A 576,716-nucleotide genomic window follows, 5' to 3' on the forward strand; every position below is an offset into this window, starting at 1 on the left:
TGTGTATGATGTCGTAATTTGAAGGTATAATTTTAATTTTGCTAGTTGTTTATGTCACTACTATTGCTCTTACAATGAGTGATATATGGGAATTACGATTTACAAGTAGCTTTAGTACAAAAAACATTACTAAAGGCTCTGTATGGTGTGGTACAGGAGGAGTCCATGGGGAGGGGTTGACACCTTGAGCTACCACGCTGGGTGATATCAACTCTACTGATGCTACTGCGTGGGGCAGCAACATAATTTAGAACCCTACATTGAAAGTCTAAAACGATTTTAGTTTTCTCTCAGATGCCTTAGGGCTACAGCCATATTACCTCTGTTGGCGTTTGGTATGAAAATAACTTCTAAGACATTTTATTTTCTGAGAACTTAGGGCTAGTGTAAACACACTTTTTTTTTCTTTTATGGTGTTGAGTATCTGCTAATATTTGCTAATATAACCTTGTGCTGTTAAAATACTTTTCCTGGTTAAAGAACGGACATAGGCAGCATTCCAGGGCAGCCAAAGCCAAAAAAAAATAATAATTTTATTATTATTTTACCTGAGCAGTAACACCTGAGGAAACTGGTTCAATGGAAAATGTGTGTGGATCTGGAAGCACATATATAAACACTCCCAGAAAGCTGTAGAAACATTGAACACCCATTCAAGAATCGAAGCAGAAAACCGCTAGACTAATTAATGATACATCTTCCAGATTACCGGTACTTTGGAGATTGGTTATTTAAATTTGATTGATCTTCTTACGTCTTGCAGAAGGTTCTTTCATCGGCACAGAGATGAGAAAAACAAAGGAATAAGGAACAAAATTTACATTACCACCAGGGGAAAAAAATAAAACCAGTGGTTGTATGAGACACGGTAGAAGATCTGGATAACAGAAAGTTTATGGACTTGGCTGACTATTTTTCCTAAAATGAAACAAAAAGTATGAGGAAATGTGATACTGCACTTTGACTTTCACCACCCATCTAGTTTGAGTACACTGAAAAATCTGTTAATTTTGATCTTCGTCTTCGAGATTGCAACAGTCTCCTAGGACTTTGTTTTATGCATAAAGTTATTATTCCCTTTTGTATCAGGTCTGTTGTAAATGTTTATAATAATCACTGCTGCTTAATTTCGTGGATGGTTGGAACTGTACAGTTCTCCTCAGAGGAGTTAAATGTGGTTATGTCGTTTCCCAAGCTGATTTAAAAGAAGAAATCTGAGATCAAGCAATGTTTCCATTTCAGTGTTAGTTCGGAATCATTGCCATAAATGTTTTCTTTTTCCACCTCTCCAATTTTGAGTATCTGTGATGATGTACAGGGTTGGTTTTCAATTTTGTTAGCTCCTAATGTTCTTCAATGAATAAATAAAGATGAATAAATCATTGTATCAATATCCCAGGTTTTGATATCTAATTCATCAGGAGCCCAAAAAGAGATTTCCCTATTATATTTGCACAGCACTGTTTCTCATCTGTTGTCAGCAAAAATAAGGTGGATAGCAACTATTTATTACAGCAAACAGCTGGTACATGTAACTTCTATCTCCGATGAATACCTAATGAATACCTTGTGCTGCTCTCAAGATACCGGTGATCAAGCATAATTAGCAAGAAACAGAGAAGCTTTGTCTAAAATATTCTCGGAATCTCCTACCTACTCCAAATGCCGTCAATATTCTTTGTTCAATGGGTCCAATTGGCTGAGGACTGTTTTAGCAGGATCACACGCTTTGAAAGACAAGAAAATAAAAAAGGGAGAGATTGTTCATAGTTCCAGATCTGTCTCTAAGTAACAGGGTCACTTCTCTCCACCGTGGGGGCTCTTCAAAAAAGATAGTTTTTCTGAACTAAGATTTCACAATTCGTAAGGGCTTATTCTTATATGTTATTCAAACTTTTTGAACTTCAAATTTCTATGCCCTCCCAGCCTCCTACTGTTCCTGTTGAACTTTATTTTGCACACCACAGGAAGCAAAGGGAGACAAATATTTGCCAGTATTCATAGAGGGTTTATTTAGTCAGGGAAGCTTATTACTATTCCATTATGTTTTCTATATAGAAGCTTTCTTCTGAGGAAGTAAAGGATCTTAAATTCATCCAGGAAGTAAGCTTTGCAATTGCCCTGTGAAACTGGCAAATTATATTAAGAGAGACAGACATCTTCTAGGGAGTGTTGGAATTGTAATGGAAAGCAGTTAGGAAACCTTGCTTGGTGTCTGTGACTGCCAATTGCTAGTAATTTGTGTCTCATCACAATCACAAAGCTTTATCATGAAAATTAATGGAAAAATAATGTATATATGTGTATATATATATCCCTCACACATCTATCATTTTGTTGTACTATGGGGTCTTGTGCATTGCTGTGATGCTGGAAGCTATGCCACTGGTATTCAAATACCAGCAGAGTCATCCATGGTGGGCAGCTTCCAGTGGAGCTTCTGGACTAAGACAGACTAGGAAGAAGGACCTGGCGGTCTACTTCTGAAAAAAATTAGCCAGTGAAAACCTTATGGATAGCAACAAAACACTGATTGACATAATGCCAGAAGATGAGCCCCTCAGGTTGGAAGGCACTCAAAACACGACTGGGAAATAGCTGCCTTCTAAAAGGAGAGTCGAGCTTTTGGGACCTTCATTTGGTGATATGGCATGACTCAAAATGAGAAGAAACAGCTGCAAACATCCGTTAATAATAGGAACATGGAATGTACGAAGTATGAATCTAGGAAAATTGGAAATCATCAAAAATAAAATGGAAGACATAAACATTGATATCTTAGGCATTAGTGAGCTGAAATGGACTGATATTAGCCATTTTGAATCAGACAATCCTATGGTCTCCCATGCCAGGAATAACAACTTGAGGAGGAATGGCATTGCATTCATTGTCAAAAAGAACATTTCAAGATCTATCCTAAAGTACAACGCTGTCAGTGATAGGATAATATTCATAAGCCTATAAGGAAGACCAGTTAATATGACTATTATTCAAATTTATGCACAAACTACTAAGGCCAAAGATAAAGAAACTGAAGACTTTTACCAACTTCTGCAGTTTGAAGTTGATAATCACTGGTGATTGGAATGCAAAAGCTGGAAACAAACGAGAAGGATCAGTAGTTCGAAAATATGGCCTTGGTGATAGAAATGATGCCATAGCTTGCATGATAGAAACTTGCAAAACCAATGAGTTCTTCACTGCAAATACCTTTTTTCAACAACATCAATGGCAACTATACACATAGACCTCGCCAGACGGAATACACAGAAATCAAATCGACTACATCTATGGAAAGACAGGGTGGAAAAGCTGAATATCATCAGTCGGAATAAGGCCAGGGGCAAATTGCAGAAGAGATCATCAATTGCTCCTATGCAAACTGAAAAAAAAAAAAAAAGAAGAAAATTAGAACAAGGCCATGAGAGCCAAAACATGTCCTTAAGTATATCCCACCTGAATTTAGAGACTATCTCAAGAATATATTTGATGCATTGAACACTGATGACAGAAGGCCAGATAAATTGTGGAGTGACATCAAGGACATCATACACGAAGAAAGCAAGAGGTCATTAAAAAGACAGAAAAGACCAAAATGGATGTCAGAAAAGACTGAAATTTGCTCTTGAATGTCAAGAAGCTTAAGCGAAGGGACAATGATGAAGTAAAAGCTGAACAGAAGATTTCAAAGGGTGGCTTGAAAAGACAAAGTAAAATATTATACTGAAATGTGCAAAGACCTGGTGATAGAAAGCTAAAATGAAAGAACATGTTCGGCATGTCTCAAGGTGAAAGAACTGAAGAAAAAAATTCAAGCCTTGAGTTGCAATATTGAAGGATTCTACGGGGAAAATATTAAACCATGCAGGAAACATCAAAAGAAGATAGAAGGAATACACAGAGTCACTGTGCCGAAACAAATTGGTCAACATCCAGCCATTTCAGGGGGTAGCATATGATCAGGGACTAACGGTATACTGAAGGTAGAGGTCCAAGGTGTACTGAAAGCATAGGCAAAAAACAAGGCTCCAGGAATTGACAGAATACCAACTGAGATGCTTCAACAAATGGATGCAGTGCTGCATGTGCTCACTCGTCTATGCCAAGAAATTTGGAAGACAGCTACCTGGCCCTACCAACTAGAAGAGAACCATATCTATGCCTATTCCAAAGAAAGGCGATCCTACAGTTTGTGGAAATTATGGAACAATACCATTATCATTAATATCACACACAAGTAAAATTTTGCTGAAGACCATTCAAAAGTTGTTGCAGCAGTACATCAACAGGGAACTGCCAGAAATTCAAGCCAGGTTGAGAAGAGGGTATAGAACCAGCGATATCATTGCTGATATTAGATGGACCCTGGCTGAAAGCAGAGAATACTAGAACGATGCTTACCTCTGTTTTATTGACCACGCAGAGGCACTCGACTGTGTGGGTTATAAAAGATTATGGATAACATTGCAAAGAACGGGATTTCCAGAACACTTAGTTGTGTTCATGAGGAACCTGTACTTAGACCAAGAGGCAGTCATTTGAACAGAACAAGAGGATACTGCATGGCCTAAAGTCAGGAAAGGTGTGTGTCAGGGTTGTATCTTTTCACCATACTTATTCGATCTGTATACTGAGCAAATAATATGAGAAACTGGACTACATGAAGAAGAACTCAGCATCAGAATGGGAGAAAGACTCACTAACAGCTTGCAATATGCAGGTGACACCACTTTGCTTGCTGAAAGTGAAGTGGACTTGAAGCACTTACTGATGAAGATCAAAGACCACAGCCTTCAGTATGGATTACATCTCAACATAAAGAAAACAAAAATCCTCACAAGCGGACCAGTAGGCAACATCATAATAAACAGAGAAAAGATAGAAGTTGTCAAGGACTTCATTTTACTTGGACCCACAATAAACGCCCATAGAAGCAGTAGTCAAGAAATCAAAAGATCCGTTGCATTGGGCAAATCAGCTACAAAAGATCTCTTTAAAGTGTTAAAAAGCAAAGATGTCACTTTAAGAACTAAGGTGTGCCTGACCTAAGCCATGGTGTTTTCAATCACTTCATATGCATGTGAAAGCTGGACAATGAATGAGGAAGATGGAAAAAGAATTGATGCTTTTGAATTATGCTGTTGTCAAAGAATATTGAATATACCATGGACTGCCAGAAGAATGAACAAATCTGTCTTGGAAGAAGTACAGCCCCAATACTCATTTGAAGTGAGTGTGCTTTGTCTCACATACTTTGGACATGTTATCAGGAGTGATCAGTCCCTCGAGAAAGACATCATGCTTGGTAGAGTAGATGGTCAGGGAAAAACAGAAAGACCTTCAAAGAGATGGATTGACACAATGGCTGCAGCAATGGGCTCAAGCATAATGATTGTAAAGATGGCACAGGACCAGGTAGTGTTTCTTTCTGTTGTACATAGGGTTGCTGTGAGTCAGAGCTGATTTGAAGGCACCTAAAATCAACAAAGTGTATGTATATATATATATATATATATATGTGTATATATATATATACACACACATATATACATGAAATTTCCATATATAAAATAAAATTTTTTAAGTATAGACTATATACGTATATATATGTATTATGAAAATTCTCTGTGAATGATAAAATTCTGCTTCTGTACAGGTATTTTTTTATCATTATTATCATCAGTAACTTCTGCCCTCTGTGCAGCAAGTTGAGAAAGGAGGGATGATGCCAACGGCAGGGACCCTGTGATCTTCTTCAGACTGTTTTCACCACTGCTGCTTTCTACCATGTTACTCCCCTAAGGACATAAAGGAACAGATGGACTCTCCTATCTGTGCAAGGTCAGCTAAATGCCTTGTACCCCAATCATGATGATGTCAGCTACTGTGGCAGTGATAAATAACAGCCAAGTCCTGCTGAAATAGGTTTGCAATTGACTTCCTAAGAGAAAAATCCCCTCAGCCTGGCAGAGGAGAAAAATCACAAGCGTTTACTCATAAGCTCACTTTCTAATCACACTGTATCTGCTTTTCCTACTAGCAATTGATTCCTGGGCAATAACCCAGTCCTTGTAATTCCTGTAACCTTTATTCCTTCCTGCTAAATTAGAGAGAATTTTAGGATATTGTAACGGTTAAATGAGAAATCACAGTGAAGCTTCTGACTGATGTGAGCACCTAGTAAAAAAAAAAGTTAAAACTTTTTAACTTTTTTTTTTTTTTTTTAGTAGGTCTTCAATAAATGGTATTTCCTCTTTTATCCCACCTCCAATTCTTATTCAACCCTGCTGGTAACAACTATCAGGATCATTCACTGCAGACTCTACCTATCTCCCTTGGAAGGTATATCCTAACCAATCCACCCCCATCAACAACACCAACAACTCCCCTAGAAAAAGCGCTATGGTTTTTTCTCTTACAAGATTCAATGATACTCATTTGGAAAGCTATCCTTTGGTCGTAGTTTCTTGAGAGCCAAAGTAGCTTTCCAATTAAATCCTCATTATAGACTTATTATTGTGCTGTACAAAACAGGATGAGGGGGAAAAAGAGTTATGGGTATCTTACGCACTTTTACTTTATGTAACATTGTGGTTCAAGTTGTCTTTAATTTAGTATCATATCAAACCGAGGGAAAGCTTTTCATCTGTAACCCATTCTTTTATAAGGACTTACAAACTTTTACAATCAATTTTGCTGTCAGTTTGCATTTATTTTACTTGGGTTCCCTAGTGGCTATGCCGTGAATACAATCAGCTGTGTGGCTCAGAGATAAATTCTTGCAGCAAACACCGATAAAACGGGTAAGAGTTATTATAAGTCCACATGATAAATGAACCAATTCAAATAATTTGAATTTGTGAGCTATATGCGTCCTTAAAAACTATTTATTACAATATATAGCACTATTTTTTTTAACATCTACCATTATAGAACATTTTTAAATGTTCTGCTAAGTGCATTGCTTATATTGTTCAATTTCCAAATTATTTCCATTTAACAGTTGAAAAAGCTGAGGCTCTGAAAGTTTTTTTTTTAAATAAGTTTTCCAAGGTCAGGTGGAAAAGAAAGATCTAGAGATGGCCAACTTTTAATTTTGGCTCTTTACACTAGGTAATGATGGTTATCTTACATAAGAGAAAATTGAGACTAAGGGCTTTTAATTGATTTGAAAAAGGTGACAAAGCTAGTAGTGACTGAGCTAGAACGAGATATCTGGGCACCTGAAAACCTAGTTCAGTCTTTATTTGAACACTATTACACACTAAAATATTTATAAAATGGGCTTCTTTCATATTTCTTTTGAGTCTTTTGATTTCATATTGAGGAATTAAACAAACATGGATCCCCATCTTCTTTTTGCTTCATCTCAACTTTCCATTTGTATTCAGTTTCTTTTTTTTATTTATTTTTCTACTTCTATTCCTAATATTTAATTTCATCACATTAAAACTAAACAAACCCACTGCCATCAAGTTGATTCTGACTCACAGCAATCCTACAAAGGGTCCTTTAAATATCATCCACCTTATGGGTAGATAAGTAATAGATAGATGAATGATAGAAGATAGGTAGATAGTTCCCTAGTGAAATGAAGAAAGCACTGTCAACCTGAAATGATTTGTTGTTGTTGTTAGGTGCCTTTGAGTGAGTTTCCACTCGTAGTGACCCTGTGTACAACAGAACAAAACACTGCCTGATCCTGCACCATTCTCAGAATCGTTGCCATGCTTAAGCCCAATGTTGCAGACAATGTGTCAATCCATCTTGTTCAGGGTCTTCCTCTTTTTTGCTGATCCTCTACCAAGCATGATGCCCTTCTTCAGGGACTGATCCCTCCTGATAACATGTTCAAAGTATGTGAGATGTAGTCTCGCCATCCTTGCTTCTAAGGAACATTCTGGCTGTACTTCTTCCAAGACAGATTTGTTCGTTCTTTTGGCAGTCCATGCTATATTCAATATTCTTCGCCAACACCACAATTCAAAGGCATCAATTCTTCTTCGATCTTCCTTATTCATTATCCAGCTTCCGCATGCATATGAGGCAATTGAAAACACCATGGATTGGGTCAGGCTCACCTTAGTTCTCAAGGTGACATCTTTGCTGTTCAAAATTTTCAAGAGGCCTTTTGCAGCTGATTTGTGCAATACAATGCATCTTTTGATTTCTTGACTGCAGCTTAATTGGGTGTTGATTGTGGATTCAAGTAAAGTGAAATCCTTGACAACCTCAGTCTTTTCTCTGTTTCTCATGATGTTGCTTATTGGTCCAGTTGTGAGGATTTCTGTTTTCTTTATGTTGAGGTGCAATCCATACCGCAGGCTGTGGTCTTTGATCTTCATTAATAAGTGCTTGAAGTCCTCTTCACTTTCAGCAAGCAAGATTGTGTCATCTGAATAACGCGGGTTGTTAATAAGTCTTCCTCCAATCTTGATGCCCCATTCTTCTTCTTATAGCCCAGCTTCTCAGATTATTTGCTCAGCATACAGATTGAATAGGTATGGTGAAAGATACAACCCTGACACACACCATTCCTGACTTTAAAACATGCAGTGTCCCCTTGTTCTTTTTGAATGACTGCCTCTTGATCCATGTACAGATTCCTCATGAGCACAGTTAAATTTTTTGGAATTCCCATTCTCCACAATGTTTTCCACAATTCATTATGATCCACACAGTTGAATGCCTTAGCATAGTTGATAAAAGTCAGGTAAACAGCTCTCTGGTATTCTCTGCTTTCAGCTAGAATCCATCTGGTATCAGCAATGATATCCCTGGTTCCACATCCTCTTCTAAATCAGTCTCGGATTATTGGTGGTTCCCTGTCGATATACTGCTGCAGCTGTTTTTGAATGATCTTCAGCAAAATTTTGCTTGCATGTGATATTAGGGATATTGTTTGATAATTTCTGCATTTGGTTGAATCACCTTTCTTGGGAATAGGCATACATATTAATCTCTTCCAGTCAGTTGGCCAGGAAGCTGTCTTCCAAACTTCTTGGCATAGTTAAGTGAGCATTTCCAGCACCACATCCATTCATTTCATCACCTCTTTTGGTATTCCATCAATTCCCGGAGCCTTGTTTTTTACTAATGCCTTCAGTGCAGCTTGGACCTCTTCCTTTAGTACCATTCATTTAGGACTATAAAAAGTGCAGTATTTTGAATATCAGATCATACTACTTGTCTTCTCTACTCTATATTTTACTCTAGTATATAGTTTAACATAGCCCACTGAATAGCCTGGTGACATATAGCTAGGCTGTGGCCAATAGGAGCAACCCAGAACACTCCAACTACACTTGCAGCAATTACTTGAACGACCTTGATTTACTCCAGCGTGTTTGCCCACTCATTGACTGCACTCAGGTTCTGATTCAGGGCCCTTTTCTCTGGTTTTTTATTTGACTTCCAGTGCACGGACTTGATGGCTGAGTGATGTTGACTCTGAGCTCGAATCCTCCTATGTATCCCAGGTGTATCTTGGTTAAAGCACACCACTGGAACCTTCCACTCCTTTCTCCATCAGGACCCATTTCTGTCTTGGTTCTCCATCTAGTCCTCAGGACTCAAATTTCCACTCCCCAAAAATGAAGGACTGCTCAAGATAAGAGTGTTCTCCCTCATTAATTAGAAACATTTCCCCATGCCAGTGATGACTTTATCTTTGCCTTTCCATCATCAAATGATATCCTTGGGACAGCAAACATTAACACAGCACAAAACAATTTTTTTTTAAATCGAGGAGATCGGAGAATAAAGAATGTTGTCATAAAATGAAATAAAATTCTTGTTTATATAAGTAGTAACTTTGATATGGGTGCAATAAAAGTGGCTAATCACTTGATCACTCAACAGCAGCAACCATCTCGAATTCATGGAGGAAAAGAGTAGACAGCTATTGCAACATGTATCTTATCACTATTTGTCATTATGCAATTATTCATGAGATCATTTATGATCTGACTACAAGTTCCCTAATGTTCTTAGCTGGCGAAAAAGATCTGTGTTTGACTACTTTCTTCATTTATCTAATGCTGCTATAACAAATACCACAAGTGGATGGCTTTAACAAAGAGGAATTTATCTCTCACTTTCTAGGAGGCTGGAAGTCTGAATTAAGGTGCCAGCTCCAGGGGAAGGCTTTCTCTCTCTGTCAGTTCTGGAAGAAGGTCCTGCTCACCAATCTTCCCCTGGAGGAGCTTCTCAGTGCAGAGACCTCGCGTCCAAAGGACACATTCTGCAACTGGCACTACTTTCTTGGTGGTATGAAGCCCCCATGTCTCTCTGCTTGCTTCTCCCTTTTATATTTCAAAAAAAAATTGACTTAAGACACAACCTAATCTTGTACATTGAGCCCTGCCTCATTAACATAACTGCCGCTAATCCCACTTCATTAACATCATAGAGGCAGGATTTACAAGACAGGAAAATTATATCAGATGACAAAATGGTAGACAATCATGCAATACTAGCAATTATGCTCTAGCAGAGTTGACATACATTTTGGGGGGGAACACAATTCAACCCATAACAACTATTAACCTAAAGGTTGGGGGTTCAAACCCACCCAGCAGAGCTATGGAAGAAAGGCCTGGTGATCTGCTTCCATAAGGATTACAACCATGAAAACCTTATGGAGCAGTTCTACTCTATAACAGATAGGATCGACATGAGTTGGAATTCACTCAATAGCAAAAAGTTTGGTTTTTATGGTTTTACATTTTTCTCTTGAGTGTAGGGATAATAGTAATTGTTATCGTTAATATCATTACAATGTAAAATAAAAAAGAAAAATCACAACAATAGTAATGACGTCCAACCCTTAATGTAGTCTGAAAATATGTCAGGCACTACTTTAAGTATTTTACATGTATTAATTCATGTTAAAATATTATTACATGTATTAATACATGAGTTAATACATGTAAAATACTTAAAGTAGTGCCTGACATATTTTCAGACTACATTAAGGGTTAGATATTGTTATCTCAAATTACTAATAAGGAAACTGAGTCACAGAGAGGTTAATATATCCAAGCTTATAACAGTGCCCGGTGGTCAGGACTTGAACTCCAGCAGGCTACCTCTAATAGCTCTTCTCTATTATATAGACTGCAATTTGTCTTATTCTTCTTTGGAATTCTGTAGTGAGGGGTGATGTATTTCATACCGTATTCATGCAGTATGCACTTAATGTATGAGAAAAGCAGCTTGAAAGTTTGATCTTTGAATCAGACCTACTGGATATGGACCTCAGTTCCAACTCCATCACTTTTAACTCTGTTACCTTGGGCAAGTTGTTTAACCTCTCTGTGCCCACAAAGTTGGGGAACTAATAGTTGGCCCTAAGGGAGAAATGAATACCGAACAAGCAGCTAACAATGCTGCAATAAAGGATAGGTTTAATTTTCTATATGAAATATGACTTATATAAAGCATTTGGCATATGGTCAGGGCATAATATTTTAATTCCTTTACCCTTCCTCCACTCTAATCTGGGCTCTTATTCACAAAGCCTTTTCTGTACTCCATTAGGGCAGCTGTCATCTAAACTCTGACTTCAGTTAATTCATATTAGGAAAGTCCTTTGGAGGGGTATCTATTTTTCAGTCAGCATGGGATTGATTACCTCCTGTTGACACACTTTCAAAGAAAGCTGGAGAACCTTAAAATTATGAATCAGAAACTCTGTTTAAGTTTCATAAATGTTTCACAGTTTTCTTCCTAGACGTCCAGTAGTGACGGATATGCAAATAGGACCCCAGTGAGAAAAAAAAAGATATTCTACATTCTGGTTTGGCCCAATCTCATTATATATTCTCCTCTTAAAAGAGAGAGAGGAAGAGAAGAGTGAGAGAGAGAGAGAGAGAATAGATTTGCAGCAAGCAAAAAACAGGCTCCTTCTTTATATACTTAATTACAAAGGCAATTTCCTTTATAGCCTACTTACAGGAATACCTCTTAGCGTGTTGCCAAAAGTATCACAACTTGTGTATTCAAAGGTTATGTGTGAATGAGAGCTTTTTGATATTAATCAAGTAATTTGCTAGCATTGCTGGGAAAAGGAAAATGATTGCTTTATCCTGAAAAATGAAACAGCCCATTAATCAAGTTCACTTTATTGAAGACAATTAAGGGGAGAGAGGGGGCAAACAGACCCTTCAGATTAGAAATTCCTAGACTGATGGAAATTTTAATAGGGTTTGGCAGAAACCCCGGCGCAAAAAGTGATTGAGTAAACTAACTTCACTCACCTTACAAATTACATATAATAGGTATTTATGATTTCAAAGCTTAGCATATATTATTAATTGAAAAAAAATCCTACCTAATGCAACAAATTCAAGAAAAAAATTCTTGCATATGGGCTATTTTATTGGTGTTCATTTATTATCTCCAGTGAAAGTTAAAAAGTTTAAATAGAATATCCATGTTCTTAAACATTCATCTCATTTTTGTTACCACAGCAGCACACTATTTGTAGATTTGAGATTGGGTCTCCATCAATCAGAAATAAATTCTATAGTAGGAAGCATTTAAAGCTATTTGTATAAATGTAGCTGAATTGTATAAGGTTGCTAGGTAAGGGATATGAGAAATAACTCTGTTCTGAGGGGGTCCTTTTTTCCTAGCATGATGAATTACAAAAATCCATTGACCAAACACCAACAAATAGTTAAGTGTTAGAATGAGGTACAGGAAAGAGCACTACCTGGTAGAAGGTTAAGTCCATGGACATAGGTAATCATTGAAAGCTTCCTCTTGGCAGTGTCGGCTAGAAGCATTTTAAGAACAAGAGTGTTCAATATTAATTTTTTTATTTAATTAAAACCACTATAACACCTAAAACCTTTAAAGTCTGCTACACACACAAAGGCCTTGTGCAAATGATTTTGGGCGAAATCAGAAAGAAATCTGTGTTTTATAGCTGGCAAGAAAAAAGAAGAAAAAGCCACGAGAGAAGAGCAGAGGCAGGGACTCAGAGCCTCAGGATGCAAGAGCCACAAAAGCTGAGAAACAGCGTCATATATCCCATAGAACGTCAAAAAACAAAAACCAAACCCAGTGCTGTCAAGTCGATTCCGACTCATAACGACCCTATAGGACAGAGTAGAACTGCCCCATAGAGTTTCCAAGGAGTGGCTGGCAGATTTGAACTGCCAACTCTTTGGTTAACAGCCATAGCACTTAACCACTATGCCACCAGGGTTTCCTCCATAGAACAAAGGATGGTCAAAAACAGGCTAAGCTTGGCTGACATCTGGATTGCAAGAAAAAGCTTCAATAGGTACATCATTTTAAATTGAAACAATTAGCACTACATACCAGGAATAGTAAACAAAAAATAACAAAGTACTGAGGCTAAAACTATTTTAGAGAGCCCACGTATCCTTACAACTGAGTGTGCCTCTCCTTCTAGTCTCCACTCATCACAGGCCCTCTCACCACTCTGGGATGGAGTTGAAATCATTCTCCAGTTTTGAATGAAAGTCTTTCAGATGGAAACAACTCTCAATCATAAGTGATGCTCAAAGTCCGTTGTCGTTGTTAGGTGCCGTAGAGTTGATGCCGACTCTTAGTGAGCCTATGTTCAACAGAACGAAACACTGTCCGGTCCTGCACCATTCTCAGAATTGTTGCTATGCTAAAGCCCAATGTTACCGACACTGTGTCAATCCATCTTGCAGAGGGTCTTCCTTTTTTTCTCTGACCCTCTGCTTTATGGTGATGGTGAAGAGTACTGAATATACCAAGGACTGCCAAAAGAATGAACAAATTCATCTTGGAAGAAGTACAGCTAAAATGCTCCTTAGAAGTAAGGATGATGAGACTTTATCTCACATATTTTGGACTTGTTATCAGGAATAACCGCTTCCCGGAGAAGGACATCATGCTTGGGTGTGATATTAATGATATTGTTCTATGATTTCTGCATTCTGTTGGATCACCTTTCTTTGAAATAGGCATAAATGTGGATCTCTTCCGTTTGCTTGGCCAGGTAGCTGTCTTCCAAATTTCTTGGCATAGACAAGTGAGCACTTCCAGTGCTGATCCATTTGTTGAAACATCTGAACTGGTATTCCATCAATTCCTTCAGCCTCATATTTCACCAATGTCTTCAGTGCAGCTTAGACATCTTCCTTCAGTACGGTGGTTCCTGATCATATGCTATGCCCTGAAATGGTTGAATGTTGACCACTTCTTTTTGGTACAGTGACTGTGCATATTCCTTTCATCTTTGATGCTTGCTGTGTTGTATAACAGTTTGCCCATAGAAACCTTCAAAACAGCAACTCGAAGTTTGAATTTTTATTTCAGTTCTTTCAGCTGGAGAAATGTGACGCATGTTCTTCTCTTTTGGTTTCCTAACTCCAGGTCTTTGCACATTTCATTATAATACTTTTTTTTTTTAAGTAATTTTTATTGTGCTTTAAGTGAAAGTTTACAAATCAAGTCAGTCTGTCACATATAAGCTTCTATACACCTTACTACATACTCGCATTTACTCTCCCCCTAATGAGTCAGCCCGCTCCCTCCTTCCAGTCTCTCCTTTCATGACCATTTTGCCAGTTTTCTTAACCCTCTCTACCCTCCCATCTCCCCTCCAGACAGGAGATGCCAATACAGTCTCAAGTGTCCACCTGATACAAGTAGCTTACTCTTCATTAGCATCTCTAATGACTTGTCTTCTGGAATGGTTCTTGTCCTGGGCCAACAGAAGGTTTGGGGACCATGATCGCTGGGATTCTTCTAGTCTCAGTCAGACCATTAAGTCAGGTCTTTTTATGAGAATTTGGGGTCTGCATCCCACTGTTGTCCTACTCCCTCAGGGGTTCTCTGTTTTGCTCCCTGTCAGGGCAGTCATCGGTTGTGGCCAGGCATCATCTGGTTTTTCTGGTCTCAGGATGATGTAAGTCTCTGGTTCATGTGGCCCTTTCTGTCTCGGGCTCACAGTTATCGTGTGACCTTGGTGTTCTTCATTCTCCTTTGATCCAGGTCGGTTGAGACCAATTGATGCATCTTAGATGGCTGCTTGTTAACATTTAAGACCCCAGACGCCACATTTCAAAGTGGGATGCAGACTGTTTTCATAATAGAATTAATTATGCCAATTGACTTAGAAGTGCCCTTAAGCCATAGTCCCCAAACCCCCGCCCTTGCTCCACTGACCTTCGAAGCATTCAGTTTATCCCGGAAACTTCTTTGCTTATGGCCCAGTCCAGTCGAGCTGACCTTCCCTGTATTGAGTATTGTCCCTCCCTTTAGTAGTTCTTATCTACTAACTAATCAGTAAATAACCCTCTCCCACCCTCACCCCTCCCTCGTAACCACAAAAGAATGTGTTCTTCTCAGTTTATACTATTTCTCAAGAACTTACAATCGTGGTCTTATACAGTATTTGTCCTTTTGCCTCTGACTAATTTCACTCAGCATAATGCCTTCCAGGTTCCTCCATGTTATCAAATGTTTCACAGATTCGTCACTGTTCTTTATCAATGTATAGTATTCCATTGTGTAAATATACCATAATTTATTTAACCATTCATCCACTGATGGACACCTTGGTTGCTTCCAGCTTTTTGCTATTGTAAACAGAGCTGCAATAAACATGGGTGTGCATATATCTGTTCGTGTAAAGGCTCTTATTTCTCTAGGGTATATTCCGAGGAGTGGGATTTCTGTGTTGTATGGTAGTTCTATTTCTAACTTTTTAAGAAAACACCAGATAGATTTCCAAAGTGGTTGTACCATTTTACATTCCCACCAGCAGTGTATAAGATTTCCAATCTCTCCGCAGCCTCTCCAACATTTATTATTTTGTGTTTTTTGGATTAATGCCAGCCTTGTTGGAGTGAGATGGAATCTCATTGTAGTTTTAATTTGCATTTCTCTAATGGCTAAAGATCGAAGGCATTTTCTCATGTGTCTCTTAGCTGCCTGAATATCTTCTTTAGTGAAGTGCATCTTCATATCGTCTGCCCACTTTTTGATTGGGTTGTTTGTCTTTTTGTGGTTGAGTTTGAACAGAATCATATAGATTTCAGAGATCAGGCACTGGTCAGAGATATCATAGCTGAAAATTTTTTCCCAATCTGTAGGTGGTCTTTTTACTCTTTTGGTGAAGTCTTTAGATGAGCATAGGTGTTTGATTTTTAGGAGCTCCCAGTTATCTGGTTTCTCTTTGTCATTTTTAGTAATGTTTTGTATTCTGTTTATGCCTTGTATTAGGGCTTCTAATGTTGTCACTATTTTTTCTTCCATGATCTTTATCATTTTAGTCTTTATGTTTAGGTCTTTGATCCACTCGGAGTTAGTTTTTGTGCATGGTGTGAGGTGTGGGTCCTGTTTCATTTTTTTGCAAATGGATATCCAGTTATGCCAGCACCATTTGTTAAAAAGACTATCTTTTCCCCAATTAACTGACACTGGGCCTTTGTCAAATATCAGCTGCTCAGATGTGGATGGATTTATATCTGGGTTCTCAATTCTGTTCCATTGGTCTATGTGCCTGTTGTTGTACCAGTACCAGGCTGCTTTGACTACTGTGGCTGTATAATATGTTCTAAAATCAGGTACAGTGAGGCCTCCCACTTTCTTCTTCTTTTTCAGTTAATGCTTTACTTATCCGGGGCTTCTTTCCCTTCCATATGAAGTTGGTGATTTGTTTCTCAATCACATTAAAAAATGTCATTGGAATTTGGATCGGAAGTGCATTGTATGTATAGATGGCTTTTGGTAGAATAGACATTTTTACTATGTTAAGTCTTCCTATCCATGAGCAAGGTATGTTTTTCCACTTATGTAGGTCCCGTTTAGTTTCTTGCACTAGTACTTTGTAGTTTTCTTTGTATAGGTCTTTTACATCTTTGGTAAGATTTAGTCCTAAGTATTTTATCTTCTTGGGGGCTACTGTGAATGGTATTGATTTGGTGATTTCCTCTTCGTTGTTCTTTTTGTTGATGTAGAGGAATCCAAGTGATTTTTGTGTGTTTATCTTGTAACCTGAGACACGGCCGAAGTCTTCTATTAGTTTCAGTAGTTTTCTGGAGGATTCCTTGGGGCTTTCTGTGTATAAGATCATGTCATCTGCAAATAGAGATAATTTTACTTCTTCCTTGCCAATCCGGATGCCCTTTATTTCTTTATCTAGCCTAATTGCTCTGGCTAGGATCTCTAGCACAATGTTGAATAAGAGCGGTCATAAAGGGCATCCTTGTCTGGTTCCCGTTCTCAAGGGAAATACTTTCAGGCTCTCTCCATTTAGAATGATGGCTGTTGGCTTTGTATAAAAATAATTTTTTTTTTTTTGTATGGTGTGCCATAAAAATAGATGCCCTTTATTATGTTGAGGAATTTTCCTTCAATTCCTATTTTGCTGAGAGTTTTTATCATGAATGGGTGTTGGACTTTGTCAAATGCCTTTTCTGCATCAATTGATAAGATCATGTGGTTTTTGTCTTTTTTTTAATTTATATGGTGGATTACGTTAATGGTTTTTCTAATATTAAACCAACCTTGCATACCTGGTATAAACCCCACTTGGTCATGGTGGATTATTTTTTTGATATGTTGTTGAATTCTATTGGCTAGAATTTTGTTGAGGATTTTTGCATCTATGTTCATGAGGGATACAGGTCTGTAATTTTCTTTTTTTGTGGTGTCTTTCCCTGGTTTTGGTATCAAGGATATGGTGGCCTCATAGAATGAGTTAGGTAGTATTCCACCATTTTCTATGCTTTGAAATACCTTTAGTAGCAGTGATGTTAACTCTTCTCTGAAAGTTTGGTAGAGCTCTGCAGTGAAGCTGTCTGGGTCAGGGCTTTTTTTGTCGGGAGTTTTTTGATTACCTTTTCAATTTCTTTTTTTGTTATGGGTCTATTTAGTTGTTCTACTTCTGATTGTGTTAGTTTAGGTAGGTAGTGTTTTTCTAGGAATTCAACCATTTCTTCTAGGTTTGCAAATTTGTTAGAGTACAATTTTTTGTAATAATCTGATATGATTCTTTTAATTTCAGTTGGGTCTGTTGTGATATGGCCTATCTCTTTTTTTATTTGGGTAATTTGTTTCCTTTCCTGTATTTCTTTAGTCAGTCTGGCCAATGGTCTATCAATTTTGATAATTTTCTCAAAGAACCAGCTTTTGGCTTTGTTAATTCTTTCAATTGTTTTTCTGTTCTCTTCCTTCCTTCTTTTTTATTTCATTTATTACAGCTATAATTTTTATTATTTGTTTTCTTCTGGTGCCTGATGGATTCTTTTGTTGCTCACTTTCTATTTGTTCAAGTTATAGGGACAGTTCTCTGATTTTGGCTCTTTCTTCTTTTTGTATGTGTGCATTTATCGATATAAATTGACTTCTGAGCACTGCTTTTGCTGTGTCCCAGAGGTTTTGATAGGAAGTGTTTTCATTCTCATTGCATTCTATGAATTTCTTTTTTCCCTCCTTAATGTCTTCTATAACCCAGTCTTTTTTCAGCAGGGTATTGTTCAGTTTCCAAGTATTTGATTTCTTTTCCCTGATTTTTCTCTTATTGATTTCTACTTTTATGGCCTTGTGGTCTGAGAAGATGCTTTGTAATATTTCGATGTTTGGGATTCTGCAAAGGTTTGTTTTATGACCTAATATGTGATCTATCCTAGAGAATGTTCCATGTGCACTAGAAAAAAAAGTATACTTTGCAGCTGTTGGGTGGAGTGTTCTCTATAGGTCTATGATGTCCAGTTGGTTGATTGTAGCAATTAGGTCTTTCATGTCTGTATTGAGCTTCTTACTGGAAATCCTACCCTTCTCCAAAAGTGGTGTGTTGTAATCTCCTACTATAATTGTGGAGGTGTCTATCTCACTTTTCAGTTCTGTTAAAGTTTGTTTTATGTATCTTGCAGCCCTGTTATTGGGTGCATAAATATTTAATATGGTTATATCTTCCTGGCCTATTGTCTCTTTAATCATTGTGTAGTGTCCTTTATCCTTTGTGGTGGATTTAACTTTGAAGTCTATTTTGCCAGAAATTAATATTGCTACTCCTGCTCTTTTTTGATTTTTGTTTGCTTGATATATCTTTTTCCATCCTTTGAGTTTTAGTTTGTGTCTCTAAGTCTAACGTGTGTCTCTCGTAGGCAGCATATAGACAGATCATGTTTCTTTATCCAGTCTGAGACTCTCTGTCTCTTTATTGGTGCATTTAGTCCATTTACATTCAGTGTAATTATAGATATGTGTTTAGTGCTGTCATTTTGATGCCTTTTGTGTGTGTTGTTGACAATTTCATTTTTCCACTTACTTTTTTGTGCTGAGACGTTTTTCTTTGTAAATTGTGTGTTCCTCATTTTCATAGTAGTTGAATTTATGTTTGCTGAGTTGTTATCTTTTTCTTGGTTTTTATTTTGAGTTATGGAATTGTTAGCCTCTTTGTGGTTACCTTAATATTTACCCCTATTTTTCTAAGTAAAAACCTAACTTGTCCTATATCGTCTTGTTTTCCTCTCCATATGGCAGTTCTATGCCACCTGTATTTAGTCCCTCTTTTTGATTATTGTGATCTTTTACATAATAACTTCAATGATTCCCTGTTTTGAGCATTTTTTTCTTCTTAAAATTAATCTTAATTTGTTTTTGTGATTTCCTTATTTGAGTTGATATCAGAATGTTCTGTTCTGTGACCTTTTGCTATGTTGTTATCTGATGTTATTGATTTTCTGACCAATTTCCTTTAGTATTTCTTGTAGCTTTAGTTTGGTTTTTGCAAATTCTCTAAGCTTGTGTTTATCTGTAAATGTTTTAATTTCGCCTTCATATTTGAGAGAGAGTTTTGCTGGATAAATGATCCTTGGCTGGCAGTTTTTCTCCTTCAGTGCTCTCTATATGTCATCCCATTGCCTTCTTGACTGCATGGCTTCTGCTGAGTAGTCTGAACTTATTCTTATTGATTCTCCTTTGTAGGAGACCTTTCTTTTATCCCTGGCTGCTTTTAAAATTTTCTCTTTATCTTTGGTTTTGGCAAGATTGATGCTAATAAGTCTTGGTGATTTTCTTTTTGGATCAATCTTAAATGGGGTTCGATGAACATCTTGGATAGATATCCTTTCGTCTTTCATGATGTCAGGGAAGTTTTCTGCCAACAGATCTTCAACTATTCTCTCTGTATTTTCCATTATCCCTCCTTCTTCTGGAACTCCAATCACACGCAAGTTATTCTTCTTGATAGAGTCCCACGTGATTCTTACGGTTTCTTCATTTTTTTAAATTCTTTTATCTGATTTTTCTTCAACTATATTGGTGTCAATTGCCTTATCCTCCAACTCCCCCACTCTGCATTCGAATTGCTCGATTCTGTTCCTCTGACTTCCTATTGAGTTGTCTAATTCTGTAATTTTACTGTTAATCTTTTGGATTTCTGAATGCTGTCTCTCTACGGATTTTTGTAGCTTATTAATTTTTCCACTATATTCTTGAATAATCTTTTTGAGCTCTTCAACTGCTTTATCAGTGTGTTCCTCGGCTTTTTCTGTAGATTGCCTTATTTCATTTCTGAGGTCATCCCTGATGTCTTGAAGCATTCTGTAAATTAGTTCTTTATATTCTGCATCTGGCAATTCCAGGATTGTCTCTTCATTTGGGAAAGATTTTGATTCTTTAATTTGGGGAGTTGTAGAAGCAATCATGGTCTGCTTCTTTATGTGGTTTTATATCAACTGCTGTCTCTGAGCCATCTATAAGATATTGTAATGGTTTATTTTATATTTGCTCACTGAGTCTTATCTTGTTTTGTTTTCTTTCAATATATGTAGATGGGCTAGTAGATTGCGTTGTCTTGATTGTTGTAGCCTTTGAATCACTTATGTCCTCTTGCCAGCTGGTTTGGGCAGTTACCAGAAATATAAGCCTAAGAGTCCATTCACTATTCTTGAGTAGAATCTGATTTTGGGTCACCAAGTGAGTGGGGTAGACTGTCACCTATTCACTTAGAGGAGTAGTGGTGATAGTTGTGTGCACCAGATTCTAGTAGCAGCAGGGGATCACATTCCAGGGGGGCAGGATGCTGACAGGCTTCCCCCAAGTGCCAGTGAGTTAGGTGTGTCTCTATTCCTAAAGAACTTTGGTGGGTGGGCTCTGCAGCTGTACCTTAGGCACTCAATACATGTACCTCTACAGATTGGTAGATGCCAGTATCCTCAGACCCCTAAGGCAGGAGGCTAGGTGGTCTGGGTGGAGCTTCAGCCCTCAGTTCCTCATTATGGGTCAGTGAGGGATGTGTTTAATAGGTAGAGATATCAGACCTGGGAAACTTGTCTTTCCAATGAGCTGCTAAAACAATTACAGTCAGATCACTATCAGAATTGCCTTTGCATTATAATAGCCACCTTGTTCCCTGTAGGGATGAAAGCCCAAGATTGTGGATCTCATATGCTTGGCTGGAACTGGTTTCATACTTTTAGTCCAGTTTTGGGAAGTCAGGGAAGGATTCTTGGTCCCTGGGTTTTTTGTAACTGCTTTTCTCAGGTCAGGAGAATGGGTTAGGAAAAACAAACAAACAAGCAAACAAAAAAAAAAACCACAGAGCAATTCACTCTCTGGCCCAGGAAATTCCAATGTTAATGAAGCTGCCTGGGAAGGGGAGGGCAGATCAGATAGATAGGAGAGAGTAGCACCCCGGAATATAGACAAAGTTACTTATCTTGCTTGGTGATGACTGTTTTATCTGAGATTCCCGAGGGACATGTTGCCTGTGTGCCTTGGCTGGGTCGAGATTGCCCCGGAGGGTCAGGCCCAGGTCTTGTGCATGTGCTGTCTCAGAAGCCATAGCCAGTTCCTCCACTCCTAGTCCAGAGCACAGTGTCAAGGTTCCCTGGCTTGGAAGCCACACTACAGGCTCCAAAACCAGTCGCTGCCTCCTGGTGACTTCTCCTCCTGTCAGCTGCATTGCTGCGCTGCCTGCGTGCACTGGCTGGGCTTCCCCCAAGGTCACTTCTGGGGGCTAGGGCTGCATCCTGTGTTTGCGCTGTCTCAGGATGCTGTGCTCAGCTCCCCTGCGCCCAGTCCAAAGCCCAGTGCCAAGATTTTCTGACTGGGACGCTGGCTCCAGGCTCCGAAAACAGTCGCTGCTTCCCCATGGTTGCTCTTTATCTCGTTAGCGGCGTCAGTGTGCAGTCTGCTTGTGCTGGTTGAGTCCCTACGGAGGTTACCCCAGGGGGCTACAGGTTAGGGCTGTATCCCATTCCTGCCCCACCTCAGCAAGCTGCTATCAGCCCCGCCACTCGGCACCAGGGAACCGCAAGGGCTCAAGGCTGTGGAGAGGGTCGCAGGTTCCAGAAGTGGTCTCTGCTTCAGGGTGCAGCTTTTCGCTCACCTGTCACTCAGGTCAACTCTTTAGATCTGTGTTTGCTGGTCAGGGTTCATAGATTGTCATGTATGTGATTGATTCACTTGTTTTTCTGAGTCTTTGTTGCAAGAGGGATCTGAGGTAGCGTCTACCTAGTCAGCCATCTTGGCCCTGCCCTCTCATTATAATATTTTACTTTGTCTTTTTGAGCCACTCTTTTAAATCTTCTCTTCAGCTCTTTTACTTCATCACTTCTCTTGTTTGCTTTAGCTACTGGACATTCAAGAGCAAGCTTCAGTCTCTTCTGACATCCATTTTGGTCTTTGCTTTCTTCTCTGTCTCTTTAATGATCTCTGGCTTTCTTTAGGTATAATGTCTTTGATATCATTCCACAACTTGTGTAGTGTTCAGTCATTAGTGTACAACATGTCAAATCTATTCTTGACAGTGTCTCTAAATTCAGGTGGGATATACTCAAAGTAGTACTTTGGCTCTCATGAACTTGTTTTAATTTTCTTCAGCTTCAACTTATACTTGCATATGAGCAGTTGAGGATTTGTTCCAGAGTCAGCCCACAGCCTTGGTCTGACTGAGGATATTGAGCTTTTCCATTATCTCTTTCCATAAATGTAGGTAATTTGATTCCTATATATTCCATCTGGCAAGGTCCATGCCTGTTATTACCATTTATGTTGTTGAAAAAAGGTATTTGCAGTGAAGAAGTTGGTCTTGCAAAATACCATCACGTGATCTCTGGCATCTTTTCTATCACGAAGGCCATTATTTTCCAACTACTGATCCCTCTTCTTTGCTTGCAACTTCTATTTCAAACTGCAGAAGTTGGTAAAAATCTTCAATTTCCTCAACTTTGTCCTTTGTGGTTGGGGCTTGAATTTGAATAGTAGTCATATTAACTGGTCTTCTTTGTAGGCACATGGATATTGTCCTATCACCACCGTGTACTTCAGGATAGAACTTTAAATGTTCTCTTTGACGATGAACGTGACACCATTCCTCTTCAATTTGTTATTCCCAGCATAGGAGATCATATGATTGCCTGATTCAAAATGGCCAATACCAGTCCATTTCAGCTCACTAGTGGCTAGAATATTGATGTTTATGTGTTCCATTTCATTTTTGATGACTTCCAATTTTTCTAGGTTCATACTTTGTACATTCCACGTTCCTATTATTAATGGATGTTTGCAGTTGTTCTCATTTTGAGTTGTGCCACATCAGCAAATGAGGGGCCCAAAAGCTCGACTCCACCTTTTTGGAATCACATCATCCATGTCATTAAGGTCAACTATACTTTCAGGCAGATTGTGATGGATTGAATTATGCACCCCCCCCCCCGCAATGTGTGTATGTATCAGTTTGGCTGGACTGTGATTCCCGATATTGTGTGATTTCCCTGTATGTTGTAATCCTGCCTCTATAACGTTAATGAATGAGGATGGGCAGCAGTTGTGGTAGTGAGGCAGGATTGTGTCTTGAGGCAATCCCTTGGGACATAAAAGAAAGAAGCAAGCAGAGACACAGAGGGACATGATACGACCAAGAAATCAGCACTGGAGCAGAGTGCATCTTTTGGACCTAAGAATCCTGTGCTGAGATGCTCCCAGACCAAGGGAAGATGGATGACAATGACCTTCCTCCAGGGCCAACAGAGAGAAAAAGCTTTCCACTGGAGCTGACACCCTGAATTTGGACTTTTAGCCTACTTTACTGTGAGAAAATAAATTTCTCTTTTTAAAGCCGTCCATTCATGGTATCTCTGTTATAGCAGCACTAGATGACTAAGACACAGCTCTTCCCCAATTGTAATTTGAGTGCCTTCCAATGTGAGAGGCTCATCTTCTGGCATTAAATCAGACAATGTTCTGTTGAAATTCATGAGGTTTTCATTGGCTTTTTGTTTTTTTTTTTTCAGATGTAGACCGCCAGGTCCATCTTTCTCGTCTGTCTTAGTCTGGATGCTCCTCTGAAACCTGTCCACCATGGGTGACCCAGCTGATCTTTGAATACCAGTGACATTGCTTTCAGCATCACAGCAACGTGCAAGTCACCCTAGTATGACAAACTGACAGATGAATGGGACCTCAAATTCTACAGGAAAAAAAAAGAGGCAGGAATGCTCTGGTTTATTGACTATGCTCATACTTACCAATACCTGCCCTGGCATTTACAGTGAAGCATAAAATTTGGAGGCAGAAGGCCTGATTTAACATTGAATATGATCTTGGACAAGTCACACGGCCATTTTGATCTTCTGAATCCTAATCTGGGATTGGACTATGAGCATAATGATGTTTCTCCTAACTACTTTACTAAACTGTTTTAAAAAACTGAATATGAAAGATATGAAGCATTTTGAAAACTATAAAGTGCTCTGCATGCAAAAAAAAAAAGTAATTATTACGAGAACAAAATCTCCTTGGGGTGAAAGAACAAAACAATTAAAACTCTATTCATACAGATTTATAGCTATTGGAAGGACCCCACTTTTTCCTGAAATTCCAAAGAGTGACTTGAATAGAGTTTCCATGTCAAGGGATAAAATGTTTTGCAGGGAGATTAAGCCCAAGAAGAAAGGTGATTGTCATGGATTGAATTGCGTCTCCCAAAAATATGTGTCAACTTATGTAGGCCACGATTCCCAGTCTTGTGTGGTTGTCCTCCATTTTGTGATTGTAACTTTATGTTAAAGAGGATTAGGGTGGGATTAATACACCCTTACTAAGGTCACATCCCTTATCCAATGTAAAGGGAGTTTCCTTGGGGCGTGGCCTGCACAACCTTTTATCTTACAAGAGATAAAAGGAAAGGGAAGCAAGCTGAGAGTGGGGACCTCATACCACCAAGAAAGCAGTGCTGGGAGCAGAGCCTGTCATTTGGACCTGGGGTCCCTGTGCAGAGAAGTGCCTAGTCTGGGGGAAGATTGATGAGAAGGCTGACAGAGAGAGAAAGCCTTCCCCCGGATCTGACACCCTGAGTTTGGACTTTTGACCTACTTTACTATGAGGAAATAAATTTCTCTTTGTTCAAGCCATCCACTTGTGGTATTTCTATTATAGCAGCCCTAGATAACTAAACAGTGATATAATTGGGGTGTTCCAGTGATCAACTCATCTTCATCAGTGCTCAGAATTAATGAGTGTGGTATTACCTGTATTAGAGAATCAGTATCGTTTGTTCATTAGCTAACGTCCCCAAGACTAAATATATTAAAAACTAAGATACTTAAATGTCAGTTTGGTCATGTCTCTTATGCTGAAAATGGAAAGCTACAAATCTGCATTTGTCATATCTATTTTTTCTCCAGGTGCTGTTTCTTTTCCGGAATAAAGACAGGAAAGTGCCCTATGCAAAGAATTGATTCAGTGAGTCTCAGCACTGCCTTGTTTATGACAGGCATAGAAGAGTGTGAAAAGCAATGTGTCCAGGTGTTTATAACACTATCTGAAAAAATGTTCTCCTCTCCTGACTCTTCCTTGTCTGGATTTAAATCACGCACCTAAGGGCAAAGCGTGGTCTCCCTTTGTTTCCTCTGTTAATCAAAAGATTTCAGATTATGCCTCATTCCTCATAAGGGTTTCTTCTCATGGAGGATCAAACACACCCGCACTTATGTTTAGGCTTTTTAGCTGGATTTTCCAGCCAAATTGTACACGAGTGTGTGTGTGCGTGTGTGTGTATAACAAAGAGAGGAGATGAACAGGTTGGTGAAAGGGAATCAAGCCTATTAGCTGATAATCATAAAGACTTTTAGCAAATATTTTTATACTTTTACATTGTAATAGCAAAATGACATCCTATTCATATTTTATAACTATTATTTGGCCTATAGATAGCTTTTATCTAGCTAGTATGTTCCAGAAACCTTTAATTTCTCATAAAATATCCTCAGGTAAATAAGAGGGGAGTCTCTGGGTGGTGCAAATGGATAATGCCCTTGGCTGCTAACCAAAATATCTGAGGTTCCAGTCCACCCAGAGGTGCCTTGGAAGAAAGGCCTGGTGATTTACAGCTAAAAAATCAGCTATGAAATGCTATGGAGCACAGTTATACTATGGAACACATGGGGTCAGCATGAATCAGAACTTACTCAACAGCAACTGGTGGCAAATAAAGAAGAAAAGCTAAGCAATTTCCTTATGAAGGATTATATTCAATTTGGTTATGTCTGCTGGAATTTTACAAGCTGTACCTACCCGCAGTAGGTAAGTGAACTTTGGATTACTGAGGCACTGCAGCCAGGCCAGAAGAAATAACCATGCAGTGTCATCAGATGACAGGGATGAATCTATGGAAACAGTTTCATCTACCCTAACGCTTCTGTGTACTTACACCAGCTGTGTTTGGTTTGGTACAACTCGTAAATTTATCCCAAAATGAAGATTTTAGGTCTTAAACCAGGGCTCTGTGCTGAATTTAGTTAGATAATAGGTTCAGGTAGTAGTATCTTCCATGTTGCATTACATAAAAAAATCCATGTTCAAATCTTTCCTGCCAGGCTTTGTGTCTACCATCCACTCCAAAGAAGGGATGTTTTCACAAGCTTTGGCTGGTTAGTATTGGGGTCTGCATAGAAATAACCTGAAGCTAGTACCTCAAGATTTTACATGCTGCATTGTATCCACCGCGAATGCATAAACTTTACTATGTCACTTAACTGCCCCAAACTGTCACTTTTTCTTTTCTGAAGTGCAGAGGCTAATCTAATGTTTGCTCTCACTCTCTGATGTTGTGATTATAGCTCAGAACGGTACCACTATATGACCACTTGAGAAACTGAAGCAGATGAATTTATCATCAGCATCACTTTAAAAGCAAAATTTTGGAACAAACGTATGTCAAAACAATAAGTGGCTCTATAAACAGAAATCGCAATACATTCTCCAATAAAGCTCTTAGACTCATTTTATAGAAGGAGCTGGGCCTTGCTGGTACATACGTGTTCATACAGAACATCAACAGGGTAATGGGGAGGTAGTTAGCTAGGCCCGATAGGACATAATGAAACACAACATTGACGTACTCACCCATGTTAAACGATGCAAAAATTATTAAATTTGAAAAGAATTTTATATAGTAACATCAAAATATTTGGTGGTATAGGGCAAAAGTTTTTGCAAACAGTCCATGAAGATATCATAATTCCAGTGTGATTTCCCAAACTGTCAACGTAATCAAGTACAGGCAAAGGCACATTTAAAACATAGTAGTCCACTGCAAAGAAACATAAAATATCCACAGACATGAAGTATACCATATTTAAAATAACATAAAAAAGAAATGAAACCTATTATTAATTGGCTCTATGTAATTTAGTAAATTGATGTCTGCAGAATTAAAAAGTTTTTTGAAATTAGAGTCAATAAGGCCATTATTTGCTAACTGAGATTAGAAAAAAAAAAAAATTCCACACTAAAGTCAAGAGCAAACCCTTGTTTCTACATGGGAATGCTTCATTCAAGTACACTCTCGCTTTTCCTCCCTCATCAGCTCTGAATTTCTAGTAATAAATCATCTTTTACACTATATGATAGGCGTGCCTGGCTGAAAAAAGATACTTTATTCCTTTATAATATTTTTAGCATTTTTAGAGACATTAATTTGCTTGATTTTTCTCTCAATACATTTTTTAGAACTCTCATTAGAGTATCCAGCTGCTTAAAGGTATTACCAACAGCAAGATCTCAGCAGTTATTTCATTTTGAGTCTTGTGAGACAGAGAAGAAAGAGACATGATGGCAAATTATTAAAAAAAAAAAAGTTTCTAGAAGTCTTGAGCCATTATTTGAAATGTAAGAGAAATCTATTTTCTCCATCTGACTAGAGAATGGGTGATAACTTTGTCTTGAATAAATAATATGCCTGTCACATTCAAAGGAAGCAGGAGAAAAATTAAATATTCCACATCAGAACAGACAGCCAGTTCTCATTAGACTCTAAATTGATTGAATACTTTTCCATCCTTTCCTATGGTTGTATTATTCACTTTTCTTTGTTAAACTTTTTTTTCTATCATATCCAATCTTGGTAGATTACTAGGCAACCACAGATAGTTTCTACTATCCCAATCAAATCCCCCACCTCGACAACATTTAATTACTACTAATAGCACGTAACAATCTCCTGTGTGGCTATCCTTTTTCTCTTCACCTAGACTTTGCTTTTGAGCATCTCCAGAAACTTTTCCCAAACATCAGTTTAGATAATATATTAACTTTTTAGATTCTTGTAGGTATTTTTGGATGATCTCACTGAGTCATCTTGTACATTTGTAACTTTCTCGTTTGATCTATGGATTTTCTTGCTAAACCAAAGCTCTTCACTCCACTCTTTGGAAGCAAGGAATTAAATCACATAACAACATCAGAGAGCAGCTGTAAATTGGAGGCACAATTTGGAAAACCTGGAGGAAAAACTTCAGAGGAATTTCAATTAACAAGAAACTTCAAATCCCAGCAGTATTCCAGGAGGAAAAATACATCTCACATCTCTATGCTTAAAAAGAAAATAAAGCCAATATGCGGTGAAGTGGCACATGTAATGAAAGCAGACTCAAAGGCCCCTCTGCATCTTGCAGGAAGCCCACCCAAAATGATAATAACAAGAAGGCTGAAGTGCTAGCACACATCCATATTTCTCTAGAATGTTAGCATAGCACTGTTAGCGTAATTGCGTTGCCACTTCAGCTTTTTCTTCTTCCAACATGCAGTAATTCCAATGCATAAGCCAAGTTTTCTAGTAATACTTCTTTATTAAATTGAGTTTGAGTTATAGGAAGCAAATTCTATAGTACCGGATATAAGAATTAAGTATAAAGTCATATCCCAAACGTATATACAAATGAATGGGAATTATTTAATTCCTAAATTATCCACCAAAACAGGGTTTCTTGGTAATAGAAAGAATAACCAAAAGTTAGGTGCATTGTTCTTCTTTTGTACTGGAAAGTGTATACTCTGAAAACCATTGTCACCGAGGTGAAAATATCAAATGACAAGTGTCACTGAGTCCCCGAGTATCCACTTTTTAGAAAGTGATTCTTAAAAATTATCCTCCAAGTTGATCATGAGCAAAGAGTAAATGAAACTTTCATTTATATTTTTTAGTCTTCTACTCAACAGTAATACGCTAGGCTGAAGAAACAATGCCAAACAGCAAGATACGGCCCCAGCCTTTACTGGCTTCAGAATATAGTTCCAGTTAAAACTATACTTTGATTTAAAATTAAAATGAAATATGCAATGACTTCATATAGCAAGGCCTCTTAATAATCATTTCTGTAGCCTGTTGTTTAATTGGCACTAACTAGCTTTGGGATATTGGTTAAATCACTTAACTTACAATCTTTACTACTTCTCAGGTGAAAATCTAGGGTTTAGCTACATAGCAAGGTCTTTTTACTCTCATGATCTGTATTTTTAAGATATTTTTCATGCCTTGCCTCCTTTAATCGGCATGGTTGTCCGTAATAAATGAGAGAAGTAGAAAAGCAACTTGTGGAAAATTGAATAGGTAATGTGTCGGGGAACTAGAAATCTGATCTCCAGAGTCTTGGTTTAGTGCCTGAGTGGCCACATGATATGTTCAGTTATCTGGATCTCAGTGAGAAGAGGACAACATGGGGACAGGCTTATGCTTGCTAGCTCTGTCACCTGGGAAAGTGATTTCACATTTCTGAACCTTGGCTTCTTTACTGGTAAAAATGGAACATACCCTCACACAATCTTAGGGTGTTTAGCATATAATGAAGTCCTCATAGTTAAATTTTATCACATAATTCAGTAATTAGGCAATATAGAGTCACGTTATTACAGAACAACAATTTTACTGAGACTATCAGATTCTCCACCTGCCACTTACTACCTCGTCTATGACCTCCCTATAACTGACACTCCAACATGCCGAACCTACATTTCCCAGCAGCACAAGGTTGTGTTTCATGTACAACATGAAATAAAGAATCAGTCTCCTAAATATGATCTTTTACCATACAACCTACCAAAAAACAAAACAAAACAAAACCCAAGCCTGTCGTCATCTAATTGATTCCTATTCATAGCAACCCTAAAGCAGGAAACTGGTAAAGAATAGGCCCTGTCTAGAGTATTTCCTAGAATCATTTTCCATAGTTCGAAAACAAAACATTTTGTCATCATTTCTCAACATCGACTATCTGGTGATACCTGCAACCCTTATTTTAATTATTAATACTTAATGATTATTTGGAAACCCTGGTGGCATAGTGGTTAAGTGCTGCTATTCAAAGGGTCGGCAGTTCAAATCTGCCAGGCGCTCCTTGGAAACTCTATGGGGCAGTTCTACTCTGTCCTACAGGGTTGCTATGAGTCGGAATTGACTCGATGGCACTGAGTTTGGTTTTTGGTTTTAATGATTATTTATTATTAACCTCAATGTATCCTTATATGGCTCCGAAACTATCTTTCTTACCTCTCTTCCAGTTTTGCTAGAATCGAAGAGAGTTTCAGTGTTGTTTCACTGGCAGATTTAAAAAAATCTTACACAATATATTTGTTATCAATGCTTTATTGTTGAAAACAAAATTGAAATTCTCTGGCACATAAAACAATTATTTCTACAAAAGGAAAGCCTACAAATCTTGATAATTTATACAAATAACAGTTTGTCAAAAAATAAAATTTTAATTTAGTAAACTTGTCTTGTGCTCTATATTTTTAGCACTGTCTGCAATAATCCACCATAAATCCCTGAGCGGAGACATTTTTTGATCATGTTTTAACGCCCCCCCAGCCCTCCCCCTTAGTTGGTCATTACTAAGCCTGGCCCTGTAAGTGAAAAGTATCAGGGATATTTAATTATTAGAAACCCATGCATTTTATGACACAGGCCCAATTATCATTGCTATTTGGGAGCTGGGTCAACATGGAGTGCCTCTACTGTGCAGTGAACATATTAAGAATGAAGTATTTGAAAGGAAGAGCAATAGCAATTAAAAAAACATGTAAGGTTAAGATAAGGAAGTCAACATAGGTCAATAACTATTTAAATAAATAAAGATGTTAGACACTGAATTATCTCTATATCCTTATATTAAATTCCTTTTTTTATTTTTGTAATTGCCAATGCAGTAGAAGATAAAAAAAAAAAAAAATACACTTCAACCCACTATTTTGTTTGACCGCAGATTTGTCGTTGTTGTTAAATATTCTGAAAACACGATGATTTAGGTATAATTTAACTTTTGGTCCTTCAATGAAATGTTTACAAAATAATAAAACATATTTAGGAGGACCTTCTTATTAATGCTATCAAAAAAAAAAAAAAAAAAAAACTCACTACATTTGCCCTTATCACAGAAACATTAATGCCATAGGAACACTACTTTAAATCCTTTATTCCACTCTCTTCAGATATATAGCAAAACATGGAAAATATGGAAAAAAGATAATATAATGTATTTGCATGCCCACCTTCTCTTCAATGGGGACGCTGATCTTATAAATGTGACGTGGGAAAGGAAAGGAGAAAAAGCTAACTTAAACTGCAAAGGACTGGCTTAATGAATTAATTTTTGTTTAGTTAATTTGCTACTGTAGAATAATAAATAAATAAATATGCAGGGTATGGTAAAGCTACTCTTTCTATGAAGAAGTTATAATGGACTAGTGTTCTACAAAGTTAATTTTTAGTAACAAAGTTGGACTATGGCTCAAAAATGTTTCAATAAATGTTCTTCTCTACTTCATTTATAGTCTTTTACTCATGAAATGATCACTGATGTGGTTACTAACAGGTAACAAAATAAATATGAAATTTGTTATTGAAAAATAGTTTTCAAGTGAGGAAAGCACTTGACAAAAAAACTACAAACACATGGGCTAATGCTATACTCTAGTGCAGCTTAAAATAAGTCATTTTTGACATTTTTCGGGAAGAACAAAATAAGAATATGATTAAAAAAAAAAGACTTGAAAACTTACCAGCATTGCTGTTTCGGTACATATTAGAATATCATTAGCATTACATACCAACTCTTTTCAAAATATAAAATCATTAGCAACCATCATTACATATTCCTTTGGGTAGACCTGATTTTTGAAATAGCAACATCTGGGAAACACAAAGAACCTTTTCGTCTAATACCTGACAATTAGTTATTGGAATGGGAGAATTTATCAACTTCCCTTGAGTTAATCCTTATGAAAGCATGCAGGTTAACCAAGAACAGCCACTTTAAAAGGTCATTTCAAAAGCCTAATAATTAGGGTGGCGCAAGCAGTTTGCAATAGGTTGCTAACCTAAAGGTTGGTGGTCTGAATGCATCCAGTGGTGCTGTGGAAGAAAGGCCTGGAGATCTCCTACCATAAAGATTACAGCTATGAAAACCCTATGGAGTAGTTCTGCTCTGTCAAACATGGGGTCACCATGCGTTGGAATTGACTCAACAGCAACAGCAAGAATAATACAACGAATTCTGCTAGGCAGTTGGGGGAAATGGCGACTTTGAAATAAAAATGTGTGCCCAGTCCCTTTGACAAAACCAATGTGAAGTAGCCCTATTCTCCATTTTCTGTTTAGAACATGAAAATCAGTGATGTTCAAAAGAGTGAAGTCCTACCCAAACAATAAAACGTTATGTGCACTAGTCAGGAAACAACTGCGGATTCTGACAGATTCTGACACAGTATTTAAAAAAGAAAAAAAGTTTTCTAAGCTTTAGAAATTGATAAGCAGGCTGTCCCAAAGAGGAAAGACAGCAGCATTAGGACAACCAGCCAGCTCACTGGGATTCATACTACTTTTCAATTACTCCCTATTATCACTTGACTTTAATAGTTTATTGTGGCTGAATGGACACTCTGATTTCCTCTCACAGTGTTTAAGGAACAATATAATTTTGAAATTAGCTTTCAAAAATGAACAAAATCTCCAACTTAGACTCTCCCCCCCTTTTGAAGAATGCCAAAAGATCCTGTCTTAAGTGCTCTGGTTTACAGTCCTATGGGTAACAACTACATCTATCAGGAGTTTGCCAATGCTCCCCTTTTTGGTGTTAACGGCTGCGTCAACAGCAAAGTGGATTTTCCCAAAGTGCCCTCAGTGACCTCAGCCTCTGTTCTTGAAGTCCAAAAGGAGCTCTTGTCATAGCACTGCTGGGAATTTCTGTTTGTTAATGAATCCAGCTGTAAAAAATACAGGAGGACAAGGTACTGCCCCCCTGTGTCAGGTCTTTGAAGTCTTTAGGCCTTGCTTTTCCATGATGTTCCACAGTTTGCGGAGATTGGACTGCGTGATGACATCATCTGGCTTGAGCTGCAGTGCCCGCAGGTAGTTGGCCTCGGCCTTCTGGAGTCTGCCATTAAGGTGCAGAATGGCTCCCAGGTTCATCAGAGCAGCTGGATACTGCAAGAAGGGAAAGGAAGGAAAACTATTAAGAGGCCACTTCAAGCTTTCCTTCATGGAAGACAAAAATCTTCATCCACTTATGCAAATGATTCCCTTATGTCTGGAAGTATTTTATGGAAGCAATTGAGCAATTTATACAAATAGACAAAGATAACCAGGGAGGAAAAAAGTTTTCAAACAGCTGCTGTGTACTTTGTGCTTTAAATAGGGCAGGTGGCTAGAGAAATAGTTTTTTTTTTTTTTCTTTAATGAGAAAGCATGTGTTACATATGAAGACCTAGCCACCGAGTCAGACTGTAATTTTCTGAGAAAAAAGTTAGAAGTGATACAATTTTGGATGAAAAGAATTGAATTTTTTTTTCAACTCGATGCCAAGAAATAAAATATTAAGTGAGAAAAGTTAACAAATCTCTGTCCACATACTCTTTCTCTCCTTAGCACAATGTCAAGCCTTTAAAATAAATATACACTGTAATTTTTTTCTAAAGTTTTCAGGAGAAAATTCCTGAAAAATCCAAATGTAACCATTAAAATGCTTTCCAAAACTACCCTAAATAGTTTGACAAGACAAAGTGCTTATTAAAAAAAAAAAAAGCCAAACTATTGTGAATACTTGGAATAAATATAGCAAAGTTAAAACCTATCAAAATAGATAAAATTTGACATAGAAAATGTAACCTTTATAAGAAAAATTTTATACCATTTGTTAAAACATAGTTTAGTAATTCTCAAACATAAGAATTTTTGGTAAGCAGTGATAATTGCAGTAAAAACTCGTGAAAAACAAAAGTTAAAATAAAAAAGTATGAGTTACATAATAATAGTTTAACACAAAGTTTTCAATCCCAAAATTCTGAAGATATTAGTTAACAACAAAATTCCCCAATAAAAAAGATCTTTGCCAGAAAGGGCCACATAAACCAGAGACTACATTAGCCTGAGACTGGAAGAACTAGATGGTGCCCAGCTACCACTGATGACTGCCCTGACAGGGAACACAACAGAGAATTCCTGATGGAGCGGGAGAGCAGTGGGATGCAGGTCTCTAATTCTCAGAAAAAGACCAGACTTAATGGTCTGACTGAGATTTGAGGGAACCCAGAAGTCATGGCCACCAGGCCCTTTGTTAGCCCAGGACTGGAACTATTCCCGAAGCCAGTTCTTCAGACAGGGATTGGACTAGACTATAAGACAGAAAATGATACCGGTGCGGAGTGAGTTTCTTGACTCAAGCAGACACATGAGACTATGTGGGCAGCTCCTGTCTGGAGGCGAGATGAGAGGGCAGAGAGGGACAGGAGCTGGTTGAATGCATACAGGGAATACAGGTGGAGAGGGGGAGTGTGCTGTCTTGGGGGAGAGCAGCTAGGAGTACACAGCAAGGTGTGTATAAGTTTTTGTATGAGAGACTGACTTGATTTGTAACCTTTCACTTAAAGCACAATTTAAAAAAAAAGAAAAAACATCTTTTGCTTGCTATCTAGCAATAATGACTGTTCTGCTCTTGTCCCTGGTACATTCTGGTTACACAGGACTGCAAATATTTTAGCAATTATGTAAGTGTATATTTCAAATATCAGATAAAATTAAAAATGTTTATCTTACAACGATTTCATTTTACAAATCACATCAGCTACTAATTGCCATTGCAACTCTGTGAAAAAAACTCACAATATTTCTATTATTTAATATTTCACAATGCATGTGTTTTTCAGCTGAATTCATGTGACTCGATTCTTTGCTGTAAAACACATTATTTTTGAATGAAAAACAATGTGAGGAGAAGGGTGCAATAACTTAGAATAATCCAACTGGGGAAAAATGATCAGATTTGAATTTTAAGAAATCTGGGTTTGTGCTCTTACTCAGCCACTGGCTGTGACCTGATAAGGTCTCCGAATGTATCTGCACTCCCATTCTTACTTTGTAAAATGTTGAAATAACATCACCTTTTGGAGGCTGTTAGAAAGAGAAAATGAGTAAATAAATGAAACACAGTGTGCATGGTAGACACTTTACAAACACCAAGTTCAGTTTCCCTTGTCTCATATGATCATGCATGTTTGTGATTTTTACGTTGCTATACAGCTTTTATAATTTTGATTTTAATGGATGTATAACATGTCCCTGGATGCATGCCAAAATTTTCTTAAGCCTTCATTTACTGGGCGTTATTTCCAAATTTTTCTATATCCTTTTTCTTTTCCAAAAATAATGTTGCTAATATAAGCTACTCTTGACCTTCAAAAACCGTTTGGTCAGGATGACTCCATATTTACTGAGAAAAATAGAGACAGTCAATTTCTAATTTTAAACACCAATCCAAATAAACACTTCTCTAAATTATATGTGCAGTGAATAAGGTCCATTTTGGAAAATGAAAATAACACCACCTACTCTGTCATCCTAAAAGAATTTTGTTATCACACCACCCATTATTATCTGTGAGTTCTTTGATGTTGGGCACATTTCTGAATTATGTCCCCCTCACAGTGCTTAGCACAACTAGCAATAAACAGCCACTAAACTGATGGTGAAGTTTGTTCACAGCCTGAATTACTAGAGATGCTAAATAGATAAAATGTTCAGACTTCCTGTTATCCTGAGTGGGAAGAGAGGAAATAGGGAGGGAGAACCACAGTTGGAGATCATTCCTTTCTAACCAGAAATAGAAGAGGCCTAGAGATGGGGCTGAGAGAAACCAGATGGCTCTGTGGGATAGTCGTTATTTCTTGAATCACTTTTATTATCAAAGTGTCTGTACCTAACTATAATTGCAACTCAAGGGGATTATTAAAAACACTCAGAGGTTATGAAGTCAAACTGCCTACATTCACATGCCAGCTCCACCACAGAGATGTATGCACTTGGATACACTGGCAAGTCCTCAACACCTCAGTTTATTCTATAAATGGGATAACAACAATACTTGCTTCCTAAGGTTCCTGAACAGATCATATGAGAATACAGACATCACTGTCTTATTCCTCTTCTTTTTCCTCCTTCTCTCCATCACTTCAAAAAGACAAGAGCAGATTCTGCTTGATGGTCAGCCCTATGTGGCTGAAAGACCACTGAATCCAAACGCTGCGGAATTTTGAAGTGGCTCTATCTTTACTAACTTTGCAGCCTTTCTTAGATTAAACCTGTAAGAGATGCAGCATGTGAAAATGAAAGGCATGGTCAAGTATCGCAAGTCACATAAATAGGTTTCATTTTTATTACTAAATTGCTGTCTGAAGTTCTTCTGTACTTGGAAGGCTTCGAGATCACCTCTCTGTCATAAACTGATGAAAATGAAATTTAATATTATTCTAAAATAGGAAGTTAAATCTACTGTCAAAGTGAGCTCTGAATGCTAATTAAAATAGTGTTTTTAAATAAACTTAATTTTGCATTATCCACACTAGTATGTTACTCATTAAAACAAAAATAATCAAAAATTTGCATTACAAAGTTAATGTGGGGTAACAGATCTCATGGACGCTCACTTATACTCATTGTTTTCCCTAAGGAGTAAAAATTCACATAAATTGAAAATGTGCATATTTAAGTACATCATTCAATATTTTTAAGTAACTATACAGTTCTATGTTCAGTCTTAACCTATAGATTTGAATGTAACTATATATACTTTTTACTAGTATAGAAAGTTTTTTTTTCCTTAAAAATACCTACCACCCACTGCCATCGACTTGATTCTGGCTAATAGTGATCCTATAGGACAGAGTAGAACTACCCCATTGGGTTTCCAAGGCTGTAAATCATTTCGGAAGCAGACTACCACATCTAGTGGGTTCAAACTGCGGACCTTTTGGTTAGCAGCTGAGCACTTTAACCACTGTGCTACCATGGCTCCTTACCAAAAAAAAAAAAACCTACACACACATTATGTAATGCTTAATATATCACTATTTCTTATTTAAGTGAATGGAAGCTGATGAAATTTACATACAGATATGCTAAAAAATGTGATATCATTAACTACCCACTAGAGAATTGATTGTCAATTGTCCAAAGCCATCAAAATGCATATACATGAACACAAATGCATGCAACTTTCAACTTGAGAGACTTACTTTACTTCCTTCCCCACATCACTCCCACTAAACCAATCTGTGTGACATCCTTGCCACTGTATTCTCAGCAATGTTCCTTAAATTTTATTCTCTCAATGCCCACAGCCACTACTCTATTTCAGGCCTAATGACTTGACATCCAGCCAAATGGCATGGCATACATTCTAGCAGAGAAGACAGACAAAAGGCAAGAAAGGAAACAAATCGATAATTGAGACCTGTAATTCTATGTAAGAAACAAAGAGGAAGTGAATATCATATTTTTAGGAAAATAACACATGCCTTCTACATTTGTTTAATGGCCATACCCTCCCCCAGGAGGTATTTTCTTAAGTGTGCTATGCTAATTTTTTTACAGCAATGTGTGAAAGAGGATTGGCCTGGTTGCACTTGTGAGGATGCATCTGGGGGGAGAGCACGCCTGGCAAAAAAATGCAGAAGGGGTGTGTTATTTGCATAAAATACGGTATATGATAGAAAGAATAAAGTGATTAGGGAAGACTTTTTGGAGAAGTTAACATTTAAGACTTTTAGCCAAAGAGCTTCTCTATTTCTTCGCTTCTAATCAATTTTAAACACAGCCATAGGATTATCCTCAACACACTACTAAAAACATTCACTGCATCATTTTGTCACTTATTGAGACACAATCTACTTCTCAACCTAGCAATCCAAGGACTCCTTCACATTCTTAGCTTGTGACCTCATCATTTATTATTCTTTCTTAAAGTCTCTCCAATTTGACAAAGCTCCTTAAATGCACTGAACACTTTGCTTGTTCCTTCCTCGTATTTAACTTTATCTTGTTTCCCCCATTTCCTAGTCATTCCCAACCATAGTTATACATTACTTTCATCAAAGCCTGGTTTACATCATCATTAAAAACATTTAATAGAGTGTGTATTTCCTGAACCCCAGTGGTCTCAGGATTAAAAAAAGGTATAAAGCATCACGGACAGAAAATGGAAGAGAAGGCATCAGTGGACAAGAAATTACAAGCAAAATTTAGAAAATGGGAAGCAAATGGAAGACTGGAACTGGCTTAGCAGTGTGGAAGAAGTTACAGCCTATAGAGCTTGCAGAGGAAATATGAAGGAGTAAAAACATACCCATTGCTGTCGAGTTGATTCCAACTCACATCGACCCTATGGGACAGGGTAGAACTGCGCCATAGAATTTCCAAGGAGCACCTGTTTGGATTTGAACTGCTGGCCTTTTGATTAGCAGTTATAGCTCTTAACCACTATGCCACCAGGTTTTCCATCAAGAGTAGGGAGCCCTTAAACTCTGGAAAACCAGAGAGGTTCAGGTCTTGGAGGCACTTTGTAAAGTGGATGTTGGGGATGAGATCTGGTTAGAACGGGATGAAATTTTTCATATGAAAGAGTGGGTCCCCTTCTTTATCTTCTTGCACAGAATGCCATTAGCTAGGCATTTCCCCAGGCAGTAGGCTGTGGGGTTATTCTCTGGAGAAATTTTGAGAGCAAATTACTTTCATCAAACCACACCAAACCGACCTATCATACACAAATGCTATAGGTATAATAAATATAGGCATAAATGCACAAAAAGACTCTGAAATTGGCCTCCCTGCATCCTCTTTTTTCCAAAAGCTATTAGATGGGAAGCCTCACAAAATGAAAAAGTAAAGAAGGGAAAAGTACGGGACATAGGAAACAGGTCTAACCCATCATAGTGGTGAACAGAGGTCACATGTCGGTAGTCAGTCTCTAGTTAAAGGATTGCAGCTGTGAATATAGCTTAAATGTAGACTATAAAACAACAGTTACCATCATGTCAATTCCTACTCATGGTGACTCCATGTGTGTCAGAAAACTGTGCTCTATAGAGTTTTCAATAGCTGATTTTTAGGAAGTAGATCACCAAGCATGTCTTCCCAGGTGCCTCTAGGTGGATTCAAACCTCCAACCTTCAATTGTCAGCTGAGTGCATCAACTGTTTGCACCACCCAGGGACTCCAATGTAGGCTACAGATGTACCAAATGGTACAGTAGAAACTCATCCATAAATGGCAAGCAATTCTATACATGGCCCATTAAACACTCAAATCTGCCCTAGACAGATGGTTTACCTAAAAGATCTGCCCCAGACAAAGTGATTTTCCTAAAAAGATTTGATAGTCTAAGACATGCTAAAAAGGAAAGTAAAACAGAGGCATAAGGAAGACAGCCTATTATATCTCTGGGGGAGGGTCCCATATTTTAAGTCTCAGTAGAAGTATCAACATTTTATAAAAGTTTTAGCACAATAGTTTGGTAAATAAACTCTTTAGCAATTTTTTCTTAACTTTAGATGATTAAATGTATAAATATATATAACTGATGAAATTAGAAACAGAAGTTCAAGTATACTGTTTAGCTATATGAAATAAACAAATAAATAAATAAATGACCTAAAAAGTGATCTAACTATTTTGGGATAGTATGAGTGGAAACTGGTGGAGTTAAGTGAGCTAATTCTTCACCTACTTAGCAGGAAACCAATAAACAGATACTGTTAAAAGCTAGCAAACCAAGAATGGCAGTAAAAACACATTAATTCGAAGTAATCACTAGAAGAAATAAAAAGAAGCTAAAATAATAGTACTTAAGATGGGTAGAACAATGGTAAAGCATCATTGTTGGATTCGTAGTATTGCTTTAGGTAGGTAAATCACTTTGAAAGTTATCAACAGTTATTTTTATGTACCTAATCTCATGCGTTTGTTTAAAAATGTACAAATATAACTGGATATAGACTCAACTTTTTTCAAATGGATATTTTCTCTCTTCAAAGAGAGAGGCTGTGTCTGTTAAGTCTATCAGACTTCCCTCTACAACAGCAGCTGGCTAGATACCTTAGCAGATACTTGTTGGATGGAATGCCTCAAGTCTTCTAGACGTTCTACAGGAATTGGGGCTTGGAGAGCAACACCAGCATCACCTAGGAGCTTCACAGAAATTCAGAATTTCCAGCCGAACCTACTGAATCAGAATCTGAATTTTAACAAGATCCCCAGGTGCTTTGTATGCTCATTAAAATTTGAGAAGCACTGTTCCAGAGGTCATAGCTGGGTTATAGCTTTTACAACGAAGTGTATTATAAGAGGTTATAACGTATTAACAAAGTATATCAGACCAAATGCCCATCTTCCTGAAAAGTAGAATTCTTGTCTTGGCCATGCAATTATTAAGTTAATAAATGCTCAAATGCGATTTTATTAGAGGAAGCCATAAACGATTGAATGCTATTAGATAGAAGGAAGGGGTCTGAAAAATTTCACAACAATCAAATAAGAGCATGTAAAGTGTTCTAAACAGACTTTAAGACTACCTAGGTATACACCCCAAATGTACCAATCGCAGGTGACTAGCTGTTTGATTATATATTGTTGTCATTGCTCTCCACTAGTTGTAAATCATGGGCTGGCGAATAGAAACCCAAGCACAACTGCTGATGTCTTCCCTCACACGCATCGTCTTTTATTAAAGACAGCTGATGAAATTTTCAGCATGTTAACAAAGGCAGTCAGCAGCTTTCAGCCCAGTAACATGGGGCTTGTGGCTCTGTATAACAAATGACACTACCTCCTACTTCACAGACTAGAAAAGAGAACCAGACCTTTCTTGTTTCCTTCAAGAGGACAGATGCTTTACATCAAAAGGGCTAACTGGCAGCCACACTGAAGCAGAAAATGACATCTTTTTTTAAAACTCTAGGGAATTCTGCCTTTATTGTTATTTTACTGTGGTCTTTGGCTTACTTCTTCAGCATGGGAGAAATAGGCAAAATTAAAATAATGGATGTGTATTGGGGTAAGGAGCCCTGGTGGCACAGTGGTTAAAGCGATCAACTGTTAGCCAAAAGATTGGGGGTTAGAAACTACCAGTGGTTCTGCTAAAAAAAAGATGTGGCCGTCCGCTTCCAAAGAAATCTACAGCCTTGGAAACCCTGTGGGGTTGCTATGCGTCAGAATCGACTCGAAGGCAGTGGGTTTGGTTTTATTCTTGGTTCATATTGGGGTAGGCAGAGCAAAAGAAAGATTATGGATGTCTGATTCTAGTATAACCTCTTTGAAGCTCTCAAGGAACCCAGCTGAGCTCACAGGACATCTTGAATATACAGGATTGAATAACAAAAATCATTTTCTCGCCCTTTGCCTATTATATATTCTTGGAAAGAAACATACGGAGGAGGAATAGTAGAAACCACATGGGGATTTAGGGTTGGGGAATCATGTTTCTACTGGGTAATGCCCAGAAAAACAGAAAAAAAAAAGGGCTTGGTTGAGATGTTCTGATTAGGCTGGAGTTGGAAACCCACACGGAAGGTGGGCTCTCTCTAATTGATATTATCCCATTCGTTCTCATTCCCTCTTCCTTTCTATGAATTATTAACTATTCCCAATTATTCATAATCAGATTATGAATAATGGGCAAAAGAAGCTATATATAAGATGAAGAGCTGACAGAACAACATTCTGATTTTATAAATAACATTTATTTCCATTCAAAAGATGTACTTATGTTGCTGAAATTATTCACACAGATATTTATCATTATACGAACTAAACAGTTGTAAGAAAGAATGTCTGAAGTTAGCCTTACCAAGCCTTTACTCAGTTAATACACTTCATACAGTTTTGGGGATGTTTTCAAGATAACCACCTTTAACTTTCCTTCTAAGTATAATCTGCAAACTTAAATGAGTTTAGGAATCTGAAGTTTGTAGTAGATTCTCACTCTTTTCAAAATAGTTACTAAAGAACTTAATGAAGGCTGAATATTGCCGTTCAACTGTATTCAGTTGAAATTACTCACCCAATTGAATTTGCTGGAGCAGTAACTGCACCATGCTGCTTATAAATTAATGGTTTGGACATTTTAAAAAAACATTGATGAAAAAGCGCATTTATGCACCGCTATAAGGGATCTGTTTTTATGCCTTCTCCATGGGATATACTTAATAAATACTTATTGAATTAAAGCTTTAAGATTACCTTTTAGGCTTATGGGAATAACATGATATAGACTGAGACAAAGTCAGATGCCTTACTCCTTACAAGCTCCAAAATCACTCCTCCTTTGTCCCACTGGTATGTTAATGGTTAAATGCCAAGAGAGGAACCTGAATAATTTATCCTTGAGTTCTTGCCCATACACACACATATACATCCTTATATTGAAAATCTCTCCTAAAGATGTCTTCTAATTATATCCTGTCCTGTTCTTTCAACTCAGTTTTAGCCCTGATCATCTTTTCTTGGATTACTTAAATAAAATTATTTTGAAAGAAAAATAATGAATTAATGGAGGGTTGAGTGGATTGTTGGATGATAAGTTAAAATGAATGAATAGACACGTGGCTAAAGCCATAGGCAGGTTTTTTAAATTACAAGTATTTCAAGCATATAAAAATTATGGAGACCATAATAAACAGTGTACCTATCCAACCAATAAAACTTTACAAATACAACTGAAGTCTCCAAGTGTCCGTCACTATCCTATTCCTGAATCCCACTCCCCAAGATAACTACTACCCTGAAATTGGAATTGATGATTCCAGCGCATGTTTTAAACTTTTATTTTTTGTGCATCCAAAAGTGTAACATTATTTTATAGATTTCTTATCTTACAAGCACCCACCAGAAACTTAATTTCTTTTGCTCAGTACTTTAATTTTCAAATTTATCCATTGTGATACATGTAGGTTCAGTTCCTTCATTTTAACTCCTTTGAACGACTATCCGTTATCTTAATAACAGACATGTAGACTCCTTAAAAGAGTGCTGCCGTAAATATTCTTGTGCATATCTCTAAATGTACTTATATGAGAGTTTCTTAGAGTAGAATTACTGGATCAGAGGGTATCTTCAACTTTGCTCTTTGGATTGTTTGTATAATAATGCAATAACATCAACATGTGATCCAAACCAAACCCACTGTCATCCAGTTGATTTTGGCTCATGGTGTTTCTGAGGCTATAAATCTCTGTGGAAGCAGACTGCCACATCTTTCTCCCATGGAGCCGCTGGTGGTTTCAAACTGCTGACTTTTTGGTTAGTAGTCAATGGCTTTAACCATTGCACCATCAGGCTCCTTCAATATATAACAGGGTCCCTTTATTCCATAGCATTAATAGCACTTGGTATTGTCTGATTTTTTAATTTTTGCGGGATTGAAAGTTGTAAAATTGTATCTTATTCAATACTTAATTTTTCCCTGATTACTAGAAAGATTAATGATATGAGCTCATTAGCTTTTTTGAGAGTTAATAACATTTTCATAAGTTTATTAGCTATTTAAATTTCTCTTTGGGGGCCCACCTGTTCTTATCATTTGGACAGGGTACATTTTGTACAGATTGTCGCCTAGATGGTGATATTTGAAAAGTAGTACCACAGAGTCCCAACTATCTCAAAATACCCCCTAAATAGAACTGCTTTCCCTGGTGTTTTTTTTTTTTTTTTTTTTAAGGTCAGAATCACTCTCTTAAGGCTGACAGAAGTGACAATCAAAACACCAAAAAAGAAAAATTTGAAATACAAAACAGAGTATTCTCAATATAGGTCCAGTTTCAATAAAAATGGTGATGACATAAATGTGGGCAGCTAGAAGGTGGGCTGCAGACAGGGGCAGCAAGAACCATACGGATGTTTCACAGTAGCTTATGGAAAATCCTGAACCACCGTATGAGGGAGAAGGACGGCAGCCCCTGGCTAGCCAGGATGCAGGATGAACTTTACTCTATGACCTCCTTTTCTGCCTTTATGCAGATCATTTTTCTCTGGCCTTCTTCTCAGTTCCTTTCCTCAGGGACAACTGCAAAATAGTTTAAGATGAACAGTATGGCTCGTATTCTCCCTCTCTTTACCACTCTTCATTTCTACTGGCATCACTGAGTTTAACACCTAATCTCATTCCTAAACTCTATCAGACTGCTATTATTCTCCTCACCTTAAACGTCTTCCTTATTCCATTTGTCTTTCTAAAACACAGATTTGATCATGGAGATCCTGGGTATGCAAAATGGTTAAGTACTGGACTATTAACCAAAAGGCTGGCGGCTCAAACCCACCCAGAGGTGCCTTGGGAGTAAGGCCTGGTGAACTGCTTCCACAAAGTCAGAGCCTTAAAAACCTATGGGGTGCAGTTCTATTCTGCACACCTGGGGTCGCCATGAGTTGGAATCGACTTGAGGCAACTAACAAGAAGAACATTTTTGGAAGGGTCAACTGTGTGCCTATATAAAAGAATGCAGATGCTTCAGCCTGGTACTAAGAAGCCATTTATAACCTGGCATTCAAAATAATCCTTCAAGACACATTCTGCGTGAGCCACATGAAACTTCCAACTATTTCTGCCATGTGCTCTTTTGAGCATGCATTCTTTATCACATAACTGCTCCTCTGACCTTAAAGCCCTTCCTCTGTTCTCTTTTTGACAAACTTCTGCTTATTCTTTAAAAAAGAGTTTAACAGTCTCTTATTCATAGCTTACTTCAACTACGCTCCCATAATACTGTCTACATACCTTAATTGCAACACAGCTCACAGTGAATTATAGCTAGTTGTTTGTTTCTTTTCTTTGCTAGAGGGTGAAATAGACAGTGAATGTATTTTAACTGTCTTTATATTGCTGGTGCCAGGCTCTGTTATTGGAAAGAAATGTCCGATAAACGATTGTGGAAAGGAAATAAATTTGTATGGTTTAGCAGAAAGGGCTGATCTAGGGGAGGTAAATTCTAGCCCAAATGCAAAGAAATCTAACATTTACTGAGCACTTAATATATGCCACAGTCTCTGATATACACTCTGGATAAATAGTGAAAAAATACAATATATTTGTTAGACTGTATGGGGCTTTAACTAACTTTAATTGCACACCTGGAATTTACCACAAACTTTTAGGTAGTATACATAAATTATCTCATTTCTGTCCCACAAACCTGTGATGTAGGTGAAACTATTATCCATGCATTGTTCTATGCACTGTAGAGGGTTACACAAATGAAGAATCCATTGTCCTCAAGCAGTTTACAGTCTAGGGCATGGATACAAATTCTTTTACTCCAAAGAACCAGCAGGCTTGCTTACGAGAGCAATACTAAGACTGAGCAGTGGGTAAGAGGTGAAGTTACTCCCTTATGGGTGGGTATGAGGCTATTAGACAAGGTGAATTATCAGGTTGCTTCAAGCCTTTCATATTTCTAGACTACCAAAGGTGTAGGAAGTTTTGAAATTGGTGGGTCACATCAAAATCAATTTGTTACTTTTTTAAAGCAGTTTTAGCGGACTGCTGAGAGCAGAATCAAGAGTGGAGAATAGCCTAAATATAGCAGTCTGAGTTTCAATTAGTTTGGAGACTAAGATGTCAATAGTGATGCCCAGAATGTTTACCATTCTGGGACCAAAAAAAAAAAAAACTTACTAAAAATGTACCATTAATACAATAAGCTAAAGAATCTTTTACAAAATTCCATGATGAAACAATAACTCACAAGGAAAGCAATACTCTCATTCAGAAATGATTATTCTTTGGAATTACATTTTGACTGCAGTCATATTTTGAATAAAGTAACTTTGCAAAAAGATTTACCAAACTGTAGACAAGGCATGGGAAAACAACACAAAAAATCTAGCAGTGGTAAGGCAAGTACTGACAGATAACAGAAATGATTCATTTTGATTCTCAGTTTCAACACAGTATTTCTGTTTTTGAAACAGTTTTGAATAAAACAAAGCAGATACAGGTGACAAGCAAGATACAACGCTGTATTAAGGGAGTACTTTCAATTTGTCAGTGACACATTTTATCCTGTGCGCTCAATTCTTCCTTCCTACATCTGCCCCATCCCAGAGCATGTTACAAGAATGTTCGTTTAACTTTTATCATGGGTGTGATTTCCACAATGTGGAGTGCTATCCATTTCTGTGGCAATCAAAATGCCAACAGTTGTAGCTCGGAGGATAGCAAATAGTGAGTGCAGCAGAATCATGTGTGGTTATTTCTAACAGACTTTAAAGTGCATCTACTAAATTAGGAATATGACCTCAGAAATTACTCCTCACTGAAGACACTCTTATTTCAAAGCTGGGTTTCCTGACTCCTTAATTTCACAGGAACTTCTCTCAGATAATCCACGTGGAAACTCTAGGTCCCAGGCCACCTATGTCTCACTTTGAGCTTTTATAAAATGCAATCAGTACACTGTCTATCTTGATTTGCGACCAGCATGTAGCTCATCACTTGAAGTAAAACTACTAAACAAAAGCTCTACTTGACTGATAAAATATCTGATGGCTCAAAGTACAAGCAGACTAGAAAAGAGATTGAAAATAGGCAGAATTTTAAAAAGGTTAAAAGCATCAAGGGAAAGAAAATTAGAAGAGTATATACAACAGGCCAACATCATCTGTATCTCTAAAACACCTCGAGTCAGCCATCTGCCCTAATTACTCTAGATAGCTGCTACAGAAACCTACAGTATCTTCTTTTCCTTTTCTTGGAACCAAACTCCTTGCCTGTTTCTATTTCAAATCTGGTTTAAGCAACATAATTCACTCTACACTTGATTCATTTCTTTTTAGCATGAAGGCAAGGGAGGGCCATGTGCGTACTTCCTCAATCACAATCAAATTACCCACAGGGGTTCCCAGCTGCACAGGCCATCCAAGTGTGTATGCGTGAAGAGTCAGTTTGAATATATGTAATAAAATGATTGTTCATTCCAGGGAGCTGAAACACGTCACTGGAATAATCATATTGTTTTTAAGATGTATTTCAGAGATACGCGGGAAATTGAGATTTGGACTGATAATATTTAAGAGCCCAATTTAAGCAAAATAGAAGCAGAGATCCTATTTTCTTTTTTTTGGGGCGGGGGGCGGGGGGCTGGCCATTTTCCTATATGTATTAACCATCTGACTACAAACAAAAAACAAAACAGGGCAGCAAGAAGTGCAGACACACCATATTTACACAAAGACTCAATGGCTGTCACACGCAAAACCATCAAATTCAGGAAAATTTCTTTAACTTAGGTATATCATTTCTCTGACTTCTGCGTTTGCCACTAAATGTCATTCTTTGATCTGATGAGTGTCAAGTGGTTGATTCTAGGCTTTTATAATGTGGAAATGGCAGATTTGTTCCTGAATAGGACTTATTGGCAATATTCATTTTTAAATATTGTGGAAGTAAGCATGTCAGAGACCTCAGAACAGTGGATTAGAATATAATTTAGTTTAACCATACACACTCTAATAAAACAGTTTTTTCCCACTCACAAGGCAGACAGGCACCATGGTGTGAACAAACAGGATTAATGCTGAGGTGACAGTGTCAATTAGAACGATCACATTTTGACATGACATTTGAAGGCAGCAACGGCTCACTCTCACGAACATGAAGAAACACGTTTCACTGAAAGAATTCCTAACAGCCCTCAGGCATGCAGCAAGTGGAAAGTATTGCGAACGCTCTGAGTTAGGATGACCAGATCAAATACAACAGGCAAGAGCAAAGCAATTCCTCCAGAAACTATAAATCTTTCTAGGGACTAAAAATAAAAGGTAAACACACCATCTGACGCATGGCATTCTATTTGCACTTTTATAGGGCCAAGACTTTGTTGACACATGCTTGGAAAAATAATGATGCAAGGTCTTTACACATCATTTCAGAAAATATTCCATCAGGACACACCAATCAAGGTGCAGCCATAATGTACTCCGAGCCATTACACTTGCCAAGGTGTCACACCTGCAGAAAATGTAAAAATAAACAAACGCGGCTTGTGTGTGTCTAAACTCATGGTTAATTAAGGGAGATTTAATGGCAGAACTTTTGCCACTCAACATAATAAACACTCACATATCGGCCTCAAGACATTTACATTCAATTATACCTTTTCCCTTTATGCCTGAAGTGTTCATAACGGAAGCTGCCCCATTTAGACCGCATCAGTCACCTCCTAAGTATGTACAGTCAGCGTATTTTATATCTGTAAGAATGTTTTAAAGACTGGCTTGATGACATTTTTCTAAGTAATAGCTTCCAAAATCTCCTACACTACAGAATTTGCATTGCCTTTACCCACTTTATCAATGTCTTATCTCTTTTCTCCAAACCAGAAAACCAAACCCATTGCTGGATTCCGACTCATAGTGACCCTGTAGGACACAGTAGAATTGCCCCAAAGGGTTTCCAAGGAGCAGCTGGTGGATCTGAATTGCTGACCTTTCGGTTAGCAGCTGTAGTGCTTAACCACTGTACCACCAGGGCTCCTCTCTTCTCTTAGCAACCCTACTTTTGAAAAGTCTACCTACCCTGTGGAAACCCCGGTGGTATAGTGGTTAAGTGCTACAGCTGTTAATCAAAAGGTCAGCAGTTTGAATCCGCCCCAGGCACATCATGGAAACTCTACAGGGCAGTTCTACTCTGTCCTATAGGGTTCCTATGAGTTGGAATCGACTTGATGGCAGTGGGTTTGGTTTGTTTTTTTTTTTGACCTACGCTGTTATCTTCTTGCCTTCCCTTTTTGGTTCACCCTGTTAATATAAAACAAAGAAACAAGGAAGCAAAAAACAAGCAATCAATGAAGCAAGCAAATAGACTCAATCTATGCAATTGGTAGCCTCAAATATATTTATTGTATACTTTTCATCAGTACTCCCAAATAACCAGAAGGAGGTTTGAAAGGGAATGTGTAACAATGCAAATGATTTTCTGGATCCAATGTTTAATTCTCATATGCCAACTGTGATTTTAGACTCATCTTCGATACTGAGTTGTCAAGTATGTTTACAAAATCAAAAAATGATTTTTACACACTCAAAAAACGTACTTTTATTATCAGCAACCTTGAAATAGTGATCTAATATTTGACTACACTAAAACTAGGCCACATAACACCTCTACCTATGATTCATGTCTGAACAAGCAGAACAAAAACGACTAGTCTAGGACTATAAGAGGGCACATCTTTTCAATTTCTTCATGTAAGAAACCGAAGACAAGACCTTATACGGCTACTGTTGTTGTTGTTAGGTGTCTTCCAGAAGGTTCCAAATTATAGTGAACCTATGTACAACAGAATGAAACATTGCCTGATCCTGCACCATCCTCACAATCCTTGTTATGCCTGAGCCCATTATTACCCCTGCTGTGTCAATCCATCTCGTTGACGGTCTTCCTCTTTTTTACTAACCCACTACTATACCAAGCATGATGTCCTTCTCCACAGACTGGTCCTTCCTGATAACATGTCCAAAGTATGTGAGACATAGTCTTGCCATCCTTGCTTCTAATGAGCATTCTGGCTGTACCTCTTCCAAGAAGGATCTGTTCATTTTTTGGCAGATCACCGTATATTCAATATTCTTTACCAACACCATAATTCAAAGGTGTTAATTCTCCTTTGGTCTTCCTATTCATTGTCCAGCTTTCGCATGCACATGAGGTAACTGAAAACATCATGGCTTGAGTCAGGCATGCCTTAGTCCTTAAAGTGACATCTTCGCTTTTTAAGACTTTAAAGAGGTTTTTTGTAGCAGATTTGCCCAATGCAATACATCCTTTGATTTCTTGACTTCTGCTTCCATGGGTGTTGATTGTGTATCCAAGGAAAATGAAATCCTAGACAAATTCAATATTTTCTTCATTTATCAGGATGTTGCTTATTGGTTCAGTTGTGAGGATTTTTGATTTCTTTATGTTGAGGTATAATCCATACTGAAGGCTGTGGTCTTTCATTTTCATCGGTAAGTGCTTCGAATCCTCTTCACTTTCAGCAAGCAAGGTTGTGTCAACTGCATATTGCAGGTCATTAACGAGTCTTCCTCCAATTCTGGTGCCACATCCTTCTTCATGTAGTCCATCTTCTTGGATTATTTGTTCAGCACACAGATTGAATAAGTATGATGAAAGGTTACAACCATGATGCACACCTTTCTTAACTTTAAACTATGAAGTCCACCTAAGTTCTGTTTGAACTGCTGCTTTTTGGTCTTAGTACAGTTCCTCATGAGCACAATTAAGTGTTCTGAAATTCCCATTCTTTGTAATGTTATCCATAATTTGTTATGATCCACATAGTCAGATGTCTTTGCATAGTCAATAACCCCAAAACCCAGTGCTGTCGAGTCGATTCCGACTCATAGTGACCCTATAGGACAGAGTAGAGCTGCCCCATAGAGTTTCCAAGGAGCACCTGGTGGATTCGAACTGCTGACCCTTTGGTTAGCAGCCGTAGCACTTAACTACTACGCCACCAGGGTTTCCATAGTCAATAAGACATAGGTAAATATCTTTCTGGTATTCTCTGCTTTCATCCAAGACCCATCTGACATCAGCAATGATATCCTTTGCTCCGTGTCCTCTTTTAAATCTGGCTTGAATTTCCAGCAGTTCCCTGTCAATGTACTGCAGCAACTGCTTTTGAATGATCTTCAGCAAAAATTTACTTGTGTGTGATATTAATGATATTGTTTGATAATTTTCACATGATGTTGGATCACCTTTCGTTGGAGTGGGTAAAAATGCAGATCTCTTCCAGTCGGTTAGCCAGGTATCTGTCTCTCACACTTCTTGGCATAGATGAGTGAGCGCTACCAGCACCGCTACTGTTTGTTGAAACATCTCAACTGGTAGTCTGTCAATTTCTGAGCCTTGTTTTTCGCCAGTGCTTTCAGTGCAGCTTGGACCTCATCCTTCAGGACCATCGGCTCTTGATCATATGCTATGTCCTGAAATGCTTTAAGTTAAGGCTGACCAGTTCTTTTTGGTACAGTGACTGTGTACTTCTTCCATCTTCTTTTGAAGCTTCCTGTGTTGTTCAATATTTTCCCGGTAGAATCCTTCGATAGTGCAATTTGAGGCTTGAATTTTTTCTTGAGAAATGCTGAGTGTGTGTTCTTTCCTTTTGGTTTTCTATCTCCAGGTCTTTTGGACATTTCATTATAATACTTTACTTTGTCTTCTCGAATTGCCCTTTGAAATTTTCTGTTCAGCTCTTTTACTTCCTTTTGCTTTAGCTATTCTACGTTCAAGAGCAAATTTCAGTCTCTTCTGACATCCATTTTGGTTTTTTCTTTCTTTCTTGTCTTTTTGATGACCTTCTTCATGTATGATGTCCTTGATGTCATTCCACAACTCGTCTGGTCTTCAGTCATTAGTGTTAAATGCGTCATATCTATTCTTGAGATGGTCTCGAAATTCAGGTGGATATACTCAAGGTTGTACTTTACTTTGGATCTAGTGGACTTGGTGCAATTTTCTTCAATTTCAACTTGACCTTGTATATGAGCAATTGATGTTCTGTTCTCCAGTCAGCCCCTGGCCTTGCTTTGATTGATGATACTGAGTTTTTCCATTGTCTCTTTCCACAGATATAGTCAGTTTGATACCTGTGTATTCCATCTAGTGAGGTCCACGTGTATCGTCACTGTTTATGTGGTTGAAAAAAAGTATTTGCAATGAAGGAGTCATTGGTCTTGCAAAATTCTATTATGTGATCTCTGGCACTGTTTCTATCACCAAGGCCATATTTTCCAACTACCAATACTTCTTGTTTCCAACTTTTGCATTCTAATCACCAGTAATTATCAATGCACCTTGATTTCTTGTTTGATCAATTTCAGGCTGCAGAAGTTGGTAAAAATCTTCAATCTCTTCATCTTTGGCCTTAGTATTTGGGGTGCAAATTTGAATAACAGTCATATTAACTGGTCTTTCTTGTAGGCGTATGAATATTATCCTATCACAGACAGCGTTGTACTTCAGGATAGACTTGAAATGTTCTTTCTGATGATGAACTTGATGCCATTCCACTTTATCATTCCTGGCATAGTACACCATGACTGTCCGATTCAAAATAGCCCATACCAGTCCATTTTAGAATATTGATGTTTATGCATTCCATTTCATTTCTGATGACTTCCAATTTTCCTAGATTCATACTTCATACATTCCACATTCTGATTATTAATAGATGTTTGCAGCTGTTTTTTCAGATTTTGAGTCACACCACATTAGCAGATGAAGGTCTCAAAAGCTTGACTCCATTTACATCACTAAGATCAACTCTACTTTGAGAAGGCAGCTCTTCCCCAGTCTTTTTTTGAATGCCTTCCAACCTGAGGAGCTCACCTTCTGGCACTGTATCAGACAATGTTCTACTGCTTTTCATAAGGTTTTCACCGGCCAATTTTTTCAGAGGTAGCCTACCAGGTCCTTCCTCCTAGTCTGTCTTAGTCTGGAAGCTCTGCTGAAACCTGTCCACCACAGGTGACCCTGCTGGTATTTGAATGCTGGTGGCAAGGTTTCCAGTATCACAACACGGAAGCCACCAAAGTATGACAAACATGTGGTGGATTCTGCTATTACATATTAGTTATTCTTAAAACAAAGCACCTTATGAGTACTTCACTATTTAAATTGCAAGTCATTTGTCTTATAAATGTTTAATGTCCACTGCATATAATAATTAAATTACATTTCAGTTTTTTATCTTGAAATTGCTTATTTTCAGGTCATGGACAAAAATCTCTGCCCTCAGGATATTTCCACTCAGTTTGCAGGAGATGGATAATAAAAACAATACATAAGATATATAGTATATTATAATATATGTTAAACTGAAAAATAAAACAGAGAAAGGGGTTACGGAATATATGAGTGAGAGAGGTCAGCAAACTATAGTCTGTGGGCCAAACGCATCCCTCTACTGAGTTCTATATAAGCTAAGAATGCTTCTACATTTTAAAAATGTTGAAAACAATCAAAGAAGAATATTTTATAAACAAGTAACATCTATAAAATTCAAATTTCAGTGTCTGTAAATAAAGTTTTTTTGAAACACTGTCACACTCCTTCATTCAAGTATTGTCCATGGCTGCATTTGCACTATACGCATAGAGTTGAGTAGCTGTGACAGAGACCTTATTGCTCTCAAAGCTTACAATATTCATCACTCAACCCTTTACAGCAAAACCCTGTAATTGCTGTTCCCCGGTTACGATATCAAATATCTGGGAAGGTCTTAGGAGAAGACGACAGTTAAGTAAAGAACTAAAGGGGGTAAGGGAATGAGCTGTGCAAAATAGTGTCATGGCCATATGTTTTGATGAGATAACTTTGGCTGCTGTGTTGATAGTACACGAAAGAAGAGTAAATTTCAGCTTTATAGGTTAGTGGTGATGGTGAAGACTTTGATCAGAGTAGTAGCAGTGGAGGTTGAATTACACAATGAGAAGAATGAAGTTATTACAATGGGGAAGCCCACGAGAAGAGAAAGTAGGGAAGGGAGATCAGGAGTTCAGTTTTGGACTAGTAGCTTAATGTGTCTCTCTGACTGGAGACAATGAATAGAAAGCTGAACAGGTTAGTCTGGAATGCAAGGGAGAGATCTGGGCTGGAGATATAAATTCAGGAGTCATTAGTCTATTAATACAATTAAAATCATGAGAGAGGATGAGATCAATTAGAAAGTGAATGTACAGAAAAGAGTTCCAAGGTTAACAAGAGGTTGGATTGATGGGGAAGAACCAGGAAAGGGGCAGGATTAGGAGGGAAGAGAGGGGTATCCAGGAAACCAAGTAGAGAAAATGTTACCAGGAGGAATGAGTAATCATCTATGTCAAATGTTCCTGATAGGACAAGTAAAATTAGAACTGAGAACAAAAGGATTTAATAATGTGCAGTGTTGGTCTACTAAATTTCACAAGAGTAATTTTGGTGGCCTGGTGGGAGAAAAAGCCTGTTTGGAGTGGGTTCAAAAGAAAATGGGAAGTTTTTATTATAAAAGGGAAGGAGAAGAATGGAATAGTAGTTAGAGGCCAATGGGCTTGAGTAACAAAGTGCCTGGTGGAAATGCTTCAAGAGTTGGGGAGTGATGGGTGATGCAGGTAAAAGGGGGATATACAGGATGGGGATTAGATGCTGGGGGAATGAGGGATACCTCTGAAAACTGGGTTTTCAGGGTAACTTACATGAATAAGGAAAAAGAACATGACTGGGATTAGTCCTGATGGTAACTAGGAAAAAAAATGATACAAAAAAGTCATGAACAAATACTAGGAAGAATGGGCATTAGTTAGGATAACTTTTCTTTTTTAGTTAGCATTTTATAGTTAAAGATAATCTCTACTGTAACACCTAACTTTAAGCACTGAAGTAGATACTATTTAAACCTCTGGAACCTTCACCAAGAAAGCCAGTATGGCACCAACAGCATGTCCTAAATGCTTCTAGTAATTTCTTTATTATTGAATTGTGTTAATAGCCTTGTAACTCATGTTTTATAATCTTATTATGTTATGTACATGTTAATATATTTTGTCAGATATTGTATTTGGTATTACAAATATTTTATTTGTTCAAATATCATATTGTAAGATCAACCCCTCACTGGAGTTGAGTCAAAAGGAGTCCCACATGCTCAGAGAAAAAAATCTCCCTTCTGTCATGTATCTACTGGCTGAAGTCAAGTGAGGGGGAAGATGAACATAATGTATTACTGGCAAAATGCCTACATTACATTCTGACCCAATATTAACCACACAAGATAACATCACTGTCATTATTTCATACAATGTTTAATTATATTTATATCATGGTTACTGGTTTATTTAATCACCATTCCTTACTGCATCTTAGGCTCTCCTGGAATTATTTTTACTCTTCACAAAGTATGTATGCTTTAAAAAAGAGGTTAGTAAAAGGCTGATGATGGCAAATTTTTTCAGTTTTTGATGGTCTAAAATGTCTTTACTTCACTATAATTTTTTTTTCCATTTTTATGAATTTTTATTCAAGTATAATGTAATGCAAAAGTGAACAAATCACATATGCACAGTTTGAGGAATTTTTGCAACTGGGCACATCTGTTTTACCACCACCCAGGCCAAGAAACAGAATACAACCAGTACTCCATAAGTTCCTTTACAATCCTTCCAGTCACTATGCTCCCCCGCCAACTCAAGACTTCTAGCATCATAGATTAGTTTTGCCTTGTTTTATAATTTACATACACAACATCTCACAGTCCTCTTTAGTATGTGGTTTTCTCTCTCTACACTCCGTCTCTGAGATCCACACATAATGGAGCAGAGTTGAGCTGGGTCATTCTCACTGCTCTATAGCACTCCAGGGCATGAGAACGCCACAGAAATAATTTTTTAAAATTATTAATAGATAATGATTTACTCCAGTTTTATTTGTAGTGGAAGTGTAGGCAAAGACCTTCTGAAATGGATTACCTAATGAAAGAGGTAAGTAAACGGGGAGAAGGTTTACGCTTTTATCTGATTCCTAAATCAACATAATTTTTTAAGGATATTTTGAGATGCTAAAAGATTACAAAAAAAAAAAAATTAACACTTTAAAGGGAATATTTCATTGTTCCATGTCTTTCACTGTTGCTCTTGATTTAATCCCCTCTAGGTCTTTTGTTTTGTTTTTAGGTCTAATTAACATTCCTTCACATTCCTTCCTAGGTAAATTTTCTTTTCTTTTTGGCTGCTTTTAGGTGATCAACTTTGTATCTGGTATTCTCTAATTTCACCGTGCTGGGCCTAGGTATATATTCTGCTTACTTATTCAGGTTTGAATATATTGTAATTCTATTTGGCATTTCTCAAATATTTCATACCAAAGAAAAAATATTACATATTCTGTTTTTGACAATTTCAATATCTATAGTCTTTGGGGGGTTAAAGCTTCTTGTTTTTGCTGACTCTCACTCATGGTGGTTACTTCCTTAGGGTCTTGGTGATCTTTGGTTTTTAACTAATCACTTGATCTTAATTTGTAGTAATCTAGCAGACCTAAATTGAGGATGGTTTTCTCCAGAAAGGATTTGTGACTGCCTCTGCCACAGGGTACTACCAGCCTAAAACTCCCTCAATCCCCCTTGAGGGACTTGACTTAATATGGGAGTTATATGTTCAGCCAAAGGTTCATTAAGTGGAAGGTAGGGCTAGTACCGGATTCCACCCTCAGGATACCCCTGCTTTTACAGGTGGCCCACCATTTAGAATTGAAACTACAATTTGTTGCTGATTTATTTTGTTATTCCTGCTCATCCTCCTCTCCTTTGGAAGTACAGTTCTTACCGCCCTCTTGAAAGCTCAACATTTCAGAATGAGAACATTATTTTATCTACCAGGGTAGAATCTCTGTGCTCTGCTGTACTGATAGAAGTGGCAGTCTTTATGATTATAAAAGTCATTGAAATTTTGACAGTTTTGAGAGTTGGCTTCAAAATTCAAGGGTGACATATTAATGAACAATTGCTCAACAAGTATGAACCTGAATCTTGTATAGGATACTATTTTAAGTGACAGAGGAATAAAAAGGAAAATGAATCTTGTTCTCAAAATGTTTTCAAATGCAAGGGAAGGAAGTGACTAATACAGACAAGCAACATAAACAAATACAAGCATATAGGCAGTTAATGAAACACTCTTACATGCTCCTGGAACGCTATCCACTTTAGAAAGTATTCTACTTGTTTAGCTTACAATTGAGAACCACTATACAGGCCACAGTTTGTTTATCAGGAGTATGTAGTGCTTTTTCTATAAAGAACACTTATCAAATGGATGACTATTTTATATTTTGACACAGCTTCTTTTCGATACTGCAGGAAAATTTCAATTTGATATTATCTCGACAACAGAACAATTCTACCTCTTGTTAAGATAGTCTAATTTCATCCTCATAAAATGAGGAAGGAATTTGCCTTCCTTTATTATCTTCTCCCTTTATTATTAAGCAGCAAATTAGAGAGCAAGTCCTATTTGAGCAGAAACACTACTATGTCACAGACCAAAAATAGCTAATCTTTTCTTTAGAGAAAATGTAAAAAAACAACCTACCTTACCTGCTGCCAGGACTGATATTTGCAGGATGGACAAGGGTATCATGTGCTTACTTTCCTCGATATTTATGCAAAATCTAACTTTTTCTCATACGGGCACAAGCATATATGACTTCTAAGGTGCCAATTCTGATAAAGGTCTACTCAATTGCAAAGAGCTAATGTCAATATCTAAGGTTCTCGTGTGGCGCAAATGGTTAAGTATTTGACCAGTAACAGAGAGGCTGTCTGTCTGAACCGACCCGGAGGTGCCTTGGAAGACAGCCCTGACAAAAAATCAGCCACTGAAAACCCTATAGAGCACAGCTTTACTCTGACACACATGAGGCTGTCATGAGTCAGAGTTGACTTGATGGCAACTGGCTGGTTCAAAGTAACACAACCAGTAAGTAGTGTTACGGGGATCAAAATTCAATTATCTCCACTCTGGTCCCTCTACACTTTCCATTCTTCTATTCCATTTTATTATGATGGTCATGTAGTGATTGCTGTTCATTTTAGTAAACTTCAATAGTGATTCACAATGATTGTAACAAGCATTAGGATACTTGGGATTAATAACATCCTATCACTATAATTAGGGGCATAGGTTAACTGAAACGTAGGGAGAATGACAGGCAAGGTATTCAGATATACAGAAATCCTAGCTGCACCAATATCAATTTGCTGTGATTTTTCTGAAACTCAAAAACAAAAAAGATTTTAGGTCAATAAAATCATTCTCAGTTAAGCCTTTAGTTCTTGTTTTATGACGTCTAAGAATGAAAAAAAAAATCAATATCCACTTGAAGAAACGAGAAATTTATGTCTTTACAATTGGCCTATTGGTCACAAACAGTAGGGTTAAAATTCTAATGGTTAGATAGTTAAGAACAAAACATTACTGTCCAAGATTATTTAATCACACTGACTACTCTATTGAGGTTTTATCTTTAAATGTGAAATAATGCCACAAGCAATCATCCTAAATGCTTCTATTATTTTTATTTACTTACTTTACAAATTTACTTTAAATTTATGAAGTTCTACTGAGTGATAAATTTACTTTCAATTTATCAAGTTCTGTTTAGTGAAGACTGATTAAAAATGTGATCAATATTGCTTTCTGCTAGCCATTGAAGTACGAGGAAAACTAAAATTATAAAACATGAACTGCAATGCTGCTAGTATAATCTAATAATAAAGTTAATAGACTATAGAAATATATATAGAACATATAGAAATATGTTAATCAATTAGAATATCTTGGGATGTACTGGTTAATCATGGTTGTTTTTGGGGAGAAGATTCCAGAGGTTTAGTAATAGTTTCTTAAATGTTTATTTGTTTAGGTGCTATACGTAGACTGCTCTGTTGGCACGGTGGTTAAGAGCCTGACTAATAACCAAAAGGTTGGTTATTCACCAGCCACTGCTGGGAACCCTATGGGGCAGTTCTACTCTGTCCTACGGGGTCGCTATGAGTCGGAATCAACTTGACAGCATCGAGTTTATAAGTAGAAAGTTTATCTTCACTATAGCCCATTCTTGCTAGTATTTGTTAATGAAAACAAAACGTCCTTCATATAAGTAAAATATAGATTTAGTCCTGAAATACATTATGTAGTTTAGGAAGCATTACTATAAAATTTTTCCCCAAACTGTTACATCTTGTTCAGACAGATCATTCATGTTGAAAATTATAAAAAGACATCAGACTACAAGGGTGCTGATAAATTCATTCCAAAATTAGAAGAAAATGTTTTCAAAGAGATAGGCAAAACCATAAATATGTATCCAGTATGACAAGTGGAAACAATTCAGGATTAGGAATACATCTGTGTGTACATATACATATATATACACACACATATATGTGTATACGTGTATGTGTGTGTATATATGTACGCATGTATGTATTTATACACACACACATATATATGGGGAAACCATGGATATATATACACCTGCTTCTCATTTACAGACTCTCATTATCTGATATTTCTCATTTATGATCGTAGTAAAAAATCTACTATCCAACTATTTTGCACATTAACAATGTACATTTGGAAGTAACAAAAGCCGGGGTATGAGATAACGGTAACACTGGCTTTGATGGTTAAGGTTATGTGTGAACTTGGCTGGGCCATGATTCTTATTGCTTTGGTAGTTACGTAATGACATAATTTAGCAGTTATGTAATGATGTAGTCATAGTCCATTTTGTGACCTGATGCAGTCATCCTCCATTTTTGCATAATGCCAATTCTGCACAAAGATCTTGTCTTTGGAACCTAACCATATTGATAAGTGAGGAGAGCGGTGTATGTGTATATACTTACACACACACACACACAAACACACACCTGGATTTTAACCCTTGCTTTATTTACTATCTGTGTGACTTTGGAAAAATTACCCAACATTGCTGCGTAAGTTTCCTAAAGTTAAAAACAAAAAATAAATGTTCAGCTTTCTTTATGGGGTATTGTGAGAAATAAGTCACGTACAGCGGATAATGGAAATAATTAGAAAAAAATGTAAAACTCTACAGAAATGTAAGATACTATTTCATAGTGTTACCAAAATAAAACTTGTAATGTGGTAATGTATAAACTTCCAGGGAGTGCTTCCTTATTAGAATAAAACTAGATCAAGGGTGAAAATACATTCTTTATAATGGCAAGGTAACCAAAACCAGGACAAAAAGCAACAGCACTTTTTTCATGTGTGAAATGTGAGTTTTATCTTGTAAATTCTTCAGCTGAAGAACAACAATAAGCTTTGGAGAATCTCTTTGGCTTCATTTCAAGAGGCAACTGAGGAGACATAAATACCCATACATACAGCATATATACAGATACATTTCGTACACAAAACTGAAAATCCTGGTTTGTGCACTAAGATTTTCTTCCTAATGCTGTAGGAATTTAGAAAGTGAGAAAAATTAAATAGATTAATAGTAACACAAGGAAAATTCAAAAGAGCATATGCATAAGTTTTGGCTCTAAGTCACAAGTATACATTTAAAACCTAAAATGAAGAAAGAGTGGATGTTATACACAGTGTAAGAATTTTATTAAAGGAAACATTAAATCTTACTCATTTGTTTGCCTACTGGGTTGCTTCTATTTAGTTTGGAAATTCCCACTGCTGTTATAAATCTTCACTCTAAATGTCAAAGTATGACACCTACTGTGTAAGAAGAAAGAATGAAATTAGGCTTTTAATCAAGAAATTAGGGGCTTTCTGGGAACTACTCGAGAAAGGAAACTATCTCATATTTCATTTGTATACAAAACAGAAAAACTTGAAAAAAATATTGAATCCTTATAGTAAAATACTGTTGTTATTGCTGTTAGATGCTGTTATGGATTGAATTGTGTCTCCCAAAAATGTGTGTCCACTTAGCTAGGACATTATTCTCAGTATTGTGTGGCTGTCCACCATTTTGTCATCTGATATGATTATCCTATGTGTTATAAATCTTTAACTTTTATGATGGTAATGATGCAGGATAAGAGGAAGTTATATTAATGATTAGGTTGTATCTTGAGTCAAACTCTTTTGAGATATAAAAGAGATAATGCAGCAGAGAGAGAGACCTTATGCCACCAAGAAAGAAGTGCCTGGAATTGAGTGCAGCCTTTGGACCAGGGGTCTTTGTGCTGAGAAGCTCCTATACCAGGGGAAGACTGATGGCAAAGACCTTCCCCCAGAAATGAGAGAGAAAGAAAGCCTTTCCCGAGAGCTGGCACCCTGAATTTGGACTTCTGGCCTATGGGAGAATACATTTTGTTTGTTAAAACTATCCACTTGTGGTATTTGTTAGAGCAACACTAGATAACTAAGAAAGATGCCGTCAAGTTGGTTCCAACTCATAGTGACCCTATGTACTACAGAACAAAATATTACCCAGTCCTGTGCCATCCTTACCATCACTGCTATGTTTGAGCCCACTGTTGCAGCCACTGTGTCAATCTATCTCCGTGAGAGTCTTCCTCTTTTTTGCTGACCCTCTGCTTTACCAAGCATGATGTCCTCCAGGGACTGGTCCCTCCTGATAACATATCCAAAGTCTGAGAGATGAAGTTTCGCCATCCTTGCTTCTAAGGAGCATTAGGGCTGTACTTCTTCAAAGACAGATTTGTTCGTTCTCCTGGCAGCCCATGGTATATTTAATATTCTTCAGCAACACCACAATTCAAAGGCATCAATTATTCTTTGGTCTTCTTTATTCATTGTCCAGCTTTCACAGGCATATAAGGTGAATGAAAATACCACGGCTTGGATCAGGCACACCTTAGTCCCCAAAGTGGCATTTTGCTTTTTAACACTTCAAAGAGGCTTTTTGCTGCAGGTTTACCCACTGCAATATGGTGTTTGATTTCTTGACTGTTACTTCCTTGGGTGTTGATATGTAGATCAAAGTAAAATGAAATCCTTGACAACTTTAATATTTTCTCTTTTTTTCATGATGGAGCTTATTGGTCCAGTTGTGAGGATTTCTGTTTTCTTTACGTTGAGGTACAATCCATACTGAAAGCTATGTCTTTATCTTCATCAGCAAGTGCTTCAAGTGCTCTTCACTTTCAGGAAGCAAGGTTGTCTCATCTGCGTATCACAGGTTGTTAATGAGTCTTCCTCCAATCCTGATGCTGTGCTCTTCTTCATACAGTCCAGTTTCTTGAATTATTTGCTCAGTTTACAGACTGAATAAGTATGGTTAAAGGACACAATCCTGATGCATACCTTTCCTGATTTTAAACCATGCGGTATCCCTTCGTTTTGTTTGAACAACTGCCTCTTGGTCTATGTACAGGTTCTGCATGAGCACAATTAAGTGTTCTGGAATTCCCATTCTTTGCAATGTTATCCAGAATTTTTTATTATCCACAAAGTTGAGTGTCTTTGCATAGTCAATTAAACACAGGTAAACATCTTTCTGGTATTCTCTGTTTTCAGCCAAGATCCATCTGACATTAGCAATGACATTCCTCATTCCACATCCTCTTCTGATATTAGCATTAAGTAAATCTGATGATTATGAAGAAACATCATTCTCTACCAGCAGTGTTTACTGCTCCTTCCTAATTCTTATACCAGTGGTGGCACTGAATCAGTATTCAATAAATATTTGTTAAATGAACAAATGTATGCTGTACTGGAAGTACTGGAAGTGTCTCATGATACACGCCTGTACAGACAGCTAAAAAATAGTTCGGAACCCAGGAGAAAGATAAAACCTATAGAAACTTTTAGAGGCAAGAGGTACAGTTGTACTATGACTGATTTATATCTTGTATGTTCAGCTACCATGTACATGTGTGTGGTGCATGTGCGAATACATGCAAATTGTGTTTGAGAAAAATAATTTTTCTTTTAATAATTACAGTAAAGCCTGCAAAAACTGCAACCTGTATAAGGCAGAAACCTGTCAGAGAATAAAAGCTCAAATATTTTCTACTAGTAGAGAGCGATGGAAAAGTGGTAAGACTGTACCCTGTCAAAGGCAGAAAACTTGCAAGACCCAGAAATAAAAGGCAGTTCTGTGGAGTTCTGGCTCCCACAGGCTTCAGCGTACTTGTAAACAACTTTGTTATATTCTTTCCAGGACTCTGAAGCAAAGTAAAACCCATCTCTTCCAGATCTCTGCCCTTTTGATAATTAGTAGCCTGATTTGAAACCTTGGCTCTGCCATTTGTTAGGCATGAAACTTTAGACAGATTACCTATTTTCACATATTCATTCAACAAATATTTATTAAGCACTCACCATGGGCAAACACTGTGCTAGGTATAAAGAACACAACGTTGAACTAAACAAACATAAACTCTGCCCTAATGGAACCTAAATTCTTGTGAGGGAAATTAACAATCAAGTAATCACGCAAATAAATAAAGGTTAAATACGATATGAACTAGAAATATAAAGCAAAATGTAGGCAATACATGGGGTTCAGGAAAAAGTTTCCTAGGTACCTATGGTTTTAAGTTGAGATCAGATGAATGAGAAGGAGGTAATAAGTAGGTGAAGGAGGTTGAGGTGGAGGTAGGGGTTCAGGACTGGGACTAAGCATAGCAACGTCAAGACACTGACAGTAAACCAGGCTGAAGACAGCTCAGAAAGTAAAGGAAAAAGGAATATGAGATGTGACTGAAAAGATCACATGAGACCAGATAATGCAGGGCTTGAGGGTTGAACTAAGGATTTTAGTGACTGAAGAAGACTCTACACACTGCCATTCTTTGCTAGCTTGTTTTTCTTAGTGGTAACACCACATGATCTTTGGTGGATGCCTATGCTGAACTCCCTGAAATGTTGCAGGATATATTTTATTCCAAATTGTGGCTCTAAAAATTATAAATGGAAAGTGTATACTCTTCCAGATAATTAGAAGATACATTTGAATCATCTGTGAATAACATGTAAAGGTAATTGAATAAAAGCAACTTATGTCTGTGTTGGTTTCAGAAGGGTATATCTTTGACATCTGCAAGGTTTTTCTCCCAACCACATACATGCTCATGATGTCAAAATTTTAATAGCAAGAAATCATCAGCTCTGGGATCAGATCAGACTTCCTCATTTGAGTTTAAAATTCCACTTGCTGAAAGCAAGGATGTTTTGAAGCATTTACTGATGAAGATCAAAGACTACAGCCTTCAGTATGGATTATAGCTCAACATAAAGAAAACAAAAATATTCACAACTGGACTAATAAGCAACATCATGATAAGCAGAGAAAATACTGAAGTTGTCAAGGATTTCATTTTACTTGCACCCACAATCAACACCTATGGAAGCAGCAGTCAAGAAATCAAATGACATATTGCATTGGGCAAATCTGCCGCAAAAGAAGTCTTTAAAGTGTTAAAAAGCAAAGATGTCATTTTGAGGACTAGGGTGCACCTTACCCAAGCCATGGTATTTTCATTCGCCTCATATGCATGCGAAAGCTGGACAATAAATAAGGATGACCAAAGAAGAATTAATACCTTTGAATTATGGTGTCTGTGAAGAATATTGAATATACCACAGACTGCCAGAAGAACGAACAGATCTGTCTTGGAAGAAGTACAGCCAGAAAGCTCCCTAGAAGCAAGGATGACAAGACTTCATCTCACAAACTTTGGACATGTTTTCAAGTGGGACCGAGTCTAGGAAAGGACATTATGCTTGATGAAGTAGAGGGCCAGCGAAAAAGAATACCCTCAATGACACGGATTGACACAGTAGCTGCAACAATGGGCTCAAACATAGCAAGGACTGTGATGATGGCACAGGACCGGGCAGTGTTTTGTTCTGTTGTACACAGGGTCACTATGAGTTGAGACCAAATTGGACGGTACCTAACAAAAACACCACCTAAAAAGGAAGAGACTGTTAAGCAATTTAATATTGTGAAGGGGATTTCCTGGTGGCGTATTTAACCTACTTGCAAGGCCAACTACTTTATAATACATTGCTGATATGCAAATGAGAAGGTACTAGTAGAAGAAAACATAGGGAAAATGCTTCATGACATTGGATGTAGCAATGAATTCTTATATATGACACCAAAAGCACAAGTAACAACAGAAAAAAATAGATGAAGCAGACTTTATAAAAATTTAAATATTTTGTATATCGGGAGTCTATCAAGAGGTTGGAAAGACAACAAGTAGGAGAAAATATGTGAGAATAATATAGCTCATAAAATATTAACATCCAGAATATATGAAGAACTCTTAGAACTCAAATCGACAACTACAATAAAAAAAAAATAATAATGGGTAAAAGACTTGAGTAGACATGCCTCCAAAGAAGACATACAAATGACCAATAAAGCACACGAAAAGATACTCAGTATCATGCGTTACTATAGAACTGCAAATCAAAGCCGCAATGAGATACTGCTTCACACTCACTAGGATGGCTATTATCAAAAAATAAGAAAAATAACCAACTTGGTGAGGATGAGGAGAAACTGGAACACTTATGCATTGCTGGCAGGGATGTAAAACGATATGGTTGCTGTGGAAAACAGTGCTTAATAGAAAGTTAAACATAGCATTACCCAGCAATTCCACTCCTAGGTATAAACCCAAAATAATTGAAAGCAGAGACTCAAACAGATAGTTGTCCGCTAATATTCATTGCTGTATTATTCACAATAGCCAAAAGGCAGGAACAACCCAAATGTTCATCAATAGATGTACGAATAAACAAAATGGGGCATATATACAATGGAACATTATGCATCATAAAAAGAAGTTCTGATACATGCTACAACATATGTGAACCTTAAAAACACTATGCTATATAAAATAAACCAAACACAAAAGGACAAATACTGTACAATTCTGGAATTGGCGAATTCATAAAGACAAAGTATAGAACCTACCAGAGGTTGAAGGAAGGGGAAAATGGGGTGTTATTGTTTAATGGGTACAGAATTTCTGTTTGGAATGATAAAAACATCTGGAAATATATACTAGCAATGGTTACATAGCATTGTGAAAGTATTCTACTGAATTGTACACTAATATTGACTAAAATAGTAGTGTATATATTTCATCATAATATTAATAAAAAAAAAAAAGAAGACAGTCTACCATTCTTAAGTCACTGAATTAACTTTCTCTCATGTTCTAAATATCAGATCATTTATGGTATCCTCCAGAAAGCCTTTCCTGATCCCACACAGTCTAAACCAAATCCCGCCATTAAATATTCTCATAGGACTAGGTATGTATGTTTTTAGCACTCGCCACAGTTTACAACTGGCACGATTATGTGGCTAATGTCTCTCCCCCTCACTAGATTCTAAGGTCCATGAAGATAAGTATGTCTTCTTTGTTCACTCTTGAACTTCCAACTTCTAGAAAAGTGTATAGCACATGGTAACCCTTTTCCATCCAGTCAGTTCTGACTCAGAGCAACCCTATGAGACACAGTAGAACTGTCCCATAGAGTTTCCAAAGAGGGGCTGATGAATTTGAAGTACTGACCTTTTGGTTAGCAGCCAAGCTCTTAACCACTGTGCCAACAGGGCACATAATAGGTACCCAGGACATATTTGTTGGTTGAATAAAGGGAAAGAATTTCATCTTTCTCTTTCAAACCTGAGATCATCTATAATCCTGTTCTCTACAGTTGATTTTAGGAAACTGATTAGTGCTCTCTTCATTCCCTAAGACCTTAATTTACCCCCTCTGCTGTTCTTCTTTCAGACAAGGGTAGAAGGAGGGCAGTTTCCTTTACAGAGATTTACCAGGTACAAGCTTAGCACAAACTCATCTATCTTAACCCCTTGCTGCCTTCCAGACTCTCACAGAAACAAACCCATCAACAAGCTGACAACTTATTTAGTACACAGAAAAACAATTTAGAGGAAGAGTTATAAAAAATATTTTAGGACCTTTATTCTCCTGTTTTGTATAATATATTGAGAAATTCATTGAAGGTGCTGTTTCATTCACTGAGCCTATCAGTTTCAACTCTCAGGCACAAAGGAAATGGAAAGGTCTGGGGAAATCTGGATGGCTGAGTTTCACTTTTTCTTTTTTGGCCAAGATCAGACAAGGGCACCAATTGTAAAAATATATATATTTTTTTAAATACCCCTTTACAGAAACTTGATGACAAGATATTTAGCTGTGAATCTTATGCTTGCAACAATTTTCTTCTCTAGCCTTTCATTATTCATTATCTTGTTAAACTGTTCCACATGCTTGTAAGATAGACTAGACTCCGACAGAGGAGCACGTGCAAGTGTACACGCACATGTGCGCACACACAGTGACATCCTGAATGGGCAACAGAGGTGCTAGCATGCTTCCCAAGGAAAAATGTGGGGATCTTTCAGAGGAGGCTTTGGAAAGAACGCTTTGAAGCACAGCAATTCTTCATTACTGAATGCATCATCTCCCAAAAATGTTGCTACATTACCACTATTAAATTTCAAGCCAATTTGCACACATTCGTTTGCATAACCATAGAGAGAAGAATGCTTTATGCTTTTCTTTATCTTTGCTACTTTTCTATTTGTCAAGACAATGGAAACTCAATAATTTTTTCTTATCTCTTTACAGTTTTTAGTAGACACACCCTGATAAAATTTAATAGACAACTGGTGCATTTTGAGTCATGGAAATAGCCATGAAACATGAATGCCATTTCTATTTAATTGAACTATGCAAAACAATCTGCTATAAATAGAAATTTGAATTTAGAAAGGTAAGAGTAAACAATGAAAACAATATGGTAGAGACTGTTGGTTGCTGTCTGACTATTGGTACCCTTCTTGGGTACACAGCTGCCAGGTAGAGGCAACATTTCTTAGTTTTTCTTGTTTGGTCATGTAACTAGTTTCCATCAATGAAATATGAGAAGGGATGTGTGCAGCATGCATGTCACTGGGTAAAATGAAATCCTTACCCTAAACATCCTTTCTAACCTCCACAGTTAAGACAGAGGCATGCCTGAAACCAGCTTCGACCATGCAGAAGATGCCAATGCTTTAAGGGAAGGAAGAACAACAAAATGGGAGAAGGAAACCCTTAGACTTTCTAAGTATCTAGGAGCAGTTGGGCCTTTGGGTAGGAGGAAATACTGCAACTACACACACTGGGAGAAGGCAGAATTATCTCTATAACACAGTGGCAGCCTGGAGGCCGTGAGGAGAATAAGCCAATTAGGCCTCATGAGAAGCATGACTCTTGAAGGAACACAAAAGTTTATTTCAAAAGGTTAATAATTTTCATTCCTCTGTTCCCATCCACACCAATATGTACAGATTGCTGCCTATCCTTTCACACACATTTTTTCACTCCTTTCTCTATGTGCCTGTAAATCAGTGCTGTTAAGCTACGGTAATAAATCTACAACTTGCATTTTCAATGAGCACACATATATTTCCAGATGTAAGGTTATCAAAGCAGAGTGCATTCTTGATTGATATGCAATGTTCTCTAAATGGACCCTATCTTCAAACCATAAACAAAAATAAATTCCAGATGAATTAAAATGAAAATTAAACAAAACCTCAACATAAAGGAAGCCTACTTAAGCAAGACAGGAAATGCAAATACCACAGTAGAAAAGATATACACCGTGAAAGAAGAAAATGTAGTCATCAAAAGAACAAAAGATATGACAGGCAAATCTCACAGATGATGATAAACAACTGGTTAATAAATATATGACAGATGTGCTACTGGATTAGTAGTCAGAAAGCTGCAACTTGAAACAATAAGATAGCAATTTTTACTTTTCAGTCTGATAATCATATAAAGATTGCCATTCTCCAGGTCTGGCAATTGTGCTGGTGGAGATGTGAATTGCTATGACTTTTTTGGGAAGTAATCTGGCAGTAGAGCAACTATTAAAATTGAAAATGTTCATCTTCTTGACTTAGCAATCCTACTGTTAGGAATTTATCTTAGAGAAATAACAACAAAATGTGTAAGAAAACATATAAAGGAGGCTTTCTGCAGCACTGTTTGTAACAGCAGTAGAGAAAAACTAAAAAGAAACAACTGAAATGTTCATTAAGGGGGTAAAAAATGACAAAATGATGGTAATATTTCGGTTAGGTTTTCCTCTTCTTTAAAATGACCTTTGGTTTGCTCCGACATTTAAAAAAAAAAAAAAAATTTAAGCTTAGTAAGATGCCAAAGACTAGTCTCACCTCTGCACAGGGTAGTTAAAGGAGATTTGTGGCAAAGCAAATTGGAAGGGTAAAATATGACGTGCTAACTTTTAGAACAAAGGGGGTTTGGACAGAGAAAGGCTGATATGGTAACAAGCGATGAACTAAACTGAAGAACATGTGAATATTCTTTGGAAAGTCCCTGAAATCATGCAACGTAGTAAAGTCCAGTCACCATTCATGAGTGTCAGAGTAGAACTGTGCTCCATAGGGTTTTCAGTGGCTGATTTTTCAGTAGATTGCCAGGCCTTTCTTCCTAGGATCCTCTGGGTGGACTCTAACCTCCAGCCTTTTGGTTAGCAGCAGAGGATGCTAACCATTTGCAAGACCCAGGGACACACAAGGATCGACTTGAAGGCAATTTTTGGTTTTGAAAAGTTCAGTCATTGAAATTAGTATATTAAGGGAAATATGACCTTATCTGGCAGTCCCACTATGCTGAAGTCTTAGGATATCTAGTTTATATCTGATATGAACAGTTCCATGTCTGGAGTGACGGGTGCAAGAAAATTCTGACAAGTGTAAAGATTCACTCAGGGTAGTGATGCGATAAGATTTTCATTTTAGAAAGGTGGTGCTGCAGTAGCTCAAGGGCAAGATCTAAGAAGCAAGCAGACAAACCCTACAATCTTAGAAACATGCTGAGGGCCAGCACATGGCCGTGGTGGTAGAGATGCAGAGGGGAAGACAGAGTTAAGAAATGAGAGTTGAGCCATCTAGCAAAACCAGAGAGTTAGGGCTGCTTCCTAAGCCTTGCTTCGGTGCCTGAGCAGATGACGGTACCATTTGTAAAGTCTGGGAATTTAGGAGAAAGAGTTGACGTTAGAGAATTATCTTCTCCAAAGAGGTTAACTTTTTTGCAGACACTTGTGATATGTCAGCTGCATGACTCCTAATGCATAACAATGGAAATAAAATCTTCAATATTAAATTACAGCAAATGAGTTTTCTCTCCAAAGGGCACAAATGTGACACTCTTAACAGGATATGATGTTAGAATAAAGTGCTTTAGTGATTATATTTCATTTGATTTCTCCGACTGTAATTGGTTTCTTTTTTTTTTTTATTCCCTTCCTCAGCACATGGGTTTAAATAATTTTTTCAGGCACAGACTAAGTCTAGGAAAATATATCTACATCTAACCTCCCGTTTCTGATGCTTCTGAAAATGAGAAATCTTAATGCCACACTTAAAACACCTAAACCATGGTAAAAACCTTATGGAATATTATAACTATGAATAACCTTTCTGACCTCATTATAAAGAATCTGGTGTGAAACTGCGGGCCGAAAAAAAAAATGCTAAATATGGGACAGGAAGAGCTTTTCCTCTCAATTTCTGCTATTCTAAGTCTGAGGCTTCAGGAACCCATGCCGACTACCATCTTAGGTTTTATGCCTTGAATTCTGCAAAACATAGGGAGTAAAAAGAATACGTGCAGACAAAAAACAAAAAAGTTAAATGTCTATTTTTAAACAAAATCACTGTCAAACTACTTGTTTTGCCTTTACCAGGTCAAGATATGTGACTCCAACCCTAAGGCTCAGCACCACCTACCTAGAGGACACAGCTGCTGAGAGGTCAGTATCTGGGCCTTTTAGAAGCCTTCTTTGTTCCCCACCACTGAATGCTTCTAACGGGGATTCTCTCACTGAGACTGTAAAGATTTTCAGGATTCACATGAGGCTTGTATTTTTGTACTTATACTTCCTACCTTGAGAACACTCTAGATAGCAGGCTATCACTATCTGTTTGATTTAGCATCAGGGTGCTTACTGTGCTCAAGTGATTACTTAATTTGGCAAAAAGTACCTAAAAGCTAGAAAAAGTGGTCTTCTGTATTGTGAATTAGTTATTCCCTCAAACACCATAAAGTCAGTAACAGCAATAATCCTTCAAAGCTAAAACAAGCAATAATAATTATAGCAACATTTGTTGAGTGCTTACTACGTGCCATTCGATATTTTCAAGTCTCTCACCAACCCTGCGCAGTACATATAAGGAAGAAATTGACTTAATTTGTGCATGGTAACACAGCGTTTAAATCTCTGAACCAGAATCAAAGCAGTTTTATTGTGTTTTACAATATAGTGAAGGAGCCCTGGTGGTGCAATGGTTAAGCACTTGGCTGCTAATCAAAAGGCTGGCAGTTTGAATCAACCAGCGGCTCTGTGGGAGGAAAGACCTGGTGATCTGCTCCCATAATTTCCGCTTAGGAAACACTATGAGGCAGTTCTGCTCTGTCCTATAGCACAGCTATGAGTTGCAATCGGCTGCACAGCACACAACTACAACAACATAACACAGTGAAAGTGCAAATGAACAGATGTCCTGCTGGAAGAGCCCAAGTTTGGAAGCATACAGAAAGAAGTGATCCAAAGGTCCATTATTATCACATTTATGTTAAAAACAGATAATAATGATGATGACAGCTAATTTTTGTAGAGCAATTATTATGTTTCAGACACTACTTTAAATACTCAAAATCCATTAACTTATAGGATTCTCAAAACGATTCTATGATTTAAGTACTGTGGCGCAATGCTTAAGTACTCAGTTGCTAAGTGAAAGGCTGGCAGTTTGAACCTACCCAGCAGCTCTGCAGGAAAAAGACCCGGAGATCTGCTTCCCTGAAGGTTACAGCTTAGAAAACCCTAAGGGGCAGTTCTACTCTGTCATATGGGGTGTCTATGAGTCGAAAATTGACTTGATGGCACCTAACAACAATACTCTATTTGACAGATGAGGAAACCAAAAGAGAGGTTAAGTAACATTCCCAAGGTCACATAGTACCTAAGTGGCTCAGCTGGAACTAGGTGATGAAGCAAAGCCAGTGATGGAACAGGATACCATCCATTAGACCAGTGGTCCTCCTCAAGCCTGTACACAATAGAATCAGCTGAGCAGCTTTATAAACTAGGATTCTGGGCTCCATTTCTGACCAACGAAAATCGGTTCTCTAGCAGGGAGGCCCCGGCCTCAGTAGGTTACAGCAGCTCCCTAGGTGGTTCTCAAGTGCAGCCAGGGCTGGGAACCATTGTGGTTATTACACAAAGGCAAGACTATTTTTATTCTCAACTAATAACATCTGAACTCAAGATAAATGACAGGAGTTAAATTGATAAATCAGTAGTAAATAATAGATCTCATACCACTACTGCCTTTGCTGTGGTAGAAAATTTATTAGCATTGATTGTACGCAGGAAAATTGAAGATGACTTAAAACAGAGTCCCAGAGTGAATGTATACTCTTGGGTTTATTTAATGAGTGTCAAAGTCCACTTTCTTATCAGTTCTAATTGGACAGTAAATTTATTCTATGTTTCCAGTAACAGGGCAGGAATACTGTTAGGAGAGAGAGGCCTTGCAGGATTCTTTTTTAACTGAGCTCAAGCCCCCAAAAAGCCAAACCCACTGCTGCTGAGTCAATTCCAACTCACAGAGATCCAACAGGACAAAGCAGAACTGCCCTCATAGGGTTTCCAAGGCTGTAAATCTTTACAGAAGCAGACTGCCACATCTTTCTCCCATGGAGCAGCTGGTGGGTTCGAACCACTGACCTTTTGGTGAGTAGCCGAACACTTAACCACTGCGCCACCAGGGGTCCCTTGAGCTCAAACAAATAGTTTAATTTCTAAAACATTAATGTCTTGCTGTGAGTTCTATTTTCCATGGCACTTTATTTGGGCACTGAAGACAGTATTTTCAAGACATAAGAACTAGGACTCTCAATACAAGTGAATACCCACCATTATTTTTCCCACTGTTAGATGTGTAGGGTTTCACACAAGAAATGAAGTCTCAAAGAGAAATCTAAGATGTAAAATTGTTTGTAACATGAAGGAAGTGGTTTCTGATGGCAATTAAGAAACTACGATCCCTCTCTCTGGAGCAAATAGAAAGATTATGAGAAAAAGGTAAGGTAGATAAAAGTAAAATGTTTGGTGAACCTTACCTAGTAAGGGAAGTCAGAACAAATGCTGACTGCATCAAAACACTTTCTTAGAGGCATCCTTAACAAAATGTAGCCACTTTTCCTAATTTTTCACCCTTTTTGGGATTCTTTTTTTTTTTTACCCAAAGGAACTCACGGAAGAACAGTAAATGTAAATTGGGGAGAAGTGTTAAAATAGGGCAGCCTTTTTCTTCAATGATGGAGTGTTTATTCCACAACCCCATTAAATCAAAACACCACCCACCAAACTATCACATAGGGGGCACTGTCAACCCTCTGGCCTGCTTTTTCCATACCCTATAGGGGGCAGTGTTGGCTCAGCAGTAAAAATTCTCGCCTTCTACAAAGGATCTGGGTTTGATTCCTGGCCAATGCACCTCATGTATAGCCACCACCCATCTCTCAGTGGGAGCTTACATGTTGCTATGATGCTGAAGAGGTTTCACGGAGTTTCTAGACTAAGACAGACTAAGAAGAAAGGCCTGGCAATCCACTTCTGAAAATCAGCCAATGGAAAACCTATGGATTACAATAGTCTGATCTGCAACCAATGATGGGGTATGTGGATGGCCCAGGATCGGAAAGCATTTTGTTCCATCGTGATGGGGGTCAACATGAGTCAGTGGCCACCTCAAAGGCAGCTAACAAAAACATACTACCAGGCTAGCTGCACCAAGGGCAGGAGGAGTCTGAAAACTCAAATTCTTCCAGGAAAGCATGCATAGTAGGTTAGCTAGTTTGTTATTTACATCTTCTGTAAAATGATTTATTAACCACAGCTGGATTTCCTAAGGTGAAGGATATTTCTCCTTTAGAGACTGTGGCCTTTCATTCTTATGGATGACACAAAACCGCAGATTCACATGGCTGTGGCTGGCTGTATTAGGTCTTTGTCATAATTTCACTCTCAGTATAGGTAGCTCACCAGTTGTTTTTTGTCATTTCCTCCTTCACTAGTGTTTTTCTCCTATTGTAGCTCCAAATATCAAAATAGTTCATCCTTGGAAAACAGCACAGGAAAGTAAGTTACTAATTCTAGTTCTTTTTTTCCCCCTCTTAAAATTGACTAATGGGGAAGAAAACTCTTTGGCTCATTATTCTTATCCTAACTTTTTTCACATGCCCTTATTATTTCAGCATTGAAATATTTCTTTCATTATTAAAAAAAAAAAATCTTATATACGGTAAATTACCTGTTGAGAGGAAGAGATGCTCCTTTGAGGTTAACTTCCTTTGAAAATCACTGACAAATTTTTAGTAAAGTCTGAATGAATTTATACAATGAGCATCAACCTGATTTTGGGTTTTCACGAGTAATAATATAAGGCAAGTAAAGTATCCATACCACCACGCCATGCTATAGAGTTTAATGTTTACACTGCTTTTCCGGATAAGAATAAATTGTATTTTATTTACAATATACAGCTCTACAGCAGCTGTCCCAAAGGTGTATATCCATTTATTCTATTAGACTTTTTGTCACTTCCACCATGGACGGATTCAGAATCTGAATTCATGAACACTTAACAGGAGACCTAACAGAGTGATTTTGAATTTTGTGAGAGTGTGAATTCACTTAAAACTAGGCAGTCCTCTCAGTTCACTGTGATCACTATCTGCTGCCTGATACTCAAGTCAAGAGACACGAGGAACGAAAGGACCTAGGGGGTGCACATCATGGGCAATGGGAGAAGATTGTGAGGTTCTCCTTTCAGCAGGACTCAAAAATCAACATTATCCTTGAAAATCTCTTAAAAATCTCTCGAAATGCTCTTGAAGTACACTACTGTAGAGAATCTCAGTGTGTTCTTGGCAGTCAGTTTTGTTGTGTTTTGGTTCTGTTCCAGCATTGTAAAAGATCACTGTGTTTAGTGTTGAGCATCCCACGTTTTAATTGGCTTGCATTTAGAGGCCAAGTTTTATTGGGGGCAAGGGGAATGTACGCAACATGTTTGAAACACTAGAACCACACTCAGTGCCACAAGAAACTCAAACTGTGAAGGCACAGGAAGCTGGCACAGTTTGGGAGGACAGAAGCTTCATACGAATTCCTTCACAATATTGACTGAACATCTACTGTGTTCCAGGCACCACTCTATGGGCTGGGGAAAGAGAAGCAAAGAGAAAAAAGTCCCTGGCATCATAAAGCTTGTATTATAGTGAGCACCACCACCAACTGCTGTAGAGCTAATTCTGACTCAATATGATCCCACGTGTGTCAGAGTAGAACTGTGATCCATAGGGTTTCCAACAGCTAATTTTTCAGAAGGAGGCTGCCAGCCTTTTCCTCCTAGATGTGTCTCTGAGATGTGAACTTTTCTGTTAGCAGCCAAATGTATTAACCATTGGCACCACCCAGGGACTCTATAGAAGGTATCTTAAGGTAGTACCAGAGCAAGCCATGCTTCTAAAAAGAGAAAAAATATGGATGCGGAGGAAAGAGCATGTATAAAAGCCCTGAAGAAGGAGCATGCTTGCGCCTGAGACAGGAAATGCCAATCTGCTCATTGACTGTGCAGCCCGGCAGGTGAAATTGACTTCTTTATTTAAAATCATTCTCCCTTGGTTAAGAATATATACATTCTTGTGGACAACTGAGTACTTACTACGCACCAGAGCCCTGGTGGTTCAGTGTTTAAGAGCTCAGCTGCTAACTAAAAGGTTGGTAGTTTGAATCCATCAGGTGCTCCTTGGGAACCCTATGGAGCAGTTCTACTCTGTCCTATAGAGTCACTATGAGTTGGAGCCAACTTGATGGCAATGGTCTTGGTTTATATATCAGGCAGCAGTCTAAGTGCTTTATATACATACCTTCTCAGTATCTCATTTTCTGACATTATGCATTTATAACAGTAACTATTATCATAAAACTATGATAACTGAAATGTGACTATTTTTTGCATTTAGAACATATGTCTGGCAGTAACGAATGCCAAGGTGGAGGCAAGAGTAACGCTGGCTTTGATGGTTATGTGTCAACTTGGCTGGGTCATGATTCTCAGTGGTTTGTCAGTTATGTTCTGATGTAATTTGGCAGTTATGTACTGATGTAACTTGGCAGTTACGTACTGATGTAACTTGGCAGTTATGTACTGATGTAACTTGGCAGTTATGTAACTTGGTGGTTATTTAATGATGTAGTCATCCTCCAGTTAGTGATCTGATAATAGTCCCTCTCCATTTTTGCATAGCACTGATTTTGTGTAATAACCTGGTCTTTGGAACTTAACCAGGTCTATAAATGAGGAGAGGGTGTATATTATTTAATTTCATAACAAACCCTCTGAGGCGGTTATTATTATTTCTATTATATAGAGTGGGCAAACGAAGCTTAGGCATATCAGGCAACATGCCAAAAGTCCCAGAGCCAGAGGTAGGTAAAGCCTGTTTAAGTACCCAAGATATGTGATACCAGAGCCAATATTGCTAACCTATACTGCCTTCCAGGGCATGTGAATATGACATGGTCCTACTGGGAGTTAACTATATATACTGCTCTTCCAAATCAGGTGGATCACTGAGGAATCCTATTAGTACCAACAGTAAGCCCTGGTGGTACAGTGGTTAAAGCACTTGGCTGCAAACCAAAAGGTTGGTGGTTTGAACCCACCAGCCTCTCTGTGGGAGAAAGATGTGGCAGTCTGCTTCTGCAAAGATTTACAGCCTTGGAAACCTTATGGAGCAGTTGTACTCTGACCTATAGGGTTGCTACGAGTTGGAATAGGCTCAACAGCAGTGGGTTTGGTTTGGTATTTTAGTATTAATCGAAACACCTAGTAAACAGACAAATCCTACGTGCAACACGTCTCTCTATAAACCCAAAAGGGCAAAACTAAAAGTTTGCTTGTGAAATGCCATGTTGCAAGTGGGTATCTTTTTTTATTCCTATTTATCATGAGCAAAGCGTATTTTATAGTCAAACATTTAATAAATGTTTGATGCTACTAATGTACACATAATATATATTCATGTTAAGATTTATACTTTTAGATATACAGCAGATAAAGACTAAATTATGGTAATTCCTAAAATCATATTAAAATGAAAACTTAACCTGAAGGCACTGTCCCACTATATCAAGAATCATTTAACACTATGTATTGATATTTTGTCAAAACATTTAGTTCAAAATAAGCTTTCAAAACTTTCAGTAATGAATTGCCTTTGGTCGTCAAACTCTGGTCATATTGGGTATCACATTGTGTTGTGATTTTCCCTATGTTCCTAACTTCACCAAGAGTCCACGACTTGCTCTAAGGCCATTGCCAAAACCCATGTAATAGAACTTCTGGTTCTTCTCAGAGGCTGGCATGTTCCAGTACACCATAAGTTCTATAGCACACAAATGTTGAGGATGTAATAAATTTCCATTTAAGTGATGCTGAAAAGTCAAACCGAGTTCTAAACAGAATGGAATTATATAACTTCTCCATGTGCCTACTATATAAACATCTTCATAAAATTCATTACTTCAGATTAGATATGTCAGAGAAGTACTAAGATGAGATAAATTAATATCAAGGACTAAATGTAAATATTATGAATCCTAATTTACTCAATGAAAGATTTTAGCTGTTATTGTTAGGTGCCCGTGAGTTGGTTCCAACACCTAGCAACCCTAGGTACGACAGAATGAAACACTGCTTGCTCCTGTGCCAGCCTCATAATCTTTGCTATGCTTGAGCCCACTGTTGAAGGTACCGTGTCAATCCATCTCGTTGAGGGTCTCTTCCTCTTTTTCGCTGACCCTCTCCTTTACCAAGCACAATCTCCTTCTCCAGGGACTGGACCCTCCTGATAACATGTCTCACTGTCCTTGCTTCTAATAATCATTCTGGCTGTACTCCTTCCAAAACAGATTTGTTTGTTCTTCTGGAAGTGCATGGTATATTCAGTATTTTTCATCAACATCATTGTAATTCAAAGGTATCATTTCTTCTTTGGCCTTCCTTATTCATTGTCTAGCTTTCACATGCCTATGATGCCATTGAAAATACCATGGCTTGGTTCAGGCACACCTTAGTCCTTAAAGTGACATCTTTGCTTTTTAACACCTTAAAGAAGACTTTTGTAGCAGATTTGCCCAACGCAACACATACTTTGATTTCTTGACTGTGGCTTCCATGGGCATTGATTGTGAATCCAAGTAAAACGAAATCCTTAGCAACTTCAACGTTTTCTCCGTTTATCATGATGTTGCTTATCGGTCCAGATGTGAGGATTTTTGTTTTCTTTATGCTGAAGTATAATCCATAATAAAGGCTGTAGTCTTTGATTTTCATCAGTAAGTGGTTCCGGTCCTCTTCACTTTCAGTTTTAGATGTTAATACTCTTAATAAAACGTCACGAAAACTGTTTAAAAATCTACAATTAATTTAGTATATTTCTAAGTAGATTTTTTTTTCCTCTTTATGGAATTTTTTAAGGTGAATAAATATTGCTTTGTTTATATGTAGGAAAATGGTAGATTCTTACGCATCTAAACATTTTGTCCTAGATATGAAATCACGAACACTTCAATGTATGAAAGTTTTCTCAAATATATCTCCAAATTTATACAGAAGAAATTAAATAAAATCTGATGTGATACACCCAGCTCATTCTATCGTAACTCTCATTTAAAGAACATACACCTTCCATAATAGCAAAGTCTCCCAAAGAAACTGCCAGGTTAGAAAGAACTGATTGTCCAAAGTAGATGGTCTTCCAAATCCTCTAACAACATTTCACTAAATTATTTAGCTTGCTTCAGTTGATGTGAGATGTTATGAAAGGAAACAGAAATAATCTTGATAATAATATGAGAAACATATTTACTGTGATCACATGACAGTCCAGGGCAAGGTAATCAATAAATTCCAACCAAAACCAAATAATTATTTGACTATTGGCCATGTTTCCTGCAGTCCCTAAATAGTCTTTGAAGATGCAAAACAGCAAGATGATGGAGTTCATGCATTTTTAGGCATTGCTGCATAACCTGTGAAAGCCGCAAAGTTTTGGGACTTATAGTCTAGCTAAAACACTCATGATAAAAATTAAGGAACAATTACGGGCTAAGACTTTTGGTGCTGAGTATAAGTGCATCTTCTATGTCTGCAGGGACCATAATACCCATTTCTCATTATATCCCCGGTGCCTGTTTTAAGAACCTGACATAGAATAAGCACTCTGCTGTCTGGTTGTAAGGTCTGTGCCACTTGGCTCTTCCAATGTTTCCACACCTGGGATCTATAGACCATGGAGGAGAGGGAAGACACATGTCTAAGGATCTGCAAATTAACCTCAGGAATTTAACAATGCTGCTAAGCAGCATTCCTCCATCCAAATGATTAATACAGAAATATTCTGCACTATTTAAAGCAACATATTTCAAACAAGAAATACCCCCTTGGTTTCAGTGTCTAGGGCTTTATTTGTGATTATTATTGGCTTTTTGGTAGGTAATCTCATACATGATGCAATGGGTTAAAAGCAAAGGTTCTAAAATCAGGCTGCCTGGGTTTTTATTCCAGCTCTGTCACTAGCTATGGAGGCCCCTGAACAAGTTACTCTGACTCAGTTTCCTTACTTATAAAAATGAGGATAGAATTTAACTTTTAATGTTTAATCAGCACAGAGGCTGTTAGGTTGACATTTCTTAATCAAAAAAGAAATGACTATCTCCTGGTGCCTACTATTGGCACATTTATTCTTCTACAAATTACAAAGGCAAAAAGTTTTGAAGTAATATAGACAGTGGTTTTTTAAAGATCAAATTTAACCTGTTTGATAATGTTATTAATCCCACATATATGAATGCAATTCTTTTTACATCATTCCAGAAAAAAAAAAGAAACAAACTAAACAATTCCGACTCACAACAACCCTATAAGACAGAGCAGAACTGCCCCATAGGGTTTCCAAGGAGTGGCTGATGGTTCAAACTGCCGGCCTTTTGGTTAGCAGCCGTAGCTCTTAACCACTGTGCCATCAGATCTCCTTTATGTCATTAGGTAGGTGAAAAAGTTTAACTTTCAAACGTGGAGACACAGTCTGTACAAATGGAAATGTAACAATAATGGGTACAAAGCGGTGCGATCGGTGCTATAATGCCGAGGCTATAATTCATCATCTGTTCTCTATAAAAAAGTTCCCTAGATGTAGGAAATGCTTGGAAGTCCCTGTGTCAACCAGCATGCTGGAAAATAAAATGATAATGTCCTATTACCCAGCCCAGGGAAAACTAAGCATATGCACATTTCCCCAGTAAGGATTTCCAAAACTAATTAAGATACTTAATTCTCCTTGGATACAAAATAACTCCATCCACAAGGCCTAAGGAAACTATTACTCTGAATGTTAGTCTAAGAAAACTCTATAAAAAAATGAGATATTTAAATGGAGAAAGTTAACTAAATATTGATGAGAAATTATAAATTCTAAACATGAATGTTTTCTTCTATAACAGATAAGATAGACAGCCATGCTGTTTAAGCAGAGTGACTATAAAAACACACTTTAAAAGCCCTTTCGGTTTTCAATATTTTCATATTGACACTTCTTCCAATACAGTTTTTCATAATTTTTGGTATCATTTAACATGCATCTAATCGTGGGTAAAGAAGAGTCCATGCTTATCATGGACTTATTTAGGATTACAGGCCTGATTTGCTGATAGTTTGATAGCAGAGCTGGAGTTAGAAGTAAAAGCACAGACAGCTGAACGTGATGAAATCGCCCATGTTTTTTTAAAAAAAATCAGAGTAAATCTTTAGGAACAGATAGTTGAAGCTCATTTGGAGAACAGGAAAACAACCACTGGTTTCTGAAATTACAGTGAAGAACACACTACATATTTAAAGAGAAAAAATTAGTCTTGCAGAGTAACTAAATTCATATATGATGATGATTTTGTTTGTTTTATTAGAATTTTTATACAATTGACAAGTGAAAATTACAAGTGAAATAAACTGTAGTTAAAGTTTAGATTACATCACAGGAGATCCAGCTATCTCCTACATGATCAAGCACATAAGTAGATAAAAATACAGAAACACACTGATGAATAACAAAAAAGTGCCCTACAGCAGCTGCAGTAAGTGTCGACATTTATGCGATCTAGAACTGCCTGACAGCTGTCGTATCATACCTTCAAAAACAAGCTGATGATCCCCTTATGTGAGTTAAGCAATTTTTTTTTTTTTTTGTAGTTAGAAACTATTATAAGTGGCTGATACACATTATTTGGTAAATCATTCCAGAATTTTTTTTCAAAATTGCCTCACCCTTTAAAATCAACTTGCCTAAAACTGAGCAAGTTACTTTTCAAATGAGAGCAATTTAGGGTTGCTATTTTTTTATGAGTCAGAATCGACTTGATGGCAATGAGTTTGTTTGTTTGTTTTTGGTTTTTAGTGATTAAGTGACCCTTTCAAACCCTTTTTGGTCACATCGCTAATACACTGCACTTGCTCTCTTTAACTTCCCATTCACCCTTAAAAAAGGAAATTCACATATGCTGTAATATTGCATTTCTAGGAGTCATTTAAGTAGAGACCATTTAATTTCAGACAGCAATACACTAAAAAACAGAGATGAAAACCACATAGGAATAATAAAAGTTGATCAAATACAAATGTCCTATTCTTAAGAAATTTAATTTGCTATAGTTTTAATTTTTTTGATATAACCATAATGCAGGTTCATTATAACTGAAAAACTACAATAGTCATTTGTTAGCACTTGATATCTAAGAGATTAAGAGTCATTTATAAGATAAAGACTGAAAATATTTGTAGCACATGCATGTTTTCCCCTTAAAGATGTTGCTTTTCTCAGCTCTCTTCTAGGACTTGTTACAAAAGATAATGTTACAGCATTTAATCAAATCCAAGCAATGAAGTGATAAGCTATTGATTCTGACATTATGCAAGTGGCATGGAGTTTAAGATAACAACTCAGTCTTGGAAAATAAAGTCATGCAGTTCACAGGACCTTCAAAAGAAATAACTCTACCAATCTATTAATTTTTCTAGATCTGGTCAACTTTTATTTGTTTAGGGTAAAGTAAAATGTAATATATCTGCACATATAGGTGAAGGACTTAGAGAGGTAAAAACAAGGGGTTAGGAAGAGAGGAAAAGTAAGGAAACAGAAAAAAGACAGGTAGGGTGTTACAGGAGAATTAAAAGGGGGAGGGAAAAGATACACACAAGCAGCTTTTACTAATGTTTCGTTATATATTTATGATAACCAAGGCCCTATAATATCAAAGATCAGAAACATAAAATGCCCACAAGGATGATAAAAATGGGGGAGGCCAGCTGCAGGAATAACTAAAGGGAATCCTAAAGAATGTTGTGACTGGAGGCTCAGGGGGGAAGAAGGAGTGTACCCCTTAATGGTGGAAACCACTATTCCATTCTTGCTGATTTCTCCAGGCAGGAATGTGGATTAGATCAGCTGAATTTTCAGAGAAACCAGGAATCCAGTTTCTCTGCAAGAGGAATGATTAAATATAATTTCAGCGTGTGGTCTCTCAATTCAAACAATTAGAGCTACAACTTCATGCAAATGACATCTCCTCATAGAAAGTGAGTAAAAACAAAATATATGTGTAATCAAATGGCATAATTTAATTTCCCACAGGTTTTGATATATCCAAAATAAAGTACTTAAATTCATTTTCAAGTTTTTGCCCCAAACTCCTCTCCCTGCATTCTTTTCTGGTTGTGAATCTGAAACACACACAGGCACACACACACAATGATAGTGCATTGTGTTTAAAAAATCATTGCATATAGATTGTGATGAATAGCAACATCCCAAGGACGGATAAAATATACATTCGGCTTAGTTCAGCCCAACTACCTGAGCCCAGACAGGACTACAGCAGAGCCACACCAACAGCTAGTAAATAAGTGGATTGCACTAATCATTTTGTTTTTTAAGTATGAAGAATTACAAAACAGAGGCCACTTAGAAAATATATTTTTTGTTTGTCTAATGCTTTTGGGGAAACCCTGGTAGCGTAGTGGTTAAGTGCTACGGCTGCTACACAAGAGATCGGCAGTTCAAATCCGCCAGGTGCTCCTTGGAAACTCTACCAGGCAGTTCTACTCTGTCCTATAGGGTCACTAAGAGTCGGAATCTACTCGACAGCACCGGGTTTTAATGCTTTTGGAATAGAAATATAACACGAAGCAACTAAAATGTAAGTAGAGAGAAATGAATGCACCACAAACTATACATTGCAACTTGTTAGGAAAAAAGGGCTATAATATGTAAATAATTTGGAAAGAAGATCTACAGTGAAAAGGAGGTTGAAAACATATATGGGTGTGATGAGGCTAAAAGTGATCCTGGCATAATTGAAGCTCTCAGGGAAGTGAGCAAGTATCTTGTTGAAATTAGATGACAAGAATCAGATGTTGAATTTCTACTGATTTCTACTAAAATACAGGTAAATCAATGTGATGGAAGCCTATTTATGAACTGAAGTAGATATAAGGGTTTGCTACCTTAACTTGGGTAAATGTGAATAAAACTAATATCAATGGTCCTGTTCTTTCAATATCTCTGGGCCTATTTAATAAAACACAGAATGGGAGTCACAGGCATTTAATGGTGCTCATGAGGACCCTGTACATAGATCAAGAGGCAGTCATTCAAACATAACAAGGGGATACTGCATGGTTTAAAGTCAGGAATGGTGTGCGTCAGGGTTGTATCCTTTCACCATACCTATTCAACATGTATGCAGAGCAAATAATCCAAGAAGCTGGACTATATGAAGAAGAATGGGGCATCGGGGGTGGAGGAAAACTCATTAGCAACCTGCATTATGCAGATGGCACAACCTGGCTTGCTGAAAGTGAAGAGGACTGGAAGCACTTACTGATGAAGTTCAAAGACTACAGCTTTCAGTATGGATTACACTTCAACATAAAGAAAAAAAAATACAACTGGACCAATGAGTAACATCATGATAAATGGAGGAAAGACTTAAGTTGTCAAGGATTTCATTTTACTTGGATCTACAATCAACACCCATGGAAACAGCAATCAAGAAATCAAATAACACATTGCATTGAGCAAATCTGCTGCAAAAGACCTCTAAAGTGTTGAAAAACAAAGATGTCACCTTGAAGGCTAAGGTGCGCTTGACCCAAGCCATGGTGTTTTCCATCACCTCATATGCATGCAAATGTTGGACAATAAATAAGGAAAAATGAAGAAGAATTGACACCTTCGAGTTGTGGTGTTGACGAAGAATACCGAATAAATATACCATGGAGTGCCAAAAGAACAAACAGATCTGTCCTGGAAGAAATATTGCCATAATGTTCCTTAGAACAAAGAATGGCGAGACTATGTCTCACATACTTTGGACATGTTATCAGGAGTGATCAACGTCTGGAAAAGGACATCATGCTTGGTAAAGTAGAAGGTCAGCAAAAAAGAGGAAGACCCTCAATGCGATGGACTTGACATACTGGCTTCAACAATGGGCTCAAGCATAAAAATGACTGTGAGGATGGCGCAGGACCCGGTGATGTTTCCTTCTGTTGTACATAAGGTCAAGTAAGAAATGACTTGACAGCGTCTAACAACAATGTAATAAAACCAGTTGAAATGTGGAGAAAAACTAATGGAAATTTCTCTTCATTGAAACCTGTTTAATCTGGGTTTGTCAACGTACCTCAGTCCATTTTCTAACTGTAGATATACAGATGTATTTGGTACTGAATAAAAGAAGTAAGAGTGGGAAATATACGTGCAGTATTAAAACATATTTTACTTATAGAGTCATTCCGGTGATTCTGGGATCCATATATTACTAATGCCTTAAAGTCAAGAGACACATGGTATGTAATTATCTCACATCACAGAAGCCAGTGGAAAGTTTTGAAAGAGACATATGGTTCTTCCCTCATTTACAAGCAGAAATGTAGTTCAGCTGCTTCCCAGACAAATTATTGCTAACCTTGTCATTTTTTCCCACCAAAAATGACTATCTGAATAATTGCCTTCCCCCAAAAATTCCTTATATGGTTAAGTGTGAATCTGTCCTGTTCAACTTAATTTCATGTTCTCTTATTCTAATTAAGATTGAGAAATACCTTTTCTGCCAGAAAACAACTAAAAATCAAGACTATCTTCTAACCCTTCTACCAGAAGAGCCCAAATAATTAATTCTTAATCTTTTTTCCCAGATCCTAGTCTCAGTGGTTATTTCTACCGTATGGCCATCTCCCCCTGCACTATTGCCCATATTTACCATTAAAAATGTGCCCCACATTGAAAGTAATATATTGTAGAATATGTGGACTACCTCATGACACAGTTGTACTCTATAACAGCAGCCTCATTCCTGTGAATCTTCTCTTCCCATATTTCCCATTTTGATATTTGACATATAATCATTGTTAAAGAGCCCAAAAGGATTAATATTGGCGTTGATTTTAAAATGATGCTCTGCAATAATTTATGTTTTAAGTCCCTGGGAAAAGTATATTGCAGACATGTAGATTCCTATTGGATAATCTGATCCTTGGAAGACATTCACCTTTAGTTCATATATAATGAATGCATATGGTGACCATTTACAAAATATGGTATATATTAAAAACGTAAAATGTAAGTACAAATCTAGCATATATAAGCTGAGCCAAAGTAGGAGTAACTTGCTGATGATCTCGGAACTTCATTTAAAGTTATCATAAAATGACTAGTTGCTTAATATTGTATCTTCGCTAAAACGTGCCTTGGCCAGCACTTACTCATCACATGTAGGTATTGCAGCCCTATTATCTAACATATCTATAATTGTCCACAGGGCTTTAACCTAATCCTGCCCTTATTTCCAGAGGATTAGCAGATAACCAAATGACTGTAATTGAAGTCATTTACTACCTAAGCTTACGTCTCCTCCATTTCTAGTCTGTTTTTCCTATGTCTTCATATATCACTTTTTTCTTCTTTCCCTGAGGAGGATGCAATTCTTTAAGATCTTGGAAATTTCCTTTGCTCTCCTCTCTACTTGCACACATTTCAGTCTCCTATATTTAAACACAAGGAGCCCTGGGGGTGCACTGGTTAAGTATTCTCTGCAGGAAAAAGACGTGGCAGTCTGCTTCTAAGAAGATTATAGTTTTGGAAATCCTACAGGTGGTTCTACTCTGCCCTATAGAGTCACCAGGAGTCGGAATTGACTTGATGGCAATGGGATATTTAACTCCCCCCCGCCCCGCCCCACACTCTCTTTCCTTTAACATCTATCTTAAATACTTAATATCATAATTAATTTATTTTTGGCATTTCCCCTTCTCTTTCATTTACCTCCAAACTTCTGTACCGAATAGTTTTTATACTTTATGCTCCCAGATCTCCATTTCCTTAATATCTTAAAATGTTCTGTCCCATCTCTTGTATGAAACTGTGGGTCACCAATGATGTCGTATTCTTTAAAGTCAGTGTACTTTCTCAGTCCTTGTTTTTCTTAACTTTTAACAGTGGTTGTCACTGCCCACCAACATTGATTTCTGTGTCCTGCCACTGTCTTGACTCCTCTTTCTATTATATTCCTTGTCTTCCTTAGCCCACATTCCAAATATAGAGAATCCCAGGAGTTTGGAATTGGCTCTCTCCTTGTACATTTCCTATCTCTGTGATTTTACACAATCTTTCACTACTATCTCATCTTTCCAAATGACTCCCACTTCTCTATTGCTAAACATGACCTTTTCTTCTAGTTGCTGCTTTATAGGAATGTCCAATAGAAAATTAGAATATTCTCTCTTACTCAGAATTTTCTGAGTCAAAGCTTTACATTTTTTTCTTGAAATAAACACACCTCTCTGATTGTTATTTCTGTTTATGGTACTACTTTTTTTTCCAAGTTACCTAAATTCAAAATTTTGGGACATTCATTAACCAGAACCAAACCAAACCCATTGCCATTGAGTCAATTCCAACTCATAGTGACCCTATAGAACAGAGGAGAACTGCCCCATAGAGTTTCCAAGGCTATAATCTTTATGGAAGTAGACTGCCACATCTTTCTCCCATGGAACAGCTGGTAGATTCAAACCACCAACCTTCTGCTTAGCAGTAAAGCGCTTAACCACTGTGACACCAGGGCTCCTTTGGAACACTCGTTGTTAGGTGCTGTCGTGTCAGTTGCAGCTCATAGTGACCCTACGTACCACAGAGCAAAAACCGCCGGGTCCTGCACCATGTTGACAATCGTTATGCTTGAGCACACTGTTGCAGCCACTGTGTCAATCTATCTTGTTGAGGGTCTTCCTCTTTTTCCCTGACCCTGTACTTTACCAAGCATCATGTTCTTCTCCAGGGACTGATTCCTCCTGACAACATGTCCAAAGTATGTAAGACCAGTCTCACCATCCTTGCTTCTAAGGAGCATTCTGGTTGTACTTCTTCCAAGACAGATTTGTTCATTCTTTTGGAAGTCCATGGTATATTCGATATTCTTTGCCAACACCACAATTCAAAGGCTTCAATTCTTCTTTGGTCTTCCTTATTCACTGTCCAGCTTTTGCATGCATATGATGCGACTGAAAATACTACGGCTTGGGTCAGGTGCACCTTAGTCCTCAAGGTGACATCTTTGCTTCTCAACACTTCAAAGATGTCTTCTGCAGCAGAATTGCCCAATGCAATGTGTGGAACACTCATTAGGGCTATCTAATTTTCCTACTAACATCTTATCCCACTATTTCCCCTGTATATTCTTTTCCATTCCTTTGTGTTTCTGCACCTTAGGCTCTACAACCTTCTGCCTATACTATTATGACTTTTTTTTCCCCAAGGCTGTATCTCTCAACTCCACTCCCCAAACATACCACACATTCTTCACTGCATCACATAAATGGCCTTCGTAAACCATTATTTTTATCATGTCATCCTGCTTAACAAAATTCTGAACGACAAACTTCTAAACCTTTGTCTGGTATTCAATGCTTTTCATCTGGTTTTATATTAGTTTCCAGTCCTACCCACTCCCCTGCATTATAAACTACTGATCCAAACATGTCCACTTAACTATTACTTGGATATATTTCACGCCTTCTAGGCTCCATGCTCTTGTTCATGCATACGCTTCTATCGGTCTGAATTCTCTCCTTTCTCCTTCTATTGCTAAAATCTTCACCTATAAACAGCCCATCACTTCAAGATACTCTAAGCTTGCCAATTCTGACTCAATGTCTTTTCGGATCAATCCAGCTGAAAGTGATTTCTCTTTCCTGTGCGCTTTTCTACCACCTAGCTTATATCACTCACAAAGCACTTACTATAAAGCATATTCTCTGCCCTTGAGTGTGAAGATTTGGATCCATGCATTCTCTCCTTTACTCCTTCCTCCCATTAGATTATACATTTTCAAGGCCAGCGTTTATTTTTCATGTAACTTTGAAACCCTTCTGCACTTGGCATAGTGCCTTACACAAAGTTGGCACTTGATAAAATTAAGTTGAATATATTCAGATGAAAAACAATTACATCCAGAAAAATACAAGATTTATGGACCCGATCGCTGCTGATTACGCCCTTCTGACTCTAGAGTTTACTAAAAGCCAAGTAAAAATGGATGACTTTGTACTATGCAAATTCCCCATACTTCATATGTAAAATGTTTTGTTTTTTTTTTAAATCCATAAGTTAATGCAGAATTTGGCTTAATTCCCATTGAAAGGACAAAGTAGTTTCATTTAAATGTTCCTCCTAGTCCTCAAGAGTCAGCATTTTATGATGTGCATAAGTGGGAGTGAAAAGGGTGGTTTTTTAAAAAGCAATCCCACAGAAAGGTAATTTTGTTTATAGATTTGAAAAATACAACCTGGGAAGTTTAAAATGGCAATTTTGGTAAAGAGTTTTATCACAGAAATGTTTTAATATAAGACGAGGTTTAATTTCAGAGCAACTGCCACAAAAACAAAATAAACTGGATTTTAAAAATTAATGGTGCTATTTTTTGTGCTAAATACATTTCCCTATTTCTGCACTTCAGTAAATAAAAACGCATTGTACATCCCTGATGAGACAATATTGGAAACACTGGTGGCGCACTGGTTAAGAGCTACGGCGGCTAACCAAAAAGTTGGCAGCTCGAATCCACCAGGTGCTCCTTGGAAACCCTATGAGACAATATCAGAATAAGAGATTTAAAATCATATCGTGCCCACTAATTAGATTTTTTTCATCATTTTATCATTTGATTACAGAAATTTGTTGTATATAAAATAACCCAAAAAGCCGATTAACAATTTTAAAGTGAATTGTGTAGAAAAATACATATTTCTAGAATAGAAAAGATAAATAAATAAAAGAAATTCATTATGGAATATACTAAAGGAATAGAACCAATATCTTATTAAGACAGAAAAACATGCCACAGACAATTAAAAACCCTTTTAATATGATAGTAATATACAGGATTATAGTCACGCACTGTACTTTATACAGTCTTGACCTGTCATGTGCTTTGCTTAAATGTTCATTGAATCACCCACATACCTATTGTTGTAGCTGGGGCAGTTGGACAACAAGACAAAAAAAATGATTTATGAAAAATAAGAGTAAGATCAAATTACAATGTAGATGAGAAAAATAGAAAAGACAGAGGAAATACTTATATAGGGAATAGGAACTATGCTGTCATCGTATAAGCAGGTGACTGAAATTTATTTATTTAAAGCATGGAATTAATTGAGGATATTTGTATGAACAAAAAAATGAACAGCTATGAGCAAGATAAATGTTACATGAATGCTTTAATTTACAGCAGATGCACAATTACTAATGAATCATAACATGGGCTATTGTTTAATAGGTCTCTTAATTCCAGAATGTAAATGTATATTATTTCCATACTTTTTACTTTATTAATACTGACTTAGAGGCTTCTTACTTACCTAGACTATGTTCAGAAAAGCAAATCACAATTTGTATAACGAATTAGGAAAAGATCACATTTGTTCATCCATCAACTATAACATCATTTACTTATTATTACATATGAACTTGGCATTTTATCCAAGTCCATAAAATACTTAATTTATTGTTCCCAGAGAAGGAAAGCACCATTTGCATAAATGCATGTTCAAAGGCAGCCTACAGCATGTTTAAAAGAAAATTTGGGGGTTTTAGAAAAAAAACAGGTTTAAGTTGAAGATTAAATACTGACTTTATGATTGGACTAGTTACTTAAATAATCTCATAAGTCAGGCTTACATCTTACAGTGCCTCAGTGTCTTTTTTCATTCTGGGGTCAGGTGCGATAACTCAGACTGCTCTTTCCTCACTAATTCATTATAACGTGCTGAAGAAGAGCAGTTGACCAATCACATAACAAAAATAAAAGTGACATTCAAGTGACTGGTGCTCAATGAATAAAGTTTGAACAATATCATTTATTATGTATATTTAGAGCAGTATATTAATCAAGATGACAGGAACAAAAACAAAAAAGAAAAAACACTAATTCCTGCCTTCAATGAAGTTATAAAAATTAAGTCTTCAAATTCAACCCTTTTTTTAAAAACACCACGCAGACACCCAACCCAGGCATTCACAAAGCCTCACCTCCTGCGCAGTTTCCCCTGAACTTCCCAGACCTCCTTCCTGCGCCATTTTCTCCAAAGCACTTGTCGCCATCTGACATAGTACACCCTTTACTAATCTGCTTATGTCCCGTCTCCTTAGTCTAGATTATAAACTCCTTATGGGCAGACATTTTTGTCGATTTGGTTTCCTGCTCTATATCCAGTGCTTGGAACAGTGGTTGGCACATAGTCATCTAACCTAACCTAACCCATTGCCATCAAGTTGATTCTGACTCATGGAGACCCCATGTGCTACAGAGTAGAACTGCTCCACAGGGCTTTCTTGGCTGTAATCTTCATGGAAAGGAGCCCTGGTGGCACAATGTTTAAGCACTCAAGTGTTAAAAAGCTGCTAACCAAAAGGTTGGTGGTTCAAAGCCATCTAGCAACTCCACAGGAGAAGGACCTGGCGATCTGTTCTCATAATGAGTACAGCCTAGAAAACACTATGGGGCAGTTCACTCTGTCACATGGGGTTGCTATGAGTCTAAACTGCCTCCATAGCAACTAACAACAACAGTCTTTATGGAAACAATTGCCAGAACTTTCTTCTGTAACACTACTGGGTGGGTTTGAACTGCCAACCTTCAGGTTAGTAGTCAAGCTTAAACTGTTTGTACCACCCAGAGACCTGGCACATAGTAAGTACTCATAAATTATATGCTGAATAAATGAGCAAAACATTATTTTGTTTCTCGGACATCTGGCTTGCATTTCCTCTCTAAGATATGGCTGCATTTTTTTCATCCATGTATCCTTTTACACATGCAGGGTTAGAATGTGATACCACCACTTATTAGCTGTGATACTGGGGTATGCTATTAACTTCTCTGAGCTTCAGAAAAATTGGGATCATAAAGTATTTTATTGGGTTGTTGTGAGAACTGAATGAAGGCATTCACATGAAGCACCTTGTACTGTGCCTGGCACACAGTAAATGTGTGATGAATTTTATTTGTTTTTTCTTTATTGCACTTTAGGTGAAAGTTTATAGCTCAAGTCAATGTCTCATTCAAAAATTTATACACACATTGTTTTGTGACATTAGCTGAAATCCCCACAATGTGACAATGTACAATGAATTTCAGTTATTTTTCTTACTAATGTAATTATTAAATGATTTTCTTCTGTGGCAAACAGCTCACCAATTCTTAAAGCACCTCAAAATTAGTGAAACTGGGAACATTTAAATTCAGGGCTGAGGTTACATGTGGTTGAATCTCCTTAAAAAAAACTGCCTCCTCGTGGGCCTCTTTCAAGGAGCATAAATGAATTAGCTGATGATGCTCAGTCCTCATGACTACATTGTGTGGTCTTTTTTGGAAAAAAAAAAAAAAAAAAACATTGCTGTCCAGTCAATTTCAACTCATAGCGACCCTACTGGACAGAGCAGAACTGCCCCATAGAGTTTCCAAGAAGCGCGTGGTGGATTTGAACTGCCAACCTTTTGCTTAGCAGCCGTAGCACTTAACCACTACGCCACCAGGGTTTCCATGTGGTCTTTTAGAGTATGACATTTCTGCATCTTATCACAAAGCAAGTACACTGTAGATGCTGGCCTAATGGAGGAGTTACTGTAAGGAAATGAGACTGATCCCATTATTTGTAGTCACGTGGCATGTGCACTTTCATTACTGTTTCAAAATTACATTTCTCAATAAATGGTCTAGATCCAGAGAGGAGAGCAGGGTAGAAGGTTTTTGTGTTGGAGACGTAGAACACAGCGTGTATGAGAATAAAGGAAATGTGCTGGAATTCAGTTATGTGCTGTGAATAAGAAGACCAATACAAAACTAGTTTTTATTTTCTCATAAATGGTTACCCTATTTCAATAGTAATGATCTGATTTATAGCCATCTTACTTTATGCAAGTGTGACTACCCAAGGAAAAATTCTAATGAAAACATTCTTGATAAAGTTGAAAAGCAACAGTTATTAAAAATGAGGACTGTGGAATAGAAAAGAGGTTACAGAGCTGTAGGTTTGACTGCAAGTAAGAATCAAAAAATATTTATGATGGTAAGAAGTCTGTAGGTACTTCATACTATGGCAAAAAACAAAACAAAAACTGTTCAAGCAATCAATTTTAAAAGTCATCCAAATGCAAGCTATTTAGTAATGCTAAAACCTGAATCCAAATTTATGGTGCTTTTTACATGCTAGAAAATATGGCAATTTTTACCTCTGGAAAAAGATAGAAGCTTGAGACAGGCAGATCTTACTGTTGAATTAGCACACTAAGTAGGTATTTGGAACAAGAGATCAGAGAGAAAAAAACCCCAGTACCAAATGCTCCTAAGTCCTAAAAACTATCACACGCTCTGTGTTTGTCCCTCAGTAATAGTTCTCATTAGGAAAGTACTTACGTTAGGCCTCAGCTTGGCTGCCAAGTCGTAATACTTCTCAGCTGCTTCATTGAGGCTAGCCTGTCTGTTAAAAAAAAAAAAAAAAAAATTTAATTTAAAAGTGCAAATAGGTGAACAGAATCACTGTGCTGCAGAATACTTTTAAAAATTACAGTCTCATTAATCAAACACTAAGCTTTCCAAGCAGAAAAGTCCATTACAAATTAAATGCTTGCCTTTGTGTTTGAGCAATTTTATATGTTATCCCAAAATAATGTTACATATTTGGTATTATTATTTTTAATTTAAATATATATTAGAAATCAGAAAAGTTACTTAGCTTTTCCAAGCTAACCCAGATAATATGTTATAGGGTTGGGATTCTCTAGCTTCGACGTGATGCCCCAGAAAAATCTTAATTTTTTAATTACAGATGGTCAATATTAATAATTAGTTGCTTTTGTTTTATGGAAATAATGGACATTGGCAGGTTTAAAAAAATCTATCTAGAAAGCTACTTCCTTTCCTACTTGGGATGGGGGGCCTTCTATTGCGTGCAGTCTACAGAAAGTAAAAAGGCCAGTTCTTCCTCCTCCTTGCTCTCTGGTCACCAAGTAGGCACATGGTCTGGGCTTAGCTAAGTGGATGCTCCTCACTTGGGTCTTTGATTCCTGTGTGAGTGACAGAAAGGTGAAGGGATGTCTAGATTCACTCATAATGGTGGAAGCAAGAAGGCTATGTCCCGGTAAAGCAGGCAGTCATGAAAGGGTTATTAATTATCCCATAATAGTTGTTCTTTAGACAAGTCTATTCTTGTTACAATTTTGTTACAACTTTTACAGCACTTCACCATGATTGGTCAAATCCCTAGGTTTATTGTCTTCTCCTGGCAGAAGGCCGAGGCGCAGGTGCACTGACTCTGAATCTATCCACTATATGATCTTGTTGGGGCGGCAGTAGCAAGCCGTTGCCATTTTTTCAGGGCTGTGTGCAGTATTTTTAGAGCTGTGTGCAAAAACCCATTCACTAAAATTATGTGGACTGCACATGCATCAAAAGACTGCAGATCCTCCCCTCACTGATTGTGCACATGCATGTCACTCCCTATAAAAGGAACAAATCTGCCCTGACAGCCTTAGGTCACAAGATCCTGCCTGTCTCCCAGTTTGCAAACTGTGAATAAACCTTTCTGTTCTTCCAACTCTGTGTCTGGCTGACTTCAATTCGCTAGTCTGCTTGACAAGAACCTATTAGTTGACAACTTCACTGGCCAGACTCTCCCTATAAAGAACTATTGTTTTATGTCCTGCTTCTTGACCTCTGTGGGTAACTTGTTTCCTGCTGATTCAAGCAGCAAGAACAATAAAGCGCCTGCTCTCCAGCCTGTAGTGAATTGTGTAGTCTCCATAGCCTTCAAACAACCACAGTCGGTTTCTATTGCTTACAGCCAAATACCATGAGTGGCACAGTTATACAAATAAGATGCACACTGAATGCTACCGATAAGTTTGTACATCACCTATTCTTGCAATTCACAGCAAAGACCTAGGTTCTGCCAACTTGTTTGCAGAAGAAATCAAATGTCATGGTTCTAAAGAAACTCAGATAATTAGCCTTTAAAAACTCAAGACGTTTTTGAATCATGCCATGCTGCTTCAGGAGATCTTCTAAGATGGGAAATAACAAGAAGTGACTTAAGAGGCGGTTACAAGGTGAGCTGAAATATTTGACGGGTACAGAAGAAACGCTGAAGAAAAATGCCAAATTCAACTACAGGTGATGCATACAGCCTAGCTATAATGTGTACAATTGTAGCAAACGGCTTGGGGTCTTGCAGTTGAAATGGAGCTTCTCTTGAAGCAATGATGTTAGGAAGCTTTCGAGACATGAAGATGACAGAGAGGTCAGGAATAAAGAAGAGAAAACAAAAATTAACTGTCACACATTTAGGTAAAAAGAGAAGGCTAACCATGACTTTAAGATTGGATTTGCATTTTGGTCAAGGTAAATAAAAACTATTCAAATATACCCCATACAGCCATATAATAATATAAATTATAAGAATAACTGGAGATAACATCTCTCTGGAGAAAGAGACACATTTTTCTAAAATTTTAAAGGAAAAATAATTAGAAACATTACTATTTTTAATGGGGTAATAGAGAGAGTAAAAACCCTTGACCTAAGGCTCCACTGGCCCCATGACATGTTATAATGTGCTAGTGCAATTTATATTCTCATAAATGTTGAAGTTCAATTTCAGTAAGTCAAGAAAAGTACTTTAGTCTGGTATGGAACAGTAAAACTTCCCTCACTAGGGTATTTAATGAAGGTTCCCTCCATCAAATTACAGAATCACTTTGGTTTAGTTTCATTTGGAAATCTGAACCAGAATTCATTAGGTCATGCCCTGGAAGAGTTTTCCCCAGAGGAAAATAAAAGGCATGGAGGTAGGAAATTAGAGGAACTTAATACTACAAAAAGGTGAGTTACTTTGAAGCAAGATCAACCAATAGATGTCTAACATAGCAAGTGGAGTTACCGTTAAAATTCATTTTTTATAGATGTTCAAGTTCATAGGTCAATAAAGATCAAAAGAAAAACTGAGAAACTCAGTAGATGAAATGCTTTAAAAATGATAATCAACTCAACTGAGAAAAGTTTCTCCTCCCACCAAAAAAAAATGGTTATTAGTTTTTTTAAAGTCTTCATACTTCAGTGGTTGAATTCCCAAAGGATATATTTAGTTTAAAATCTTCATATCCTAAGGTAGAGGTAGAAGAGATGATACTCAAATGAAATAAAAAAGCAGTAGAATTTATTATATATACCATATAATTGTGAAAATTCATTTTCACCCCAGGATTTTGCTTCTATTATTAAATGGTTTTTATTGACAACTAATTAGCAGACATTTATGGCAGCATGGGAAAGCTATAGGGAAAAGAATATACCAGTTTTACCACTGAACACATTGCATTGGGTAAATCTTCTGCAAAGGACCTCTTTAAAGTGTTGAAGAGCAAAGATGTCACCTTGAAGACTAAGGTGCACCTGACCCAAGGCATGGTGTGTTCAATCACATCATATGCATGTGAAAGCTGGACAACGAATAAGGAAGATCGAAGAAGAATTAATGCCTTTGAATTGTGGTGCTGGTGAAGAATATTGAATATCCCATGGACTGCCAGAAGAAAGAATAAATCTGTCTTGGAAGAAGTACAACCAGAATGCTCCTTAGAGGCAAGGATGGCGAGACTGCATCTTACATACCCTGGACATGTTGTCAGGAGGGATCAGTCTCTGGAGAAGGACATCATGCTTGGCAAAGTACAGGGTCAGTGGAAAACAGGAAGATCCTCAACAAGGTGGACTGACACAGTGGCTGCAACAATTGGCTGAAGCATAACAATGATTATAAGGATGGCGCACGACCAGGCAAAGCATAACAACGATTGTAAGGATGGCGCAGGACCAGGCAGTGTTCCGTCCTGTTGTGGATAGGGTCATTATGAGTCGGAACTGACTTGACGGTATCTAACAAATTCACTTATATTCACATTTTATTCTTCAGACAAGATTATAAACTCATGAGGAACTGACCAATGTCCATTTTATGATATGTGCTGTATTTTATATTCCCTTCTACAAGAAGCAAGAAGCATCCTGGGAGAGCTTAATAAATCTTTATTGTATAGATGACTGAATCATTAATCAACATTTGAAAAATGAGGAAATTAACAATATTCTACCAGTCCCTTAGGGGTTAAGGGGATTCTCCTAACTATTGTTAAGAACCTCAACCACCAAATTGTTAGGGACTGATTGCAGGACTCAGGTTCCCAGAACTATTAGGATCTGTTGAAAGATGTTGATAAAATACACATTTCCTGCATCCTCATATCCTTTCTCCCTGTCCTCTTTATTTTACCAGGTTATAGAACAGAAAATTTCTAAATCCTCTTTTCTATGTGTCACTTATGGAATTCCAAGGATTGATTATCTCATTTACCAGTTACAGCACCATGAAAGAGTTGCTATTATTAACAACGTTTTAAAGAAGAAGAAAACGAGGCTTAAAGAAGTTGTGTAACTTCCCCAAGGTTATACAGTTGGTAAGTGGCTGAAATAGAAATCAAGGATTCAAAACTAAAGATCTAAATGATAGGTTTATGCTGCCATCTCTGTATACATGAAGATATAGAAAAATGATATGTGCTGTATTATTCTGTGCCAGATTACTTGAGATATCAAATGGTGTTTTGCTTCCTTTGCTCCAACACGCCTCCCCCAGCCCATCCCCACACATGTCCTGACCATTGCTTCATCAACTGCTAAGTAAGGAAGAAACCATATTCTTTGTCTATGATGTTTAAAGGTCACCACTTGAGTGTGAGAGGAGATTTGGAAGGGGGGTATTTGCAATTACTAGGTTTACTTCCTGACCCACTCTATCCCTAAATTGACAAATGTGAACTTTGCCAGACCAAGCTAAGCAGAAGAGCTTTAAGCCCAAACAGAGTGAAACCTACTGTTGTATTTTGCTCCCTGTACTTCAGCTTCTCCCAAGCAAGGGTAGAGGGAGAGGAACTCAAAGGAAAAGACAAAGAAAGCCCCAGGTGATAAGGAAAAGTAAAAAAGGCGCGAGATACTCACTTTCTTACCCTCAAGATCTCCCATTTTTAAGGGATTACGACTGGATATGGAGGGGAGACATAACTTGCCCACGTGTCCAAATGGAAAACCCAGAAGGTACGTAAAGAGGCAAGCAATTGGTTCTGTCGCGATATCTCCCCAGCTAGATGTAGATAAACTTGTATTCTGACCACAGGATATTTTACAAAGCCAAGAATAAGATGGTGAGTTAAGAAAAATCACTTATACCAGGTGGCTATGCTGGGTCCGGATGGGCAGCTAAATCCACCTAATATGCCACCCTAACCGTCAAAATTATGTCCCATATTTAGTAAATAAAGATTTAATCACTATGCCAACAAAGGACTTAACCCACTAGAGACTCAGATGGAGGCTCCTTTCTCATTATCAATGTCTGCCCATGATATCCATAAGCCCCACCCTTTAGTCCAAATATCTGTGGCCTCTCTGGGTAAAGAAAGGTAAGGAGGTAGAAACATGCCTATACGGTATTAGTAAATGGGGCTGTGAAATAAACCTTGAACTCCCAAGATATCACTGGAGTAAGCTGATCGTATATTGAAAGCCTTTAGATTTAGTTTTTCCTGCCATCAGGGAAAAGGTAGGCTTAGAGTGAAAACAAATAGATATATGAAATATATCTATTTCCTCTCTCGTGTTATTTTGTGATAAGAAAAATATCTTTTGGAACACAGGTTTATGGTCCAATATTCTTATAAGAAAAGACATAAAAGAAATTTGGGAGTCAATTACGTTTTGAAATAACAGTTTAATGTACCCTGTAAAATGTCTGAAGAGAGTATGATTAAAAGAATCACTTAAAATTGTATTTTTATGTGTTCTATAAGAATTACAAAATCAGAGGTTGCTAAATTTAAAACGAGTTCCCTCTAAAGTATAAAAAATAAAAACTCTAGTAGCATTTAGAAGATATTAAGTATAATTATTAATGTTTTCAATTGTCCATTTTGAATTTAAAAATTATCCAATATAATGACCACTGTCTGCCTCACACAAAACATAATATTTTTTTTTTTTTAAAGTTTCGGTGATTATTTTCAAGGATAACTTAAAAGCCTTTAAAAAGAGAGAGAAAGCTGTTTGTTCATGTATAATGAAAGCAGAAGGAAACAGTAGCTGAGATTTCCTGGGTTCTTGCTAGTGGCTAAACTGACTCTTAGTTTTAAGTTTCTCAAAGCAGCACTAAACTTTAATTTTAGTTGATAAGTTGTACAGTAGGAATAGAAGTAGAGCTAAAATAAATGAGGTCATAAAAATGTACTGAAAATCTTAAAATAGCAAAACCAGAGTCACATATGTAAGAACACTGGAGCAAAAAAGATTCTTGCAATGAAATGCCTACAATAAATTATTTATGACCATCAAGACTTCTTAGATGAAAGCATCTTCTCTGTCAAAAAAAAATTTTTTTTTTGTCAAGGCACCAAAAATGGCTTCATAACCTATACCTAACTAAAGCTAAAAAAAATGGAGTGGTAAAGCAGAAATGTGGCAATAACACAGGAAAAGAGTAGGCCGATAATTTAATTTCATCAAAAATCCATTTGAGTCAGAAATTTCTTGATGCCCCATGAGAGTTTGAGCCCATTCTTTCATGGCCTGCTAATGGCAGAGGTAAACCTGTGTCTAGTAAGATAATGAAGTTTACTGGAAAAAACTGTGTACTGGAATAAATATGTATCAGCAATGTCAGTTGTAATATTTATATATAGTAAGTTACCACTTCAAGGCCTTATGCTTGCGGAGGGAGAGGGAGTTGGGGGTTGTCGTTAGTGAAACAAGAAAGGGCGGGCTAGATCTTGCTTCTCTTTGTGGTCCAAGAACATCACAGGCATCACCTGGGGCTTATTAGACTTGCAAAATCTCAGGCACCACCCAAACTTACTAGATCAGAACATGCATTTTAACAAGATTCCCAGGTGATTCAAATGCACATTAATGTTTCAGAAGCACTGTGGTGGAAGGTGTCTACCACCAACCCCACCTGTCACCCTCTTTTGTTTTAAAGAACTTACAACCTATTACAACCTAATTAAATAAGACTCTGCTTGACCAAATGTGGGAGCCCTGGTGGTGCAGGGGTTAAGTGCTCTCCGAGGGAGAAAGATATGGAAATTTGCTTTTGTAAAGATTACAGCCTTAGAAACTCTGTGGGGCAGTTCTACTCTGTCCTATAGGGTGGCTAAGAGTCAGAATCTACTAGATGGCAGTGGATTTGGGTTGACCAAAAGCTGGCAGGAAAATAGAATTTATAATTGGAAAATCCAGGGAATTTTTTAACTACTCCTGTTACCCAAACCTTTGGTAATTTCTGGAAGTGTTAAGGATGAAAGTATACGGCCTAGAATGCCTTGGATACCCAGTAGAAAGGGCAATACCCTTGCCAAATATATATATATATATCCATATGGATATATCTGGCTATATAGATCTTTTTCCTCCCCTAATTTGCTTTGGGAAAATAATCTGATGCTGCTCCTTCCTTGCTTAAGAATTTCAGTGTTATCATTTCCAGTCAAATTTATAAAGAAGTTACTATGTGTAAATTCTATATTTTCAATATACTTACTTACATAAGACTGCTGCATTTGAACATAGAAATTAAAACATAACACTTCTTCTCCCATATATTCACTCTGCTCTCTAGAAATTGTGGAAGTAATGGGAACGAGTTAGAGTGTAGTAAATTTTTGCTTTCCTTACTACCTTGAGGAGCAGTGTCAGCTTGCATCCTCAGGCTTGGAAAAAAGGAAAATGTATACTCAGCTGTAAGTGTTCTGTTTGTCAGACACTGTACCAGGATGGTATTTCTAAAAAATTAATATTCCTTTGAAAGTATAAACTTGGAGTTGTTTCTCCTATGACCATAAATCTACTTTTAAAATTTATCATAAAGCGATAATTTAACAATATTGTAGAGATCTATTATTGATTATTTATACATTTAATAAACTGGTACTCTTTCTATAAATTCTTTCTTCTTCAATTAATTGAAGAATCACAACTTCTGGGTAGTTACTGAATTGTAAAAACTTGAGGAAACCAATGACACACAACGAAAACATTATTTGTCAGAAAACACCAAGTTTAAGTCCCAGCTGCACCAAGTGTGAGAGGTGTTTGCTCTCTCTAAAGGCTCAATATCCTTATCTGTAAAATGGGAATATTAGTGTCTACTTCACAGATACGGAGTTAGGACTAAGAGAGTAATAGATATGAAATACCAAGTACAGTGCCAGGCAGGTTGGAGATATCTGAATAAATGTTACTTTCCCCCTTTACCTTGTGTCTCAGTTATCTAGTGCTGTTATAACAGGAATACCACAAGTGGATGGTTTTAACAAAGAAAAATTTATTCTCTCACAGTCTAGGAGGCTAGGAGTCCAGATTTAGGGCATCAGCTCAGGGGAAGTCTTTCTCTCTCTGTCAGATCTGGAGGAAGGTCTTTATCAACAACTTTCTCTTGGACTAGGAGCTTCTCCGCACAGGAACCCCAGGTCCAAAGAACATGCTCTGCTCCTGGAGCTTTCTTGGTGGTATGAAGTCCCCCACTCTCTGCTTGATTCCCTTTCCTTTTATCTCTTGTAAGATTAAAGGTGGTGCAGGCCACACCCCAGGGAAACTTATATTAGATCAGGGATGTGATCTGAGCAAGGGTGTTATATCCCTTATCCACTTCAGCATAATCCAATCTTGCCTCATTAATCATAGGCAGAGATTAGGATTTACAACATATAGGAAAATTATATCAATCACAAAATGGAGGACAACCACACAATACTGGGAATCATGGCCTAACCAAAATGACACATATGTTGGGGGGATACAATTCAATCCATGACACCTTGTAAGTGGATTAAACAAAAAACAAAAACTGCGCCTATGAATACTGTGCATCTGGTCAAGTTTATTTCCAGTGTCTAAAGCCTTCGTTTCAGGTATTAAACCTTCACGCTGTCTACTGCTTCCAGTTCTGGGAGAAAACTGAATAAAATCATTCATACAAAATGCTTCTTATAGAATAATTAATTTAATATGCCCTTCTCACAACTCTGTAGACATAACTCTACCGAGTTCTAGCATTTTAAATTCTTTTGGTATTTTTCTTTGATGCTAACCAAACTGCTTTTTTAAATGCTCTCATCTAGATGTTTCAATACTTTTCATTCTATTTGACATAATAAAGATGTCAACATGTACAGTCAACATTCATTACCCTGCTTACCCTTCCCTATATTTTGGTAATTAGCCGCAAGGCAGAAAGCAGGAACTCCTTTATATTGCAACTTTCTTTCAGCCCAGGTGGCAGCACAAGACTCAGGCTCCACCAATCAGATGCAACCTCAAAAGACTTGAATTCAGAAGTAAACATAATGGGAGGCAGCTGCTCCTAGGAGAATCATCCTCTGATGAATGTGGCTCTAGCTCTGCTTGGTTCTTTGTGGGTGGTGGTGGCAGATACTCAGGACTTCCAAGGCTGCTGAGCTCCAGGGAAGGTCTCCCTGGGTGGTTGGGCATTATTTCTGGCTGCATAGAACTGAGCTCTCTGATCCACTGAGACAGTCTGTGGGCTACAGAATATTTTCAGTGAATTCATTTTTATTCTTAAACTAGCAAGAGTGGATTCTGTAGTTTGCAACTAAAAATTCTGACTCATACATAAAAAGAAGTCTAGGAGTTGATCTAGTTTTATTAATTTTGCCTTCAGTATGATGGTTGAAGGCTATTATCCTACCTTAGAAATCTTCTCTAATTATTTCTTGATAATTACTTAACTGACCTATGCTTTCTTTCAGAGCTTTCTGTTTATATTAACATTTATGTATACACGAACAAATAAAACTATACATGTAACCATATATATACACACACATATGCTCCGTGTGTGTGTGTGTGTGTGTGTGTGTGTGTATATATATATATATATATATATATATATAAAACTATAAAAAAATCCTGCTGCTGACAAATGGATTCCGACTCATAGCGACCCTGCAGGACAGAGCAGAACTCCCCCTTAGGGTTTCCAAAGAGTGGCTGGTGGATTTGAACTGCCAACCTTTTACTTAGCAGCCGAGTTCTTAACCACTGCAACACCAGGGCTCTACATATAGCTATATACAGACACATACAAAAAAAAATATATACTATAATTATGTATGTATATGTATATATATATAACCACTTTTATGTATGTATATAAATACAATTGTGTATGAGTGTTTGCATGCAGTCTTCTTATCAATTTTATCCTCTTATCCTCTAATCAGTCTCTTATCCTTTCAGTCATTGTTTTCACGTCTTTAGTCTTTTCCATTAAGTTCTGGGAAAATATCTATAGTTTCTATTTTAACCCAGAGAATTAAGTTACTACATCAGTCTATCAACTGTACACTGCCTCCATTACACTTGTAAATTCAGAGATCCTATTAATCTCTTAGCAACCTTTTGTGATGTTATATTGTTCCTCTTCCCAACTACCTATTTTATTTTCACAGATGTATTATGCATAAGTAGGTTATATTGTGATAATAAACACAGCCTAAATCTAAGGAAGTTAACCAAGTTTTTTTCTCACTCCTGCAACCTATCTAATGCAGGTAAGAAGGGAAGTTTGTCTCCCTTTGGTCACTTGAGGATCGAGGTGATAGAGGGTCAACCTTGGTACATATTTTCATAAGTTCCAAATCAGAAAAAACAGGAAAATCGCTGGCTAGCAGTTTTGGCCACAGCTGACTACTGCCACAAGCTGACTTACATCTCTTTTACACATATTCAAAGATCCAAATGAGACCCACTGTCATGCCCCACTTCAAAGAAAGCAAGAAAGTACAATTCTATTGTGTTTCCCAAACGTAGAAGGCCAAACATACATGGTGAATAGCATTAATACTGTTTCCACACCACATCGTCTTCTTTTAAACCATGTTGGTAACAGGAATTAGGGAAATTCTAAGGGACACTTGTGTTTTTAATGTCAGTCTTCTAGCGTAAGGATCGCTTACTTTGATACCTCTGATTTGTCATTCTTATCTATACTGCCAAACAAAATCACATATTAGAAAATTATACTTGTTTACAGAGGAAGGTTTTTAACCACTACTGAGAGTTGAAATGGGTCTATTAGAAATTTCTGATACTTCAAACCCAGACTCAGAGAGAAGCTACAAATTTTTATCCACTCTAGTTTTCATTGCTGTTGTTGCTGTTTTGTGCCATTGAGTCGATTTCAACTCATAGTTACAGTTTTCTTAAAGTTGTCTAACAGGAAGCAAGGGTTGTTCTGTGGTCTGAGTAGATGAGGGTGAGAGTGGAAACTGTAGACAACTCCGATACTTTTCTCCTTTGGAGTATCATTTCTCACTTGTACTATACTTGGTTAACACCAAGTTAGCTGAGGCAATTTCAAGCTACCTAACTAGCATATCTGTCTGTGGTAGGGATTAGCCAGCATCAGACTCCTACTTTACCTAACAAACTACCTGTGCCAAGTATAAAAAAAAAAAAAAAAGTATAAGCCAGGATAAATGCAATAACTTGGAACTGAGTTCTGTGTAAGATCCAACATCTGGAATACCTCCTGAAGGTTCCAGTAAGATACAGACTTGTCCCTTGGTGACTGGTCCTTGACCCTTGCTTTTTCCAATCTAATCTCATCTACATGGAATCATATATATATTTTTTTTAATTTGGAATGACCAGTTCTTTTTCTCCCCCCTCCATTAATAGATTCTTTTGGTTATTTCATTGGGAATTAGCAAGGGAGGGGAAGTTAAATTTGTGTGCCTGGACCTTATCTTAAACTATAAGCTTTTCCTAAATTGCTCATTTTGGATTTCAAGAAAACCATTAATCCAGCTACCCAAGTTACAACTATGGAAATATCTCTCCCTCATATCCAACTGTTTACAAAACTTTGCCAATTTTATCTCTTAAATATCACTCAAAAGAATAGAGGTCCTGAGGGAACACTTTGTAGCAAATTCAATTTAGTACTTTGTGGCATCTCCACAGGAAACTATAAATATCATTAAATAAGCAAAATCTTGAGTTGCTGTTGTTGTTAGGTGCCGTTGAGTTGGTCCCAACTCATAGCAACCCTACGCACAACAGAACAAAAAATTGCCTGGTCTTGCGCCATCCTTACAATTGTTGTTATGCCTGAGGCCATTGTTGCAGCCACTGAGTCAATCCACCTTGTTTAGAGTCTTTCTCTTTTCCACTGACCCTGTGCTTTACCAAGCATCATCTCCTTCTCCAGGGACAGATCCCTCTGGACAACATGTTCAAAGTATGTAAGATGCAGTCTCCCCATCCTGGCTTCCAAGGAGCATTCTTCCAAGACAGATTTGTTCATTCTTTTGGCAGTCCATGGTATATTCAAAAATCTTCGCCAACACAACAATTCAAAGGCATTAATTCCTCTTCAGTCTTCCTTATTCATTGTCCAGCTTTCATATACATATGATGTGATTGAAAATACCATGGCTTGGGTCAGGTGCACCTTTGTTTTCAAGGTGACATCTTTGCTTTTCAACACTTTAAAGAGGTCCTTTACAGAAGATTTGCCCAGTGCAATTTTTTGACTGCTGCTTCCATGGGTGTTGATTGTGGATCCAACCAAGTAAAACAAAATCCTCGACACCTTCAATCTTTTCTCTATTTACCATGATGTTGCTTATTAGTCCAGTTGTGAGGCTTTTTTCTTTATATTGAGGTGTAATCCATACCAAAAGCTATGGTCTTTCTCCTTCATTAGTAAGTGCTTCAAGTCCTCGTCACTTTCAGCAAGCAAGACTGTGTCATCTGCATAACGCAAGTTGTTAGTCTCCAATCCTGATGCTGTATTCTTCATACAGTGCAGCTTCTCAGATTATGTGCTCAGCATACAGACTGAATAGGTATGGTGAAATGATACAACCCTGACGCACACCATTTCTGACTTTAAACCACTTAGTATCCCATTGTTCTGTCTGAACAACTGCCTCTTGATCTATGTGCAGGTTCCTCATGAGCACAATTAAATGTTCTGAAATTCCCATTCTTTGCAATGTTATCCATAATTTGTTATGATCCACACAGTCAAATGCCTTTGCATAGTCAATAAAACACAGGTAAACATCCTTCTGGTATTCTCTGCTTTCAGCCAGGATCCATTTGACATCAGGAATGACATCCTTGGTTCCACATCCTCTTCTGGATCCGGACTGAATTTCTGGCAGTTCCCTGACAGTATACTGCTGCAACCACTTTTGAATGATCTTCAGCAAAATTTTGCTTGCTTGTGCTAATAATGATATTGTTTGATAATTTCTACATTCGGTTGGATCACCTTTCTTGGGAATAGGCATAAATATGGATCTCTTTCAGTCAGTTGGCCAGGAAGCTGTCTTCCATATTTCTTGGTACAGATGAGTGAGCATTTCCAGCGCTATATCTGTTTGTTGAAGCACCTCAATTGATATTCCGTCAATTCCTGGAGCCTTGTTTTTCGCCAATGCCTTCAGAGCACCTTGGACTTCTTCCTTCAGTACCATTGGTTCCAGATAATATGCCGCCTCTTGCAATGTTTGAACATCGACTAATTCTTTTTGGTATAATGACTCTGTATATTTCTTCCATCTTCTTTTGATGCTTCCTGCATCGTTTAATATTTTCCCCAAAGAATCCTTCACTATTGCAACTCGAGGCTTGAATTTTTTCTTCAGTTGTTTCAGCTTGAGAAATGCCGATCGTGTTCTTCCCTTTTGCTTTTCTATCTACAGCTCTTTGCACGTCATTATAATACTTTGTCTTCTCGAGATGCCCTCTGAAATCTTCTGTTAAGTTCTTTTACTTCATCATTTCTTCCTTTTGCTTTAGCTGCTTGACGTTTGAGAGCAAGTTTCAGAGTCTCCCTCTGACACCCATCTTGGTCTTTTCTTTCTTTCTTGTCTTTTCAGTGACCTCTTGCTTTCTTCATGAATGACATCCTTGATGTCATTCCACAACTCGCCTGGTCTTCAGGCACTGGTGTTCAACATGTCAAATGTATTCTTGAGATTGTCTCTAAATTTAGATGGGATACACTCAAGGTTGTATTTTGGCTCTCGTGGACTTGCTATCATTTTCTTCAGTTTCAGCTTGAACTTGCATATAAGCATATAAGGCCCCTGGTCTTGTTCTGACTGATGATATTGAGCTTTTCCATCGTTTCTTTCCACAGGTGTAGTCAATCTGATTCCTGTGCGCTTCATCAGGTGAGGTCCATGCATATAGCTGCCTTTTATGTTTGTGAAAAAAGGTATTTGCAATGAAGAAGTCATTGGTCTTGCAATATTCTATCATCTGATCTCCAGCATTGTTTCTATCACCAAGGCCATATTTTCCAATTACCAATCCTTCTACTTTGTTTCCAACTTTCACATTCCAATCACCAGTAATTATCAATGCATCCTGATTGCATGTGCGATAAATTTCAGACTGCAGAAGCTGATAAAAATCTTCAATTCCTTCATCTTTGGCTTTAGTGGTTGGTGCATAAGTTTGAATAATAGTTGTATTAACTGGTCTTCCCCACATGTCTGTCAGTTTGTTGTACTGTGGGGGCTTGTGTGTTGCTGTGATGCTGGAAGCTATGCCACCGGTATTGAGATACCAGCAGGGTCACCCATGGAGGACAGGTTTCAGCTGAGCTTCCAGACTAAGACAGACTAGGAAAAAGGACCTGGCAGTCTACTTCTGAAAAGAATTAGCCCGTGAAAACCTTATGAATAGTAGCAGAACACTGTCTGATATAGTGCTGGAAGATGAGCCCCCCAGGTTGGAAGGCACTCAAAAGACGACTGGGGAAGAGCTGCCTCCTCAAAGTAGAGTAGACCTTAATGACACGGATGGAGTAGAGCTTTCAGGACCTTCATTTGCTGATGTAGCATGACTCAAAAGGAGAAGAAACAGCTGCAAACATCCATTAATAATCAGAAGCTGGAATGTAAGAAGTGTCAATCTAGGAAAATTGGAAATCGTCAAAAATGAAATGGAACGTGTAAACATAAAAATCTTGAGAGCTAACCATTATAATAAGGCTGCATTCAAGGGAAAACCAGTTTTTCTTACTTTGGGAAAACAAAACCCTGAATGTTTTTGATTAATAAAGAGATTGGTGTTCAGTTAATACAGTGAGTACTCCAGAAATGCTTGAATTTGATGAGTCAAAAAGCAAGAACAGTAAGTAAGACCATTAATGGAGATTGCCACCAAGTTCAGTAGGATATGACCAAGCTGCTGTGGTCGTAATGAATCAGTATATGAAGGGGCTAACTGACTGCAACATTAATGAGGAATGCGGAATGCAGAATGCAGAACGCTAGAGAGAAAGTTCTGAAAAATAAATCCTAAGTATTTCCATATTGCCAACTTGCAATCAATACTTTCCCCTGGTTTCTAGCATTATAACTTAAAAAAAAAAAAAGTTACAAGTATATATTCAACAAGGACATGTTTTGTAATGTTCTTACAATTGGTTTCCATTGGTAGACCTTGAATTTCACATACCGATTTAATATGCAGTGAAATGTGTTGTTGATGAAAATATCTATTATGATTAAGATAAATTAGCCTGTAGAAACGTGTGCTTTCCTACCCTTGCAAATGATCTATTGTGACTAACAGCTTGGAGCTTTATTCATGAAGAACACAAAGTTCTCTCCCCTAAAACAGCACCTAACCTTGTCATGCAAATTAAGGTATCTTTGAAAAATTATTCTTGCATTGAAGGTTCTTGCAAATTGGCTACGGTTTATTTTATAAATGTACCAGCAGTCAATTGAATTCTGATTTCTCTTTGTAGATGTTAGCTTTCTTGGGTTCATCCTAAAACAAGTGCTTCGCGAATGATAAATAGGGAGTGAGGGTATTCAACGGGAACCTCATAGTATACGTTTTTCTCTCAGCCAGGCTTTGAATTTCTTATTCATAACTTATTTTAAAAAAAGTAGAAAGCCATTAAGACAGTTCTAATAACAATCTCCAATGATAAGACCAAACTAATCTACAAAATTTGCATTAAATATTAGTTCCTTAGGTAAACAGGTGGGGCTCTGGTTATAAAAGGATGCCTATGGTGAGGGAACTATTCTGTATTTTGACTGTATGTGACCTGCACATGTAATAAAATTGCATAGAACTGAATATACAGACATACACATACAGAGGGGGTAAAGTATAATTGGAAAAACCTGAATACAACCAGTGTATTGTATCAATGTCAATATCCTTTGCGTAATATTATACTATAGTTCTGTAGGATATTATCACTGGGGGAAATTGGATAAAGAATACAAGGGGATCTCTCTGTATTATTTCTTAGAACTGTATGTGAATCTACAACAATCTCAAAATAGTTCAGTTACATAAATAGTTCCTCTCCTTTTCTCACAAGTTCATGTTTTAAAAGCATGCAAATTTCAACTAATTCCTCAATTATTTTTCTTCCCTTATAATTTGGAGCGATTACATGTCTATCGCTAGAAGCCAAGCACAGAGGCCGTAGGGTGGGCTTTCCCTAATACAGCATTTACATGGAGATTTAACAGAGTGAAGTTCAGGTAAGAGCATAGGAGAAGAGGTACACGCTAAGAGAATAAATAATGCTTCTGAAACAACCATATAGATAACCTGAGTTTCTTAAAAATATTCTGCCTTTAGCTCTAAAATATTATCTCTGGATGCACTTTTTATATTCATAACAAATACTGTTGATCTGCCTTTTTATCTTCTTTTATTATTATTGTTTCAATATGTTACAGTAGTGCTAATTACAGGGTCATTTTAAGAATCTGATAGGCCTTAAGTATACTTATATTTGATAATCCTCTCCACTATCAAACATATGAAAGTATACTCACGTGCCATATTGACTCTAATTCATATAAATACACAAATGTTCAAAAGCAGTTAACTAATTGACAGAATGCTAGACTCGACAGCAACGGGTTTTTTTTGTTGTTGTTGTTATAGACATTTAATTAAACACATTAATTTCAATTTTACAGTTTTCTTTTTGTGTTTTTTGGCCAGCGATTTTTTGAGGGGAGGGAGATGGTGTCTCAACAATTTGTAAAAGATCTAGTAACCTCATACGCCCTAGGTATTATACATACAGAATGTAATAGATAAAAAAGTCCTAACTGATTTTTACATATTTATTAAGCATAATTCACTTTAAGAACATGGAATAAGGGGAATAACAGGGAAATTGGGATAATTAATTCATTCTGAGTAGCATAAAAGAAATGTGTATTAATTCAAATCTCTACATTTTCTTAAAGGCAATGCTTAGAGCACTGCTTCCTCTATTCCAGGACTTTGGTCTTTAAAGTACAGTAAGAAAGACTAACCTGAGCATGTGGGCAGCATTGAAGACAACATCAAACTCCGTGCTGTCTAGTTCAGCTGCTTTTTTTGCCATCTCAGCTGCTTCTAAGAGACGAGCTTCTTCCAGAAGAAACTGACCTGCAAAGTGTGAAAGCCAAGTTTTCTTGAATTCAGAAAAATAATAAATTTCTGAAACAATAAAGTTGCTATTACAGAAGAAATGTAAGAAGAGCAATAAAGGTGATTTGCAATTAAGATTTTATGTGTGCTGGACATGCTTATTATTTAGCCTTATTTTGTCTTTCCCTTAATTGCAGGACATTCCAGGGTTTTTTTCTGGTACAATTTTTCTGAATTTTCTTAAAAAAGAAATCTCTGTAGACGATTCAACAAGAAATAACATGAGCAAATTTACAGATAAATGTTGCAAATATGAGTTGAATTGATTTTTATTACTGGTTCTTTAAAACTTCTTCTGTCTTTGATGTGTATATACAAACCGCTATATTGACACTGAGATATATTCATCTCTTACATTTAAGTAACGTTAAAATTAACGAACAGGGCAAGGTAGGTTTAACATTAAACCATAACCAAACATGTTGCCCTTGAGCCAACTGCAACTGATAGTGACCCTACAGGACAGAGTAGAACTGTCCCATAGGGTTTCCAAGAAGAGGCTTGTGGATTTGAACTGCTGACCTTTTGGTTAGCAGCCGAACTCTTAACCACAGTGCCAGGGCTCCGTGGTTTAACATTAACTCACTCTTAATTTAATTTAGTAATGTAAATGGAATAAATGTTAAGTTCAGATTCTGAGATTACTTTCAGGACAGCTTTGCAAGATTAGAATTTTTGCAGATAGAGTCACACAGATTCTTTGAAACCACACCTCAAGAATTGTTATAATGCTCTCCCAGCAACAGAGCATAAAGTAAAACAAAATAAAAACATAAAAGCTGGACTCATTTTTAAAACTGAAGATATGCACAAGGAAAGAGTTTTCTGCTTTTACATAGCAAGGGATTTATTAAAAGGAAAGTAATGGTGTCTGGCCTTATTCAGTGTGGACCTTCAAATAAAACCCAATCCAAGTATGACGGAGATATGTCCAACTGCCAGACTTGTGGAGCTGCGCTCTAATGATTATCCTTCTTGCTTTGGGTTCCCCTGCTTGCTTCATGCTCAAGAATTTAACAGTTCTAAAATAGTTATAAAATGATATGAAAGGCCTGAGCTGGGCACAGAAACAAAAAAACTTTAGAAATTGTAAATGCTCCCTGGAGGTTGCTGAAAGAGTCCATTATTTACTATTTAGCTAATAAGTATTACAAATTGTCTGCTAACCTAAAAAGACCCACTTCTTAAAATCAAGAGGCAATTTCCTGTTTCAAGGATATATAATAAACCACAGTCATGGACTATATTCAAGCATTTCTAAACTTTAATTGGCAAAGCATGGTGAGTAGAGATAACCTGAGGATTATGAAGCCTACTTTTTTAAAAAAAAAAATAAGTGACAGTTTTAAATGCCAGTACTTGGAGACACTTGGGCCATTTCTATGATTAATGTAATTTAACTAAATTGTACACCTGAAAAATGTTAAAATGGCAAATGTGTTATATATGTTTTTTACAACAATTAAAAAAAAAACTTTACATCACTTTTTTAGTGTGTTACCTAACATTCTGTGCTTTCTCATCTCTCACACAAAGAAATATAATTTTGGGGGTCAGAAAATTATTAAGGAAACAGAGCTGTTAATAATTACATTTAAAAACAGGAAGACACTATGAAATTCGTGTACATGCTAACTCTACAGATACATAGATATGAGATTAAAGATAAAGTACACATTTAAAAAACAGTAAAACAAGAATTAAACAATCTGTGTGGTGTACTGAAAAATTAATACTTCCTCTTATATCTTAATAAGCATACCAGGCTAAATCCATTCTTCAGTTAGTTATGCTTTTTATAGTTTTTTAAAATTAAAACATGGTATTTATTATTACCTGTCCTCACAGCATAATATTTAACTGAATATAAATATATTAATTTCTTATGTGAAATTTAAGCAGAGGATAATGTAGGAATCTACTAATTGTTCTTTTCCTTTCCAGACAGCTATTAACTCTGATATGTACCCCATAATAATAGAAAAAATACAATAATTAATTGAAGGATACAAGTTATTTTCTTGAAATTCAGTACTCTAGACAGAAGGGAGAAAAGAAGATATATTTAGCTCTGGTAAAAAGAAAGAAAGAAAGAAAAAGTGCATGTGCTGCCCACATAGAAAGAGGGAGAAACAGACAAGAAGTCTATGTGATGAAGATAATGGTGCTCCATTGCACAGAAAACCCTGGTGGCGTAGTGGTTAAAAGCTACTGCTGCTAATCAAAAGGTCAGCAGCTCAAATCCACCAGGTGCTCCTTGGAAACTCTATGGGGCAGTTCTACTTTGTCCCGAAGGATCGCTATGAGTCAGAAGCGACTCAAGGGCAAAGGGTTATAGCATATGAAATCAGTTTACACAGAATGCCTCAGGGCAAAGGGTTTCAAGCTTTGCTACATATCATCAATGTTCAACAACAAAAAGTAAATAGCGACATCAACTAATTACAAATGTATGAAATCAAATATCTGATGTTTACCATCCCCAGAAGTTCTGAGTCACTGGGCCTTGGGTACGGCCTGAGATTTATATAACAAGTTCCCAGATGATGCTGATGCTGCTAGCCCAGGGTCTACACTTTGAGAACCAGGGTCTTAGGTGGAGCTCAAAATAAATACTTTCACCATGCTCTGGACCCTGATTAGACTGAGCTCTTCTTGCAATGAATTGCACCTGACATGCCTAAAGAGGCATAATGACCAGGACAGAAAGATACGTGTGTCTGAATAAGACATGGCCATTAACTGTAAGTTCATTCTTTCAAAGCTCTTTTTAAAAAAGGAGTTAAGAGTTAAATTCCTCGAGTGCAGAAATGGATTTCTGAGACATTCTTTCCACGCATAGTAGACAAACACACTCTTTGTATTTGATAATTAAGTAGAATTTCAAAAAAGGAAATGTGTATATTTGCCACCACACTTTTTCATTATTCCTTTGGTTTATAATTCATCTCACCCAAATTATTTATCATCATTTTATTTCTCTCAAATCAAAGGGAGAAAAAAAGAAAACAAAAGATGAGGTGAGAAATTGTAAGAAAAGAACAGTCATGTGCACAGGGAAAAACAGAAGGGGAATCAAAAAGCAGAAGCATACCCTAGAAGTACAGATACCAAAAAGGTATGTCTCCTGTGATGGTTAACATTGTATGTCAACTTGGCTGGGTCATGATTCTCAGTGTTTTGGCAGTCATATAATGTGATCACTTCCCTGTTCAGATTTGATATGTGATCACCCTCTAGGATCTGCTGTGAGTAGTCAGTCAGCTGAAGGGGAGTTTCCTTGGGCGTGTGGCCTGCATGGAGTATGGGCTGACATTAAGGCAAGGCTCAGGACACCTGCTCATTCTGGATCTTGTCGCTGGCGCCTGTTCCTCTGACCTCCAGTTTGGGGGACTGGAACTAGCAGCTTGCCTGCAGTTTTGCCTGCCGGTGTTGAGATCTGTCAATTTTCACAGCCTGTGAGCAACAGCCCTTCTCCTGTGAGCAACAGCCCTGCTCTCTGGCCTGCTGATCTTGGGTTTGCCAGCCCCTGCGGATACATGAATCAGGAGATGCCTCTTTCTTGACCCATGGACTTGGGACGTTGCAGCCTCTACAACCATGTGAGCCATTTCCTTGGTATAAATCTCTCTATATATACATATATATATTTATGTGCTTTACTGGTTTTGCTTCTCTAGAGACCTCAGCCTAAGACATCTCCTCATGGACTAAAATAGGAGAAGGAAAAAGAAAAGCAGTTGATTGGATTCAACTGTTTCAGCATCGAATTACACCATTTCTTCTCTGGACAATTCTCTAACCAAAGCTTTCAACTGCTTGGCAGAATTTTACTAACATTTCAACATGACAAGCCTGTGAAGATCAGTCCTTCATTAACTCCTGGATTTAAAAGGCTGTCTGTAAAGAGGTGGAAACCCATAAAAATGTAAGCTAGTCTTAAGCCATAAGCTCAAATACTGCTTTGAAAAATTCTATATATAAACTCTCTAGATTCAGTTGGAACTGGCATTTCTTACTAAAATGCTATGGAAAAATTTGCTCTTATCACCAAAGCAACTGAAATAAGGAGTTAAAACAATCTGTAACAGGTGTCATGACAATATAATCCCCTTTAGGAAAGCAACCCAAAATACTCATTCTTATGTAGCTTTAAAAATATTCAAAGGCAAATATAAATCTTACTTATAATAATAACCAGAACATAACATTTGCATTAAAATATTTCTCCTTGGGAGAGAACACCTGATCATTGAAATATATCCAGCATTGTCTGACCTCTACCACTATGACCTTGTTTTGAGCCATCACCATGTTGCTCCTGGGATAAGGCAACAGCCTCCTAATGGGTCTCCCTGATTCTTGCCTCCTACAGAGTATTCCCAACACAGCTGTCAGTGTTATCTTGTGAAAAAAGAAGTCAGATCATGTCAATCTACTGGCTCATCAGAGGAAAAGTGAAAGTACTTAAAATGGTTAATCAGCCTGATACGATCAGCATCCCATGCCTATCCCCCAGTTTCTCTGGCACCACCTCCTACTACTCTCCCTCTTGGTCACAGGTTAAAGCTACATGGCCTCCTTCCTGTTTCTCTAACACATCAGCCTTACCCCTGGTTCAGAGCCTTTTCATTTACCATTCCCTCTGCTTGAAATTTTCTTCCCCTAGATACCCTAGTGGCTCACTCCTGTATTTACAGGTACACTGTGGGGATTTAAGAAAATTATTGTTCTAGAATGGGACTGAATCAACTAATCATTTCCTTAAGTGGCTGTTGTTGCTGCTGTTAGGTGCCCTCGAGTTAGTTCCAACTCATAGCGACCCTTGTACAACAGAACAAAACATTGTCTGGTCTGGTGTCATCCTCACAGACATTGTTATGCTAGAGCCCATTGTTGCAGCCACTGTGTCAATCCATCTCATTGAGGGTCATCTTCTTTTTCACTGACCCTCCACTTTACTGAGCATGATGTCCTTCTCCAGGGACTGGTCCTTCCTGATAACATATCCAAAGTACATGAGATGAAATCCTGCCATCCTAGCTTCCAAGGAGCATTCTGGCCATACTTCTTCCAAGACAGATTTGTTCCTTCTTCTGGGAGGCCACCGTATATTCAATATTCTTCACCAAAACCGTAATTCAAAGGTGTCAACTCTTCTTCACTCCTCCTTATTCACTCTCCAGCTTTCACATGCATATGAGGCAACTGAAAATACCATGGCTTGGGTCAGGCTTACTTTAGTCTCCACAGTGTCGTCTTTGCTTTTTAACCTTTTAAAGAAGTCTCTTGCAGCAGATTTGCCCAACGGGTCATGTCATTTGATTTCCTGACTTCTGTTTCCATGGGTATTGATTGTGGATCTAAGTAAAACAAAATCCTTGACAACTTCAATCTTGTCTCCATTTATCATGATGTTTTTTATGGTCCAGTCGTAAGGATTTTTATTTTCTTTATGTTGAGGTACAATCCATACTGAAGGCTGTGATCTTTGATCTTCACTAGTAAGTGCTTCAAGTCCTCATCACTTTCAGCAAGCAAGGTAGTGTCATTTGCATATCATAGGTTGTTTATGAGTCTTCCTCCAATCCTGATGCTGCGTTCTTCTTCATGTAGGTCAGCTTCTTGGATTATGTGCTCAACATACAGATTGAGTAAGTATGGTGAAAGGTTACAACCCTGACATACACCTTTCCTGACTTTAAACCATGAAGTATCCCCTTGTACTGTTAGAACTACTGCCTCTTGGTCTATGTACAGGATCTTCATGAGCTCGATTAAGTGTTTCAGAATTCCCACTCTTCACAATGCTATCCATAATTTATCATGATCCACACAGTTAAATGCCTTCGCATAGTCAATAACACACATGCAAACATCTTTCTGGTACCCTCTGCTTTTAGCCAAGATCCATCTGACATCACTAGTGATAACCCTTGTTCCATGTCCTGTTCTGAATATGCCATGAACTTCCAGCAGTTCCCTGTTGATATATTGCTACAACTGCTTTTGAATGATCTTCAGCAAAATTTTACTTGTGTGTGATATTAATGACATTATCCAATAATTTCCACATTCTGTTGGATCACTTTTTGGAACGGGCACAAGTATGGATCTCTTCCAGTTGGCTACCCAGGAAACTGTCTTCCAAATTTCTTGACAGAGACAAGTGAGCACCTCCAGCACTGCATCCATTTGCTGAAACATCTCAGTTGACATTCCACCAATTCCTGGAGCCTTGTTTTTCATTATTCCCATCAGTTCTTGATCATACACTACCTCCTGAAATGTTTGAACATTGGCCAATTCTTTCTGGTGCAGTGGCTCTGTGTATTCCTTCCATGTTCTTCTGATGATTCCTGCATCATTCAAAATTTTCCTTGTAGGACCCTTCAGCATTGCAACTCGAGGGTTCAATTTTTTCTTCAGTTCTTTCAGCTTGAGAAATGCCAAGCCTGTTCTTTCTTTTTAGTTTTCTATCTCCAGGTCTTTGCACATGATATTATTATACTTTACTTTGTCCTCTTGAGCAACCCTTTGAAATCTTCTGTTCAGCTCTTTTACTTCATCATTTCTCCCTTTCATTTTAGCTACCCTACATTCAAGAACAAGTTTCAGAGTCTTCTTTCTGACATCCATTTTGGTCTTTTCTTTTTTTTCCTGTCTTTTTAATGACCTTTTGGTTTCTTCATGTATGATGTTCTTGATGTTGCTCCACAATTTGTCTGGTCTTCTGTCATTAGTGTTCAATGCATCAAATCTATTCTTGAGATGGTCACTAAATTCAAGTGGGATATACTCAATGTTGTACTTTGGTTCTTGCGGATTTGTTCTAATTTTCTTCAGCTTCAACTTGAACTTGCATATGAGCAATTGATGGTCTGGTTCTGCAGTCAGCGTAGTTTTGTTCTGACAGATGATATTGAGTTTCTCCTTCACCTCTTTCCACAGATGTAGTCAGTTTGATTCCTGTGTATTCCATCTGGCAAGGTCCATGAGTATAGTTGCCGTTTATGTTGTTGATAAATGTATGTGCAATGAATAAGTTGTTGGCCTTGCAAAATCGTATCATGCGATCTCTCATGTCATTTCTAACACCAAGGTCGTATTTTCTGATTACTGATCCTTCCTCTTTGTTTCCAACTTTTGCATTCCAATCACCAGTAATTATCAATGTATCTTCACTGCAGATATGATCAATTTCAGACTGCGGAAGTTGATAAAAATGTATAATTTCCTCATCTTTGGCATTAGTGGCTGGTGTGTAAATTTGATTAATAGTTGTATTGGATATTATCCTATCACTGACAGCATTGTACCTCAGGAAAGATCTTAAAATGTACTTTCTGATGATGAATGTGAAGCCATTCCTCTTCAATTTATCATTGCCAGAATAGTAGACCATATGATTTTTGATTCAAAATGGCCAATACCAGTCCATTTCAGCGCACTAATACCTAGGCTATTGATCTTTATGCATTCCATTTCATTTTTGATGACTGCCAATTTTCCTAGATTCAGACTTTGTATATCCCATGTTATGATTATTAATGGATGTTTGTAGCTGTTTCCTCACATTTTGAGTCATGCCACATCAGCAAATGAAGGTCCTGAAAGTTCTACTCCATCCACGTCATTAAGGTCAACTCTACTTTGAGGAGGCAGCTCTTCCCCAGTTATATTTTGAGTGTCTTCCAACCTGAGAGGCTCGTCTTTCAGCACTATACCAGATAATGCTCCACTGTGATTCGTAAGGTTTTCACTGCCCAGGTTTTTCAGAAGTAGGCCACCAGGTCCTTCTTCCCCGTCTTAATCTGGAAGCTCTGCTGAAATCTGACTACCATGGGTGATCCTGCTGGTATTTGAAATACTAGTGATATATCTTCCAGTACCACAACAACATGCAAGCCTCCATAGTAAGACAAACTGACAGATGCATGGGGTCCTTAAGTTGCTACTTGCTTCATATTCAAGAGCAAGCTAGAATCTAGCCAGACAAAGTCACCAGGCACTCATCTATTCATATCCTCCAACCTCAGAGTGATTTTAGGCAGGGCTACAGTGAATGGCCACTCATGCTAGATAACCCACAACTCCCAAGGGGACCATTCACAGTGAAGTTCCTATGAACAGTATCTCCTGGACTTGAGCAACATGGTGGCCTTGGCTTTAGATCTCTATGTTTCTTGGAACACAAAAAATAATCCACACACCAATCATATCTTCAAAGATATTTTAAATTCAGAACAGCTTATATTGTGCAATTTGGCTAAAATCTATTGTATTCCACTGTACTGTGAAATAAACCCAAGTAGTCTGGGAACAAAAGAAGAAACTACGTGTTAAGAGATTCAATCCAAGAAATGTATTGTGTGCCAACTATACACAAGACATGGTGATAATCTGCAGTGGGAGAAACAAATGCAACATTTATCCTTGAAACATTCCTAATCTAGTAGGGAGAAAGGACATTACAGAGAGAGTTTAAGTTCAAAAATAAATATGTATAAATATACATCTCTATTTATCCACACATATATTGATTCAGGGAGCTGCAAGTATTTTTTTCAACTTTTAATTAAGCTCAACATACATAGAGAAAAGAGCACAAGTAAATATACCACTTGAATTTTCATAAAGTGACCACTATCATACAGCCAGCAGCCAGATCATGAAACAGAATTAGTATCAGATCCAAAACAACTGTCTGTACCTGCGGACTTTTAAGATTCAGATCCTTGGATCGGGGGAAAAAGCCATGGTGAAAGTATGTGGGCCTACTGGTTTGGGTGCCATCTAGTGGTAACAAGTGAAAAAAGGGAAACTAAGGCAAGTTTCCACTGGGTGTTCCTATTACAGGAGAAGCCCTCATGGTGAAATGGTTAAGAGCTCTGCTGCTAACAAAAAGGTCGGCAGTTTGAATCCACCAGCCACTCATTAGAAATTCTATGTTCTACTCTGTCCTGTAGGGTCACTATGAGTTGGAATTGACTCGGTGGCATAGACAAGAACAACATTACCGGAGGAGAGTAATGTATTCCTGATAAGAAAGTGATGGTGACAATGCAACGATCAGGATTTAGAACAGCCATCCTAATGAGATACTGCTAAAGAGAGACTGCTTGTTAAAGTATATCATTATGCTTCAGAGAATTAAAAATAAGGAAGGGAATCCTCTCTTTTGCCCCTCTGAAGGGACCCTTGCAGAGTGTCTCTTCTTCTGAGGCCTCAGCCACTCCTGCATTTAAGTATGCTTTCACTCTAAAACCAATCTCTCTCCTCTTTCCTTCTATTAGTTTTGTTGCATTGTGTTTTTGTGCTCTTGGCAGCTTGAGTTAATAAAAGCTCTATTTTAGTGTGACAGAACCAATGTGATAAATGTGCCATAGTTACTGGCCAGTTAAACAGGTGGGCTGAGTGAGCAAGAAAAGGACACCCTGGGGATCAATCTGGACTGCTCCTGTTGAGGTTTAGAGACCCTGAATCTGTCCCTAAATGAACATAAAACCAAGAGTGTGCCCTCTGAATTGGACAAGTGGTAAAAAAAAAGGTGTCTACCGCAAAGGAGATTTGAGGATCAGAAGGCCAGAGCCTTGTACTCAACTGGAAAAGAGGTCAGGAGGGCTGATGCTGCTTTATTAAATTTATTTCTCCCCTGACTTTTTCCAAAAGGGCTATGAAGTACCGGAAAACCATTGAGGGAGTCATGAAGACTATCGACGGAGAGTAATAATTACAGGGGCCCGAGGAGTAATAGAAAGGAGCCCAGGTGGCACAAGATTAAGCGCTCAGCTGCTAACCAAAAGGTTGGCAGTTAGAACCCATCCAGTGGCTCTGTGGGAGAGGTACCTGGCTATATGTTCCTGTAAAGATTGCAGCCTAGAAATCCTATGGGGCAAGGTGGCTCCATCACACGGGGTCGCTATGAGCTGGACTTGGCTTGATGGTACCCAACAACAACAATAACAAAGAAAAACAGAGGTGAAGGGAGACTGGGGAAGAGATAGAGGGAGACTGGGGAAAAGTTGGAGAGAAGAGATGATAGGAGGGAGGATGAGTGGGAGGTGAGGCTAGTGAGGGAATAGCCACGCAATCCCAATATAGGTTTAAATGATATAGAGATCCAACAGGGATCAAGTATGTTTAATAAAAGATAATGAGTTCATGCTGGGCTTTAAATAATCTGAAGAGTTTTATTGCCTGGAGCCTTCAAGTACATGATTAAGAATGGGCCACAGGCTTCTCCACCTGCAATCCATTGTAATCTCAGCATTCTGGGTCTGCGTCACCATTGGGAAACCACAAGACTCACATTTAATAAGATCATATATTTGAAAGCACAAGCAAAACCATAATGATATCATGGGCTTGAGAGTCAGATGAAGTTCAAGTTCTCTGTCAACTTATTTGGCATAGAGCCTTCAATATGTCACTTAAACGTTTAATGTCTTTGCATCTGTAAAATAGGATACTGTTACTTCTGCACAGGGTTTGGTTGCTGAAATGACAAAATATAAAAGTACCCAGCACTGGTCAGGAACACAACTGCTGAACAATGAACTTCACTTATGACAGCAGCTAGCATTAGTAAACACACACCTGCCTGGCACACCACCAAGTGAATATCATTACTTTACTCCTATGGCTCTGGGGTCAGGTTATGCCATATTACTTGAATTTAATAATTTTAATGTTGTGAAGCATCTTACAGTCCTTGGATACCTTTATAACAAAGTATTCATTTCCTTTTATGGGTGTATATAAAGCTATAATAAACTTGGTGGGTTAGAATTGATACCATCTTAGAAACTCAAAGTATGGTATTATCAGCATTTTATAAATGATGAAACATGAGCTACAGAGGTTATGAAATTTGCGTAAAGTTGCATAAGTGGCAAATCTGCCATCTGTGTGACTATCATGCTGAGCTGGGTGACATTAGTGTTACCATGTTGAATCAATTTTTAATGTGTTTTACGAGGGGTGTTTATAAGATTTAATTTATAGAAGACTTCAGGGGATATTTTTGGCATAAAGTTTAAGGTTTAAAGACTATATCTGGGCAATAGTTTCAGGGGTTCATTCCAGCCTCAATGGCTCCAGAACATCTGGATTCTATGAGAATTTGAAATTCTGTTCGGCGTTTTCCCCTTTCTGATCACGGTTATTCTATAGAATCCCTAATCAAAAAGTTTAGTAATGGCAGCTGGGTATCATCCAGTTCTTCTGGTCTCATGGAAAAGGACGTAGTTGTTCATGGAGGCAATTAGCCACACATTCCAATTTCTTCCTCCTGTTCCAGACTCTCCTTCTTCCTGTGTTGTTCCAGGCAAAGAGAGACCAATTGTAGTACCTTGGATGGTCATTTGCAAGCTTGTAAGATCCCAGACACTAGCTTAATTAGTGAAGAATGTCCGCCTTGAGCATTGTGCTCTTTTAAGAACTATCTATATGGACTCAAATTAACAACTCGAAAGATTAGAAAGGAAATTTAGGGGGCAGGGATTTCATATTAATGGAAAGGAACAAATAGGAAAGGGAGGGTGAGAATGGCTGCACGACTTGAAGAATGTAATCAATGTCACTTAATTGTACACACAGAAAATGGAATCTGTGCACATTATGCTGTATATATTCTCAATAACGACAAAAAATAAATTACACAAAAGATGTAAAAAAAGAATCTATATACTACATGTAAGATTACTGCTATTTTTTCTAAATATTTACTTAACAAAATATTAAGATGTTTGTTCCTTTGCATTATCTTAAAGTACATCTTCCTTTATAAAAGTAGTGTGCTTTATACAGAAAATTTTACATAGACACAAAACATTAACACCATTCCCCCCAAATAGCTCTAAAGGCCCCAAAAGCTAAAACATCCATTTTTAATATTTTGGTGCTTTCTGTTTTGCTTTGCGTTTTTAATCACCATTACTACATAGAATTTAATGTTTCACATTCAGTTTTGATTCTTACTTTTTTAACCAAACATAACGACAGACAGTTATCTGTTATTGTACACCCTTTACAAATTTACTTTAGGACTTGTAGTGTTTCATGAAGTGGGAATAATCCTAATTTATTTAATGATTTCCCTTTTTTCAGGGATTTAGTTGCTTTCCCACTTTTGCCTCTAATAAACAGAAGTGCAGTGTTTGAACTGTTACCTTTGTGAATAATTTTAAATGTAGAAAAACATTGTATTTTTGTAAGATCTATTTTGAGAAGAAATACTGAGAATAAATGCTATATCAGCTTAAGAAAGCTGTGATTTGAATTTAAATTTCTTTGATTTATAATGAAATAGTATATCTTACTATCTTCTAAAGCCAGTAGTATTGCTTCTTTTATGAATCATTCATTCATACCCTTAGAACTTTGTATGGTCTATTTTTTTGTAGTTTTACAGTCTCCCCTGTTGAGTTGACTGATCCTTTATCTTTTGTTTTTACGAAAATTATTTCCTATCAGTTTACTCCTTGTCTTTTAATTTTATTCCTTTTTCAAGCTTAGAATGTCCCCCCATCCCCCAATTCACTCATGGGAAAGTAGTAATTCTAAAAGGCATTGGAAAGTATCTCATGGGAAATACACACAAGTAAGAAGATTAAACCATATTAAGTTATTAGACACAATTTAATAACAATTTAAAAATTAAAAAAAAAAAAACAGGTAAGAAATAGTCATTGGAGCAACCTTTAGAAAAATCCCATTCTAATATACCTCTAGGAGCTCCCTGTGCTGTCTTTGCATCAATAAATGCACATTAAACACTGGTAATAAAAAAAAAAAGTTTGGTTTTAAGCATTAAACATAATTGTAATCTCAACATAATTTTGTAACACCCCATCCAAAATGCATTATCATTTTTAATCCAGGCAATGCTATTATTTAGCTCATTATTTACTGCCATTTCTGAAGTGATTAAAAATGAAAGTTTACAATACAGTCAATCTCATTCCATTGCCATCTTCTATTTTTAATTAGGAATGATGAAAAATAACCACAGGGCTCTCACCAATTCAACCTATTACATACTTTTAAGACTCTTCTGTTGTTATTCACTGATGAAAGACCAAGCCCAACGTTCTAACAATTTTCCCCAGTGCTTACTGGCAGTCCCTGCGTTACGAACAAGATCCGTTCCTTGGTGTGTTTTTAAGAATTTGTAGACAAAATGGAACAAGTGCATAAAGTTCTTATTTAGCCTTACTTTAGTGCAAGAAAGGCTCGAAGCCTTTTCAATGGTTTAGAAGCTGCACGTGCAGCAAGTGAAGGTGACTGTAACGAAGGATTTGTTGTCAGGTAGAGGTTGGTTCATTCATTTCAACGTGAGGGCAAATTTACATAACATTAAAGGACAAATGTGAGTTGTCTGTGAATCGGACATTCATAACCCAGGCATTTAATGTACTTTTTATAAATGAAACTTAAATAGTATAAGAACCATCCTGGAGAAGAAAAACGGAGTACAATATGAAGAATAGAAAGCTTTTGACTTAAAGTTCAAAAAGGGCTGGGCTTTAGGTCTTCCTCTGCTATTTATGTTAAAAATTTTTGATCTGGGAAATAACTTAGAAATTCTGAGTTTCCATTTTCTTTGTCAAATGGAGTAGGGGTCCATTCTTTACTGACAGGAGTGACATGCTGATTAAAAAAAAGATCAAGGACAAGAAAGTACTGGGTAGATGGTAAAGTGTTTTATATATACAGTAAGATTTTCCGAGGGTTCTAAAATTGATAATGGATAAAAATCAGAATATGGATTTTAATTTTTTAATTGTGCTTTAAGTGAAAGTTTACAGTTCATGTTGGTTTCTCACAGAAAAATTTATACACACATTGTTATGTGTCCCTAGCTGCTCTTCCTATAATGTAACCACACGCCTCCTTTCCACCCTGTATTTCCCACATCCATTCAACCAGCTCCTGTCCCTTTCTGCCTTCTCATGTCACCTCCGGACAGAAGCAGCCTTTTTAGTCTCATATATCTACTTGACCTAAGATGCATACTCTTCAAAAGTATCATTTAATATCTTATAAAATATAGAACAGTCTAATCTTTGTCTGAAGAGTTGGCTTCCGGGATAGTTTTAGTTTGGGGCTAACAGACAGTCCAAGGGCCATCTTTTCTGGGGTCCCTCCAGTCCCATTTAGATCATTAAGTCTGGTCTTTTTACTAGAATTTGAGTTCTGCATCCTACTTTTCTCCTGCTCCATCAGGACTCTCTGTTTTGTTTCCTGTCAGGCCGGTCATTGGTAGCAGCCAGGCACCATTTAGCTCTTCTGGTCTCAGGCTGATCAAGTCCCTGGTTTATGTGGCCCTTTCTGTCTCTTGGGCTCATATTTTTCTTGTGTCTTTGGTGTTCTTCATCCTCCTTTGCTCCACGTTGGTTGGGACCAATTGATGCATCTTAGATGGCCGCTTGCTAGCGTTTAAGACCCTAGACACGACTCACCAAAGTGGGATGCAGAACATCTTCTTAATAAACTTAGTTATGCCAATTGACCTAGATGTCCCCTGAAGCCATGGTCCCCAGACTCCCGCCCCTGCTACACTGTCTCTCGAAGTGTTTGGTTATATTGGGGAAAATTCTTAGTTTTTGGTTTAGTCTGGTTGTGCTGACTTCCCCTGTATTGTGTGTTGTCCTCTTCACCTAAGATAATTCTCATCTACTATCTAGTTAGTGGACACCCTTCTTCCTACATCCCTACCCTCATAATCATTAAAAAATGTTTTCTTCTGTGTTTAAACCTTTTCTTGAGTTCTTACAATAGTGATCTTATACAATATCTGTCCTTTTGCAACTGACTAATTTCACCCAGCATAATGCCTTTCAGATTCATCCACGTTGTGAGATGTTAGGTGGATTAGTCTGTTTTTTATCACTGCACAGAATTCCATTGTCTGAATATATCATAATTTGTTTATCCATTCATCCGTTGATGGGCACTTGGGTTGTCTCTATCTTTTTATTATTGTGAACAGTGCTGTAAGGAACACGGGTGCACATATATCTACTCATGTGAGGGCTCTTAGTTCTCTAGGATATATTCCAAGGAGTGGGATTGCTGGATCCAATGGTAGTTCTATTTCTAGTTTTTTAAGGAAGCACCAAAGAGATTTTCAAAGTGATTGTACCATTTTACATTTCCATCAGCAGTGTATAGGTGTTACCGTCTCTCCACAACCTCTCCAACATTTATTATTTTGTGGTTTTTGGATTAATGCTAGCCTTGTTGGGATGAGACGGTACCTCATTGTAGTTTTGATTTGCATTTCCCTAATGGCTAATGATTGTGAGCATTTCCTCACGTATCTGTCTTCTTTGGTGAAGTGTCTGTTCATATGCTTTGCCCATTTTTAATTGGGTTACTTGTCTTTTTGTTATCGAGGTTTTGCAATATCTTATACAGATTAGATGCCGACTGGATTTGTCACAGCCAAAAAATTTTTCCATCTGTAGGTTGTCTTTTTACACTTTTGATGAAGTCTTTGGATCAGCATACGTGTTTGATTTTTAGGAGCTCCCAGTTATCTAGTTTGTCTTCTGGTGTTTGTGCACTGTTAGTAATGTTCTGTATTCTGTTTAAGCCATGTACTAGGGTTCCTAGAGTTGTCCCTATTTTTTATCCCATGGTCCTTATAGTTTTAGATTTTAAGTTTAGGTCTTTGATCCATTTCGAGTTAGTTTTTATGCATGGTGTGAGGTATGGCTCTTGTTTCATTTTTTTGCAGATGGATATCCAGTTATGCCAGCACAATTTGTTAAAGAGACTGTCTTTTCCCAATTAATGGACTTCAGGCCTTTGTCAAGTATCAGCTGCACATAGGTGGATGAATATATATCTGGATTCTCAACTCTGTTCCATTGGTCTATGTATTGGTTGTTGTACCAGTACCAAGATGTTTTGACTACCATGACAGTATAATAGGTTCTAAAATCAGGTAGTCTGAGGCCTCCCACTTTCTTCTTTTTCAGTAATGCTTTACTTATCCAGGGCCTCTTGCCGTTCCATATGGAGATTTGTTTCTCCATCTCATTAGAAAATGCCACTGGAATTTGGATGGGGATTGCATTGTATCTGTAGAACGCTTTGGGTAGAACAGACATTTTCACCATGTTGAGTCTTCCTATCCAAGAGCAAGGTATGTTTTTCTACTTATGTAGGTCTTTTTTTGGTTTCTTCCAGTAGTGTCCTCTATTTTTTTTGTATAGGTCTTTTACGTCTCTGGTTAGATTCATTCCTAAGTATTTTACCTTCTTGGGGGCTACAGTAAATGGTATTGATTTGGTGATTTCTGCTTTGAAGTTCTCTTTGTTGGTGTAGAGGAATCCAGCTGATTTTTGTATGTTTATCTTGTATCCTGAAACTTTGCTGAAATCTTCTATTAGTTCCAGTAGTTTTCTTGTGGATTCTTTCAGGTTTTCTGTGTATAAGATCATATCATCTGCAAACAGGGATACTTTTACTTCTTCCTTACCAATTTGGATGCCCTTTACTTCTTATTCTAGCCTAATTGCTCTGGCTAGGTAAGACCTCCAGCACAATGATATTGGCTGCTGGCTTTATATAGATGCCCTTTATTATGTTCAGGAATTTACCTTCTATTCCTATTTTGCTGAGTGTTTTTTAATCATGAATGGATGCGGGATTTTGTCAAATACTTTTTCTGCATCAATTCCTAAGACCATATAGTTACTGCCTTTTGTTTTATTCATATGATGGATTACATTGGTTGTTTTTCTAATGTTGAACCATCCCTGCATACCTGGTATGAATCTGACTTGGTCATGGTGAATTATTTTTTTGATATGTTGTTGAATTCTATTGGCTAGAATTTTGTTGAGGATTTCTGCATTTATGTTCCTGAGGTATACTGGTCTGAAATTTTTCTTTTTTGTGGTGTCTTTACCTGGTTTTGGTATGGTTTATGCTGGCTTCATAGAATGATTTTGGGAGTATTCCATGCTTTTCTATGGTTTACTAGTAGTGGTGTTAACGTCTCTGAAAGTTTGGTAGAATTCTCCAGTAAATCCATCAGGGCCAGGGCTTTTTTTGTTGCTGTTGGGAATTTTTTAATGACACTTTCAATCTCTCCTTTTGTTATAGGTTTATTTAGTTGTTTCACCTCTGTTTGTGTTAGTTTAGGTAGGTAGTGTGTTTCTAGAAATGTGTCCATTTCCTCTAGGTTTTCAAATTCATTAGAGTATAATTTTTCACAGTATTCTGTTGTGATTCTTTTAATTTCATTTGGGTCTGTTGTGATATTGCCCATCTCATTTCTTATTTGGGTTATCTGCTTCCTCTCCTGTTTTTCTTTTGTCAGTTTGGCCAATGGTTTATTGATTTTGTTGATCTTTTCAAAAAAACAGCTTTTGGTCTTGTTAACTCTTTCAATTGTTTTTCTATTCTCTATTTCATTTAATTCTGCTCTAATTTTTATTATTTGCTGTCTTCTGGTGCCTGAGAGCTTCTTTTGCTGCTCTGTTTCTATTTGTTCACATTGCAGAGTTAATGCTTTGAGTTTGGTCCTTTCTTCTTTTTTGGTGTGTACATTTATTGCTCTGAATTGACCTCTGAGTACTGCTTTTACTGCATCCCAAAGTATCTGGTAGGGCGTGCTTTCATTCTCATTTGATTCTGTGAATTTCTTTATTCCATCCTTAATTTCTTCTATAACCCAATAGTTTTTGAGCAAGGTGTTATTCAGTTTCCATATGTTTGACATTTTTCCTTGCTTTTTCTGTTATCAATTTCTACTTTTAAGGCTTTCTGGTCAGAAAAGATCCTTTGTAATATTTCAGTGCTTTGGATTCTGTTAAGGCTTCCTTTGTGGCCTAATACGTGGTCTATTTTGGAGAATGTTCCATGTGTGTTGGAAAAGAAAGTATACTTGGCTGTTGTTGGGTGGAGTGTTCTGTATATGACTGAGATCAAGTTAGCTGGCTGCGGCGTTTAGATTTTCCGTGTCTTTAGTGAGCTTCATTCTGGGTGTTCTGTCCTTCACCCAAAGTGGTGTGATGAAGTCTCCTACTATTATTCTGGAGCTGTCTATCTCTCTTTCAATGCTGTTACAGTTTTACGTATTTTGGAGTCCTGTCGTTGGGTGTGTAAATTTTTTTATGGTTATGTCCTTCTGGTATATTGACCCTTTTAATCATTATATAGTGTCCTTCCTTATTCTGTGTGGTGGACTTCAAAGTCTATTTTGTCAGAAAATTACTATTCCTACTGCTGTTCTTTTTGATTGTTGTTTGCTTGATACATTTTTTTCCATTCTTTGAGTTTTACTTTGTTTGTGTCTTTACATCTAAGGTGTGTCTTTTGTAGGCAGTATATAGATGGATCGTGTTTTTTTAATCCATTCTGCCCCTCTCTGTCTCTTTATTGGTGCGTTTAGTCCATTTATGTTCAGTGTAATTACTGACAGGTATAAGTTTAGTGCTGTGATTTTGATGTCTTTTTTTGTGTTGTTGACAGTTTCTTTGCTCCACTTAATTTTCTGCGCTGAGTCGTTTTTCTTTATGTATTTTCTTTTCACCTTTTTCATTGTTGTTGATTTTGTATTTACTGAGTTCTATACTTTTCATTTTGATATATAGGATTGTTAGTTCCCTTTGTAGTTATGTTAATATTTGCCCCTATTTTTCTAAGTTTAGACCAATCTTTTATTTCTTTATATTACCTTGACTTCTTCTCCATATGCAAGATCTATGACTACATTTTTTAGTCCCCTTTTTTTTGTTTTAATGTTGTCATCTTTTACATAATGACATCTGTTTCCCTATTTTCAGTGTTTAGCTTTGATTTCTTTTTGTGACTTCCCTATCTAGGCTGATATCTGGTTGCTCTCCTGTGTTTGTAGTGTTGTTTTGTTATCTGATGTTATTGATCTTCTAACTGGAGTTCTGCAACTGAATTTTTGTTTATCCCTAGCCACTCCTAAAATTCTCTCTTTACCTTTGGTTTCGGCAAGTTTGATTATAATATGTCTTGGTGACTTTCTTTTGGGGTCTACCTTGTGTGAGGTTTGAAGAGCATCTTAGATATCTTCCCATCTTTTACGATATCTGAGAAGTTTCTGCCAACAAATCTTTTACAATTCTCTCTGTATTTTCTATTATTCCCCTTGTTCTGGCACTCCAATCACTTGTAGGTTATTCCTCTTGAAAGAGTCCCATGTAATTCTTAGGGTTTCTTCATTTTTTAAATTCTTTTATCTGGTTTTTCCTCAAATAAGTTGGTGTCAAGTGCTTTATCTTCAGTCCCACTAATTCTGACTTCCTTTGCCTCAGTTCTGCTCCTATGACTTTCTATTGAGTAGTATAAGTCTGAATGTTTATTGTTAAGCTTCTGGATTTCTGTTTGTTGTCTCTCTATGGATTCTTGCAGCCTGTTAAATTTGTCTTTATGCTCTTCTATAATCTTCTTAAGTTCCTCTATTGCTTCTTCTGTGTGCTGCCTGGTTGTTCTGTTTTGCCTGATCTCCTTCCTGATCTCTTGAAGAGTTCTATATATTAATCTTTTGTAGTCTACCTCCAGTAATTCCAGGAAATTCTCTTCATCTGGAAGATTTCTTGATTCTTTATTCTGGGAGCTTGTTGAAGCCATCATGGTCTGCCTGTTTATGTGATTTGATATTGACTGGTGTCTCTGAGCCATCAATAAGTTATTGTATTTATTTATTTTATGTTTGCTTACTCTGTCCTAACATTTTGCTTTGTTTTGTTTTGATATGCCCAAATAGGCTGCTTGTGTGGACTAGTTTGAGCATTGGTGCCTTTGAAGCACTAACATCCTGTCATCCAATGGTTATATTTGTTACAAGGTATGTGAACCCAGGAGTCTTCCAAGGAGCATTCTGGGTGTACTTTTTCCAAGACAGATCTGTTTGTTCTTCTGGCAGTCTATAGTATAGTCAATATTCTTTCACAACACCATAATTCAAAGGCATTGATTCTTCTTTGGTCTTCCTTATTCATTGTCCACCTTTCCCATACATATGAGACAACTGAAAATACCATGGCTTGGTCATGCACACCTTAGTCCTTAAAGTGACATCTTTGTTTTTTTTAATACTTTAAAGGGGTCTTTTGCACAAGATTTGCCTAATGGAGTATGTTGTTTTATTTCCTGGACGCGATTTCCATGTACATTGATTGTGGATCGAAGTAAAATGAAATCCCTGATAACTTCAATCTTTTCTTGATGTTGTTTATTGGTCCAGTCGTGAGGTTTTTTTTTTTTTTTTTTTTCGTTATGTTGAGGTGTAATACATACTGAAAGCTGTAGTCTTTGATCTTCATCAGAAAGTGCTTCAAGCCCTCCTCACTTTCAGCAAGCAGGGCTGTATCATCCGTACATCACAGGTTGTTACTGAGTCTTCCTCCAGTCGTGATGCCACGTTCTTCTTCATATAGTTCAGCTTCCCAGTTTATTTGCTCAGCATACACCTGAATAAGTATGGTGAAATGATACAACCCTGATGCACACTTTTCCTAATTTTTTAAACCACACAGTAGCTCCTTGTTCTGTTAAAACAACTGCCTCTTGGTCTATGTACAGGTTCCTCATGAGAATAATTAAACGTTTTAAAATGCCCATTCTTTGCAATGTTATCCATAATTTTTTATGATCCACTCAGTTGAATGCCTTTGCACAGTCAATAAAACACAGGTAAATATCTTTCTGGCAATCTTTGTTTTTAGCAAGGATCTATCTGACATCAGTAACGGTATCGCTGGTTCCATGTCCTCTTTGAATCCAGCTTGAATTTCAGGCAGTTCCCTGTTGATGTACTGCTGCAACTGCTTTAGAATTATCTTCAGCGAAATTTTACTAGCTTGTGATATTAAGAGTATTGTTTGATAATTTCTACAATCTGTTGTATCACCAAATAGAGTCACCCTTCAATAATAATTTGATAGATACATGGAAGGAGAGATTAAAGAATGAAAGAATAAATGGTATGTGGGAGGAGGAGAAAAAAACCTAAAGTGGAACCAATGTGAAAAAAAAAAAAATTAGTGCTATTTCTTGCTACTGGCAAAGGCTCTCATATCCAGATATTTATAATTAAAAAAAAAAGTTCTATACTTTTCTGTGGGCCCAAAAGTACAAATGATAGAAAAACTGAATCTCAATGTTAGAAATGATTGGAAAAGATTGGACTGGCCATCTACCCCTTCACTACGCTTGAATTTTCTACTATCATTATAAACTCACATTTGAAAACCTTTAATGGCCACTCATTTCATCTGCATGTAACCCCTTTCATCACCAGGCAGTGTATAGTTAGGATATTCGTCCTTGTATGGAGCCATAATGTGTCTTCTCTTTCATAGCTTCTTGCTATTGTCTTAGTTCTGTCCTTGAAATATTCCCTGAATATATAGGTAGATAGGAAAAGAAGAAAGCAACCAAGGCTCAGGTAAAAGAGTTATTTCTACTTTTTATCACATTTACCACCATCTGCTCCATTTTAACTTTTAATGCTTCTGTCCTTAATGCTTGATGAATTCGCACTTGCTGGGCTTTATACATAGTTACCTTATAACAAAATTCAATGAATTAAGTTGTGTCAATCTATATCATATTTACTGCTATGTTTTACCTAAAAAGAACTTGAAGATTTATAATTTATTCCACCTGACAAACTCTGTTTCCTAATAATTCTTTTAAAAAACAGTTGGGAGGGGGTTTCTTTTCTTGGCTTTCATTCTTTTGGCAAAAGCTTCCTATTTGAGCCACATGGGAAACCCATAGAGAGTCCCTTGAATTACAGCCCCACATGAGACACCAAGGCACAAAATCCTCACTTTAGATATTTATAAAATTCCATAAAGACTTTACACGATTTGCTTTATATGCGGATGTGAATATCCTGTAAACTTGACGACACGCAAATACAATAATATAACACTCCTTAAAATGTTTGATAGAAGACCAGTGAGAAAATGAGTACACATTAGAGACACATGAAATATGAATGTTAGAAAATATTTCAGAAGTCCTTATTAACCCTTTCACTTTCTGAATCCCGGAAACAAAAAGTTCCACAGAGCCGTACATTTAATCCACTTATTGAACTTATTTTAGAAACCTAACTTTCTTGGAAATCAATCTGAAGAAAAAAGGCAAACTGCAATTCAATCTACAGACAAACAGTGAATGCAAGATACAAGCAATAGATACTTTATAATATATAGCTTTTAAGAACTGCCTTTGCAAGCCAATATAAATTCCTGAAACTCCCTCTGTCTAGTCTCAAGTGGACAGCATTTTCCAAGTCACTGTATAACTAAAAAAACCCCAAACCAAACCAAACCCATTGCTGTCAAGTCAATTCTGACTCACAGGAACCCTACGGGATAGAGTAGAACTGCCCCATAGTGTTTCCAAGGAGCACCTGGTAGATTCGAACTGCTGACCTTTTGGTTAGCAACTACAACTCTTAACCTCTATACCACCAGGGTTTCAATATAACTAACAAACACACCAAAAACACATAATCACCCAGGAGAGTGACTTTCCAACAGAACTCACCCATTTTTGCATTTTCATTGGCATTTGCAAAAACATTTAAAAAAGACTCAAAACAACACGTCTTTCATGTAAACATTTATTTTTAAGCTCAGGAAGTGTTATTATTCATTCAATCTCTGTGTATAAATATCCTAAATATACATAACCAGTAAGTTGGAACTACTATGATTCTCATGGTATCTATCTTCTTGGACAAAAAATAACAAAAAATCGAAGGGATCATTTCAGTAAGTTTGGGAACCTATATCCAATTTCAGAAAGGAGAGTATTTTTAACAGAAGTCAGCAAACACTTGTTACACATTACTGTGAGTATGACCATATGCTAGATACAGATGGTGCAAAAATGGAAAAAAACATCTGCCCTATTCTTAATTACATTAAAATTTTCTGAGAAGTAAGTGTGTAAATTCAAAATAATTTCTATTCCCACAACTGCCCCCAAGTCCAAGGCACCATCATCTCCTTCCTAAAACACTGCAATAAAACAAAACCAAGCCCACTGCCGTCGAGCCAATTCCAACTCATAGCAACCCTACAGGACAGAGTGGAACTGCCCCATAGGGTTTCCAAGGAACAGCTGGTGGATTCGAACTGCCGACCTTTTGGTTAGCAGTGGAGCTCTTAACCATTGTGCCATCAGGGCTCCAAACATAGCAACGGTCTCCTAAAAACCTCCCCTTGCTTTACTCTGATCTTTCTCTTATTCTGTCTTCTCTACACGGTCTCTTCCACTGCTCTTAATTGATCCACAAAGTACTAAAGATTCTACATCGGCTTCCTCAATACGCTCCAGTCACAATGGCCTTTCTCTGCTGTGAACACAAGCTTGCTCTTGCCTCAGACCTTTGCACTTCCTTTTTTCTGTCTGAAACCCTCTTACCTGACTCTTCAGTAGCTGACTTAACTCAAATTTCGAATGTCACCTCCTCAAAGATGCCTTTACTTGAACACACTGTCTCAAAAAATACTCTACCTCCTACCTCATCACCTTCTAAAGAAAACATCATCTTATTTATTTTCTACATAGCACTACTCACTTTCTGAAGTCATCTCAGTTTTTTACTTATGTAACGACTACCCCAGTAACTAGAAGACTGCTTCGCAGCTAGTAAACACATTTTAAAAATCTTAAACTTAATAAAAGCCTTTCCCTGAAAACTTTATACTAACTCATGACTTACATAAACTTGGCATTCTAAAACTGTGCATGGAAGGGCCTAATGATCAAAAAAATCTATCTGTCTGTCTGCCTGCCTATCTATCAATATTATGAAAAGAAATGGAACATTTGTTATAGAAGCAACAGAGATGTCAGAAATGAAGGGATCTAGAGTTTAGTTACCTACAACTAACTTGGGCAAGTCAAATTCATTTCTCTAGTCTTCAATATACTTATTTGTACAATGCAGGGGTTGTGATGCAGTGAATTAATTAATATGGTCTTCTAGCCATAGTCTTTGTAACTCCCACCAAACGATTAGGTAGGATTATGCAAATGAGTTGTTTTTGCCCCATCAATGGGAATTCCAGAACACTTAATTTTGCTCATGAGAAACCTTTACATAGATCAAGAGGCAGTTGCTCAGACAGAACAAGGGGATACTGATTGGCTTAAAGTCAATAAAGGTGTGAGTCAGGGTTGTATTTGTTCACCATACCTATTCAATCTGTATGCTGAGCAAATAATACAAGAAACTGGACTATATGAAGAAGAACGGGGCATCAGGATTGGAGGATGACTCATTAACAACCTGTGTTATGCAGATGACACAACTTTGCTTGCTGAATGTGAAAAGGACTTGAAGCACTTACTAATGAAGATCAAAAACCACAGCCTTCAGTATGGATTACACCTCAACATAAAGAAAACAAAAATCCTCACAACTGGACTAATGAGCAACATCATGATAAATGGAGAAAAGATTGAAGTTGTTAAGGATTTAATTTTACTTGGATAAACAATCAGCAGCCATGGAAGCAGTAGTCAGTAGTCAAGAAATCAAAAGATGCATTGCATTGGATAAATCTGCTGCAAAGGACCTCTTCAAAGTGTTGAAGAGCAAAGATGTCACCTTGAAGACTAAGGTGCACCTGACCCAGGCCATGGTATTTTCAATCGCATCATATGCATGTGAAAGCTGGACAATGAATAAGGAAGACTGAAGAAGAACAGATGCTTTTGAATTGTGGTGTTGGTGAAGAATATTGACTATACCATGGACTGCCAAAAGAATGAACAAATCTGTCTTGGAAGAAGTGTGGCCAGAATGCTCCTTAGAGGCAAGAATGGCGAGGCTGCATCTTACATACTTTGGACATGTTGTCAGGAGGGATCAGTCCCTGGAGAAGGACATCATGCTTGGCAGAGTACAGTGTCAGTGGAAAAGACGAAGACCCTCAATGAGGTGGACTGACACAGTGGCTGCAACAATGAGCTCAAGCATAACAACGATTGTAAGAATGGCTCAGGACCAGGCAGTGTTTCGTTCTGTTGCACACAGGGTGGCTATGAGTCAGAACCGATTTGATGACATCAAACAACAACAGCCATAGTCTTTGTAACTCCCACCAAATGACTAGGTGGGATTATTCAAATGAGTTGTCTTTGCCCCATCAAGGGGATTGGAGAGCTTGCTAATAATGTGAATAAGGTACATGGCACACTTGCGGGGATGGGACCATGCAAATAAGGTGAATGGAACCCTAGCAAGGGGATTGGTCAGTTTTGCCATCCTGCTAGGCATAAAGGGGGAAAGAGAGAGGAACTGTAACCCAGAAGACACAGAGAGGCAGCAGAGGCAGTAGAATCAGGACAAAGAGGGGTGACTGTAATACTGGAGATGGTGAGAAGCAGCAGCAGAGAAATGGTGGCAGCAGGGGCAGCTGAGCTAGGAGACCAGCAAGAGACCAGCAGGACACAGCCTGGCCCACTGAGCAAGAGAGCTGAGCACCTTTGGGGCAAGGCTTTCTGGTGGAGTGGGGTGCCTCTGGCACTTACTTACAGATCTAAAAGAGCTTTGTAACACTTGCCTGAGCAGAGCAGAGGCCAGGTAGAGGGGATGAGAGGCCAAGGGCCAGGGAAAGGCCTGCATGAGGCATGGCTAAGAAGAGGCTGTCCTGATTGAAGAACTATATCTTGAGCATTCCTAAACCTGAATTGTAACCTGTTACTTCCCTAATAAACCCCATAACCTTGAGTATTGTCTGTGAGTTCTGTGTGCCCATTGCAAAGAATTATTGAACCTGGTAGAGAAGTAGAGAGTACTGTGAGAAAGGCAGCTGGTGTCAGAACTGATAAAAAGATTGAAGGGTGGAGGCATGTCTGACCTCAGCCTCACAGGAATCAGCCTTGGGCTATTTATCTTGATTCTCCTTCCCCCACCACACCATTTTTACAGGGGTTATATTACAGGATTCTAAAAGAACTTTCCAGTTCTAAAATTTAGGCATTTGAAGTAGACCCCTCAAATAAAAACCATTAATATTCCTTCAAATGTACATTTTTCCATAGCTTCAGCATAGTGAAACAAGAACATCAAGCACACAGTTATGGACTTCCTGTCCATTTATTGATTATTCTGCCTAAATCCCTCCTCTTCTAGATGCCTCATTTTGAGTCCTTTCCATTTCCCACTCCGGAGTGGGGGAAAAAAAAATGTTGAGACTATGATAAAATTAGAATGAATTATGTAATCATCCCTGTCTTAAAAATAAATGTACTTTATACGTATGCCAAAATAATATTAAAATAATCCAGGGGTACTGAGAAGAATCAGCTTTTAAGCGTGCATTTAAAAGAACATGTGTGATCACTGTTTCCAAATAACACATAACCCATTGCTATCAAGTCAATTTGGACTCAGGAATTTGTTGGATAATTAAAGCTAAATCCAAAAATTTCTGCTCTGAAAAATACCCTCTACCACCACCACTGGAAAAAAATATCAAGGGCATAATATAATATAAAGAAAAATTTATAGAAACAGGTAGAGATGGACAAGTCAGAATAATAAGGGGGGTCAACTGATAATATTAATACTATAGTGATTTTTTTTTCAATTGCAGTTTCAAATGTAGCAGTGATGAAGTTTAAAGGAAGTGATTACTGAAAACCTAAAGCATATAATAAGATTATAGGAAACAAGCTTAGAAGATGCAGTGAGTACAATTAGTTTGAGGCAAATGAAAAGCAGGCAGCAAGATAGGAAAAAATTCTATTTCATATAATGCAATCATAAGGGGTCCTTTAATACTACGGGAAACTAATCATGGAACTACCCCTAATGGTAAAAAAGGGTGCCCAAAATAGTAGGCATGAGAAAATCCTAATTTACAATACTTCGTATAAGTAAACCTATAAAAATAAATTCTGCAACAAACAAGTCAGCTGCTATCTTAACAAGGCAATAAAACTGCACTGGGAAACAAAATTAATTTATGCAATAAATTGTATAAAATTATATGCTGCATTATGTTGGAAAGACAAAACATCACAATCCTAAGTTTGTAAACACCCACACAATGATGTAAATAAATAAACGGACTTGTGGTTGGTTAAGTGTATCCTCTATTTTATTATTTCCATTCTTTCACACTCGCAGCTTGTCACTAATTTATATTTTTACTAGCTGGATACTGGAGAAGGAATTATCTATTATACAAGCATATTAGCTTCATTTCCTCAAGATTTAATTTCCGTCTATCTTTACGTTTACCGCTTGATCATAACTAACGCATCAAAGCCAATAGTGATTAAAACAAATTTTTTTTTTCCCCAAGAGATCAGCAAAAGTAAATGCCTTTGGCTCTTTGAAAGCCATTCTAACTGCAAATCTGGGAGAAATAGGCACATCTTACCAAACACCAAAACAGCTATACACTTCACCTCACTTAACATATGACTCACTACTACGAGATAGTAGAGTGTGACTGAGTTGTTATGTAAGTTATGTAAGCTAACTCCAAAATGATTAAGTCCAAGGCTAAACAGAACTCTTAACAGCTTATCCTTGGCCTCAGTCACAGGCATTTAAAGGCTGGTGTACACCCATATCTTCCAGAAGGATTTTGAGACCAAAACATAAACCTCTAAATGACATGCTCAACAAGCAACATTTCATTATTTAGAATAAAAAGGGAGCTAATATTTTGATTATGTACTACGCATCAGGCAAGGAGCTAGATGCTATCTTGGTGAGATCTCATTTAATCTGCACACTGATCTTGAAATGAACTAACTTCAAATATAGTTTCTCCATTGAAGTCTTATAAAAATTGCTAAAGGAAGATATTTGTCTTTCTATCACGTCACTATTATGAATTGGAAGGTATGAATATAATATGAGGCTAAATCTGCAATGACAAAGCTAATCTCCTCTCAAAATGCACTTTAGCAGCAGCCTTTCATAAAACCTAAATCTCTTATCAGCATTGATAGTAAACGTAGGTGACATGGAAAAAAAACTATCAACCACTCACCATAATGCATGTAACAGTTTCCTTTGGTGGGATCCAGCTCAATAGCCTTCAAGAAGAACTTTTCAGCCTCACTCTTACGACCCTTGAAAAACAGAGAAAATGGGTGATTCAGCAACAGATCATGAGGGACTCTTCATCTCCTGGGCCCAAATGAAGCAGACTAATTATGTCTACTTGGTAATGATTAATGGGGAAAAATGTTTTATTTTTACCTAGATGAGGATGATGAAGGAGAATATGTTGAAAGAGAAGACTGAGGTCAGAATCCTGGGAAACACCAGGATTAGACTAGAAGAAGAGAAGAAGCCAGTGACTTCATCAAAGAGATGGAAAAGACGAGGCCAGGGAAGCAAGAGAAAACATGAAAAAAAAAAAAAAATGGTTTCACAGAAACCAAAAGATTAAGACAGTTTTAAAGAATGGTAAGGAATAGCATTATTATTTTCTATTTTATTTTCTCCCTTTGGTTTGTTTCCTCTTCAGTTCTCCTTCCTTATAAAGAATAATGGTCATTTTAGCTTTTGAGATGAACTTAATTAATTTAGTCCTAACTGCTCACTTTATATATGAAGGTTGTCATAATGTGGTGAAGCTCAAAGAGCTACTGTTACCTTTGCTGCTCATTCAGGATTCCAAACTTCTAATCCAGGATTTAATCTAAAGATAGATCATCCTCTTAGCTATGGTGTTAAGTCAGTATTTTCATCATCCTCAGAAGTAAGCAAAAAAACATGGGAAAAGGTTTACATGTAATAAATGGATTTTGAATGAAATTATATCATAATTCAGATAGACTCTAAAAGTACGCATTTTTCAACTCCAGTGCTAACTTGATTATTCCTTCTGACCCAAAACTGACTACAGAGTAACATAAAGTGGTGGCCCGCAGTAGGAGAACATTCCCGAGAAGAACTGTCCTGGAGCAGCTCTGTCTTATCAGCCTGGTTCCAATTAAGTTCTACGCTGATCGTAATTAGCAGCAAGGCACTGGGTGATGTCCAGAAGCCGTAGTCCATGGTAGAGAAACAATCGTATCTGCTTGCTCCTTCTATCCTTCTAATGTATATACTATATAGCAAATTAACTTCAGGTGATGTGTCATCTCTCTTCATAAAGACGGACAGAGAGATGATAGATATAAATCAAAAAAAAAAAAAGCAAACCCACTGAGGTCGATTCCTTTCGTAGCGATCCTATAGGACAGAGAAGAACTGCTCCATAGTTTCCATGTAGTGTCTGCTGGATTTGAACTGCTGACCTTTTGGTTAGCAGCTGTAGCTCTTAACCACTATGCTGCCACACTATACACAGATACATATATATTTAAGAGCACTGTTTTAGAGATAAATTTTCCAATGTTAGAGGCACAGAGTTAATCTAATATTGCACATGCCACACAACTGACTCATTTCACTACACCCACCATTTTGTTCATCTGCTCAAAAAGTTTCACTCTTTTGCTACATCCTTCATTTACTCATTATCCAAACAGGCTGGAGCTAGCCTACAGCCTCTGCCACTTGTAGCTGGTGATAACCAACTGATCAGACACTGCACTTCCTCATTTCTTCTTTCATTTTAATAATGTTACTGCATGAAATAGCTTCTCTTCAAATCATAAGTCTTTCAAATACCCAATAATTTAAAAAAATATGCAATTCTCTTCAAGATTTCCCATATCAATTTAGCTTCAAAGGAAAAAGGGAAAGCACAGGCAGAAATGCTTTCATACCACAGCATACTTTGATGAAAAAAAAAAAAAAGAATTAGCAAGAATCTTCCCTAAATGATTCAGTAACTAATGAAGCAGGCAGCATGATGTCTGAGTTAAGAGCACAGATTCTAGGCAGGCAGATCGGCTCCCATACTTGGTTAGTTGTGTGATCCCAAGAAAAGTATTTCACCTCTTAGTTGCAATTTTCTCAATTGAAAAAAAGGAAATAATAAAACCTATTTTATAGGATTATTCCATTACCTGAGAAGATACACATAAAGTGATTATCATAGTAACCAGGTACATGGTAATACCTGAGTATTACAGTAAGTTTGTTATTTATTAATGTTAACGTATTGCTTTACATGCCATAGAATTCAAGATTCTTAAAGATTGTGAATATATTTTGTTATATACACAGCCAAAAAATACATGGTCAGCTCTTAAATCATCATTGGAAAATGATATGCGAACAATCTGAAGCAGATAGTAATAAAAGAAACGTGAAATATAAGCTACCATTGGTAAAGAGTCTGTACAAATCTTATTTGCAAAGATAAAAAGGATCCGCGAATTTTCTTCCACTTAAGTTTTTAAGGACAGAAGAAAAGAAGCTGATCTATTACCAATGCCATAGTAAAAGAGGCAGTAAAGTCCTTGTGTATAGTCCATTGGCAAAACAGTAATATGTAGCTTTGAAGACATGCACCAGAACTCAAAGGGCAGTGGCCTTTCGTTGCTCAGTGGACCAGATTATTAAAGGCAATGAGCCCCACTGTGTCATAAATGCAGAATACACACATTGATGCCCAGAACACTCTTTCCCAGATGAAATATTATGTCACCATGGCAAAGACCCATCTTTCTGCTTTGACCACTATTTATTTAGTCAAGTGCAAAATAAGAAGGAAAGTAAAATCCTTCCAAAAGTATATAAAATCAAAAGGCTCCCAGACACGTAAGCCACCTAGACACACACGTTACTGGGTCATGGGAAAGGGGTCATGGTGGTTAGGAGATAACAGTAATTTAATCAAATTTCTGTTTCAACTATCATTGTTTTAGAGGGATGACAGTTAAAAAAGTGGGCATAAAGAAGAAAAAGTCATTTCTCAGCAGGTTTTACTTGGTGTCTTTTAGATTATGTCACCACCTTCTATAAACTAGCATTATAGAGTATCCACTGGTCATACAAAGCCTCATATTGTGCATTTTGTATATTAGTTGGGATGTCTGGACACGTGGTGGTTCAGATAACTGAGAAAAGGGGACTGTGATGGGCTGTGACAAATAAGGAAATTTGAGTTTGGGGCCTCAGTTTCTACTAGCAGCTCCATGACTTATTTGTTTTTGTAGGTTAAAACTTATTTATTGAATGCATACTATTTCTCTTGCACTGTTTGAAGTATTGGGATACATCAGTGAACAACAGAGTCTCTGCTTTCAAGTTCTAGTAGCAGGAGGCACATAATAAACACATAAATAAATAAATTGACCACAGAAAACTTAGGGCCAAATAATTCATTTCTCCAATTCTTATTGAGAGTAAGTGATCCAAAGGCAGGCAAGTCAGTGTTTGAATCTTGCCCCTCTACTAATTGAACTGTGTGATTTTGGGTAGATTTTATCACATCTCTGAGTCTCCTTTTCCTCATTTATAAAATGACCAGAATTAAAACGATTTTGAAGGATTAAGAAAATCACAAATAAAATGGAAATAATTAGCTTCAGATCTAGCACATGAAGCTCTGACATTGACTTTTTTTTCTCTTCTTCTATCTCCTCAAAAGAATTCTTCCTTCCAACTTCAATGGCACCACGAGGTTACCAATATTTAGAAACTTATAAATCATCTGCAACCCATTTCTCCTTTTCAGTATCTCATGTGCTGGCAGAAAGTAAATTTCGTGAATTTTCCATAAAATGTCTCTCATTACTTGTGCTTTTCCTTCTCCCAAGTACTGGTACCTTTCATTTCACATCTAGAATGCCACAGTAGATGCTCACATTTCCTTACTTGCTATACTTGACTTCACCATACCCAATACAGCCAGATTAATATTCTTAAACAGAACCATTTTTATGTTATGCCTTTGTTTAAAAATATTTTAATATCTCCTCTTTCTACCCCTTCTATTTGATAATCATCCTAGTTTTCAAAGTCTTCCACAATGTACCTCAAATGTTCTTGGATAAATTCTCTATACCCCGTCAAGCTACTTCCCTTTTGTACCCTGACCACAGCCCTTATGTCTTCTCTTAATTATTTGTTTTGAGCTGGAATGTTATTCTATTTCTTTACTCATTTGTATTCATTTTATGCTTCAAGCTTTGGCTGAAGTCTCACTTTTCTATAAAGCCCTCTGTGAGAATGGCTCCAATTCCCACCAATCTCCCTCTTCTCTTAATTGTGATATGATTTTTTTTAAAGAGTCATTATCACCACACCACAGTTATAAAACTTGAATTGCAGGTAGGATTTTGGCATAAATTAGCTATGTGATTGAGAATAAGGTACTAGACCACATATATATAAAAAAAAATTAGTTGGCAAACTGAATATTTACTTTGCAAAACTTTAAGTCTAGCTAAGTATTTATAGTTTGAACTTAATTAGTGTATCCTCCCTCACATACACAAATCAGGTAAAACAGTCAAAAAAAAAGGTATACTAAAGCAAAAAATAGCTGAGAGTATAAAAGATTAAAAAATCAAGGGTATAAAAACAGAACAATAGAAATAGTTGATACTTTAACAGCCTAACTTTGAGCAATTCTAGGTTAGAAGTGCTCTACAGTTAGTATATTAGTGCTGATATGAAAATTGGTCAATTGGACTTTAAGCAGTACAGATGGTTATGGGATCAAAAAAAAGAGAGAAGAAGATGAGAGAAGAACTGACCAGAATCAGGGAAGAGGCATTTTCTTGGCCAAGGACTTCACCAGGCTCTAAGGACTAGGAATTTGGGGTTATCAATATATTTATATTGTTTGTACATTATTGATTATAATCAACATATTTATATTATTTGTAGCACTGACTAATCATTAGGAAAAAAAAAAAGACATTATCTAAACTTCCATGAAAAAAATGGCATCCTCAATTGGGATTCCAAACTCAAAGCAAACCTATTGCCATCGAGTCGATTCTGACTTATAGCAACCCTGTAGGACAGAGTAGAACTGCCCCATAGAGTTTTCAAGGAGCACCTGGTAGATTTGAACTGCTGACCTTTTGGTTAGCAGCAGTAGCACTTAACCACTAGTCCACCAGGGTTTCTGCAATTGGGATTAGGCTTTGTTATGTTCTGCAGACTGACAGTAATAAGACACACATATGTAAACAAAAAAGTCAGTAAAGTTTATACAAAGCCAGTCCATGCCATGGGATCAGTTTTCAACTAATTTGTTTCATTTTCCTAATTAAATTGGATGCTACTACCACCATTCAGAGACAGGTACCCACCTGAGTGGGTGAAGAAGGTGAATAGCATCTCTGTGAATGGTTAATCAACACTTTTTCTAATTCCAGAATATAAAACAAATGAATATGTGTTTACACACACACACACACACACACACACACAGACACAGACACAGACACACACACACACACACACACACACAGTACCCTGATCATTCCTGGAACTCCCATTTAAGGAAGCATACAGGAGTATGAAATGTGAAAAGAATTATACAAGTATGGGCCACAGCTTGAATTCTGTTTTATTTTAAAAAGTAAACCACACCCAAACGTTCATACTTATTTTTAGTAACATATTACATGTGGCATCGATCACCCGCCTCAGCAGTGTCATGATACCACAGCTCAGAAATGCTGTTTCACTGAATGACACCTGATGACATCGAGCCTGTGCATTATATTCTAACTTAAATATATATTGTCATTTTATCCAAAATGTAATTAGTTCATTAATCTTGTCCTACAAGTTAGAATTACTTCCATAAAACTTTACCTTTTCTTCTTATATTTGCCAGTGTTCTGTAAACATAATAAGCAGTCAATCAATAAGTAGGCTACCACTATTTTCTTAATATTACTTCATAGCTGATAGTTGTTCCCTTAGTTATTTATGTTTACATGTTATCTGACAAGCCAGATTTGTGAATAAAGTCCTAGCTTCTCTATTTGACATCTGGAAACTGTCACAACAAGTAAGATCTTTGAAACTATAAAAAGAGTTCTTCAGAACTAGCCCACATTCTCAACCAAATATTTATATCCTAACTGGGGATTACTGGGATCTTTGGCATTGGTAGGAATACAAATTAGAATAATAATAAAAAAAAGCAAAGCAGAGAATTTATTTAGAGGCTTCTTATTTCGAGGCTGCTTTAGGCTCAAAAGGTCAGCAGTTCAAATCCACACCAGCCATTCCTTGGAAACCCTGTGGGGTAGTTCTTTTCTGCTCTATAGGGTCACTATGAGTTGGAATTGACTCAATGGCAGTGGGTTTGGTTTTCCGTTTTTTTTTTTGTTTTGTTTTGTTTTAGGCTCTAAATATTTTGATCAATAAGCTTGGCACAGGAAGAGTCTCCACTGGCAATTCTGTATCTAACAACCACTCCCCTATAGTTATAGTGTTTATTCTTTGGGAACGTTTGATGATTGTGAATACGGGTCATTTCTCACAAACAATCCAAATCACACCTTCATTTCACATTCAAGTTTACATCTACATCAATAATAAAAAAGAGGAAAGCAGCTAATAAAAAAGGGGCCAAAAGCTTATATGTAGTTTGGTAAGTGTATTGGTTAAACATGCAGCATAGTTGAGTGAGAGCAAAAGGAAAAACAATTAAGCAGATAGTCTTGAAATATTAATTTGTGAGAGTCACCATTTACAAATATTAGAAGCATTAATTGATATTTTGTTTTGAGCATGACATTGTTTTATACATGTCTTCGGGATGTAAAATGTTTCCTCCCATAAAGAAAAAAGTATTTTAAAAAAAAATCTAAAATTTCAACTTACTCTTACAAATCCAGATAATTTACACTGAAATCATTTAATCCTAACACTGACCAAGTCATTAAATATTATCAAGGAAGGCAAACCTTAATTAGAGGCAAACGAAGTGGTAGAGACAGCAATAGCTTACATGATTAAAAATTCTATTCACCTACTCCCAAAAAATATCCCCCATCAAATTGCCAGGTGCCTAAAATGTATATATTATGACTTTCATTTTTCAGTGATAGGATAAGACATCTTGGGGAAACCAAAAACCAAACCTGTTGCTACTGAGTCAATTCCGACTCACAGTGACCCTAGGGCAGAGTAGAACTGCCCCATATGGTTCCCAAGGAGCAGCTGGTGGATTTGAACTCCCAACCTTTTGATTAACAGCTGAGTTCCTAACCTGTGGGAAACACTAAGATGTAAACAGAAGATACGAAATTGTTCCAGGACAAAAGTGAACATGGCTAAATAGTTTACTAATAATTTGCTGTTTTCCTCCCTGACTTGTCCTCTCATATCCATTTTTCACGAATATCAGGCCTTTTGTTTCCTGTTTTCCAAAATATTCCAAAGCAGAAGCTACCTGAAAAACACCCTGATTTGGGAGTATACTGTCAGAGGACCTACCCTCATTGAAAAATTACATCAAACGACACCGAGGGCAGCTAGAGGAGACAAAGAGTGCCTCACACTGTTCAGGGACACTGCTCAGAATAGGTACCAGGGCCACAACAGGGAGGGATGCTGTGTGGTATGCCAAGGTGAAGGCCAGACCCCAGAACTAGAAATCCCGACCTGAGCAAAGCTTCCCTGAAACCTGCGTCAGGTCCCACTGTAGAGTTATTAGGCTTCAAGGTGACAGTATCAGCTCGGACCAAGATGATCAGCCTCCTTCCCCTCTTTCTGAGCACCATTAAGTCTTCCAGATTCATGTGCACCCTTGGGAGTAGAGGAGGCCACAAAACTGGATGAAATTAAATGGCTGACCAAGGATGATCGAAGACTGCAATAGACTAAATTTCATTCAAATAATATAAAGAAGTGGACAGACAGGTTACATGCAGCTGAACTGCTGGTTTGAAAGACAGGCATGTTATATAAGCAAAAGGGACAAACAAGCAATTTGTAAAAACCAAAATATAACTGGCCAACACACCTATGAAAACATGTTAAACTTAGTATTAAATTTCGCTAAAATGCAAACCAATACAACCCTGAGACGTTATTATTCATCTATCAAAAAATTTCAAAAAAATGACAGAACTCAGTATTGTTCATAAAAAAAGGCACTCATATAACACATTTTGCTCAAAGATAGTAAAATGTGATTGAAATTTTCCCAGAGAGCAATCTGACATGTACCAAAAGTCTTTAAATCATATACACACTTTGACCAAACAATTTTATCTCTAGGCATGTGCCCGAAGGGAACACCTGTAGATACAAAGAGGTGGCTGTTAATTTTCATTGCAATATTGTTCATTCAACTCAATGTCCATCAGCATGAATTTGGTTAACCAGATGTCACTTCAGTGAAATACTATATATCTGTTAAAATGATCTTGTAGAAAATTATTTAAACTGCAAAAGTCTTCATGATCCATAGCTAAATGAAATAAGTAGGTTGTAAATCACCAATTATAGCCTAATCACCTATTTTAAAACTAAAAGAATATCTCTAAGAGGAGAAAAGTATGACCCTTATCACTGGCTCAATTACTACTAGGGTTTCCAAGGTGAATGAGAGAATCCATCTCTAAGTATCTCCAGACTGATGGGGACACCCAAAGTAGACTGTTAAAAAAAAAAAAAAAAGCTGTATTAGTGGTAAAACTACGTCTTGAGAACACAAAGGAAGGTACACTACTGAGTCTACCGAGAAAGCAGAGCAATGGATCAAGCTCCTGTTATGTGCCAGGGTGTGTGTCAAGTCCTGGTATTCAAACCAAATAATAGTGCTTAAATTTTGGAGATGGAAAAGACACAAACTCATAACACTGTCAGTTACTCTTAAGCACCTTGGTGAAACGTAATGCAGAAAGGGGGGATAGAGCAATACAGACAGGGCTTGGGGCGAGTGGGGTTACATTATATAAAGTGGTCAAGAAAGACCTTTGGGGGCATTTGAACACCGACCTAAATACAGTGAGCAAGCCCTGAAAACACCTGGCACGTCTGGAGTGTTAGGGCCAAACAGGGAAGTCAGTATGGTAGGGGTAGGATACATTCCACAGAGAGTCGTAGGAAATGAAGGAGTGTGAAAAACAGGAGACAACAGATCACGAAGGGACTCCTGGGCCACTGTCAGGAATTTGAAATTTCCTATGAGCAGGAAGGAATGAAGGAGTGGTGGTGGTGCAATGGTTAACCATTCCACTGCTAACCAAAAAGTCTGCAGTTTGAACCCACTAGCCGAATAAGGGAGAAAAGACCTGGCAATTTGCTCCCGTTAAGATTACAGCCTAGGAAAACCTATGGGGCAGTTCTACTCTGTCAGAGAGGGCCAGTATGAGTGCAGTCAACTCGAATGCACACAGCAACAACAACCTGAGCATGAACTGATCGACTGCACACGACAGCAGGAGCACCACGGAGGATTTTAAACAGGTACAATGTAGTCATACTTAACGTTTTTAAAATATCACTCTAAATGTTGGGTGGACAACTGACCATAGGGCTTGCAGGAAAGGAAACAGGGAGACCACTTAATAGGTAATTAACACTCTATGCCTTAGACCTGGGTGATAGTGGAAGTGGTCAGACTTGGGATCTTTTTTGACGAGAGCTAATAGAAAGAAGGAGCAGAGAGATTGGGCTTGGTGCATAAATAAAAAGAATAGTCAAGCAGGACCCTGCAGTTTTTGACTTGTGGCACCTGGGTGAATGCAAGGGTCATTTACAGATATGGGAATGACTGTGTGGAAGTGGCTGTGGGGAGAATGCAGGGCTTTACACCACTTCATTCTGGTTCAAACCCCTGCTGATAATGTGCATTTCTAGTAAGTTTCCTGCTGAGAATTTGCATTTCTAATAAGTTGCCAGGAAGTTATACATAAGAATCACATGGGGATCTTATTAAAATGCAGATTCTGATTCCCGTAGGGGTAGAAATGCAAATTATCATTAGGGGACTTGCAGAAATGCATATTCTCAGCAGGGGTTCAAACCAGAAGGATGCCATTTGAATCCCTAGTAGAAAGATACATGTGGAGTAGAGTAAGTGAGTTTGTTTGACTGAAATGCTAGGGAAATAGAGTACGGAGGACTAATTCAGAAAGACTGGTCCAGATACGAGGCCATAGATCAAGTACTGACAGAATAAAAGCATCAGATATCTGGTACTTTGCAGGAGAAAAGTAAAAGAAGAACTGTAAGAATGGCAAGAGGGGGAAAAAGCAAAAACAGAACAAAATAAAAAAACTCGCTGACTTATATTTTAAACACTATGATGCTAATAAAAGAGAAAATATATTACAAAAACATTATAAAGTGTAAGCATACAGGGCCATTATAAATTACCATTTCCAATTATAAGGAATTTGGCTTTCATAAATATTTATTTAAAATATTTGATAATAAAAAATAAAGACTATTCAGATTTAACTTTGTTGCTTTGTACAAGACTTTGAAATTATGAGTAAAAATGTTGGATTATATGTTTAAACACAAAATTGCTAACTTCTATAAATATTACAGAACTATGTTTAGCTTACTCAGATTTCCTGTTACCTTACAAGTTTTCATTTCCTTTCTACATCTGCTCATGCGTATATTTTCCCTTCAAGGGTAAAGAGGTCATCCACACATACTATAATAACATTTCAGAGGAGATAATTGATTTGATAGGATACAACCACTTCTTAAGTTCCACATGGACAAATTAGGCCATTTCATTGCATTTCTATACAAAGCTCAAAGTCAAGTTAAACCCAACATCTCATCAAAGCTCTTTATCCCTAATCTTAGCTGATGAGAATGGCATCCAGGTATTTTATTAAAATGCCTGAGGAACTTGAAAGAAGTAAATTTTTGGTGTAAAATTACAAATAAATACATTCCAAAAATTTACTGTAAAAAATTATATATTTTTTGAAATATTAAAATTGAGCATTTTAAGACTTTAAAAATGCATATAGCTTTATCTTTGAATCATAAACCAAAAAGAAAAATATCTACCTGTATATAATAAAACGCTGGTGGCATAGTAATTAAGTGCTACAGCTGCTAACCAAAGGGTCAGCAGTTCGAATCCGCCAGGCGCTCCTTGGAAACTCTATGGGGCAACTCTACCCTGTCCTATAAGGTCGCTATGAGTCGGAATCAACTCGACGGCACTGGGTTTGGTTTTTTGGTTTTATAATAAAAACAGTAAAATTCTAGCAGTCTATTCAATTTATTCAGTGATTCCCTTAATGCAACAAATATATATTGGGTACTGTTATGGATTGAATTGTGTCCCCCAAAAACGTGTGTAGTAAATCTTAACACCATACCAGTGGATGTGGTCCCATGTGGGAACAGGGATTTCTTTGTTATGCTAATGTGGTTACATTTTAAGTAAATCACTTCTGAGATACAAAAAAAAGGAGATTGGGCACAGAAGCTGGGAAGTACAGATGCGGGGAAGATATATGCCACACCACATGAAGATCCCTAAGGAAACGAGGAACAGAAGTTCAAAGAGACAAGGACCTTCCCCCATAGCCAACAGAGAGAGAAAGCCTTACTCTAGAGCCAGTGCCCTGAATTTGGACTTCTAGCCCCCTACGCTGTGAGAAAATAAATTTCTGTTCATATGAAAGCCACCCACTTTCTGTTCTAGCAGTACTGAGAAACTAAGAAAGGTATCTATGTGCCTAGAACTGTGTTAAGCACTAGGTCAAAAATGATGAACAAAAACAGACAAAACTCCTGCCTTCATGAAGCTTACATAACCGAAACTATTATGAGTATGACAAAAACAAGGTTGGCTTTGATGTAAGATGTGTATGGCTAACTAGCTGAAGGGGAGACAGAAATATTCTAAGTAGAAATCCCTGTAGCAGGAGCACACACAAAAAACATGAATCCTAGGGGGAGTGGGATGGAGAGAATAAGTAGAGGTGGGCCATGTGATCAGGCAGGGAAGAGCAGCTCACATCTGGCTTGAAGTTCATATTAAGGAATTGTGTATTTGGTGTTTTGTAGAGATTACTCTGAAGGCAACGCGGACAATACGTTGGAATGGGGACAGAAAGAATACGGGCAAAGCCGTCCAGGCTTAAACTAGAGTAATGGGGTGAGAGTGAAAATGAAGATTAGTGGACTGACATGAGAGATAACTAGGTAAAGCAGACAGAATTTCATGATGGATAGGATAGGCATAGGGTGGGATGAAGGAGATGGGTAACAAGGATGACCCACTGTTTCCTAGATTATGAAGCTGAGGGGAAGCTGATTAATACAGTGTTTACTGTGACATGGAATACTGGAAGAGAACCAGGTTTAAGCAGTAAAACTATGAGCTCAGTTTTGGCAGTTGTAGAGACTTTGGTACCTTTGAGACATCTGAGATGTCAGGATGTGGCTTATTTATCAGCTTGAATTGGGAGAGAAGGCAAGGTAAAACAGTATTTCAAAAAAACGGCAGTAGTCAATTGTGTCAAATGCTGAATAATATCTTCTAGATTTAGTGGCTCAGAGATCACTGGTGACCTCAGTAAGGTGTGTTTGTATGGAGTAATAGGTCCTGAAGCCAGGAGGAGTGGGAGAAAGTTTGGGTTTGGGGGATGAAGAAATGGATACTGCAATTACAATTATGTCAATAAAGGGTTACAAAGAGGAAAGGGTTGGCTGGAAGGGGATCAGACCCAAGTAGAGTTTTGAAAAAGAACACACAACATCAAAAGATAAATTGTGACTGGCATAAAAATTAATGCCTAATGTTTTTTTCTGTGATTAATTGAAAAACAGAAAGAAAATGTTTTTTTAATCTATTTTTAGAAGTCTTAGATAACTTCCCAATTATGGCCATAGCTAAGTTAAACTCTCTTAGAATTCTCCACACTGAGTCTTTTCCTCCAGGTTCTCTGACAACTTGATTCCTCCTACTTTTGTCCTGTTGTTGGGTATTGGCAAGTCAATTTCGACTCATATCAACTCAATGTGACAGAGTAGAACTGTCCCATAGGATCTGTTTGTTCCAATCTTCATGGAAGCAGATCCTAAGGTCTTTCTCCCACAGACCTGCTGGGTAGGTTTGAACCGCAAAACTTTCGGTTAGCACCTGAGCGTGTAACTACTGCATCACCAGAACTCCTTATATTCGTCTTAACATTTACCATTTCATAACTTAATTGCCATTTTTCATTTCCTCTTCCTGTTTAACCCCTTTATTGGAAATAATTAATCATCACTTAGCCAAGAGGCAGATGCATAGTTGCTGTTGTTTGTTGCCCTCGATTCTAAATCATGGCAACCCCATGTATGTCAAAGGACTGGTCCATAGGGTTTTCAAGGCTGTGATTTTTTAGAAGCAGATCATGAGGCCTGTCTTCTAAGGCACCTCTGAATGGGTTCGAACCACCAAGCTTCCGGCTAGTTGTCAAGCCCTTAACTGTTTGTGCCACTCAGGAGCTCTTAAATGCATAGGAGGTGGTCATGACTGCGTGAAGAGTGACAAATATCCTGTATAAGCAATCAAAACATACTTCTTAAATGCATTCTCTCCTCAGAAAATATTGTTGCCTAACTCGAGAGGGCATAGTTCCCAGTGGGTAACTGGGATTAACTCTTGAGAATTGAGTGATTCCCAGAACTACACCCATAATGCCATCACTGCCAACACTCCTCTCAGCAAAGAGAAAAGAAACTATAAATTTTATCAGTGTTCTACAGTGCATAAGAAAAGTTCATGGCATGTGGATGTGTCTAGGAAGCTTCTATGATTTAGCCTTGGTCAAGTTGTGCAGACTTCCCCTATGTTGGGTGCTGTCTTCCCTTCACCAAAGTTAATACTTGTCTGCTATCTAGTTAGTGATTTCTCCTCCCTACCCTTCCCCTCCCTTGTAACCAACAGATTTTTTTTTTTTTTTCTGTGTGTAAACGTTTTCTTAGGTTTTTACAATAGTGGTCTCACACAATATTTGTCCTAGATAGTAGATAAGTGGTAACTTTGGTGAAGGGAAAGACAACACACAATAGAGGGGAAGTCAGCACAACTTGACCAAGGTAAAGTTATAGAGGCTTCCCAGACACATCCAAACTTGACGGACTGAGTTACTGAGGATAAGGGCTGGGGTCCATGGTCTCAGGAGACATCTAGGTCAACTGGCATAGCATAGCTTCTGAAGAAAATGTTCTACATCCTACTCTGGTGAGTAGCATCCGGGGTCTTAAAAGCTTACGAGTAGCCATTTAAGATACATCTATTGGTCCTGTCCCATCTGGAGTAAAGGAAAATAAACAAAACCAATGATACAAGTAAAATATTAGTCCAAAGCAATGGACCAACATGAACCACAGCCTCCACTAGCCTCAGCCCAGAAGAACTGGATGGTGTCTGGTTACCACCGCTGACTGCTCTGACAGGGACCACAATAGAAGGTCCTGGACAGAGAGGGAGAAAAATGCAGAAGAAAATTCAAATTCACAAGAAAAAAAAAAAAAAGACCAGACTTACTGGTCTGACAGAGATGGAGAAACTCCCAAGTCTGTGGCCCCTGGACACCCTGGAGCCACTCCCAAGTCCACTTTTCAGCCAAAGATTAGACAGGCCTATAAAACACTAACACATGTGAAGAACTTGCTTCTTAGTTCAATCAAGTATACGAGACCAAACGGGCAACACCTGCCCAAAGGAAAAGATGAGAAGGCAGGAAGGGAGAGGAAAACCGGACAAATGGACACGGGGAATTGGTTTAAAGAGAAAGGGGGAAAGTGCTGACACAATGCGGAAATTGCAATCAATTTCACAAAACAATTTCTGTATAAATTTTTGAATGAGAAACTAATTTGCACTATAAACTTTCACCCAAGCACAATTAAAAAAAAAAGCAGATTAAGCCCAGAAAAAGTGAACAGGAATGAGTGAAAGATAGAGGCCACATGAAGATCATGAAGGATCATCTGGGGTTACAGAAGTTGAGACAAGTACTTCCCCTAGAGTGTACAAAGACAGCCTTCCCCTAGAGCCAGAACCCTGAATTCAGATTTCTAGCCTCCTAAACCATGAGAAGATAAATTTCTGTTGATTAAAGCCAGCCACCTACCTGTGGTATTTGTTATAACAGCTCTAGGAGATTAAGACATTGCCCAAGTCATGCCCACCCCAGACACCCAGGGCAGAGCTGCCCACCCTGCTGGCTCAGCTCAGAGGTGGCCTCCTGGTAAAGCTTTCCTCCCAAGAGCACTCACTGCCTGGAAGGACAGGACTTCAAGGAACCCTCCACACTAGAAGACCCCAGTAACTCAGCTCTGCCTTCTGGTAAAACAAACTGAAGCTCTGCTGACTGAAGAAGTAGCTCTTTTGAGCCCAAAGAAGGGCAGAAATGAGCTTTTCCTTTAGTGGAGTCGTGTCACAGGGCTGGTACATGCCCAGCCTGGTCACTAGAGGCCTTGTTCACTAAGACCTGAGCCTGCTTCCTCATGGAATATGAGAATTTTCCAATGCCAGATGCTAATAATTTGCTTTTCTTTGCGTGGACAACAAAAGATCTTCTGTCTTTTAGTTCTTTTAACTACCTTGACACACTCCTCAGATAACTGCATAATTTACAAAACAATGGCTAGTTGAAATTACATGATACATAACCCTCCACACTCCTGCTTAAAAAAAAAAAAAAAAAAAAGTTAAGTTCATGGCACCAAAAGGTCATGAAAAATAGTCTGCAATAGGAAAGTACCTCATATGGATAAGCAGTCAATGTGATCTCCACTCAGGAAATCACTGCAATTGGAAAGCCCCTTGAATACTAGTTTGCTATTAGCAACAGTTCCAGTCATTCTGCTGGACTGTTTATGCACTGAGTGCTTCTTGTTTGTCATAACCAACTCTATGAGCATTCACTTGATAACTCCATCTCAAACTGTTTAGCAATAGCATGGGAAGCAGCTATGCTGATTGGCCCCCATAGGGTGGCCTGAGCTCACAGAGCTGCAGAAGTTTGAACCCTGTGATGATGGCTAGGAAAGCTGCTTTGTGAGAGTGGAAAGGCAGGAGCCCAAACAACAGCTGCTTTGCAGCTGGGTCACAAAGGAGAGTAAGAAATCCCCAGACACCATAAAAGGTAGCGGATGATGGGAAGGCAATCGCAGTGCCTCCATTTGTCACTGGCCAGGTGCCACTTGCTCTCAACTCCAAATGCTCTCACAGGGGGATGAAGCCAGATGTAAATAATTCTCTAATTTTATACTTTTTTGGGTGGGGGGGTAGAAAGCGTCGCAGTAAAGGACATGCAGTGTGCATTTAATTTATTTAGACACAAAATTCTTTGACAATTCAACCAGGGCACTGAAAAGAGCCCTGATTCAACAGCAGAAACCCAAGTTCTAGGTGGGTTCTGCCTCCGAGAAGCTGAACAATCTAGGAAAGCCACAAATTAGAATGGGTTTCATTTTCCTCAGTTGTAAATGAAAAGCTCCAGGTGACTCTCTATGCTAGAAGAGAATTCAATTCACAGGAGGTAATCATTGGTAAAAATTCAATTAAAGTTAAATTCTTACTTCACATCATCCTATTTTGCTTCTACTGCTTTCCAGTTCACCTACAAGGGAGAGGAAATATCCCTCCACCCTCAGGTTCCGTCAGTTGATCCTGAGATTGGGGAACATACATGCATCCTAAAAAAACTGTAGCTAATTTTAGGTATTAATGAATGAAAAGAGTTGGGATAAGTGATCCATTTAGCTTCTTTTGAAAGCAACTGCAAGGTAAAGATGCCAATCAAAGGCAGAGCATCCTAGGCAGGTACTTATACAACCCAGACCACATAGATATTGAAAGCGTTTATTTCACTTATATGTAACAAAACCTTTTTATTATTTCATCATCATTAGGGTGACCATCAATCCCAGTTTCCCTGAACTGTTCTGCCTATGCAAACTGCCCCAGTGTAATTATAACAGCACTCCTTTCCTGGTTTGGACAAAAAGTCTACAATCTCTCTAACTCTTGTTTACTTCTCCCATGTTTTCCCCTGAATCAGATGAATTTAATGATAGCTCTGATAATGCTGCCATGTCCCATCAGATGAAACCACTAGGCTCCATTAGCAGCATTGGTGAGGTCTCGCTGTGACCTGAGCTTTTCACTCCCCAAGACACTCTTAGCAAAGAGGGCATTAACAAAGACACCCTTCCACAGCTAAAAGACCACGGTCATTCATCAAGCATAATGAAGTTTCCATTAATCTTTTCTGCTTATGGAAATATGTTTTTTCATGTAGTCTGCTGTCGTAGCATGTTGCAATTCTACTTTCTCTTTGTAGGTGACATAATAAGACGAGAAACATTATAAAGCAGCTTACTATGTGCCAGACATTGTTTTAAGCACTTCATGTGTGTTGTCACATTCAATCCTCATAACACCTCTTTGACACATCATTACCCCCATTTTACAAAGAAGAAACAAAGGTACAGAGCAGTTAAGTACCTTACCCAAGGTATAAGAGCTTGATAGCAGAGCTGGGATTCAAACAGAGATGATCTGGCTTCACAGTTTATACTATTATATTTTAGACACATCCCAGGAGTTCAATACCAAGAATCATTATGCCACTTAAAGACAAATAGGCTTTTTAGAATAGGTGGTCACCTATCTATCCAACCATTTCTCATCACTACTTAGAGAATACCTACCATACTCCTGCCATTGCCTCAGACACTGTGTATGTAGACGTAAAACGAGATGACTCTTGCTTTTAAAGATCATGTAGTATCATGAGGACTCTTAAGGCAAGCCCTTACCAATGGCAAGATACTATTTAAAAAGTTCTCATTAGACATACACATAGAAAGCAGAGACCAGAGCATCTATTCTGCCTGAGTGAGTCAAGGAAGCCTTGAAAAAAAAAAAAAGGTATTGTACTTCAGCTGACTCAGATAGAGGACAAGTCAGCCAGGCATCCAGGCAACTGACTATCTTAGTCAGCCCAAGTGCTGATGGCTTAAAAGTTCTCTCAATAAGATCCAAGTTAAAAAAATGATTTACAAAGTTCTCCTAATGAAGAAAGTGTGTTATAGTCTTAGCATCAATAAAGGGACCTGCAACTTCTGTTAATTTGGTACCAGCCAACTCAAAACATTTACTAAACAAAATCAGGTTAACAGCTAAACTTAGCAAATTTATATCTCTTGCCAAGCTAAAGATTTTTGAACCACCTTCTGTGAATCACAATTTTATGAGACTTACAAAGAAAGAACAGAGTTGTGTACTACTGTTACCCATTGCTGCCCAACTCATAGCAGCCCTGTAGGACAGAGTAAAGCTGCCCCATACGGTATCCAAGGAGCGCCTGGTGGATCTGAACTGCCGGCTTTTTGGTTAGCAGCCGTAGCTCTTAACCACTGTACCACTAGGGTTTCCGAATTGTGTGCTAGGCCACATTTATTCACTTTTACTTCTAGAGTGTGAAGTGACTAGAAGTAGCGCGTATAAGATTACAGGAATCATTAAACTAGGCGGGAAGGGGAAAACACACACCTATAGCAAATGGTCAGAGACTGGCACGTCACCAGCGGAATGAGACTGTATATGTAAGTGCATATGACAAGCATATCACCAAACTGGATCATTCCCAAGTTCCAGCAGTACAGCAGGCTAGTTGAAACACACATACATATGTCTTGGCATTACTGCAAAATAAAATTTTTTCTTTCTGACAGGAAGAGAAAAATGTATAATTTCCCAGAAAAATATGGACCACTAATGGGAAAAACTGAGTACAGAGGTGACATAATGATGGAAATACCGTACAAAGTCTGAACTTCTTTGCTTCTAGATAGACAGTTTAATAGCAGTTTGGCTCAGGGCTAAATTAGTGCTGTCAACATCTAAGACCCTCTTGACCTTGGCAGAAAAAACGCATGATTACATCTGCACTAGAATCACTAAACATCAGCTTCCCAAATGATCTTTATCACATTCTGCAGCTTAATTGACACCTGAACTGGCAGATTTATCTGTCACATTCAAGCCTGAACTGACACTTCCAGTCATAAAAAGCACTTTTACAAAAGCAATGCAGAGGTATACAGAAGGGCACTGTGGTCAACCTGACACCATTCCTTGCCCTACAGTTTAAATATCGAGTAGTCTTTGGAGGGAATATGTTAACCCACTGAGGTTTTTACCGGATGCATGTCAACACTGGAACTCACGGTGTCATGTCATGGGAAACACAAACATGATGCTGAGAAAACAAGTTGTAAAACTACTACATGATTTAAAGAAGTTTTTAATTTTAAAATAAGCATGGTCATATTATAAAATAGGTGCACTGGTAAGAAGAGAGAGCACAGGCTTTGGAATGAGACAGGAAAGTTTGGACATCTCCTCACCAATGAAAAGTTGGGCTACTTGGGCAAGTTACTTAATATTTCTGGAAACTTCCCCATTAAACCACTGCTATCAGGTCAATTCCAACTCATTGTGACCCTGTAGACAGGAGTGGAACTGCCCCATAAGGTTTCCAAAGCTGTAATCTTCTAAGAGGCAGACTGCCACGTTTCCTCCACAGAACGGCTGGTGGGTTCAAACCTCCAACCTTCTGGCTAGCAGCCAAGCGTTTAACCATTCTGCCACCAGGGTTTCTTAGTTCCTTAGAGGGATAATAACAGTACCTCTGATAAGGTTAGTGACTAAGACACAGCACATGTACAGCTGCTTACAACAGTGCCTGGCACACTGAACATGCTCAGTAAGTGCTAGTTTTATAATCTTTTTGTAACAGAGATAATAGTTGCTACAGTGCAATGTCTGAAAAGGATTAAATGAAGTAAAATATACGTTAAAAAGCAAAGCGACATGGCAAACATTCAAAAAAATAAAAGTTATCTTTTTAACTAGACCTTTTGTACCTAAATCCTTTCATCCAATGGTAACTGATGGAAATGTATGATCATTTCTGACGTATTTAAAGTAGCATTATTGTAACATACGCACATGAAGAACTTTGTATTCCAACTACTCAGTTTTCAACCAAATTATCTATTGTTCTGGAGTGTCTCAGAAAATTGTAGGCTAAAATTTGCCTTTAGGCAAAATTGTAGAATAATGAGATGGTAGAATTACAGTTCAGGGAATTTGAAGAAAATACAGGGAGAATTCCATAGCTTGAAACTGAAGTTACAGTTAAAAGAACCTTGGTCCACTTTTGAAAAAGCTTGATAAATACTGGTGACAGTTTAGGAATACATCTTTCTCAAAAAATATGGATGTTTCAAAAAGTCCATTTTCTCTTTGAAATGCTGACTTGATTTGGCAAACTCAGGTTGAAGTAGTTGTCATAGCTCAAACTGCTACCAATCTTTTAGAATAAGCATGGAGCCCTGGTGGCGCAGTAGTTAAAGATTCAGGCAGCTAACCAAAAGGTTGGCAGCTTGAATCTACCAGCTGCTTCTTGGAAACACTATGGGGCAGTTCTACTCTGTCCTATAGGGTCACTGTGAGTCGAAATCAACTTGACAGCAAAGGATTTGGTTTTCGTTTTTTTTTTTTTTAATGTAAAATATACTAGGCTTTGTGTTATTAAAAAAAAAAAACCAAAATGTACGACACACCCAGTGAACAGCTCAGATTCCTGATATATTCAAACATAGACAAAGATCGAGACAGACAAAGAGAAAGAGCTAGAAACAGTGGTTCAAACCCCCCAGCGGCCTTGCTTGAGAAAAGACCAGGTGATCTCCTCCTGTAACTATTACAGCCTAGGAAACCCTATGGGGCAGTTCTACTCTGTCCTATAGGGTCGCCTTGAGTTGGAATCAACTAGACTGCACACAACAACAACATCTAGTATTCTGAAGTTTGTAAACACATCCTCAAGCACGCTATAACATTATTGACTCAAAGTTCACCTCACTTTTGTTTCCGTTTCTTAATTTAGACAAATAGCTAGTTTTTGTAAAGCTCTAGCTCCAAAGATAAGAACAAAGTTTTTTCTTCCAAAATGTCCACCATATTTTTTTTTTAAATAATATTTTCACTTTTTAGTGGCACCTCATCCCAATTCCCTGGATCTAGCCTACTATTTCTGTCCACATAGTGGAAAGCAATCAATTAAGCACAATTTTACTAAATTCTTAGATGTTTAATACTGACTACTTAATAATTACATATTTTAAAAGATAAGTGAAAGAATATGCTTTCCTATATGAGGAGAAATAAATGGCTAGGCAAGCAGGTGTTCTGGCTCCAACTCAGTGGACTACCAACTGACCAGGTAAAGATTGGTGTACTTTCACCTACGCGTATTTCTAAAACTTCTCTACTCTCTATGCCTCACACCTTTTCAGTCTGGTATATTCTAAAACTCCCCAAAGTTCATTCAGGAAAACATTTCTCCTCAGGACAATAAAAAGTACAAACTTGGAAAAAAAAAAAAAGGGGGGGTCCAAGCTTAATTATATGAAACAGAGCTTTAAGTACAAGACTTTCAGAGTCTTTTGTAGCTAATATGCATATTAACATATTTCAAGAAGGAAAGATAGTATGCAGATTTTCCCACACTAATATGACTATATACATACATTCTAATACTCCATGGAACGTATTTTGAGAAACACTGCTTGTTAAAAACTCTCGAAACAATAATAACAGTGGTAAAATTTTGGCAAGCTTAAATTTCAATTTATTTGAAATTCTCCATTTCACTCTGACACAAAAGCAACCTTTGTCATATAACATTACTTACTGAGTCAATTTTGCTAATATTTACAGTTAAAAGAAAGTATATCAAACTCAATTAGTACTTTATATAGGTTGAGAGCTGTTGAAGCAGTGAGGGGGACAGGAAGGGAGACCCTTCCTTCTACATAAGTGGAAATACAGTGGAGAAGATAATTACCACTTATGAACCCTAAGTGGAAAGGGAAAAAAAAAAAAAAATAGACACCTTCAGAAAAGCATCTTGGGCCAGAGCAATAGATTTCACTGTAATTCTATACCTCTGCTGAGGTAATCTCTCTGAGGTACCCAAAACACATCTTAAAACATACCACCAGAGGTTCCTAATCAGTAATTTTCTGCGTAAAGTGCGTAAATTTCTGATTCAAACAGACAGAAAGTCTGCTCCCTTTTTTTCACTATTGCTGTTTCATCCAAAGATATAAGAAATAGAACAAACTATAAAGGAGATAATATCTTCAAATTCCATTCTTCAGGGACAAAAGTTTCTCTGACTGATCATTACATCTAACAACTACACGGCCTATTTCTCAGTTACATGACATTATAATACATGGCTTTATACAAAGGTTGGTGTCCGTCTTAGACCCAATGCCACAAGGCTAATGGCAAACCAACCAAAGGGTGCTATTTATGCATGAATCCTTCTGCGTGTTGCTGTCTTCCACCTAATATATTGCTATTACAATGCACGCAGAATTACAATATATGCTCAAGGATGCACTATATCCTGTCACTTTTGACAAAGAGCCTCAATTAAATCTTAGAAATGATATTTCTGCAATTTTAAGACTATTAAAAGAATTATGCTTCCCACTGTGAGGAGAAATAAATTACTAGGCAGGTAAGTGCTCAGGTGCTCTGGCTCCAATTAAGTGTTTTATCAGTTGACCAGGTAAATGTCAGTGTCTACTCACTCAGGCCTCCCATTTCACACATCCTTCAATTTGGAATTTGACAATGTTTCCTTCAAACATTAAAATTTGAGGGAAATTATACAGATACACCATTTCTTAAAAAAAAATGCAACTATAAATTAAATGAAAAATTCAATTTTAAAATTTGCTATTACTGCCTATTTTCTTGTTACTTCAGACATACAAATACTTAAATTCTTTTTACAATTAGGTACATCATTTTATTTCAAAGAATGTATTGTATTGGGCAAATCTGCTGCAAAAGACCTCTTTAAAGCATTAAAAAGCAAAGATGTTCCTTTGAGGATTAAGGTGTGCCTGACCCAAGCCATGATATTTTCAATCACCTCATATGCATGAGACAGCGGGACAATGAATAAGAAAGACAGGAGAACTGATGCTTTTTAATTATAGTATTGGCAAAGAATGTTGAATATACCACGGACTGCCAGAAGAATGAACAAGTCTGTCTTGGAAGAAGTACAGCCAGAGCGTTCCCTAGAAGCAAGGATGGTGAAACTTCATCTCACATACTTTGGACATGTTATCAGGAGGGACCAGTCCCTGGAGAAGGACATCATGCTTGGTAAGGCAGAGGGTCAGCAAAAAAGAGGAAGACCTTCAATGAGGTGGCTTGACACAGTAGCTGCAACCAGGGGCTCAAACATAGCAATGGTTTTGAGGATGGTGCAGGACTGGGCAGTGTTTCGTTCTGTTGTACATGGGGTTGCTATGAGTCGGAACACACTCAATGGCTAATGGCAACAACAACAACAATTACCTATGTTTAACTTAAGGAGCTCCGGTGGCAAAGTGGTTAAAGTACTCGGTTGCTAACCAGAAGGTTGGCAGTTTGAGCTCATCAGCTGCTCCTTGGGAGAAAAATGTGGCAGTTTGCTTTCGTAAATATTACAGCCTTGGAAACACTACGGGCCAGTTCTACTCTGTCCTATAGGGTCACTATGAGTTGAAATCTACTTAAAGGCAATGGATTTGGAGTTTTTCTTTTTGGTATGTTTAAATTATTATTCTTTTATTTAAAGATGTATACATAAAATGCCTTTCACTTGAGATCTGCATTAGAAGAAAATCTAAAAATTGAATGAAGATTTGTTTTAAAAATAAGTTTTTATGCATTTTGAAGTTACCAATAGGCATGTATGCACATGAGACACTATGTTTTCTCATAATAAAATAAAGAAAAGGCTAAAGAGCAATTTAAATAGCACAGCTAGAAAGGGTGTGTCCTGGTGGTACAGTGGTTAAGAGCTTGGCAGCTAACCAAAAGGCCAACAGTTCAAATCCACCAGCCGCTTTTTGGAAACACTATGGGGCAGTTCTACTCTGTCCTATAGGGTTGCTATGAGTCAGAATTGACTCAATGGCAACTGGTCTTTGGTTTTAGCAGGGGAAAGGAGGAGTTGTATAATATGATGGGCTTTTGGAGCCAGACCTGGATTTAACCTCACTGAACCTCAGTTTCCTCATCAATAAAGTAAATATCTAGCTCATGGGATTGCATGAGCAAGCAATGGAAAAACACATATAAGATGTATAGTTCAATGTATGATAAATAATATGATTTCATCTCAGGAGGTACTGTGACTGATACAACCACTCAAGAGGCAGAGTAAGGGGCCACCTCATACATCATGTTTAATTCCTTCCTAGGTAGGAAAGCAGCAGATGAGGATATATGTCAAGGGAGATATGAAATGAATGAGAAGTGCACACAGTCCTAGAAGGCCAAGACTTAGGAAAAAAGGAAGCTAAGTTCAGAGTTAACTTGGAGCAAGTATAATTTTAATAAAAAGTAAGGATACAACCTACATCTCTAAAGGTCTCAGGGTTCAGTGTGTTCAGGCTCAGAGCTTCAAATGTAATGTGGATAAATTTAAGGGGAAATGACAAAAACATTATGGGCTTGTGAACATCCTCATGGGTGAGTTGTCTTTGAACCCATATATGAGACTGCAAAAATGAAAATCTTCACATTCTAGAGTAGATACAACTTCCTTTCTGCATACATGTACATAAGTATATGTACATATATGTGGAGATGCCACAGGAAAAAAAAAAAAAAACCTTCTTTTGTAAAAGTGTTGGCCTATCCACTTAGAAGAAAAGACATTTACTTTTAAAAATGTCTGCTATCTATGGGCTAGAGCAGAATGCTGTTTTAACAAGGAGAGATACTCCATTTTTCTTCTACTTCAGACATTATTAGGAAAAAAAAAATTAACAAGATAGGAAAATATAAAACATAAATTAAAAACAGAGTTTCACTCACATTAAAATGTTTTTATGCTTTATTATGTGCCATAAGAGTCAACATGATGTAGTGGAAAAAGAACAGCAAGCTGGAAGTCAGGAAGTTAAGTCATGTAGCAGTGTGTATTGATGGGGCTTATTTAACAAATTGGAGAACTGTGAAATGGAAAAAAAAAAAAATGCCTACCAAATGATATGAGATCCCATGAATATAATAAAAATTAAAGAGTAAGGAAATATAATTAAAGTACTCACATAACTGTCCTTTCTGAAACAGAAGCAACTTCCACCAGCCACAAACACCGTAGCTCACAGCTAAAGTAGCTACGGATAGCTTTTGTCAAAATTTGTAGAATTTCCCCCTAAAAGAATGGACTAAGTGCCTTTAAGGCCAAGAAATACGATGTTGGTCTTTGTATCACCACTATTTATTACAGAGCGTAAGACAAAGTTCTGGTTCAACAAATGTGCCTCAGATGCAGTTTTTCTTTCTTTTTTTTTTTTTAAATAAAGGATTGGTTATTTAGAGTCCTCCAAGGAAGCCAAGCTATATTTGACAAGCATGCCACTTCTTCACCTACGTCCACCTGTCCAGAAACATGAGGATTATCAGAGTCCTGGGGACCATAAGGGCCTGAGCCAGGTGGGCTATTTAAATCGCACTAAATGATAACCGCACATTAAATACAGTAACCAAACAAGGTAACAACAATGAAATGTAAATTGGCTTCAAAGCAATATCATCTTATTTTTGGATTATACTACACCTAAATTAAATGCTAACATTTTCTTTCCAACATAAAACCAAACCCATTGCCACTGAGTCAATTCCAACTCATAGCAACCCTATAGGACAGAACAGGACTGCCCCACAGGGTTTCTAAGGAGCAGCTGGTGAATTCGAACTGGCTCTTAACCACTGCGCCACCAGGCACCCCTTTTAAACACAGCAGCACATATATACAGATATAATGCATCTGAAATTATTTCATGTGACTTCAATGCTAGATCATTTGAATATTTAATTTTCATTGTTTCTGAAAATATTTGGCAAAAGAAAATATCTTTAATGATACTTTCTATTAACAAATAAACAAAAGCAGAGTGAAAATTAGAGACATTTTGGAGATTATATTTAGATTCCAAGCCTGTGTTACTTAGGGGCAACAAGAAGAGTAATTACAAGACTGATTCTAGATAATAAAATGCATATCTTAAGGAGAATGATCTAAAAAATGAATTATCAGATTCCTATGCTTCAGAGCAAAAACAATACAATGATAACTATACTATCTCCAGAATGCTAAATCATGGTTACACATAACAAAACATCCGATAAAATGCTTAGCTAAAAATTGTACTGAATTAAGCTTTCTTCTGTATTTCATCTAACATCTCAGTAGCATGATATGTATGTATGCTATTATACCTTCCCTTTTCATAGAATGGAATCCAGGGTGGGGCAAACAGTTAATGTGCTCAGAAGCTAATCAAAAGATTGAAACTTTTAGTTCACCCAGAGGCATCTTGGAAGAAAGGCCTAGTGATCTACTTCTAAAAAATCAGCCATCAAAAACCCAGTGGATGAGAGCTCTACTCTGACACATGCGGGGTCACCATGAGTTGGAACTGACTTGATGGCAACTGGTTTTTGTTTTTATGTTTTCGTAGACTGAAGTTTGAAACTTGAATTAGACATACAAACAGTAATTGTTCAATTCAAGCCATTGGGCACGGTACCATTTGTTCCCCTCTTCCCTCAATCTAAACATGACAGTAAAGTGATTATAATAAAACAAGTAAAACAACTCAAATGTTGGTCAACATGCAAAATGGAAAGAACTTTGCTCTGGAGAGGATCAAATGGAAAAAAAAAAAAAAAAAAATTCAGCCCTAATAGTAAAAATAATCACAAATGACTCAAAGGAATACACACCACTGCACTTCCAGACAGGCTATACTGACACCACTTCGCCTGGGGTATGGAACGTTTCTATCAAACCTCAAGTACTTTCACAACTGAAGTTTTATGCAGCCCAATTAACTTTGGCTAGACACGGAAGTCTGGCTCTGTCCTTCCTTACAGTAGCCAAAATAAAGGTTTTCTGTATCAAGAATTACTGTTAGAGTCTCCCATATCCTTCCTTCTCTCCTACTAACCTAAATCTGGAAAATAAGCTAACAGCCAAGTAGCTTTTACTACAATTTGAGTCAATATTAATTTTACTGCCTCACAAAAACTTCAAAATATTTGGCTTAAATAAAATGACCAGGGGTTAAAAAAAAAAAAAAGGACAGACAAAATGAACCAAGCATGTGTATACAACTAGAGAACCCACATAATTTTAGGAACAACTATAAAACCATCTGAGACGCCATAACAGTGGAAATGTTATTTCTTCTTTTCCCTCTTAATGCGTGCCCAATTTTAAATTCATGGCATTAGCCCTAGGTAACAAAGTTCAAACACAGAATAAATCACAATTTTAAGCAGAGTGATTCAAACTCAGATTGCGTTTAGTATTTTAATTGGACATGACATTGGTATGAAAGCTCCATCCATTTTAAAGGGATCTCATCAGGGTCCAACTGTATTTAAATATGGAGGCTATCAGTGGCCTCAAGGCAGAATTGTTCTCTAGGGTGCCCTGGAAAATCTGTATTTAGAGTTATAATATCAGACCTAAAAGTGCCAATAGCCTAAAACACAAGTCCTATGTCCATGATCTATCATGCCTAACATTAAAAATGCATTTAATACTCAAACTAAACTAGTATTTAAAGGTAATATCTAAAAACACATTTTAAAAATTATTTTAAAAATGGGGATAAATATTTTTCAATAAAATGGCCTTGTTTTTACATTTTGGATTACTTTTGGAATCTCCAATCATTAAAATCAGGTTTAGAAAGAGGTAAAACTCCACGTTTAAAACGATTTAATATAGATGGAAAACTGTTGTTGTTAGTTGCCACTAAGTGGATCCAAACTCATGACAACCTTACGTATAACAGAGCAAAATGTTGCTGAGTCCTGTGCCATCTTCATGATCATTGCTATGTTTGAATTCAAAGTGGAAATTAGTGACATGCAATTCAAAAAACCTGAGGTTGCATCCAATTCTACTATTTAATAGCCATGTGACTCTTGGGGATATTCTTTAAATTTCTGAAGCTCAGATTTTTCCTTCATAAAAAGATGATAATACCCTTTTATGACATTTCTATGAAATAACATATCAGACACAAACACTCAAGAGATGTGCACCCCTCTTGTTCCTCTAGGGTCTTGAAGGGTTACTTAGTTCTCCCATAAATTTATTCAACACATATTATTGAGGGCTTAGTTTGGAGTAAGTCTCTGTACATGTATTAAACAAATGAAGGAATGAAGGAGGAAATGATTGTCAGGCTAGGAAAAAATCATGGACCTTACCTTAAATAAGGACCCATCCCTTAAGTACCTTTAAATAAATACCGAGAGGTACATACAGGGATGTTTACCAAGACAGTAAAATGCCATGTACGAAAAGAGATAAAAAGATGAGTAAAGACTAGGTTCCTGCCCCACGCCTACTGTCAAAAGACAGACATTTATATCTGTCATTCAATTTGAGAAGTGCTATTCAGAGATAGAGATCAGTGTTACAAAGTACAGAGAAAGAAAAAAATAACTGCTTGAAAGAGTCAGGCCAAGATTTCACAGAGAAAATAAAACCTGAGCTGGCAGAGAGAAGGAAAGCACATTTTTGGAAGAGAAATAAAAAAAGATTTGATCTATAGAATGTGCCAAAGCCTTTAGGGAAACTTTAAATCTCTGAACTTTTCTGAATATTGTAAATATTACACAAATTCTTAAAAACTTTTAAGAAAAAAATATTAATATACAGAATCATTTCATTGACTATAATAAAGTACCAATGATCAATATTTTTTCTAACTCATATAACAATATAATTCTGATATGAAATCCTACTTTACAATGTAAGTCTAATATAATTGGCATATGATTTTTACATATTTCGCTTTTGGTCAGTTTTGACAAAAAACTAAAAGCACCACTTCACTGCTATTCCTGTTCTCTTGAGACTAGTAGCCAATTACATTTTATAATGTTTTACACTTGAATTTAGAAGTCAAATTGTGTGGCATTTTCCACCTTGCCAATTCCATGTTAAGTCAATAGCATATTACCAGGCCAAGAAACCCAAAATTCAACAAAGACAATCCATTGGGACCAGAAATTTGCCAAATCTCATAATTTAGAAAGAAACTGTTAAAGATGGTTGTAGAGTTTTGGCACTGTGCGTTTAAGCCATTTCATAATAGGGTTTGTATTTCATCTAAATCAGCAAGTCGGAAACTATAAAAGTCTTGGTGGGGGAAAATTAAAATTTGGATTGTAATACATGGAGTCTTTCCTTCCCTTCCATATGTTTCAGTAAATTAAAACTTCTAAATCATGTTAAAAATGCTTTCTAAGAAGAATAAAATGGCCATTAAACTTCCTGTTTGGTACAGGAACTTAAAATATTCAGCCCTGAAAATAAATAAATAAATAAAGACACCGTTTCTAGATCTAGAGTAGTAGTGCAGTCTAGGCATGTTCAGAATCAGTTCTCAATTTTTTCTTTTCAAAATGACTTTTTTGTACATTAAGCATCTGAAATTCTTATGTGTTTTTTTCAAGATGGTCATTTATCAGTCTAATTAAAGACAGTTCCATTTGAATTCCATAGGAACACGTCAAAAAGAGTAGTGGGGGCAAGAGGCACATGAATTTCATTCACAAGTGCAGCCCTCTGAATTATCATCCTATCAGGATAGGAGCTGGAAACGGTTTTCAAAAGACAAAACAATTATTTCCCAAATGATTAAAATAAACATACTACGATGTTGTAAATGCCAAAAATAGCAACTTATATCTTTTGATTCTAAACAATCTTTTCCACTTTGGTCTGTTTTTTTTCTATTGGGACTTCCGTATTGGTGTCGTTCAGAATTTCTTCTTTTGTATTTTCTATTTCCTCATTTCTTTCATTGCTTATGGGAAGATTTCTTCAACTTGATTGTCCTAGCCTTCAAATAAAAAACTGTTTTGCTATCGTATTTTTATTTTCTAAAAGCTCTTTCTTGTTACCTCATTATTTAATTTTTCCTTCGCATTCTGCTTCATAAAATGCTATATATCCCCATCTCCTTCTAAGGATCGGTGTTTTTTTTTTTTAAGCATTCTTTTATTCCCTTGGGTTTCCTTCTCCTATTGTTTTATAGTTCCAATCTTCTACATCTGTGGCTTTTCCAATATGACTAATGGTCATTGGTGGCCCACTGATATTTAAGAGTAAGATAATAAAAGCTAAATGGAAATTCCTAAGGCATGGGTGGGCCTCAGGACGAGATGGGTTCATTTCTTTGTGTCTGGTTTAGGAGGTATCCTTTTATAGGGGGACGTATGAATGTAAGTATATGAAAATATTTTCCCTAGGTGGTTCAGTTTGTCCAGATAAGAATGCTGCAATCTCTGAGGAGGTGGAGTTAACCCCGTATTCCTGGTATTCTGTGTGAAGCAGGGAAGGGATATCGAGGATCTGAGTACCCTACTGGAAGACATTCAATCACTCTTCTTTTCAGTTTTCTAAGCATTCCACCTTTGACTGTGCACTCAGAGGTCCTGCGTCCTGGCCTTTCATTCCATTGCTCCACCAACATGGGCTTCCTTTGTCCTGACTTAAAGTTAAATGTCTGGCTGCTGGCATTGTGTACATGGGGGAGAGAGTAACTGTTGCATACATAGGAGCGGTCCCATTTTATACCCTTCACTCTCGTGTATACCAGCTGCTTCCAAGTCCAGGTTTCTGTGGAGTAAGTTAGACTACATCTCACTACTATCCCATTTCAAGGGTTCTTTAGATTTTGGTGTCCTCTGTGCTGATAAATCAGTGATCACCACTCCATCAGCTTTCTGACTTCCCCAAAATCAGTTAAATATCTTATCCGTTGAATCCAGCCAGCACATTCCATGTGTTCTTATGAATATACTTCCTGAGTATTTTATACAGTAAAAGCTTATTCTCATTTACCCAAATGACTACTAATCTCTTTGCTCACTGTTCTTTTTGCACTTCACTCAATAACTCCAGCTAGATTTGTGTTCTCTTCAAGAACGTCTTCAGTGATTTTTTATTTAAATTCCTGGCCTAGGAATTCCCTGACTATATAGGTAAAGTAAATTCAAAACCCAAAGCCTGGTAAAGAGAAGACAGTGGTGACAGATTCCCAGCAAGAATTTATTCATTTGTATGCCTTACTGGGCTAGGCAAACCTCCATGCTGCCTTCTTGTCCCAGTATGCAAGTTTATTCTATATTATCCTTTCATTGAGGGTACAAGGTTTCCTGCTTTATTTAGGCATCTAATTTCTGGCCTTCCATTGGCCCAAAGCTTTGTACTCTATTCCAGAAAGTCTAAAAAGTCTAGGGACACAAAAAGCCCTTTTCTACTGGTTTCCATAACTAGCAAACTGTCCCAGGTCAGCTGCAAGATCAGCCTGCTGTCCCCTATTCTGATGTTCAGCTTCTCCTTCATTTCTAGCTCCTGGGAATTTCTCTTACTATCTTCTGAGCTCAGCTAAGCACTGAACGCACATCTGCTATATTTTATTAGGCACATCTAGACATGTTTTAGTGGAATCTTTTCTGGTTATCTAGTATATATATGTACTTTCTTTAACAGCATTTTAGTGGCATCTTAGAATGGATACATGATAATTGTAAGGGTTTAATCTACCATATTCAGTGGGAAATAAAAGGTTATTACTTTCAAATAATTATATCTTTTTATGAATTCACTTAGGAATCACTTTCCTGACCATTAGCTCTATGTTTTTCTAATGTTCATCTATTTTTATTAATATTGGAGAACCTGGGTGATATAACTAAAATAACACAGATATTAAATTCAAACTGGAATTGAGGCCAAGTTGCAACACTTAATATCTATGTGTCATCAAAAATTTACTTATATCTTTTGAACGATTCCCTACATGAAACTGATATTTTTATAGGTGAAATATGGTAAAATATCAACAACTTCTTATGGTGGAAACTAACACTGCTTTCATGGAACTGTAGCCTCTCATATTAGGTGGCCAAGCAATGTACCTCAAAAGAATTCCAGGTGGTTCTAATCAACACACATATACAATTTTAAGTAATGTTAGCTACTTGAAAAGAATCAAACTTAGATCTACATCAGAGCCAACTTGGTTCACACTGGCTTGTAGAATACCATCTTTATGTAAATATGGTTATCACGATCAATTCAGTATGTAATCACAAATTCCGGTTCTCCATTTATATATTTCCATTATGTTACATCAAGGATCATGATATCTCACATGTTATCTAGGGCAAAGCCCATAGTCAAAATCTTTATTCTATCTTTTTTGTACAGGGTTCTAACTTAGTATCATCATCATTACATCCTAACGACCTGAGCTAACTGGCCCAGACCATTATTTCGAACACCATTTACCCTAGTCTACACAGAGTGAATCAATTTCTGAAGAGGGAGGGAGGTATTTACGTACTGTTAGAGCTAGTAGTTTTCCATAGGTGAGATGAGCAGGGATATGGTCAGTTTTGGATCTCAGTGATTCCATATACCAATGCTCTGCTTCAGGGAGTTTGCTCAATCGCATGTATGCTTCGCCTGGAAAGAGAAACATGTGGACCAACGTGAGGACACAGGTTTCCGAAAGCATTTGTGACATCCATCATCATCATGTATATTCCATGGAATTTCAGACACTATGCCAAGCGCTTTCATCCATTATCTAATCTGATTCCCAAAGAAGTCATTATCAGTTCCATTTTACAGATGAGAAAATTTGAGTCTGGAGAAATTAAATGACATAATTAAACCCAGAAACTGAGTAACAAATAAAACCTTGATTTTTAACATAGAAAAATTAGAGTTTCAAGCATATGATCTTTTTAACTTTTATTTTTTTTTTAGGAATTGGTTTTTTTTTTTCTGTACAATCCTTTTCTTAAATTCACACTCATTCATTTCTTTAGAAATTCAGGTATTAATAAACAACTACTAAGTGGAGAACATGATTCAGGTGCCAGATGAAAGATAAGTGAGATTCTGGCCTCCAAGAATCTTACAATTTGTTGAGAAATAAGATTGACAGCAATATATATATATATATATATATATATATATATACACACACACATATAGGATAGAATATCAGTGTCAGATTTTAGTTTTTGCAGAAAGTATTTGCATTTTATATTTCAATAAGTAAATCAAGTTTACCGGTTTAATTCAGAAAATACATTGAATAAGTGACAATTGTCATGCCTGCCCAGCACTGTGTACAAAACTACTTTGGGGTCTTTCAGCCATCAGCCATTACTTTCAAGTTACACAAACAGCATTTCATTATCAACCAAGAAAGAAAAAAAAGAAATAAAGCAAAAGGTTTATCAGTTACTTGCTTATTATCATTTTGACCTCACCCTTTATTCAAGTTAAAAACTGTAGTTTTAATCACCACTGCAAGTGTAGAAGGTACTCAGTTTTTAAGACCAGGCGATATATGATAGCCTACATTATTTTCCAGGCAGACTTTTATAGCTTCACCAGTCATAATCATGATGGCCCTTTCCACTTACAGGTATAATCAGAGGCTTTTCCTATATTGATGATACATCTTTCCTTCTATGGCAGAGCTAGTTTGCTTTTGTTTTAATCATATTTCACTTGTATAAGCACTGCATTGTCAATACAAATGAGTTTGATAAAATGAAGCGGTTTGAGTCTACTGACCTTTTGAATGCCCTTCACTAGGCTGGTTAGTAAAAATATTGGTGACAAAAAATATACATTAAGCACAAAAATATATGCATCCACTCACACACATTTATATGTTTCTAGTTCTGAAATCAGTCTTTAAACTATATATTTTTTTTTGTCATAAAACTTATAGCTGGAAATGGTTTTTTTTTTTTTTTTTCTAAAATTTAAAATGTAATTGCACTTTAGCAGAAGTTGGTTCAGATTAAATCATATGCTCACAGCAAGATGCAAGAAACACTGAGGGAAATAAAATAAGATTGCATAAGGCCAAAGACTGAAAAGGAACATACAAAAATGCTCATAATTGGTATTGAAATGATACCATTAAGCATACATTAAAAAAAAAAATTCTATTCTCTTCTGTAGTAATTCTATTGTTTTTATTGTAACACATTTTATAAAAATTAAAACAGTATCAGATGGATTATTTTTGCCACATTGAATTAACAAATATTTCCAAATAAAGCTAATAATCTTTTTTCTTGAGGTGATGTGAACCGCTAGCTGAGTATACTAGTGTGCTATAATCTCTCTCACCATCTCCCTAGCTGCTAATGGGCATAATAGCTACTCATGGTCACAAAGTAAAGTCCATGCTCTAGGGGGAGATGATTGCTCTCTGAAGAAACCATGCACTCCACCAAGGTATCTTTAGCGGGATAAAGGAGAAAGAACACCTCCTGATACCGATGAAATCTAGAATAACCATGAGGAGATAGTCACCCCGCTTGTTGTCCTTGTTCTTAAGTGCCCTTGAGTCAGTTCTGATTCACAGCGACCATATGTAAAACAGAACAAAACACTGCCCAGTCCTGTGCCATACTCACAACTGTTGCTATGTTTCAGTCCATTGTTGTAGCCACTGTGTCAAGCCATCTCAGTGAGGGTCGTCCTCTTTTTTGCTGACCCTCTACTTTACCAAGCATGACGTCCTTCTCCAGCAACTGCTCCCTCATGAAAACATGTCCAAAGTATGTGAGACGAAATCTTGCCATCCTCACTTCTAAGGAGCATTCTGGCTATACTTCTTCCAAGACACATCTGTTTGTTCTTCTGGCAGTGCACGGTATAGTCAATATTCTTTACTGACATCATAATTTAAAGGTATCTTTTCTTCAGTCTTGTTTATTTATTGTGCAGTTTTTGCATACATACGAGGTGAGTGAAAATACTATGGCTTGATTCAGGCACATGTTAGTCCTTAAAGTGACATCTTCGCTTTTTAACACTTTAAAGAGGTCTTTTGCAGCAGATTTGCCCAATGCAATGAGTCTTTGGATTTCTTGATGGCTGCTTCCATGGGCATTGACTGTGGATCCAAATGAAATGAAATCCTTACAATTTCGATATTTTCTCCATTCATTATAATGTTGCTTACTGGTCCAGTTATGAGGATTTTTTTTTTTCAATGTTGAGGTGCAATCCATACTGAAAGCTGTAGTCTTTGATCTTCATCAGTAAGTGCTTCAAGTCCTCTTTACTTTCAGCAAGCAAGACTGACCAACTGACTGGAAGAGATCCATATTCGTGCCTTTTTCAAAGAAAGGTAATCCAACAGAATGTGGAAATTATTGAACAATATCATTAATATCACATGATACTGTTCAATAATTTCCACATTCTATTGGATCACCAATCAGTCAGTCAGGTAGTGGTCTTCCAAATTTCTTGACATAGACAAGTTAGCACTTCCAGCATTGCATCCATTTGTTAAAACATCTCAATTGGTATTCTGTTAATTCCTGGAGGCTTGTTTTTCACCAATGCCTTCAGTGCAGCTTAAAACTTTTTCCTTCAAAACCATGGGCTCTTGATCATATTTTTTCCCCCTGAAATGGCTGAATGTCAAACAATTCTTTTTGGGACAACGACTGTGTATTTCCTCCACATTCTCTTGATGCTTCCTGCATTATTCAATATTTTGCCCAAAGAATCCTTCAATATTGCAACTTTAGGCTTGAATTTTTTCTTCAGTTCTTTCAGCATGAGAAATGCCGAGTGTGTTCTTCCCTTTTGGTTTTCTAACTCCAGGTCTTTGCACATTTCATTATAATACTTTACAGTGTCTTCTTGAATCACTGTTTGAAATCTTCTGTTCAGCTCTTCACTTCATCATTTCTCCCATTCACTTTAGCTACTCCACATTCAAGAGCAAGTTTCAGGTTCTCTTCTGACATCCATTTTGGTCTTCTCTTTCTTTCCTGTCTTTTTAATTACTTTTTGCTTTCTTTATGCACGATGTCCTTTGTGTCATTCCACAACTCGTCTGGTCTTCAGTCATTAGTGTTCAGTGTGTCAAATCTATTCCTAAGATGGTCTGTAAATTCAGGTGGGATATATCCCAGGTCATACTTTGGCTCTTGAGAACTTGTTCTAATTCTCTTCAGGTTCAACTTGAACTTGCATATGAGCAATTGATAGTCTGTTCTGCAGATGGCCTCAGGCCTTGTTCTGTCTGATAACATTGAGCTTCTCCATCATCTCCTTCCAGAGATGTTGTTGATTTGATTTGTCTAATCCATTCAGTGAGGTCCACATGTATAGTCAGAAGATGATCTCCTCAGATTGGAAGCCACTCAAAGCACTACTGGGCAAGTGCTGCCTCCTCAAAGTAGAGTTAACCTTAATGACATGGATGGAGTAAAGCTTTTGGAAACTTCATTTGCTGATGTGGCATGCCTCAAAACGAAAAGAAATAGCAGCAAACATCCATTAATAATTAGAACGTGGAATGTATGAAGTATGAATCTAGGAAAATTGGAAGTCGTCAAAAATAAAATGGAATGCACAAACATTAATATCCTAGGCATTAGTGAGCTGGAATGAACTGGAATTGGCCATTTTGAATCAGACAATCATATGGTCCTCTATACCAGGAATGATGAATTGAAGAGGAACGGCATCGCATTCATTGTCAAAGAAAATATTTTAAGATCTATCCTGAGGTACAACACTGTCAGTGATAGGATATCTATACACCTACAAGGAAGACCAGATAATTGGACTATTATTCAAATTGACACACCAACCACTAATGCCAAAGATGAAGAAATTAAAGATTTTTATCAACTTCTGCAGTCTGAAATTGATCAAACATATAATCAAGATTCATTGATAATTACTGGTGATTGGAATGCAAAAGTTGGGAACAAATAAGAAACATCCGTAGTTGGAAAATACGGCCTTGTTGACAGAAATAACCCTGGATATAGAATTTTGCAAGACCAAAGACTTCTTCAGTGCAAACACACCACCCTAAACAGGGGCAGTAAATGATGTCCATTGCCTACAGTGGACCTTCCACTTTTATTACCCCCTATTACCTTTTATTTTCACTTTCCCCCACCAGTTCTCTTTATATGCTATTTGCCATGCAGACATGACCGTCCTATTAGTATTCATCCCTGGGAGAGAGAGATTTAGGCATTATTCTCCCAAGACCTAAAGTGGGGTGTGCTTGGCTGAAATATAACATTACCCTGAGATGGGAGCGTAACTGCAGGGAATTTTGATGATGATGATGTATGCTGTTCTACTCTTCCTTGTCCTGTTTATTCTGTGAGTAATAAATGTCTGTTGGCCACAGCATTAGAACAATGTCTGATCTGTGCTCTGCTCCAAAGAGTCTTCACTAAGAACTTATGAAATCAAGCAACGCATTTTATCGGGCAAATCTGCTTCAAAAGACCTCTTTAAAGTGTTAAAAAGCAAAGGTGTCACTTTGAGGACTAAGGTGCCCTGATCCAAGTCATGGTGTTTTCAATCACCTCATATGCATGAGAAAGCTGGGCAAAGAATAAGGAAGACCAAAGAAGAATTGATGCCTTTGATTTATGGTGTTGGGAAGGATACTGAATATCATGGACTGCCAAAAGAACGAACAAATCTATTCTGGAATAACTACAGCTAGAATGCTCCTTAGAAGCAAGGATGGCAAGACTTTGTCTCACATACTTTGGACATGTTATCAGAAGGCACCAGTCCCTGGAGAAAGACATCATGCTTGGTAAATTAGAGGGTCAGTGAAAAAGAGACCCTCAACGAAATAGATTGACACAGTGGCGACAACAATGGGCTCAAGCATAATTCTACTGTCATGAGGATGGCACAGGAATGGGCAGTATTTCGTTCTGTTACACATAGGGTGGCTATGAGTAAAAATTGAATATGGTGTAAATACATCACAGTGTACACTCCTTTGTATTAAAGCAATACTTGGTATGATTTATATAACACAAAAGTAACATACTCCCTAAATTATTGAAACGTTTGCTCAACTACTAACTGACAGTTTGATGGTTCGAACCCACCCTGTGACTTCATGTGAGGCGGGGCTGATGATCTGCTTCTGAAAGGCCATGCCTTGGAAACCTTATGGAGCAGTTCTATTCTGCACACATGCGGTTGCCATGAGTCAGAATTGATTTGATGGTACCCAACAACAATGACAATTGTATCCCAATATTTCTGTCTAAAATTTATTCTAAAAGCAGCAATAAAACATACTAAGTACAGTTAGAGCAAATGATGGACCTGCACTAGCAGTTTGTTTTAGAATCAACCTGAAATTCTCCTGAGTCTTTGAGTGTTCATAGGTCAATTTTTGGAAGTTATACAACCATTGTTATTTTGTATAGTTTCTATTTTTTCATTTACAAAAAATTCAAACAATTTCTAGAATAATGGTAACAGAAGGTCTTTTGTACAGAAAGAAAAATAGAGAATATGAGAAAATCCCAATTCTAAAGTGCTTTTGAGATCTAAATATTATATGTTAATACCCTAATTTTAATTCAGAAATTTTACTGATTTTTCCAAGTCACAAATTTATCACTATTAAAACTCTTATTAAAATGAAAAGTAGGTAATTTGCTAAATAATAAGTGGTTGATCCATTTTCTTCAGTAAGAACTCATGAATGACTTATTGATTTGTAAAGCTTATGAAACAGGGAAATATCAAAGGGCTACAAATAAGAAGATCTAATAATGCACCCTAGGAATGTAATAAAATAGATTAAAAAAAAAAAAAAAACCCAAAACACTTAAGTACTATTCATTACAACTTAGAAAAACTTAATGTAACCGTGGTATCTCTATAATAACAATGATGACTACAAAAATCATTCAGTTAGTGTTTACTATGAATTAGGGTAGCAAGCTACAAAAGGAAAATGCCTGGCGGCTTCTGTGCCTCCACTTCTCTCACTGTACATCCATGGGAGTTTAGAAAATATGTCTGTAATCTCTATACTAGTTGCTCTATATATGTAACTCAATTGTTAAGATTTTTAAAAATCCATTACCTGGATATTACAGACGAGGAAACTGAGAAGCAGAGTGGCTAATTAACGCATGCAAAATCATAGAGCTGATATTCAAACCCAGGACTACCTGACCTCAAAGCTCATTGCCTCATCTAGCTGGTAGAAAATAATCATAAACATTCCAGCAATCCAACTCTGGTGAAAACTATACTTTCTTTCTCACTCCTGGCAAATTGTTTTCTAGCCTGTGATACACTGACCAGCAGGTTCATTTCATTTTGCCTTGGACTTACCTACTGAATTAAAGGAATAAGAAAAAGCAATAATAATCATGACTGGTCTTTAAAAATGCTTTTGATGGATACGAAATTCAATTCTTAAAAGGGGAATACGTGGAGGTGGGGCCAAGATGGCTGACTAGGTAGAAGCTACCTCGGATCCCTCGTGCAACAAAGACTGGAAAAAAAAAGTGAATTGATCACATACATGACAATCTACGAACGCTGACCATCAAACACAGATCTAAAGAGTTGACCTGAGTAACAGAGACTCAGCCAGCGCAAGCAGGCTGCACACTGAAGCGGCTAACAAGAGAACAAGCAACCACGGGGAAGCAGCGACTATTTTCAGAGCCTGGAGCCAGCGTCCCAGTCAGAAAACCCTGGCACTGGGCTTTGGACTGTACGCAGGGGAGGTGAGCACAGCTTCCTGAGACGGCGCAAACAGGGGGCCCAGCCCTAGCCCCCAGAAGTGACCTCGGGGGAAGCCCAGGCAGTGCACACAGGCAGAGCAGTGACGGGGCTGACAGACAGAGAAGTCACCGGGGGGCATCGACTGGTTTTGGAGCCTGGAGTGTGGCGTCCCAGCCGGGGAACCTTGGCGCTGGGCTTTGGACTAGAAGCGGAGGAACTGACCACGGCTTCTGAGACAGCACAAGCACAGGATGCGGGCCTGACCCTCCAATCTCCACCCAGCCAAGGCACACAAGCTACACACCCCTCGGGAATCTCAGATAAAACACTCCTCACAAAGCAAGATAAGTAACTTTGTCTATATTCTTGGGTGCTACTCTCTCCCATCTATCTGATCCCTCCCCTCCCCCTCCCAGGAAGCTTCATTAACATTGGAATTTCCTGGGCCAGAGAGTGAAGTGCTCTGTGTTTTTTTTATTGTTTTGTTTTGTTTTTGTCTATTCCTAACCCATTCTCCTGGCCTGAGAGAAGCAGCTACAAAAAACCCAGGGACCAAAAATCCTTCCCTGACTTCCTGAAATTGAACTAGAAATACAGAACCAGCTCCAAGCAAGCATATGAGATGCATGGTCTTGGGCTTTCATCCCTACAGGGAACAACAAGGTGGCTATTATAATGCAAACGCAATTCTGATAGTGCTCTGACGGTAATTGTTTTAGCAGAATACTGGAAAGACAAGTTTCCCAGGTCTGATATCTCTCTCTATTAAACAGAGCCCTCACTGACCTACAACCGGGAACTGAGGGCTGAAGCTCCACCCAGACCACCTAGCCTCCTGCCATAGGGGTCTGAGGATAGTGACACCTACCAACTGTAGAGGTACATGCATTGGGTGCCTAAGGTACAGCTGCAGAGCCCACCCACCAAAGTTCTTTAGGAATAGAGACACACCTACCTCACTGGCACCTGGGGGAAGCCTGTAAGCATCCAGCGCCCCCGAGAGTGTGACCCCCTGCTGCTACTAGAATCTGGTGCACACAACTATCACCATTACTCCCCTAAGAACATAGGTGACAGTCTACACCACACACTTGGTAACCTAAAATCAGATTCTACTCAAGAATAGTGAATGGACTCTTAGCCTTATATTTCTGGTAACAGTCCAAACCAGCTGGTAAGAGGACAAAGTGATTCCACGGCTACAACAATCAAGACAGCGTAATCTAGTAGCCCATCTACGTATATTGAAAGAAAACAAAACAAGATAAGACTCAGTGAGCAAATATAAAATAAACCATTACAATATCTTATAGATGGCTCAGAGACAGCAGTCGATATAAAACCACATAAAGAAGCAGACCATGATTGCTTCTACAACTCCCCAAATTAAAGAATCAAAATCTTTCCCAAATGAAGAGACAATCCTGGAATTGCCAGATGCAGATTATAAAAAAACTAATTTACAGAATGCTTCAAGACATCAGGGATGACCTCAGAAATGAAATAAGGCAATCTACAGAAAAAGCCAAGGAACACACTGATAAAGCAGTTGAAGAAATCAAAAAGATTATCCAAGAACATAGTGGAAAAATTAATAAGCTGCAAGAATCCATAGAGAGACAGCATTCAGGAATCCAAAAGATTAACAGTAAAATTACAGAATTAGACAACTCAAAAGGAAGTCAGAGGAGCAGAATCGAGCAGTTGGAATACAGACTGGGGGAGTTGGAGGATAAGGCAATCGGCACCAATATAGTTGAAGAAAAATCAGATAAAAGAATTTTTAAAAATGAAGAAACCCTAAGAATCATGTGGGACTCTATCAAGAAGAATAACTTGCGTGTGATTGGAGTTCCAGAATGGGGAGGGATAACAGAAAATACAGGGAGAATAGTTGAAGATCTGTTGGCAGAAAACTTCCCTGACATCATGAAAGATGAAAGGGTATCTATCCAAGGTGCTCATCGAACCGCATAGAAGACTGATCCAAAAAGAAAATCACCAAGACATATTGTCATCAAACTTGCCAAAACCAAAGATAAAGAGAAAACTTTAAATACAGCCAGGGATAAAAAAAAGGTCTCCTATAAAGGAGAATCAATAAGAATAAGTTCAGATGACTCAGCAGAAACCATGCAGTCAAGAAGGCAATGGGATGACATATATACAGCACTGAAGGAGAAAAACTGCCAGCCAAGGATCACATATCTAGTAAAACTCTCAAATATGAAGGTGAAATTAAAACATTTACAGATAAATACGAGATTAGAGAATTTGCAAAAACCAAACCAAAGCCACAGGAAATACTAAAGGCAATTGTTTAGTTAGAAAATTAATAATATCAGGTACCAACACAACACAAGGTCACAGAACATCCTGATATCAACTTAAATAGGGAAATCACAAACACAATTAAGATTAATTTTAAAAAGAAAAAAATGCTCAAAACAGGGAATCATTGAAGTCATTATGTAAAAGATCACAACAATCGAAAAGAAGGACTAAATACAGGAGGCATAGAACTGCCATATGGAGAGGAAAACAAGGCGATATAGGATGAAAAACGTAAGGTTTTAACTTAGAAAAATAGGGGTAAATATTAAGGTAACCACAAAGAGATATAACAACTCCATAACTCAAAATAAAAACCAAGAAAAACATAACGACTCAGCAAACATAAAGTCAAATACTATGAAAATGAGGAACACACAATTTACAAAGAAAAACGTCTCAGCACAAAAAAGTAAGTGGAAAAAGGAAATTGTCAACAACACACACAGAAAGGCATCAAAATGACAGCACTAAACACATACTTATCTATAATTATGCTGAATGTAAATGGACTAAACGCACCAATAAAGAGACAGAGAGTCTCAGACTGGATAAAGAAACACGATCCATCTATATGCTGCCTATAAGAGAGACACCTTAGACTTAGAGACACAAACAAACTAAAACTCAAAGGACGGAAAAAAATATATCAAGCAAACAACAATTAAAAAAGAGCAGAAGTAGCAATATTAATTTCTGACAAAATAGACTTTAAAGTTAAATCCACCACAAAGGATAAAGAAGGACACTACATAATGATTAAAGGGACAATAGACCAGGAAGATATAACCATATTAAATATTTATGCACCCAATGACAGGGCTGCAAGACATTTAAACAAACTTTAACAGAACTGAAAAGTGAGATAGACACCTCCACAATTATAGTAGGAGACTTTGACACCACTTTTGGAGAAGGACAGGACATCCAGTAAGAAGCTCAATAGAGACACAGAAGACCTAATTGCTACAATCAACCAACCTGACCTCATAGACTTATAAAGAACACTCCATCCGACATCTGCAAAGTATACATTTTTTTACTAGTGCACACGGAACATTCTCTAGAATAGATCACATATTAGGTCATAAAACAAACCTTTGCAGAATCCAAAACATCGAAATATTACAAAGCATCTTCTCAGACCACAAGGCCATAAAAGTGGAAATCAGTAACAGAAAAATCAGTGAAAAGAAATCAAATACTTGGAAACTGAACAATACCCGGCTGAAAAAAGACTGGGTTATAGAAGACATTAAGGAGGGAATAAAGAAATTCATAGAATGCAACGAGAATGAAAACACTTCCTATCAAAACCTCTCGGACACAGCAAAAGCAGTGCTCAGAGGTCAATTTATACCAATAAATGTACACATACCTAAAGAAGAATGAGCCAAAATCAAAGAACTGTCCCTAAAACTTGAACAAATAGAAAGTGAGCAACAAAAGAATCCATCAGGCACCAGAAGAAAACAAATAATAAAAATTAGAGCTGAACTAAATGAATTAAAGGACAGGAAAACAACTGAAAGAATTAACAAAGCCAAAGTCTGGTTCTTTGAAAAAATTAACAAAATTGATAAACCATTGGCCAGACTGACTAAAGAAATAAATACAGGAAAGGAAACAAACAACCTGAATAAGAAACGAGACGGGCCATATCACAACAGACCCAACTGAAATTAAAAGAATCATATCAGACTATTACGAAAAATTGTACTCTAACAAATTTGCAAACCTAGAAGAAATGGACAAATTCCTAGAAAAACAATACCTACCTAAACTAACACAATCAGAAGTAGAACAACTAAATAGACCCATAACAAAAAAAGAGATTGAAAAGGTAATCAAAAACTCCCAACAAAAAAAACCCCTGGACCAGATGGCTTCACTGCAAAGTTCTACCTTTCAGAGAAGAGTTAACACCACTACTGCTAAAGGTATTTCAAAGCATAGAAAATGATAGAATACTACCTAACTCATTCTATTAAGCCACCATATCCCTGATACCAAAAGCAAGTAAAGACACCACAAAAAAAGAAAATTACATAAACATAGATGCAAAAATCCTCAACAAAATTCTAGCCAATAGAATTCAACAGCATATCAAAAAATAATCCACCACGACCAAGTGGGATTTATACTAGGTATGCAAGGCTGGTTCAATATTAGAAAAACCATTAATGTAATCCACCATATAAATAAAACAAAAGACAAAAACCACATGATCTTATCAATAGATGCAGAAAAGACATCTGACAAAGTCCAACACCCATTCATGAAAAAAAACTCTCAGCAAAATAGGAATTGAAGGAAAATTCCTCAACATAATAAAGGGCATCTATACAAAGCCAACAGCCAACATCACCCTAAATGGAGAGAGCCTGAAATCATTTCCCTTGAGAACGGGAACCAGACAAGGATGCCCTTTATCACCGCTCTTATTCAACATTGTGCTAGAGGTCCAAGCCAGAGCATTTAGGCTAGACAATGAAATAAAGGTCATTCGGATTGGCAAGGAAGAAGTCAAATTATCTCTATTTGCAGATGACATGATCTTATATGCAGAAGACCCTAAGGAATCATCCAGAAAACTACTGAAACTAATAGAAGAGTTCGGCAGAGTCTCAGGTTATAAGATAAACATACAAAAATCACTTGGATTCCTCTACATCAACAAAAAGAACATCGAAGATGAAACCATCAAATCAATACCACTCACAGTAGCCCCCAAGAAGATAAAATACTTAGAAATAAATCTTACTAAAGATGTAAAAGACCTATACAAAGAAAACTACAAAGTACTAGTGCAAGAAACTAAAAGGGACCTACATAAGTGGAAAAACATACCTTGCTCATGGATAGGAAGACTAAACGTAGTAAAAATGTCTATTCTACCAAAAGCCATCTATACATACAATGCACTTCCGATCCAAATTCCAATGACATTTTTTCATGTGATGGAGAAACAAATCACCGACTTCATATGGAAGGGAAAGAAGCCCCGGGTAAGTAAAGCATTACAGAAAAAGAAGAAGAAAGTGGGAGGCCTCACTCTACCTGATTTTAGAACATATTTTATACAGCCACAATAGTCAAAACAGCCTGGTACTGGTAAAACAACAGGCACATAGACCAATGGAACAGAATTGAGAACCCAGATATAAATCCATCGACATATACGCAGCTGATATTTGACAAAGGCCCAGTGTCAGTTAATTGGGGAAAACATAGTCTTTTTAACAAATGGTGCTGGCTTAACTCGATATCCATTTGCAAAAACATGAAACAGGACCCATACGTCACACCATGCACAAAAACTAACTCCAAGTGGATCAAAGACCTAAACATGAAGACTAAAACGATAAAGATCATGGAAGAAAAAATAGGGACAACGTTAGGAGCCTTAATACAAGGCATAAACAGAATACAAAACATTACTAAAAATGACGAAAACAAACCAGATAACTGGGAGCTCCTAAAAATCAAACACCTATGCTCATCTAAAGACTTCACCAAAAGAGTAAAAAGACCACCTACAGATTGGGAAAAAATTTTCAGCTATGACATCTCTGACCAGTGCCTGATCTCTAAAATCTATGATTCTGTTAAAACTCAACCACAAAAAGACAAACAACCCAATCAAGAAGTGGGCAAAGAATATGAACACGCACTTCACTAAAGAAGACATTCAGGCAGCTAACAGATACATGAGAAAATGCTCTCGATCATTAGCCATTAGAGAAATGCAAATTAAAACTACGATGAGATTCCATCTCACTCCAACAAGGCTGGCATTAATCCAAAAAACACAAAATAATAAATGTTGGAGAGGCTGCGGAGAGATTGGAACTCTTATACACTGCTGGTGGGAATGTCAAATGGTACAAGCACTTTGGAAATCTATCTGGCGTTTTCTTAAAAAGTTAGAAATAGAACTACCATACAACCCAGAAATCCCACTCCTCGGAATATACCCTAGAGAAATAAGAGCCTTTACACGAACAGATATATGTACACCCATGTTTATTGCAGCACTGTTTACAATAGCAAAAAGCTGGAAGCAACCAAGGTGTCCATCAGTGGATGAATGGTTAAATAAATTATGGTATATTCACACAATGGAATACTATGCATCGATAAAGAACAGTGAGTAATCGGTGAAACATTTCATAACATGGAGGAACCTGGAAGGCATTATGCTGAGTGAAATTAGTCAGATGAAAAGGCCAAATGTAGTATAAGACCACTATTATAAGATCTTGAGAAATAGTATAAACTGAGAACACATTCTTTTGTGGTTACGAGACGGGGGAGGGAAGGAGGGTGGGAGAGGGTTATTTACTGATTAGTTAGTAGATAAGAACTACTTAAGGTGAAGGGAAGTACAATACTCAATACAGGGAAGGTCAGCTCGACTGGACTGGACCAAAAGCAAAGAAGTTTCTGGGGTACACTGAATGCTTCGAAGGTCAGTGGAGCAAGGGCGGGGGTTTGGGGACTATGGCTTAAGGGGACTTCTAAGTCAATTGGCAAAATAAATTCTATTATGAAAACATTCTGCATCCCACTTTGAAGTGTGGCGTCTGGGGTCTTAAATGCTAACAAGCGGCTATCTAAGATGCATCAACTGGTCTCAACCCACCTGGATCAAAGGAGAATGAAGAACACAAAGGTAACACGATAACTATGAGCTCGAGAGACAGAAAGGGCCACACGAACTAGAGACTTACATCATCCTGAGACCAGAAGAACTAGATGGTGCCCGGCCACAACCAATGACTGCCCTGACAGGGAGCGCAACAGAGAACCCCTGAGGGAGCAGGAGATCAGTGGGATGCAGACCCCAAATTCTCATAAAAAGACCAGACTTAATGGTCTGACTGAGACTAGAAGAATCCCGGTGGTCATGGTCCCCAAACCTTCTTTTGGCCCAGGACAGGAACCATTCCCGAAGACAGCTCATCAGACATGGAAGGGACTGGACAATTGGTTGGAGAGAGATGCTGATGATGAGTGAGCTACTTGTATCATGCGGACACTTGAGACTGTGTTGGCATCTCCTGTCTGCAGGGGAGATGGGAGGGTAGAGAGGGTTAGAAACTGACAAAACGGTCACGAAAGGAGAGACTGGAAGGAGGGAGCGGGCTGACTCATTAGGGGGAGAGTAAATGGAAGTATGTAGTAAGGTGTATATAAGCTTATACGCGACAGACTGACTGATTTGTAAACTTTCACTTAAAGCACAATAAAAATTATTTTTAAAAAAAAGGGGGAAGGAATACGTGGCACAGAAGATGAACTTTACTTCTAAGGTTAACTTTAGCACAAAAACAGTGGTAATAAAATCAAGATGCAAAACCCAACGTGCAAAAAAAAAAAAAAAATCTATATATGGATGAATTTCAATGCATTAAAAAGGCAACTAAATGTAGATTTAAACAAGGTTTAAACAATCAACCATAGCAGGAAGAACAAGTACTTGCTGCATCTCCGGCACTGACAAGGTAGGAATTTTATAGTTCTCATTTCTAATCATTACAAGGGGTGAGAATACCCATTTTATGGAGGAGAATGAAGGCTCGGCTGTGATAAATGACTTGTACAAGAACAATTAATAAGTCTATCCTTATTAAAAATGTTTTTTGTTTGTTTTTTCCATTGAATCGAGGCGCCTACAATATAAAGGCCACTGTTTACTGAATATTGACTGTGGACTTAAATATATATGTTTTTGTTTTTACATTAACCCATACTCTAAAATCAGTCCCATTTTACAAATAAAGTGACTGTAGCTCACTGAGTTTAAACAACTTGCTCAATATTAAATACAAGCAAAAGTTAGACTCAGGGTTTAAATTAGAGTTCTACCAGTCTGTCAAACACTATAAAAAATAATCAAAGAGATAAAATATCTGAAAAACGTGCCATCAGTAGCTTTAGTCTCTGGAGAGAATGGTACACATGTAATCCTTCAAGCTTGATTAAAAAATTAAAATCATAAAAATTCCATAAAGGAAATGGCCACAGGAGAAAGAAATTCAGTAAAGCTAATAAGGAAGGAAATGAAGGCAATGCGGAAGGGAGTGGGGGTTGAGTCATCCTCTCTGGTACTATGATTTTTCTTAACCTGTAATAATAGGAAAAAAAAAAAATGTTTATACTGCCCAGGAGGAAAGAAAGCAATGATGGCCATCCTGTAAAGAATGACATAGTAGAGGCACTTTCATAAGAATGAGAAGATTTTCTGTGTGATGATGTACAGAACAAGTTCATCACCCAGATTTATTTCTGATTCACTCACAGACAAAAGGGATTTGGACGTCTTTGGGCAGATATAAACCAGTTTCAGATGTAGAACAAATAATGTCATTCTTCCTCTCTAAAAAGCCCCAGGTCTAAAAAACCCAAGCAAAGTCTAATTCCTTAAGGAAAGAATGTTGGATTATTGATGATGCAATAGTCTAGATCTCAGAGATACGCATGCACCTATGTTTCAAATTATTGGACAGCTCCGGCTTGCAGATAAAGGAAAGGGCATGTAGTTGGACAGATGACTCATATTTGCCAGTGTTAGCCTTTGTTTCTCTTTCCTCTCCTCAAGATAAACATCACTACTTTAAAAGTGTAGAGCTCCACATTTTTTTAACTTTTGTGACCACCCTTACCAAAAGGAGTCACCCCTCAACTCTTATAGTAACTATTACATGTCTTTTATTTTTTATCATTTTTAACACATTTTTTACATATCACCGAGGTTAACCAACATGGATAAAATATGTGATGGTAAACATAATGGTTAATAAGGTATCAATCACACCCGCCTCCATGGTACTTACAATTATAATGACCAAGAAATGTATTTATCAATGTATCGTCATGTTTGATTTTAGGTACATAGAAAACAAACAACGATATCTCACAAAAGTAAAAATCTTAACACATATGTATTTAATACATGTATTAAAATGTGATTTCATGGATATTATGCTTTAAAATGAAGAATGTATTAAGTAAATAATTAAATATTCTTATTTATGATTAGTATTCAAGGTCGGTATTCAATTTTTTAAATCAGTGTTCAATTTTTATTCAAATTCCCCTCAACTTTTATGTATGTACTGTATCTACTTCAGCAGTTATCTGTTTGGAAATTATCTTTTCTTATTAACACATCTCTTAAGATTATCTTATAATAAACTACAGAAAAGTGAAATTCTTGGGGCAAAGCATAAACAATTTTAATGTTCTGGATATAGATTACCAAACTGGCCCACCAAACACTACCATCTTTACTCCCACTAGCAGTATACAAGAAGAAAAACTTTTCTAAGCACTTACCAAATAAGATTCTAACTTTTTTTTATATTGTCCATTTGAAAGGAGAAAAATGCTCCTGTTTTAATTTTCTTTATTTTAATTATTAAGGAAAATGTACATATTTCACAAATTTTTATCCATGTGTATTTTTCATTTGTGGGTTATAGTTTCAAGGTTTTTACCCATTTTTCAACTAGGGTATTTCTCTTTCACTTATGATATGCAAAATATGTTTAAATAAAATGTATTTTCTTTCATCCATGACATAAATGTGCTTCCTATTTCAGAATATTTTAATTTTCATTTAATCAAGTCAAGATGACTTTTCCTTATAGCTTTATCATTGTTTTTATATACAAAAAAATTATTCTTCATATCACAGGGACATATATCTCTTCTAATTAGTTTCATTATTAAAATTAGCTACCTATTCCATATTAAAAATATTTTGCCATACGATTGATGTGAAGTATCTAAATTTGTTCTGTCCAAACACTTAGTCAATTGTCCTAGAACAATTTTCTCGAAAAGAACTTCCTCCTTCCCCAATATTTAATGCCGCATTTATTAGAAATTTATGTAAAAATTGTTATAGCTACCTATTTCTAGGATCTCTATTTTGTTCTACTGGTATGGTTTTCTGTTCTTATACCAGTATGAAGCCCCCAAAACCCATTGTTGTTGAGTCGATTCCGACTCATAGGGACCCTATAGGACAAAGTAGAACTGCCCCGCAGGATTTTCAAGGATCAGCTGGTGGATTTGAACTACCAACTTTTTGGTAAGCAGCCATGCCTCTTAGCCACTGTGCCACCAAGGCTCTAAAAAAAAAAAAAAATCAGTATAGCACTACTCTAATTACTATAGCTTCCTCTAAAAAAAAAAAAAAAAAAAGCTTCCTCTAGTACTTTAATATTTAGTAGAGCGATTCCTTGTTCATTACTCTTCTTTCTGTTTAACACTTTCTTGGGTCGATTTTCCTGTTATCACTACCAGATGAACTTTAGAATCTTTCTTGTCAAGTTCCTAATAAAGTTTTTATTGCAAAATTAAACTTAGTTAAAATCTATTAATCAATCTGAGAAGAAAAGAAATTTTTAAAAATTGTGTTTCTCCATTTAATATTTGTACTTAATTCTTCATTTATTCACCCCCTCCCCCCAACCTTTTCATGTATCTACAGGATCTATTTAAATAGCTATAATCCTCCTGCTCCAATTCTTGACTGTCAGAAGAGTGGAGCAAGGCACAAAATTTTTCATTTCTTCATCTTTCCTCCAACCTAAGCTCAGAAGCTTCTGGTTCCAAGTAGTCCTTAATAAATATGTGATGAAGAGCTGATGACATTACGTATCAACTTAGACTTAGATGTTATATTTTTTCAATTATGTCACTGAAGAGAAATTTCTAAGTAATTACTTTTTCCAGAATCTATAGTCTGACACAATCATTAATTACTTCTTTTCACAATACCAGGAGTCAATTATATCAAGAGCTTAACTTGCTGCAATTTTAATTCTCACTTTTTACTTCAGAGAGTTTCAGCATTAACACTGAAACATTAGGGAATCTTGCTTTTTTTTTTTAAAACTTATGCCACAAATGTGTTATAATAGTTAGCTGTCAAAGTTTTTGAGTGTCTTGTATTTCGTTTTCATCCTAATTATTTTCCTCAGCTTTACCTTATCCTTGTAAACACAAACACACACACACATACTCCCCAGCTGTCCCAGGTACATTAGTTCTGACTGGAAATCCTCAGTACCTACTTTAAACCCCAAAACCAAAACTACTGTCACTGAGTTGATTCCAACTCACAGTGGCCCTATAGGACAGAGTAGAACTGCCCCATAGGGTTTCTAAGGCTATAAATTATTATGGAAGCAGACTGTCATATCTTTCTTGACAGAGCAGTTGGTAGGTTCAAACCTCCAACCTTTTGGTTAGCATCTGAGCGCTTAACCACTGCGCCCCAGGGCTCCTTATAGCCACTGTATTGTTGTCATTAGGTACTTTCTTCAGACTCATAGCGACCCTATGTACCACAGAATGAAACTCTGCCTGATCCTGCGCCATCCTTGTGATTGTTGTTATGCTTGAGCCCATTGTTGCACACACTGTGTAGATTCACCTCACTGAAGGGCTGCTTCTTTTTCACTGATCCTCTAATTTACCAAGCATGATGCCCTTCTCCAGGGACTGGTCCCTCCTGATAACATGTCCAAAGTGTGTGAGACAAAGTTTCACCATTTTTGCTTCTAAAGGGTATTGTGCCTATACTTCTTCAAAACAGATTTGTTCGTTGTTCTGGCAGTCTATGGTACATTCGATGTTCTTCACCAACACGATAATTCAAATGTGTCAATTCTTCGTTATTCATTGTCCAGTTTTTGAATGCATATGAGATGAATGAAAATACCAAGGCTTGGGTCAGGTACACCTTAGTCCTTAAAGTGACATCTTTGCTTTTTATCACTTTATGGAGATCTTTTGCAGCAGATGTGCCCAATGCAATGCATTCCTTGATTTCTTGACTACTGAGTCCACAAGTGTTGACTGTGGATCCAAAGAAAATGAAATCTTTGACAACTTCAATCTTCTCTCCATTTATCATGAGAAAACCTTACGAACAGCCACTTTAGACAGCAGGAAAAAACAACAACAACAAAAAAAATCAACATGATCATAGATATTAGAGAGGATACTCTCTGATCACAGACTTTTAAACATTTTGAGTTCTTCCACTGGGGTGTGAGGATTGGAAGCTGTAATGAAATATAATGCAAATCTAGAATTGGGGAAGATTATAAAAAATTTCAATATGTAACTCTTCATCCAATTCTACAGCATCAGACTTAGCAGGAACCCTTGAAGCTTGAAAGAATAGTTTTAAAGCAAAGAAAGGAAATACAGGGGGAAAAACTGAATGTATGCTTCATTAAACAAAACCACTAATCATCAAGAAAGAGGTTAAATGTCAGTGAAAGTTAAAAAGCTCTCTAATTTGCAGGGTGATGTTATACACAGGAAACACCTGATGTGTAATCAAAATTTAACTTGGAAAAAAGCCAGCATCAATATTTCTCTACTTGCAACTGGGGATCCTCAAGTTCTCCAGGCTAATCAATTTCCTTTATATTCACAAGGAAATAAATCACTGAAAGTAATCCAACGACAAACGCTGAAGCCAGTCTTAATAATCAGATTTTCTAGAAGAGAAACAATGTGCGTATATAATGAACATTGTGTGTGTGTGTGTGTTAGGTGAACGTGATGACCTCTTCATCAAAGGGAAAAAAAAAATGCAATACTGCCATCAAGAGAATTACAACGTAGTAAATAAAATGCTTTACTATAATCCAAATAATTAAGAAGCACTTGAAAGAAATTAAGTACAACCAAGTGCTAAACTGTGTTAAAAACTAGGGTTTACAACAGAGGGGGAAAAACAACCAGTGAATGCTGTAGCAGACAGGGAGGAATTAATGAAAATAATGATATTCAGAGAGATAAAACCTGAATATTTGCAAGAAAATGGGAAGGAACTCTGATAGAGGTCAGAAGAGTATAACAGAAGCACTTTCAGTTTGATGCACATATTTTTTAAGAATATATTTCATATCTATTCCTGAATCAAGCAATATGTCTCTATAATATGTACTGAATAATTATACTATGCTATAAATTTCTCTATAAATGTTAATTACTGTGTCATACAAGAATTTAAAAATTCACCCTGTTTAATGAACACTTGAGAGTGAGATTCTACAATCCTCACAAAAATCCCATGTCCATAACTAATAATGTGGTAAAAAAAAAAAAAAAGACTTGCATTCTGGAACTAAACGTCTCATGGTCTGTTTTTATTACTCATTTAATTTGAATATGATAATTGTCCTATCAGTATAGATAAACTAAATAACAGCTCATTTGGGGAGTTAAATTTTTATGTAAAAAACAACCTTCCCCTACCCATTAGGAAAGACAGACTTAAAAACACACACAGCAAAAAAAAACCCAGTGCCGTTGAACATAGTAATTAGTAATGTAGTTAATTTCAAACTAAATTTGTGCTACCTGCCTAACCTAAATTTAAGGAACCCTGGTGGTGCAGTGGTTAAGCGCTTGGCTGCTAACTGAAAAGCTGGCAGTTCAAACACACTGGTAACTAAGCATGAGAAAGATGGGGCAGTCTGCTTCTGTAATGATTTACAGCCTTGGAAACACCACGGGGCAGTTCTACTCTGTCCTACAGGGTCACTATGAGTCGGAACTGACTCAACGGCAGTGAGTTTGGGTTTTTTCTAAATATATGCAACAATAACTTTTGTTTCCTAGATACTGATTCTCAAGAGCATATCAACATAATACCCTTCGCATGAGGCTTTCTTCTTCCATCTAACTACGTCTGTTTCATCTATATGTCATCTTTTAAGGACACTAAATTATAAAGTCCAGCCCATGAATTTCCTCAAGTATATCATACCATCACCTCAATTTTCTAAGTACAATTGAACCTGCAGTGAAGTATTGACAATTGAGTAAAACATTCACTCCATGGCAATTGCCCAGTAAAAGCTTAAAATATATCTTTTTTCCTCACTCATTTCTATTGAAGTCTCAATACAGTTAGATAGTTTTCACACAGAAAACATGAAAACTATTTGGGAATCAGAGAATAAGCAGGATATTATTAGGTATTAATTTGAGTATATTCACTTCTTTATAATTCAATTTAAAAGTAAGTTTTTTAAGCTTCAGTCTTTTCCTTTACCACTAAACTGGCAGGAGTATGAATTAATGTAACAGGTGGGCTTGTGTGGTTTTAAAAGCAATGAAATATAATCAGCTGTCTGATATCATATTTCCAGGAAAGCAAGCGACATCTAGACCTAAGCATGATCCTTTAGCAGCCATACTATTGGCATTAAAGTGCTCAGACTCCCCATAGGGACTGTATATCTTCTAACCCCGGGTTTAATTGAAACTTTAAACAAAATATATTACCTATTTAATGCAGTTGAACTGGATGCTGGCCTTTGTAGTATACAGAGTAACGCCTAGCAAATTAATGTCTGTAACCATAGTACCTAATGTAAAATCTATACCAAGGGTCAATGATGAAAAGAAAAAAAATTAACCAGCTGCAGTTTTATACTGAGAAACAAACTTTTAGGAGAAAATTTTATTATTTATTTTTGTGAATAAGTCTTATATATTTATTCTTTTCAATACACGGCCAAAAGTTCATCATTTCTTTATCTTGCTGGCTATATATTTTACAAAGTGAAATTTTAAAATCTAATTTCCATTTCGTTTTTCTGGTTTGGTGTATACCTGGCACTGGTCCCCTGGTCCTGTCCTTCTGGTGATGAAACAATGAAAGCTAAATGAGTAGATTTATCTTGGAAATTAAAAGTTATATTCTTTTTTGAGGTAGACAGATTAATGGCTAATCCAGCTATATAGCCATACTCATATTTAGAGTCGTCTCACTGTTTTTCAAGAGTGCCAATGAAAACAATCACAGGGAAGTCACTAGAACTCAAAATAGGGAAAGCAGGTGGTATAAAAAGCTTAACACTACTGAAGTGTTAATGCTTCCACACTTGAGAGATGTGAAGTTCAAATATCGCATAATTAAAAACCATCCCTCATCTCCCATTTCCAGTCAGCATGCTGAACGTCTCAAGCAATTCACTTAAGAACAAGTCATAGAAGAAAACGTTAAGCAGGTAAACCAACATGTTGAAAATGTACTCTCAATATTCCTGTTTAATGTATAATCTGAGGCAAGGTGAGGTAAACACACACACACACCCACTCACACAAGCCAGGATTCTCCTATAAATATGAGTCAGCTAAAACATAACCCATTCAGAAGGCTGAGAGAGAAATGGCCTTTACTTGTATTCATTCAACAACTAAGCAGCACATTGTGGACATCCTTCAAGTACAGGCAGGATGAACGTACAAATGGTCTTTTTTTCATTTTGTTTTCTGAAAGTGCATTTGACACCTCACTTATCAAATCTTCTTATCTAAAATAACAGTGAAGAACGTAAAGATCATTGGTAGTCACTTAGGACACTTGACGTTCATTTGATGAGTTTCTCTCTCAATACAACTCTAGAATTTGGAGAAACTTTTTACACCAAAAATTCCTCTAATAAATCCATAGTTTTTACCTTTCCTTTGTTCTTTTCCAGTTTGCTGTGACTAGCCCAATAAAATTACAAAAAAATTTCTCCTAATTCAAGAGCTATTTCACAAAACTGAAAATTAAATCAAATCATTCCTCTTCTTCTTATTGGAAAAAATGAGAAGAAAACACTTCCTCAATTTCAAACGTATATAAGTAAAAAATTTGTTAGCAGCAGGCTGATGGAGGAAAACAGATTTTCCAATACTGAAATGGGTTTTTAAAGTAACCAGTGTGTGTGTGTGTGTGTGTGTGTGTGTATAATAATCAGAGGAGAATCTAAACACTATGATCATAACATAGGCAAATGAGGCAATAAAAATCAATTGTCACTATCATGTAATTCCTCTAGAAGACAATTTAATCTATTCCTAAAATAAAAGCATGTTATCCATCATAAAACTCTGTTTTTTAGAAGACTGAAAAATATCAGGGCATATGCCAATGACAGTACCATTATCATACCAGAATTTTAAAACCTTTTGTTTGTTGTTGTTGCTTTTGTTTTTGGTCCAGGTAACACAGAACAGCCTACACAGAACAGCCTACATAGTTACGGACAAAATATTTCCAACGTTACAGTAATATACTTTTTGCACTTTATATATAGGCATTTACTTATCGAGACACTAAAAATCTCTGGGCCAACTGTGAAATCTCCTAGAAAGTTCCATGAAAGAATAAACCATACCTATTTTTTTTTTTATTATTATTTATATTTCATTCCACCACCTCTACACTCCCATTCAGCACTTGTAACATTTTTTTTGTTTTCCCACACAGAAGTTGTTCCAAACACAGTGATTAGACTGAAATGACAAGACAGTAACCTGAGGTTCTCTCTGACACATTGTGCCCCTTTGTTCTCAGGATACATTACCACGATGAAAATGGTTTAAATTAAACCCAACAATTACTTTGCATTGAGAAAGCCAAGTAATTTCATTTTAAATGGTAAATAGTCTTAAAGTGACCTTTGGGACTGGAAAGGCTCATACTGATAAAAATAATTGGAACTTACAGCCTAATTTAGTTTCCCATAATCCCTTAGGATTATTAGGAAGCAATGCTGAAATAGAGATAATAAGGAAAATAAATGACTATAGAGAAAGAAGAAGGAAAAATTGAGAGTGTTTAGACATTACCCTGCATATGTAATGCCTTGGTGATGAAACCACAAATTCATAAATGTTTTATTTTTTTATTTAAATTGAAGAGGATTTTCTTGTGTATTTTATTTCTTGATGATTATGAATGTGTAAAGAAAAGCTATTTTGTCATTATAAAGAAGGTTCCAGTTTTGATAACACAAGAACGAAACAGGAAAAGCCCTTGAATTTAAGTCAGGAAACAACACTTCTGGTTCTGACAAAAACTGTGTAATTCTGCATAGATTAGTTCAACTCTTTGGTTATTAATTTTCTACCTTATAAAAGAAATTATGTTAGAAGAATTCTTAAAAACACAAATCTTTCATCTCTAGTATTTAATGATTCTAAAAGACCTATAAGTTTAAAATAAAAGAGGAGAAACTGAGGTCTAGTAAAACACTGTTTCGAGGGTAAAGAATGATTTTGGCTAATTAGGAAACTATGTCATGACAGGAAAAGGAGATGAAATTCTAACCTAGATATGACAATATTCATTTAGAGGAAGTACTCTGTTAATGGAATTAAGTTAACTAGGCATTACCTGAATATGCTGTGGCATTTTTGGTAATATGTTGTTATTGTTAGGTGTCATCAAGTTGGTTCTGACTCATAGCAACACTATGTACAACAGAATAAAACAGTCCCTGGTCCTGTGCCATCCTCATAATCGTTATGTTTGAGCCCATTGTTGCAGGCACTGTGTCAATCCATCTCACTGAGGGCCCTTCTCTTTTTGCTGACCATCTACTTTACCAAGCATGATGTCCTCCTTCTCCAGGGACTGGTCCCTCCCGATAACACGTCCAAAGTACTTGAGACTAAGTCTTACCATCCTAGCTTCTTAGAATTCTGGCTGTACTTCTTCCAAGACAGATTTGTTTGCTCTTCTGGCAGTCCATGGGATATTCAGTAATTTTTACTGACACCGTAATTCAAAGGTATCAATTCTTCTTCAATCTCTCTTGTACACTGTCTAGGTTTCGCATGCATATGAGGTTACTGAAAATACCTTGACTCGGGTCAGGTGCAGCTTAGTCCTCAAAGTGACATCTTTGTTTTTAACACTTTAAAGAGGTCTTCTGAAACAGATTTGCCCAGTGTAACGTGCCATTTGATTTCTTGACTGCTGCTTTCATGGGTGTTGATTGTGGATCCAAGTAAAATGAAGTCCTTGACAACTTTAATCTTTTTCTCCATTTATTACGATGCTGCTTATTGGTTCAGTTGTGAGGATTTGTGTTTTCTTTATGTTGAGGTGTAATCCATAGGGAAGGCTATATAGTCCTTGCTTGTTATCAATAAGTACTTCAAGTCTTTTCATTTTCAGCAAGCAAAGTCATATCACCCGCATAATGAAGGTTGTTAATGAGTCTTTCTCCAATTCTGATGGCAGGTTCTTCATATAGTCCTGCTTCTCGGATTATTTGCTCAACACAGAGATTGAATAAGTATGGTGAAAGTATACAACCCTGACACAGACTTTTCCTGACTTTAAGCCATGCAGTCTTCCCTTGTTCTGTTCAAACGATTGCCTCTTCATCTATGTACGGGTTCCTCAAGAGCACAGTTAGGTATTTTGGAATTCCCATTCTTTGCAATATTATCCATAATTTGTTATGATCCACATAGTTGAATGCCTTTGCATAGTCAATAAAACACAGGTAAACATCTTTCTGGTATTCTCTGCTTTCAGCCAAGATCCATCTGATAGCAGCAATGATGTCTCTGGTTCCTTCTGAATTTGTCTTGAATTTCTGACAGCTCCTTGTTGATGTACTGTTGCAACAGTTTTTGAATTATCTTCAGTAAATTTTTATTTGCCTGGGATATTAGTGATATTGTTTGATCCTTTCCACTTTCTGTTGGATCACCTTTCTTTGGAATGGAGACAAATACAGATCTCTTTCAGTTCGTTGGCCAGGTAGCTATCTTCCAAACTTCTTGGCATAGACAAGTGAGCACTTCCAACTTTGCATTTATTTGTTGAAACATCTCAATTGATATTCTATCAATTCCTGGAGCCTTGTATTTTGTCAATGCCTTCAGTGCACCTAGGAGTTTGCCCTTGGCTTTGTTCTGACTTAAGATATTGAGCTTTTCCATTGACTCTTTCCACAGAAGTAGTTGATTTGATTCCTGTGTATTCTATCTGAGGAGGTCTACGTGCATAGTTGATGTTTACGTTGCTGAAAAAAAGGTATCTGCAATGAATAAGTCATTGGCTTGTAAAATTCTATCATGCACTCTCCAGTGTTGTTTTTATCACCCAGGCCACAGTTTTCAACTACTAATCCTTGTTTGTTTCCAACTTTCGCTTTCTAATCACCAGTAATTATATATGTATCTTGATTGCATCTTTGATCAATTTCAAACTGCAGAAGTTGGCAAAAATCTTCAAGTTCTTCTTCTTTGGCCTTGATGGTTGCTGTGTAAATTTGATTAATACTAGTATTAACTGCACTTCCTTGTAGTAGTATGGATACTATCCTATCACTGACAGTGTAGTACTTCAGTATAGATCTTGAAATGTTTTTTTTTGACAATGAATGTGATGCCATTCCTCTTCAATCTGTCATTTCCCACACAGTAGACCATATGACTGTACATTTCCAAATGGCCAGTAGCAGTCCATTTCAGCTCACTAATGCCTAGAATATCAATCTTTATGCAATCTATTTCATTTTTTACTTCTGATTTTCCTAGATTCATACTTTGTACATTCCATGTACTGATTATTAATAGATGTTTGCAGCAGTTTCTTCTCATTTTGAGTCGTGCCACATAAGCAAATGAAGGTCCTGTAAAGCTTGACTCCATCCACATCATTAAAGTTGACTCTACTTTGAGGAGGCAGCACTTTTGAGTGTCTTTCAATCTGAAGTGGTCATCTTCTGGCAATATTTAAGACAATGTTCCACTGCTACTCATAAGGTTTTCACTGGCCAGTTTTTCTTGAGAAGTAGATTGCTAGGTCCTTTTTCCCAGTCTCTCTTAGTCTGGAATCTCTGCTGAAACCTGTCCACCATGGGTGACCCTGCTGGTTTTTCAAACACTGGTGGCATAGCTGCCAGCATCAAAGCAACACCTAAGCCACCACAGTGTGACAAACTGCCAGATGAATCGTAGTTGGTAAACACAGTTAATGATAAAAGATTCTGACTGTGGTTGCTGGGAGAAAATAGGAAATGGATATAAAGAGAAAAAGACAGCAATTCCAGACAGGGCATAACTAAATGGAGTATTTGTTCACTATCTGTGACTACAAAGACATCCCTATGACACAATCCTATCTATGGAGAAATCACGTTCACACTGGTAAATACAAATAAGCTCTTGGAGCTTAAAGGTCCACAAAAATGATGATTACAATGGAAGCTAATCTTAGAAAACACTTAGGCTGGGCATTTGGTCCTATGTTTCATCTTTGTTATTTCAGCAAATTCTCAAAATGACTTCATGAGTTAGGCACTACTACCATAGCCATCTTACAGATGTGGAAACTGAGGTTTGGGTAAAGTAACTTGGCCAAGGCCACTCAGCTACTAAACTTCAAAGCCATGATTTGAAATGAGGCTGTCTGACTTCAGGGGCTTCACTAAACTAACCCTCCATTTAATCCAACTTGCTTTCTCAAAGGGAACTGAGGCCCCCAGAATAAATGTCACTTGCCCAGATTTAATTAAAAACCTGACTAGGAGCTACTTTAATAGTTATTTTGTGATTTGGTATCTTAATATTTTATATATTCTCATACTTTACTAATTACAATAATACGATAAGTGAAAGTTTAATTTTGGTTTATAAAATATTATTTAGTATCTATTTTATATTATTTGTCTATGCTTGTATTTCACATAATTCTGGATAGTATGTTATTCCTCAATTACTGTCATGCAAACATCTTGGTTCTATGAAATTAAAGAGAATAATGAGAATATATTTTGAAATAGTTTTTTTTTTTAGTTTACTTATGAACTGATACCATAAAAAAATTAATTTAGCAGTCTGAATAAAATATGGAAAATATAAAGTGTGAATTAAATTAATCAAATTAAATTAATCAAAATACATGTATGGGAAAATATGCTCATTTGATCTTCAGGATAAGTCAACTGGCATTAGCACATGGGAAGGCAATATATTTTTCATAAAACATTCAAAAGGAGGGAAAATACAAAGGACTACAGTGTTTTTTTAAAGAAGTAACCATAGGGATTTTAGCTACTGTGCTATACAAGTAAAACTATATTTTTCTCATAAATTTATTTCTTATAACCTTTAAATCAAAGGAAAAGAGAATGGGAGAAAAAAAAAGATTGCTTAAATATATAAACACGAGTGGTTGGGGGTAACGGTCTAGAAGGGGTAAATGAATGAGCAACATGAGAAAAATTAACACAGGCGAAATCTAGCCAGATTATAATCCATCACTGATCCCTAAAGGGCACTAATAAAATGTAGATGTGCAAATCAGAAAACACATTCAAGGCTGTTGATAAACTTGATAGGATAATCAGCACATGCTGACAGACTAATGAAACTGATGAACTGATAGGGCAGCTTACCTCCTGGGCCATTTTTTTTTCTTGTCAAACGGAGGCTAATCAAAATGTATTAGGAATTAAAGCAAAACTCAGGGGATTTTACCCATTTGAACTCACTCTCTGAGAAAATTATAGTTTCATGAGCAAATGAAACTATAAAACCTGATCAGCTGACAGACCTTAACATAGAATTAAACAGAAGGCAGCTACCATAATTATGGAAGAAACAGTGAATTTTAAATTACATTAGGATCCTCCCTCACAAATTGTTACAGTGTTTTTCAGAGTCTGGGCAAAACCACTACCTCTTCTCTAACGGAAAGTAAGACAAAGGCCTAAGCAACAACCCCCAGGGACACACTTATTGTTGGCTGCCTCTGTGTGTGTGCTCGGCATCTGTGTAACCCCATGAGACAGATCCCAAGGTACTAGCTGATTTCTCAATCAAATTTATTTACTTAAAATAATTCAATGGATTTTCTGAAATCATTAACTATAGTGAACACCACCACTTCCCATTAACAATGAAGATGCCATACACAGTCTGTTGCCAAGGATTTCTGAGTCCTTTTCCAATTTAAAGAAAGACATCTTATTTGACAATGAAGGAAAACTGAAAATAAGGCCTTCCCAAGTGTTAGAGTTAATAACAAAACGCTAACCTAAAATCATCGTGCTTCTTTAGGCAAACCTGGAGAAAAGTGATTCTTTCAGTATTCATTTTGACATGAAAAACCATCTAGCATTAATGCAGAAAAGTTAATTCACCTTACAAATCTGCATACTCTAGGGACACACTTTATGAACATGTACATTTATCTGCGTGTTGAAATGGTGGACAGTAAAAGGCACTGTTCTAATTCATAAAAGTTTAAGGGGAAGAGTACATTTAAAGAGGCTAGAATTTACCTTACAGTAATTACACCAAAGAGCAAAGAAACAGCAACTAAAAATTACTCCAGTGTCTTCTTTACTATGAACATTAAATCACTCCACTGTGTCACAGGCGGGATTCCCAAAGACATGGGATAAACCTTCTAGAAATAATACCTTGTTTTCTGTCTACTGACTTATGCCTGCCTCATTTTATTTGTCAACTATTTCTAAATATTCTATCATTCAAGGGATCACAATAGAGGGTCCCGGAGAGAGCTGGAGAAAAATGTAGAACAAAATTCTAACTCTAAAAGAAAAATCAGACTTGCTGGCCTGACAGAGACTACAGAAACCCTGAGAGTCTGGCCCCGGGCTACTCTTTCAGCTCAGTAATGAAGTCACTTCTGAGGTTCTCCCTTCAGCCAAAGATTGGACAGGCCCATTAAATGAAACGTGAGTAAAGGGGCACACCAGCCCTGGGGCAAGGACTAGAAGGCAGGAGGGGACAGGAAAATTGGTAATAGGAAACCTAAGGCTGAGAAGGGAGAGTGTTGACATGTTGTGGGGTGGTTAGCCAATGTCATAAAACAATATGTGTACTAACTACTAAATGAGAAACTAATTTGTTCTATAAGCCTTTATCTAAAGTACAAAAAAAAAAATAATTAAAAAAAAGAAAAAAAATTCTATCATTCAGAAAAAATATGTGTCCTTGGCAGGCACATATTTTCTTCTTTGGGAGGATTTGGGAGTTTTCATATGTGCTTAAGCCATAAAGCCACTATAAAATTTCCCAAATCACAGAATACAGAAGCATAAAATAATCCTTGAGATCATATAGTCTAATCTCATTTATTTTTTTAATGCATGGGAGAGGTCTAGAAACATTAAACAACATAACTAGATTTAAAGAAAAAAAAGCAGAAAAATCTTCGCTTGCAATTTGTGCTTTAGAGACAAAGAAACATCTGATATGAGGAGAAGAGCAACGCCTTCTCTTCTCTTGTCTTGAAACAGTAACATACCCAACCAGCAGGGCATCTGAAATTTAGCAAATTTTTCTAATAGTCACAGCTGAATAAGTGGTTTTCAGTTTGTTCCACCATCAAGGAGTTGTAGTAACAAATTACTATCAGAAATTCAGGATTCAATCATATGTGATGAGTAGATATTTTATTAGAAATTCTAGTTCGCGAACTCTTGTACCTAGAAAAATTCATGCTCTCAATTTACATACTCTCTAATAAAAGCATAGAGCTAATTATTCAAAGTAGAACAAGGAATAATTTTAGTAGCATATTTATAGCTTTCACAGTATTAGTTTTCCTAAAAAAATACTAATTTGAATAAACCTAGAGATTCAAAGCCTAATTAATGAAGACCATACAATTTGGCTCAAAACCAAACCAAACCCAGTGTCGTTGAGTCGATTCCGACTCATAGTGACCCCATAGGACAGAGTAGAACTGCCCCATAGAATTTCCAAGGAGCGCCTGGTGGATTTGAACTGCTGACCCTTTGGTTAGCAGCCATAGCACTTAGCCACTACGCTACCAGGGTTTCCAATTTGACTCAGTCTCATCTTTTATAAGCATCAAAAATCGTAATTCTCTACATCAAAGCATTTTTAATTTTGAAAGAATCCTCCAATTAATACAATACCATGATCAAAAGTTTTCATGAATTTGACAAATTCATTCAAATAAATGTGTATTTTTTCAATACTTGAACAATTACATACTAGAATAATTACACATATGTACAAGATATTACTTTGCAAAGTCGGGCATCTAGATAATACTTGGTACACGAATGGGTTTGTGAGTCCCTTGCAACACCTCTGGTACATACCAGGAGTCCTTAGCCAAAGTGTTGGGAATCACTAGGTTAATTTATTTGTTCTTGTTAGAACAGGTGTGCTCTCCTAGTATTTGAATAACCAACTGTGAGAAAGGTTTGTTTGAGAGAATGAATGACACAATTTTTTTATATTTCTATGTAATCCAGGCACAGGTATAATTTCCCCACAGGTCCCTGAAATATCAACTAAAACATTAATGTTTTACTTACCCATCATGTTGTACAAGCTCTGTGGGGCAAACTGCCTTGGCATTTTCTGAATTGCTTCCTTATATACAGTAAGGGCATCCTAATTTAAGAAACAACAACAAAAAATCATCACTAAGGTTCGGGATATTTATTGAAAATAAGATAATAACATCCTTCAAAAGTTAGAATCCTCCACTGGTATTTCTAAATGGTTCACTAGTGAAAAAAAGCTAAGCTGTCCTTTGATATCACACTACCTCAACTCCATGAAAGAAAATACTTGGCACAGCTGGGGAAGTATGACATACAAAACGTAATTTAATAAGAAATCTAATGTTGGTAGCACTCTTAGTTTAATATAAAATTTCAAGTTTACACAGATTATTCATAGATAAACTTGAAAAATTCATATTTGGAAGTCACCCAAAAGTCATCTAAAGTCCACAGTCTGGCAACCCAGTACAATCTAAATAAAAAATTAAAAACTAAATAAATCTTTCAGTTACTGGAAATCTGATGAAAGTATTAAGTGTGATTATTTTAAAAGTTGTATCACCATCCTTACATTGTACTCTTCATAAGAGTATATAGTGAGGTGGGTGCTTGAGAGACAGGGGGCCGGAAGACAGCAAATGTGAGGGAATGAACGCATGCAGGCATGCACTAGATACAGCATAACAATTTTAGAAAGTATGTCTTGGTCATGAAATCAAAGGGAGGATGGGCAAATAAGCCTGAGAAATAAGGCATATTATATCACATTTTGAAGAGTCACATTACATATAACATAACTGCTCTGAGAAACTCCACAATGAGGGAATCTGTTAAATTTGGTTTAGCAGAAGCTTCTTCCACACTAAGCTGACCACAAACTCTTTTAATGAACACAGATAGTAGCTTCTAAAAGTTCAGTAGTGCCCCTGCACTGGGGATTGTGCTGGGAAAGGGGGAAGGAAAGAACAGAGAGGTTTTGGCCTGACCTCGTAATGTCCCTGCTCATGATAGAGTTTTCCCAGGTTATACAAACAGCTGGTAACAGAGCTCTTGTGCGCATGAGGATCCTTTAGGTTTTCGTCGGAGATCTCAGAACACTTTAGGAATGTACGACGGGCTTCTTCTGTCTTTCCTTGGTTCATGAGAATAATCCCGGTGTTTAAATAAGCAGCTGAGGGAAAAAAGTAGAAATATAAGTGTGAGAAGCTGATGTATACTGTGGCTAAAATAAAATTATTGTTATTTCAGTTTTGTTTCTATAGATTATTTCTGTTTTTAAAAGAAAACCAAGAAATAAATATTCATAGAACAAATATTTTTGAGATCAACCATGTAGTGGGCACTACCGGTTTATCACCAAAAATACATATATATATATATATATATAAAATAATTTCTGCACTAAAGGAGCTCAAAATACTTTTTGAGCTTAAAATGCAGTTGAATAAAAATTGTTTCTATCTTAAAAAATTTTTTAAGTGATAAACAGACATCAAAATATGATAAAATTAAGAGAGATGTAATTGTTAGAGACTCATAAATTAAGCAGCAACTATTTAGAAACAGGACCAACCACCATGGTTTTTTTCTGTGAGGCTGGAACTAACGGATAATTTTCACAGATAAACAAGGATGGGAAGACATTTTAAAAGAACTCAAATATTACTTACAAGCCAGTGTTGGCCTGCTCCCAATTGCCAACTTGTAATAATGTAGTGCTTCTGCAAACCTGCTGTTCTCCTGTAGAAGCAACCCTCTGCATAAGAAAAACAGAAATTTGGAGATAGGACTGTATTACTATACATAAAACCACAAGTTTTATTTTATATTCCAAAAATAAAGCTGGTTAACGGGGCAATAAAAATGCTGACCTCGTACTATAAAAACAATTCTAAATTGAAGGAAATGATTCCTCAGGAGAGAAAACACTGGATAGGTATCAGCTGCATTTATATGGCATTAGAAAGTATTACAAAGTATTTTCAAAAAGACTTTTACCACCACTGAACTTTCCCCTTTCCAGCCATCTTTCCTCTCCCTCTAGAATTACAAACCACCTGGATTTATGCACATTTTCTCATCATTTCAGAAAAGCAACTTTTCTCAGGAGTGATATATATATGGAAACATGAGAAACCTTTCTAACTAGCCATGTAGCCTGGTAAATATTTGTCCACGACTGCCAGAAAGGGTAAAGGTAGTCTGGGTCAACAGGAGAAAGAATCAGGAGTTAATCAAATACCATAAAGGAAGCAAAAAAAGAAAAGGAACTGAAGGTTGTCCACATTACTATTTCCTTATTATTTGGATTTGGTCCAATAGGTTTGGATTTCAGAATCCTGGGCAAATTGCAGCTCAGTGTTCTGAGATACACCTTTCTCTACAGACCCTAAAATTCCATGGGCTTCCCTAGGATGCTCCTTAGGCAACAGCTATAAGTAACACAGGTTTTGCTGGTCCTTGCCCTTGGGACCTAAATGAGAATCAATTATAACCACGTCTATGAAAACAAGTTGTCAGGGAACTGGACTAAATTCAAAAAGCAATCATGGAGGGCTTTTTGGCCAATCCCTATTCTCTTGTAATCAGCAAGTATCTTCCAGACATTTCAGCACATCTATTGGGCCTCGGTACTGCTGCTATTCAACTCAAATTGCAGATTCAACTCGCCAGCTGCTGAGGCTTTTGAAAGGCTGGTATAATGGATGTGAAAGAGAAGAGAAGGCTACTGAAAAAAAAAAAGCGATCATTTTGTTGAGAATTTTAAAATACTCCACTTATTATGTAATGGTTATCATTCAGAAAATATCCTAAGTATCATTTTGAAATTTAAAGTACGCTCACTTGAGTCATCAGCATATATTAACAACCTCATTATTTCTAGTATTTGTTGAAAAGTCATTTATATAGAGGAAAAAACTTCAAATCACATTGAGATTATTTTCATATACACATGAATGTATATTTCTATAAAACAGTTTGAGTAACAATTTGGTCATGAAACTGATATACTGTGCTATTAAGGGCAATTTTCAGTTGAAAAAAGATTCTTGAAGTATTCACATGTTTGTGAAAATGGTCAATTATCTTAAAAAGTAGGTAAAACTGATATAGAGAAAATACATTTACATGCATTTCCAAAAAATGATAATCTTTATATAAATTGTTTTATTAATATATGCTCTCCAGTTAACCAAGCTCATATACATTGCCTCATTCCTAAAACACAACCTTAATTGTTATTATCATTTTCCTTTGAGATTCAGATAAAGAAGTGTTTCTCTTTAATACAAGGCTAATGACACCAGAGAAGAAAACCCTCCAGATATTTAATCCTATTCTATCTTTCTTAGAAAATAAAAATGTTCAATGAGGCCCTCTTTGTCCACAATCTTCAGTCTCTTTCCCCATTACGGGTTCCTTTCCTTTATACTATAAAAATGTTCATGTACCTTCTAGCATCTAGGGAAGAACCCCTCCAGCCTTTATTCATCCCTGCATCTGCCTCTAACCACTGAGTTCAAAGTCAGATTTTCTTTGAGAATGGGGTATGGTGCCTATGCCCAATGTCTCAAATCCCATTTACACTAAATCCAGTTTGGGCTGTTCCCAGAATTCCTCTGGAATGTCACAATCAAATTTCTACTAATTATCATACCCTAAAAATAGTGCTTTTATGTGAACCACCCCTACCCCAACTGCAGCATTTGAGACTACTGAATGTACTTTCCTTCCCGAAACTGTATTTCCTGGGCTCTGAGACACCGGCGTCTTCTAGCTCTCTTCTATACCTAGGTTCATCCTACTCAAAAGAAAGATGAAAGTGCCTCTTCAATCCTATACTCCTTTAAGAGGTTGATGTTTTATAGGATTATGCCTTTGTCTCTTCTCTAAAAATACTGTCTCTGGGTGCCTTCACGCATACATGGGGTTCATCTATTTGCCAACTCAATTCCTAAGGAATGGTTTCTCTCCTGACCTCCAGATCTGTTTTCAACAGCTTATTGAGACACGTCAATCTTGGTGTTCACTGGAATTTCAAAATCAATGCATCCAAAATTGAAAAAAAAAAAAATATCTCCCACTGAAAAATAAATCAATAGATAAAAAACAGATAAACGAAATAAATAAAAGAAGAAAATCTTCTCAGTAATAAGCACTATCATTCACTCCAGTTGTTAAAATCAGAAACCTGGTTTTCAGCCTTAATTCTTCACTTGTCTTCACAATTCCATGTTTCATTACGTCTCCAAAGCCCACTGAATCTTATTTTCTAAGACTCTTTACTCTGCCCCTCAAGGTTCATCTTTATGGCTCTGTCAGAGTCCTTTTTATCTTTTCTGTCACCTGAATAAGCATAATAATCCACTAACTAGTCTCCACATAATTACATTTCTAAAGGGCAAATATGTTATTAGGCTAGATGGAATGAACATGAGGGGATGAGCACATATCTCTGACAGTGTGCCCACAGACCATAAACCTTGAGAACTGATGTACTTAGCCTCATGGGATCTCCAATGCTGATGTGTTATATTCCCATCATTTTCTAATATGTAAAATACACGAAGAGGGGTAAATAATAATTAGCATGATAACCACACCTAGACAATACTATCCAGCCTGTCTTATTCTTTGGAAAATTCTACTGCAGAATTAATCACACGAAACCCACGCAACAGGCAAGTCTCCAGATCTTATACAATATGGCTCCTTGAATGGAGTATTTCATCTGCTGCAATATCTGAATAAAGCTAGCAATGCTTTAAGTCCAAGTTAGATGGCTATTGTGACTGATTTCTCCTGGGCTGTGGATTTAACTGAGTGCCAACTATGCCCTAGCATGGATGCTGCAAAGGTAGACAAGACAGAGATGCACTCACTCACGGATACACGAGCTACTGCAGGAGAAAAGAAAACAAAATAGAAAATTACTATGATAGAGAACAGAGAAAGAACCCTCCCTCTGCCTAGGAATGGACAACAGAAGGCTCAGAGAGAAGTGACACTGGCAGAGGCTTGAAAGTACGCAGCAGTTAGCTAATAGGATAAAGTATTGTATCAGCCCCAACCATGGAACATGAGAAGAAAGAGAATCTCAGAGAAGTTAACCAACTATCTCTGTGTTTTAAGGCTAATAAGAGACAAAGCTAGGATTTGAACGCCCTTTCTCTGATACTAATCCCATGCTTTTTTCAAAAGAGAAAGAGATTAAAGAGCTCAATCCTAGAGTCACGAGTAACAGATATACACCTGCTCTTACTCAAAATTTCTTTGAATTTTATATGTTCCATTAACTTTCATCAATGCACTGAAAAGGAATCAGCTGCCATTTTGGCCGTGCAGGATGAATTTGGGTCAATCTTTTTTTTTTTTTTAGCACTGTTACTGCTGTTTTCCACATTTATAGTACCCATTCCTTAGTTTTTGAAGATATGATAAAGGGAGAGAAATAGAAACCCTTCATGTCACGATAGTGGCAGAAATAATAACAACAAAAACTTATTCACACAATGTGTCAAGCACTTTATATACATTAACTTATTTAAAACTGAACTATAAACCCTAGGAGGTAGGTGACTATTAACGGCTCAGATGAGGAGCCTCAGACAAGGAAAAGTTAAATAATGTTCCAAAGGTCACACATGCCTCAATTCAAACCCAGCAGTTTGGTTATAAAGCAAGATTTGTATTTTAATTGATTGTTCATATCAAAGACTTTATCCCAACTGCTTGAAATTGACGACATAATTTGTTTACATGCTTATCATGTCAATAAAATCCCTTGGTTTATCTGTATACTGAAAACAAGAATACGTTTTCATATACTACAGAGTCAGAATCTAACCTGAAATCATGTTATCCATTATATGTGAAGTTGCCTTACAATTAAGGAAATTGGCCCATGCTTTTTTATAAATAAGTGTAGCTATAAAACGAGCGGATACTGCGTGGTTTAAAATCAAGAAAGGTGTGCATCAGGGTTATATCCTTGCACCATACTTATTCAATCTGTTTGCTGAGCAAATAATCAGAGAAGCTGACTCTATGAAGTAGAAGAGGGCATTAGGATTGCAGGAAGACTCATTAACAACCTGCAATATGCAAATGACACAACCTTGCTTGCTGAAAGTGAAGAGGACTTGAAGCCCTTACTGATGAAGATCAAAGACTGCAGCCTTCTATATGGATTACACCTCAACATAAAGAAAACAGAAATCCTCACAACTGGAATTGCCAAGGATTTCATTTTACTCGGATCCACAATGAACACCCATGGAAGCAGCAGTCAAGAAATCAAGAGACACATTGCATTGGGCAAATCTGCAGCAAAAGACTTCTTTAAAGTGTTAAAAAGCAGAGATGTTACTTTAAGGACCAAGCACCTGACCCCATGCCATCGTGTTTTCAATCACCTCATATGCATGTGAAAGCTGGACAATGAATAAAGAAGACTGAAGAACTGATGCCTTTGAAACACAGTATTGGCAAAGAATATTGAATATAACATGGACTGCCAGAAAAAACGAACAGGTCTGTCTTGGAAGAAGTATAATCATAATGCTCCTTGGAAGCAAGGATGGCAAGACTTCACCTCATATACTTCAGACATGTTATCAGTCCCTGAAGAAGGACAGCACATGCTTAGCACAGTCAGTGAAAAAAGAGCAAGAGCCTCAACGTGATGGACTGACATAGTGACTGCAACAATTGGCTCAAGGATAACAACAATTCTGAGGATGTTTTATTCTCTTGTACCTAGGGTTGCCATGAGTCAAAACTGACTCGATGGCCTATAACAACAACAACATATATTACAGTGAATTTAAAGTGCCTTAAAAAAAGAATTTTTTTTTTTTTTTTATTTAGGGAGAAATATGGAAAAAACGTTACTGGTCACTTTTATAGGTTTGTATGTACGTGGCTATATTATGTATGTGCTATATTATAGTATTTTGTTTTTTTAATATTAAAAAATTTTTACTTCTCAAATGTCTCCTCCAGTGATTTCTCTTTCAGATCAACATTCATTGAAATTAAGCAGCCGGTAAAGGAGAAAACAAATTGGGGAGAGGGAAATGTTTTAGTTACAGGAAGAAAATACATTCGGATGTATAAACTACTATTCATTCTAACACCGCTTTACTTCAATTAAAATAACAAAATGCAATCTCTTAAATCCTTTCAGCTTATTCTGATTGGGATTATATATTATAGGAATTATCATTCACGCTCTACAGCTCCTTCTCCCTGTGAGACTTTTGCTCATATTTACCCCAGTATCCCCAGACATCCTTGCCAGACACCAAATATCTTTTTATCAGGATGATCTGGAGCTTGATTAAGGAAAACAAGTCAAACCCATGATTATAGTGGATTGGATAGAGTTAAACAAACATTAAATATAAACAGGCATTATAAATCCCTGGTTAATTCTAAACACTGTTAGACAGAAGGAGCATATGTATTTATTAGCACAGTGGTTCACAACCAGGGTGATTTTGACCACTAAGAGCTATGCGGCAATGTTTGGAGACATTTATGGTTGTCACAACTGGGGGTATGCTACTGGCTTCTAGTCACTAGAAGCCAGGAACGCTGTAAACACCTTATAAGGCACAGGACAAGCCCGACAGCAAAGTATTATTTGTCCCAAAACATGAACAGTGCTGAGATTGAGAAACTACAATTAGCATTTCATCAAATTTACGAACCGCAACAGGATCCTCAAGTCTCTGCCGATCTCACACACATGAATTACACAGAGAACACAGAATATAGAAAAGCAAACTACTAGGATTGAATTACATTTCAATGAAAATATAATCTATCATCATTTGTCCTGTTTTCAAAAGAAGGTAAAAGAAAAACAAATTTTCTAAAAATGAAAAAAAAAAAAAAAGGTGCCCTTCCCCATTTCTGTCAACGCATTTGAACTCTCAGTGTCTATTTGTAAAATGAATCTCCTCTAAACAGAAATGTAAAACATCCAAATCTTACCTACAGACTGGGAAAATGTTTTTGGCTATGACAATTCCGATCAGCGTCTGATCTCTACAATCTACATGATACTGCAAAAACTCAACAATAAAAAGACAAATAACCCAATTAAAAAATGGTCAAGGATATGAACAGATACTTCACCAAAGAAGACATTCCAGCAGTTAACAGATACATGAGGAAATGCTCACTATCATTAGCCATTAGAGAAATGCAAATCAAAACTACAATGAGATATCATCTCACCCCAACAAGGCTGGCATTAATCCAAAAAACACAAAATAATAACTGTTGGAACAGTTATAAAGAGACTGGAACACTCCTACGCTGCTGGCGGGAATGTAAAATGGTACAACCACTTTGGAAATTGACTTGGTGCTTCCTTAAAAAGCTAGAAATAGAACTATCATATGATCTAGCACTTCCACTCCTTGGAATATATCCTAGAGAAGTAAGAGCCTTCACACAAACAGATATATGCACACCCATGTTCACTGCAGCACTTTTTACAACAGCAAAAAGATGGAAGCAACAAAGGTGCCCATCAATAGATGAATGGATAATTAAATTATGGTATATTCACATAGTGGAATACTACACACTGATTATGAACAATGATGAATCCGTGAAACTTCTCATAACATGGAGGAAACTGGAAGGCGTTATGCTGAGTGAAATTAGTTAGTTGCAAAAGGACAAATATTGTGTAAAAACTCTAGAAAAAGTTTAAACACAGAAGAAAATATTCTCTGATGGTTAAAAGGGTGGAGAGAGAGGGAGGGAGAAGGGTATTCACTAATTAGATAGTAAAACAAAAAAAAGAGGGACTTGACCTCATCTTGAAACTGTCCTAGAAGCCCTGAACCGCCCATCTCTGGACCTCCTTCTGTAAAATAGTTCTAACTAGTTTAAGCTATTGTTTTGCAAACCAACCTCTTCCCAACTAATAAAATTCCACAATATGTTGATTTTTACTACATATGGCTATAAAGGAAACCCTGGCGGCGTAGTGGTTAAGTGCTACGGCTGCTAACCAAAGGGCTGGCAGTTCGAATCCGCCAGGCGCTCCTTGGAAACTCTATGGGGCAGTTCTACTCTGTCCTATGGGGTCGCTATGAGTCGGAATCGACTCGATGGCACTGGATTTGTTTGTTTTTTTTTTTCTTTTTTTGGTATGGCTGTAAAATATGTAATATCAAATACGGCTCTCATAGAGAATTTTAGGGAAAACTGCTTTTAATTACCTTTGAATGAAAAAAAGTATGAGTTGCCTGGTTCTGAGTGATAGCCAGACTAGGCAACGGCCAAGTATAAAAACTGGAATTAAAATATTTAATTAAAACTATATAATTTAAGAGAGTAATGGGTGCATGAAATTAGAACTCTTAAATTAAGCTCTTAGACATCAGAGTGGTCAGAGTTATCACTCTTTGCCCAAAAGAGTAATGATATTAGTAATATTTTTTAAAGGGCATTTTAATTAAGCCTCTCAATCCTCAAATAACTGGAAAGAAGGAAATTCACAGGAATTATCAAGTGAAATAGAAAAAGGTGGGATTTTCATCTCAGAAAAAAAATTCAGTGAGATATAAGTGATTGCATTTGAGCTCCAAGGAGATACTAGGTACTCACATGGCACTTCTGCGGCTTTCAGGTCACCCCAGGATAATGGACTTTATATTCGAGGGCCAACCAAAATAATTCTCTATGCTCATGTATTTTTTCCCCTCAAATCATATACTCAACTTTATTTCTCTTTTTCTTTTTCTTGATTAAACAATTTTAAACGCTAGTAAAAACGACAATTTTACAAAGACCATTTTGGGTAAAAGCATTAATAGAGGAAATGGATTCAAATGATTTAGTTTTCATTTAACACACATGACCTCAGCTTATTAGAATAATACTTCTGCTACAAAAAGCACAATTTAACTGAATACTTCCTTTAAACTACTACTAAGTTATTACACAGGAGCCCTGGTGGTAAAATGGTTAAGCATGTGGTCGCTAACCGAAAAGTTGGCAGTTTGAACCCACCCAGCAGCTCTGCAGGAGAAAGACCTGGTGTTCTTCTCCCATAAAGATTATAGCCGAGCAAACCCTCTGGGACAGTTCTACTCCCTCCTACAGGATCGCTGTGAGTTGGAACTGACTAAATGGCACACAACAACAACAAATTACAGTGGTTATTGCATACCATATTTATTATGAACATAAAAAAAATGACCCTTCATCAAAAGGTTAAATTCCACTAGGAAGGATAATGAGCAAGTTGTTTTCCCCTCTCTGCTTTCTTTGCATGAAGTAGAATAGAGACAAAGAAATGGAGAGAAAGACAGACCCACAATGTGACATGAACTAGATAGATGAGTGCACAGGATTCTACTGCAGAGCTCCTCAAAGCTGAAACTTACTTCACTTGGTGTCACTTCTAGGTGTCACATAACTGCCAAGTAGGTTTCAGGAAATGCAGTTAAGCCTCCTCTCTGATACCTTTTTTTTTTTTTTTTGACACAGGCCTGTTTATTTGTTCTAAGTTGGGATTTTTTTAAGACTTTGATGATTAAATAAAGGATAGTTAATTTAATGGCATCCTGTTTCATAAAGAGGATACTTTTTTTTATTCTGTCAAATATGGCTCAGTAGGTATCCAATCGAGAATCATTGTTTTTTTTTTTCCTAACATGTTCCAAAAACTTTATCAATTAACATTAGGGAAAAATAAAGTTGTTTTTTTTTTTTTTTTTTAATTTCTACACTAGTTTTGTTTAGAGTCTAAATAAAGAGAAATGTATTCTCACTATACTACCGTATCTTAAAAATCTGTAAGGCACAAATTAAATCAAGCATTCATTCATTACAAAGATGCTTCTCTTGAGTTAGAACTTGGACAGTGACACAACCTCTATAGGCTATATAAATCTACTTCCACTCTGTGACAGGTCCTGAACAAGATGCTTTGAGTACATTATCTTATGTGATTCACACACACATACACACACACACACACACACACAAACCCCCATAAAGGTACCACTACTATTTTACAATTAAGAGGTTCAAAGATCCGAATGGTTAAGTGACTTAAACAAATCCATGTAGCTAAATATTGCTGGACTTAAAATTCACAAAGCTACACTGTGTATTAATAAATGCATAATTCGTTTCATACCTGTCTTCTGAATACATATAATTAAAGCTATATTCTCCTCAACACATCATAAAATAATAGGTGTGAATATCTTTTTCAATTAAAAAAAAAAAGTACTCCACAGGAAGTAGGAAAGAGAACACTGGGTGGCTTTATGATAAGTGTTTTCCACATTATTTCTTTTCATCCTTACAATCAGCATATAAAGTATTATTACCTTTTTTATTTTAGAAATATGAAAATGTGGGGGAGAGAAGTTAAACAACTTGTTTGTGATAGCATAGCTGGCAAATCTCCACCTTCAGGCTCGCCAGGCTTGAAATCACCCTGTTTTCCTACCACTCCACACTGGATCACTGGGAATGTATGTCTCTTTTCAGCTTAAGTATTAATAATTTCTTCCTCTCTCTTGTTTATAAATCCTGTGCTTCCTCATTGTCTTTGTGTGTTAACATTTTTCTCCTCTCCCTTTGCATACTTATACATGACCCTCCCAAATCTTGGAAATCTGAGTGGTGCTAACAGTTAAAGATGCTTGGCTGCTAACGAAAAGGTTGGAGGTTCGAGGCTATCTAGAGGCTCCTTAGTAGAAAGTCCTGATGATCTATTTACAAAAAACCACCCACTGCAAACCCTATAGAGCACAGTTCTATGACATACATAGTAGGGTTGCCATGAGTTGGAATCAACTCTATAGTAACTGTTTGTTTGGTTTTTATTCTTTTCCCAAATCGTGAACACCTTGGATATGCTTCAAGTGAGAATAAGCTATAGCCTCTAAGGCCAATCAATGTCCACCCTACGAAGAAATGTGTTACTGCCAATATGCTTGCAAAGGTGTCTTCCTTGTTTACTCTTTGGGTCCAGATCCACTCCTCTTCATGGAAGTGTTTGCCGGTAAGTACAGGTATACACCCACAAAGGCAAAGCCGGGGAACAGTTAGAATAAAATGAACAGCTAACAAACTCTTGAGCTCTTGTTATTATATGATCATATTAAGCAGTTTCCAGGCATTATTTTATTGAATTCTGCAACACTAGGGAATAGCAAAATCCAGGTCTGCAGATGAGGAGTGAGGATTAAGTAATTTACCCAAGGTCAGTCATAGGACCAATAAGTGGAAGATTTGAATTCGTGTCTGTTTGATGTCAAAGCCCAGGATTTTAAGTATCTTATTAAGCTGCCACTGAGTTAAGCAAACAAACAAAAACCAAGGAAACATTTTCCTCTACCCTACTCCCCCTTTCTTCATGAAAACAAATACGATTCTTGTAGCCACGTATAAAGTATCAGGCATCCTAGTCAAATCTCCTTCAAATGTATACTTTATTCCCCAAGAGAAGTCTGTGATTTAAAACAAACAAAATTAAGGACTGACTCTAACACGAACTAACAATTTAAAGTCATTAACCACCAATAATTTAAAGGAACCCTGGTGATGCAGTGGTTAAAGCACTCGGCTGCTAACCAAAAGGTCTGTGGTTTAAACTCACCACCACTCTTCAGGAGAAAGATGTGGCAGTCTGCTTCCATAAAGATTTAAACCAAAAGCTAAACCCACAGCAGATGAGTAGATTTCCACACACAGCGACACTATAGGACAGAACAGAACTGCCCCATGAGGTTTCCAAGGCTGTAATCTTTACGGAAGCAGACTGCCACATCTTTCTCCCCGAGAGCGGTTGGTCAGTTCGAACCACCAACCTTAGGGTTAGCAGCTGCGAACTTAACCGTTGTGCCACCAGGGCTCCTTTTGTAAAGATTTACAGCCTTGGAAACCCTATGGGGCAGTTCTACTCTGTCCTATAGGGTTGCTACAAGTCAGAATAGACTCAATGGCAACAGGTTTGGTTTTTTTTTTTTTGTTTACCCACAGGGATGACTACTTATTGTCACCAATGATTTAACTTTGAACCTATATAGAGGCTGGCTGCTTATTCTTTGCTATTTACAGGTGGCGTAGTGGTTAAGTGCTACAGCTGCTAACCAAGAGGTTGGCAGTTCACATCCACCAGGCGCTCCTTGGAAACTCTATGGGGCAGTTCTACTCTGTCCTACAGGGTTGCTATGAGTCGGAATAGACTCAACGGCAGTGGGTTTGTTTTTGACCCACATGGAAACCCTGGTGGTATAGTGGTTAAGCGCTATGGCTGCTAATCAAAAGGTCGGCTAGTTCTAATCCACCAGGCACTCCTTGGAAACCCTATGGGGCAGTTCTACTTTGTCCTATAGGGTCGCTATGAGTCAGAATTGACCCAATGGCAACAGGTTTTTTTTTTTTTTTTTTCGGTTTACCCACAGGGATGACTACTTATTGTATAATTTCTTGAAGAAGAAGCACTTATCTTTTGGAAGGTGTGTAATCACTACAGAAAAAAAATCTAATCAGGCATAGAGCAATAGGCCAAAGCCTGGTCTGATCAATAAAAGTTGTTGATTGGTTTATTTATTCACTAAGATACATATTTTTAAAATATGATTATGGAGATTTAATGATTAGCAGAGAAGAGACAGAATTTAAAAAGCAGTAACAAAGATATGGACAGAGGACAGTATGATATACTGTGGAAGTCCGCAGCAGAAGAACCTAACCTAAATTAGTTTGTTTGAGCAAGGCGGAAAAAAAAAACAAACTAACATTTCTGAATTCCACAGGAATCAACACACTCAAAAAAATATTTAAAAAAAAAAAAAAAAACTTTAGGGCCTGATTACATCAGAGATATGATTATAACTTGGGTTAAAGATGCCCCCATGGGCACACAGTGATTTACTGCAGTGTACTCACTTTCAACATAAATGTTCAACAAAGTGGGTGTTTTCCTTGTCCCTTAACAGCAGTGCTCTAACGAAAGTCTGCTGTTGAAGCAATGAATTATGAAAGTGGAAAAAGTATCACGTATCTCACAGAGCAGCAGGAATAGGTGTTAGGTCATACAAGCAGTTTCTAACTTAAGAAAAAGCAAGATGAGTTCCAAAAATGACAGTCTATTCTTTTTTGCTTGGAACAGATTTTTCACCTTAGAAACAATTCACTTGAAGGCTTATCCTGAAGTATTTGAAGGATAGAAGGAAAACATCATTTATAACAATCTTTGTGAAAATACACTTGTAGGCTTAATTCTGGTACTGGGAAGGGTATCCCTTAACCTAATTCAGAGATCCAAGACAGCAACGATCACATCATGGCGGTAGAGTGGGAGGAAAATTGGTGGCCAGAGCTGGGAGAGGGAGAAATGGGAAGGAGTGGGCCTGAGAGATAGGGATTGAATGATGGTAGACTGGGGATTAAGATGGCAAACGAAAACTGGTCAATGCTTGTAGCAGAACTCACCTTTAATCAATCTTTTCTATCCACTCCACCCTTATGTTTCATAAGGGTATTGGCTTTGCTTCTGATATAACCTCAAAGAAATTTCTCAGCCCTGAGTACTTCCCTTGGCTTTCTCTTTAAAAAGGGCTTAGAAATTGGCCACCTTGCCACTCAATCAGTTGTGGCTTTTGACCAAAGTTGTACTCTCTTCTCTGTATCTAATTTTCAGGAAACCGAGTAATTTTGCATCCCATGTTTATCCCAGCCCCTTAAATCTGTACTTTGAAGATTCAGCAATTTTTCCAACAATTTTTATATACAGGAGATACACACACGCACACACCATAAAATAATGCTATCTTTGACTGTAGATGGTGTGAAAATCTAGTCTCCCTCTAGACTTTAGACCAGCTCAGATTATTCATTTATCTGGGTCTTCTACCTTCTCAGAAAGTGTCTACCTTTTATTTTCTTACTCTAATGATGAGATGTGGATATACTAATCAGCCTCGACATGGTTCTCCTTCTCTAGAAGACTAGCAGGCATTTCCTCATGCCATTTTCATCATCAGATCAGAAAGACAGGATCACTCCTTCCACTTGCCTTTCACACAACCCCCATGTCATGAATGCCCCCACCCCAGTCTTTTCCAACAATAGGGTTCCTCGTCAGCAAAGTGAAATAAGGACACACTGTAATTAAAAGCAATGAAGGTATGAAGCAAAAAGGGTATCCTCAGGTGCTCTTCTCTTCTACAGGGGTCAACAAGAAGAGAGGGAAGGAAAATTTCTAAAATAACCCATGGAGCATCCTTCACACGTGAGAAATTTAAGTAAAATATATGTGCCTAAATCATGGACAGCAAATATAAATATACATCCAACAAACATTTATTGAGCATATAAAATGAGCATATACTGTGTGCCAAGTACTATCCTAGGACTTCAGATATATACAAAAATCCTGCACTCACGGAACTTAAAATTTAGCAATATACACAATAAACTAATAAATTATATGGTTCACAAGAAAGCAATAAATTTAACGTAAAACATGGAATAAAATAAAGGGAAAAGGAGTGTGTGAGTGACATAGGGCAATTTAAATAATGTAAGCTAGAAGGCCTCATTGAAAAGGTAACAATGAAGCAAAGAATTTAAAAAAGCAAGTAACATGATATAATTTAACCATAGAAACAACATAGCATTATAGTACATATATAGAGATATGTATGTGTGTGTATATACCTATGTAAGTATATATATACACACACATAAATATCTCAAAAAAAAAAAAAAACCCATTGCCATCAAGGTGATTTTGACTCATAGCCACCCTACAGGGGAGAGCAGAACTTACAACTGACTCACAGGGTTTCCAAGGAGCAGTTGGTGGATTCGAACTGCTGACATTTTGGTTAGCATCCTGAGCTCTTAACCACTGCGGCACCAGGGCTCCATATATATATATATTTTTCAGTATATATATATATGTATATATATATATACACACACACATATATTCAGTATAAAAAATATTCAATATATACATTCAGCATATACATATTCAGTATATATATATTTATCAGCAGATGACAGAATAATATTTAAATTTATTACCATCTAAAAATCCAGATGTCCTCAAACTTTAATACTGCTTTAAGCACCTTTTCCATCATATAGGCAAAAGCACAGTTAGTTCTTGTACAAAAGAAAAAAATTAATTAAATGGAAGATTATATTGCTATATTTCCTGGTGTGTCTAGGAAATAATTAAAAAATCAGGGTAATTGGAAATCTACAGAGGACTGATTGGAACTACACAAATAACAAATTTACATCTGTTCATTTTTCTTTAGGAGCAGAGGAAAAAAAAAGATTTTTTGTTTTTGGTTTTGTTTTTTGTCATAATGCAAAATCTCCTTTTGAGAAAACTGAAATTAAATTACTTGAAATCCTGCTACAAAACATCAGGCTGTACTTTTCATGGAAGCATAATTTTAGGAACAACAAAGAAGAAATGCTTCTGGCCATTTAAGCAACTTCCAATCAGTTTTAAAGTTAAACCAAACAAAAGGCATTAAAACAGGATGTGATTATGAACTTCTTTATAAACCACTTTTACGGTCTTTCTAATGCATGTCCTCAAATTTACCTACAGTGCTTTAGATGGAAATGACTATAAAAGTAAAGGCCATTTTAATGAGATTTCAGAAAAATGCCTTTCATCATTTTTTCCAATATGGAAAATAGTTTAACTCACTGTATACAAGTTAATCTTGAATGTGAAGATTCTATGGAAAAGTATGACCCACAGTGCCATTTTGAAACTATGTTTTTAACAGAAAACATATAATGCAAATTAGCATAGCAGTGATCCAATCTCTTTCTTTCTCTTGCCATGCTTCAATTTCTAAAGGGATTCTGATTTCCCTCAATTTTATTTTGGAGTAGGGTGGGGAAGGCAAGGCTTAACAGTTCCAGCTGGCAATCCTACACACTGAAACTACAATGTGTAGTTTCCATTCTATAATAGGAATGAGTATAAAATAATAGGTTGTTTGATTCAATTCTATTAAAAAGCATTTGTTGGGCACCAAGGAAGTGTCAAGGACTTCACTATGTGCTGGAAACACAGAGATAAACAGTCTACATTCCCAACCCCCAAGGTGTTCTTAGTGTGAATCTCGGTTCTTTGGTCACAGTGTCTTTACATTTCATAGGATAAAATCACTCTTGAGTACAATATCCTGGAACTTTGCGATAACAAAACATTCTTCTCTGACTACTATGAATAATATTTCCAAATTTATCAAGCCAGAGTTGATACCACGATTTTTCACCCATGGGACAACAGAAATCCCACAGAAATATTTTACTTGACTTCTCTATAATACATGGTCTTTTGACCATTTTCTCCCTTTTCTACTGACTCATGCATTAGCTTAAAAGACACCACACACATTGTTCCTCTTTCCTTCTACTTGAAAATATTTTATGGTCCTACTTTCTCTATCAAGCTCCTTAAATACAGGTTTCTATCCATGGTTATTCTTTGACTTATCTTTATACATATTACACATACAACAATTTATAGTCCTTTTCAATTTACACACTTACATAATTACAATTCTAAAACCTATACCCTCTATCTCAAAATGCTTTCAAGCGGTCTAGAAACATACTCCAGGTGCCTAGTGGATGTCCAATAGGCATCTTAAGCTCACGTAGCCAAGCCTGCAAAACTTTGTTTCTGATAGGGAGGGACAGTGCCTTTCAAAATATAACATTTAGGAGAAATTATAGTAACTACAACTATTGTTACTGGAATAGGAATACAGATATTTACCAATAGATGAGAATAGAGTCTACAAAAACATTTTTTTTTCCCAAACTATTTCACTCACCCCTACACATCTGTCAATTTGTCATACTGTGGGAGCTTGTGTTGCTATGACGCTGGAAGATCCACCACAGGTATGGAAGTAGTCGCAGGGTCACCCATGGCGGACAGGTTTCAGCTGAGCTTCCAGACTAAGACAGATTAGGAAGAATGACCCAGTGGTCTACTTCTAAAAAGAATTAGCCAGTGAAAACCTTATAAGTAACAGCAGAACACTGTCTGATATAGTGACGGAAGATGAGCCCCTCAAGTTAGAAGGCACTCAAAATATGACTGGGTAAGAGCTGCCTCCTCAAGGTAGAGTTGACCTGAACGACATAGATGGAGTCAAACTTCCAAGGCCTTCATTTGCTCTTGTGGGACAATTCAAAATAAGAAGAAACAGCTACAAACATCCATTAATAATCAGAACCTGGAATGTACAAAGTATGAATCTAGGAAAATTGAAAATCATCAAAAATGAAATGGAATGCATAAACATCACCATCCTAGGCATCAGTATGTTGAAATGAAGTAGTATTCCCATTTTGAATTGGACAATCATATAGTCTACTATGTCAGGAATGACAACTTGAAGGGGAATGGTATTGCATTCATCGTCAAAAAGAACATTTCCAGATCTATCCTGAAGTACAATGCTGTAATACCCTTTAGCCTACAAGGAAGACCAGTCAATATGACTATTACTCAAATTTACGCACCAACCACAAAGGCCAAAGATAAAGAAATTGATGATTTTTACCAACTTCTGCAGTCTGAAATTGATAGAACATGCAATCAGGATGTGCCGATAATAACTGGTGATTGGAACGCAAAAGATGGAAACAAAGAAGAAGGATTGGTAGTTGGAAAACATGGCCTTGATGACAGAAACAATGCCGGAGACTGCATGAATGAATTTTGCAAGACCAATGACTTCTTCACTACAGATATCTTTTTTCACCAACATAAACAGTGACTATACATGTGGACCTTGCCAGATGGAATACACAGGAATCAAATCAACAATATCTGTGGAAAGAGATGATGGAAAAGCTCAGTATCATCAGTCAGAACAAGTTCAGGGGCTGACCGTGGAAGAGACCATCAATTGCTCCTATGCAAGTTCAAGTTGAAACAAAGAAAATTAGAGCCAGTCCACAAAAGCCAAAGTACGACCTTGAGTATATCAAGGTCTTGAGACCATCTCAAGAAGAGATTTTACACATTGAACACTAATGACCAAAGACCAGAAAAGTTGTGGAATAACATCAAGGACATCATATATGAAGAAATAAGTCATTCAAAAGACTGGAGAGAAAGAAAAGACCTAACTGCATGTCATAATAGACTCTGAAGCTTGCTCTTGAATGTCAAGTAGCTAAAGCAAAAGGAAAAAACGATGAAGTAAAAGAGCTGAACAGATGATTTCAAAAGGCGGCTTGAGAAGGCAAAGTAAAGTATTATGATGACATGTGCAAAGACCTGACATGGGCAAAGAAAACCAAAAGGGAAGAATATGTTCAGCATTTCTCAAGCTGAAAGAACTGAAGAAAAAATTCAAGCCTCGAGTGTCAATACTGACGGATTCTATGGGTAAAATATTAAATGATGCAGGACGCATCAAAAGAAGATGGAAGGAATACACAGAGTCACTATATCAAAAAGAATTGGTTGACATTCAACTATTTTAGGAGGTAATATATGAACAGGAACCAACAGTACTGAAGGAAGAAATCCAAGCTGCACTGAAGGCATGGGTAAAAAACAAGGCTCCAGGAATTGACAGCATACCAATTGAGATGTTTCAACAAACTGTTGCAGCGCTGGAACTGCTCACTTGTCTATTTATGCCAAGAAATTTGGAAGACAGCTACCTGGCCAACCAACTGGAAGAGATCCATATTTAGGCCTATTCCTCCAAGTAAGGTGATCCAACCGAAAGCAGAAATTATTGAATAATATCATTAATATCACATGCAAGCAAAATTTTGCTAAAGATCATTCATAAGTGACTGCAGCAGTGTATCTACAGGGAACTGCCAGAAATTCAAGCCAGATTTAGAAAAGGACATGGAACCAGGGATATTATTCCTGATATCAGATGGATCCTGGCTGAAAGCAGAGAATGCCAGAAAGATATTTACTTGCGTTTTACTGACTATGGTAAGAAATTCGACTGTGTGGATCATAACAAGTCATGGATAACATGGTGGAGAATGGCAATTCTAGAACACTTAAATGTGCTCATGAGTAACCTGTACATACAGGCAGCCATTTGAACAGAACACGGGGATACTGCACGGTTTAAAGTCAGGAAAGGTATGTGTCAGGGTTGTATTCTTTCACCGTACTTATTCAATCTGTATGCTGAGCAAATAGCCCAAGAAGCTGGATTATATGAAGAAGAATGGGGCACTAGGATTGGAGGAAGACTCATTAACCTGCATTATGCAGGTGATACAACCTTGCTTGCTGAAAGTGAAGAGGATTTGAAGCACTTACTGGTGAAAACCAAAGAGCACAGCCTTCAATATGCATTACACCTTAACATAAAGAAAACAAAAATTCTCACAACTTGTCCAATAAGCAACATTACGATAAAGGGAGAAAAGATTGAAGTTGTTGAGGATTTCATTTTACTTGGATCCACAATCAACACCCATGGAAGCAGCAGTCAAAAAACCAGAAGACACATTGCACCGGGCAAATCAGCTGCAAGAGATCTCTTCAAAGTGTTAAAAAGCAAATACATCACCTTGAGGACTAAGGTGCGCCTGACCCAAGCCACGGTGTTTTCGATCACCTCATATGCGTGTGAAAGCTATACAATGTATAAGGAAGACCGAAAAAGAATTGATGCCTTTGACTTGTGGTGTTGGAGAATATTGAATATACCATGGACTGCCAAAGAATGAACAAATCTGTCTTGGAAGAAGCACAACCAGAATGCTCCTTGGAAGCAAGGATGGCAAGACTGTGTCTCACATACTATGGACATGTTGTGAGGAAAGATCAGTCCCTGGAGGAGTAATCGTGCTTGGTAAAGGAGAGGGTCAGCAAAAAAGAGGAAGACCCTCAACCAGATGGATTGACAGTGGCTGCAACGATGGGCTCATGCATAGCAACAATTGTGAGGATGGTGTAGGATCGGGTAGTGTTTCGTTCTGTTGTGCACAGGGTCACTATGAGTCTGAACTGACTGGACGGCACCTAGCAAAAACAACAACAACAACTTCACTCACTTATTGCCTTAGGCTGCATTGCTCTAGAGAAGACAAGTTGACAGACAACCTTAACCACATGCTTGTCTTTCTAGCATCACTCCCTTTTCACCTTTCCAAATTGAGTTAGAAATAATAAATGACCAATTCTTTATCTTCTCACAATAATGTAAGAAAAGGTGTTACTGTATTGCTTAAAATTATATATTTAAATCTGAACTTCAAGTTACTTGAGACCCAAAACTACATTCCCCATTGTCAGCATATTCTCAACATCTTGTACAATGCCTGTCACTCTGAAGACGCTCAGCATCTGTTGAACAAGTTAATGGATCCTTATTTCTGACATGTGAATATTCTAAATCATAAATGTACTCAAAAGATGTAATTGGTATTGATCCAAGTTTACAATTGGTTATTCTTTTTCAGAAATGTGCTTGCACTGGTGATATCTGATATAGGTGTTATAAGTATTAAGGATTTTAGAGAGGTAAGAAAAGAAATTTCCTTTGAGAGTTAACCTGTAAAATCAGTTCAGAATGACTCAGAGAACAGGTGTGTAAAATCAGCTGAGGAAAGAAGAGGGCTCCCAAGCTAGCAAGTATGAAGTGTAACTTGTTTGACTGTATTACTGCAACAACTCAGTACAAAATGTAAAAGTGTAAATAAAAGAGCAGGTGTTGAGACTTGGAAGATCTGTAAACGGAAATGCATAGAGCCAAAAGCCAAGAAAAACTATCCTAGCACTTTCCAGGGAAGGAGGAGCTATCTTAGACTAACGTCATTATAAATTTATTCATTCAATACTCCTTAGCCTGATGCTCATATAAATTGGATGTATTCAACACTCTAATCAATGTGCTCACCAAACAAACTTGTGATTCCCATGCAGACTTGTCTAGACTTCGAATTCTTCTAGTATCTGTGACAATATAATGGGGAAAATCCGATTAAAATGTTGGCATTCTGGGACTTTCTCAACCTTGTATGTGTTTTTGTTTCTGTAAGTAGATGTCTTCGGGACTGATCACCACAGGCAACTAAGCACCAGGCATCTGGCCAGATCCAGCCTCTTCCCTCAGACCACTTGCTGAAACGTACTAACGCTACTGACTGTGTGACAAGATGAGCTTTTATGTTACATGCAATCTGTAATTTTAACTAATAATCATATATGATTCTTAACATCATAGAACTTGCAACAGAGAATGTTTCATCTTCTGTGTGTGTGTTTTAATTGACTTGCATGGATTTTAATAACACGTTCTTTATAAATCACTCTGACCTCCCCTTTACCATCCTGCTGACATCCAGGTCACTCTATAGTAATTCTCTTGTCTTAATCCACATCTGGCAGTTTGACAAGACAGACTTTGCTGAATTTATTGGATATAATATCTCATGGCCAAAACTAAAGAAAGGAAAATTTAATGCTAATAAATATTCAAGAATTTATATGCACAAATGCCTATCTGTTTGATGAAATCATTAAGCAAGATCAGTTTTCCCTAGGTTCGAAAAAAATCACTAATCTTTACTTTCAAAAAGTTTCTCAAAAAAGGCAAGAGTTATATTTTTGGCAGATCAATATTTTTTTTCCTGCAGAGATACTTAATATTACAGTAAGTAGACAAATTAGAATTGAAAATCCCTAAGAGACAAATTTATATAATGTGATTTTATGAGCAAAATTCAATTGCATAAATACTATTATATTCAAAGTCGGGCTTTAAAGAGGCTATTTATTGATATTTGAAGACGCCTTGGGAGTATAAAGGTTAAGTGCTTGACTTCTAACCATAAGTTTGGCAGTTAGAACCCACCCAGTGGCTCTGCGGGAGAAAGACCAGGCAATCTGTTCCCATAAACAGTATGGACTAGGAAACCTTTTGGGCAGTTCTATTCTGTCACATGGGGTCGCTAAGGCACCTAACAACTACAACACAACACTGACATTTTAAGGACCATGAAATATTTTATCATACCATATATAATAAATCAGAATAAATGTGTATAATTAATTATTTACTATTTATATTTTCCTAATTAACAAATGGAAATATCAGAATTTATTTTGTTGAAATGTCACTTGACTTGTTACTCTGTTAAGTAATGTATCCGTTATTTTCTCTTACCGATTCTGAAAAAATGATGTTTTCAATATGTTTGTAATAAAGAAGGCATTTCTAGGATTTGGTGGGGGGAAGGAAAGAGAACTCATGCCTTGACACTAGAGTCTGTAATGATATATTCCAGAACCTTTATCCCACATCAGTATGTATACAATAAGCACGGTCTCAGTGAGGGGGGTTTACTATGCTTGTGCTTTGTGGTCAGTGACTGTTTTCACACACATAATGTATATATATGTAATGGGAAAAAGCTGTGGAATAAATCAACATAGAAAATAGGATAAGTGAGTACAGCTAGTAACAAGAACTGGGAAAGAACTGGACAGCTAGGTATAACAGGCAGGCTATCCAACAAACTTGAACTAAGATTCTAGCATTGTTTGCAGTGAAGCAGATGCTAATTTCTACTCATTCATTAATTTATTAATCAGCACATACGTAGTTTAAAGCCCATGTGCCTGGTGTTGTGATCAGCAATGGGGAAAGAATGATATCAAAGCACACCCTGCCCTTAAAAAGATACATTATGATTAAGGGGAACAAGTTATCACAAATGCAAATTTGATCCAGACTAAAAAATGCCGAGGATTACTGCTCTTGTAATATTTGGGAGGAGTACCTATCTTCTAACTATGAAAGTGGGGAAAGCTATCTAGAAATCTTTCTCAAGACATCTAGGTCAATTGGCATAACAAAGTTTATTAAGAAAATGTTTTGCATCGCACTTTGGTGAGTGGCCTCAGGGGTCTTAAAAGCTAGTGAGCGGCCATCTAAGATACATCAATTGTTCCCAAACCACCTGGAGCAAAGGAGAATGAAAAACACCAAAGACACAGGAAAATATTAGTCCAAGAAACAAAAAGGGCCACATAAACCAGAGACTCCATCCGCCTGAGACCAGAAAAACTAGGTGGTGTCCAGCTACCACTAATGACCGCCCTGACAGGGAACACAACAGAAGAGTCCCTCACAGACTAGGAAAAAAGTGGGGCACAGAACTGAAATTCTAGTAAAAAGACCAGACTTAAATGGTCTGACTGAGACCTGAGGGACCCCAGCAGAGATGGCCCCAGATTCCCTGTTAACCCAGAACTAAAACCATTCCCGAAGCCAACACTTCAGACAAAGATTAGGCTGGATTATAAGACATTAAATGATACTTGTGAAGAGTGTACTTCTTAGCTCAAGTAGATACATGAGACTAAAAGGGCAGCTCCTGTCAGGAGGTGAGATGAGAAGGCAGAAAGGGATAAGAGCCAGTTGAATGGACCTGGGAAATCTGGGGTGGAAAGGAGGAGTGCGCTGAAATATTACAGGGATAGCAACTAATGTCACATAACCATGTGTGTATAAATTTCTGTATGAGAAACTATCTTGAGCTGTAAATTTTCACTTATAGCACAATTAAAAAAAAAATTTTTTCCCTAAGAAGTGTCACTTTAGGTGAGATATAAAAGGCAAAAGAGTGGGGAGTAGGGTGTAAAAGGGTCAGAGGGGATGTGAAGGAGGAAGATGTTGCAAGCAGAATAGATGGTATCTGCGGAGGTGTACCACTGAGTAAGGATATGGCATACTGGGGAAAACTATAAGAAAGAACCTTAGACAACAGCCAGATATATGCCTAAGCAACAACAAAAAAACTTGGAATCAGCATATTTAGGAAAATAAAACCTAAACAACCAGCTAAAAAAAGTAATGAGAGTAGGAAAGGTTCTAAGTCACATTAGCAAAAACTTTCTTAAAAAAAAATAAGAATAAACTTCAAATATGTGAGACTTTTGCAGACAAAAATATAAAACTTTAATGAAGGAAATTTCAAAAAAAATAAAATAAATGCAGAAATGCAAGTATCTGAAAAGTAAAATTCAAGAGTATAATGGTGTCAGTTCTCAATCTTTAATATATAAAGTCGCCACAAAACCAATGAAAACCCCAACTCAACTTCCAATGCAACTTTGCAAGCCTATAATCAAGTTCACATTAACTATAAAATGCATGAGTCATCAGGAAATTTCTGAAAACAAGTAGCAAGGATGGGAGACTTGCCTTTTAAATATAAAAAATTTAGTAGAAATTATAATAAGTTAAACTATTTGTTCTTGGTTTGAGACTGAAAATGCTTACCAATATATCAAAAAGGAGTCCACAACAATAAATCTATGCATATGTAAGGATTTACTCTAGGTGACAAGTTACATTCAATTACATGAGAATATTAGTTTTCACTTGGGAAAAAATTACATCTTTACTTAATACAAAAATAATAAAACCAGGGTAAATTAAGGGACTATACAAAAAAGCAAAAAATAATTCTAAAAATATTCAAAAATTCTGCAATGATTTTTTAATAGTAGGCTGTGAATGATCTTATTCATAAAGACTGAAAGCACAGGGGCTTTAAATGAAACAACCTATAGATTTTTTTCCAAATAAAAATTTAAGAGTTACATGCAATAAAGGAAATCATAAGGAAGTAAAAATTTAAGCAAACACTGGAAGAAACTATTTACCAAACAGATGTATGTGTATATACATATAAGTGTGTGGGAACATTTTACTTAAAATATAAAAGCCGATTTAAAAAAATATTCCACCCAATAAAAACTAGGCAAGAAATATGAATAGTTAATCCCAAGGAAAATTACAGAGGCAATAAACTAAGAAAAATTACTCATCTCCACTTGAAATAGGGAAATGAAGAACAAAACAATATAGTTGTGAAATCATCCCACTGGGCATGTATCAACAGACTTCATGTAATAGCCCCAATGTAAACAAATGTTCATCAAAAGGGGAGTAGTTATACATATTGTGACACATCTGCACACATACAAAAAATTAAAAATCAATGGAGATGCATATATAAGGAAATAAAAAATATGTATGTAAATCTACATATATAAATACATTATTGCTTGCTACAAAACAAACTTGAAAGGATACATACCGTAAGAGGGAAAGGGTCATGAATGCAATAAGAGGACTTCCTTTCTTTATTCCATATTCTTCAATACTGTTTGAATGTTTTACAGCAAGACTGTATTCATTGTTTTAAAAAAACCTGTTTGCCGTTGAGTCAATTCTGACTTACATCGACCCTACGGGACAGAATAGAACTGCCCCCACAAGGTTTCTGAGTTGCAGCTGGTGGATTACTGTCTGATAGGGTCACTATGACTAGGAATTGACTTGATGGCAATGAGTTTTATACCTGTGGTTGTAATTCCATTTGGGAATGGACTTTTTTGTCACGTTAATAGGGTAATATTACTGTACAAAGTGTATCTTAAATCCTTCTCTTTTGAGATATAAGCCAAGCAGATTACGTACAGAGAAGCAAGCTGAGATGGGGGCAGACAGATGCCATGCACATGAAGATCACCAAGGAGCCAAGGAATAGATGCTGTACAGAGACAAGGACCTTCCTCCAGAACCGACTGAGAAAGAAAGCCTTCCCCTAGAGCCGGTGCCCTGAATTCAGGCTTCTAGCCGCCTAAACTGTGAGAAAATAAATTTCTGTTTGTTAAAGCCACCTACCTGTGGTATTTCTGTTATAGCAGCACTAGATAACTAAGACAGATGTGGTAATCATATTTTTTAAATAGAAGCATAAAAACAAAAATACACTGATTAATTTAAAGTTTATCTCTGCCTTCTTAAAATTATCCTATGTCCAGTTGGTAGTGATATACCTCACTGTTTTGAAGTTACATAATAATGTATGTTTCCAGGTTATTTTCCCAACAAAATTTTCTAATAATATGATAAACAGATTTTTTTCAATAATTTACAAAGTTACTTGCTACCATCTTGTAAGGTTATGAACATGGACTGTGTACAAAAAGTCTAGGTCACTCATTAAAAGTCAAGTAGAGGACTTAATGGAAGCTATGATTCTCTAAAGTTTCTAAAATTCATTAACAACAATAGGTATTTCATGACAACTAATACGAAGAGGTTTGTAAGTTTCAGACTTTGGTCACAGGAACCATCAAAGCTATTTTCTCCCCCATCGGCTGCACGACTTTTACACTGAAACTGCACTGAAAGAAAGGCACCCGAGGGAAAGCAGTTCTCCTCCCCTGTGCTTTAGCTGTAAGCTCTCCTAGCAGTCAGGTAAATGACTAACTATCTAATTGCATGCTGGCAACAGCTGATCTTACATTCCAGAGAGGGAAGTAATGTTCTTCCTTTCAAGTCACCAAAGCTGACCACATGAATGTCACACACCCTGAGCCCAGACTTTGTCAAGGAGCCTCCTTCCTCCCCTTCACTTTTTCTTATGCACATACCCATTGCTCACAAGTCAATTCCGACTCATAGTGACCCTATAGGGTTTCCAAGGCTGTAAAACTGTTCGGAAGCAGTCTGTGATATCTTTCTCCTGGAGAGCAACTGGTGGGTTTGAACCGCTGGCCTTTTGGTTAGTAGCCGAGCACTTAACCACCGTGCCGTCTGTCAGTACAAGGAAGCAAAAAAAAAAAAAAAAATGCCATCAAGTCGATTCTGATTCGTAGCAACTCTATAGGACAGAGTGGAACTGTCCCTACAGGTTCCAAGGAGCACCTGGTGGATTTGAACGGCCGGCCTTTTGGTTAGCAGCTGTAGCTCTTAACCACCACGCCACCAGGGTTTCCTCCTATGCACACAGACACCTCTGTGTAAGTCTATGTAAGTCTCTGGTCCCTCTGCCCCTTTGTTCCCTTTATCTATAGCATATCAAAGGACCATGCTGGTGTAGAAGTTTCTGTGTCAACTCACCCAGGAACAAAGGACCTTTTTGGGCAGAACTGGTATGAGATGCAATTTTACCGTTTCCTCTCTGTCCCAATTACCATGTAAGTAATAAAGCTTATGAAAATGTCCTTGAGAGCCACTGCCCTGAATGAACTTACTTTCATTTTTCATTTCATGGTTAAAATGCAGGTCATTAAACATTTTGAAAGACACAACTATCACTGATGATATGAAATGTAATCAATGCCTGCTATTGCCATAGAGGAAAAAAGGAATGTTAACAAGTTAAATTTATTGGTGAGAATGAATAAGCTAATGAAATTCCTTTTCCTTCAGGAGCTGAAATAGAACAAGGAACAATTCTGCACATCACTGAAAATGCTATAATGACAATAGCATATACAGCCCAAGAGGAAACGTTTTTATTTGCCAAATTGTCTCTAAACAGTCCAAGTTAAAACTTGGCTTTTTTCTACCTATTTAACAGATATGGGGGAAAAAAAAGCTTGCTCTTTGACAAGATTTTTTGTAGAATTTAAGCCTCCTAAATTAAACTAACAATTAAATGTTGTTTAAAAACCTGTTGTATTAAAAAAAAAAGTTATATTAATAAAAATATTTCAAGACCATTTATAACATTTATGACATATCCTATCCATATTAAAAAAAAAAAAAAAAAAAAGATCTTTTTAATATACACTTCTCCAGCAAGGCTTTTCCATTAGGGTTAGGGAAGGCCTATGCATACATTTTCATAGTTTATATATGCACCTACAGATAAAGCTAAAGATGTAGCTTTTAAATTATATCTAAAGTAGATTTGTCTAATTGAATAAATTTCTCCTCTCAGCAAAGAATAAGTCCAAGAAAGCATGATTTTCTTTTTTTTTCAAGCTATGCCCAAGAAGTTGGTAATTTTTCAACCGGTGGCTATGGATAAAAGAGAGTAAGCTAAATTCAAAGTGTTGGTTCTTCAGCTTACTTTCTCCCCCAGAAAATTTATGGAGGATGTGCATCAGAAAAAAACTGACTTCTGTATTGAAAAGCATGGGACTCCTTTGACAACATCACTTTCAGATGCAAAAAAAAAAATTAGAAAAAACATTTGGGTAAATCTATTATTAAACTAGTAAGGTTCTTTTTCATGAAATAAAAATGTTATTAATTAATAATACAGTAACATCATATTTATTCAGATAAAGAGGACATGGGGAAGAGAGCATTTGTGGGAGTACTTTAGATATATTCATTCAAGTAAAGAAGAAGTTGCAAATTGAAATGACTTCAGTGAAGAAGATGGTAACATATAGGATAAAGTATCTAATACAGCAGAGAGTGGGTAGCAGGGAATGTGCAAACTGAGGAGATCATCTGAAGACATTCCAGATTTAAAAAAAAAAAAAAAGTCAGTGCAGAATGTATCTTCTGGTGTTATTTGGCCCACTGGCCACTAGGTTGAGATTCTGGTGTTGTGTTAAAGACCGGGAGGTTAAAGGCAAGGTAAACATACAAGTCAGAAATTAAACTGAGCTATTCCTGTCTGCTCAGGAAAATTTCCTTAAGTACTGGTATAGTTTTTCTATTTTTTTCATTTTTAATTCTTTTATATCTGTGATTTTAGACTTAACCAAAGGAAATATTCAGATATAAATATTAAAGGGGGTCCCTGGGTGGCACAAACAGTTAAGTACTCGACAACTAGCAGAAGGGTTGGTACTCAAACCCATCCAGAGGTGCCTCAGAAGACAGGCCTGGTGATCTGCTTCCAAAAGGTCACAACCTTGAAAACCCTATGGAGTAGTTTTACATTGCACATATGGGGTCGCCATAAGTCAGAACTGACTAAGAACAATAACCATTAAAGTTTGCAAATTATTTTGATACTGTCAATATTATATAGCATTCATTAAACACAAGCAGTAGACATCTTTTTTTTTGCCTGGGACTGATCCTTCCTTTTAGGGAAGGTCTTCTTCATTCCATTCCAATTCTGGAGGCGCTGTCAACAGAGGTATCTCATGGTCCCTTGTTTCATCCAAGAGAAAACCATGACTCCAGGAGAGTCACGCAGACACCTTTTCTAGGATTAATTATAGACATCAAGACAAAAAAGTTCTCTTTTCTTTGGAGAACAAGAAAAGTCAGGCTATTGTATGCGTAATAGTGCCAGGGATCATCTTCCTCATGCTAACTACGGAGTCCCACAGAGAATGCAGAGAACCCAAGGGAAAGCAGAGCCACAAGATGGAGACAGATTCCTGGAACTTAATTGAGCTCCTGGATCTAACTGTGCCTGCAGGTAGTCGATCCCAGAAATTTTCAGTTATGGGAGTCAACCGATTCTCTTTTGTGCTGAAGCAAATTTGGACTAGGTTTCTATTTCTTACAAAATATTTTCATAAATATAGTAGACAAGGAAGGGATTTCAGTTTAATTTGCATTTGTCCATTCACATCTCATTGTTACCCCCTAGGGATTTCCATTCAAAGACAAGACCAAATTTTCCCATAAGGAATTTTTGACCCAAACATGCATAAATATTCTAAATCATACCAACTTTGTTTATAAACAGCAGTACCTTCTGAGGGGGAAAAAAAAAAAGCAGCAGCATGATCTTATTCTCTACCTCTCCACATTCAGTACATATCTATATATACTTTAATGTCATCAATTTTAATAGAGGACAAAAATTCTACCATTATTAATAATCAAGGCATCAAGTGTATAAAGCATCATATATAATAGGCTTATTTTATGAATCCATCTAAACATTAACAAACTTAATAAAGGAATTTAAATTAATATTTATGCTATATGATATTTAAAAAAAAAAACAAACTCACTGTCATCGAGTTGATTCCAACTCATGGCGACCCTAAGGGACAGAGTAGAACCGCCCCATAGAGTTTATCTTTACAGAAGCAGACTGCCACGTCTTTCTCCCACGGAGTGGCTGGTGGGTTCGAACTGCTGACCTTTTGGTTAGCAGCCAAGTGCATCACCACTGAACCACCAGGGATCCTATATGATATTATATAACCCGAACCCACTGCCATCAAGTTGATTCTGACTCATAGCAAACCTTTGGGACAGAGTAGAACTGCCCTATAGGGTTTCCCAGGACAGGCTGGTAAATTTGAACTATCAACCTTTTGGTTAGCAGCCATAACTCTTAATCACTGAACCACCCGGGTATATGTAAAAAAAATCAGCCATGATACATCAATACAAATGAATATCGATGACGTGGCCCAAAACAAAGAAATCACAAATTCCATCTACCTAGTAATCTCAGAGGTATGATTAATGAAAAGACTGTTGCAGAAGAACAGCTGTCATCATTTCCATTTCCAGCAGTTAAATCAATAGTCTCTCTCACAGCAGGTTTCAAAGGTGAACCAAACCAGAAAGCAATGCATACTCACAAATTATAAAGCATGTCGGCCATGTTGCTGCGGTAGTACAAAGCATTTCTATAGGCGCTTTCAGCTTCAGAAATTTTGCTCTGACTCTTCAGAACATTTCCAAGATTACCCCATGCTGCCAGGAAGAGAAAGAAGCATTCAGACTGAGCCTCAATCCAATTAAATTTTTTTTTTTTTTTAATATCAGGCCATCAGGAAGTAGCACAGGGAGAGAGAACCTTCATAAAACACTTTTAAGAAGGAAAATTTATTTCTTTTATACTTCAGCATTTCATCAAACCAGGAGATTAAATATAATCAAAGTCTAAATACATCTCACATAATTATTATGTCTCAAAGCTGATACACATATACGGTTCATCATAAGGCCAAGAACGTTATCTTAAGATCACCTACAAAGACATCATACACTTTCAAATTTCAGTGGGGTCGTCACAGCCTGAAATTACTGTAGACTTACTGGGGCAGAAACCGCAAGAAATCATCTTAAAATAAACAAAGATTTCATTTAAGTACGAAAAAACTCATAAATGACACAGAAGAACTGAGGATGAAAAGTAAGATAATTAAACAACATTAAAGCTATAAAGAGGCTTAAGAGTCATCAGAACATATCAGTAAAACATTATGCTTCTTAAAACAATTCAGTATATATCATTTGCTCAGATACAAGGTTCTTTTATACCCTTCCCATTAATTTATTTGTAAGGAGATCAGTGTCTCCACACAGTCATGTTGAAAAATACGTATTTTCTGTGGGTCCTTTATTCCCTTCCCCAAAATAATCATGATTTCTTAACATTAACAAAACAAAATGCACAGAAACCACATCTGTCCACATAACATGCCTCTCAGAGAGAACTATCCCTCAACCATGGCTGCTTTCTTTTTTTTCTTCTTACAAGGAGATGTGGAGTTGGGTCCAGAAATCAGAGTCCCTCCCCATTAGAAGATGGAGATAAGAAGAAGGCAACCTTATTATGCTTGTCAAGATGTATTTATGTGGGTAATTACTAACTACATCTAAAGAACGAGAGGAGCCTGGAGGTATCAATATTTAATATATAAATATGTATAAAAAGTATAACCAAACCTGTTGCTGTCAAGTCAATTCCGACTCATAGTGACCCTACAGGACAGAGTAAAACTGCCCCATAGGGTTTCCAAGGAGCAGTTGCTGGATTCGAACTGCTGACCTTTTGGGTTAGCAGCCAAATGTTTAACCACTGCGCCACCAGGGTATAGGCTCTTTCAATTCCTGATCTGCCTTGTGCCTCAGTTTTACTCATCTGTGAAATGGAAAAATGCCTAGTGTCTCTTGGGTTTCGTGATGATGATTAAATGAGCTAATACACACAAGGTGCTTAGGGCAGTTGCTAGTGTACTAGTAAACACTCAACAAATTAATGAATTTTACTATGGTGATGCTGTTTGCAACTGATGACAGTTTAGTGTTATTTATGGAAATAATATTAAATATAAAGTATTTTATGCCTTCTTATCACCCAGAAAGAATAATAACTTTTATATACGGAAATTCAGTTACCTCCTTTTGCTTCTGATAGAAGGCAATGGAGTCAGTGAACTGACTTTCCAGTGAACAGGATTATCCACCATCCAATGGTGCCACATATCAGGCCACACACTTGACATCTGTTAATTCATTGAGCTCTCACCACAGTCCTGTACATAAATGTTATGCCTATTCTGTGGATGAGGAAACAGACTAAGAAGCACTAAATAATTTGCCAAAATAATACTGGAGTGTTAGAGAGACAATTCCAATCCAAAGCTGGTTGCGTCCAAGTTTTTCCACCTTCCAGTCAGCATTTTCATAGCACCCTTCATCTACTGCTTCAAACCAATATTCACATACTATGAATTAGGTCTTGGCATTATGAATCTGAACACTTACTTTGAAAGATAAAATAGTCACTTAAAATACTGCCAAATTCAACCACTAAAATCGACAACAGGAAGTATACAAAAGAAATAGTAAATAAATAGTATAATAAATTAGAATTATCTTCAAACTCAATAGGTATAACACTACACGTATTTTATATCTGAAGCCCGGGTGGTGCAGTGGTTAAGAGCTATGGCTCCTAATCAAAAAGTCAGCAGTTAGAACCCACCAGCTGCTCCTTTGAAACCCTGTGGGGCAGCTCCACTCTGTTCTACAGGGTTGCTATAAGTTGGAATTGACCTGACGGCAACTTGTTTGGTTTTGTTTGCTTTTATTTTATATCTAACCCCTCCCCCCAAATTAATATAGGATGGCTCTACTGAGACTTATAATACCCAGACTATTTTTCTCCCTACCCCATCCCTCCAAAGGCTGGCATTTACTAAATGAAAATATATATGTATTGGAATCATTCCAGAGAAATGCATTCAAATATTAATTGAAACATCAGGAAAACCTCATTATAATGCTACTACCATCTAAACCATACTCTTAGAATGCTGAAGCTGAAGAAAACATTATATATAGCGAGGAGATACTTTGAATATTTTAAAGCGTATTTCCAAAGAAACAAATTGAGCTTTTTTTAAAGTCTTATTTCCCAATTAAATAATGAACTAACAAGTGTTTTCTCTTGTTACTCATCAACAGATATTTAGCTATGTCTAGAATATATATGTTCACTCATTCAGTTGGTTGTTTATTCATTCATAAAGTATCCATTCATTAAAGTTATTTGTTAAGAACCTATTTTGTGCCAAGAATTTTATTAGGAGCTGGAGCACCGGTGGCATAGCAATTAAGAACTCAGCTCCTAACCAAAAGGTTGGCAGTTCAAATCCACCAGTCACTACTTGGAAGTCTTATGGGGCAGTTTTACTCTGTCCTCTAGGGTCCATATGAGTTGGAATCTCCCCTAGACAGGGCACTCAGTACACCAAACTAGTCAAGGTCCCATTCACATGTAACTTCTGTTGGAGGTGGGGTGAGGAAGGTTGGATCTACATAATAAAATAAATGAATTAACTTAAAATAGTAATAAACACTGCAAATAAAATAGAGTGAAATGGAGCAGATAAGGCTTATTAAGATAGGAATATATTAGAGATAAGGAAATGGGTGATGTTTGGTATCTAAGGGGTAAAATGTCAGCCTTACAAAGAATAGTGATTCCAAGTAAGGGAAATAGTTATAACAAAGGATCTGGGCTGAAGAGTCTTGGTATTGTTGAGGAACAAAAAAGTCATTTGGGTGGCTGGAAATGATGGGGTGCAAAGATGAAGTCACAGAGATGGTCAAGGGTCCAATCATGTAGGGTCTGGTGGACTACGTTAAGAAGTCTGAAGGCTATTTTATTTATAGCTGATGGGGATTTTCAGCAAACAAATTTTGTAATATGATTTGCATTTTCAAAATGATCACTCTGTCTCCTGTCTCAAAAGGGGACTCACTGCAAAGGAACAAAAGGAGCAGCAGTGAGGCTAGTCAGAGGGTAACTACAGTAATTTCAAGAGCAAAATTAGGATGGCTTCCACCAGAATGGGCAGCAGAGGAGATGGTTATTTCAAAGTGAGAAAACAACTTAGAAATTAAAAATCAAGGGCAAGGTTAACTGTGGCAAAGCCATAGATGTAAAACTAAGTTTCCTGCCTCTTAGACCAAATGAAAAGCTCTTGCATCTTGATAACTAAGTCAGTACCCTATACACCAGGGGAAGGAAAAAAGAGTCACCAACTTAAGCACATATTTTTTAAACCCTTTTAACTGCTTGTGGATGGGGGTGGGGGGTGGTGGTGGTCGGCAGCCCTGATGTCTGGATCTAATCTGCTGATCTGACACAGCCAGGCCATTTTGTCCTCCTGTTGTACGTAAACAATCTTACAGACACCAGCTTCACAGAAGATTTCTATGAGACCATGATTAAATGAGACAAAGCAAATCCACTTCATAATTTTATCTAAACACAGACAAAAGCAGGGTTCCGTACAATCCACAAAATACCAAACATCCTCCTCTCCTGCTAAATCTAAAACAAACCCCTGCTTCCTTAGACTCTTTCCCAAATCACCCAACTAAACTCCAAATTCTGTAATAGGATACATATAACGAGATACCCCACGGTTCCCCATGGCATAGTGTTCTTCCTTGCTACAATAAGTATTAATCCAAATTCTTACCACAGGTGTGCTCCTGGTGACTTTGGGCTTAAGGACATTAACGTAGAGGATTTCATCACACTTAAATACAAAAAGAATTTCCCTTCAAAATTCCATTTTCTTTAGATAATTGTTCTATCAAAAGCATTTATACATGGGTTTATCAAAGCAGCTTTTAGGTTTTTAAAGTAAGAGCTGCCAAAACTAAAATTAAAAATGTCACATGTTTTTTAGTGTTAAAATTGGTCACATTTTCCATAATTTCAATTCTAAATGTGATTGATTTTTGCATCAGTACTACCAAAACTCAGTGCTAACGAAAAGGTAATATATAAAAATATAAAGCTACACTGTACAATATGACCTAAAATTAAAATCCTATCTACAGCCTACTGAATAGTAATTAACTCTTTTCATGGAAGCCCTTCATTAATTATATTTCAATGATTAAATGAAAAGTGAACAAAAATATCGTGGTAGAATTGAGAACCCATTTAAAATCCAGCTAGTGCAGATATATTATACTTTAAAGAACACACATTAAAGTATAAGAAGTATATCTTAAATGGGCTGATGTGATATATTAACCCATGAAATTAACCAGCGTAAGCTGACTTTTGTTTTTTGGGTTTTTTTTTTTTTTTTTGGTCTATTACTTGATAAATTTGATCACACCAACCAAGTCAACTGGATATTTTAATATCATTTCAATTTTAAAATTTATCTGGTCTGACCTCTTAAAAATATCCAAACTAAAAACTGATTCTCAAGAAATATTCTGAGGTTTATGCATGGGACAATTTAACAATATAAAGATGTCAAATCTTTCAAAATTAATCTATAAATTCTATGTCATTCCACTCAATATGTCAGTTACATTTATCGAGGAACTCAAAAAAACTTATTCTAACCATAGTATATAAGAGAAATGAAACTGGATTCTTCATAACATATGCACCATATACAAAGGTAAGCCCCAGATCATCTACAAAGTTAAATGTGAGAGTTAAAAACTATAAAAGCTAGCAGAAGAATACATAGAAGGGTATCTCTGCGGAGTACAGAACGACTTCTTAGTAAGACCCCCAAAGACAACTCAAAAAGTAAACAGTTGATGGATTTATGTACCTGAAATGAAGTCCTTCTATTTATCGAAGGACACTATGAACCAAGTTAAGTATACAACACATGATAAACTAGGAAAAGATATTTCAACATCTAAAACAGAATGAGACTGTAGAAAATATAAAAGGAATTACTACAAAGCAGCAAGAAAAAGACAGGAAACCCAACAGAAAAAAAAGCGGGGGGGGGGGAAGGGAGGGACAAAGAATAGGAACCAGATTGTATAAAAAGGGAAACCAAAATAAACAGCAGTGTTTTAACTAATACACAGATTCCTCAGTAACACAGAGAAATGCAAATTACAACAATGAGATCCCTTTTACACTCACACTGGCAAAAATTTGTTAAATGGATAAAGCTCAGTTCTATTTGAAATTGGGGGGGAGGACTCTGCACTGTTGGTGGCAGTGTAGCCTGTTGCAGCCGTTATGTTGGACCCTTTGACAGTACCCAGACAAATCAACAAATAAATCAAAGATTAACCTAAGGATAAGCCCTGACCAACAATCACACACCTGGGTACCTATCCCAGAGAACATCTGAGAGCGTTCGTACAGGCCTCTTGGTAGCATTGGCTGAGAGTGGGAAGTAATTTAGCTGCCCACCACAGGAACATGATACAGGACACACACTTTATGAATTACTATGCAGCAGTTTGAAGCAAAAAATTCCATCCAAACGTGGGGAGATGAATAGATCTTAAAAGCCTTATTAATAAGATCAAAAACCAGAATGCATTTTGTGTCACGATCCCAGTTATAAAAGGAAAAATTATTTCACACCTCAAAAAGTAACCTTTTACCACAGTATATTATACATTTAAAGATACAAATCAAGTACATTAGAGCAGATACCTACAGTGCGGAGAGAAAATGAAGTTGAGAATGGAGATCAAAGAAAAAGAAATGGGTAAATAAAGGAGAGAAAGCTTGCAGGAATCATCCTCACAAATGGCTATGAACCAAGGAATATAATTAACCTAACCCTCTGCACCTAGGCTCAAGGCGAGGGATGGAGAGGGAAGGAGAAAAGGAGGAGGAAGGGAACAGAGGGTGGGAGAAAAAGAAGGAAAGGAAGAAAATTAAGGTCACACTCCACATTCTTTTAAAATAGAGATGGGATTATCCTATATCCTACTTAAGCAATAAAAGGTTTTAACATTCATTAAACTTCTTTTTCATGTAGTAAAACAATTCAAAACAGATGTTTGGGATTAGTTTCACATTTTCACTTTGGTACTTAAACTTTGGACCAACAAATCTTAAGGATCTTTTATTTTCATTAACATTTAATATCCTTTATGTTGTATTACAAGCAGACATCTTTTAAGCACATCAATATATTAATGTGTTCACTTCATGTAATGACCTTTAAAAGCACATTTTTATTGGAATAAAATTCCCAAAATTTGTCCAAGAAGTTGTAATGCAGCCTAAATAACAGTTATCCATGTTTTTAAAAGTCTATATTCTAATAGAGGATGCATGCAGACCAATCCAATTCATACTCTGAAGAGAAAATATAAACACGGGATTTATTTGAAGTTCAAAAAATATTGAAATTTGTTTTAAAACCTCAATGTAATTTTTAAGTTTTTCCCAACAGAGTATCCAAATATTCAGAGTACTCAGTTAATACCTATCGATAAACAAAATTAATAAGAACTTGATTTCATTTGGGGGAACTCCTGTCCCATCTCATAGTGCTGTCCTGCAGCTTTACTACAGCCAAAAAGGAGGAAAAGAGAAGGGAGATAAAGAGGAAGATGGGAAGGAAAAAAGGTAAAAAGGTAAAAAAGGTAACAACAATAATAATAGTGTTTGTATTTACTTAACTACATGCTTTACGGTGTTCTAACTTAGCCCTAATAAAACCTTTGAGGTATATTCTTGTTGTTAGCTGCTGTAGAGTTGGCTTCAAACTCATGGTGGCCCCACGTACAATGGAACAAAATGTTGCCTGGTCCTCCACTATCAGTTCCAGTTCAGACAGCTGTGATCCATAGGGATTTATTGGGGGATTTTTAGAAGTAGATCTCCAGGCCTTTTCTGCTAGTCTGTTTCAGTCTGGAAGCTGTAACCTGTGCTACATCACAGCAATATGCAAGACTTTGATGACAGATGGGTAGTGGCTGTGCATGTCCAGAAACAGAACCTGGGTCTCCTATACGAAAGGGGAGAATTCTACCACTGCACGACCACTGCCCCCTTTGAAGTATATTACTATCTCCATTTTACTTAGATAAAACCGAAGTTTAGCTCTCTACAGTAGGCTGAATGACAAGGAAGGTCCAGATTTATTCCCAGCCATCTGAATCTAGTTAGAGGTAAGACCATACCACTCTCTCAACATTTAGTTCAAATACAAAGTGGAATGAAATACTACAGTTCTCAATGTGTCTTACATATTTCATTGAGGAATGAAGTATAATATGAAAACAAAATAAGCTATCCAAATGAGTCAGAGATGGTTGGGTCAAAACAACAATACCAATCACAGAAAAAAGCTACCTGCTACCCATATTCCATATCAGAAAAAAAAAAAAAAATGTCAAACTATATATTAATATATCAATGTTTCTCCAGGAATGTAATTTTAAATGTCATATTTTCCAGTTAATATATTGGACACAGAGCATATCTTCTCTGTGTAAATAAATGGCTCAAAGGTAATGAGGACTTAGGTATATTTATTAAGATATTCTAAGTGCTCAGCAGATGCCTTTCATGTAATGGAAACTTCATAAGCAATGTTTAACAAGTACATGACTTATTTCCTAAGACTAAGCATATACTTATTCAACCTGTATGCTGAGCACATAATCCGAGAACCTCCACTATATGAAGAAGAAAGTGGCATCAGGATTGGAGGAAGACTCATTAACAACCTGCGATATACCCATGACACAACCTTGCTTGCTGAAAGTGAAGAGGCCTTGAAACACTTACTGATCAAGATCAAGACCACAGCCTTCAGTATGGATTGCACCTCAACATAAAGAAAACAAAAATCCTCACAACTGGGCCAATAAGCAACAGCATGATAAATGGAGAAAAGACTGAAGTTGTCAAGGATTTCATTTTACTTGGATCCACAATCAATGCCCATGGAAGCAGCCATCAAGAAACCGAACTACATACAGTAGTCCCCCCTTATCTTTGGGGGATATATTTCAAGACCTCCAGTTAATGCCTGAAACCAAGGATAGTACTGAATCCTATATATACTATGTTTTTTCCTATACATACATGTCTACGATAAAGTTTAATTTACAAATTAGGCACCAAAAAAAAAAAAAAACCCTGTTGCCGTCGAGTGGATTCCAAATAATAATAGATTAACAACAATAACTAATAATAAAATAGAAGCACTTTATAGCTTCTCTTTGGCATATTCAAATTGCCAGCATAAATACTCTTGCACTTTGGGCCATTATTAAGTAAAATAAGGGTTCCTTGAACACAAGCACTGTGGACCATGGTTGGGGGAGTGCTGTATTGCACTAAGCAAATCTGCTGCAAAAGACTTCTTTAAAGTTTTAAAAAGCAAAGACGTAACTTTGAAGGCTCAGGTGTGCCTGACGCAGCCATGGTATTTTCATTCACTTCGTATGCATGCAAAAGCTGGACAGCAAACAAGAAAGACCGAAGAACTGATCCATTTGAATTATGGTATTGACGAAGAATATTGAATATACCATGGACTTTCAGAAGAATGAACAAATCTGTCTTGGAAGAAGTACAGCCAGAACGCTCCTTAGAAGTGAGGATGGCGAGACTCTGTCCAACGTACTCTGGACATGTTATCAGAAGGGACCAATCCCTGAAGAAGAACATCATACTGGGTAAAGCAGAGAGTCAGTGAAGAAGAAGAAGAAGACCCTCAATGAGATGGACTGACACAATGGCTGCAACAATGGGCTCAAACGTAGGAACAATTGTGAGGATGGCACATTTTTGAATGGTAAATGATCTAGAAATGGTAAATGATCTGCAATAGTACCTCCTAAGAACCCCTCAAAGTTCTCATTCAAACATACAGTAGTGCTAATAAGTTTACAAAGTAAATTCAAACTAACTCTAAACTATTACAATTTCATTTTGATTCACAATATCAATGGGAGATACGTGGCCACTTTTTTCAAGGATTTTTACTTTACACTAAAAGTTTGAGTAAATAATATATATTCATTTACTATAAAATAAAATAATTTTCTATGATTTTGACATACGTTGCTCTTTGGAAAATTTGCTTAAGGATATATGAGTCTCTTAATATTAATGTTTAATTTTCAGCTATTCACTAAAAGATTAAGAAGGAATTTTTTTTTTCTTCTACGGTTTTAACTACTTAACATTCAGGTCTACATAAGCAATCATGCCTCTATGAATTTTCGTATCGCAGTTTAACTTCAGTGTTGCACTGAACACCGCCACCAAAATTATTAAGGACTCTCATCTTTGGTTCGCGCCTTCAGCTACCATTTATTTTTACCTTAGAACTTTAATACATGTCTTTAGTCCCTATGTCAAAATCTTGAACTCTGTAAAATTCTGCTAAAATACAACTATTTAGCTACATAAAATAAGGTCATAAATCCTAAATTTTGTTTGCTCCGGTTTTGAATTACTTGTTTGAAATCTGTATGATACCTCCAAGAAGAGTTAAAAATTCAAGTCTTTTGCCAGATATCTGCGAGAGACCACCTATAATATAAAATAAATACATGAGTGCCTAACACATATCTCATAAGAATAGTTTCGAGATTAAAGGCATACATTTTATGCTAAGGTTTGTGTATATCTTATCTCGTTTATTCCTCATAACAAATGAGATAGAACTTATCGTCCAGTTGTTATTTTTGTTGTTGTTAGCTTCGAGTCAGATTCCTACTCATGGTGATCCTATGCCCAACAGAACGAAATGCTGCCTAGTCCTGTGTCATCCCCATGATCAGTTATAGATTGGACCATTGTGATCCAAAGGGGTTTCACTGGCTGACTTGCAGAAGTAGACTGCCAAAATTTTCTTCCTAGTCTCTCTTCACCTAGCTCCACTGAAACCTATTCAGGATCATAGCAACACACAAGCCTCCACTGAAAGACAGGTGATGGATATGCATAAGGTGTATTGGCTGGATATCAAACCCAGATTGACTGCATAGAAGAAAAGAATTCTACCACTGAACCACCAATGCCCCCTCCAGTTGGTACTAAATGAGGAAACTGTCGAAGAAGTGCCACTCACAAGCTATCAGAGCCAAAGGCGTCTATCTTTCTTGTTTCAAAGTTCTTGCTTTTAACCACTACCAAACAAAGGTATAACAAATACCATTTTTAAGTATAAAGGTTAAACTCGTTGCCGTCGAGTCAATTCTGACATATAGCAACCCTATAGGGCAGAATAGAACTGCCTCAGGGTTTCCAACGTTGTAAATCTTTATGGAAGCAGACTACCACATCTTTGTCCTGTGGAGCAGCAGGTAGATGCAAATGGCTAACCTTTCAGTTAGCAGCCAAGTGCTTTAACCACTATGCCACCAGGGCTCTCTTGGATAAAGCTTAATTATGTTAAAACTCTCTAACCTCAAAACATTAAACAAGGGAAAAAGGGAGGGGGGTGTAGAAAGCAGTGAAAAAGAAGTCACTCAATTGCATGAAATTTTATAATACATATGAACTTTTTTTGTTTGTTTTAATTCAGTTATGCTTTTTAACTCTATTCATTAGTGAAGACTGTGAGGCGGTCAACATTTATAGCCTGGGGTTTTTACTAATTGTTTGACAGTCACTTAAGATGACTCCAGGGAAATAAGAGTCCTTATAAACCTAGGAGATTTTATTTTTCCTAATTACATCCTGGATTATCACAAAAAGAATGTAAAGTGCTTTAAAAAACAAAGCTTGTTAAAATGGAAGAAGTGGACACGATTTAAAGGTTATGATTCATACCGATGTCAGAAAGCTAAAGCACACATTTTATGTACTTACATGTAATTCCAACAATTTAAAAATATGTAGTTACTTCTCTATTTTCCCTATCTTTGGTTACTGAAGATGGATTTGAGAATAAATTTATTCCTAATAAGAAAAAAAAGTGGGAAAAATAAAAAATAGGAGGCCAGCATTACATTAACTAAAGCCAGATTAAGAGACCACAAAACTACAGACCATTATCTCCTACGAATATAAATGCAAAAGTCCTTAACAAAATACAGTGAAACCTATGAGAGCCAGAACTTGACAAGGCTGCCTTGTTTTTCCAGGTCTCACTAGTTTTCTGCCTTTGACAGGGTGCAGTCTTACCACTTTTCTATTGCTCCTTTTAGTAGAAAATACTTGAGTTTCCCTTCTCTGATAGGTTCCAGCTTTTGTAGGTTTTACTGTACTAACAAAATCCAATGGCATATTAAAAGGATGATACACCATGATTAAGTGAGATTTATGCCAGAAATCAATCAATATAGTAAGCCACATTAATAGAAGGAAAGGGGAAAGACACCACATAATCATCTCAATTGATGCAGAAAAGGCATCTGACAAAAACTTATACCCTTTCATCTTAAAAGTACTCACCAAATTAGAAATAGAAGGGTAATTCCCCACCATGATAAAGGACATTTATAAAAAATTCACAGTGAACATCATACTCAATGGGAAAACAATGAAAGCTTTGCTGCTAAGATAAGGAACAAGGATGCCTGCTTTCACCACTACTTTTCAACACTGTACCATAATTCCTAACCATGGGTATATCTGTATCTTTAACTTTATATTGCAGCAGAAAATTAACATATTTTACCTTCTGTGTTCATAAGGGTCAAATATCTGTAATTTGATTTTGCATAAGATCATGCTCTTACACACTATTTAGTTAATATTAACAGCTTGATTCTCTTTTCCTGAAGGAGAATTAAAATTCTCAAATACATCAGCGAAGATCTTAAGCAAACAACTCTAGTCTCACACATAACTTATAACATAGCTAACCATTCCTTAATAGATGCCAGATTTGAAACTATTCCTTAGGTTTCCCTGTGTTTGGTATCATGGTGAAACTCAACGTCCAGAGAATCCCTTGTACAGCACATGCAAAAGTGCTAGAAAAAACATAAGATCTGTCTGAATAAATGTATTAATTGGTAGGTGTTTTCGTTTTCTAACGCTGCTGTAACAGAAATACCTCAAGTGGGTGGCTTTAAAGAATAGAAATGTATTTTCTCATAGTTCTGGAGGCTTAAAGCCCAAAGGTAAGGTCTGAGCTACGCTGATCCTTTCCTTGTCTGTAGCCCCTGGCTTTCTTTGGTTCCTTGGCTTGTAGAGGGTCCTCATACGGCATCTGTTTTCCCCCATTTGTACCATCTGTATCTGCCTCTGTGTCTAATCTGCTCTTTTATAGCTCAGAAGTGATGTGGTTTAGGACATACCCTACATGGATATGGCCTAATTAATACAACAAAGAAAACCCTATTTCTAAACAGGGTTACATCCACAGGTATAAAGGTCAGGATTCCGACACATATTTTGGGGAGACATGATTCAGTCCACAGCAGTAAGAAAGGAAAACCAATGTCCAAATCCAGAAACTACATGAATGCAAAAATCCAGACGGGTAGACAAGCTCAGGCTGGCATGAACCCTGCATACATTTGCTAAGCTCTGATGAACCAGGACTGATCTTCAGTGGGCTTCAGGTGGGAAGTTAGATTGGAGAAGCCACATAAACTCCAGCCCTACGAGAGGAAAAGCCTGAGGGGGTGAACTAGAAACAAGCAAACGGACAAAACCATCAGAGAAAATGGTGGGGGATACTGTCTGTCCAACATATACAGGCAAAACGGAAAAAGGAAAAAAATTTTTCCAAAAATTCCCATGCATAAATCCACCTTCACGAATTCTGAAGTAACACCACGTCTATTGCCCAGAGTGTTAACCCAAAAATATGCTTTAAACTACAATATCAGCAGAGATTAATATATATATATGAACATTATATATAACTTTTTTTTTTATAAGTATATTTCAAACTCTAGTTAAATTGGGCAAAATCTAGGGGAAAAAAACTTAGCAAAATAGACTCCAAAGTAAATCAAAACATTTCCAAAACCATGAAATAAATTAAATCATTGGGGGTGGGGTGGGGAACGTATCCATAAATAAGTCATTAGGTCTAACCTTTGCAGGTTAAGTTCTACCAAATACACAAAAAATAGTTCATTCTAATTTTACACAATTTATTACTGGGAAAAAAAAAAGAAACTCTTCCAAACTGACTCTATAAGCATAATTGATTCTCAAACCGGAATATAACACCACAAGAGGGGAACTGCCAATATCACTTAGAAGCATGGTAAAAAATAAATCCATCACAATATAAAAATGATAAGAGATCATAATTAATTCCTGGGTGTATTCCAGGAATGCAAAGTAGGTTCAACACTGGAAAATCTATTAATATAAATCATCAAATTAACACATTGAGGTAAGGGAAATCTATATGATCATCAATATTAATTCAGAATAAAAAATTCTTAAACTAGAAATAAAATGAAAACTCTGAAGATAAAACTTATCCACAAGAAACCTACCATTGGCATATAATTAATGGTGAAATGTTAAAGCATCCTTTTTTAAAAAAGAGTAACAGACAAATATGCCTGCTAGAGATTCAACAGGTCCAACTATGAGGCCCCAAACTATGTTTGTAACAAGCATCCTAGGTGAGTCAGATGAGGCTGTCTACAGACCTCACCAGGAGAGATCACTGTAGTAGGAGGGCCTGGCCACCCTAAAATGGATCTGAATTGTCCCAAACACCCTTGATCAAAGAAAGGGTGGTACTGCCACCTGTTTGAAGTTCATTCTGAACCTGAGAAAGCATTCTAACATGTTGCATTTGCCAACCTTAGAAAAATATGCCTGCTATAATCACTTCTATTTAACATTGTAATGGAGTCCCTAGCACATAATAAGGTAAGAAAAAGAAATAAAACAAGTGAGCTGAAAGAAAGAAAACTGCTGTGAAATAAGGGAAGGTGAAGTGGCTCCTTTTCTTTAACTGCAAAATACAAATACCAGATAGTTTGTTTCAAAGGTATTCTTTAAACCATATCAACATAGTGTAAGTGTGTGTGCACGTGTGTGTGTATGTACACACGCATAGGAATAAATATTTGATAAATTAATTAAAGTAAAGCAAAAAATGTTATTTTCAAGAATCAAACACAAAAAACTAATATAGAAGTTAGAGTAATTTAACTTCATGTTTATTTTAATCATGCTCTAATCTCAATTCCTTTGAAATATTAAGAAACAAACAAACAAACAAAACAGTTGCTATAAAGTTGATTACGACTCATTGCAACCCCATGTATTACAGAATAGAACTACTCCGTAGAGTTTTCTTGGCTGTAAACTTCATGAAAGCAGAATGCCAGACATTTCTTCCACAAAATTATTGGGTAGGTTTAAACTGCCAACCTTTAGGTTAGCAGTAGAGTGCAAACTGCACCACGCAGGGGCCTCTCTTTGGAATATCCTTTTGCCGTCGAGTGGATTCCAACTGATATTGATCCTATAGGACAGAGTAGAACTGCCCCATAGGGTTTCCAAGGGTTTAAATCTTCATGAAAGCGGACTGCCACATTTTCTCCCTATGAGCAAGTGGTGGGTTAGAACTGCTGACCTTTTGGTTGGTAGCTGAGCACTTTAACTGCTGCATCACCAGGGCTATTTCTTTGAAATAAAAGCCCTAATAAATATACTTAATATGAGGTGACACTCATCCTAAATTTGGGGATTTTCAAAAGCCCATTAGGATTCGAAATGTTTTGTCAGGGATAATCTCAAAAAGTCTTCGAGTTAGCAATACAGTATAATCGGTAATACACCACAGAGCTATTTTCACTCAGTCTGTTGTGCCTGGTACCTTCTTTCGACAGTTATTCTCCCAGTCATTAGAGATGGGACAAGAGAAAAAATGTTTGTGCTATTCCATTCTCAGAGGCATGGAAGCCCTGTCTTTTGAACTTCTGCCACTACAGTGACCCAACTGAAAAAAGATCATACTTCTTCAAGAATCAAATACTTAAAGAGCCTTAACTCAACAATTCAGTAAATTTTTTAAGAAAATATTTTATTCTTATTGTCCCAATAAAACACTTTTATTATACTATCAGCCCCATTGTTTCATTACCTACCTTTTCTACTCAAAAGAGTAGATGGACTTCAGAATTTTTTAAACTATATTTTTAACAATATTCTGTGGAAACCTAATTCAACTTAGTACTATTTTTCTCTCAATCTGTAACTATGCTTTTTGCTAGCTTTCCCAACCTCACGTTTCTTTAAAAGATGGAAATCTGTGTTTTTCAGCTTGCCAACTTGGACCAGTCATTTTTAACCAAACACTATACTGGTTCCCTTCCTGACCCAACTACTAAACTTCACGTTACATAAAAATCTATAACTTTTTTGAAAAATTTTCATCTTATCATAGACATAACATAAAAATATTATCTAGAAATAGAATGGACACAATTTCAAAGCTAGTTAATTACAATTCATCATAGCTAAAGAGAAAGCTCAATTAGAGGTAAACAAAAGCTTAGACCATAAAATCCTCAGTGAATTAATCAAGTTTCACGTGGTTTAAAAGGTTAGATTTCACTTAAATTTGGATTTGTTTTCCTAAATATAAAATGATGCTCATTCAACATACATGTTTCTTGAAATCTGAAACCATGTGAAACTGAAATAGTAGCATCAATTTTGCATAAATTCCCAGAGGAAGAAAAAATTGTAAAACATTATACAGATAAAATAACTATTTGAGCTCTGTTTTCAATATGTAAATAGTTTATATTTGTCATTTTCATCTGAAAGTGAGTACAGAATGCTTGGATAATCACTTTCAGAATTTCAAATATGAGCTTGATCATACATTTATCTTTTATATCTATCATTTCTCACATTTACAAGAGAAACAGTCATTAAAGACAAATATTCGTTTATTAAACAAAATTTCCATGTATTAATTATTTCTAAGAAATTGCATTCAAACGAACAAAAAGTCATATGTTCTTTAAAGCAATTTCACATAGAGTTAATATACCAACCATTCTCAGAATTGATCTGATCTTGAATTTATGGTTAAAAAAAAATGTTATTGTCTTTCAGAGCAGTGTCACCGTAAATGCTATTATTCTATTTCATGCTTCTGTGCTCACTGATATGCTTATCTACTGTAACTCTGTAAGTCTGTGATTAAGAACTCAAATTAATAAAGAGGTCAGCAAGAGCAGTTGGTTTTAGAAAAGGAAGCTGATGAGTTCGAGATGCTGGCACAACATCCAAGTGTTAAAGTTCAAATGGAAATCCTGGTGGTGTAGTGGTTAAGTGCTATGGCTGCTAACCAAAGGGTTGGCAGTTCATATCCACCAGGCGCTCTATGGGGCAGTTCTACCCTGTCCTATAGGGTCACTATGACTCGATGGCACTGGGTTTTGGGTAAAGTTCAAATAGATATGAAGTAATCACGAAAATACAAGTAGGCTCTGACTTATGACGTATGTGAGTTACGACAAGCCATACTTATGATTATGGTTTTTTTTTTTTAGACATTTTATTGTTAGTAATATGTACCACATACAATGTTGCAGCATGTAATTTGCTAGAGTTACATTCTTAGATGTTGACTCACAAATGTTCAAAGATCGAATTTATAAAAACACTGATAATAAAAGGCAATAATAATCAAAACTTAAAAAAGAGATATTTGACTTGTATCAGAACTGACTTATGACAGAGTCGTCAGACCAAAACCCCACTGTAAGTTGGAGACTACCAGTAACTTAGAAATTCAACAATGCGTTTATTGACTGTTTAATACATACTATATATACGATGTTCTCAATACTATAAAAGAGGAAGATTAAAGGAAGGCTTTGGGCAGAACCTTGTAGAATACATCAATTTAAGGAGGAAATAAAACCACACAAGAAACGTGTGGAAAATGAGAGATAGTCAAAATTATGTGGTTCCCTGAAAGCCATAGCAACAGAGATCAGTGGTGCCAAATTCTATAGAGCTAAAGCCCATAGGCCAAGAAAATGATCATACATTTAACAGATTTAAAATGAATTAAGAAGTGCTTTTTTTCAAGCAATCAGTAATCAATATGATATATGTGTTTTTCTAAAGGGGGAAAAACTTTTAAATAATATATGGCTTGTACATTAAGGCAGTTACCAGAGAAAATTTCTTCTTTCTGTAGAACAAAAAATGCAGAGAGTCATTGTGAAATCAGCAAACTACAGTCATCAACTATGTCTAGTATCTTCCTGACATTATCAACCACATAATGAGATAGGCCTTGTGGTTTACACAGTCCAAATCAGCTATCATTTCTCCACTGTCCAGATTTAAACCATAAATTAGCAGCACAGTCATTATAACAGGCTTTACCCATCACCATTTCCCTCCAATCAGTAAATGACTGGCAGCTGTCTACAGGACCTATTACTGAAGGCAGGAGCTTTAATGTATAATGCTTCATGAGGCTTAAAATCGTATTCCATTAAAGCACATGGCAGGATGAAGTGCTCTAAAATTTGCAAAGGCTTTCAGAGGAAGAAAAAAAACCTAACAATGAAAAAAAACTAGCAATCTCAGACAACTTTAAAGGAGACTGGCTTTAAAGGGTTGTAATCTTTGCTAAGCTCAAATAACATGACAGACTAAGAAAAATCTGCCTAAAGGAAGATTACTACCAATCTCATAATTGCTAAGGAAGTAACTGTAACCGGAATTATTATTAGCATGTTATAAACAGAAAAAAATAGTAATAATAAAGAACCTGGAATTAAAGAGTTTTTCCTTGTACTAAAACAGAAGCATATGTCACAGATGGCAGTACAATCATGGAATCCAAAACTAACTCCACGCCCGAGTCTATCTTCCTTATTATGAAGGGTCCTTTCCAAAAAAAAAAAAAACCAAAAACAAACTCATTGCTGTCTAGTCGATTCCCACTCACAGTGATCCTATGGGACAGAGTAGAACTGCCCCATAAAATTTCCAAGGAGCACCTGGTAGATTCGAACTGCTGACCTTTTGGGTAGCAGCCATAGCTCTTAACCACTACGCCACAGGGGTTTCCAAGCATTCTTTAGTACCGGTATATCAACAGCATAATGTTACACACTTTCTCCTTCTATTATACATGTAAATCCAATCACTCAGCAGATTATAAACTCCATAAGGAGAAAGACTATGTATTTGTGTTAAGGCCTAAAATTAATACTATGTGCTGCCCTTGACATCGACAACTAGGAGGGCCTCAAAAGGCCTAACTGCAAGTCTTCCTCCCCACTCTGCAACCATTGAAAAGGTCCCCTAGCCAAGCAACTCTCCTTATCAAAGGGATCAGGCATAGTTCCTGCTTATTGTTAATTAAAAAAATTAGCAGGTATCAATTCCATGACCATCTATGGGATTGTTCAAATTTGCCAGTCACATCTTCCTGCCAGAACCAAGGCAACTCACCCTCTTAATACTATAAAGCCTACTTCCCACAACCCCTGCTTATTTACTTTGTTCCTGAATGCAACCTCTGTGTGGCCCTGCATGTCCTGTGGTATCCTCGTCCCCAGGCTGTAAGTATATGTGATTAATAAACTGCTTTCGATCTCATCTGTCCAGTGTTGGGTGTCATGTGCTCAGCCATCCCTGAAATCTGAAGAGACAGGCAAATCCAGAGTCATAGCTGAGATCCTCTTACCTGGAGGCATAAACTGATAATCCCACTTAAATGGTAATTTTGAAAGTTTGCTGGAAGCTGTGTGGACTAGCCTGAGAGCGAGAAACTTCAGGGGACCACAATCCTAAGGGTCTCCCATACTTTTATGGCTTTTACCTCCAGGGATCTCACCAAGTTCTCACAGTGAAGAGCCAAGAAAGTCACTCTCCAGGCTCAGTTGATGGAGGAAAACCGCAGTTATTATTAGTTACCCTCCAGTCTAAAAAAAAAAAAATTCTTTTTTTTTTTTTTCCAGTCTATTCAGAGCCCTGGTGGTGCAATGGTCGAGACCAGCTGCTAACCAAAAGTCCAGCAGTTGGAATCCACCAGCTGCTCCCTGGAAACCCTATGAGGCAATTCTACTCTGTCCTGTAGGGTTGCTATGAGTTGGAATCTACTTGATGGCAATGGATCCAGTCTATTGTGACTCAAGTGAAATATTCCCAGAGCTTTCTCCATAACAAATGAAAAACACTTTACCAGGAGCTATGGGGGAAAAGGAATCCTCCTGCTTTGGACCCCTCTAGCTGCCCTGGTGGTGCAGTGGTTAAAAGCTACAGCTGCTAACCAAAATGTGGGCAGTTTGAATCCACCAGCCTCTCACTGGAAACCCCATGGAGCAGTTCTACTCTGTCTTATAGGGTCTGTATGAGTCAGAATCAACTTGATGGCAATGAGAGACTTCTGTTATGAGTCAGAATAGGCTGGACAGCAATAGGTTTTTTTTTTCTTTTTGGTTTTCTAGCCTTCCTGTATCAAAGTGTTGGGGGGAGGGAGGGAGGGAAGTACACAGAGGCCTAAGAAACACTTGTGGAAGTCACAGCTCAGAGACACAGGCTCACTAAAGACTGAGATTTAATCCTAAAATTGTAGAAAGACTCCCCTGCCCCACACTATACCACCACACCAACCAACAGGGCTCCCATATAACAGTGAATTATAGCTGAAATAGCTGCAAGACAAAGACTCTATCAGAGTTCTTAGAGAAGTCCAAAGGCAACAGGAGTGACAAAAACAAGGACACCATAGCAAGTTGAAGTCTCTGGCATCTATAGGTACCACCCAATTCCTAATCAGATTAACATAAAATCTCATACACTAAAGGCTTATTTACCTCAGTTCCTTTTACTCAATATATCATGGCCAGATTTCAACCAAAAAATTAAAAGGCAAGCTAAAAGGCAAGAAAATAGAAGCAGAGAGATCAGGTAAGAGGCTTTTAATAATAACCAAGATGTAAGATTGTAAGATAATAGTGGCTTGGGCCCTGGTGGTAGCAGTAGAGGTGGTCAAAAAGTGCTTAAATTCTGGATGTGTTTCTAATGGATGGATGTAGGGTGTGAAAGAAGAAGAAGAAAAAAAAAAAAAAAGAGCTACAGATAACCCCAGGTTATCATCAACTGAGATGGTAAATGCTGCAAGTACAGCAGCTGATTAGGTGGGAAAGGGAGGAGGTAGGTTTCTTCAGAAACTCAATTTTTGATGTCTCAGAGTACTTATAATATTGATCAGTCATGCATTCATTTAACCAATAATATTTTGGAGTATCTGCCCATCATATCCAAAAAAGAACTGACACCTTTGAATTATGGTGCTGGCGAAGAATATTGAATATACCATGGAGTGCCAAAAGAACAAACAAATTTGTCCTGGAAGAAGTACAGCCAGAATGCTCCTTAAAGGCAGAGATGGCAAGACTTCATCTCTCATACTTTGGACAAGTTATCAGGAGGGACTGACTAGTCCCTGGAAAAGGACATAATGCTTGGTAAGGCAGAGGGTCAGTGAAAGAGAAGAAGACCTTCATTGAGACAGACTGACACAGTAGCTGCAACACAGGGCTCAAGCATAACAATGATTGTGAGGATGGCACAGGACCGGGCAGTGTTTTTGTTCTGTTGTACACAGGACTGCTATGAGTCTTAAGTATTAGAAACCCAAAAAACCCATTGCTGTTGAGTCAATTCCGACTCATAGTGACCCTATAGGACAAAGTAGAGCTGCCCCACAGAGTTTCCAAGGAGCGCCTGGTGGATTTGAACTGCCTACCTTTTGGTTAGCAGCTGTAGCTCTTAACCACTACGCCACCACCATTTCTAGTATTAAAAAAGAGACATGTAAATACGTTAAACACCAAGGAAATGCTTAATAAATTCTTTACTTAGTGAATGGATGAATGAAGAAATGATCAAATGTTTTAACCATGTCAGCAGAATAACTTAGACTTATTAATAAAAACTGTCACCAATAATAGCAGCTAATGCTGGAAAGAAGGCAGTGGTGGTTCAGTGGTAGAAATCTTGTTATTCGTGCAAGAGACCCAGGTTTGATTTCTAACCAAAGCACCTCACGTCCAGCCCCACTTGTCTGTCAGTGAAGGCTTGTGTGTTGCTCTGATGCTCCACAGGTGTCAGTGGAGCTTCCAGGCTAAGACGGACTAGGACAAAAGGCTTGACAATCTACTTCTGAAAACCAGCCAGTGAAAACCCTGTGGATCCTAACAGTCCAATGTGCAACTGATCACATGACCAGGCAGCATGTCACTCCTTTAAGCATGGGATCGCCATGAGTCAGGGGCCGACTTAACAGCAGCTAATAACAACAATGGATTTACAAAATGCTTTCACCTACTCTGGAGCAGAGACTGCTACTTATCCTCTAGCATTGGACTATCTGTCCTCCCTCTCCATCCAGGAAGTGGTTAAGAGCTCAGTCTGCTAACCAAAAAGTCAGCAGTTCGACTTTTTGGTTAGTAGCCTATGGAGCAATTCTACTCTGTCCTATAGGGTCGCTACGAGTCGGAATCGACTTCACAGCATGCAACAACATTCATCCAGAGTAATAAAATCTGGCTAGGCACTTAGATTCCAAGAATAAAGATAACATTTTCCAGTCTTCCTTGAAGCTGGGTGTGGCCAATGATATGTAAGCGAACGTGGTGTGTGCAACTTCCATAACATGCTCTTAAAGGGAATGGGTACACCCACCATTTGCCCTTTCTCCCTCTCTTCCTGTTATAGCTGAAGTGCTGATGTGATAAAGAGCCATCACGAACCATATGGACATGGTGACACTCCAGAGATGGCAAAGGAACAAAAGAGGAGTGAAGATCAAAAACTTATGGCGCCATCTTATCAGCCCTGGGCTACACAAACTTAGATTGCTACATGAAAAAAAAATAAATCTTCTATCTTATTTAAGCCACTGTTATCTTGGCTCTTTGTTACAGGAGCATAACCTTAAACCTAACCAATGAATTTAATAAATCCTCAGAAAAATCCTTCATGCAAATAATATGCTATTTTTGTTTTAATTTCTTAACACGTATATGTTTTAAAGAGAAAGAAAATAAATAAGCTGCATAGCTTTGTTCTATATACTTACATCTACTAGTGAAGAAGCACTAGCTGAAAATCATTCTGTGAAAACTGATTGCAACTATTTTTACAGCAAGATTTGGGTCAGACATTCAATAAACTGCAGTACTCACTACCTAGTAAATCCACATGGTAATGATTTTTCAAAGAGAATTGAGGAATTATATGCATTAGCTCAATTTAATGCTTCTACTCCCCTGAAGAGTTCTGCAATCTATTAAGCATAATAAGTACCAACAATTAGTTCTTTGGCTTAAAAAAAAAAAACGTGTAGTTGCTCACTGAACTCTCGACTTAATCTATGTTAATCAAACAAGGATGTCAAAGTTGCTCCTGGGGTGTCTAGATCTCTGGAAAAAGGGCTCCATTCAAATATTACAGAAGCAACCATAATTTAAAAGATAAATAACTAAAAAATGGCTAATGAAGAACAAGACTACTTATTTCTGCACTAAAAATGTAAACTTATTTTCACTCAGTTTCTCTCCAACCTCCATCACTGTTTGTCTGTCTCAACCAGAGTAATCCATTATAATAGCTTTTGATTATTTGCTTGTGCTTTTAAAAGTGAATATATTCTGGCTATAGATCCTGAGATTTGCTAAAATACTTCTCTAAATTAAAAATAATCAAATGTATGATTAACCTTTTCACTGTATAATAAAAAGTTTATTTTGCTAAGTGACTTAGAAACATATAAGAACCTGCTACCTGATTATTATTACCTGATTATTTAGCCCATGCAAAGCTAAGGGGACCAACACCTGCATGTGCACATACTGACACCTAGAGACACAATTCCAAGATTCAGAGGTAGCCTTACCTCCAAATCTTTTAAAGATGTCAACTTAAGCAGGGCTTCTCTTTAAGGTTTGAAACCCTGCTGAGAATTGGTGTTTCTACCCCAGATATACTGAATCAGAATCTAGAGGATCCCCAGGTGATTCTTACGTATAATACATTTTAAGAGCCACATCTCCAGTAGCTGTTCTCAAAACTGATACCTAACCAATGGCACTAGCATCTCCTGGGAACTTGTTAGAAATGCAAATTCTCAGCAGTGGTTTGACCTGAAGGACTTGTTCAAAGCCCTGACTGTAAGTCTTGTGGTATTTCCTAGGGCGATTCTAGGAAAACAGAAGAGCTAAAAAATACTTAAGTGGGATAGCCTTTTATTACATGATTAAACAGATGTCCGTATCATATTTTAAAATGTGAAAACTAAACATTTTTCTGAATTCTTAGAACTGTCATTATTTCTATGAAATGGGAATTCTAATTCCTCTGGACTAATGTAATAAGAAGCATAGGGAATTACTTCTTTATTCCAAATATGGAATGCTGGCTATGTCTCTAAATCAGTTTCATTGCTCATCTCTTAAAAAACAAAAAAAGAAAGACATAGACCATGCATACATCGGGCCACTTCTTCCTTAATACTGTATTTTAAGGCAAGGAGCAAAGATTCTAGAAGACAAAAAGTATACTGCAAAAGCATAAAACAAAACATTACCTTTCGCTGGGTTTACTTTTATCCCTGACCTATACAGCATTTCCTCATTTTGCCAGTCTCCATTCCTGATTGCAGTCTTGAGTCCATAGAAAACAATTAATGTAGCTGTAGCATAAAAAATCAAGTTCTTGAGAAAACGCTTTTGGACTTTGACATAAAGGGCTCTGGCACCTACAGTAATCAGAAGGCAGAAGCCCATACTAGGGATATACAATACTCGCTCTGCAATTACAAAGCCAACATAGAAAAACAAGTTCGTGGCAGGAACAAAAGGTATTATTAACAAAGATAAAGACAGTACAACAATGTTCTCAGTAGAGGGAAGTTGTGTTCTCACTGATACATTATTTTTAATGCCATTTTCTAGTTTGGATGCAAAACTGGGCTTAATCTCTAAGTTCCGGTATTCGACATCTGAGAGGCAGCTATGTCCATTTGCATTCTGCCTGCCATTTGTTGCAGCTTTCTCACTGCATTCTCTTTCTATTGTTGGGCTCTTCAAACCATAGTAGGCAAGGAGGAGGAGTCCAGTATAGAAGGCCACAGTGTGTAGGTTTCTCCGATCACAAATTGTTTTGAGCAGAGGCACAGCATCCATTGACCAATCAAAACTGAGGGTATCTGGGCATAGCAACAGCCAGAGGTTCTTGGTTGGCAAGTAGAAGAAGGTGAGCGTGCGAGCCAAGAGGCTATCCGAATCAGCAGCTGGGTTGTCAGAGTTGGAAAAGCTTGGTGGTTTGTTTCCCATCCAGTATAAACGGGCACCCAAAAGGGAGGACCCCCAGAAAGTTAACAAACTAATGCTGAGGAAAAGAGACAAGTTCTTCCCCTGAAACCAAAAAAAGAAGAGGAAAAAAATGAGAACATCATCAACACAGCATGGGAATATTTCACTAAAATTTGAGACAAAATATATTTTTAATGGACAATTAAAAACACACAATTACATTTCAACTAAATAACTTTATTTCCATCTCCTTTTAAATATATTTGGAAACCCTGGTAGCATAGTGGTTAAAAGCTACAACTGCTAACGAAAAGGTCAGCAGTTTGAATCCACCAGGTGCTCCTTGGAAACCCTGTGGGGCAGTTCTACTCTGTTCTATAGGGTTACTATGAGTTGGAATCGACTCAACAGCAATGCATTTGTTATTTAATATCTTTAGGTAAATTTTAACCCTCCAAAAAAAAAAAAAAATTACTGTGGAATCCTAGTTTGTATATGGCTTTTGATGAGTATCTTTTCTTTGTATTCCTCTATAAAATACCAATAACTAAAGCCTCAATATGAATATATATCCCTCTCAGAATTGTTGGAAGGTCAGAATGAGACCACAATGTAAAAGTACTTAGCATTCTGTTTGGGAGATAGTAGTCACCTAATAACTGTCTTCCTTCATTTTCTAGTTTAGATTCTGAAGAAAAACAAAGAGAAAGCATACCAAAATATATGGGGTATGACAGCACTCTGCTTAGCTGTAAGACAGAAACTGCGTTTCTCTATGTCTACACCAGTTCCCATTTCACTGTCTTGAATATCTGAACAGAATTTATAAAACAGGCTTTCATCTGCTGCCCCACGCTGTCACTGACATCAGTGACGTCAAATACTTAATAAGATTGCCCATGAATCCCAATTGTTTTTCATTCTGATGACAACTTCTAAAAATAAAATGACTTGATCAGTGGACTTAGGAGAAACACAGGAAATTATAAGAAGGTCAATGAACATGCCTGCTAATGAGAGTTTCTGGCAAACTCTTTTAACCTGAGCAAGAACCTAGTGTCATCTAACAATCTAAGTCCTGAAGAAGTGTGGGGGGGTGGGGTGGGAGGGAAGGTATTGCATCCCAACCTTAATGGTTCGCTGCTAATCTGATCTCTCAAGGTAAACATTCTGACATTGTATTAGAACTATCTTGCTCAACAACATTCAAAATGGTGCTTAGAACTCGTAAAAGGTTGAAGAGTATCCTCCCAAAATTCATGCCCTTCCAGAACCTCAGAATGTGACTTTTTTTGAAAATAAGGTCTTTGCAGATGTAATTAGTTAAGATGAGGTCATATTGGATTAGGGTAGGCATTAAATCCAATGACTGGAGTCTTTGTAAGAAGAGGACAAGACACACAGACACAGAGGGAGGAAGGTAACGTGAAGACAGAGGCAGAGACTGGAGTGATGTACCTATAAGTCAAGGAACGCCAAAGGTTTTCAGGAACTATCAGAAGCTTGGAAGAAGCAAAGAAGAATTCTTCCCTAGGGCCATCAGGGGGAGCACGATCCTGCCAATACCTTGATTTTGGACTTCTAGCTTCTTGAACTATGAGAGAATAAATTTCAATGTTTTTTAGGCTACCAGATTTGTGGTAATTTGTCACAGCAGCCCTAAGAAACTAATGCAGATCTTATAAAAGATATGCCAAATATTTAGTTCAAAAAACAATCCACTAAGAGCAATATCTTGAGCAGGTACAACTTCTATGGAAAAAATCTCTATGTATTATAAACAACTGACAAAAAGAACTCGCCTCAGATTCTCTCTCTTCCAGCCCACCTCTAATTGCTGGAAGTCACAGGCCCTCACTGCTACCTCTACTCTCAATCTAATGTTCTCAGCAAGGTTCATGAATTTAAAAATTAATAATATATGATAATGACTCCCAGATTGTTGTCTCCAACCCTTTACCTCCATATTCATTTACTCAATTGCCTACTGGGCGGATTCACTTAGGTACCTGAAACTCAAAATACTCAAAATAGAGCTCTTGATTTCATACCCTCTTCAAACTAACATAGTTCCTTCTCAGATCATCTCTACCTCAGAAAACAATACTATTGTCTCAGTCGTCTAGTGCTGCTATAACAGAAATATCACAAGTGGATCGCTTTAACAAAGAGAAATTTATTCTCTTACAATTTAGGAGGCTAGAAGTCTGAATTCAGGGCACCAGCTTCAGGGGAAGGTCTGTCAGCTCTGGAGGGAGGTCCTTGTCATCAGTCTTCCCCTGGACTAGGAGTTTCTCCACGCAGGAACCCTAAGTCCAAAGGACGCTCTGCTTCAGGCACTACTTTCTTAATACTATGAGGTCCCCAACTCTCTCCTTGCTTCCCTTTCCTTTTATCTCTTGTAAGATAAAAGGTGGTACAGGCCACACTCCAGGGAGACTCCATTTACATTGGATCAGGGATATGACCTTAGTAAGGGTATTACATCCCACCCTAATCCTCTTTAACATAAAATCACAAAACCAAAGGCAACCACACAATACTGGGAACCATGGCCTAACCAAGTTGACACGTATGTTGGGGGGACACAAGTTAATCCACGACAACTATGTAAACCAGTTTCTTCTTCATGATCTCTCTCCTCCCCTCTCCATTCTATCTACTACTGAGTTCTCTCATTTCTACTTCAAGATAAATCTCAAATCTTTTCATTTCTCTCCATCTCTCCTGTGATTACTCTAGTCCAAAATGCCAACATCTTGATTCTCACAACAATCTCCTTCTAACTGGTGACCCTGCTTTTTAAACACAATATATGTTATTGCCAATTTTAAACTCATCAATGGAACAGCATTCTAAGATCTTGGAATTGTTTTGTCTACAAAACAGTTTATAATTGATTCAGGGCTTTTCCCCATCTTTTGGTGATATATCCATTTTTTATACTTTGAAATTATTTTGAAAAAACTTGAGAAAATTTAGAGGGGACACTGTGTGAAAGAAGTAAAGGAATTTCAAAAGTTAAAAATTCAGAATAAGGAAAATGAGAAACCACAAAAAGGTTGAAATTATGAACAGTTTTAAGAGATGAGATTGTCCACATCAGATCACAGTAAAGCAAATGAAGAATTCACAGAGTTAATGCCATGGTAGTTTAAAAAATCCACAGCAGATTTTTGCTCAAGATTAATCCATGTAACGGTGTATGAAATTTCTAAGGGTAGGAGTAGTAACGTCATGTTCAGCCAGTCAATCTTTAGCTTTCAGGGCTGTCCTGGCAAAATGAAATGGTTCAAAGCTCATCTGCATCTGACAATAACTTTTGCAAACCATTTCTTCTCCTCCATTAAATACCTTTACCTTTGATCCTCTGAAATTATACCCAGCAAAAGTTCTAAAATTTCCTGGAAGAAAGTCCTGGAAACCTACGTTTAAAAAATCAGCCACTAAAAACCTTATGAAGCACTTCTACTGAAATACGAAGGGTCACCATGAGTCACAATTGACTTGACATCACTGAAGAGTTTGTGAGGAAATTGTTGAATGGGAACCTAAACTGCTGTGCAAACATTCACCAAAAACACAATAAAATATCATTAAAAAAAAAGAAATGAAAAAAAGAAACTCAACAGGGCCTGAATTAAAAAAAAAAAAAAAAGCACTGACTTGACAGCATCTGGTCACCTTCCCTCTAAAAACCCACTGCCGTCAAGTTGATTCCAACTCATAGCAACCCTATAGGACAGAGTAAAACTGCCCCATAGAATTTTCAAGGAGTGCCTGGTGGATTCGAACTGCCAACCTTCTGGTTAGCATCGTAGCTCTTAACCACAATGCCACCAGGGTTTCCACCTTCCCGGTAAACCCATTGCCATCGAGTCGATTCCAACTCATAGCGACCCTATAGGACAGCGTAGAACTGCCCCGTAGAGTTTCCAAGGAGCGCCTGGCGGATTTGAACTGCTGACCTTTTGGTTAGCAGCTGTAGCACTTAACCACACCACCACCAGGGTTTCCATCTTCCCTCTAGCCCTCCCTAATTTGGCTTTCGCATAAACCCCTGGGAGGACTTTGGAGCTGTTTCTATGGTGAACGGACCTGATGTACAGTATTCAGTACAAATATTTTAGAAAAAAAAATGTTTTGTGGCTAAAAAAAAGTCAATGTTTCTTAAGTTAGGAAAAAATAGAAAACAAGATGAAATCATACTTTAAAAGTTGTAATGAATTGGTCAATCAATCATATAACTGAGTACACTTAGATTACACAAGGGAGAAACCTATGATATGGCAATAAATGAGACAAGATACCAGAGATACAGAGGACTAATCTTGAAAAACAATTAGATTCTGATATTGTACCAAAAACCCATTTTTTAAGTGTGACCAAGGTCATTCTACTACAATTTCTTGTCGTGGAAGTGGGTGTGGAGAGTGTGGAGAAGAGGAGGCGGAGGGGGGCGGGGAAAGCATTACAAAAACAGCCGTAATCAGGCAGGAAGAGAAGTAAAGGAGCAAGAGACCGTATGGGGGAAGGAAATGTGATCAGCTTTCTTTGCTTGTCATGAAAGTTTCAGAAGAAGCTGGCCTTCATACTTACATCGCTTTTTTTTTTATTTCTAAAGAAGAAAATGTCATAACAAGGCAAAGCTACATTAACCATTCATTAATGTTTAATAAAAGCCTAATAATTTTTTAGAATTTAATACATTATTATCAAAATAAAGCATTGAGATTGAGGCTATGATAAAAAAGATCAGAGTTTTCATTCTGTTGAGGCAAACCAAACCATCTAGTCGATTCCGACTCATACCGAGTCTGTAGGACTAACTGCCTCATAGGGTTTCCAAGGCTGTAAATCTTTAAGGAAGCTGATTGCCACATCTTTTCCCAAGGAGTGGCTGGTGGATTCCCACCGCTGACCTTTCAGTTAGCAGCCCAGCACTTAACCACTGTGCACCAGGATTCCTCATTACGTTGAGAGACTATTTAAATACAATAAACTACCAAATAAAGATATGAGTAATGAGAACAATTCAATGGTAACTATTATAGGAAAAATCTAAATGCTAAGGAAATGACATAAAAATGAAAAAGCATAAATAATAATGAAGTGGTAACAGTATTTTACGTAGAACTTTATATTTTAAGATGTTTTCACATACAGTGTCCCATTTAAACAACTGCTATAATTTTTTTATAACAGCTAAGATCACGAGACACTAAAGTTCTGAAATGAGATGCTCTCATCACTCATTCTATCCTAATGATGACATTTTTAAGGGCTAAATAAGTGATATCATTAAAGGGAAAACTGAAACACTGGAAAAAAAATTGATGTTAAAATGTTTGAGTTTCTAAGGCCTTGTGATTGGCTACTACTTTTAAAGCATCAGCCAAGTTTGAAATTGCAACTTGCAAGTCTTTCTAAATGCCCTGTCATAGAATTTTGTTTAAAAATAATTACCTACAAAAATGGGATTCTGATAAAACCAAATCTCTAACTCCATTCACTTTTACTGTACAGGTGGCTTTGACAACAAAGTGAAAGAAAGGAAGACAAAGAAAGGGTTTTAATTTTTAACTTTTAGTCCCTATGCTCTTATTTATGGAATTTAGATCTATATATTTTCATTGAGCAACTACTATAAGCCACGTGACCATATAATTAATCTCAATAAATCTTTGTCCTTGACTTGGTGTATCAAACTGATCCAAAACAAGTATTTCTGACATGAGGATATAGATGAGATTGGGAGCTTCAATGAGTTTCAACCAGAAACTTGAACATTACAACTTGGGAAAATCCACACGTGGAAGATGAGACTGCAGAGTCTGGGAAACTTAAAAATGTTCTGAGTATAATCTATGATAGACAGCCGTAGAAACTGATTGCAATTTAAAAGCCAAAACATAATTACTATGAAGACAGAGACCCTGTGCTCTTGGAGGTTCATATATTCTACTCCATCTAAAAAAGGACTTTGAGAGGAAAAGAATTATAGAGCCTTACAGGATAATTTTCAAACTTGAAGGTCCATTAATACCAACTCTGAGATTTAAAAATCACTCCGAATGGGTTCTGATGCAACCGAGGTTGAGAATCGTCCTGTATCTGTAGGAGCCTAATTCTGAGTACTGCCACTAAAAATGCTATTGGACTCTGATTTTCATTTCACAAAGTTTTAAGTTATGTTTTCCTCATCCTAAATGAATAAACCATCATGAAACCTAAGTAATGTGTCCTCTCAGGCTGTGGGACAAATTTAACTCTCAGTATAATAAATGAGTGTCACGAAGGTCAGTCTACAAAGGAGCTGAGATCTAGGTAATAAGTATTGAACTATTCAATATTCAGATATGTTTGCATCCTAGAGAAAACAGATAATTTATTCCTAGAATTAAAAAAAAAAAATTCTAAATATCAATCACAAAAAAAAAAACAACGCAAAATAAAAATTGGACAAAGAATACGGACAAGAAAACCAGAAAAGAGAAGACCCAAATAACAACAAATATGAAAAAATGCTCAATATTAAAATTTTAAAGTAAAGCAAAAAATAATACATTTTAAATGAATCAGAATGGAAAAAAGTAAAGTGAATGGCTATAAGGGTCACTGAAACTGGGTTAAAACAGGAAACTATCACATACTGTTCGAAATATAAACTGTACAGTTGGGGAGAAAAATTTGGAAGTATTTAGTGAAATTAATAATTTGTATCACCCAGATTTTGGTAACCTGTATTTAGCTATATATTCTCTAACAAAACTTCTTGGGTCTAATTACAAGGATCTCTCTTATTAACAAGAGCTCCAGAGAGTTTTCAATGGTTGATCTGCTTTCGTAAACACTGCTGCATTAGATATCTTGGTATTTGCACGCATTCAAATAAAAGATTCTTAAGCTAACTCTGACCCACAAACTCTGAATCAGTTTCTACCCAACTTTATCTCACACATTTAAAAGTCCTCTTATACTAAATTCTCACTCCCAATCTCCCCATGGAGGTTCATGAAGTAAATAGTATTGCACACAAGTCCAAGGCACAATTTTACAATAACTTGGTTGTCACCACATACAGAAACTTGCTGCCTTTCTATCACCATGTTTTCCACTTGTCTCCCTCTCTCTCCATGAAAAGTACACATAAAAGCAATGAGAAATGTTCTGGAGGAACATTTTTCTTTCCAAAAGTAGAATTAAAAATGAGACAATTACTGTATTCTAAAAAAATTGTTACCAGACATACTTCCTACCAATACAGAATGGGTAGGCTCGTTTCATGTTTTGATCTATTTGTCATGGATTGAATTGTATTCCCCCAAAATACGTGTCAACTTGTTTAGACCATGATTCCCAGTATCGTGTGGCTGTCCTCCATTTTGTGATTGTAATTTTATGTTAAAGACGATTAGTGTGGGATTGTAACACCCTTACTAAGGTCACATCCCCGATTCAATGTAAAGGGAGTTTCCATGGGGTGTGGCCTGCACCACCTTTTATCTTACAAGAGATAAAAGGAAAGGGGAGTGGGGGATCTCACACCACCAAGAAAGCAGACTGAGAGCAGAATGTGTCCTTTGGACCTGCGGTCCCTGTGCCTGAGAAGCTCCAAGACCAGGGGAAGATTGATGAGAAGGACCTTCCTCCAGAGCTGACAGAGAGAGAAAGCCTTCCTCTGGAGCTGATGCCCTGAATTTGGACTTGTAGCCTACTACACTGTGAGATAATATATTTCTCTCTGTTAAAGCCATCTACTTGTGGTATTTCTGTTACAGCAGCACTAGATGACTAAGACACTATTTGTTTACAAAATGATATAGACCTGCTTTATAAGAGCATAATGTGTTTTAAAAGTTCAAATATGTTCCCCATCTTTTTTATGGTTCTTATTTAACATAAAAAGGAAAATCATTTCTAGTCTCCATTTTGTTGAAAAAAGACAAAATAGTATAGATTTCTAAATCATAATATTTAGAGGGAATTTCCCTATCAGACTTAAGAAATTATAAAATGGAAATCAGCCAAGAATATTAAGTTCATGGTTGACAACTTTAACTCTAGTCTTTTAAGGTACTAATAGAATCAAAGAATATAGCTATAACTTAATAAGCAAATAATGGGGAATTTATCATAAAATATCAAAACCTGAAATATAAAGAAAAAACTAAGCAGAAGACCATGTCATACTAATTAAAGGTGATGTATTTATAGAAGCCATGCTGTGAATTAGTTTCTTCTACATCTTTGACTAAAGAAAAATACACAAGAGTGATGCAAAAATTAACCGTAACATGTTCCTTCTCCATTTTTCAAGGAAAACTGTCCTTCAAATGATGGCAAGCTTCAATACTGTCTTCTGATTTTAGCACTTCAGGGACACAAAAGAATCTCAAAAGGAATATTTAGACTCAATGAGAGAAAAATGTAAACATTCTGCCCTTGAGTATTAGAACTATCATGAGGCTCAGTTTTTGGCAAACTAATGAAAATAAATTACTGAAGCATAAGGCTCATTTAATCCCAAATTAAGCCCTTGGCAGTGATAGTGGAATTGTAATAATAAAGCAGATAAAAATCAGTATCGAAAAGTTATAAGAATAATGGAGAGAAAAAGCTATCCAGACATAACAAAAATCTAGTAACCTCTATTTTGTATCTACTATTCATCACTGAAGTCATAAGCTTTCTTTTTATCAGTAATGTGGGATTTCTTTTAGCTGCCTCACTCCCAGAATAGTTCTCACTGGGTACCACAACCAAACCAAACCCATTGCTTTTGAGTAGATTCTACCTCATAACGATACTGTTTGACAGAGAACTGCCCCATAGGATTTCCAAGGCTGCAAGTATTTATGGATGCAGACAGCCACATCTTTCTCCTGTAGAGCGGCTGGTAAGTTCAAACCTCAGACATTTCAGTTAGCAGCCAAGCACTTTAACCACTGCACTACCAGGGCTCCTCTCACTGGGTAAAGAAAAAAAAAAAAAAACTCATTGGGTACTCACCCCAAAATATGAATATTAAAGCTTATTTTTCTGAACATGTGGTAAGAAGGAATGTAAAACTAAAAGTATAATTAAGAACTGTTTCTAGAACATAGTTACATGATTAATCAAATTTTGCCATCATCAAGTTATCAGGGTAGTTCTGATTCCCTTTAAAGATAAAACAGGATTTCCTTATTAATAACTACCCTCTACATAAGACTGAAGTGGTGCAAATGGTTAATATGTGTAACTGTTAGCTGAAAGGCTGGAGGTTCAAGTCCACCCAGAGGCCCCTCCAAAGAAAGGCTTGGCAACCTACTTTTGAAAAATCAGCTACTGAAAACCCTATGGAGCATAGTTCTCTCGTAAGCACGGGGTCACCAGGAATCCACATCTGGTCGACAGATGGTTTCTAGTTTTTATAAAATATTACAAACTTTTTTTTTTCCACATCAACTAACAGAATAGATTTAAGAATTTCAATGTTTGGTATATCAAAAGATATAAAGAGGTTCAATGACTGGGCATATCCAGTTTTGGTGGTGGAAGTTAAAGATTAAGGACACAACAAAAGTGTGGTTATTGAAATATTACAGACTTTGGATTATAAGGAATTCTTTCATTTATTCAAGTAGATTTCACAATACTATCCATTGAATTCAAATATGAGTCAAGAAGAATTCAAACATACCCAGCTATACCTGTAACAGTTTAATAAATCAACTATAAATTGAAATTTCCTGACAAAAACTTAAGGCGTGCTGGTGTCACAATGCTTAAGAGCTGGGCTGCTATCTAAGAGGTCAGCAGTTTGATCCTACCAGCCATTCTGTGGGAGAAAACACCTGGCAATGTGCTCCTGTAAAGATTACAGATGAAATGTTCTGCATCCTACTTTGGCGAATCACCTCTGACCTGGAAATGAAGCCATTCCTGGAGACCACCTCCCAGACAAACAATAGGCAAGCACACAAAATAATAACTCCCGAGAGGAACGTACTAATTAGAACAATCAATTATAAGATGAGAAGGTAGGAAGGGGTAGATAATCAGGACAAAAGAAAATGGAGAAACCAGGACAGAAATGCAGAGAGTGCTGACACATTTGTGGGGAATGAAGCCAAGGTCATGAAACACTTTATGTACAAACTATCAAATGGGAAACTAATTTGCTCTGTAAATTTTTACCTAAAGCCCAATTAAAAAAAAAATGAAGCAAAAATCAAGAATCACATATTAACCCATTAATTTAATTTTTTGCTCTTAAAATTGAAAAGGAATTTTTGAAATGGGAAATATTACATATTTATTCTATTAGTGAGGCTATGCATTTTCACTTTAAACCAGCCTATAATTGGCTACAAACTCATAGAAATGTATAGTATTAAAAACAAAAACGATTACAGCCTAGGAACCCTCTGGGCAGTCCTACTCTGTTCTACAGGGTAACTTTATAAGCCGGAATTGACTTGACAGCACACAACAACATTGAAAATTTATAGATTTTTTTTTCTAGACCAGATTATAGCTTGCCAAGCAAGGCTTTAATTCAGAAGACTGTGGCTATATAAAAACGCTATTGAACCAAACTCGTCATTTAGTTGACTCCGACTCATAGCAACCCTATACAACAGAGTAAAACTGCCCCATGGGGTTTCCAAGGAGTGACTGGTAGATTTGAACTGCTGACCTTTTGGTTAGCAGCCAAGCTCTTAACCACTGTGTCACCAGAGCTCTATAAAAACCCTAAGGAGTATCGAAACTTATTTCATATTAATGATTTAATGACAAACTATTTAACAAAGTTGAAAATCAAACATATTTTGGGTTAATTTGTTAGTAAAATGTTGTCAGGGAAAACAGATTTTTTTTCTTCTCCTTATTTCAATTATAATCTTAATTACTAGCCAGTTTGAGATTCCTCTTATTCTTCCTTTGTTCATAGATACCAATTAACATCGGTAAAAATCAACATTTTATTTGGAATTAAAAAATAATATGAAGAGAAGGAACCTAATATAGTCATCTATTAATTTATGTGATCACACTTGAAAGATTTTTTCTTAATTTTACTTTAATTTTTTTTTTTTTAGTGTTTACTTTTTATAAAGGAGCCCTGGTGGCGCAGTGGTTAAGAGCTCGGCTGTTAACCAAAAAGTCAGTAGTTCGAGTCCACCAGCAGCTCCTTGGAAACCCTAGATGGCAGTTCTACTCTGTCCTACAGGTTTGCTATGAGTCAGAATCGACTCAAAAGCAAAGGGGTTTTATTTGGTTTGGTTACTTATTAAAACAATGGCTACATAGAAACCAAGTTTTGGTTTCCAATCCATTCTTTAATAAAAAGAACCAGGGCTCCTTGAAGAAATGGCTAATTTTAGGGTTGGTGCAAGAAATAAATAACAGGAGCCTGGAGCAGCTTGTAAGTCAGAGAATGAAGAAGTGCTCAAACATACACACAAATACATATGCATGCAAGCACATGTGCGCGCACACACACACACACACACATACACTGATGGGGGTATGTCAAAAGCAGCAGTCAACTAAAAGAGCTCCCAATGGCCAAAGCTGGAATAATTTCAGCAACAAAATAAATCACTGTTGGATTATAACCCAAAGTATAATATAAATATCTATGAATTGATACTGATACAAATAAATGATACAATAAATAAATAAATGGAAAGACAAAGACAAATCTCCTGTGCATAAAAATTCCAAGTAACTTATGTAGCTACTCTCCCCTAAGAAGGGGAAGCATAATCCCCCACTCCTTAAGTGTGAGCTGTACGTAACAACTTTTTTCCAAAGATTATATTATGGAAGGGGGAGAAGAGTAACTTTACAGTGTAGAAACCTGACAAACTCCACCTTGGCTTGGTGATCAAGTTCAACATCGACAGCAATAAATCAAGTTGATAGTACGTATCCTTGATATGCTGTGATAAGAATGGCACTTTACCTCGGTGGTTTTCCAGTCTAATCATGAGAAAAACATTAGGCCAATCCCAACTGAGAGGCATTCTACAAAATATTGGACCAGTAATCCTCAAACTGTCAATATCATCGAAAACAAAACTGACACATTAAAAAGGAGCCTAAGGAGACATAACAACTAAATGTAATGTGGTAATCTGATGGGATCCTGGAGCAGAAAAGCATTCGGTAAAAACTAAGGAAACCTGAATAGTGTGTGGACTTCAGTTACACTGAAAATCTCTGTACTATCTTCTCCGGTTTTGCTGTAAATCTAAAACTGTGACAAAACATAATGTCTGGATTTTGTAAATGGCTGTTACTAGAATAAAAGCTCTTAGAAACCTAATGAAATTAAACAGATAGGCTTCTATCCATCAATATCTGAAAGCTGCTATCCAAAGAAAATATCAGAAATTAACACTAATATAAGTACATATAAACATTTTAACTGCCTTCCAAATTAATCAAATAAGACTGAATAATAGAAAGAGGTAAAATTCATGTTAAATGACGACAGTTGCATATATGTATTGCATCAGAGATGACATATCAAATTAAAATCCTGTTTGGATTTTTTTTTTGTCTGACACTGTAGCATCTGAAGACTGTTATGAACTGCCAAATGAGAAGCAGATATCAAAGGAAGGATACCTCTAAATCCACTGATTGGGTGTTTTTAGTTGGCACGGTGACCCATTCTTTCTCATTAAGCTAACATGGGGAAATCAAGCAGTCAGCAATTTCTTGCGTACCCGTGACAAGCTCCTTCTAGAGCTAACTATTAGAAACTGAAGGACTGAAAGAGTTCAATTACTAGAACTGCAAGGGGTGTGCCACAGTCCCTCAGCCATTACACTAAAAGCCCTTGAATGCCAACCTTCAGAGTAATCTTGTTTAGCTTAAAATAAGAGGTTTAACACTTCCAACCAGGCAGTGTGCTATGGTCAAATCAGGTTAGCCACAAAACAATTCAGCCTTTATAAAGAAAACATGTGAAGAAAATATCGTTTGTGACCTAAGAAACAAAAAAAAATACTTTAAACAAAAGTAAAGAAGGAACCTCTCTTTGACTATCAAAACAACTTTGGAATTTATTAAACTCCTTTCTCTGCACTTCAGGAGTACACTTACTGGGGGAAGATAGTAAAATTAAAGAGCTAAAAATAATTGAATTTGGAATAAAAACGCTTTTCCACTGATCTCTCAACTGGGCAACCACACTGAAAGTGTATTTCCTGTGCCAATGGATTAAACTGCAACATTCTTTTTACTCTGTGTGGCTTTAGTGCGACAAACCAGCCATTATGAGATGTGTTCCAGTCTCATTAGTGAGTTAAGCATGTGAGCCCTGCATTTTGGAAACATAAAGAGACAAATTATAATGAGACTTCACTCAGTGGGAAGGCTAAGATACAGCCATCTTCTCTCAAAGATACCATGATAGACGGCTATTCAATGAGTGTTGGAGTCTTCCTATGAAGAGACAAAGGACACTAGTAAGGGAAAAAAAAAAAAAAAAGATTTTGTATATATAAATAAAAACATACTTTAAAGGTGTTCATTAATAAGAGGATGATTTTAACGTTTAATTAAGTTGAATGGGAATATGTTCCCACTCTATAATTACACTTGTGTCTTCTGCTAAGTATGAAGAGTAAATTCATTGTCCAACTGGAAAAACAATTATCTACTTTTTCTCACAGGTAAAAATACAGCCCTTTACCTATACATTTCTCATGTGGATTTCGAAGCTATTTCTAAAATGCCAAACTGGTTTATAAAATAACATTAGTTTTCTTGATTGGGAAGCAGAGGGAGTTGGAGTTTTTCAAAGAAAAATTTCACAACAGAGACCATCTATCAATTTTTTAATTCTTTTCTATATCAAGTAATTGCAACTATTCAGAAATTCCTAGACAACAGTATAGAATTTACTTGGGCATCGTTAACTATTAATCATTCAGAGAAGAATGAAACAGACCTGGAATCCTCATAATATCAGCTGAGTAGGATATTCTGAGTTTACTCAGCAAGCAGAGAGGTCGTTAGCTACCCCCATCCCTACCTGAAAGACAGCAGAATAAATGGCTTCACCAAATTTTCAAGTATCAGAGTAGCAAAAGGAATTATGGTTACCAGAATCCATTACGAGGAAAAAAAAAATCTATTACTAAATCTTAGTTTGTTCTGTTTGCTTTACTCTAGGTTTTTTTTTTTAATTTAGAAAGGGGTAGAATGAGCAGGAAAGTAGTGATATCAGCAGTAACCTAAGGACACAACACAAACAACCCAGTGCTGTCGAGTCGATTCCGACTCATAGCGAACCTAAGGATAATTATTCAAAATCACCTTTAAAAAAAAAAAAACTGACTCTGGAAATGAGTGATGTGAGAAAAGAAGAAAAACATAAACGAGTTTTCATGGAAACGAGTCATCTTTCAGACCTATGTACCTGATTACTCTCAAGGTGAGATTTTTTTTAAACTACAATAGTAAACTAGATGACAATATATATTATGATAAATAGAATAACTTTTATAAAATCACAAATTAACCACTGTACCATTAAATAGGCATTTCTTAAATGCATAGCTTTACTAGCTAGAATTAATCATTCAAAACGGTGACCTTTGAATTTTATTTACTATATGTATAATAAACTAATTGCCTATTTCATGGTATGTAGACACAGAAATCATTAATAGAGCTGCCAAGTGGCAGAACACATGAGCCAGATGTCTGGGAGCAAACAAAAACACTAAAAGGTTTTCAGTTCAGGTATTGTTCTGATAATGCTACTAAGAATGTCTTCTTGCCAAAAGCAACTTGGCAACAGATAATTTTTGGAGACCATCATTGACAGTTACCAACGTAAACAGATCCAATCTTTGTGTAAATGTAACCTCCCTAATTTCTTTTTTTCCCCTATTTTCAATGTAAGATGTGAAATTAAATTTTGATCACACAACATTTAAAGATGTTTTTATTAGGACTGAGATGTTCAAAATGATCACCGGCAAGTTTTGAAACAGAAAAGCACTGAAAAACGTAAAACCATATAATCACGGCAGGGTTGTCCTCCACGTGAATGAGATTTCACTACAACTCAAAAGTTTAATCTTACTTTAAATTATTTATAAAATAATTATGCATTTATCAAATACATATTTTGAGGACCACTAAAACTCTCCCCATTAAAGCTCCCTTTTTAAAGCATGACTAGCCTTTGTAAAGGTAGCTGGGTAGCACAAAAGGTTAAGCACTTGACTACCAGCCAAAAGGTGGGCAGTTTGAAACCACCCTGAGGCCCCTCGGAAGACAGGCCTGGCAATCTGCTTCCGAAAGGTCACAGCCTTGAAAGCCCTATGGAGCAGTTCCAATACGTACACATGTGGTCGCCATGAGTTGGAATCAACTTGACAACAGCTAACAAGAACAACAAGCCCTTCCAGCTATCATTAAAGCAATGTATTTCAAGTTATTTCAGATTGTGCTAAAATGTGGTGTTTTTAGCATCAATTAAAAAATACCTTAGAGTTTGATAAAATTCATTGCAAAAATCCCTCATAAATCTACAAAACAAATTTGGAAAATGCTTTCAGCCCAACAGAGCTTCAATTAGCACTAATCACTGCCATGCCCTAATTATTTAAAATTAAATAAATTGCACTTACACGCACATTTTGCAATTCACCCAGCATTCACTTCTCTTTTCAAGTTAGCTCATAAGATTAGACAACTTGTTTTAAGAGATTATTATCATTGGATTAGGTCCAAAAAAGCATTCGTCTAATGGGAATTGTCTGCTTTAACAGTTATGGTTTAGTGGAGGCTTTCTGACTGAACTGTCAATCATTTTTTGACTGGCTCATGGCCCCTTAGAACCCCACTGGGAGACAGGCAAGAAGTATTTGCCAGGTGCATGAGTGGCACTTGGTGAATTTGGACTAAGCAAAAGGGAAGGGGAAGAGGAAGGGGAAAGGATTGGCTAAAATACCTAACTGAAACCTTTGGCTTCTAGATAATGCACGGGTCCTCCCAGTCCCCTCCTGACATGCACTGTTAGCCATCTCCAATGCAGCAGTGAACAGCAGCAACACACAGAAAAGCAGAGAACTCATGCCATGAGCAGGTCAAATGGTAATAAAAGGAAAGGATGCAAAATTTCCAGACCATGCTATAAATTTTGATTACCAGGCCATAATAAAAATCACAGGATGCGCTAGAGTCTTTAGCCTCTTTAACGCAAATATTCCTTTTAAAATCATATCAGGAAATTCCATTCTTGAATAGGCTTCATAATAAGGCTTATTCTAAACATAGCAGATATTTTCAAATGAGGGTCATATTTATGAATAAATCCATTCTTCTCCTACTCTGCAACATATCTCAAATCAACCAACATATTTTGTTCATTCAACAATCTAAACAAATGCAGGTCATCTGAATGATATCGTAAAACAGGTACAAATTAAGCTCTATTATACTTCTCTTGAGAGACCAGGTATTATGAGGGAAGGGAGAATTGTGCACAATTGCCTAATGAATTCAAACACCTGTTAAGTTATTTTATACTTCCCAGATGAGGTTCTGGCATCTAGAGAAGAGAACAGTGCCTAGAAAACTACATTATATTCTGTTATTATATCTCACTATAGGATGTGGGGGAAACCACTTATTAGTAGTAGTAACACTAATTATGAATGCTTATTAAACATTTTACAGACTGTTTTTACGTACATTACCGCAAATAATTCTAAAACGTTGTTTGCAAACTGTGAATTCGTATTTTACAAAAGCGCAGATAGAGAACTCCAAGACGTTAAATGTGTTGCACAAAATCCCACTGCTAGTGGGTAGAAGAACTAGCACGCGAAGCCTAGTCCTTTGATTGTAAAACCAGGGTTATATGACCCTACTGTTGCCATTACTTGCTGGCGAGTCAATTTCAACTCATGGAGACCCAATGTGGGTAGGGAAAAACTGTTCCATAGGATTTTCAAAGTTGTGACTTCTTGGAAACAGACCGGCAGGCCTGTCTTCCAAGGAGTCTCTGTGTGGGTTCGAATCACGAAACTTTCAGCTAGTAGTCAAACACTTAACCACCCAGGGACTTACATGACTCTAAAACACCCTACACCACACAAAACCAAAACCACTGCCGTTGAGTCGATTCCAACTCATAGCGAACCTATAGGATAGAGTAGAACTGCCCCATAGAGTTTCCAAGAAGCACCTGGCGGATTTGAACTGCTGACTTCTTGGTTAGCAGCCATAGCACTTAACCACTATGCCACCAGGGTTTCCCTAAACCACACAGTAGCCTCTAACTGCTCAACCAAATGCTTCATGTCCACTACCTCCAGTTCTTAACCAGCTATTAAATCAACTCCTTACGTAGCTCTTACCCTCTCCAACCTAAAGCTCTTATCCTCACAAAGCCACAGATTGGTAAATGATGGAAGAGACCTAGAGGTCAGATATTAATATGTATGAAATCCCAGAACTGTACATATCCTCAGTGTTTATTCTGAAGTGAGGAAACTGAGGTTGATAGAGGTTAAATGTCTTCCCTAAGGACACAAACCTACTCAGGCCCAGTCAAGGCTAGAAATATCATCTTCATGGCTACTAACCAAAAAGTCGGCAGTTCAGACCCACCAGCTGCTCCTTGGAAACTCTACAGGGCAGTTCTACTCTGTCCTACAGGGTCACTATGAATCAGAATTGACAACGGGCTTGTTTTCATGTCATAGCAGTTATTCATCTATATTTTTAATCACTGCTCACCATCAAGGAGCTAAAATGATTCTTTAAAGCAGGAAAAGATGGACTGCAATATCCTCAGCCTAGTATTCAAAGCTATCCAAAACTGTCTTAACTTTACTATCTAAATGTCAAAATTCCCTAAGTAATATTGTCATCTCTATTGTTTGAAACGTCCAAATCCCCTCAGTGGCACTGGTCTCATTATTCTAGATATAAACCAAGTTCCTACCCACCAGTATGATGCCAATATCTTAAATGTTCTTCCTCAACTCCAGGTTAAATTCCAGTTCTTCAATAAGATATCCCCAATATCCCTAAACCAAAACCAAACACATTGCCATCGAGTCAATTCCTCCTCATAGTGACCCTACAGGACAGAGTAGAACTGTCCCATAGAGTTTCCAAGGAGTGCCTGGTGGATCTGAACTGCCAATCTTTTGGTTAGCATCTGTAGCACTTAACTACATACCCCTAAAAAAAAAAAAAAAAATTTTTTTTTTAGGGATCCCTAGTTCCTGCCTACTCAAAGCTCTCCCTTATAACTTATAACATACATGAAAGATGTCACATATTGTAAAGGTCAAGTCTGAAGTGCTGTTAAGTCCAAAAGTGTCATTAGGCACACATCCACCACTTTTTTGCCAGTTTGTTGTACTGTGATGGCATGCATGTTTCTCTGATGCTGGAAGCTATGCAACCAGTATTTCAAATGCTAGCAGGGTCACCCAAGATGGACAGGTTTCAGCTGAGTTTCCAGACTAAGACAGACTAGGAAGAAGGACCTGGCAAGCTACTTCTGGGAAAAAAAAAAAAAAAATTGGCCAGTGACACCTTAGGAACAGCAGTGGAATATTATCTGATATAATGCTGGAAGATGAGCCCCTCAGGGTAGAAGGTACTCAAAATACGACTGCAGAAGAACTGCCTCCTCAAAGTACGGTTGACCTTAATGACAGGAATGGAGTAAAGCTTTCAGGACCTTAATTTGCTGATGTAGCATGACTCAACATAAGAAGAAACAGCTGCAGACATCCATTAGTAATCGGAATGTGGAATGCACAAACGATGAATCAAGGAAAATTGGAATCGTCAAAAATGAAACGGAATGCTTAAAGACTGATGCCTTAGGCATTAGGGAGCTGCAATGGACTGGTGTTGGCCATTTTAAATCAGATAATCATATGATCTACTATGCTGAGAATGGCAAACTGAAGAGGAATGGTATTGCATTCAACGTCGTAAAGAACATTTCAACAACTATACTGAAGTATAACACTGTCAGTGATAGGATCATATCCTTATACCTACGAGGAAGGCCAGTTAATATGACCATTATTCAAATTTACACACCAACCACTAATGCCAAAGATGAAGTAATCATTTTACCAACTTCTGCAGTCTGAAATTGATCAAACATACAATCCACATGCATTGATAATTAGTGGTGATGGGAATTTGAAAGCTGCAAAAAAAAAGAAGGATCATTAGTTGGAAAATATGGCCTTGGTGATACAAACAACCCTGGAGATAGCATGGCAGAATTTTGCCAAGGTAACAACTAATTCATTGGAAACACCTTTTTTCAGCAACGTAAATGATGATTATACACACAGACCTCAGCGGATGGAATACACACGAATCAAATATACTACATCTGTGGAAAGAGTCAGTGGAAAAGCTCAATGTCATCAGTCAGGACAAAGACAGAGACCGACCGTGGAACATACCATCAATTGCTCAAAAGCAAATTCAAATCGAAGCTGAAGAAATTAAAACAAATCCACAAGACCCAAAGTACGACCTTTAGTATATCCTACCTGAATTTAGAGACCATCTCAAAAATGGATTTGATGCACTGAACACTATGATGATCAGAGATGACATCAAAGACATCACACATAAAGAAAGTAAAAGGTAATTAAAAAGACAGGAAAGAAAGAAAAGGCCAAAATGGATGTCAGAAGAGACTCTGAAACTTGCTTTTGAATGAAGAGTAACTAAAGCAAATGGAAGAAATGATGACGTGAAAGAGCTGAATGGAAGATTCCAAAGGGCAGATTGAGAAGACCAAGTATTATAATGAATATGCAAAGTCCTAGAGTTAGAAAACCAAAATGGAAGAACACAATCAGCATTTCTCAAACTGAAAGAACTGAAGAAAAAATTCAAGCCTCAAGCTGCAATACTGAAGGATTCTATGGACTCTGAATAAGGAAGACCAAAGAAGAATTGACGCTTTTGAACTGTGGGGTTGGCGAAGCATACTGAATATACCGTGGACTGCCAAAAGACGAACAAATCTGTCTTGGAAGAAGTACAGCCAGAATGCTCCTCAGAAGCAAGGATGCTAGACTATGTCTCACATACTTTGGATATGTTATCAAGAGGGATCAGTCCCCGGAGAAGGACATCATGCTTGGTAAAGTAGAAGGTCAGTGAAAAAGAAGATTCTCAATGAGATGGGTTGACACAGTGGCTTCAACAATGGGCTCAAGCAAAACAATTGTGAGGGTGGCGCAGGACCTGGCAGTGTTTCGTTCTGTTGTACACAGGGTTGCTATGAGTTGAAACTGACTCGACAGCCCCTAACAATAACAACAATGGGTAAAATAATTCTATAGGGTCGCTATGAGTTGGATTTGACTCAATGGCAATAGGTTATGGGCAAACTATTCAACAACACAGGAAGCAGCAAAAGAAGATGAAATCTTGAACCAAAAATGATCGATCAACATTCATTTCAGGATGAAGTATATGATTAAGAACTGATGGTACTGAAGGAAGAAGTCTAAGCTGCACTGAAGGTGCTAGCAAAAAACAGTCTCCATGAATTGATGGAACGCCAACTGAGATGTTTCAACAAATGGATGCAACACTGGAAGCACTCACTCATCTATGCAAAGAAATCTGGAAGACAGCTACCTGGCCATCAGAAGGAGATCCCGTATCTGTGATTCCATGGAATGCAGAAATAATCAAACAGTATCATTAATATCACTTGCAAATACAATTTTGCTGAAGATAATTAAAAAATGGTTGCAGTAGTACAGGGACAGGGAAATGCCAGAAAGTTAAGCCAGATTCAGAGTCGGACATGGATTAAGGGATACTATTGTTAATACCACATCGATCTTCGCTGAAAGCAGAGAATACCAGAAAGATGTTTGCTTGTGTTTTACTGACTATGCAAAGGCATTCGATTCCATGGGTCATAACAAATTATAGATAACACTGAAAAGAATGGGAATTCCAGAACACTTAACTGTGCTCATGTGAAATCTGACCAAGAGGCAGTCCTCTGAACAGAACAAGGAGATCCTGCCTGTTTTAAAATCAGAAAAGCTGTGCATCAGGGTTATATCCCTCCACCATAGTAATTCAATCTGTATGCTCAGCAAATAATCCAAAAAGTAAGACTTTATGAAGAAGAACACAGCACAGGATTGGAGGAAGACTCATTAACAACCTGCAATAGGCAGATAACACAATCTTGCTTGTTGAAAGTGAAGAGAACTTGAAACACTTACTGATGAACATCAAAGACCACAGCTTTCAGTATGGATTATGCCTCAACATAAAGAAAACAGAAATCCTCACAACTGGACCAGTAAGTAACATCAGGATAAAAGCGGAACATATTAAGTTGTCTAGGGTTTCATTTTAACAAAATGACGGTGAGCAAATAATAATACTTCTGGTCCCTTTCAGCCCTGAACAAAGGACCTTAAAATACCCACTTTACTTCCCAAGGTCTTCAGGAAGTGAGCTGATGTATTAGGAAGATTTATAAATGATATATCACTAGACAAACATAAGAACTTACTGATATGAAGGATAGGATATTCTTGAAACAGTGGTGTCATTTCCTTCAAAATGATGCTTTTGTGAGGTTTTCCAAACTTTTATGTAATTATATACTTCCCAGTGAAAGGAGAACGTGATCCCAGGGAGGAAGCTATTTTTAATTTATTTGCAAATATCCCTGTTAAAAATACAGCTACTTCCTAGTTTACTCTTGTAGTAAACATCAAAACATAACAATTGATGGAAATAAAAGTGAGTAACGTGTCTCTGCAATGTTATATCATCATATTAAATAACTCACACTTGTTAAAATTCCTCTAATGAACTCTACCCAGTGCCATCGAGTCGATTCCGACTCATAGTGACCCTATAGGTCAGAGCAGAACTGCCCCATAGACTTTCCAAGGAGCGCCTGGCAGATTCGAACTGCCGACCATTTGGTTAGCAGCCGTAGCACTTAACCACTACGCCAACATGTATACATACATACATACATACAGACCTAAATATATATATGTATATGCCAGAAGCTAGAGTTCATTCTAGCTTCTGGCATATACATATATTTATGTCTGTATGTATGTATATAAAACAGGAACAGCCAAATACATTATTTTTATGGCACATATTTTAAAATTAGCCAATTTGCAGGGAAGTCAACCACCTTCAAATAGATAAAAATAAAAATGGTTCCAATTAATTGAGCACTAGCTATGTGTTTAAGTTCCCGGTTGGTTCAAATGGTTAATGCTAAGCTGCTAACTGAAAGGCTTGAGGTTCGAGTCCACTCAGAGCTATCTCTGAAGAAGGGCCTGGAGATCTAATGCTGAAAAATCAGCCACTGAAAGCCCTATGTAGCACAGTTCTTACTCTGATGCACATAGTGTTGCCATGAGCTGGAATCAACTCAGTGGTAACTGGCTTTCTTACCTATGTGTTAGGCGTTATTCTTAGAGATTTCTGTGTATTAATTCACTTAATTCTCAAAAAAATCTGAGATCTGAGATGAGGAAACTGAGGTACCAAGAGGTAAAAGTAGGATCGCCATGTCATGTCATATTTAAGGGACAGGCATGGTATAATTCAGCTGCCTGATCAAGAAAAGGAAAAAAATAAAAAATCATTGCAAAAAAAAAAACCAAAATAATTTTAAAAGGGGCCTAATGTGAGGTTATCCTCAAAAAGGACAATTAAACAAAACTTATTAGAGTATATTCACAGAACATTCAGGATCTGAGATTTTGGCTTGATGAGTTTGAAACCAGAGAAAAAAAGGCCAAATTCACTTTGATCTTTGCATATGTAGTTATCCTGATTGTCTTAATCCTCAGTAATTCTAATGGTTTTCAATTGCCCTGACTGCTCCTCATTTGGTTAGAGCAGAAGGGCCTGTTTTCAAAGAGACACAATGTGAGCTAGAACACAGTAAATATAACATCGTTAACCTTTCTGCTATCTTCCACCTGAAACATGTCACAACCACCAATGCATTTATCAGCAAGATTTTTAAAAAATGAATGATTACTTTCAAAACCAATCACTTCATATCTACTCAGGAGGCAAACATGTAAGAAACACATTATCACCTCTCCAGCCAAGAAAAAAAAAGATAACTGAACTGATACAAGATTTACATCTCAATTTTTCTAGTGACAGCTCTCCTTCGTGATGAAAGTGCTTGGCCTTTCTACTAAGAACACTAAATAAATACGCTCCGTATATCTTCCTAGGTAATTTTGAAGAAAAAAAAAAATCAGTGAAGGAGAAGGAAAAGAAAATTCGAGTTCTCTCATACTGCAAGCTAAATTTCAACTGAAGATATATTTTGACAGCTGTTATGAACTTCTAGAGCTGGTTATTCTTGGAAACCACCTTCTGCTTACTTGGGCTTCCTTTAGAAGGGAATTGTCACCAAAGTTTACCTTTTATGATTATTTTGAATGAATCTGGTGCCCAGAGAAATAGTCACAGAGCTAAGTTTGAACTTGAATTCACTTTCAAAATTCCAGGGTAAAAGACATCCTACTAACATGAAGAAGGATAGGAGATACGTGCTCACTGCACTCCCTAGTGCTCTGATAAAATACGCAGCAGCAAAATAAAGATCTTGTGCTCTCGAGGCCAAATTTTTTTTTTTTTAAGTCTGGTTTTCCTCAAATGTAAAAAAGGAAGAATAACATCCCCTGGACATTAGGGTTTAGATCCAGATAAAACTAAAAAGGAATGTGAAAACCCTTTGTAAAAAAAGAAAGCAATATAACCAAAACCAAACCCAGTGCTGTCAAGTCGATTCCAACTCATAGCGACCCTATAGGTCAGAGTAGGACTGCCCCATAGAGTTTCCAAGGAGCGCCTGGTGGATTCGAACTGCTAACCCTTTGGTTAGCAGCCGTAGCACTTAACCACTATGCCACCAGGGTTTCCAGAGAGCAATATACATATATAAAAAATAGTATTAAGATTTTATCAAGGTACCATTATGATCAATAAAATGAAAACACCCATTGTGTAGACTCCGACTCACAGACACATAAATACTCACTTCTTATGGACAGGTTTTTTTGCCCCATGAGACTTTAGTTTTAGGCTGTATGGAACTCCTATGACATTGAATGAGGCACATTACTACAAATACATAGTCCTAAACTTATCTCCTTGGAGAGGCACTGTTATGTAAAGCACATGGGTGTATCAACTAAGCTGGAGCCCCTGAGTGGTACAACAGTTAAGTAAGTGTTCAGCTGTTATGCAAAACGTTGGCAGTTCAAATCTACCTAGAAGAGTCTCAGAAGAAAGGCCTGGTAATCTACTTCCAAAAAATCAGCCACTGAAAACCCTACGGAGTACCCTCCTACTCTGATACACACAGGGTCACCACGAGTTGGAACTGACTCGACCACAGCTGGTTAGGGTTAGTTTATCAACTAAGTTACTAGGTAGACTGAGATACAGCAAATTACCAGCTGTGGGCCAATCTGACACTTTGCCTGTTCTTGTAAGTTTTACCAGAACACAGCCACACCCGTTCATTTGCATTACAAGAGGCCCCACTGGAGTAGCTGCCACAGTTTCCTTATAACCCACAAAGCAGAAAACATTTACTGTCTTGCCCTTTACAGACATAGTTGGCTGACCTCTGAGATAGAGGATCAAGTATGGTGGGTTCTCAATCCAGATCAGAAAGGTTTGACACTTGGTATTATTCCTCTTTGCTTTCCCCCAGAGGATGGCAAATTAACTTCTATATTTAAGGAAAACATGATATTTTTCTTGCATAGAACAGGGATAAAAATCAATTCTTGATGATAGGCATAAAATGATAGCGCAGCTAAAGCAGAAATGATACTCTTCCCTATTCTAGTCTACTTAATTATTTAATTAAGAGTTAGAAAGTAATATTTACTTCTGAGAGACTTCGTTTCAGACAATCAAGTGTTAACTGTATGTAACATTAAAAGATAATGAAAAAAGATAATTTCAAAATACTCATGATGAAAGGGAGGCATGGGCATATTATTTTAAATACAAATAGATTCCTCTGAAAAGTGAAATACAAAATGCAAAGCCAACTGTAGTTTACAAAAAATACTTGGCACTCAAAAACTTTGTTAGAAGCATTTGAGATTCAATCTTTTGTTCCCAGGAATGTTGTTGTTGTTAGGTGCCATCCAGTCAATTTCGACTTATGGCAACACCATGTGACTGAATGGACTGCCCCACATGGTTATCTAGGCTGTGATCTTTCTGGAAACAGATCGCAGGGTCTTCCTCCCGTGGAGAAACTGCCAACCTTTTGGTTAGTAGCTGAACGCTTAACTGTTGTGCCATCAAAGCTCTTTTCCTAGGAATAAGGAACTAAATACCTGCAACAATAAATGCATTTTTTCAATAAAATTATCTCAAACACAAGGGAAATTACTATTTTACTTTAAAAAAACATGATTAAGAATAGTCATTTTTAAAAGGTACAACTACAAATAAAAAAACAAAACTTGGTCCTTGAAGCATCCTCAGAAAATACCCCCTGCAGAGGCAAAGTGACTTGTCCACAATTACACAACCAAGTAGAGGCAGAAACTGTGCGAGAGCCCAGCCCTCACGATTGGAACTGCAGGGCTTATGTCATTGCGCCAAAGGGCCATACTTTTCACAGCTTGTTCCCTTTATCACTGAAATCACAACTCTCAAACCTCTAACGTTTTTCAGAGGCTGTCATACAATTACTCTAGAAAAAGGCAACCAGCTGGACACAAAGGTATAGGTTCAAACAACCTTTATATAAATTTGACGTAAATCAGCAAAGTCTTACTGGCATATTAAATTTTTACAGAATCATTCCCTCATAACTAACTTTATGTTATTGCTCCTTCTAAACTGTTCAGGATGTGAATTTGCCTCAAGGAACGAAGCTAAAGCTATTTTAGGATGTTCATTTCTTTAAAGAGGTAAAGAAATACTCTAAATTCAGTCCTCTCTTTAAATATGTTTAGTATGTCTAAAAATGTGTTTCCGTGTTTCAAAACGGTAATTGAATAGAAACTGAGTTTTTTTTTTTCCCCCTCAGATTTTACAAGCAAGCACCTATAAACTTTGATAAAACTCCTGGTCAAAACTTGAAGAAAAAAGAAAAAGTCAATTTCATATTTTAAACACAACCTAATTGCTTCTGAATGTGCAAGGCGTGTAAAACAACACTTCTCAGCAAATATATGGGAAAGAATAAGAAGTACCCAAATTCATACTTATGCTGCAAACCACTGTTACTCATTCAAGAATCAAGGGTTGCACATACCAAACACACAGCCCAGAGGGCAATCAAATGCTGATATAAAATTCCAGAAAACTGCAGCAGCCTATAACTTAGTTTTGAAGGAAAAAAAAAAAAAAAAAAAGGATTCAAGCATCCTAATCTATAGAAAAAAAAATATTATTATTATTATTTTGATCTATATATAACCCTAAAGAAGATACCACGATTGCCCAACCTCATTGCCAATTTGTTAAATAGTCAATAAGCCAGGCAAGCATATTTAAAACTGCAGTGAAATTATTCAGGGGTTTTTCAGAAAGACTTTTACCAGACTTACTGACCCCCATGGTTTGAGGTAAAAATTTCACCTTTGTCCCTAACATCACGATACAGAAAGTTTTAAGAACCAAGACTTTAGCACCCAAACTTACCTCACTTCAAAACCTGACCCTACTAGATAAAAATATTCTAAAATTAGGTTGGGAAAGAGGTACACAACTCTGTGAATATACTAAAAACCAATGAACCATACATTTTAAATGGTTCGATTTTATGAAATGTAAATTATATCTCAATAAAAAAATTTTTTTAATAACAAAATAAAAAAGTCACCTAAACTGATATGAGGCTAGTTGTCTTTACTTATTCTATCTACTGTAAATATTCACAGGTTTCCCTGCAGAAATATTAAATCTTTTTATTACGAAGTGCTGCCCTGTTAAGGATGTTATGTAATACAAAGTTCGTGCATCTATTATCCTTTGAAAATTTTTTTCAGAGTCTAAAACCTATCCGGCCTCAAGAGATTTGGATACTGAATCAGGGAGTATATATAAATAAAGGGAAGCTCAGATTCCAAAGGTAGTACTTCCCATCCATAAGAAAACAAGCCCTAACACCCTGTGGAGCTTAGGAGGCACTGTGACACACAGGCAACCCTTGGCATGACAATACTGGTAGTTTTTCTAAGCCCTTTCACATTTTTAATGAAATGGGGGAGGAGGGCATTTTTATCTTAATTATTAAAAAAAACCTCTGTAGTGCAGACTTGTTCTTTTCCTTTTAAAGCAGTAAGGAATACACTTCCTGTCAAGGACATATAAATAAGTTAATATGGTTAATTAGAGTGATGCAGAAATATGAATTCAGAGCTAAACCAAATGCTTCAATGTGAGCTGACTCCAGATCATTCTTTTTTGTATGCTTGAGAAACACCATGCATTTCAGGAGGTAGCTTAAGAAGCAAATCTAGTCTAGTTCAACTTCAAAACATGTACTAACAAAGCCTCTCCTTTAAGTCTGTTAAGTGTAGGGAAAGGCCATGGTGGAAACGACATGCCTCTGCAGGCCAATGTGATGGTCAAACTCAGAATACCAAGATCTCAATGCCCATTCCCCTTCTGGGACAAGAGAATGCAAAAGTTCTTGGCCTCAAGCAAGTTTCTAAGTCAACTAGGCCTATATTTTATACATACACACACACATGCACGCACACACACACACTAGTACTACTCATATATCTTAAATAATCAAGCAACTCAAATGAGAGACAATGTTATGCACTGGAAATAATCAATGGATTTAGAATAAAGACTATCTTTGAAGGCCAGTTTCACTACTTGTTGATCTATTTGGGAGAATTCACTCAACCTCTTTGAGTCCCAGCGTGCTCATTTAAAAATAGGGTAAAATAATAACCTACCGGGTTATTATGATGGTTAAGTTATAAAAATAAATGCAAATTCCAAGAAGGCAAGAGCCTATTATTCGCTACTTTATCCTCAGCATTTAGCCTCGTATCTAGAGGACACTCAGTACATATTTATGGAAAAATGAATATATAAGAAAGCATCTAGCAAATTTCTTGGCACGTGGCAGGCTGTAGGGGGAGATGGAAGGAGGAAGTTCACTTTAAATTCAAATGATACGCACAATTATGAAATGTTTTAAACAAACAATACAAAAAACGTGGATGGGCTGTTATTTAGATGCCACTCCTTCTCTGCTAGAGTCCCTGGGCGCTGTAAATGGTTGATGCACTAGGCTGCTAACTGAAATGTTAGAAGCTTAAGTCCACCCAGAGCTCCCTCAGAAGAAAGACCTGGCAATCTAATTCTAAAAATTCAGCCACTGAAAACACTATGAAGGACAGTTCTACTGGGATGCACATGAGTTGCCATGAGTTGGAATCAACTCGGCAGCAACGTGTACTGGTAGTTTTCTGTCACTCTCCCAGACTGTTCCCTAACCAGGCTGAATTAATTTGTCTGACACTTGCGCTTCCCTAGCACTTTATATAAATTCTATTAGCGCTCACTACAGAGTAATATCATTATTGTATATATGTCTCGTGCTTCCCAAAGGGCTGGGATAATATATCGTCTATCTTTGTATTTTTAGTACCCATAAAACTATCCATTGCATATGGAAAATATAGATTATTTATATTTAAAGCAATTGTAAGTAAACAGCATTGTTTCCAAGGCCAGTAAATGTGATAAAACAGTTGTTTCATTCAAAATACCATTTGTATCTTCTACTTTAGCTAAAATTGTAGGAACAGTGTAATGGTAAGGCCATGAGCTCTGGAGTCAGACATTTGGAGGAGATCCATCTCCACTATGTACTAATCTATGAATCCCTGGGCAAATTACTTCACTTTCGTAAAACTTAGTTTCCTTATCTGTAAATTAAGTTAGTAACACCTACACTCACAGAGTCAAACAAAATAATATACAAAAGTCACTCCACACGATGCTACCACAGAAAAAAAAAGTAAGCCTCAATAAATGGTAGCTGTTTTCATTACTACCAGGGGCTCTGTGTATACGGAAATGAAGGCTAATGAATTCAAATGGACTATTTCTCTTCCTCCTTTTTTTGAATAATACGGAAGCCAGCACAGCCGTGGAGAAGATTATACTGCAGAGTGCAAGGGAATCAAAGACTACAAATTATCCTGTCTAAGGACCAGCAGCTTCAGGCTACTGCTTTGACAACTTAAATTCAGCCTTTTTGTCTCTCAGCCAGCCCATTTTTCAATTGGCACCTCTACATTTTCTCCTTTCTTGCCATTTTACCTCTGAATTACATTCATTTTTTGAGTCATCTTTACTTTTTAACTTTAAGAGTTGTCACTCATTCAAATACTCACCCAACAGTGAGAAACCAAAGTCGTACTGTGTGGGTGAAAAAAAGAAAAAACTTTAAACATCTTTACGTCTTTGAGATACCCATGGTGGCATTTGTGAAACTCTACCGCATTCCTAGTTATCAGTAATAGGGCAAATGACTATACACCCAACTAATGTTGTCTACTGCTGATGTCTAAAATTCTCCTTGCTCCTAAGTGGGTACAGTGATGCCCTGGAGAGTTAGGAAAGGGTGGAAAAAAAGAGGTGCCCGAGTATTTATACCTCTCCACATAGACCAACCTACGCTCCACGTCATTAGAAGCATCCTGTATTGAGTGGTAACATATTTCAAACAGTAACACCCTGTGAGTAATGGAAATTAACCAAATGAGGAAGAAAAACATACTGTGATTTCAGTCTCTTTGTGTTAAGCTTTTGGCAGCTGCAAAAATAAATATTCCATTTGAATGCAGATTTAAATCAAGCTGGAGACCTAGGATGACAAAATGCAAATACTTAATTAAGCCCCTAACTGAGGCTAGTTGCAGGGGGAAAAAAAAAAAAATCCAGGAAAAAGCAAAGGGGGAACAACAACAAAAGGAAAACCAACAACTCAATTTCAAAAGGAAGTCTGGAATTATTAGCATAGGAAAAGAGAAGCTGGGGTAAAACAAAAAAGGGCAGAATCTCATTAACAAACTTGATTTGAGTACCCAGGGTTCCATTGCTAGCTTCTAATGTTAACTGGCCAACTGAAAATGTCCACAGTAAAAAAAAATAATAATAAAAAATAATTGAATACTGTGATGAAAGCCATCAGACCTGGAGAGGGAGGTCTGGCAACAGTATTGGCTCTTGTCTGAACTCTGTGCTTAATTTCTATGAACCTCAAATACCGTTAAAGACTGAAGAACATTCCAAAGAGAAAGCTCTTGACATGACTGGGACTTCCAGCTAAGGTCTGAGCCAAATCCCTTCTTGTCCTAAGTAACTCCATTTTAAATTTCTCAATTAAGCTTCTCCTCGTACAATGCAGCCTGTTGCTTCTCTAAAATTTTTCCACAGTACCTCTGACCTAGATACAAGTAGATTCTATAGAAAAATCCGGTTTTGCCCACGCTCCTATATTTGTAGATGAGTTTGTGGTTAGTAATAAGAAAAAAAAAGTAAATGAGTTTGTGGTTAATAGCCGACGTTAAATAGGGATTACGGGCGTTAGATACTGTATTAAACACATGATTTTTGGTGGCTGGCCCAGTCTCAGAACATACCCTCTTTGCTCCCCCTAAAAAAATGTTTTCCTAACCTGCATCTGAGTCCTTACAAAGCCCAGTACTTTTCCATAACCTTGTCCTAACACCCCCTCTAAGCTCTCTAAATGTCAACCAATCACAAACGTTTTAGCTGTACCATTCTGCTTGTCTTTATAAGACTTTGTAAACGAACAGCTCCCCAAAGCACTTTGTTCAGATTATTCTGACACTGCCATTTTGCAAGGTGTAGTGGTTAAGTCCTACGGCCGCTAACCAAAAGGTCAGCAGTTCAAATCCTCGAGGCGCTCCTTGGAAACTCTACAGGGCAGTTCTACTGTGTCCTATAGGGTTGCTATGAGTCGGAATCGACTTGACGGCAGTGGGGTTTGGGTTTTTCATCATAATAAAACTCTTTTGTTTTTAAATTTACACAAGCTCATGGTTATTACAATAGAATAAGACAGAAAGAGAGAGATGGTTTCTAGTATCTCCTTCCAGCTAAAGAATCTTGTGTTTTTTAATGAAAATTTGATAATGTTTAATAATACTGTATAGAGGGAATCAGATTCTCAATGAAGATCAGCAGATTCCAAACCTAGCTATTTATCAGAGTCACATGGAGAGCTTTTAAAAACTAGATTTTCTTCCCTGTCTCTCCATCAACTCCCCTTCAAAAACAAAATGTAAGCACCAAAAGATTCTCATTCACTAGGTTCCAGTTTGGTGCAGCGATTTCTATCTTAAAGTAAATTCCCACTACAGATTGATATCATCCAAGTTTGGTATATTCAAAGGAAATTAATGATGAATTCTAAGTCTTTTTAAACTAAGCACATCATGTTAATTAAACCAGATTTTTATATATTCGATTTTCTGAAATCGAAAACAATTTTATCTGTAGACCAGTCTCAGCCAGACAGAGTTGCTAAGATTTAGGTTTCTGTAAAAATACTTGGTCTGATTGTAAGGTACCCAAAATATTTTATGAAATTATTGGCACCCAGAAAATACCATTACTTTAAAGACTAAGCTTGTTGCTTTCAGCTCTCTCCCTAGGACAAGGGGAAATAAACTAAACTGCTGAACAACATCATCAACAAAACCAGCCTCAATGTTTCCCTGAAGAAGTTTGTTATAACAGAGAATCCAGAATCAGCTACAACAATATTGCCTGCCAGGTTAGGGAAGAAAAGGAGGAGGAAAGAGATTAACATTCACCTTGAGGTGGTAACAGTGCTTCCTTTTCTCGGAAGAATGAGAATTGAAAGCTGCTGGCTATCGCAGCCACAGAACTAATCTTCCTTTCTATAAACATGGCTACAAGGAAATATATAGGGAACAGGGTGGTAAGGGGCAGAGAAAAGGAAAGCCATTCTTCCCTTCACTTTCAGATATATAAGCAACAGCACCCTCCTGAGCCCAAACAGGAAAAATCAGGCTATAAAATTTGGAGATAATAATAGGAAGATACTAGGTACAGAGGGAAATTAAGGACTGACTTAATCAAACGGAAGTTAAATTATCAAATGATGCTTTTCCGAAGAATTACTCTTGACAAAGGCATTTTCCTCAACTTTCTTTAAATTATAAGCATTGGTGAACAGGACAGCAAGCACTCCATTTTTTAGTTGATTGACATTTCACTGTGTATTCCATCAACTAGGGTATGTGGTTCTACAAAAGCCACAGCCATGCTGAGTGCTCAGTAAAATGACAAGAAAAAGTTCCCTACTATTATTATGCTACAAAACAGTAAAACGCTGACGACAACAATGATACCTACTATAAACCCAATGCCACCTACTAAAATGAGCCTGAAAAGTATACATTTCCTATCCTCATACCTAACAACAACCCTGCAAAGTAAAGGTTATATTCTTAATTTTATAGGTCATGGAACTTCTATTCCAAGAAGTTCAGTAATTTACCCAGGGTCACACAGAAAACGACCGGTTTCAGTTTAAATCCTATTCTGCAAACTCTAGTCTCATGGCCTTTCCTCAATACCCTTACTGAAACATTGAATGAAAATATTTACTCAAATACAAAGTAAACAGCAATTATTTTTATATTACTAAATATACCTAATTTTTTATCATAACATGTCATCAAATCTTCTAGGGGAAAAAAAACTACACTCAATGGAAGAAAATTTGCCTGAAACTTCTGATTAGGAAATATAAAAATTCTATGCATGCAAAAGCCAGACAATGAATAAGCAAGACCGAAAAAGAATTCATGCCTTTGAATCATGGTGTTGGAGATGAATATTGACTATATCATCAAATGCCAGAAGAATAAACAAGTCTGCCGTAGAGGCAGTACAGCCAGAATGCTCATTAGGAGCAAGGATGACGAGACTACGTCTCATGTACTAACAACAACATAATCTGACTAGACTTTAAACAACTGTATTCATGCATTTGGTTTTCACAAAACATACAACACAGGCAAACAGACATTTAAGCCCTATTATAGGAGGAAGAGACTTACCATCTATACTGTTGTTGTAAGCTGCCATCGAGCCATTACCAATTCAAAGCGACCCTGAGTACCACAGAATGAAACATTGCCCAGTCCTGCATCATCCTCAAAATCTTTGCTATGTTTCAGCCCATTGTTGCACCCACTATGCCAATCCATCTCATTGAGGTTCCTACACTTTTTCCTGACACTCTACCAAGTATGATGTCCTTCTCCAGGGACTGGTCCCCCCTAATAACATACAGAAAGTATATGAGAAGTCTCACCATCCTCACTACTAAGGAGCATCTGGCTGTACTTCTTCCAAGACAGATTTGTTCGTTCTTCTGGCAGTCCACAGTATAGTCAATGTTCTTGGCCAACACCATAACACAAATGCATCAATTCTTTTTCAGTCTTCTTCATTCATCGTCCAGATTTTGCATGCATATGAGGTAACAGAAAACATCCATGGCTTGGGTCAGGTGCAACTTAGTCCTCAAAGTGACATCTTTACTTTCTAACATTTTCAAGAGGTCTTTACAGCAGATACGTCCAATGAAATCATTTGATTTCTTGAATGCTGGTTCCATGGGTATTGACTGTGGGTCCAGTTAAAATGAAATACTTGACAATTTCACTCTTTTCTCCATTTATCCTGATGTTGCTATTTGGTCCAGTTGTGAGGATTTTTGCTTTCTTTATGTTTGGGTGTCGTTTACACTAAACGCTGTAGTCTGATTTTCATCACTAAGTGCTTCAAGTCCTCTTCACTCTCAGAAAGCAAGGTAGTGTCATCTGCTAGCGAAGGTTGTTAATAAGTCTTCCCCCAACCCTGATGCTGCATTCTTCTTTATATAGTCCAGCTTCTAGGATTATATGCTCAACATTAAGATTGCGTAAGTATGCTGAAAGGACACACCCTGACACACACCTTTCCTGATTTGAAACCACACAGCATCCCCTTGTTCTGTTCATACGACTGTTTCTTGCTCTATGTATAGTTTCCACATGAACACAATTAAGTGTTCTGGAATTTCCATTCTTCACAATGTTATCCATAATTTGTTATGATCCACACAGTCGAATGCCTTTGCGTAGTCAATTAAACACAGGTAGATATCTTCCTGGTATTTTCTGCTTTCAGCTAATATCCATCTGACATCAGCAATGAAATTTCTTGTTTCATGTCCTCTTCTGAATCCAGCTTGAAATTTTTGGCAGTTCCCTATCAATGTACTGCTGCAACCATTTTGAATCATTCTGCAAAATTTTACTTGTGTGTGATATTAACGGCATTGTTACATTATTTCTGCATTCCACTGGATTACCTTTCTTTGGAATGAGAACGAGTATGGATCTCTTACAATCTGTTGAACAGGTAGCTGTCTTCCAAATTTCTTGGCACAGATGAGTCTGTGCTTCCAGGGTTGCATCTGTTTGTTGAAGACATCTCAGTTGGTATTCTTGAAGGCTTGTTTTTTGCCAATGCCTTCAGTGCAGCTTGAAAAGCTCCTTTCAATACCATGAGATCTTGATCGCATGCTACCTCCTGAAATGGCTGAACTTCGACCAATTCTTTTTGTTACAGTAACTGTGTATTCTTTCCATTTTCTTTTGTTACTTCCTGTGTCATTCAATATTTTGCCCATTGAATCCTTCACTATTGGGGATTCAGGCTTGAATTTTTTCTTCAGTTCTTTCAGCTTGAGAAATGCCAAGGGCATTCTTCCTTCTAGTTTTTCTAACTCCAGCTTTTTGCACATGTCATTGTAATACTTTCTTTTCTCAAGGTGTCCTTTGAAATCTTCTGTTCAGCTCTTTTACTTCATCATTTCTCCCATTTGTTTTAGCACGCTACTTTCAAAAGCAAGTTTCAGAGTCTCTCCTGACGTTTATTTTGGTCTTTTCTTTCATTCCTGTCTTCTTAAGGACCTTTTACTTTCTTCACGTATGATGTCCTTGATGTCATCCCACCATTTGTCCGGTCTTTGGTCATTAGTATTCAATGTGTCAATTCTATTCTTGAGATGGTCTTGAAATTCAGGTGAGATATATTCAAAGACGTATTTTGCTCTCATGGACTTGTTCTAATTTTCTTCAGCTTCAATTTGAACTTGGATATGAGCAACTGAGGATCTCTTCTGCAGTTGGTCCCAGCCTTGTTCTGACTGATGACACTGATCATCTCCATCATCTTTTTCCACAGGTATAGTCGATTTGATTCCTGTGGATTCCATCCGGTGAGGTCCACGTATATAGTTGTCATTTATGTTGGTGAAAAAAGGCATTTCTAATGAATAGGTTGTGAGTCTTGCAAAATTCTATCATCCAACCTATGGAATCATTTCTATTACCAAGGCCTTATTTTCTAACTGCTGATCCTTCTTCGTTTCCAACTTTTCGCATTCTAATGCCAGTAATTATCAATGCATATTGATTGCATGTTTGATCAATTTTAGACTGCAAAAGTTGGAAAAAATCATCAATTTCTTTATCTTTGGCATTAGTGGTTGGTGCACAAATTTGAATACCAGTAATATTAACAACTGGTCTTCCTAGAATGCGTATGGATATTATCCTATCACTGACAGGGCTGTACTTCAGGATAGATATTGAAACTTTCTTTTTGACAATGAATGCAACCAAGTTCCTCTTCAATTTTTCATCTCTGGCATAGTAGGCCATACAATTATCTGATTCAAAATGGCCAATATCAGTCCATTTCAGCTCATTAAAGCCTAGGAGATTGATCTTCAAGCATTCCATTTCATCACTGTTGACAACTTCCAATTTTCCTAGATCACTCTTTGTACATTCCACGTTCCAATTATTAATGGACATTTGCAGCTCTTCTCATTTTGAGTCGCACCACATCAGCAAATGAAGGCACCAAAAGCTTGACCACATTCACGTCATTAAGGTCGACTCTAAGGAGGCAACTCTTCCCCAGTGCTATTTTAAGTTTCCTCTAAACTGAGGGGCTCATCTTCCAGCACTATATCAAACAATGTTCTACTGCTATTTATAATGTTTTCAAAGGCCATTTTCAGAAGTAGATCACCAGGTCTTTCTTCCCAGTCTTAGTGTGGTAGCTCTGCTGTAAGCCCTGCGGCATTTACAATACTGGTAGCATAGCTTCCAGCATTACAGCAACATCCAAGCCACCACAGTACAACAAATCCACAGACAAGTGGTGGACTCTCAAAAAAAAGGAACAAAAGCCCTTAGTATTTTAATGTTTGAGTTGTTATACCTGTTAGCAATACCATCCCAGCCTTTTGAGAGCATTATAGACAGTATATATTTATATGTATGTTTATACTGTCTATATTAATACTCTCAAAAGGCTGGGATGATACTGTTAACAGGTATAACTCACATTAAAATACTAACGGCTTTTTCCCTTTTTTTAAAAATTTTTAAACACTCAAAATTTACTTATTTTTAAATACGAACGCTTGATTTTGCATATAATCATAGCCTCTGTATTAAAATGAAATTGGTATGTAGCTTATGTTTAGCAATATCTTTGTGGAAATTTTGGATATATTTTCCATTTCTCCACTTTCTAAAAACTTAGTCATTTATTTATTTTTTAGATGTCCTTCATTTTGCTTCTGTTGTTCCTTCCATTTTCTTTGAGACATAATCATAAGCACAATGACAACCACACACCAAAACATGGGCATCGTAGATTCTCATAACAGATCAAAGAGAAGTATTACGGTCTTTGCATTTTATTTGATTCCCTGAAATTAAATGAATAAACATGTGGAAAAAGAAAAGAAAGTGTCCTTTGGAACGGAAACACTGACTTCACTAATCATGGCCATAATTACTGAAGAAACACGTATTAAAATTCTGAATTCATGCTATTTCACTTGATGCAAAAGTTATAATCAAACCAACAGAGCATACAGGAGCCATCTGGGTACCACAGAATTATAAAGACAAACTAGGAGAGCAAGGGCACATCGACCTTCCTGGCACCAAATCATAACAGACTTCTGCATTAGAGGGTACTGCACTTCCCTTTTGATTTCTTATTATCCTTGTTAAAGAAAGGAATCCTGTGATCAATAGGTATGAAACCTGAATGTTTAAAAAGAAAAAAAAAACTTGCAACACCACACAACCTTACAGGAGTGTCACATTTCATATTTAATTTAACTATCTATGAATTTGAATTAATATTCAGCTTTATCCACCCCCCCGCCATCCCAGCCTTTTCAGGAATCTATATCTTACTCATGGGATGTGGTTTTCAATAGTTAAAAATGTCACTGGAAAAATCAACACTGAATTAGCATTTCCACCGTTCCAAGCATTTAAGACAGGAATCCGACTTCTAGGCAATGACAATGGAGTTCAAGCTTGTGCAAGCCACATCGTTTTCTCTGAAATTGACAGGACAGAGTTGAGTATGAGTAACTTGATCGTCATGAGATCCCCGTCAGTCAATTTGATTCCTCCGAGGCAGCAGGTTATCGGAAATTGAGCCTAGTGACGTAATATGCATTCCAGACATGGTGTTATGAGAACAGCACAGACGATTTCAATGAGACTCATTATTTATTCATCATGAGGTCCAATTTGCGTGTCATTTCCACTGACGGTTGAGTTAACTGGTTGAAATTCTGTGCTGATAGAGTATTTTATTCTGCAACATTAAAAGGACCCTTTTTAAAAATTTTTTCCAGTCTTCCTGTACGAAAGAGTACAAAACAAAGAGGGATTTTGTACTTGTGGCCATTCACAGTAATATCTGAACATTGTTCAGCAATGCTAGAAGAAAAGGCACAGAGAAAGCCCTTAAGGACTCCCTGTTTTTCTCATTAGGAGTTTATCATAATATGCCACATATTATTGACTAAAAAGTAAAATGATACTGAAAGAAAAAAAAAAAAATCCATTGCCATCGAGTCAATTCCAACTCATAGCGACCCTATAGGACAGAGGTGAACTACCCCATAGGGTTTTCAGGGAGCAGCTGGTAGATTCCAACTGCCAACCTTTTGATTAGCAGCCCCAAAATTAATCACTGCACCACCTGGACTCCAAAATGATACTAGTCTTCGGAAAATAACTGTTTGTTTTTTTTTTTTTAATTGTTTAAGAATTTGATATACATTGACATGAGACCCACCTAATCAATGGAATATAAACATTCGCTCCTGAGTCTGATTCTTAGGTTTGGGGGAGGAAGGAGAGATATTCCTCCCAGGCTGAAAGATGAAGCTGGTCTGCACATTCCTAAGCTCCTCTCTTGGACCAGTGGAAGTATAAGCACATTTAAACCACACATTGTCTCCCAGCATTGCTGGGGCCACAATATACCTTAAAAGTCCCTTACACCATTATACACATCAGTCTTAGCCTACCTTTCTTGTCTCATTTCCCTCTATAAACTTCACGCACTCTACATATCTACCAAGAAAACTGCTCAATGGTTCCTGGTCACTTCCTATGGGTTTCCATCTATGCACTAATCATGCTATACTCTCCACTCTTCCTCACCGGTCCAGTTATAAATCCCTAAATTCTAACTATCCTTCTGAGCCCTCCTCAAAAAGTCTATGAATCCAGAAGACCTTCCCTGATTCCCTTCTCGCCTCTCAGCTCCCCAAGTTCTCCCAGTGCCTTCCTTACAGCCCTTACGACTTTGCAGGTGGAATTTCACTTCTTTATTTTTTTATTCTCAATTTCATACTCCACTTTAGTCTAGAAAGCCCTGAAGGGCAAAATCTTGTTGACTAATCTTTGAATCTTCACCTCAAATACACAATGTCTTCCACAAAGATGACAATTTTTTAAAGTGATGATTTATAAATGATTCATTTTTTAAATAAGTATTTAAAATGCGGGGTTCAAACAAAGCACTACAGAAGCTTTCAACTGTGGTCGGAAGGCTTTATGAAGTGATTCCATAATGATTTCGGGGGAGAAGTTTTTGTTAAATTAGATAGCATGACTATATCTAAAGAATTTTTGAAATGGTTTACAAAAGTAATGCATTTTATACAGGACATTTCAAAAGAACAAGTCCACTCCAAATTTAAATTACTCAACTTGAAGTTATAATGCAAACAGAATACACAATCATCTTAAATCAGCTGAGCAAAGGTGCCAACTTGCAGGAATAAAATTCCTTATTAATCTTTGAATTTTTAAATATTTGTGAACCTCAACTTTATCTGTGGTATTATCTGGTAGCAGTATTGGCAGCTGTTCAAAGTTTGATAGTACTACAGGTCATGAATATTAAATGCTACAACAAGTTTACTGGGAGCAAATCCAAATTCATTTGTAAGTGCATGACAAATACCCCTCCAGTTTCAATAAGGCTAGGAAATACTATGATCAGCATTGGAGTAGCTTGCTATATCTGTAATCTCACAAAGTCAAGTACAAGGCAAACACAGGGAAAGGAAATCATAAGAAATTGAGAATACTACATGAAGTAGAGAGGCACAGGTGCTGACTCAAGAAAATCGGAAACAGCAAATATATTATATTTCATTCAGAGAACAGGTATGAGGGTCACATCTTGAGCAAAACCATGACCCAGTCTAGACAGACAAGGGACAAAGGCATAAATGATAACAGATTCTGCCAATGCCATCCCCAGCAGCTCCTCAAATAAAAAGGCACATGTGGATTCATTGTCCAAGTACCTGCAGGCCATGTGTCATGCTCTTCTATACACAGGGAGTCACACAAAATAGTGACATGTACAGAAGCACCGTGTTCAATATCCAGTGTTCATATCCTGAAGAACCAAAAACCTCCAACAAAACAAAAACTCCCAACCTCGGAAAGTATTCCCAAGATAAAACCTCTAAATGGTTTGGAAGTATGTGGTTGGTTGTTTATTAGTTTTGGTCTAATCACTACATCTTATTATAAAATTAAGCGTAACATAATAGCCAAGATAAAAGTAAATGTCATTCATCACAAATAAAGTTGATGTTCACAAGTATTTTAAAATATTCAAAACCTCACCATTCATCTCTTGCTTAGCATTCAAACGTTAAAAAAAAAAAAAAAAATTATTTCTAGAAAGACATGACCAGTCTTTCCAAAGTGGTAATGTCTCCCATTTTTCCTCTAACATAGTCTATTTATCTTGTGTATCTCAAATAGAGCCACACAATTTAAATTTAAGAACATGAAGCGATCTAGATAATACACATCTTAGAAGCAACTACAAGCAAAACAAAGGTAGTCACTTTAGAGGAATTTTTAACAGATCAAGTGAAAGGGCTTCATTTTTCCAAATTATCTTGGAATAACATTATCTTGGAAGCCTGTGAGAGCCCGAACTCGATGGGACTGCCTTGTTTTTCCAAGTCTTACAAGCTTTCCACCTTTGACAGGGTGCAGTCTTAACCACTTTTCTATCGCTTGTTTTAGTAGAAAATATTTGAGTTTTCCTCCTCTGACAGGTTTCCACCTTATACAGGTTCTGGCTTTCTCAGTTTTTACTATATTAGAATTACTACCTTGACTTTCAGATTTTCTCCTCTTTTTTTCCCACCTGTAACTGAGTAAGTGATTACGAAGCTAATAAAGAAAAAAAGATGTTTCCACATTAAAACAGTTAACAGACGTTAAATAAACACAGAAAATGGCCACTAGGCAAGCAATGACTAATGTTGGATAAGTAAGAAAAACGTTGCCTTTACTGATTTTATTACCCATGTACCTCCTGGAGTCATGGGAGGCTTGTAAAAAGTTTTGTGGGCAGATAAAAGTCTCGTATTTATTTGCAAGGCTAGTTTAAGAGCATTTCAAGAGGAATAGTATTTTTTTTTCCTCTTATTTTTGACCACGTAAAATTAAGTGAAAGTAATCTAAGGAATGCTAACATGTTCATTTGCTGAGAGGTTAACAAAATTTACTTTTCAACATTTTTTGACATATATGTCTTCCAATCCCACCTTCCAGACCCAACCCAGAAATGAAATTCTTATTGAATAGAGTGCAGAATTTCACTTCAACATCTGAGGCACATACTTTAAAAACGTAACTCTTAAACAAGTGTGAATTCAATAACTTACTGAGTACCTACTGTGTGCCAAACACTGCCTGAGATGCCAGTTACAATGCAGGAAACACACTGAACTGAATCTTGAGGCTAAGAACTAAGAATATTTTAAACACTGATTTTTTTTGTTTGTATTTATTTCTGAATACTTTTAGTTTTTTTTCAGACTAATCTAACTATTGACAAAATTACAGTTTGTCAGTATTCAACCCTATTATTTCTTAGTTCCTATTACTTCTCTCAACAAGCATTTATTAAATTAGGTAAATGTGTGAACACTTTTAGCATAATCAGACAGTGCCTGGCAAGTGTAAACACTGTGTTTATTGAATAGTGAATAGACTATCTACTATATGCTAGGTATTTATCCATTCTCACACACTTAACCAAAGAAAAAAATATAAATTTCATATAAAAAAACCAAAACCAAACCCGTTGCTGTCGAGTCAATTCTGACTCATAGCGACCCTACAGGACAGAGGAGAACTGCCCCATAGAGTTTCCAAGGAGCGCCTGGCGAATTTGAACTGCTGACCTTTACATTAGCAGCTGTAGCACTCAACCGCTACGCCACCAGGGTTTCCAAAAACCCAGTGCCGTCGAGTCAATTCCGACTCATAGCAACCCTATAGGACAGAGTAGAACTGCCCCATAGAATTTCCAAGGAGTTACTGACAGATTCGAACTGCCGACCCTTTGGTTAGCAGCCATAGCACTTAAGCACTATGCCACCAGGGTGTCCTTAAATTTCATATAGTCTTCGAAAAATCACAAGGTTTGTATATATAATCTGGACTTGTGCATATTTGCATAAGCTTCATGACAGGAGTCAAACACTGGCAGCCTAGAATTCTGGCCAAATTCAGTCACCTCAAGAATTCTGTCTGGTTCAACAGTTCGTTTACTTATTTTTAAATTCATAACCAATATTTAAAAACAAGACACCTAACAGAAAAAATTCAGATTTTTGTGTTCTCAGAAAAAACCTTAAACTCTACCAAACTAAATTCTGCATTTTCTTATTGCAATAATGAAGTGGGGACAAGTGACAGTGCCCGCCCGCCCCCGACCTCCTTTGTGTAGAACATGTCCTCTCTAATTCACCACAGTCTCCTCTGCCTGGCTCTGGTAGACATTTGAGTTTGGCGGCCAGGATCTGACTTTGATAAGAGCTACAGAACCAAAACCACTAACGTTGTAAAGAGGGATGCTGAGAGTGATTGCTATGGTAAAAACATTATTGACAAAACTATAAAAGTAGAGAGCAATACCCCTCTAGTCCTAATAATTTCCAGCCTTAAGAGGGCCACCTTTTTTAGGTTTTGATATTTGGCTGGTTCTCTAATTTGCATAATAGAGTAGGAAAGTTTATTTTGTCTGGCAAACCACGATAACTATGATGCAGAGTTAATTGGTAAGATATTTAAGATGATTATTCTTTTAAGGTTAAAAAGAACTTTCCAAAGTCTTTTAATCCACCTCCTTCAGAAAGAATCTCCTTTAACTCACGCAGGAATAGAAATCTCTATATTTTAAAGACAGAATATGAAATTTTCTATGACTTCCATACGTCATCTATGCCAGTGTTTACAAACTTCACAGTCATGAAATTTTAAATTAAAGTTTGTTTAAATCTGTATGCTTCAGCTCTAGTCAATCCTTTTTTTTTTTTTTCCCAGTTGCCTTTGAGTGATTTCCAACTCATGACGACCCCGTGCCTTTCAGAGTAGAACTGCCCTGTACAGGGTTTTCATGGCTGTAATCTTTAAAAAGCAGATTTCCAGGTCTTTCTTCCAAGATGCCTCTAGGTAAGTTCGAACTGCCAACCCTTCAGTTAGTAGCCTACCATTTAACCATTTGCTCCACCCAGGGACTCCTTAGTCAATACTGTTTGTTGTTAGGTGCCGTCGACTCGGTTCCAATTCATAGTGACCCTACATACAACAGAACGAAACACTGCTTGGTCCTGCACCATCCTCACAATCGTTGCTATATTTGAGCCCATCATTGCAGCCACTGTGTTAATCCATTTCATTGAGGGTCTAATCATTCCTTATTTCATATGCTTTCAAAACATCATAAGTTTAAAGACTAACAGAAACTTTTTTTGGCCTTCTCTTTCTTAAGATAAAGTATTAAATTGCTTTTGATATTCTTCTTTCCCTTCAACTAACATATACTGGACCCCTCAGTTCACACTGAACACCCCACAGTTTCATATAATCTTCACAACAACTCTAGGAGAAAATAATAGCTGTCTCCATATCCAGATGCAGAAAGAGATCATTGAATTAGCCCAAGGTTACTCAGCCAGTGTGAGTTAAGGTTCAGTTTCACATTATTTTTCTTTCTACTGTACAGTCATCTGACATTACATGTTTGTTCATCTTCACACCTTCAGAGCGCAGCAAAAAGTTCACTAGACAGATAAGAAATAAGTGTTCTAGTCCTAGTGAGTCTACCATTTTCTGTGGGATCTTCACCTGTCTGGTTCTCTATACCTCAACTGGAGATAAGGAGACTGGTAGAAATGATCCCTGTAATCTCCTAAAAGTTTATAAACTCTGTTAGTTCAGTGTCCTCATTAAGCTCATGTGCCCCAAAACTGAGATTGAGAGAAAGAGCTAAATTGAAATAGCTATCTGATATAGGGTCTTGCAGTCCCCATGCCACTCGTGCTGCTGCCTGGCCCTGCAAGGGGTGGTTTCCAGAGATCCTGGGCAATTTTCATGTGGGAACTTCTCAAGACACTGAAACCTCAACAGTATTAAGTCCTTGCCCTAGCATGAGGGACTTCACGCTCTCTACTCTCAGGCGTTCCTTCACTACAGACATTTCTCATTTTCTTAAGCAGCAGTGACAAGATTAAATTTTTCCGATAAAATGCAGGATACTCAGCTAAATTTTAATTTCTAATAAACAACATAATATTCAATAATAGGTATGTTCCAAACATTGTGTGGGGCCTTCTTATGGTAAGGAGTTCTGTCAACACCTCTGCCCTTGAAAATGTACTTAGAGAAGCAAAGATTTCTCAAAAGACAACTTCAAAATGCCCTAAAAGCAAGTCCTGAATTGACATATCAAAACAATTCCCTAACTCAGGAGAGGGTAAAATGGAAATTCCGTATAACCAACCAAAATGTTTCACAGGCTATCACTGTGAAATCCTGCAACCGCCGTTGTCTATAATAGAGCCTGCATCCTCAAATAGAACACAACCTCTATAAGGAGAAATCCTCTATTTGTATTTCCAGTAAAAACAAGAAAGCTTGTTATTGTTGCTGACATCATTTTAAAAGCAAATAAAAACATTTTCTCCAAATCTTCTTGAAGAATAATTAAAATTAAATTTAAATAAGAGCTTGACTTTCAAGCCATATATTGTTTTCAAGTGTCAAATTCCAAACACAGTTTTCTTTTAAAGTTTCAGCATTTGATTGAAGTCACAAAAGAACTTCATTAAGCACTTGATTCTGGAATTCTAAGTGAAAAGGTAAAGCTTCCCCCAGAGCAGAAGCACAGCAATGATTACTCTGCTTACTAGGTGGAAAAATTAGCATTTTGTAAAATATATGTGTTTCAGCTCCTACCTCCCTCAATTATTTTTTTCCTTATTTTAATTCTTTCCCCATTCAATATTAAATGAAATTGTGGGGGAAAAAAAAATAGTCACAACCTGGAAAACTTGCCAGCTTTCTCAGGGCAAGTATCCAGAACCATAATTCCTCTCTTAAGTATCCAAAAGGATGGCAAGAGCTTGCCTAAAACATGGCTGAAGTTTGCAAACCAAGCCAAGTGTCAGTCTCTATATTGAAAAAGGCAAGGCAAGGGTGAGTATATTCCTAATGAGGCAGGATGAGGAGATGGGAAGGCAGACAGTTCTCTCAAGATGCCCTTGTCCTCCCACTGACTGCCTCCCCTTAACACTGCAGCTGAAAACGGTTCAGTTCTCTTTCAGAGTATGGGGATGCCACAATGCCGCTGTGACTTTCAAAGAACACTACATTTGAAACCACTAAAGGGAATACTGAAGAACAAATATTAAGCCCTGAGGCAAAGGTCTAAATTGGCCTCAAGGCAAAGCTTATAATAATCACTTTCTGTTCTGACTCATCTATTCTTATACACTACAACAAGGAAAAGGTGAATATGACTCACTGTTTAAGAATGTGAGCTCCCAGTATAGTGCACAGAAGAGTTGTTTTCCAAAGTCAACTCAGGAAAAGTAATCTTAACAAATGGCAGAGGATTTCCCCTCTGCAGAGTTTAGCATCTAGCTCCACTATCAGCTGTAATATTTTTAAAAATACACATTATGGTCAAATTATTGGCTTATAGAGAATTTGGGGAGAAATAAAGAATAGTCACAAGATACACATTCTTTATGGGGAAAAATTATTCTTCTACTCCCTTGGAAATCATGAAAATAAGTTAATAAACCAGAGAAATAACACAATCAGTGACTGAAACTCAGCTTAGCAGAGAAAGGTCAAAAAGGACATTTCCATTTACAGGAGATCAAAAAGTAACTTATTTTAAATTCTATTTGAAGAGGAATAAAAGTTTTAAAACAACTTTTTAAATAGTGGCGAAGGACCTAGCAAGTAGATTACTCAGTAATCCAGTGCTCAAGAACTAACAATTACTTACTTTGTAAATGGTAGGTAAGATCTGTTTCATTTTCAGCCTGTGAAAAACAAAGACATCGTAAACTGCTGAAACTGCGAGAACAGTCACTCCTTGTTCTTTCCACAACATACTGCATCCTGCGCACAGTCCCGTCCCTAGGAACCAGCCCCAAGTCCTGGCTGAGTAGCCTCTTGTAGCACAGTGTTTAATGTAGCAGAGCAAGGAGAGGAGAAAGAAGAGACTGGCTCCGACATCAGCCCTTCCCACGATTCCAGCCACCGCCTCCGTGTGAATGGGGTGAGAGGCGAACATCAAGCCAGCCATGAAAGTCCAGTATCCATCACCAAGGAGTATCTTGGAGAAGCTCGTGAACAGACCAGTGACTGCTGCGTGCAACAGGACATTGACAAGATGGTAGCTCCAGGGATTCAGTCCTCCAATGGCATGGTTCAGGCGAAAAGAGAGAGTGCAAAGTGGCCGGTAGGACTTATGACTGCCACTGTGGGTTAGAAGAGTCCCCCAAAAATCGTTGTAGAAAATATGTGTCCATGGAGTTTCTGGGAGAAGGTCCTGATTAGTCTTGATAGCACGGCTACAAAACAAAATGTTGAAAAAAAAATCAAATGTAAAATACAAAAAAAAAAGAAAAAATATGACATTGCTTAGATATTGCCTTCTTCAGAAGCTTTGTTATATGGATTTATGTTGGAATACCAAGTATACAAAACCAAAAAAAACACTTGCTGTCGAGTCGCTTCTGACTCGTAGCAACCCTACAGGATAGAGCAGAACCGCCTATATGGCTCCCAAGGAGCGGCTGGTGGATTCAAACTGTCAACCTTTGCTTAGCAGCTGATCTCTTAACACTGCACCACTAGGGCTCCAAAGGTATGCAAGATTTATGCAAATTAGAACAGAAGGTTTTTCATACAGGTTGAATTAAAAGATCCCTTTGTCCTCCCAAGAGCCCCTCGTTAATGCTTATAAACACAATTATGGCTCTATTTCTATCCATTAAAAGTTTTCTGCCTTGTTGCCGTGCAAAACACCTTTTAAGAATAAATGCAGAATTCCTATCAGAGGTTTAAGCTGTAACACAGCAGTTACCACGTCAAGTACTTAAGCATCATGTCAAGTACTTGATAAAAATGCAGATTCCAGGTCTGAGATTAATGTGAGGCCTGAGAATCTGCATTTCTAAGATCCACAGATCCAGGCGATGCTGGTGCCAGGGATATACTTACAGCGTAAGGACTATCCCCTAGCAAAAATAAATTTTAGACAGGATATCAGTACTTCTCAAACCCACAAATCAACTAAGGGTCTTGCAAAAATGCAGGTTCTGATTCAGTACATCGGGAGAGGTTGTACATTTCTAACAAGTTTTCAGGTGACGCAGATGTTCCTTGAACTATACTTTGAGTAGCCAGAACCTAGAGAGCGGGACTGTTGTTAGCTACCACTGAGTTGGCCCCCCACCCATGGCAACGCCATGCACAACAGAATGAAACACTGCCTGGTTGGTCCTACATCATTCCCATGATTGCTTGTAGATGAAACCAATGTGATTCATGGGTTTTCACTGGCTAATTTTTGGAAGTAGCTCACTAGGCCTTTCTTCCCAGTCCCCCTTAATCTGGAAACCGCTGAAACCTGTTCAGCATTATAGCAACACATAAGCCTCACTAACAGAAGGGTGGTGACTGTGCGCGAGGTGTACTGGCCAGGAATCAAAGCTGGGTCTCCTCTTTAAAACGCATAAGAATTCTACCACTGAACCACCAGTGAGCGATAATCCAGGAAGAATGGTTCTCCACCTACTTACGAAAACCAGTGACTTTTCTGTATGTTCAGTAAAGAGGCAGAACATCTATTAAAATCATGTCATGCAAAATGCTCAATGTGGCAGGGATAATTAGTTGTTCCCCAATATATATTCTCCCCTTTTTCCATACTAACACAACTCCAATTTCTAGCTGGATACATGGCATCTGGAGGAAAATTCCACTATCTTGCTTTGCTGCTGAATACAGCCATGTGATTAATTTCTGGTCAGCGGTACATAAGCAGAGTACCATATACTACTTCCACGAGGTGTCCTTAAAAAGAAAAAAGTCTTTGCCTTTGTCCCCTCCAGCTCTCTGTCCCTCCTGCTGGGCAGAACACAGATGTAACACAGTTCAAGTTCCAGGAGCCATCTTGGCCCATATAGTGTCCTTAGAAATAGAAACCAAGCAGTGCAGGGCAGAGCAGTAAGTAAGAAAGAAAGAATTTGAGTCCCTGTCACCCTACCAGCCCTAAGGATTGCTGTTAGTTGCCCTCAAGTAGACTCTGACTCATGGCTACCTCTCTTGGGTATGAGAAATAAATCGCTATTTGTTTCAACTGGTATTTTTGGGTGTTTGCTAGTAGCAGCTGACCCTAGTCATAAGAGAAGTCCTCTGTTAACAGAAGACCTACTGTATCACAGTGGTTTGATTTTCTGCTTTGATTTTGATTTTTACAAGTCTCCACGTATTGACTCCTTATTAAATGAATTTCCATATAAATCGGCTTTTAACATATTAGAAACAGATGTTATTCTGGATCCATTAAATTAAAACACCCTGCTATGACATTCATCAAGAATCTAACCCAGAAGTAACTGCTTAAGACTTGATGGCTTATAATTAAAATTTAAAAGAAAAATGAAAAACTGCCAAACTGTTTCGGAGAGCTGAATTCAAGCAATTCAGAATGGAAACCCAACCGGCCTCTACTACACATTAACTTAGGTAGTGATGTGAAGTTGTCTAATATGAATGCAGAAAAAAAGCTCACATTATCAAAGTCAAGGCAGTGAACAGCTCAAACACAAAGTATTCTGGGATAAGGCTTTGTGAATACAGTGAAGAAAGCTAGGAAGCACACTGACTTTGTATAATACCTCACCCTTTCAGTGGCAGCTCCGTAAAAGAGAACTGTGTTCCCCAAACCAGGTTTTCTATATGCTTTTAGCCCAGTACCATAACCAACTCTGTAAAGAGGCTTTTTTGAGAAAAAATAAATATAATTACTTTCTAAAACGTGTTAAAAGCCAGAATTTTTTACATTTCTAGCAATACGTTTTTATACTTCTAGCAATAAATCTAGCAGACTGTGTACTATATGTCTAACTCTTGCAAAGTGCGAGCTCCACAACAAAGTTAACAAATTTCATATAATTTCATTGTGAGAAAAACTTCGATGAGGCTCAGTCCTAAATTTATTATATTGTAGAAAGAAAATTAAAGGCCAAGCAGTGTTAATAAAATGAAAATGGAATAGCAAGGGAACAACCTCACCCATGCACATGCACAAAGGGAGACTTCAGTATGATAAAATTCTCTAAAGGGTGTTATCTGCTTAGGCAGGTTTTTATTTAAACCAGTGATTATTATGGCTAAAGACTATTCTACACCACTAAATTGTACTGGGCTTTAACATTTAAGTCATATAACACATGCAAGTCGATGATAAGGATGCATCACAAAACCTCAACATCATATTGAGAAAGATACCAATGAAAAGGGTCTTAACAGAATCTCAGTAACCAGCTGGAATAATGAGAAGGAAAAGGTAGTCGTTCAACACTAAGCATAATAGATTTTCACCATTTGCATTTTCTTACAGGAGTCCCAAATGAAAACAGTAAAACCTCTTCTGCTATTTCTCAGTTTATGAAAAACTTTAACTCAAAACAAAATTTCATGCTGATATTATTTCTGAAGTTACTTCTGTGAACTGATATTGAAAATGCAGAAAGACACTAAGGATTTAGGAAATTCTACGCTCTAGGAAAAAAAAAAAGGTGGAGAAAATCAGAGCAGCAGATATGAAAAGGAACAATTGTAGGAGAATTCTCTAGAGAACTCATGACTGAGATGGTCTTTGGAAGCAAAAAGTTAGTTTCTCAAGTCTTCAAGGAGGTCTTAACCTGTTAGCAGTTTTGTTCATTTCAAGTTTTTTGTTTTTCCTGCCTTATGCTTTTCCTTTAGCAAATGTTCACAAAGGCCAACACTATTGTAAAATGGATGAATGAGGTGACACTGCCATCCAAACTGTCCTTGTGTATGTTTCTCTCACTGCTATTTTTTCTATTGGCCTTTTCAGTCACAAGCACCTACATAAATGATGACTATGAGTCCCTCTGAGCTGGAATGACGCTTCTTAGATTTCTTCAAACGTCATATGGCACACTGTTCTGAAGCACTTTCAATTCTACTGGTCTACTGAAAGGTAAGTGAAGGCTAAATCTTACATTTTAAAAAAAGATTTTTTATTTTTTTCTTTAAGATGGGTTGAGATTTGCAAGACAGAGAAGAAAAAGAAGGGTCTTTGTTAATCCGCTCTGCTTCAGTGCTACCCAAACATGTCTATCTATATCCAGGAGAAGGTTGTAATGCAGTGGTTAAGAAAGCTGACTCTGGAATAAATTGGACAGAAATCAGCGCTGTGAAACAGTGGACACGCAGAGTCATTTTACCTCTCTCTACCTTAGTCTTCTCCCCCGTATGAGTAATGGATGTAGCTGTCTCATAGGACCTTTGTGAGGAGCTAATGAGTTAATAAGTGTGAAAGGGGGCAGTCCAAGTGCAGTTTGCCACCTTTCCCCGTAACCAATGAATGAACCATGTGCTTAGGACCAGAAGTTTCAGGCTGGCTTATTGGACAGGATGAAAGTATGGGGTGACTCCCTTTTCTGGAGTATCTTGACCCCAAAACACATCTCACAGCAGCTGTTGGGTTATCAGCACATCTCTCCCCTCTTGCCCTGAGCACATGTCAACATTCCTAGGAATTGCATAGCTAGGAATGTGTATTATATGACATATGGCTAACCCCACTTCTACATCTCCTGGCGGGGACAGAATGGGGTCCTTCTCCTGAAGCTCAAGAGGGGTGTGTGCATACCACCTCCCTGCACTGGCTGCAGAGTGGGACCCACTGGCCATGGGGGACTGATGTCCACTACTGAAGCTGACTTTACTCTGTCTCTTCTCTATGTGAGTAAAAGTGTTGTTCCGTTCAAGGCCTGTGTGTGAGTGGTGTCTTTCTTGGTGACCTGACATCTGCAAACTATGGAGTGGGCTAATAGCCTCTGTGTGATGGGACCCCTTCTCTGGAGGTACTCAAGTATCACTTGCTCAACAATAAGCATAAAGTATATTGTTGTATGCAATATAATGTATTTAAAAAAACTGTTGCCATCAGGTCGATTCCGACTCATAGCAACCCTACAGGACAGAGCAGAACTGCCCCATAGGATTTCGAAGGAGCACCTGGTGGATTGGAACTGCCAATCTTTTAGTTAGCAGCCATAGCTCTTAACCACTCCAACACCAGGCTTTCCAATGCATGTATAGTAATGTAATATTGTTGTTGTTAGGTGCTGTGGAGTCACTTCCAACTCATAGCAACCCTGTGTCAACAGAACAAAACACTGCCCAGTCCTGCTAAATGCCCACGATTCTTGCTATGTTTGAGGCCACTGTTGCAGACACTGTGTCAATCCATCTCATTGAGGATCTTCCTCTTTTTCACTGACCCTGTACTTTACCAAGCATGTCTTTCCTCAGCGACTGATCTCTCCTGACAACATGTCCAAAGTATGTGAAAAACAGTCTCGCCATCCCTGTTTCTAAGGAGCATTCTGGTTGTCCTTCTTCCAAGACATGTGTTTGTTCTTTTGGTAGTCCACAGTATATTCAATATTCTTTGGCAACATCCCAATTCAAAGGTGTCAATTCTTCTGTCTTCCTTATTCACTGTCCAGCTTTTGCATCATATGATGTGATTGAAAATACCATAACTTAGGTCAGATGACATTTTTGCTTTTCAACACTTTAAAGAGTCTTTTGCAGCAGATTTGCCCAATGCAATGCGTCTTTTGATTTCTTGACCGCTGCTTCCATGGGTGTTTATTGTGGATCCAAGTAAAATGAAATCCTTGAAAACGTCAGTCTTTTCTCCATTTATCATGATGTTGCTTATAGGTCCAGTTGTGAGGATTTTTGTTTTCTTGATGTTGAGGTGTAATCCATACTGAAGGCTGTGGTCTTTGATCTTCATCAGTAAGTGCTTCAAGTCCTCTTCACTTTCAGCAAGCAAGGTTGTATCATCTACATTACGTAGGTTGTTATGCAAGTTGTCTTCCTCCAATCCTGATGCCCTGCTCTTCTTCATATATAGTCCAGCTTCTCAGATTATTTGCTCAGCATACAGAATGAACAGGTATGCTGAAAAGATACAACCCTGACAGACGGCTTGCCTGACTTTAAACCGTGCAGTATCCCCTTGTTCTGTTGGACGACTGCCTCTTGATCTATGTAAAGGTTCCTCATGACCACAACTAAGTGTTCTGGAATTCCCATTCTTCACAATGTTATCCATAATTTGTAATGGTCCACACAGTTGAATGCCTTTGCATAGTTAATAAGACACCGGTACACATCTTTCTGGTATTCTCTGCTCTCAGCCAAGATCCATCGGACATCAACAATGATATCCCTGGTTCCATGTCCTCTTCTGAATCCAGCCTGAATTTCTGGCAGTTCCTTGTTGATATACTGCAGCCAGTTTTCAATGATCTTCAGCAAAATTTTACTTGCATGTGATATTAATGATATTGTTTGATAATTTCCTCATTCGGTTGGATCACCTTTCCTGGGAATAGGCATAAACATGGATCTCTTCCAGTCAGTTGGCCAGGTAGCTGTCTTCCAAATTTCTTGGCATAGATGAGTGAGCACTTCCAGTGCTGCATGCATTTGTTGAAACATCTCAGTTGATATTCTGTCAATTCCTGGAGCCTTGTTTTTTGCCAGTGCCTTCAGTGCAGCTTGACTCCATCCACATCATTAAGGTCAACTCTACTTTGAGGACGCAGATCTTCCCCAGTTGTCTTCTGAGTGCCTTCCAACCTGGGGGGCTCATCTTCTGGCACTATATCAGACAATGTTCTCCTCCTATTCGTACGGTTTTCACTGGCTAATGCTTCTCTGAAGTAGACTGCCAGATCACTCCTAGTCTGTCTTAGTCTGGAAGCTCAGCTGAAACCTGTCTGCCATGGGTGACTCTGCTGGTATCTGAATACTGGTGGCATAGCTTCCAGTATCACAGGAATATGCAAGCCCCCATAGTACAATGAACTACTAAAATTATTTATGTAACATACGTAATAAATGTTAGCTGCTGTTATGCACCACTCAACCGATGCTAGTCATCAGTGCACATATAAAAATGCTTTCAACCAAGACAGCAAGCATTTATGAAGTGTTTCCTTTGGTCTTTTACATATTACTCTTTCGATTCTCTCCTATCTTTTTGACTATGTCTTCTATCTTCCCTTGGCTAACATCACTTTCATCCTTCCAGATGTGACTGCCTCTCTCCTGGCTTTGACCTTGACCCCTTTTACTCTCTTCATTTTCTACCTCTGGGGTCATCGTGTCCAACAATGACAACTCAAGAGGTGACTTCTGCACCTATACCTACAATTCCAAGCAGGCTTTTGCTCATGAACCTGCAATTCTAACTGCCCAACTGTTATTTGCATCTGAGTGAAAGAAACAGTACTTGGAAATAAAGGAGGTGAGTTGAAATCCTAATTCTACTAACATCTGATATGTTACCTTGGCCAGTGAGCCTCTTTAAACATCAGTTTCTTTATCTATGATTTGGGGATAACGATAGCAATGCTTCTCACAAAAGTTTGTGTTGAATATCAAAGGAAACAATATTTATTTAAAATATTTGCAAATTACATAGCCTGCTTAGTGGATACTTGCTGTTTCTCCAGACTTTCTGTCTTCTAATAACAGAGCACTATTTTTCTTTAGGTGAACAGCACCCGTCTATGTGGATAAGGTGAGGCTGCCCTCACTCCCTGATGAATGATCATCATATGATTTGGTCAATTAGTGGGCTATATCCCTCCACCCATATCTGACTGCAACAACTAATTCTGGGGAGAGCCAGGCCAACCAAAGCCAATATTGCCCCAATAACCTAATGGGAACAACCATTCTCTCTTGAGAAAGATGGAATTCTATGGCTGCTAGAGGCTTCCCTGAAGACAGAGCTTGCCTAAGAATAAAGCAAACACAAAAGAACCCAGATCAGAGAGGCAAAGAGGCATTCCTAGTGTAGCTGGATTCAGTCATGCCTGAAGACAAATATACCAATAAATGCCTTAGTCATAACTAGTCTGAGTTGTTATTCTAACATTTGAAACCAAATGAGCCCTAAGTGATATAACATTGCATAATCATCAAATAACATTGTTAGTAACCCTTTCAGTTTCCTAAGCTTAGTAAGTCTGAATCCAAACTAATTTTCCCACAAACCAACTCCTTTTCATACATGCCCCTCATTAAGTACCATTATTCTTCCTGTACTGACATGGGGGTCATGTGTGAGGTCTCCTTTCTGTTCCCTTACATCTAGTTTTGAATCCATTAGGAACATTTTAAAATTGTTAAGAAGATCAGAAAAAATAAAATAAAATCCAACCCACAAATTTCTCCTAAACCAACCTCTACAATCTTTTTCTACTATCTTTGTTGAGGCTTTCATTATTTTGTACCTGTACTACTAAGCATGCTTACTAAATTGCCTGTTCAATTTTTTCTCTTTCCTCCATTAGGCTATAAGTCTCCTCAGGGAAGGGATTATTTCTTACGCTTTGTCCTAGCGCCCAACACATACTAGGCACGTAATGAATATTTGTTCAACTGAACTAAATAAGATATCCCTGCCTGCTTTCATTCCCACTTTGAGCCATTATACACGCTGTGGATAGAGAAACTTACTGAAATGTAACTCTTACATCACCACTCCCCTTAATAATAATCCCTCATCATGCCCTATTTCTTACCATTGTATATATACCCTTCATGGCACAGCATTCATTGTTATTGTTAGGTGCCGTCGAGTCAGTTCCAACTGATAGCGACCCTATGTACAACAGAACAAAACTCTGCCCAGTCCTATGCCACCCACACAATTGTTATGATTGAGGCCCATTCTTGCAGCCATTGTGTCAATTCATCTTGTTGAGGGTCTTCCTCTTTTTTGCTGACCTTCTACTTCACCAAGCATTCATAACCCTCCCAATTATGGCCTCTAGGCTAATCTCCATATGTATCCTAGTATCAGTCAAACTTCCCAGCATCTATGTCTTTGCTCAAACCATTTCTTTACTTCCTCTGCCTAGACTACTGTCCTTCAACCAGCTCCATCTGTCCAAATAGTCTTCAACTCCCAGTGCTTGTTTCTGAAGCCACTGTCTCCCCAAAGCCTTTCCTAGTGCTTATTGCTGAATATGCTTTGTTTTGACCTTAAGCAAATGACACACTCATTAGTAACACTGACTCTTAATACGATTATCAGGGTTCTCAAATAGGATGAGATGTGTGAGGTGTAAAATGAAGGAGGAAGGGAGTTGTGGGTGTGTTTCTAGGCTGAGAGTCAATATTTTCAAAGGGAACAGGGCAAGAGAAAGTGTGGTAAGTTTAGAATCTGAAAATATAATAGATTAGCTGGCCTAGAGATTAGAGTTGGAAACATGAGCAGCGGGAATTACCAGCATTATTCTGTCTTGTACTATAGCCCTTTGTGGGATAAAGAGGAATCTGACTAGACATCAGTCTCCCCAATTTCCAGGCTTGATTCAGCTGTTACCTTGTTCGAACTTGGTGTTATCTACCCAACATACTGTTAATTCTTAGCAGAAAAAGCATTTTATCTATCTTTTGGAATCTAGCACACAGTAGGCACTCAATATATATTTGATGAATTAAATCCTAATTAGAGATGATCAGTACTGATAAACTGCATTCACCTTTAGGGAAAACTCTAGATTGTTTTAGCATGTAGGGAATAAGCACTGTCATCGAAAAGTAGTTCACTCACTCTGGGCACTAACCTCTGCTCATTCAGTGATAATTAACTGTGAAAACCATCAGGTTAATTGGCTCACCCAAATGTCTTTGGCATTCATTTGCCACTTAACCTATAATCCCTTCATTAGAGTCCCTCTTTAGGGATAGGCCATTATATTTAGAAAGCTCCAGTTAATATGCAAATATTTGGCTAATAGGGTAGGGGAATAAAAGAAATACCATACCATCTAGAGCCTATCTTAATTTTGAGATAAGCAATGTATTTTAAATTCCTAGAGTAATGAAGTCAGGGCAAGTAAATTTCAGTGTGGGGTGCTGGGGTAATGGGGGCAGTGGTAGCTTCCTGGTACCCTGGGGAAATGGAAGGCACTATGCTTCAGAAATCCATCTATCATAACACCTTTAAAACCTTACTGAACTTGCCTGTTTCCATCTTGATCTCCACTGTTGTTGTTAGATGCCACTGAGTAGGTTCTGACTCATAGCGACCCTGAATGTACAGCATAACAAAATACTGCCCAGTCCTGCACCATTCTCAGAATCGTTGCTATGTTTGAGCCCACTGTTGCAGCCACTGTGTCAATCCATCTTACTGAAAGTCTTCCTCTTTTTCACTGACCCTCTTCTTTACCACACATGAAGTCTCTCTCCAGGGACTGGTCCCTGTTGATAACATGTCCAAAGTACATAAGACGAAGTCTCATCATCCGTCATTCTAAGGAGCATTCTGGTTGTACTTTTTCCCAGACAGATTTGTTCGTTCTTCTGGCAGTCCATGGTATGTTCAATATTCTTCACCAACATCATAATTCAAATGCATCAATTTGATCTCCCTACTAGACTGTAAACCCTTCAAGGGCAGAGAAGACGACTTTGAAAGTAGCTGGCACTTAATAAATCACCTCTGTATACACACACTGAATGAAAAGAGGTCGCATGAAGTAAAAAAGTGCCTGCTATCAAACATCAAAGGGACAGGGCCCCAAGTAACTACCTGCTTTGTTAAAAGGTAAATCTAAGAATGCTCAGTCTTGCATCTAAGAAATATTCTTAATAAATCCCTCTCCCATGCCTTCAGGAGGTTTTTTTCCCAGAAGCCAGCCCATAACCAATGAAGAAGCTGCATGAGCTCTATCTGCCAAAGCTCCCCTCTTCCAACGCACCTCCAAAACAAAAGGGAAGAAAATTTCTCACTAAATGTGGCCCCAGGTGAAGCTTAACTAAGCCCCAGAGCTGTTAAAAAAATCACTCTCATAGGACATCCATGGGTGAGGCAGCTTCTGCCTCATTCCATGTCAAGAGTTCACCCAGACACTCCCATGAAGAGGAGGCACCAGGACTAAGATTTTTTAAAGTATCTTTAGTTTCCCATATAAAGTAGTGTTGCCATTGTCAAAGTTTCTACAAGAAATAACCAAGAAAAAACTTTAAGCAACTCTGAAAACTAAGAATCTATTTCAAAGAAAGCTGAATATTTTAATTAAAACTTGCAGTTACCTAAAGGTGTTTCAAGTGTATTCCTATGAAAAGTATTTTGCAAGATCAAAGCAAAAACTAATGGCATGAAAAAATATCAGGAATACCATACTCCAAGCATTTAATTTCACTGATTACAAGAATCCTCTACTTTAATATTAGTTCTTTAACAACTTGAAATATTTTTCTCTGCTTTGCAATTTGCATGATGAAAAACAATGCTAATGTTGTCTACACTATTTATTTCTAAATTATTTAGTTACTATAAGTGTATCATGCTATCCTAAAATAAAATATTATAGTACACCTCATCTCCTTCTCACTCTACTAAATGCAATCAGTCTCATTAATTGAAAATTTCCTTTTCCTAATTTTCCAGACTTAAAAAGAGTAACCCTTAGAAGGGGCATGATGAAGATTTTTCACTCCCTAAAGTTAATTCAAGTATATAAACTCTTTACTATACCAGTTTACATAATTAATGAATTTCAGTTTCCACAGTTTGTTTTTTTTCCCCCCTTACAAAGGAGTCTCGAGCATTAGCAATAAGTTGCAAAGCGCCAACTGGTTTCTTATAATCTATTTAAAGCATCACACGTGTATGAGTGGTTTCTTTTAAGAGGTGAAATGAGTATCAGGTTACAGGTATCCCCCACTTTTTCAAAGTTCACTTTACACCACTTCATTTTTAGAAAGACCTATATTAGTACCTGGTCTTGCTCACAGAAGGAAATCTGAATAGGATTTTTGCTTTCATAAAAACAGGCAAAAAGTGGAAATAGCAAGAGGAAAAGATACGAATCTAGACCGAAAGCAATAGCGAATGGTTTGAAAGTGAAGTCCAAGTTCTGAACTTAAAACACTTACATGAGATTTTCGCTACAATGGGTAGTGCTTCAATGATTGCAGGAAAGTATGACTATAATTTTGAAAGGACATGTACGTTTAGGGCAGGTTTACAAGATATTTTGAGTACCAACAAAGAGCTATATAATAGAAAAATGTGTGAGGCTGAGCAGTCAAGCTTACTGTCATATTTCAAGCCTTCCACATCAGCCAACACAGATGACAAACCTCAAGGCTTGACATTAAGACAGGCAGACACAGAAGGTGTAGGTGGTAGTGACCTGCCTGCCCTGATGGATTCAGACAACGATGAGATGTTAACAGATGGCCGTTTTCCTCTCTCTCCTACACCCCCGTTTCCTGTACCTCCCCCAACCTCCCATGACTCGGCCTAACACAAGACATCACCACTTTTATTTTGTAGCTGTCTGACAAACAGTGACTGGTTTACTGCTAGGGAAAACCTTACTAATGTCTTATGGATTCGATACCCAGTTCAGCAGTTCAGCTGGACTGGATCAGCCAGTTGGGTAGGCACCAGCCAAGGACATGGAGATCCACACCCACTGGCAGGTAGTATGGGAGCCACACCCACTAAAACCCCTCCAAACAGCAGCAGATGCTTTTTGCTGTCTACTGCGATTGTACCCATGTGGGGCATTGATGCCAGGTGAAACAATTGCCCATTAACTCTGGGCAATGGCATAATCACAGGGAGGTTAATCAGATGCCCGGTGTTCCCCTCGTAGTGGTGATTACATTTGACCGCTATGTGGCAAGAGAGCCACACCCTTTCTCACTCCTTCCAAGCAACTTCGACACTCTGTAAAGTGTCTATGTCAATGCATTCGCCACCCATTTTACATAGCGGCTTGGCCAAGCTCCTCCTTTCAAACCCCTCTGCCTTAACAGAACCCAGCCACATGCATTGAAGTGCCTAGTGACGTGTAAATGCACCACGCATCGGGAGATCCCATCTTCTCCTTGTCATCCCCTACACATTTCTCTTACTGTAGGATTCATCCGTGCAGTTAATATAAATCCCATTCTTCTGCAGAATTCAAACCCCAGTCCTTCAACCCAGCACCATGTGCCACTGTCAGCCTAGGCTACAGGGGCTACCACATCACCATCGGCACCTCTCAGCCTTCCATGTGCTCGGTGTCTTCTGGATTCTGGTAAGTGACGCTACACTGCACATATATTATTTGTACTTTATATAGGCTGTGTATTTATATCATTCCTGCTTTTACTGTATGTTAGTGTTATTTTAGGTTTTATGTGCTATTTAGTATGATTTGGTAGGTTATTTTCTGGGTCTGGGAGTGCTCAAAAGTTTTCTCATATAAATTAATGGCAATTGCTTCTTCGCTTCACACCATTTCAGCTAACGAAAGGCTTCCTAGGAACGCAGGAGAAACCTGTATACTCTTATGAAGTTAGCATCTTTTAAAACAAATACCTTCTATCGGACACAAGATTCCAAAAGTAACAACACAAGGGTAGCCATAAGATTCCAAGAACACCTATTTTGTGCACAGCCTTGCTCTATGTGCTTTTACAGAATAAAAAGAAGATGTAATCTTTGTGCTACAAGATGTGATTATCCAAATGCATTCTTTAAACAGGTAGGCATGGCAAGCTAAGAATACACGTAGCCAATTAAAATACTTGCCCTCGTACATAAACGTGCTGAACAAATTTCAGAACAGATATACTAAAGTACATGGTAATTTTCCCAACTACTCGAGTATTATCTTAAAAAAAAAAATTTCCATCCTTGGGGAGGAGTCATAATCTTCACTTAGGGCAAACAGGAAAAGTGTCTTTTGGCTACAACCACTGCTTGTAAATCCAGTAAGAGTCCTCAGCCTGAACAATGCCAGACCATGAAACTTTGTGGGGCGGGGGGAATTGAAACTAGCAAGCTTTAAAAAAATGAGTGTTGGGGGTGGGACAAGATTCATGTTGTATTATCCAGATGGTTTGGCTTATCTGTTTGCCTAACTCCTGTCTTCTCTGAATTCACTTTTAACCAAATCACCTTTCTTTATCCGTGCCTCTCCTTCAGCTTAACAGAATAGCCAAGAGGTTTGTTTTGGCCAAACGTTTGCAATGGTTCTTTTGCTTTTTCTGTTTAAAATTGTCCACGTGTTAATGTGTCCCTCACAGGTATTCCTATTATAATATCGCCTTGTATCTGTATAATGCTTTTACGTCTTACAAAATGTGCCAACGTTCATGACTTTCTTCAATCTTCAATTACAGCCTCGTGAATAAGCAGCTGTTGGATATGAGGTCTCACGAAATTAAAGGTCCTTCTCAAGACCATGGGGTTGGAAAAGATCAGTGCCCAGGCTAGAATCTAAGTCTCAACTCCTTGTCTGTTGCTCCCCTGCTATACCATAAAGACAGTCATATTTAAATTACATACACTATTCTGTTTATCCTTCAGAGTTTCATGGAAACTAGAGTTCACACAAAGGCCATATTTCTCCAATACTAAATCCAGTGTTCCATTTTTAATGACAGGGTTAAATGCTTTATGAATATAAATATGGTTTTGAGAAGTACCTTAGTCTCAGTTCTGCCAAATTTGTCTAGGTTCTCTGGTAGAAAAAATATTTCCTAATCATGCCAGTGGAGCCCATACACCAGGGCATTAAAGCTACTTAAATATGTTATAAAACACTGGTGTCACTTCACATTGAGATTGACAAAGTTTATGGGGCACACATACTTTATGTTATTTCATCCTCAAAACAATGCTAGAAATTAGCAAACTGAAGATGGAAAGGTTAGGTTAGTTAAAGTATAAGGACGCACTTAATAAGAGACAGTGAAAGAACTTGAATCCTGCTCTCCAAACTGCTCCGTTTAACCTTCAAAGCAAATCTCTGTTCCTCCACATGTATAATAAATCTCCAATGAGAAGTATTTGTAAAACAATTTGAAAGTAAAATCCTAGTCTATTATTACACTTTGTCTGGAATCCATATATCTGCCCTCAAGACTCAATAAAGCTATAAAAAATGCTTTTGTAGCATATTCTTTTAATTTCTGCCTTTTGAAAAGAAAGTCTTCTTTTAACACTATGGAGTCTTGGAAAACATGAGTCAAAAGAAGGTGTTAGTTGTCTTCCAGTGATGGGTGAAAAAGGCATCTTTATGAAAGCCAAAAACTTACCTATAATTTCATATTACAGAATATAATAGAAAACATATTCTGGCAGAAATGTTGCCTGCCTGCATCCCTTTTCAGCTATAAAATAGTTATATACACACACACATACATCTGAGAAAGATCAGACTTTGAACATATTGCAGCAACACACACGTAAAACATGGGAAGTTTCACCAGGGCTGCCTGTGATGACAGGATACACAGACATCCCTACAATAAAATCCGCCTCACAGCTAAATCAGAAAGTCTTTTTGGACACAAGAATATACGAGCCCTGATGAAAAACAGATAGGCGAGGAGGAAAACACTCTAATTTAAAACTAACACAGATGAGCTTACGCAAAGTACCCAAACATTTGGTCCACAAACCACCAGCAACTCTCTAATTTGTCATGGAAGGCAAGAGATATTTCATCCAAGAATGAGTAGAGAAAAAGATATGTACTCCACCATTAAAATTTATCACATTCCAAGACATAGTACTTTCTAATCTAGATGGTATTCCTTGACCAAACTTTAATGATCAGGGAATAAATTAAACTTCAGGAAGCTCTGACACTTTCTGTTCTGCAGCCTTTTAACTAAATCACAAGACCTGATACGTGGTTGGCACTCAATATATACATGTGCTGAATGCTGAATGAGAACGAATAGCTCTTTCGGGTCTCCTGTCATGGAAAGGTAAATTATGAAGCACCATAATGTCTTTTTAAGAATAGCAGAATCTTAAGAATAGTATATTTACCCTTTTGTTGACCCCAAAATTTTCAAATTTACAGAAGTTGGATATGAGTAGTGTCTTTTCTTTAGCACTCAGAGTATGACTGCTAAATCAGCTAATGGTCATAGGACTGGGAATCCCAAACCGAGGATAAGGTGATCGTTTCTATTCAATCCCAAAAGTCACTGCCTTCACTAAACATAATTTTTGTCACCTTAGCCACCAAAAGAACAATATTTTTAGAACATGCAAGGACCATGCTAATTAAATGAACTCACAAGGCATGAAATAAGCAGGACCTAAGTATAAGAATGGAAGACAGTATTCAATCAGAGCAATCTAAGCAAAACTGATCTAATTTTTCACACCAATCTTAAAAAAAAAAAAAACCTAGTCATCATCTATCTGAAGCAACGCCTAAAAAATCCATGTTAAGTGTTGAACACACATACGCAAACATGCTTTAGAGTTAGCTAGATATTGATTCAAATTCTTCCTCGTACAGTCACTAGCTATGCGATTCAGTTTTCTCATCTACAAACTGCCAAGTTGATACACATTTCTGGGGGACGCAATTCAATCCATAAAATTCCACCCTTAGGTCTTCCAAAATTCACGTCCTTGCTACATGTAAAACACATTAACCCCATCATATCATTCCAAAAGTCTTAAATCAACTGCAAGTTGCAAATTCCATCCTGGGGCAAAGTTCCTCTTCATCTGTGAAATCTAGGATACAAGTTATCTGCTTCCAAAGTACAGCAGCAGAACAAGCACAAGGTAGAAACTTCCATTACAAATGGAGAAACTGAAGGGAAAAAAGAAATAATGAGCACTAAGCAAGTCAAAAACCCAGCAGAACAATTCACATGAGCTTTCAAGGCTTGAAAATAATCCTTTGTTCTCTGAGACCATCTAGGCAATGGCCCTGTCCTCCAGACTCTAGGTGTTGGTCATACTCTATGAAAGGGGTGGAGGTCCCTCAGCCCTGGGTGTCAGCTCTGCCTTCCAGGCTGAACAGGACAGCAACTCTGCTCCCTTGGATTTGGGTGGCCCCATACTCCTAGTCCGTCTGAGTGGTGACCCTACCCCCTTGGTCCTGGCAGACCCCGTCCTTCCACTCCTTGTACATGGCAGCCCCACCCCCTCAGCTTCGGACAGCAGATTCAGCCTCATTCCCCTGGCACTCATGAACAGTAGCCCCATACTCTGGAATCGAGTTGATAAAGATTTGACTCTTTTTAACCTAGGAAGCTAGGGCCCCACCCTTTGAGACCCAGCAGGCCACAGTTCCACCATTTGCTACCCCAGAGGTTGTGGCCCCACCCTTTGAAACAGGCAGCTCTACTTTCTGTGCTCCTTATCTCTTCAGCTTCTGCTTCCTAGTTTCTTGGCCTCTCGGCCCCTCTGGTTCTTAGGCTGGCCTAGCATCAGTCCTGCTCCACCAAGTGTTCCAAAGCTCTTTAGCTTTATGGATACATGCTTGAAGGCATCCCCCTCTGCCAGTAAGCCTCGGCCAGAAGACACTCAGCTCTCTTTCATGCTCCATGGGTCAGCAAGCCTAGCAGCACCACTGAGTACTCAGAGGCACCTCACTCCATCAGGAAGTCTTTTGCCTAAAGGCACTCAGCTCTCTTGCTCCAAGATCAGCTCCTGTGCCATCTTGCACCAGTGTCCTGGTTCTGCTGCCGCCATTTTTCTGCTCCTGCTTCTCACTGTCACTTCCTTCTGAGTTCTCACCAGGACTGCCTTTGATGACCATAAGTCTATCAACATTTTCTTCAGAGCAACATAGGCTTTTACTGTTAGGCACCTTAAAACTCTCCCAGCTTCTGCCCATTCAGTTTCAAGGCCACTTCCATTGTGGAAAGGGCAGCATTTTGTTCTTACTGGAACACTTACTCTGGATACAGATTTGCCTTCCCTGCATGCAATGCTTCTGTCAAAACTACCATCCATGGAGTTAAAGAATGCCTTATCCACCATCATGGTATCCCACATAGCATCACCTGGGATCAAGGGACTCACTTCACAGCAAATGAAGTGTGGCAATGGGCCCATGCTCATGGAATTCACTGATCTTACCATGTTCTCCATCATCCTGAAGCAGCTGGCTCAATAGAGCAATGGCAAGGCCTTCTAAAGATACAATTATGGCACCAGCGAGGTGGCAATACCTGGCAGGGTGGGGTAATGTTCTCCAGAAGGCTATATGTGCTCTTAATCAGCGTCTAATATGTTTTTTTTTTTTTTTTTAATATGTGGTGCTGTTTCTCCTATGGTCAGGATTCATGGGTCCAGGAAGCAAGGGGTGGAAATGGGAATGGCATGACCTACCCACAAAATTTTTACTTTCTGTCCCCACAACTCTACACACTGCAGGTCTAGAGGTCTTAGTTTCAAAGGGAGGAATGCTCCCACAGGAGACACAACACTGATTCCTTTGAACTGAAGTTAAGAATGCTCCCTGGCCATTTGGGGCTCCTCATGCCTCTGGATTAGCAGGCAGAGAAGGTAGTTACTGTACTGGCTGGTTGGACTGATCCTGATTACCAAGAGGAAATTTGATATTACATATTGGAGGTAAAGAAGACTATGTGTAGAAATGTAGGAGATCCCTTTGGATGTCTCTTAGTAATACCATGCCCTGTGATTAAAGTCAAAGGAAAACTACAACCCAATTCTGACATGACTACTAATGGCCTAGACCCCTCAGGAATGAAAGCTTGGATCACCCCACCAGGCAAAGAACCACAACCAGCTGAAGTACTTGCTGAGGAAAAAGGGAATACGGACTGGGTGGTTGAACAAGGTAGTTCTAAATACCAGCTATGGCCATGTGACCAGTTGCAGAAATGAGGACTGTAATTGTTATCAGTGTTTCTTTCTTGTATGTGTGCATCAAATATTTTTGTTTTCTTTACTTACACAATATAAGACACAAACAGGACTAGTACATTTTTGGTTGTGCTCACACAATATAAAACACAAACAAGGCTAGTACATTTTGGTTGTACTTAACATCAGTACAACCAAAAATAAGTACATATCCTGTTATGCACAAATATGACTTTACAATTGTCTTTATTTAGAGATGTGTACAGGTGCCAAGTTGACAAGGGATGGACTGTGATGGTTAAGTTTGTGTGTCAGTTTGGCTGGGCCATGATCCTCAATGGTTTGGCAGTTATGCTATAGTTTGGTAGCTATAAAAAAAAAAAAAAAAAAGATGTAATTACCTCCATAATGAGATCTGATATAATGTAACCACCTCCATCAAGAGATGTAATAAGCAGCCAATCTGATGAATGGAAGTTTCCTTGAGGGTGTGGCCTGTATGCAATATAGGTGGGCTTTCTGGCAAAGTTCATTGGCTTTTGCTTCCTCTGGATCCTGCAGCTGGCTCCTGTTTATCTGACCTCTGGTTCTTGGAACTGTAGATAGCAACTTGCCTGCCAATCATGGGATTCCTCAGCCTCCAAAACCTGTGAGCCAGAGGCCTGCTGTCTGACCTGCATATATTGGGTTCACCATCCCCCTGTAGCTATGTGAGTCAGGAGAAGTCTCCAGCATGACCCCAGACTTGGGATTTTCTAGCCTCTACAATTCTTTTTTTACAACCACATGAGCCATTTCCCTGATATAAATTTCTCTCTGTGTAAATATTTATATGCTTCACCAGTTTTATTTCTCTAGAGAACCCAGCCTAAGACAATGCTCATCAACAGATGAATGGATAAACAAAATGTGGTACACACATACAGTCAACTACTACTCAGCCGGAGGAGAAATTAAGTCTTAATCCATGTTACAGTATGGATGGAACTTGAAGACATTATGCTGAGTGAAATAAGTCAATCACAAAAGAACAAATATTATATGGCCTCATTTATGTAACAAGAAAAGGCAAATGTGCAGAGACCAAAGTTTACTAGTGGTTACCAAGGACAGGCGGGATGGGGAAAAGGGGGGTTAATGGTAAAGGGAAAATCATGCTGATTAAGCGTAGGCTTGCACAGCTGAATATTATAATTGCTGTTAATAAGTTGTACACCTGCTAAAAGTTGAATCAGCAAGTTACATGGTAGATATATTTACAACCAAACCAAAAAAACAAACCCAATGCCATCGAGTCAATTTCGACTCAGAGTGGTCCCATAGCACAGACCAGAACTGCACCATAGGGTTTCCAGGGAGCAGATGGTGGATTAAACTATAGACCTTTTGGTTGACAGCCGAGCTTTAACCACTGCTCCACCAAGGCTCCATATTTACAACAACAACAAAAAGAGTAGTTGCTGAGGTTGCTTATGTACAACCAAACACCTTATAAAATTAGATTCCTTGATTTGGGGGTCATGGTTTCATAGGACATCCCAGTTAGTGGGCCTAACAATGTGTTTAGTACTTCTGTTTTATCTCCTAGTTCATTGCGTAGTGCCTGGGATATTAAAAGCTTGCAAGTGGCCATCCAAGGCCCAGCCTGGAGCAACAGAGGAATAAGGAGAGTCAGGAATAGAAGGAGAATATGGAATGTGTGGCTAATTGCCTCCATGAAGACTGCCTCCTTTGCCATAAAACCAGAAGAGCTGGATGGTACCTGGCTACTATTACTGAAAATTTTGATCAGAGATTCCGTAGACGAATCCTGATCAAAAGGGGGGAAATGAGATAATCTTTAAACCTTAAACCAAAAATATCCCCTGAAATCTTCTTAAAACCAAACAACAGTTTAACTTAACCAGTAAAAAAAAAGGAGTCCTGGTGGTGAAGCGGTTAAGAGCTCAGGCTGCTAACCAAAAGGTCAGCAGTTCGAATCCACCAGCTGCTCCTTGGAAACCCTATGGGGCAGTTCTATTCTGTCCTATATGGTCCTTATGAGTCACAATCGACTCAATGGCACACAAGAACAACAACTTTAAAAAGGTCTGCCTTGAGCATTATGTCCTTTTAACAACTATCACAAGGGGCCAAAGTCCATCAAATGGGGAAAAGATAGTCTCTTTAACAAATGAGGCTGGCAAAAATGGATGTCCATCTGTAAAAAAATGAAACAGGATCCATACTTCATACCACATACAAAAAACAACTCAAAATGGATCGAAGACCTATATATATAACCTAAAATGATAAAGATCATGAAAGGAAAAATAGGGACAATGCTAGAAGCCTTAATACATGGCATAAATACCATACAGATCATACCTAACAATGCACAAACACCAAACCAGACAAGAAGGCAGGAAGGGACAGGAAAACTGGTTGAATGGACACAGGGATTTCAGGGTGGAAAGTGGGAAAGTGCTGTCACATTGCGGGGATTGCAACCAATGTCACAAAACAATCAGTGGGTAAATTTTTGAGTGAGAAACTAATTTGCATGGTAAATTTTCACCTAAAGCACAATAAAATTTAAAATAACAATGTCTTAACTAAATAAAAGTTTTCTTCATATGTGAGGCAACATCAGTAACTCTATACCAAGAGGTTTTCAGAAAAATTCTGTGTCTTAAAAAATTAAACATTTTTTTTTTAACTGTCATTAAACTTTTTATGAATTAAAAAAAAAAACTATGTGGGATCAAAATGACAGCAACAACTCAAAAGGTAGGGACCTTAGGGAGCAGTGAGTTTATGTTAATGAAGGAGGAACAACTCTGACAAGGAAGGTAAGAACTGTTGCACAACTCCAAGAATGTAATCAATGTCACTGAATTACACACGTACAAACTGTTGAATTGGTGTATATTTTGTATATATTCTCAACAACAACAAAATAAGTAAAATTTAGGGAAAAAAAAAAAAAGCCAGTCAATGTATGTTAAGCCTCTTGTATATTTGCCAAGAAAAAATAAAAGTCCACATGATATTTGCAAGTGTCTTTTTTACATTCTTCACATAAGCAAAAGCTATGTAGGCTGGCAGGAAATTGGCTACAATTTGTGATACATTCTAGAAGAATGTAAGATCAGAAATGTGATCATCTTGCGAAAACAGGCAACGTCACGCACTGTATCACGGTCACTCAACTCAAAGTAGATGATTTTCACATTGAAAAACTAACATTAAAAGTTGCCTTGGGGAGGATAAGAAAAAAGGCATCCCCAAATGCTCTATGGGTCCTGTCTTCTAATGGTATCCCCTCAGAGGGCAATCTGGGGAGAGGCTCAATCTTTCTAATGGGAATATAACTGTATTACAACTCTCCAACGGTATTTACCACTTTAAAAAGGAACTCCAAACTCTGTTCTTTTTAAAAGGCAGTAGGTCATTGTGAAAGGTCATTTTTCAAAGCTCCAGTCAACTGGCACTCTGCTTTTAGCCAGCCACAGAGATAAGGTGTACAGTCTCAGTAACGGGATCGCCTTTCTTTAATTTTTTAATGCCTGTCCATTACAGGGTTCCCAAGAGGAACCAATGACTTACTCATGGCATCATAAATGGCTTGGACTGTGTATATGCACATGTTTTTGACAAATCAGGAAGGAAAATCATCTATCAACTATTCATTTTAGACTATTTGATAAAGGTTACAAGAGTCCAACATAAAGGCATCCTCCCATCCATCCCAAAAGAAAAGGAAAATAATAATAGCCTCATCATTGTCACCCCTCTGAAGAATTTAAGTGAAAGGAAATCTCCTATAGGGGAAGGCAGATGTTTTTTATTTCCCATTCTGAAAGTGCACATAGGTATAAGCATGTTCAAATGGCAGCAGATTCATCTGGAATGTGAAAGACCAAGGGGTTCACACATATAAAGATCAACAGTTGTTTTAGAAATTAACTACACCACATCTTAAACTTCTACATAAGTTCTAAACTGATCCAGGTGTTATCATCAGGGTAGAAACAGATGCAGTGTTAGCACATTAAACTGTGAATCCAGCCCAACATTGCTAATGGACTCCACATGCTAAAAGCGATCATCATGGTAGGAAGTGCATTAAACCAAAAGCCTAAGTTTCAAAGTGAACAAGGGTTTCATTATCTACGTTATGCTCACAACAACTGCTCTGGGATTAACACTGTTTTAGCACTGATTATGGTACATTACCAGTTTTGAGGGAGGGAAAAGGCAGTAGGAGAGTAATTCAGCATCAGAATAACAAAGCCACGGTTGTCATGTGAGTAGTGACATCATGACACTGATGTTGTTACCACAATAAAGTCAGCACTGATTTCACCAGCTTATCTTATCGTATGATCCCATCTGGACCCACAAAGTGGCTAAGGGAGGTGAAAAGAACAATGGGGAACTTAGACAACATTCATCATTGCCTAATGTGTGTATAGAACTTTCTAGTCTTCAAAGCATTTAAAAATAAAATGTCTCATCCAAGATTACATAGTGAATAAGGTGCAGAATTAGGAAAAGAATCAGATCTTTGCACTGGTGCTCTAGTGCTCTTTCTACTAGTCCACAGCCCCCAGTTGTGAAATCCCTAAACTAGGGAGGCCACTAGCCCCCATGCCTTTTATAATTTGTTGTTTTAAAAAAAATACTTGGGTTGTTCTAGAAAAAGCAAAATGCACAAAAAGGCAGCACAACTGGGTTTTAGTCAATTTCCCTTGGTCTGCAATACTTCTTTCCCAACTACAAACACTGACTAAAAAAAAACCAAACCAACCCATCGCTGTTGTATCGATTCTGACTCTTAGCAACCCTACAGGACTGAGTAGAACTGCCCCATAGGGTTTCCAAAGAGTACCTGCTAGATTCGAACTGCTGACCTTTTGGTTAGCAGCCATAGCTCTTAATCACTATGCCACCAGGGTTTCCCCAAACAGGGACTAGAAGATCCAAATGATGCTACATTAGTGCAACATACTGGAAAGCTGTCCGGAACAAATGGGATTTCACCATAGAGCATTCAGCATTTATGGACTTCCCCACTGACCAAAGCCATACAGTCTTTAAATAACAACTTCAAAAACAGCCTATTACAATTGTGCCAAAGTATTCTTTACAGTTTTCTATTTCCAGAATTCAACTCTGATGAAAATTATTTTTTTTATCTCTGCTGAGAGATCACCATTGTATATTTCTTGAATCAAGTTGCTTAATTGTAAAATCCATCCTATTTATTGAACTCCAGCCTTAGTACTTGTTTTTCATGGAAGCAACCTCAGGGATGGTTAACCCAGATGCAAGCCAGCCTCTAGTATAATTCCTATGAAGAATAAAAGCTGCAGCTATGAAAACTGGGTAGCAAATTTACAAACAGCGCAAGGGGGGATTCAAGAATAGTGTTAACAGTTTTTAATCAAAAGATCCTTCTGAAACTCTGCTTCTATTTTTATTTTTAATATAGAATGGTTTTATTTTGTCCTTTTTGACTAATCTATACAGATTATACAGATTAGAGACTAAGTGAATTAGAGGATGAAGGGGAAAAAACAACAGAGTAGCAGTACGAATTCTGAGGTAGGTTTGGAAGACAGAATACCAGCCACATAAAGTTCCAAGCCTTCCTGCCTCAGCAACGATGGGAGTATAGCAGCAGGTCAAACTATTATGTTAGTTTCTTCTGTCCGTGAGCTTGCATTTATCATTAGGAAAACTAAAGTTAGAAATCTTAATCACTGGAAAAAGGTGAATTATAACTGCAAACATTGATGTTGGTGCCTCTATTAATTTTCTATCGATGCTGTAACAAACTACCACAAACCAAGTGGCTCAAAATGCCAACAGTTTATTATCTTATAGCTCTGAAAGTCAGAAGTCCAAAATGGGTTTCACTGTAAAATTGAGGTGTCAGAGAACTGTGTTTCTTCTGGAGGATCTATGGGAGAATCCATTTCCTTGACTTTTCCAGCTTCTAGGGGCCATCTGGAAACCCTGGTGGCGTAGTGGTTAGGTGCTACAGGTGCTAGCCAAGAGGTGGGCAGTTCAAATCTGCCAGGCACTCCTTGGAAACTCTATGGGGCATTTCTACTCTGTCTTGTTGGGTCGCTGTGAGTCGGAATCGACTCGACAGCAGTGGGTTTAGTGGGTAGGGACCATCTGCATTTCTTGGCTTAAGGCCTCGTTCTCCATTTTCAAAGCTAATGATTACAATGATTACAACGCTCTGACCTCTGCTTCTGTCTTCACATCTCCCCCCTTGACTGACTCTGCTGGCTCCCTCTTTCCCTTATAAGGAACCCTATGATTACATTAGGCCCAACCAGATAATTTGGGGTAAACTCCCCATTTTAAGATTTTTAACTTAATGACATCTGCAAAGTCCCTTTTACCATGGTAGCATAGCACATTCATAGATTCTGGGAATTAGGATGCAGATATTTTGGGGGGCCCATTATTCTGCCTGCCATAGTCCTCCTCAGATATGCTTAACCAATTATATTAATAAGGATTACCAAAATCATCTTCCAAAAAAAACATACAAGGCACTGCATCTCCATAGGCGTGCACACATTAGAAGAGTCAATAGTTTATATGCCTATATAAATGAAAATTATTACCATTATTTCTCATTTTCTACTAAAATTCCAAAAGAAAGATGATGCAAATATGGAGCAACACACAGACAGAAGAGGACACAGTAAAGTGGCGCATAAGCTGATATGCAGAAGAGAAAGAATTGGTTACCAGTGGTGTCTAAGCTTTTCTTGATTTGAGGAAGAGAGGCAATTTTCATAGCAGAGCTTCATTCAGTGTTCATCACTCAAAACTCTCTCTAGAACTCCCTCCTGAACCTCAAATAAAATCTAAAGGAATAATAGTATCTTGTAATTGAATTAAACAGTCAGTTTACTGTCTATGGATTTTACACATATTATGCTATGTCCAGGGGTATTCAAAATATTAATAACGAGCCCAGAATGGCTACTGGCCACAGAACTGGGGCAGGGTTTTAAAGGACCTTTGCTACATTTGGAGTCCCTGGGTAGTTCAAATGGTTAATGTGCTCAGCTGCTAACAGAAAGGTTGAGAGTTCTGATCCATCCAGAACTGTCTCAGAAGAAAGGCCTGCCAGTCTACTTCTAAAAAATAAGCCACTGAAAACCCTACAGACCACAGTTTTACTCTGACACACATGGTGTCTCCATGAGTCAAAACTGACTTTATGGAAACTGGTTTTCTGCTACAGTCAACATTAAACTTATAGTAGCTGGACACTGGGGAGGTGCAGGTGATCCCAGGTGAGGTTCCGGGATGGTCAAGGAAGAGAATAGCCTCAGGGAAGAACAAGAAGAAATAGATACTTGGCAGCTGCAATACTCACACCATTAAGCAATGGCTAAATATTAGTGTCCACAACCAAACTAGTAGACGTGACCAGTGATTGCTTCACTGAGTACACATCACGTTCAAAACCAGGGAAATAAAGTTAGATTGTTAAGAATGCCTAATTGGGGGGGGGGGGGTGCAGAGGGGGAAGGTTGTATTGATGCCATTCTAAACTGGTAGGAGTAGTTTAGCCAAGCACAGAATCTGTATCTAAAAAGATCCTGACAAGATGGCATGACCAACTGAAGTAAACAAAATTTAATAGGAATAAGGATTAGATACTTAAACCTAAAATTGGGTTCAAAAGCAGGCAGCTACAGGAAGGAATGATGTGAGTCAGCAGCATATGCATGGAAACATGCTTGGAGATTTTACAAGAATAAATCTCAATGAGTCAGTGTGATGCGGCCACACACACACACATGCAAAAAATGTAAATTTAGACAGCAATAAAAACAAACAGAACACATAATCAAAAAGCTATAGTGTCTGCAATGAGAATATAATTAATCACAAAACATTTTCTCCATACTGACACATATAGTAATTGGCTATAATCACTATTGGAGCCCTGGTGGCACGGTTGTTAAGAGCTCACCTGCTAACCAAAAGGTCGGCAGCTCGAATCCACCAGCAGCTCCTTGGAAACCCTATGGGGCAGTTCTGCTCTGTCCTACAGGGTTGCTATCAGTCAGAATCGATTCGACGACAAGAGGTTTTTGTTTGTTTGTTTGTTTAATAATCACTATTACTACTGTGACTGTTGTTGTAAGAATAAAAATGACAATAATGAAAGATTTATTAATTAAATTTATGTGACAGATTCTATTACAGAGGAATTCAAATTCACCATCCACCTCATAAGGTTTTGTGAGAATTAAATTAATACCCCATTTTCAGAATTATTCCATAAATTAACCAAGCTCATCCAACTTTTCAGAATCATTTAGGAAGATACCCTAAAAGTAGAAAGCATTTACAGAAGCAACCACAATGATACGGGGATCTTGGAACCCTGTCACTTGGAGAACTTCTGAAGAAAACAGATTTATTTATCCAGAAAAACTGACTACTAGAGGAGGGACAATGATAAATTTCTTCTACTTTGCATGCCAAAGTTGGATTAGATTTGTTTTATATTCACCATAAAGTAAGCCTGAAAACATGGAGTTACTAAAAGTTTTATGTTGAGCTATATGGAAGAACTTTTAACTGTCAGATACATCCAGGGATAGAACAGACCACCCCAGGAGTTAACGAGCTCTCTATCATGGGAAGTCAAAAACCAGAGGCTAGATGGTTATGACAGAGTAGTAGATGAAGGGTACGCTAGAGCAATTTTAAGCATACTTCAAATCTTGAGACTCAATGATTCTATATCTCTATAGTATTTCTAAAACAGACTATCATAAGTCAGTGTTTCTCAGACATCAGTCATTCATCCAGAATTTTCATGATCCCTACCATATTTATACCATTAAGAAAAAAAAAATTGCCATCGAGTAGATTCTGACTCATGACAACCTCATGTATGTCAGAGTAGAACTGTTCTCTACAGGGTTTTCAATTGCTGATTTGTTAGAAGTAAATCATCAGGGCTTTCTTCCAAAGTGCCTCTGTATGGACTCAAACCTCCAACCTTTTGGTGAGCAGCTGAGTGCATTACAACCTGTATCACCTAGGGACTCCACCAATTAAACTACTAGTTTACTTAGTATCTTCCTATAAATTGCCCCACATTTGTTTTCCTTATTTTTTGCCTTGTTCTTAGCAATAATATCCATGGGCCGTCTGACATACTAACTACATTTTTAGTAATAACCCTTAAATGAATATTATATGTTAATGGACATACCACCTAAAATCAAGAGCACACTTACCATACTTCTCAGTCTCAAAAGTCCAGAGATTTTATTAGATGTTTTTTCTAAAATCTCTGAACTCTGAAAATCACCTGGCAATTAAAGATACCTGGTGGGTAATTAGGAGCCCTAGTGGTACAGTGGTTAGGAGTTCAGCTGCTAACAGAAAGGTTAGCAGTTCGAATCTACCAGCTGCTCCTTGGAAACCCTACTCTGTCCTATAGGGTGGCTATGAGTCAGAATCGACTCGAGGACAATAGGTTTGGTGGGTAATTATCATATTTTGGTACAGTTCTGCTATAGAAAACCATTCCCCAGGCCTCCTACTTACTTGGCTGTATTTGCCTCAGGTTTTGGAACACAATTATTCATATAATGGATAACAGCCTAACACATCAAGATAGAGCTCTGGTCAACATTAAAGATTCTTAAAGTTGAACTCGAAGTCTTGAAGTACATTACTGAATTTGTCAATATTCCAATTAGCTAACAGTGTAACAGCTGTATATTTGGCATATTTGTTTGAAATTTTCATTACATAATTATTTGGCAATGTACTATGCATTTTGTGAGAGAGAGTGAACCAACTGAATGAATAAAGAAGCATTAAAAAAAAAAAAGATATACAAGCCATGTGTCTGATAGCTTTTCTTTTACAACCTCTTCAAGAAGGAACCTCAACAAAGAGCTGGGACGTATCAGATCCCAAACTCCTGAAATTTAAAAACATAAACGCTTTTAGTTAAGTTACTTTTAGCTGATGCTGCTTTGTAGGCTGAATAGCAATTTTGAAAATATCTGCCATAAACTGAAACAAGGCTCTTAACACATGATCAAGCTTCAAACAGGGAATTTCTCCTGGCTTTAGCACCTACTTTAGTTGATACATGTTTATCCAGCTGCTTTTATTGGTTTGTTATGCTGTGGTGAAACAAAACATTTTCCATCCCGCTACTTTAAAAAATAAACAACTTCATCGTTAAAAAATACAAAATATGGCGGTATTATATGTTAGCTAAAAATACTCTACAAAATATGGCAGCATTATATGTTCTACTCTAACATTTTGGTAAAGACGACAAAAACGCAAAGGGAAGGGGGAAACTCTCTACTGTAAGGAAGCAGCCATGCCTAAAGACAACTGGATTGAATTTAATGCGACATGGGAGCCATCTTGAATGGTACTTGGATAGTGCTACATCTCTTGGATATGGCCCCCTTTGAACATGGCCAAAACTTTATATTAGATTTCCATCAGGGGTAGGGGCAACAGGGAACTGGGACTGAAAATCCAGAACTAAAACACTGGCTTCCCAAGATTGAGCTATTACATTTCCTTCTGTCCCCTGTCCTTTCCTCCTTTTAAAGAAGCTGTTTCATTTCTTTGGATGAGAAATTAAGCTAAAGCTATAACTCAGAGAATTCAAAACTCTGCTCAGATTCAAAAGCTGCTTTGAATTAAGTAAGCTGCCACTGGCATGCAATATATTTTTAGTGAAGACTTAGGCCTTTCAGTGATTTTTTTTTTAGCTAAGCCTTACAAATTAATAGCAATTAAATAAAACTCCACTACTTATTTGAAAAAGAAATTTTGTTGGGATTATAGAAGGAAAGGCATTTTGTTGGGATTACAGAAAGAAATACCCCAGGCAATTACAAAGAACAAATTATCACAAGAGACAAAACATACAGGTACTTTAAACCACTCTCTAAGATAATGATTCACAATATAAATAAATCTATAAACCAAAACGGTCTATAAACCAAAAGCCTCCTGCCATCAAGTCGATTCCAACTCATGGCAACTGTATAGGACAGAGCAGAACTGCCCCATGGGGTTTCCAAGGAGCAGCTCGTGGATTCGAACTGCCAACCTTTTGGCTAGCAGCTGATGTATATTGCTTATCCCGCCTGAAAATTTGTAGTAGAAGTTCCTCTGATAAAAGAATTACATATATAATTACAAACATCAATTGCATCTCAAACAAAATGTACATAAAATCTCACTGTGGCAGGGGAAGCAAGGTGATAAAGCAAATTTAGCAAGAAATTTTGCTATCTAACTTCTCAGCTTTCAGAGTTACAGTTTAGGCTGCCTTTTTTTTTTTTTTTTTTTTTAATTTCATAACCAAATGATTTCAGATCTCCAACCATGTTTGATTCCAAGAAAAGAAGTAGATATTAACCAGGTTGTCCATCCCGAGAAGTTCACCAAGACCTTAAGGTCACTTCCAAATGGTGCTGGTTCATTATTTCATAGATAAAATACTCTATATGCTTCATTTCCTATCATTATCAAGGCAAGACTGGGCAATGAGTTCAATTTTAGTTAGCAAGTATTAACATACTAATACTAAGGTATTCAAATGAACTTCTATACTTCTCAAAAACTTAGCATACTTTTAAATCGCAAGAGTTCATAGTACAATCCTTTAGGAGATTCACTATGCTGAGTACATTCCATAGTCTCTGACAAGGAATGTGCACATATAGTCTGAGCACTGGAGCAGAAACCAAGGGCTCAGAGTTCCAGTGTCAGCACTGAACATTTACTTCCTCATCTGAGAATAACTAGGGGATTGAGATAAATAACCTTTCAGCTCTCTCTCAGTTCCTTAAGGAAAAAAAAAAATCTACAAAAATTTCTAAGCTAAGTATTAAGAGACAATTTCAGTAAACTATAGCATCAATAAAGAATTTGGCTTACAAATGAAGATCACAGACAAATATAATTCCACAAAACAACTGTGACAATCACATTCCTCTTTGTTAAAAATACATTTATTCATTTATCAAATATTTATTAAGCACCTACAGTCTGCCAGGCACAGTACTATGAGTATACTTAGTTAGGTTCCAGTTCTGATTAATGAGATGTAATGGATTTGGATTCTTCTGGAAAATATCTTCTCACTGATAAAGAGAGGGGAGTGTTCTTCATCCCTCCCCCTTCCCACTTCAGATGGCTCCTGTGAAAACTTGAGGTTTAGAGCTGATGCCACCTTCCAAATATGAGGAGAGAAATTGCAGACCCATAAGTATTACAGGGAAGGATGGAGAGTCCTTGGGGCATGATTAAACCACCAAACCAACTTTGGGACCATCTTCCTCTATGCTGCTTCTTAAATTAAAAACAAATAACCTTATTATAGTTTAAGCTACTTTTAATCAACTGTCATTTATAGCCACAATCAAGCCAACTGACATACCTCATTCATTCGATATTTCATATACACCACGCACCATCCAGAACATTCAATTTTTGTGTTATTACGGGTATGCTTTTCTTTAGAAATAAAACGTAACAAAAAAACACATTTTAATCTACCACTATCCTACTCCTCAAAAACCCTGGTGGCACAGTGGTTAAGAGCTATGGCTGCTAACCAAAAGGTGAGCAGGTCAAATCCACCAGGTGCCCCTTGGAAGCCCTATGGGGCAGTTCTACTCTGTCTTACAGGGTTGCTATGTGTCAGAATTTACTCGACGGCAGTGGGTTATCTTATTCCACACCTTTCCTTTTAGAAGTTACCAACATCTTGCAGTTAGTATGACTCTTTTCCCTTTTTATATATTTTTACTGCTTAGTTTTCCATGTAACACATGTAGTATTGTTTCACATATAATCTAAAACTTACTGAAATATATCATAAGGTAAGCATTATTCTGCAACCTGCATTTTCGCTCAACAGGTTTCTGAGATTTATCCATATTTATATACCTTTTTTTTTACTGTAACTACTGGATAGTATCCCAGTGAATAAGTATCCCACAATCCATTCCCTGCTGTACACATTTACAATGTTTCCAATTTTTTTAGCTGACATGTATTTTATGGCACATGAAAATAAATGTTATTGTCTAAGTCTCCAATTATGAACTAAGTAGAAAAATAGTTAACACTGAAAACCCATAGTACATCTCCTGGGAGACTATTAGACAGCAGGTAAGATGGCATGGTAAAAAAAACAGTTATCAGGGTATACTGTTCTTTAGGGAAGGATCATTGATATCGGACGTTCTACTAACATCATATTCGGCTATTTGTAAATTAGTAAATTTTGTAAATTAGTGTCAGTATCACCAATATATTATTCTCAACACTCAAGTGCAACATATAATGGACATTAGTGGGGCCCTAAAACAGACTTTTCACCTACACTGCAGAGACATTTACACTGTTTTTAAGGAAAGACTAGATCAATAAACACTTTAAGGTCATTGTTCTGGGCAAAGTCACAAAGGTGAAATTATAAAAATATGATGGAATTTAATTTCAGACAATGCAGCTTCGTTTGTGGAAATGCTCTTTCAAACGTTTTAACCTTACATTCAACATTTAGAAACCAAACGGTTTCCCCTTAAAAGAAAAAAAAAAAAAGTTGCTTTTGCAGAATATCTCATGCTGCAACTCCATTCTTTAAAACATTTTTAAGTGCATCCATTGCTCTTGGAATACAAAAAAAAAAAAAAAAGAATATCTTTAACACTGTCTATATGGTTCAGGATTACCTGGCCTCTACTCACCTGTACAGTCATATCCAAGGCCACTCATCGCTTAATATCAACCCTTCAGCCACATCAGATGTTAATGCTTTCCCACAAGCTTACCGTTCTTACCTCCCTTGTTGTCTTTTTAAAGACTGGTCCCTCTAAAGCTATCCATCCCATCACACCTGACCTCTACCTTTACCTTGCTGACTTCCTCTCATCCTTCAAAGTTCAGCCTGAAGTTGATTTTGTAAGCTCTCCTCTCATTTCAGTTTAGATAATGTCTCCTTTTTTTACCTTTATAACACCCATCACAATGATAATTATTTGTTTCATAATTCAGTAGACTACACTAGACAACACTCCTTCGTTAGACTACTAGGGCAATGAGGCTAGGAACTGTACTTTGTTTTTCTACCATTCTATTCCTAGAACCTGTAAGATGGCCTGGACCACTGTGGTATGATGGATTGTTTTTATATGGCCTTTCATGCTATTCTCTTGTAACTTCCACCAAAACACTGGGTGGGATTATGCTTGTGGCCCACCAAGGGGACTGGATAGCTTGTTTGCTAATAATGCAAATAAGGTACATGGCACCCTTGTAGGACTGGAACTATACAAGTAAGATGTATGGAACCCTAACAAGGGGACTGGTCAACTTTGCAATCCCCCAGAAAAAACCCATTGCTGTCAAGTCAATTCCAACTCACAGCAACCCTGTAAGACAGAGTAGAACTGCCCCACAGGGTTTCCAAGGCGTGCCTGGTGGATTCAAACTGCTAATCCTTTGGTTAGCAGCCAAACTCTTAACCACTATGCCACCTGGGTCACACTGGGCTTAAAATGAGCCATCCCAGAGGCAGGGAGGGGAGGACTGCCACCAAGAAGAGATGGGAGTTGAGTGTGTCCTTTTGGACCAGGAGTTCCTACACTGAGAGCCTCTTAGGCCCAGGAGACAGAGAGAGACCCATGGTACCGGAGACGGCACAAGATGGTGAGAAGCAGGGGCAGAAAAGTGGCAGCAGCAGGACCAGGAGACTGGCATGAGACAGCATGGTAGGAGGCTTCCCAGCCCATGGAGCAAGGCAGCTGCAGTGGGCGTGTCAACCCACGGAACAAGAGAACTAAATGCCTTTGGGCAGGGGGTTTCATGGAAGGGTGGGGTGCCTCTGGCCACTTGTCAGCCAAGCTAGGCTTCCTGGCTCGTGGTGCAAGAGGGCTGAGCACCTTCTGGCAGGAGGCTTCCTGATGGAGTGGGGTCCCCCTGGGCACTTATTAGCAAAGCTTTGTGGCCAAGGAGCCAAGGAGCTGAGGGCCAGTCCGTGGGCACAGCTGAGAAGAGACTGTCCTCATCGAAGAATTGTAATTGTTACTTCACTAATAAACCCCATAATTGCGAGTATTGTCTGTGAGCTCTGTATGGCCACTGTAACAAATTATCAAACCCAACAGAAAAGAACAGAATGCCATGGGAGGGATGGTTGGTGTCAGAACTGGTAAAAAGGCTGGAGAGAGGAGGCACATCTGACCTTCACCTCATAGGAATCAGCCTTGGGCTGATGCTGATGGTGATTCTCTTTTCTTCCCCTTGTGAAATTAGAGGAAGTCACACGCCTCCATCATGCCATTTTTACAAACATATTAGATGCTCAAAGAACTCCTCGAAAACAATAAAAATACTGAAAGGTAAAATCATTATAATTGTATACCATCTGTCAAAATTATAATTTGACAGATGGTATACTCTCTATAAATACTGACTAAAGGAATAAATCTCAAATAATACCAAGCACCAAACAGGAGACAATATAAAATTCAAATGACAAGGAGGGTATCTATACAGAATACAAATACTGCAGGACACATTCTAATCCTTCCTGCCTTAGGGACATGAATAGAAGATTATGACAATCATAATCATCAAATAAAATGACACAAATACTCTGATTCCCAGATCTGCCTGCTCTCTGATTGTTCTGTCCGGACATATGCACACTCTGTACTTCCATTGACTTTTACTGTGTTTTCAACACGACACGAGTTGAATTAGAATAAATTAGGGCAGAACAAAGTACAAGAGTAGCTACATTTTAAAATACTGATGATTTAATACATATGAATTATATTTTTTAACTCAGTAATTCAGAAAATTGAAAACTTTTTAAAATTTTCTCATATTTCCTCTCTGAGGAAATAAAAAGCATAGACCATGTATTATTATCATCTACAATTATATACTATGTTCTTATTAGGTAACAAATACTTTTATAACCCTTGGAGCCCGGTGGCACAGCAGTTAAGAGTTCAGCTGCTAATGAAAAAAGTCGGCAGTGCAAATCCACCAGCCACTCCTTGGAAACCCTATGGGGCAGTTATACTCTGTCCTACAGGGTTGCTATGAGTTGTAACCCTTGCTATGTGGCAGGTACTAAGAGCTTTATAAATGTAAATTTATGTAATCTCTTAAAAGTTTAAGAGTTTGAACAGGAAAAAAGCAAAATAATTACATACGAACAGCATTAAGTTGCCTACATATAACTTAAAAAAAAAAGTAATATGGATCAATTAGGGGTACCATTTGCCAAAAATAGCTAATGGCATGTTTATTGATGTTTATTTTTATCATGGAGCTAGGATTACTTTGATAACTCCTTTCCTAAAGTCAATGATAACTTCATTTGGAAACTATTTTTTAAGATATTCACAAAAAGCAAAAACTTGGCACTCTAAATGAAAACAAAAAGACACTTTAAAAACAAAATTCAAACAAACAAAATCTTAGCAGATAATCCCGGATTTGCTACCCACCAGCTGTGAAGAAAAAGGCCGTCTCTCATCTATAAACGAGGCGTCAAGACAACTGATTTTGGGTCTCCTGCAAATTCTCGCACCCCATGTTTCTACAAAATTATCCCAGAATAATTCTAGCACTAGTCAGTAGGTTTGGTTCTGATTGTGGATTTTTGTGAAGACCCTGAAAAGCTTTCTGAATCAGTTACGTTTCTGGTTCCTCAATTGTTGGATTAAAAAAAAAAAAAAAACTAAAGGAGGCTGATAAAATCATGGTATAGTCAGGAAATTTAAAGTGTTTAAGACTTAACTACCTAACATAGATAACCGTGCTACCATCTAGAAAAAAATCCTTATCAGAATAACCCAACCCTTGGCCTGCACATGAAATGCTTTATTAGTGAAAGTCCATTTTCCATTTTTCTTCTAAAACATACCAAGAATACTACTGCTTTTTAATAAACAAAAATATTCTGTATTGTTGGACTGGACAGTGGGTAGGAGAGAGATGCTGATGAAGTGTGACCTAATGATATCAGGTGGACGCTTGAGACTGTGTTGGCATCTCCTGTCTGGAGGGGGGATGGGAGGATAGAGAGAGTTGGAAGCTGGCAAAATTGTCACGAAAGGGAAGACTGGAAGGGCTGACTCATTAGGGGGAGAGCAAGTGGGAGAATGGAGTAAGGTGTATATAAACTTATATGTGACAGTCTGACTTGATTAGTAAACATTCACTTTAAGCTCAATAAAAGTTAATAAAAAAAAAAAAAAAAAGAATGTGGCCCAACACATAAACCAGAGACCACATCAGCCTGAGACCAGAAGAGCTAGATGGTGCCTGGCTACTACGGATGACTGCCCTGACAGGGAACACAACAGAGAACCCCTGAGGGAGCAGGAGAGCAGTGGGATGCAGACCCCAAATTCTCATAAAAAGACCAGACTTAATGGTCTGACTGAGACTAGAAGGACCCTGGTGGTCATGGCCCCCAGACCTTCTGTTGGCCCAGGACAGGAACCATTCCCAAAGCCAACTCTTCAGACAGGGATTGGACTGGGCAATGTGTCGGAGAGGGATGCTGGTGAGGAGTGAGCTTCTTGGATCAGGTGGACACTTGAGACTATGCTGTCATCTCCTGCCTGGCGATAAGATGAGAGGGTAGGGGGGTTAGAAGCTGGCAAGATGGACATGAAAAGAGAGAGTGGAGGGAAGGAGCGAGCTGTCTCATTAGGGGGAGAGCAATTGGGAGTACCTAGCAAGGTGTATATGGGTTTTTGTGTGAGAGACTGACTTGATTTGTAAACTTTCACTTAAAGCACAATAAAAATTAAAAAAAAAAAAATGTGGCCCAAGCAATAAAAGAATATAAAAAAAAAAATTCTGTATTGTCATTACTATGTTATGAGTTACATAAAAACTTTCTTAATTCCGATGTCTTTATTAAATTATCTTACCATATAGATTTTGTTTCCTTAGATCACAACACCTATCATCTGAGGTGTGCGCTACGCAGTTTAGCAACTATTTGGGCACTATGTACATGGTAATCCAAGGATTTTAAGAGTGTTAATAATATATTCCCAATTAAAACTGCAAACATTGAGGATAGAAATTTTTTCTTATGTTTCTTTTTCCTGTTGACAAACTAGTAAAGTTTTTCACTCATAGTGTTTAAATAGTCTATTGTATAAAGGATATTTCTTCCTAATGTATATCAAGTTCATGTAGAATTGACAACATTTAAGAAATCTGTACTATATTGAGCAAGGACAAGTTTTACTAGTTGACCTTGTCCCATAGAAGCTTCTTCACATTCTTGTAAACTCCAGATTTGTGGTATTTTCTCCCACAATACAACATGATGAAAATTTAGCCTGGGTTATCCAAACTAAATCATATCTGCAAACTTCACAGAAATCAGATATGTTTCCCTTTTCTATGTCAAGGGCAATACCATTTGATGCAAAGAACAATAAAAGCTTTGACTACCAGCAAGAATGATGCCTATTCTCAGTTTGGTCCTTATTAATTTAGTGAAATTGGGCCAGTTGCTTAACTTCTTTTATCCTCATTTTTCTCAATTTTTTGGCATGAGTAGGTACTTAATAAATGTGACTTACCTCCTCACATGAGAGCAGAAAGAAGTATATATTACATCTTTACAAGTCTTTATACAAAATAAAACTAGCTTACTATGGTTACTTAATTAAGAAATCACAGTTAGCAAACTTTCAATGGCTTTGATGTTTTACATCTTACTCCTAATTTTCCTTTTGACCATTTATTTACATTAATAGACCTATCTATAATTTCACCACATAATAAAATTATACAGGGCTGGATTCAAATCAGAAACTCAGCAATTTTAAAAATTACTTTATGCAAATCATTTATCACTATTACACTCCAATCTCTGCATCAGTAAAATAATGGAATTAGAGCTCCCCAAAATCTTGTCTAGCTCTAAATTGAATACTTAAAATTCAAAGATTAAGTATGTTGATCTAAAATGTAAATTTTCAGACAAGAGGGGACAAATTTCAGACACTGGTACTTCACAAATATGAACAGGGCTCCAGGTATTAGACAAACACTTCTCACGGGTTTGATAACCAACAAGACATTCCAATGCCCAGTAAGCAACACAGTGCATATTATGCGGCCACGTCAAAGAGAATTTCAAATAACTCATCAGGAAGGCCACGTACATTCAACCGGAAAAAAACCAGTCCAGGCAGTAATTAAGAAATACTTTCTACCCCCACCAGAGATGTGCAGTGATTTGAAGCAAATGTTGCTGCATAATTACATATGAACATAATAGAAGCTCTCCATCCCTGCAAGTCGTTCTATGTGAGTAAACAATTTGAAATGGAATGTAAAATTAAAAATGTCTTTTTTGAAACAGACCACTAAAATTTAGCAGGCTATAAGAAATACCTGGAGTAAAAAGACTAAAAAGTAACACAAAGTTGAAAACTAAAAGCGACATATTTAGTAAAGCCATTACTGGGGCAACATCACTATGGTATTTCAGAATTCTAACCTATGAAAACAGAAAGCACATGATTATAGGCCCATATACCTTCATCATAACCACCTTTTTTAACTATACTCTGTGAAAAGGATAGACCGGGATGAACACAGTACCATTGTAAAAGCTCAAAACACAAAGCAAAATGTGTTCATCTACTGATTTTCTTCACTGCATGGGAAGAAAATTTAAATTCTGCTGCTTGATATACTCATGAATCTACTTCTCAAGCATTATTCCAGAAAAAAAAAATGTTGAAAGGTACACATAATGCATATGAATTTATCCAGATCCAGCAGTACATGCTATCTTTCCCTAATTCACTGCAACTAGCACCCCAAAATCAGTTTTTGTTTAAATTCTAATAAAATTTCAAATAGTTGCTATTTATTTATATGCGAGAAAATCAGTTCATCCAGCAACCTGGTGAGTTATTTTTTTCCTATTACGGAGTGTATAAATTGGGAAGACATATCCAGGGGAAAGGTAACAAAAATATAAAACCTCATACAAACTGAAAAAAACCATAGCATTTCTCATGGTAGGAGAATTTCCTTTTCTTAGAGGTAATTCTCCCACAAAATAACTCATTTAATTCTTTGATTAATTATGTTTACATAATATATGGTAAATACACACAAGTTTATTTCAGAAAGTCTTTTTAATAGTTTTTTGTTGTTGTCAATTTGTTTGTTTGATCATCTGACCAGGTTGGAAAGATGGTGAACAGACTATCTGAGAGAGGATTAGGAAGAACAGTAAAGGAAGCAATCGCCTATAAGATGCACAAAAAGCAGCAAAGGAAACTCCAGCGACAGATGAACCCATGTGGGACCCAAAGATTCACTCTCTGCACCCACTGATCACTGAATCTGACAGTCCTACCTGCCCTTCCCATTCAGGTTCATACATGTAACAAGTTCCTCAATTCATCTACATATTACAACAAAACAGAACATTCAACGATCATGAAGGTATCGAGTCGTCTGAAAGGATAAATCCAATATATGTCAATTATGAACGTAAGTATGAATACATCTGAGAAAGATGAAATATCAAATGAAATATTTCAGAAATACAAAATGATAATACTAATAAGAAATGTAATTTATGGGCTATATCATTTCCCAGAAACACCAGATATAAGGGAAAATACTGCAGGTTAATTTCAGTACCACAGAAGAACACTGAAGAAAAAGTTTCAAAACTCCAATATGGAAAAGTCTATGCTTTCTTTAAACCCCACTCTAAAGGAGCATGTTTATATGCCACATCCCCAGCCTTTTTCTTTTTTGTCTTTTTCTAGCATTGTCTCCCACACCTGTCTCCACACCATGATTTAGTCTCAGGCTGAGCAAGGACTATGAGGATAACTTGTTCAGTCAGGGCTAGACCACCACATGGGAAATGGGGAATACCACATTTTGCAACATACCCAGTAGCACTAAGGACAAAAGGCAGGATAGTTGCAAGCATTTTTATAAAACTGTTCTAGAAAGATATCAGCCTTATCTTAGTAACAGTGTCAAATTCTCCATTCATTACTGAGGATTACCAAAGAAATGTTCAGTAAAAATCAGGTTTGCCACAAAAGCAGCCAAGTGCATTTCACTTGGTATCACATGGGAATAACTTACTAGAGGGACATTGTGTTTTAGTTAGGTATTTCATGACGCCATCATGCTATCTTCATAGCACTCCCCCCACCCCGGGCATAAAAAAAGGGAAAAATACAGGCTACATTAGAATGCTTTGGATGAAAAATTTTAAGCAGTTTATAAGAGGTATAAGGCAAGGGCCACGTTCGTCTTTTTTTTTAAACTGCATGTTCCTACCACATAGCAGGTATCCAATAATAACTTGCTGAATGAGTATCTTATTGAATGAATGCACCTACAAACGAAGTTACTTAATCTTTCTCTCATTTTCCTTATCTATAAAACAAGGCTAATACTGTCTACATAACATATGAGAATTAGAAGAATATATTTAAAAGCACTATTATCCATGAATGGAGCCCTGGTGGCACAGTGGTTAAGAGCTTGGCTGCTAACCAAAAGGTTAGCAGTTTGAATCCACCAGCCACTCCGAGAATACACTTTGAGGCAGTTCTACTCTGTCCTATAGGGTCACTCTGTGTTGGAATCAACAGCAGTGGGTTTATTATCAATAAATAGTCACTATTATCATGTATCGCTATTCAATTAAAACAATATTTTCAATTGGTGACCATGAATCTTGTATTTCCAGCCTAGCAATCTGCTTCCTTTAAAATTACAGCCAAGAAAATCCTATGAAGCAGTTCTGTTCTGTGACACATGGGGTCGCCATGAGTTGGAACAGACTGGATAACAATGAGTTTGGGTTTTTACATTTCATTTATTAGGGTAAGGTAAGTGAGATGTCTAAAGCTTAAGGTTTAAGGAGGCATTCACTCTCATATCTGTTGCATCAAGATTCAAAAAATTTTTATCAGGCTAGTGAAAAAAGGTCAGAACAAGTAAGATAATATTTAATGTACTTGAATATAAAAACCTAGAATCCAGGTCCACAAATCATGAGACCATCAGCAGTGTTTAGCTCTGAATGCCCCATTTTAAGGAAACCATGAAAAACAAACTGTCTAGAAGACAAGAAGAATAAAGCATCTAGAAACCCCATTATCTAAATGGTTAGAAAATGAGAGATGTTTAGTCTACTAAAAGCTGTCATGTCATAAGAGAAATTAATAGTTGAAACTGACAAGGGAGAAAATCACCTTTCAATAAACCCCACTGCTGTTGAGTCGATAAGAACTCATAGCAGCCCTATAGGACAGAGTAGACCTGCCCCATAGGGTTTCCAAGGCTATAAATCTTTCCAGGAGCAGACTGCCACATCTTTCCCCCTTGGAGAGGCTGGTGGGTTCAAACTTCAGGCCTTTCAGTTAGCAGCTGAGCACTTTAACCACTGTACCACCAGGGCTCCTTCATCTTTCAATAGAAAGAAAAAAATTCATAATAAAGTTTATCAATTATGAATGGAAGAAACTGTCACCTAAAGTAGCAATCTTTCTTTCAAACAAATATTCAAACAGGAGCTAGAAAACCATGACCATTTCTAAGTGGTATTGTAGATACTGCAATTCTAGCATTTTCCTTGTATCTAGGATGAAATGGAGCCCTGTTGGCACAATAGTTAAGAGCTATGGCTGTTAACCAAAAGGTCGGCAGTTTAAATCCACCAGCCACTCCTTGGAAACCCTGTGGGGCAGTTCTACTCTGTCTTATAGGTTCACTATGAGTCAGAATCCATTCAATGGCAATGGGTTTGTTTTTTGGTTTTAGGGTGAAATAATTCTAAAAACTAAGTTGAAAACTACTTAAACTCTATAGAATGTCCATTAAACTAATTATTAGGAAAAGTTAAAAAAAAAAAAAAAAGATCTCAACTTTGCCGCCTAACTGTGAATTTGGTTCAAAGACCATTACGATTAAAAAATAATTAAAATGCATGATACCCACTGCCATCGAGTCGATTCCGACTCATAGCGACCCTATGGGACAGAGTAGAACTGCCCCAAAGGGTTTCCAAGGAACACCTGCAGGATTTGAACTACGGACCTTTTGGTCAGCAGCAGTGGCCCTTAACCACTATGCCAACTAGGGTTTCCATAATGCATGATAGCAGTCGCTTATCCACTACAACTACTTCAGATTTGAGATAAAGCCTATGGCTGTGCTTTTAACTATCAAACAAAAGATCCACTTTTTATCTTCATGGTGAATTAACTTATAATTAGCCTGGGAGTCCGTGAGGTTCAAAACAGATCTCTATTCAATACAAGCCCCATGTCATCAAAAATTCTAATAGGCTGAGCATGAGAAAGGAAATAAATGGATGAAAATGCTAGGAACACATTAAGCAATTATTAGTGAGCAATGACAGAAGTATTACAGAAATGCAAACAGCCCTGAAAATGTAAGTAAACAAACCAGATGATGTCTTTCTCTTGACAAATTTACACATGAAATCAACAGATACTTCACCTGAATCCAAGCCCATTGTTGTCAATGACCTAGGACACTTGCAATTAACCTTTCCCTTTTTTTTTTTTTTTTAGATAATGGTCTGAGGCATGTGGTCAAGAGCATGGGCAGAGTTAAGGCAAACTTCTGTTGCATGTTTGTTGCATTAAATTTGAGCCATCCATCATTTTGTAGATTTCCCATAAGTAAGAAAGTTTTAATTCTGACAAGATTTATCATGGAAAATTCATATTCAGAAGCAGTAGCCACAATAGGAGCAAGGACGAAAGAAACTGCTTTTTTATAATATCCATCATCTGGAAGTATTTGGAATTCTATTTTTTCATTAAAGTATATTTTAAAAAATGTCTAGTCAGCAGTTTTATGGCAATTGTTAGAATAAAAAATAAATAAATAGAATACAACACACAAGTCTGGAAGGTCTAAAAGTTAAGAACCCAGGTCCAGAAAAAATGCAAAACTATTTTCATGAAGATGAGATATAAGCACCGAATAATAACACACGGGAAAAAAAATCAGGAATTTTTCTCCTGTCTTAAGAGCATGGCTCCAGTTCATTTTCTCCTCAGAGGTGTAAAGTAAAATACACTGCCTAATACAATATAGAAAATGTCACCCAACATAAAGGGGACAGAAATTACAGTCCTAAAATGTCCCGTTATCACAAAGGTCAACATGCTTATCCAAGAACCACTGGCGTGTGCCACCAAGCTTGAACCTACCTGCAAGAAAATACAGAGAGGCAAAAGGCAACTGATCCTGAATTTTAAAAGATTAACAGTTATTGGGGTTATCTAATCAACTTGGGCTCATTTGGAAGTCAGGAAGTCCATATTCTGGAGTAACTGGAGTGCCAGTTTCTTCTTTTTATGGTCTCACTGTGCTCTCTCTCGCTGAGAAATGAGACCAAGTTTAATGACTAAAGACACAAATGACCTAATGAATAACAGTGAAGAATATGATTCAAACAAGTCACCGGTTGTAAACAGTGACAAACACACAAAGTGATTCTTTTATTCCTTTGCCAAGGGCAATAGATTTTAACAGCACAAATCACCTTCTGTCACTCCATTTACAAAGACTCACAGTCAAGAATTATTACACATTATAGACCAAATCATATTACACAGAACCACCAAACTACAGACTTAACTCCTGAAAAAATATTATATGTCAACAAAATAAACACAAAGTGGTTAAGGGAAAAGTAGACAATTTCTTAGATACCAGGTAAAAAGAACAAAATAAAAGAGACTTTTATGGAATAAAATACATTCTTAGTTCTTATGATCTACTGTTCTTATTTATGTACATCTACGCATTTCAACAATTCAGCCTAAATTATTCCTAGAGTGTGGACTGGAATAAGCACAAGAAAAGTTTTATTTAACTAGAATAATTTTAACCAATGTAGAATCTTCTCTTTCTTTGCCAATCTCCATTAAACATTTCCAGTAATTGGGAACTTAATAGCTTGCAAGCTGGTCCATTCCATTTTTAGCAAGTTCTCCTGGTCAAAAAAGTCTTCTGGTCCTAATTGTAGACTAACGCTATTTAAAGTAGAGACAGAAGATTTTTGGTGGTCCTGAGGTAATGGAGCCACTTTATATACACATTCGGGAAAATAATGGAAGTCTACTGGACTAGACACATACTCTATGGTCCTACAAACCGATACTATGTCTCAGAGTTCACAACATTTTGAGCTTTCCTGAAACTCCCTGGCAGTCTCCTAGAAACTCTGTAGCCCTCAATGAATTAAAAAGTATGAAGGTACCACCTGATTCTGGAGTGGTGCACACAGAATGTGAATCAAATAAATGTTTTTCAATTTTAAATAAGATCTTTACAAATGAAGCTTAATTTCACTGAGTGAATACTAGTTGCTGCTATGTTTGGTTGTTCTTAAATGATTCAGGTTTCCTTAATGTTCTGAAGTTTACATATTACATAACAAGCAAAATGTTCGCTAAATGGAAACTTCCAGCGTTCATGTCTAAAATGAGGAATGTGAAAAACATGTTCAACTCAACAACAACAAAAAAAAAAAACAACTAAATGGGCAAACTTCCTTTCAGACAAAATTCGTTCATTCATGCATTTATATACAATTATTGAATAAGTATTTACCATATAAAGTATAACGCCGGGTGCTGAAAATGCAAAGCTGTGTACAATCTGCTTATTAGAGGGGAGAGGTGTAGAGTTAATATACCAAAAAAAACCAAACCCATTGCTGTCGAGTCAATTTCAACTCATAGCAACCCCGACAGAGTTTCCAAGGAGCGGCTGGCAGATTTGAACTGCAGACCTCTTGGTTAGCAGCCGTAGCACTTAACCACTACACCACCAGGGTATTAAAATCCTTCCGAAGTAGGGGGAGGGAAAGACTTTCTCAGATTAAAACTGTTCCCATTCCACTCTCAAGCCATGCAAAAATCATCCTGTACAATGAAAGTTAATGAAGCCCATCGTTCTTTCCTGAGACTGGACAGTATTATCTTTCAGATTGATTCAACATGTCAATCTAAAGGATAGTAGACTCTTTAAAATTGCTAGGTCACACCTTCGCTGTGCAGTTCATTAAATGTTTTGGCCTTTAAACTTTCACTCCAGGTCTTTCCTGGAATAGAATAAGCAAAAATATATTCATCTCCAAGCCGAACAGTTGCCAAGAGCAATAAAACTGGAAAGAGAGATTTTCCAAGAACAAACCACAATGGGATTGACTGTTGTGATCCCTTTAAAATTCTAGGATAATAGAGTATTCAATTCCTGACCCTAGATGTCAGAAAAGCTACAATTCCCCCATCAAATGTTAAATGTAAGGTCTGATCAAGCCCCAAGAGAATTACTTGTTTCTTTGAAATTCATAAAATTAAAAGCATGACATTTAAAAGGGTGTGATTCTAAATACCTTCAAATGTAATAATCTGACCACTATTCAGTGCAAATTGATTGACTGCCACAACCATGCTAGGTCATGGGTTTCTAAGACTCTGAAGACTACAAAGGAAATCCCAAAGAAATCATTACCAAACAATAAAAATCAACATACATTTGGAAGTACAGATAAACTGCAGTGCTTTACAGCAACCTCAATGAAATCAGTAGATGTGTTCTACCCGACAGTGATGCACACCTAGGACTGTGGGCTACAGGATGCTAATAGATAAAGAACTTGAAGAGACAGCAGAATCTACACATCACAAAAAGAAAGAGTTCAGAGAAATCACCATGATGAATTCAGCCAAGTGATAAAAGGAATGAAAATAAGGCAAGGCTCTAGTTGTAAAATTTAAAATAAACCTGAAGCATTTGCAGAGATAATAGAATTAGCACCTGGTGTCAGTAATGAAGTGTTTGAGGTTGACCCACTCGTGGAACGAAGCATGAAAATTCAGAAGCAGCATGAACAAAGAGCTTAAATTGAAATTTTATACAAAATCCTTAACAAAACATCCAAACAGATGCCTGTCACACACTACTTTGAGAAAATCCCAGTGGTCATTTCCATGCCTAGAAGCAGCATTTCCAGTGTCCTCACTTTTTTCACTTCACTTAACCATGCCCCACCATGTTTCCTCCCTCCTTCATGCCCTCATGCCCTGTGGTTTACACCTACCCCTCTTATCAACTACCTTTATCTTTTCTTCTACATCTTGGCTTTCTCTTCTGAACACCTAATATTCAGATCTATTTCCCCAGTCCCCAACTTTCTCCTGAGCTATAGTGCTGATTCTCAAATTGCCTGTTATATAGCTCCATCTGGATTTCACAGCAGCACTTCAAACTCAGTATTTCCAAAGGTCAACTCCCTGTCTTCATTAAAAAAAAAAAAAAAAAATTCCTCAATCCATCTGACCATTTCTGTTAGCAGCATCTTCATTTTCGGTTGCCTCTTCTTGCTCTTCCCAATATTCAATTGGTTTCAAAGTCAAACAAATGAAGCAATGCCATGCCTTTTGCATCTGTCCCTTACTTTTTATCCCCTCTACTGTCATTGTTGCTAGCTGCCATCAAGTCAGCACTCTACTCATGGTGACCCCATGCACAACAAAACACTGCCTATTCTGGCACCACCCCATAATCAGTTGCAGATCAAACCATAGTGATCCAAAGGTTTTTCATTAGCTGATTTTCAGAAGATCGCCAGGCTTATCTTCCTAGTCTGTCTAGTCTGGAAGCCCTACTGATATAGAGTAGTGAGTCCCCCATAAACATAAGCATTCAAGCAGAAACTAGATAGCATCTGCCAGAGATACCAGGAAATTAAAAATACATATACTTATTGTGATAAAGACTATGTAGCTGAGTTCACACATATCAAAAGTAAAAGATATTGCTAAACAGTATTGCAGTGAGGTTGGGAAATATTTCAATACACTGTGCTGACACATTTGTTAAACTTTGAGTCACACAGTGATAAAAATGGATGTACATTATGATTTTAATCAAGTAAAATGTGCATACTCATTAAATGCAATAATCAAAAAGGAAAACTGTTATTCTATTGTGAGAGGTTATAAGTGATCGAACTGATTCTTTTAAAATTACCCATCATTAAAAAACCATGTTTTAAATTACACACATTTCCTGCATAAAAGAAATACCCAATTCTCGCACTAGTACAGAGCTGGAGAAAAATGTAGAACAAAATTCTAACTCACAAAAAAAGACCAGACTTACTGGCCTGACAGAGACTGAAGAAACCCCAAGAGTGTGACCCCCAGACACCTTTTTAGCTCAGTAATGAAGTCACTCCTGAGGTTCACCCTTCAGCCAACAATTAGAGCAGCCTGTGAAACAAAACAAAAGGGGCACACCAGCCCTGGGGCAAGGACTAGAAGGCAGGAGGGGACAGGAAAGCTGGCAATGGGGAACCCAAGGTCGAGAAGGGAGAGTATTGAAATGTCATGGCATTGTTAACCAATGTCATAAAACAATATGTGTACTGTTTAATGAGAAACTAGTTTGTCCTGTAAACCTTCATCTAAAGTACAATTAAAAAAAAGAAGGAAAAAAAAACCTATTTCCAGCCACATTTATGATCCTGTATTTTGACATTATTTCTGTGCTTTTTTCATGCTACAGCACCATCTCAACATGCCCATTTCCCTTAGAGAAATCTTCTCAACCTTTATAATGAGTTACAATGCAACTTTCTCCTTAAACCTACCAAAATTGCACCTAGAGGATTTAAGTATTCTTTCTTTTGTGCAGTCAAGTAAGTTTGCCTTATGTCTGTTGTTCCATTTGTCTTCCTTCTCTCTGTAATGTAGCTGCTAGTATGAACCTCCTTCCAACCAGGTTACAATCTTCAGTGGACACACAAGAAAAATTTATTGACGTGGCTTTGGGATTTTCTTCCTTATTTCGAATGTAGATTACTGGTCATTAGCCATAATGTCCTTTGTTTCTTTACCATGGATGTTTTCATTTACTATCTCTAGATACTTGCAGACTTACGGAAAAAAAAATCATTTCTGAATCTTACAGTTTTCTCTCACTCAAGGTGGAATGTCAATTGAGATATAATTCCTTTTTTATTAAAAAAAAAAAATCAGTGAGTGATAGATTAAAAAAGAGTTAAGATATCCTGAAAGTAGGTGGCTAATGCCATCTTGAGAGAGATATTATGTAAAAGTTTTAACTGTAATTTTATATAGCCTTGGACAACTGTTGCCTAATGCAAATGAACATTTGAACAAAAAAGCTGATTACAGAAAACCTAACCATGAAAATCTTAACAGAAAAGATAAATATATTTATCAATTATATACTAACCCAAAACTTAGCCAGTAAAAAAGTTTATTATAAGATTTGAACAAAATCAACCAGAAGAGATTACTAGCAATTCTTCTGTACTGCATTTGAGATGTAGCAAATAATAGCGAGGGAAGAACATTAGAATAGAAATTAAAAGACAAGTTTTCCCTCCAAATCTTAAAGGGGGCCTTTTGGCATATAAAGTATAACCAATAACTGTCTAAATGATAAATAATGAACAAATGAAATAACAAGAGAATGAGAATGCCTGATGGTTAATTTATTTAATCTTTCAGCTCAGATTTCCATATCTGTAAGCCCACAGCAAGAATGCCTTCCCTACCTGGTTAAAGATTAAATAAGATTATAAACATAAAAGAACTTTTAAAACTACAAAGCAATATTCAAACGAAAGCCATATTATTGTAATTAACATATTATCTTATTATATACACAAATTATACTTCCAGCTATTTTCCAAGTAAGCATATTAATAAAAATTCAGGAGAATTCTTAAAAAAGTATACATTTATACTAATTATATTACCACACACTTACTTTTCCTGGAACATTTCAATAAGTTCATGTTGTCTTTAGGTAATTCAGTTAATAATTTCTACGGTGAGGTATCTGGAATTTTAATGGAATTTGATTCAATTTATATTAATATTTTCTATTGCTTTTTAAGCCCCAGAAGCAGTTTTTTAAATGACTAAATCTAGGGATGCCAATTTCTATATCCAATTAAAATTTATTTAAGTTATTATTGAACAGTCTCAAGGCTTGAAATTTCTGAAAGCCCATTATAAGAAAGACCTAATAATTTTCAGATAGCTACAAGTATGAATTCTCCAATTCTGTTTTTAATCACTCATCTATATTTTAGTTTTACTTTAATTTCACTCACTTCTACTTTCTCTTAAATGCAGACAATTTGTTTACAGCCTAAATGTCAATGTAAGTCTAGCTATTCAGATGACTCTATCACCTACTGGACTAATAATCTCTTGTTGGTCTATTTATGCTGTCCCAGGATAAATTAGTCTGGATGTTCTGTGCTCTTTGTTCATTCCCATGAAGGCAGATTCTGCCTCACAAAAGGCCACATGTACCTTCATTCGATTTGGCCACACATTCAGAAATCATATATAATTTACCTAAGGTGCAGGAACAGATACATGGAATATAATTTACATCAGTCAAAGAAAGGCACTGGCTCACAGACTGCCCTTCTGACGTATCTGTTATTTGATACATTATATCACAGGCAAAACTTCCATTAAACTACCTACTTTATCTCATAGAGGTGGCACTCACATTTGTATACAAACAAAATGATATTTTCCAATAACTGCCATTAAACCAAAAGGAAATAGTTATCCTTTTTGCTGCACTATGAACAATACAATTTAGAATTTTGTTCCTAACACTGTGGCTTAAGTTTCTCTGCCCTTCCAGTCTCCTGTCAAGTAGTTAATCATCTGGAAACTAACACTTAATGCACTGGGTAAACTGCCTAATTAAAGGAGCCCTCGGTGAAGCATTTTATAAAGAAAAAGAAATTCTTTGGAAATGAACACAATCACCTCCTTAGATGTCTACCTCACAGGTTAAAATCATAGATTGAGCAAAGTTACATATTTGCACCTGAGCATAGTTCTGAGTATTTGTTAATTACGAAGATTTTTAATCTATGTTCCAATTCCTGTTTACTTCAAACGATCTCTCAATTAATCTTACATATTAAAGGCCCATTTTGAACTGATCGAAGATCTGTGCTAGGTGTCATGAAGTCATGGGTAGATTGTCTAAGAGTGGATAAATCAAGTACACAATCTATATACTTAACAACTGTGTATACATTTTGGCATCCCATATTCTTCTACTCTTGGGCAATAAAATAAAATAGAAATGCCAAACACCAAGGATAAAATAAATAGGAATGCCAAATACTATTGTTTGAATGTTTATCTGACCCTTGTGGGCAAGATGAACAGGAATTTACTGTAGTTGCCATGGAAAATCAGAGTCAGAACCCCTACCTACTGACTTAAGTAATTTCAAGCATTACTGTACTTGTGTGACTAATTGAGCCATCTCTTCTTTTTAAAAAAAATGCTGTCAAAGTTGACAGAAATAGTAAAGCCAAGAGACTTTTCTGAATCGTTTATCAGTTGTGAACCAGTTAGTGTGCTACCTAACAATGTTTAACTCACCATTCGAAACAAAAGATTACCTTCCAGTTCCTCCCAGCATTTTCCCCTAGTCTGGGTGCTCCCATACCACTCTATTCATACCCAAAGATGGCTGCATTTCTGATTTATCTGTCTACTTCTCTGTCTCCCCCGTTAACCTACATATATGCCTCTAGGGTAGGTGCCATTATCATTCATCTCTATATTTCTAGCACCAACAAAGAGAATGTAACAAAATAAAAACAAAAAACCAAACCCATTGTCTTGGAGTCCATTTGGACTCATAGGGACCCTAAAGGACAGAGCAGAACTGCCCCACAGGGTTTCGAAGGAGTGACTGGTGGATCTGAACTGCTGGCCTTTTGATTAGTAGCCAAGCTCTTAACCATTGTGTCACCAGGGCCCCAACACAAAACAGGCCCTCAATAAAGGCTTGGAGAGGTAATTAAAAATGCAATCTCAGGCAGCATTACTGATGACAGCAACGATAGACAAAGGGCTAAAAAAAGGTGGAGAAGCAAACATACTAAATTAAAGGGCAAACTTGTGTCACAGGGCCCAGGCCAAGTCATAAAGAGGTTCTACCTGTTACATGCCTATGGTTCTGAAGAAACCCAACTACCAGGTGAATCAAATGCCAAACTTCTCAAATAAATTTTCACTTAAAGAATTTTCTGAATAAAAAATTCTCATTGCATTATTAATTATTAGAATAAAGTACTCTTTCAGAAAAAGTGTACTTTAATTTCAAATTGGCATTAATTGATCAATAAACCTTTACTGAGTCCTTAAACCCTGATGGTGTAGTTAAGCGCTACGGCTGGTAACCAAAAGGTCAGCAGTTCAAATCCACCAGGTGCTCCTTGGAAACTCTATGGGGGAGTTCTACTTTGGCTATAGGGTCGCTATGAGTTGGAATTGATTGGAGGCTCTTTCATATTCATGAAGCAATATGGCTAGACAAAAGAATAATTTAAACACGGTGATTTAAGCCTCTAATATGACCCTAGTAAGGCCTACCCTTTGTTATTAAAACCAGAATTTAATCATCACTGCTTTATAAAATTCCCAGGGTCAAAAATATCCCTTCAATTATAAATCTCAAGTTTTGTCTCTCAATTAGGCTCCAAATAACAAAATAATCTGTCATGATTTTTCAAAGAAATTCTACAAATTTTGTGCGGAAAAAAAGGTCAATGTTAGCAGTTTCCAATTTTTAAATGTTTACATATACCTTGATCCACACTCCTCCCCTCAACCTCTTGGACAAAATTATTTTCTCAAAGGTGACCAAAGTTTTCAATCTGACAAAAGCATTTAATGATATTAATTATGACATTCCCTTCTTAAAACTCGCTCCTCTCCTATCCTGTGACAGATTTTTTTCTATTTTCTGAAATAGATTCACTCTCCTTTTCTGTTTCCATTTCCTCTTCTAGATCCTCAAGTTTTTTAACCCTATTTCTTTTACAGAAATGGCATCCATCCCACAGAACTAAACTGTCTTGTCTTATTATCTTGGCTATTCGAATGAGCCCAACATTTGTACCTCCAACCAAGTCTCTTTCACATTGCCAACTGCCTGTTGGGTGCATACATCTTGATATCATGATGTCATATTGGCCAAAAACATATCCAAAGTTAAAATCTTCCTCCTGTATTCCCTATATCTGATAATGGCACCCATTCTTCCCAGACACTGAGGTCATCTTTGATTCCTTCTCATACCGTAACTCACAGAAGGCCTGTTTTTATACTTTCACGGTAACTTGTGCAACTTTTCATTTTCTTTACATTCTAACTTCTATTAAGAGAACTCAATTTCTCATGGTTACAAACCAAGAATCCTACAGAAGCTCCTTAAAGGCTTTGCTCATCACCAGACTATCTCCTCTAGGCATTCCATACAGCACTATCACTTCCTACTGCAGAATCTGTCCAAAGAAGTTGCTCCTTAGTTCCTACCACAGAGGCTAAAACCCCTTAGCTTGGCATTCGTAATTTCTGCAACTCATTCTCAATTCTGTCTTTCCAACATTATCTCTAAGCTCTATTCATCAAATCAGGCAGTTCACTTTTGTATATGTCATGGCTTTTACCTGGAAATCCCTCCTTTTTCACCCTATTTTCTTTATCGAAATCAGATCTATCCTTATTTTCCTTATTTCTTTTTTGGAAATGGCATCCATCCTACAGAACTCAAGTGTTTTGTCTTATGGAGGGAGAAAAATGTAAACACTACCTTGAATTCCCCAACTGGAAATCAATCCGTTCTTCTTCAAACATCTTTTGCCTGCTGCCTTATGTCACTTATTACATTAGAAATTCTCCCACATCTCCACTCTGTGTCCCCAATCCTCCCCACAGCCCCTAGCACACAACCTTAAACATAAGAGATTCATAATAAAATATATTTTGGAAGTTGTCTAAACCCTTGCCTTCTCTTGAAAAGGTTTACAAATTAATTTAGTTGATAACAAATACTTAAGAGTTACAAAAATATAGCCTGGTACCCTGAACTTCCACTAACATGCCTTCTAAGCATGCCAACGTGTGTTTCTGATTTAACGCCCTCTTTGTTGTTTAATAATGATCTACAACCAACAGGGACAGCTCTAAGCCACACACAAACACATTCCGTATTTCCAAGTAAACGCTAACAGGAAAAATGTGTTTGTACACGATTCAACTCTACCAGTTAAAAATCAACAAGGACAAACTCTGTTTTCTCCCTACCCCCTACAAAAAGTGAGGATATGACATTTTTATTATCTCACCAGTGAGAATCAATAACACATCACCAAGATCGCAAGTGTGGGAATACTTCAAAACCCAGTGCCGTTGAGTCGATTCCGACGCATAGCGACCCTATAGGACAGAGTAGAACTGCCCCACAGAGTTTCCAAGGAGAGCCTGATGGATTCGAACTGCTGACCCTTTAGTTAGCAAATACTACAACTACTAAAATTTTGTAGGGGGATTGTTAGCTATTATTTATTACTTTAGGAGCCTAAGTAAATTCTGATGTTTATATCTTTGCCCCTTTTCCTCCAATAATCTGCTTGAACAACAAAAATGAGTTCTGCTTCGAAAACAGTAAATGAAAGAATTTGAAAGAGCCTGATGTCCAGCTGGATACCAAGTGCTGAGATCAAGTGCCCAGACACAAACATTGAATACAGAAAAAACCAAGGCAGAGTAGGGGGTATACAGGACACAGCTACTGTGCCAATCTATCTCACCAAGGGTCTCCCATGCCATACTTGACTCTCGACTTCATGAAACATGTTGTTCTCCTCTAGTAATTGATTGCTCCTGATGACATGTCCAAAGTAAGTGAGTCAGACAACGTTCTATCGTGATTCATATAGTTTTCATTGGGTAACTTTCGGAAGTAAATTGTCAAGCCTTTCTTCCTAGTCTGTCTTAGTCTGGAAGCTCCACTGAAACCTGTCCAGCATGAGTGACTTTGCTGGTATTTTAAATATTGGTGGCATTGCTTCCAGCATCATAGCAACATGCAAGTCACAACAAACTGACACACGAGTGGTGTGGTTCATGCCTATAAATATACATTATATTGGTTTATATTGGTTTGTATTTATTTACTTTATTACACCTACTCCTCACTTTAGTTACCTCGTTATCTGATACTCCACATTCACAATAGTAAAAAAATCTAACCGACTATTTTGCATATTAACAACATAAATCTGGCAGTAACAAATGCTAAGGTACAAGATGAGAGTAACACTGGCTGTGATGGTTAAGGTTACGTGTCAACTTGGCTGGGCCATGATTCTCAGTGGTTTGGAAGTTAATGTAAGGATGTAATTTGGCAGTTCTGTAATGATGTAATCATCCTCCATTTTGGATCTGACGTGGTCATCCTCCATTTTTGCATAATGCCAATTTTCATATAATGACCTAGTCTTAGGAATCTAACCACGTAGATAAGTGAGGAGTGGGGGTACTTGTAATTATCATTATATTACTTATTCCTATGTATGTCTCACAAAAGCCCAGAAGGTTTACCTTAGCCTTGATATGACCATTGATAAGGCAAACCTATTGTTGCCACATGTGCTGGTTAAAGCTTCACCACATGCTTCTTCATTCCTCGCTGGTACCGTGCCACAGGAAGCAACTCTGAGGGGCTCAGCAGCAAAACCCCATTCCAAATGTTTCTACGCCACATGGTCACAATAGTGAGTAACAGCTCATGTGTTGGACTTAACAATAAGAAAACAAATAATCCAATTTAAAAATGGGCAAAAGATGTGAACAGATATCTCACCAAAAAGATACACAGAGAAAGTGGGAGGCCTCACTCTACCTGATTTCAGAACCTATTATACAGCTACAGTAGTCAAAACAGCCTGGTACTGGTACAACAACAGGCACATAGACCAATGGAACAGAATTGAGAACCCAGATATAAATCCATCCATGTATGAGCAGCTGATATTTGACAAAGGACCAGTGCCAGTCAATTGGGGAAATGATAATCTTTTTAACAAATGGTGCTGGCATAACTGGATATCCATTTGCAAAAGAATGAAACAGGACCCATACCTCACACCATGCACAAAAACTAACTCCAAGTGGATCAAAGACCTAAACATAAAGACTAAAACGATAAAGATCATGGAAGAAAAAATAGGATCAACCCTAGGAGCCCTAATACAGGGCATAAACAGAATACAAAACATTACCAAAAATGATGAAGAGAAACCAGATAACTGGGAGCTCCTAAAAATCAAACACCTATGCTCATCTAAAGACTTCACCAAAAGAGTAAAAAGACCACCTACAGACTGGAAAAGAATATTCAGCTATGACATCTCAGACCAGCGCCTGATCTCTAAAATCTACATGATTCTGTCAAAACTCAACCACAAAAAGACAAACAACCCAATCAAGAAGTGGGCAAAGGATATGAACACACATTTCACTAAAGAAGATATTGAGGCAGCCAACAGATACATGAGAAAATGCTCCCGATCATTAGCCATTAGAGAAATGCAAATTAAAACTACGATGAGATTCCATCTCACACCAACTAGACTGGCATTAATCCAAAAAACACAAAATAATAAATGTTGGAGAGGCTGCGGAGAGATTGGAACTCTCATACACTGCTGGTGGGATTGTAAAATGGTACAACCACTTTGGAAATCTATCTGGCGTTATCTTAAACAGTTAGAAATAGAACTACCATACAACCCAGAAATCCCACTCCTCGGAATATACCCTAGAGATACAAGAGCCTTCACACAAACAGATATATGCACACCCAGGTTTATTGCAGCTCTGTTTACCATAGCAAAAAGCTGGAAGCAACCAAGATGTCCGTCAACGGACGAATGGGTAAATAAATTGTGGTATATTCACACGATGGAATACTACGCATCGATAAAGAACAGTGACGAATCTCTGAAACATTTCATAACATGGAGGAATCTGGAAGGCATTATGCTGAGCGAAATGAGTCAGAGGCAAAAGGACAAATATAGTATAAGACCACTATTATAAGATTTTGAGAAATAGAAAAAATGGAGAAGAACACATACTTTTGTGGTTACAAAGGGGGGAGGGAGGGAGGGAGAGGGCTTTTTATTGATCAATCTGTAGATAAGAACTGCTTTGGGTGAAGGGAAAGACAACACTCAATACAAGGAAGGTCAGCCTAATTGGACTGGACTAAGAGCAAAGAGGTTTCCGGGATAAAATGAAAGCTTCAAAGGTCAGCGGAGCAGGGGCTGGGGTCTGGGGAACTTGGTTGGAGGGGACTTCTAAGTCAATGGGCAAAATAATTCTAATATGAAAACATTCTGCATCCCACTTTGAATTGTGGCACCTGGGGTCCTAAATGCTAACAAGCGGCCATCTAAGATACATCAATTGGTCTCAGCCCACCTGGAGCAAAGGCAAAGGAAGAACACCAAGGTCACATGACAACTAAGAACCCAAGAGACAGAAAGGGCCACATGAACCAGAGACCTACATTATCCTGAGACCAGAAGAACTAGTTGGTGCCCGGCCACAATAGATGTCTGCCCTGTCAGGGAGCACAACAGACAACTCCTGAGGGAGCAGGAGACCAATGGGATACAGACCCCAAATTCTCATGAAAAGACCATACCTAATGGTATGACTGCGACTAGAGGAATCCCAGAGACAATGCTCCCCAGAACTTCTGATGGCACAGGACAGGAACCATCCCCGAAGACAACGCATCAGGCATGAAAAGGACTGGTCAGTGGGGGGGAGAGAGATGCTGATGAAGAGTGAGCTAATTAAATCAGGTGGACACTGGAGAGTGTGTTGGCAACTCTTGACTGGATGGGGGATGGGAAGCTAGAGAGAGAGGGAAGATGGCAAAATTGGCACGAAACGAGAGACTGAAAGGGCTGACTCAATAGGGGGAGAGCAAGTGGGAGAAGGGAGTAAGATGTATGTAAACCTACATGTGACAGACTGATTGGAATGGTAAATGTTCACTTGAAGCTTAATAAAAATTAATTAAAAAAAAAAAAGATACACAGGTGGAAAAGAAACATATGAAAAGACGCTCAACTTCCTATGTCGTTAAGAAATTTCAAATGAAAATAACAATGAGATACCACAGCACACCTATTACAGTGGTTAATTTTTTTTTAATTAGAAAAACAAAAACTGACAATACCAAATGCTGACAAGGTTGTGGAGCAACAGAAACTCACATTCATTGATAGCGAAAAAGCAAAATGGTAGAGCCACTTCAGAAGACAGTTTGGTAGTTTCTTACAAAGTGAAACATATTATCTAGCAATCACATTCCTAGGTAATTTAATGAATTGAAAACCTATCTTCACACAAAAACCTGCATACGAACATTTATAGCAGATTTATTCATAATTGCGCCAAAGCGGAAGCAACCAGGATGTCCTTCAACAAGCGAATGGATGAGCAAACTATGGTACATCTTTTAAGCAACAAAACAAATGATGTATTAAGCCACGAAAATACATGAAGAAACCTCAAAGGTATACTGCTCAGTAAAAGAAGTCAGTCTGAAAAGGCTCCATACTGTATGATTCCAACTACAGGCAATTCTCAGGTTACGAACAAGATCCGTTGCTTACTGTGTCTTTAAAATGTTTTTGTAGGTAAGTCTGAACAAATGTATGCAGTTCTTATTTAGCATTACATGTACTTTAGGGCAAGAAAAGGTTCAAAGCTTTTTCAATGATTTAAAAGCTGTGCATGCAGCAAGTGATGGTGATTGTGTTGAAAAGTTTGTTGCAAGTAGGGGGTGACTGGATCTTAAAAGTGAGGGCAAATTTACACAACATTAAAAGGCAAGTACAAGTTGTTTGTTAAGTCAGACATTCATAACCCTGGGATGCCTGTATATGACATTCTTTAAAAGGGAAAACTATAGACACAATAAAAAGGATAATGGTTGCCAAGGGTATAGGGAGTGGGAGAGATGAACAGGTGGAGGAAGGCATATTTAGGGCAGTGAAACTATTCTGGATGATATCATAATGATGGACACATGACATTATACATTTGTCAAAACTCACAGAAGTGTAAAACATAGAGTGAACCCTAATGAAAACTACGCATTTTAGTTAATAATGTATCAGTATGGGGTCATCATGTAACAAATGTACCACGCTAATGTAAAATGTTAATAATAGAGAAAATTATGAAAGGGGTGGGCGTGTTAATGGGAACTCTGTACTATCTGCTTAATTTTCTCTAAACCTAAAACTGCACTAAAAAATAAAGTCTATTAATTAAAAAAAAAAAAAAGAGTCATGTATCAGTTCTTAACGTATCCCTCAGGAAATGCCTCTTATTATATTAAGTTCACTTCATACCTATGGGAAGCAGCAGGATACAGCCTCTGTGCCTGCAATATGGAGTTTGGAAAAAAGATAGCCAAGTGACTCCCCAGCAAGGCAGACCTTTGCACCAACAGCTTGTTAAACATCCTGATCTCCAGCTCCTAAGGACTGAGTCCATTTCTCACACACTATCAAGAGTGTAATAATTCTAGACAAGTTTTAAAATTATAGATACTTATGAGAGATAATTCCCTGGCAGTGACTCTCCCATGAAAGTATTTTACACTTAGAATATCAGCTAGACTGATATACAGGATGGCAAAGGAAGTGACCTTATGATGCAAAGGGGAGGAATGCTATCTTTTGCTGGAGTTACAAATGCAACATGGGCTTTTCTGAGTGCATCAAGTACAGATCACTGCTTTTGAGAGCAATATTTTTCCTGTAAATGTCATCATTTCTTGGATTTGTTTCAGATGTACACTTTCTTTTACCTCTGGCTCTTCATTAGTCACAATTTCTCAAAATAGTAAGGCTTTATTTACTTCTTTGAAAATAAAAACTGGGTCAGTTATATTAAAAACAACTGCTCTGCAAACGAAAATTTAGAGACATCCATGGCACCTAGGAATTATAAGCTGCACAGCATTTTACATGTTCTTCTTCAAAAGAAGCCCTGGTAACGCAGTAGTTAAAGTGCTCAGCTGCTAACTGACAGGTCAGCAGATCAAACCCACCAACCACTCTACAAGAGAAAGATGTGGCAGTATCCTTCCGTAGAGATTTACAGCCTTGGAAACCCTATAGGGCAGATCTACTCTGTCCTACAGGGTCGCTGTGTGTCGCAAAACAACGGCAGTAGGTTTTTTTCTTTGGAATCTTCCCACGTGAGCCTAAAATGACTTAACGTTGTCCTGGTTCTGTTGAAATTCCTTTAAAAACATGCACCAAATTTATGAAAAAGCCAGCATGCTATCACCACATAATTCAAAGCCTGATGAACTATAGCCTATCATCTTAGAAACAGATTTACTGTATAATTCACCCACTGTAGAAAATAGAGATACAGAGCATGTTTTTACATTGCTCTTGAATTGACTTTTACTATTAATTTTTTTGTCTTCTTAAGCCTTATTTCACACAGTAACAAATATATACAATGATACTTGAAGGAAATAATGCCTCCTAAAATACCACCTATCAGGATACAGATCAGAATACAGCAGGAGATGTGTTACATGGTAATTTCTATGGGAAATTCAAACCAGCCTATTCACATTAGTAACAAGGAGGCCTACTTCTCTTAAGTACAAAAGAGTCGTGGTCTGAGCTACAGAAGCATAATGACTGCCTTTATGATTGATACAATGAATGAGAAGACAGCCCCTCACCCAGTTTAGTAGAATTATAATTATTACCACATTACTTCACTAGAGAACCTATGCTCTTTAGGAAATACTTCATCAAATTATTTTCTAATTGAACAAATAAAAACTCTAAAATTGCTTTTAGAACACCCATGTTACTGAAAATGGTGATCAGTGATGCAAAAACCAAGGCATGAAAGATAATCATACTATGAACCATATAAACAATACAGTGTGAACATTTTGTGTTTGAAAGGCAACTACAAACTATTGTTGAGATCCTTTGCTGACCTAAATCAAAACATGAACGAATATATTAGCCTTGTACGACATAACCAAAAAAACCAAACCCATTGCCGTCAAGTCGATTGTGACTAACAGGGAAACCCTGGTGACATAGTGGTTAAGAACTACAGCTTTTAACCCAAACGCCTGCAGTTCAAATCGACCAGGGGCTCTTTGGAAACCCTATGGCGACAGTTCTACCTTGCCCTACAGGGTCGTTATGAGTCAGAATCAACTTAATGGCAATGGGTTTGGTTTTTTTGGTTTCACAGGGTAGAGCATAACTGCCCCATATGGTTTTCAAGGAGCTGCTGGTGGACTTGAACTGGCAACCATTTGGCTGGCAGCTGAGTTCTTAACTACTACATCACCAGGGCTCATAGACATATTTAAAAACATATCACATGAAGGAGGAAACATCAAAAGAGGTGGAAGGAATATACAGAGTCACTACACCAAAAAGAGCTGACCAATATTCAACCATTTCAGGAGGTAGCATATGATCAAGAACTAATGGTATGGAAGGAAGAAGTCCAAGCTGCAGTGATGGCATTGGCAAAAAACAAGGCTCCAGGAATTGATGGAATACCAACTGAGATGCTTCAACAAAGGAATGCAGTGCTGGAGGTGCTCACTCATCTATGCCAAGAAATTTGGAAGAGGGCTACCTGACTAACCGACTGGAAGAGATTAATATTTGTGCCCATTCCAAATAAAGGTGATCCAACAGAATGCAGAAAATATCGAACAGTATCATACGTAAGTAAACTTTTGCTGAAAATCATTCAAAAACAGTTGCAGCACTATATCGACATAGAACTGCCAGAAATTCAAGCTGGATTCAGAAGAGACTATGGCTAGACGGATACCAATGCTGATGTAAGATGGTTCTTGGCTGAAAGCAGAAGATACCAGAAAGATCTTTACCTGCGTTGTATTGACTATGCAAAGGTATTCAATAGTGTGGATCATAACAAATTACACATAACTTTGCAAAGAAAAGAAATTCCAGAACACATAATTATGCTCATGAGGAACGTGTACTGACACCAAGAGGCAGTCGTTTGAAAGAAAAAGAGGATACTGCATGGTTTAAAATCACGAAAGGTGTACATCAGGGTTTCACCATATTTATTTCATCTATATGTTCAGCAAATAATCTGAAAGCTGGACCATATGAAGAAGAAGGTAGCATCAGGAATAGAAACAGAATCATTAACAACCTGTGGGTTTGCAGGTGACACAACCTTGTTTGCTGAAAGAGAAGAGGACCTGAAGGGCTTACTGATGATGATCAAAGACTACAGCCTTCATTCTGTATGGATTACACTTACACATAAAGAAAACAAAATTCCTCAAGACTGGACCAATAATCAACATCATGATAAATGGAGAAAAAATTAAAACTGTAAAGGATTTCATAAAGAAATGAGGGAAACAAAAATCCTCAAGACTGGACCAATAAGCAACGTCATGATAAATGCAGAAAAAATTGAAGTTGTAAAGGATTTCATTTTACTTGTATCCACAATCGACGCCCACGGAAACAACAGCCAAGAAAACAAATGATGCGCTGCATTTGGCAAATCTGCTGCAAGAGACTTTTTTTAAAGTGTTAAAAAATAAAGACGTCACTTTGAGGACTAACGTGCCCCTGATGAAAGCCACTGTATTTTCAATCACCTCATATACATGAGAAAGCTGGATAATGAATAAGAAAGACCAAAGAAGAAGTGACACATTTAAATCATGGTGTTAGTGAAGAACACTGGATATACCATGGACTGCCAGAAGAACAAACAAATCTATCTCAGAAGAAGTACAGCCAGAATGCTCCTTAGAAAGGAGGATGGTGAAACTTCATCTCACGTACCCTGGGCATGTTATCAGCAGTGAGCAATCCCTGGAGAAGGACATCATGCTTGGTAAAGTAGAAAAAAAAAAAAGTAGAGGGTCAGCGGAAAAGAGGAAGACTCTCAATGAGACTGAATGACACAGTAGCTGCAATAACAGTTTCAAACATAGCAAGGACTATGAGGATGACATAGGACCAGGCAGTGTTTCATTCCGTTGTACACAGGATTATTATGAGTCAAAACTAACTCGACAGCACCTAACAACATCTTAAATAATAACATTTATAATTATAGCTAACATTTATTTCGAGTTTATTATATCTTGTCATACGATAATTCAATAAGATTTTACAAAAACATGTGGTAGGAACTTTTATATCACCATTTTAGAGGTGAGGAAACTGAGGCTTGGAGTTTTTCCAAGGTCATAACCATTAACTGACCAAGTCACAGAACCCAAAATCACATTTTAGTCAGACTACAACAACTTTGGAAACAAAAAAGAAAGATCAGTAGTTGGAAAATAAGACCTTGGTGACAGAAACAATGCTGGAGATTGAATGACAGAATTTTGCAAGACCAAGGACTTCTTCATTGCAAATACCTTTTTTCACCAACATAAACAGCGACGACACACTGGACCTCGCCAGGTAGAACACAGAGAAATCAAATTGACTACATGTATGGAAAGAGACGATGGCAAAGCTCGATATCATCAGTCAGAACAAGGCCAGGGCCAACTGTGGAACAGACCATCAATTGCTCATATGCAAGTTCAAGATGAAACTGAAGAAAATCAAAGCAAGTCTACGAGAGCCAAAATATGACCATGAGTATATTCCACCTGAATTTAGAGATCATCCCAAGAACAGATCTGATGCACTGAACAGTAGTGACCAAAGACCAGATAAGTTGTGCAAAGACATCATACATTAACAAAGCAAGAGGTCACCGAAAAGACAGGAAAGAAAACACCAAGAAGGATGTCAGAGGAGACTCTGAAACTTGCTCACGAATGTCAAGCAGCTAAAGCAAAAGGAAGAATTGATGAAGTATAAGAACTGAACAGAAGATTTCAAAGGCAGGCTCGAGAAGACAAAGTAAAGTATTATAATGACATGTGCAAAGAGCTGGAGATGGGAAACCAAAAGGGAAGAACACGCTCAGCACTTCTCAAGCTGAAAGGACTGAAGAAAAAATTTAAGCCTTGAGTTGCAATACTGAAGGATTCTATGGGGAAAATATTAAATGAGGCAAGATGTATCAAAAGAAAATGGAAGGAATACACAGAGTCATTATACCAAAAAGAATTAGTCGATGTTCAACCATTTCAAGAGGGAGCATAAGATCAGGAACCAATGCTACTGAAGGAAGAATTCCAAAAGCTGCTCTGAAGGCACTGGCGAAAAACAAGGATCCAGGAATTGAAGGAATTATCAATTCAGATTTTTCAACAAACAGATGCAGCACTGGAAGTGCTCACTTGTCTATACCAAGAAATATGGAAGACAGCTTCCGGGCCAACTGACTGGAAGAGATCCATATTTATGCCTATTCCCAAGAAAGGTGATCCAACCGAATGCGGAAATTAGAGAACAATATCATTAACATCACACGCAAGCAAAATTTTGCTGAAGATCATTCAAAAACGGCTGCAGCAGTATATCGACAGGGAACTGCCAGAAATTCAGGCTGGTTTCAGAAGAGGACGTGGAACCAGGGAAATCATTGCTGATGTCAGATGGATCCTGCCTGAAAGCAAAGAATACCAGAAGGATGTTTACCTGTGTTTTATTGCCTACGCAAAGGCATTCGACTCTGTGGATCATAACAAATTATGGATAACATTGCAAAGAATGGGAATTCCGGAACACTTAATTGTGCTCATGAGGAACTTTTACATAGATCAAGAGGCAGTTGTTCGGACAGAACAAGGGGATACTGACTGGTTTAAAGTCAGGAAAGGTGTACATCAGGGTTGTATCCTTTCACCATACCTATTCAATCTGTATGCTGAGCAGATAATCCAAGAAGCTGGACTGTGTGAAGAAGAACAGGGCATCAGGATTGGAGGAAGACTCATTAACAACCTGCATTATGCAGATGACACAACCTTGCTTGCTGAAAGTGAAGAGGACTTGAAGCACTTCCTAATGAAGATCAAAGAGCACAGCCTTCAGTATGGATTACACCTCAACATCAAGAAAACAAAAATCCTCACAACTGGACCAAAGAGCAACATCATGATAAACGGAGAAAAGATCAAAGTTGTCAAGGATTTCATTTTACTTGGATCCACAATCAACAGCCATGGAAGCAGCAGTCAAGAAATCAAAAGACACATTGCATTGGGCAAATCTGCTGCAAAGGACCTCTTCAAAGTGTTGAAAAGCAAAGATGTTACCCTGAAGACTAAGGTGCATCTGAACCAAGCAATGGTATTTTCAATCACATCATAGGCATGTGAAAGCTGGACAACAAATAAGGAAGACCGAAGAAGGGTTGATGCCTTGAATTGTGGTGTTGGTGAAAAATACTGAATATACCATGGACTGCCAAAAGAATGAACAAGTCTGTCTTGGAAGAAGTATAGCCAGAATGCTACTTAGAAGCAAGGATGGTGAGACTGCATCTTACATACTTTGGGCATGTTGTCAGGAGAGATCAGTCCCTGGAGAAAGACAACATGTTTGGCAAAGTAGAGGGTCAGTGGAAAAGAGGAAGACCCTCAACAAGGTAGACTGACACAGTGGCTGCAACAATGAGCTCAAGCATAACAATGATTATAAGGATGCCCCAGGACTGGGCAGTGCTTCATTCTATTGTGCATAGGGTCGCTATGAGTCGGAACCAACTCAACAGCACCTAACAACAATACCACCACCACAACTTTGGTAATTAGGTCACCCTGGTTCTTAACAGAACTGGCCTAACAAGAGAGGTACCTGGCAGAAGGGTCAGCTCCCTCCCTAGCCACCCCTCAGTGGCTGCTGAAGAGGACACCTAGAATTTTAGATAAAGCCTCCAAAGGAAATTCTCAAACTAATGGTAGTTCTGAGTAGGGTGGCCCTTGGGGCTTAGCATGGCTTTGGACACTTGGGCAACCCCTGATGTAGCCTCAACAGCAATGGGCAGAAGAATCACCCTGAGGTCAACCACCCATACTACAGGGCAAAAGACTACAAGGGCAGGATTCCTCTGTGCCTTTTAAGGTGTTTGCTTATTTTTCGGTAAGAAAGTCTCTGAGGATCAAGTGGAATGCATTTCTTGGCCAATACAGGCAATTTAAGGACATTAATGGTGTGGGGGGTGGGACAAGAAAAACTGTTGTTGGGCGTGTGTGTGTGTGTGTGTATAAATATAAATATACACATATATTGTTTAGGCACTCAGATGCTAACTGAAAGGTTGGCAGTTCAAACCTACCAGCCACTCCACTGGAGAAAGATGTCGAAGTCTGCTTCTGTAAAGACTTACAGCTTTGGAAACCCTATAGGGCAGTTTTACTCTATCCTGTGGGGTCTCTATAAGTCTAAACCAACTTGACGGCAATGAATTTGGTTTTTTTGGTTATGCACACACACATATATTTATATGTATTATGTACATACACATATGCATATACACACATACATACATATTCAATTTACATCCATTAAACTCCCACTAGGTGATAAACCACCATCCATCTGTCAGTTTGTCATACTGTGGTGGCTTGTGCATTGCTATGATGCTGGACGATATGTCACCAGTATTCCAAATACCAGCAGGATCACCCATGATGGACAGTTTTCAACTGAGTTTCCAGACTAAGACAGACTAGGAAGAAAGGCCTGATGAACTATTTCCAAAATTTAGCCAATGAAAATCCTGTGCATCACAACTGAAAATTGTCCGATACAGCACTTGAGATGAGTCTCAAGGGTTAGAAGGCACTCAAAATACACAGTGGCCGCAACAGTGGACTCAAGCATATCAATGATCATGACAATGGTACAGGACTGGGCAACATTTCACTCTGTTGTACGTGGGGTCATTATGAGTCAGAGTGGACTCAACTGTAACAAAAGATGCTAAACATCGGGCAAGGTTCTTTCAAATATATTACCTAATAGAAGGGAAATCAAGCGAACTCTTTTTCAGTGATTTCTTTGTGCGAAGTGACTGACAATTAATAAATAAGAATACGGAAGTTCTCAGAGGTCAATCACATTCCCTAATGTTACATGGCTACTAAGTAGCACAGGCTGGATCAAACCCAGACCTGTTTGATTTCATTGCGCTACTGCACTGTATTAAGGGAATACAATGATTACCCAGGACATGAATTGGCTGAGGAGGATTCTGAGATTCAATTATCCAGGCACTCCCTACCCTCTTGCTGTAACTCATGAAAACAGCCATATGTTTTCAAATAATACTACATTATTCAAATATACTGCATTAACACAGTTCTATTAAAGAAGGGGAACTAAATTATGTAGTTAATATATATTCAAAACGTAAAGACAGATTTCTTATCACTTTTCTCTCACCAAAATAAGCAGCTCACCTTATCAGTTAAATGTATACTTCTCTTCCAAAATTCTCTATCATCTACTTTTTTAGAGTCCACTCTCCAGTGGCTGCATAAATTATAAACATCATTTCTTCATAAAATACTGTATTTTAGGACATACTGGAGTCCATGTAACTTCAGAAAGACACTCCAAATTTAATAAATCTCTCATTTAGTACAGCTTTATTGAAAACGGTATACGGAATATATTTCTTTTCTAAACTAACCACCCTAACAAAGTTATTCTTAGACCAACTACTTAAACTGCTAAAATAGGCAAAAGGTATTTTTATCAATTATTTTCACCAAAAGATAAACGGGCTACTGAATAAGTTAAAATATATTCAAAGTACTGGAAATAATTAATCATTACATATGCTAAGAGTGAAAAATACTAGCTTTCCCTGAAAGCTTTTTCACCAGTAAAACCAGAAGTTAAAGGGCTCAATTGACCACCAGAGCCTTTAGCTGGTGTATCAGCCAATTATAAAACTTATTCCTTACAGCACATAAAATCATTCTTCAGCCTTGTTTCAAGATACCTTAGTAACCAGCTCTATTTTTTCCCCTTGTAGTTCTCAATGCCTTCATTGAAATACAGGACTGCAGAGAATCTGGCCAGGTCATCTTGGCTACAAACACCCGCTCTCCCCTACAATCACCCCCCTACCCCCTCCCCCCCCGCCTCCCCCCACCTCGTCCCACTTCTTATTAAAATCCAACAACTCAAAAGGCCCAATAGGAAACCTCTCTGACTCATCTCACACTGAGTGCCTTCCATGTGGCTGGCAGCATGCTAGGTTTCTGGTGTTCAGAACACGTCTGGTATTTCTGGTATATGAATACATCTTACTAGGAAACGCGTAGGGTTAAGGGCTATGGCTGCTAACCAAAGGGTCAGCAGTTCGAATCCGCGAGCGCTCCTTGGAAACTCTACGGGGCAGTTCTACTGTCTTATTGGCTCGCTATGAGTCAGATTCGACTCGACAGCACTGGGCTCAGTTTTTTTTTAATACATCTTATTACCTGCAAAAGGCCAAAACTACTGATAACACAGAAACCTAAATCTATAAAATAAGAGTGAACAGCAAGGGAAATAATTTAATCATGATTTCATTTAATCATGTTCTCCATCTGTAAATCTGTGGGAATCAACATTCATTTAAGGCAATCCAATCTCTGTCCTTCAGAAATAAATACTATACTGAATAGGGGACCACGACATCATGACACGAGTGGGGGTTTTCTATAGCAGACACAATTTACGGAATGAACAAGCTGCCAGGTACCATATAATTTTCTCAACTTCTTCTAGTTCAAGAAATTCATTAATGAACTATTCTATGTTGCCTTACATTTCCTGGGATACTGTGCTCCTTTTACGTATTTTTCTAAAATATGTCTATTAGCACCACCGCTAATTCTTTTTGAATGCCTATTACATGGCAGATTATTATCAGTAGCTTTATATGAATATTCACAAGGATTCCATCATTACTGTTTCTTTTCAGCAGATACAGAAATTGAAGCTTAGAGTTGTTAAGTCCTGATCAAACAGTCAATAACTAAGGTAAGTCTCTCTGGCTTCAAGCTCTCATCTCTTAATGAATACTTTCAAGAGGTGGTTAAATTCACCATCTCAAATTATATCATCATATATTGAGGTAACTGGGTAAGTCTCATAATAGAAGACTCTCAGCTGCTAAATGAACAAGTTGCCGGTTCAAATCCACCAGCTGTTCTGCAGGAGAAAGATGTGGCAGTCTGCTTCCACAAAGATTTCAATCTTGGAAACTCTGTGGGGCAGTACTACTCTGTCCTACAGGATCACTACTAGTCAAAATCGACTGGACAGCAATGGGTCTTTTTGGCTGTTGTTGTTTTGCTTTTTTTTTTTATTTAATACAAAAGAGTTTTGAAATCTCCTTCGGCCCCCTAGCACAAAAGAAAACCTTAAGTTACTTTTACTTAAAATATAAAACAACACAAAAGGACAAATATCATATGGTTCTGCTTATATGAAATATCTACAAGCAGTAAATTCATAGAGAGAGAAAGTAGGTTAACAGTTACCAGGGGCTGGGGAAAGGGGAAAATAGAGAGTTACTGCTTAATAGGTACAGAGTTTCTGTTTGGTGTGAGAAAAACAATTCTGAAACTCGCCAGTGGTAATGGTTGCACAACACTGTGAATGAAATTAATGTCACTTGATTGTTAAACTGGCAAATTTTATGTTACGTATATTTTACCACAATAAACGTTTAAAAAGTAAAATATCAAATTTCACAAGCTCTATCATCCTCCATTTTCCATGGAATCAAAATTCTGTAGATAAGCAAAGCAGGGGTTGGCCTGCCCTATGAAATATCACTAACAATATACCTTAATTTATTTCCCCCAACACAAATCCCTCTTCTGTGTGAGTGGGTAGATGGAGGGAAAGGGGGAAGGGTGTATCATTTATACCTCTCAATAACAAAAGATTAACCAAATTTCAATGACAAGCAGGAAAAAGAGAAAGCACAAAGGCTAAGGGGAGGAGTCAGAAAGAAGGAACGGAGCCCCAGGAGCCTGTACTAATTTAACAAATTGCAGGCCTGTGCCCTCCCCACACACCAGTTGAGGCCAATGAGCTGCCCCAGGACTTAGTCACGTGTGTCCTCCTCTCAAGCAGGAACAGACCCTGTGCAAATAAGTGAATAGCCCCAAGTGTGCGACTGCAGCACACTGGAGCCGTCAAACTGTAAAGAAGGGTTTCTATTAGAAAGCAGGAAATCAAATAAGTGAGGTTTACATTGTGGGTACTAAGCAGCTGATGTTGAAAAACTTTCCAGGAGATCAAGGAAGCATAAAAGTTAAGTCATTTTCCCAAGTCTCATATACAGTAGATAAGCCTATTAGGAACATTGTAAGCTATGCTAATTGGTTCAGGGGTTATATATCTCTTTTGTTTGTTCCAACTGAGCCTTCACATGCTGCAGTGAATTGGGGAGAAAGACAGTGTAATAAATCTATCTGAAACAAAACAGCATTAGGGTTTGAAAGATGCTAATGAGCTCTGCTGTTCCAACTTGAAAAAGTCCCCTTCCGACCCCTACACCATATACTAACTCCTAAGTCATTTCTAACTGGCACAGGGAGAAAGCATTTAAAAATTCTTCAAATCCTCATACTGTTAAATCCTTATGACAACTAATACTTCTAAAGCTAAATCAAGTATCTCTGACAAGGCAACACTAACTTAGTCATGGATAATGAAAGCACGTTCTTCTGCACGTAAAATATTAAGGATAAATTGTATTTGTGTCATCTCATTAGAAAACTCAATCCAACAAAAAATTCAATCAACGTTAATTAAATAGTGCTTTTAAAACATATTATTTCCAAAGTAAATCTTTGCCTAAATTTAGAAATGCAGATGTATTTTACTCTTAAAAAAAAAAAAAGTCAATTGTTTCCCTTTTCCTAGGATAGAGATTAAATGAAATATGTGAATAAAATACTACATAAAATATAAATTTCTTTATAAATGTTAAATATTATCCTGAGGTCTTACAAATCCAAGACACAGAATTTAAAAGGAGTTCAACAACAATGAAATAATAATAATATTCTATCCCTTGCATCGCAGTCAATTTTACATAATCAGGTTTGTGAAAATATCCAGTTAATGAGCACACTGTGAAAGCCATTTAGAAAAATTAACCGTGCTATTTGTACAATTACTTTGGAAACGTTATCAGGAAAACGAACATCTAGAAAAGGGCATCATGTTTAGTACAGGGTCATCCAAAATGAAGGAAATCCTTAATGAGATGAACCCACACGATTGCCACAACAATGGACTCAAACATACCAACAATCTTGAAGATGGTGCACAGCTACACGACATTTCACTCTGTTATAAAGAAGGTCAAAATGAGCTGGAGCCAATTCAATGACAAATAAACAATAGCAGTGGTTGCGTATGTGTGTAAGGATGTTTCTAGTCTATCAAAATGTTCCTGCTAAATTAAAGATAAAAACACAATCACATTTCTGAACATTTCAAAGGAATTAAAATGCCTGCACGACATACATTAATTTCATTAGGAAAAAAGTTAGCCTGGTTCTGTGACCTGATTTAGAAATTTGATACATTTTAATTTACCATAATTAAAACATGATTGAACACATACTACATGACAAGCACTCTAAACCTTTAGAAATGCAAAGATGGATAAGACAAAGTTCCTCTCCTGTCAATCTCAAGAGAAAGGAACATGCAAAAGCAGTATTAAATTCTATTTGATAAAAAAAACGATAGGTGCTTTACACAGAGCAACTCATTCAGTCTTTAAAATGATGCTAATGTATCAACCCATTTTGAGATAAGAAAGAAAGACAGGCTGAAGTTAAATAATTCACCCTGGATACATATCTAGTACCCGAGAGTAGATGGATTTTCATTCACCCCATTCTGTTTATGTTCTTTCCACCATACCTTGCTGCTTCTTACATCTGTAGGAATTCACCAAGCAGGGGGGTGATAAGGGACACTCCTGATCAAGTCAGAACTGCTTAGCAAAGCACAGGGCATGGAAGGACATGCCATATTCTGGTGTGTCATGTGCTTGTATGTCATGTCATACTCTGTCATACTCTGAAAACCATAACAAGTCTAGAGCAGTGACAATTCAAGGGGAGGGAGGATGAAGAAAAAGTTTGTAATAGTGGAAACTGAAGACATAATGCTGACAAAAGTCATACATACTCTGGTAAGGAGCACAGGTTTTGTCCCATTCCCTACAGCAGTAGTTCTCAAACTCTAGTGTACAACAGAATCACCTGGAAGGCTGGACAAAATTTCTGAATCACTCTGTCTAGAATGGGGCTGGAGAATCTGCATTTCTAACAAGTTCCCAGGAGCCCTGGTGGCACACTGGTTAAGTGTTAACCTGTTAACCAAAAAGTCAGTAGTTCGAAGCCACCAGCCACTCCTTGGAAATCCCACAGGGCAGTTCTCCTCTGTCCTATAGGGTAGCTATGAGTCAGAATCCACAATGGCAACAGGTCTGGTTTGGGTTTTGGTTAACAAGTTCCCAGGGATGTTGATGCTGCTGGCACAGTGGCCATAATTTAAAAACCTCTGGCCTAGAGAATAATCAGAAGTTTTTCAACAGGTCAGCAACATGATTTTGTAAATATACATAAAAATTTATTTAAAAGAATAGAGGAGTGATTATTGCAATGGCCAAAGTAAAAAGCAATGACGACTTGAACCAGGGTAACAGAAATAATCTTCAAGGCAGGGACAGTGATGAGCTGTAGCTGGGTCAGGAAAAACTAAAATACCCTAGTAACCTAGAAAGTTAAAAAGCTCAAGAATTAGAATTGCACAGGATTTTACTGAGTTGACTAATCAGTGACTAATTAGAGGGGAAGTCATGTAGAAAGAGTAGTAAAAAATCAGATAAGTTTTCTAGTGTAAGTTACAGAGCCAATGATTAAGGCAAACACCGAATACTGAAAATCAGAGTCAGCCACACTACTAACTCAAGTGGGAACTACAGTCCTGACCAAAGAAAAGTGGTACAAAAACTTTTCTTCCTGATAAATAACAGCTTCAGAAGGGAAGGGATTTGGTAATTTCATTGCAGGATAATCTTCTCAGGACTATGGCCTCTCTCTGCACTAGAGGCACATGTCTTCTGCTGGCTCAACCCTGAGATGGCTTCTTATCAGAAAAATCAAATAATGTGCTAGCTTCTCTCACTGCATCTGAATAATCTGAAGAAAAACAGTACTTCATTATTGAAGTCAAAAACATACATTATTGAGTAGGCTTCCCTCCCAGGGCAGGGGAAAACACAGAGAAGACAATTTGTTTATTGCGGTGGATTTACAGGGCATCTTCAGAAGTCTAGAGCCGAGGCTCACCACAAGCCATGTCATTTGAGTGGCTGGATGAACTCAGTCAACCAGCTCTCCTAAATAGGGGTTAGGCAGAGCTTTAGTCCCCTACCTCCACCCCACCTCCACTCCCACCACTGCTGTATTTTGTTTCAAACATATTAAGAAAGAAAAGACAAAGGTAGGGGAAGAAGGAAAAAGAGGGCTTTTTTCAAACACATCGAGGCTGGTCCAGCAATTTATTCCCCAGCAAAGTTAGCATCCCATTCTTCTAAAGGTAGTTCACAAGAGGAGGAAAACGTGCTATCAAATGACATTTTTTTCCCCAAACCAAAGCAAACAAATGACTGATTTTATAGAAATTTCAAATCTTGAGTCTCTCAGACAGGGACAGTAAACATAGCCCTAGAAGGAGAACCAAGTCCCACAAGCCCAACCCAACCCCCACTCTGGTGATAATGGAATCCCAGGTCAAAGCCCCAGATTCCGCATCAGAAAGCACAGGACTCGGGCCCCCAGAGCATAGCTGTGGGCAGCTCATTCATCTTTTCTGAGCAATTTCCTCCTCTGTAAAATGGGGGATAATAATAATACATACCTTGCCTACTTCACAAGTTATATGTGAAGATCAAATAAGGTAGAACATAAAAAGTAAACTGAAAGTATAATGCATCACGAACTCTCATTCTCTGTATCCTTATCATGGTCTTACCATAGACTCGAGGTTATATTCAAAGGAAAGAAGATGAATCAAATTACCAGCACTCAGGATTCTTTCTATAAGCTTATTAACGCAAGCTTCTTTAATTTATCACCACTCATTCTCCAGCAGTGATCAAAAGCCAGAATTGTTTGGCTATCTCAGTAGAGACACTGACTGGCTCAGTCAATAATTCTACATAATTTTAAGCCAGGGATGGCATTTCACTTCAAGTTAATAGTGTTCACACCAAACAAAAAAACAAACTTTGTTTAAAGAATTTCTTTATCATTCACTTTGCTAATGCCATTAATTCATCAATGTAGTATTTCTTTATAGAGTTCATGTGTCTGCATATTTTATGTTTTAAAGTTTTTGACCATTATAGTATACTTAAATCAATGTGTTCTTCCCTCTTTATTAACAGCTTCTGGAATTCCACATAAATACATTACAGCCCACAGGTTACAATTCTCCTTTTTGCCTGGCACTGTTTTAGAAAATTGGAAATGCTCTGCAAGACCCTATCTCCTATACCTGCCATTCACAAGATTAGACCCATTTAAATTTGCTTTTCTTTTTTTATCCCCATTTCAGTAGCTGGTTTCAAAAAGACAAAAAGAATGAATCTGAATACTTTCGGAAGGCAGCTGGCCAAAGCAAGCACTTTATCACCTGAAAGGAAAATCCCTGGGTGAATTAGGAACGTCTGGGGACAAACTGAAATATTTAAAAGATTTTCCTTCAAAGATCAAGTCAGAATTTTTTGGAAGGAAATAAAAAGAAAAGCTGCAGGAGTTTAGAACTTCAAAACTCTGTGAAGAGGAGACAAAGAATTGGTCAAGAACCTAAGAGCCAGGTAAGTGCTTCCGGTGAGTGTGAGGATCTGTTAAGGACGTAATTACGGCACACATTCTCCAGAGATGCCGAAGTGCCAGCTGGAAAAGACGAGGACATTAGTTCTTCAACATGAAAAGGGTCTGGGGAGGCTTGAGAGAGAGAGAGGTAACCAAGCTAAGCAATTTTTTTTTTGCCCTCATCATACTGAGAGAATTTCAACTAAACAAATTATAAAAAGAATAAAGAGACATCTATGACAAATACAGTGGTTCATGGGAAAAGAAGAACTAATGGTAGGGTCGCTGAAGAGGGGACAAAGGACAGATTTACAATTCCAGCATTACCAATCCCCTGCCCCCAATCCCCTGCCCAAGCAACCCTACTGTGTACCTTATCACTGCTCCTAGGGTACCAAACATCATTATGAAAAAGGAAAAAAGCCACGTAACCAAGAGAATTGGGTCCTCTACAAATCTGTGCTAACCTCAATTTTGCTGGTAGGTACCCACTGCCATTGCCGGTAGGTAAAGATGGCTGCAGTGATGTAAGAACTTTTAATATTTCCATTTGGTTTATGGGGAAATGCTGATTTCCCTCACCTCAAATATCTGCATTATACAGTCAGAAGCAACACTGTAATGTGACCTCTATGCTCAAATAAAATGTCTATCATAAACTTCCCCCCAAATAAACAGTACTTCATCCAAAAGATATTTTCCAAAATGTTATGTAGTAATAGAATATTTCTATCAAGTCACGTTTAAAATATAGTAACAGATGTGACTTTTTTTTTTTTTTTTTTTTTTAGGAAGCCCATGACAGGCTTTTTGTAAAGAATCAATTTAAATGTTGTTTTGACACTGGCAAGTGTCTTCCTTTCTCACACCAAAATGCCAATATATTATGTTCTTAAAATAGGACACACATTATCGGATGATGCAAAGAAAGAAAGGTTTAGCCCATTGCTGGTCTAAAAGGACATTTAACTTTCAATATCTGTTTTTAATCAGCTGAGAGAATTATAGAAACATAGCTGATATGATCAAATGAATTAAGTCCAAGACAACTGTAAGGGATAAAGACTTTAAGAAGCAAATCTAACTTAAGCAATAATCTTAGAAGGTTTAGTAAACACTAACACTACAGGGAACAATGTAAATTCATTTACATATAGATGGGTTCGATATTATTCAAACACTTTAAGAACAAAAGTCTATAAACAATTCCTTAATGGTATCCTCTTTCCCATTCAGTAACAGTTAAAATAGCAAACAAGCTATTACATGTAAAATGGAAATTCAGTTCAGAAAATAAGTCCAATGCCATTTCATAAATAATACCCCTTAGCCATCTCATTCTGCTCAAATCATCTAAAATTAACTCAACGGGGGGGGAGTAACATGAAATGTAGAAAGTAACAAAAATTGTTTTGCTTGGTAGATAGTGAAAATATAAATATGAAAAGATTTTAACCAGTTTCCATTAGGTATGATATTAAAATGTGCAACTCCATCCCCCAACCAACATATAACGTTTGTTAGAAAGAAACTGCCTAATGAAGCTCAGTGAGCAGACAAAACAGTGATTTAGGGCTGATGACAAACTGCATTGCCATATAGACTTCTACAAAATGATAACAATAAGTAAAACAAATAAAGCACCTTTTTTCATCTTCAGCTTATAATAAGAAAATAAATATGTGTGAGGAATTCATTTTAAAATATTATATATGTGTATATAAATATGTAAATCAAGTTCATAGTGCATCAAAGGACTTAATCAACAAACTGGAAAGATAACCTACAGATTGGGAGGAAATCTGGGGGGGAACCATACATCAGACAAGGGCCTAAAATCCAAAATATATAAAAGTTTTACCACTTAACAATAAAAAGACAAACAACCCAATCAAAAAATGGGCAAAAGACTTGAACAGATAGTTCATGAAAAAGGATATTCAAATGGCCAACAAACATAAAAAGATGCTTAATGTCATTCACTATTAAAAAAAAAAAAAAAAAACAATCCCATTGCCACTGAGTTTGTTCTGACTCATAGCAACCCTATAGGACAAAGTAGAACTGCCCCACAGAGTTTCCAAGGAGCAGCTGGTGGATTTGAATTGCCCAGCTTTTAACCACTGCACCACCAGAGCTCCAACATTAGCTATTAAAACCAAAAAACCAAACCAAACCCAGTGCTGTCAAGTCAATTCCGACTCATAGTGACCCTATAGGATAGAGTAGAACCGCCCCATAGTTTCCAAGGAGCGCCTGGCAGATTCCAACTGCCGAGCCTTTGGTTAGCAGCCGTAGCACTTAACCACTACACCACCAGGGTTTCCACATTAGCTATTAGGGAGACAGAAATCAAAACCACAATGAGATATCACCTCACCCCTCTTAGAATGGCAATGATTTTAAAAAAAGAAAACAAATGCTGGTGAAATTGTGGAGAAAGTAGAACCCTCATCTTTTACTGGTGGGAATGTAAAATGGTGCAGCCACAGTGGAAAACATTTTGGCAATTCCACAAAAAGCCGAACATAGAATTACCATATGAGCCAGCAATCCCAATCCTAGGTATATGCCCAGAAGGGAAGGAAAAACATCAAACCGAAACCTGTACATCAATGTTCTTTGTAGCACATTTCCAAATAGTCAAAAGGTGGAACAACTGAAATGTCCATCAATAAATAGATTAAAAAATAAAATGTGGTATATACATACAATGGAATATTACGAAGTAGCAAAGAGAAATGTTCTGATACATGCCACAACATGGATGAACCTTGAAAACACGCCAAGTGAAATACGTCACAGAACGACAAACACTGTATGATCTCACTTATACATTATAAGCAAATACATAGAAACTAAAGATTATTAATGGTTACCAGGCGTGGAAGGGAGGGGCGAATGGAGGAGCTTCTGTTTGAAGGACACTGAGTTTATGTCAATGGTGGTGGAATATTTTGGAAAAAGATAGCGATAATGGTAGCATAACATGAAAAACGTAATCAGTGTCATTGAATCATAAATGTGGAAGTGGTGCTAGTGAATGTTCTGGTGTATATATTTTCACCTCAATTTAGAAAATTGTTTTTAATCAAATACAGCGTAACTGAAGAGTAAAAATGCAGGTTGGGGGAAAAAAATCTACAAGATTCCCTGGAATTGGATAAGGTGTTCCCACCCCAAGGTACTCGGCTGGAACTGAAGCAATCTCACTATTACTTGAGATACTTCCTCCAACACACCCAGCCACAATCACTGCTGAAGACATAAAAAAAAAAAAAAAAGGGAAGAGATAAAGGAAGCAACATTCTAATCAAGGAATTCCAAGTGCTGTGGATTCATTTGTTTCCCCAAAAAAGGAATGTTAAAGTTCTAACTCCTACACCTGTGAATGTGACCTTGTTTAGAAATAGTGCTTTTCTTGTTATCAGTTAAGTTAAAGGAGGTCATACTGAAGTAGGGTGGACTCTAATACTAATCCCTTCCCAGAAAACACAGACAAAGGAGAAGACACACACACAGAGGGAAGTCACCACGTGAGGATGCCCCTATAAGCCAAGGAATGCCGAGAATGCCGAGCAACACCCAGGGCTTCCAGAAAGTATCTTCCCCTAGAGCCCAGGAACAAAAAGCACAGTCTTGAATTCAAACGTCTACCCAACTGCTAGAAACATGAGACAATAAATTCATATGCATGTGAAAGCTGGACAATGAATAAGCAAGACTGAAGAATTGACACCTTTGAATTGTGGTATTGGCAGAGAATATTGAATATACCATGGACTGCCAAAAGAACGAACAAATTCGTGTTGGAAGTACAACCAGAATGCTCCTTAGAAGGAGGACGGCAAGACTATGTCGTCTCACATACTTTGGACATGTCATTAGGAGGGATCAGTCCCTGAAGAAGGATATCAAGCTTGATAGAGTAAAGCGACAACAAAAAAAGAGGGAGACCCTCAATGATATGGATTGAACAGTGACTGCAAAAATGGGCTCAAGCATAGCAATGATTTTGAGGATGGCACAGGGCCTGGCAGCGTTTCATTCTGTTGTATATAGGGTCACCATGAGTCAGAACTGACTCGAGGGCACCTAACACCACTACCACCCAACCTCTAGAAACATGAGACCATCAATTTCTGTTCTTTAAAGCCACCCCCTTTGTTGTATTTTGTTATGGCATCCCTAGGAGACTAAGCTACCAAGTAATGAGAGTCTGCAAGTAAACATTTAAACACACTTATTAGTGTTACTTCAAAATAATGACAGGTGCTTATTTTTCCCCCTAATTTAACCGAAGATCTATTTCCTTATAAGAAATACCAGCTGGGGAAAATTATTCTCAAAGTTCAAACTGGAGGTAAATTAATTCAATATCACTGAAAAAAAAAATTCGATATCACTGAACTGTGTGTCAATATGAATAAAATGAGCATGATAAAAGGGAAAAAAATTCCCAGTTTTGAACTGCCAGAGCCACAACAATATACTGGGCAATGTATAATGTACTACCGTCTGACATCTTTCCATTATGGTCTTTCACTGTCATTTAAATTTGGAGGAGACAGACATCACAATTCCTCACTTATACTGTAATTTTTTTGAGGAAGGAAACCAGAAGGTAAAATGTTTCCTTGTATTTTTACAACACTTTGCACACATGTAGATAGGAACATACTTGAGGATCTGATCTATGCTTCTTCATGGAAAGCAAACCTCAGCAAACAGAACACAGGAAAATTATTCATAAGGAAGAGAAAAAGGTATCCCCAAAACAAGAACCAGGTAATCAGGGCAGGTACAGTTTCTGTATTATTTTGCCAGCAAAGAAAAGCACTTAGAACAATAGCAGCTACAGTGACCAGAATATGGCAAGAATTCTAAAAATCAGAGGGGACATAAAAAACAGTCTTGGTTCTCCCAGAATTTCAATATTTACTTCAGCTGATATGGAGACATAAACTCCTACCCAATCCTTTCCACCTATCAAATATTTAATGAACGCCTACAGAAACAAACCATATCATCTAATGGTCAGCCATCAGCTGTGGGTCTTGGGCTCTAGAATTATGAAAACTAGATAGGGATAGGGAAATTCCTTTTCTGGTAACATTTCCCAAATATTACTAAATCAAAGCAAAATAGAATTTTCCCACTATGTCTTTCTAATGTTTCTGTACGTAAAAGAGATTTTTAGCAACTTAAGGCACTGAACAGCCTTCAAAGTAAAACTGATTCTTGTTCCATCAAAATGAAACTGGATGAATCTCACATTGCTCTGTCTTTAAGAACAACCACATGGAAGACTGAGAAAATCTCCACCTTTCTAGGCCAGGTAATGATAGCCTTCAATTACCCATATTCTCAAGCAAAAATGAAGATAAACTGGCACAAAAATTATAAATTAGGCTATTATCTGAAAAATCTAAAGTGGCTGGAACAAAAACACACCCAAAGAAGAGAAATCAATGACATTCTGAAAGCTCTAGGGCAGAGTTCTGTAATAAAATCAATGTTTTCCACCAAGGAAATTAATATGCTGTTAACTCCAGCTGAAAATACGCTGGGAAAATTAAAAACCAAAAACTAAGATATGAAGCACTGAATCACCCTGACAAAATACTAACCCCATGTTCCCTAATCACTTTCGAACTTGCAGATGGAAGTTAAAAGGAAGTGAGCCTTCACCTATAGCTGGTGGGAGGAAAGCGCTGAGGTGGAAACCCTGTGGTATAGTGGTTAAGAGTTACAGCTGCTAACCAAAAGGTGGGCAATTTGAATCCACCAGGTGCTCCTTGGAAACCCTATGGGGCAGTTCTATTCTGTCCTATAAGTTTACTATGAGTTGGAATCTGCTCGATGGCAACAGTTTTTTTTTTTTTTTTTGCTTTAAGTCAGGTGAGAAAGACAAAGGCTAGAGGTTGCTTTTTTAACGTCCACAATTCATGGTAGAAAATCGTGGTACCCTATCAATCACGCCCCTCTTTTAACTTCTGACAGGAAGAGAGGAAACACCAATTTTATCAGGACATGGGGGGCATGGAAATTATGTAAGACCCTATCCTCAATTCCAAACAGGGGATACACTTAACCATGACATGCCAATGTCACGTACCATTTTCACCTGCTCAGTCCTTAGGTCTTCCTACAATACAGCCCTTCTCCCCCAGAGCCAATGCCTTTAAAGGAGGTTTTCACATCCCTAAGGAAGACAGGTGGCAAAAGATATTCACCTGGGGTATGGAAGAAATGTACTGTTTCCATTTTTGTAGGCTTGTAATATGAAAAATATATTACTACAGTAGTACATACATATATTTTTAAATATTTATATATTGTCCATCTGTGCTCAAATTTTTTGGAATGATACAGTGACTTGGTTAAAAGAAAATGAAAGAATAACTAGCCTACAGCCAGCCCACTCCACATATCTGTGTCTGCCAAGGGTATTAATGGCAACTGTGGCTGCAATCACAATCCATCATCCTGTTTATCCAACTCTACAACTTGTACAGCATTTGCATAGACATTATCCCATTCTGACTTATTGCAGCCTTATGATACTTGTGACCCCAACCTTGCACAGCTGCTTCTCCAGTCCTCGACTTCATTTGCTGCAGAAGCTTGTATCTCTAAGACGAAAACCACCCTATGAGTACCCTTCAAGTGGCAGAGAAAACCATGAAGTTATATTCCTCATGAGTATCCTTCAAGTGGCAGAGAAAACCATGAAGTTATATTCCTCATGAAGTGACAACTTGGTGCTGGTTATTGTTAGCTACTGTCGAGTCAGCCCCCGACTCATGGCTACCCCAGACACAACAGAGCGAAACACTGCCTGGTCCTGCACCATCCCCATAATCAGTTGCATATCAGACAGTTATGATCCACAGAGTTTTCACTGGCTGATTTTCAGAAGTAGATTGTTAAGGTTTTTTTCCTTGCCTTAGTCTGGAAGTTCCACTAAAACCTGGCCAACATGATAACTATACACAAGCCTCCACTGTCAGACAGGTGGTGGCTGCTCATAGGGTCTATTGGCCAGGAACTAAACCCAGGTCGAAGGCATGGAAGGCAAGAATCCTACCACTAAACCACCCCTCATCAATTTGGTAGTGAGCCCTTTTCCTCCAGATTTGCAAAACTACATAACCATTTTTCCAGCCAGATAAAAACCTCAATGAAATCATAAGTACCAGTTTCCTACTTAGGAGACTGTGAATTTAGAGAAAGAGAAAAATCAATGATCTACTAAGAAAACTCCACAATTAGAACTCTATAGGCAGGACACACTTCTCAGCACTACCCTAGTGTCAGATCAGTGTGCCAAAGAAAGAGGTCTGCATCTGTCCACCCGCTTCCCGTTTGTATCTTACAGGGACAGAGTTGACAAGAAGCAAGGGAAGATCTTTACAGAGGCAGCAGACCTACTTGGACTCTGTCTCTCATATGCACTCACATGTTCAACTTTTTCTACAAAGAGCTACAAATATATAGACAGATACAGATACATATTGGAGCCACGGTGGTGCCCTGGTTAAAAGCTATGGGTGCTAACCAAAAGGTCTGCAGTTCAAATCCACCAGCTGCTCCTTGGAAACCCTATGGGGCAGTTCTACTTCATGTTTGCTCTTTTTTTTTTTTTTTTTTTAAATACATATTTGAAGGTTGAAAACCTGCCATGCAACAACAAAAAAATAGCTTTATCTTCTAATGCTGTAAGTTGCTCTAATTAAGGACTTCTATTGAAATGACCTGCTTTGCTTGCCTTTTAGTACCTATTAATTTTCCTAAAATCTAGAAAGTTACTCAAATCCATTTAGCTCATATGCCCTTAACTGAAGCATTTCTAGTAAAAAAATTCTAATCTGCCCCACTTTCTTTGTAAAAGAAACTGCATAAACAAGTTATCAAGGCAAGTAGCCTGTCAACACTAGATTTATTATGCTCATGAAAAAACAAATGAAAGCATTTCCCCCCTATAAACCCTACATAGTCTTTAAGTACAAAAAGGAATACTCAATGATTTCTGTTAATTTCATTGCAATAAATATGTCACATTATCAAAATTAGGAATAAAGTGGCTGCTAAAATACTCAAAGGTATTGTGGCATCACAGGAGCCAGGAAGGCTAATGCTGTAAACAGCTAACCACATTGTACTTAGCCGAGGAAGGGTGGAGAGTATCAGTGTCCATGGGACACACATTTCTTCCCATCGTCCTCTTTTGAGAGATAGTGTGGTTCAGTGATTATGCCAAACACTGATCTCAGAGGTTGCATTTCAAAATGTGCCTTTGTAACCAGCTCTCCAAAGTGATGGGGTGAGGTCTTTGAGTTGCACTGGCTTCAGTTAACACTTCTATAAGATTAGAATGGCAGAAGGCAGCATTTGTCAAAGAGGTCTGTAATGCATTCCTGATCCTTCCATTAGCCAAGCATCAGGACTGCGAGCAGAGCTCTAGGCTTCAATGCAGACAAAATCGCTGTTAAACAATCCCCGTAATAAAATCTGGAACCTAAATTTACCAAGGTCAGACACACATCATGCATGGAGTTCACAGGATTTTTTTTTTCTTTTATTCAAGCAGTTTAATCAGATAGTGGATAACCATAATGTAAATGATTTCCTAAACTTGGGATCATTTAACCTGCCATCTCTTTTTCAGCTCTAACCTACCCAGCCACTCCATGAGAGAAAGACCTGGCTCTGCCTACCTGCTTCCGTAAAGATTATAGCCAAGAAAATCCTATGGGGTTGCACCTAAGGACACCCTTTATCCAGTGTTTTCAGTGGGAAAAGAGATGGAAATGATGTGTTTTTAGGAGCCCAGAGTTAAGGATTAAAGCCACCTCCAAAGGATCCTCTATCATTAAGAACCATCAGGGTCAAAAATTCAGCTCTTCACTATTTGTTTATTTATGTCAAGGATGTGACTGTTACATATTTCTAAATAAGGAGAAATGTTAAGAGGCTTTTCTCTGGGGGTGGCGGGGAGGTGGGTCTTCAATCCCACTAGTTCAGTTTAAGACCACCAATGTTGTCTTTGGAGAGGGCCTGCTTTCTAAAGCACACAGTTGTAAACAGCAACTGGTTGAAGCCCTAATTAGCATCAAACAGGCCCCAGGAATGAACAGCAAGATGACAAGGGTCACTACACTAAAGAGGAGGTCAAGCTACCACAGCCCCACAGGACAATGCACAAGGTACCCATGCAAATCAGAGAAGCAGCCCAGCATGTGGGGATGAGCAGCAGCACTAATGTCTCCGATCCTTTCACTTTCTTCTCCTAAACAACAGAAGAAAAGAAAGAAAACCAAATGGCCCACTTCTTCAGTGCAGCAGGATATATAATTAGTAATCACTTCTGTCTTGGAGAAGCAACAAATAAAAGGCAGTTATGCACATAGCAATGGCGACCAAACGGAGTCACAGAGCACTACTAGCATCTGTGTTAAGATGGGAAGCAGTTTTCTTCCACAGCATCCCAGTTCTTCCCCTCCAGAGAGGCAATCTGTACAACCAACTGCCAACTGGTTGAATTTTTTTTTTTTTCGCCTAAAAAAAAAAAAATAAGAGCAAACTCAGCACACACACACACACACACACACACACACACACACACACACTCCATTCAAATGTGACAAAGAACACTCTTCTTAAAATGCACTGTAGGATTGTTAGTTCTTCCATTCTTCTAGCAATAAAATTCTTCTGTCTTCAAATTAACTACAACTGCAGAAATTTGATTTAGAAAAGGTGGAAAGATCTATGTTCAGCATTTTAAACACCTGAGTCCTATGAATTTGATCTGATCACCAACTTTAATCCTCTGTCCTATTTTCTCTTCCTATTTTTTTTTTTTAACTTTTTTAAATCCTGCTTTTGTTAATACTCAGCTTAGGGAAAGTTTCAGCCACTCTGCATGAGAACAGGCTTTGTATCAGCAATCGAGCTATTTAAAGGTAAAAAATAAATATATATTCAAAAGTACAAAGGTAACATTTTTCAAGATAGCTAAAAAACAAATAGTAGTTCGGAAAACTCAAAATAAAATCTAACATTCATTATTCTAGCCCTATTTTCTAAAAACAGCAAGGTGTCTTTAGCAAAACGATTTTTTTTTATTTTTTTTTTTAATATTCTGATACGCTGCAAAATCAATAACAACAAAAGGACAATAAGACAGAACATTTTTATTTAAATATGCAGTTACATATCGTGTCCCACGCATTCTTCAAGAATTACGTCTGAGAATACAAATACACAACTACAAGTGTTAGTTCAAAATTCTCTTGGGACAAACAGTATTTTTTTTGTTCATATGTCTAAGAGTTTTTTTAAAAACAAATTTCCTAATCTTTCTGTCATTCCATTTGACTGTGAAGGAGTGTGCAAACTAGCCTTGTGGACTTCTCTTATGATATTATATACGCTTCTTACAGGGCACAATGGTGGTTCAAGGATAGAATTCTCCCCTTCCCTGCCTGCCAGAGACCAGTGTCCAATTCCTGGTCAATGCGTTTCACGCACAGCCACCACTCATCTGTCAGGAGGGTTGCACGTTGCTATGGTGCTAAACAGGTTTCAGTTGAGCTTTCCAGACTAAGATGGACCAGGAATAAAGGCCTGATGAAAACCAACCAATGAAAACCTATGGATCGTAACAGTCCACAATCATTCATGGGGATGGCACAGCGCTGGGTAGCATTTCCTTCTGTGGTGCAGGGGTTTGCCATGAGTTGGGGCCAACTCAACGGGCAACTAACAACGTGCCTTTCATATATTCATATATTCCTGCCACGTGGTATCCACAGAATACATACCACGTATTCAATAACAGCTGCATAATATAAACAATCAACAGAAGATAGGGAAATTACCACAAAGCTATTCACTCCATATTTTTCACAAAGGGAATAATGTACTTTATTGCTCTTTGAATCTAGAAAAACCTATTTTTCGTAGGTATTAGAATGATCAGTTCAAGACAATTGATTAAGGAAAATGAGCAAGATATTCTCATTCACTGTAATATTATCCTAGGTAGACAAGTAACCAACAGTCTTGCATTAACTGTTTAAGGTAAAGGTTTAAAAAGGAGATACGGGCTGCAAGATACATAAATCAAATTTTAACAGAATTGAAAAGTGAGATAGACACCTCCACATATATAGTAGGAGACTTCAACACACCACTTTCGGAGAAGGACAGGACATCCAGTAAGAAGCTCAATAGAGACACGGAAGACCTACTTACAACAATCAACCAACTTGACCTCATTGACTTATACAGAACTCTCCACCCAACTGCTGCAAAATATACTTTTTTTTCTACCGCACATGGAACATTCTCTAGAATAGACCACATATTAGGGCATAAAACAAATCTTTCCAGAATCCAAAACATCGAAATATTACAAAGCATCTTCTCAGACCACAAGGCAATGAAGCTAGAAATCAATAACAGAAAAACTAGGGAAAAGAAATCAAATACTTGGAAAATGAACAATACCCTCCTGAAAAAAGACTGGGTTATAGAAGACATCAAGGAGAGAATAAGGAAATTCTTAGAAAGCAACGAGAATGAAAATACTTCCTATCAAAACCTCTGGGACACAGCAAAAGCAGTGCTCAGAGGCCAATTTATATCGATAAATGCACACATACAAAAAGAAGAAAGAGACAAAATCAGAGAACTGTCCCGACAACTTGAGCAAATAGAAAGTGAGCAACAAAAGAATCCATCAGGCACCCGAAGAAAACAAATAATAAAAATTAGAGCTGAACTAAATGAATTAGAGAACAGAAAAACAATTGAAAGAATTAACAAAGCCAAAAGCTGGTTCTTTGAAAAAATTAACAAAATTGATAAACCATTGGCTAGACTGACTAAAGAAAAACAGGAAAGGAAACAAATAACCCGAATAAGAAATGAGAAGGACCACATCACAACAGAACCAAATGAAATCAAAAGAATCATATCAGATTACTACATAAAATTGTACTCTAACAAATTTGAAAACCTAGAAGAAATGGATAAATTCTTGGAACAATACTACTTACCTAAACTAACACATTCAGAAGTAGACAACTAAATAGACCCATAACAAAAAAAGAGATTGAAACGGTAATCAAAAAACTCCCAACAAAAAAAAGTCCTGGCCCAGATAGCTTCACTGCAGAGTTCTACCAAACCTTCAGAGAAGACTTAACACCATTACTATTGAAGGTATTTCAAAGTATAGAAAAAGACGGAATACTACCCAACTCATTCTACGAAGCTACCATCTCCCTGATACCAAAACCAGGTAAAGACATTACAAAAAAAGAAAATTTTAGACCTATATCCCTCATGAACATAGATGCAAAAATCCTTAATAAAATTCTAGCCAATAGAATCCAACAACACATCAAAAAAATAATTCACCCTGATCAAGTGGGATTTATACCAGGTATGCAAGGCTGGTTTAATATCAGAAAAACCATTAATATAATCCATCACATAAATAAAACAAAAGACAAAAACCACATGATCTTATCAATTGATGCAGAAAAGGCATTTGACAAAGTCCAACACCCATTTATGATAAAAACTCTCACCAAAATAGGAATTGAAGGAAAATTCCTCAACATAATAAAGGGCATATATGCAAAGCCAACGGCCAATATCACTCTAAATGGAGAGAACCTGAAAGCATTTCCCTTGAGAACGGGAACCAGACAAGGATGCCCTTTATCACCGCTCTTATTCAACATCGTACTTGAAGTCCTAGCCAGGACAATTAGGCTAGACAAAGAAATAAAGGGTATCCGGATTGGCAAGGAGGAAGTAAAGCTATCACTATTTGCAGATGACATGATCATATACATGGAAAACCCTAAGAAATCCTCCAGAAAACTACTGAAACTAATAGAAGAGTTTGGAAGAGTCTCAGGATATAAAATAAACATACAAAAATCACTTGGATTCCTCTACATCAACAAAAAGAACACTGAAGAGGAAATAACCAAATCAATACCATTCACGGTAGCCCCCGAGAAGATAAAATACTTAGGAATAAATCTTACCAAGGATGTAAAAGACCTATACAAAGAAAACTATAAAACTCTGCTACAAGAAATTCAAAAGGACACACTGAAATGGAAAAACATACCCTGCTCATGGATAGGAAGACTTAACATAGTAAAAATGTCTATTCTACCAAAAGCCATTTATACATACAACGCACTTCCAATCCAAATACCAATGTCATACTTTAAGGGAATAGAGAAACAAATCACTAATTTCATATGGAAAGGAAAGAACCCCCGGATAAGCAAAACATTACTGAAAAAGAAGAAGAAAGTGGGAGGCCTCACCCTACCTGATTTCAGAACCTATTATATAGCTACAGTAGTCAAAACAGCCTGGTACTGGTACAACAACAGGCACATAGACCAATGGAACAGAATTGAGAATCCAGATATAAATCCATCCATTTATGAGCAGCTGATATTTGACAAAGGACCAGTGTCAGTCAATTGGGGAAATAATAGTCTTTTTAACAAATGGTGCTGGCATACCTGGATATCCATTTGCAAAAGAATGAAACAGGACCCATACCTCACACCATGCACAAAAACTAACTCCAAGTGGATCAAAGACCTAAACATAAAGACTAAAACGATAAAAATCATGGAAGAAAAAATAGGATCTACCCTAGGAGCCCTAATACAGGGCATAAACAGAATACAAAACATTGCCAAAAATGATGAAGAGAAACCAGATAACTGGGAGCTCCTAAAAATCAAACACCTATGCTCATCTAAAGACTTCACCAAAAGAGTAAAAAGACCACCTACAGACTGGGAAAGAATATTCAGCTATGACATCTCAGACCAGCGCCTGATCTCTAAAATCTACATGATTCTGTCAAAACTCAACCACAAAAAGACAAACAACCCAATCAAGAAGTGGGCAAAGGATATGAACACACATTTCACTAAGGAAGATATTCAGGCAGCCAACAGATACATGAGAAAATGCTCTCGATCATTAGTCATTAGAGAAATGCAAATTAAAACTACGATGAGATTCCATCTGACACCAACTAGACTGGCATTAATTCAAAAAACACAAAATAATAAATGTTGGAGAGGCTGCGGAGAGACTGGAACTCTCATACACTGCTTGTGGGATTGTAAAATGGTACAACCACTTTGGAAATCCATCTGGCGTTATCTTAAACAGTTAGAAATAGAACTACCACACAACCCAGAAATCCCACTCCTCGGAATATACCCTAAAAATACAAGACCCTTCACACAAACAGATATATGCACACCCATGTTTATTGCAGCTCTGTTTACAATAGCAAAAAGCTGGAAGCAACCAAGATGTCCATCAACGGACGAATGGGTAAATAAATTGTGGTATATTCACACAATGGAATACTACGCATCGATAAAGAACAGTGACGAATCTCTGAAACATTTCATAACATGGAGGAATCTGGAAGGCATTATGCTGAGCGAAATGAGTCAGTTGCAAAAGGACAAATATTGTAGAAGACCACTATTATAAGATCTTGAGAAACAGAAAAAACGGAAAAGAACACATACTTTTGTGGTTACAAAGCGGGGAGGGAGGGAGGGAGGGAGGGAGAGGGCTTTTTATTGATCAATCTGTAGATGGGAACTGCTTTGGGTGAAGGGAAAGACAACACTCAAAACAAGGAAGGTCAGCCTAATTGGACAGGATTAAAAGTAAAGAGGTTTCCGAGATAAAATGAAAGCTTCAAAGGATAGCGAAGCAGGGGCTGGGGTCTGGGGAACTTGGTTTGAGAGGACTTCTAAATCAATGGGCAAAACAATTCTATTATGAAAACACTCTGCATCCCACTTTGAATTGTGGCACCTGGGGTCCTAAATGCCAACAAGCAGCCATCTAAAATACATTAATTGGTCTCAACCCACTTGGAGCAAAGGCAAAGGAAGAACACCAAGGTCACATGACAACTAAGAACCCAAGAGACAGAAAGGGCCACTTGAACCAGAGACCTACAATATCCCGAGACCAGAAGAACTAGTTGGTGCCCGGCCACAATCGATGTCTGCCCTGTCAGGGAACGCAACAGACAACTCCTGAGGGAGCAGGAGACCAATGGGATGCAGACCCCAAATTCTCATTAAAAGACCACACCTAATGGTATGATTGCGACTAGAGGAATCCCAGAGACAATGCTCCCCAGAACTTCTGATGGCACAGGACAGGAACCATCCCCGAAGACAAATCATCAGGCATGAAAAGGACTGGTCAGTGGGGGGGAGAGAGATACTGATGAAGAGTGAGCTAATTAAATCAGGTGGACACGGGAGAGTGTGTTGGCAACTCTTGACTGGAGGGGGGATGGGAAGATAGAGAGAGAGGGAAGAAGGTAAAATTGGCACGAAACGAGAGACTGTAAGGGCTGACTCAATAGGGGGAGAGCAAGTGGGAGAAGGGAGTAAGATGTATGTAAACCTACATGTGACAGACTGATTGGAATGGTAAATGTTCACTTGAAGCTTAATAAAAATTTAAAAAAAAAAAAAAAAAAGGAGATACGGGCAAAAAGATTATACTGTGCTTTGTTCAACTTATTAACAACTCAACCTTACAGTGGGAGTGCATGTGATAAAAGACAAACAGAAAAGATTAAGAGCAGATATTTAGTGAAAATAATCTTTTCTGTAATTATTTGCAAATAAATGGCACACACCCACTGACGTCAAGTCGATTCAGACTCATAGCGACCCTATAGGGCAGAGTAAAACTGATCCATAGAGTTTCCAAGGAGTGCCTGGCAGATTCAAACTGCTGACCTTTTGGTTAGCAGCCGTAGCACTTAACCACTATGCCACCGGGGTTTCCAGTGGTACACACAGGACCTACAAAATGCCCATCTTTAATGCAGGAGATGATCCCCCACTTCTGAAGTAGAAATCTGATGGATGAGACTCCAATAAGGCTAGAACTCTGACATGTAACATCAATAGCCATGCAAAGTGAAACTGTTAAAACACCCCATCTATTTTCACATCTTTACTATTCTTGGTCAACCTACACCTGCTAGTAAATACTTTCTAAGTAACAGAGGTATTAATCAAGCTTATCCTGGTAGGTTTTACAATGTACAGGTGTGCCCTGAATAACAAGGTTCAAAATTATAGTAGATATGAGTTATATCTGAAAGGCTTATCATATGAAACAGTCATATTTGCTATCCTATATGAGTGATATAGGACAGCATTAGAATAATCTATTTAATAGATTCTGTCTGATACTTGACAACTCCTACCCAAACCCTTTACCATCTCCCCATGGAATGTAACCTCAGCTCCCACTGCCAACATCATCACCCAGCACTGCAGCCATATCAAACTTCCTTATACTTCCTACCCTCTGCCAGGATGTTAAGCTTCTTTGTCTTTGCACATGTTATGCTTTCTTGATTGTCCTTCTCTGCCATGTTGTTTGCCTAGAGAGTTATTCATCCTTGAAGTGTCAGGCTGTACAAGAATTCTTAATTGACTGACAACCACAGTAAAAGAACTCCTCCAGTTTAATACTTAACAAGCCTTATTTCACACTTTTTCAGAAAGATGAAACTGAAAAAGAGAGCAAACCCCAGAGAGACCTAGAATACACTGTATTTAAATAAATAAGGAACTGTTTGCTTCTATAAGGAGCCCTGATGATGCAGTGGTTAAAATGCTTGTCTGCTAACCAAAAGGTCAGTGGTTCTAGACTACCAGCCGCTCCACAGGAGAAAGATGTGGCAGTCTGCTTCCATAAAGATTTACAGCTGTGGAAACCCTATGGGGAAGCTCTACTCTGTCCTGTAGGGTCACTATGAGCCATAACCCACCTGATTGCAGTGGGTTTTGGTTTGCTTCTATATATGCTCATCAGAGCTCTAGTCATGGTTAGGGAATAATAAAACATTACAAGATACAGTCTCTGTCCTTAAACTACGTAGAATAGAGTTGGGGAAGAGATACTACTGTGCATAGAATAATTTGTAGACTATCAAAATGTGCCTCAAAATAAAAGACTGGAATAATAATGATGAAGATTTACAAAGTATTTTACAATTTATAAAGTAATTTTAATATATTATAAAATTTAATCCTTAAAACTGAGCAGACAAGTGATTCTGATTGTACCCAATATACAGAAAATGAAATTGAGTCACAATGTTATACAACTAGTCTTAGTGACAAATCCAAGACCTGACTGGAGGGTGTTACTATAACTCATTCACCCTTTCATTTACCCCTACATAAGACAGCTCCCATAGAGAGAGCAGGCAGAATCCACTGGCCTTGATATAAGCTTTGAAAACTGGGAAGGATCTGGACAGGTGGAAAAGCAGAGAATATTTAAGGCATGGTGGAAAACGATGGACACAAAGTATAAATAACAACAGTTTGCAGGGCACTAAAGAGATGGGCCTGCAAGAGCAAAAACTTCAGTAGGATGTAGGAAGTGGAGCTAGTATTTACAGAGATGCAAAGCCAAGAAAAAGCATTTGAAATGAGATAGTATATAACAGTTTGCTACTGGCAGTTTGTGAGCAAGGTAACATCATGGTATAAAGAATTTAAGAAAGGCATATTTTAAATAATACTCTCCAGAACACATTATTGGGAAATCCTCACAAGGATTCAATGTAAGTTTAATAGTTTAGCAGCAGGGAAACTTGGGCTTGGACTCATGAAAGAGTGGAACATTCTGAATCCTCTTTAAAGATGAACCCACACACACAGACAGATACAGCCTACAAATTTCTTTTAGAAAATAAATGGTACGAAGAGAAGGAATCATTTTTAGTATATTTTATACTAATTTTTTGTTTCCATGCCCTGTTCTATCAAAAGAAATGTATTAAAGAAAAAGCTTCTTTAACCTATTTCAATAACAAAACACGTTCTATAATGATTGCTGTAAGCAGGAGAAGGTCCTTAGGTGGTGTAAACGGTCGGCACTTAACTGTTAACCTAAAGGTTGGCAGTTCAAATCCACCCAAAGGTACCACAGAAGATAGAAGTAGAGAGAGATCTGTTTCCATTAAGACGACACCCAAGAAAACCCTACAGAACAGTTTTACTCTGTAACACATGTGGCCCCCATGAGTTGGAATTGACTCAATGACAACTAACAACAACAACATAAGCAGGAGAACCGTTAAGTGCCCATTTTCCCAAGAGTTTGGGTTCACGCTTGTTTTTCTGGTGTAGTTTTTTTTTTTTTTTAGTTATTAATTGTGCCCCATTTCATTCTCCAAAAGTGTTCTGGCTTGGACAACAAATGATAAAGGCATTCTAGTTATAAGATACTTCAACTAACAGCAATTTCTAGACTGTGACCAGAGACTTCATGTTATCCAACCCCAAGGCTCACCATTCACATTGAAATCTATCAGTATGGCAACCCCTAGAGTTGTGCAACATAGAGGAACAGGGGCCATGGAGACCAAAGTATACTGGCTCGTCCCTACTTTCAGAGCAGTTTAAGGTATACTTTTTAAAGTTTAACATGTCACACATTTGTCTAGCAGGTTTTACTGTTCGAACTAAATCCCCAGCAGGAAACGAAATAAAAATAAAATGTGCAGATGACCCCAAACTCAGCACACACCCAGAATGGAAACAGGATGCTATGCTACCACTCCTTGGGGACCAGTTACAATACGACACCATATGGTAATGGCCAGGAATCTTTGGAAAAGCCTATGTTGGCCCTCTCTGGTTCGTGATATGTTGTGTTTAGCATGACCATGTTAAAAAATAATCTAAACATAACGCAGGCACTATTAGGAATGCTAACATGAATAAACCAAGACATTCCTAACATATGTCAGCTAATTTTTGTATTTATGTATGTATCACTGGAAACTCAATAAAAGTTGGTTCAATTCATTGGAATACTCTATGCTTACACAGACAAAATTTTCTCTGCAAAACCAGAAATTGGGTTTATGCATGCGCGCACACACACACCCCCCATTTCCAGTTTGTTCCTAATTTATGTTTCCTTAATCCTCTCGAAGAAAGAAAATCTGCCAAGCCCTCAACTAGAGACTAAAGAAACCCAAAGATTATAAATGCGTCAAAGAAAAATCAAACCAAGCATAAGATGAAAACGGGCTGAATTTTGTCTTCTTTCACTAGATCTGACTTGGTACATTTACATTCCCTCCCACAACGCTATTGAAAATGGAAGAAATATGAGCATCATTATATATCACAGTCTTTTACTGTGACTAGAGACGAAGGCTGGCCTCAAGCAGACCATTTTTATTCTCCAGTAAAAATATTTTTCTTTTTGAGATTGTGACAAATTTCAGCCACTATTATTATTTATCTGTAACTTCATGTTATTTTGCTGGGCCTAAAATCAGGCAATAATTACTCCAAATGTCCTCTCTTAACGTTCCTTTCGTTTGCACGTCTCACATGGTTTACTCACTAGGCTCTCGCCCATGGCTCCTGAGTATGGAAATTCTGTCTCTCTATTCATTTCACACAGGCCCTAAGAAAACTGGCATCCCCTGCTTTAACTTATTTTAAATTTATATATATATATATATTTTTTTAAACAACAAAATTAACCCTGGTTTATTAATGGCATTTTGGTGGCGGTCTTACCAATGGCAAGATTATTTGAAAACTGAATGGAAATCAAGTAGTTGATGTGTGGCAGAAGCAACTTATTGCTCCTTGATATATTTTTTCTCCACCTAGCGGTGCCACAGAAGATAGGAGTGGAACACCCCATGTTTGGTTAAGGACATGGATACTCAGTTAAAGACTACTTCTTAGCCTCCTTGGCAGCTAGCTGTGGCCATGTAACCAAATTATGGCAATGGGACACAGAAGTGATAAGGACAACTCCCAGTTCCTGCCTTCCCTGGAATGGAGACATAATCTGGAAGGCCTGGCCGCCATCTAAGACATGAGATGATAGTCAGCTCTTGAGGATGGCCTGAAGGAGATCTATAAGCTCTAGACCAGAATTTTTAAGTGACAGAGAAACAAACTTTTATCAACTCAGATAAGTGGATGGATAGAAGATAGATACATAGACAGATAGATAGCTGCCATTGAGTTGACTCCAACTCATGGTAACTTCATGTACAAAAGAGCAATACCTGGCCTGGTACTGTGTCATCTTCACGATCACTGGCATATCAAGTCCATCACTGAAGCTACTGTGCCAATCCATCTCACGGAGGATCTCCCTTGCCCTCTCTGGCCCTCTGCTTCACCAAACATGATGTCCTCCTCCAACAACTGATTTTTGATGACATATCCAAAGCAAGGGAGTCGAACAATGTTCTGCTGTGATCCAAAAAGTTTTCAGTGGCTAATTTTTGGAAGCAAACCTCTCAGCCTTTCTTCCTTTTATGAAAGCTTCACTTAAACCTGTACCCCTAGTGACATTGCTGGTATTAGAAATACTAGTGGGATAGCTTCCAGCATCACAGAAACACACTAGCCGTCACAGTATGACAAACTGACAGATGAGTATTGGTTATCACACTTGTTCTTGTTGTGTGCTGTCAAGTTGGTTCTGACTCACAGCAACCCTGTAGAACTGCCCCACAGGGTTTCCAAGGCTGTAAGCTTTAAGGAAGCAGGCTGCCACATCTTTCTCCCATGAAGCGGCTGGTGGGTTTGAACTGCCAATCTTTTGGTTAGCAGCCAAGCACTTAACCCCTGTGCCACCAGGGCTCCTCTATCAGACCTAGGCCACCATTATTTGGAATTTTTTTAATAGCAGTATGAACTTATAAACGCATGAATAAATAAATTTTCCTCTTCATTTCATAGATACATAATTGAGGGAAAAGGTAAAGATGTCTTGGATGGGAGAGGTAGTTTTCCCATGCATTTGACAGGGCAATGTTAATTCTAAAGAATGTTCACTTTTTTACATTTTAAAAGTACACTTACATAGCTAATACTAGAATGAAAGATTCTTCTTTTCATTTTGATACAGAAAAATCTTCCCTAAAATTCTAAGCTCTGAACACTGCAAAAAATAAATAAATAAATAAATAAATAAATACTAATAAAGTAACAACAGCTTTAAGAAAACAGGAAAAAAAAATGTCTCTAGAGGCCACTTTTGGGCTCAAGCATTAATATCCTGGCTAAGGAAATATCCTTCCTCATTCTTCTGTGGATAAATTACATGCTAGAAAAATTTTCTTTAGTCCCCAGGACATAAACCACTTCCTGGAAAACTCCAACAATCCTAATGATATTAATTATGTATCACAAATCAACAGATATTTTATCACAAACTGCAATACAACCAAAAGAGCATTAGGTTGGACAGCAACAAATCACTGTCAAGCTTTCGACTCTATATAATTGGAAACAAGACCCTAAAACTGCCAAAAAGATATAGAAGCTGGTAGTCCCCTGTGACAACCAATATAACTAACTCAAGAATAACTATGAGCAGGAGAAAGGTAGGAGAAAGCTTAGAAGCAGCAAAGCAACGTATAATATTTTCACTTGGGTGTAATTTTCCCATTAAAAATAAAACCTAACACGGTCCATAAATTATAAAAAGAAAAACTATAAACTACAAAGACATCAAACTATCAAACCACATTTAAAAACAAACAAAAATGTATTCTTTCAAATCTTTGTAAATAAACGAGTACACAGCAATTTTCTAAAGTAATTAGTAATTGTCCTGTCCCTTTCTTCTAAACCTAGGAAAGAGATTATCTTTCCTCATTCCAACACTGTCTTCTAGTTTGCATCTAAAGCTGAATAATTCCACAGATCATAAACTAAAACGAGCACCCAGCATACATTTTGAATAGTTGTAAAATTCCAGAATTTTAGTGGGGGAAGTTAGCATTAGTTGCCTTCGTTTTTGGTTCCAGAAAAAAAAAAATGAATATTGTAGGGGGCTGGGGATGAGGAAGGGCAGGGAGTATTCTGAAGTTACTACTACTCACTGCTCTCCCGAACGCAGGTCAAAAACTACACCTCTGGTATTGATGTACACTGCTACCTATGTTTACCAGTGCAGTCAGTAGAACTTTCTGCAACGATGGAAATAAGCTTTCCAATACGGTAGCTACTAGCCACATGAGTTTACTAAGCTCATGAAATGTGGCTACTGTAACTGACAAATTGAATTCTTTATTATATGCAATTTTATTTTAAATTGTCACATGTGGCCTGTGGCTTCCATATTGGATAACACAGGCCTAGAAGTCCACTTCTACCATCTTTCAAGTCTCTGCTCAAATACTGCCTCCTCTATGAAGCATTCTCAGATCCTAGAGCCTAGAAGTTAGACTTCTCTCCTGCGGTATGCCACAGCTATTTAAATATACATAGAGAAGAGTATCCTCTCTTGTGTAAGGTTAGGTCAGCACATAACGTAAACATTTAGTTTAATCAAAATCACTCTTAAAAAGCCCTTAGAGAAAGGCAATACACAATACCGGACAGGTCAACAAAAATGGACTAAATCAAAAGCAAAGACGTTTCCTGAATAAACTGAACACTTCAAAGGCCAGCATAGCCGGGGCGGGGGTCTGAGGACCATGGTTTCAGGGGATAGCTAAGTCAATTGGTATAATAAAATCTGTTAAGAAAACATTCTGCATCCCACTTTGGAGGGTGGCATCTGGAGTCTTAAAAGATAGCAAGCGGCCATCTAAGATGCATCAATTGGTCTCAACCTACCTAGAGCAAGGAAGAATGAAGAACAACAAAGATACAAGGTAACTATGAGCCTAAGAGACAGAAAGGACCACATAAACCAGAGACTACATCAGCCTGAGACCAGAAGAACTAGATGGAGCTTGGCTACAACCGATGACTAGCCGACAGGGAACACAACAGAGAACCCCTGAGGGAGCAGGAGAGCAGTGGAATACGGATCCCAAATTCTCATAAAAATACTAGACTTAGTGATCAGACTGGGACTGGTAGGACCCCAGAGGCCATGGTCTCCAGACCTTCTGTTAGCCCAAAACAGGAACCATTCCCAAAGCCAACTCTTCAGACCAGGGATTGGACTGGAATATGGGATGGAACATGATACTGGTAAAGAACGAGCTTCTTGGATCAAGTATACACATGAGACTATGTTGGCATCTCCTGTCTGGAGGGGAGATGAGAGGGCAGAGGGGGCCAGAAGCTACCCGAATGGACACGAGGAGAGAGAGTGGGGGGAAGAGCTATGCTGTCTCATTGGGAGGAGAGGAATTAGGAGTGTACAGCAAGGTGTATGTAAATTTCTATATGAGAGACTACCCTGATTTGTAAACTTTCACTCAAAGCACAATAAAAATTAATTACATTTTTAAAAAGCCCTTAGAAAGAATACTAGTAATTCATAAGTCCTCTAGCCAGATTTTCACCCAAGTTGGAAACAAATTCCACTTTTTTCAGTTAAACATTCAATTAAGTAGCAAATTTACATTTATGGGCAGTGATGCAAAAATAACTTAGATCTAAATAGCCAACTGACAGCAGCAGAGAGAGGTGTTGTTACTATGAGCAGCAAAAGTTAATAGGACCAACAGAAGGAATCGAACATTCAACTCTACCATTTCACACTCATTTTACTGCAAACATGGACATGGCGTACGCAGAATCCATATAACATCTTTCTCTCCCCACCTATTGTGCCCTCTTCCTCTTTCCCTCTCTATGTCATTTCCTCTCTCCTCTGTCTCTTTTGCACCCCGCCCAGATATTTCAAGTTATGTAAGTTAAATGCAGGTATGACAGAATGCTACGAAAATAGCATTTACTACTTCCTGTTGTTCACTAGTGGTTTATGCATAACCTCTCTGTCCTACTCAATTATTACCTTCATCTTACTCATTTGTCAATACAATCTGTCCTGCTGTCAAATGTAAGAGCACTGCATATAAACTACACAATTACTTGCTCTTATTTATAATAAAATCAAGGATTGGTTCAAATGGAAGGGTGCCAAACTCAAAAACATTCAATGACCAAGAGCAAATTCAATGAAAAAAAAAAAAAAAAAAGATGTGTTGTTTTAGTTACCCAGTGTTGCTCTGCTGCTGTAAACAAAAAATATCACAAGCGGGTGACTTTAAAAAACAGGAATTGATTGATGTACAGCTTTAGAGGTTAGAAGTCCAAATCAGGCCATTGGCTCTCAGGCAAGGTCCTCCTTGTTGGTAGTCCTGAGCTTCTTGGATTTCCTGGGCATTCCGTGGCATCTGTCATCTCCCTGTATATGTATCTCTATGTCTATTCTGCTCTGCCTTATAAGAAGTGATTAGGTTTAGGATCCACCTGATTTCTAGCATAGCCTCATTAAGGTAACAAAAGTAAACCCCTACTTCTAAACAGGGTTCTATCTACAGGTACTGGGCTTAGGAATTCAACATATCTTTTGGGGGAACACAATTCAACCCACAACACCATCTAATGGATGACAGCCATTTTCTAGTTTCTATGATGTGTGACCAGATGAGCCAGCTCTTGCCAGTTTTCAAGGGAAACCAGAAACTCGGGTGTTTATTTGAAACAACTTAAAATGCTTAACTTATCTGATTAAAAGAAAAGAAGAATACTACTGAATGGACCTAAGAAATGTCTACTAGCAAGATGCTGCAGGCCACCAATTTCTGACCTCCACTGTAAAGGACAGTGCTCTACGCAAATTCACTTCAGTGCATTCAACAACTCTTTCCTACGTACCCACCATGTGCCAGCTAGGAATATTTTGGTGAGCAAGATGTTTAAGTTACTTGTTCTGTGCAACTTAAGTTTTGGTAGGGCAGACAGATAATAAACAAGAAAACGAATTTAATAAAGTAGTATGGCAAATCAATCTCTGCCTTGGCTTTTCTTGTACAAATGAAATATGACAAAATGACCTCAAGGAAGGCTCAGGGATACTATGGTAGACTTATGGGTAGTCTTTAGCTCTGACTGGGGATGGGGAATGTATTGATATACACATGGATGAGTTGCCCTTCCCCATTCTATGTAGCTTGGTGGTGAAGAGTGTGGCCATGGAGTCAGAAAGACTTGAAAGTGAAATGCATTTCTGTCATTTACTACCCATATAACTAATCATTTTGCTTCTCGGTTTCTTCACAAATAAAATGAAAAACAGGAGCAATCTCATAGTGTTGTACATTAATTGAGGTATGTAAAGTACATAGCCCAGGTGCCTGACACATAATTAATGTTTAATACATAGTAGTTTCTGTTAAGATGTGGATAGACTTTCAGAAAAGGTACACAAATAGGTCTAATTGATATAAATACCTACATGGAATTAATGATGCTGAATTTCTTGACATAATGATCTTTTATAGATTAAACTGTGTCCCTCCAAAGTATGTGTTGGAATCCTGATCCCTATACCTGTGGATGTAATCCTGTTTGGAAATAGGGTTTTCTCTGTTATGCTAATTAGATCATACTCGAGTATGGTTGGTTCTAAATCTAACCACTTTTGAGTTATTAAAAGAGCAGATTAGACACAGAGACACACACATGGTGGAAGACAGACGTCATGTGAGGATCACAAAGGAACACCCGGGCCTACCAAAAAGGAAGTAATCAACATGGGTGAGACCCTGATTTGGACCTTCAGCTTCCCGAACTATGAGAAAATAAATTTTTGTTCCTTAATGCCATCCACTTGTGGCATTTCTGTTACAAAAGCAGTAGGTAACTAAGACTCACGTCCTGAAGGTCAGTGTTTGGGTCTATTAACTTACTTTGAGGATTGACACATCCTCTTATATATGCTAGACTCTACAGAAACAAGTTACTGAACACTCAAACAGATGGGGGTGGGGAAACACCTGCTGGACTAACCTAGAGCATTCAGTTGCTCTAATTTTCTATAAGGGAGCAAAATGTATCTGAAAATCTGAAGCTTTGGAAGATACTCCTACAAACGAGGGACCAAGAGCCACCAGAAGCAAATTAATTCATCAAATACATATGTTTAAAAATTTAATTGCTTCTCCAATTACTATAGTCACATTAAATTAAATGGGGTACTAAATTTCAGCAACTGGAAGGTTTATTATTTCCTGGGCAAACTGAAGTAAAAGTCACAGTGTGACTTGCAGTTATGCATTTTATTAAGGGCATAATAATAAATTACTCAAGGATACTTAAATTCTAAAGTGACTCACATCCACACACAAAATTAAACTCTGGCAGTGAAGCTCCATTCTTAGGGTAAAACATGCTCTTTTCAAGAAAAAGTTACTTAAAATGTAGGCATCTTGATTCTTCAGATTTGATGAGAACTAACCAAAAGGTCAGCAGTTCAAACCCACCAGCAGCTCCACAGAAACCCTATGGGGCAGTTCTACTCTGTCACACATGGTCGCTGTGAATAGAACTACTCGACAGCAATGGGTTTGGTTTTGTAGTCTGATATTAAGAGAAGACACAACTCAGGTATCTGAAAAAAGTAAGTATTCTTATATAACCTCTCACTTGTGTGTTCCAGAAACATGTAAGTAAGATGATGGCTTGAACATAGTCAAGTTTTAGGTCACCACTATAATTATTTAAAAGTGGCACTTAACCCCTACATCTTATGTTGCTATGAGAGAGACTACCATCGGAGAAACACAGCCAGACTCCCACAGCCCCTCAATCTGTCCTCCTGAGAGAAAAGGAGAGACGTGCCGGATTGGTGAGCTGGAGGAATGACCTATGAGTGGCTCATCCTCTCGTTGGCACTCTTGGGGATCTACTTGGCTGTGGAGAGCACAGTTTGGTATGTTCTCTAGTCCATGAAGCAGGTAGGCAAGCTCTGTCCTTGGAAGAGAAGGCCTCTGGGGCCCTTGACAACTCATGCTGGGTGGCTGGGGGTGGAAGCCTTGTTAAAGAAAACATATTAGCACCCTCAGATGTCACAATCTATACCACATTTAAATACAGCTTTACGGGTAATTGAGCAAATAGTGTGATTTCCATCTGATTGCTGCGTCTCTCTATCACCTGGTTCAGATACCTGCTGCTGCTGTTTTGTGCTGCCGAGCTGATTCCAACTCACAGAGACCCCATGAGACAGAGTAAAACTGCCCCAAAGGGTTTCCTAGGCTGTAATCTTTACAGGTACAGATTGTCAGGTCTTTTCTCCCACAGAGCTGCTGGTGGGTTCAAACCACAACCTTGGGGTTAGCCACCAAGCACTTAACCATTATGCCGCCAGGGCTCTTGGTTCACATACTAGATAGGAAAAAATTATGGGCTCTCAGAATCCCAACTGTAATATATATCTATAGAAAAGATTGCATCAATACTACACACTCAGAAAGCACACCATCAATATGCCAGAAACTTTGAGGAATTTCTCCCAGATATACTGCAAAAGGAACATAATTTAAAAAGACATCAAGGGCTCAAAAAATGAGCCCCACCACCAGAAAGCTACCCAGTGTTGTGGAAGGTAAATAAAGCGTGTTTGGCAGAATCGCACTAACACATCTTAATTTGCAGGGTTGAGAGCAAGAAGTGTGGACAGGCCACGGGAGATGGGGCTACACACACTACTCAGCATAACTCACAGCAGCTGTGCTGAAGGCCCACCATTCACACAGCCTCTGTAACAGGCTGAAAATCAGAGCATTTTAGAAGAAGCTGAAATACCAGAAAGGGGTTAGGACCAGCTATTGCACATCCTTGTCACTAAGGTCAACGTAAAAACACACACAATAAATAGCATGATGTCTGGCACTACAGATACACCAGATGGAGGAGGAAAACATCAGCAGACACAACCCTCCTCTGTTGGACTTTGCGCAGTTCTATCTCCTTCTCTATCACCCCTTTAACTTGCCAGAACCCTTAACCTACAGTGTCTATTTATATTACCTAGTGGAAGGGAAGAACCTTGCGGCCATCCTCTAGGACAAGGTAAACTGCAGTTCTAAATAGACCTCTCCATTTGCAAAAATGAATTAGCAGGGAAAAAAATACGAAATAACTTCAAAACATAAAATAATATGCAGAAGAAAAATATACTTTTGGAAAAGAACTATTTCAGGAAACAAATAAATTCTTAAAATCACCCTTGTGATTTTAAGACAACTTGAGAATGCCTGGTCTCTACAAAACAAGAGCTATAAACAAGGTAGAATGAGATTTTGTAAAGAGGCAGGGGAGGATGAGCTGAGAAAGGTACAGAAATTTAAAAGTAGCTGGATTCCTTTTAAGAAAGTTGGCCGTTTTTGTGTGTCATTCAGTGTATTCCAACTCATGGCGACCCTGTTTAGGACTGCCCCCATAGGGTTTTCTATGCTGTAATCTTTACGGGAGCAGATAGCCAGGTCTTTTCTCCTGTGGAGTCACTGGTGGGTTCAAACTGCCCACCATTCTGTTAGCAGCCAAGCACTTAACCATTGCACCACCAGGGCTCCTTAAAAAAAGAGTTTGCCTAAATTGAAACTTCAACAGCAGACTTTACATGCACATACAAAGAAATAAACAGTAGAATCAATCAGCAGAAGTCAAACCTACTCTAAACAGAGGAAAAAGCACAGAAAATAAGATGAAGGAGAAGGAGAAGCTAGGTATGGAGTAGAAACAACAGAAACCAACCTACAGGTAATCTTAGAAGAGACAAGACAAATGAAAGGGGAGAAATTATCAACCGTTTGTGGGGAAGAAACTTTTAGAGGTCAATGAGAGGCTAACCTACAGACTGAAAGGACTCAGGATAAAGCAATATTCTGTACCAGATAAAACTAATGAAAAATGACCAAAGTCCAGCCACGTCACAGTTTATCTGTGAATTAGAAAAATTAAGAAAGAATTCTAAAAGCATCAAGACAGAAAAATAAAAGAGCTATAAGCGAAAGAAAAAAATCACACTAGCCCCAAACATTTCCAAAAGTCAAAAAAGCAATGTTGTAACTTAAGAATAATATACCCACCCAAGTTGTTCATTCATGATTGAAAACAGAAAACAGTGACAGATAGCACAGGCCCTTACATATCTGTACTAAAAGGCAGCATTCACACACATACAATGCCAATAGAAAGCTGAAAAAATAAAGTTATTTTAAATGGTGCCAAAAAAAGGACAACAATGACATAAGCAATTTCTGAAGAAAAAATATAAATACATGAAAACATAAAACAATAAGCCAAAAAGAAATAGAAGAGTAAATTTTTTCCAGTTTTAAAAGGCTGAATCAATGTCTTTTCTTACATAAATAAATTAATGAACAGAAAAATACATGTTTAAGTTCTTTAAAACTTTAGGGTAAACCCACTAAACCAAACCCGTTGCCGCTGAGTCAATTCTGACTCATGGTGACTGTAGAGGATAGATCAGAACTGCTCCATAGGGTTTTCAAGGAGCATAGGGTGGGTTCAAACTGTCAATTCAAATAAAAAATAGAAATACAGAAAAAAAATAAAAATATTTCAGTCAAAGCAGTATATGTAAGTCATTTACACTCCTATATTTAAAGACAGTGTCTACGAATAAAAAGATAAAATTGGGGAGAGAGAAGGAGTGAGGGATATACAAATACAATCTATTTTACCGAACAAATACTATATGCAAGGCTGTATCAAAAATATCGACTACATTATGATATTTGAACTTTACTCAAATCTGTAAAGTAAGCATTATCCCTAAATAGTAAATGAAAAATCTGAGAATTAGAGGGGTTTCATGTATCAAAAATAACAAAGATTTTTAAAATACATAAAAATACATAGAAATATTACAGGGTAGAAAATATTAACATGCCTAACCATTTGCCATTCAAGCAAGCAAAAGAAATGAATATACAAAGCATATGAATATTATAATTAATAATGGTGATTTAATAAATACATATGTTAAATCCTACACTCTGAAAGTTATGCATTTAATTGTTATGGAGTACCTTTACAAATAACTGTGCATTATAACAGAAAGAAAACTTTAGCACATTTAAAAAAGTCTTTTTTATCACAATGAATTAAAACTATAAATTAATTCAAAACGTATTAAACAAAAAATTGGAAATTATATATCTACTTTATTAAATAATAAAAAGAAGTCCGAGCTAAAAAGAGGAAATATTAGAAAGGAATGGTAAAATGAACAACCATGCTTAGTTGCCCAGTAATAATGAGAGGCAAATTTATAGCATAAAACGCTTTCATTTCCAGACTATAAATTAGAAAAAGCTAAATATGCATTGAATTAATAAGAGATAAGAAAAAAAACTAACAAAGATATAAAACTCAAGCTAGAAAATTATTTGAAGACAAAAAAAAATACGGTAGAACTGTAAACAAACCAAAAGCAAATGTTCTGAAATAAAAGTAAATGAGAAAAAAAAAAGAGAGCCCTCTCGATCAGTAGTTCCCAAAATTTGCCGCCCTTGGAAATCACTTGGGGGAATTATTAAAAATACATTGACTCAATTGCAAGGGTTTTTGGCTAGGATGGTCCACTTTAAACCAACATCCCAGTGGTTCTATATGTGTGGTCCAAGGACAAGCCTTTGAGAATATTTTATACCCAGCTCAAGGCTATTAAAGAGAAGAAATAAAAGAACTCAATTATAAAATGAGGACACCAAGATATTTCAAGCTATAAGAGAATACTATTCCACAGCTTTGTCCTAATAATTAGGAAACTCAAAGACATGGATGACTCACCAGAAAAAGGAAAAAAAAATGATTCAAGAAGAAAAATAAAACTAAGCAGATCAATTCAATAACCACGAACACCATAAAAAGTTGTCAAAGAAATACCTTCTAAAGAGAACCAGACGAATAAATACAATTACAAAGATAAACTCATGCAAACCCAAGGGACAACTATCCCTGCCATATAAAACATTTCAGAAAACATAAAAGCTTCCCAAATCATTTTATGATGCTAGCATAATTCTGACAAACACAACATAAAAAAGAAAACTACAGTCCAATCTCACTCACAAATTCAGATACTTTCAGATACTTTCAAGATCTTGCTATAAACTCTAGCAGTGTATTAATATATTACACCGTACTTATGTTCGTTTTGTTCTCAGGTACTGTATTCACTTAGTTATAGGTACATTATTAGCATAATTTTATTTCACTATATGAAAGCAGAAAAACATACAGTTAACCAGACAGATATATAACAAAAAAACTGGAGGCTTTCTGTTAAAGCAGCAGGGGGAAAGCACACACATTCATCTCCACTCACAAAACCTCAATGAATCATCAGTTGAAGAATTTTTTTGGAGGCTGTAAACTCTCAAGGACCTTTTGCTGGAAGACCACTTTGCCCGTGCACTTAAAGAATCTTTCTATATCACAACATTTAATCTGTCATTCAATAAATGTGTATTACATATTTACTCTGTACTAGTAACACAGTAGGTGCTTTTCACTACCCTGCTTTCCCCAGGTAGACTATCGGCTCTCTAAGAACAGGTACCTTGTCATGATATTCACCCCTTCTTACCCCTGTCATATTGTAAGGACCCAAAAAGTATTTATCAAAACAAGAAAATAATTAAATAAGAAAAGGAAGAAAGAATCTGCTTATTTAAGAGAGTATTTGAAAAAAAAGATTATTAAACAAGATTTCTAATTGGAAATGCTTAAAAAGTATTCAAGAACACAGTGATCTCAACACTGTTTAGTTCTCACTATCTGCTATGGATTGAATTGTGCCCCACCAAAAACAGGTGTCAAACTTGGCTAGGCTATGATTCCCAGTATTGTGTGATTGTCTACCATTTTGTCATCTGATGTGATTTTCCTATGTGTTATAAATCCTACCTTCATGATGTTGATGAGGCAGAATTAGAGGCAGTTGTGTTAATGAGGCAGGATTCAATCTACAAGATTAGGTTGTGTTTTAAGCCAATCTCTTTTGAGATACAAAAGAGAGAAGTGAGCAGAAAGACATGGGGGACCTCATACCACCAAGAAACAAGAGCCAGGAGCACAGTACATCCTTTGGACCCAGGATCTCTGCACTGAAAAGCTCCTTGACTGGGGAAGATTGATGACAAGGACCTTACCCCAGAGCAAACAGAAAGAGAAAGCCCTCCCCTGGAGCAGTGCCCTGAATTTGGACTTCTAGCCTCCTAAATAGTGGTGTTGTTGTTGTTTTAGGTGCCGTTGAGTCAGTCCCGACCCATAGTGACCCTATGCACAACAGAACAAAATACTGCCCGGTCCTGCGCCATCCTTACAATCGTTGCTATGCTTGAGCTCACTGTTGCAGCCACTGTGTCAATCCACCTTGTTGAAGGTCTTCTTCTTTTCCGCTGACCCAGTACTCTGCCAAGCATGATGTCCTTCTCCAGGGACTCATCTCTCCTGACAACATGTCCAAAGTATGTAAGACGCAGTCTCGTCATCCCTGCCTCTAAGGAGCATTCTGGCCGCATTTCCTCCAAGACAGATTTGTTCATTCTTTTGGCAGTCCACAGTATATTCAATATTCTTCCCCAACACCACACTTCAAAGGCATCAACTCTTCTTCGGTCTTCCTTATTCATTGTCCAGCTTTCATATGCATATGATGCAATTGAAAATACCATGGCTTGGGTCAGGCACACCTTAGTCTTCAGGGTGACATCTTTGCTCTTCAACACTTTGAAGAGGTCCTTTGCAGCAGATTGGCCCAATGCAATGCGTCTTTTGATTTCTTGACTGCTGCTTCCATGGCTATTGATTGTGGATCCAAGTAAAATGAAATCCTTGACAACTTCAATCTTTTCTCTGTTTATCATGATGTTGCTCACTGGTCCAGTTGTGAGGATTTTTGTTTTCTTGATGTTGAGGTATAATCCATACTGAAGGTTGTGGTCTTTGATCTTCATTAGGAAGTGCTTCAAGTCCTCTTCACTTTCAGCAAGCAAGGTTGTGTCATCTGCATAACACAGGTTGTTAATGAGTCTTCCTCCAATCCGATGCCCCGTTCTTCTTCATATAGTCCAGCTTCTCGGATTATTTGTTCAGCATACAGATTAAATATGTACAGTGAAAGAATACAACCCTGACACACACCTTTCCTGACTTTAAACCAATCAGTATCCCCTTGTTCTGTCCGAACAACTGCCTCTTGATCCATGTAAAGATTGTTCATGAGCACAATTAAGTGTTCTGGAATTCGCATTCTTCGCAGTGTTACCCATAGTTTGTTATGATCCAGAGTCGAATGCCTTTGCATAGTCAATAAAACACAGGTAAACATTCTTCTGGTATTCTCTGCTTTCAGCCAGGATCCATCTGACATCAGCAATGATATCCTTGGTTCCACGTCCTCTCCAGAAACCAGCCTGAATTGCTGGCAGTTCCCTGTCGATATACTGCTGCAGCCATTTTTGAATGATCTTCAGCAAAATTTTGCTTGCATGTGATATTAATGATATTGTTCTATAATTTCCACATTCGGTTGGATCACCTTTCTCGGGAATAGGCATAAATATGGATCTCTTCCAGTCAGTTGGCCAGGAAGCTGTCTTCCATATTTCTTGGCAGACGAATGAGCACCTCCAGCACTGCACCTGTTTGTTGAAACATCTCAATTGATATTCCATGAGCCTTGTTTTTCCTGGAGTCTTGTTTTTCACCAATGCCTTCAGAGCACCTTGGACTTCTTCCTTCAGTACCATCGGTTCCTGATTATATGCCACCTCTTGAAATGGCCGAATATTGACTAATTCTTTTTGGTATAATGACTCTGTGTATTCCTTCCATCTTCTTTTGATGCTTCCTGCATCATTTAATATTTTCCCCATGTAATCCTTCAGTACTGCAACTCGAAGCTTGAATCTTTTCTTCAGTTCTTTCAGCTTGAGAAACGCCGAGCGTGCTCTTCCCTTTTGGTTTCCTATCTCCAGCTCTTTGCACATGTCATTATAATACTTTACTCTGTCTTCTCGAGATGCTCTTTGAAATCTTCTGTTCAGTTCTTATACTTCATCAATTCTTCCTTTTGCTTTAGCTGCTCAACGTTTGACAGTAAGTTTCAGAGTCTTCTCTGACATCCATCTTGGTCTTTTCTTTCTTTCCCGTCTTTTCAGTGACCTCTTGCTTTCTTCACGGATGATGTCCTTGATGTCATTCCACAACTCGCCTGGTCTTCAGTCACTAGTGTTCAATGCATCAAATCTATTTTTCAGATGGTCTCTAAATTCAGGTGGGATATACTCAAGGTCATATTTTGGCTCTCATGAACTTGCTCTGATTTTCTTCAGTTTCAGCTTGAACCTACATATGAGCAATTGATGGTATGTTCCACAGTAGGCCCCTGGCCTTGTTCTGACTGATGATACTGAGCTTTTCCATCGTCTCTTTCCACAGATGCAGTCAATTTGATTTCTGTGTGTTCAATCTGGCAAGGTCCATGTGTTTAGTCACCGTTTATGTTGGTGAAAGAAGGTATCTGCAATGAAGAAGTCGTTGGTCTTGCAAAATTCTCTCATTGGATCTCTGGCATTGTTTCTATCCCCAAGGCCATATTTTCCAACTACTGATTCTTCTTCGTTTCCAACTTTTGCATTCCAATTACCAGTAATTATCAGTGCATCTTGATTGCATGTTCGATCAATTTCAGACCGTAGCAGCTGAAAAAAATCTTCTATTTCTTCATACTTGGCCTTAGTGGTTGGTGCGTAAATTTGAATAATAGTCGTATTAACTGGTCTTCCTTGCAGGCATATGGATATTATCCTATCACTGGCAGCCTTGTACTTCAGGATAGATTTTGAAATGTTCAGACGATGAATGCAACACCATTCCTCTTCAAGTTGTCATTCCCAGCATAGTAGACTGTATGATTGTCCGATTCAAAATAGCCAATACCAGTCCATTTCAGCTCACTAATGCCTAGGATATCGATGTTTATGTGTTCCATTTCATTTTTGACGATTTCCAATTTTCCTGGATCCATACTTCATACATTCCAGGTTCTGATTATTAATGGATGTTTGCAGCTGTTTCTTCACATTTTGAGTCGTGCCATATCAGCAAATGCAGGTCCCAAAAGCTTTACTCCATCCACATCATTAAGGCTGACTCTACTTTGAGGAGGTAGCTCTTCCCCAGTCATCTTTTGAGTGCCTTCCAACCTGGGGGGCTCATCTCCCAGCACTATATCAGAAAATGTTCTGCTGCTATTCATAAGGCTTTCACTGGCTAATGCTTTTCAGAAGTAGACTGCTGTGTCCTTCTTCCTAGTCTGTCTTAGTCTGGAAGCTGACCTGAAACCTGTCCTCCGTGGGTGACCCTACTGGTATCTGAATACTGGTGGCATAGCTACCAACATTACAGCAACACACAAGCCCCCACAGTACAAGAAATTGACAAGGCATGTGGGGGCCTAGACTGTGAGAGAATATTTTTCTCTTTGTTAAAGCCATTTACTTATGGTATTTCTGTTATAGCAGCACTAGATAACTAAGATACACTATCTAAGATTTTTTTTGGGTGAGATCTACTTAGAACACAATTGGCACTTTAAGCCGATGTACAAGAGCCTCTGTTGGCCTGGAGGTCTGTGACAGCTTCAGAGTTAAAAGACTCTTGCGGCTTGACTCCTGAAAGTTTGGTAGTTTTTGTGTGTCTGGGCTTTGCTGATGCTAAAAATGCTTCAGCCTTCTTTCTATTTCCAACATTTCAGAGGTAAGTAACCTTCAGGTTTCAACTGACCCTGACCCCCTCTCTCTCCCTTCAAGCTGCACACTTTCCACTGCAGGCTTCCGGGAACACGGTAACAAATGTTTACTCTTATCTGTGAGTCCTTCTGCCATTGCTAGGAGAAATTCAATGAACTAAGTTACTCCCAACTTCCTGTTTTCATCAAAAAAAGAAGGTGTTGACTCATGCCTCCCCCTGTGATGATCCTTCCCTAAACAGGGAAGAGCTGACAAACATCTCCTCAGTGACTAATTACTGGCCACACTGTTTTGACTTAGTTCCTGTACTTCATTTCCTCCTTCTTAAAGGAAACACAATTAACGGCAAATGGCTTTTGCCACTATCTACCCTTCCGCAGTTGCATGTTTTAGATAAGGTCTTACTAAGATAGTTATTCTCAGTCTAGCCTAATGAAAATATCAAATATGACGGAGTTCCTGAATATTCAGATTTATTTCCCCCTGTACTGCCATGGTCCACGGGGGTTGTCGTGATTTTGATTTTATACCATCATGCCAGTTTCTTCCACCAATGATCCCATATGCACCAGAGGAAATACCATTCTTCTAGTTTCCCATACTAGAAATTCTGGACTGTTTTGATTATTTCTTCATCCCTTATATCCAGTCTCTCAAGTTTGATCAAAGGAAATAAAGTCTTGATTGACAGGAAGAAGAAAAAGAAGTTATGTGGCTATAGCACTCCCCTCAGGAAGAACAGTGTTTGGGGGTAAGTCTGGCATAGTGTAGGAGAGGAAGGCCATGGTGCTCTAGGACAAAACATTGTGCATTAGAACTGCATAAGGATTTGGGGGAATGGGAATGAGTGAGCTAAGCAGGAGAGAGGGAGAAGAGGTTCAGTAACATGACAGGAGGCTGGTACTTGAATACAAAGAAAGATGTAAAAAAAAAATATCCTGGCTGCTCCATCCTATATGCTCACTCTGAGATGGAATCGACTTGATGGCAACAGGTTTGGGCTTTTTTTGGAGCAGCAATAGCCCTGGTGGCGCAGTGGTTAAGGAGAGCTTGGCTGCTAAACAAAAGGTTGGCAGTTCGAATCCATCAGCCACTCCTTGGAAACCCTGTGGGGCAGTTCTCCTCTGTCCTATATGGTCACTATGAGTTGGAATTGACTCGAGGGCAATTTTTTTTTTTTTTTTTTTTTGATAGCTGAGAGATTTTACAGATGAAGATTTCTAAGGCTCCGTTTTAAGTTGTTGCTATGTTACACCACAACCCCTCCTTTACATCAAATCTTCTTTAAACTCTGCATATAGTATGCTAGTATCAGTGGACCTCTGGGAAATGACAAGATTACTTCAGTCAAGAAGGTTCCAGGGAGTAGAAAGGGGACACCACAAGGAGGTGATACAACATGTGTCATGGATTGAATTATGTTCCCCCAAAAATGTGTATATTAACATGGTTAGGCCATGATTCCCAATATTGTATGCTTGTCCTCCATTCTGTGATTGTAATTTTATGTTAAGGGGATTAGGGTGGGATTATAACACCATTCTCAATCAGGTCCCCTCCCTGATCTAAGGTAAAGGGAGTTTCCCTGGGATGTGGCCTGCACCACCTTTTATCTCTCAAGAGATAAAAGGAAAGGGAAGCAAGCAGAGTGATGGGAACCTCATACCACCAAGGAAGAAGCACAGGGAGCACAGCGTGTCCTTTAGACCCAGGGTTCCTGCGTGAAGAAGCTCCTCGTCCGGAGGAACACTGAAGAGAAGGCCGACAGAGAGAGAAGGCCTTCCCCTGGAGCCGACACCCTCAATTTGGACTTGTAACCAACTAGGCTGTGAGAAAATAAATTTCTCATTGTTAAAGCCACCCACTTGTGTGCTTCTGTTATGGCAGCACCAGATGATCAAGACAATGCGTAACGGATAAAAGAAAACAGTAAAAAGAGAAACTCACAGTAAGCAGTGGCTAGGAGAATCCCTATAGATAGCGAGGTCACAGGGAATACCGCCATATGTGAGAAAGAAAGTCAAGCTAGTATTTATCTGAATCTCAAAGAATTGGGTAGCCATGGCTTAGCTTACTTGTGTCTTCCTGATTAGCCATTTCATTCCTTCTCACACCATACGTGTCCCAGACTTCATTACTGTGCAGTTTATTCTATCTACCTGCCTCAGGAGAAAGCCTGGCAATCTACTTCCAAAATATCAGCCATTGAAAGCCCTACAGACCAGAGCTCTGCTCTGGCACACATGGGGTCACCATGAGTCAGAGTCAACTCGATAGCAACTGGACTGGATACCAGCCTCACGTCTCATAATAACAACAGACTATTACCGAACATCGTATGTCAGGCAGAATTTTAACAGCATTTTTCACCAACATGTCCTTTAACTTCATCTCACGTACTCTGCACATGTTATCAGGTGAGACCACTCCCTGGAGAAGGACATCATGCTTGGTAAAGTAGAGGGTCAGCAAAAAAGAGAAAGATTCTCAAGGAGATAGACTGAAACAGTGGCTGCAACAATGGGCTCAAACATAGCAACAACTGTGAGGATGATGTGGGACCAAGCAGTGTTTCATTCTGTTGTGCACAGAGTTACTATAAGTCAGAACCCACTCGATGGCACCTCACAATAACAAACGCTAAGAAAATACTATTATTTCTGTGGAAATCAGAGTATGTATTCATTTTTCTAGTTTTAGACACTGAATCCACAAAGAAAGATATGGCAAAAAAAAAAAAAAAAAAAACTGTGAGAAGCCTTGATAGGGAGATGCTTGACCAGAAGTATCTACTCAGAGATTCAACTAAATGAGAACTTCTCAAAACCACTAACACACTTTAAAATAAAAATTTGCAATAGTGGCCCAGTTATTTACATTACCCAAGTTAGTTACCTCCCAAATTTATTTGGTTAATTTTTCTAATCCTAAAACCTAATTTTGGGCAGAAGCAATAGTATGACTTTATTAAGCAAGAAATTTAAATTGGGGGAAGGAAAAAGGCATAAAAAACACAGAAAATAATCCAGTGGCACCCCAATTCAAAGAATAATGGTTTTAGTCACTCTTCTGTAGAAAAGCAGGATGTTGAGGTAACCCAAAATCTGTTGAAATAACTCTGTTTGCATTTAGCTTAAAGCAATATCAAAGATTTAAACAAGCTCACATTTCCTAAATCACTTTGTACATCAACTCCAGGGTTTCTAAGTCATAGACAGTAACCTATCCAAAAGATGTTACCTTTAAGACCAAGGTGTGCCTGACGCAAGCCATGGTGTTTTCAGTTGCCTCATATGTATGAGAAAGCTGGACGATAAATAAGGAAGGCCAAAGAAGAACTGACACCTTTGAACTGTGGTGTTGGCGAAGAATACTGAATATACCATGGACTGCCAAAAGAACGAACGAATCTATCTTGGAGGAAGCACAACCAGAATGCACTTTAGAAGCAAGGATGCCAAGGCTTTGTCTCACATACTTTGTACATGTTATCAGGAAGGATCAGTCCCTGGAGTAGGACATCATGCTTGGTAAAGTAGCGGGCCAGCAAAAAAGAGGAAAACCCTCAACGAGATGGACTGACAGTGGCTGCGACAATAGGCTCAAGCATAACAATGATTGTGAGAATGGCACAGGTCAGGGCAGTGTTTCATTCTGTTGTACACAGGGTCGCTATGAGTCAGAACCAACTCGACGGCACCTAACAACAACATACATATTCACAATTTATTTGCATTTACATCTAGAAGAGGGTACGGCTGCCATTTGTTACCAAAGCCCTGGAAAAACTCTCAATTCCTTCCTTCACTTTTTACATTTCCAGCTTCTCGTAAATTAAAAGTCAAACCTAGATATTTAAATTATTATTGCCAAAGTTTAATATTTCAATAAAATGGAGGAATTCTTCCAGAAGGTATAAACTAGAAGTCAGTGCTAACACATTAATCACACTGGATAGCTACTAAATGACCACAGAGGATCAAGAGCTCAACTTTACAGTGTATCCTCTTCACATAAAAGTGCTTTTGTATCATTCTTGGGAATTTTTCCAGAAAGAACAAAAGGAAGTGCTCAGAATCTGCAATTAGAATCTTATCTCTCTTCTAAGATAAATTTATTAGACAAGTCATTTGAATGGAAAAAAGTTAAATTTTTATGACAGCTTCTTGCTCATTTTCTGCAAGAAAATACAACAGTCTGGCTATTAGTCAGGGTTCAAGAAATTCTTTATAAAAGGCAGTTTTAATGTTCATAAAGGGCACTGAAACACATTAGATTGATATACATGTTCAAAACATGTGATCTGGATTTCCCTCCTAATGCATGGCACTTTAAACAACAGCGATAACAATAATAGTAAGCACCTCACCTTGCATAGCACTTTATAAATGAAAAGAATTTTCCCATATTCCATTTCACTTAATTCACAAAGGGCCATGGAAGCAAATCCGCTGTTACCATCATCCCTATTTTACCAGTGATGAAATTCGTGTTCAGAGACTGAAATCACATCAAGATTGAGAGGTACAGCACTATTCAGAGTCCAATTCTTGACACCTCATTCTTGACTAAGATGCACACTGGTCACTTTCAATCACCTCATATGCATGCAAAAGCTGGATAATGAATAAAGAAGACTGAAGAAAAATCGATGCCTTTGAATTACGGTGTTGGCGAAGAATATTAAATGGACTACTTTATGATATCTTCATTGTTTTTACTACTGTTAAAACCTCTTTTTACAACAACTTTTGGGTTTAAATTGCTGTATGAATAGGAAATAATTATTCCACAGCTTTATTTTCAAATTGGTGGTATTATTTACAGTTCATACATTTAACCTTCTATACTACACTTACAAAACGAGGACTACAGTGGCTAATTTTATAAAATTTATCATTCAAATTTACCATTCTAGATCAAGGATCAATGCCTAGGAATGGAACTGCACAGTTTTATAAGTTAATGCCAAACTGTTTTTCAAAGTTTTGTACCAATTTACACTCAGACCAATATATAAGAATTCCCATAGATCCATATGAACTTTCCACTTGCCACAACAAAGACACATTTTTAAAACATTACACTGAGTTTAAAAAAGGCAAATAACAGAGGTCTTTAGAAAGCTCAGCACCATTTTTATAAAGCTCAAAACCAGGCAAACCTAATTATGGAGACACATATATATGGCAAAACTACTTAAAAAAAAAAAAAAAAGTGGAGGAATAATCAGCACAAAAACTCTGGTAGTAGTTCTCCCAGGTAAAGGTAAAAAATATTGGATTTAGGAGAAGCACACATTTATATGTTACATACATTCTTTTGTAAGTATAACATAAAATTTCTATTTTTTAAAGGTGATAACAGTACCGTACAATGTCTTACTTCACATTTAAGTATGATCTTAAAAGCCACTATTTCTGCCAAAATAGTCAAGGTTTTTGATTTTCCTGAGTCTCACCTAATCCTTTGATATTTCAATCATTCTTTTTTGAAGGGGCTCTCTTGTGTTATCCATGGCGAGAATTGCTTGTTCCAATCCTGCCACACCCCATTTTTCTACAGGTTTGTATGTTAACTCTAATCTTGCTGAGTTGTTTCCACTGGCAGCATGAATCCTGCATCCTTTGCACAATGTGCAATTCCACTGTACGTTTTGCATCGCATTTGACTGTGGTTTTGAGATGCTCACAAAAGACAACAAAAAACTATTTGACAGTTGATACCAAAGAGTGGAAATAGGTGGTGGAGTTAAGCAGAGAGGGATGCTTGACTGAGGAATAATTTCACAAATTAAATATTTTCTTGTTTTCAAGAGCAACCTCATAACTCCAGGAACTGTGATGATAAGCACTTATACAAGTGGGATTCTTAAACTCACCAGCTATATGGCATTGTGCACATTTCCTAACATATACAGAGTCTCGGACTCCTCTTCAATGAACCAACCAACAGAGACATACTGGGCTCTAAATGTTGTCATGAAAATAAGCAAGGCAATTTATACAAAAAAGTCTTCGTAAACTCTCAAGTACATTTAAGTGCTTGATATTTTAAAGAGATTTTGTTGATGACCAAATTGCAAGAGAAAGCAGTTACACAAATGAAGCAACATTTATTTCAACTTAGGACCAAATGAATGAAACAGATTATGACAAATAATAAAGGAATGCTTCACTAAGTATAAGAAGCCCTAGTGGCGCAGTGGTTATGTGCTCAGCTGCTAATGGAAAGGTCAGTGGTTCAAACCCCCCATCCGCTCCACAAGAGAAAGATGTGGCAGTCTCCTGTGAAGATTACAACCTTAGAAATTTTATGGGGCAGTTCTACTCAGTCCTATGTGGTCACTACGAGTTAGAACTGACTCGATAGCAATGGGTTCACTAAGTGTGCCCTAAAGGTAACAGGTGGAGGTTCTCATGTGCTTCAAAATAGATTCCCAGTGGAATTATTTAAACTGCATGCAAGCTCTGCAACTACTTTATAGGAACATATCTATTAAATAAAGTTAGGGCCATCCGCACACTGTAAGACATGTCAAAAATGAAAATATGTGGGGTTTCTCATGTGTTTTCTTTTCATCTCTGCAAATCAAGTCTTTGTTTTAGAAAAGAACCTGGACTAAAAAAATACAAGAGTCCTTTAAACGAACTTCTGAAAGAGCAGTATTTTTACTACTACCACACATACAAATTTTCTTCACAGGAAACCAAAAGGCCCTCAAGGCAAAGGGCTCAGGGAGAGCCATTTGGGTGAATCCTACTGTTAGCAGTGTGATACTTGGATTGATAGCTGCCCATCTGTGTATACAACCAGTGGGGCCATAACTTCCACTATGCGGCGGAGCCTCTCCAAAAAAGTAAATGCTGCTAGGACAAAGCAAAATGCTATCAAAATCCACGTATGCCTACACACTCAGAGTTGGTGATGACTGCCAAATAATTCCCAAAAGCCAAATATCTCCAGGTCCTTGATCTGCTTGCTTTGTTTATATCGATCACCGTTCAGGATACTATGCTGACGCTAATTATTCAAAGGCAGGAAGGAGGTCTGTATGTTCCTTTCTCCCATGCTGTGACCAAATCTGAAAGCAGTTAAACCTGCCAAAGCAGCGAGGCCACTTCAATAAGATGAAATCTTCACATAGCTTTACTGGCAAGATGATTGCTCCCAAACACACCCAACCTCTTCTTCTGTAAAGAAAATGCATGCTTTCTCCCTCAACAATTTGACGCAGATCATAAAAGCCCTGCTACTCTGCTAATCAAGGTCTTCTCTGTCCTTGAAAGTGTTTTATATACCTCAAAGTCCTAATGTTTCTACATGGAAAAATTTTAAATCAGAGGAGCATTGAAGGGGCAAGAGTTGTTCTATTTCATTTTGTAGGAAAAATTAAACACCTGACCAAAAATCAATGATACATACACAAAAGATTAGCTTTGGGAATGAAGGCGGATCCTACCCTAAAGTAATGAGAGTGTGTACATCATGTCTATTTCAGCTAAAGGTGGCAGAAACCCTACCTGGAGCTAGTTTACACAAAATAGGAGAATTCACTGGATTACTGAGTGTATATTCAAACTATGCTGTCAGTTTGCTGTATCTCCAGCTCCAAACTATGCATTCTGCATATCTCAGAAATGATAGTGGCAACAGAGCTTACCTGACACCAATGCCAGTTCATCTTGCATACTGATAAGCTAAAAATTCCCAAGAGATAATGTCAAAGTCTCCTTTCCAATAATTCCAACAAAAATTCCAGGAACTGAGTCTCACTTGACCAATTTTGGTTACTTTACCATCAATTAGTCACTATGGGCAGGAGCTGCCTCCCTTATCGATTATGGAAAGTGGAGGGGTCAGATCAGCCCCTACTGAACTACACAGACTAAGGATGCTGGAAGAGAATTTCCCCAAAGGAAATTCCAGAGTCTATATGAAGAAAAGGAAATGATGTTAGAGAGGCACAAACAACAGCTATCCATCACAATCAGCTACTGCTCCATACCTTTAAAACTAAGAAACAAGTAGTTCTCAAATGAGGAAGGCAACCCAGATTTTCCAGTCAGAGGTGGCCGAGACACAGTGCATTTGGGGGGATTCAGCCCCCATCCTCCAGAATCAGACACATCAAGCAGCTCAACCATCTGTGCACCGCCTCCTTCTGTAACAACGTTCCCAGTAATCAGAATTTAAATTACATTTGCCTACAACACTGATGAATCTGAAGACTTTTTCCCTCAAAGTGACTGCAAGTTGGAAAGTTGGCAGGTCCGCCAAATACAATAGTATATAGATGAACTTTGATTGTAATCTATTTCGAAGAAGCTTTGATTTGTGAAAGCTGCTCACAGATAAAAAAAATATAGCACTTGGAAAATAATTACACCTTGCATGACACCTCTTTCTAAGATGCCTTTTATAGCTCATTTAACCCATCCTCAAACACTTCCATTCACAGGGAGATAAGTCCAGCTGGACTATGCTTTGAGAAAATCAAATATAAGAAAACTTAATTTCCAGGGCACATAAATTCAGTAGTGCTTATTCACATTCCAAAATGATACGCTATTGCATGGACTGACTCAGCTGAAGTACTTTCTAAAACTAAGTACCTCTAATAATCCAAATGTCTAATTTACGGTTTTGTTCTATAAATAAATTAGCAAAGCACATCTATCATTGTAACTAAGGGCTGTTTACTTCTTCTCATACAAAGTTTCTAAGCCTTAAAAGCCTATAGGATTTTGCTTTTTTTTTTTTTTTTAACAGTTTTCCTAACTCAATGAATTAAACTACTGGTGAGGAAAATCAATAACTCTGAATATTTGTTTCTAGAAGCCACAGTAAGAAAGGAGAAGATCTTATATTTAAACAGTGCAATTGCTCTTGGTTATTATTCTCTAAGAAATGCATTCATTTCTTGATTTCCTCTCAATTTATTTCTGATAAACAAAAAGTAGAACAGTAGAAACATTAGCAGATGTCATTCCTCTGGGGTATCTCCCAGAAAAGCAGGAGGACTCCCATAAATTTCAGTCCCCTGATTCTGGTGACATCTCTATTTGTCCCTTCACAGACATAACTGCAGAATTGCTGAATGTCCCAATGCTTAGCAAAATATGACCTACTAAGAATCCCTTGAGAAGCCACTCAATGGCAGTGCTAGATTCATCAAGTTCTTCTAATTAACATATTAGTTTCTTTTTACCTACATTTCCCTAGAAGGGCCAACCATTTTCATTGCCATCAGACACAGGCTAACATTTGAAATCAATTAACTTTTGTATCAAAAAAATAGAAACGCATTTCAGAAGATGTTTGAAAATTGAAAGAGCTTTACCATTAATTAATTGGGCCTCCCAGAGAAGTTATTATGCCTTTAGCTATCTCATGAGAGAGATATAAATTTTAGAAGTTCTGTGTTAAGTTTTTATACCCTCTTTGAAAGAATGAGCTTTTGAAGCTTTTTTTTTATGGATTCTTCCCAACTCAGCAAACAGAACTATTTTGCTCGTCAGTTTTCTCTAGTTAAAATGATGAATCCATCCAACAATCTTAAACATTGGCCAATAAAAAAACTAGTCGGTAATATGGTAATAAACCCTTGTTATAATAAAACCATATTTGCGTTTAAACGTCAGCCCTCCACATAGTAAAACCACAAATGAGGAAACATTTAAAGAACGACCCATAGTCAGTTTTTATACTTTTACCAAAAACCTTCCTTCACTGAAAAAAAAGGTATTTGGTTTTCAGCTAGCCAGCAAACCTGCATGACAATATTAAAACAATAGAAATAAACTGCTAACTTCCTCCTCGTACTTTTTTTTAAATAAACTTTACAAAGTTAACTTACGGAAAATTACTCGGCCCCTGAGGGCAGGAGGGCAAGAGCGATGAGTAGAAAAGATGAGTAGAACTTCCCGTGTATCTGTATCTACCCAAATGCCCCATCATTGGAAAAGAGAAGCCATGAGGTCAGCAATGTGTACATGCCTCTGTCTTCGTGGCTAAAGAGAGCAGCATTAATTCAAAAAAATGATAAAAAGACCCAGTGAGAGAAAGTCTTGCTGCAGCAGCTGTCAAGGATGGCAGGAACAACCGATCTAGGTTGCCTGAGCCTCGGTGCCTAAATGACAGCAAAACAGTCACTCCTGACGTGGGAGATTTCAAAGCAAGTTGTGCCACTTCACAGCACAGCTGGGAGTAAGGAAAGAAAGAGAAGACAGAGGAGATGTGGCTCAATATAATTCTACAACTACCCCAAAAAGTCCTGGATTATTATTTACGAACTTCATTGTTCTCATTTGAAGCAAAGCCTAATGTAACATTTGTCTGTCTTTAAGAGTCTACATCCTAGGTATTTACTCATATCTACTCTGAAACAGGAAGGATTGCCATGAATCGGAACTGACTCAATGACAATGGGTTTAGTTCTGGCTTACTAAGAATATCATGGTGTTACAGAGTTATATATTGCTAATTTGAAATGAATTTGCTAGAGGTAGCGATTGGTCTTTATGAGTTCTGTAAAAACTCAAAAGAGTGGCTGGCTACTAGTTTTCGCTCTCAAGAATAAAAACAGCTTGCCTATTAGTGACACAGGATAACTTCAGCGAGATTCTTGCAAACAACTAGAAAATTAAAAAATCAAAGCTCCCAACAGATGAATGGACTAAGAAAAAAAATAAATAATCGTCATAAGGGGAGTACATTTGGTTAGTAACTACTTGGGAGAATGTTAAAAAAAAAATTAAAAAAAAAAGCAGTTTCATCAAGCTGATTCCAACTCATGGCAACCCTATGTGTGTCAGAGTAGAACTGTGCTCCATATGGTTTTCAATGACTAATTTGTCTGAAGTAGATTGCCAGGCCTCTCTTCTGAGTAGCCTCTGGGTGGACACAAACCTCTAACCTTTCAGTTAGAAGCTGAGAGCATTTACCATTTGCACTACCCAGGGACTCCCTCTTCAAGGTTAGCCATCTCTAAACCTGTAGCTTTCCTCTTAAAAGGTGTTTACAAGAATTTCAAATTCTGAGTTTTTAAAATATCTTTACACTCTTTTTTTCAGAAACCTATGCTTATACATTATTCTTCTTTAGAATATAAAATTATCCCAGAAGTTTGTTAACAAGAACAACCAAAAAATACTCTCATAGCACATGGCTAAAGATTCCAGGCTCTGAAGTCACACTTGCCTGGGTGTAAATCCCAACTTCACCATTTGACCTTGATAGGTTATTTAACTGTTCTTCAACAGTTTCCTCATATCCAAAGAAATGGGAATTTGTTCATTTAATAACTATTTACTAAGCACCAACCATATGCCAGGTACTATACTATGTGGTGTACTAAGCTTTCACAGAAAATAAAAGAACGAAAACAAAGTCTGCGCTCTCATGGAGCTTATATTCTTATAGAAAGCTGTAGTGAGGAATTAGAAAATAATATCTATAAAGCATTGAGTGGAGTAAACTGAAACAAGGATACACTCAATAGGTGGTAGCTATAAAGCTTTGAAGTCACAGGATAGATAACAGGTATTATTATCTCACAGGACTGAGGATAGCTATTACTATCTCACAAGATTCAGGCAAAGCGCTTAGCCTTGGGTTAAAAAAAAAAACTCTCTACACTTATCAGCTATTATAAAATAATTACCATAGCAAATATTTCTGATATAATTTGTATTCACTGTGGATAATGGGTAGGGAGAATAGAGTGAGGAATGCCAGTACAATTCTTTCCTTTCCATTATTTAAGAAATGGCAAGCTCCACATTCTTTTGGAGTCCCTGGGTAGGTGCAAAGGGCTAAGTGCTCGAGTACTAGCTGCAAGGTTGGCAGTTTGAACCCACCCAGAGGCACAATGGAAGACAGGTCTAGCAATATCCCTCCAAAAGGTCACAGCTTTGGAAACCCTAATGAGCAATTCTACTCTGCCCACGTGGGGTCGCCATGAGTCGGAAATGGCTCCACGGTACCTAGCAACAACATGCTCTTTCAAGTCACCTCTCAAAAACATGAGAATATGCCAAGTGCCATCGCTTCTCTTCATCTTCATCATGCATGCTGGTTCCTAACAGCAACCTGTTTGGTTTGGTCGACATTACAGAAAATATTCAAAGCCAATCATTCTTCATTTAAAATAAATGGTTTTAACTTTTACAGCTCAATGACATAAAACCTTGAAAGTACTTTATAACATGCTGAACTAAATATAATTAAAGACAAGAAAGAAAAAAAAAAAACCTACAAATAAGTGTACCGAGTATCATCACACAGCTCATGTGAACCGGTTACTAGAGAATTTTCTGTGATACCTGCTCCTTCTATGATCTTCAAAAACTCCTTTAAAATAAAGTTTCTACTGTTAGCACACTCTTAATCCTCTTTCTTGAAGTACCAACCTTGCTACTGCTTATATCTGCTCCAAGGAGCAGCAGAACAAGTAAGGCTATGAGACATCAATAGAACAGGTGCCCACAAGGACCAAAAAGGAATGGCAGACATTAGGTTCTTTGCGCTGCAGTTAGAAGTTCAGCTGCTATACAAAGATGCAACAAACATGAAAGATAGAGCCAAGCCCAAATTTTTAGACTCAGATGAGAGAGGACAAGCAGGTAGATTATGATAAATAAAAGGGGGGAGGGAACCTCTCCTTTCCACTAAAATGTACATCTATGAAGATAAGAATTACGGATTTTACAACGTGAATATGAATGAATGAATACTAATTTCTAAAGCAGAAGTACTAAATTCAAATTAAGAGTCTGGTACAGTCAGGAGAACTCTGAGAGATTCCATGGTAAAATGGGTCCCCAGACCAATAAAGGGTAGAAAAACAGAGAACCACCCACCCTACTTCCTCCTAGTGTCAGCAGAAGCACACTGGGCTACCCTCGAAAAGGTTCTACACAAGCTTACTATGAAATAGGCTAAAGCTGAGTTTCACCAGAGAATTCTATTTCTATTTCTTGGGTTCAGATAAAACAAGGAGCAACCCTTATACATCAAGCTAGAGCAAACATTTAATTACCACTGAAAACAACAGCTTTTTTTTTTTTTTTTAAGACCTATGCTTAAGCACAATCTACGTACCAGGTTTACATGTAAGATAAGACGTTTACACAACTAGTATCATGCCATCCACTCAGTTTTATTTAATTCATTTACTGAGCACCTACTATGTACCAGGCATAAAGTTAATGTTATTAGTCTCCATTAGACAAACCAAGGTCTGAAGAGGTTAAATAACCTCCCCACAATCACACAACTAGTAACTTGTCAAATCAGGATTCTACCGTCCCCAAAGTGTGGGTTCTGTTTAATTATTCACCAGAAGAAAACCCATCATGCTACCATTCTCTGACTTCTAAACTTTTTAAAAATGACAGTCAGTCAGAATTAACTCAGGAAACAAACAGGAAAGTTGATCTTAATACCTGATAACAGTATTTTTTTTTATTATATTACCCAGACTGATTTTTATTATATTACTCAAAATATAATCACCAAATCTTACTCATCATTTTAGAACTATCCAAAAGCTACTGGGAAATAACAGTAAATTCACCCTCAAGGGTCAAATAGTTGGTGGCACTGAGGACTATCAAAAGGAACTAGCAAATGTGTTTTTAAAAAAAGCTACTCCCCTGGTATCCCAAATACAACAGCAGCATCATTAGAACTCAATAGGGGTTAACCCTGAAGGGAAAAATACTCCGCTTAACGTATCAGTGCTTTCACATTGGCTAACCAATCATGGCAGTGTACCAACACACTTTAGGCCATGCCTTAACAATCTTTACGTAAAAAATTATAATGCTCTTCTGAGATTACCTTTCATTTTTGCATTATGACAGAGAAATTGACTTTTTTTTGTCATCTTTGCGTTTTGGTTGCAATTTAAGGCTAGAATCCATATGTGCCACATTGTGAGACACAATGGAAAGAACACTGGATCTTAGTCAGGAGACAAGCTCTTATCCTAGCTGGCACTGGCTAGCTCCAAAACGTTGGACAAAACCTTGACTTCTCTGGACCTCTATTTTCCCACGTGTAAAATGAGGATACTGATCGAAGACTAAAATTGTTAATGCTATCTGACTATTTAATTTTTTTTTCAATCCTCAAAATTGAAATTAATTCAGCGTCAACTATTTTACCATCTTGTGGTGTAGAAGAAATGGCCACTCTGTCTATGTAAGTGTAACAAATTACCACAAATAAATAGCAACTTAAAATAAGACAACTCTATTAGCTCATAGTTCTGGAGGTCAGAAGACCAGCATAGCTCAACTAGGCTCTCTGCTGAGGTCTTATAAAGCCAAAATCAAGGTGTTGGCCAGACTGGGCTCTTATCTGAAGGCTCTAGAGAATTCACTCCCATACTCACTCAGGCTGTTGGCTGCATTCTGTTTCTTTACTGTGTAAGACTGAATCCACATTTCCTTCCTGGCTATCAGCTAAGAACTGCTCTCAGCCTCTGGAGACTGTCCGCATTCCTTCTGGCACGGCCTTTCCATCTTCAAGCAAACATTGGTGAGGTGCGTAGAGTCATGCTTAGAATCTCTCCGACTTCCTCTTCTGCCACCTCCAGAGAAACCTCTCTCCTTTTAAAGGGCTCACCTATTGGGATCAGGCCCATTTGAGTAATCGCTATATCTTACCAGTTGCCATCCAGTCGATTCCAACTCATGGTGACCCCATGTGTGTCAGAGCAGAACTGTGCTCCATACAGTTTTCTCAATGGCTGATTTTCTGGAAGTAAAGTACCAGGGCTTTCTTCCAAGGTACCTGTGGGTGGACTCAAACCTCCAATCTTTCAATTAGCAGAGCACACTAATCATTTGCACCACCCAGGGACTCCATATCTTAAGGGATTTTAACTGCATCTGCAAAATCCCTTTACAACAGTGCCTGGATTTACGTTTGACTGAATAACTAGGGGACAGAAATCCAGATTTTTTTTTTGGCGAGGGGGGGCCTCTTTAGACTTTTTTCTACAATATGTGTCTATATGTGTACGTGTATATGTGTGCATGTGTGTGTATGTCCCTTCACAAAGTTGAAAGCGATAGTTATTTTTGTATTCCAAGAGACTAGCACACATAAGTGCTGAGATACGACAACTGTTCCATAAAAACATGCCCAATTCAACAAAAGGCTACCTAGTAGACAAAAACACCCATGGCACAAATAACTACTATTAATTGAGTCCTGGCACTCCTGAGAAGACAGAAATGAGCTGCAACTACCTCAGTGCATATGCTTATTGAACAGATGGACAAGATGTTGATAACAGTTGTTTCAATACAAAAATGCCAAATGCAAATTTAAAAAAAGCTAAATAAGTAAGCAAATGAGGAAAAAGAATTTTTAAAAAGTACAGAATTCTTGATTATTCCAAAAACTCTAGTGTCCCACACCTTTTCCTAACAGTTATAAAAGCTATTTGTATCACCAAAAGAAATTCTAATACAAAGAAAGGCTTCTCTAGGAGAATTCGGAAATGTATTCCACAATGCTTTCACCAGCTCAGTAAAACAGGCATACAATGCTCTCTCTCTCCAGCCAGGGCCAATAGGTATTACAATTTAGGATCACCACCGTGAATAGTGTCAGCAAGTAAACAGGCTGCCCATGTAAAGACCAGGACAAAAGTAACAAATCATTCTGCCATGTCCCTAATTCAGAAGGTTAAAGCATTTTACACCCATCCTGAAATTCAAGTAATAAAAAAGCTAAAAACATGCACTATATTTCTAGATGCTCTGAATTAAAAAAAAAAACACCTTACTGTCAAGTCGATTACGACTCATAGAGACCCTACAGGACAGAGTGGAGCTGCCCCATAGGGTTTCCAACGACTGCCTGGTGGATTCAAACTGCCGACCTTTTGGTTAACAGCCATAGCTCTTAACCAATAAGCTGGTGAATTAACAGCAATTCAAGTAATTTCTTCTTTAACAGCCATTTGCCTATTCTGCATCTTCATTAAAACAAAATGGTATTTTTTCCCAAGCATAAATAATCCCGTTCTATTGCAGGCTGATGTGACATCTGCATAAAGGTAATTCCCGTCTTCCACTATTATCTATGTGTTCATTACCAAAGGGTAAGTAAGTGGTGTTTTCTCTGGGCTCTTGTGTGCTAACGTACAGTGTTTACTAGCAATAAGCATTTAAGCTACTGAAGAGCAGCTTCAAAAGGACACGAAATTAGCTAAACGTACATCACAATACAGTGGTATTTACAACAGGCTCCCATGGATAATGAAACTTCACTTAGGGTACTCTATTTCTGTTCAGTCAACACATTTCAGATACTATTAAAGGGATCACTATCTGCAGAGGACCTCAGCTGATCTAATTTAACTTTATCTTGTAACACAGAGGAGTTACAGCAGTCTTTGTGACAGCTGTCTTTTCAGATACTACAAAAGGTTTTCTGCAACAACTGTTATCTGTCCATCTCCAGAACAGCCAGATAAGATTTAATCATCACATGCTGCACTCCAGGAACTGCTTTAATTTGGGGTTGCCTGGGCTCTGCTTGAGGAAAGGAAAAATTAAAGGGCACACGCTAGAACAGATGGGAAAATAAATCCCTGTTGTGTCTTTCAAGATGCTAACTGGTACCTTATTCTTTTTTTCCCCCCTCTAGCAATAAAACAAGGATTTATATTCTGAGTAGTTCTTCAGTCTAAACCTGAGGTTGCAATACCTTTCAGATGCAGTCTTTTGACAACAAAAGGAAAACCAATAAATATCAGACTTCCCCTTAAAAAAGTCTGCTTCCCTTCAGAAAGTTAAATTAGTAGTGTCATCAGGCTGAAATGTTATTTTTCTGGGAGATAGAGAGTACAGTGCATGTTCAGAGCTGGGCCTCCGATGAGAAAGTAGCTATTTAAGCTGCTTTTTCATATGTGTGTGGTTCGCTCTTTGCTGTTCGCCACAACTCTCATCTATACTCTCTGTTCCCCAAGCCACCTTCTGGAATGAGACTGCCATGTGACAATATTCTGGGCAAAGAAATGTAAGTGGAGGTTTGCTGGCAGGGCTTTCATGAAAGTTAATGCTGTCTTTATTTAAAAACAAAAAATAAGCCCCCCCCCCCAAAAAAAAGCCAGACCTGGCAGGTGTGCCCCTTTCTGCCCTTTGCCTCCCCTCCTGACTTCTTTCTGCCCAGAACGTGGATGAGACACTTAGAAGTTCAAGAACGAGGGGACATACATGCAGATGCAAAGCAATGCACTAAGGGTGATAGATGTTAATGATTATGTCCCCAAAAAAGATATGCTGAAGTCCTAACCCCTGTATTTGTGAATAGGAACCTGTTTGAAAATACTTCCTTTGAAGATGTTAACAGTAAGGTTTAACATGACTGAAATGGTGTTCATGATAATCCTATCTGACTGGTATCCTCATAAAAGAGAGGATGCTACACAGAGACAGGGAGATAGAGGAAGGATGCCATGTGATGCTGCAGCTGCAAGCCAAGGAATGCCTAGAGCTACCAGAAGCTTGGAGAGAGTCATAGAACAGATTCTCTCTCAGAGCCTCAGAAGGAATCAGTTAGACAGATACTCAGATCTCAGACACCCAGCCTCCAAAGCTGTGAGACGGTAAATTTTTGTTCTTATAAGCCACCCCGCTTGTACTATTTTGTCATGACAACCCTAGAAAACTAATACAGTAGAGGAGAAAGGCAGGCTCTGGGCCTGATGTTGAACAGCTGCACCAGCCCTAGGCCACTGGCTCCAGACTTCCTGTTATATGAACAGGGAGTTTGTTCAAAATCTCTAGAGTCAGGCTTCCTGTTACCTGCAGACAAAAGCATTTCAAACTGAAACAGTACCTGACAATCTCTTTGATAAATGTCATTAAAAGTTCAAATTTCTGAAGGGTCATATAATATTTGCTGATATTTCTCTCAAATACACAAAGGCTAAATATTTTCATGTATATTATTATAGGAAGGGTATGTGGATCTAATATACATAATTTAATACCTATTACTGGTTAAGAGCAAAGTTTTATATTTATGTAATAATTGGTTACCAAGCACTTAATATATACATGCTTAATTATAGAAAGGGAGAAAAAAGAGAGAAATCTTTCCTCTCCATGAGCATACAATCTAGCTGAAGAAGTTAAGCAACAACTGAAGAAATCGAAAAATACGAAAAAATGAGACTAGAAAACAAATACTTGAAATAAGTAAGTCAAAACACATTCTGACTGGGAAGTCATCTTTCCAATAAATGTTAAGGAAGTTAAAAGAAAGGGTAGGTTAGTGGGAAATAAAGCAGAAAGTACCTGTTGAAGAGCTAGGACTTCAACTGCATTCTAAAGATAAACCCAGTGCCGTTGAGTCGATTTCAACTCATAGTGACCCTATAGGCAAGATTTAAATAGGCACGTGGAGGGAGAAGGAGATTCAAAGAAATTATAGCATAAAGATTAAATTTGAGGACCAAGGTCAAAATTGGACAAGGGATGTTTAGGAAAGTAAAGACACTGCCATAGTCAAAAGAGGTGATTTGTATCAGGGAGCAATGTAAGAGAATAATAATAAAAACTGCCACTTAATGAGTATCTGATAGTCCTTGCCTGACATGGTGCTCATGCTATATCTACTTTTTCATTCAGTCCTTACTGAAGCAGGTAGCATTGTCCTCATTTACTAATAAGTAAATCAAGGCTTAGAAAATAACTGACACATCTAAGTCGCAGAGGTACTACATGATGGAGCCATGATTCAAATCCCAAGCTTCTGGTAGCAGAAGGAATATGAATTGCAGGGGTATGAGACTGATGAAAAAGAAAATACGCACAATGGGTAAAGTTGTTAACACCAAGACATAAGATGGAAACATGGGGAAAAGGTAATTACACTGGAACAGAATAAAAACAGCTGTAAGATAAATTTTATAATAAAGAAAGTGTGTAAGTATTAAAGAGAAAATCAAAATTGTCATAGAAAGGTAACTGTCTACATATGAAGCAATCACTACGCAACAGAGTGGGTAAAAATGAGGCAAAAAGGTTCCATGATCAGGATATGAGATGATATGGTTGTAGTAATAAAAAAAGTCCTCCCTTTTAACTAGCTTGGATACCCCTAGGAAAGCCCTGGATCCAGAGAATAAAGAATACACAAGACAGAGTGGAAAGCCACCTTCGTTAGAAGACAGGTGTTTCTGAAGTCTTCTTCTCATTTGATACTACATGGTTACATCATATTCCCATCTACCATTTACTGGTGGCATATAATGTAAATATTATAGGAGTCACAATATTTTCTATAGACCTCCCCATTTAGGTCCCTTTGTCTCTGTTTTCCAGTACCCCATCTGCTATTTAGGCTTAGCCACAAGGCTAAAGTCAGGAGGGAGGAGGACATAACATACAGAAAATGAAATCATGCTCATTCCCATCCTGAAGAATTTTGTATATTAGGATGCAAGAGGGTTCAAGAAGGTAAAGTACCATGGTTCTGGACTCAGTGGAAACCCGCTGCTGTCAGGACTCAGCGGAAAAGGGATGTAATTTAGAAACATGTCAATGGATATGGAGGAGAAGAAGAAAAAAAAAATAGGGGTATTTATATTCACAATAGCCTCCATATGGTATGCAGGGAACCCAGAATTTTTACGTGCCTTAGCGGGGGATACACGAATGATAAAAATGCATGTACAGTGGAAGAAGAGTCCTAGAATCAAAACAAAGGGACTTTTCCAAATGCCCTCAACAGAAAGACAGAACTACCTGAATCTTAGCAATCATTCATTCTGATCCCATCAACACAGCCACAGAAACAAGTGAGAATCCTAAGGACTCCATATAAACCTAAGGACCCCTCTTCCCTCTACCCAAAGTCCCACTTCCTTCCCCATACAACCAGATGTCATCATGAATAAGACAACCGAAAGCCTCTGCATTTTACCTAAAGAGGCAATTTAAATCACTGCCTTTGACTATGTAGTGGTTCCCTTCCCTACTACCCAGGGGGTGAGAAAGGTCAGTGCAGTTAACAGAGATATTTCTTAAAGTTTCTTATTTTCTTTGCACATCTGAGCCGAGATTGAATAATTTAGTCAAACATTGAAATTAAAAAAAAAAAAAATGCTACCTCTAGAAAGGCCCTCCAGAGAGAGAACAGAAATAAATAATTTTTATATCTGGAAAGCTGTGTTAACTGGATATGAGGTTTGTCTGAGGCCTTGGATAATAAATGTCAGATACACAAAGAGATGCAAAATAAAAATGTCAGTTTCAAAGTAGGTATCACAGAAGTATTTGACCCCTTGTTTTTTTGGACAGCATAAAAATTTTAGGTGATAGGGAATGAAGAAAACAGGGTAAGAGAACTAGCCCCTTTGCCTCGAGAGAGAATGGCCTCAAGGACCACGTTAAGAAACTTAATACGTGGTCCCTGGGGTTTGGAAGTCATCATTTACTGATATCTCTAACCTAAGAAACATCAGGTGGCCTGGGCAACAGGATAGATTGAAATTCATTTCTCTATCATATAGTTCCGAACTGAAAATGGCTGCCCCCAGATAAATAGAAACCCAGGCTCCTTCTATCCTGTTGCCCTGCTATATGGTATCTGCTTTTTGGTCTCTCTTTGTCCAGCCATCATACCCACATTCCAGCTAGCAGATAAGTAGAAAAGAAAATAAAGGCCAATCAAGTTATACATATCTCCTCTACTTGCATCCCACTGGCCAGAACTAAACCATAATGCCACACCTACCCACAAGGAGGCTGGGAAATTTAAGCTCTTCTATGGCAGAGATGGAGTGGTTAAGAGCTCGGCTGCTGCTAGCCAAAAGGTCGGTAGTTAGAATTAACCAGCCGCTCCTTGGAAACCCTATGGGGCAGTTCTACTCTGCCCTTTGTGGTTGCTGTGAGTCAGAATCTGCTGGACAGCAATGACAATATGAATGGCAGAGATGCACCTTATTCAACTTTAGTTACCCAAGACATACCTGGCACAGCTTTAAGATACTGGGTACTGTGGTTCTCACAATCACTGCCATATTATTCACACAACAAGCATTTATCAAACATCTTTCTATGTATCAAGTTTTTATTGTTTTTTAATTTAATTTTTGAATTTTCATTTCACTAATTTTTCATCACTAATAAAAAATAGCTACCAGTGATTTTAAAATAACTTTTTTAAGAATAATAAGCTGGTTCTGGTTTGCCACAATAGCCTTGAAATGTTTAAATATTTAGCAGCAAATTATTTGAAATTTTCATTCCATATAACACAAAGGACAGCATTTTCAACTATTCAGTTTTCCGACTAGGCTAAAAGACAATTTATCCCAAGTGACTTAGAGGAAAATGTTTCCTACTCCTAAACGCATCACCCAGCATCAAAACTTGAAAAAAACAAGTAACTATGACACATTCTTGTGTGTTCATTTGAAATGACAGTAAATGATCACAAAATCTGAAAGGCAACAGAGCAGTTTTCTTGTATCACTGAAGTCACTAGAAATGTCCTAATAAACTAGTTTGAAAGGTAGGAAGAGAAATCTAATAAAGTAGCTAAAACCATGGGATAAAAATCAACTTTCCACTCTCTGTCCTTGACAGTCCCTGTCCCCAGGAGTCCCCAGAGATGAAGGATGCAGAATTACCCCAGGACATGGACTCTAACAACTCACTACTGGTAAAGAAGCACTTTCATGAATACTGAAGGCACTTTTCATTTGTTTACCACAAACAATGTGGTTTGTCCCCTGGTACACCAATTTAAGAGAAAGCAGTAATCTCTGCCATTTATCCATTTTAAACTTGCAAATAATTAGGACAGAAAAAAAAAAAAAAGTACCCAGTTATACTGGATCAGACGCCTTACACTATTTTGTTTAACTCGGAACTATTAAAAAAATTCTGAGAGAGGCAAAAATAAAAAACACCACAGAAACTTAATGTCTCCTAGTAAATTACTATTTGGAAAATTTGAGAGAGACTTGAAAGCTTTCTTTGTACACCAATACACTTTCTTTCCTCCTCCCAACATATACTTATTATTCCGCATCATACCTAAAATGCTTTCTTTTGAATGTGATCCTTCGAAGAACAACATCGGGGAACTGTCTCCCTTTGGGCACTGGTTTTCAGGCATTAAAAAGGTAAAATATCTCCCCTTTAAAACAGCATATAAGGAAGCTCCATGGGGTGTCCCTGGCCCACTATCAGTGAGCTTCAGCATCACAAATTCAAATCAACTGCAGATTTCTTTACAATCAAACCTATAGCTGGAGAGTTCTGTGCATTTTTAATCTTTTATTTCTGACTATCTATTTACATTTCCTGAAGTATTGGCAATATGCATATAAACAAAAACAAACTGCCAGCCTATCACATTGCTTACAGTGGCATCTGCTTCCTGCCCCTCTCCTGGGGGAGACAGAGCTGCTTGCCATGTTAAATAAATATATTAATAATGTAGTTATTTTTAAAAGTTTCCCACAGAGTGGCTGCTTTACAGCAGTAAATAGAGCTGCTGAGTCTCACAATTCAGATACCTTGAGTGTAGGTTCAAGTTTATTTCTAAACAGAGCTGCACATAATGATTTTAATTATCAGTATTACTTTCCTAGTAGTGTCATTTCAGGCCTGACATAATAAACACATGTGAGACTGTTCAGTTGAGCCTGATGTAGAAACAAATTATTAGGGTAAATTACTGTTATATTTACTGTGATTTAAATTTATCAATGTAACCGATAATTACATCAATGTGAGGTATGCTTCCCAAAAGCATGGGTGATTAAGCGATACCATAATTTGACAATTCTAGACATAATTTTATTCAGAAAAACATTCATGGCATTAGTCATTTAATGCTTAAAATCATTCACAACAATTTCTAAATGGATGTAGCCTCCTCTCAGATCAGCAGACACTACCTCCCCCAATGGACTCTTGAACCATTTTATGCTTCTTGGAACAGAATGTGTCCACAAACACTTCTGGATTCTCAGGTTTCTTGGGAGGCCGCTAGTCCCACTAAAAGTATATGCTGCGCTCCAGTGGGGCTTGTGTAATGGTCAAAAATGAAAGGAACGTCCTTTGGTGAAACTTCACTAAGGCAGAAGGAGGCAGTGCAACCAAGGAGCGTGACTGGGTTGAACTTTTGTCTCTTTTGGCTTTTGCACAGCTAGAGAATCCTTGTAAGCATATTTTTTGGCTTCCTGTGTGATAGTTAAGGACCACTGGTAGGTTTGGGTTTTTGTGTGTGTGTCATATTTGGAAAACCAATTTAACAACATTGTGCCAGACCACCACCAAAGTTTTGTGGGAAAACGTATGCCCACATGAAATTTTCAAAATCCATATTACCAACTAAAAATTTAAACACACTCAATTAGTAAAGCATGTATTCCACTACTGAAAACACATACCATTATCAAAAAATTCAAAACACAAAAAAATTGGAGCTTAAAAAGGTTATTTGTCATAAATTCTGATGATTAATTGCTTACATTTTATATGATTTAAGTATGTTTAAAACCATGAATATATTAGTATGCAAAAATGGAGCACTTGATTTTTCAAAAGGACCAGGAAGTCTCCCTACTATACCTTAAAGCTCTGTAACTGGGGCATTTATTGAAGTTACAGACTTTACTTCACCTTGGATTAGCTAGAAGAGTTCAATATTTTCTTTTTCCAAGTATCTAGTCCGGGGTAAAGTTTATTGTTTGAAATAAATTCAAAATAGCAAGGGGCAATCTTGATTTGCACTCCTCAGAAATGTTAAAATGTTAACAATAATATGGCAATTAAAAAAAAAAAAATTCACTGCCATCCAGTCGATTCCGACTCATAGTATCTCTATAGGACAGAGTACAACTGCCCCATAGGGCTTCCAAGGAGTTGGCTAGTAGATTCGAACTGCTAAGCTTTTTGGTTAGCAGCTGAGCTCTTAACCATTGCACCACAAGGGCTCCATATGGCAATCACAGGGCTAAATATCTATCCCATGGGAATAATGCCCAAATGATCACAAATTTTACCCATTTATGACAGGGCTGTGGAAGGAAAACACAATGGAGTAAAGATTTAAAATGAAAAACTCATTCTGATATTATGTTGCAATTGCCCTGTCATAAACTGAATTGCATCTTCCAAAAACACCTATAGTGAATCCTAACTCCTATATCTGGTTATAATCCCATTTGGAAATGGATTTTCTTTGTTCTGTTAATGAGGCAAGATTAATGTAGGGTGTATCTTGCATCAATCTCTATTATTGTTGTTAGGTGCGGTCAAGTCAGCCCCCAACTCATGGCTACCCTGTGTCCACCTATGCACACGAGATCAGACCACTGTGAACCACAGAGTTTTCACTGGCTGATTTTCAGAAGTAAATCACCAGGCCTTTCTTCCTAGTCTGCCTTGATCTGGAAGTTCCAAAGAAACCTGCTCAGCATCACAGTAATAAGCAATCACTGACAGACACGTAGTGGCTGCACTTAAGGTGCACTGACAAGGAACTGAACCAGAGTCTTCTTCATGGAAGGAAAAGATTCCACCACCGAAACACCAATGCTCTCATTGCCAACTATGGTAGGCAGAATTTTAAGACGACCCTCATGATCATCACCCCCTGGTGTTACTCCTGTGACTATGGCAAAAGGATAACTGTGAGTGGACCTAATCTAATCTCAGAAACCCTGCTGGAAGAGTGGTTAAGTGCTACGGCTGCTAACCAAAAGGTCAGCAGTTCAAAACCACCAGGTGCTCCTTGGAAACTGTATGAGGCCGTTCTACTGTGTCCTACAGGGTCAACTGGACAGCACAATGGGTTTGTTGGTTTGTTTGTTTAATCTAATCCCAAGGAGCCCTGCTGGCACAACAGTAAAGCACTCAGCTATTAACCTAGAGGTTGACAGCTCAAACTCAACCAGCAGCTCTACAGGAGAAAAACCTGGCGATCTGCTTCTAGAAAGATTACCGTCTAAAAAACTCTATGCGGGCAATTCTACTCTGTCACAAAACCAAAAAACCAAACCCGCTGCCGTCGAGTCGATTCCGACTCATAGCGACCCTATAGGGCAGAACAGAACTGCCCCGTAGAGTTTCCAAGGAGCACCCGGCGGACTTGAACTGCTGACCTTTTTTTGGTTAGCAGACGTAGCACTTAACCACTACGCCACCAGGGTTTCTCTCTGTCACAAGGGGTCACTATTAGTCAAAATCAACTTAATAGCACCTAACAACAACAAAAATCTAATCCCCATGAGCCCTTTAAAAGCAGAGTTTCTTTTTTTTTTTTTTTTCCAGCTGGTGTCAGAGAGATTTGAAGCACAATAGAGGCTTGAGGTACCCTCTGACTTGCTGGCTTTGAAGGAGTAGAAGGGAAGGAATGTGGGTGGCCGCCTGAAACAGAGAGTGGCCCCCTGCTGACAGCCAGCAAGGAAATGGGAACCGCAAAGATACAATCACAAGGAACTGTATTCTGCCAACAACCTAAATGAGCTTAGATCTTTCCCGGAGGCCCTAGTCGACACCTTGACTTCAGCCTTGTAAGACCCTGAGCACAAAACACAGTCAAGCCAACTCAAATTTCTGTCCCTTAGAACTGCAGGCTTAAAATAAATAATCTTTCCCAATATTCACCCTTTTATCTTAATTGCACATTCCTATTATTCAGCTTGCTTTGTTTTTATTCATGCATGCGTAACGAAGAAAGTACTTCACAATGGAAAGTACTTTGAAGAGAGTTAAGTAAAGAGATGATTTCTAAGGACAAGTAAAATTTAACAAAAAAAAAGGCTTTTTTACATATTAGTCAATGCCTCTAACTGCTGGAACTATGTAAATAAAGCATATTGTTGTTTCATTGTACGCTGTCAATTCCAACTCACAGCGATCCTGTAGGACAGAGTAGAACTGCCCCACAGGGTTTCCTAAGGCTGTAACCTTCACAGGAGCAGATCTCCAGGTCTTTTCTCCTATGGGTACGAACCGCTGACCTTTCAGTTAGAAGCCGAGCACTTAACCAGTGCACTACCAGGGCTCCTTCAGACAAGCATCTCAGGATGATACTTGAGGTAGTATCCATGCTTCAGACAGAACTCCCTTACCAGGAGGCTCTTTTAGGGCAATTAACCCTATTGGAACGGCATCCAAGAGAAATCTGTGCTTTACTAAAAAAATATCCTAATGGCAGCTAACAGTGTTTAAGGTAGGTGCCAGACTATTCCACATTAAAAAAACATTAGAACTCTAAAATTACTTAATTGTGTGACCTACAGGGATGCAGATAAACACAGCTTCCACACAGGCCGGACACCTAAATTAGTCCTCATCGGCCACCAAGTTCAATAGTTCGCTGAGCACCTTAGAGATGAGGAGAACCCAAATGCACACAGTCCTATGCCTTGTTCTTCAATAAAACAGTACCCTAAATAAACAAACACACCATGAAGACATTTGCTCTGACGAGAATCTGTATAAAAATCAGTAGTAGGGTATAACATAGAATTTTAAACTTCCTGAACCAGGATTACACAGTCAGAATCACTGAAGTTGCCTTTGGTAAAGAAGGCCGAATAATTTTTTTCAAATACACAAATAACTAATTCTGAAATTTAACACCAGCAAAACAGTTTAACAGTTCTTAGCCTCTAAAAGATGTCAGCCAAAATCTTTACCCCTCACTCTCCCATCCCAAACCTTTCCTAAGCCTCTCTTCTGATTGACGTGAAAATGAACAGTGGAACAAGAAGAAGTAATAAACCAGGAGAAAGGAAAAAGCTCTCATGACTTACAAATTAGATAAACTTCCTATTAATCAAGAAATAGCTCTATACTTTTTTTACATACATTGGTAGGATTGAAGAGCTGACGACGCCAGAGCCATTTAGTCATTTATTACACAAGCTATTCTTATAAAATAGAACCTTGTCAGCTAAATACTTACTTGGTTTACTAGTTCCTGATTACGCAGCAGTCTAACTGAAGGACACACACAGAACTAAACTGTATATCCAAGGCATTGCTTTTGCAAAATTCCATGCTTGCTATTTTTCCTCTCTTGCCAAAATGAAACCTATTATTTACGGTAAGAGCTGAAAACTCTGAATAAATCAATAAGCAAACAAATTAATATACATATCAAGTATTGAGATGTAGGCTTCTGATGCCTATCATTTTTGTTCAAGACAAACGGCTATAAATTTCTAGCCCAAAATCCCCACTACACTAAAATTTGTATATGGCCTACTAAATACTCATAAATTATGTTCTGACAGCATGTTATTTCTACTTACTGAAAATATTACTGTACTCACTAGCATATAATTTTCTTTCTTTAAAAGATGAGGAAAAACCCTGAACTCATACATGCCAAGTCTTACCACCACACGGCCAGACACTCTGGAGCCCCACGTTGGCAACCTACGAAGTAACATTTGCTCAATTCAGCGATAAGCCTGTTAGGTTACCCAACACAATCTTTTGTGCTATACATTATGAAGCAAATGGAGGTGGTGACAACTATCAAGTGGTGTGCTTTACAAACTCTGAGACAATGCACATTTGTGAAGGTAGCAGCCAATACTAGATTTTTTTTTTATTTGTTGAATATATAAACAGTGATAAATCTGGCACTTGATTCTAAAGCCACCAACTATAATTACAAACACATGTGCACATTACATAGCTACAGATGCACTTAAAATAATTATCTTACTGAAGTTGTCTGCATCTCTATGAGCTACCAGAAATAGCTGCTGGCTAATCTGAATGCAATAGTTTTCCATGTGCAAACACATTAATCAGAACAACTTACATACTTGAGAAGGCAAGACAGTATCTACATACATCGCTTCTTTATTTTACATCCCTAGAAAATTTTACCCCACAGCTTCTCAGCAGATCTCACTTTGCAAGTGTGCCAATTAGGATTCTGAAGGAGCATGTGCCTCTAATAATGTAAAGGGTGTACTGATGCCTGGCCACAACTTTCTTTTTAGGATGGCTCCATCAAACCTACTTTCTCATTCCACTGTCTCCAATTCTGTGATTACCTCACTCGTAAACTAGTGCCTTCACTAAAGAATATATATGTGATACACGATTGTACAAGACAATGGGCTAAGGGCATGAATCTCTGCAGCGGACATGGATTAAAGAGAATGCTCAATGGTCATGAGGCACTCACAAATCTGTCTCCACTAAAGTCAATGTTCGAAGTAGACAGAGTTGTAGGCTGTGTACATGCCTCTACTTCTTTCTGATGTAATTAACAGTGACGACTAAGCCTGAGAGGGCTTCTTATAGAACACACAAATATACCCCCCACTCTCCATCCTGAAATCCCATTAAAATGGCACGAATTAAAAAGTACAAATTCATGAGTATGAAGAGGATGGTAGTGGACAAGATGTCCAAAAATTTCTGGAAAGGTAAAGCAGGTGGATGAGCGGTAACTAATTCAGCACAGATGCTAACAGCAAAATTCCAAAAAAAGGAAGGAGAGGCAACATCTACCTTGAAGGTAAGACTAATGGGAGTGGGATGGAAGACTATATAAAGAGCATTTGGTCCCAGATGTTTTCCTTCCCTCCTCCCCTAGCAGAGGGATATTCTCTCTCTTATACCTGAGAAGGAGACACGGTTGGTAAGTCTCTGATCCATCCTTCAGGGACAACAAGTACAGCTGGGTACAGGGACAAAGCAACAGCACCAAATTGCACACACTGAATTATGGAACTTTCAGTTCCCGCTTCTTCATCCCAAGGAGCACTGAATAATTTCTCTACAGAAAAACTGGCCAGCCCTGGAGAAAAGATGTAGACATGCTGATATCTGGGGATTTCCCAACAGAATTCCTGCATTTGTGACTACCTCCTATATCCATGCCTAATCTCACTTTATAGTGAAAAACACTAGATGGCAAGTCCCACTCAAGAGAATAGACTATAATCAAGGACTCAGTGGGGGTGACGCCTCTCCCAAGATCACTCAGGTAGTCACTGACATGATTCAGTTCCTTCCGCAGGTTGTTGAACTGAAAGTCTCGACTCCTCAGATGGGCTGTTGGCCAGAGGCCTAGCTCGGTTCCTTGCTTCTCCATAGACAAGTTCACAACACGGCAGCTAGCTTCATCAGAGCAAGCAAGCAAGAAAGCAAAAGTGGGTGCACAAGAAGGAAACCACAGTCTCTTTCTAACCTAATCTAAGAAAGTAATACCCTGTCATCTCTGCTGCAACCTATTTGCTAAACCAAACCAAACCCACTGCCAAGGAATGGATTCTGACTCATAGTGACCCTACAGGACAGAGCAGAACTGCCCCATAGGGTTTCCAAGGCTGTAATCTTTATGGAAGCAGGCTGCCACATCTTCGTGAAGCAGCTGGTAGGTTCTAACCACCAACGTTGTGGTTAGCAGCTGAGTGTTTAACCACTGAACCACCAGAAGCAAGTAAATTCAGCCCACCATCCAGGGTAGGGGACTATACAAGGACACGAAAACCAGAAGGCAGAAGCAAAGATCACTGGAGGTGATTAGAGACAGCCTACCAAAACAACCCAGAATTCTGTACCTAGTCACAGGATTTTAAAAGTCAAAAGGGAGAACAAGCATTTTCACAGACTCACGTCCTTAAAAAAAAAAAATACCTCCCATGAACCCTCTTTCAGGAAACTACTGAAGGATATTCTTAAAATACAAACACACAAAGACCAAACCAATGCAAAGGAAGGCACAGAATGCAGGTAATAAGGAGTTCAACACAAAAGAATACCAAAGGCAATTCCAGAATTGTGTGGAAACAGGTTAGGATGATACCTGTGCAGAAGACATCCAGAGCACTAAGACCAGGTTGAAATGGGAAAATGAAGAGCTCCTAGAGAGACGTCTTCAAAATAAACTAAACTGAATGATTAACTCATGGGTATAACCATAGTTAAAAGGAATTTTATTGTTCTGCCAGAGAATTTAAAATAATTATTGATAGATATCCAGAAAACAAAAACAAACTTAAAAAAAAAAAAAGCAAATCACACATACCAAGTCAATCATTATCTGCATAAAAGAAAAAATAAGCTGCGGAAGAAAGAAAACATAACCATAGTCCATTATGGGGGTCAGCTGCAAATAGTATTCATTCTCCATAATTGCGTAAAACAAAAATTTGATACACCTATATTGTTTGTGGTGCAGTGGTTAAGTGCTTGGCTGCGATCCCAAAGGTTGGCAGTTCAAATCCACCAGCTGCTCTGAGGGAGAAAGATGTGGCAGTCTGTTTCTGTAAAGATTACAGCCTTGGAAACCCTATGGGGCAGTTCTACTCTGTCCTATAGGGACACTATGAGTCAGAATTGACTTGACGGCAATAGGTTTGGTTCTGGTAATATTGAGACTATGAGGAGAACAAAAGCATAAATGAATTTTCAGAATAGGAAATCAATGAACATTGTATTATTAAACTGGCAAGAAAAAATCAAAATACTAACTAATAATAACAGTAAAATTTGTTGAGCGATTGCTATGTATCAATAATTGTTCCACATTCTGTGATGTTTTACCACCTCAACACACTTTAAAATGGTACTATTAACATCTTCATTTTACAGGTAAAAAATGAGCAAATAGGGACGCTTGCCTAAGGGTACATAACTGATAAGTGGCAAAGCTGGGATTCAAGTCCAGGTGGCTCCAAGGCCACTCTTTTATTATCATGATACACAGAAACCAGTAACAGAACAAAAACCTTTGAAAGAGATGAAAGTGGTTGTTTTGGGAAACATAACTCTTAGATTCTGAGTGGGTGAGGCAGGGTCTGCTGTTTTTCATTAAAAGCCTTATAGTGCCTTTGACTTTTTAAATTACAGTAAAACCTACGAAAGCCAGAACCTGTGTAAGGCAGAAACCTGTCAGAGAAAGAAAATTAAAATATCTTCCACAAAACGAGCAGTAGAAAAGTGGTAAGACTGCACCCTGTCAATAGTGGAAAACTTGCAAGACCTGTAAATACAAGGCTGTCCAGTCTAGTACCGGCCCTCCCAGGTTTCACTGTGTATGAAATACTTTAATAAAAACAAACTTTGTATAAAAATTTAAAAACTTAAATAAACCAATTTTAATGAAGTTCCTAATGTATGCCAGACTCTAAGGATATAAAAATAGATTAGGACCTCATCTCTCTTACCAAAGTTCTCCCCCTAACCAGAAGACCAGCAGTCAGCAAGGCACGCTAATCAGTGACGCTGGGGGAGGGCAGGGCAGAAGGACATGACATTCCCCACTATTCCAATGTGTGCTGCAAACACTGGAGGCTGCCCGGTACTGCTGGAAGGACACTCCACAGAGCAAAGACCAGACCCTTAGTTGCCGCTCTGCCACAATGTATGGGCTTCACACCCTTGACTTAGCCTCTCAGAATCTTGATTTCTACCTCAAAATGTTAAAAGGAGTCATAAAAATAGTAGGCATGAAAGTGTATAACAGCAATAACTTGTTCAGCCATCCAGTAATCTGTAATTTTCTTTACCTCCTTTGCCTTTCTTGGAATATTCTGCAGCTAGTGTGCTTTCAAGTCAAGCCGGGGTTATAGAGTGATCTCTTGCCCTGCACCCCAGGTTTCCAGGTGAAGGCTACAGTTAAAAAGTTTTGTTTTTTTTTTTTAAGTTGCGAATCCCCCAGTCTTAGGAATGATCCTAGCCCTTCAAGCCAGGGCATCCCCGGAGAAGATTCAGCCATACCAATAACAGAGATTCAAACTGAAAACCCGAAGTCCAGGAAGAGAATACAAATGGCCATGAACAAACAGCATAACCTCATCTTGGTAAATTCAGTAAAGCATACATCCATGGAGAAGATTTAGAAGAAATTCTAACCGAGTTAAGACTGATTATATGCTTGAGGTGGTAGAGTTACAGTTTATGCCTCTTTTTCTTTCTCCTACGTTCTTATAAGAAGCATTATGATAGGAGGAAGAATAAAGTAAATACTACAACTTTTTTTTTTTTTTGGAAAGTCAATGCAAAAGTTCAGAATTAGAAGAGGAACTAGGAAAATGCCTAGTTTTCCTTACTCAACAGGTTACTCAACTGCAGCTCAAGAAAGAAGGGGTTTTCATAGGGATAAAGTGCAACTGAAAGGTATTACAGGTATGCTTTGCTTCAAGTCCTTTCGGGCAATGTCCAACTGTATATACTTCACTGGCCCCATAAGGTGCTTTATTTTTATTTTTTTAAAGGGAAAGCAGCTCTCCTTTTGTTTATTATTTCCACCTTTGGTTTTAGAAACCCCCAGGCCCCCAGAGTGAAACAATAAAGGGGCTCCATGGCACATGGCACATCCCAACACCTCCTCCTGGCTTCATTCAGCACCCAGTAACCATGTAGCCTTTCACTCCAGGAGCAGGGCAGCGCCTGCAGAGGCTCCCCTGCTCCTGCTGCGGGTGCTGGCGGTGGAGGCCGGGTCAGGGGCCCTCACGGGCTCCTGGCTCCAGGCAAAGACTGGATATGATCCAGAAGCCGTCATAGCAGCCATGCTCCTGACCTGCACATCCGCACAACCGGTCTGGATAGCCACCTCTCCTCACCTGCTATGTGCCACCCCCCAACTCTGCACCCTATCTGGCTGCCAGCTCGGCCTTCACCCAGTTCAGCCTCACACCAGGCAAGGCTGGCCTCCTGCTGCCAGGGGATACAGCTCTCAGGCTTTGTCTGACGGGCTCCCATAAGGTTTTAACGTAAAAGGCTTTACCTTACGGGGGTTTAACTATGGGTTGTACGGTGTTCCCACAATGTCCAAATCGCATAACGTCCTATTTCACAGAATGTCTCATGGACATTAAGCAGCACATACCTGTAGAGCATATTGGTTAAGAGTCTAAATGTAGACTCATATCCCAGCTTTTCCACTTTCTACCTATGTGACTCCGGCAAATTACCTTATATCTGATGATTCAGTCCCCTTATCTGTAAAATACAGACAACAAAAGAACATTCCTGCCAGAGTTATTAGGAAGTCAGTGGTGGTGGGGGCGGGGGGAGGCAGTGTATGTAATGTGCCTAAGCCAATACCTGGTACATATTAAAAACTCAGAGAATGTTTTTTGCTAGGAAAAAGAACCACAGTGTCATTACCTTTTCATTATCATCATCTGGAACGCTTCACACATTCTATTCAGTCGTCTATGGTTTCCCTGTGTTTTAACCTCAATCTGTGTGTACTATTAACAAATGGAAACCACTTCCAATCAATGGCAAACAGACCCAGGGCATTTTTTCTTGACATATCAAAGTAGTAAGGGAAACAAAAATCTTGTGAACTACTCATCCCCAAAATACATGATCCATAAACTATAATATTAATTGTCTAAAACAACTTGTTCCAAAAAAAATTAATATTCACTACAAATAAATTCACATCTAATGAAAACTCCTCCAGCCAGTAGGAAGCTGACAGAAAATATACAGTCTGACTGCTGGAAAAAAAGAAAAAACTTACTTTGATTAAATTTGATCTTTTGGAAAAAAATTCTCCCCTAGAGTGTTGGCATGTCGTGGGGTTGTTAACAATGTCATAAAGCAATACGTGTACTGTTTAATGAGAAACTAGTTTGTTCTGTAAACCTTCATTGAAAGTACAATTAAAAAAAAAAATTCTCCCCAACCTCACTTTCAAATCTGCATGCCTTCCAAAAATACTCTTTACTGATGGCAAAAAAAAGACATTTTACCAAGTGTTAAAAAAAAAGGGAGGGCTCCTTACTCTAAATCTAGTTTATAATTTCCTTTCCTGTCCTCCAACTGCTTGAAAGAACACTGTGAAATTTTGGATAATGAAAAGTAAGAGCTCTCAAGAACACTAGGTGATCAGCTTGCAATCACCTTAAACTCCCCTGACTTCCTGATGCTCTATGGTTTGCATGTATCATCCTCTCACACCCAGAGCAGAAAGCCGTTTATTGCACAAACATGAATATTATCAGGGGTCATGAAGTCACTCAATATTTTTCCAAAGGAATTATAAATTGATCCTGTTATTTGCTAGAAACATAAAACCAGATATCATATTCATTCAATAATGGCTGTATGTTCTCAGACAGTCATCTCAGACTATCTCTAAAAGATCTATGATGGAATAAAAATCTGACAATTGATTAGCATTCTCCTTTCAAGCTTTCATCCTTCACTTTTATTTGCTTCAAGTATAACAAGCAGCATAATTGTTATGTTCCTCTTATTTAAGACTGCCAGACAAGAGGCTTTGACTAAACAGTCAATCTCTTCATTCTTCATAAGGTAAAGACAGATTCTTATTGCACACAATGGCACTCACATCTAAGATTCTAAAATTAATAAATAGTTGTTTTTGAAATTCCAGTCTGGGCTGCACAGTCTCAAGGTCCTGTGCTCAAACTTAAGCTAGGCCCAGAAGAAACTGGACAAGATTTTCTCCAATGCATTTTACATTTTTAATCAGTAATTCTTTTAAGAAACCTGCAAGTCCTTTGTATCCCCATTTTTATCGATGAAGAAATCAGAGCTCAGCGATATAAGTGCTACCAGAGCCACCCAATGTTAAGTGACAAATTGGGGCTGGAACTCAGGTGATTCTCTGGCTAGAAAGTCAATACTCTGCCCACCATAGTGTTGTTTTTAAGTGCCCAGTGTGGACTAGGTGAGAAGTCCAAGAATGCTTTGTAATATAGTCTAGCCTATGATTTGGCTTGGTATTGCAGAAAAGGCCATATTAGATCCCAACTCTCACAAGGCCTTGCACAACAGCAACTAACAGGGCCCAGAAGACTGCAGTGGGAGTTCTTAAATTGAAATAAATGGAAACCACCATTCATGTTTTTCTCGCACAAGCAGAATCTCTGGTTTTGAGTAGCTAAAATCACCCTTGTCTCTCTCAGCTTCAAGCCCTCTCCTGCATCAAATTATAAGACCTGAGGTTTAAATAATTATTATATATAAAATGTTTTAATTATGTGGCTGTGTTCCTCAACATTCAGATGACGAACAACTGAATCTTCATTCATTCACTCAGCATATACTTACTGAGTACTGTTATGAATTGAATCATTTCCCCAAAAAAGATACGTTGAAGTCCTAACACACAGTACTTGAGAATGTGACCTTGTTTGGAATTAAAAAAAAAGAAAGTGTTATCAGTTAACGTGAGGCCATGAAGTAGGGTGGGTCCTAATCCAGCATGAGTGGTGGCTTTACAAAAGAGAAGTGACACAAGGAAAACAGCCATGTGATAAGGGAGGCAGAGAATGAATGCCAAGGATTGCTGGTCACCAACAGAAACTCGGAGAGAGGCATGGAAAAAATTCTTCCTGAGAGCCTTAAGAAGGAGTCAACGGTTAAAACCCTGACCCTAGACTCCTCGCCTCCGGAAATGTGAGACAATAAATTCATGTTTTTACAAGCCACCCAGCTTGTGGGATTTTGTCATGGCAGCTCTTAAAAACGAATATAAGGGCCTACTATGTGTCAAATTCTGTGGTAGGTACCAGGAAAAACACAATGAATAAACACTTGCTTTTAAAAAGCTCCCAGCCTTACAGATGAATTAGATGGAGCGTGTTATATTCAAATGACTGTAACACAAGGCAGGAAGTAAGGGCTGCTGGTCGAAATTCGCTTTGTTTCTTAGGACAGATTTTATTGACACTCAATAAAACTGGGCTAAAAGAACTAGAATTTTCTTAATACCACAGAAGCTAATTTTTCTTTCAAACTACCTCTATTCTACAGCTTAGTAAATCACATATTCTTAAGGTGGCAGCATTATTTGAGGTTCCACATTAGTATTTAAATCATCCCTCCACAAACAATTTTAGGAGAAGAGGAAAAGCATGTAAGAAGTAGTATGTTTCCGTGTGAGAATACTACTTAAATCCAAGTTCTTTGATTTTCCTTTTTAAGTCAAATGCTGATGCATAATTCATTAGGAGAGTCTTTAGAATGGCAGAAGTGGGAGAGCTGGTGAATAATTCGTAAAATCCACAAAGAAAAAACCTTAAGAATTCTTCCAGAACCTGTACAGCAAAAGTGGAACAGCCACAGGTGTGTGAGAAAAAGCACTGATGAGGTCAGCAGACCCAGATTCTAATTCTGGTTCTGTCAATAAGCAGAAGACAGACTTGAGTAGGTCATTACCTTCTCCAAATTTCAATTTCTTCCTTTCTAAAGTGAGGATAATGCTGCTTGCCCTATTTATACTGCAGAGACATCTCAAGAGGAGGCAAATACGATAGCAGGTGGGAAAGCACACTGCAAAAATACTACATCCTACGTAAATGATGACACATATTAATATAGGAATTTCAGAAATTTAGTCAGGGCAAAGGAGCTCTCATGGCACGGTGGTTAAGCACTCCGCTGCTAGGCAAAAGTTCAAACCCACCAGAAAGACGCAGGAGTCCACTTCCGTAAACATGTACAGCCTTGGAAACCCTGTAGGGCAGTTCTAATCTGTCCTAGAGGGTCACTATGAGTCAGAATCGACTCGATGACAATGGCTGTTTTTGACAGGGCAAAGCATTGACTTTCCCATAAATAGCTTGCAAATTTAATGCCTATTTTTGTCATCTCTCACCAAAATAAAGTTGGAATTTTTTTCAAGAAAAGTTTGCTAAATTGGTCAGTTGCCCTCTTACTCAACCTATTTTAGAAAGTATCCCATAGTTAACTGTTGGATGCAGAGGATTTTTTCAGACAACAGCTTCATTACGTAATGTAGAAATAGTCACTATTCGGTACTATACTACAATGCTGAAGTCTTATTTCTCATTTCTTATTTTAATATTGAAAGTGACCAAAACACAGTTTAATTCAGAAAGGAAAAAACAAAAAACCCAACTGAAACTATTATGAGGGTAAAAACGGTTAGAAAAAAAGTTTTGGGGGGCTTTATCTGCTCCTTTATTAAATTGTGCATGTTTTCTGATCCATACGATTAGTGGATAGGTGTGAGTCTCTTCCTCAACAGGCAGCATGCAGTCAGAAACCGACCCAGCAGCTGCCAACCACAGAGAGCATAAAGAACATGGAAGTAAAACGTTCTTCTAAAGAGTAACTTTTATTTACCAAAAGCTGGAGGGAGAGGAAAGATTATAGCTATTTTACTGGAAGGTACACATATTAAACCCAATGACTTGTGTGTCCTTTTAAATTAACTCCACTTAGAAAACCTCTCATTAAGTGTAAACCCAGTCCCAGCGCCTGTTATCTAATTTAAATGCATATTGGAGCCACTTATATTTGTTACTCCTCTCATGATGAGCAATTAGTTCTATTCTTGCATTCCTTTCCTGATCTACTTACAGTTAAAATACAGAAGAGGTGAGAAACATTTATTAAATCATCTTGTGCTGAGTTTTCTAGGCCCAAATAAATATTCCCGCTTCCCAACCAATGGCCTTTGAAAGTTGGAGAAGAAAATAATATAGGGAAATTAGAGCTTTCTGCTTTATTCAAGAGTCATAATTAAAAGATAAGGAGACACATGAAAAGATGCTGGACATCATTAGTCACCAGGGAAATGCAAATCAAAACCACAATGAGATACCACTTCACACCGACTTAAGATGCCTAGAATCACAAAGTCAGATAATAACAATCGTTGGGGAGGCTATAGAGGAATCAGAACCCTCACACACTGCTAGTGGGAATATGAAATGGTGCAGTCACTTTAGAAAACAGTCTGGCAGTTCCTCAAATGGTTAAACAGAGAATTATCATGTGACCAGGCAATTCCATTCCTAGGTATATATTCAAGAATTGAAAACAGGTTCTACTCTGTCCTATAGGGTCGCTATGAGTCGCAATCGACTCGACGGCACTGGGTATTCAAATAAAAACTTGTACACAAGTGTTCACAGCAGCACTATTCACAATACCCAAAAGGTGGAAATAACACAAATGTCCATCAACTGATGCATGAATAACAAATGTGATCTATCTATACAGTGGAATATTATTTAGCCATAAAAAGGAATAAAGTACTGATACATGCTACAACATGGATTAACCTAGAAAACGTTATGCTAAGTGAAAAAGCCAGTCACAAAAGAACATAAATTCCCTTTATGTGAAATGTCTGGAACAGGTAAATCTATAGAGACTGAAAATTGATTAGCGGTTGCTTAGGACTGAGTGGAACGGTGGGGGCCAAAGGGTTGATAGCTAAAGGGTACAGGATTTCTTTCTGCGTTGATTAAAATGATCTAAGATTGATTGTGGCAATGTTCACACAGATCTATGAACACACCCACTCCTCACTTATCAACACAGTTAGGTTCCAAAGACCAGGTCTTTATGTGAAAATTGGCAATATGTGAAATACTCAAGATTTCCTGCCCCAGCCTCCCCTCCTCTGAGGGCGCAGCCCTCCCAGCATGACAACAACAGCCCTTCTGTACCTGCAATGGTGACAGGCTCGCCCTCACTCTGCTCTCCAGAATCCCAATCCGGGCTGCGGGTGGCTGCCCAGGCATCCTCAGCTGCCCAGCATCCCAGTTCGGGCTCCCTGGTGCACTCAGCACAGAGGAAGTGGGATTGTGCAGGCAGTGAGGTGCATAGCAACCCCAGCCTAGGGCTCCCTCTCCAGGCGCCCACCTGCTGATGCCTGCACTCAAGGCAAGCACAGGGTAGAGGGTAGTATCTGCCTAGAGAGAGCCAGGAGGAGGGAGAAGAGGTGCAAGCTGGAAAAGCATGGGGCGCCCCATGGGTTCCTGACTGGGGTTAAATATCCCGGGGGTTAAATATTCTGGGGGCTGCACCATTCTGTCATCTAAGCATCCTGGACAAGCTGCGCTGGCAAGGATGTGTGAGTCAGCAGGGTTGTTAATATGCAAAGCAAATGGATAGTAGATTTTTTTACTACAGTGATAAACGTGAAATGTCAGATAACGAGACAATGAACAAGTAAGGACTAGGTGTATACTAAAACCACTGAATTGTACACTTTAAATGAGTGAATTGTATGATATGCAAATTATATCTCAATAAAACTGTTACATAAAAAAAGTCAAGGAGAGCAGAAAGCATGCAATTTTAGAGATCAGGTAAACATTTTACTTTAAAATTGGAGTCACTTTAATCATAAGTAAGAAAAGAACCAAAAAAAAAAAAAAATCAGTAAAACTACCATTTATCTGGCCTGTACTATTTGCCAGTCAAGAAATCAAAAGATGCATTGCATTGGGCAGGGCAAATCTGCTGCAAAGGACCTCTTTAAAGTGCTGAAAAGCAAAGATGTCACCTTGAAGACTAAGGTGCACCTGACCTAAGCCATGGTATCTTCAATCACATCATATGCATGTGAAAGCTGGACAGTAAATATGGAAGACCAAAGGAGAATTGACAGCTCTGAATTGTGGTGCTGGAGAATATCAAATATATGACGGACTGAGAAAAAGAACAAACAAATATGTCCTGGAAGAAGCAAAACCTGAATGCTCCTTAGAAGCAAAAACGGCGAGACTGAGTCTTACATACTTTGGACATGTTGTCAGGAGGGATCAGTCCCTGGAGAAGGACATCATGCTTGGTAAAGTACAGGGTCAGTGGAAAAGAGAAAGGAAGACCCCCAGCAAAATGGACTGACACAGTGGCTGTAACAACCGGCTCAAGCGTAACAATGATTGTAAGGATGGCACAGGACAGGGCAGTGTTTCATTCTGTTGTGCAGAGCATTGCTATGAGTTGGAACTGACTCGATGGCACCTGACAACAATAACGTACTATTTGTCAGGACTTTACACACCTCCTCTCTAACCCTCCTAACATACATACATTGTTATTTCCATCATATAGTTGAACAGAAGTCTAAGAGGGATGTATAACTTTCCTTTTGTAACACCATTATAAAACCAATGGAACCACAACACGTACCTGAGATTACCTAATGCCAACGCTGTACTCTTTACCCTACATCATAATAAAGAAGAGACAAGGAAGCAAGTCTTCTTGATCAGGCATATGCCCAAACAAAATTTCTACATGAGCAATTTAGGTATAAAGAGGGAAAGAGCATTTGCTCAAAGTTGCTGGACCTATATTGTATGATACTTCTTACTCATTCATTAAATAAATCTCTGCCAAGAGTCTACCTGCAGAGAGTTTGTTGTTAAAAAAAAGTTAAGTGAATATTTTAACCATTTTCAGTTTTTGCTAATTTATTTTGCTACCGTGTTTTATGATCCTGAGTCATTTAAAATATATAGTCATGCGCCGTGTAACATCTGTTCAGGCAACATCTGACCACATATATATCTGTAGTCCAGTACATGCCCTCCGAGGCATACCCACAGCCAGGGTGAGGGTGCCAGATCCCCACTGCCCTGGCCTGTGCCTGGAGCCTCCCCACTGTGACCTCCAAGGGGCTGCACGGCAGCGCACTGGGCAGGACCCAGCCGAGCACTCACCTGAGGCATCCACAGCAGGAGCTGGCCTTGCCTCGCATAGCAGAGCAGCCCCTCACCCTCAGGGCCTGTGTGCTTGGGAGCCCCGTGCCCATCAGACCCAAGGTGTTCATACAACATCCAAATCACATAGCATCCTATTTCACAGAACATATGGTGGACATTCAGCAACGCATGACAGTAATCATCAAAAAGTCACAGAAATGCATTAAGCTGCATATGATAGCCCTCAGTATTCTGAATATATACATGTTAAAATGGAAGAGTGCTGATTTCTATCGGTAATCAACAGGATTTAACTCTCCAGAAACCAGACTAGCATGAATGCAGTATTGGCAGGTCTAAGTCCTAAGTCTGTATACTTAATTTGCTCATTTGGATCATAATAAACTTGCCCAAAATGTTCTTCACTACTACAGAATAGTTGAATTTCAGTTTCCTATGACAGGGTAAATCTCTTACAAAGTTAAAACATATCAAAAATAACAGTTAATGAGGTGGCTCTCTTTAAAAGTATTCATTGCACCCTGTGAAACTACTGATTTTTTCTCATTCTTGACAGACAAAAAATCTTACAGTTCATCTCACACTTACTGTTTCTAGTCGTCATACAGTTGATTCAAACTCATAACGACCCCATGTGTGCAGAGTAGGACTGCTCCATAGGGTTTAGAACTATACATTTTCTGAATTCAGGCCTAGTATTCCAACTATTAGTCAACCCTTGACTTTCACAGTATTCTAGAAGCTTCAGCACCAAGCACCAGGGAACCAAGGTTCTAATTTGGGTGCTCCCACTTATTAGATTTATAGCCATGAGTAAATTATACTCTGAGCCACTGTAGTTTCTCTTTCTGAAAGCTGGGAATTAAAACACCTGCCTGGATTTACAAGGTTACCATGAAGATAAACTGATATAATTCAGGTTTCAGAGATTTAAAACCATTTCCACATTCAAGAAAAATTAGTTTGTTATGTCTTGCTTAGTTTTGTAACCTCCACAATACAACATGCGAGAGTAGAAGGAACATGTTTTTGTTTTGTTTTTTCACTGGATTAGATAAAGTTTGAAACAGCGCCACAGTAACAAATTTTATGTCCTTGGAGATGCTGTCTAATTCCGTGTTTCTTAAATTGCTTCATCTATAAAACAAGTAAGGGGAAAGCAACCACTCTGTTCCTTCTCTGTTTCCAAGCAGGAGTAAGAGCCCATTTTTTGCCAAAAAAAAAATTTTTTAATTAAAAAAGCTGGAAATAGGAGTGGGTAGAAAATTTCATAATTTTTAGGTTTGGCTACCAATCTAAGTGTTTTTGTTCTATTTTTTTTTTTTTTTTTGCAACACAATTCTAGACAAATAAATGACTGGGTAGCCAATTTACAGCTTCTAACCTAGCAAAATGCCTGACACACTGTCAGTGGCAAACAATTTACTGAATGAATGCCCTCTGAATGAATGCCTATACTTAATAGGGTACCTTGAAGATTTCAAAGTATTTTGTGTAGTTCATTTCCTGCTTTGCATTCTCCAATAGTTTTTAATTATTTTTAAGAGCTGATTTTTATTTGTTCAATTTAGGTCCCTAAAATAAGTCTCTTAAAGTACACAATATAAAAATTACTCTTTGCCTGTTAACTTTTACAAATAAAATTAGCAAACAGATCATAAATTTGTCTTGGGAGTAGGTTCACAATGCGGTGAAGAAATTTTATCACTGAACTGCTTGAAGGACCTCACCTCCAGGCATGCGGGGTAGAGGTGATATAATGCTTGTATTTTAGAAGCAGAAAAGGCTCATGACATTTCCATAACTTTTGGTTTTGGTTTTGTGTGCCAACCATATTATTTTCTACTTAATGAATGATGGAATACCTGGTACTGCTGTGAACACATTCTTAGATTTGGTGATAAATCCAGGCACAAATCTCTACCCCTAGACTTAATTGTTCAAATGAATCTGAAAAGAACAAACTAATCTGTCTTGGAAGAGGTACAACCAGAATGCTCCTGAGAAGCAATTATAGCAAGACTACATCTCACATACTTTGGACACGTTATCGGGAGGGGATCAGTCCCAGGAGGACATCATGCTTGCTAAAGTAGAGGGTCAGCGAAAAAGAGGAAGACCCTCAACTAGATGGACTGACACAGTGGCTGCCAACAATGGGCTCAAGCACAACAGTGATTGTGAGCATGGTGCAAAACCAGGAGGTGTTTCATTCTGTCGTACAGAGGGTCGCTATGAGTCAGAATCTACTTGATGGCATCTAACAACAACAACACATCTAATTGGCACTCACAGAAAAGATGGAACAAATATTCCAAAGCATCCAAATGTACTAAACAAGCCTCACACTTCACAAGCACCCAATTAACACCAATAATAACATCATTATTTTCCTTTAATTCTACCACCAAGTTCTTTAATGCCATAAATGAGAATAGATGTTTGGAAATAAAACTTGCTCCACAGAACACAATATTTAAATTAATATATCAAGTTGCCATTTTGCCCAAAGATTCATCAGAGTTCTTTAATAGAAAACTCCCTGATGCATTCAAAATTGTGTTCGTTTGACCAATAAAAAGAAAAAAATGATTCAGACATCAATTTTCCAAAACAAGGAAAGGGAAAAATAAGGACACCTATACCCTCTTCTTTCCCATTTAACATAACTTGGATAATTCGAAATACTACTTTATAATGAAAATAACAAAAATAAATGATGACAATGTCTGAAGGGATCTGGATGGGTAATTACTTTTGTTGACATTGTTATCTGGCTTCTAGAGGTAATATGGAAGTATAACGCAAGGAATTATTTTCGTTGACTACAGTAAAATAAACTTTGCTAACAAGGTTGTACCCTACCTATATTCAAGTTCTACGCACCAAGAAACAAACCAAGACCATTACACAGAGGAGCAATATTCTCTCGTCTCTATGAGGGAAGACTCAGAGCCCCACTGAGTCCAGTATCTAATTTTAGAATGTGAATTACTTGAGAATGTTTTAATTATTTCTTCTCTCTCTCTCTTTCTCTTTAATTCCCAGTCCCTAACACAACTGCTGATTATGGAGGAAGGGAGGGAGTAAAGAACGGAATTGAGGGAGGCAGAAGCCAGATTAGCTTTCTGGTGTATTATATCAAAGGAGATAGAAACAGCAAGTTGCTAGAGGCAACAGGAAAAAGCTTCACAGATAGTAATAAAGCAACAACCGAAAGACTGGCATAAAAAAAAATCTTTTTTTTTTTTTTTTAAGTACAGACAGAAGTTTCACTGTACCATTTCTGATGGGGAAACACTTTGATGTGCTTGATACTTTAAAAAGCATTTCTCTTTTATAGTGAAAACAACAGCTAAAGTAAAATATTTATAATGATCCCAACTCCAACCACTTTTTTTTTTTTTTTTTAACACTTATTAAAATATACCAGTGGTTAAGAGCTCAGCTGCTAACCAAAAGGTCAGCAGTTCATATCCACCAGCTGCTACTTGGGTATCCTATGGGGCAGTTCTACTCTGTCCTATAGGTTCGCTATGAGTCATAATTGACTCTATGACAATGGATTTTAGGTATTTTGGTATTGAAGTATATTCAAGTATAAAATTCAATGATTTTTAGTAAATTTACCAAGCGGTACAACCATCATCATAAATCAGTTTTAGAATATTCTCTTCACTCTAATAAGATCCTTCATGTCATTTACATTATTCGCCATTCCAATCCCTAGGCAACCACTAATCTACTTTCTATCTCTATAGATTTGCCTTTTTACACATTTCACATAAATAGAATTATATACTATTCCACCACTTTCTAAATGTGTAACTTCAGTGAAGTCATTCAAATTTGCTGGGCTTCATTTTCCTAACAATAATCATATCTACCTCACAGGGCTATTGTAAGGAGTAAAAGAGGTAATTCACATGAAGTGCCTAGAACACTGGCTGGCGTGTATCAAGTGCACAGTAAATTAAAGAAATTAAGATCTTACTACTGTCTTATACCTTTACTGTAATTTCTCTGCCAATGGAGCCTCAAATTCAACATGCCCAAAAATGACTTCTATATCTCTCACCTCAAAACTGCTTTTTTCCTATGTTCCTTCACACGGGGAATACTATGAGCATCCAGATATTCATCAGGAACTCTGAGAAATTCCTACGTGTTGCCCATCCTTACATCAACTCACCAAGTCCTATAGAGTCAACTTCGTTACTCCCTTGAATTTGCCTCATTTTCTTCATCCCCTCAGCTTTAGTTATAGCTCTCAACATTTTTTTTCCTGACTTAGTGCAAAAGCTTCCTACCTATTTTCTCTGCTATTTCCTCTAATGTATTCATTCTATGTCTGTCACAGAATTGTCTCTAAAATGCAAATCTGATCACTTCACTCACTTTCAAAGGTTCCCCATAACTTTCAGTATAGCTCCTCAACTGTCACCCAGAGTCTACCATGGACTGGTTTCTGCCTACCTCAGGCAAGCTAGTCAACTCTCAGACATACCCAACTCACAGCATCTCCAAGACTGACCCCTGCCTTGCCAAATCTTTGCTCAAATATTGCTTTATCAGTCTCCCAGGACCACCTAGTGTGATCAGGAGGATGCTTCTCCAACAGAAAAAAGCCCTGGTAACAAAGTAGTTAAGCACTTAGCTGCTAACCAAAAGGCTGGCAGTTCAAACCCATCAGCCTCTCCATGGCAGAAAGATGTGACAATCTGCAGCCATAAAGATTACAGCCTTGGAAACCCTATAGGGCAGTTCTACTATGCCCTGTAGGGTCACTAGGAGTCAGAATCAACTCGATGGCAATGAATGTGGCTTGGTATAGCCTTCATTCAGAGCTGAATGAAATAATATACAAAAACCAGCTACAATATCAACTCACCGAAGTGGCTCTTTTTGAATCCAAGTTTAGCATTACCTTCAGGTGAAGGAAAGGGAAAAAAAGAAGGAGGAGGGGGGCACGCAAAAGAGGAAGGGAGGTGGGACAGAGAGAGGAAGGAGGAGAGGAGAGTACAGTAAAAGACAGGAGGACAGGTGGAAAAAGCGAAGAAGGTAAAGATGCAAGGCATTCCCTGGGAATAAAGGGCAGCAAAGGAGAAAGGAGGGAGTAAGAACTAGAGGGAAACATCCACTTCTCTAAAGGTAAGTTTTTCGGGGGCGTTAGCCTTTAATAATGTGAACCCTTCCTTTTAGTGGTGATGCGATGATAGTCACACAATTTCTTTTTCTATTCTTCTGACTTTGAAACACTTACCACTCATAGTGATTCTAGCTCTGAAGTGGAAGAAAAATATATACACTTCCATCTGCTGGAGACAACATTTCATTTCCTTTCTAAAGCAGTCTCCACATTTACTGTCAATCAACCAAGAGTTACTTTTCAGGTTTTCCATCTGTTTTCATTTTTTTTCCCTTTCTTTCATCAGAATCTATGGAAAACTTAAGACTTATTTCAATATGCTATAAAAATCAAGAATAGTTAGGTGAAAGAATCAGAGTTAAAAGATATATATTAGAGATTATACAAATCGGTGGTTTCGAACATTTTCTCCACACCAAAAAAACCAAACCCGGCGCCGTCGAGTCGATTTTGACTCATAGTGACGCTATAGGACGCAGTAGAACTGCCCCATAGAGTTTCCAAGGAGCATCTGGTGGATTCGAACTGCCGACCCTTTGGTTAGCAGCCATAGTACTTAACCACTACACCACCAGGGTTTCCCATTTTCTCCACAGACCCCCTTTAAGTATATTCATTTCCATCCAGCCCAAGGTCTAGATTTCAGGTAGTTTCTTTGCCTAACTTAGTTTTTAATGATGCATTTCCCCGTTTTATTAATCATAAGTCAAGGCTGGCAATCATATTTTCTGACAAATATAAGACACCTAATGCTAGGATCTTCAAATTTCTAATTGTCCAAAACCCAAAACAAGATCAATAAATAAAATCCCAACAGTTTCTTAGCCTTTGTGATCTTGTATCGGGTAATGGCAAGCTTTGGGGGTTTTCTTGGAAATCAGTAGTGGACTCTGATTATTACCTTCTCAGGTCCTTCCCAGGCTTCTAATTACTGACCCCAGCCAAACTACTCGGAAACCCTGGTGATATAGTGGTTAAGAGCTATGGTTACTAACCAAAAGGTCAGCAGTTCGAATCCATCAGGCGTTCCCTGGAAACCCTATGGGGCAGTTCTACTCTGTCCTATAGGGTAGCCAAAACTACTCAAGTTTAGAGATGTGAAAGTCCAAGTGCTCTTCTGTTGTTCTTGTTAGATGCAGTCCAGTTGATTCTGACTCATAGCGACCCTATGTATAACAGAGCAAAACACTTTCTGGTCCTGCACCATCCTCACAATCGTTGTTATGCTTGAGCCCAATGTTGTAGCCACTGTGTCAATCCATCTCCTGGAAGGTCTTCCTCTTTTTCACTGACCCTCTACTTTACCAAGCATGATGTCCTTCTCCAGGGACTGATCCCTCCTGAAAACATGTCCAGAATATCCAAGGAGTAGTCTTGCCATCCTTGCTTCTAAGGAGCATTCTGGTTGTACTTCTTCCAAGATTTCTTTGTTTTTTCAGCAGTCCATGGTACATTATACATTCTTCGCCAACACAACTCAAAAGTGTCAACTCTTCTTCGGTCTTCCTTATTCATCATCCAGCTTTCACATGCTTAAGAGGCAACTGAAAACACCATGGCTTGGGTAAGGCGCACCTTAGTCTTCAAGGTGACATCTTTGCTTTTGAACACTTTAAAGAGGTCTTTTGCAGCAAATTTGCCCAATGCAGTTCATCTTCTGATTTCTTGACTGCTGCTTCCATGGCTGTTGATTGTGCATACAAGTAAAATGAAATCCTTGACAACTTCAATCTTTTCTCCATTTTTTATCATGTTACTTATTGGTCCAGTTGTGAGGATGTTTGTTTTCTTTATGTTGAGGTGTAATCCATACTGAAGGCTGTGGTCTTTGATTTTCATCAGTAAATGTTTCAAAGTCCTATTTCAGCAATAAAGGTTGTGTCACCTATGTAATGCAGGTTGTTAATGAGTCTTCCTCCTATCCTGATGCCCTGTTCTTCTTCATATAGTCCAGCTTCTCAAATTATTTGCTCAGCATAGATTGAATAGGTATGGTGAAGGGATACAACCCTGATGCACACCTTTCCTGACTTTACACCAATCAGTATCCCCTTGTTCTGTTCAAACGACTGCCTCTTGATCTATGAACACGTTCCTCACGAGTGTGAGCGCAATTAAATGTTCTGGAATTCCCATTATTCGGAATGTTATCCATAATTTGTTACGATCCACACAGTCAAATGCCTTTGCATAGTCAATAAAACACAGGTAAACATCTTTCTGCTATTCTCTGCTTTCAGCCAGGATCCATTTGACATCAGCAATGATATCCCCGCTTCCATGTCCTCTTCTGAATCCAGCTTGAATTTTTGGTAGTTCTCTCTCAATGTACTGCTACAGCTGCTTCTGGATGATCTTCAGCAAAATTTTGCTTGCAAGTGGTATCAATTGTATTGTTCGATAATTTCCACATTCCATTGAATCACCTTTCTTGGGAATAGGCATAAACAGAGATCTCTTTCATTCAGCTGGCCAGGTAGCTGTCTTCCAAATTTCTTGGCATAGACAAGTGAACACATCCAGCACTGCATCCATTTGTTGAAACATCTCAATTGGTATTCTGTCAATACCTGGAGCCTTGTTTTTTGCCAATACCCTCAATGCAGCTTGGACTTCTCCCTTCAGTACCACTGGTTCCTGATCATATGCTACCTCCTGAAACGGATGAATATCAACCAATTCTTTTTGGTATAGTGACTCTGTGTATTTCTTCCATCTTATTTTGATGCTTTCTTTGTCATTTAATATAGTCCCTATAGAATCCTTCAGTATTGCAACTCGAGGCTTGAATTTTTTCTTCAGTTCTTTCAGCTTGAAAAATGCAGAGCATGTTCCTCTCTTTTGGCTTTCTATCTCCAGGTCTTTGCACATGTCATTATAGTACTTTACTTTGTCTTCTGGAGCCACCCTTCAAAATCTTCTGTTTAGCTCTTTTACTTCATCGTTTCTTCCTTTTGCTTTAGCTACTCGATGTTCAAGAGCAAGTTTAGAGTCTCTTCTGACATCCATTTAGGTCTTTTTTTTCTTTCCTATCTTTTTAATGATCTCTTACTTTCTTCATGCGTGATTTCCTTGATATCATTCCACAACTTATCTGGTCTTCGGTCATTAGCGTTCAGCGCGTAAAATCTGTTCTTAAGATGGTCTCTAAATTCAGGTTGGGTATACTCAAGGTTGTACTTTGGCTCTCATTGGCTTGTTTTAATTTCCTTCAGTTTCAACTTAAAACTGCATATGAGCAACTGATGGTCTGTTCCGCAGTCAGTCACTGGCCTTATTCTGATTGATGATATTGAACTTTCCCAGCACCTCTTTCCACAGATGTAGTCCGTATTTCTTCTTCTGCCTTGTTTCCTCAAAGAATCTTAATAGATGTCTTCTTGTCCTACCACGGGTCCTGATCCTGGGTTCCATGGAGAAAACTCAAGAAGTCCATGAACTTCGATGGAAAAAAATAACACACTGCTTTTAGCTATCCTCTAACAAAACTTAGCAATCCCTTCGATTTTGAAGGAAGGCAACAAACCATGGAAGTACTAGCAGTACCTGTAATTACAATAGGAATCACAGATGTTTTCCTACTGCAATACAGTTGTTACAAATTTCTTAAAATATCATCAATATTCATCACTACTTAAATATTATGAAAGCTAAGAGACCTGGCACTTGGTTTTGTTATTCAATGGATAAACAAAGAAGGATATGTTACTATATAATAAATTTAAGGTTTCAGTATTTTGGTATATATATTTCAACATAAAATTCTATATATTGTATTGCATGTATTTAGGGCATTATCCTGAAAAAAAGTTTGTAGGTTTCATGAGACTGCCAAAGAAATCCAAGACACAAAAAAGTTGCTTTGGAAACAAAATTCATTAAGATATTTCTTTGTATAACTAGAAAAAAATAGTTACTGCTGTGTCTATTCTAACTCATGCTGACCCCATGTGTGTCAGCATACAACTGTGCTCCATAGGGTTTTCAATGGCTCTGACCTTTCAGAAGGAGGCCTTTCTTCTAAGGCACTTATGAATGAATTTAAATGGCGCTTAACCCAGGGACTCCTATATCTTTATATATGCTGCGATAACAAGATGGAATAATACTAAAGTAAATATTCGCTTCAAGAAATGCACAAGTTCCCACAGTTACTTAGTGGGAAAAACCAGGATTCAAACTCTGATTTCATGCACTCTAGTCTATCCTGAGTCAGAATCAACTCGACAGCAACGGGCTTGGTTTGGTTTAGTCTATCCCAATGCTTTAATAGAGTGACCAGGAGGCTTACCCCCAGAAACTGACATGTCTGGGATCCAATACGAGTCACCATTTAAAGGCCCAAAGACCTGAGGTAAGTTATTTAACCTTACAGGGTCTGTTTTCTCCTGCACAAGAGATAATAACTGCTTCAGTGGGTTGAGAGGATTAACTGAAATACAATATATAAGACTACAGAATGATATTTTGTACATAAATTATTATTTAAAAGATACTATGATCTACTTCCTGCCTAAATATTTTTATGGAATTTTTTATAACACTATCAGTATACCCATATAGTTCTATAACTGATTCTCTAAAGCTCTTTTACTGTCGGTGAAATGCCACTCTCCTCATAACCCTCAAAATCAGAGCCTATTCATTTTCGACGAAACTCATGAGATAGGCAGAACATGATCTGTCTGGTCCTTATTTCTATGAACTCTACAAAATTAAGTCACATTATCTCCTCCTGTCCTCATTATCTGTATCTGATGGGCCAAAGACTTTTAACGTTTATACCAACATCTTGACAGCTTTCTTCTCTCCTACTGTTATCCATGCTCAGGACACATGCAACACCCTGAAGCACAGTTGTGAGATTTCTGTCACGTCAACAACCTGATATTTCTCCATGATTCTTTTCCAATTTCCCCACAAGCAATCAATACTTCTTTTGGGCTCACACAATATTTTTTTATACCTCAGCAAAGTGTTAATTCCTGTAGGAAACCAAAATACAAAATGTCTGCCCAGCAGGTCTGTGAGATCCTGGAGATCAGAGACTACATGTGCCACCATTCATATGACGTCCCACTACCTAACCCAGCACCTGACAGATAAAACAAAAGTGTATGAAGCCGAATTGCATTTCATGCCCATAACGATCCTATGAGATCAGGAATTACTGTCCTCTTCACAGATGAGTAAGCCAAGGTTCAGGCAAGTCACTGACTTGCCTCCTGTAATACTGCCAAAAAGTCAAAGATTTGAGAACAAACCAAAGAACACCCATTAGTCAGTGATGCACCGTATTTGGCTTCTCTTCACTAAGCTACAAGAAACTGCTTATTTTCTCAATTTCTTATTCCCCTGGGGAATTAAAAAACACAACTTTTAAATATTTCTCTTTTTAAAAATGCGCTGTTCATTGATCATGTTCATAATTATCATAATTCTTTCAGCTCTTGACTTGGGTACACAATAGGTAAACTGGAAATGATTTGAGATGGAAATAATGGTGGCTCGGTGGTTAAGAGCTATGGCTGCTAACCAAAAGGTTGACAGTTCAAATCCACCAGTCACTCCTTGGAAAACCTATGAAGCAGTTCTACTCTGTCCTGTGGGTTCACTGTGAGTCAGAATCAACTTAACAGCAACAGGTTTGGTTTTTTGGATTTTAGAAGGGAAAAGAAATACCCTCACTGCACCAACAACCCAAACCTATGCTTGTTTACAGCAATCATCCTTGACTAAGCAAAAGAGATAAATTCTGAGAGCTAGATCTGAACAGGAGCAATGGGAAATTTTAACATGGCTGGAACCTTGATAGGAAGAAATGAGGCATCCATGTTAGAAAGCACATCTTCCTTGGCGACGGCTCAAAATGGTCACTGTGATTAGAGTATAGCCAATATGCTATCTGGATTCAGACATAAAACCCTGCCAAAGGAGAACTGTGTCTCAACTGATTGCATAGCACCAAGCAAAACCTTTAAGCCTGAAATGTAAGTTGGGAAAGAAACTTCAACATAAACACTGATTTTATGGATAAGATTTCAACAGTACACATTTTCCTATTACTCCCATAAAGTATTTTACTGATATCAAAATACCTCCAAGGCTTACATAATGTAAGTGCTGCCCGGACACGTTCACATATCACCGTGTCTTTGGCTCTCAGCAACATCGGCAACTCACCACTTACACACTGGAAAAAAAACGACGTAATTACAACATCCCTAGAACTGCCTCCAACAAATTTACTGCCTCTGCGTTGTTTGTAAATTGATTGTTTCTTTTTTAGCTTATGGCAAGTGGTGAACTGTACATAAATGCATGCATATTACATATCTACAAGTAAAATTTAACATTAGGAATGAACTTTCCCCAAACCCAGGATATTATGGTACCCCTTAAACAAATATTATACATTGTACTTGCTATGTCTCCCCTAGCTTAATGTTTTTTTAATTGATTTCACTAGCTCCAGGGCAAAACCTTTCCACCGAAACATCTGTTTTTACTGAAACTGCTTACTACCTGGCTTACGAATTAAGAATATTTAATAGGCTCTTATTAAAAAAAAAATCAATAAGAGTTTTTTTGGTTTTGTTTTTAAGCAGAACAGGTGGCTACTGGCTAAAATGTGTTCCATTTAGTTGTCGAGTATTACAATGTCATTTCGTGTGCAGACATAATTTTTCAAATTCGTTATTTTGAAAATAATACCAAAGGCAGCACTTTCCACTTCGTATTAATCTTTATATTATTTCCAATTTGCAAACCGACGTCTGAGCTACAAATTTTTTAAAGCTAGTTGCTACCAGTTTATAAAACTCACATTTCTAGCTGCACAAATTAACAGCATTCCTTAAAAGTATAAGAAACGTATATAATCCTGCTACTAGCCAATCCTGGTCCTAACGCCAACTGTCCCACCTGAGGACAACCGTACCCAAACTGCAACCATCTGGCAAATGGGGGCTCTCAGTGAGTGCAGAAGATTGCAATTCAGTTCAAAGCAAAAACATAAGGCCTTGTTCTTTGCCAATAAGGGGGTGGGGGGTGAACTATCACCACAGTGCATTACTGAACACATGTTACCAAGGGTGCCCCCCTGGGTAGCCCAAAGAACAAAAAAGCCTCAAGATGTGGATGTCAACAACCACCAAGTGACACAGAGTCACTTTGCAGGTGTCAAAACCTCAATCACAGAAAATCAGGACCAGTGCACAGATAACATGAGAAAATGGCAGAAGAATATCAAACAGCTGCTTACCGCTTAGCTAAAGCAAGGCAGATACCCATGGGGAGGTCAAGCAAAACACTTGGAGAGCACATAGAAGCACAGCCTGAAACAATGTAACAAAGCAGCAGACAGCTGGGAAACAACTGCTTGGAAACACAGGCTTGCTGTTAGGGGGATGGGGGCCGTTAACAAACAGCAACACAGGCATCCTAGAGGCCGCCCCTCTCAGATGAAGCAGCAGGCACTTCCTCCAGGCCAAACATGACTGCCTGGGTCACGTGGCAGGGGCTGATGGGACAAGCACACCAAGTCTTAAGTTGCAGAAAAACCACTGCTCACCAGCGCATTCAGGATCCAGTGACCAGTTGGATGAAAAACTTTACCATCACAGTGAATTGCGGTCTATGCCATCTAGTCACTTATTGCTATCCTAGACTCCCAGGCAGTATGTTAGCAAACTTCCAAAGGTACATGGATAAAACAAAAATCACCATATCATGCTCACTGTAGTGACCTCTGAGGGAAGAGGACATCAGTAAAAGTTCACACCTGTAAGTTGGACGTTGAGCTTTAACTCCTAACCATTATATCTTAGGCCCTGTTTGCCAGCTACAGTCCAAGAACCCCTGAGAGTGAGAAGATGTGCTTTCAAGGATCAGGAAGATTGCTAGAAGAATTTTACAATTACATATTTTCATTTACATCACAGGTTGGCAAACTTTTTCTGTAAAGGGTCAGACAGTACATATTTTAGGCTTTGTAGGTCCTACAGTCTCTGTGACAACTACTCTGCCATGCCATTATCGAGAAAAAGCAGTCATAGACAATACATAACAAATGGATGTGGCTGTTTTTTAAAAAACAGGCTGCAAGGTAGATTTGGCCCACAGCTCACAGTGCCAACTTCTGATTTAGAGGATAATCTGAAATACATAGATACATACTCAAGTATATATATGGACGTTCTACCTCACATGGTTGACGATCTCATAACTAAGGCCACACCACTTCTGAGATTGCATTTATGAATCAGTTGGCACCAAGGAGTACTCTTCAAACTGTCAAGGATAATGAGAATAAAAAGAAGTGAACTTCACAGGTTTCAAGAACATCTGTGGTCTCCTTCTCTTCCAAGAATACCTTTCCCTCTTTCTGCTAACAGAACCCCTCTTTCTTGGGATGAACCTATTGCACAGGTGTGGGAAGGGTAAACCTGTCCCCCTCTCCTCTCATATGCCAGGCCACAGGTGCAGGCATAGGCCTAGGCCTGGCCAAAGAACCCCTATCATTCTCCTGTTCAGTGACTGTGTTTTACTGGATGAGCTTGTGACCAAAGTCAAGACAATTAAGGACCTCATCGATGTATTTCTGGGAGAACTAGGGAGAAAACTCTTGTTGTTATGGCTAATGAGCCAGTGGGTTGTCAGTGGCCATGATGACCAGGCCAAGAGTTGGAGAAAGAAATAAAGCTCTCATGGCATTGTGCTACAACAAGCAAGAAGCTCTATCTTCTCTGAACTAGGCTTATGCCACTTACGACCGAGAGTCCTTACTATCAAAATAAGTAATATGCTAGCAAAATTAAAGGCTCATTGATAAGCTTTTATAAAGAGTTTAAAGTAGTAATACAGATATGCCAAACTCCAAGCCACCTATACCATAGGTATGTTATGAGCAATTGTTCTGAGATCTCACCTCTCCTTTTATTAGTTGAGGAAAGTAGGCATGCCCTTTCATCTCCCTTCACCCAAAACTGATCTACCGCACAGGTTGCCCTTTTTCACCACTGGCCAAAGATAGAAATCTGAGAACAGTCTTTAACTTCTTTCTCCCCAGGATCCTCCACATTCAACCAGTCACCAGGTAGGGCCAACTTTTCCTCGTCTTTCCTTTTCTAATCCACCCAAATTTATTTTTCACCTCTGTTCCTACTTTATTTTAAGCCACTGGGAATATAAATCCTCTAAGAGAATCAATTCTGCATGAAATCTTATCATAGCCACCTTACTAGTCCCCCTGCTTTGGACTTCACTTACTTCAGAGCATTCTCCAAAGCTCATCATGCAACACCAAGCCCTTAGTGATCTGGCTGCTGCCTACGTTACCAGTTCATCTCTTCCCTGGTCCCTCCACATTTTTCTCCAGCTATATGAACTAAGCATGGTTCATGGTACATGCCCTGCTAGTTGGACACCACGCGTTCAAACATACTCTTTCCTCTTCCTGTATATTTTTCCAAACATTCCTCCCTCCCTCATATCTTCAGGAGTTAGTTCAGGCGTAAGCTTCTCAGAAAAGCCTCCCTCACCCTTTACTCCCAGTCTGGGTCAAGTGCCCTTCTTATATTCTCAGACTAATAAGCATGTCTCTATTTTAGAATAACTGTTTACTTGAAAGCCCTGGTAGTGTAGTGGTTAAGACCTATGGCTGCTAACCAAGAGGTCAGCAGTTCAAATCCACCAGGCACTCCTTGGAAACGCTATGGGACAGTTCTATTCTGACCTTGGGGGTCACTATGAGTCAGAATCGACTCAACAGCAAGGGTTTTTTTTTTTTTTTCTTTTTTGGTCTCTTTACTTGTCTCTTCATTAGACCCTAAACTCCTTGAGATCACGGACTACATCTTCTTCTGAGTCAGTGTCCTCATGAGCTAACACACTGTGTCTGACATAGCTAAGCATTTGCAAATGCTTGCTAAAGGAACATGGGGATGACATGGGCTGAAAGTATCACATACTGATGCTCTCTGGGAAGACAGCACATCTCTAGATAAGAATGACTTAACATTTTGAAATCGGAGGCCAATGCCTATTTAAGATGATTTCCTGAATTTAAAATAAACCAAATTCAAATCTTTCCCCCAAATCTGAATATAATTATCATATTTTTACACTATAATTTGCAGAAATCAGACTACTTAAAATGGTAAGCATACCCTTACCTTTCCTTTCTTTCCATGACTTCCCAGTAACAGCGGCCATTTCTGACCTCTGAGATAAGTGCTGAGACTACACAACAAATTAATCTACCATGTAATTACCAAATGTTGTTAAATCTTTTGGTTGACATACATATAAGGACAATTATCTCCTAATCACCTTAGTGGCTTTCTTAATTTCCATTTGCTGCATCCTTTTCTAATACCAGTGTTAATACAGAATAGAAATTAGTTTGGGAAGAATGTGAGTGAATTAACAGCAAATGATACAGTTCTCAGAAAAAAAAATTCTTAAGATATAAATTAATGTCTTTAAGTGAACCAAAACCAATAATATTTCACAAGAGAAAGCATTCATTAGTTTTCATTTACTCAAGATTTTGAGAGAGAATATTGTTCAAGTTTTCAATAAAACTACAGCTACAGTATTACTTGGGCCTTATTCTACCAATTTCAGTCTCTTCTGGTACACTCTTTCAGAACACACAAATAGCTTGCAGACATACAAAAAACATTTTCTTCAAATGCAGAAGGTAAGCTGCATGCAAAGCATTTACTCTAATTTTACACAGGGTTCCAAAGATGCTTAGAGAACAAACGTTTGAGCTAAGTTCTGGTTTTGGACAAGTTTTTATTTGGGTCTGAAGAGAAAGTTTAAAGTAAATAATATTCTTTGCAAACTCTGATTTATAGGAAATCTTTGAACTCTATTTTCAACCATGTTTCATAAACAATAAAGATATGAAAATAAATGGAAGATTACCCTTAATATAAAAAATAATTTTAACATTTAAATAGCATCCATGATTTACCTTGAATCTAAATGGTTTAGGAACATATGAATAAAATACTTAGTTTAAAAATTAAATTTACTAACTCTTTTGGACTTCGATTTGAAAAATAACCAAAACAAGAAACAAAAACCCACAGAGTAAATTCTCAGAATTCAAATTTCAAGTATAAAAAGATGAGCATATGGGTATTTATGATGAGAACTTCAAAAAAAAATACAAACAAGCTACTGTTTTATAACACAAACCAAAAATTCACCAGATAATCAAAATATATCAAGAATAAAAAACCCCAAAGAGCTACTTCCATAAACACAGTTGAATTTGGAAACTTCCATTTTAATTTACAACTTGGCTAGAGTTTACCTCAAGAAGCTGACAATCATTTGCCGCTCCGGTTCCAATTCACAAAGATACTAACCAAAACTACCTACCATCCATTGTAGTGCCCTTTTTACCGCCTGAGAAAAACGTTCATCCAAATTTCCCAGGAATCACCCTTCCTCCGTATCATAAATGGAAAGCACTGTATCATAAATACAAAAGTGAATTCTCTCAATTTCACCAAAGTTCATTTATAGGGATGTCATACCCAACCCTCTAACATAATAGAAAACCACACTTTCCATCTATCCCAATTGCTAGTCTTCCATTTAGTCCTATAAATCAACTGCTAAAACATGTTTAATAAAGTCTTGAATTACTGGTTTCTTGTACCAACTTAAATTAATTCCAGGGAGCTGAGAGCCATCCTGTAAAAATCACTTGTTTTACTTTAATAACTTAAAAATGGTATTATTGATTTTTTTTTAAACCATCAGTAATAGAATCTGGTATACTAAAATACTGGGTGAATTTTCACCTCAATATTCTAAAACTGTTCCAAGGAACAGATGTGCACTAGAGAAAACTAGGCTGCTATCCAACAAGAACCAAAAGTGTTCTTTTTAGGAGCTTGCCACTTGCTGTTAGAACTTAGGTTATCAATAGGAACCGAGTAAACATTCCAGCTGAGAATAAGGTAACACAAAAGAAATGAAATGATGATTGTGGCTGAGGTAAAACATCTTTGGTTGCTACTGTTCATGCCAATGTGCTTCATTTTCCACTGCATGTGTGGCAATATGGCCAGTGTTTTCCTCAAAAACATTATTAATTGCCCCAAAATGACCAATTTCAAGTACATTTCTTAGGCAAATGAACACATAAAATTGTGGCCTATTTTAAGCTGGAAGGGACCCCTGGGAATCATTAGAGCCAGACTCTGACTTCAAAGAGAGAGCTACTTAGGGTCATCCTCCCATCTGGTTAGGTATTTAGCTTAATTACTTTAGAGGAAAAGCTTTTTTCTTTCTGGAAAACAAAACAACAACAGAAAAGGAAAACAAGAAAGTGTTAGTGTTAAAAGGTAACACATATTCTCTTTGTATAGGGAATCCTTAAAGAAATGTTAAACAAACATGTGAAAGATTTGATTTAAACAGGAAAGAGATCAGTATTCTGAAATACAGAACTCTCGTAAATAAACTAATACAAGTTGTAGCTCCTGGAGGGAGTGTATGTAAGCGACAGAGAGAACAAGAAGCTTCCCGGAAAAGTCTTCAAGGAACAAGCCAAGCTTTTATATTCAACTCTGCTCACTGTGTAAAACTAAGGGTTTATCAGTGTGTGTCTGGGATTGAGGATTATCTCTTAATTCAACAACATCTTTCCCAATGTACCTGAAAACAAGTGTATTTTCATTGTCTAAGAGTCCATTGTTTAAAATATATATCACAGAATGAAACAATTCTTATACAATGTGAAAAAATCATAATTTTTGCATATGCTTCTTCACAGTATCACCAAATTTAAAAGAAGAAAGCCAATTATGGTCAGGGAGACAGAAGGCATTCTAATTAATCTTTCATGCATAGTTTTAATTGAACGTACAATTCAAACAATTTATTGGAAAGATGTGTGCATGTATGGGTATGTGTGTAATTAATGGTTTCAACATTTCTCCAAGTTTTGAAGTCAGGATGAAGTCTAAATCCAAAAATTATTGTTAGTTAACGCAGTACATTGAACTCTTTCAGTTTTCCTACATCTATCTGAAATATATAGGGTCACTATGAGTCTGAATCGACTCGACGGCAGTGGGTTTTTTTCCGGTTATCTGAAATACAAAGTCAAATATTACTAGAAATAAGTTTAATTTTTGCATACTGGCTTTCAAAAAAAATCTCTAATGCTCTGTAATACCTTCAGGTGTTACTATACAGTGATTTTTAAACTATCAGCAGTATAGTTAATGGGTAATTTCCTGATCAAGAGGAATATTTCCTAAGTATCCTAGACACCAGACACTGCACCAGGCACTTTACGTAAGTTACCTCATTAAATTCTCCTGATAACTCTAGGAAACAGGTGATATTATCCTCTTTCCACAGAACAGAGAGCAAAAGCTCAGAGTCTTAGTAACAACCAAAATTACAAAGCTAACAAGTAATAGTTCTGGGATTAGAATTCCAGACCAACTGATTCTAAAATCCTTATAGTCGTTACTCTTCACCAAGCTACAGCTTGAAAACGTGTAAGAAAAAGAAATATTTTCTAGCTAGTTACCAAAAATGCATTATCAGATTCAGGTATGAAATATTTCCATCTAGTACATGTGCTAAGCAAATAAAAAAAAAAAAAAATACTCACTGCAAATTCTCAATACATGACTGATCAACAAATACTGCAATGTAAGAAAACTTCAGTTTATCTGACATACAGCTTTCCTAACTGCCAGGCTGCCAGTTCAGCTCTGAGTCTGAACACATTCCAAAAAGAAAAAGGTTTTGGCATTGAAGAAGGAGCCCACGAGCGTCTAGTCACAATATGCCCTGCCAAGCAGAACCAAAGTACCAAAGATTATTTACACCCAATGCACTGTAATTGGTCCTTTTACCCTGCAGAAAGAAAGAGGTGCTTGGATCGGCCAGAATATCTATTCAAAATAAGCCTTAGTGCACTGAGTGCAAGAAATGAGGAAAAAGCAACAGGAGAGAGAGGAGAGGAGAACTGCTTATGTGTTAAGACTAAGGGGATGTTGATCACAAGGGTGGACAGATTAGCAGCAGAGACAGGGCTAGGGGCATAGCAGGAGAAACTGGAACAGCAGCAGATCAACTTCAGACTCCAGGAGAAGAGATAGCAACAACATGGAGGTAGAACACAGCTCTGTTCTTGAGGGAGAAGAGAGTGAGGCTGAGTCATTCAGCCCTCTGGCCCAACACCTTTTATATCTAATATGTGACCACGCAGTTTTAGTTTTTTAGAATGCACAGAGAACGTTCATCATATTGTTTCATTTGATCCTCACTCCTTCCATAGTCTCCAGCTGTTATTATTATTTTCACTTTCTGATCAACAAAATGACGGAGTTGTAGAGAGCTGAGTAGCCCAAAGCACTTAACTAGTAAAGTGGTTAATACCAAGAATAGAACTCTCATCTTTTATCTTAGCACAGGGATCATTCACAACACTGCCTCAACTATGTAGTACAGTTGTTTTTTTTTTTTCTTAAAAAAGAATAAGCATAACTCATTTTAGAAAAAGTTCTACTGAAAATATTTCTATTAAGTATGTAAAACTTCAGCTATATAGGGCTTTAACTGAGTTGCCCAAAGACTAAAGTTTAAGTGTACCAGGCTAAAAGCTCATATGAGCCCAAGCATATCCAATCCTGTGTAGATAGCCTCAGCATTTTTAGCATTACCTGATGTATGAATGGAAACCCTGGTGGTGTAGCGGTTTAGAGCTATGGCTGATAAAAAAGGGTCAGCAGTTTGAATCCGCCAAGTGCTCCTTGGAAACTCTATGGGGCAGTTCTACTCTGTCCTATAGAGTCACTATGAGTCGGAATCGACTCGATGGCACTGGGTTTGGTTTGGTTTTTGGCGGATGTCTGAATATCACTAGTAATTCTTTACATTTCCAACTTCCTGCTGCCCGAACACCTATATTTTGCTGACTGCCTAAAGGCTATAAAGACTTCACACTACGCAAGCCAAATTTATTTACAATGTATTGTCCAAAAACCCAAACCAAAAAAAGCACTGACTCTAGAGATTTAGTCTAGGCATTAGGATCTATTTGTCAAAATCAGAATCCAACACCTGTCTCCTACCTGTTTCACAGTAACGTTACCAAGATGATATTGTTATACATAATGGTGACAGACATTTCGACAGAGATCTTCTCCCAGGATTTCAAAAAACTCTCCATGTTTTCAAAAACTACACTCAATATCAAACCCATATATATGATCACTTTAAAGAAGATGTTATTATTGGACAAAAAAAGCAAAACATAAAGATTAAATAAATTAGCTAAATTCATATACAGAATGGACGCACCTTACCTTCAATCGCTCTTTTTTTTTTTTTTTAAATCCAGGAACTCAGGCAATCTTTCCAAACATCTATAAACACCCTGAGCTTATCTGTAATATATTTAGACAATGTACAGCCTTACTACTCAAAGTCTGCTCTATGAACCAGCAGTATTGGCTTCATCCAGTATATTAGTCAGGGTTCTCCAGAGAAACCAACAGAGAGAAAGGGAGAGAGATTTATTTTGAGGAATTCACTGATGTGATAGTGGGGGCTGGCAAGTTCAAAATCTGTAGGACAGGCAGCAGGCTGGAAACTCCAGCAAGATGTCTATGCTACAGTTTTGAGGCAGAATTCCTTCTATTTAAGGAAACCTTACTTTTGGCTCTTAAGGCCTTCCACTGATTGGATGAGGCTCACCGTTATCATCTGCTTAAAGTCAACTGATTGTAAATATTAACCACAGGTAAATAACTTCATAGCAACATCTAGGCTAGTGTTTGACAAAACAACTGACCACGAGAGCCTGGTCACATAAAGTCGACCATTACACACGGAAACATGTTAGAAATGCAGAGTCTCAGGCCCATCCCCAGACAAACTGAAGCTGCATCTACATTTTGACAAGGACAGGTGATTCACATGTAGACTGGAATTGGGGACACACCAGGTCTACAGACATATAGATATATGCAGATATAAAGAGATACAGCAAGAGAGCCAACTCAGATATATCTTAGGAGAGGCATAGGGAGATGCCTCAGGTTCAAAGAAAATAAGGCCTTAGACTGTTTTTAAATAAAGTCAATTGTTCATATCACGAGATGAAGGAGGTCTGGGGAAATCAAGTAGTAAGAGAGGACCAGGTCTAAAGCCCCTTTGCCTGCCACAGGCATCCACATCATATCAGGCATATATTTAAAAGTAGCCACTAAAAACTCACAGAAATGTTTTACAATTTTTATGCTAATGATATATACAAGGTTTTAAAATACTTAGCAAAAATTCATTTTCTGCTCATATAGACAAAAGCAAAAATACTATTATTGTTTAAAGACAAAAAAATGCAAAGATTAGTAATACAGAGATAAAAAGATGCAAACCTAAAAAGATAATTTTAATGGGATATTTTACCTAGAAAATTAGATATTCACGGTAAATTCAGGCTGGCAATACTTGGCTATACATTATCGTCTTCAATAAATTTTTATTCAAATCTCAAATTTATCTTTTTTTTGCTAAGTCAGTACGTATCCCAATAAAACTGAGTTAAACTTTAACCCTTATTTCAGTGACATAATTTAGTACCATTTTTTTCCTTTCAATAACATGAGAAGAATAACCTCTGTATTTTAAATGAAGTTTACCAAATGAATTCAGGTATTACCAGTTTTTCACAAAAGCTATAAATACTTGCTTCTCTCCAAAGGACCTTTTTTTTTTTTTTAAAGGACCTATTTCCTCAAATAAAAATGTCTTTTGCCTGATTAAACTTCTTCATCACCTGAGAAATTTTCTTCTGCAAATTTATAGGTGGCAAATTTGTCAACAGAACCTTGCTTTGTCAAAATGAGCTCCTTTCAACCGCTCTGGTAGAAGAGTCCTGTAGTTAATTATTTGGGGGGAGGACGGGAGCATCCTGTACTGAAAGAAAAACACTTGACAAAATATTTGGACCTAAGTATTCAACCATAAGACATCTTGTATGATCCAAAGGAGCAGGCTCAGTATTTATAATACTTTTTAAAGCTGAACACAGGAAAGCAGAAGTAGCCAAAAGACAGTTTGCAAAACAATGAGAAAGGGCCCAGAGGAACCAGTACTGCTGGTTGTAGCTGCCAGCCCTACTTCTCGGCTCCTCATCCCAAATGACTGTAATGATGAGCATGCTCCCCAAACTGAGAAATGCCGTCAAGCCTGTGGATGTAATCTATACAGCCAGTACCTCAGGGACCCCCTGCAGAGGATACAATTTTCAGGAATGTCACTTCAACACGTACTGACATCCAACAAGTCCCACTCCATTCTGCAGAAGCCTGTTACTAAATGGTTTAACTATTGACTCTCATTTTTAATCCCAGAGATACCACTAACAGAAAAGAAAGCAGGGTAGACATGCATTCATGGTGGAACAAACCGGAAATTAACAAAAACAAGATGTTTATTTTTCCCAAAGAGTTTTCACTTATCTGCCTCTCTCAAAACCTAGTTTTTATAATCTTAGGTGTTCTTAGAATCTAAATAACAATACCCTTCACAACAGCAACTTAAACATCAACATATAACCTGACTGATAGATTCAAACAAACAAAAAGAAGACAGAAAATAGGGCTATGATTCGCATTCTTTCAGCCTCTTTATAGAATACATCATCACAATTGAAAAAATAAAAAAATAAAAATTCCATAAGACAAAGCCGTATAACTTTGACTAGCCTAATTCAACTTCCAAAAAAAAAAAAAAAAGCCCCCAAAACGAACATTCTTATTCTGCAGGTTGTGAACTGCATTTAAAATGAATACCCAAAGAATTCCAAGCATTCAGGGTATATGGATTGCCATTCTTCCCACTGGATTTTTAAACAATGTTGAATGAAACATGGCTGTTTGAAATACTTCGGCCCCACCATTTAACGCTGTTGAAAACGTCAAGAGCCATATTGTGCCCCAGTGGCTGCTCTACAACAAAGAACACATCCTCTGAAGTTACAACACTCCTAAGTGACGCCAAGTGAGAATTTCTAGGCTAGTACAGTCAAAAATTGCTACTTCTAAAGAAGTCAATAATCCCAGAATCACAATTAAGCAAAAGAAAAAGCACTTTCATCATCAAAGCTTGTGAATTTTTCCCAATTACAAATCTCAGTAAGTTCCTTCACCTCTAAGGCAATGTTTCTATACATTAGTTTAAAATAAAAAACACCATGACCATAACCGTATACTGAACTCACTTTTTTTTAACTTGATGGTCCTGAAGAATAATGACATATTTTTTTTTTTTTATTATTATAATAGATTCCACAGAAATGAGGAAATAGGATAACCATCAAATACAAAGGGATCTGACAGCGATGACAGAAACACTTTATTTGGTCACAACAACTAGCACACAGCTGCTTTTTCGAGGGCACTAATACGTGTTTCATTTGACAAATCATGCCATTTAGTCTGTCTGCTTTACTGTAAAACATGGCCTGCCACACTCCATACCCTGTCTCACTCTGATATCATAAACGCCATGGCAAAGAAATCAAGAAACAAAAGACTATGTCAAGTTATCATAATAGCATTTCCTCTGCCAAATACTAAGGTACTTCGAAAACAGACACAGTAGCAATGCCCTCAAACAATTGTCATATGTGTCTAACCAAATGACTATACGTAAAATTTCATTTGATTCCACGATAATATGGGATCTGAAGTCGGTTAGAATTTTCAATTCTTGTCTCTTTTCAACAGTAATTTTTTAGACATGAGTCAATCAAAACACCTCACTGCATCTCATCTTTAACAAAAATTCACTTCTAGTTGTTCAAGTAAACTGTAATTTACAAGGTGCCCTTGAATAGAATAAATTACTCCAAAAACCTGACAGCAATTTTAATGTAGAATCTTGAAAACATATGATTTTAGTGTTCCTTCCTTCTTCAAAATTACCCTGAGTAAATAAGTTTGCTCTATATGTTCCCTTGTACCTGTAAAGAAAAGATGTCACGGTGGTAAACTCAAAAAGTAAGCACAAAAAGTTTATGAAAGACTGTAAGGAACATTTACACCTTTTTTTCTGAGATACCTGGAGTACCAGAGAAACTGACAAATGTGATTGAAAGGTTAAACTGCCAGAGAGGAGAAAAGGGCAGGAAAGGAGATCAATAGAAATTCGATTGTGCAGCATGTTGCTGAAATTAATCACCTAGAAACTACAAACATCTCTGCAGGCAAAAGTTTACAATCCTATAGCTAGTTGAGGCAGAGAGTTCTGCTGACGCAGACCTCTCAGAAAAACACCTGGACAACAAGGAGCCCATTGGGTAAAGTGTTCCAAAGGTTCCACAGGTATGAATGAAGAACCAGTGAGCACCAGACCAAGAATAAGGCCAATACAAGCTACCTACCATGTATTCTAAGCACAGATATTCTGGGAAATAAGGCCACAGAGTCCCAATAAAAGTTTTAAATATAAGTGAATGTCAAAATATACATGAGTAAGAGATTAACAGTTAACAAAGAAACAGGTAAATTCGAGAGAAATTTAACCTGCCAGAGAACAAATTATCGGCATTTTCTTAAGACTCTATCATCAAACTCCAAGATTCAAATACTTCACCAAATAAAAAAACCAAACCCGTTGATTTCGACTAATAACGACCCTAGAGGATAGAGCGGAACTGCCCCGTAGAGTTTCCAAGGAGTGCCTAGTGGGTTTGAACTGCCGACCCTTTGGTTTGCAGCCATAGTACTTAGCCACTACACCACCAGGGTTTCCAAACATGCTAAAAGTACAGGTAGGAAAGGACTGGTAGTATTAGGCTGCATGCCTATTCCCAAGGACGAGCATCTGCTGTGTACATATTATACACCATATATATAAGGACCCATGTCTAGTAAAAAAAAAAAAAAAAAAAAATGTCTAGTAGTATCTATAATTGGTGAATTACTGAAATGTAGCTGTTTATTCCTCAAACGTGCATACAAAAAATTTCAAAGAAACCATCTATCATTGTTCATAATGATAGATGGTTATACCCATAATTATTCAAAGATGTTATGCCTTTTTCATGCTATGAAAAACATAAAGTATACAATTCCTAATTATATGCCCCTCTACTTTTTCCAGACAGGATCCTAAATGATGACAGCCATTCATAGAGGAGGGGTCTTTAGATTCAATAACCTGATCATCCTTTCCATCAAGGCCGCCACACTTATCACTCTTGTGAAGCCATTAAAGTAAGTACACAAAACTGATACAATTCATAGCTTCCAAGAGAGAACTGAAATGCTTAAAAGATGAATTCTACTATGTTAAAAGCATTTAGGCAAATATAATAAACGTACAAGAAAGAAGGTTTGTCAGCCAGATTTTTCTTTTATCAGATCACCCTAGGCGTAAACTTTGTCCTTTTCTAATATCATGAAGGCACCTGTTTTAGGAAAAAGCAGTCTTATCCTATGATAAATAACTGCACCATTATGGGCATTTTAAACAAGTACTTTTAGTATGCTGAGCAGCAACAAAGAGATTAGGAAGACAAACTGTGTTCCTGACTCATGCTGGAATCCAAAAGGTTGTAGCTATTTCAGAATCACGGCAGCAGGGGATTCGGTGTTACCATGGGGTGTATTAGTGCTGAAAAGTTAAGTGCTGATGACAAGACAAAAGCCCACAGAATCACCAGTGTAAATTATTAATCAAATATGTGTGTGCGTAAACAGTTTGTTTCCTTAAAGATTTAAGGAAACTCAATGAGGCAGTTCTACTCTGTCCTACAGGGTCATGATGAGTCGAAATTGACTCAGCAGCAGTTGGTTTGGTTTCTTGGTGTACCACGTGCGCATGGGCGTGTATGTGTAAGTTGCTCTTAAGCGTCACTGAGTTGATTTTCAACTTATAGCTACCCAACGTGACAGAGTAGAACAGCCCCATAGGGTTTTCTAAGATGTAATCTTATGGCAGCAGATCGCCAGGTCTTTTCTTTCACGAAGCAGCTGGGTGGGTTTGAACTACCACCTTTCGGTTAGCAGCTGAGCATTTAACCAGTGCACCACAAGGACCTATGTGTGTGTACATATATATACACGTAAAGAGAGAGAGGGAGAATATACATATAAAAAGGGAGAGAGAGAGTAAAACCTGCAAAAACCAGAACCTGTATAGGGCAGAAACCTGTCAGAGAAGGAAAAGTCAAGTATTTTCCACTAATAGAGAGTGACAGAAAAGTGGTAAGATTGTACCATCAAAGGTAGAAAACTCACGAGACCTGGAAAAACAAGTCTCACTGGTCTCACTGTGTGTCTGTGTGTGAGTGTGAGTGTGTGTGTGTACTTACAGACATATATACACACACATATACATATATATCTCCAAAAGCAAGTAAGAGACAGATGGCAAGCCATTTTCCCTGTGGTATATGTACATGTCCATTAAGTGCTTATATTTGGGTCACTTGCTACAATCCCCATGTGATAGACCCAGTGTAGGTAAGACAAAGTGATCCACATTGACTTCACTTAATTATAATTTTAATTTACTGATAAGAGATATACTTATTAAAAACAACAAAAGAGACCTTTTCCAATAGCAAGAAAATAAAATACCATATAAAGTAATTCATAAGGAATAAATTATATGCACTGCATTTTCTCAGTATATTATACACTGAGGAGGAAATTTTTAAAAAGTAAAACAACACTCCTGTGAACACTGGCTTCTTCCAATAATGAGCTGATGAGACAATCTTTGATACAAAGCAAATCTCTCCCTTATTTACTTTTATAGTAATTCTTTCTCAATGTATTTTTACTGAATACCACACATGCCTTCAGAGGCTGAACATACTGGAATTTTAAGATGACAATTCCCGACTGGTCCAAAAGCAAGCCTATTAAAGAGAACTCTTTAGAAGAAAGCTAAGAAAGTAACTGATTATTTCACAAGGGATTCTTAACATACTGGGTCAAAACTCCAAACTAATAATAACATGAAAAGACCAAGTGGAAGAAATAGTTAAGTATCTATTTTAGGGGAAAAAAACAGGTTTTAAAAAAGTTTCTAAATCGCTAATACGCCTTAAATCCTCCATTCTTTCATTTTAAATCCTGATAGTCAAATTTTTATGACCGTAGGGGAAAAAAAAACTATTATTTGTATAAAAACCAAAATTGACATTTATACCTAAATGAACAACTAAACTATGAATTAGCTATTAAGAGTTTTGGGTGGCTTAAATTCAAGAGTAGAATATTCTGCTTGTTTCACACAATTATTGCACAATGGCACAACGAGGAAACCTACAGGTAGTTGTTTAACGAATGCACAATTGGGCAATAAAGGGAGAAAAATCTTCCAAGGGGCCACAAACACATTTCCTACTTCCAAAATATCATATTGTCTTTTTGTTTCACTACCGCGTTATTTTACTAAAACGTGAAAATCAAAACATGTAAAAGTTGTATTGTGTTCTTATTCACTTGCTTAAATACCATGCCATCAATTAGATTACAGGGACAAAATGAAATCAGACTTCAAAAGAAACAGTCATGGTTTATTTTCAATGCTTTGAAGTAACTGACTCCTCTCTTAGTGTTATCTCCATGGGAGATTTGTAATTGTATTTTTAAAGGGGATGCAGGGAAAATGATGCAATGTCATCCTCAACAATATATGTGAAACGCCAGGGAATTTGGGGTCAGCAAGTTTTTTCCACTGACCTAAACAGAACATTTCTCCAGAAAATAAGAGAAGGTCTTTCAATGGGACACATGCAACATGATTTAAAATTTGGCAAAGATTGCATATTTATAATTCCAATTTTACCCTAACCACAAACCTAAGATTCAGCACAGTCATTACTAGAGTGATGGCAAGGGGAGGTGGAGCTGAAGCTGCTTCTTCATCAGATATTGTGAATTCTACTCTTCCGCTGTTTGTTTCATCACATTATAGGCATATTCTTTAGTTTAGCACAGAAACACTTGTTAAATATTAAATTTTACTATAGGGAAATTGGTTTTGCTACAAGAAAGTTTTGAGTTACCACTTAATCTCAACCAAGCTACATGAAACACTGAAAGTAACTGTATATATATAATTTATAAAGTAAATTTGATCACTATATTTAAAAAGAAATGATAACTTTGGGAAGTACCACAGCAATAATGTTTAGGCTTAAGCAATATAAAGCCCTCCTAAAGTAAATGCCAGATTCTTTAGGCTGAAATGCAGAGTCTTGATTTATTTAAGCAAGTCAGGCATAAGAGCCAACTCCCTTCTTGACTACCGTGCTCTTCATTCCAACACTGGCCGCCCTTATAGAACTGTATTTAACAACAGCTCCTGGGGAGGGGGGCAACAAAATCTGCAGGCGCAGTTTAAGCAACGTTTTAAATTTGATTCTTTGCAGTCTGAAATGGAGTGGAGGAAATAAACACATTACCATCATCCTCCAGTGTCTACTTAACTCCCCAGCTCCCTTCCCACTCCAGACCCCAATGAGTCACAGTAGATAAATGGAAAGTATATCTGAAAAGTCACAATTTATAGTGCGTGTTGGCACTGAGTAGCTTTAATATGCTGTGTAAACACCAAACAAGTTCAGTGCTCCTATCAGTATACATCTCACAGTACCTACGATATACAAAAACCAAGTTTGATACTTTTAAAGTTTCACTGCAGTTCTGCTACTAAAAAATCAAAAATATAGTTTTCAAATTCTAGCAGTATAATTTGTGCTTAGAGGCCCTCAACAACAAGATATCAATATAGAAGTTCTATACAGCATATTGAGCACACCATCAATTAAAACACACAGGTACATCACACTGAACTCATCTACGCAGCTAAGGAGAAGTCGGGAAAATTGCCACTTCATTCAATTTCGAGCATATGAAGAATTTATAACACTTGCCAACCATCAAAGCACAACTGATTTATCGTGACACTCACACCATTCTCCCAAAGTTACAAAGTTCTAGCACTTCTGCCTGATGATTAAAGGGAATAAGCATTAGGCCTAGAGAAAAATTTATGTGCAAAGTTAGTTCAGTTTTAGTCTTAACCTTTAAAGAATAATTTCTTCTGACTTGGAAACTCTATAGGGCAGTTCTACTCTGTCCTACAGGGTTGCTATGAGTTGGAATCAACTCGACAGCAGCGGGTTTGGTTTTTTTGGTTTGTACTCTTAAGAACTGGACAGCAAATAAGAACAGCATCTAATAGGAATACTTGATTTATCACGCTGTTCTACAGCACTTACACTGTTACAGTAAGTCACTTTTTTTTTTTTTTTTTTAACAAACTCTATATTCTTGGTTTAAATACTTGTAATTCAAACTGTCCTCAATGGAGCCAGTAACCGCCAGGATTCATCCATGAGCTTGATTTAGCAAAAAGTCACCATCAAGGGCTCATTCTGCCAACACTCCAGAAACAGCAGGTGCACTATAATGCAAACCCAGAGAGAAATGCAGCAGCTCACCTTACCCTGTCACACGGACCATTTCTTAACACATGTAGTGTAATTGCTAAAATGTGTACACTGCTTAAAAGTTGGTGAAAAGTTCTTGTCTATTAGTGGCTTCCTATCAACTAGTCACTGACAAAGACTACATAAGATGTATCAAGAAGGTTTTGCTTGATGTTCCTGCACCTATTATCAGGGGATTTCATAACAGACAAGATTTGCTGCTTTAAGGGATGTAGCCATGAACATGCTTTTAGCCCGAGAGTGGGAACATCAGAGAATACAGAATATAGCTAATTACCACCAGGAGAAGATTCTGCCTTGACCTCCCCTCACTATCAAACCACTGTGCTTAAACTCACTCACTGCCTCACCCTGACCCTGGGGATCCATTCACTTTCCACAGCTCAGAGAGGCTGCTGAAAAGCTGTCAAAGTAAATCTGTGCACAGTTTTTGGATGGTTTAATTTCAATGGAGCATGAAACACCCCAGGACGGTTAATAAGTTTAGCCAGGCGTGCTGTTCTCCCTAATATATTTTAATTATGCATCTGTTTTCATTGTAATCACATTAAGTCACCGGAAAAGGCACAAATTAGAATTTTCCCTAATGGCTATTGGAGCTTTTCATCAGTTTCTAAACACTAACAACGTTTAAAAAAATAGGTAGAGACACCAGCACAACTGTGACATTTTCCAGAAATCGATGCAGATTCTTAGACAACACAGTTCAGGTCTCATTAGCCACCCAAACTAACCCAAATGCAGAAGACAACTTCAGTCTCTAGGGGCGTCTTCTTCTCCAATTAGCACAAAAGAATCACTAATGTCTAATGCGAAACGCCCAAGCAGAAATGAAAACCGAGACTTCTACAAAGTGCTGCCCCATCGATTTGGGAGCCGGAGCCCGGGAGGGGAGCGGGAGACCATCAACAACATTATCTTGGCTCAAAGTAAAGTACTCCACACGCCAAACGGCAAAGTTGAAGCAGAGTAAGATCCCTATTTCCACTACTTTGGCAACTGTCAGACGTGTATTTTAACCTCGGGAAATAAAAATGTCCCATCAATAAAAGGAAACGTTACAGGGAAGATCTATTAGGGGGCAGGGAGCGGCTTCCTTCCAGCCCAGACGTAAAATCGCTTAATGTACTTTTGTTGCACCAAGGAATACCTAAGACTTTTTCTTTTTCTTTTTTTTTTTTTTTACTACGTTCATTAAACAGTTTCCCAAATTGCTGGGATTTCCGTTAAGAAACTTAAGCGTCTGCCAACACCCAAGAAGCAAGGCAGAGAACCTGCTGCAAACTAGGAACCGAACTCCCTCACCCCGCCCAGCGCGCTCGCGTCCCCGGTGTTTGCTCTACGTGTTAATGTTTAAGTGTCTCCTACACTTTCAGGTCGTGAGCCAACGCTCCCAAGATGCACTTTCAACCTTAAAGCAGGAAGCTACCGAGCCGCTGAGGAGTCCCCACGCAGCCCGTCGCCCCTTTCCTCTCACCCCTTCTTACCTGTCATCATAGCAGAAATCCGCACTCAGGGTGTTGAGATACAAGGCGAGCCCCAGAGCGCTGCTCACCAACTCAGCAATCATCTCTCCACCGCCTTCCCTCCGGCTCCGCTCCCAGCGCGAGGGCAGCAGCGGCAACAAAAAACAGAAGCATCAATCCCCACCTTCCGCCGTCTTCTCCTCCCAGCTTCACTTTTCCCTCGCTTACCTACCCTCCCTCTTCTCCCTCCCTTCCTCCCTTGAGTCCTTCCAATCCACAGCTCCTCTCCTCCTCCTCCGGCTCCTCGCGCCCGTCTCCACAGCTCCTTCGTCCTCCCCGGGTGCGGGCTCACACCGCGCTCCCCATGCCCGGCGCCCGCGAGCGGCGAGAGGCGTTCGGGCTCTTCGCGCTCCCCCGGCGGATGCGCAGGGCTGGTCCTTCGCGCGACTCGCGGCCCCCACCCTAACCCATGGCAGTTCGGGTCGCCCTAGGTGAGGAGTGGGACAAGGAGGAGATTACAGAGTGTGGGGTGGGGGCTAGAGGGACCGGACCGAGCCGGGCTCTGGGACCAGCTGGAGAGAGAGAGAGAAAGAGGGGCGGGTGGGCGGGACGGGGCGAGCCACCTCCCCTCGCCGCCTCCCGGGCGCACAGCTTCGGTGCCGCTCGGGCTGACTCCGGCCGCCACGGCGGCTGCAGCTCATTCACTCTTTATTAGCTCCCTCTCGGCTCCAGCCCCTTCTCCAGAGAAGTGAGGAGCGGCGGCCGGAGACTCCAGAAGCTCCCGCGTGGGGCTCTCGGCGCTGCCCCCCGCGCCTGCGTGGCCAACCCACAAACGCGGGATTGCCCAGCCCCTTTCTCCACCCAGATCCTCCCCTATGGCTCCTCCCACTCTCCCTCCTGGCTGGAGGCTCCTCCTACCCACCCCCTCTGTCCTGTCGTTTTCTTTCACCTTCGATTTCACTCTGGAAAGCCCCCGGGACCCAAGGGCGCCTCCTGGAAAACAGCCCAAAGAGGCGGCGAAAGTGCGCCCTCGGAGAGGGAGCTAGAGGAGAAACGAGACAGAGGAGGACGTGGTTTCTCGGCCCACTGCTGCCTGGCCACGCTTTCGGCGACTGGCACCGTCTGGGTCTCAACCCCTCCGCTGCGTGTGCCAAGTGCTGCCCGGCGTAAGTCCGGTCAGCTGGAGAGACTTCTGCGGACTGGGAGAAGAAAAACAGGTTTGGCAAGTGCTGCAGCCTGGGTTGTAGCAAACACACAAGCGATCTCGGACACAGGCACCCGGTGCCTGAGCAGAAATGGAGGGTTGTTGGAGAGCTTGGGGCATGGGGAAGATTTCACCTCTGAGCCTACCGTCGTCCTGGGATTGTGGGGGGTCGGGGGGGATGTACCCGCAGTAAGGCTTAAAAAAAAAGGGGGGGGGATGCAAACAAGAAGAGAGAAAGAGACCCTCTGCCCCCGTAGCCTGCGGAAGCCTCTCGTGGTTTGGGGGGACTGCCAGGCTGCCCCTGAGAACACAGACACCCCCTAGTGCAACCCGGTACAGCACTATCCTTTCACCTAGGAAGGCGGGAAGCTAATCCCCTTCTTTCCTTTCCACCCGGATGCAGGACGGGATGGAAGGCATCCAACGTGATGAAATATGCTGTAGGAGAATGGCCCGTGTAGAACGAGCGCTGGGTACTAAAGTTGCAAGACCAAAGAGGACCGCGGGCTGCCTGCCACACCCCCTTCTGGCTTGGCCCCTTTCTGGCAATAATAACTCCCTTGGACCACGATGAACACTACTGCAGCGCCCTCTGCTGCATGGCAACCAAAATACGTGCAAAACAGATCTGTAGCCGGCCGACTTGCCCCTCGGCCAAGGGCAGCCCCTAACCAACAAGGTCTTCAAGGCGACAAGAAATTGAGCCCCCTGGATGTCCAGCAGTGGCCAGAAAAGCAAATGCCTTGGTTTGGGAGTATGCAAAACAAAGCTACATCTTTCGTGATTTCACTAATAAGCTCATATGTGGACACAGATGAAATGATGAATATTGATGATAGCTATTTTTTTTTTTTAATATGCCATCTATGTCGGGCACACTTTTGTGGCCTCGGAAAACTATACGCAAACAAAAGTAAAAGGAAATCATATCTTTAAAGGCAGGGACTGGTCTTTTACCTTTTAATTTATTCCTTAACCTTTGCTCGCTGTTGAAAACTTTTTAAAAAGTCATTTGTTGCCTCATCAAGGTCCTCTGTGTGTTCCTCATATTGACATCGGATCCTAGTACAATGAGACAAGGCTGTGCTAAAGTTCGAGACACTTGCTCTAGAATCAAATACCTGGTTTTGAGTTCCCACTCTCCTTATGTGGATAATCCATGGCCAGTCAGTTAACCTTTATATTCCTCAGTTTTCTCATCTGAAATACAGTGATAATAATACCTGTCTTATGGGTTTTTTTTTTTTTATGGGTACTTTAATTATGAGAATTAAACTAGTTAACATGGGTAGAGCACTGGAAGGGTCATGGTAAGTGTAATAGAAGTGATACTGTGATGAAGATGCTCTCCAGCTTCTTCTTCTTTTTAGCTGTTAGGTAAAACCTAGATGTTTACATCCAAATCGCACATCCACGCTGTTGCAGCCCTACCCCAAGCTACCCTTATCCCCTGCATGACTAATATCCAAAAAACCCACTGCCGTTGAGTTCATTCTGACTCATAGCAACCCTATAGGGCAGAGTAAAACTGCCCCGTAGGGTTTCCAAGGAAAGCCTGGTGGATTTGAACTGCCGACCTTTTGATTAGCAGCCATAGCTGTTAACCACCACACCACCAGAGTTCCCATGACTAATATAGTAGCCTTCTAAATGGTCTCCTTACTTCTATTCTTGCAACTTGCTATTGCACAGGGAACAATTCTAATTCTTACTATGGCCAGCAAGTCCCTCGTGTGGTCCTACCTACCTGCCCCCCTTCACTTTGTGGCTCAGTACGCCAGAAACACGTGGACATAGAAAACAAACATTAAAGAAAAAAAATTGTTGACTGGATTAATAATGAAGAAATGTGCTCAACAGATTGAGGAAACTGTATAAAACTGCAAATGCACGAATTTTCACCTGAGAGAATAGAGTAACCTCCTATGTTGTGGATGTTAAAGACGGTGAAGAATTAGCAAAGGAGAGAGGGAGGTAGTGATTTAAAAATTCTAAAGAACGCATCAACTCTGCAGGAAAACCATGCTGGAAGTCACACAACCTCTTCAATAATTAAGAGGACTCAGAGGCATGAAAGTATTAGAGAGGTTTGGATTCCGTGTGCTAAGAGCTTGTAAGCATTTTCCAGAGCTGTCTCCATTTTCAAACCTCCAGTAATTTTAAATATTTCTACACTCCTCCTTTTCTCCTCTCTCACTCCCAATTCCTCTGAGTTGGAACCAGCCTAGGAGACTATGAGATAAAACGGCACGTCTTGCCATCCCTAATGAATGAAAGACTCAAAATCCAGCTGTTTTGGACAAATCTAGTTGCTTTTAGCAAATTTTTCTGTTATAATTTAACATGAGTCTCAATATCCTTCTCGTGCATTAAACCCTGGTCTCTTTCAGACTGCTCTCCAAGGACTGAGAGGCAGCCAATGTCTGCATTTTCTTACTACCTTGAGCAGCTTTGGGGGAAAATCGGATTAGAGATGTCATCACTATCCTTGGAGATCACTGAAAATCTGGGGACATTGCTTTTTAGTTGTTAAGGTATACTCATCCAATGTGAGATTGCTGCCTTGGTTCTGAACATACATATTTAAAGCTACTATTGCTCTCCACAGATGAAGGAAATGAGGCTAGCTGGCTTGTGTTTCCTACCTTAGACACACAAAAAAAATTTTTTTTTTTTGACACAAGGCTGGCCAAAAAGTCCTAAGTCCATATTTTCCCAGAGTAAGCTCCACGCATCTGCTACCTTACCACTCCCTCAATGAATTCCTTTTTATAGTTGCCCCAACCTACACTGCATTTGTTTTGCATCCCCAGCCCTTTGTTATATAATGCATACCTTTGAAGTGCCAGTTCCTGAGGGTAAAGATTTCCTTATTTGCCTAGGACATTGTTAGTTTATTGTGCAATACCTTCTTCCCTTTGGGTGTTGCATAAATATTAACTCAAAATTCACATCTGGGCTTGGTCATCATTTCTATTTGTCCTAATATAACTTCTCTTTGAACAATTCATTTGGAAAGTGTGCCAACGGGTGAAATGTGGCACATAAATTCTCTTGCTTCACCGAATGCCTTTTAAAATGCCCACAGATTTGATTATTTATGAACAGAAGATTTGTGCCTCTTCCTTGCTCTCTCAGTGCTAAAATCGTACCAGGCCAAAGTAATTACAGTCGCCCATATGTTTTATGAAAAGGTAGCCAAGAATCTCCTGCTAAAATCTTAACAGATTGACTAGGAAGCTGAAAAACACTAGCCCAGCAGGTGAAACTGCCTGTTTAGGGAGGTCAGAACAGAGCTCTCTGCTGGGAGACTCATACGCTCTGGGCTTTACTCAGGAAATAACCCTGCAGGAGAAAAACAGCAGAGCGTGGATGAAATGTGGGTCAGGGAGCTGAAAGAGGCACATGGGCTGCTTGGTTAACTAATGACAGTAAATGCATTGGCTACACATGTTACATTTAGATGTTTCCCAGCCTACCATAAAGGGCTGCCCTGCAGATACTACAACGTGTAACGCCGCTTTAACCCAAGACTTGTGATCCATTCGGAATATAATTAGGACAATGCAGCCGTGAAAACAGATTCTGTCACCTCTGCCACAAAACGGGCTGTTAAGAACCAGCTGCTACCAAAGTAATGATCACTTCAAGAATTTCAGTTTCCCCAGCTTCCAATTCAAAGGATGTGGGGATTGTGGGAGAAGGAGAGAAGAAGGAGTGTAGAAATAACATGTGAATAACCAGATATCTATAATTGCAGAGATGTTGAGGCTAATGACAGAATTCAGAAACTCAATCAAGAAAAGCAAGGACAGCCTCCATCATAGAATCTCTCTAAATGCATTCACATGCACTGGTATAAACAGTGATCAAAAATACTCTAACAGCTTGAAAAATTACACAGAATCTTGGGCAATATTATCAACCTTTTGAGTTTTGAGAAGCCTCAGATTCTGTAAAATAAAAGGTAGATCATAGAGCAGAGGGGAAATGAGTTTTGATGTGGATGTTAGTTAAACCAGTTATTAATGAATGTTGCTTTGACGTTCAGCCCAGTATGGATCCTGTAAGCCGACACTGCCCAGTAAAACTTTCTGCAGCGGTGGTTTTGTATCTGTGCTGATCAGTGCCGAGCCATTAGGCACACGTGGCTATTGAGCACTTGAAATGTGGCCAGTGCAACTTCATAACTGGATTTTTAATCTCATTTAAATGTAAATAAACACGTGGCTATGGCTACTATATTGGACAGTACAGCTAAAGCTGTCAGGGTCTCCTAGACCACCACCTCCAACCCCATGCCTTACAGGTGGCTTTATGTAAAAGCCAGTTGCCAATATTCTACTGCTGGTCAAAATTTTAGTCCTGAACCACTCACCATAACCTGCTCTGCATCCATGTGCTGACCTGTCTTTATTTATGATAATAAACCAATTGCCATCAGGTTGGCAACTCACGGCAACCCTACGTGTGTCAAGCTTGTGCTCCGTATCTCAATGGTTGCCTTCAGAAGTAAATTACCAGGCCTTTCTTCTGAGGCACCTCTGGGTGGACTCACACCGCCAACCTTTTTGTTAGCAACCAAGTGTGTTAATGTTTTGTACCATGTTGCTGAGCAGCTTTTAATATGAGGCATTTTACTGATCACCCTAAGTTCATTATCTCATTTGATCCTCACAACAACTCTGAGAGGCAGGTACCATTACGATGTTACACATGAGAAAACAGGCTCAGAGAGGTTTAGTAAATTGTCCTTAGTCTTAAGGCTTCTAAGTGGTGGAGCTAACATTTGAACTTCTTTTAACTACAAAAGTTTATGCTTTAACCACTGCTCGGTCTTGTCACTCATACTCTTACTCAAAAGGCCACACACGTGCCCATTAGGATCTACTTCAGGTGATAGAATTCCTGGTTGCAATGAAAGTCTTTGATTACATTCAGATTCTTCCTGCTCTACCTTCCCTCAGATCATTTTGGATAAAGTACTGTGGCCATCCTCCATGGTCTGCACTTCTGCCTGATTTCCCAAATCTGGTAATCGGAATCCTACAAATACTACACTCTAATCTATAATGGAAACTCTCTCCCACTATATATATATCATACACAATCAACCCCCATGGAAGTAGCAGTAAAGAGATCAAATGATGTATTACGTTGGGCAAATCTGCAAAAGACCTCTTTCAAGTGTTAAAAAGCAAAGATGTCGCTTTCAGGACTAAAGCGTACCTGACCCGAGCCATGGTATTTTTCAGTTGCCTCTTATGCATTCAAAAGCTGGATAATGAATATGGAAGACTGTAGAAGAATTGATGCCTTTGAATTATGGTGTTGGGGTAGAATACTAAATATACTAGGGACTGCCAGAAGAATGAACAGAACAGTCTTGGAAGAAACACAGCCAGATTAGAAGCGAGGATGGCGAGACTTCGTCTCATGCACTTGGGGCATGTTATCAGGAGGGACCAGTACCTGGAGGAGGACATCATCTTGGTAGAGGGTCACTGAAAAAGAGGAATACCCTTAAAGAGATGTATAGACACAGTGGCTGCAACAGTAGGCTCCAATATAGCAACCATTGTGAGGATGGCGCAGGACCGGGCAACGTTTCTTTCTGTCATACTTACGGTTGCTCCGAGTCGGAATAGACATGACAGCACCTGACAACAACATCATGCATAGACACTTTTACTAACAGTTGGGGTAATTAACATTACCCAAACTCCTACTCAGTAATGAAAGTCTTAAATTATAATCTGGAAAACCATTAAAGCATTTATGGAAGTGACTTAATACGACTGTGTTAAAAATCTCACTACAAATTTGAGCCTCCTTCAAAGTAACTTTTATCCATGTTGCTAAGTGTTTAATCCATGTATTATTTTTATGAAATGGTTACAAAGTTCAATGGCAGTTTTCTCTATTAATCTACTGATAAATGATACAAAGTCAATAGTTTTAATAAAGTTACACATGTATATGAATAAGTATCGTAATCTGGTAGCATCAGACCTAGTCTGCATTCAGGAGGAGAGATGAGAATCAGAATCTGTCCAAAGCTGATTCCTATGAAATGGGAGTCAGCCATACCTCCACTCTACAACTTTTTTACCATTTCTGACACCAGCTGTCACCCCCACAGCACTCTCTACTTCTGTGCTGGGTTTGATAATTCATTGCAATGGCCACACAGAACTCACAGACTATACTCATGATTATGTGGTTTATTAGGGAAATAACAGGCTACACTTTCGGATCAGGATCAACCTGGAAGTAACAAGATACCACTCAGGAGACAGGATACAGTTCGTCTATCAGGACAGCTTCCAACCAAGATGGCTGTCAGCTTCTTCTAGGCTGCGCCTGCCGCCAGACCTTCCCTCGGCCACGCCTGCCCAAGTGCTAAATCTTTAACGTGTTTTTTCAAAATTCCATATAATGTCAGCATTACTGACAGCATTGAGAGCCCTCTTGAAATGTAAAATTAATCTAGAATTATTTTGTCTAAACTTGAAAGAATATGTCTCTTCTTCCTTTTCATAGAGCTGATCCATGGATCAATTTAATCTCATAATACAAGTTGCAGATGAGTTGATTTATCTCATGGCGACCGCATCTGTTTAGAGTAGATCTTCGTTTTACAGGGTTTTCAATGACTGTGATCTTTGAGAAGCAGATCGCCAGCCTTTTCTTTCTCAGTGCCTCTGGATGGATTCAAACCACCAACCTGTCAGTTAGCAGCCAAGCCCTTAACCATTTTTGCCACCCGGGGACTCAATCTTATAACAGAGATATGTTTTTACACTTGATATTAAAATGTAGTACACAGTTTAAGCCTTTCAGCATTGTCAAAAAACTATCCTTATTAAAGTAATCGCAGAGTCACAGGGCCCTAATTTAACTCGGGAGATGGCAGTTTTAGGAATCTTATGATATATAACAAAGATCTTCCAAAATTGATTTAAATATCCTTCCACCTAAAATCAATTAATGAAAAATTATAATATTTTAATGCAAAATTTACTAGTACGTATCAGACAGAAGGTCATCATAGTACAAGTTAAACTTCACCAATAAATTGGACCTATGAATTCAAATCATAATAAATAATTTCTCCAACAATCTCGTATATGCACTTAAAAGATAAATGCCATACCATGGCATTATTTTAACATTATTCAGCCCATGTCCTCCTGAACTCCACTCAGCTATACTCACTAATGCTTTTTTCAGAAAGACCCAACCTCAGCCAAAGCCAGACACAATTTTTACCATGGCAGAAAACACATCTGAATCATCACCAAGTGCAGGGAACATAGGGCCCACCTGCTTCCTGTTGCATTCCACCATTTGCCTACTCAATCATTGTTTTCTCCTTATCCTTGTTGCGTTGGCTGATTCTATGTGTGTATCCAGATACCTGCTTTAGGTTTTTTCTCATCATTTCAAAACCCTTCTGGATATAGAGATTTTTTTTCTGCACCCAAGCCCACTTGTCTGTGGCCTGACAAAGTGCCTAGTTTTGACAAGTTTGCCTATGGAGGTTTAACTGTTACCCGAACCCACTTGCTACTCTAGGAAGTTCTGCCGTATATCACTTGGACCCAAAATTCCACCCATTCTTTAACTTCTACTCTAGCCTGATTCTTATGGACTCCCTTGGCTGCATTCCCACCACGCAGACTTGGATAGCCACACCTGCAGGAACCAAACCCAAGTTCATCACACATCTTTGGACTCTGTAGGTTAGACTGCAGGAGGCCCCCCACGAAGCCACCCAACAATTGGGTAAGTTTTTTCCTTCCCCACTGCTTGCTTTTTTACCATTCTCAATCATGTTGTTCTTCTTGGGTTCTAGTGTGTCTTGCTTCTTTATAGGTCATAATTTGTGAATCTATAGGTATTCACAAATTTAATATGGTAGTTTCAATTGTTGCACAGAACCGTTGAATAATATTGTGAATGTTAAGCAATTCACTTCTCTAAAATTTGTCTTTATAGATCCAGTAATAAAATATATAATACAGATCTGTCATGGATTGAATTGTGGCCCCCCAAAATATGACACATATTTTGACACAACTCGGTTAGGCCATGATTCCCAGTATTGTGTGATTGTCCTCCATTTTGTGGTTGATATAATTTTCCTATACATTGTAAATCCTAATCTCTGCCAGGGGTTAATGAGGCAAAATTGGATTATGTTGAAGAAGATTAGCATGGGATATAAAACCCTTGCTCAGGTCACATTCACAATATAGAGGGAGTTTTCTGGGGGTGTGGCCTGTACCACCTTTTATCTTACAGGAGATAAAAGGAAAGGGAACCGAGCAGAGAATAGGGACCTCACACCACCAAGAAAGAAGCATCGGGAGCGTAGCATGTCCTTTGGATGCCGGGTTCCTGCACTGAGAAACTCCTTAACCAGGTAAGATTAATGACAAGGACCTTCCTCCAAAGCCGACAGAAAGAGAAAGTCTTCCCCTGGAGCTGACACCCTGAGTTAGGACTTGTAGCCTGCTAGATAGAGTGAGAGAATAAACTTCTGTTTGTGGAAGCCATCTTCTTGTGGTATTTCTGTTACAGCAGCACTAGCTAACTAAGACAAGATCCTTTACATTGGTAACTGCATGATTCTTGAATGGTTCAATTATGAATTGATTTATTTTTATAAACTTATTTAAGATGATAAATTGTTTTGAATTAAAGCATTGACATTTATTCATTGTAATTTTCATTTTGCCTTTTAATTTTATTCAAAATTTTAAATAATTTTAGAAGAAATATAATTTAATCTGAAAACAAAATAAATATTTATATTATTTACGTACATTTATATTTTTGATAAAAATATATTCAAATTTTGTACACTTTGAGTACAACTACAATTTAATTCTTTAGATCATTACTCTCACTACAAGCCTACAAATCTTAATTTCAACAACAAAAGTTGTGAATTTGCCAAAATGAGTGCAAGAAAATAAAATTTTTATAAGATATATAATAATTTATATTCTATGATTATTTATTTTACTACTTATCAAGCCATTGCTAGCCCATCAACTGGACACCCAACATGGGCAATAAGAATTAAATAATTCTGCTTTGGTATTTTGCCAAATTTCAATTTCAGCCAAATTTATACATATTCCTAATTTTGTTTTTATGAAAGTATATTTGTCATGGTAGAAGGATAGATTTGTTTTCTTTATTTAAAGATATATGTAATATGAGCCTCCAACTATACTCTTGCCCGAGGCTTCATAAATGTTAGGGTCAGGCCTAAGCTTTGTCTTATATCAAAAGAACTGAAAAATAACGTGTACTTAAAATAGGGTGGCAGAACTTTGCCCCTAATTTCTCTCATAGTTATTTTGTATATCTGTCTGCTGTTTCTGGTGGTGGAGGTAGTTTTGTTTGAAAGTGAGAGATTCACTTGTGTTTATATGAGCCTCTGATTACTGATCTTACAGGTATTTTGAACTGCTTTCTAAAGAAATATTCATTTGTTTTGCTTGACTCTCTTATAGAATATGATACCTGATATAGATGATTTCTCTTCCTGGAAAGGCTGCCTGAACTTGAGTCGAGGCTGTGACTTGTCAGGATGTAGGGCAGGTGGAGGAGGATGTGTGTGCCATAATCTGTGTATCCTCATTTCTTGGCAGCCTTGTTGTCCAGTAGAGGAAAAACTTAAGGAACAGCTGAAATCTGTTTCTTATCATCATATTTTCCAGAGAATGGAGCAAGTCCTCTTGTCATCTGTTGGCTCAGTATCCATCCATGCCGTTGATTCTGTAAGATTTTCCCTTGAGATAAAAATGTTGAAAGACAGCTTCATTCCTTTCGTGCTCCAGTTCTTTGCACAGCACCTGCTCTGTAAATGCACATCGCTGGGTGGGATTGTAAGCCGTCCAATTTTCAAATGATCTGTTTTAAAATTTTAATTTGTAAAATAAAAACCTTATTTAATCCGTTCACTATACTATAATCCAACTAGCCTATCTGCCCCATTATATATCTTTCTCTGTGTAGTCTGTACACATCTGTTTTCATAAACCATGAAAATGGCTTTATAGGAAGAACACATTTAGGGAGATGGCTTTCTATTACCATGCAGGGCACTTTTGAAATAATACTTCATGGCAAGTCATCATGAGCAGAGACAGAGGACTGCCTAGGAGAGAAGGATCTCAGCTGAGATGACTTCGCATAGTGACAATGGCCCTTCCTGTGAAAAGAAGTATTAGCAACCATTCTCTGGCCACATTCCAAGTTGGTGGATGGTATGCTGCCTCCCTAAATTCTGCAGCTTCGGTTACACTCACTGGTCTAATGCACTTCCTGTCAGGAATGGTTGTGTTGATGTGTGGGTTAAAACAGCTGTTGCATTTTATGCGTAAGAAGCTGCAATCAGGAGAACAAAGTGATTCCCTATGCATTGCCTATGTAGGAGATAGCAATCAAAAGCCCCACCCAAAAAACCTATTGCCTTAGAGTTGAATTCCCCCTCATAGTGACCCTATAGGACAGAGTAGAACCACCCCATAGGGTTTCCAAGGCAGAAGCAGACGGCCTGCTGTATCTTCCTCCCACAGAGCAGCTGATGGATTAGAACCATTAACCTTTTGGTTAGCAGCTGAGCACTTAACCACTAAGCCACCAGTGCCTTATTAAAAACCCAATGCCTCCAAAATAAACAAATAAATATTAAAATCACACACAGTCTTTGGCAATATTCTCAACTGTTCATTTATGTTTATTCCTTCACCCTACCACCATTTGTATATTGATCTGCAAACTAACAACATGGTTTTACTTTTATTTTTATTTATTTATTTTTTAGGTTTTTAATTACTTGTTGAAAATACAACTGTTTTTTTTATTATTATCATTGTACTTTAGATGAAGGTTCACAGAACAAAGTAGCTTCTCGTTAAACAGTACGCATATTGTTTTGTAATGTTGGTTACCAACCCCATGACATGTCAATACTCTCCCTTCTCGGCCTTGGGTTTCCTATTACCAGCCTTCCTGTGCCTTCCTGCCTTCTCATCCTTGTCCCTGGGCTGGTGTGCCCCTTTAGTCTTGCTTTGCTTTATGGGCCTGTCTAATCTTTGGCTGAAGGGTGAACCTCAGGAGTTACTTCATTACTGAGCTAAAAAGGCGTCCGGAGGCCATACTCTTGGGGTTTTTTCAGCTTCTGTCTGGCCAGTACGTCTGGTCTTTTTGTAAGTTAGAATTTTGTTCTACATTTTTCTCCAGCTCTGTCTAGGACCTATGCTCTGATCCCTGTTGGAGCAGTCAGTGGTGGTAGCCGGGCACCACCTAGTTGTACTGGACTCAGTCTTGTGGAGGCTGTGATAGTTGTGGTCCATTAGTCCTTTGGGTTAATCTTTACCTTGTATGTTTAGTTTTGTTCATTCTCCCTTGCTCTCAATGGGGTGACACCAGTGGAGTATCTTAGATGGCTGCTAACAAGCTTTTAAGACCCCAGAGGCTACTCACCAAAGTAGAATGTAGAACATTTTCTTTATAAACTATGTTATGCCAATTGTGCTAGATGTTCCCCGAGACCATGGTCCCCATGACCCTCAGCCCAGTAATTCAGTCCCTCAGGGAGTTTGAATGCGTCTATGGAGCTTACATGACCTTGCCTTGTACAAGTTTTGCTGGCTTCCCCAGTGTTGAGTACTGTATTACGCTTCACCAAAGCAACCACTTATCTATTGTCTATTTAGTGGCTTTCCATCCCCTCTTTCATAATCATCAAAGATTGCTTCTTTTTGTGTGTAAACCTTTTCATGAGTTTTTACAGTAGTGGTCTCATACAATATTTGTCCTTTTGTGATTGACTTATTTCACTCAGCATAATGCCTTCCAGATTCATCCATGTTGTAAGATGCTTTGAAGATTCATCATTTTTCTTCCTTGTTGCCTACTAGTCTGTTGTTTTCTGTGTACCATAGTTTATCCATTCCTCTGTTGATGGGCATCTAGGTTGTTTCCATCGTTTTGCTATTGTGAGCAATGCTGCAATGAACATGGGTGTGCATACGTTTGGTTGTGTGACGGCTCTTATTTCTCTAGGATATATTCCTGGGAGTGGGATTCCTGGATCATAAGGTATTTCTATTTCTAACTTTAAAAAAAAAAAAAACTTTTTAAGGAAGTACTATATCATTTTCCAAAATGGTCGTACCATTTTGTATTCCCACCAGTAGTGCATAAGAGTTCCAATCTCCCCAAAGCCTTTCCAACATTTGTTATTTTCTGGTTTTTTGATTCGTCCTAGTAATGCTGGGGCAAAATGGTATCTCAGTGTGGTGTTTGATTTCTATTTCTCTAATAGCTAGTGATCATAAGTATTTACTTATATGTCTGTTAACCACTAAAATGTCTTCTTTGGTGAAGTGTCTGTTCATTTCCTTTGCCCATTTCTTAATTGGATTGTCTTTTTGCTGTAGAGGTGTTAGATTTTCCTGTAGATTTTAGAGATGAGAACTTTGTTGAATTGTTTTACTTATTTTTAGATTTTAGGATTTTCCAGACATTCTAATTAGAGTAGAGAACTTCTCTTGGAGATTACAGTAAAAACAAATTGCTTTTGTGAGTTAGGTTGTATATATAAAAAGCACCACCACAAAAGCCACACATTGAACACTTTTTGTTAACATGGTACTGTTTTACCTAATATATGATCCCTGTCTTTAAGACCACCAAAAATATTGCTCCTGAGTAGTTCTTTCGATCTTAAAACAATCTCTCTCTCTCTCTTTTTAAATAATAAGGTGATTTACGTCTATTTTTTTTCCATTTCTGGCAAAGAAGAAATAAGATGCGTGTTCTGTCCACAGTTACCCTGTGCATATTGCTTGGCCTTTCCCTTCACTTTCATATTGATCATCAAGATTTTTTAGAGTTCAAGCAGCATGAAAATATTCAAATATATGGGCCAGGGGCAGAGGGAGAAACAGCACAAATTTGCCCTTCTTGTTAAGGTTAAATACAAATTCCCAAAGTAGCGGTGGCATGCAGAGGATGCGTAGTAAGTTTGCTGGGCTGAGTTATTGTCCCCTTTCCCTACAGTTATTTCTACCAGAGGCAGTTTAAGTTAAAGTATCAATTTGAACACTGACTGTCTGTTTGTTTTTTAAACTTGACATCTATGATAAAGTCCAACTTAACAGCATATGTTAAATTGTTAACTCTATTAGAAAGTTATGAGGGCCAACAGTGAAAAGAAATATGCTATAGTTATGCTTATTTATACACATAGTCTTCCTATTTTTTTTTTTTTCTGTTACTAAAATGAATCATAAACTAGAAGGCAACAAATTCCTTTTCTTTGCCACCAGATACACATAACACAACTATTGCTCTGAAGGAGGACGCTTGTTATTTCGTACGTGATCATCAAAAAACAGATGGAGAGTGATTATGTGCTCTGTGTCCTGCTGACTGTTTTAAAGCACATAAAAGTTAATCTGTGTTTTTTGAGTTTTGATTAGTAAATAATGATCACTTAGAATGAATAAGGAGCAGCTTCAGGAAGGTGTGATTATCCTAGGGACAAAATAATACTGGAAGGTTGGGCCGATTTAGTTCTGTTAGACAAATCCTGGTTGAAATAATTGGACCACTATTTAACGTAGAGTGAAATATTGTAGTTGTCCCAAAGGTTTTGGATAAAGCAGAATTCATTTGATTATTCAGTCAGTGAAGTGATCGAGGAAGTTTGATTGAGTACTTTCTGTTTACAAGATGCTGGGGGTATAAAGATGAGTAAGACATAGCTCTGATCATCAAGAGCACAGGAATGAGGTGATTATAATTACCTCTATTGTATTTTGCCTTTGAAGGTACAGTTTAACCCAAGCTTTTAAGGTCAAAGGCACTTGATCAAATGAGTGTCGAATAGGTAATGATTTCACAGACGGTCATACCGATGGTCCTTAGAAAGGTGAACAACATTAATGGAAACACGACTTTTGCCTCTTTGGCATTTAATCACTTAGTCCTCTCACTCTTTAGTCATAGTTTGGCATTCTATCATCTCCTGCAGATGTCTTTCCTTTTCTTATGGTTTATCACTTTTGACATAATTTTCTTTTCTCTTTCTCCTACCTTTCTTTCTCTAATGCTCTTGTACCCTCCTTCTTGTAGTGGATATTAATCTTAGTCCTTTAAGCAAAGTGTGTAAGACACATCACATTGTCTTACTTCTTTCAATTAAAAGAAATCTAATTTGAGCTCCTATCATGTTGGGATGCTTGGAGATTAAAGCTCAATCATTACTGGGTTAGTGGTTCCCTTTCCCTGGGCTCTCGTGAGTATCCAGAGGCATTGCTCACTGTTTATCATGGTTAATGCAGATAATATCTATGCCTAAACCTGTATAAGCCCACAAGGGCCAGCAGCCCTTCTGCCACACTTGGGGCCCAAGAATCCCATTGGTGCTGGAATCCAAGAGTCTTCCAAGGCTTACCAAGCATTTTTAAAGATCTTGCCACTTCCTCTGGGTACTATAAGACCGGATTGAGAATACTTAAGAATCACCACTAATTCAAAAAAAAAAAAAAAAATTCAAGGTGCCAGTAATTTTAGAGATACCAAACATATTCTAGTTTAGGAGTTTAGGTAGAAAGAAGGCTCGTCTTTACTACTTTTTTTTTTTTTTTTTTAGTTGTCCCTTACAAACTCCCCTTGCAGCAAAGAAGCCCAAAGCCCTGTTTATGTCTTAGATCTAGGGAGAGGGGGAAATTACAAAGAAAAAAACATAATGCAATATCTCATAACTATTTTATTTCTCTCTCTGAGGACTCAACTCTCTGCTTCTTCTGGTTTCTTTTTCTTCCTTTTAATATATGTACTAATTGAATACCTTATAGGAGCCAGCCTTACAGCAATGCTGAGAGATCAGTATTGTCCATCCCACCTGAGGTTGAAGAAACAGGAAGGCAGATAAGGTAAGTGAAGTCACAGAGCTGGAATTTGAAATTGTTTAATTGAAAAGCCTATGCTCTTTTCAAAACAATTTCAAAGAAAGTATAATTTTAATGGAAAGAAGTTCTCGGTGTAGGATCAGGGCTCCGGTGCTTCTGCCCCAACTCCTAGAAAGTGGGTGATCTTGACTAAAATGCTTAACCTCTTAGATTCCTAGTTTGCTCATCCAGAAATTGAGCTATCTGATCATAGTGTTTATTTGGATACAGTATGAGATAATGAATGATAAACTACTTTGTGAAGTGGTAAGCACTGTACAAATGTAAGACACTCAGATCATTCTAGTAACGTTATTGTTCTGCAAGGTACACAGCCAAGTGGATAAATATTTGGTTAGCCAGTGGGCTGATTGAGATATTCCCAGGAAATTGGCAAAAGAGAAGTTACATGAAGGATAATAAGAATCCGACTCTAAGTTGGCAGAAGATTAAGTAGGCTGTCTAGAGCATCAGAAGGGTTGATCCAGAAGAAAAGAATAGGTTCCTCCAGGGAAGATCTAAAGATATGGTGATTCGTAGCAGAGTGAGCACAGTATTAAAAATCATGTTCAGTGCTTCCAGGCTACAAAAGATACAAGAAATAATCTCTAAGCTTGGCTGAACATTAATTAATAAATACACAGAGATCAAGTAAAGAGTCATCTATGAAGAATCTACGCATATTGAATTTGAATCAAAGAATTTAAGCCTTGTGGCAGAGCAAAATATAGACAACAAATGAGAATAGAATGGCAGTGTGTGTTATAACTAAAGAAAAAACAAAAACGCAAATAAAAAAATTAAGGCCTCGAACTAAAGATAATAACACCTAGCAGACCTGTAATATTTGCTGTTTTTCTCACATTTTTAGCAATGTGCCAGGTACTACTTTAAGGTACATGTTAGAGTTCTAAGATGATCATCAATGTACCATTATTTCATTTGAATTTCAGTCTAATTGAGCAGTTATAACAGGAGTCAGGGAAGGATTAAAATAAGACCTTTATTACTGTTAATAATAATTAATTTTTATTGAGCCTTCAGTAAGGGCTTTACAGGGATTAATTAAACTAATATCCCAATGATGTTTTGTCTAAGGCTCTACTGTTATCCCTATTTCACAGATGAGAAACAGAGCAGTAGAGAGAGAGACAGAGAGGGAGAAGTTATGAAACTGAAACAAAGACACATAGTATGTGACAGACTAGTATTTGAAACCAGAGTTTGGCTTTAGGCCTGCCAATCTTAACCAGTATGCTGTGAAGCTGGATTGGAGAATTTAACTTAGCCCTGAATCTTGAAGAGTTCTCCTAATATAACAGCCCAGATTTAGATCTCCAGACACATAAGATATAAATCTGGGCTACTGTCATGAGGAATTATAGCCTGCCTCAAACCCCATGAAGCATGGAGAGGCCATAAGTCCAAAAACTTCTCACCAAAAATCTCTGATGCCTGCTGTTTTGAACCGAGGCTTTTGAACAGAAGTGAGGCCCCTCCACACTGTCTTTCCATTTCTGCTTTTGGGATGCAAGTAACTGTCCAAGGGCTAGCAGACCCACAAGATGGAAGGATCTGCAGCCTGTGTTTACCACGTGGAGTAAATGCTCCTATCAATCAGGAACACCTCTCTTGGACTTTTATGTGAGAGAGAAACAAACTTTTATTATAATTAAGCCATAACACACATTGCTGTTATTAGCTGCTGTCAATTCGGGTCTTGACTTATGGTGACCCCAGGCAAAACAGAATAAAACTCTGCCAGGTCCTGTACCATGCCCATGATTCGTTGTGGATCAGATCATTATGATCCATAGAGTTTTTTGGCTGATTTTCAGAAGTAGATAGCTAGGTATTTCTTCCTACTGGGTCTTAGTCTGGAAGCTCTGCTGAAACCTGTTAGTGTCATAGCAACACACAAGCCTCCACCCTCAGACAGGTGATGACTGAGCATAAGGTGCATTGGCTGGGAATTGAAGAGCCTGGCTGCTAACCGGAAACCCTGGTGGCTTAGTGGTTAAGGGCTATGGCTGCTAACCAAGAGATTGGCAGTTGAAATCCTCCAGGCCCTCCTTGGAAATTCTATGGGCCAGTTCTTCTCTGTTCTATAGGGTCGCAGAGTAGGAATTAACTCAAGGGCAGTGGGTTTTTTTTTTTTTTTTTTTGTGGGCTGCTAACCAAAAGGTTGGCAGTTTGAAGCCACCAGCTGCTCCTTAGAAACCCTGTAAGGCAGTTCTACTCTATCCTACAGAGTCTTATGAGTCGGAATAAACTCCATGGCAACAGGCTTATCCCACGTGGAGGAGCCCTCGTGGTGCAGTGGTTAAGAGCTTAACTGTTAACCAAAAGGTTGGCAGTTTGAATTCACCAGCCACTCCTTGGAAACCTCTATTCTGTCCTGTTGGATCGCTATGGGTCAGAATCGACTGGATGGCAATGGGTTTGGTTTGGTTTGGTTTTGATCCCGCATAGAAGAGGAGAATTCTACCACTGAACCACCACTGCCCCCATAGCACACATTAAGGGTCTGTTTGTAAATGTACCTAGAAATAGAAGAATAGAGAGTCCGTATGGGATGTATCTACTAAGCTTTTTAACACATTATCTATGCCCAATAGATAAATACGGATTAATGGATGTCAGACTCTCTCTATTTCAACAATTACTAAAATCGCTTTTCCTCTTGTGGGGACAAACCAGTGTGAAGGGTGGGAAAAAATGCAGAAAGCTTCAATCTAATATCTCTAAGAAACAGAAGTTTCTATTTTGAGCCAGAAAAGTAACGAGAGTGAGAAAATTGTTTTCGCCACTCTGTAGGTATTATGTCCTTGTTTGAGAGATGAGGAAATTGAGATACAAAGAGGTTAAGGAACTTGTCTAAATTTGCTTCTATTTATACTTTTATTTGTAAGACATAATTTGATTACATGACAGTAAAACAAAAGGTCTGAAAAGCAAAATGTGTCAAATGTGAACATAATTATGAAGACAGGAACACACATTCATTTACTGAAGACCAAAATTGGAGTAGAACCCTTTTAAACAAAAGCCTTTGATAATAAAAAGTATGAACAAAATACAATAGATATTCCCCTTATACTTCCAACTGTAAACATTAATCGCTGTTAACTATGAACTACTTTTCACTCAAAAAGAACATCTAGCGAATATAATAGGAAATTAAGGCTTGACTGTCTGGTTTTGGGAAGGAAAGTCATGTAAGAGTGCAGTCTAGGTTTTTAACAAATTCAGATATTCTACTTTAAATAGGATCTTACTGCCAGGCAATTATTAACTTCTACCTGTGATTCCCTAGAACTTCACATAATGCCTGTTCCTAACCATTCCCATCCTCCCCAAGTTCTGGGCTCTCCAGAGTCTCTTCATAGAAGAACCTTGCTCTCTGCTTCGTGGAGAAGATTGGAAACTAGAGTGTAAAAATAAGTAGCTAGTAGAGGGCTGGAGACACAGTGGGTAAGAGCTCTGCTGCTAATCGAATGGTCGGTGGCTCGAACCCACCAGTGGCCCTGGGAGAAAAATGTGAGTCTGCTTCTATAAGTAAAGATTACAGCCTTGGAAGCTCTAAGGATCAGTTCTACTCTGTCCTATAGGGTTGTTATGAGTTGGAATCAACTGGATGGCAAACAATAATAACAACAACAGGAGGCTGGAAGTGGTGTCCATAGGAGGGAGAGACCAGCTGGACAAGGTTCTCTGAAAGCTCTGAGACCCTCTCCTATCAGTTCTGAGAGACTAGTTTGCCATATCTGAAATGCGCAAAAGTAAGAAAACAGTGGAATGCATTCCTGATGGTACTGCGTTCATGTGGCTGCATAGAATAGAAACTCAGAAGTCACCCTTGGTAATGCCCTCTCCCCTACCATCCTCATAACCAGTTCTTCTCTAAGTCCTGTTGATTCTAGGCTATAAAAAAGCTTACCAACCTCAACGCTTGAACCATTAACCATCAACAAAACCATTGTAGCTCTCTCATGGACGGCTACAACAGCCTCTGATTGATCTCCACTCTTCCATTGCCCAATCCATTCTTCATATTATAACCATCATGGTTTGTTTAAAACACTTATCACTACCCCCCAACCACCATCAACAATGATTTCCCATTACTTTTACCATAAATAAATACAAATCTCCCTAAATGCCATTTGAGACTATGCATAGTCTCCAATTTTATCTCCCTCCACATGCCCTCCCCTTCCTCAGCTTCAACCAGCCTAATCTCTCATACTTGCTATACCGTCACCTTCATAGACCACCCCCCCGCGCATCATAACAACCTGGTACATAACATTCCTTTTGTCTAGCATATGTTTGTACTTATTTCTTCTTTATAGAGCTAGCTGCCACACAATTTTCAAATCTTGGTTCAAATGTTGCTTACTTCTTCAGGGCACCCTTTGCTGGCCTCACTGACTTGGACAAAACTGCCCTGGTCTAGGTTCTCATGGTCATATTTACCTGTTCTGAGTTCACGTTGCCACATTTACAATAGCAATGGGGATAGTGGTTCATGGGATGAAAAAGAAAACACAGTGTTTATCACAGTTTCATTTTAATTTGTAAGCTCCATGGTGGAAAGAATTGTGTCTGTTTTTAGTCATGATCCTGTACCCCAATGCCTTAAACAGATTTGCCCACAATGGATATTGAATAAATATTTGTCAAATAAGTGAATAAAAATAAATGAATGAAATACATACTGGTAGCACCAGGATAAGATTATCTGATGCATCTCTCTCATCTTAACAATGGGCACACATTAGTAACCAACCACATGAAGTCAGATATTTTGCTCCTTGTTCCAGTATGGGCTCTGGAGTTACCCCATTACTTAATTGTGTGGCCAGAATGAGTCATTTACCACTGCAAGCTTCAGTCTTTTTATCCCTGAAATAGGAATAATATGTGTACATACATAATTGGATAACTATGAGGATTAAATAGACCTATGACTGCCCACTCCCACATATCTGTCATTTTTTTGTACTGTGGGGGCTTTTGTGTTGATGTGAAGGTATGCCACCAGTATTAAAATACCAATGGGGTCACTTCCTCATTGCAAATACCTTTTTTCACCAACATAAATGGCAACTATACATGTGGACCGTGCCAGATGGAATACACAGGAATCAAATTGACTCCATCAGTGGGAAGAGACAATGGAAAAGCTCAACAGTGGAACAGACCATCAACTGCTCATATGTATGTTCAATTTGAAGCTGAAGAAAATTAGAACAAGTCCACAAGAGCCAAAGTGCAACCTTAAATATATACCACCTGAATTTAGAGACCATTTCAAGAACAGATTTGACATGTTGAACACTAATGACTAAAGACCAGATGAGTTGTGGAAGGACATCATCCATGAAGAAAGCAAGAGGTCACTGAAAAGACAGGAAAGAAACAAAAGGCCAAAATGGATGTCAGAAGAGACTCTGAAAGTTGCTCTTGAAGGTTGAGTCGCTAAAGCAAAAGAAAGAAGTGATGAAGTAAATGAGTTGAACAGAAGATTTCAAAGTGTGGTTCGAAAAGACAAAGTAAAGTGTTATAATGACATGTGCAAACACCTGGAGATGGAAAACAGAAAGAGAAGAACATGCTCAGTATTTCTCAAGCTGAAAGAACTGAAGAAAAAATTCAACATCGAGTTGCAATATTGAAAGATTCTATGGGGAAAATATTAAACGGTTCAGTAAACATCAAAGGAAGATGGAAGGAATACACAGAGTCACTATACCAAAAAGAATTAGTCAATGTTTGACCATTTTAGGAGATACCACATGAGAAGGAACCAATGTTACTGAAGGAAGAAGTCCAAGCTACACTGAAGGTATTGGCTACACTGAAGGTATTGGCAAGAAACAAGGCTCCAGGAATTGATGGAATACAAATTGAGATGTTTCAACAAATGCATGCAGTGCTGGAAGTACTCACCCATCTATGCCAAGAAATTTGAAGACAGTTTCCTGGCCAATTGACTGGAAGAGGTCTATATTTATGCCTATTCCCAAGAAAGGTGATCCCACCAAATATGGAAATTATCAAACAATATCAATAATATCACACGCAAGTAAAATTTTACTGAAGATCATTCAAAAGTGGTAGCAACAGCATATTGATATGGAACTGCCAGAAATTCAAGCCAGATTCAGAAGAGGACACGGAGCCAGGGATATCATTATGGATGTCAGGTGGATGCTGGCTGAAAGCAGAGAATATCAGAGATATGTTTATCTGTGTTATATTGACTGTCCAAAGGCATTCGACTGTGTGGGTCATAACAAATTATGGATAACATTGCAAATAGCAGGAATTCCAGAACACTTAATCGTGCTTGTGAGGAATCTGTACATAGATCAAGAGGCAGTTGTTTGAACAGAACACAGAGATACTGCTTGGTTTAAAATCAGGAAAGGTGTGTGTCAGGGTTATATCCTTTCACCGTGCTATTCAATCTGTATGCTGAGTAGATAATACGAGAAGCTGGACTATATGAAGAAGAATGGGGCATCAGGTTTGGAGGAAGACTCATTAACCACCTGAGTTATGCAGATGATACAACCTTGCTTGCTGAAAGTGAAGAGGACTTGAAGTACTTACTGATGAAGATCAAAGACCACAGCCTTCAGTATGGATTGCACCTCAACAAAAGAAAACAAAAATCCTCACAACTGGACCAAAGAGCACAACATGATAAATGGAGAAAAGTTGAAGTTGACAAAGATTTCATTTTAATTGTATCCATAATCAACATGCATGGAAACAGCAGTCGAGAAATCAAAAGACACATTGCATTGGTCAAATCTGTTGCAAAAGACCTCTTTTAAGTGTTGAAAAGAAAAATGTCATCTGGAAGACCAAAGTGTGTCTGACCCAAGCCATGGTGTTTTCGGTTGCCTTCTATGCACTTGAAAGCTGGATAATGAATAAGGAAGATCGAAGAAGAATTGACCCCTTTGAATTGTGGTATTGGAGAAGAATATTGAATATACCATGAACTGCCAAAAGAACAAACAAATCTGTCTTGGAAAAAGTACTACCAGAATGCTCCTTAGAAGCAAGGATGGCAAGACTATGTCTGACACACTTTGGTCATGTCAAGAGGGATCAGTCCCTGGAGAAGGACATCATGCTTGGTAAAGTAGAGGGTCAGCGAAAAGGAGGAGGCCCCTCAATGAGATGGATTGACACAGTGACTGCAACAATGGCACAGGACTGAGCACCGGACTGGGCAGTGTTTCATTCTCTCATACATAGGGCAGCTATGAGTCGGAACCAACTTGGTGGCACGTAACATCAACATGGCTGGACACATTAAGCTCTAAATAAACATTAATTATTAATATCACCAATTTGTTTCTTTTTTTTTTCTGTACTGCCATGTCTGAACAGTGTCTTCATAGTTTAATTGACCGAGCGGTCATTCTGTAACTATGTTAGTATTCAGTCAGTATTCCTGTATCCCCACTCCTCTCTACACATACCTTGGAACAATAGTTTCCTTTAGGTGACTTTGCATATCTATGCTTGGATCCACTATATGTTTATACCACAATTCCCTGATCTCCAAATTCTTGGTGACCACCTCACCATAGCTCCTCAGAACTAACCCACAGGAAAGTGTTCCTGAATCTGTACTTGATTCTTACCATGGTCATTTGTGTTAATATCTCAGATGTCTTCATGACCAATCTAAGGGCTTTTTAAAAACTAAACTTCGGCGGGGGGCCACGATGGCGGACTAGGTGGACGCTACCGCGGATCCCTCTTGCAACAAAGACTTGGAAAAACAAGTGAATCGATCACATACACAACAATCTACAAACTCTGAACAACAAACACAGACTTAGAGACGGAGAACGAACAAATACGGACAGACAGCGATCGTTTTCAGAACTAGGAGCCAGCGTACCAGGCAGGTGACCTTCGGAGCCCGAGCTGGGGCAGAGCCCAGGGGGGCAGACGGCACAGACAAGGGGCCCAGCCCTACCCCCCCAAACCCATCCCGAGAGGGAGTCTAGCTGGTTGGAGCAGGCGGCGTAGCGGCGCAGCTGGTGGGAGAAGCACCCGGGAGGCAGTGACTGATCTTGGAGCGGGGAGAGCAGTGTCCCAGCCAGGGAGCCGTCCCGCCGGCAGTTTGGTGGGAAGCGGGCGAGGCGCGAGCGTGGGGATCAGCTATATTTCCCTAAAGTGACCCCGGAGGGGGGCGCCCAGACGTTCATGAGAGCCATGCCCACCCAGTTTGAGCGAGCGGTGCGGCGCACCAGAGGGAGAAATCCCCAGGGCGAAGTGACTGATCTTGGAGTGGCGAGAGTAGCATCCCAGCCGGGGAGCCGTCCTGCCGGGATTCTGGTGGATGGAGGCGGAGTGCGAACGCGGGGATCAGCTCTATATTCTGTGGTGCTACACGCCTAGCTCTCTGATCCCTCCCCCACCCTCCCCAGGCGGCTCCATTAACATCCGAATACCCTGAGCCAGAAGGAGAATTCAGATAGGGATCTGACTGCATTTTTTTTTTAGCTGATTACATGGATAATCTAGTTTCCCAGTGATGGCTCGGAGACAGCAGTCCATATCAAACCACATAAAGAAACAGACCATGACAGCTTCTCCAACCCCCCAAACAAAAGAATCAAAATCTTTCCCAAATGAAGATACAATCCTGGAATTCTCAGATACAGAATATAAAAAACTAATTTACAGAATGCTTAAAGATATCACGAATGAAATTAGGATAACTACAGAAAAAGCCAAGGAACATACGGATAAAACTGTTGAAGAACTCAAAAAGGTTATTCAAGAACATAGTGGAAAAATTAATAAGTTGCAAGAATCCATAGAGAGACAGCATGTAGAAATCCAAAAGATTAACAATAAAATTACAGAATTTGACAACGCAATAGAAAGTCAGAGGAGCAGACTCGAGCAATTAGGATGTAGACTGGGACTTCTGGAGGACCAGGGAATCAACACCAACATAGCTGAAAAAAAATCAGATAAAAGAATTAAAAAAAATGAAGAAACCCTAAGAATCATGTGGGACTCTATCAAGAAGGATAACTTGCGAGTGATTGGAGTCCCAGAACAGGGAGGGGGGACAGAAAACACAGAGAAAATAGTTGAAGAAATCCTGACACAAAACTTCCCTGACATCATGAAAGATGAAAGGATATCTATCCAAGATGCTCATCGAACCCCATTTAAGATTGATCCAAAAAGAAAAACACCAAGACATATTATCATCAAACTTGCCAAAACCAAAGACAAACAGAAAATTTTAAAAGCAGCCAGGGAGAAAAGAAAGGTTTCCTTCAAGGGAGAATCAATAAGAATAAGTTCAGACTACTCAGCAGAAACCATGCAAGCAAGAAGGCAATGGGACGACGTATACAGAGACTGAAGGAGAAAAACTGCCAGCCAAGGATCTATATATCCAGCAAAACTCTCTCTGAAATATGAAGGAGAAATTAAGATATTTACAGATAAACATAAGTTTAGAGAATTTGCAAAAACTAAACCAAGACTGCAAGAAATGCTGAAGAAGATTGTTTGGCCTGATGACCAATAATATCAGGTACCAGCACAATACAAGGTCACAAAACAGAACGTCCTGATATCAACCAACTTAAATAGGGAAAGCACAAAAACAAACAAAGTAAGATTAATCCTAAAAAAAAATAAATAAATAAACAAAATAAAACACATAACAGGAAATCAGGGAAATCAATAGATAAACGATCACAATAATCAAAAAGAGGAACTAAATATAGGAGGCATTGAACTGCCAGATGGAGAGTGATACAAGGCGATATAGAACGATACAAGTTAGGTTTTTACTTAGAAAAATAGGGGTAAATAATAAGGTAACCACAAAAAGGAATATCAATTCCATAACTCAAGAAAAACGTAACGACTCAACAAACATAAAGTTAAACATTATGAAAATGAGGATCTCACAATCTACTAAGAAAAACGTCTCAGCACAAAAAAGTATGTGGAAAAATGAAATGGCCAACAACACACATGAAAAGACATCAAAATGACAACACTAAACACTTACTTATCTATAATTACGCTGAATGTAAATGGACTAAATGCACCAATAAAGAGACAGAGAGTCACGGACTCGATAAAGAAACACGATCCATTTATATGCTGCCTACAAGAGACACACCTTAGACTTAGAGACACAAACAAACTAAAACTCAAAGGATGGAAAAAAATATATCAAGCAAATAATAAGCAAAAAAGAAGAGGAGTAGCAATATTAATTTCTGACAAAATAGACTTTAGACTTAAATCCACCACAAAGGATAAAGAAGGACACTATATAATGATAAAAGGGACAATTGATCAGGAAGATATAACCATATTAAATATTTATGCACCCAATGACAGGGCTGCAAGATACATAAATCAAATTTTAACAGAATTGAAAAGCGAGATAGATGCCTCCACATTTATAGTAGGAGACTTCAACACACCACTTTCGGAGAAGGACAGGACATCCAGTAAGAAGCTCAATAGAGACACGGAAGACCTACTTACAACAATCAACCAACTTGACCTCATAGACTTATACGGAACTCTCCACCCAACTGCTGCAAAGTATACTTTTTTTTCTAGTGCACATGGAACATTCTCTAGAATAGACCACATATTAGGTCACAAAACAAATCTTGGTAGAATCCAAAACATCGAAATATTACAAAGCATCTTCTCAGACCACAAGGCAATGAAGCTAGAAATCAATAACAGAAAAACTAGGGAAAAGAACTCAAATACTTGGAAAATGACCAATACACTACTGAAAAAAGACTGGGTTATAGAAGACATCAAGGAGGGAATACGGAAATTCTTAGAAAGCAACAAGAATGAAAATACTTCCTATCAAAACCTCTGGGACACAGCAAAAGCAGTGCTCAGAGGCCAATTTATATCGATAAATGCACACATACAAAAAGAAGAAAGAGCCAAAATCAGAGAACTGTCCCTACAACTTGAACAAATAGAAAGTGAGCAACAAAGGAACCCATCAGGCACCAGAAGAAAACAAATAATAAAAATTAGAGCTGAACTAAATGAATTAGAGAACAGAAAAACAATTGAAAAAATTAACAAAGCCAAAAGCTGGTTTTCTGAAAAAATTAACAAAATTGATAAACCATTGGCCAGACTGACTAAAGAAAAACAGGAAGGGAAATAAATAACCCGAATAAGAAACGAGAAGGACCACATCACAACAGAGCCAAATGAAATTAAAAGAATCATTTCAGATTACTACGTAAAATTGTACTCTAACAAATTTGAAAACCTAGAAGAAATGGATAAATTCTTGGAAAAATACTACCTACCTAAACTAACACATTCAGAAGTAGAACAACTAAATAGACCCATAACAAAAAAAGAGATTGAAACGGTAATCAAAAAACTTCCAACAAAAAAAAGTCCTGGCCCAGACGGCTTCACTGCAGAGTTCTACCAAACCTTCAGAGAAGACTTAACACCACTACTACTGAAGGTATTTCAAAGTATAGAAAAAGACGGAATACTACCCAACTCATTCTATGAAGCTACCATCTCCCTGAAACCAAAACCAGGTAAAAAGACATTACAAAAAAAGGAAATTTTAGACCTACATCCCTCATGAACATAGATGCAAAAATCCTCAACAAAATTCTAGCCAATAGAATCCAACAACACATCAAAAAAATAATTCACCCTGATCAAGTGGGATTTATACCAGGTATGCAAGGCTGGTTTAATATCAGAAAAACCATTAATGTAATCCATCACATAAATAAAACAAAAGATAAAAACTACATGATCTTATCAATAGATGCAGAAAAGGCATTTGACAAAGTTCAACACTCATTTATGATAAAAACTCTTACCAAAATAGGAACTGAAGGTAAATTCCTCAACATAATAAAGGGCATCTATGCAAAGCCAACAGCCAATATCACTTTAAATGGAGAGAACCTGAAAGCATTTCCCCTGAGAACGGGAACCAGACAAGGATGCCCTTTATCACCACTCTTATTCAACATCGTACTTGAAGTCCTAGCCAGGGCAATTAGGCTAGACAAAGAAATAAAGTGTATCCAGATTGGCAAGAAGGAAGTAAAGCTATCACTATTTGCAGATGACATGATCGTATACATGGAAAACCCTAAGGAATCCTCCAGAAAACTACTGAAACTAATAGAAGTTTGGAAGAGTCTCAGGTTATAAAATAAACATACAAAAATCACTTGGATTCCTCTACATCAACAAAAAGAACACCGAAGAGGCAATAACCAAATCAATACCATTCACAGTAGCCCCCAAGAAGATAAAATACTTAGGAATAAATCTTACCAAGGATGTAAAAGACCTATACAAAGAAAACTATAAAACTCTGCTACAAGAAATTCAAAAGGATATACTTAAGTGGAAGAACATACCCTGCTCATGGATAGGAAGACTTAACATAGTAAAAATGTCTATTCTACCAAAAGCCATCTATACATACAACGCACTTCCAATCCAAATACCAATGTCATATTTTAAGGGGATAGAGAAACAAATCACTAATTTCATATGGAAGGGAAAGAACCCCCGGATAAGCAAAGCATTACTGAAAAAGAAGAAGAAAGTGGGAGGCCTCACTCTACCTGATTTCAGAACCTATTATACAGCTACAGTAGTCAAAACAGCCTGGTACTGGTACAACAACAGGCACATAGACCAATGGAACAGAATTGAGAACCCAGATATAAATCCATCCATGTATGAGCAGCTGATATTTGACAAAGGACCAGTGTCAGTCAATTGGGGAAATGACAGTCTTTTTAACAAATGGTGCTGGCATAACTGGATATCCATTTGCAAAAGAATGAAACAGGACCCATACCTCACACCATGCACAAAAACTAACTCCAAGTGGATCAAAGACCTAAACATAAAGACTAAAACGATAAAGATCATGGAAGAAAAAATTGGGACAACCCTAGGAGCCCTAATACAGGGCATAAACAGAATACAAAACATTACCAAAAATGATGAAGAGAAACCAGATAACTGGGAGCTCCTAAAAATCAAACACCTATGCTCATCTAAAGACTTCACCAAAAGAGTAAAAAGACCACCTACAGACTGGGAAAGAATTTTCAGCTATGACATCTCCGACCAGCGCCTGATCTCTAAAATCTATATGATTCTGTCAAAACTCAACCACAAAAAGACAAGCAACCCAATCAAGAAGTGGGCAAAGGATATGAACACACATTTCACTAAAGAAGATATTCAGGCAGCCAACAGATACATGAGAAAATGCTCCCGATCATTAGCCATTAGAGAAATGCAAATTAAAACTATGATGAGATTCCATCTCACACCAACTAGACTGGCATTAATCCAAAAAACACAAAATAATAAATGTTGGAGAGGCTGCGGAGAGATTGGAACTCTCATACAGTGCTGGCGGGAATGTAAAATGGTACAACCACTTTGGAAATCCATCTGGCGCTATCTTAAACAGTTAGAAATAGAACTACCATACAACCCAGAAATCCCACTCCTCGGAATATACCCTAGAGATACAAGAGCCTTCACACAAACAGACACATGCACACCCATGTTTATTGCAGCTCTGTTTACAATAGCAAAAAGCTGGAAGCAACCAAGATGTCCGTCAACGGATGAATGGGTAAATAAATTGTGGTATATTCACACAATGGAATACTAAGCATCGATAAAGAACAGTGACGAATTTCTGAAACATTTCATAACATGGAGGAATCTGGAAGGCATTATGCTGAGTGAAATAAGTCAGAGGCAAAAGGACAAATATAGTATAAGACCACTATTATAAGATCTTGAGAAATAGAAAAAACGGAGAAGAACACATACTTTTGTGGTTACAAAGGGGGGAGGGAGGGAGAGGGTTTTTTATTGATCAATCAGTAGATAAGAACTGCTTTGGGTGAAGAGAAAGACAATACACAATACAAGGAAGGTCAGCCTAATTGGACTGGACTAAAAGCAAAGAGGTTTCCGGGATAAAATGAAAGGTTCAAAGGTCAGTGGAGCAGGGGCTGGGGTCTGGGGAACATGGTTTGAGGAGACTTCTAAGTCAACGGGCAAAATAATTCTATTATGAAAACATTCTGCATCCCACTTGGAATTGTGGCGCCTGGGGTCCTAAATGCCAATAAGCGGCCATCTAAGAGACATCAATTGGTCTCAACCCAACTGGAGCAAAGGCAAAGGAAGAACACCAAGGCCACACGACAACTAAGAACCCAAGAGACAGAAAGGGCCACATGAACCAGAGACCTACATTATCCTGAGACCAGAAGAACTAGTTGGTGCCTGGCCACAATCGATGTCTGCCCTGCTAGGGAGCACAACAGACAACTCCTGAGGGAGCAGAAGGCCAATGGGATACAGACCCCAAATTCTCATAAAAAGACCATACCTAATGATATGAATGCAACTAGAGGAACCCCAGAGACAATGCTCCCCAGAACTTCTGATGGCACAGGACAGGAACCATCCCCGAAGACAACTCATCAGGCATGAAAAGGACTGGTCAGTGGGGGGGAGAGAGATGATGATGAAGAGTGAGCCAATTAAATTAGGTGGACACTGGAGAGTGTGTTGGCAACTCTTGACTGGAGGGGGGATGGGAAGATAGAGAGAGAGGGAAGATGGCAAAATTGGCACGAAACGAGAGACTGAAAGGGTTGACTCAATAGGGGGAGAGCAAGTGGGAGAAGGGAGTAAGATGTATGTAAACCTACATGTGACAGACTGATTGGAATGGTAAATGTTCACTTGAAGCTTAATAAAAATTAATTAAAAAAAAACACACACACACACAAAAAAAAACTAAACTTCGTTCATTTTCTCCTTAAATTACTCCCAAAAAGAAATATTTAAGGAGAAGTGAAAATATGGGCAGGTTTGACAATTTTCTGACTATTCCTTTCTTTGGGGTATCATACTTTGGTGGCAAATTTAAATCTTGGCTTACCCTTGGCATGTGGTCAAGAGCACAACTTTCAGCTCACTCTGTTTTCTCTTTCACTCTGTGAACCACTATCCCTATCACTACTATCATGAGTTCTCTGCATGCCAACCTGGTGCTAGCCTCTTCCCTCCTGTTTGCATAGTTTCCTCATTGGAAGTGTTTATATTTCAAATACAAGGCTATCTCTCTAACGAAACATTATAAAACACATCAGATCTCACCCAACTGGAGCTTCTCAGAGAGCTATTCTTTGCATTTGTAGAGAGTAGGGCTGCTGCTGGGATTCTGAGTCAGATTTTCTAGGTCACTAAGTCACACTTGTCTTGTTTAATGACAGCAATGACTTATTGAGATCCTGCCATGTGCCAGGTGTGGGTAACAGTGATGGAGTTCTCTCTTACCCAGGGACCTAGGACCAGTGGCCAGAACAGCCAAGTGACCGACCCTGAATAAAGTAAATCGAACTACAAGCGTATCTTCAAGAATCTTCTATGCCTACAGTGATATTGCAGCTAGAAAGCCAATTCAATATATTGCTATAAAATAGGATGCCAAAAACTAAAACCCACAGTAAAAACCAGCGGCTTCGTAGTCTCAATAAGGGACTGTCAGAAGGAAGAATTGTAGCTATTAAAAAATTATGGGAAAAGCAGAGACATTAATTTTGCATGTCTTATATTACTGTGTTTACAATCTGTTATGTTTTAGATAACGGTCTAGAAAAGATTTCTCATACTTTGTGGATAGCTCAGTTTCAGTGTACTCCTCCAGGGGAAAAGAATAAGGAAAAATCAAATAAATATGTTTGTGCACAAAGAAAAAAATAATTTGGTTGCCAAAGGGAAAATTTACCAGGTTGAAAGTTACTCTGTAGTGATAGTTTTTGTGAAATCAATGTTTGCTTTTTTTCTTCTTCAAAACTTCTTTGATCTTCCATTTTGTCATTGGTGCAGAGGCTCAATGTCATGAAAAGTGTCACAATATATAATCATTAAAAGCCACAAATCTTGAAACAAAACACATGTAGAATATCAGGAATTCACATCCTTCAAAAATACCTAATGTATCCAAAATCAAAGCAGTCTGTTATATCACTAAAATTAAGATAAAAAGAGCAAAACACTCTTTCTGTGTTCCCTTGGTACAGGAGGATTTAATCTCCAAGCTCTAGGGAGCCTATGGATGGGTGATGGACTTTGCAGGTTCCTGAGCCTCATGGATTTGGTTGCAAAATTTTGAATGTGGGCATATTCACTTTCTTCTACGACAAGAGGTTTATTATTTCATCAGATACTCAAAGGATTCATAACATCTCAACATTAAGAACTACTGCAAAGGAAACTCCATTTCAAAGTGTTTACAATATAGAGCTGGATTTTTATAACTAATATAAGTAAATACCAGAAAATTGAAACAGTCATTTTATTCAGATTGTACAAAAAATTTTAAGGTTTTTGATTTATTTTCTTTCAACAGGGAGGAGTGACAAAAGAAGAGAAATAAAATATTTCTTTTTAGAAAAAAGTAGTATAGCTATGACTTAGGCAAAGTAATGGAGGTCAGAGAGTCAAGTGGTCCTAATATCTTTGGTAAATTTTCCTAAAGGACATGACATATGTCACCTAATACTTCCTGGATCAATCACAATGGCCACTTCTGCTAAACCCTACACTTCTTGAAGATCACCTCCTTTCTCATTCTATTCACTCTCCTCCTTATTCAGGATGTCAGTCACCATTTGTTCTCTAATGAGCCCACATTTCTCTATTCAGGTCTCTTCTCTGAGGGTCCAGAAACATTGTGTATATGCCTGTGAGACTCAGCTACTTAGGTATCTATTTAAAAGTCAAAGCAGCCATATCCTAAACTCAACATGCGCTGTTCGTCCCTCTAAACTTGAATTTCCTCCAATTGTCCCTGTCTCATTCAAGGCCTCATCCCACTTCACAAGCTAGAAACCTAGGACTCATTCCTCTTCCTTTATCCTCACATCCTATTTTTCATAAAGACCTACCATTTTACCTTTTAACCATCTCTTGAATTTGTCCACTTTTCTGTATCTCTACTATATTGCCATCCTGGTCTCAGCTACTTTCATCACTTGCTTCGATGAGAAACCTTCCACCATGCTAGCTTCATGTCTCCTTGGGAACTATCTCAGCAGCAACTATATTCATTTAAAGAAACAAATTGTGTCGTCACTCACCTACTTAAAATCATTCCATGGCCTCCAATAGCTCTTAAGTTGATGACCAATATATTTAACAAGGCTGCAAAATCCTGACTAGTTTGGCCTCTGGTTCATCCCTCACATTATCTCCTACTATTCTTGCTCTGTGCAACCCAGCTTCATTTGTTTCTGACTTTCTCAAAAGTGTTAAGCTCTGTGATTGCTCAATGCCTTTGTACATTTTTGTGCTTTCCTTGAAACTTTCTTACCGCCACTCTACAGCCTCCTGCCATCACCACAAGTACTCTGAGTTACTGTTCCTTTCCTTCAAACTTCAGCTCACACATCACTTCATAAAGAAGCTTCCACAATTAATTATGCCCATCCTCCTTCCATGTTATAGTTCCCTGTACTTTTCTTTTATAGCAGGTAAGACAATTTGTAATTTTATATTTGCGTGATTTAAAATTGTCTCTCTCTACCTCTCCCCATTTGGCTACAAGCTCCATGAGGGCAAGGACCTTGTCTCTTTTGCTCATCAATATATTACAATAATGGGTTCTAAATAAATACTGAATGATGAATGAATTATTAAATGAACAAATGAGTGGTTCTGAGCTCTCCAAGGATACCACAAAATATAAGCAAGAGCAAGATAACAGAGAAAGAGAAGAAAGACCCTACTGATTATCTTCTTTCCTTTTCTCAGAGCCATTTTTGTATATCATCCAAAAAAAAAAAAACATCCAAGCAGAGGTAATAGTCCCATTGAGTTGGAAATGTGTTTGTTTTACCATTAACAAAAGTTTTTTTTTTTTTTTAAAAAAGCAGTTTCTGAAAAATTTGCTTGAAGATATTGTATCAGATTTCCAGCAGAAAACAGGATTTGTTTTAAATGAAGCAACTTGTTGAAAAGACAACTTACAGAAGTACGAGAAAAGGAAGGGAAAAAACAAGAGTTGGTAATGCACCAGACACCAGAACAATGGGAAGCTAGCACTACCCTTAGTAAAAAAAAAAAAAAAAGGTGGGGGAGTAGGGTGCAGTGGGGACACAGTGACACCTAAAACTCAGTGATAGCTGGAACTGTGGACCAGGACCTTCCGGTGGAAGTTATGATGAATGTAGAACCAATCCTATATGCCAAGGCAGGGAGGAAGCAAAGGAAAAAAAAAACCCTGTGCTCTCTCTCTTCCAACACTGTTATCTGCTCTTGGCTCCCATTGGCTCAGTCTATTTTGAAGCCAGTTGCTAAACAAGTGTGGGATTTGTATTATTCCTTCTGTAGAAACAAAGTATGACAAAGAGAAGAGAATAGATCTGAGGCAGAGGACAAATGGAGAGTGAGCAACACAGGCATATATTTTCTATATTATGACAGAGAGATTTTTATTTTACTACAATAAAGTGGTATTTAAAATGTCAATAATTCTGGAAGCCCAGAGAAATGTGGATGGCAGTATCTGTGTACTAATCAAATCTGTGTCACAAAGACGGGTTAGCCACATAAAAAGAATGTAATAAAAATTCAAATTATTTTAAAATGAAGACGTCCTTACCAAGAAAGTAGTATCAGAGCTAAAACATGTAGAAGAATGAATTTAATCACCAATGAAAAGCTAAAAACTGGGTAACAAAGATACTTGGAATGAATCCACATGCTTGTAATGCCAACTGTACACCTGTGTGCCTCAGTTTCTGTGGTAGGTGGAATAATGCCCCCCAAACATGTCTACGTCCTAATCCCCTGAACCTGTAAATATATTAGGTTACATAGCAAAGGAGAATTAATGTTGCAGATGGAATTAAGGTTGCTAATCTGTTGACCTTAAAATAGGGAGATAATTCAAAATTATCTGGGTGGGCCAAACGTAATCACAAGGGTCTTTATAAGTGGATGAGGGAGACAGAAGAGGTCAGAGTTACTCCATATAAGAAGGACTCAACCCACCTTTGCTGAATTTGACAATGGAGGAAGAGAGTCAGAAGCCAACAAATGTAAGTGGCCTCTAAAAGCTAAAAAAGGTAAGGAAAAGGATTCTTCCCTAGGACCCCCAGAAAGGAACTCAGCCCTGCTAAAACCTTGATTTTTTAATTTTGTAATATTTTGTTGTATTTTGATGAAAGTATATACAGCAAAACAGGTTTTCGTTCAACAACTTCTACACATGTTGTTCAGTGATATTGGTTAGATCCTTCATATTGTGTCAACATTCCCATTACTTCCGTTCTAGTTGTTCCGTTCCCACATGCTGAGTTTCACTGTCCCCCAACCTTCTCATCCTTACTTTAGAGTAACTGTTGACCATTTGGTCTCACACAGATAATTTTTAAAAAGAGCACAGTACTCAAGTGTGACACTGTTTTTTGAGCTAACCTGCTATTTAGTTAAAAGGTGACTTTGGGGGACTAACACCTTGATTTTATCCCAGTGAGACCCGTGTCAGACTTCTAACCTACATAACTGTAAGACAATACAGCAGCAATAAAATCAGCAATTTCCTTGTTTGTAAAATCGGAGCTGATAGTACTATCATTAAGGAAGAAGTTATTATATAACTGAGCTTTCCCCAAAACACATATTTGAAGGATAAGAACTGATGCTTGTGAAATGGTGGTTTGCTTTGCAAAGACAAGGAGAAAAACCACTATTTCATTTTTAGTGCAGAAGACTTTTCTAGAAGTCTAGCTGGCTGAATTATAGAGGAGTCAGTTAAAAATACTTTTCCCCCTGCTTGTGAAGCACACCTGCTTTATATCAGTCAGTCAGCCAGATAAGATTCTATATCACTTATTCATTTATTTACTCATTCCTCAGGTATTTACTGAATTTATTGCTAGTGACAAAAATAAAAACTGCATGTATTATGAAATTATTTATAAATGATCAAGTAAATCTCTAATGTTTTCTATTAGTTAGAATAGGGTAGACTATAGTTAACAAGTAGATTTCAAAATTTCATGTTACAGTCCAGGGCAGCTGCTCAAGTAGCTGAGATGACTCTCCTCTAGGGTCTGTCATCTCTGGTCCCTTTCCTCTATGCCTCCTCGTTGTCTGCATCCAGCCAATGGAAAGGAAACAGCTTGGAGTAGCACATGAGAGGTGTGTGGGCAAAGTCTAGAAGGTACACATATCCCTTACCATGGATTAAAACTCAGTCATTTGGGCATACTCAACAACAAAGATGCTTAGAAATGAAGTCTAGCTGCATGTGTATCTACAAAGAAGGAAGACAGATTTGGTGAGTGTCCAGAAGTCTTCACCTCATGCATAATGTTACAAAAGCCAAAAGTCTGTCATTGTCTGTATATCAAAATCATTCACATTGGATCAATTCTGAGACTTCTTGAACAATTATCAGTTTAGGTTCTCCACCAGTTCTATAGTAATAAAGCCACTGTTTGACAATCAGTTACCAATATGAACTAATTAATTTCCAGTTTCACTCCAGTGCCAGCATCATAGTTGTTTTGAGCATTGAAAGTGGCTATATACATCTGTTAGGTACAGAGCCTGGCAAATAGTTAGCACTCAATAAACATTAGCTATGTCAATTTTGACATCCTCAAAATTGAAGATTCCACTTTGAGGACTAAGGAGCACCTGAAACAAGCCATGGTATGTTCAATTGCCTCATATGCGTGCGAAAGCTGGACAATGAATAAGGAAGACCAAAGTAGAGCTGACACCTTTGAATTATGGTGTTGGCGAAGCATATTGGATATACTAGGTACTGCCAGAAAAATGAACAAATCTATCTTGGAAGAAGTACAACCAGAATGCTCCTTACAAGCAAGGATAGTGAGACTTCATCTCATGTACTTTGGACATGTTATCAGGGGGGACCAGTCCCTGGAGAAGGACTTCATCCTTGGTAAGGTGGAGGGTCACTGAAAAAGAGGAAGACCCTCAATAAGGTGGATTGACACAGTGGCTGCAGCAATGGGCTTAAGCATAGCAAAGATTGTGAGGAAAGAGCGGGACAGGGCAGTGTTTCATTCTGTTGTACAAAGGGTCACTATGAGTCAGAACTGACTCAACGGCACATAACAGCAACATAATAATTTTATTATTATTAACATTGAAATTATTACAGTAGTTATGTTGTCATTATAAAATTTGTGATAGAACAAAAAAGCTTGGTGACTTGAAGTTATAAGGAATATTTAAAAAAAATAGTTAACAAAGATAAGAGAAACTGCCCTTATTAAAAAAATAAAAAATAACTAGTCTGGGAATGAGAACCTAACCTAGCCTGGTCCAGAATGTTGTCCCTTCTGCAAAAACAAACAAACAAAAACAGTCTTTGATAGGGAGATGCTTTATTCAGAAAGAAAAGGCGGAAAACAACAGGGGCCATTGTAACAGTATAGGAAGTGGAATACCATGATAGGGATAGCACTCTGACCTTGAAAACGACAAGCATTTCAAGAATTATGGGCAACACATTTTTCTCTTACAGAGATCAAGTGTAAACAATGCTAAAAAAAAATCCAGGTGGGGGAAAGTATGATGAAAGAGGGATATCATCAGATAGTAAGCCAGAATATTTTATGCTGAGGCCAGCCTATTCTCCTTCTTGTTGTTAGGTGCTGTTGAGTTGGTTCCAACTCATAGCAATCTTAAGTACAAAAGAACAAAACCCTGTCCGATCCCACTCCTTTGTCACAATCATTGCTACATTTCAGCCCATGGTTGCAGCCACTGTGTCAGTCCATATTGTTGAGAGTCCTCCTCTTTTTCACTGACTCTCTGCCAAGCTTAATACCCTTCTCCAGGGACTGGTCCCTCCTAATAACATGTCCAAACTGCACGAAATAATGTCTCCCCATTCTTGCTTTTAAGCAGCATTCTGGCTGTACCTCCACCAAGACAGATTTGATTGTTTATCTGGTAGTGCATGGTATATTCAATATTCTCTGCTAACACCATAATTCAAATATGTCACTTCATCTTTGGTCTTCCTTATTCCTTGTCCAGATTTCTCATGCATATGAGGTGATTAAAAATATCATGGCTTGCATCAGACGTACCTTAATCCTCAAAGTAGCATCTTTGTTTTTTTTTTTTTTAAAACTTTAAAGTGGTCTTTTGCAGCAGTTTTGCCCAATACAATACATCCTTTGAGTTCTTGACTCTTGCTTCCATGGGCGTTAATTGTGGATCCCAGTAAAATGAAATACTTGACAACTTCAATCATTTCTCTGTTTATCATGATTTTGCTTATTGGTCCAGTTGTGACGATTTCTACTTTCTTTATGCTGAGATATAACCCACGCTGAAGGCTGTAGTCTTTGACTTTCATCAGTAAGTGCTTCGAGTCCTCTTAGTTTTCAGCAAGCAAGGTTGTATCCTCTGCATACATAGGTTGTTAATGAGTCTTCTTTCAATCCTGATGGCCCATTCTTCTCCATATAGTCCAGCTTCTCCAACTATTTGCTCAGCATATAGATTGAATAAGTATGGTGAAAGGATGCACACCTTTCCTGATTTTAAACCATGCAGTACATTCCAAGTTCCAATTATTAATGGATGTTTGCAGCTGTTTCTTCTCATTTTGAATCATGCCACACCAGCGAATGAAGGTCCCAACAGCTCGGCTCCATCCACTTCATTAAGGTCAACTCTACTTTGAGGAGGCAGTTCTTCTCCAGTCGTATTTTGAGTGCCTTCTAACCTGAGAGGTTCATCTTCCAGCACTATATCAGACAATGGTCCACTGCTATTCATAAGGTGTTCACTGACCAATTTATTTTTTTGAAGTAGATTGCCAGGCCTTTGTTCATAGTCTGTCTTAGGCTGGAATTTCTGCTCAAACCTGTCCACCATGGGGGACCCTGCAGGTATTTGAAATACTGGTGGCATAGCATTCTGCATCACAGCAACATGCAAGCCACCAAAGTACAACAAACTGACAGACGAGTGGTGATATTCTCCATGAGGGTCCCTTAAAGAAGGGTAGTATGTTGGTTTAGGCTAAAGTGGGCCAAAGTGCAGGGACATGTGGGGAAAGCAAGATATTAAACCGAGGTTTGGTTAACAAGCACTCTGTTTCTGATTGATCAGTAAGGATAAGCAATTCAGTTACTCATTTATGAAAGGAAGGGAATTTGGAGGGTCATTGTCTGGCATTGTCATAGGTAAACAAGGGAGCACCCATGAGTCTTATCTAAATCATATGAGAAGGGTGGTTATTTGCACAAACCATTTTCCTCAACACAAAGGATGAGGGAATTTCTTTCATCATTGCTGTTTTCTAGTATTGCAGGTGAGAAACAGTTTTAATTCTCCTAGAATCCAGATTTCTGGGTCCATGGAATTAGGGTGACCCATTCAGATCATCTGCCCTTAATTGTCCTTTTGGACCTTAAGCCTTTAAGGAACTGCTCTTCTAAAGTCACCTTCAAGTCAAACCAACCAAGAAAAACCAACCTGTTGCCATTGAGTCAATTCTACTCATAGCGACCCTATAGCTCAGAGTCGAACTGCCCCATAGAGTTTCCAAGGAGCAGCTGGTTGATTGAGCTGCTGACATTATGGTTAGCAGTTGAATGCTTAACCTCTGCTCCACCAGGGCTCCTCAAGTCAAACAATAGCCTAGTAAGCAGCTTCTCAGAGATTGTTTTGCCTTAGGCATTGGGCTCTTTTAGAGAATTATATAAGTGCAGCCAGTTTCAAGGAACAGGAACCTCAGGGTCTGACTGGAGAATGTATGGCATGCCCTTAGAGACTATTTCTACAAGCAACCAACCCTAAAGTCCTGCATATGTTCTTTGTTCTGATGCTATCTTATATTAATGTGCCAATGGCCTATATAAACCATTTTCACTATCCCTTCTTCCTAGTGCCTTTCTGCTACTTTGCAGCTTAACTCTGCCCAATTCAAATTGTATCTCCAACTCCATTGCTGTCGATTGTATCTACTCACAGTAAATACATTCTGTTATATTAATTTTTGGTGTTTCTCTGCATATTTAGGTTTTTGACACAGGACTCAGTAAAATTCAACATTTTCACTCCCAAGATTTTCTAAGAGAGCCTTATAGAAAAAAAATTCTCTTTTCCCTCTGTCATGGACCTTTAAGGGTATGACTCTAAAGTCTCTGTAATCCTGTCTGTTCTATATGAAAAAAAGCCTGAAAGAACAAGGCCAACATCTAGAAAGAAGGAAAAATGTAGAGATGCTACAGGACACTCTTCATTTCTAGCCCCCAGTGACCCTGGAGGTGATGTGTTTGTTTGACGCTGTTTTCATTCTGGGAGACTCTTCTGTATCTTTCTAATATATCAACCTCGATGCCTGGACTAGCTCAAATTGAGTTGTGTTACTTGCAAATAAAAGCTCCAAACTAGTACGATATGGATGCAAGTTCCTTGAGGTCTTGGTAAAAAGTTTAAAAGAGTACTAAAACATCTTTACTACACAAAAATGAAGATCTACTCCCCTGAGAGGAAAAATACGAGATAAGTAACTAATTAAGCGTACCTACAGAAAAAATAAAAAATAAATAAAAATAAAATAAAATAAAGTTTTTCTTTTCTTTTTTTTTTTACAGAGAAGAGAATTACTTATAAAGAAAGGAACCATAACATTGAAAATTGCCTCAGGATGACTTTAAATTGCTGGGTTGCTTATCAGTGTTCAGATAGCTTCTGATTCTCTGTGCTAATGTTGTGAAGGCATTGCATAGAAAAATCGTACTTTAACCATTGGTTTCAGTTGCAAATTTGTAAGAGTTCATAATAAGCAGCACGATTGATTTTACTTTTCCCCTATTATTGTTGTTCTTGGGTGCCATGGAATTGGTTACTGCTCATAGCAACCCTGTGTGCAATAGAACAAACACTGCCTGGTCATGCGCCATCCTCACAACATGTGCTGTTTGAAACCATTGTTGCAGGTTTGTCAATTCATCTTATTCAGAGTCTTCCTCATTTTCGCTAACCCTCTAGTTTGTTGCTGTTGCTGTTGTTAGGTGCCGTCGAGTTGGTTCCGACTCATAGGGACCTTATGCTCAACAGAACGAAATGCTGCCCGGTCCTGAGCCATCCTTATAATGATTGTTATGCTTGAGCTCATTGTTGCAGCCACTGTGTCAATCCACCTCGTTGAGGGTCTCCCTCTTATCCGCTGACCCTGTACTCTGCCAAGCAGTCTCCAGGGACTGATCCCTCCTGACAACATGTCCAAAGTAAGTAAGACGCAGTCTCATCATACTTGCCTCTAAGGAGCATTCTGGTTGTACTTCTTCTAAGACAGATTTGTTCGTTCTTTTCGTAGTCCACGGTATATTCAATATTCTTCGCCAACACCACAGTTCAAAGGCGTCAACTCTTCTTCGGTCTTCCTAATTCATTGTCCAGCTTTCACATGCATATGATGTGATTGAAAATACCATAGTCTTCAGGGTGACGCCTTTGCTCTTCAACATTTTAAAGAGGTCCTTTGCAGCAGATTTAGCCAATACAATGCATCTTTTGCTGCTTCCATGGCTGTTGATTGTGGATCCAAGTAAAATGAAATCCTTGGCAACTTCAATCTTTACCAAGCATGATGTCTTCTCCAGGCACTGGTTCCTCCAGATAACATGTCCTAAGTCCTTGGGACAAAGTCTCACCATTCTTGCTTCTTAGGAGCATTCTGGCTGTATTTCTTCCAAGGTAGATTTGTTTGTTCTTCTGGCAATCCATGGTACATTCAATATTCTTTTCCAACACCATAATTCAAGGGCATCAGTTCTTCTTTGGTCTTCCTTATTCATTATCCATAATGAATATGGAAGGAATTAAAAATACCATGGATTGAATTAGGCACAGCTTAGTCCTCAAAGTGACATCTTTGCTATATAACACTTCAAAGAGGTCTTTTGCAGCAGATTTGCCCAATGCAATACGTTCTTTGATTTCCTGACTGCCACTTCCATGGATGTTGATTGTGAATCCAAATAAAATGAAATCCTTGACAACTTCAATATTTTTTCCGTTTATCATGGTGTTGCTTATTGGTCCTGTTGTGAAGATTTTTGTTTTCTTTATGTTGAGGCGTAATCTATTCTGAAGGCTGTAGTCATTGATCTTCAATGGTAAGTGCTTTAAGTCCCCTTAGCTTTCAGCAAACAAGGTTGTGTCATCTGCATATTGCAGGTTGCTTAATGAGTCTTCCTCCAATCTTGATGCCGTGTTCTTCATATAGTCCAGATTTTCCGATTATTTGCTCAGCATACAGGTTGAATAAGTGTGGTGAAAGGATACAATCCTGAAGCACACCTTTCCTGATTTTAAGCCATGCAGCATCCCCTTGTTCTATTCAAACAACTGCCTCTTGGTCTAAGTACAGATTCCTCAATAACACAACTAAGTTTCTGGAATTCACACTCTTTGCAATACTATTCATAATTCTGAAAAAAAATTGCCAGAAAAACCTCGCATATAGGAGAAGAACATTGTCTGATACAGTGCCAGAAGATAAGCTCCTCAGGTTAGAAGGCACTAAAAATATGACTGGCAAAAAGCTGCCTCCTCAAAGTAGAATGGCCTTAATGACACGGATGGAGTAAAACTACCAGGACCTCCATTTGCTGAGGCGACACAATTCAAAATAAGAGGAAACAGCTGCAAACATTCATTAATAATCAGAACATGGAGTGTGGGAAGTATGAATCTAGGAAAATTGGAAGTTGTGAAAAAGGAAGTGGAATGCATAAAGATCAATATCCTAGGCATTAGTGAGATGAAATAGACTGGTATTGGCCATTTTGAATTAATCATATGGTCTACTATGCTGGGAAAGACAAACTGAAGAGGAACGGTGTCACATTTATTGTCAAAAAGAACATTTCAAGGTCTATCCTGAAGTATAACACTGTCAGGGATAGGACAACATTTATATGCCTGCAAGGAAGACCAGTTAATATGACTATCATTCAAATTTATGCTCCAACCACTAATGCCAAAGATGAAGAAATTGAAGATTTTTACCAACTTCTGCAGTCTGAAATGATCAAACATGCAATCGAGATGCACTGATAGTTTCTGGTAACTGGAATATGAAAGCTGGAAACAAAGATCAGTAGTTGGAAAACATGGCCTTGGTGATAGAAACACCACCAGAGATCGAGATTGCATGATAGAATTTTGCAAGACAATGACTTCTTCATTTTAAATACCTTTTTTTCAACCACATAAATGGTCAGTATACACATGGACTTCACAAAATGGAATGCATAACAATAAAATCAACTACATCTGTGGAAAAAGATGATGGAGAAGCTCAATATCTTCAATCACAATAAGGCCAGGGGCCCACTGTGGATCAGACCATTAATTGCACATATGCAAGTTAAAGTTGAAGTTAAAGAAAATTAAAACAAGTCCGTGAGAGCCAAAGTAGAACTTTGTGCATATCCCACCTGAATTTAGAGACCATCCCAAGAATAGATTTGATGCATTCAACACCAATGGCTGAAGACCAGATGAATTGTGGAAAGACATCAAAGGTATCATACATAGGAAGCAAAGGTCATTAAAAAGACAGGAAAGAAAGAAAACACCAAAATGGATGTCAGAAGAGACTCTGAAACTTGCTGTTGAACATAGAGTAGCTGCAGCAAATGAAAGAACTGGTGAAGTAAAAGAGCTGAACAGAAGATTTCAAAATAAAGTATTATAATGAAATGTGCAAAGGCCTGGGGTTAGAAAACCAAAAAGAAAGAAAATGCTAAGTATTTCTCAAGAAGAAAGAACTGAAGAAAAAATTTAAGCCTCAAGTTACAATACCAAAGGATTCTATGGGCAAAATATTGAAAAACACAAGAAGCATGAAAAGGAGATAGAAGAAATACACAGAGTCACTGTACAAAAAAGAATTGGTCAACATTCAACCATTTCAGGAGGTAGCACATGATCAAGAACTTATGATACACAAAGAAGTCCAAGCTGCACTAAAGGCATTGGTGAAAAACAAGGCTCCAGGAATTGACCGAATACCAATCAAGATGTTTCAACAAACAGCAGCATTGGAGGTGCTCAGTCATTTATGCCAAGAAAATTGGTAATTACTAGCCAACCTTCTCGAAAAGATCCATATTTGTGCCCATTCCAAAGAAAAGTGATCCAACAGAATGTAGAAATTATCGAACAATATCATTAATATCACATGCAAGTAAAATTTTGCTGAAGATAATTAAAAAATGGTTGCAGCAACACATCGACAGGGAACTGCCAGAACTTCAAGCTGGATTCAGAAGAGGATTTGGGATGAGGGGTATCATTGTTGATGTCAGATGGATCTTGGCTAAAAGCAGAGAATACCCGAAAGATGTTTACCTGTGTTTTATTAACTACGCAAAGGCATTGGACTGTGTGGATCATAACAAATTATAGATATGACTTCCCACTAGGTCTCTGAAAACGTTAATCAGTTACTGAAATAGCAAAGGACACAAAGCAGAAGAAGAAGAAGAAAAAAAAAGATAACCTACAAATTAGAAAATCCATCTGAAGTAACTGAGAGGTAACTGTTTATTGATGGAGGAAATTATTTAGGTCTTGTGAGAGTAGTCTGGAGACAAAAAAAGAAAAACAGAAGGTTAGGCTAACATTTTGGGAATAACCAGGCAGTGGAAATAGAATTAAAATATCAAAAAGGAACATTCTGGAACATGTTGTACCACTTTTAACTTTTAAAGACCACCACCATGATAATATGTTGCCATCATATGGCTTTTTGAACCAGAGTTCAGAATGAAGCTTTTCCTCCCATACTATTTGCAAATGTGTCATGATTGGAGAGGTAGCAGCCCTGGGCTGGTCTTCTATTTGAAATGTAGACCCGCATGCTCACAGACATAATTGTACAGGTAAGTGTAGCATTCAACAGCTTCTCAGAGCTGAATTAAGTGTCAGATCAAGTGACACATCAAATTAGGTGCATCTGCTACCCTACCTTCTTCCTTTGATAATATTCAGTGGTGCGAATTACAATGAATGCACCATCATGATGCTATTACATACCAGAAATATATTCTAGTGTTTATTTCAGGCTTGAGCTATTTCAAGGGAAAGGAGAAATTGGTATTTATAACAAGTTATTAAATTCTGAAATATCCAGACTCTGTTTATTAAATTTCAAATTAAAATAACTCTGGTTGAAACAAGACTTAAGATTTTTAAAAATTCTTAGTGAGTAGAGACTAGGAAAAAAAAAAAACAAACGTGGTACATGTTTTTGTCTTCTAAATTTTAGACGCTTGTATTTATCTTTGAGGTAGACTACCCATTTAATATTTGGGTAACACACACACACACAACAATGGTTCTTTTAGTGCTGAAAATGTAAAACTGTATCCCCCACATTATTCTGAAGAAAGTCAGGGAAATTACTTGAATGCCGATGCTTCAGGTCTAAGAAGTCAGTTGTTCTCTGTGGAAATGTAAATTATCTTTTTGTAGAACCTGGCCTTGGAGGATTTGGTTGTCTCTGAGAGAAATGTTAATTTTTTAAACTGTCCAGCACTATAGATTTATTACTTGTTCTCAGAGAGCTGTGGGTGTTCTCCTTCAGGCAATTGTTTATAGGAAATTTGAAGCTGAGATCATAGCGAGAACTGGAAACTCTGGTGGGTTTCAACCTCAATCTGGAGGACTGCCTTAAAGAAATTTGAGGATTCATTTGTGGCGTTATCTAAAATTAAATAACCTGACTGTGCTGAAGGGCACTGTTTTGTTCTGCTGATTCATATGGCAGGACCATACTCTTGTGGGTGGGGTTTCCTTAAGAGGGAATTCATGTTCCCACTCTCAGTCATCCAGGAAAGGGTTAGACTGGGGACAGGAAATGAGGCAAGTCTTAGTGTGAAATGGTGTCTGAGAAAAAGCATTTCTCTTGGGGTCCGGTTGGCAGTTTAGTCCAGATTCCCGAAGAACAGAAAGCAGTCTTTTTGCTTCAGAGTTAAGAACAAAACCTTGGAGTCAACAGAATCTTGATTTGCTACTTACTAACAAGTTGCTGAAAGAGTGCTACTCAAAGTATTGTCCTGGGATCAGAGCTGGTGCGAGAAATGTTTTATCAGTCAGGGAGGAAAAAGTACAGAAATGTAGAGTAAGCATTTATAAGCTTTTAGAGTGATTGATAGAGTAATTTTATGGCCATTGAAACTAATAAATAAATTGGAGTTTGTATTTTCATAGGTTTTTTTATTTTTAAAAAGTTTTGGTCCATGATAGATTGGCAATAATAAAATGATCCTTTACCATAGATAGTTTAAGAGTATAGGTAGTCCGCAATTTAGGACTTAATGGAATTATGACGAATCACACTTACATCTTATTGTTAGTAATGTGTACTACATACAACATTGCAGTGTGTAATTTGTTGATGTTGTCATTCGCATGCTGGCCCCAAAGACAAATAGATTGGTTTTATAAAGATACTGATAATAAAAGGCAATAATAATTAAAAAAAAAAAAAAAGAGAGAGAGAGATTCTACTGGGATGGTTAAGATTATGTTTCATCTTGGTTGGGCCATGATTCTCAGTGTTCTGGCAGTTGTATAATGTTTTGATTGCTTCCCTGTTGAGATTTGATGTGTGATAACCCCCATGATGAGATCTGCTGTGAGTAGCCAATCAGCTGAAAGGTAGTTTCCTTGGGAGTGTGGCCTGCATCTGAATATAAGTGGACATTCTGACTTTTGTCTGCCCTAAAAAAAAAAAAATTTTTTGGGGGGGGGGGATCCTATTTTTTTTTTTTGTAGTTGGCTCCTGTTTGTCTGACCACCAGTTCTTAGTACTTGAGCTAGCAGCTTACCTGCAGCTTTGCCTGCAGATCTTGGAATTTGTGAATCTTTACAGCCTGTGAGCAAAAACCCTGCTCTCTGACCTGCTGATCTTGGGTTCACCAACCCCTGCAGCTATATGAATTAGGAGAAGCCTTGCAGCCTTGCCTGCCGATGTTTCGTCAATCTTCACAGCCGCCGAGCAAGAACCCTGCTTTCAAAGCTGCCGATCTTGGGTTCGCTAACCCCTGCAGCTACACGAATTAGGAGACACCTCTATCCTGATCCATGGACTTGGGACATTCTATGACCCATTTCCTTAATATTAATCTCTCTCTATATATATATTTATACACTTCACTAGTTTTGCTTATCTAGATGACCCAGCCTAAGACATTGACTTATGCCAGAGTCGACTTGTGATGGAGTAGTTAGAATGGAACCTTCTTGTAAGGGGACTACCTATACTTGTTTTAACCTCTTTATTGGATTTCCTTATCTAGAAAATGTCATGGCTTATTGTAAATAATAAGTGAGATGATGCTTGGAAAGTGCTTAGTCCAATGCCTGGTACTTAGTAATAGCCACTCAATAGATGGGAGCTAAATTTAACATAAATAGTTACAAAGTCATTTGGGATTTAATGAATGAGGAAAAATTCATCAGGTGAAGAAGCTAGGGGTCAAAATTACAGAGGCAGAGCAGTATACAAAAAATATGAATTTATGAAAGGGCATGTCAATCTGACCAAAAACGTGAGTATGTCGATCAAAGCCCTAAAAACTAAAATATAAAAAAAAATATATATAGGTGTTGGCAATTATGGGTCCTGACGTTTGATGCATTCTCATCTCAATAGTCAGACCTATTCACCTTACAAATTATTTTAAGGTCCTCAAAATTTCAATATTTGTGACTCATACTTGTCTTAAATTTAGTTTTGAAAGCATGGCCAGTATAAATACTGATTTTTTTTTACATTCACATATTCGTGAGATTCAAAATGATGAAATATGGGCACTAGAGTTTATTTTTATATGTTGTTAAATGCATTCAAATGCAAAAAAATGTGTTATAAGATCATAAAGGAAATTTTATCTATGAAATAAAGATGATTGAATGTTTATAAGCACTCTAGCATACTTTTCATTTAAGCAATGGTCTTAATTACAAACATTCCTAAATTATAGATCCTTGTAGGACCTCTACTTGGAAGAACTTTGTTATTCATCATATTAAGTGATAGTGTGGCCTTGAAAGTAATAAATCTATGTTTTATAGATATTCCTTTTCATTAATTGAACCATTCAGAATTAGTGAGGTGAAGATCCAGATACTCTCCTCATTCAGAAAGCAGCTTAATAACATTTTACTTTTCATTATTTATGTGTCACAACACACCTGTTGTTGCTAATTGCTGTCAAGTTGATTCCGACTCATGGAGACCCCATGTGTTAACAGAACAGAACGGCTCCAAAGGGTGTCCAAGGCTGTGACCTTTCAGAAGCAGATCTCCATGTCTGACATCTGAGCACTATACACCTGTGATGTAGGAAATACCATATAATTCTCATTCACGATACTATCAAATGAGAAGTACAAACAATAATAGGATAATAGCAGAAACTGCATTAAAACTTACGATCTTAATTCTTTGTTGTTTTCCATTTTCCTGCTATTACAGTTTGCCTAAAGTTTTTGGAGGCAGGTTTCATTTATTTTTTTTCCATTTTTCCCTTTCAAATTTAGACTTTCATCTTTTTGAAACACATTCTCATCTTATTTTTTAGCCAAAACCAAATGAGTTTCTCATTCTTATTAATGAGTTTTGTTCTCCAGTTTTAATGGTAGGAAGTGATGTCTCTTAAGAAAAATTCTAACAGCTTCACAAAGGATCTATTAGCAATTGGTGGGAACATGTTCTCCCGTCCATGACTGTCACAGTTATGTTGCTTGATGTTGGGGAATTGGCATTATTTCCATGACAAAATGTGACTGCAGATGGTAGGCAGCCAAATCTTCTTGAAATGGGCAATTATAAGAAAGACCAAGTCCTGAATTGCCTTCAGTCAGCACAGTGAAGTGGTTATATTACTTTATTGGGAAAAAAAATTGTTGTTTGGGCCCTGAATGACTTGAATGATAAGTCAGAAGCTTCCCCTCCTCTGTATACTACATTTGACAGGGAAATTTTACTGGACTCAGTTGCAAATTGTCTGCTGAAATTAAATGGTACGAAAATTAATGTGACCAATTAAATGCAAATTATCACTGTTCTCAGGACAGGTACTGACTGACCTAGTCAGTGAATCGGGCTTTGATAGTTATAGCAGTCATTTCCCCTTTAATTTGAAATGGAATTCAAACAGACATCATAAACAACACTTTGTACAGTGAATGAGTCAGTTCCCTGCTGGCCCCAAAGAATGCTTCTTTTGTAGTTTTGCATAGCCACCTCCATCTCAATATTCTAGTTTCTGCCCAAATCTCTCCTCCTTGAAGAGGACTTTCTTCCTCAACTTATCTAAAATAACATTCCCCCCCACCCATCACTCTGTAATTTTACTTTGTTCATAGTTCCTACTACCATGTGAAATTATCTCATTTATAAATAATATGATTACTTGCCTATTGTCTATCTCTTCTGGATGGAACATAGCTTTATGAGAGCAGGGACCTCCTTCTATTTTTTCCCTGTGTCTCCAATCCTTGAATCAGTAGGTGCTCAATAAATTTTTTGTGAATGAATGAATGAAGCAAAATTTTAAAAATGGTGGGGCAGAGAGTATTATTGTGTACCATCAAGTCGATTCTAACTCACAGTGACCCTATGGGATGGAGCAGTACTTTGAACCGGTTCATTCCAGTATGACACCTGCTGAGAATTTGCGTTTCTCACAAGTTCCCAGGTGATGCTAATACTGCTGGTTAGGAACAAATTCTGAGAAGCACTGGTAAAGCAGTGGTTCTTAAAATTTATTCTACATAAGAACATGTAGGGCTTGTTAAAGCGTAGATTCTGATTCAGAATATCTGGGGTAGAAATGCAAATTCTCAGCAGAGGTTCAAACTGGAACAAACTGATTGAAAGCCCTGGAACAGGGTAGAACTGCTCAATAGAGTTTCCTAGGCTGAAAATTTTATGGAAGCAGATCTCTAGGTCTGTTGATTATTTTACAAACTTTTTTGCAGAACCTCTAGTTGTTCTAAGGTCATGCCTCATTCTATTAGTTTTTGAAATGCACAATCCTTAGTACAAGGAATCTAATCATTGAAATGGAATGTTAACAGCCAATTCAGTAAAGCTAGTGATAGTACAGGTGGTACAAACAGTTAAAGTGCTCAGCTGCCCACCAAAATGTTGGAGGTTGGAGTCTACCCAGAGGCTCCTCAGAAGAAAAGCCCAGTGTTCTGCTTCTTAAAAACCAGCCCTTGAAAACCCTATATAGCACAGTTTTACTCTGACACACATGGGGTCATTGAAGTTGGAATCAACTCAATGGCAACTGATTTGGTAATAATACATGAGGTTTTGCTACAGCTTTGTAGGAATTTGGTTTAAAAGAATTATTGTCCAAAAAAAACAGGTGCACAGAAATAAACCTATTAACCATAATGCACAGCAATATGGTTAGCATACATAACAATATGTTGTTTTTCCTCTAGTTAGGAATTTAAGCATGGGCTAGTATCATTAATGCCAAGACTTGGAGATTTGTGCATACCATTATCTTATTAGGAAACCCTGGTGGTGTAGTGGTTAAGAGCTACGGCCGCTAACCAAAAGGTTGGCAGTTCAAATCCACCAGGTGCTCCGTGGAAACTCTATAGGGCAGTTCTACCCTGTCCTGTAGGGTCGCTATGAGTTGGTATCAACTCAACGACAACGGGTTTGGTTTTGTTATTATTATTATCTTATTATACAATTCTCTATATAACATTCCTTTTCTCAGTATCTAGTGTTTTTTCTGAGTCAAATCCTACTAGTCAATCTATTTAGCCTGTAGTTAATCTTTACTGATTTTTTTTCATATAAAAGAAAGAAATCAATTTTCTATTATGTTCGTTAAACAGGTAGAATAAGGTTTCTATGGGCGTAGCAGATAAAACAATTGCTAATTGTTTGCTGGGGTGTTCAATATATTAAAGGGAAACTACAAGTAAGGCAATAAATCAACACTTTATCTTCTATTTATCCTGAACATCCCGAAATTTGTATATGTGTAGATTCAATTGTTAAAAAAAAAAATAAATCTTTAAAAATATTTACCATTTAAATTTCTGATTTTAAGATATCTCCAGGGTACATGAGTTGGAAAACAAAATGCATATAAGCCCTAAAAGATATTAAATTAGCCTAAGGAATCTGGCATACAAGTGGAGGTTAACTATGCCTGCCCACCATTTAAATATAGCATTCCCAAGACAGCTCTATTTAAGGTTCTGTCATTCTTATGCTTTTGGCTTATTTAGAAGTTGAAGCTTATACAATTTTAATGTTCAATGATTTATACTGTTCATTACTCCTCAATTCTGGAAAATGACACAATGGAGAAAAGGATCTGTTGCATAGTCTTGCCATTCTGTAACCAGACTTCTCTTTTTTCCAACATAGAGAACAACTACTCATTTATAAGAGGATATCAGGCAGAGGACATTTGCATGCATTTATTTTATGCACCTGTTAAACATCCATTATGAGCAGATTACTGTAATAGTTACTTGAATACAGAGAGTTATGAAAAACAGATCACTACTTCCAGAGCCTAAAGTCAAAGGGGATGATGACATATATGCGAAGGCTTTAATGACATATGGGACAATTAGGGAAAAGGCCCTAAAGTCTTTCTCAGGGGAGAGGAAGCTTTATGAGAATGTGGAGTTTCTATAAGAAAGTGAACTATATGGGCAAATAAGTGTCTGGCAGGATTAAGTGAGTAAGACGGGGCAAGAAAGTGCACATGGGAGCCATTTAAAATCAACGATGAACTTTGTTTATAATGATATCCTGCCCATTATTAAAACATGGGCAGCATTAAATGCAATTACTTCTAAAATGTGGCTACAAGTAAAACAGGCTAGGGCTATTATCGTCATTGCCCTCTGCCTGTTAAAAAAGATATACTGCACCCTTTCAGTAACTTTACTCTCAAGAGTTAGGAGAACTGAAGGCAAAGAGAGCTAGTAAAATTTGCACAGTGTCCAGAAATTTAAGATCAAGATAGAAAACATAAATCTCTGGTATCTTGTTTGGTACTGACTCTACCATGAGTCATACTGTTATGGATTGAATTATGTCCCCTCAAAATATATGTTGTAAATCCTAACCTCTATGTCTGTGGTTATAATTCCATTTGGGTATGGGTTGTCTTTGTTATGTTAATAAGGCAGGATTAGTGTAAGGTGTATTTCAAGAGAATTTCTTTGAGATGTAAAATAAACAAGGGAGCAAAGGTGGGGGGTGGGGTAGATGCCAAGCCACATGAAGATTGCCCAGGAGTAGAAGCTCATAAGAGACAAGGACCTTTCTCTAGAGCAACAGAGAGAGAAAGCCTGGATTTGGACTTCTAGCCTCCTAAACTGTGAGAAAATAAATTTTTGCTAGTTAAAACCACCCACTTGTGGTATTTCTCCTAGAGCAGCACCAGATAACTAAGACACATACCTAGGAGGTAGTCCTGGTCATCTTTAACTGTGGTGTCTCTTGTTGGTAGAGGCTAACCATAACCCAGAGAGCAAGCTAGCAGGGGACAGTGAGATGCATTTGTCCTCTTCAATCAACTCATAAACTGTACTTTAGGCTGGTGCTCTGTATCCTGACTGCACATTGGAATTAACAGAACTGGCTAAAAGTGTTAATGCTTGAGCTCCATCCTTGAGATTCTGATTTAATTGGTCTGAGGTGGGACCCAGGACATTGATTAGTGCTTATAAGCTTTCCCAGGTAATTCTAATACGCAAGCAGCATGCTTAACCACTCCTAGACAAAGAAATGAGAATGACCCAAGTAAAGGGATTGGGCCAAGCCTCCCTCTTTTAAAAATCCTTTCAAGCAATCGCTTCATGACTTTTCACCATCCAGTGCTACACTTGACATATATTTGAATCTGATTTCCTATAAATAAAAGGGTTCTGGTCATCGGGAGAAGAGGCAGTGGAGTGCAAGTATGTCATTTACTCTGGACTTCGCATTTAGTGGGAAATCCACTTTTTAACCAAAGCACCCAACTCAGGATAGATCAGAATATTAGTTAGTTAATGTTGGAAAGTGATAGAGGATATAGTAAATGTATTTCAGGAATTGCAAATTTAATTTTGTATGAAATAAATGAATAACCTGCAAAAATCTTAGTGTGTAAATTCATTTTGGCCTGTCAGAAAAGAAGAATGTCTTTATTATCAAATGAGCCTTGGTGTTAAGTGTCTTGGAGTCTGTGGGACTGTTCTAGATATTAGAAGTTTCAGTGAAACCACAAATAAGAAACACATTGTAACACACAGTCGGGACATTCCAAGCGCATGTGTCTATAATCTTGACCAAATCCTTGGAAAGAAAAGCTGCAACTAGATTTTCAAGATGCCTAGATCTGGGGTCTGGAAAATGTTAGTAGACAGGGAAATGAACAAGGCCAGTCACAGGTAGCATTCTGTTAATAACAGCTGGGGCTCACTCCTGCCCAGGAACCTACACAACAGCAAGTTGTGTTTTCTCATTTGATCATTAACTTGCAAAGATGGATCTGCCAGCTGTACCCACTCTCAATCCTAAGAATCAACAGAAAGTCCCAAGTGCAAATATCTATCTTTGCTTTGCTGTGGTGATGAAAGTGCCCAGCAATGCACAATGGAAGGACTGGATTGGAAGACATGAGTTTAGATCCAGCACCTGCTGCTAACCAGCTGAGAAAACTTGAGCAAGTTGTTTAATCTCTGAGCATCAGTTTTCTCAAATATAAGACAAAGTTAATTTAAAAAAAAATTACTATTTTGCCTACCTCCTCAGTTTATTATAAGAATCAAAGAAGATAATTTGTTTAGATAAAATGTATTGTGTAACTTTCAAAGTACTGTGAGAAGGGAGATATCAGCATTATTAAGGCATCAGCTTTACAAACTCTCCTTTGAAGAACTATCATTGAGAATAGTAACTAAGTCACCGACTATTTAATGCTGAATAACACATTACCCCAAAACTTTATTATACTCATGAATTCTATGAATCAGGAAGTCAGGAATAACTCAGCCTAGCTCTTTTCAGTTAAGATATCTTGCTTGTGGTTGTAATCAGATTTCAGCTAGTGCATCAGACATCTGAAAGCTTGACTGTGTCTGGAGGATCCACTACCAAGGTGTTTCATTCACATGGCTGACAAGTTGGTGCTGTTGGCGAGGACCCAGGGGCCTCAGACTTTTTCTCCAGATGGGCTATGGGGTTTCTTGAGCATCCTCACAGTGTGAGAGCTGAAATCCCCCAGAGCAAACAATCCATGAGGCTGTGATGAAGTTGCATTACCATTTACAATCTAGCCTTGGAAGTGACATGCCATTACTTCCACTTTGAGCCCTCATTCAAAATGGAAGGTACTACACAAGAGGTGAATACCAGAAGGTGAGAATTATTAGGGGCTGTCTTAGTTACTTAGTGCTCTTGTAATAGAAATACCACAAGTGGATGTCTTTAAACAACAAAAATTTACTTTCTCACATTTCTGGAGGCTAGAAGTCCAAATCATGGTCTTGCTGTTCTTCCTTCTGTGGGCTTGTCTTCTAGTTTTGGTATCTGCCAACAATCCTTGGTGTTCTTTGCTTTTAGATGATCTTCACATTTTGTCTGTCTTCCCCTGTGTGTTTGTCTGTGTCTATTCTGGTCTTTCTACAACTCAGAGGTGATTAGCTTACACTGGCATGACCTCAACTGATTGATCACATTACTTTGAACTGTATTATGGAAAGTGATTGAGTTATATTAGATCCCGTTATGGAAAGTGATAACATTTTGTTACATTACATTGCATTATGAAAGGTAATATACTCAACCTGCACTGCCATAGCAAGTAGCCCAATATAGGAAGATATGTAAAGGAGAGAGCAAACCAAATTGTAGAAAATTTTGAAAAAGATGATGAGGGGATCATGGAAATAAAGAGTACTGTATTTTATGATTTTGGGGGGAGCTAGTCTGGGTCCCAAGAGGCTAAAAAGTGGTCCATGTTCAAGGGTCTTATATTCAAACTGGGCTTCTAATTGCCTGTTTGTTCCTACGCCCATTCTCCACTCTTCCTCTCCTTTGTTCTGTATTGCAGGTATCTGACTCCTGTCACCTATGCAGTTCTCAGACTCCCACACTAATTGATTTCTGACTGCTTTCTATAGATGGGAGTCACTGGTAGGCGTTTGGACCATGAGATAAAGGAAAAATTCTAGGGTAATTCTTCCTTTTCTTCTCTAATTCAAGTAGCGCTTCTACCAATAACTCCATCTTTTCCATATTGCCAGTTCCCACCAGACTACTCTTCTCTCTGTGGTCCTATCTCCTATTGGACATCTTTTGTCAAGATTCTAGTTTCCGCAAGATGGCCTTGGCTCTTGGGATCTGTTAACTCTACCTTCTCACTTGGACTTTCTGCTATTACTATTTTCCGGCTTCACTATCTCCTTTAGGCCCTTAGCTCTTCAAACACCCGCTGTTGAACATCTGATGTGGGTCCTGTTTTCCTGACAGACCTTGACTGAAATGGTAAAGAAGAAGTCATAGATGGCCCCAGTTCTTGCTCAAACTATGGTACAATATGTATCTTAGGCTGGGCTCTCTAGAGGAGCAAAACCAGTGAAATGTAAATCATGTATATATATATATAAAACCAAACCCATTGCCGTTAAGTGCTATGGCTGCTAACCAAGAGGTCGGCAGTTCGAATCTGCCAGGTGCTCCTTGGAAACTCCATGGTGCAGTTCTACTCTGTCCTATAGGGTCGCTATCAGTCGGAATCGACTCAAAGGCAGGGGCTTTTTTTTATATAAAACCTACATACATATATATATGAAGATTTAATTCAAAGAAATGGCTCATGCAGTTGTGGAGGCTGGCAAATCCCAAATCCATGGGTCAAGCGTCAGGCTGGATGCGTCCCCTGACTCATGTGGTTGCAGGGACTGATGACATTCAAATTGGCACTGTCAGATGGTAGGCTGCTGGCTCACAGGGCTGCAGGAGTTGGCAAATCCCAAAATCTGAAAGCTGCTGGTTCAAGTCCCAAGAACCAGAGGTCAGATAATAATTGGATGCAGGATTCAGAGTGAGAGTCAGCTTTGTTGGAATATTCATTTATATACTGGAGGCAGACCACATCCCTCAAATAAACTTCCCTTTCAACTGATTGGCTGCTCATAGCTGATCTCATCATAGAAGTGATTACATATATCAAATCTCATCATGGAAGTGATGACATTATATTACTTATGGAAGGGCAACCAGTCCAATGTCTGCCAAACCACTGAGAATCATGGTCTAGCCAAGTTGACACATAACATTAACCATCGCAGTATGCTAATCTAATCAAAACTGTACATAATAAATACGTAGTTTAGGATATAGACCAATTTGTGGAGGTTATGATTTATCTGTGAAAAGAATGGGACAATCCCTATTAAGTCTCAATGATCACTTATTTGAGGGGCTTGGGGATGGTTTGGGGGGTAGGAAGCAGAGAAGAGTGAAAGACCGTACATATATTATTTTAACTTTCTTAGAGTATGTCTGGAAAGTTGCTGTAAGGGCTCAGAGGAAAAAGAAAACACTTTAGTCCCAGGGAATCGAGATAGCGGGCATATAGGAGAGACCTTGAAGGATGAGTAGATTTTTAATAAAGATAGGAATAACAATTTCCAGAAGCAAGGAATAATCCATCTGCAAAAGTAGACGGGAAATTTACTTTTTATAGAGAAATGTCTAGTTTGATTGGAATACTGGAAGAAAGAGCTGGAATAACAGGTTGGGTCCAAAAAATTGAAGAGCTTAAGTGATATCTTAAGAGCTTCATTTCTTATTTTTCATATAACCCTGGCTTAAAAAAAATTTTTTTTTTTTTTTTTTTTTATAGCTAGTAGACAAGTGATCTTCTGTTTTACATGCAACAATATGATAGCAGGGATTTTTTTTGTTTACTACTCAATCTGTAATGCCTAAAATTGTGCTTGTCATATATACTTATTTAGTGAATGAAAGTGACACTGTTTTAGTATCATAGTTCACAGCAGCTACTATATAACTATTCAGCCATTCATGTAATTACCAGGCACCTACTACATGAAGGGTATTATTTAAATGTCTTCTCCAAACATTTCACAGAACAAAGCACAATATTAAAAGAAATTCTAACTACATTATCAAGATTACTGCCAACACCTCTCAAACTGTGAGCTTCGAAGCACATGAGTCTGTGAGACCTCGAAGATTATTTAGTATAATTCCTTTTTAGCACAGTCTGGGCTTGGGTTCAATAGGATTCAACACTTATTTATCCCTTAAAAAATGTTCGTACTAAAATGGGGCCCTTTACAGGGGTTAATGGATCTTCAAACTGGAATGCCTTTCCAAACTTACACAGCTGCTTTGAGTAAAAACACCAGGCTCCCAGATGCCAGGCATGTGTGACAGAGCTCTGGCACCAGCTGAGTTTGCTATTCATTATCCCATTGTCTCACAACACACCCGGAAAACAAAGCCCTATAGAGGGCTTGGTCCTTCCCTTGGTTTGTGAAAGAGCCAGGACCCAAAGGGCAGTGCTTGGAAGAAATCCACCTGTGGGTAGGGACTTTTAATTGAAATCTCAAATATACTCTTGAGCTCTGGAATGCCACTTCATGGAGCTATTGCTATTTTTCCCCACTGGACACATCGTTGCTCTAACTTTTGTAAGGATGGGAGTTTTCTGTATATGTTGCCGTCTGGCAAATGTGCAGGCAAACATTATTAACAAATCATGCCTTTGGAAGAACTGTTTCTGACCACGGACACTTGCTCTGCACCCATCCATTTCAATTAGTGAGATTTAGTTGTGTCTTCTTTAGATTCTAATTTGTCTATTTTTAACAAGTGGATAAAAATCCCCCAATAATGAACATGAACAATGATTTGCATTCTTTGTAGTGGGAATGTCCATATATCTCGTGTTGTCTCAAACAAGTGTTTTGTTTGTTTTTAATAGTTTTCATTGTAATGGAATTTGAAAGAGAGAGAAGAAGATTACAACTGTAGTTGTATCTTTTTTTCTCTTTCTCTTTGAAGGCAGGGAGAAAGAAAAGTTTAGACGATGGTTGCTTAGACTATTATTGCTGGAGTTCTATATTATAGCACTTGGAAAACAAATTTTTTTTTTTTCTGTGAAAAAGTGGATAGATGGAAAATGGTAACACCCTAGGGATAGAACCAAGGAGATATTTTTACTGCTTACTCTCATCTGAGACCAAAGGATTTTATTTGCCAATGGCAATGTTTGGTTTAGAAAGTGAAGGAGGCAGTCAGAAGATACCATGCTGAGCGTGGGTCCTGATGGGATTGAGAATAGAGCAACTGACTGAGATTCTGGAAATCCAGGACATAAGAATGTTATGGAACCCATGATCATGGCCACGTGATCCCTCTTTTGATCAGTTATCACACGTGATCCTAATTAACACTTTAGATGTCTACAATTTCTCTGAAGAAGAATTTTACATGTTCTTATATAATCCTCATATGTATTTCACTTAAACTTCTTTCCATAAAATGTGGGGGAAATAGGATATTGAAATTATTGCCTGTTCAGAATTATAGATACTCCTAGGCACACTGGGTAGAATAATATGCCTAGTTATCAGTCTGAGCCCTCTCAAAGCAAGGGTGAAATTTGATTACTTGAAAGAAGAATCTGTATTTTGACAAACTTTAAAATCTTTAAATCCATAGCAACACCGCATGTATAATTATCTTATATCTTGGTAAATTGTTTCAGGGTATTTAATTTCTCAAAGCACCGTAACTATTAATTTCTGTAAGGATACTAACATGATATTTAAAAGATATTGGGAAGAGTTTTCAGCAACCTTAAAAAGTTTACAATTACAGTTAATGTCTATAATCAAAATAAGCACAGCTTGATTCTGATGTAAAATTCATTGCTGATTCTCTTTGTATGTATTCATTCCTTATCCCTCTTACCCATTGTTATGAATTAAAAAAAAAAGTTGCCATTGAGTCATTTGCAACTCATCATAACCCCATGTCTGTCAGAGTAGAATTGTGCTCTGTAGGGTTTTCGAAGGCTGATTTTTCAGGAGTAGATCTCCAGGCCTTTCTTCTGTAGTACCTCTTGGGTGAACTTGAACCACCAACCTTTTACTTAGCAACTGAGAGCATTAACTATTTGCACTACTCACGGACTGCACTGTTATCAATACTATATTTATTATTCTTGTTTTATAAGGGCTTTAATTTTTAGCAAAAATTATGCTTGCTCATTATTTTTGAAAAATTTAAGTAATTCAGGAAAGTATAAAAAGAAAGAAAAAAATTCTACTACCCAGAAATGACCATTATTACTACTGAATTGGACATTAGTCCCCACATTTTCCTTTGTGTGACAAAGAGAAAGAAGCATATGAATGTTATATATAAATTAAAGTATACACATTCAATTTGTATGCTGAGCAAATAATCCGAGAAGCTTGACTATATGAGGAAGAATGGGGCATCAGAATTGGAGAAAGGCTCATTAACAGCCTGAGTTATGCAGATGACACAACCTTGCTTGCTCAAAGTGAAGAGGACTTGAAGCACTAACTAATAAAGATCAAAGACCACAGCCTTCGGTATGGATTACACCTCAATGTAAAGAAAACAAAAATCTTCACAACTGGACCAATAAGCACCATAATGATAAACAGAGAGAAGATGAAAGTTGTCAAGGTTTTCATTTTACTTTGATCCACAATCAACACCCATGGAAGCAGCAGTCAAGAAATCAAAGGATGTATTGCATTGGGCAAATCTGCTGCAAAATACCTCTTTAACGTGTGGAAAAATAAAGATGTTACTTTGAAGACTAAGGTGCACCTGACCCAAGCCATGGTGTTTTCAATTGCCTTGCATGCATGTGAAAGCTGGGCAGTGAAGAATTGACGCCTTTCTTTGAATTGTGGTGTTGGACAAGAATATTGAACATGCCATGGACTGCCAAAAGAATGAACAAATATGTCTTGGAGGAAGTACAACTAGAATGTTCCTTAGAAGAAAGGATGACGAGACTTGTCTTACATACTCTGGACATGTTATCAGGAGGGATCAGTCCCTGGAGAAGGACATCATGCTTGGTAAAGTAGAGGGTCAATGAAAAAGAGGAAGACCTTCAATGAGATGGCTTGACACAGTGGCTGGAACAATGGGCTCACACACAACAAAGCTTGTGAGGTTGGCACAGGACCAGGCAGTGTTTCATCCTGTGGTACATCGTGTTGCTACAAGTTGGAAGCGAATTGATGGCAGCAACAACAACAAATTAAAGTATATGATGTGTGGAAGATTTTTAATAATATGCTGATTCCTATCTGTATATATTGTTAACACTACAGAAAAGCATAGACTGGAAGTTAGAAAAGATCTGAGAGCTCACCTTGTCTGATTCCTGCATTTTACATCTGAAAACACTGGCTCATAGAAATACCAAGTATAAACTTGGGTTCCATGACAGCTATTGCTGAGTTTTATAATTCTGCTTTTATGTGTCCCTTAATATTAGTAACCAACAATGTATCTTCCTCTTAAATAGAAGAAAAAAAAATATAAATAGCTAAAAAAAAATTACTGTCACCTGGTAGCAGACCCAGGGTGAGAACATGCCCTTTAACTCTTAATAAAGCTGCTCTCATGTATAAGATGGGTTTTTAAAAAAAAACATTAAAAAAGGAAAATTATGAAAATGCAGCCTAAATCCTCAATCTCTAATATTTTTCCCTAAAATGTATGATGTGTTAGAATTTATCATGATTGTTTTTAATATAAATATTATCAACTGAAAAAGTGACTACCAAAGAACTAAACCGTATCAAGGTTGGGAATTTTTATAAAGCTGGGGCTATATTTTAATCTGTCTTTTAAATAGTAGTTCTCTAGATAGCTATGTAAAGTTTAAAAAATTGTAAGGAAAAAAAAACAAAAAACCTAAAAGCCTAGTCTTATTGCCTATGCATTATGCATTTTCATGGCTGCAAAGTGGGGCAAATAAAACCTTGAAAAATATGTCTGGCCATTTAAAAGATTAAAGGGGGTATCAAAACCTGACACTTCTATAACTATTTGCAAAGACACACATTCCCATTTTTTTTCACCCCCTTTTAAAAATGCTGTCCCTTCAGATTCCTTGAGCAACATAAGTTGAGATCAACTCAGAGAATCTTACGAAAATCTATGAATGCCATGTTGTTCATAGCGCTCTCAGACCTGGGTAGATATATCTCCCACTCAGCTCAGATTTTATGTGAAAGTATTTCAGAATCCTCTCTTAGTATCTGCTCCCTCCCATCACCATAATAACCAAGAGTGTTTTCAGAGAAGTCAGCCAGTCACTAATTTGTTCTCAATTCTGACACATGAGATTTCAGAAGCCTCATATTTTCTCATGAGTTTTTGGAAGCTTGTCACAGTTGACTTTGGCTGTATGTGTCAAAGCAAAGAAAGGGAATTTGTTGGCTCATGTGACTGAGAAATCTAAGCAATGAAGATGGCTTTAAGCATTGGTAGACCCAAGTTCAAAGATATCTTCATAAAATTGCTCACTTTTCTCCCTCTCTCAGTTCTACTTTCCTCTGTGATAAGTTTAAGGCATTGAGTGCTCCAGTCATAGCAAAAATTTCCACTGGAAGCTTTGGATTTATGTAGATGTGTAGCTAGAAATGCCAGAGAATGGCGCAATTCTTTTTCTGAACAACTCCAGCTAAAGTCCCAGGGAAATCTCTAAGTGGCCACTAATTGTGGGTCATGTACCCCACAAAACTGTAGTTTTCGGTACAGTCAGCACAACCCAAATCAACTGGACTAAGAATGAGGGAAGAATTATAAGGAGACATTACATATTAATAAAATGTTCACTAAACAAGAATGTAGCTTGTGTTGTCTCTCATGAATAGCATACAATCAAAACAAAAAAACACACAAATTCTACATATCAACCAGAGGGAGGAAGAAATTCTAAGCCAAGAGAGTGCAGACTGAATGACAGAGGGTTGAACATTATATAATCCTAAATAATCACAGAAATACAATATTACCTAGAATGGTTGTGACTCCATACACTCCCTGAAGCCACTCAGATTATTTTTCCAGGATTGTACCACACTTTAATTTCTACTAATCAGATCACTTTCTACTGCAAGTTAAATAAACCCAACTTCAGCATGCTTAGGAAACCCTGGTTGCCTACTGGTTAGGTGCTACAGCTGCTAACCAAAAGGTCAGCAGTTCGAATCCACCAGGCACTCCTTGGAAACTCTATGGGGCAGTTCTACTCTGTCCTACAGGGTTGCTATGAGTTGGAATCGACTCAATGGCAGTGGGTTTTTTGGTTTGGAAGCATGCTGAAACAAAAGGGACTTTATTAACTAAAGTAACTGAAAAGTTACTACTAGCTTACAGACCAAACTGTGCCCAGGGCTCAAACATTGTCATTTAGATCTTGTTTTTCTCTCTCCATATCTCAGCTCTACTTTCACCGTTTCGACTTCAGAAAAGTCCTGAGAGAGAAGCTCATCATCTCTGTTTGGCCTAACCTGAGTTAGGTACCATTCTTGAACCAACCACTCAAGTCAGAGGGATGTTGTATTTTGGTCCATCAGATTAGAATTAAGCGCTCATCTTGGTGCCAGAGAGTGTGGTCAAATTCATTTAAATCACATGAACAGAGGCTGGGGGTTGCTCAAAGAAAAGTTAGGATGCAGTCAAAAAAAAAAAAGAAGGAATTCTCATATAAGTATCCTCTTAACATTTTCAAATACACATGGTGTGGCAGGCATCCTGAAATCACATGAGGGGATAAGATCAAGGGTTTAAATAGAAAGGTTTTGTAAAACTTAATTCTTTAGCCACAAAAGAGCAGGGATTTTTTTTTTCTTCTTTTTTTTTTATGGTACTTTAGATGAAAGTTAACAGAGCAAATTAGTTTCTCATTAAACAATTAATACACGTATTGTTTTGTGGTGTTGGTTGCCAACCCCACAACATGTCAACACTCTCCCCTTCTTGACTTTGTATTCCCCATTACCCGCTTTTCTGTCCCCCCCTGCCCTCTCGTTCTTGACCTTGGGCTGGTGTGCCCATTTAGTCTTGTTTTATTTTACGGGCCTGCCTAATCTTTGCATGAAGATTGAACCTCAGGAGTGACTTCAGTATGGAGTTAAAAGGGTGTCCAGGGGCCATACTCTCGGGGTTTCTCTAGTCTCTGTCAGACCAGTAAGCCTGGTCTTTTTTTTGTGAGTTTATATTTTGTTCTACATTTTAGAACAGGGATTTGTTAACTTCTAAATCAGAAAAGACTTAGAGGTTTGGATTTTGTCAGGATTACCATTAGGAAAGAAGAAAAACATTCTTTTTTGTATTCAAAAGGTCCAGAGAAGATACAGTGATACAGAGAAATGTCGAGGAGAGGAGGAAAGCTGAAGGTACTAACTGAAGCTGAATATCATACAGCCTCCATCTTCTCAGACAGACACCTAGAAGTGAGAAAAAGATGCTCAGAGAGATGGAGGAACAGTTCGCAGAAACAGCTGTGGAGAATATGATAGATAATCCTTCAAATGAATGAAAGCATTGCTGAGCTGCTGTGAGATCTCAGTTTAGGACCCATAGCATGAAAGTGTGTTGCCAAATCAAATATATTGCATTTCCTTTCTCTTGGTATTTGCAGGTATATTTAATATTCGTTTGCTAAGTTTGTCCATAAATTTGACTAATATTTGCTTGATTATGCGCAGGTGTGCTGACCTGTTTTGCACTTTCTTGGTACCAAGTTGAATGGCATAATCACTTGCTTTCTAGGTTAGTATAAGCGTCAATGATTAATGGTCCTATGAATGGACTCTAAAATAAGTTTGTAATCTTTAAACATCCTTGATCAAAAAGTTGTGTAGAAAAACCAGAGACCTTTAACACAGTTTTTTGTTTGTGTTTGCTTTCAAATATTGGAGCCTGTAAATTTATATCCTTTATCAGTGATTCCTCGATCTTTGTGTTTATAAGAATCTCTTCAGGCCTTTTAAAGAGTGCAGAATGCCAACTCCCAGCCTTAGAGATTCTGATTCAGCAAGCCAGTGTCAGAGGTCTTGAATGTACATTATAAACAAGCACCCTAGATCAGGGGCAGATTAACCAGGGCACAATTTGTGCACTACAGATTAGTAAATAAGCACAAGTAAGCCCATGCGTACCTTGCTTATTGGGTAATCTGTCCCTGCCTATGATTCTGTAATAGCTGATCCCTGTACCAGGCTTTAGAAACACTGCTCTGTGTAAAAGGACAAATAACTTCTTCACTCTGTGAGGTCCCTGTGCTAGAGTTGGCCCAACCAGTCATTTTTCCCACCACTAATTCAATCCTGATATTGAAGAGTCAAATTGGCTCTTTTTTCATTTCAGTGAAGTACTGTACAGTATACTTTGTCAGCTTGCAGGGACGGAATATGGTCCTCAGTAATTAGTAAAGCAGTCCAAATGGTAAACTGTATTTACAAAGGAATCAAAAGATGATAATGAGCAAAGCTAAAAGCCTCAGGCATCACATTTTAATGGATGACAGGAGGCCTCTGTTAACCGATTGCATTTTACAACCACAGCATAAAAGGGAAATTCATCTTGAAGGATTGCCCAAATTCCTACACAGGAATTTCCTGGAAGTGATAAAGTATTAACAGAGATAATGGCACATCTTACATACAAGAGCTTGTTGTGATATACATGACTCTTGTAATGTGAAGCTGGGACTCTGAGCTGTAATTTAACAATCTAAGAGGTGGAAGCGGCGACTGTGATGAGACATTTGTTATGAACGTAGAGTAGGAATTCAAATCAACTGTCTAATGCCTCCAGCTGAAAGAAACGTAGATTGGGGAACTTTTGGTATCTTAGTTGGTGGGGGGCAGGATTGCCTCAACCCTACTGCCCTGCAGTGGGACTGGAAAGCTGTGCATGCTCTTTGCAGTGAGAAAGTAACAATATTTAGAGAAGAGAGACAATCTGCTTTGTATTTTAAAGGGAATTGTCTTAGTCTGGGTTCTCTAGAGAAGGAAAACCAGTGAAGAATATAAAGGTATGTATCTTTTTTTTTTTTATCAGAAAGAAATGCACTTCAAGGAAATGACTCATGCAATTTTAGGGGCTGATAAGTTCCAAATCTGTGGGTCATATGACAGGCTGAATAGCTCAGCTGGCTCATGTGGTTGCAGGGACTCACAAACCCAAAACCTGCAAGTCAAGAGACAGGCTGGAGGCTTATGCTGGCTTATGTCTCAATAACTGGAGGTCAGACGACAAGAAGATTGCAGGGTAGAGAAAGAGAAGGGAGAGAGGCAAGAGAGAAAGAGCTTTGCCAAAACATCCATTTATACACTGAATGCAGGCCATGCCCCCAAGGAAACGCCCTTCCAACAGACTGGCTGACATCAGATCACAAAATGGAGGATGATTACACAGTGTCTGCCAAACCACTGAGAATCATAGACTAACCAAGTTGACATATAACATTAACCATGTTATGTTCACTCCATCATTTTTGAGTGTGTGCATTCTACTCTGGAGCATTCTTCACTCTTGTATCTATAACCCAAAGTGAAGACAAAAGGTAGTGGTAAGTGCAGGGATTGGAAGGAGTCAAGTGACAGGATGGAGTAAAGGATGGGATGGAGTCAAAGTAGAAATTAATGGAAGTGTGTCCATATTTCTCACATTCTATCCTAGTTCAAACTATTAGAACCCAGTAGGAATTTCCTGTTATCATCCATTCATTTGTTCACTCATTTATTCCCTTATTTACTCACCAATCTTTACTGAGCTATTACATGCTGAGGTTGATTAATCTCTAATCAAAGGAGACCCTTTCCCGTTGCATGAGAAAATCAAAATGCAGACCACAAAACAATGCAAAATTTAATACTATTCTTAAAACCAGTAACAATTAGAGACAGAAAAAGAGAGAGAATATCATCTTAACATGAAGCATATATGACTCAGAGAACTCTATAAGGCTTATGGAGTGGTGGACACTTGAATAAATGTGAAGGCATATCCAATCAGGAAGGGAAAGACTGAATGATGCAAGGGTATCTATTTTTTCAAAATAATTACATAGGATTAATAAAAACCTGTTCCAGTCAAGTGAATTTTGACTCATACCAACTCCAAGCATTACAGAGTAGAAATGCTCCATAAGATTGTCTTGCCTGTACTCTTTATAGAAGCAAATTGCCAGGGCTTTCTTCTCTGATGCCACTGGGTGGGCCATTTAATATTCCAAGAGGATTTATATTTCCAGAAGTTGTTAAATGTTTTCTAAAGTTCATATGGAAAATTAGTAGGTAGGGCATAGCTGAAAACAATGAAAATAATAATTAACAATCATGCTGTAACCTCAGCAGACAATAGAGACATTAAATACTAAATTAAGGAAAAAAAAGCAGGAAGATACTGATATGACAAGAGACAGTCTATGGGAAGAAAAGACCCAGAGACAACTCCGTTGTATATAAAACCAGAACCCAGTTTTATATATAAGGAATAAATATACAATAAAAGAGATCCCCCAATAAAGCAAGAACAAGAACAATTTTTCAGTTAGTTTTTTTATACAATGTTTTAGAAAAAAATGTTTTCAATTGCTATGTACTATGTGCCAATAACAATTCTAGGTGAATTAATAATTGAGTTAAAATAAAATACTCCATTCTTAAATGCAAATCTAAATTTAAATATGTCAAGTCTTAGGGCAGAGTGGGAAACTTTTCGAAGTTACAAGTAATAAAATAATAAGTAAATAGATAAAAAGAATAAAACAAGTTAATAGTATAAGTTTGTAAGTTAAAAAGCTAAAATTAAAAAAAAAGCAAAAATAAAATGTGTTTTCAACAAATAGAGTTGTTAGAGGAAAAATATTGTTTCTTAACTCTAAAATTTTTTTTAATAGGATTTTTATTGTTAATAAAAAAAAAACACATACATGCACTTGTCTGGAAATGTAACTTTTTGAGGAACCAAATTATTCTTGGAATAGTTTGTTTTGTAAATCCTAATATAAAAGGTATTATTAGGTAGTGTAACAGACAATGCACTCAACTCAAATTTATTAGAGGTATGAAAATATTCATTAAATTTACAATAAAAGATTAATATTGTCTGTTTTTTCTCATAATGATACAGAGAAATACTTGTGTAACTGGTACATTGAACAGTCAGGACTCTTGCTTACTTGGTAATCTGTCCCTGGAGGAAAAAATGATGAAGTAAAAGAATCAAACAAGATTTCAAAGGGTGGCTCAAGAAGACAAAGTATTATAATAAAATGTGCAAAGAACTGGAGTGAGAAAACCAAAAGGGAAGAACATGCTCAACATTTCTCAAGCTGACAGAAATAAAAAATTCAAGCCTCAAGCTGCAATTTTGAAGGATTCTACAGGCAAAAATTGAATGATGCAGGAAGCATCAAAAAAAAAAGATGGAAAGAATACCCAGAATCACTGTATCAAAATGAATTGGTTGATCTTGAATCATTTCAGGAGGTAGCATATGATCAAGAACCAATGGTACCGAAGGAAGAAGTCCAAGATGCACTGAAGGCACTGGCAGAAAACAAGGCCCCAGAAATTGATGGAATACTAATTGAGACATTTCAACTAACAGATGCAACTCTGGAAGCATTCACTTGTCTAAGCCAAGAAATTTGGAAGACAGCTACCTGGCCAACTGACTGGAAGAGATCCATTTCCATGCCCATTCCAAAGACAGGTGATCCAACAGAATGTGGAAATTATTGAACAATATCGTTAATATCACATGCAAGTAAAATTATGCTGAAGATATTTCAAAAACAGTTGTAGCAGTACATTGAAAGGGAACTGAAATTCAAGTTGGATTCAGAAGAGGACATGGAATAAGGGATATAATTGCTGATGTAAGATGGATCTTTTTGGAAATCAGAATATCAGAAAAATCTTTACCTGTGTTTTATTGACTATGCAAAGTCATTAGGCTATGTGTATCATAGCAAATTATGTATATCATTATGAAGAATGAGAATTCCAGAACATTTAATTGTGCTCATGTGGAACCTGTACATAGACCAAGAGGCAGTTTTTCAAACAGAACAAATGGTACTGCGTGGTTGAAAATCGGGAAGGGTATGCATCAGGCTTCTATCCTTTCACCATACTTATTCAATCTATATGCTGAGCAAATAATCCAAAATTTGGACTATATGAAGAAGAACGGGGCATCAAGATTGGGGGAAGACTCATTAACAACCTGCGTTACACAGACAATACGACCTTGCTTGTTGAAAGTGAAGAAGACTTGAAGCACTTACTGATGAGGAAGGATTGCACCTCAGCATAAAGAAAGCAAAAATCATCACAACTGACCAATAAGCTACATCATAATAAATAGAGAAAATATTGAAGTTGTCAAGGATTTCATTTTACTTGGGTCTACAATCAATGCCAATGGAAGCTGCAGTCAAGAAATCAAAGGACGTATTGCATTGGGCAAATCTGCCGCAAAAGACCTTTTTAAAGTTTTGTAAAGCAAAGATGTCACCCTGAAAACTAAGGCTCATCTGACCCAAACTGTGGTATTTTCAACTGCCTCATATGCATGTAAAAGCTGGACAATGAATAATGAAGACCGAAGAATTAATTCCCTTGAATTATAGTTTTGGCAAAGAATACTGAATATACCATGAACTACCAGAAGAACAAACAAATCTGTCTTGGAAGAAGTACAGGCAGAATGCTTTTTAGAAGTGAGAATGGAGAGACTTCTCATGTACTTTGGATGTGTTACTAGGAGAGACCAGTCCCTGGAGAAGAACATCATGCTTGGTAAAGTAGAGGGTCAGGGAAAAACAAGGAGACTCTCAATGAGATGGATTGACATAGTGGCTGCAACAAAGGGTCAAACATAGCAGTGATTGTGAGGATCGTGCAGGACTGGGCAGTGTTTTGTTCTGATGTGCGTGCGGTTGCTATGAGCTGGAACTGAATCAATCAATGTCACCTAACAACAACAACACAATTAAAAAACAAAAAAGTCCTAAGAGAACAGTATAAAGCAAATCCTTCCAGTGATTTTAGGGTTCTCAAATTAACCAGAGTGTCCATGAAAATATGCATGTTAAATGTGTAGGTTTCATGACAAGAATGAAATACATAGAAACTCTTCCTGATAAGTATTTGAGAAATTTGACGTCACATAGAAGTTATAGATCATAATATTTGGTTCAAAACATGGCCAATTGTCAATTCCTTGCTTCATTTACTGTTCTGTGCACTAATTTTAACATGGTCAATGAAAGCTTATTTACTTATTTCTAGTTAAGAATTTTTGTAAGTGGCAGGGAGAGATTTTTCTTTTTAATATACTCAATAGAACAAAAGAAGTCAGGTATTTCAGAAAGTCATTCATAGCTACCTGGGCACTCTATTTTAACCCTCTCCCTCCTCATGGCTGGGACCCGGGGAATATCTTTAAAGAAGGCTTAAACAAGTTTACATGGTTTTAACCTTAAATAGTCTAAGTCAGCAGGGTTTTATTAAATAAGCAAAACTCGTTGCCGTCAAGTCGATTCCAACTCATAGCAACCCTACAGGACAGAGTAGAACTGCCCCATAAGGTTTCCAAGGAGCAGCTGGTGGATTTGAACCGCCCGACCTTTTGGTTATAAGCCAGACTCTTAACCACTATACCACCAGGGTTTCCCCAAATTTCAGGATAAATTTCAGTATAAACACTACATTGTGCATGCATGAGTGTGTACGTAGGCAAATGTAAGTGTGTTTGAGTATGATTTTGTGTTTCGGAACTTGTGTATGTGCCTTTCCCTGGAGTAGGCCAGAGAGCAGCAATGGCCTACTTCCAGTAGCTAGAGAGAGATTTAGTATCCCCTCCCCTTTTCCATCAAACTTCTCTATTTTTTAATACGGATGATAGATGTTTTCTCAATCTCATGAGAAATTCTACTCATATACAGCTTTACAGCCCAGACCACCTCCTCCAACTAGATAGCCAACCCTAAGACTCATAAAAATTGTGTAAGTAAAAATTCTGGAACTGCTACTTCTGGGAGAAGCAAGGGTCTTTGTAGGCTCTTCTTGCAGGGAACCCTTTATTTCTATTACCTTCTCCTGGACACCGGGTAGAATTTAGCATCCTATGGATACAAGGAAACCCTGGTGGCGTAGTGGTTAAGTGCTGCGGCTGCTAACCAAAAGGTCAGCAGTTGCAATCCACCTGGCACTCCTCGGAAACTCTATGGGGCAGTTCTACTCTGTCCTGTACAATCAACTCCGTGGCAATGGGTGTGGATACACCTTTGTAAGGATGTGCATCTTCCTCTAAAACTTCAGTTTTAAAACGAATCAAATATAATTCTGAGCCGTCTTTCTGTTAAGAGTGGTAAGAAATGCAATATAAGTCATTATTATTATTTTTATTTTTTGGAGGAGATGGGGCTCCCCTTTACTTGGCGGACCTCACAAAGATTCAAGAAACTTATATAGTGCCCAAAACAGAAGGGCCCACTTCAGTTCATTATGTTCTCTACTACCTGTCATTCATTCAACAAACATTACTTAAGGAATTATTAATGGACAGGCACTATTCTAGGCACAGGAGATACATCATGAATATATCAGTGAACTAGATATCATCATCCAGGCCCCACTCCTCTGAAGGCTGGCAGCTCTGTGTCTCCAATACTAAGTTTGAACACGAGTGGGTTTGCTAATGTTGAGTGTCCGAATACCAAGGTCCAGCTTCTTTAAGTTTACTCTACAACTCTTTCTTTCTGATGTCTTGCTACCTCCAAACATCAACCGCCACTCTCCACTCTCCTCTTTACTGTTTTTCCCCTCTACGCTAAAAGCTCTCCCCACTTCTCCCTTCCTCCAATATAATCCTCTCATAAAAAAAAAATCTCACAAAATGGCATGACTGCAAACAACTTTTGCTTTTTGCCCATCAATACAAACGTCCTCTTGGGCAAGCTGGCATAAAAGTCTGGCTTGGAAGAAAGAGGTATGGGTAAAAGAGCATGAAAGGAGAACAGAATTTAAGTTTATATGTCAATAGAGAATCTTGAGAGAAGTGTGGTGAGGTTCTAAGAGCATTTGCTCTCCCAAAGCCAGTTCACCTTTAGCTTCCCAGTGATTTTTTACAAGCTCAGTCCTTTAACAAATTGAGTTTATTAGTATATTTTTGAAACAGGTCAAAGGATTTAAGGTCAGATTTCATTAACTTTACCTGGGTTCCAACATTTGTATCATTCTGGGTCTTTTTTCCTATAATTTGAACGAAAGTAAAAAAAATAGATAAATCAGAAAGATTCTGGGCTTTTAAGAGTCATTTTTCCTATTAAAGCCTCATATTTCTTTTATTCTTTGCTAATCCTCTATAAACTGAATACATTTAAAACAATTCTCTTAGGATTGAAGCAATGGAGAGTAAGAGAAAACATTAAAAAAAACTTGCAAAAGGAATGTCTTATCTGTTTCACTGATGTCTTAGGTGGGAAAAGGATATTCAGTCACTGAAATAAGGGAAGATCAAATAAATCATAAGGAATTTCAAGAATACATGATCCTTGGGGCTTCTGTGATAGCTTGGCTTTTTTAGAATCAAAAGCTAAACTTTGGGGTTTTGAAGCCAGCACTTATTTGAGATCCTCTAGTCATCAATGAGCTTATGTGAGAAAGAATATAATTTGGTCTTGGAAAGGTTTAGAAATAGTAGTGTGGATAAATGGGGGGTATAAACTCTTTTTTTTTTTTTCTATAATTTACAGTTTTCTAAGTCACAGCTAGTTTCATGGAACATAACATTTAACTTTGTCTTTGGACAGCTTGGCATTTCTTCGCTTGAGGGTGACTATTGATTCCTTCAGTCCTAAACCATATGCTCTTTTTTCTATTTCTCTTTATGCCAGTTTCAGGTTCAGAAGAAAATCTTGTGAATGCGATAAAAACTCCTTTCTGGTAAACACTGTTTTCTTTTATCTAGTCCCTCCCATCCTTGTCCCAAAGGTTCCTTGTCTCATTATCTGCATATGCCCCCGTATAAACCTCTTGCCTACAATCCTTGGTAGGAATTCAGTTTTCATTTCAAATACTGGACATTGTAAAAGTAATTTATATGAAAACAAAACAAAAATGCCTTTAATACATGCCAACTAAGAGATTTGTTAAATTTAAAGATTTATTACCCTCGAAGGCAAACGTTTAAGTTGTTGTTGTTAGGTGCTGTCGAGTCAATTCTGACTCATAGCAACCCTATGCACAACAGAATGAAACACTGCCTGGTCCTGAGCCATCCTCACAATCATTGTTATGCTTGAGCTCATTATTGCAGCCACTGTATCAATCCACCTTGTTGAGGGTCTTCCTCTTTTCCAGTGACCCTGTACTCTGCCAAGCATGATGTCTTTCTCCAGGGACTCATCCCTCCTGACAACATGTCCAAAGTATGTAAGATGCAGTCTCGCCATCCTTGCCTCTAAGGAGCGTTCTGTCTGTACTCCTAAGACAGATTTCTTTGTTCTTTTGGCAGTCCATGGTATATTCACTATTCTTCGTGAATGCCACAATTCAAAGGCATCAATTCTTCTTCAGTGTTCCTTATTCATTGTCCAGCTTTCGCATGCATATGATGCGATTGAAAATACCATGGCTTGGGTCAGGCTTACCTTAGTTTTCAGGGTGACATCTTTGCTCTTCAACAGTTTGAAGAGGTCCTTTGCAGCAGATTTACCCAATGTAATGTGTCTTTTGATTTCTTGACTGCTGCTTCCATGGCTGTTGATTGTGTATCCAAGTAAAATGAAATCCTTGACAACTTCAATCTTTTCTCCATTTATCATGATTTTTTTGCTCAATGGTCCAGTTGTGAGGATTTTTGTTTTCTTTTGTTGAGGTGCAATCCATACTGAAGGCTGTGGTCTTTGATCTTCATTAGTAAGTGCTTCAAGTCCTCTTCACGTTCAGCAAGGAAGGTTGTGTCATCTGCATAACGCAGGTTGTTAATGAGTCTTCCTCCAATCCTGATGCTCCAGTCTTCTTCAGATAGTCCAGCTTCTCGTATTATTTACTCAGCATACATATTGAATAGGTATGGTGAAAGAATACAACCCTGACATACATCTTTCCTGACTTTAAACAAATCAGCATCCCCTTGTCCTGTCCAAACAACTGCCTCTTGATCTATGGAAAGGTTCCTCACAAGCACAATTAAGTGTTCTGAAATTCCCATTCTTCACAATGTTATTCATAGTTTGTTATGATCCACACAGTTGAATGCCTTTGCGTAGTCAATAAAACACAGGTAAACATCCTTCTGGTATTCTCTGCTTTCAGTCAGGATCCAAGTGACATCAGCAATAATATCCCTGGTTCCACATCCTTTTCTGAAACTGGCCTGAATTTTTGGCAGTTCCCTGTCGATATACTGCTGCAGCCGTTTTTGAATGATCTTCAGCAAAATTTTGCTTGCATGTGATATTAATGATATTGTTCTATAATTTCCGCATTTGGTTGGATCACCTTTCTTGGGAATAGGTATAAATATGGATCTCTTCCAGTCCGTTAGCCAGGAAGCTGTCTTCCATATTTCTTGGCACAGACGAGTGAGCACCTCCAGCACTACATCTGTTTGTTGAAACATCTCAGTTGATATTCCATCAATTCCTGGACCCTTGTTTTTCGCCAATGCCTTCAGAGCAGCTTGGACTTCTTCCTTCAGTACCATCGGTTGCAATCATATGCCACCTCTTGAAATGGTTGGACATTGAATAATTCTTTTTGGTATAACGGCTCTGTGTGTTACTTCCATCTTCTTTTGATGCTTCCTGTGTCATTTAATGTTTTCCCCATGGAATCCTTCACTATTGCAACTCAAGGCTTGAATTTTTTTTTCAGTTCTTTCAGCTTGAGAAATGCCGAGCGTGTTCTTCCCTTTTGGTTTTCCATCTCCAGATCTTTGCACAAGTCATTGCAATACTTTACTTTGTCTTCTCGAGACGCCCTTTGAAATCTTCTGTCCAGTTCTTCATCAATTCTTCCTTTTGCTTTAGCTGGTTGACGTTCGAGAGCAAGTTTCAGTCTCCTCTGACATCCATCTTGGTCTTTTCTTTCTTTTCTGTCTTTTCAATGACCTCTTGCTTTCTTCATGGATGATGTCCTTGATATCATTCCACAACTCATCTGGTCTTCAGTCACTAGTGTTCAATGCATCAAATCTATTCTTGAGATGGTCTCTAAACTCAGGTGGGATATACTCAAGGTCATATTTTGGCTTTCGTGGACTTGCTCTGATTTTCTTCAGTTTCAGCTTGAACTTGCATATGAGCAGTTTATGGTCTGTTCTACAGTCAGCCCCTGGCCTTGTTCTGACTGATAATATTGAACTTTCCCATCGTCTCTTTCCACAGATGTAGTCAATTTGATTTCTGCACGTTCCATCTGGCGAGATCCATGTGTATAGTCGCCATTTATGTTGGTGAAAGGAGGTATTTGCGATGAAGAAGTCATTGGTCTTGCAAAATTCTATCACTCGATCTCTGGCATTGTTTCTATCACCAAGGCCGTATTTTCCAACTACTCATCCTTCTTCTTTTTTTCCGACTTTAGCATTCCAATCACCACTAATTATCAGTGAATCTTGATTGCATGTTGGATCAATTTCAGATTGCAGCAGCTGATAAAAATCTTCTATTTCTTCATCTTTGGCCCTAGTGGTTGGTGCGTAAATTTGAATAATAGTCATATTAACTCGTCTTCCTTGTAGACGTATGGATATTATCCTATCACTGGCAGCCTTGTACTTCAGGACAGATCTTGAAATATTCTTTTTGATGAAGAATGCAACACCATTCCTCTTCGAGTTGTCATTCCCAGCATAGTAGACTATATGACTGTCAAGTTCAAAATGGCCAATACCAGTCCATTTCAGCTCACTAATGCCTAGGATATTGATGTTTATGTGTTCCATTTCATTTTTGATGATTTCCAATATTCCTAGATTTATACTTAATACATTCCAGGTTCTGATTATTAATGGATGTTTGCAGCTGTTTCTTCTCATTTTGAGTCACGCTACATCAGCAAATGAAGGTCCCAAAAGCTTTACTCCATCCATGTCATTAATTTCGACTCTACTTTGAGGAGGCAGCTCTTCCCCAGTCATCTTTTGAGTCCCTTCCAACCTGGGGGGGCTCATCTTCCAGCACTATATCACACAATGTTCTGCTGCTATTCATAAGGCTTTCACTGGCTAATGCTTTTCAGAAGTAAACTGCGGGGTCCTTCTTCCTAGCCTGTCAGTCTGGAAGCTCAGCTGAAATCTGTCCTCCATGGGTGACCCTGCTGGTATCTGAATACCGGTGGCATAGCTTCTAGCATCACAGCAACACGCAAGCCCCCAAGGTATGACAAACTGACAGATGCGTGAGGTCCCCTTTAAAAGAAAGTTTCTTGGAAATCTTATAATTGCTTGGGAATCATTTGTATTTTAATCATTTACATTCAGTTGGGTATGGTCATAAGAAAAAATCCACAGCTCAATTTCTGCCATGATGACAGGTAGGAAAAGGTGGGACAAAATTGCTTATTAGGTCTTCTATAAATATGGCAATCAAATAGCTGATTCTGAACAGGCACAAAACAATAAAATAAATCGTTTAAAAAAAATAGATGCTTCTGATCAGAAATAGTGGTAAACCTCCTACCAGGTAAGTATTGTAGAGAATCAATCTTTGCTAAACCAACCTGGAAAGTATTACTTTAATTTTAGTAACACTACTTGAAATTCCTTACATTTATAAACAATATTTGAAGCCATTTCTAAACAATATTTACTGCTTACCTATTGTATTTCAGGCCTACTTCCTCAAATGTTTTGTAGAAAGGAAGAAATAAGAAAGTAAGATGAGAGGAGATAGAGGAATAAAAAAAAAAAATGTGATTAAATGTGCAATTAACTTTTCAAGGTATTTTTACAAAGCACCGGATCTATATAGTTTGGGGTTATATTTATTATATTATTTATATTTTTTGGAAACGTATTTTGAATTTGAGTGCTTATGATTTCATACGAGAGCCTGAAATATCAATTTACATGCATAAGCACATTAACCAGACTCAATGTCAAAATGACCTAGAGTAAGTGAATATAATGAAGCTAAAAAGAATCCGGCTTTCCTTTTCAAAATCATTCTTAATAATCAAAATAATGAAGTTCTTAAAGCAAAAACAAAAAAATCCAATTCTTTACAGAATTTGAAATGCATAAAGAAGCATTGTTTTCTCTTCTGACTATAATAATGAAAACTATATATTGACGTTTGTCTATGGACTAGTGATTATGCTAAGGTCTGTACCAATATCCCCTCCAGGGTTACACCCTGAGATAGATCCTCCTTCACATTATAAGGAGGAATCAGAAATGTCTATGGTCTCAAGGGTATTACGCGGTAATAGAGGATTCCAGCCTAGGGCTACCTAACTCCAAGGCCGAGACTCTTACCTTAGGTATCTTATAGCTTTGATATGAATATAGTTTTGAGGCCAGAAATGAAAAAATGATGTTTGAGAGAGGAAGCATCTAGAGCTTTGAGCCTATGTCACTAAAGTTGGACTAAGTTCAACCAAAGAGAACACTTAGGAGCTGGTCAGTTTTCCAAGCCTGGGCAAAAAGACACACAATGGAATAAATGGTAAAGTGAAGGCAGTAAGAGAATGTAACTTCAAGAGACTGGAAGTTTATGTCTTACTTCTAAGCCAGTAAAAGAAACATACCACCCAAAATCCACTGCCGTTGAGTCGATTCTGGCTCATAGCGACCCTATAGGACAGAGTAGAACTGCCCCATAGAGTTTCCAAGGAACATCTGGCGGATTCAAACTGCTGACCTCTTGGTTAGCAGCCATAGTACTTAACCACTATGCCACGAGGGTTTCCAAAAGAAACATAAGATGGTAAAATTAATTTATTTCAAAAGCATTTATTGAGTGCCTCCTATGTGTCAGAGACAGAGGCTGGTGCCAGGGACAGAGAGATGAGTCTTACAGGGAAAACAGTGTGTCAATTAGGACTCCTTTAGTTGCAAGTGAAGAAATACCTGAGCAAACTGGTTTAAAACAAAGAGAGACCCTATTGGCTCACATAATAAAGATGTTCATGTGGCCAAATGACTTCACACATGGCTTGATTTGGGGCTCAAACAATGTCACCACATATTCCCCTGCCCCAGCCCCCAGAAATTTAAGGCTTATATTTTCCTCCACTCTGTCCTGAAGATAAGAAGGTGAGTGAAACTATTTAACCAAGAGTCTGCAACTGAATCTTAGTGGCTCTTCTTTGTCTGTCTTAGGTATACATATCCATGACGCAGTCACTATGGCTAAGAGGATGAAACACACTTATTGGCTTAAGCTAAAGCAGATACTTTTCCTCTAGAGGCCACATGATGGAGCTGGCATATAAGTCAAGGAGGTAGAAAGTGAACAAGCCAAAATCAGGATCCTAATGTCACAAAAAGAGTAAATGGAACTTAAGTGACAAAAATAAATGTATATCACTTGTACCCAAATGATTACTTCAATGTCATGAGTTGTTTGATAGAATCATAAGGGACCAAAAGAGCAGATAGTGGGAAGTTTTTTAATTCAACACAACATTCATGGTTTCTTGAAGATAAATGGAAATTGGCCAGGCAAATGGGAAAGAAAGGAAAAGTTATAGCATGGCAAAAAGGAAAAAGCCAGGTGGTTTTGGGGAATAGTAAGGACTGTGCTACTAGAGAACTGCCACATAGAGAATGGGTGTTTTGAGAATGTGAGAAAGAGAGAGAGGGACAGCAAAGGTAGGACTGAATAAGTAGGTTTACAGTCAGTTGAGGGAGAAGATCAAGACTTTGGACTTTATGATGAGCGATGTGGTTCACTGAAGTTTTTCAAACAGTGCTCTAAAACAGGAGTTGGCAAACTTTTTCTGTAGAGGGCTAAAAAGTAAATATTTTAGGCTTTGCAGGATTAAAACCTATTACTCAACTCTTCTATTATATTGTGAAAGCAGCCACAGGCAGTATATAAACAAATGAGCATGGTTGTGTTCCAATAAAACTTTATTTATAGACACTGAGATCTGAATTTCTTATAACATTTGTCTCATGAAATACTGTTTTTAAAAAATGTCCCCAACCAAAAAAAAAAAAAAAGTCCCCAACCATCTAAAAATATAACAACTATTCTTAACTTACTTGCTGCCATTGAGTCCATTCCAACTCATAGAGATCCCACAAGGTTTCTAAGGCTGTAAATCTCTACAGAAGCAGACTGCCACATCTTCCTCCCTTAGAGCTGCTGGTGGTTTCAAACCGCCAATCTTTTGGTTAGCAGTTGATCGCTTTAACCACTGCACTGTTAGGGCCCCTTACTCTCAGCTTAAGGGTGATAAGAAAAAAGGGGATGGGCTAATCTTGGACCATGAACCTTGTGGTATTTGTGGACCCTTGTTCTAGAGATCAGTTCTATGTTTCCATAAGATTGTGGGTTTTTTTGTTTTGTTTTGTTTTTGATTAGGTACCCTTGAGTTGGTTCCAACTCATAGTGACCCTATGTACAACAGAACAAAATGCTGCCCAGTCTTGTGCCATCCTCATAATTGTTGCTGTGTTTGAGCCCACTGTCATAGCCACTGTGTCAATCCATCTCTCTGAGGGTTTTCTTTTTCACTGACCCTCTGCTTTACCAAGCATGATGTCCTTCTCCAGGGATTGGTCCCTCCTAAAAACATGTCCAAAGTATATGAGATGAAATCTCTCCATTCTCACTTCTGAGCAGCATTCTAGCTAAACTTCTTTCCAGACAGAATTTTTTCATTCTTCTGGCAGTTCATGGTATATTCAACATTCCTTACCAGCACCATAATTCAAAGGCATCAATTCTTCTTTGGTCTTCCTTATTCATTGCCCAACTTTCCCATGTATATGAGGTGATTGCAAATACCATGAATAACCTAGTGTAAATGTTGAAGGAACATTAGAATGAAAAGAGAGAGGAGACAAGAAGGGCTATTAGAAGACCATTGCACTAATCCAGGCTGAAGTGGGTTCATTGCAGATGAGAATGTCAAGGTATTGAAAGTCTTGGGTGAGAAAGAAAGAATGGAACAAGGTAGCCTCTGTTACAGAGAGGTCCAGGAAGAATTAAGCTGTTGTATGAGGGCTGGTGATTCAAGTGGGAATAAGATAGTAACCCAACCCTAGAGGATAGAATGTATTCCCTGAGACTTGAAGGATGTGGATGGAGATGGGGTGCTAACTCCTGGGGGTGGGGACAACTATATAGATGCTTAGGTTCAGTAGTTAAGCTTGGCACCAAATGGGTGGATGCTGTAGGGTTAGCAGATGGCTTTCAATTGTACTTCAGTGACCTGGAAAAAAAGCATCTGAGTGGTGACCATTATGGACTGAAGACCAAAAATCTTTCTTCACCTAGAATTTATAATCCTTGTGTTCTTTAATGATCTTGAACGAAGAAGAAATATCTTTTGAAAATGATTGAGTTGGACTTTCCACAACCTGAAAGGGTAGATCCTGAGCCAGATTGCATTTCAAAAAATGTGATCTTTTCTGAACTCTAGTGTTCTGGCAAATTCACACCAGTTATAAATAGGATCTTCAAATCTTTGCTAAGAAAATTTTAATTTAGAGATTACGCTGCATCTTGTTTATTGATCCTTGTTAGTTGGTATATACTGGAAAGTAGGCAGATTTCTTGCTTGACCAAGTCACAGACTCCAACTACACACAGCAGCAAAGAAGCAGCCTGCCATCCTGAAAAATCTAGTCACTGTGTATAACATAAGAAAGTAGAGATCACTTGATATAAACATGACCCATCCTGGAAAAAGAAATACCTAGCATGGGTTCTTCACCCTTGATTCAGAACACAGTTCATCCATGTGAAGTGCAGTCTGTAATTGAGGCACTCACATATGAACCACAGCACAATCAATGCACAATGAATGTAGAGTTTCATTGTGAGGTAATTTATCAGGTAGAAAAGAATTCACAGAAATAATGCAAGAGAACTCTTGCTGAATGCGTTTGAAACTTTTATTCTATTGGTGGTATGCATTATATTAAAGTTAAATTCAATAGGCTTTATGTGAATAATTTTTTTCTGAGATTTTTTTTCAAAAGACCTATTCAATGAAGTATTGCTAATGGCCACTTAGTCATCCAACTAAGGCACAGATAAAGTACTGTGCAAAATAAAATGGTTTGTTCAAGGCTACTCCATTCATGTAAGCACTGGAAAGCAAACCGAGTCTTGAGATTTCTAATTGAACTCTCATCTCTGCCACTATTATTTGCCCTCTTTATTTTTCTCTCACAATTCTCCATCACTGCCACGTAACTGGAAGTTCCTGCAAACAAGAATATTTATTGTTCATCTTTGTATGCCCACACAATGCCTATGACTGAACGGAAGTACAAAAAGCATTTAACAAAAAAAATTTAAGAAAAAATGTATTTCTTTTTATAACAAGTCTTTGTATTATATGACTAAACTTTCAGGTAGGTGGTAATCTTGTCCTTCATCTCCAGTATTTTTAGGGACGTCCACTATATTTGAAAGTTTCTATGATTTCCAAACTTTTGGAACCATAACATGTTGCTGGAAAACTACTGAACACATTTTAAATAAGTATTGCAAATATTCTTACTGATATTAATGGCAAGAATGTTTATAATTTCAGTTGGAAATTTTTCTGTGGATATCTGAAAAAATACTTTACTACTCTCAGTTGTCCGAGGTTATTGCCTGGATTAGAGACTTATGTTTGTTTTAGAAATGGCATTGAGTGGCCACCTCCCCATTTTGTCATGTTTTACCAAATTTAGAGTTCTGTGCAGGTCAGTTTTGTCTCCATGATCTTTGATTAATTTTTATTGAAACATTTGTTTTGTTGTTTTAGGTGCCATTGAGTCGGTTCCAACTCATAGTGGCTCCATGTACCACAGGACAAACCACTGCCTAGTCCTGTGCCATCCTCACAATCATTGCTATGTTTGAGCCCATTGTTGCAGCCACTGTGTAAATTTGTCTCATTGAGGGTCTTCCTCTTTTCCACTGATTCTTTGTTTTACCAAGTTTGAAAGATTTAATGGACACCTATTATTGTTAGCTGCTAGAGGTAGCAAGTAGACTGCTACAATATAAATAGCATGTATTGGTAATGTATACGCTAGGTACTGAGAATACTACACACACACACACACTCATATGTACTATCAATTTTAATCCTGACCATACCCACAAGGTTAGGTGTTGTCATCAGCAGCCATCGAGTTGACCCCTGAATCATGGTGACCTCACATACAACAGAGTGAAATGCTGCCTGGTCCTGTGCCTTCATGTACAAAATTTTAGAATGCCTGACAATTTATGTATAATAACCCAAACCAAAAACCCACTGCCGTCAAGTCAATTCTGACTCATAGTGATGTGTAAACAGTAACTTTTAAAGAGTACTTAGATAACTAGATGCCAGAACTTGCTTCAATTCAATTTTCATATTGTAAATTAATTCCACAAATATTGATAAAGCATCTATTATGTACAAAATATTTCTAGAATCTGGAGCTGTATAGAGAAGGAAATAAGAAACCTAATCTCTCCTTGGAGCGATCATATCAAACAAAGAAAGATAAACACGTGATTATTATTGTGTTGGAGCCATGGGAACAGGGTGCTATGGATCCACATTGGAATGGCACATGACTTATATTGAGGAGGGCTGGGAGGTCTAGGGTGCGGAGGAAGGAGTCTGGAAAGGGTTCCTAGGAAAATAATGAAGAAGCTTGACAACTGAAAAACGTGAAGTGCTAGTAGAACTTATGAGAAGATGTTTTTTGTGTGTGCTTTTCTTCTGAGGCACCTCTGGGTAGATTCAAACTGACAACCTTTCAGTTAGTAGCTGAGTGGTTAATCATTTGTACCACCCTGGGACCATGAGAAAGGTATACTGGAGGCATTTTATTTCACAATGAGCTTAGACCATACCTGAGAAAAATGGGAAGGTGGTGAAGAGACTGAAGCAGAGGAGTAACAGATTTGAATTTTAAAAAAGTTCTTTTGGTTGCTGTATGGAAAAGTCCAATGGACTAAAGAAACAGTGGAAGCAAGAATATCCATTGAGAGGTTGTGTAACTAATCTGGCAGCGCATGGTAATTGACCTAGTGTAGCAGCAATAGGTGCTAAGTGAATAGACTGAAAAGGTATCTGTTATGGATTGAATTATGTCTCCCCAAAATGTATGTTGGAAATCCTAACCTCTATGCTTGTGGTTATAATCCCATTTGGGAATGGGTGGTCTTTTATGTTAATAAGACAGGATTCATTTAGTGTATATTTTGGGTCAATCTCTTTTGAGATTAAACAAGCAAGTGAGCAAGCAGAGATAGGGGAAAATTGAAGCCAAGCCATAAGGAGATCTTCAAGGAGCCGAGAAACAGAAACTGAAGAGACAAGAACCATCCCCCAGAGCTGACAAAGAGAGAAAGCCTTCCCCAGAGCCAGTGACCTGAATTTGGACTTCCAGTCTCCTAAACTTTGAGAAAATGAATTTCGTTTTGTTAAATCCATCCACTTGTATATTTCTGTTAGAGCAACACTAGATAACTAAGACAGTATCTAAAAAGTAGAACATACAGGACTTGGTGTTTGATTGTAGGAGGGGAGGAATTTGAGGAGGAAATTAGAGATAACATCCAGGTTTCTGACTTGGACAGTTTTCATCAGGCTAGGGAACTCAGGGAGTGAATGCTTTTTAGGGAGAAAGATGATGAGTTCTGTTTTTAATGGGTTGAGTCTGTGAGAACAATAGAACATTTTAGATTCGAACTCTGCTGGTCACAAAGAGATTTATAGACACCTTAAAGATTAGTATCAGAAATGAAATGTCTACAGTGTGTCAAATGGTTTTTGAAAGCTTAAATCATTCTGAGATTAGCTCTTCTTGAGTTTAGTGTAAGTCTGAAGTTCAAAAGTTCCTTATAACTCTTAAAAATATTAAATGCATACATTTATATGGTGCCTAGTAAGTACCTAACAAATTTAGTTTCAATTGGCATGATTCCAGCCACTAAGATTATATAATTGAAAACAGGCATCCCCACATGTCTTCAACACATCAGCCATCCCACAGGCACCGCTGAACAGATATGTTCCTTAGTATTTAATTTTCATTGAAGATCACGTTAAGATCACTGGCATGAATCCTAGAATATCCTAAACTCCAGAAGAATACATTTGGGTGCTTTCATTAATTGAAACACATAATTTACTGAGGCGAGAATAATATCTACACTCACAGTATGTCAGAAGCTGGGTTTTTTTTGTCATTGTTGTTATTTTTTAGTTTATCTTTGCAAAGACTTAATCCTAGAGGGATCTACCCTCCTCATTATGTTAGCCTCAATAAAACGAGTGAAGAAATAGTTCATCATCCATTTAATGAAAAATGTCATTGAATCATCAGTATCTAGCTGGTCATATTGTACTTTACGTTAATCAATTCTTGCTATATTAGGCTTTTTGTTCTGTTAACTGGCTGACAACTGGCTGCAGCTTTTAAATGTTGAAGTTTATTCTTATTTTTTTACCATTTTGAATACTTGAGTTTTGTCCCAGGTACATCAAGAGCCTCAGCTAGCTCTTGTGACTGAATCGGCACACTCAACCATACACTCAGAGAGGACTGCTATTGTTAGAGTGTTGACCCAGGTTTCTATGGCCATGTAATAGTCCCCGCAGAGAACACATCAGCACGCGCAGTATCCGATAGGGAAGCGTGGACAACTGAGATAATCTGTCATAAATACAATTGGTCTGATGAAAATGATTGGACTCAAATCCCTGGACAAAGACAGCGCCACTGATAATTTCAACTGTATTGATAAATTCAACTGTATGCTGTGCAGGTCTCAAATAAAAATTCATTCACTCCACAGTAAAAATATCACTTGAGGGACTTTTATGTTCGTTGGGGAAAGTCATTTAGATTAAAGCAACCATAAGTGAAAAGCACAGCACCTAGCAAACTCCCTTGAATTTGAAATCTGTCTGGGTATTCACTGGAATCTTTTAAAGCCCTTTTTCAGTGCTATATCGACCTTATACTAAAAGATGCAGCAGAGAAACAAAGTAACATAATCAGAGAGAGTATGACAAGGTCTCTTAACAAAGCAGCTTAGTCACATCGATTGAAGGGAAACAGCTGGAAATGCTGAAACCCTTAATAAATTAACCCTCCTGTTGCTATTTACAAGAACTCTTGTCTGTCATCATGCCTGTTGTGTCTGTCATTTGCACCTGGTATGAGGCTCTTACAGAGCAATCACATATCATTTATCTGCAGTCAAGAGCCATTGCATTGTAGAATCATTATTTCTAAATGCTGACTCCTTTGAATTTAAAGAAAGAAAATGCTTGGGCACATAGTTAAATAAATGACTCACAGAGTTGAAATTTATTAACTGGCAGATATGCATAACTTAAAAAAATTTTTTTGAGTTCCTGTATTCTTTGACTAGTGATGCTTAATTAATCTTATTCATTGTCATATCTAACCATTAGGATGTCACTCAAATTTATGCCTCAGCCTAGAATGAATACTGTCAATCAACTTAATAACATTGCCTGTTTATTCTTTGCATGATGATCTTAGTTTCCTTAGAAAAAGAAGAATCCTCTGTTTTTTTTTTAGATCCTCTCCAAGCAATCACCTGGTCAAAGGGTTGCAAAGTTCTCTGGACAATGTGGAACTTTTCAGCTCAACTACGGATAATTACAAGAAAAAGACATTGATTGGACATACACTTTTGTACCTGATTGTCCAAATTTCTGGAGCAAGGGGAAGATGATGAAGAAGGATGCTGAGAAAAAAAGAAAGATGATGAGGGCCATGGAGGCAGGGAAACTGCTAATACACAGCAATAATGCCTTCTATGCTCTTGGTTCACTTGGATGTATTGTCATTCTTGGTTGGGCTCCCAAACACATTTATCGCTTTCCAATGCCTCTTCCTACTCTCCCAACTCAGCCCCTGTCTTGCAGCCCTGGAACTGCATGCACAAGGGCCTCTTCACTTCACATCACACTCCTCTACTCTACAAATAAGAAAACCATTTTCATCCTTGAGGTCTCTGATTTCTGAATGGGTTTCTGCTGTTAACAACAAACCTCTAAGGACCTCCTGCCTCATAAAGTTCTGATGCCACATCCTTTAGACATAAATTTCTCTTTCATTTGACATCATTCTGGATGTAATTTCTGCTGAGGAGAGCAGCATGGATGTAGGTTGTAGATAAGGCCACTTTAGCCAGTAGAAGAGACCGAGATGCTCATGCCAAGGAAAGCCAAATAAATGGTTTCAGCCACCGCTCTTTACATCCTCTTTTCTTGAGATTCTGTTTAGCACTGGCAAATGCCTGTGGCTTACTAAGAATGTATGATTGGTTCCCAGAAGGCCTTGAGCTTTGCTCCTGCTTCTGATTTTGGATTTGACATACCCAAAACTCAACCAAGTAAAAAGGAAGAAAAGCCATAACTGAAGTCACCAAATCCATAAAACAGAGGGAGAATTTCATCTCCTTCTATCCCTTACAACTTGTGAGCACACATTAGCACAACACAAACAAAATTATCTAAGCATATTATTAAAGTAAGAATCTAATTTAAACAAAGAAGTAACTTGAGGATTACAGTATCTAAAAATGGGTTTACTCAAAATCTAACGCACGGTTATAAATGTTTTTGCCCATCAGTGGATTGGCTTAATCAACATCCCTTCAAACTCCTTAGAATATTTAGAAGCAGACACTTACCTTAAGACTGTCTTGCACCTAGGGTTTCAGATATGACTTAGGTTTCACCAATTAGATGCTCTCATGCTAGACTTTGAGTCAGACTGATGTTCTGGGGCAAGAGAGACAAAGTGTGGGATCATCATAGAGGTGGCTGGTTCTGGACCTAACAGTCGTAGTGCAGCTTCCCAGCTTAGCAAATAACTTGCTACTTCAGGAGTCCTGCAGAAGTGGAGGCAGTTTTCCTTATCCTTGCAGAGGGAGAATGGACTGAGGACTGGGGATTGCCCCTTTGCACTTAGCGTGAGGTCTGTTTCTCTAACAAAACTGAAGACTTTGTAAACCCCAAATTCCTTGAAATAAATTCCTTTATGCTTATACTAGCTTGAGGAATTTTATTGACTGCAATTGAAACCTGACTGCTATAAGGGCCAAGGGAAAAGTAGATAAAACATGATTGTCATTAGTATTTATTGAGTACCCTTAGCCCCGGTGGCACAATGGTTAAAGGACTTGCCTACTAACGGAAAGGTAGGCAGTTTGAACCCACCAGAGGCTCAGCAAGAGAAAAGACCTGGTAATCTTCTCCTATAAAGATTTATAGCCTAGGAAACCCTATGGGGCAGTTCTACTCTGTCCTACAGAGTTGCTGTGAGTTGGAATCAACCTGATGACATACAACAACAATACTCTTATTCCGTGTACTATGCTAATTTAATTTCAAACCTTAAAACAGCCCCTTGAGTAAGCGTTAGAATTTTTTTTTTTTTAGGTTGTGTTTTTTTTTTTGTAGTTATCAAATCTTTTTTTTTTGTTTTCACAAAGAGAAATTTATTTTCTTACAGTCTAGTAGATTATAAGTTCAAGTTCAGGGCATTGGCTCCAGGGGAAGGCTTTCTCTTTCTCTCTCAGCTCTGGAGGAAGGTCCATGTCCTCAATCTTCCCCTCGTCGAGGAGCTTCTCAGGCTAAGGGACTCCCTGACCAAAGGACACGCTCTGCTCCCGGTGCTGCTTTCCTGGTGGTATGAGGTCCCCAGCTGTCTGCTTGCTTCCCTTTCCTTTTATTTCCTGAGAGAAGAAAGATGGTGCAGGCCACACCCCAGGGAAAGTCCCCTTACCTTGGATCAGGGAGGTGACCTAAGTAAGGGTGGTGTTACAATCCCACCCTAATCCTCTCAAAATAAAATTACAATCACAAAATGGAGGACAACCACACAATACTGGGAATCATGACCTAACCAAGTTAATATAAATATTTTTTGGGGAACACAATTCAATCCATGACATTCCACCCTTTGAGCCCCTAAAAATCACATCCTTGCAGCAAACAAATCATATCTATTCCAACATATCATAGCAAAAGTTTTAACTCCAAGTCTAAAATCCAAGCATTCCTTTTCATCTGTGAAATCTAGAATACTAATTATCTGTTTCCAAAGGTACAAGGGCAGAACAGGCACAAGCCAGACATTTCCATTACGAATGGGAGAAACTGGAGGAAAGAAGGGATAACAGGCACCAAGTAAGTTGCAGAACACACTACATTGGCCCTCAAAGCTTTAAAAATAATCCTCCATTCTCTAAGACAATTTCCACAATAACCCTGCTCTCCTGCCTCTAGGTATTGGCCACACTCTCTGGATTCTGAAAGGAGACCTCTTGACCCTGGGCTTCAACTCTGCCTTCCAGGCCCACTGGGACAGCAACTCTGCTCCCTTGGCTGTAGGCGCACTTTTTTTTTTTTTTTTTTAATATATTAACTTTTATTGAGCTTCAAGTGAACGTTTACCAATCAAGTCAGACTGTCACATATAAGCTTATATACACCTTACTCCGTTCTCCCACTTGCTCTCCCCCTAATGAGTCAGCCCTTCCAGTCTCTCCTTTTGTGACAATTTTGCCAGCTTCCAACTCTCTCTATCCTCCCATCCCCCCTCCAGACAGGAGATGCCAACACAGTCTCAAGTGTCCACCTGATACAAATAGCTCACTCTTCATCAGCATCTCTTTCCTACCCACTGTCCAGTCCCTTTCATGTCTGATGAGTTGTCTTTGGGAATGGTTCCTGTCCTGGGCCAACAGAAGGTTTGGGGACCATGACCACCGGGATTCCTGTAGTCTCAGTCAGATCATTAAGTATGGTCTTTTTATGAGAATTTGGGGTCTGCATCCCACTGATCTCCTGCTCCCTCAGGGGTTCTCTGTTGTGCTCCCTGTCAGGGCAGTCATCGATTGTGGCCGGGCACCAACTAGTTCTTCTGGTCTCAGGATGATGTAGGTCTCTGGTTCATGTGGCCCTTTCTGTCTCTTGGGCCCTTAGTTATTGTGTAACCTTGGTGTTCTTCATTCTCCTTTGATCCAGGTGGGTTGAGACCAATTGATGCATCTTAGATGGCCACTTGTTAGCATTTAAGACCCCAGATGCCACATTTCAAAGTGGGATGCAGATTGTTTTCATGATAGAATTATTTTGCCAATTGACTTAGAAGTCCTCTTAAACCATGGTCCCCAAACCTCCACCCTTGCTCTGTTGACCTTTGAAGCCTTCAGTTTATCCTGGAAACTTCTTTGCTTTTGGTCCAGTCCAGTTGAGCTGACCTTCCATGTATTGAGTATTGTCCTTCCCTTCACCTAAAGCAGTTCTTATCTACTAATTAATCAGTAAATAACCCTCTCCCACGCTCCCTCCCTCCCCCCGTCGTAACCACAAAAGTGTGTGTTCTCCGTTTATACTATTTCTCAAGATCTTATAATAGTGGTCTTATACAATATTTGTCCTTTTGCCTCTGACTAATTTTGCTCAGCATAATGCCTTCCAGTTTCCTCCATGTTATAAAATGTTTCACGGATTCGTCACTGTTCTTTATCGATGTGTAGTAGTACATTGTGTGAATATACCATAATTTATTTAACCATTCATCCGTTGATGGACACCTTGGTTGCTTCCAACTTTTTGCTATTGTAAACAGAGCTGCAATAAACATGGGTGTGCATATATCTGTTTGTGTGAAGGCTCTTATTTCTCTAGGGTATATTCCGAGGAGCGGGATTTCTGGGTTGTATGGTAGTTCTATTTCTAACTGTTTAAGATAACGCCAGATAGATTTCCAAAGTGGTTGTACCATTTTACATTCCCACCAGCAGTGTATGAGAGTTCCAATCTCTCCGCAGCCTCTCCAACATTTATTATTTTGTGTGTTTTGGATTAATGCCAGCCTTGTTGGAGTGAGATGGAATCTCATCATAGTTTTAATTTGCATTTCTCTAATGGCTAATGATCGAGAGCATTTTCTCCTGTATCTGTTAGCTGCCTGAATATCTTCTTTAAGTGGTGTGTGTTCATATCCTTTGCCCACTTCTTGATTGGGTTGTTTGTCTTTTTGTGGTTGAGTTTTGACAGAATCATATAGATTTTAGAGATCAGGCGCTGGTCGGAGATGTCATAGCTGAAAATTCTTTCCCAATCTGTAGGTGGTCTTTTTACTCTTTTGGTGAAGTCTTTAGATGAGCATAGGTGTTTGATTTTTAGGAGCTCCCAGTTATCTGGTTTCTCTTCGTCATTTTTGATGATGTTTTGTATTGTGTTTATGCCTTGTATTAGGGCTCCTAACATTGTCCCTATTTTTTCTTCCATGATCTTTATCGTTTTAGTCTTTATGTTTAGGTCTTTGATCCACTTGGAGTTAGTTTTTGTGCATGGTGTGAGGTATGGGTCCTGTTTCATTTTTTTGCAAATGGATATCCAGTTATGCCAGCACCATTTGTTAAAGAGACTGTCTTTTCCCCAATTAACTGACACTGGTCCTTTGTCAAATATCAGCTGCTCATACATGAATGGATTTATATCTGGGTTCTCAATTCTGTTCCACTGGTCTATGTGTCTGTTGTTGTACCAGTACCAGGCTGTTTTGACTACTGTGGCTGTATAATAGGTTCTGAAATCAGGTAGAGTGAGGCCTCCCACTTTCTTCTTCTTTTTCAGTAATGCTTTGCTTATCTGAGGCTTCTCTCCCTTCCATATGAAGTTGGTGATTTGTTTCTCTATCACCTTAAAAAATGACATTGGAATTTGGATCGGAAGTGCGTTGTATGTATAGATGGCTTTTGGTAGAATAGACATTTTTACTATGTTAAGTCTTCCTATCCATGAGCAAGGTATGTTTTTCCACTTAAGTATGTCCTTTTGAATTTCTTGTAGTAGAGCTTTGTAGTTTTCTTTGTATAGGTCTTTTACATCCTTGGTAAGATTTATTCCTAAGTATTTTATCTTCTTGGGGGCTACTGTGAATGGTATTGATTTGGTGATTTCCTCTTCGATGTTCTTTTTGTTGATGTAGAGAAATCCAAGTGATTTTTGTATGTTTATCTTATAACCTGAGACTCTGCCAAACTCTTCTATTAGTATCAGTAGTTTTCTGGAGGATTCCTTGGGGTTTTCTGCGTATAAGATCATGTAATCTGCAAATAGAGATAATTTTACTTCCTCTTTGCCAATCCTGATGCCCTTTATTTCTTTGTCTAGCCTAATTGCTCTGGCTAGGGCTTCTAGCACAATGTTGAATAAGAGCAGTGATAAAGGGCATTCTTGTCTGGTTCCCATTCTCAAGGGAAATGCTTTCACGCTCTCTCCATTTCGAGTGATGTTGGCTGTTGGCTTTGCATAGATGCCCTTTACTATGTTGAGGAATTTTCCTTCAATTCCTATTTTGGTAAGAGTTTTTATCATAAATGGGTGTTGGACTTTGTCAAATGCCTTTTCTGCATCAATTGATAAGAT

General features: G+C 37.9%; 1 protein-coding gene across 1 annotated transcript; it reads right to left on the reverse strand.

Annotated features, from left to right (window-relative positions):
- Positions 1-29,742: 29,742 nt before the first annotated feature.
- TMTC2 (transmembrane O-mannosyltransferase targeting cadherins 2) lies at positions 29,743-486,204 on the reverse strand. Its single transcript, XM_003405237.4, has 12 exons — positions 485,637-486,204; positions 304,461-305,031; positions 257,885-258,713; positions 233,951-234,065; positions 204,255-204,340; positions 203,571-203,755; positions 202,612-202,690; positions 170,880-171,001; positions 138,520-138,601; positions 110,326-110,440; positions 93,293-93,356; positions 29,743-33,727 (listed from the first exon to the last, which is right to left on the reverse strand). Exons 1-12 carry the CDS (start codon positions 485,717-485,719, stop codon positions 33,548-33,550), a joined length of 2,511 nt encoding a protein of 836 aa, XP_003405285.1. The 5' UTR covers positions 485,720-486,204; the 3' UTR covers positions 29,743-33,547.
- Between the last annotated feature and the right edge of the window lie 90,512 nt (positions 486,205-576,716).

The sequence above is a fragment of the Loxodonta africana genome, chromosome 4 (genome assembly GCF_030014295.1).
Source record: "Loxodonta africana isolate mLoxAfr1 chromosome 4, mLoxAfr1.hap2, whole genome shotgun sequence".
NCBI lineage: Eukaryota > Metazoa > Chordata > Mammalia > Proboscidea > Elephantidae > Loxodonta > Loxodonta africana.

Excerpts from the sequence above, each read along its gene's own strand:
- TMTC2 (XM_003405237.4), bottom strand. The coding sequence starts at position 485,719 with ATGATTGCTGAGTTGGTGAGCAGCGCTCTGGGGCTCGCCTTGTATCTC. Across the intron at positions 110,441-138,519 it reads AAACTGTTACATGCATTATG|GTCAGTTTCTTCTGGAAGAA; the intron begins GTGAGTGGTTGA and ends CACACTTTGCAG. Across the intron at positions 93,357-110,325 it reads AATGCTGCCCACATGCTCAG|ACAGGCTAGCCTCAATGAAG; the intron begins GTTAGTCTTTCT and ends TTTTTTTAACAG.